Consider the following 575,674-nt stretch of genomic DNA (forward strand, 5'->3'; position numbering starts at 1 on the left):
GAGTGCGCGCTCACGTCGACGGTCTGCGGTTTCGCTGGTTGTGTGGAGGTGAGACAACCACCCCTTGTGGAGGTGTGAAGATCCATACAAGGCAAACATACCAGTGCCTTTTTAACCGCCATCAAAGGGACCCATGTTGACAGACCAAGTCGTAAAGGTTCAGTGAGGCACGCGCCGAGGCTCTTATCTCCCCTTAGCGTGGTCTGCGCATGCTCTGTACACGGCTGGAGAAACGTAATGTCGAATGCCCCGGTAGGTTGTGAAATGCAAGGACGCAGGGCTGGCGTCCACCATGAAAGGTTGATGGCGGGTTTGTCCGTCTCCCACATCACATCGTCAGTTCATGCTTACTTCCGGCCCACGGTCTGACGCCGCCAGCACCTCGACACTCTGACATAATCCCTCGCCGCGCACAGATACTTCAAGCAGCTATCTTCAGGTGATAATTTGTACGACTGACATTCACGAAAAGAAAGATGTGTCAAAATATGCTGACGAACATGAGATGTATTTGTCGGCATGTTATCAGCCGGCTTTCATCTCCAGGCGGTAATTGGTCGGAGCGTCTGAACCGCCTCGAGATGGACGGGTTTGTCAACCGCAGACGAAGGTCAGTGTAGCAGACGACGTTGTAGGGAGGCTACAGCCTTCTGAGTGGCCGAGAGTGGTGGCGCTCGGTCTTCTGGAACCAGCTGTTATCCCGGGATCAGTAGATGGTGTCTACCATGAGATTGTAACGCATACATGAAACAACATGGGTCCTTCAGGAGTTTAAATTAGGTATCAGGTTTATAAAAGTCAATGTCTTGATTTATTGGTCGCGACGTGTTATATCTTATCAAACAAGTACCACAATAAATAAACACGCCGACCACTATATGTGAGTTATCTACTGCAATACATAATGCATGTGTACAACGAAACAGTCATTTGGCGACAAATATCGGTGACATATATCGCTAAGCTCTTGTGAATAAAATGCATGAAAGAAAAAAAACGTCTTGTAAGTCGTCCTTCTGGTTTGTCCTATTAAATTTACAGTCTCCTCTTGAAACCCTCAATAGAGTGTCGGGTATAAATATCCATGCGTAAAAAAGGTATAGGGATTTAGGGTGTGGAGGGTGTATGGTGTGGAAGGTGTAGGGGTGTGGAGGGTGTACGGTGTGGAGGGTGTAGGAGGGTGTAGGGTGTGGAGGGTGTAGGGTACGGAGGGTGTAGGGTGTGGAGGGTGTAGGTGTGTGGAGGGTGTAGGGTGTAGGGGTGTGAAGGGTGAAGGTGTGGAGGGTGTAGGGTGTGGAGGGTGTAGGGTACGGAGGGTGTAGGGGTGTGGAGGGTGTACGGTGTGGAGGGTGTACGGTGTGGAGGGTGTGGAGGGTGTAGGGATGTGGAGGGTGTAGGGTACGGAGGGTGTAGGGTTTGGAGGGTGTACGGTGTGGAGGGTGTAGGGTGTGGAGGGTGTGGAGGTTGTAGGGTGTGGAGGGTGTACGGTGTGGAGGGTGTAGGAGGGTGTAGGGTACGGAGGGTGTAGGGGTGTGGAGGGTGTAGGGATGTGGAGGGTGTAGGGTACAGAGGGTGTAGGGTTTGGAGGGTGTACGGTGTGGAGGGTGTAGGGTGTGGAGGGTGTGGAGGGTGTGGAGGGTGTAGGGTGTAGGGTGTGGAGGGTGTGGAGGGTGTAGGGTGTGGAGGGTGTAGGGTGTGGAGGGTGTAGGAGGGTGTGGAGGGTGTAGGGTGTGGAGGGTGTAGGAGGGTGTAGGGTGTGGAGGGTGTGGAGGGTGTAGGGCGTGGAGGGTGTAGGGGGTGGAGGGTGTGGAGGGTGTGGAGGGTGTAGGGTGTGGAGGGTGTAGGGTGTGGAGGGTGTAGGGTGTGGAGGGTGTACGGTGTGGAGGGTGTGGAGGGTGTAGGAGGGTGTAGGGTGTGGAGGGTGTGGAGGGTGTAGGGTGTGGAGGGTGTAGGGTGAGGGTGTAGGAGGGTGTAGGGTGTGGAGGGTGTGGAGGGTGTGGAGGGTGTAGGGTGTGGAGGGTGTAGGGTACGGAGGGTGTAGGGTGTGGAGGGTGTAGGGTACGGAGGGTGTAGGGTTTGGAGGGTGTACGGTGTGGAGGGTGTAGGAGGGTGTAGGGTGTGGAGGGTGTAGGAGGGTATAGGGTGTGGAGGGTGTGGAGGGTGTAGGGTGTGGAGGGTGTGGAGGGTGTAGGAGGGTGTAGGGTGTGGAGGGTGTGGAGGGTGTGGAGGGTGTAGGAGGGTGTAGGGTGTGGAGGGTGTAGGAGGGTATAGGGTGTGGAGGGTGTGGAGGGTGTAGGGTGTGGAGGGTGTGGAGGGTGTAGGAGGGTGTAGGGTGTGGAGGGTGTAGGGTGTGGAGGGTGTAGGGTGTGGAGGGTGTAGGGTGTAGAGGGTGTAGGGTGTGTAGGGTGTGGAGGGTGTGGAGGGTGTAGGGTGTGGAGGGTGTAGGGTGTGTAGGGTGTAGGGTGTGGAGGGTGTAGGGTGTGGAGGGTGTAGGGTGTGGAGGGTGTGGAGGGTGGAGGGTACGGAGGGTGGAGGGTGTAGGGTGTGGAGGGTGTAGGGTGTGGAGGGTGTAGAGGGTGTAGGAGGGTGTAAGGGTGTGGAGGGTGTGGAGGGTGTGGAGGGTGTGGAGGGTGTAGGGTATGGAGGGTCTAAGGGTGTAGGGGATGCAGGGGTGTTGAGGATGTAGGAGGGTGTAGTGTATGGAGGGATTTGAGGGTGTGGAGGGTGTAGGGTGTGGAGGGTGTAGGGTGTGGAGGGTGTAGGGTACGAAGGGTATAGGGTATGGAGGGTCTAAGGGTGTAGAGGATGCAGGGGTGTTGAGGGTGTAGGAGGGTGTAGGGTATGGAGGGTGTAGGTGTTGAGGGCGTAGTGTATGGAGGGATTTGAGGGTGTGGAGGGTGTTGAGGGTGTAGGGGTGTGGAGGTTGTAGGTTTTGGAGGGTGTAGGAGTGTAGAAGGTTGTAGGGGTAGTGAGGGCGGCACGGTGTGGAGGGTGGAGGGCTAGGGGGGTGGGAAGTGATGAAGATGGGATAAAAGTGTGGGAGTGTATTGGTATGGAGGGTGTTGGGACATGGAGGGCGTAGGCTATTGAGGATGTAGGGGTGTGGAGGGTGTAGGGGTATAGAGGGTGTTTAGTATGGAGGGTGTTTTAGCGGAAAATAGTGTGACACCCTCTCTTTATAGCTAACATATGTATGAAGTGGTTAAATGTTTCTACACACGTAAGATAATATACTGCCATTGAAAAACCCTTGACTGTATTATGCTATCTGCTTTCGGAGAAAATAAATTGCTGTCGAGAAGCAAATTTAAGAGGAAAATGTAAAGAACAAACAATATGTTGTTTTGGAATAAATAAAAGAAATATATGACCAAAAGATAATCTTCATCGAAAAATCTCATGTCCTTAAACATTGCGATTCTGTTGTGAGCATGAACATGATAATGTTATGTTATTAATTGATGTACGGTCTTATGCTGTGTGAGTTATGAATATGTCTGGAACACAGAGACCATTTAACTCCACATTTGAACACGTCAATGACAACCATAAGCTTGGATTCGTTCTGTTTGGGATTAATATTCCATTACAACCTTCATACGGAGGTGCTGACGTAGGAACTAACGTCCGAGATCAGGCGGGTCTCGCCACGACAACAACATTCTACGAACAGCGCACTTGCATTTTACAACAGAAAAAAATGCTCTTTAGAACAGAATAGCGATTTGCTTTGCCTGCCTCCCTGCCCGTCTTCACATCCTGTTCTGAAATCCCCTGAAAGCACCCGCCACTTCTGGGGCTTGACATCCCGGGTTTCTGTCTTACTGTCACTGTGTAACAACTCCTTGAACATTGAAAATACTGTAGTTACATGCAGATCCCCATCCATTAACACAGAGCACTGGGATGAAGCCTTCAAACCGCGTTAGGTGTCATCACCACGAGGGTCGGGGGAAAGTCGTGTGAGCCTTCACGGTCGAGGAGATCCTTCAATGACCTCTTCTCATCTTCTGAATGCCTTCTGCTTCACTGTCAGGTCGTCTGCCTCGGACATCGATGAGATGCTTGAGGTTGAGACAGAGATCAAGGCGTGAGGTCCTCGCGCAGTGTTCTGCGAGTAGGGGGCTTGGAGGTGTAGAAGTGGCGCTGCTGAAGTGACTTCGCGTCCCCGACGTCGGCCTGAATACACGAAGAATGAACGCATGACGGTGACTGCAAGAAGGTGCAGAAAAAATTATCTTTTATACACTGGATATTTTTTAACAATCAAACTGAGTGTAATCAATATGATTGGCGTGCTTTTGGAGAAGAGAGCTGATTTGATCTCTGCTAAACTCATTTTGATACTGTTAGTTTTGGAATAGGTCTATTGACACGCAATTTGGAACTCATTGACAGCTTTCAGTGGAAGCGGGGCGAGGTACATTTTTCATTTGATGATATGTAACCGTGACATGGGTTATAGTGAGGAACGCGGGAGTATACTGTCGACACAACTATTTGTAATTAAATATTGTACAGACGGAGTATTCGTAATAGAAGTGAGTGAGTGAGTGAGTATGGTTTTACGCCGCTTTTAGCAATATTCCAGCAACATCACGGCGGGGGACACAAGGAATGGGCTTCACACATTGTGCCCATGTCGGGAATCGAACCCGGGTCGTCGGCGTGACGAGTGAACGTTTTAACCACTAGGCTACCCGACCGCTCCGATTAGTAATATAAGGCCGCACAGGCAGATAACTTCTTTGATAGGCATTTAGAAGTTGGAGTACCAAGTAAGGATAGGATTTATGGATGAACAACTTCTTTATTACACTGAAACGTCGCTCTTAATTGTAATAGAAAAGTTGTTCCTATCCTATCCTTACTTACATAGACAGATGATTAGTAATATAAAGCTTTGTAGATAGATGATTAGTAATATAAGGCTATATAGACAGAGGATTAGTAATGTAAGGCTTTATAGATAGATGATTCGTAATATAAGGCTGTAAAGATTGATGATTAGTAATATCAGGCTATTTAGACAGATGATTGGTAATATCAGGTTATATAGATATATGATTAGTAATGTAAGGATATTTAGACAGATGATAAGTAATATCAGGCTATATAGATAGTTGATTTGTAATATCAGGCTATATAGATAGATGATTAGTAATACCAGGCTATATAGACAGATGATTATTAATATAAGGTTATATAGACAGAGGATTAGTAATTTAAGGTTATATAGACAGATGATTAGTAATATAAGGCTTTTTAGATAGATGATTAGTAATATAAGGCTATATAGACAGATGATTAGTAACATCAGGCTATATCGATAGATGATTAGTAATACCAGGCTATATAGACAGATGATTATTAATATAAGGTTATATAGACAGATGATTAGCAATATCAGGCCGCAGTTTAATACGGATATCCCACATACACAGTATACTGATTCCGAGCCGACCGGTCCTTGTCCCCTTAACGTGGAGCGCCAGACAGGGTAACAAATATCATATTTTAATGTATTCCGGTATGTCTTTTCGCCCTCCAGGCAGACGCTCTATATATCCACCAGGAAGGCTAGATTAGTCCTTATATACAGATACAGTATTTGTTATATACAGCTATATAGATAAGGTAATTGTTATGTACAGCTATGCAGATAAAGTATTTGTTATATACAGCTATACAGTTAAAATATTTGTTATATACAGCTATGCAGATAAAGTATTTGTTATATACAGCTATACAGGTAAAGTATTTGTTATATACAGCTATACAGATAAAGTATTTGTTATATACAGCTATACAGGTAAAGTATTTGCTATATACAGCTATACAGGTAAAGTATTTGTTATATACAGCTATACAGGTAAAGTATTTGTTATATACAGCTATACAGATAAAGTATTTGTTATATACAGCTATATAGATAAAGTATTTGTTATATACAGCTATATCATTAAAGTATTTGTTATATACAGCTATACAGATAAAGTATTTGTTATATACAGCTATACAGATAAGTTATTGGTTATATACAGCTATACAGACAAAATATTTGTTATATACAGCTATACAGATAAAGTATTCGTTATATACAGCTATACAGATAAAGTATTTGTTATATACAGCTATATAGATAAGGTATTCGTCGTATCAGGCTATATAGATGGAATATTCGTTATTTGAGTTTGTATGGATCACGTATTCGTTAAATAAGGCTATATAGACAACGTATTCCTTATATAAAGATATATAGATCAAGTATGTGTTATATAAGGATATATAGATAAGATATTCATTATATAAGGCTGTTTAGATAAAGAATTCGTTATATAATGCTATATAGATATAGTATTCGTTATATATGGCTTAACAGATAGAAATTTCGTACTATCAAGCTGTGGACACGCCAGCCCCTTCCGTGACGTCCAACATCAGCCCCTTCCGTGACGTACACCATTAGCCCCTTCCGTGACGTCCACCATCAGCCCCCTCCGTGACGTCCACCATTAGCCCCTTCCGTGACGTCCACCATCAGCCCCCTCCGTGACGTCCACCATTAGCCCCTTCCGTGACGTCCTCCAATAGCCCCTTCCGCGACGTCTACCATCAGCCCCTTCCGTGACGTCCAACATCAGCCCCTTCCGTGACGTCCACCATTAGCCCCCTCCGTGACGTCCACCATCAGCCCCTTCCGTGACGTCCAACATCAGCACCCTCCGTGACGTCTAACATCAGCCCCTTCCGTGACGTCTAACATCAGCCCCTTCCATGACGTCCACCATCAGCCCCTTCCGTGACGTCCAACATCAGCCCCCTCCGTGACGTATACCATTAGCCCCTTCCGTGACGTCCAACATCAGCCCCCTTCCGCGACGTCCACCATTAGCCCCTTCCGCGACGTCCACCATCAGCCCCCTTCCGTGACGTCCACCATTAGCCCCTTCCGCGACGTCCACCATCAGCCCCCTCCGTGACGTCCACCATTAGCCCCTTCCGTGACGTCCTCCACTAGCCCCTTCCGCGACGTCTACCATCAGCCCCTTCCGTGACGTCCAACATCAGCCCCTTCCGTGACGTACACCATTAGCCCCTTCCGTGACGTCCAACATCAGCCCCTTCCGTGACGTCCACCATTAGCCCCCTCCGTGACGTCCACCATCAGCCCTTCCGTGACGTCCAACATCAGCACCCTCCGTGACGTCTAACATCAGCCCCTTCCGTGACGTCTAACATCAGCCCCTTCCATGACGTCCACCATCAGCCCCTTCCGTGACGTCCAACATCAGCCCCCTCCGTGACGTATACCATTAGCCCCTTCCGTGACGTCCAACATCAGCCCCCTTCTGCGACGTCCACCATTAGCCCCTTCCGCGACGTCCACCATCAGCCCCCTCCCTGACGTCCACCTTTAGCCCCTTCCGCGACGTCCACCATCAGCCCCCTCCCTGACGTCCACCATTAGCCCCTTCCGTGACGTCCTCCACTAGCCCCTTCCGCGACGTCTACCATCAGCCCCTTCCGTGACGTCCAACATCAGCCCCTTCCGTGACGTCCACCATTAGCCCCTTCCGTGACGTCTACCATCAGCCCCTTCCGTGACGTCCACCATTAGCCCCTTCCGTGACGTCAACCATCAGCCCCTTCCGTGACGTCCAACATCAGCCCCCTTCCGTGACGTCCACCATCAGCCCCTTCCGTGACGTCCAACATCAGCCCCTTCCGTGACGTACACCATTAGCCCCTTCCGTGACGTCTAACATCAGCCCCTTCCATGACGTCCACCATCAGCCCCTTCCGTGACGTCCAACATCAGCCCCCTCCGTGACGTCTAACATCAGCCCCTTCCATGACGTCTAGCATCAGCCCCTTCCATGACGTCCAGTATACAGCATATTATCCTTGTGTAATAGATGGCAGTTTCTCCCCACCCTACCAGCTATAGAAAGCCGGTATAACAAAGCGTTATCAGAGTCCGTATAACAAATGTACTATATATATTTCATTTTACTGAACATAAATATATTAAATATTGTTTATGTCGAACTTAGCTACATTCGTCGACTGTGTATTACATGTTCACATTAATAGTTGTATCTGGAAACTATGGTAACCGTAAAGTTATGTTTGGTGTTCGACATAAAGGGAGCTAGCAGCATACATCAGTGACGTCCTTATCTCCACCGTCAGGGGCTACATTCCTGTAACACGGCATATGCGTTGCTTACCTGGCGCAGTAGCGCACCACGCGCTCCTCAATCACAACGTGGACGAGTCAAGAGTTATTCTAACACCCTGTATTCTCACTGAGAAAAACTTGTTAAAGATTCCCGCCTTGAGTTACCTGGCGTCCTTGCGGCAGACAGAGGGTCGAGTTGGCTCCCAAATCCCCAACTGCCTACTAGAAAATGAAAACGTCGGAATTGTTTACGAGGCAAGTTTGCAATGGCTTTCATCCTAATCCGGGAGACTTAGAGGCAGAATGGGGAAGATAAAAGTATCCGACCTGTGTGAGGAGTGTGAGGGAATAATTATAACCGTGGCTTGCCTAATGGTATTGTACAATACAGTGTAGAGATGCCAGCCACGGTGTTGTCAGCTGTATGCTTGGACGGTGTCCCCGTGTACCGTTCCTGTTGAGGGTTTCCCAGCTGGGTGAACCTCCCCGTGTACCGTTCCTGTTGAGGGTTTCCCAGCTGGGTAAACCTCCCTGTGTAGCGTTCCTGTTGAGGGTTTCACAGCTGGGTAAACCTCCCTGTGTAGCGTTCCTGTTGAGGGTTTCCCAGCTGGGTTAACCTCCGTGTGTAGCGTTCCTGTTGAGGGTTTCCCAGCTGGGTAAACCTCCCCGTGTACCGTTCCTGTTGAGGGTTTCTCAGCTGGGTAAACCTCCCTGTGTAGCGTTCCTGTCGAGGGTGTCCTAGCTGGGTAAACCTCCCCGTGTAGCGTTCCTGTTGAGGGTTTCCCAGCTGGGTAAACCTCCCTGTGTAGCGTTCCTGTTGAGGGTTTCCCAGCTGGATAAACCTCCCTGTTTAGCGTTCCTGTCGAGAGTTTCCCAGCTGGGTAAACCTCCCCGTGTAGCGTTCCTGTTGAGGGTTTCCCAGCTGGGTAAACCTCCCCGTGTAGTGTTCCTGTCGAGGGTTTCCCAGCTGAAGTGCCTTAGTCTAAACACCGCGTCTGCAGTATCAAGTGCCCTTGTCTAAACACCGTGTCTGCAGTGTGATGAAGTGCCCTTGTCTAAACACCGTGTCTACAGTGTGATGAAGCGCTCTAGTCTAAACACCGTGTCTGCAGTGTAATGAAGTGCTCTAGTCTAAACACCGTGTCTGCAGTGTGATGAAGTGCTCTAGTCTAAACACCGTGTCTGCAGTGTAATGAAGTGCTCTATTCTAAACACCGTGTCTACAGTGTGATGAAGCGCTCTAGTCTAAACACCGTGTCTGCAGTGTGATGAAGCGCTCTAGTCTAAACACCGTGTCTGCAGTGTAATGAAGGGCTCTTGTCTAAACACCGTGTCTATAGTCTGATGAAGTGCTCTAGTCTAAACACCGTGTCTGCAGTGTAAAGAAGCGCTATAGTCTAAACACTGTGCCTGCAGTGTGATGAAGAAATGCAGGGTGTATAGAATAGTTCACAAAGTATAATTTTTGCATCATGTAAATTATTAAGTGGCGTGTTGTATCATATAAATCAATAAGAAGACGTGTAGCATAAAATTATTATACTTAATGCGTTTTGTAACACACAGTACACAAAGCACACGAGTGTTGAGACAAGTGGAAGTAACACCATATGGCTTATCAAAATACTCAAAGCATTTACATGAATGTGCTCGATCTCAGAAAAGACCGATTTCAATTTTGTCTAAACATGTGATTTTTCAACTTTGAAGACCACTATACCAGACGGCATACTTCATGGCTATTCGGCAACTGTCAGTAAACGTGGTGGCCATTGACAGTTACATCTCTATTTTCCGAGGTTTAGGAATATTTGTCAAAAGTGAAGGCAAATTTGATCTTATGTTTACTGAACATGCGTAAAGCTGGACTTCCCCATGGATAACGTAAATGCTGAAATTGGATATAGGGCAGTTTATTAAGAAGTATTCATCCCCATAGGCACCAATTGATTTTTCCTCCTTGCGAATCTGCTTCTTCGTGCATATGAATCGAAATGTCTGCTTGGATTGCAAAGTCATAACACGGAAAAATGTCCATGAAGTTTAACTTCAGTTTTAAATACATGTACAGTAAAGTACGGTTATAACGAACTCAAAGGGACTACTATTTTTAGTTCGTTATAACCGTAGTTCGTTATAAGCATATATACAGCATAACTACAGCAAATAGTCGGGACTAAAAAGTAAGTTCGTTATATCCGTCAGTTCGTTATAAGCGTGTTCGTTATAACCGTAGTTTACTGTATATCGATGTTCTAATGCCATTCAAGAATGGTCAAATAGACAATTCCCTTCCATTGATTTACCCACCTAAACTAGAAATAAAAGAAACCAGTAAAACCTCATCTGTTTCACATATAGATTTAAAAAAACATATAAGGAAGAGAATATATGGATGTCAACTTCTTTATTATGAGGAACACAACGTTTCGGAGTATATGATTACTCCTTGTGGTATTACAATAATCGTTTAACAAAATAGTTCACTGTCATATAACAATAGCCAATCCCCTTCCACTGACGTCCCCACCAGAACTAGAAATAAAGGAGATCAGTGAGACCGCCTCATCTGTTTCATATTTAGATCTTTGCTTGAAGATTCAGAGTAACAAAACACTCTCCACAAGACTGTATGACAAGAGGAATGACTTAAACTTTCTAATATCGCGCAATATTCCTGCAGTTCCAGCCTTTGGTGTCCACATTCCACAACTTTTGAGGTTTGCTCTTTCTACCAAGATTTCAAAGAGCGTCATACAACTCTTACTCTGAAGTTTGTTTGATCAAGGTTACAACATTCAAGGCCTCAGTAAAGCCTTTAAAACGTTTTATGGTAGACATATGGAGACATTTCCAAATCTGACGCATCAGTGACAAAAATGATGTCGGATGCCATTCCCCAGTTCTACTTGTGCTTCCCGGGCTTTTTCAGGTGAACAATTAGTCTTTGGATGTGTTGGACGGGTGCCACCGGTGGGACATGATACGCTCTCTGTTGATGAAACTGGTATCATCACTTTTTGATGGTGATTCATAAACAAATGCTCATAATATAGTCGGAATCGTACAAAAGACTCTGTTTTTAACAGATATTTCTTATGAATATAGAAAGGGTTTTGTCGTAAAGTATATGTGTTGTATGACATGTTTACAAAGTATACTTGTTATATGACATATTTATAAGGATAATATGTTGTATGATATGGTTTATTAATTATACCTGTTGTATGACCTGGTTTATGAAGTAAACGTGTTGTATGACCTAGTTTTTTAAGCATACGTGTTGTATGACCTAGTTTATTCAGTATACGTGTACGTGTTGTATGACCTAGTTTACTCAGTATACGTGTTGTATGACCTAGGTTATGAAGTATACGTGTTGTATGACAGTTTATTCAGTATACGTGTTGTATGACATAGTTTATAAAGCATACGTGTTGTATGACCTAGTTTATCTAGTATACGTGTTGTATGACATAGTTTAAAAAGTATACGTGTTGTATCACATAGTTTATAAAATATACGTGTTGTATCACATAGGTTTTTAAGCATACGTGTTGTATCACATAGTTTATAAAGTATACATGTTGTATGACATAGTTTTTTAAGCATACGTGTTGTATGACATAGTTTATAAAGTATACGTGTTGTATGGCATAGTTTATAAAGTATACGTGTTGTATGGCATACTTTATAAAGTATACGTGTTGTATCACATAGTTTATGAAGTATACGTGTTGTATGGCATAGTTTATAAAGTATATTTTGTGTATGACATGTGTATGGGGTGAGGTATAACTTGCGTAACGGTCGGCACATGAGGCAGCGCACTGTGTGACCTTGTGGAAGTGGAGAACCTGATGTATTTATAATGAATTCTGAAACAGGTTTGTGTTGCTCTTCACACGCGAAGCCTGCGGAGTGTCACACTACAAACGTCTTGGGAAAACCTAAATAACTGCCTTTGAAACATGCTTTTGTCGGCGTGACATACACAAAACAACAAACAATTTAACTACAGCAACAGCAAAATGTCTTAAACATATGCTGCAAATGTATCCGATTAGTAAACAAATAAAAAATTAGAGGAAAAACAGTGACACTTCAAAGTTGACTTGTACTGTGAAGTTTTGCTCCAGTATTTCTTGTATATCGTAAATAAGACATATATTAATTACATGTTTCCCAGCTGAGGGCACTGTTGGCGAGGGTATTGATTCATCGCAATCCGCGCTCTAACTCTCTAGAAGGTGGAACAAATCCCACCATGGCTAATTTATTTTATGTCCAATAGAATATCTCTCGGGAGTATATTTCTCACGCTCTGAACTGATATGTTTTCTTTCATGCTACTTTCCTAATTACACATCGACAGAACAATGTACACTTACTCGTCGTGGTTTGAATGCCTCATTTCTTTTGCGTCATTCCCGAGTCTCCAATATTGATTGCAACTTCTTTTCTTATCTTCGATCTCTAAAGAAAACCAAGGAGATTAGCACAAGTAAATAATTTATTTCTCTCATTCCAATCAAAGGAGCATGTTTCTACGTGTGAAGCGTTTTTAGGAATATCGTTTGTGCATGACCGAGAACGTGAACACACGAGATTCTGCACCTGTCCTCCTTCCCGTCAATATTTAATTATCATTTGTCTTGAGATGACATGTCTATATCGGGTAACACATTGTTATACATTATCTTTTATAGACGAGCAAGTATAGAATCAAAACATATATTACGTTATCAAAGACCCGCGAAGACCCGGTTGAAATTGATCTTTAGCAACTCACACTTGTCATAAGAAGCGACAAACGGGATCAGGTGGTCAGGCTAGCAAAACAAACAAACAAACAATGATATCAAAACGATAAAAGTAGCACGAGATAAAGATGTGATTCAAAACAATGTCTACACATTGTCTGCACAATATCTACATATTGTCTACATAATGTCTACACTGTTTCCGCAATATTTTCTACATTATGTCTTCATTTTCCCTAAACAATGTCTAAACTTTGTCTGCACAAGGTCTACGCTTTGTGCACACAATATCGACACTGTCTACACAATGTCTATACTGTGATTATAAAATGTCGACACTTTGTCTGCACAATATGTAAACTTTTTCTACACAATGTCTACAAACTGTTTACACATTGATTAAACAGTGTCTACACCATGTGAACACTTTGCCTACACAATATCTACACTGTCTACACAATATCTACACTGACTACACAATGTCTGCATTTTGTCTTAACAATATCTACACTATGTCTACACACAATGAATACACTGTCTACAAATATCTATACTGTCTACACAATATCTACACTGTCTACACAATATCTACATTGTCTTCACAATGTCTACATTTTGTCTAAACAATATCTACACTATGTCTACACAAAATGAATACACTTTGTCTACACAAAATATAAAGTTTTTCTACACAATATGTAAACTTTGTCTGCACAAAATCTGCCCTTTGTCTCCACAATATCTACACCATCTACACACTGACTACATTTTGTCCGCACACTGTCTTCACAATATCTGCTCTTTGTCTACACACTGTCTTCACAATATCTGCTCTTTGTCTACACACTGTCTTCACAATATCTGCTCTTTGTCTACACACTGTCTTCACAATATCTGCTCTTTGTCTTCACACTGTCCAAGTAAATATAAGATTTATGGATTAACAACTTCTTCATTACATATTGATCGGTGAATCCAGTAAATATGACCAAACGGGTGAAGACAGTAATATGAACAAAAGGTGAAGTCATTAACATGACCAAACGGGTGAAGCCAGTAATATGAACAAAAGGGGGAAGGCAGTAATATGAACAAAAGGTGAAGCCAGTAATATGAACAAAAGGGTGAAGCCAGTAATATAACCAAAAGGTGAAGCCAGTAATATGAACAAAAGGTGAAGCCAGTAATATGACCAAACGGGTGAAGCCAGTAATATAAACAAAAGGGGGAAGGCAGTAATATTACCAATAGGGTGAAGCCAGTAATATAACCAAAAGGTGAAGCCAGTAATATGAACAAAAGGTGAAGCCAGTAATATGACCAAACGGGTGAAGCCAGTAATATAAACAAAAGGGGGAAGGCAGTAATATTACCAATAGGGTGAAGCCAGTAATATGAACAAAAGGGTGAAGCCAGTAATATAACCAAAAGGGTGAAGCCAGTAATATGAACAAAAGGGTGAAGCCAGTAATATGAACAAAAGGTGAAGCCAGTAATATAAACAAACGGGTGAAGCCAGTAATATAAACAAAAGGGTGAAGCCAGTAATATAAACAAAAGGGTGAAGCCAGTAATATAAACAAAAGGGTGAAGCCAGTAATATGAACAAAAGGGTGAAGTCAGTAATATAAACAAAAGGGTGAAGCCAGTAATATGAACAAAAGGGTGAAGTCAGTAATATAAACAAAAGGGTGAAGCCAGTAATATGAACAAAAGGGTGAAGTCAGTAATATAAACAAAAGGGTGAAGCCAGTAATATAAACACAAGGTTGAAGCCAGTGATATAAACAAAAGTATTATGACTGATTGGGGGCCTTTGATGAGTTGATGGTAAGCCGGGGGTATGTCCACCCAATATTGAAACTTCGTCTACAAAATGCCTAGTTGAGCATCAAACACCAACTAATGCTATGACCCCGATAGGTTGAGCCTCGACAACCTACAGTTGTAATTGGTGACATTACTTTTGACAAGTGTAATGCTGGCTTGACATTTGTCTAAAATATGACAAAATACAGACCTCACAAAACATTATCATTTTTTGTTTGTTTTTCAAGATTTCTGTTGCAAACGATTTAACAGTGGTCCTATAAAAACGACTATTTCGCTGAGGTGTAATATTCCCAGGGGTTGGAGGCTGTTCAAGTGACATTCTTCAGCAGAATGAGTACCTGAAGCCGCCACTGCAACATGACTCAGATTGTCAGTACATTAATGTAATCTTTGTATTTGACTGTAACCGATATCTGGCTGCCCATTCAACCTTTTTTCGCCTCCTGCTGAAACAAAAACCATGATGCAACGAACAGAAAATTAGTTCATGATGTCTCAGATTTATTGTTCACTTGACTGCTACTTAACTACGACCAGGCATGAGCCTGTCTTCGTAAAGCGCGCCGCTTTCTTAGAAATGAACCAGAAGGTGTCACCCTGTCTCCCTAAACCAAGCTTCTTCTCCAGACTTAAGCCTCTGCTCTAAAAATGAACCAGAAGATCTTACAATGTCCTCGTAAACCACACATCTTCTTTAGAAATAAGACCTACTGGTTAATGAAGCAGCGTAGTTTACGAAGATAGGGTGAGACACACTGATACGTTGCTAAAGCAGAGGTGTAGTTTACGAATACAGGGTAAGACCCATTGGTTAATTCTAAAGCAGAGGTGTGGTTTACGAAGACAGGGTTAGACACATTGCTACATTGCTAAAGCATGGGGTGGTTTACGAAGATAAGGTGAGACACATTGATACGTTGCTAAAGCAGAGGGGTGGTTTACGAAGACAGGGTGAGACACATTGATACATTGCTAAAGCATGGGGTGGTTTACGAAGATAAGGTGAGACACATTGATACATTGCTAAAGCAGAGGGTGGTTTACGAAGATAGGGTTAGACACATTGATACATTGCTAAAGCATGGGGTGGTTTACGAAGATAGGGTGAGACACATTGATACATTGCTAAAGCAGAGGGTGGTTTACGAAGACAGGGTGAGACACATTGATACATTGCTAAAGCAGAGGGTGGTTTACGAAGACAGGGTGAGACACATTGCTACATTGCTAAAGCAGAGGGATGGCTTACGAAGACAGGGTGAGACACATTGATACGCTGCTAAAGTAGAGGGTGGTCTACGAAGACGGTGAGAACTACTGCTTTAGAAAAACCGGTAGGTCTAACACACACTTCGTAAATAACAACGACAAAACACTCTTCACATTCACAACAATAAACCTCCGCCAGAGTCGATTTTACGATTCCAAAAACATAATGAGCAAGTCTTTATGAATCATTATCAAATTGAGACGACACCAGGTGTTCGCGAAAAACCACGTTTCTTCTTACGGAATCACGCCTCTTCTTCCGAAATGAACCAGTAGGTTCCTCTCTGTCTACGTGAACTTCGCTTCTTTAGAAATAAACCAGTAGGTCGCACACTGTCTTCGTAAAACACGCCTCTTCTTGATAAATGAACCAGAAGGCCCCCCACTCTCTGCGCTTTCTGCGTGAACCAGGCCTCTTCTGTAGAAATGAACCAGAAGGCGCCATCCGGCTTCGTAAATTAAGGGGCGATCGGGTAGCCAAGTGGGCAAAGCATTCGCTCGTCACGCCGAAGACCCGGGTTCGATTCCTGATATGGGTACAATGTGTGAAGCCCATTTCTGGTGTCCCCCTCCGTGATATTGCTGGAATATTGCTAAAAGCGGCGTATAACCATCCTCACTCACTCACTTCGTAAATTACGCCTTTTTAGAAATGAAGCAGTAGGCTCGACTCTGTCTTCGTAAACCACGGTTCTTCTTTAGAAATGAACTAGTAGGACTGCTTTGTCTTCGTAAACAACGCCTACAACTGAAGGAATGAAATTAACAACATTTTCCTACAAAACCAGAAACCCGCTGACATACAGCGATTGATGGAGACACGTTTTTACATAGATAGATATTGAATGGGGATTAGACGTGATAAAATACATCTCTGGGCGCCATATGTAGATAAACGGTTATTACACGTTCGTGTAAACAGACGGATGTTATTACTTGCTGGCAATGTATCAACGATGAGTACATACTTCTGTCTCGTCATAACTGATTATTTCAATGGTCATATTCTGGTCGGGAAAATATTAGAAGATGTTGCACAGGAAATATGAGTGAGTGCGTGATTGTGTCAGTAAATGATTGTGTCGGTGAATGAGTGTGTCAGTGAATCTGTCTGTGAATGAGTGTTTCAGTGAATCTGTCTGTGAATAAGTGTGTCAATGAATGACTGAGTCAGTGAGTGAGTGAGTCAGTGAGTGAGTGAGTGAGTGTGTAAGTGAGTGAGTGTGTCAGTGAGTGAGTGTGTCAGTGAGTGAGTGTGTCAGTGAGTGAGTGAGTCGGTGAGTGAGTGTGTCAGTGAGTGAGTGTGTCAGTGAGTGAGTGTGTCAGTGAATGAGTGAGTCAGTGAGTGAGTGAGTGAATGAGTGAGTGTGTAAGTGAGTGAGTGTGTCAGTGAGTGAGTGTGTCAGTGAGTGAGTGTGTCAGTGAATGAGTGAGTCAGTGAGTGAGTGAGTGAGTGAGTGAGTGAGTGTGTCAGTGAATGGGTGAGTCAGTGATTGAGTGTGTGAGTGTGTCAGTGAGTGAGTCAGTGAGTCAGTGAGTGAGTAAGTCAGTGAGTGAGTGTGTCAGTGAGTGAGTGTGTAAGTGAGTGAGTGTGTCAGTGAGTGAGTGTGTCAGTGAGTGAGTGTGTCAGTGAGTGAGTGTGTCAGTGAGTGAGTGTGTAAGTGAGTGAGTGTGTATGTGAGTGAGTGTGTCAGTGAGTGAGTGTGTCAGTGAATGACTGAGTCAGTGAGTGAGTGTGTCAGTGAGTGAGTGTGTCAGTGAGTGAGTGTGTCAGTGAGTGAGTGTGTCAGTGAGTGAGTGTGTAAGTGAGTGAGTGTGTCGGTGAGTGAGTGTGTCAGTAAAGGACTGAGTCAGTGAGTGAGTGTGTCAGTGAGTGAGTGTGTCAGTGAGTGAGTGTGTCAGTGAGTGAGTGTGTCAGTGAGTGAATGTGTCAGTGAGTGAGTGTGTCAGTGAGTGAGTGTGTCAGTGGGTGAGTGTGTCAGTGAGTGAGTGTGTCAGTGAGTGAGTGTGTCAGTGAGTGAGTGTGTAAGTGAGTGAGTGAGTCAGTGAGTGAGTGTGTCAGTGAGTGAGTGTGTCAGTGAATGACTGAGTCAGTGAGTGAGTGTGTCAGTGAGTGAGTGAGTCAGTGAGTGAGTGTGTCAGTGAGTGAGTGTGTCAGTGAGTGAGTGTGTAAGTGAGTGAGTGTGTCAGTGAGTGAGTCAGTGAGTGAGTGTGTCAGTGAGTGAGTGTGTCAGTGAGTGAGTGTGTCAGTGAGTGAGTGTGTCAGTGGGTGAGTGTGTCAGTGAGTGAGTGTGTCAGTGAGTGAGTGTGTCAGTGAGTGAGTGTGTAAGTGAGTGAGTGAGTCAGTGAGTGAGTGTGTCAGTGAGTGAGTGTGTCAGTGAATGACTGAGTCAGTGAGTGAGTCTGTCAGTGAGTGAGTGAGTCAGTGAGTGAGTGTGTCAGTGAGTGAGTGTGTCAGTGAGTGAGTGAGTCAGTGAGTGAGTGTGTCAGTGAGTGAGTCAGTGAGTGAGTGTGTCAGTGAGTGAGTGTGTCAGTGAGTGTGTCAGTGAGTGAGTGTGTCAGTGAGTGAGTCAGTGAGTGAGTGTGTCAGTGAGTGAGTGTGTCAGTGAGTGAGTCAGTGAGTGAGTGTGTCAGTGAGTGAGTGTGTCAGTAAAGGACTGTGTCAATGAGTGATTGTGTCAGTGAGTGAGTGAGTCGCTGAGTGAGTGTGTCGGTGAGTGAGTGTGTCAGTGAGTGAGTGTGTCAGTGAGTGAGTGTGTCAGTGAGTGAGTGAGTCGGTGAGTGAGTGTCAGTGAGTGAGTGAGTCAGTGAGTCAGTGTGTCAGTGAGTGAGTGTGTCAGTGAGCGAGTGTGTCAGTGAGTGAGTGTGTCAGTGAGTGAGTGTGTCAGTGAGTGAGTGTGTCAGTGAGTGAGTGTGTCAGTAAAGGACTGTGTCAATGAGTGATTGTCCCAGTGAATAAATGTATCAATGAGTGATTGTCCCAGTGAATGAATGTATCAATGAGTGATTGTCCCAGTGAATGAATGTATCAATGAGTGATTGTCCCAGTGAATGAATGTATCAATGAGTGATTGTCCTGGTGAATAAATGTATCAATGAGTGATTGTCCCAGTGAATGAATGTATCAATGAGTGATGGTCCCAGTGAATGAATGTATCAATGAGTGAATGTCCCTGTGAATGAATGTATCAATGAGTGATTGTCCCAGTGAATGAATGTATCAATGAGTGATTGTCCCGGTGAATAAATGTATCAATGAGTGATTGTCCCAGTGAATGAATGTATCAATGAGTGATTGTCCCAGTGAATGAATGTATCAATGAGTGATTGTCCCGGTGAATGAATGTATCAATGAGTGAATGTCCCTGGGAATGAATGTATCAATGAGTGATTGTCCCAGTGAATAAATGTATCAATGAGTGATTGTCCCAGTGAATGAATGTATCAATGAGTGATTGTCCCAGTGAATGAATGTATCAATGAGTGATTGTCCCAGTGAATGAATGTATCAATGAGTGATTGTCCCGGTGAATGAATGTATCAATGAGTGATTGTCCCAGTGAATGAATGTATCAATGAGTGATTGTCCCAGTGAATGAATGTATCAATGAGTGATTGTCCCAGTGAATGAATGTATCAATGAGTGATTGTCCCGGTGAATGAATGTATCAATGAGTGATTGTCCCGGTGAATAAATGTATCAATGAGTGATTGTCCCAGTGAATAAATGTATCAATGAGTGATTGTCCCAGTGAATGAATGTATCAATGAGTGATTGTCCCAGTGAATGAATGTATCAATGAGTGATTGTCCCGGTGAATAAATGTATCAATGAGTGATTGTCCCAGTGAATGAATGTATCAATGAGTGATTGTCCCAGTGAATGAATGTATCAATGAGTGATTGTCCCGGTGAATAAATGTATCAATGAGTGATTGTCCCAGTGAATGAATGTATCAATGAGTTATTGTCCCAGTGAATGAATGTATCAATGAGTGATTGTCCCAGTGAATGAATGTATCAATGAGTGATTGTCCCAGTGAATGAATGTATCAATGAGTGATCCCAGTGAATGAATGTATCAATGAGTGATTGTCCCGGTGAATAAATGTATCAATGAGTGATTGTCCTAGTGAATGAATGTATCAATGAGTGATTGTCCCGGTGAATAAATGTATCAATGAGTGATTGTCCCAGTGAAATAATGTATCAATGAGTGATTGTCCCAGTGAATAAATGTATCAATGAGTGATTGTCCCAGTGAATGAATGTATCAATGAGTGATTGTCCCAGTGAATGAATGTATCAATGAGTGATTGTCCCGGTGAATAAATGTATCAATGAGTGATTGTCCCAGTGAATAAATGTATCAATGAGTGATTGTCCCAGTGAATGAATGTATCAATGAGTGATTGTCCCAGTGAATGAATGTATCAATGAGTGATTGTCCCGGTGAATAAATGTATCAATGAGTGATTGTCCCAGTGAATGAATGTATCAATGAGTGATTGTCCCAGTGAATGAATGTATCAATGAGTGATTGTCCCGGTGAATAAATGTATCAATGAGTGATTGTCCCAGTGAATGAATGTATCAATGAGTTATTGTCCCAGTGAATGAATGTATCAATGAGTGATTGTCCCAGTGAATGAATGTATCAATGAGTGATTGTCCCAGTGAATGAATGTATCAATGAGTGATCCCAGTGAATGAATGTATCAATGAGTGATTGTCCCGGTGAATAAATGTATCAATGAGTGATTGTCCTAGTGAATGAATGTATCAATGAGTGATTGTCCCGGTGAATAAATGTATCAATGAGTGATTGTCCCAGTGAAATAATGTATCAATGAGTGATTGTCCCAGTGAATAAATGTAACAATGAGTGATTGTCCCAGTGAATGAATGTATCAATGAGTGAATGTCCCTGAGAATAAATGTAACAATGAGTGATTGTCCCGGTGAATAAATGTATCAATGAGTGATTGTCCCAGTGAATGAATGTATCAATGAGTGATTGTCCCGGTGAAATAATGTAGCAATGAGTGATTGTCCCGGTGAAATAATGTATCAATGAGTGATTGTTCCGGTGAAATAATGTATTAATGCGTGATTGTCCCAGTGAATGAATGTATCAATGAGTGATTGTCCCAGTGAATAAATGTATGAATGAGTGATTGTCCCAGTGAATGAACATATCAATGAATACGAGAGAGTGTGCCAATGAATGAGTGTATCGGTGACTTATTGTGTTAATGAGTGATTGTGCCAGTGACTGAGTGAATGAAATAGTTGGCCAGGCTGTCAAATAATAGGAGTGTGACAAGATCAATCTATGTTCTATCGGGCACAGGGATGAAGCCAACTGTTGCCAAGCTGCTCGTCACACTTTGTTTCGGTATATAGATGAGCCACACAAATGATTGCTCAACAGCTGTGGTTACCACGGGGCAGAATACCCTTGCAAGTAATTATGTTTTGTCAGTTTTACTCGTCTCTCTCAACATCTCCTCACGTGCATATATTAATCACGTGTTTCATCTGCTCCAGTCATTTATAACTGGTTACACATGCAGAGTGTGCACGTCGCCATGTTTCCCGCCAGATGTCCGTGCTGACTTTCCCGCACAACCCTACCCGGTGTATTCAATGAGCGAATCAACCGGAAGTTGTTGACGCGTGAAAGATAATAATGACTTCTGCAGAAACAGAACACGAGGATTTCCCTTGCCGTGTTTTGCCCATGCGTACTGGCATGCTGCGCAGCTGGTTTTTCTGACACGTACATTTTTCTGATTTATAGCGGTGCACGTGTCGGAGCGATTCAGGATTTTTACCAAAAGTTTGTATTTCTTCATCATAGAATTATGAAAAAAGCACAACAGAAATAAAGTCACAGTTATGCGCTGGGAATGTCACGTGACGTCACGCCTCATCTGACGGAAACCAAATGTAGCAATCTCATTGGCACTGTCGGAGCAGAAGTACCAGGGATAGTGTGTGTGTGTGTTTGTTGTTTTACGCCGCACTCACAATATTCCAGCAATATGACGGCGGTTTGTAAATAATCGGGTCTGGAACACACAATCCAGTGATTGACAGCGTGAGCATCGATCCATGCAATTGGGATACGATGACATGCATCCACCAAGTCAGCGAGCCTGATGACTCCATCATGCAGTCGCCTCTTACGTCAACCTGTGTGTCTGTGGGGACTCCCTCTGTACAACCTGTGTGTGTGGGGACTCCCTCTGTACAACCTGTGTGTCTGTGGGGACTCCCTCTGTACAACCTGTGTGTCTGTGGGGACTTCCTCTGTACAACCTGTGTGTCTGTGGGGACTCCCTCTGTACAACCTGTGTGTCTGTGGGGACTTCCTCTGTACAACCTGTGTATCTGTGGGGACTCCCTCTGTACAACCTGTGTATCTGTGGGGACTCCCTCTGTACAACCTGTGTGTCTGTGGGGACTACCTCTGTACAACCTGTGTATCTGTGGGGACTCCCTCTGTACAACCTGTGTGTCTGTGGGGACTCCCTCTGTACAACCTGTGTATCTGTGGGGACGCCCTCTGCACAACCTGGTTGTCTGTGGGGCCTCCCTCTGTACAACCTGTGTGTCTGTGGGGACTCCCTCTGTACAACGTGTCTGTGTGGGGCTCCCTCTGTACAACCTGTGTATCTGTGGGGACTCCCTCTGCACAACCTGGTTGTCTGTGGGGCCTTCCTCTGTACAACCTGTGTGTCTGTGGGGACTCCCTCTGTACAACGTTTCTGTGGGGGCTCCCTCTGTACAACCTGGGTATCTGTGGGGACTACCTCTGTACAACCTGTGTGTCTGTGGGGACTCCCTCTGTACAACCTGTGTGTCTGTGGGGACTCCCTCTGTACAACCTGTGTGTCTGTGGGGGCTCCCTCTGTACACCTGTGTGTCTGTGGGGACTCCCTCTGTACAACCTGTGTGTCTGTGGGGACTCCCTCTGTACAACCTGTGTGTCTGTGGGGGCTCCCTCTGTACAACCTGTGTGTCTGTGGGGACTCCCTCTGTACAACCTGTGTGTCTGTGGGGACTACCTCTGTACAACCTGTGTGTCAGTGGGGGCTCCCTCTGTACAACCTGTGTGTCTGTGGGGACTCCCTCTGTACAACCTGTGTGTCTGTGGGGACTCCCTCTGTACAACGTGTCTGTGGGGGCTCCCTCTGTACAACCTGCGACTTGGCACTGCGTTTCTCTAATTTACGTCCGCTCGTCGATGTTCTTTTCCCAGAAGCCCCGGCGTTACCTGGACAGGTGTGTGGCGCCCCCTTGTGACTGTCCGCGTCATCACACACAGCCAGTGTGTAGCCATGTGTACACTCTTCATCTCGTTGCTAGGCAAATGATTTTATAAACAAATGCAGGAGACTCTAATTCAGATCGTTTACAATCATCGCTTTTTAGTTATTAGAATACTGAAGTATTTTATGCGGGTCGTTTCCAAGGAGTAGCTGATATATTTGTGGTATGTGCTTCTTGTCTATCCTCAGTGGGATGGGTGTACCTCATCAATAGATATTCCAGTAAGTACTCACTGGAGCGAGTTCCCTCCCTCGACCCGCAACGCCATCACCGCTGCGACATTACAATGAACAAGAGTACATCTTGTATAAAACTGCACAGTGAACGTTGTTTATCGTCACAGTATGGGAAATAGTAAATCTAATTATCAATAAATAATCGAGTCAAACTAAGCGAAAACACACGGACGACTGCGCTTAACTGCACTAAACTATGCCAAACAACACTTAACTTCATTAAACTGCTCTTAACTATGCCAAACAACACTAAACTTCACAAAACTACACTAAGCTTCACTAAACAACACTAAACTGTACTAAACAACTCTAAACTTCACCAAAAAACCACTAAAGTACACTAAACTACACGAAACTGCACTAAACAACTCTAAACTTCACCCAAAAAACACTAAAGTACACTAAACTGCTCTAAACTACACTACGTCTACACAGCAAATTACGTGAATATTGAAAGCCACGCTATTCAAGATATGCACGGTCTGGACTTGCCGGGCTGTTTGTGTCGATGTGTCACGTCACTAGACTCAACCACTCTGGTCAGATACACTCAACAATCTCATCGTGAAATGTTTGCTTGAAAAGAAAGCTATTATCATCGAGACGTTAACCATTTGACGATAACACGCAATGCCATTAATGTCAACGAAACTTGATTATAATGATAACTTGTGGATAGTTACGCAAAGCCGTTCTTTGTCGTGCTGATACCGGGTGAATTGTTCCACCAACACAACATTCGGGTGAATTGTTCCACCAACACAACATTCGGGTGGATTGTTTCATCTCCACAACATTCGGGTGGATTGTTTCATCTACACAACATCCGGGTGGATTCGTTCACCAACACAACATTCGGGTGAATTGTTTCATCAACACAACATCCGTGTGGATGATTATATCTACACAACATTCGGGTGGATTGTTTCATCTACACAACATCCGGGTGGATTGGTTCACCAACACAACATTCGGGTGGATTGTTTCATCTCCACAACATTCGGGTGGATTGTTTCATCTACACAACATCCGGGTGGATTCGTTCACCAACACAACATTCGGGTGAATTGTTTCATCAACACAACATCCGTGTGGATGATTATATCTACACAACATTCGGGTGGATTGTTTCATCTACACAACATCCGGGTGGATTGGTTCACCAACACAACATTCGGGGTGAATTGTTTCATCTACACAACATTCGGGGTGATTGTTTCATCCACACAACATCCGGGTGGATTGGTTCACCAACACAACATTCGGGTGGATGATTATATCTACACAACATTCGGGGTGATTGTTTCATCTACACAACATTCAGGTGGATTGGTTCACCAACACAACATTCGGGAGGATTGTTTCATCCACACAACATTCGGGAGGATTGTTTCATCTGCACAACATTCAGGTGGATTGGTTCACCAACACAACATTCGGGTGGATTGTTTCATCTACACAATATTCGGGTGATTGTTTCATCTACACAACATCCAGTGGATTGGTTCACCAACACAACATTCGGGTGGATTGGTTCACCAACACAACATTCGGTTGGATGATTATATCTACACAACATTCGGGTGGATTGTTTCACGTGCACAACGTCCGGGTGGATGATAATATCTACACAACATTCGGGGTGATTGTTTCATCTACACAACATCCGGGTGTATTGTTTCATCTACACAACATTCGGGGTGATTGTTTCATCTACACAACATCCGGGTGGATTGTTTCATCTACACAACATTCGGGTGGATTGTTTCATCTACACAACATTCGGGTGGATTGTTTCACACCACAACATTCGGGTGGATGATTATATCTACATAACATCCGGGTGGATTGTTTCACAACACAACATTCGGGTGGATGATTATATCTACACAACATCCGGATGGATTGTTTCATCAACACAACATTCGGGTGGATTGTTTCACGTGCACAACGTCCGGGTGGATGATTATATCTACACAACATTCGGGGTGATTGTTTCATCTACACAACATCCGGGTGTATTGTTTCATCTACACAACATTCGGGGTGATTGTTTCATCTACACAACATCCGGGTGGATTGTTTCATCTACAGAACTTTCGGGTGGATTATTATATCTACACAACATTCGGGTGGATTGTTTCATCTACACAACATTCGGGTGGATTGTTTCATCTACACAACATTCGGGTTGTTAATGTGGGAGGGACTCCCCAAGTGACGCAGGTTGTAACTCTATAAACACGGGTATGATACTGGTCGGGGTCGTGGTCTATCGCATTTGGGATTCGAACCGATCGTCATATATTGAAGATTCTATTCCATCACACAGACATCACAGTAAAGCTAAACAAGTGTTGGATCTGTTGCTATCATTATTTGTAGGCACTGCAACAAACTGAACGCCAGTCAAAGGGCGCCCGATAATTGAACCTCTAAACATGAACACCACTCAGAAGCATATTTCTTTTCTCCGTTTTGCCTTAGATTTTATCATTCAATCAGTTCAGTAAACCAGCCCGTCTCCTGAAAGAGGAGACAGCGAGAGACTATTCACAATGCAGACACCTGTCTACACGTACGTCTATCTATATATGATCACGAATTACTTGAAATAGGTACAACACAGTGTAAATTTATTAATCAAAATATAACGAGATAACACTTAAACGGTATGTATAAACAGCAACTCCCGGGCAACGTCTTTATCTCCGCCGTCTAGACAGCCTCCATTCACATTTCACAACAGGTATTTGATAAACGATATGCTGGCTGTAGTCGGTGTATAGCGACCGCTTCAGCAACAACCATTTTGTATACACGGGCTGTGTTCGCAATAACAGTCGAATGTTTGATGACAACCCTGATGACACGCCGTCTTTCTATACCACGGGCCAAACGTTAAACTCCGTCACTTTTAGTTTGGAAAATATCTCTTTGTTCCCATGTAGCTGCCAGATATATAGGTACCACGGCTGTAGTATAGATACACATACATTGTAGTACTGATACACATACAGTGTAGTACTTATACACGTGCCCTTGTAGGAATCATTCTAAAGTAAATACAATGTTCCACTTAAGCGGTATATGGTATAGGACACATCACAATTTGCGAGATGCATGCTGAGGCTAGTTACACTTTACCGCTATATAACAGTTATCATATAATCGGTAGGTTTCTCGGCAGGATAAAAACGCATAAAAACAGTATCCGTCGGGGTCATATACGGATAATTATGCAAATATTAAAGGTCAGGTAGGTCCTTTATTCAGTGCTCACAAACAAACATGGCGCCGCCATTGTCTATCTGCGATAGCGGGATCATCCTTCACACCTGTGCTTGTCAACCTGTACTTGTCAACCTGTGCGGCTTGTGGTATTTTACCCATTTATAACAGTAGGATTTGCCCTAAATATGTAATTACACATTTCTTTTTGTCGCTTTGAAGACATCTGACCGCATTTCATGATGGTATGACATGCAAGGGGCGGTCGGGTGGCCTAGAGGTTAAAGCGTTCGCTCGTCATGCGGAAGACCCAGGTTCGATTCAAGATATGGGTACAATGTGTGAAGCCCATTTCGGGTGTCCCCAGTCGTGATATTGCTGGAATATTGTTAAAAGCGGCGTAAAACCACACTCACTCACTGACATGGAAGACACACTCTAGGCTAACGTGACATCTCATAGACATGAGTTGCTTCCCTTTGATGAAGGGCAATTGCTCTAGCGGGCAAGTAGAAACAAAATATTTATTTATTTACATGTATGTAGTTTCGCCAGTGTCTGAAAAACAGTCGGAATTCTAGTGACTGTCCGACAGACTGATCACTGACCTTTTGACGTATGATATATTAATGTGCACACCAAATTTCCCACACCTGTGTGCGACATACGCTTGCAGTCGGAAAGCGCACGTTAAATCTCCAATATAAGTAAATAAGTAAGTAATTCCCCACACATCAAACAAGAAATAACCGATTCATATTACATCGACAGAAATATATCATATTCACAATGTGAATACACACAGTTCATTTTGGTCTCTCTGTCACCACCTATTCGTTTAAAACCACGAACAATCTAACAATATGACACTGGAATAGTTTTTGTTTGTTATCATGTATAGATATAATCTGTAACTCGTATGTATTTAAGATTGCATGTGAACTATATTCTGTAAACCACGGACGTATATTCGTCTTTGTGTAAACATATTGTGTGTGTACTTCGAAAAGAAATAAAATCATTAATTTTTTTTATAAAAATTAATGTGCACATTCCAGCATTGTTCAGTAACTTTTGTGAGAGATGACATCGACGACATAATTCAAGAATGACATTATGTGACAAAGAGGTTATCACGCTTGTGTTGTAATGTGTAGAGAGAGCATCACGCGTGCGTGTTGTAATGTGCAGAGAGGTCATCACGGTTGTGTGTTTTGGGATGTTCGGTATTTGGAATGAATAAACAACATATATTAAGCTCGCTAAGGTTCGCTAATCAGAGTGTTTATTCCTATTTCAGGACATTTACCATCCGAAAACACAAAAGCATGATGTCCTCTCTACACATTACAACACACAAGCATGATGATCTTCCTACGCATTACAACACACAAGCGTGATGGCCTCTCTACACATTACAACACACAAGCATGATGATCTTCCTCCGCATTACAACACACAAGCGTGATGGCCTCTCTACACATTACAACACACAAGCGTGATGGCCTCTTTACACATTACAACACACAAGCGTGATGGCCTCTCTACACATTACAACACACAAGCGTGATGGCCTCTCTACACATTACAACACACAAGCGTGATGGCCTCTCTACACATTACAACACACAAGCGTGATGGCCTCTCTACACATTACAACACACAAGCGTGATGGCCTCTCTACACATTACAACACACAAGCTTGATGGCCTCTCCACACATTACAACACACAAGCGTGATGGCCTCTCTACACATTACAACACACAAGCGTGATGGCCTCTCTACACATTACAACACACATGCTTGATGGCCTCTCTACACATTACAACACACAAGCGTGATGGCCTCTCTACACATTACAACAAACAAGCGTGATGGCCTCTCTACACATTACAACACACAAGCGTGATGAACTCTCTACACATAACAACACACAAGCGTGATGAACTCTCTATTTATTACAAGTTGTAGTCACATGGAATGCACGGAAAGGTAAATACACTATTCCCTACACCAATATATAATGTATACAGTACATGCTATAGCCTTTTTGTAGAATATTCAGAGGATTCAGTAGATTTTATTCAAACCTCGTGATTCTGCTGTAAAAGATGTACAATATGGATAAAACCTGTTCGGTATCGTTGTAAAACCAAGTGAGACTTGCAGCGCCATCTTTATCTGACACTGAAGCCTGGTTGACACATTCCCTGTAGGTAGCCTGGGGTATGGAGCTTTCTCCACTTTCTTTACTTACAGTTGTCACAGCAAGTAGCACTACACGAGTGTTGTCGGATGTTTACTTGCATCCTAGTCCGGCTGCTGCTGCTGAGATTGATTGGTCTGTGGACGTGGGGAGGTATAAGGGGCTAGATCACTGGTCTGATCAGCCATCGCAACCCTGCCACATACAGGGGACGTCCTTCATCCCTGGACAAATAGGCTGACAGTACCCCTTATCAGTGCTTTGGTTGTCCTGCCACAGAACATATCGGTGTTCTGCGGACTTCGACAGCTCCTGAGTTTGTCAACTGTCTTGACAAAGTGTGTTAAAGGTTTATTGGCCACAGACCTCCAGCGTCGATATCTACCGTCCGTCACCGGAAACGACCGTGCTGCATGCGTAGACAAGCTTTTATCCTAGAGATGACGGAAGGCGACTGTGACAGACAAGCTTTCTATGTCTTTAACGTTAGTGTCAACTGCAAATTGTGAAATTCTGTACGATCAATACACCCTTCTACTTCATTGGAAAGGGGATCTTTGTTTGGATCTCTGGTTGAATGGCGGGAGATCTTTCTCAGGATCCCAATGCGCTTGAAAAGAGTACATTGTCTATATATCTGGCTGATAGAGTCGAGAATGTTGTCTGGATCTATTTCTGATGGAGCCGAGATTGTTGTCTGGACCTTAGGCTGATGGAGCCAAGATTGTTGTTTCGATCTCTGGCTAATGGAGCCGAGATTGTTGTTTTGATCTCTGGCTGATGGAGCCGAGATTGTTGTCTGGATCTCTGGCCGATGGAGCCGAGATTGTTGTTTCGATCTCTGGCTGATGGAGCCGAGATCGTTGTTTTGATCTCTGGCTGACGGAGCCGAGATTGTTGTTTTGATCTCTGGCTGATGGTGCCGAGATTGTTGTCTGGATCTCTGGCCGATGGAACCGAGATTGTTGTTTCGATCTCTGGCTGATGGAGCCGAGATTGTTGTTTTGATCTCTGGGATGATGGAGCCGAGATTGTAATCTCGGCACCATCAGCCAGAGATCCAAACAACAATCTCGGCTCCGTCAGCCAGAGATCAGTAGGGCCTTCTTTTGTTCCTCCGTGTGGTTGTAGGACCTATCTCTTTTCCATCATGTGGATGTAGGCCGTGAACTAGCATAATCATGTTTCGTTCAGACAAAGCAGCGCGCTGTCATTCTAAAAATTCATATTTTGATTGGCACTGCCTCCCGCATTACCCCAGATTTTCTGCTTAATCTGTTCTGACTTAGCCGAATAATTACCGCTAAGATGGCTTGTGCTCGATACAGCAGGGATCTTGGAACGTTTAGAGGATCTGACTCTCCCCACTGCTCTGAAGAGCATACTTTGTAATTAGATGTAAAAAAAACACCGAATGAGTGTTTCCGCCGTGAAGGTCCTTGAGTACAAATCACTGTGTCATACCTGACGAATATGTGAACACTGAACAACATCAATGCATCAGAAGCAACTATTTTGTTTGCATAAAGATCATTGGGATTTCTATATTAACGGCAACAATGATTGTAATTTTCTTTGAAGAATTCATCATTTGGAAAAAGGCATCTCCACAAGACGTCATGTGTGAGGGAGGAAGGGGGGTTGTTGGCGGGCGGGTATTGCCATCGGGAAATATTATGAAGCTGTGGTAGTGTGGAAGAAGGAACGGCATCGAATACCTCGTCACGTGTTACTGTCCCTATTACCGTAAACTGTATTGTGATGTGTCTGACGTAAAGTTGTGTGTGCCCTGTATTATCTCGTGTTACTGTCCCTATTACCGTAAACTGTATTGTGATGTGTCTGACGTACAGTTGTGTGTGCCCTGTATTATCTCGTGTTACTGTCCCTAATACCGTAAACTGTATTGTGATGTGTCCGACGTACAGTTGTGTGTGCCCTGTATTATTATGGTAAATGTGACTACAGTGATTCGTTCAAGATAATCAGATTAGTGATTAAAATACAAAATACAGCAAAGAGGTTTTGGATGATCGTGGCACAGTCCGGTTGGTGAAGCTCATCATCAGCTCAGGACCCTTGCCCTCTCTACACGCAGCCCAGACAGCGAATGGGACTTCTACCAAGAAGCGCTGCCTAGTCGAACCCACCGAGAACTGTTCGGAGAATGTCAAGACTCCCCCAAACTGCAGTTTTCTACATTACCCAGATTGTCAGAAGGGCTGTATCCCTGGAAGCAAACCCGGGTACTCTCCCAATGCCAGTCAACAGATTGGGAGTAACCAAACCTAAGGCACCGAGAATAATGGGGAGTCGGACAATTTAGTGCTTGGGATGAAAGCGTGATATTTCGAACGCGAGGTCCGCATATTTGCAATGTTTTTCCTGAATCTTGTCAATCACATAAGTGTTATTATTATTTGTACGTTACAATACCAAGGTTCTAATCTCGAGCGCCTATATTCATAAGACGCCGTGAGGGAAGGTGGCGTGCACACTGCACAACCGGGCGCGGGACCCTGCAACGCGACAAATATACTGCGCTCCCAGCTGTTGGCCAAGTGGAATGTGTTGGCAAGGGGATAAGGAGGTGTAGCGACTGTTTGCGGTATTATCGCTGTAGGTGATGTTCTCTCCGTTCTCACGCGACCCTCATTCCCTCCACCGAGGACGCTCACGTGCAGTACACGACGTTATTACTGTGTCGACGTCACGCTGGCCAGTAGAGCTTCGAGACGCAAAATCAGAGCACTTTGCCGTGACAGACATTACAAAAATTATAAACATATTAGCATCATTCCCGAGAATGTGTAAAACCTGAGATCCAAGCATCATGATACCAGAGGAGTTATACAATATAATACACCGTGTCACCTAGTTAGACTGCTGATCCGTGATGATCCGGGTTAGAATAGGTCTTCAGCAACCCATGCTTGCCGTAAAAGACGACTATGCTTGTCGTAAGAAGCAACTAACGGGATCGGGTGGTCAGGCTTGCTGACTTGGTTGTTGCATGTCATCGATCCCAATTACGTGGATCGATGCTAATGACATTAATTGCTGTATTGTCTGGTCCTGACTCGATTATTTACTAACCGCCGTCATGTACCTTGAATATCGCTGAAGTGACTCCGTCTCAAGGTGGGGTTGATGTGACCCCGTCTCAAGGTGGGGTTTGATGTGTCTCCGTATCAAGGTGGGGTTAATCTAACTCCGCAACAAGGTGGGGTTGATGTGTTTCCGTATCAAGGTGGGATTGATGTGACCCCGTCTCAAGGTGGGGTTTGATGTGTCTCCGTATCAAGGTGGGGTTAATGTAACTCCGTATCAAGGTGGGGTTTGATGTGTCTCCGTATCAAGGTGGGGTTAATGTAACTCCGCAACAAGGTGGGGTTGATGTGTTTCCGTATCAAGGTGGGATTGATGTGACCCCGTCTCAAGGTGGGGTTTGATGTGTCTCCGTATCAAGGTGGGGTTAATGTAACTCCGTATCAAGGTGGGGTTGATGTGACTCCGTATCAAGGTGGGATTGATGTGACTCCGTATCAAGGTGGGGGTTAATGTAACTCCGCATCAAGGTGGGGTTGATGTGAATCAGTATCAAGGTGGGGTTGATATGACTCCGTATCAAGATGGGGCTGATGTGACTCCATATCAAGATGGGATTGATGTGACTCAGTATCAAGGTGGAGTTAATGTCACTCGGTATCAAGGTGGGGTTGATGTGACTCCGTATCAAGGTGGGGGTTGATGTGACTCCGTATCAAGGTGGGGTTAATGTGACTCCGTATCAGGGTGGGGTTGGTGTGACACCGTATCAAGGTGGGATTGATGTGACTCCGTATCAAGGTGGGGTTGATGTGACTCTGTCTCAAGGTGGTGGTTGATGTGACTCCGTATCAAGGTGGGGCTGATGTGACTCCATATCAAGATGGGGTTGATGTGACTCCGTATCAAGTTGGGGGTTGATGTGACTCCGTATCAAGGTGGGGTTGACTCCGCATCAGGAGGACACAAGGTCCCAGAAGAGCCGAGAAAATCCCCTCAATCCTGACGTGTCCCCCACCTACTCCCCCTGCCAGGCCGAGATCTACCTGACTGCACGTAATTCCCTGTCCCAGCACATTATTCCACGCCAGGGCACTATTCCAACATCCAAATGTAATCTAAAGCCTGTGAGATTTTCCCGTTCAGATGCAAGGCAAGAGTTACTAAGAGACTGACATAGGGACCTAACGGGAGATAGATTGACAAGACAAGCATTTCAGGGCTTGGGTTTCGAGGTAATTGTTGCGTGGTAGCGGCTTTCTCGTCATGTAATATCTGATGCTCCATGTGATTTGTAATCAAAGGAGAGATGATGAGAGAGAGAGTAAAAGAGAGAGATGAAGAGAAAGAGTGAAAGAGAGAGATGGAGAGAGATGAAGAGAGAGAGAGATGAAGAGAGAGAGAGAGAGAGGGGGAGAGAGATGAAGAGAGAGAGTGTGTGTGAAAGAGAGGGAGTGAAAGAGAGTGATGGAGAGAGAGATGAAGAGAGAGAGAGAGATGAAGAGAGAGAGAGAGTGTGTGTGTGAAAGAGAGGGAGTGAAAGAGAGTGATGGAGAGAGAGAGAGAGAGAGAGAGAGAGAGAGAGAGAGAGAGAGAGAGAGAGAGAGAGAGAGAGAGAGAGAGAGAGACAAACCAAACATAGACGTATTGTCTAAAGTTACTGAAACGGTTGTTTTACTTAGGAATGTTGAAACATCTTCAGAGCGTGGACGTCGCAGTTATGTTGTGAGATTGGTTGTCTACAAATAGTGATACACCGGCAGCATCTACGTCCTCTCACAACGACGAGTGCCGGACCAAATGTGTACGGTGTCGCGTGTGATGCTTACTTACACATCATCTACAGACAAATACACACAAACATCTACTTAACGTCAACATGACGGCGACGTGCACCTTGTATTAAGCCCAGGTGCATAAACTGTTTGTGTAACAACACTATGCACCAACACCTGAGCAAATTAGCCCAGCACATCAAGTGCGCCAGTGTGCACGTGCAAGCATTGAGGGGCATTTATGCAACTATACATCATCCCTGCAAACTAATAAGTTTATGAAAATAAGAGTGTTTGGTTAACAGCTGGGTCAGACAAGTCCACAATGGACGGGGAGTCTGATGCAAGGTCTTTCTTTCCATAGAATCAGCTTGTGAATAACTCTTCTCATCACTGTTCTCTCCTTTTACAAGGGCCTCTTCATCACAAGGACCGTCTTGTGTTGCCAGCCAGCACCACCAGGTCTATCAAGGGTCGTCTTGTGTTGCCACCCAGCACCACCAGGTCTATCAAGGGCCGTCTTGTGTTGCCACCCAGCACCACCAGGTCTATCGAGGACCTTCTTGTGTTGCCATCCAGCACCACCAGGTCTATCGAGGACCTTCTTGTGTTGCCATCCAGCACCACCAGGTCTATCAAGGACCGTCTTGTGTTGCCACCCAGCACCACCAGGTCTATCAAGGTACTTCTTGTGTTGCCACCCAGCACCACCAGGTCTATCAAGGACCGTCTTGTGTTGCCACCCAGCACCACCAGGTCTATCAAGGACCTTCTTGTGTTGCCACCCAGCACCTCCAGGTCTATCAAGGACCTTCTTGTGTTGCCACCCAGCACCACCAGGTCTATCAAGGTCCTTCTTGTATTGCCACCCAGCACCTCCAGGTCTATCAAGGACCTTCTTGTGTTGCCACCCAGCACCACCAGGTCTATCAAGGTCCTTCTTGTGTTGCCACCCAGCACCTCCAGGTCTATCAAGGACCTTCTTGTGTTGCCACCCAGCACCTCCAGGTCTATCAAGGACCTTCTTGTGTTGCCACCCAGCACCACCAGGTCTATCAAGGTCCTTCTTGTATTGCCACCCAGCACCTCCAGGTCTATCAAGGACCTTCTTGTGTTGCCACCCAGCACCACCAGGTCTATCAAGGTCCTTCTTGTGTTGCCACCCAGTACCTCCAGGTCTATCAAGGACCGTCTTGTGTTGTCACCCAGCACCACCAGGTCTATCAAGGTCCTTCTTGTGTTGCCACCCAGCACCTCCAGGTCTATCAAGGACCTTCTTGTATTGACACCCAGCACCACCAGGTCTATCGAGGACCGTCTTGTATAGACACCCAGCACCACCAGGTCTATCAAGGACCCTCTTGTATTGCCACCCAGCACCACCAGGTCTATCAAGGACCGTCTTGTGTTGCCACCCAGCACCACCAGGTCTATCGAGGACCGTCTTGTATTGCCACCCAGCACCACCAGGTCTATCAAGGACCGTATTGTATTGCCACCCAGCACCACCAGGCCTATCAAGGACCTTCTTGTGTTGCCACCAAGAACCACCAGATCTATCAAGGACCGTCTTGTGTTGCCACCCAGCACCACCAGGTCTATCAAGGACCGTATTGTATTGCCACCCAGAACCACCAGGTCTATCAAGGACCGTATTGTATTGCCACCCAGAACCACCTAGTTATACAGGCACAACTTTTTATAATTCTCCAGTACTATACTGGACAACAAGTTTTACATCTGCAGCACTATACTGGACACAACTAGTTATACTTATACAGTACTGTACTTGGCACAACTTTTAATACTTCTCCAGCAGTATACTGGATACAACTAGTTATACATCTCCAGTACTATACTGGACACAACTAGTGATACATCTCCAGGACTATAATGTACACAACTAGTTATTCTTCTCCAGTACTATACTGGACACAACTTGTTATACATAACCAGTACTGTCCTGGGCACAACCTTTTATACTTCTCCAGTACTGTACTTGGCACAACTTTTTATACTTCTCCAGTACTATACTGGACACAACTAGTTATACATCACTAGTACTATACCTGACACGACTAGTTGTGCACATGTAATACTTCTTATAACAGCAACTACTTATGATTAAAGTAGGCACATCACGAAGTTTTCTATTTTAACGTGAGTGGCTTGCTATTAACTGAATGATCCTGACTGCCAAGTGCTGCCATGCTGTTGTATAATTCATCCCCTCAAATTGATTACCATGGCTGTGCCCTGTATTGACATTTTGTCGGACTGCGTTTTAATGATGAAGGCAAAATCAAAGGTTGTCCCAAGCAAACAACTCACATGTCAAATGGCCAACTATCATCTTCTCTGTCAGTTGTCTCACTGTGGTGTCCAATCAGCAAGCGGCAGCACCACGCAACTTTCGTGAACGCGCGTGCATGTGGCGAGGCTGTGGTGAGATTACCCGCGCAATCTTCTTTAATTGCATAGTTCCTGAACATAGTGTCTGTGCTCATAGCGCATGTACAGATATACTGATTAAATCCTATATAAATATTGTATCGATATATTATATAGCCACGTGAACAGCAGGCACATATTGCTCGGACTCGAACCACTGGAATGGGGGAATGGGGGGACGACCCACGCAGGGAGTGGAGGACATATTGACAAAAACTGCAGGAAAAAGGAAGTTGGATTTGGCCAACAAATTACACACGTTTTCGAAACGTTGAAACACTGCAAACTTAAGGTCCAAAATACAACTGTGATACCCGTATCAAATACATTACTATCAAATAACTATTTCTTGTTTGTTTAAATTTAGCAACTATCAAACCTGGGTGCATACTTTCTTTTGCCCGGCAGTTTAGAAATACACCCACATGTGGCTTCAGACCACAACTACTTGCCTTCTTTGCTATGACGGTGACATGACAGTCCACAGTCATTAATATGGGTCAGAGGCTGTTGTCCTGCTGCATGCTGACTGACTTGCCACTTGTCACTTAAACACCAAGCCATTAGCCTGGGTCCACCATGTACATTTCACAGTCGCCACTGTTAACAATGGTCACCGGAAGTTTCGAACCGAAATTCAAAACAACGCGGGGTCCAATACAACGAAATACACTGTCTAATCTTTCACAAGTCACAAGTCACACGTCACGTACTGAACAGCCCATTTAACCCCATTGTTTTCCTGTTTCCCTTCCGGATCAACACTTAGAGAGGCGAACTGTGGTCTGAAGCCATGTGTCTGTCTCCCAGACCCCAGAAAATATATAAAAAAAGGAGTCCAACTCAAGTCTGGATGATTTTGCAAGTCTAGGTTGCCTCAGCTCGGGGATCTATTTGGATGTTATGTTATATTTAGAGGATATCGATGTTTAAACAAGAGACCTTTATTTCTGGGACTAAAACTATAGATGCTGGTGGTTATCAATATTGGCGTCCGGGGACTGGTCGGCATCAATATTAGCGTCAGGCGACTGGTGGTTATCAATATTGGCGTCCGGGGACTGGTCGGTATCAATATTAGCGTCAGGCGACTGGTGGGTATTAATATTGACGTCAGGCGACTGGTCGGTATCAATATTGGCGTCAGGCGACTGGTTGGTATCAATATTGGCGTCAGGCGACTGGTCGGCATCAATATTAGCGTCAGGGGACTGGTGGGTATCAATATTAGCGTCAGGGGACTGGTGGGTATCAATATTGGCGTCAGGCGACTGGTCGGTTTCAATATTGGCGTCCGGGGACTGGTCGATCTCTATATTGGCGTCAGCGGACTAGTCGGTTTCAATATTGGCGTCAGGCGACTGGTCGGCATCAATATTAGCGTCAGGGGACTGGTGGGTATCAATATTGGCGTCAGGGGACTGGTTGGTATCAATATTGGCGTCAGACGACTGGTCGGTTTCAATATTGGCGTCAGGCGACTGGTCGGTATCAATATTGGCGTCAGGGGACTGGTTGGTATCAATATTGGCGTCAGGCGACTGGTCGGTTTCAATATTGGCGTCAGGCGACTGGTCGGTATCAATATTGGCGTCCGGGGACTGGTCGATCTCAATATTAGCGTCAGCGGACTAGTCGGTTTCAATATTGGCGTTCGGGGACTGGTCGGTTTCAATATTTGCGTCAGCGGACTAGTAGGTTTAAATATTGGCGTCAGGCGACTGGTGGGTATCAATATTGGCGTCCGGGGACTGGTCGATCTCAATATTGGCGACAGGAGACTGGTCGGTTTCAATATTGGCGACAGGGGACTAGTCGGTTTCAATATTGGTTACAGGGGACTGGTCAAACTCAATATTGGCGTGCGGGGACTGGTCAGTTTCAATATTGGCATTGGGCAACTGGTCAGTGTTGGCGTCTGGCGAATTGCCTGTATCAATGTTGGCGTAAAAATATATTCGCAGTTCTTTCGGGACAGTTGTTACCATGACAAGACCATGTTCCAACCGTATGCTGCTCAAAAGCTGTTTGCACAAGGTTACAACATTCATGACCTAAGTGAAGCTGTCAAGCTATCAGTGACAGAAATTATGTCTCATGCAATCCCCTTGTTCTCTTTTCACGAACGCCTGGTATCATCACGGTTTGTTAGGGATTCATAAACTCATGTTTATTATGTCGGAATGGTAACTGTCGTTCAGACAATATTAACATGTACTTGTGTAATTTGTATAATATCACACACACACACACACACACACACACACACACACACACACACACACACACACACACACACACACACCCTGGTCGTTCTAGAAGTTTCTGGATGGGCAGTGTCTAGAAGACTGGTTGTAAATATATACGAGCGACAGGAGGGCGATTCGAGGCCTTTTTAAACCTGACCTATTACTTATGTACTTGCCAAATGTGGTTTAGGTATTTGCTGGAAACCCCGAGTTCCTGTCAGCGTCAAACACTCTTCTGGCGTCAAGTACGGAGGCAACCCTGCTTCAAGACATTCAACATTCTGAACATTCGTAAATGCACTGACATCAATTCTAGAACATGATACTAATTGCTGCTGTCACGTTTTTTACTCATCAACTTTTTATGGTGAACCTGAAACTGTTGATATATAACTTATTGATTATTCATTGATCTTGTGTGGCCATTAATTGATTTCATAATTTACGTCTATGTGAACCGATGGTTTAAGCTCCGGGTTTAAAATTGGTACCTCGTAATAACAAAAGGATAAGTTTCGAGGTAACTAGGTTCCACGTATATGTGCGTATAGGTAGCCCTTGTGTCGCGTGTGTATGTACACATATATGTTCCTGTTACACCGCTTCCTATGGACAAAGAGCGATAGGTTCAGCTCAGTTAGCACATACGATAACCATCTCAACACGTTGATCATGTTTGAATGTCATACTCAATCACTGACACACCCAGTTCCGTGGATAATGATGGCGGATGATATGAACAGGTGTTACTTTATGTACATGTGTGAAATGGCTCGTGTAACTTGGAGACAAAGGGAGGTAAATCTTTGAGACATCAATATTTCTTGAGTTACCGTCATTTACAATAAACATTAAAGATAAATATATATTGATTTTCTGATCAGCAATGATAAATTCCGGATGTTTATCTTCGGAATTGACTCACGCAACCCACCTGTCGTCTGCTCTGCTGGCACGTCGTATTTGCAGCACGCGCTGACCCGGAAATAGATACGTCGTTTGATCTTGTGACGCCACCGGTACCCGAGACCTGTAAGTGTTAGGAACGTCATAGTGTTCAGCAGATGAATGCATGTTACATACAAGCAGTCTGGGTGCAATGGGTATGTTTGTTTCTGAGCAGTTGAGACAACACTAGTGACACAACTATGTTCACCGGAACTTGTCTTGCGGCAATATGTCATTCCAAGACCATCCGAAACAAATCCGCCTTTGCGGTGTCGTCAATCAATTTTCTGGAAGGGTGATCAGGTCATCATATCGCCCGCACGAGATGATATCTTTGCACGTGCCTGTGATGTTGTTTTGTCATTATATCAGTCAGTAAGTAAGAACAATGCAGTCGGCGAAATAATTCTCAACAATAACGTGCTAACCCCACACAATACAGTGTCACTCAGTGGAGCTTGTATGTGATACAGCATTAATCAGCCAGCTGAGATTACAAGGCCGGCATCAGGTGTTGCATACATCGCCAACACATGGAACACATAACGTCTGATCACCGAAGATTAACAACACATTTTGCACGCATGTTACATTGTAGTACATTTGTTAAATATGATGAGATAAGCCTCGCTGATCTGTTCCAGGAGAACATACCCCTGACATGTGCCATCCAGCTGACGGACGCTCCACATCTCCACGTTCACCTTCTCAGCGCTTGTCCTAGTGGAGTTGTGGTATCACTGCCTCTATAAACACCTTGTGTGTAATTACTATCAGGGTTACGAAAATTACATCGCCAATTATAACAGATTGCGTTCTGGCAGTTTAATGCTATGGGTAATACCCACAGGTTCATGGGTTCAGCACTGACTGGCTGTTCCGGGAGGAGGGGGATGAGTCGAGAATTTATCATCCGGATGCTTGATGTATCAGACTGTTGGCGTACATTTTTGAACACACCAGCAATCCAATGATATACGCGGAAGGGCATGATACATACTACACGCTCGTAAAGGAATTATACACACAAGCAATGCAATTATGAAACTGTATACTAGTACCCTGGAATAGAATTATTTACAGGAAATACATGTAGATGCTATACTAGATTATCATACTGGCTGCTGAGCTGTAATATTTCCAGGAGGGGTGGCACCAATGGTAGACTCTGAAGGTTGGCACCAATAGAAGACTCAGTGGGTTGGCGACAATGGAAGACTCTGTAGGTTGGCACCAATGGTAGACTCTAAGGGTTGGCACCAATGGTAGACTCTAAGGGTTGGCACCAATGGTAGACTCTGAAGGTTGGCACCAATGGTAGACTCTGAGGGTTGGCACCAATGGAAGACTCTGAAGGTTGGAACCAATGGAAGACTCTGTGGGTTGGCACCAATGGCAGTCTCTGTGGGTTGGTACCAATGGTAGACTCTGAAGGTTGGCACCAATGGTAGACTCTGAAGGTTGGCACCAATGGCAGTCTCTGTGGGTTGGCACCAATGGTAGACTCTGAAGGTTGGCACCAATGGAAGACTCTGAGGGTTGGCACCAATGGCAGACTCTGAAGTTTTGGCACCAATGGTAGACTCTGAAGGTTGGCACCAATGGTAGACTCTGAGGGTTGGGACCAGTGTTATGTTCTTAGGGTTTGGACACTAACTCACTCGAGGCCCTGGAACATGTGTTCCTTTCCTCCAAGCAAACACGTCGCTACAACAAGGTGCTCAGTGCTGGGTGTCCAGCTTAGTATAGGACACACGACATCGGTGTTGATGAAGCTACAGATTAACACACATCAGAGGATAGGTTTGCATAAGTGACATCCACCTATCGGCCATGCCTTTTATGACGTATGTACTTCCTGTCAGAACAACCGCAAGGAACAGAGTCATCCGTATGCACACGCTCTCAGTTTCGAATGGCTTCATAATTCGTAACAAATTTCCACGACATGATGACCTGAATATATCACAGCTGGACGTAGGCTAGGTGCTGAATTTCCCGTGTTTGTATGACGTCATGGTGTCCCGTTGCTTCATATCGAGGCCACAATCCGCGTGTGAAACAAATATCCGGGTTATCATCAACCCCGTAACGGGCTAACATAACATCTAAATAAATTTCACAGAACGGAATGATCTTTCCATTAATCTATAGCTAAATAAATAATGATATTTGGACGGTGCGTGGAGTTGTGAGGCACCATTGCCCTTTTTCAACAGCCTGAAACAAAATTAATTTTCGATAACATTCAAGGTCCCTTTCCAGAATATCAAATGATCGTTACCTAAAAAAGGACGAATTGGAAAAATAGGTGTGCTTGGGAAAAATTAAGGCGCAGGTTTCTGAAAATAATGTACATCGATGATGCTATAGAATAAGGGACCGCCTCCGTGGTCTAGTGGTAGAGCGTCCGCCCGGAAAGCGGAAGGTCCGGGGTTCGATCCCCGGCCGTGTCATACCAAAAGGCGTTAAAAGATGGTACTTGTTGTTACCCTGTCTGGCGCTCTGCACTAAGGGGCTTAAACAAAGACTGGTCGGCTCGGAGTCAGTATACTGTGTCTGAGTGGGGTATTCATGTTAAACTGCGGCATGGTATGTCAATGGGCTAGCACTATGATCGGCATCAGTGCGGACTAGTACAAGCAGCCACACAAACACACACACGTACATGCACGTCGCTATATAAGTGCAATAATCTTGGACGCGACGTAAAACCCAATTTCACCTCACCTCATCTATAGAATAATGGCGTAATGATCTAAACTTTCCACAAAAGGTGTATCGCATGTGATCTGTGATCCAGGATCTGGTCTGTGACAATATCCTTTGGAAGTGAGTGAGTCGGACGTGATCGAGGAGTAAAACCCACTGTTACATTCGGCTGGGTTTCTTACAAGCGCACTGCTCAATCAGTTAACACAACCCTTGCCCAATAACAGCGAGCACCCATTCAGTTTTCTTCTGAATGGTTTCCACAAATATGGCCTTTCAAATTGCAACTTTTCCACATGGTCAAATCCACAAATTACGTTTTTGTGTTGGAGCCTTCTGTGAGAATGGGGTAGAGGGAACAACTGTGGCGGATGTAACAGCTTCTTTCAGCGACTCTCCACTACTGAACAGTCCTCCATTTACTGGATCGTATGAGCTGTCCGACATTTACTACTGTTTGGCCGTCACGTGACCGTTGCTTCCCGTGTTCCTTCTTAATGAACAGTCCGCCATTTATTTCTGTTTTGGCGTCACGTGACCGTTGTTTCCTATGTTCTCCTTTAATGAACAATCTGCTATTTGTTGCTGGATTGTCTAGAGATTATTTCATAGATAGTTATATTTCTTTGACTCGTGAAGATCCGGGCTAGAACAGGTCCTCAGCAACCCATGCATGCCGTGAAAGGCGACCAATGGGATCAGATTGTCAGGCTCGCTGATTTTGTAGATGCATGTCATCGTATCCCAAATGCATGGATCGATGCTCATGATGTCAATCGCTGGGTTGTCTGATCCAGGCTCGATTATTTACAGATCGCCGCCATATAGCTGGATATTGGTGAGTGCAGCGTGAAACAACAAAAAACAAGAACAACATATTTTTCTTCATGCCGCTTGCTATACGCGGTGACTCCAATACAAAATAGGTCCTCAGTACACCTTGCATTTCTGACCGCCTCCGTGGTCTAGTGGTAGAGTGTCTGCCAGGAGAGCGGAAGGTCCGGTGTTCGATCCCCGAACAAAAGACATTAAAAGATGGTACTTGTTTTTACCCTGTCTGGCGCTCGGCATTAAGGAGCTAAAACAAGGACTGTTCGGCGCGGAGTAAGTATACTGTGTCTGAGTGGATATTCATGTTAAACTGTGGCATGGTATCTCAGTCGGCTAGCACTATAAAATCGGCTCTAGTCCTGACCAGTACAAGCAGCCACACACACACACACGTCCATGCACGCCGCTATATAAATGTAATAATCTTTGGCGCGACGTTAAACCCCATTTCACCTCCTCTCACCTCCAGCTGACGTCTTGAATACAGATGCGGTTATCAGTCTGTAACTCGGTGTTATGTCTTCCAAGAGATGATACTCTCTATACACTAGCTGCAGCCTCATATTTCCCTTGTATACCCCCGAAAGAGTTCTTATTACAGAGACTTCTCTGACTACACATTTCCTATAGGTTTTGTGTTTTTGTCAGGTAAGCTAAAACTTTCGTTTGTAAAATATGCATGTGTAGTGGGGTCTTCAGTAGCTGTATATGAAGCAATGTATTGCCTCTGATAAAAAGAAATGCACCGTGATCTGTCGGCCGAATTCTTCATGGAAAACAGTTGATGAATGGGGTACTTTCATTTCCTTGGATTAACACATTTCCTATAGGTTTTGTGTTTTTGTCAGGTGAGCTAAATCTTTCGTTTGTAAAATATGCATGTGTAGTGGGGTCTTCAGTAGCTGTATATGAAGCAATGTATTGCCTCTGATAAAAAGAAATGCACCGTGATCTGTCGGCCGAATTCTTCATGGAAAACAGTTGATGAATGGGGTACTTTCATTTCCTTGGATTAACACATTCCTTATGAACAACAAACTTGAAGTATAGTACGTACATGAACATTTTGCCCCAAGCTAGGCTTTATATAAATATAAAGATATTAGATTTTCAAATACTCGACTACTTTAATTAAGCGTTCGCTGTGTGAAGCCCGTGGAATGTGCTCGAGGGGTTTCATTTGATTTGGAGAATTTATAAACAAACTAAATGTTTACCTTGCTATTAACTACTCAGCATCAGTATAAGAACGTATTGTGAGCAGACACCGCTACGGGGCATGAATCCGTGCTTATTAATCACAACATAAGCTCACGTCTAACTCATAAAGAAAAAACTGTACCGTAATTTTATCATTCCATGTGGTCAATAGGTAAGTTTCATCTTGCAAATAGTAATTGCGAGCGACATGAATAGCACTCCATGTTGATGCGCCGGGGGGAAGTCCGATGCGGTAATGCGGTAATGGGTATACATGCTCGCAACCCATTTACACCACTTTCATTGCAATTTCAAGGTAGGGTGGTTAGGATTGATGAAAAACATAACTCTAACAAGCAATTAGAACCTTTAGAAATATATCCAATTTACGACATCTATATTGCAGCTTCACCCTAGGGAAGCGATGGCGTTATGTCCACCATGGACCGCTTCACCCGTGTGTATCACTACGCCGATCGAGGACGAGGCTATTTGAATCAAAGATCAGCTCCCAGTCGGGGATATTATCTTAAAGTGACACGTGTTGTTAGATTGAAAATGTAAGGTTGTTAATGACAATTTAAATTGGAATATAATTTGAATACAACTTGTACGCCGCTCCTAAAAGCCATTTTCTAACTGATTACTGGTTGTTTAGATAGGAGATGAGCGTGGGCTATTTACTCAACGGCAGTGTAAGTTGTAAATTGTAAGTTTATGTTAGCCAGATTCTGTAAATGTAATCCTCTTCAATCAGATGTCAAGGATAAATGATTCAATATTACCACAGAGGTTCATACCACGATAGGCAGGGGACATTAACTAACACATAAAATACGCCCAAACCCTTCCCTGTATCCCTCCGCGCCCGTACTTATCTTGGGTTCAATATCGGCGAGAAATCTCGCCCCACGCTCTGCAATTCTCTCACTTTAGGGACGGAGTAAAGAGACACAAGTTCACGACAGCGATAACATTGTTTATTGCCAGTATTTGGTGTGATTTGTTCACTTAGTGTCATGAACAGATTTGTATGACACCTTATTTAGATAACATATAAAAAATGGATCGTAATATGAATACGAAACCGGATTGTCGCTGCAACCTAAAACCCGACGAGGGATTAAATATGGAACTGATGATAACAGCTGCTGATGGACGGGGGATGCAGATGTGCAATATCAAATTTATCTTACACTGGGAGATACGCTCGGTTATTTCATAGTGACATAACTGACAAGTGATTATCAGGAAATGGCATATAGCTGCATATATTATAATTAAAAACGAGATTGAGGATAAAAATATTCATTTTGTATTTCCTGTGTAGGTTCACGCTACGCGGTGGGAGTTAGGCCGTGATTCCACTATGCATAGCGCAGGTCACCCAGTCGCCCAGTCGCCCGCTCGCCCACTCGCCCAGTACGCATCCCTTTCAGCGTTGTCAATGACTCTGGCATATCTACATCGGAAAGATATCGAAATGTGTCATTAAAATTTATCACGTTACTGTTAGGGTAGGCCACAAGTGATTTCTTGTTTATAACCTTTCGAATATGACATTGCCACGTGGAATATATTTCTGTTCTAGATGTCCTAGACTGTGTTACGAAGCCACGTGGAATATATTTCTGTTATAGATGTCCTAGACTGTGTTACGAAGCCACGTGGATACACATCCAGCTAAATGAATCTCAGTGGGATGTAGTCTGGCGTAGTGTTACTGACTTTTTCTACACGGTGTATTTATAGAAAATCATTCTACCCACATATAAATACAAATAATTAGTTCTAGAACGCTGTGTGACGTAACACTATATATTCAGATAAAACAAAAAATGTTCAAGAAATCTTTGCATTACAAACTGAGGTACTGAAACGACGTATCTCATTGAGATCAACTGCGCACGCGCCAGAAGTCGGAGATGACTGGTATTTGCTTTCTACTCGATTTCATTTCCAAAACACTTCATGCTAATTCTACCGATATTGAAAACAAGCTTGTCTGTTTTTTAAGTGGATTGTTCGTGCACTTATCTCCGGCTAGTGCTTATTTAGTGGACGGAACCATCCTGCAGATTGGCACGGCATCATCAACCCCTCACACACACAGCCACATCCACACCCTTGGCTTGTCGAGCCGTCTGCTCACCTTGCGCTCAGTGCGAAACATCTGGCCTTCGTTTTGATACGCGAGCTGGTTCCAGAGACAACCAGATCTTCGAGCGCCAAAACCAAAACACCACTTTTTAAGATGGTTTCAATTTTCGCTGTGTGTGTGTGTCGCCACATGTAGATATTCTTACGCCAACTGGTGAGTACTATCCAATCAGCGCTCTTAAAGAGGTAGCCACGTTGTATCACACACCCTAATGTGATCGAGTTGGATTAACGCCGCTTTATGCAGTGTTCCAGTAATATCACGACCAGACTGCTTAACGCGGGAAAACACGTATGTCTCGCACCGACACCTCGTAATGGTAGATGATGACGTCTCACACACGCGGCACCAAACAACGTGGCTAATGGTAGTTGATTACATCACGAACACATGGCACACAGAATCAGACACGCAGTTCCACTAAATTTATGCAATTAGAAAATTATCACATGAAGGAATGTAATCTTCGTCTACAATTATAATGTTGCCTATGTATAAACTGATATAACACTTCCTGTAGGTCGTGTATGTAAAACCTGATATAACACTTCCTGTAGGTTGTGTATGTATAAGCTGATATAACACTTCCTGTAGGTTGTGTATGTATAAACTGATATAACACTTCCTGTAGGTTGTGTATGTATAAGCTGATATAACACTTCCTGTAGGTTGTGTATGTATAAGCTGATATGACACTTCCTGTAGGTTGTGTTTGTAAAACCTGATCTAACACTTCCTGTAGGTTGTGTATGTATAAGCTGATATAACACTTCCCGTAGGTTGTGTATGTATAAGCTGATATAAGACTTCCTGTAGGTTGTGTTTGTATAAGCTGATATAACACTTCCTGTAGGTTGTGTTTGTATAAACTGATATAACACTTCCTGTAGGTTGTGTTTGTATAAACTGATATAACACTTCCTGTAGGTTGTGTATGTATAAGCTGATATAAGACTTCCTGTAGGTTGTGTATGTATAAGCTGATATAACACTTCCTGTAGGTTGTGTATGTATAAGCTGATATAACACTTCCTGTAGGTTGTGTATGTATAAGCTGATATAACACTTCCTGTAGGTTGTGTATGTATAAACTGATATAACACTTCCTGTAGGTTGTGTATGTATAAGCTGATATAACACTTCCCGTAGGTTGTGTATGTATAAGCTGATATAAGACTTCCTGTAGGTTGTGTATGTAAAAGCTGATATAACACTTGATAGGGGTTGTGTATGTATAACCTGATATAACACTTCCTGTAGGTGGTGTATGTATAAGCTGATGTAACACTTCCTATAGGTTGTGTATGTATAAGCTGATATAACACTTCCTGTAGCTTGTGTATGTATAAGCTGATATAACACTTCCTGTAGCTTGAGTATGTATAACCTGATATAACACTTCCTGTAGGTTGTGTATGTATAAGCTGATATAACGCTTCCTGTAGGTTGTGTATGTATAAGCTGATATAACACTTCCTGTAGGTCGTGTATGTAAAACCTGATATAACACTTCCTGTAGGTTGTGTATGTATAAGCTGATATTACACTTCCTGTAGGTGGTGTATGTATAAGCTGATATAACACTTCCTGTAGGTCGTGTATGTATAAGCTGATATAACACTTCCTGTAGGTAGTGTATGTATAAGCTGATATAACACTTCAAAGGGGTTGTGTATGTATAAGCTGATATAACACTTCCTGTAGCTTGAGTATGTATAACATGATAAATCACTTCCTGTAGGTTACGTTTGTATAAGCTGATATAACACTTCCTGTAGCTTGAGTATGTATAACCTGATATAACACTTCCTGTAGGATGTGTATGTATAAGCTGATATAACACTTCCTGTAGCTTGGGTATGTATAAGCTGATATAACACTTCCTGTAGGTTGTGTATGTATAAGCTGATATAACACTTCCTGTAGCTTGGGTATGTATAAGCTGATATAACACTTCCTGTAGGTTGAGTATGTATAAGCTGATATAACACTTCCTGTAGGTTGAGTATGTATAAGCTGATATAACACTTCATAGGGGTTGTGTATGTATAAGCTGATATAACACTTCCTGTAGGTTGTGTATGTATAAGCTGATATAACACTTCCTGTAGGTTGTGTATGTATAAGCTGATATAACACTTGATAGGGGTTGTGTATGTATAAGCTGATATAACACCCCCTGTAGGCTATGTATGTATAAGCTGATATAACACTTCATAGGTGTTGTGTATGTATAACCTGATGTATTACCTCCGGTCGGTTGTGTACGTTTAACCAGATATAACACTCATTTAGTGTATCATGTCGCTAGAGTCATGTAGCTGTCAAGAATGATTTCAGATTAGAACCTCATCCAACCATGCAGAACCTGCAAACACTGTCGTCACACTTACATGTTTATGCAGATATGATCATTTCGAGTATTATGAATAGTAATCAATCTTGGGAATTTTCCTGTGTCTTGAATCCGCTCGGGGACTTACGTGTACCCTCCTCGGGAACTCGGGCGTGATTTGAACCATCTCGGGAACTCGCGCATCTTGAAACATCTCTTGAACCTACAACTTATTTGAACCATCTCAGGAAGTCACGCGTGATCTGAACCATCTCAGGAGCTCATGCGTGATTTGAACAATCTTGGGATTTCACGCGTCTTAAAACATCTCGGAAATTCACGCGTTACTTGAACCATCTCGGAAAGCCACGTGTGCCCTCAGGATGGTCGTGATCTTGAGATGTTTTGCTGTTATTTGACTTTTTCAGCGTTGACTCATTGAGATGATTTGCCCAAATCAATAACTCTATCGAACCCCTTCCATCAGGGATATCCTGTTTTTACGTAAAATTTGACATGGCGACGCCAAGAAACGTATAAAGCTGTCGTGCATCTATTTGAGTGGATAATGTTTTAATGCCTTACTCTCACTCTCGTTCCATCCTCTATCCTCTCGTGTTCTCCTCGCCGTCGGCAATACGACTTTACACCCTTTTTTCTAAATTTATTCGATCAAGTTGCCTCGAGGTGGACAATGAACGCCGATATCCTGCCTTTCACAGTCATCATTATTGCCCCCATTGCAGTAGATTATGCTTCTTTACGTCAAGAATTGATCTCGAACAACTAGATTAAGGATTTTAGACAAGATAAACACCGTGTTTCCTGACTCTTCTTCAGTCGGCGTTGCGTCCTTGCAACATGTCGGTCGCTGCATGGGGCTTGTTTTTCCGCTTCCTTCTTCCCCCGAGGTGTGGAAGCCATCACTCACGTTACCCAGACTTTCTTTTATGTTAGACGACCGCTGGCAGTCGGAGGCAGAACAAATATTCCCTTCCCTTGCTTGTGGTACCTTGTAGCCAGGATGCGGACCGGGTGGACACAATGGCTGCTCGGAATGGACAGCGGTTGCGGTGACACCTGCATTGGCGTGACTTACTCACTCACATTAGAGATCTTCGTGAAGTCAGCAATGTGTTATATGTTGTGTCATACTATTTGTTCTTAAGGTTCTAAATTCTCCACCTTGATACACGCCAACCTACACTTAACAAATTGATCCACAACCACCTTCACCTAACAACCTGATCCACGACCATCTTCATTTAACAAACAGATCCACGCCCACCTATACCTAACAAACTGATCCATGCCCTCCTTTACCAACAAAGTGATCTACGCCCACCTACACTTCACAAACCGATCCACGCCCACCTACACTTAACAAACAGATCCACGCCCACATACATTTAAACTGATCCACGCCCACCTTCTCCAAACAACCTGATCCACGCCCACCTTCTCCAAACAACCTGATCCACGCCCACCTTCTCCTAACAACCTGATCCACGCCCACCTTCTCCTAACAACCTGATCCACGCACACCTTCTCCTAACAACCCTCCTACATTCAACAAACTGATCGATGCCCGCCTTCAACTAACAAACTAATCCACTCCCTCCTCCATTCAACAAACTGATCGATGCCCGCCTTCAACTAACAAACTAATCCACTCCCTCCTACATTCAACAAACTGATCGATGCCCGCCTTCAACTAACAAACTAATCCACTCCCTCCTACATTCAACAAGCTGATCGATGCCCGCCTTCAACTAACAAACTAATCCGCTCCCTCCTACATTCAACAAACTGATCGATGCCCACCTTCAACTAACAAACTAATCCACTCCCTCCTACATTCAACAAGCTGATCGATGCCCGCCTTCAACTAACAAACTAATCCACCCCCTCCTACATTCAACAAGCTGATCGATGCCCACCTTCAACTAACAAACTAATCCACTCCCTCCTACATTCAACAAGCTGATCGATGCCCGCCTTCAACTAACAAACTAATCCACTCCCTCCTACATTCAACAAGTTGATCGATGCCCACCTTCAACTAACAAACTAATCCACTCCCTCCTACATTCAACAAACTGATCGATGCCCGCCTTCAACTAACAAACTAATCCACTCCCTCCTACATTCAACAAGCTGATCGAAGCCCGCCTTCAACTAACAAACTAATCCGCTCCCTCCTACATTCAACAAACTGATCGATGCCCTACTATACCTAACAAACTGATCCATGCCCTCCTTTACTAACAAAGTGATCTACGCCCACCTACACTTCACAAACCGATCCACGCCCACCTACACTTATCAAACTGATCCACGCCCACATACATTTAAACTGATCCACGCCCACCTTCTCCAAACAACCTGATCCACGCCCATCTTCTCCTAACAACCTGATCCACGCACACCTTCTCCTAACAACCCTCCTACATTCAACAAACTGATCGATGCCCGCCTTCAACTAACAAACTAATCCACTCCCTCCTCCATTCAACAAACTGATCGATGCCCTACTATACCTAACAAACTGATCCATGCCCTCCTTTACTAACAAAGTGATCTACGCCCACCTGCACTTCACAAACCGATCCACGCCCACCTACACTTAACAAACTGATCCACGCCCACATACACTTAAACTGATCCACGCCCACCTTCTCCTAACAACCTGATCCTCCCCTCCTACATTCAACAAACTGATCGATGCCCGCCTTCAACTAACAAACTAATCCGCTCCCTCCTATATTCAAGAAGCTGATCGATGCCCGCCTTCAACTAACAAACTAATCCGCTCCCTCCTACATTCAACAAGCTGATCGATGCCCACCTTCAACTAACAAACTAATCCACCCCCTCCTACATTCAACAAACTGATCGATGCCCGCCTTCAACTAACAAACTAATCCACTTCCTCCTACATTCAACAAACTGATCGATGCCCGCCTTCAACTAACAAACTAATCCACTCCCTCCTACATTCAACAAACTGATTGATGCCCGCCTTCAACTAACAAACTAATCCACTCCCTCCTACATTCAACAAACTGATTGATGCCCACCTTCAACTAACAAACTAATCCACTCCCTCCTACATTCAACAAGCTGATCGATGCCCGCCTTCAACTAACAAACTAATCCACTCCCTCCTACATTCAACAAGCTGATCGATGCCCGCCTTCAACTAACAAACAAATCCACTCCCTCCTACATTCAACAAGCTGATCGATGCCCACCTTCAACTAACAAACTAATCCACTCCCTCCTACATTCAACAAACTGATCGATGCCCGCCTTCAACTAACAAACAAATCCACTCCCTCCTACATTCAACAAGCTGATCGATGCCCGCCTTCAACTAACAAACTAATCCACTCCCTCCTACATTCAACAAGCTGATCGATGCCCGCCTTCAACTAACAAACTAATTCACTCCCTCCTACATTCAACAAGCTGATCGATGCCCGCCTTCAACTAACAAACTAATCCACTCCCTCCTACATTCAACAAACTGATCGATGCCCGCCTTCAACTAACAAACTAATCCACTCCCTCCTACATTCAACAAGTTGATCGATGCCCGCCTTCACTTAACAAACTAATCCGCTCCCTCCTACATTCAACAAACTGATCGATGCCCGCCTTCAACTAACAAACTGATCCACTCCCTCCTCCATTCAACAAGTTGATCGATGCCCGCCTTCAACTAACAAACTAATCCACTCCCTCCTCCATTCAAGAAACTGATCCACTCCCTCCTACATTCAACAAGTTGATCGATGCCCACCTTCAACTAACAAACTAATCCACTCCCTCCTACATTCAACAAGCTGATCGATGCCCGCCTTCACCTAACAAACTAATCCACTCCCTCCTAAATTCAACAAGTTGATCGATGCCCACCTTCAACTAACAAACTGATCCACTCCGTCCTACATTCAACAAACTAATCCAAACCCACCTTCACCTAACAAACTGATCCATGCCCACTTAGCGTAAGGCAATGTTCACGTCGACAGATTCCTAACATAGTGATAAATAAACCGTCACCAGTGAACGGTTTATAAATAGATTTGTTACATGGATGTTCGTAATGATGTGTTGTGAGTAAGGTGGAGGTCTGGCTGTGGGAGGGGGTGGTGGAGAGGAGGAATATCTGGCACACCTCTGCAGCAGCATGCAGCGGCTGATCCTCCTAAATATACGGCTTGCCTGACGACGGATCTCCTCTTCGAGTCACAACAATCTACTCCTGATATGAAAGCGGTCCATTATTTGCCAATCATCCACCGATATGAAAGATGGCGGGGAATCAACAAGGCATAATTGGATTTCGGCAACGTTAGGGCAAGATAAGAAGATAGTTCTACAGACAGCGTAGTTCCGGTTATCACGTGACGCCCTCAAGCTGAGCGATAACGCTAGTGAAGAACTTGTCCAAATTGAATCCAAACTTTGAGCTGAGGCCCAGCCCGGGGTTGTGCCGGATTTAAAGGCCAGACAATGGTAAGGCTCAAGATCCGGGTCCGAATAGAAGCCACTTACCGTATTAACCGGACAACGCCATTGACAAACACGCACGACTGTAAAGGTTAGCAGACTGGCGAAAGTTTACAACCCTCATTTACAGACAGAAATAAATGAAAAAATTACGGAAGGTTCAAATAGTCGCAACCAACGTTAACAACGGAACAAATTTAATGCTGCCAATCCGGTGACCGTTGATGTCAATATGTGTAGATCTCAGTGTTTACATTCGGATCTAATCGGGCCTTTCCGTCACAGGTTGATGCAATGCTTTCCCGTCAGTGCAGCCACGGCTACTGGTGTAGTGCTATTGACGTCTCCTCTATGCCGAGTCTTGCAGCGGCTCATGTGTATATTTCAAGTAAGCACTGCCTCAACCCCACGGACCTTGTAAATTATACAATCAACATTTTTTAGTTAAACGTGCAAGAATATATGCCTGGGAAATTTCCAGAATCCTAATTAAGAATAACTTCATTCCAGTGAATTTGAACATACAAAGATAACTCGGGTAAATATTTGTTCAGTAATCTACACTGTGTAAAATACACAACGTGTGTCGCCTGTACCTAAAGCACATGGCTGAATGGGGTGCTTTCTGTAAGAGAAACGATCGAAGATAGCGCTGTTTCAAATACCTCACATGCGTGACTCCTGCTAAATATGCCGATAAGTTAAATTAAATAACTATTTCAAGTGGCACGTGTAGATATTAGACCTTAGTGTTTGTGCTTGTTATATGATAGTGTTAATGTATGCTAAAATACTACTCAGTATGCAATAGTTGACTGTAGGCGTGAACATACGACAATCTGACCATGCCATGTACACGTACACTGTTGACTTGAACAAATGCAACTCTCTGGCTATGCAATAGTACACTGTGGGCGTGAAAATGCAACTCTCTGTTCATGCAATAGTACACTGTGGGCGTGAAAATGCGACTCTCTGTTCATGCAATAGTACACTGTGGGCGTGAACATGCAACTCTCTGTTCATGTAATAGTACACCGTGAGCGTGAACATGCGACTCTCTGTTCATGCAATAGTACACTGTGGGCGTGAACATGCGACTCTCTGTTCATGCAATAGTACACTGTGGGCGTGAACATGCGACTCTCTGTTCATGCAATAGTGCACTGTGGGCGTGAACATGCGACTCCCTGTTCATGCAATAGTACACTGTGGGCGTAAACATGCGATTCTCTGTTCATGCAATAGTACACTGTGGGCGTGAACATGCAACTCTCTGTTCATGCAATAGTACACTGTGGGCGTGAACATGCGACTCTCTGTTCATGCAATAGTACACTGTGGGCGTGAACATGCGACTCTCTGTTCATGCAATAGTACACTGTGGGCGTGAACATGCGACTCTCTGTTGACGTTGTGAACACGAGACAGTGCTTGAGTATTGTTTCTGTGCTGACGTTGGACCTCTTGAGAACATCGACAGCGACATCCATCCAACACGCCGACTGCAACATCATTTTGAAAACCATTTTAAGTATTTCAACGAAAATCATCTACTTCACAAAACATCCTCACGAACCGAATCCAAAGCATCCTCACAAGGAACTAACTTATTTCCGAGGGACAGAGCGCCGCTTGTCGTGTTCGAAACTTGGAATTATTCTATCAAATGAATTATCTTGTCATGCACCATTTGTTGTTGCTGTGGGTGGCATAACAACAGCGCAAGCGCACGATGCAGGTGCCCCTTACAGCACTCACCAGGCCAGGTTTAAAGGAGGTGGATTAAATCAAAGTTTCAATGCCTCATTTTCTATTCACCTGCAGGTCGACCATGTGCATGTTATCGCCTGCTTGAAAGACATGGACGCATCAACACCGCCACCAGGAGCGATAGAGTGATAGCAAACGGTAGATAGGATTGGTCTCAAGCAGCCTTGGCGAGCAGGCAGTCTGGCAGGTCATGCCCAACACAGGCTGATCATCTTGTTTTTGTGTTAAATAGATTATATTTAAAGTCAGAGACCGGGTTCCTGACATCCGGGACCCTCATTTATAGATAGGTTACGATAGGGCAACACACACAGTCTCGAGATTCGGTAAGGTGTTCTCGAACATCGTGTAGAGACGGGGAAATGTGGTGAAGGTGTTCGCGAACACTATGTAGAGACTGGGAAATTTGATGAAGGTGTTCGTGAACACTGTGTAGAAACGGGGGGAATGTGATGAAGATGTTCGTGACACACTGTGTAGAAACGGGGGGAATGTGGTGAAGGTGTTTGTGAACACTGCGTAGAAACGGGGGGAATGTGATGAAGGTGTTGGTGAACGCTGTGTAGAGACAGATGAATGGGGTGAAGATGTTTGTGAACACTGTGTAGAAACGGGGGTAATGTGATGAAGGTGTTCGTGAACACTGTAGAAACGGGGGTAATGTGATGAAGGTGTTCGTGAACAATGCGTAGAAACGGGGGGAATGTGATGAAGGTGTTCGTGAACAATGCGTAGAAACGGGGGGAATGTGATGAAGGTGTTCGTGAACAATGCGTAGAAACGGGGGGAATGTGATGAAGGTGTTCGTAAACACTGTGTAGAAACGGGGGGAATGTGATGAAGGTGTTGGTGAACAATACGTAGAAACGGCGGGAATGTGATGAAGGTGTTCTTGAACAATGCGTAGAAACGGGGGTAATGCGATGAAGGTGTTCGTGAACACTGTAGAAACGGGGGGAATGTGATGAAGGTGTTCGTGAACAATGCGTAGAAACGGCGGGAATGTGATGAAGGTGTTCGTGAACACTGTGTAGAGACGATGCAATGTGGTGAAGGTGTTCGTGAACACCATGTAGAGACGGGGAAATGTATTGAAGGTGTTCGTGAACACCATGTAGAGACGGGGAAATGTGGTGAAGGTGTTCGTGTAACGACAGGCGGGTATCTTACGACTTCTTCATTGTTGAGCACAACGTTACGTTGCTCTGTTGTAGTATAGGCCGTTACAAAACAACTTCTTGCGTGTTGTCTGTGATGGTTAAGACATGATGAGCCCCGAAACACTGTATTGTACCTTCATTAACTTACTAGTTAAATGTGGTTAAAGTGCAGAAAGAGATTGGCGGTGATTTAACTTATCAAATTACCTTCGTACTCTAGTGATTGTGGATCTGTGATAGTGTTGTCGCGCTTATGTGATTGGTGTAACTTCCCTCACACGCTCCACTGTCAGGGGAATGTGTGATAGATCATACAAAACATGCCCCTCGTGAGAAACCGCTGATCTAGCTAATCCGAGGGATTGTTCCGAGAGCTACTTTAGATAACGAAGCAGAGATTAGTTTAATGAAAGACAAGCCGTATGGGTTTGTAGAGGGCGAACCATGAGACACATAAACAAAGGTAGGTTCTGCACAATCTCGAAATGGAGTGTCGTAACATGAAAACACTCTGGCAAGGCAGAACTGCGCAGAAATGCAAGGTCAAGGTCCTACTCAACTCAACGTCAAAAACATTACATAGGGGAATCAGTGTGTTGTCACATGGGTAATGTCACGTGGCTCCCATATAGTGTCAGTCACAGACTCGGGAATGTCACATGACTGTTTAGTGTCACAGACTCGGGAATGTCACGTGGCTACCATATAGTGTCACAGACTCGGGAATGTCACATGTCTGTTTAGTGTCACAGACTCGGGAATGTCACATGACTGTTTAGTGTCACAGACTCGGGAATGTCACGTGGCTGTTTAGTGTCACAGACTCGGGAATGTCATATGACTGTTAAGTGTCACAGACTCTGGAATGTCACATGACTGTTTAGTGTCACAGACTCTGGAATGTCACATGACTGTTTAGTGTCACAGACTCAGGAATGTCACATGACCGCCTTGTGTCACAGACTCGGGAATGCCACATGACTGCCTTGTGTCACAAACTCGGGAATGTCACATGACTGCCTTGTGGTACAGACTCGGGAATGTCACATGACTGTTTAGTGTCACAGACTCTGGAATGTCACATGACTGCCTTGTGCCACAGACTCTGGAATGTCACATGACCCTTGTGTCACAGACTCGGGAATGTCACATGACTGCCTTGTGTCACAGACTCGGGAATGTCACATGACTGCCATGTGTCACAGACTCGGGAATGTCACATGACTGCCTTGTGTCACAGACTCGGGAATGTCACATGACTGCCTTGTGTCGCAGACTCGGGAATGTCACATGACTGCCATGTGTCACAGACTCGGGAATGTCACATGACTGCCTTGTGTCACAGACTCGGGAATGTCACATGACTGCCATGTGTCACAGACTCGGGAATGTCACATGACAGCCTTGTGTCACAGACTCGGGAATGTCACATGACTGCCTTGTGTCGCAGACTCGGGAATGTCACATGACTGCCATGTGTCACAGACTCTGGAATGTCACATGACTGCCTTGTGTCACAGACTCTGGAATGTCACATGACTGCCTTGTGTCACAGACTCTGGAATGTCACATGACTGCCTTGTGGTACAGACTCTGGAATGTCACATGACTGTTTAGTGTCACAGACTCGGGAATGTCACATGACTGCCTTGTGTCACAGACTCTGGAATGTCACATGACTGCCTTGTGCCACAGACTCTGGAATGTCACATGACCCTTGTGTCACAGACTCGGGAATGTCACATGACTGCCTTGTGTCACAGACTCGGGAATGTCATATGACTGCCATGTGTCACAGACTCTGCAATGTCACATGACAGCCTTGTGTCACAGACTCGGGAATGTCACATGACTGCCTTGTGTCACAGACTCGGGAATGTCACATGACTGCCTTGTGGTACAGACTCGGGAATGTCACATGACTGTTTAGTGTCACAGACTCGGGAATGTCACATGACTGCCTTGTGTCACAGACTCTGGAATGTCACATGACTGCCTTGTGTCACAGACTCGGGAATGTCACATGACTGCCTTGTGTCACAGACTCTGGAATGTCACATGACTGCCTTGTGCCTCAGACTCTGGAATGTCACATGACCCTTGTGTCACAGACTCGGGAATGTCACATGACTGCCTTGTGTCACAGACTCGGGAATGTCACATGACTGCCTTGTGCCACAGACTCTGGAATGTCACATGACCCTTGTGTCACAAACTCGGGAATGTCACATGACTGCCTTGTGTCACAGACTCGGGAATGTCACATGACTGCCATGTGTCACAGACTCGGGAATGTCACATGACAGCCTTGGGGAATGTCACATGACAGCCTTGTGTCACAGACTCGAGAATGTCACATGACTGTTTAGTGTCACAGACTCGGGAATGTCACATGACTGCCTTGTGTCACAGACTCGGGAATGCCACATGACTGCCTTGTGTCACAGACTCGGGAATGTCACATGACTGCCTTGTGTCACAGACTCGGGAATGCCACATGACTGCCTTGTGTCACAGACTCGGGAATCACACGTGGTTGTTTAGTGTCACAGACTCTGGAATGTCACATGACTGTTTAGTGTCACAGACTCGGGAATGCCACATGACTGCCTTGTGTCACAGACTCGGGAATGCCACATGACTGCCTTGTGTCACAGACTCGGGAATGTCAGAGATTCTGTAATGGCACGTGGCTGTCATCTAGTGTCACAGACTTGAGTGTCATGTCGTCAATACTCCACACAGAGCAATGCCAGCCATGTCCACCCTTCTTCCATTGTGTTGATCATAAACTGAGGCAATAACACATAATAATAATTTCTCTCCTGAGCAACTCTGGCGGTCAAGGTCCGAGAGGCGTGATTCCTTCACGTCGGTCCGGAGTTGCGGTTTCACCATCATCAGATCTCGCCTAATCCTCCTCCTTTCAGCCTCCCGGCTGCAGACGTAGAGGACATCCAAGACGACAATTCATTTGTCGAGTGACAGGCCCCTCCACACTTCCCAGGATAAGACAAGCGTTCGCGATCCCAGATTAGGCTAATTACCCGGCTCATTACTACCCCCTTATCACAGCCACCCTACCCCCAGCTCCCCCCTATGTCACCCCATCGATCTGGACGCCCTCTGGTGGTGATCAATCACAACACATTAACCCCTTCAAGGTCACGTCTTACTCACTTTATAGGTACACCCAGACTAAGTTGCATCCGCATCATTGCTTCATGTCACATATGTGACGAGTTTGTCATCGACTCGACGCACTCTGGGTCACGTCGGATGGTACATACTTCAGTACCATGGTCGTTGCTTGGTATTGGTTTTGTTCTGCCACATCTTGACACACGAAGGGTTAAAGACATTAGCAGGACAGCATATTGCCTACGGGATAAATAAGTGTGCCTTTTTGGGCCTCCATTCCTTCTCTGTAGGATCGTCCAAAATACGTCTGGATGCTGGAAATAACTTGTATTGATTTATAAGATGGTAATTACATCATTTTAACAACAACAAATAGACTAGTGCAGGGTTGCTGATTGGTTGGATATGATTTTCATCTGGACGAACATGGTTTGATTGAAAGTGGCAGGTTTCTGTGGTAAAAAGCTGTTATAATCTGTGCTGGATATTTTGAGAGGAAATGTGACATCGTGAACGGCCACTTACTGCGGACATGTAGTGATGTCGTATTGAGCAGTTGTGACACGGGGGTTAGGTGTGTGTGTGAGAGGGGGGCTATCATTACAAGCTGATTAGCGAACGCACGTTTGTGGGGCGGAGGTATTGGTCACCAGACCAGAATGGGGCTGGGGCAGAGGTACCCGGGTTCTGGGTGGGATGGGGTTTGAGGTCACCAGACACAGGGTGGGGCGGGGGTAGAGGTCACCAGACACAGGATGGGGCGGGGGTAGAGGTCACCAGACACAGGATGGGACGGGGGTAGAGGTCACCAGACACAGGATGGGGCGGGGGTAGAGGTCACCAGACACAGGATGGGGCGGGGGTAGAGGTCACCAGACACGGGATGGGGCGGGGGTAGAGGTCACCAGACACAGGATGGGGCGGGGTTAGGGGTCACCAGACACAGGATGGGGCGGGGTTTGAGGTCACCAGACACAGGATGGGGCGGGGGTAGAGGTCACCAGACACAGGATAGGGCGGGGTTAGGGGTCACCAGACACAGGGTGAGGCAGAGGTAGAAGAGGTGTGCCCTGAGGCAGTGCATGGTTACTCTGAGATTTTCCTGATCATGAATAACAATGAAATAGACATAAGATCAATAAAAAGAAGACACAACGTGTTTCTTGTCTGGTATGCTCAGTACTAAGCTTTATTCGCGGTACTGAAAGAGGCCTATACTACATTGTCTTGGGTTTGTTACAAATTCATTAATAGTTTCTTTGTCTCATGGCATGAACATAATTTATTTGTAGACAATTACATTTCTGAAGGCACATACTTCTCAGGATTTGTGCAAAACGTCTTACAGAGAGATTTGGCATGTCTCCGTGTAGTTGTTTACTAATGTAACCATATTCATATATTTACACACTAAATAATTAACTTTTGAACAAAACAGCTGTCATATAGAAACAACATAATATAACTTTTTCTTGGATATCTTGTTGATGGCATGTTTAATATTTTGACCCAGTATTTAGTTATTTTTTTATATCTTGATATATGGATCGGAAACCTTCCACATTCATCACATGCCATTGAATTGTGTGCCCCTCCATAACACAATTTTCTTTTTCTTGATAACTTACAAAAGTTACCACTGTCTTTTCCTGTCGTGACACAACGTTTCGTTTCTTTACAATACCTCTCCAATATATATATTTGTTTTTGCAAACCGGAGGCACGGGTGGCCCAGTCGTCTAAGGCGCCGCGATTCATTGTGCAGAGTTGCGTCCCTTGGGCATGCCAGAAACCTATGATTGTGGGTTCGCCCTGATTATGTCTCTAGGTTTGTCAGCACCATACCCGTGCTCGTGGGTTTCACCGAAGTGGTAAACGTCTGAGACTGCATCACTTCAGGCTTTCTTCCCACATTAAGCTGACACGCCGCGATATAACTGGAATACTGCTAAAAGCGGCGTTAAACCCAGCTCACTCACTCACTCACTCAAGTTGCAAACCAGGTCTTGTCCCCGAGACCATAAATGTTTCAATCATCAAATAGCAGGAAGAATGAGACAATAGTTGGGATGTAAGTGTATACCATCTTGACAATGATTATGAATTTTATATACTAATTCAGTAATGAACAATGCAAACAGAACATGACTTATCACGCATGCGCGGTGGACACCAATAGTTAATGAAGGTTTCTCATATTTTACATTATTATATGCAAAACAAATACGTTCACATTATTGTGCAAAGAACACAAACCTTCAGATTAATATGTAAAGAATAAGTACTTTCATATTATGATATAAAGACACATACTTTATTATTGAGGAAATACTAGATAGTAAGACATACTTTCACATTATCATGTGAAGAACACATACTTTCACATTATTATATAATGAATAGATAGTTTCACATTATTATCTAGAGGCCACATACTTTGACATTATTATTTAATGAATAGATAGTTTCACATTATTATCTAGAGGCCACATACTTTGACATTATTATTTAATGAATAGATAGTTTCACATTATTATCTAGAGGCCACATACTTTGACATTATTATTTAATGAATAGATAGTTTCACATTATTATCTGGAGGCCACATACTTTGACATTATTATTTAATGAATAGATAGTTTCACATTATTATCTAGAGGCCACATACTTTGACATTATTATACAATGAATAGATAGTTTCAAATTATGATATAAGGACTACATACTTTCACAATTTCATATAAAGAACACATAATTTCACATTCTTAAGTAAAGAACACATGCTATAAGATTATTATATATAGAACAAATAGTTTCACATTATTATAACAAGACTATATAGTATCACATGATTATATACAGAATCCATACCTATAAATTAATTAGTAAAGAACACATGTCTTCTCATTATGATATAAAGGACAAAACAATTTTCCTATTTTTCTACAAGCTTTTGAAAGAGTGACCAAAAGGTGCTTCTATTTCCAGGGTCAAACGTCTTTGCAAAATCTAAAAATATATCATACACTCACTTTAATCATACATATCTCTGTATTGCATGAAGGATCATAGCGTTGTCAGTTGTAGAACACGTTTTTTTTATAATTCAGCTTGCGACTCACGTATCTTATCGTAAGAATCCGCCCAGAAAACTATCTTATTGATGATTAAAGTAAATATTAAACTAAAGACGCTAAGGAGTACTGCTCAGGCGTTGTTTTTTCAGAAACATGTTTTATGTCGTTATTACTTTGATGTTTAGTTTGAATTGTCAAGAAATAATCCTCCCAGCAGGTGAATGTATTATTCTCATATTGAAAAGTGTCGCTGTTTCCTGCTCGCGTGTGTCGGAGAGTCGGCCGTCCATGACACATACCTGGCTAGGTGATGACGTCACACCGACCACACCTGGATAGACTGGGGCGTGGCGCCAAAACAGAAGCAGAATAAGAGCTATGACACTTATATTTCGTTGGAGGAAATTTTAGTCTGGTATAATTTTCGTAAGTTTGCCCAACGCTAATCCGTTTTTCAGTAATAACTTAAAATATTAGGACAGGCAGGCTTAAAAAGGAGTTACCGAGCATAGGAAAGGGTTGTGTATCGCGTGCAGCTGCAGCAGAGAAGATTCACGTGATGTTGGTTTTGCTTTCAAAAGAGTTAATAATGGGATAGATGATAGTTTTTGTGATCTGACTGAGGAAAATAGTGCATCGTTGATGTGGCTGTAGAAAATAGTGCATCGTTGATGTAACTGTAGAAAATAGTGTTTCCTTGATATGGCTAGAAAATAGTGCATCGTTGATCTGACTGAGAAAAATAGTGCATCGTTCATCTGACTGGGGAAAATAGTGCATCGTCGATGTAACTGTAGAAAATAGTGCATCGTTGATGTGACTGTATAAAATAGTGCATCGTTGATGTGGTTGTACCAGGCACTGAGCAGCTTGTCACACGGCTCCGAAGTTACCGTAATGTATCAGATATAATACACATGCTTCTGTCAAGGAGACCCCAAATATTAACATGACGAAGCGTGCTTCAATTCTTAATGTGAGAGCAGCAAGAGATGAGAAAGGAAAGGGTATTTTTTATTAAACTGTGTTCCCTATAGTCTGCAAGGGAGATCAACCAATGTCATAACTGTCTTCGGAAAAACATCTTCATTTTGATTGTTTGAGGATCACAGCTTGGGTGTCGCTAAGGATGTCCGCTCCAAACCTTAATGTGTTCTGCCATGCACGGCCTTAGGATCGAGATCGACTTGCTGGGAATTGCCCAACTAGTATCTTAAACCGGAGGACGGAGCAATACCTACATGTCGCCGCTGTCCAGCAGGCAGGCTGTTTGTTTGTGCAGAGACCCTCATAAGTGAGGTGTTAACAAAATATAAGTGCGTGTGTACGTGCATGCGTATGTGCGAGTGTAAGTGTGTGTATGTTTGTTGACAGAACGGCCTTCTGATGTCATACATGTCCACTTGATCCGTAAAGATCTGCAACAACCCATGCTTGCCATAATAGGCGACTATGCTTGTTGTAAGAGGCGACCCATGCTTGCCATAATAGGTGACTATGCTTGTCGTAAGAGGCGACCCATGCTTGTCATAATAGGTGACTATGCTTCTCGTAAGAGGCGACCCATGCTTACCATAATAGGCGACTATGCTTGTTGTAAGAGGCGACCCATGCTTGTCATAATAGGTGACTATGCTTGTTGTAAGAGGCGACCCATGCTTGTCATAATAGGTGACTATGCTTGTCGTAAGAGGCGACCCATGCTTACCATAATAGGCGACTATGCTTGTTGTAAGAGGCGACCCATGCTTGTCATAATAGGTGACTATGCTTGTTGTAAGAGGCGACCCATGCTTGTCATAATAGGTGACTATGCTTGTCGTAAGAGGCGACCCATGCTTACCATAATAGGCGACTATGCTTGTTGTAAGAGGCGACCCATGCTTGTCATAATAGGTGACTATGCTTGTTGTAAGAGGCGACCCATGCTTGCCATAATAGGCGACTATGTTTGTGGTAAGAGGCGATTAACGGGATCGGGTGGTCTTGCTTGATGCATATCATCGTATCCCAGTTGCGTTGATCGATGAACATGATGTCCACCACTGGATTATCTGGTCCAAAACAAGTTATTTACAGACCGCCGTCATATAGCAGGAATATTGCTGAGTGCGGCGTTAAAAACAAACAAACAAACAAACATGTCAACTACTGCCCCAGTCTCTGCGGTGTTGGTAAAGCATGCAGGACACCCCCGGGGCTGGTTGACCCAGCTAGGTTACATGTAGTCTGCTTTCAATAACTCATCCAACCATCCAACCATAGAGTATTCTATTTCTATCCATAATTACTCCTCCTGTAATTCTGACAATTAATTGGATGTATTTGATTCCGACCATGTGTGTATCCTTCCAATAGTGCACACGTGTTTGAGATCTAGCCCTGCTGTTGTGTCGGCTTCAATGTATCGACTCGCTCAGGTCAGAACCGGGGCCAACAGTCCCCCAAACAAGGAGTGGTTGTATTTATAGTGGGGCTAATTACACAACTATCAACTTTCTAATTGGTGAGGGGAATTCCATCCAATGTTTATCATAGCATAACGCTTCTAAAAGTGACTCATTTCAAAAGAATTGCACGTCAGAGTTTCGGCGATGGGGTAGGGGTGAAATAACAGGTGTCCTGTGAATTCTGGCCGCACTAATGTGCCTATAGTCACATTGTGGAAATGTGACGGGGCGTGGCTATCGTGGAAGGTATCGTATTCGTGGCTGTGGCCTTGTTTGGAGGGGCGGGATCGTCTTGAGAAGGGGAGTGGTCGTGGTGGGCGGGGCCGTGACTGAGGCCTAATGAGGCGGGGTAGCGGGATCAAACACATAAATGATACGACGATATCGTCCGTGACAAAGAGAAAATGTATGTGAAGATTGATATGAAATATGCACCCTACTTGGGGTAAATGGAAATCTAATGATGCCAGCGATGTTGGGGAGCCCGGCCGCTGACTTTCTTTCACCAGCAGGCTTGGGCTTGAGAAAAGTCATCGGAATATTGTATGCGGACCATTAGGTTTTAGTGGTGTACAAAATATCATCATGTTTCATTGTGAGCTTTGATTGATGTACTATAGTGTAATGTTGTCAGCTCACACAAGACATCACCGTACAAAAAAATACATGTCATCAGAGTGTACAACGTTCACCTCGGATCAGGATAATGTTTCACACAACATGGGTCATGGCCGTCACAGACAGATCACTGATCACACAACAGGGGTCATGGACGTCACAGACAGATCACTGTGTTCACACAACAGGGTTCACTGACACCACAGACAGATCAATATGTTCACACAACAGGGGCCATGGACGTCACAGAAAGATCACTGTGTTCACACAACAGGGGTCACTGACGTCACAGACAGATCAATATGTTCACACAACAGGGACAATGACCGTTACAGACAGACCAATAGGTTCATACAACATGGGTCATTGACGTCACAGACAGATCAATATGTCCAGGTAGCATATCTGTCACGGAGGTATCGTTTCGTTACGTTGTTTCCACATATTACAATTAACGGAGTCATTTTTTTAAAGCACTGAAATTCCCCCACCCGAAACCTAGCCGTCCCAAGTCTTTCTAACACCTCGATGTCCCTGCCCAGGACGGTAGTGATGTCCTAAGACAGCAGTGATGTCCTAAGACTGTAGTGATGTCCGAGAACTGTAGTGATGTCCTAAGACTGTAGTGATGTGCTAAGACTGTAGTGATGTCCTAAGACTGTAGTGATGTCCGAGAACGGTAGTGGTGTCCTTAGACTGAAGTGATGTCCGAGAACTGTAGTGATGTCCTAAGACTGTAGTGATTTCCTAAGACTGTAGTGATGTCCGAGAACTGTAGTGATGTCCTAAGACTGAAGTGATGTCCTAAGACTGTAGTGATGTCCTAAGACTGTAGTGATGTCCTAAGACTGCAGTGATGTCAGAGAACTGTAGTGATGTCCTTAGACTGTAGTGATGTCTCAGTCCAAGACTGTAGTGATATCCCAGCCCAGGACTGTAGTGATATCCTAAGACTGTAGTGATGTCCCAGCCACTGATTGTAGTGATATCCTAAGACTGTAGTGATGTCCCAGCCACTGATTGTAGTGATAACTTAAGACTGTAGTGATGTCCCACGACTGTAGTGATGTCTCAGGACTGTAGTGATGTCTCAGTCCAAGACTGTAGTGATGTCTCAGTCCAAGACTGTAGTGATGTCTCAATCCAAGACTGTAGTGATGTCCTTAGACTGTAGTGATGTCTCAGTCCAAGACTGTAGTGATATCCCACGACTGTAGTGATGTCCTTAGACTGTAGTGATGTCTCAGTCCAAGACTGTAGTGATGTCCCAGCCCAGGACTGTAGTGATATCCTAAGACTGTAGTGATGTCCCAGCCACTGATTGTAGTGATATCCTAAGACTGTAGTGATGTCCCAGCCCAGGACTGTAGTGATATCCCAAGACTGTAGTGATGCCCCACGACTGTAGTGATGTCTCAGGACTGTAGTGATGTCTCAGGACTGTAGTGATGTCTCAGTCCAAGACTGTAGTGATGTCCCACGACTGTAGTGATGTCCGAGGACTGTAGTGATGTCTCAATCCAAGACTGTAGTGATGTCTCAGGACTGTAGTGATGTTTCAAGACTGTGGTGATGTCTCAGTCCAAGACTGTAGTGATGTCCCAGCCCAAGACTGTTGTGATTCCCTAGGACTGTAGTGATGCCCCACGACTGAAGTGATGTCTCGGGACTGTAGTGATGTCTCAGGACTGTAGTGATGTCTCAGTCCAAGACTGTAGTGATGTCTCAGGACTGTAGTGATGTCTCAGGACTGTAGTGATGTCTCAGTCCAAGACTGTAGTGATGTCTCAGGAATGTAGTGATGTCCCAGGACTGTAGTGATATCTCCCAGGTCCTCGGAAGGCTACAAGGGAGATAATACACAATACACAATTAATCATACACTACACAAACTCTGAAGTTCACGTGTTTACCGAATCGATTTTGACTCCGCTTGGGGAGCGCAGGTGCGAGTTGAGGTCCACGTGAAACTCTGTTACAATCTCCCACCCCAGTCAGTGGCATGGAAAACAGCACGTATTGAGATACTGTTGACAAATTGCCTAGCACTTAATGGATCTTAGAGAACATTCGACTCAGTTTTCCCTTATTACCTGAGTCTGGTTTATTAGTTACGATAGAAGGTATCATCTACAGGTTCATCGAGGCCTCCGTAATCAACTTGTTTATCTGCATTTCACCCATCATAGAACAAACGAACATGGCAGTGCCAATAAACAGCGGCGTGGAAGTATTAATATGATAACATTAGTGACCCCGGCCCTAAGACACTGGCGGATGGATATAGCGGGGCAGGTTGGTTCAACCAACTATCATCTGTATGTTTTTGCAAGACATTTAAAGCGGCGCTTGGCGCTGTGTCCACCTGACTGGCACGGTTCTGTTCTCGTGTGTCGGCCTCCCTCAACAACTGCTGCACAAACACACGGGGAGAGGGGCGGCCATATGTTGTGGGGCTAGGGCTACCTGATACTCGCCAGACTTCCCAATGATAACTTTACAAAACATCAAACGAAATACGACCGCAACTATTTCCAAAGATTCGCTAAATATCTAAAGAAGTTTTTTTCTAAAAAGCAAATATAGTTTTTATCAAATGGAAATGTTTTATTCTGTTACGGGGGCCTTTGTAGTGACTTAATTAGCTCATGTTCGGAATCAGCGGACTGTGTTTCACGACGCACCGCGTGAAGACAAGACATGCAGACGTCTTCAACACTCCACCACTGAACGGAGAAAACCGTATAACGACTGATGCAGCCTGCCTATAGTCCTGGAGGAGATGGGATCACAGCCTTGGTTGAGCGCTGATAATAGGACCACCGTCGTCTTGTCTCAGAGTGGAATGTCACACCAACAAGGGGAGACAACTCATGGTAGTGATCAACCTACGTTAACACAAGATGGGAAGGTGCGTCCAGCGAGGTTATGTCTGGCGCATGTTATGAAACATCACTAACAACACAGTGACGGCTCTCAACAACGCTGGACAAAACATCACCAACAACATAGTGACGTCTCTCAACAACGCTGGACAAAACATCACTAACAACACAGTGATGGCTCTCAACAACGCTGGACAAAACATCACCAACAACATAGTGACTACTCTTAACAACGCTGGACAAAACATCACTAACGACACAGTGACGGCTCTCAACAAACGCTGGACAAAACATCACCAACAACATCGTGACTACTCTCTATTAGGGCTGGAGCTGTGAGGAGCTGGAGCTATGAGGGGCTGGAGCTATGAGGGGCTGGAGCTATCAGGGTTGGAGCTATGAGGGGCTGGAGCTATGAGGGGCTGGAGCTATGAGGGGCTGGAGCTATGAAGGGCTGGAGCTATGGCAGGCAGGAGCTGTGAGGGGCTGGAGCTATGAGGGGCTGGAGCTATGAGAGGTTGGAGCTATGAGGGGCTGGAGCTATGAGGGGCTGGAGCTATAAGGGGCTGGAGCTATGAGGGTCTGGAGCTATGAGGGGCTGGAGCTATGAGGGGCTGGAGCTATAAGGGGCTGGAGCTATGAGGGTCTGGAGCTGTGAGGGTCTGGAGCTATGAGGGTCTGGAGCTATAAGGGGCTGGAGCTATAAGGGGCTGGAGCTATGAGGGGCTGGAGCTGTGAGGGGCTGGAGCTATGAGGGGCTGGAGCTATGAAGGGCTGGAGCTATGGCAGGCAGGAGCTGTGAGGGGCTGGAGCTATGAGGGGCTGGAGCTATGAGAGGTTGGAGCTATGAGGGGCTGGAGCTATGAGGGGCTGGAGCTATAAGGGGCTGGAGCTATGAGGGTCTGGAGCTATGAGGGGCTGGAGCTATGAGGGGCTGGAGCTATAAGGGTCTGGAGCTATGAGGGTCTGGAGCTGTGAGGGTCTGGAGCTATGAGGGTCTGGAGCTATAAGGGGCTGGAGCTATAAGGGGCTGGAGCTATGAGGGGCTGGAGCTGTGAGGGGCTGGAGCTATGAGGGGCTGGAGCTATGAGTGGCTGGAGCTGTGAGAGGCTGGAGCTGTAAGGGGCTGGAGCTATGAGAGTTGGAGTTATGAGGGGCTGGAGCTATGAGGGGCTGGAGCTATGAGAGGCTGGAGCTATGGCAGGCAGGAGCCATGAGAGGCTGGAGCTATAAAGGGTTGGAGCTATAAGGGGTTGGAGCTATGAGTGGCTGGAGCTATGAGGGTTTGGAGTAGTAAGGGGCTGTAGTTGTTTAGTACTGGATTCGGGAGAGACTAGAGGAGAGAGGGGCTGGATAGGCGAGGGGAGGGACATTTTGAGAATAGTGACACTATGAAGACCTGTGAATGAGCGAGACGTTAATCAGGTGACCAATCAGAACTGGTCCTTGGTTTTCGACTGCCACAGACACCAGAGCAGAAGGTTGTATATAATATTTACATATCCACAGGAGTCAAGCAGGACATCAGAAGGTTAATCGTCTGAAGTTCATGTCTGTACACACAGTATTGTCTCCAGTTGTGGAGATATGAGTGCTAGATCAGGTATTGTTGATAAGAACCGACAGCAATGGCAGGATATATATACTACCACTATACAACGCCCTGTACTGCACGGAGAACACGAGCAGAGATGGTTGAGGCGAGGGGCGGAGGGAGATGGTATCTGACTGAATGAAGAGCTTTCCATGGTATCTGACCGAGCGAAAGGGATTTCTATGGTATCCGACCGAACGAAAGGGCTTCTCATGGTATCTGGTCGAGCGAAAGGGTTTTCTATGATATCTGGTCGAGTGAAGGACTTTCTTTGGTATCTGGTCGAGTGAAGGACTTTCTTTGGTATCTGGTCGAGTGAAGGACTTTCTTTGGTATCTGGTCGAGTGAAGGGCTTTCTTTGGTATCTGGTCGAGTGAAGGGCTTTCTTTGGTATCTGGTCGAGGCAAGGGCTTTCTTTGGTATCTGGTCGAGTGAAGGGCTTTCTTTGGTATCTGGTCGACGGAAGGGCTTTCTTTGGTATCTGGTCGAGTGAAAGGCTTTCTTTGGTATCTGGTCGAGTGAAGGGCTTTCTTTGGTATCTGGTCGAGTGAAAGGCTTTCTTTGGTATCTGGTCGAGGCAAGGGCATTCTTTGGTATCTGGTCGAGTGAAGGGCTTTCTTTGGTATCTGGTCGAGTGAAAGGCTTTCTTTGGTATCTGGTCTAGTCTGTCTTACAGACCCTGATACATTTATATCAACTACAGCCCATGCAAGTCTATAATGTTTGGCAAGTCTAGATTACTGCAGTATCAGAAAATGAAGAGAATCACTGGGCTCCCTTTTTATTAGAATTTTATTAAGATAACTGAACAACTGGTTTTTTCTGTACGATATGTTCATTTCAGAGACTATATGTTAGTCTAGTATCTGGTCGAGTGATGGGCTTTCTTTGGTATCTGGTCGAGTGATAGGCTTTCTTTGGTATCTGATGCAGCAAGGAAGATTGCATAACCAAACTATCTCTTCATTTCTAACATTACAAAAGAAGGAAACCTTCGTCACTCACCAGTGTATAACCAGACTATATCTTTATCACTCACAATGGCAAAACCAGTGTACACGTCATCATTCATCATCAGTTATCCAGACTATATATACTTCATCACTCACATCTCATAACCAGCCTATCCTTATCACTCATCATGATATAACCAAACTATATATACTTCATCACTCACATCTCATAACCAGCCTATCCTTATCACTCATCATGATATAACCAAACTATATATACTTCATTACTCGCATCTTATAAACTGACTATCTTCATCACTCATCATGGTATAACCAGACTATACTTCATAACTCACCATGGTGTAACCAGACCATACTTCATCACTCACCATGGTATTACCAGACCATACTTCATCACTCACCATGGTATTACCAGACCATACTTCATCACTCACCATGGTATTACCAGACCATACTTCATCACTCACCATGGTGTAACCAAACCATACTTCATCACTCACCATAGTGTAACCAAACCATACTTCATCACTCACCATGGTATTACCAGACCATACTTCATCACTCACCATGGTGTAACCAGACCATACTTCATCACTCACCATGGTGTAACCAGACCATACTTCATCACTCACCATGGTGTAACCAGACCATACTTCATCACTCACCATGGTGTAACCAAACCATACTTCATCACTCACCATGGTATTACCAGACCATACTTCATCACTCACCATGGTGTAACCAGACCATACTTCATCACTCACCATGGTATTACCAGACCATACTTCATCACTCACCATGGTGTAACAAAACCATACTTCATCACTCACCATGGTATTAGCAGGCCATACTTCATCACTCACCATGGTGTAACCAGACCATACTTCATCACTCACCATAGTGTAACCAAACCATACTTCATCACTCACCATGGTATTACCAGACCATACTTCATCACTCACCATGGTGTAACCAGACCATACTTCATCACTCACCATGGTGTAACCAGACCATACTTCATCACTCACCATGGTGTAACCAGACCATACTTCATCACTCACCATGGTATTAGCAGGCCATACCTTCATCACTCACCATGGTGTAACCAGACCATACTTCATCACTCACCATAGTGTAACCAAACCATACTTCATCACTCACCATGGTATTACCAGACCATACTTCATCACTCACCATGGTGTAACCAGACCATACTTCATCACTCACCATGGTGTAACCAGACCATACTTCATCACTCACCATGGTGTAACCAGACCATACTTCATCACTCACCATGGTATTAGCAGGCCATACCTTCATCACTCACCATCATATAACCAGACATAACCATTGCATTACAAAATATATCTGACCCTATCGGTTTATTTTATACAATAACACAGCGACATGTGAGACTTACACGACTGAAATAACACCTCCGATGTCTGCAACATCACGGTGTCAGTGACGGCATCGCCACGTTGTCAGTGTCGACAACATCGCGGTGCCAATGGAGCAGGCCTACGTGAGTTCCAGCTGTGTGTAGTGAGACCCGTGTCTCCTGCTCCTCTTCTGTATTGTAAATAAACTCCTGTGTTCAGCGTCTGCCTCTTCACATAAACTTTCGGGCTTTCTTCAACAAATGTATCGTCGTGTTACGAAACAAGACACAAATTAAGAATAGGAGTCGTCGAGAGGAAATGTTGTTGCAAGATCAGTATCAAGGTAAACAGTGTTGCTGAGGATAGCACCGGAGGCGGCGCGATGGAACCCTGGGCATTGTGGGAATGCGATGGGACTCAGCTGGTGGTAGCTCCAGACGACAGATGGCGCACATCGCCGGGGTCAAGGTGCTGGGATGGGAATCTTACCTGTAGACGCGGACCAGACGATAACCGGCGCCATTTGCGAAAAGATGAGGACTATCCGATGTGACGCAGATGTGTTATTTTCAAAAAGGATTCCAGCAAGAAATGGCACCTAGTAGGAAGCTAGCTGCAGTGTTTTGACATTTGGGAGTTCCACAAACTCTTCTGTATTCCACGGTAGATTGGCCCAGAGTGGTGCCATCATCAAAACGTCATGCGGCGCTTCTAGGGTCGACACAGTACCCAGTGGATCAAACGATCTTTGCACTGAGGATCCGTCAGTTTGCTGCAACTGATAGCTGGCTACAGTGAAGGGTTCAGATCAAGCCTCATCAGTGATGGTGTTTGGATCTCCCTGTAACACAGGGGCGAGTTACAGAATTATGATGATGCCCATGAACAGATGTTGATTTAAACCCGCTGGAACCACAATTTGTTATATAGACACACAGGGCCTCGGATAGCCATACTATACTGACTGTACTGATTACATTAAAAAAGAGCTCTTTTTTAATGTAATCGGTACAGTCAGTATAGTATGGCTATCCGTGGCCCTGTGTATAGACAAAATACAGAGAGACAAACATGCAGACACACGTGTAGTTTAATACACGAGACAAACTTGCAGACACACATGTAGTTTAATATACAGCAAGACAAACTTGCAGACACACATGTAGTTTAATATACAGCAAGACAAACTTGCAGACACACATGTAGTTTAATATATAGCAAGACAAACTTGAAGACACACATGTAGTTTAATATACAGCAAGACAAACTTGCAGACACACGTGTATTTTACTATACAGCGAGACAAGCTTGCAGACACACACGTAGTTTAATATACAGCAAGACAAACTTGCAGACACACGTGTATTTTACTATACAGCGAGACAAGCTTGCAGACACTCACGTAGTTTAATATACAGCAAGACAAACTTGCAGACACACGTGTATTTTACTGTACTATACTACCCTTCACATAATGATGTACATTTCTACCTGTTTCCTCCTAGACATAAAGATGTACATCTCACCCTGTTTCCCTCTTCACATAATGATGTACATCTCACCCTGTTTCCTCCTCCACATAATGATGTACATTTCTACCTGTTTCCTCCTAGACATAATGATGTACATCTCTACCTGTTTCCCTCTTCACATAATGATGTACATTTGTACCTGTTTCCTCCTAGACATAAGGGGCGGTCGGGTAGCCTAGTGGTTAAGGCGTTCGCTCGTCACGCCGAAGACACGGGTTCGATTCCCAACATGGGTACAATGTGTGAAGCCCATTTCTTTTGTCCCCCGCCGTGATATTGCTGGAATATTGCTAAAAGCGGCGTAAAACCATACTCACTCACTCCTAGACATAATGATGTACATTTCCACCTGTTTTCTCCTTCACATAATGATGTATATCCCACCCTGTTTCCTCCCAGAAATAATGATGTATATCTCTACATGTTTCCTCCTTCGCTTAATGTTGTGCATTTCTACCTGTTTCCTCCTTGACTTAATGATGTATATCTCTCCCTGTTTCCTCCTAGACATAATGATGTATATCTCTACATGTTTCCTCCTTCGCATAATGTTGTGCATTTCTACCTGTTTCCTCCTTGACTTAATGATGTATATCTCACCCTGTTTCCTCCTTGACTTAATGATGTATATCTCACCCTGTTTCCTCCTAGACATAATGATGTACATCTCTACATGTTTCCTCCTTCACATAATGTTGTGCATTTCTACCTGTTTCCTCCTTGACTTAATGATGTATATTTCACCCTGTTTCCTCCTAGACATAATGATGTACATTTCTACCTGTTTCCCTCTTCACATAATGATGTACATTTCTACCTGTTTCCTCCTTCACATGCTCATGTATATCTCTACCTGTTTCCTCCTTCACATAATCATGTACATCTCTACCTGTTTTAAATGGTACACTTTTCTATGGGACCTTCCGTCTTCAAGACGATGCACTATTGTGCACCACATACAAAACTTTTACCGTTTAGTTGTATCGTAGTTCATCGAATGTTCTTTCAACACTATTTTTGTTTTGTAGTTGTTTAACGCCGCACTCAGCAATATTCCAGCTATATGACGGCGGTCTGTAAATAATCGAGTCTGGACCAGGCAATCCAGTGATTGACATCAAGAGCATTGGCCCATGCAATTGGGATGCGATAACACGCATAACCTAGTCAGCCAGCCTGACCAACCGATCCCGTGAGTCGCCTCTTACGACAAGCAGTGTCGCCTTTTACGGCAAGTATGGGTTGCTGAAGACCTATTCTAACCCGGATCTTCTCGGGTGTAATTAAGTACCAACTATTATTTTAGTGTGTATTGTTGTCTTCCTTCATTCGATGTTTGAAAACAAAGACCATGTACACAAAAATGTGGTTGATAAAAGAAAATAAAGCATGTCCACCTTCCCATTGTCAAAATCTAGAGGGTCAGTAGGGTAGCCTTGTGGTTTAAGCGTTCGCTCGTCACGCCGATAACCAGGGTTCGATTTCCTACATGGGAACAATGTGTGAAGCCCATTTCTGCTGTCCCCCGCCGTGATATTGCTGGAATATTGCTAAAAGCGGCGTAAAACGCCTTACTCACACACTCACTCACTCAAAATCTAGGATCGATGCGAAACAATCTTTTTTGGTGGCCTGGGGGATTTTAAATCATTTGCATATTTCTATTTTTAAAATCAATGTGTTCATATCGTATTACGAACATTCGAGAAACAGTTCTGTTTCATGGTATCCTCACCCTGTCGGCAGCAAGACTGTTTGTGGCTCTACCAGACCCTAGAGAATACTTTTTAAAAAAGAGTCCAACTCAAGTCCAGAATGAAATGGCAACCTGAGATCGCTTCAGCTCTGGGATTAAGGATTGTTCAGACTTCCATTTGGATTCTGTTATTTGTAGTTTTACATTTTTTAATAAGATAACTTTATTTCTGGGACTAATGTCAGTCTACACGACTGTTAGCTATATGCGTATAAATTAAGTGTCGATCTCAACACCAGTCAATATGATAAGAACAGGTAAGTTTAGCTAAAAAACAGCAACAACAAAATATATACGCGAAAAACGTATTGCCTAATGAAACATTTCCTAGACTAAGTGTTGGGCCAGTGGAATCCTAACAATGGGAATTCTTGATAAAATGTTCGCTAAGTGGGTAAACCTCCCTGGATGACGTAATCTGAAGAGACACATTACCACAGGACCAAACAAATCAATGTACCTGCGGAGGACAGCTCTATCTCCCCGTTCACGTTATCACCATGCGCATCTGTTTAAATACATAATTGTAGATACATGCAAGATAATCCCTCAACTAAATACCCAATTATCCTTATCTTGTCCGTTCTAATCTCAGTAAATATCCAATTGCTATCAACTGACATCCTGCCAAGAATTCTCGGGCATCTTGAAGCAGTTGACGACTTAGCCCGCGGGATAGCATCTCGTCTTCCCTGCTGGGGATCAACTTGCCAACATCGGGCACCGGGTTGTGAGCTCGCGGCACGCGCTCAGATGACCACAAGTGGTGTCAGTACGGAGACCGTCGAGGCATCACAAACTGACCAGCACCAGCTGACAATCATTTCGAGATGGGGAGTTACACACGCAGTGGGCCGTCGCGGGTACTGCCAAGCATCTAGTGGGCCGTCGCGGGTACTGCCAAGCATCTAGTGGGCCGTCGCGGGTACTGCCAAGCATCTAGATGCATGCAGGTGATGATGATGTTGGTGAGACAACTCGTTTTCCACTTCGTGAAAGCCACAAGAGTGTGAATTCAGATCGTAATCCGGGCAAATCTGAGATTCGATCACAAGAGCACAGGATCATGACAGGCCCATTGGACGCAACTGTACTCAGCCGACTGGGCCACCCGTGTCCCTGTTGACGCAACTCTGTACAGTGAAGTGAGGCGTCTCGGCCACCTGCGTCCCTGTTGACGCAACTCTGTACAGTGAAGTGAGGGGCCTGGGCCACCCGTGACACTGTTGACGCAACTCTGTACAGTGAAGTGAGACGCCTGGGCCACCTGCGTCCCTGTTGACACAACTCTGTACAGTGAAGTGAGGCGTCTCGGCCACCTGCGTCCCTGTTGACGCAACTCTGTACAGTGAAGTGAGGCGTCTCGGCCACCCGTGACCCTGTTGACACAACTCTGTACAGTGAAGTAAGGCGCCTGGGCCACCCGTGACACTGTTGACGCAACTCTGTACAGTGAAGTGAGGCGTCTCGGCCACCCGTGACACTGTTGACACAACTCTGTACAGTGAAGTGAGGCGTCTCGGTCACCCGTGACACTGTTGACACAACTCTGTACAGTGAAGTAAGGCGCCTGGGCCACCCGTGACACTGTTGACGCAACTCTGTACAGTGAAGTGAGGCGTCTCGGTCACCCGTGACACTGTTGACACAACTCTGTACAGTGAAGTAAGGCGCCTGGGCCACCCGTGACACTGTTGACGCAACTCTGTACAGTGAAGTAAGGCGCCTGGGCCACCCGTGACACTGTTGACGCAACTCTGTACAGTGAAGTGAGGCGTCTCGGTCACCCGTGACCCTGTTGACCCAACTCTGTACAGTGAAGTGAGGGGCCTGGGCCACCCGTGACACTGTTGACACAACTCTGTACAGTGAAGTGAGGGGCCCCGGCCACCCGTGACACTGTTGACGCAACTCTGTACAGTGAAGTGAGGCGTCTCGGCCACCTGCGTCCCTGTTGACGCAACTCTGTACAGTGAAGTGAGGCGCCTGGGCCACCCGTGACACTGTTGACACAACTCTGTACAGTGAAGTGAGGTGCCTGGGCCACCCGTGACACTGTTGACACAACTCTGTACAGTGAAGTGAGGCGCCTCGGTCACCCGTGACCCTGTTGACCCAACTCTGTACAGTGAAGTGAGGGGCCTCGGCCACCCGTGACCCTGTTGACACAACTCTGTACAGTGAAGTGAGGCGCCTCGGTCACCCGTGACCCTGTTAACACAACTCTGTACAGTGAAGTGAGGCGCCTCGGCCACCCGTGACACTGTTAACACAACTCTGTACAGTGAAGTGAGGGGCCTGGGCCACCCGTGACACTGTTGTCACAACTCTGTACAGTGAAGTGAGGTGCCTGGGCCACCCGTGACACTGTTGACGCAACTCTGTACAGTGAAGTGAGGCGCCTCGGCCACCCGTGACACTGTTGACGCAACTCTGTACAGTGAAGTGAGGCGCCTGGGCCACCCGTGACACTGTTGACACAACTCTGTACAGTGAAGTGAGACGCCTCGGTCACCCGTGACACTGTTGACGCAACTCTGTACAGTGAAGTGAGGCGCCTCGGTCACCCGTGACACTGTTGACGCAACTCTGTACAGTGAAGTGAGGCGCCTCGGCCACCCGTGACACTGTTGACGCAACTCTGTACAGTGAAGTGAGGCGCCTCGGTCACCCGTGACACTGTTGACGCAACTCTGTACAGTGAAGTGAGACGCCTCGGTCACCCGTGACACTGTTGACGCAACTCTGTACAGTGAAGTGAGGCGCCTCGGTCACCCGTGACACTGTTGACGCAACTCTGTACAGTGAAGTGAGGCGCCTGGGCCACCCGTGACACTGTTGACACAACTCTATACAGTGAAGTGAGGCGCCTGGGCCACCCGTGACCCTGTTGACACAACTCTGTACAGTGAAGTGAGGCGCCTGGGTCACCCGTGACACTGTTAACACAACTCTGTACAGTGAAGTGAGGGGCCTCGGTCACCCGTGACCCTGTTAACACAACTCTGTACAGTGAAGTGAGGCGCCTGGGCCACCCGTGACACTGTTGACACAACTCTGTACAGTGAAGTGAGGTGCCTGGGCCACCCGTGACACTGTTGACGCAACTCTATACAGTGAAGTGAGGCGCCTGGGTCACCCGTGACACTGTTGACGCAACTCTGTACAGTGAAGTGAGGGGCCTGGGTCACCCGTGACACTGTTGACACAACTCTGTACAGTGAAGTGAGGCGCCTGGGCCACCCGTGACCCTGTTGACACAACTCTGTACAGTGAAGTGAGGCGCCTGGGTCACCCGTGACACTGTTGACACAACTCTGTACAGTGAAGTGAGGCGCCTCGGTCACCCGTGACACTGTTGACACAACTCTGTACAGTGAAGTGAGGCGTCTCGGTCACCCGTGACCCTGTTGACGCAACTCTATACAGTGAAGTGAGGCGCCTGGGCCACCTGTGACACTGTTGACACAACTCTGTACAGTGAAGTGAGGGGCCTCGGCCACCCGTGACACTGTTGACACAACTCTGTACAGTGAAGTGAGGCGTCTCGGTCACCCGTGACACTGTTGACGCAACTCTGTACAGTGAAGTGAGGCGTCTCGGCCACCCGTGACACTGTTGACGCAACTCTGTACAGTGAAGTGAGGCGTCTCGGCCACCCGTGACACTGTTGACGCAACTCTGTACAGTGAAGTGAGGCGTCTCGGCCACCTGTGACACTGTTGACACAACTCTGTACAGTGAAGTGAGGCGCCTCGGTCACCCGTGACACTGTTGACGCAACTCTGTACAGTGAAGTGAGGCGCCTCGGTCACCCGTGACCCTGTTAACACAACTCTGTACAGTGAAGTGAGGCGCCTGGGCCACCCGTGACACTGTTGACGCAACTCTGTACAGTGAAGTGAGGCGCCTGGGCCACCCGTGACACTGTTAACACAACTCTGTACAGTGAAGTGAGGCGCCTCGGTCACCCGTGACACTGTTGACGCAACTCTGTACAGTGAAGTGAGGCGCCTCGGTCACCCGTGACACTGTTGACACAACTCTGTACAGTGAAGTGAGGCGCCTGGGTCACCCGTGACACTGTTGACACAACTCTGTACAGTGAAGTGGGGCGCCTCGGTCACCCGTGACACTGTTGACGCAACTCTGTACAGTGAAGTGAGGCGCCTCGGTCACCCGTGACACTGTTGACACAACTCTGTACAGTGAAGTGAGGCGCCTCGGTCACCCGTGACACTGTTGACACAACTCTGTACAGTGAAGTGGGGCGCCTCGGTCACCCGTGACACTGTTGACACAACTCTGTACAGTGAAGTGGGGCGCCTCGGTCACCCGTGACACTGTTGACACAACTCTGTACAGTGAAGTGAGGCGCCTCGGTCACCCGTGACACTGTTGACGCAACTCTGTACAGTGAAGTGAGGCGCCTCGGCCACCCGTGACACTGTTGACGCAACTCTGTACAGTGAAGTGAGGCGCCTCGGTCACCCGTGACACTGTTGACACAACTCTGTACAGTGAAGTGAGGCGCCTCGGTCACCCGTGACACTGTTGACACAACTCTGTACAGTGAAGTGGGGCGCCTCGGTCACCCGTGACACTGTTGACACAACTCTGTACAGTGAAGTGAGGCGCCTCGGTCACCCGTGACACTGTTGACGCAACTCTGTACAGTGAAGTGAGGCGCCTCGGCCACCCGTGACACTGTTGACGCAACTCTGTACAGTGAAGTGAGGCGCCTCGGTCACCCGTGACACTGTTGACGCAACTCTGTACAGTGAAGTGAGGCGCCTGGGCCACCCGTGACACTGTTAACACAACTCTGTACAGTGAAGTGAGGCGCCTCGGTCACCCGTGACACTGTTGACGCAACTCTGTACAGTGAAGTGAGGCGCCTCGGCCACCCGTGACACTGTTGACGCAACTCTGTACAGTGAAGTGAGGCGCCTCGGTCACCCGTGACACTGTTGACGCAACTCTGTACAGTGAAGTGAGGCGCCTGGGCCACCCGTGACACTGTTAACACAACTCTGTACAGTGAAGTGAGGCGCCTCGGTCACCCGTGACACTGTTGACGCAACTCTGTACAGTGAAGTGAGGCGCCTCGGTCACCCGTGACACTGTTGACACAACTCTGTACAGTGAAGTGAGGCGCCTCGGTCACCCGTGACACTGTTGACGCAACTCTGTACAGTGAAGTGAGGCGCCTGGGTCACCCGTGACACTGTTGACGCAACTCTGTACAGTGAAGTGAGGGGCCTCGGCCACCCGTGACACTGTTGACGCAACTCTGTACAGTGAAGTGAGGCACCTGGGTCACCCGTGACCCTGTTGACGCAACTCTGTACAGTGAAGTGAGACGCCTCGGCCACCCGTGACACTGTTGACGCAACTCTGTACAGTGAAGTGAGGCGCCTCGGCCACCCGTGACCCTGTTGACGCAACTCTGTACAGTGAAGTGAGGCGCCTCGGCCACCCGTGACACTGTTAACACAACTCTGTACAGTGAAGTGAGGCGTCTCGGCCACCCGTGACCCTGTTGACGCAACTCTATACAGTGAAGTGAGACGCCTGGGCCACCCGTGACCCTGTTGACGCAACTCTATACAGTGAAGTGAGACGCCTGGGCCACCCGTGACCCTGTTGACGCAACTCTGTACAGTGACGTGAGGCGCCTGGGCCACCCGTGACCCTGTTGACGCAACTCTATACAGTGAAGTGAGACGCCTGGGCCACCCGTGACCCTGTTGACGCAACTCTGTACAGTGACGTGAGGCGCCTGGGCCACCCGTGACCCTGTTGACGCAACTCTATACAGTGACGTGAGACGCCTGGGCCACCCGTGACCCTGTTGACGCAACTCTGTACAGTGACGTGAGGCGCCTGGGCCACCTGTGACCCTGTTGACGCAACTCTGTACAGTGACGTGAGGCGCCTGGGCCACCCGTGACCCTGTTGACGCAACTCTATACAGTGAAGTGAGACGCCTGGGCCACCCGTGACCCTGTTGACGCAACTCTGTACAGTGAAGCGAGGCGTCTCGGCCACCTGCGTCCCAGTTGACGCAACTCTGTACAGTGAAGTGAGGGGCCTGGGCCACCCGTGACACTGTTGACACAACTCTGTACAGTGAAGTGAGGTGTCTCGGCCACCTGCGTCCCAGTTGACGCAACTCTGTACAGTGAAGTGAGGGGCCTGGGCCACCTGCGTCCCTGTTGACACAACTCTGTACAGTGAAGTGAGGCGTCTCGGCCACCTGCGTCCCAGTTGACGCAACTCTGTACAGTGAAGTAAGGCGCCTCGGCCACCCGTGACCCTGTTAACACAACTCTGTACAGTGAAGTGAGGCGCCTCGGCCATCTGCGTCCCAGTTAACACAACTCTGTACAGTGAAGTAAGGCGCCTCGGCCACCCGTGACCCTGTTAACACAACTCTGTACAGTGAAGTGAGGCGCCTCGGCCATCTGCGTCCCTGTTAACACAACTCTGTACAGTGAAGTAAGGCGCCTCGGCCACCCGTGACCCTGTTAACACAACTCTGTACAGTGAAGTGAGGGGCCTGGGTCACCCGTGACACTGTTGACGCAACTCTGTACAGTGAAGTGAGGCGCCTGGGCCACCCGTGACACTGTTGACACAACTCTGTACAGTGAAGTGAGGGGCCTGGGTCACCCGTGACCCTGTTGACACAACTCTGTACAGTGAAGTGAGGCGCCTCGGTCACCCGTGACACTGTTGACACAACTCTGTACAGTGAAGTGAGGCGCCTCGGTCACCCGTGACACTGTTGACGCAACTCTGTACAGTGAAGTGAGGCGTCTCGGCCACCCGTGACACTGTTGACACAACTCTGTACAGTGAAGTGAGGCGCCTCGGTCACCCGTGACCCTGTTGACCCAACTCTGTACAGTGAAGTGAGGCGCCTGGGCCACCCGTGACACTGTTGACGCAACTCTGTACAGTGAAGTGAGGCGTCTCGGTCACCCGTGACACTGTTGACGCAACTCTGTACAGTGAAGTGAGGCGCCTGGGCCACCCGTGACCCTGTTGACACAACTCTGTACAGTGAAGTGAGGCGCCTGGGCCACCCGTGACACTGTTGACGCAACTCTGTACAGTGAAGTGAGGCGCCTGGGCCACCCGTGACACTGTTGACGCAACTCTGTACAGTGAAGTGAGGGGCCTGGGTCACCCGTGACACTGTTGACGCAACTCTGTACAGTGAAGTGAGGGGCCTGGGCCACCCGTGACACTGTTGACGCAACTCTGTACAGTGAAGTGAGGGGCCTGGGTCACCCGTGACACTGTTGACGCAACTCTGTACAGTGAAGTGAGGCGCCTCGGTCACCCGTGACACTGTTGACACAACTCTGTACAGTGAAGTGAGGCGCCTCGGCCACCCGTGACACTGTTGACGCAACTCTGTACAGTGAAGTGGGGCGCCTCGGTCACCCGTGACACTGTTGACACAACTCTGTACAGTGAAGTGAGGCGCCTGGGCCACCCGTGACACTGTTGACGCAACTCTGTACAGTGAAGTGAGGCGCCTGGGCCACCCGTGACACTGTTGACGCAACTCTGTACAGTGAAGTGAGACGCCTCGGTCACCCGTGACACTGTTGACGCAACTCTGTACAGTGAAGTGAGGCGCCTGGGCCACCCGTGACACTGTTGACGCAACTCTGTACAGTGAAGTGAGGCGCCTGGGCCACCCGTGACACTGTTGACACAACTCTGTACAGTGAAGTGAGGCGTCTCGGCCACCCGTGACACTGTTGACGAACACAGAAGCGGCACTTCTCGAGTTATTTACTGTTGTGTTTCTGATATTGTCGAGTGTCAAATTTCTCTGATATGTATGGAATGATGTTGGGGTCATGATGTATGCAATGCTTTTGGTGTCTTGCAATATGTCTGACATAAAAAAGTACATTTCGACCATTATTTTCATGCTATATGTGTGTGAGTGAGTGAGTAAACGTAGTTTTTCACACAGTCAGCAATATTCCAGCTATATCCCGCCATACAGAGTGAGTTAGTGAGTAATGGGTAATGAAGTTGTACGCACAATCAGCAATATTTCATTAATATATCACACTTTGCATTTACAGTGTATAAAAATCATTATAGTATCATTGGTAAAACTAGCACAAATCCAGCCTCATAAGGCTCATATGAGACACGAATGTACTAAGGTTTAAAATACTATTAAAGTTATGTATATACATTTCTACACACAAAATGATTAAACTGAGAAATAAGTAATAATCGAGATTAAACTGTATCGTAAAAGGAAGGAGAGTAGTACAAGGAAGAATGAATTCTACGTTTGTACATGGTGTAGAGAGCTGCGGCTCGGGATTGTGAAAAAAAGATCATTAATCATTACATAACATATTTTATCAAAGGTTCAATAGATAGAGACAGTGTTTCGAATTGAGAAATGTTACAGAAAAGACCGTGCCTTACGTCGGAGTGAAAAAGACAGACAAGAAGTGGGACCCTGGAGGAAGTTGTAGTTGGGTGCTGCCCATCTTCCCGAGTCAAGGGCGTTAACTGACTATAAAAGTCCAGTTTCCACCCTTGTCGAACTAGGCTGGAATTTCCAGGCTCTGACCAATCAGATTCCACCTCTCATATCACTTGCAGTTGTTTCAAACAAAATGGCGGCGTCCAGTCAAGACGAAATGATCGATAATCAAGATCTATATTGTAATACAACGGACCTTACCTCGCGAAGTGCATCAAATCACTTGGGTACCTTGATTAAAAACATGAAAGAAGTTGCAAAGTATCTATCAAGGTCCAGTTGGCGGTACAAAATGCTTTGCAAATCCTTCAGTCGACCGAAATCGTTGAAATCCATGTTGTTCATCAACCAAATGTCCACTTCTATGCGCGATTTTGCTCGGACTATGCATAGACTCGTTAGTCCAGCCAAAATGTAACTCCGGATTTCCAGCCTAGTTCGGCAAGGGTGGAAACTGAGCATTTATAGTCTGTTAACTCCCTTGCCTCGGTAAGATGGGCGCTGCCTTCTCCGCTATATGTAGTCTCTCTGTGGAAAGTGTAAGTTTTAAAGGTGTCCTTATTCTAAGAAAGACTAATTATTAGTGTTGTCATAAAATAATTATCGACATCTCAAATTCATTTTTAAAGATATAACAAATTTATTTAAAAAGACCATAGAGTTAGTGATGATTGAAGTTTTGATAGTGAAAACATCAAAGGCATTTATTGATAACATGAAACAGAATTTGGGATATCATTAAATCCTGATTCAGCAAAAAGCGCCAGCTCGTCAGAAAAATCCGAGTAGTTGTGTTCAAATGGGTTTGTGATCTGCACAATATGTACCCTTGTTGATAAATAAACTGTGAGGCAAAAGAAAGAATAAACCCATGTTTGATGGTGGCAAAAGATAACAAAACAAGAAATGGTTGTTATTCGTTGGCGATACAGGTAACTTAGTTGTCTAATCCAGTTTTCAAGTGTATACTTTCTTGTACCTTCCATTTCGTATATATTTTGAATAAATATACTTGGAAAGTTTGCACTTTCTCTAAGTGTTGAGTCAGGAGTAATTATTGTTATTCCACGACTGATTGATATAAAACATTCGCTTTATTTATATCTACAAACGTCTTATATAAAACTAATGCAATTAAAACTGGAAGAAGGAAAGACATGTTTCTCATTTTAAACTCGGAGATGAGATTAAGCAGCAGTCACAAAAATGCTTGTTTCCTGCATAAAAAGTATCGCCCCGTCATAAAGAAGTGACGTCATAATCAGCTTGGCGACGAAAAACAGTGGCCCTACCGCTTCGTTCATTCACGAAAGGGTGGTCTTCAGACATGAATCAAGGGCTGATCTACAAATACATCAACAGTCTCGTGCAAGTAACAAGCCATGGTGATAACAAAATCATGTTTTCCTTTCTGAGACTCAAGAAGCCTATTAACTCGAGTTTCAGGAAGGTCGTTGTTTTGTAGATGATTAATCTTTGCTATTAAGACCACTATTAATCAAATATGTTATTGTTTCATTTGTATTTGCATTCGAATGTTTGTTGTACGTCAACGTCATCAGACGTTTCTAGCGACAGTGTTTCTTCCCTTTTTACAGTGTATTGAACATCGCATTGTTTCAGTGTATTGAACATCGCATTGTTTCAGCGTATTGATCATCGCATTGTTTCAGTGTATTGAACATCGCATTGTTTCAGCGTATTGAACATAGCATTGTTCTAGTCAAAGACGTATATAGAATATACGTCCGTGTTCTAGTGTATTGAACATCGCATTGTTTCAGTGTATTGAACATCGCATTGTTTCAGTGTTTTGAACATCGCATTGTTTCAGTGTATTGAACATAGCATTGTCACAGTGTATTGGACATCGCATTGTTACAGTGTATAGAACATCGCATTGTTACATTGTATAGAACATCGCATTGTTACAGTGTATAGAACATCGCATTGTTACATTGTATAGAACATCGCATTGTTACAGTGTATAGAACATCGCATTGTTACAATATGCCGGGTATAGATTCGTGCCGTCAGTCATGGCGTATCGGTTTTTCCTATAACCAATTACTTTTTGCGGGGTGCAGGCTAAAACGGCACCTCAGCAAAACGTCACCGATTTCTCTGGCGAAAACGGCACCGGATTTGGCGAAAACGGCTTCTTTGTGTCGGGCGAAAACGGACACTCGGACAAGTGACCACCTCCGTTGAAAGCGATTCCGGAATGACCCTCACCCACGTCAGGCTTCCCAAACCAGAAATCAAGGAGTAAATATTATTTAACAGTCACTAAACCAAGCAATTACTTCAATTGAACCAGGAAACATGTTTCATTGTCATGTATGGTTATTAATAGTTCTGAAGATAGATCACATAGATCACAACAGCACCATCGCTCACTCACACAGATCACAACAGCAACATCGCTCACTCACACAGATCACAACACCATGGCACCTTCACATAGATCACAACAGGATCATTCCCTCACATAGATCACAACAGGAGCATCGCTCCCTCACATAGATCACAACAGCAGCATCGCTCCCTCACACAGATCACAACACAATGGCACCTTCACATAGATCACATCTTAATCACATAAATCAACAGGATCATTCCCTCACATAGATCACAACAGGAGCATCGCTCCCTCACATAGATCACAACAGCAACATCGCTCCCTCACATAGATCACAACAGCAACATCGCTCCCTCACACAGATCACAACAGCATCGGTCCCTCACACTCTGTGTGTGTGAGAGAGAGAGTGTCTAATGAGCGTGTGCATCTTCGTGTGTGTGAGGGGGCTCTAGTGAGTGTGTCTGTCGATGTGTGTCAGGGGGGCTGTAATGAGTGTGTCTGTCGATGTGTGTAAGGGGGCTCTAATGATTGTGTCTGTCGATGTGTGTAAGGGGGCTCTAATGATTGTGTCTGTCGATGTGTGTAAGGGGGCTCTAATGAGTGTGTCTGTCGATGTGTGTAAGGGGGCTCTAATGATTGTGTCTGTCGATGTGTGTAAGGGGGCTGTAATGACTGTGTCTGTCGATGTGTGTAAGGGGGCTCTAATGAGTGTGTCTGTCGATGTGTGTGAGGGGGCTCTAATGAGTGTGTCTGTCGATGTGTGTGAGGGGGCTCTAATGAGTGTGTCTGTCGATGTGTGTAAGGGGGCTCTAATGACTGTGTCTGTCGATGTGTGTAAGGGGGCTCTAATGATTGTGTCTGTCGATGCGTGTAAGGGGGCTCTAATGATTGTGTCTGTCGATGTGTGTAAGGGGGCTCTAATGATTGTGTCTGTCGATGTGTGTAAGGGGGCTCTAATGATTGTGTCTGTCGATGTGTGTAAGGGGGCTCTAATGATTGTGTCTGTCGATGTGTGTAAGGGGGCTCTAATGATTGTGTCTGTCGATGTGTGTAAGGGGGCTCTAATGACTGTGTCAGGCGGTGTGTGTAAGGGGGCTCTAATGATTGTGTCTGTCGATGTGTGTAAGGGGGCTCTAATGATTGTGTCTGTCGATGTGTGTAAGGGGGCTCTAATGATTGTGTCTGTCGATGTGTGTAAGGGGGCTCTAATGATTGTGTCTGTCGATGTGTGTAAGGGGGCTCTAATGATTGTGTCTGTCGATGTGTGTAAGGGGGCTCTAATGATTGTGTCTGTCGATGTGTGTCAGGGGGGCTGTAATGATTGTGTCTGTCGATGTGTGTCAGGGGGGCTGTAATGAGTGTGTCTGTCGATGTGTGTAAGGGGGCTCTAATGATTGTGTCTGTCGATGTGTGTAAGGGGGCTCTAATGATTGTGTCTGTCGATGTGTGTAAGGGGGCTGTAATGACTGTGTCTGTCGATGTGTGTAAGGGGGCTCTAATGATTGTGTCTGTCGATGTGTGTAAGGGGGCTCTAATGACTGTGTCTGTCGATGTGTGTAAGGGGGCTCTAATGACTGTGTCTGTCGATGTGTGTGAGGGGGCTCTAATGATTGTGTCTGTCGATGTGTGTAAGGGGGCTCTAATGATTGTGTCTGTCGATGTGTGTAAGGGGGCTCTAATGATTGTGTCTGTCGATGTGTGTAAGGGGGCTCTAATGATTGTGTCTGTCGATGTGTGTAAGGGGGCTCTAATGAGTGTGTCTGTCGATGTGTGTAAGGGGGCTCTGATGATTGTGTCTGTTGATGTGTGTAAGGGGGCTCTAATGATTGTGTCTGTTGATGTGTGTAAGGGGGCTCTAATGATTGTGTCTGTCGATGTGTGTAAGGGGGCTCTAATGACTGTGTCTGTTGATGTGTGTAAGGGGGCTCTAATGAGTGTGTCTGTCGATGTGTGTAAGGGGGCTCTAATGATTGTGTCTGTTGATGTGTGTAAGGGGGCTCTAATGATTGTGTCTGTCGATGTGTGTAAGGGGGCTCTAATGACTGTGTCTGTCGATGTGTGTAAGGGGGCTCTAATGATTGTGTCTGTCGATGTGTGTAAGGGGGCTCTAATGATTGTGTCTGTCGATGTGTGTAAGGGGGCTCTAATGATTGTGTCTGTTGATGTGTGTAAGGGGGCTCTAATGATTGTGTCTGTCGATGTGTGTAAGGGGGCTCTAATGAGTGTGTCAGGCGGTGTGTGTGTGAGGGGGCTCTAATGATTGTGTCTGTCGATGTGTGTAAGGGGGCTCTAATGATTGTGTCTGTCGATGTGTGTAAGGGGGCTCTAATGACTGTGTCAGGCGGTGTGTGTAAGGGGGCTCTAATGAGTGTGTCTGTCGATGTGTGTAAGGGGGCTCTAATGATTGTGTCTGTCGATGTGTGTAAGGGGGCTCTAATGACTGTGTCAGGCGGTGTGTGTAAGGGGGCTCTAATGAGTGTGTCTGTCGATGTGTGTAAGGGGGCTCTAATGAGTGTGTCAGGCGGTGTGTGTGTGAGGGGGCTCTAATGATTGTGTCTGTCGATGTGTGTAAGGGGGCTCTAATGATTGTGTCTGTCGATGTGTGTAAGGGGGCTCTAATGAGTGTGTCTGTCGATGTGTGTGAGGGGGCTCTAATGATTGTGTCTGTCGATGTGTGTAAGGGGGCTCTAATGAGTGTGTCAGGCGGTGTGTGTGTGAGGGGGCTCTAATGATTGTGTCTGTCGATGTGTGTAAGGGGGCTCTAATGATTGTGTCTGTCGATGTGTGTAAGGGGGCTCTAATGATTGTGTCTGTCGATGTGTGTAAGGGGGCTCTAATGATTGTGTCTGTCGATGTGTGTAAGGGGGCTCTAATGAGTGTGTCTGTCGATGTGTGTGTAAGGGGGCTCTAATGAGTGTGTCTGTCGATGTGTGTAAGGGGGCTCTAATGACTGTGTCAGGCGGTGTGTGTAAGGGGGCTCTAATGACTGTGTCTGTCGATGTGTGTAAGGGGGCTCTAATGATTGTGTCTGTCGATGTGTGGGGCAGGTATTAGCTGACATACATCATGTCTCGATCTGTCCCGTCTCCTGCTCGTTGCCAGCTTGTTAGTGCCACAATAACCACCCTCAAAGAGATGTCTTGTTTTAATCAAAAGTCTTGTCGATTATCGAACTTTCGTGAGGTCGGCCGACTTAACGTACGTTACTTGAGGCGAGATTTCCCATCTCGTATCTATCGATTCTGTTTAACTTCATTTTCTGCCTTATAACCCCAGAACTCGCTGATTGAAGCCACTCTCTCACTCCCCAATCAACTACAGAATCGGTATATAATTCCTTTATATCGGTTGATTGAAATTAGCTGTGAAGCGGCAAATATTGAACGTTAAGCAAGTACATTCCTCCACTTCCTGTACATGGCATTGTGGGAAATGGAAGCACACAAGGCGATATTGACCCTACTAGATGCGTTATGTGTCTCAAAAACCTTGCAAGGAATTCGATAAAAAATCTTAAATGAATAATGTGACAGAGTGGCAGGGATCAATTAAGAAAGTAGTCCCGTGTTGGGTATAACAAAAAGTGTTGATGGACGTCACGGCGGATTACGGATCGATTAGAGGGTGGTTGGTGCGGTCTCCGCCCCAGCCCGGAGTTCTTCACTAAATGTTGAAATATCGAGCGTGTGCTCAGAGGGTCTTGTTTCCGCGCGAAGATGGACTTCAACACCTCGGAGATCTCATTAACGTGTAAAATACATCCCTGCCGTGGTCTGGAGTTCCATAGTTGTTTAAAGCACAACACGAATTTCAATTGAATGACTTGTATAATGGAGTCCTCTTTTTCACTTTCCGGTCTAAAACTGACGTTCTGTGGTTCTTGCTTGCATGGGGCGACTAATTTGGGTTATAAACATTCTGTGAAGTGTGAGATATTCAGTCTCCATAGAACACTGCATGGCGTTTCCCGGACACCGGTATCAATTACAACATACAGGACGGGGAACATCTTCTAAAGGAAGAATGCAGTCAAAGACCTAACAAGAAAGTAATAAAGATGATGAAATGTTTGAGTGAAGGTCTTGGTGCTAAATCGAATAATTTCTTTTTCAGTGAGATGATATATAGACGACATATGTGAAAGATTTAGGGGAAAACGACGGAGATAGGGACAGTTAGCAGTGATAGGAGACACAACAGAGACAGGGGAACACAAGAGACAGAGAGACACAGCAGAGATGGGGAGACACACCAGAGGTAAGGAGACACGACGGACATAGGGAGACAACAGATAGGGATACACAACAGACAGGGCGACACAACAGTGAGTGAGTGAGTATGGTTTTACGCCGCTTTTAGCAATATTCCAGCAATATCACGGCGGGGACACCAGAAATGGGCTTCACACTTTGTACCCATGTCGGGAATCGAAACCGTGTCTTCGGCGTGACGAGCGAACGCTTTAACCACTAGGTTACCCGACCGCCCCGCGACACAACAGAGATAGGAAGAGACAAGAGAGATAGAGAGATACAACAGATAGGAATACTAAACAGAGATAGAGAGACACAACAGAGAGAGGGAGACACAACAGAGATAGAGAGACACAACAGAGAGGGGGACACAACAGATAGAGAGACACAACAGAGAGAGGGAGACACAACAGAGAGAGAGGGAGACACAACAGAGATATAGAAGCACAACAGAGAGAGGGAGACACAACAGAGAGAGGGAGACACAACAGAGAGAGGGAGACACAACAGAGATAGGGAGACACAACAGAGAGGGGGACACAACAGATAGAGAGATACAACAGAGAGAGGGAGATACAACAGAGATAGGGAGACACAACAAGGAGACACAACAGAGAGAGGGAGACACAACAGATAGAGAGACACAACAGAGATAGGGAGACAACAGAGATAGAGAGATACAACAGATAGGAATACTAAACAGAGATAGATAGACACAACAGAGATAGGGAGATACAACAGAGATAGGGAGACACAACAGAGATAGGGAGATACAACAGAGATAGGGAGACACAACAGAGATAGGGAGACAACAGAGATAGAGAGATACAACAGATAGGAATACTAAACAGAGATAGAGAGACACAACAGAGATAGGGAGACACAACAGAGATAGGGAGACACAACAGAGAGGGGGACACAACAGATAGAGAGACACAACAGAGAGAGGGAGACACAACAGAGAGAGGGTGACAACAGAGATAGAGAGATACAACAGATAGGAATACTAAACAGAGATAGATAGACACAACAGAGATAGGGAGATACAACAGAGATAGGGAGACACAACAGAGATAGGGAGATACAACAGAGATAGGGAGACCCAACAGAGATAGGGAGACAACAGAGATAGAGAGATACAACAGATAGGAATACTAAACAGAGATAGAGAGACACAACAGAGATAGATAGACACAACAGAGATAGGGAGATACAACAGAGATAGGGAGACACAACAGAGATAGATAGACACAACAGAGATAGGGAGATACAACAGAGAGAGGGAGACACAACAGAGATAGGGAGACAACAGAGATAGAGAGATACAACAGATAGGAATACTAAACAGAGATAGAGAGACACAACAGAGATAGGGAGACACAATAGAGATAGGGAGACACAACAGAGATAGGGAGACACAACAGAGAGGGGGACACAACAGATAGAGAGACACAACAGAGAGAGGGAGACACAACAGAGATAGGGAGACACAACAGAGATAGGGAGACACAACAGAGATAGAGAGACACAACAGAGAGAGGGAGACACAACAGAGAGAGGGAAACACAACAGAGAGAGGGAGACACAACAGAGATAGGGAGACACAACAGAGATAGGGAGACACAACAGAGATAGGGAGACACAACAGAGAGAGGGAGACTCAACAGAGAGAGGGAGACACAACAGAGAGAGGGAGACACAACAGAGATAGGGAGACACAACAGAGATAGAGAGACACAGTATTGAGAGAAAATGTGCAGATTCACGACGTGAAAATTGTGAGAATATCAAACATAACCCCTCTGTACATAAAATGGATTTATCCGACATTGCCAAGGTCGGATTGTATGCAGAGAGACATCTTTATTTGATAACGTGTAAATGATTTAAAAGCGTGTACAATGTATTGATATCTTTATAAAAACTGTATAAAATGTTGATGCCTCATATAAGAAATATACGACTCGTGGTCGTTGTTTATCGTACATTAATACACACGCCTCATGGTTTATTCGACCCGTGAAGATCCGGGGTAGAACAGGTCTTCAGCAACCCATGCTTGTCATAAAAGGCGACTATGCTTGTCGTAAGAGGAGACTAACGGGAGCGGGTGGTCAGGCTCGCTGACTTGGTTGATGCATGTCATCGTATCCCAATTGCGTGGATTGATGCTCTTGATGTCAATTATTTGATTGTCTGGTCCAGACTCAATTATTTACAGACCGCCGTCATAGAGCTGAAATATTGCTGAGTGCGGCGTTAAACAACAAACAAACAAACATGGTTTATTCTCCATTCAGTGTTTTATTGTACGACAAACAACTCCTACTCGTCGATTATTTCTCAAGTAGGATATCTGCTTGTACCAAGAAATGCATCTGAACATAATATGGATATGTACCAACTGTACATATGTTACCCCTAGAGTGAAGTCATGTTCAGTTATTGATTCGATATGACGTCGTTCCAACAATAAAGTAATTGAGATGAGGTTTCCAAGGTCAAGAACCAACATTGTTCTACATTGGGTAAATACCATCTACAAGGAATCTCGGAGTATCTGTCCCTCGTGAATTAATGTTAAAAAATGTCCACAAAACTAATTCACTTGGGACAGATAATCCGCGATTCCTCAAAGGATATTTTCTGACAAAGCTTTCAAAAACCTCCCGAAACCGCGTAAGTAAGAGATATTTTACATCCGCTTTGGCCACTTCAGCATCTATGTCAAGCATTTCGCGCCTCCATGTGGCACGGAGTACGAGAGTACTAAGGGACCAGGTTTATATGTTCAATGCGTGAAGATCATTCTGTACCCAAGATGTTCATTTTTATTTTCCTGACTACTATTTAAGACAGAGTGTGATAAACCTGTGGCAACAATACAGGCAGGCTGTAGAATATCCGGGCGGCGTTATCATCAGAGGGAGTCGGGGACGAGCTGATCCAGTCAAAGCCCTGTCGTAACTCAGACGGCAGAGATAGGACTCGTTTGGCTTAATTCAAAGGAAATGCCGTGCTTTGCTCTGTAAGGTGCCTCCATAGACGTCACTATTGTTATCACTGAGAAAATGAGCGCGGGGGATATTATTAAATAGCCTAATGGTCAACTTGACAGGTTTACAAGTTTGCTAAAGAGATAATATCTCCTCTGTTGGTGTAGATCACTGCTATCACCAACACTGATATCGCTAACCTACTGATCAGTAGATACGGCGGGGTGGGATGTGAGGGGGGTGGGAGGTGGGTGGTTGGGGGTGATGAGAGGGGAAGAGTACGCGCCGCATCATATTCCGTCTGTGTACACGAGAGATCACATTCAGTCTGTGTACACAAGAGATCACATTCCGTTTCTGTACACGAGAGATCACATTCCGTTTCTGTACACGAGAGATCACATTCCGTTTCTGTACACAAGAGATCACATTCAGTTTCTGTACACGAGAGATCACATTCAGTTTCTGTACACGAGAGATCACATTCCGTCTGTGTACACGAGAGATCACATTCCGTTTCTGTACACGAGAGATCACATTCAGTTTCTGTACACGAGAGATCACATTCCGTTTCTGTACACGAGAGATCACATTCAGTCTATGTACACGAGAGATCACATTCAGTCTATGTACACGAGAGATCACATTCAGTCTATGTACACGAGAGATCACATTCAGTCTGTGTACACGAGAGTACATTCAGGCTATGTACACGAGAGATCACATTCATTTGGCTATACAAGAGAGATCACATTCAGTCTGTGTGCACGAGAGATCACAGTCACAAATGGTATAGATATGAAGACACGACAGTCTCGACATTATCGTCGGACAATCTACAGTTCTCGCTGTTTGTAAAAATGATCCATTGCACCATCCCTAGTCTGAGTCCCTTGTCGGTATAGGCTCCTGACGCGTCTGTCTGGATCTGGTGCGGACTACACTAGGCCCTTGTCAGTATAGACTCCTGGTGCGTCTGTCTGCATCTGGTGCGGACTACACTAGGCCCTTGTCGGTATAAGCTCCTGGTGCGTCTGTCTGGATCTGGTGCGGACTACACCAGGCCCTTGTCGGTATAGGCTCCTGAAGCGTCTGTCTGCATCTGGTGCCAACTACACAAGCCCTTGTCGGTATAGACTCCTGGTGCGTCTGTCTGGATCTGGTGCGGACTACACTAGGCCCTTGTCGGTATAGGCTCCTGAAGCGTCTGTCTGGATCTGGTGCCAACTACACCAGGCCCTTGTCGGTATAGATTCCTGAAGCGTCTGTCTGCATCTGGTGCGGACTACACTGTGTCCCTTGTCGGTATAGGCTCCTGGTGCGTCTGTCTGCATCTGGTGCGGACTACACCAGGCCCTTGTCGGTATAGGCTCCTGGTGCGTCTGTCTGCATCTGGTGCGGACTACATTGTGTCCCTTGTCGGTATAGGCTCCTGGTGCGTCTGTCTGCATCTGGTGCGGACTACACCAGGCCCTTGTCGGTATAGGCTCCTGAAGCGTCTGTCTGCATCTGGTGCGGACTACATTGTTTCCCTTGTCGGTATAGGCTCCTGAAGCGTCTGTCTGAATCTGGTGCGGACTAAACTAGGCCCTTGTCGGTATAGGCTCCTGGTGCGTCTGTCTGGATCTGGTGCGGACTACACTAGGCCCTTGTCAGTATAGACTCCTGGTGCGTCTGTCTGGATCTGGTGCGGACTACACTAGGCCCTTGTCAGTATAGGCTCCTGACGCGTCTGTCTGCATCTGTTGCGGACTACACTAGGCCCCTGTCGGTATAGGCTCCTGGTGCGTCTGTCTGCATCTGTTGCGGACTACACTAGGCCCTTGTCGATATATACTCCTGGTACGTCTGTCTGCATCTGGTGCGGACTACACTGTGTCCCTTGTCGGTATATACTCCTGAAGCGTCTGTCTTGATCCCGGTGTGTGGCTTTATTAAGCCGCCTCAGTAAGGCGAGACGAGTTATCCCCCTTTACCTATTCTTCGTGTCTTCTTGCTGTCGGCCACACATTGTGGTAATCTCAATGCTAAATAATACAAAATCTCGTCTGCCAATGAAGATCTAATCAAGCAATAGACTATTCTGATTATGATCCAATCAGCTTGTCACAAATTTTAATCCTTCTTTACCCGGGTGCTTCACTCCCTGTGTGCTATTTGTTATTCTTATTGTACATCTGGCTTCATTACCCGTGTGCTTCACTACCTGTGTGCTATTTGTCATTCTTATTGTACATCTGGCTTCATTACCCGGGTGCTTCACTACCTGTGTGCTATTTGTCATTCTTATTGTACATCTGGCTTCATTACCCGTGTGCTTCACTACCTGTGTGCTATTTGTCATTCTTACTGTACATCTGGCTTCATTACCCGTGTGCTTCACTACCTGTGTGCTATTTGTCATTCTTACTGTACATCTGGCTTCATTACCCGTGTGCTTCACTACCTGTGTGCTATTTGTTATTCTTACTGTACATCTGGCTTCATTACCCGTGTGCTTCACTACCTGTGTGCTATTTGTCATTCTTACTGTACATCTGGCTTCATTACCCGTGTGCTTCACTACCTGTGTGCTATTTGTTATTCTTACTGTACATCTGGCTTCATTACCCGTGTGCTTCACTACCTGTGTGCTATTTGTCATTCTTACTGTACATCTGGCTTCATTACCCGTGTGCTTCACTACCTGTGTGCTATTTGTTATTCTTACTGTACATCGGGTTTCATTACCCGTGTGCTTCACTACCTGTGTGCTATTTGTTATTCTTACTGTACATCTGGCTTCATAACCCGTGTGCTTCACTACCCGTGTGCTATTTGTTATTCCTACTGTACATCTGGCTTCATTACCCGTGTGCTTCACTACATGTGACCTATTTGTCATTCTCAGTGTACATCTGGCTTCATTACCCGTGTGCTTCACTACCTGTGTGCTATTTGTTATTCTTACTGTACATCTGGCTTCACTACCCGTGTGCTTCACTCCTTGTGTGCTATTTGTTATTCTTACTGTACATCTGGCTTCATTACCCGTGTGCTTCACTACCTGTGTGCTATTTGTTATTCCTACTGTACATCTGGATTCATTACCCGTGTGCTTCACTACATGTGACCTATTTGTCATTCTCAGTGTACATCTGGCTTCATTACCCGTGTGCTTCACTACCTGTGTGCTATTTGTTATTCTTACTGTACATATGGCTTCATTACCCGTGTGCTTCACTACCTGTGTGCTATTTGTTATTCTTACTGTACATCTGGCTTCATTCAAGTGTGTGTATGCTTCTTGTTATCTATTACCTGTTGTTAACCTGCTGATTATCATAACATGTCATACATATCTACCTCTTATCACTTGGTTGTCATCACTCCAGCTTGATAACGGTGTAACAATCTACATCTAAACGTCGCTGTATGCAATAAACCAGAAGTTGTTATCCATAAAGATGTAAGTTTTTTAAAACATATCTATAATACTGCCACCTGGTCTAGGCGTCATTAGTGTGCTGGTCGCCGAGATGTTCAGTTGTAATAATGCTTCCTGATCTAGCCTGCGCTGCGATTCGCTGTGCAGAGTTGCGTCTCTTGGGCACTTCGGAAACCTATGAGTGTAGGTTCGAATCCCGGTTCGCCCCGATTGTTTCTAGGTTTGTCAGAGCCATACCCGTGCTCGTGGGTTTCACCGAAGTGGTAAACGTCTGAGACCTGCATCCTTTCGGGATTTTCTCCCACATTAAGCTGACACGTCGCGATATAACTGGAATACAGTTAAAAGCTCTTGATACGTGTGCACAGTTTATAAACATCGTGCCGAAGAAAATCATCTAGTCAAAGGTGCATGTAAATACTGATATGCAATTATTTCCGTGTGTTCTCCAAAACTAATAGAGGAAATATAGATTATTCATTCATTCATTCGTTCATTCATTCATTCATGACATCACACATGGCTATCTTCACGGATAGTCTTTAATGACGTCATAGGACAATTGCACCCATAAGATACCTTGGATGCGTTGCAAAGCGCCAATCACTTGCAAGCGATGTACAGCGATTCGCTAACTTTCAGACGCTTGCAAGCGAACCAATCGCTGGCTGAGGTCGCTTCGTTCTCAAACCAAAATGGCGGCTTACTTTGACAGCGGAACAAGAAATTCTTGACTGGATCAACGAGGAAATGAGCAAAGGCAGCTAACACCCCATCATCCTCAGCCTGCTCTACATCTTCAAAGTAGTCATAAATTCCATCAGTTCGTCATCGAGTCTCTTCTATTACGTTCTTCATTACGTCGAGGCAACCAAGCGCTAGTTGCGCCGCCATTTTGGAAGAGTGCGCAAACGCTTCGAACTGTTGCAGACACCGGGATGAGCGATTAATTTGCTTTCTCTTAGCGGTTCGTGGCTTGCAACGCGCCCCTTTTCTCCTGAACCCACGCTCATGAACGCATCACATGTGACGTCATAGATCGATGACACGAGATGCACTATTAGTCTCGTGCAGGATGAGTGTGTAAAGTTTGGAAATCAATGAAAGTTAACCATTCTATGACATGTTTATCTAGATGTGTAGACCTATCAAAAATTAAACAGATCAAAAACATATGCAATATCTTGAATGGACTGTGTAAGGTGTAACGTCACATGACGTTGGCCTGTGACAGAGGTACTGTGTTGGCCGAAGTGGACTCTTTGTAGGAGAGTGGCAACGGGACAGATATGTTAAGTCACGTTTCGCTATTATCGGGTGGTGAGAGAGTATATATGAAGACTGATACATATTGTATTAAGTGATAAATAGTTTTAATAATGCTACCTAGTCTGGTTGCACATTGACTTTCTGCACGTCGACCCACAAGCGATGTCACACAGCACTCGTCTTTGTTTAAGTAATATTAAATACGTATATACAGAAAACTGTTGCACCTGGCACATCCGTCACGAGCTCGAGTTCCCATCTTCCGCCTCCTTTCGTGATTTCAGGGGAGACTTCAAGGTCAGAAAGAAGTTCAATGTGTTTTGGACCGACGTGTCGGTCAGATCGTCTGCTTCAAGTGTCGAGTCGTCTGCCTTACGTCTGTTGGTGGAAGATCGTTGTCTGAGGCTCTGAGTGAACGGTCTTGAGTTCGCGACAGGGTTGCTGTCGGAGGACCGGACATGTGCAGCAGTGCTGGGGAGTTTAGAGGACCCAGCTGACCCTAAAAAAGAGCCACCATGTTGTGTCTGTTCACTTGAAAAAAAGTTTAATTGTCGCCTGCGTGAGTGTCTTTGAACTTGTTTTGGAATAACGTCATGCGATTCCACGTCAGCTTCGTATCCTGACCCGCGTCTGAAATGCCCATTCGATACAAACTGTGAATGATTGAAGAGGCTGTCCCCGAGGCCACTAGGACACTCCTCCAGAAGTTCTTGAGCCGGTTGAAATGTGAAGACATCATCCACCTCAAACAGACGCCCAACATCCCAGTCTCGCGTCATAGTCCGCGGTAAGCTGACACTCGGGGGCATCACACTGAGGAAGGACATTGACGGCTCTTCACCACTGAAATGTCCATCGAGCTCTTCTTCACCATCTACCATCAAGTCAGAAAGCAAAGATGTTTCCCCGATTGACTTGTTCAGAGGTTCTTGCCGTTTGGTGTGAGATGAACCGCTCAAATTATCATCCCAACCGATGCTTCCCTCGGCGGAGTCGGGGCTGTAGAGATTGGAGAGACTGAGACTGGAGTCTGTGTCAGAGCTTTCGCCGCTGCACGTCTCGCCACCACGGGATCTGCACGGTTCGACATTCCCACAGCTCCATAGCTCGTCAGAACGACAGAAGTCAGCTGAAGAACTTCCCGAGCCCGCCACACCAAGGTTGTTATGTTGGAGGACACGTCTATCGTCAGGTTTAGTGGGTGTCTGGAATACCGGGTTCAGGGGAAGCTCGACAGGCAGGACATAGCTTGGATCAGCAGCGCCTAAAACCTGGAAGTTATCCGGTTGCCAGTCACACGTTCTGTTGCCAAGCAACATATTGTCTACATCTGAACTGCACCACTCCTCCCCCGAAGTATGGAAGTGCATATAGTCTGGGGAGCAGCAGTGCAAATTGTCCTCTACATCAGACCAAATGTCAAAACTAGTATATCCTGAGTCGACCCATGGTGGCAAAATGTCTGCTGTCTTTGTCAGGATAGCTTGTTCCTGATGTGTAACAATTCTGCAAGCAGGAGACATTTCCAAAACGTCGTAATGATTAACGTTATGCGATTCACCAACAGCGGGAATGTGGGTACGTCCTACCTGATCTGCAGTCCTGCCTGGTCGAGCACCTGTGTGGACATGAGGCAGAGCAGGAACCGTAAGTTGGCCGATCTCAGAAAGATTTTTCCTAATCACCATCTCACAGTAGTCAGTAAAAACATCAATATCGTCACCACTACCACCGTCGACTTCGTCTTTGTCATCCAAGTCGTCGAGGCCAAAGGAGCGTTCAAAAATCATGTCATCATCAAAATGGAGATCATCATCATCACCATCATCACAAACATCTTTAACATCAAGAACGTTATTGGCGTCCTCATCTTTGTCATCAAGGTCGTCGAGGCCAAAGGAGCATTCAAGGTCATCAAGAACGTGACCTTTAACATCAACAACGTTATTGGCGTCCTCGTCATCTCCGGGCGATTCTATCCAGGGGTGTCCACTTGTGTTAAGCATGGGAAGGTTATCTGCCGTGTCGTCGGATATGTACTGGACAAGGAGCCCAACAACAGACGTCGCTGTTTGATCGCCGCCGTGAAGACATGTGGTCGGGTGATGTGTCGCGCGTGGTGTGGTGTTCCCGGGGTCTTCAGTCGTTCCTTGTAATGAAGGTATATCTGTGGTTGATGACATCGTTGCCGCCACCTTTGACAACGCCCCTTGCGTTAGGTCTGCGAGGTACGCACACGGGGGTGTAATGCCCACCTCATATGAACCTCCCACTTGTCCCGAGGTTCTGAAAGATATATTCGGCCCCTCCTCCATAATTGTCGACGAATCAACTTTTTCTACCATTATTATCGACAAATCAGGCTCCGTTTTCCTTACTGTCGACGAATTAGACTCCTTTACCCTCACTGTCGACGTATCAGATTCCTTTACCCTTACTGTCGACGTATCAGACCCCTTAAACCTTACTGTCGACGAATCAGGCTCCTTTACCCTCACTGTCGACGTATCAGACCCCTTAAACCTTACTCTCGTCGAATCAGGCTCCTTTACCCTTACTGTCGACGAATCAGGCTCCTTAACCCTTTCTGTCGACAAATCAGGCTCCTTTACCCTTACTGTCGACGAATCAGGCTCCGTTTTCCTTACTGTCGACGTATCAGGCTCCTCTACCCGTACTGTCGACGAATCAAGCTCCTGAACACATTTTGGTTCTTGGTTCGAATCTAGTTCCTGTAAACTAATGACACAGGAAGTCGGTTCCTCCCATTCAGTTCCTGATACGTCTACAACAGTGTTCGAGACTGGTTCCACTTCTACGGCCAAAGGATCACTTTGGATCTCAGCTTCTGCTGGATCCGCACGGACAGCTGGTCCGGGTGTTTCGGCAACTAAGCTGGTAGTGGGCACGTTCCCCATGTTCGTTGTGCGTTGGTTGCCGCCAGGCTGACATTGTGTTCCTGTCCACTGATTGCCGCCATATGACGTGACGTGACGTGATAGGTGACGTGAGGGACAGTCCTCCCTCAGTGCGCCTACGCTGGTACCGTGTGTCGACACAGTCCTGCATGTCTCATATTTCTGATCAATGATAGTCTCCCTCTTCTGACGATATGTCCTCCACAATACCCTTGGTTTGTCCATCACTGACCTACAATCAAGTCCCCTACTGCTCTCGTCATTGGGCCTAGTAGGTATTGTTGGACAAATGTTACTGTGTATGTATGGTACCACCACTGAAGCTGCTGCTGTAGCTGCTGCTGTAGCTGTTGTTGCTGCTGCTGTTGTTGTTGATGCTGATGTTACTGCTGTGGCTGCTGCTGCTGCTGCTGATGTTGTTGGTGCTGCTGTGGCTGCTGCTGTAGCTGTTGTTGCTGCTGTTGTTGTTGATGCTGCCGTGGCTGCTGTTGTAGCTCCTTTTGTTGTTGCTGCTGCTGCTGATGTGTTTTCAACTGTTAAGCAGTCTCTTATCATCCGAGTATTGGGTTTAACGTGTCTACACTGATGGCCATTGCCTTGTTTGTTGGAGTCGCGTTTTGCTGCTTTTCGTGGATGTTGTGTTTGTGCAGTTGCCCGTTGTCGCACTGACTTCCTAGTGTCCTTCTCATCTAGGTTCAGAGCATCACATGATGTGTTACTACTGGTCGCTGGGGCCATGAGGGATTCTGTGAGTTGTCCAACTGAACATGTTTTCCATTTAACATCCTCAACCAAAGTGCCTTGAGACATTCGCATTTGTAATGACGATCGTGTGATCGGGGATCTTTGTGTCGATGGTAATGATTTGAGAGTGTCGCTTCGCTTGTGAATCTCGGGCCTTCTGTGGGAACTTTCTGTCATTGCTTGATTGCATTTTGCTGTGGCTGTGGGTGTTACTGTGGTTGTGGCTGTGGCTGTGGCTGTGGCTGTGGCTGTGGTACTCCTGTGTCCAAACGACCGGGTCATTATTACCCTATTCTCTTCAGTACTTTCTTTCTTTTCCGTTGAGTCTTCATGTAACGAATCTGCACAATGGTCTGTGCTACCACCCTCGTAACATGGCCGTCTGTGTTTAAATGCTGCTTTCTGTGTCTCTTTAGTACTGGTCACTTTGTCAGTGGTTGGCAGCTTCTTCTTGCCTTTGTTACGAGTTTCCATATTTACTCTTTTTTCAGGACCATTCTCTGGGACAAAGGATTATCCCAACGAATATTTCCTCTTACTTATAGGCATCGGCAGCCATGTTCGTGAAACGATGATATGACGTCATGGCAAATTTACAATTGTGCGATGACGTCATGGTCCCATTTTTAGAACGTGATGACGTCATAATGCAATGCGTAGCAGTTTCACTACTATCACTGATCGTGTACGGCAGACGATCTTTCCACAATAAGGGAAGTGTATTCCTTCCTCTGAGGGCTAAGTTTGCAAATATCGTTTCAGTGTAGCATTTTCCTATATATGTCAAGTTCTAAGCATTTATGCCGAAACCCTTTCAAAGGTACAGAAGCAAAGACATCGAAGATGTTTTGTCTCCAAATATTTCAGGCCCACCAAAAAAACAACATATGAATGCAACCAAACTATGGAATATGTGTACACTTCATAAAGGAATAATCGGGGTACATAGGCTCGCACACAGGGTTCATCACACAATATACCCCTCGAGACCGGTTCACAACTAACAGTGTTTACTCGGCCTCATAAAAGTCGTGAGCTTTGTTAATATTTAGAAGTCATGCTGCTTATCCTGTTCTTGAAAACCAAAATGGCCCCTCACTATCATCCCCTATGGCCGCCACCAACACGGCTCTTCACTATCATCCCCTATGGCCGCCACCAACACGGCTCTTCACTATCATCCGCTGTGGCCGCCGCCAACACGGCCCTTCACTATCATCCCCTATGGCCGCCACCAACACGGCTCTTCACTATCATCCGCTGTGGCCGCCACCAACACGTACGGCTCTTCACTATCATCCTCTATGGCCGCCACCAACACGGCTCTTCACTATCATCCCCTATGGCCGCCGCCAACACGGCTCTTCACTATCATCCCCTATGGCCGCCACCAACACGACTCTTCACTATCATCCGCTGTGGCCGCCACCAACACGGCCCCTCACTATCATCCTCTATGGCCGCCGCCAACACGGCTCTTCACTATCATCCCCTATGGCCGCCACCAACACGGCTCTTCACTATCGTCCCCTATGGTCGCCACCAACACGACTCTTCACTATCGTCCCCTATGGCCGCCACCAACACGACTCTTCACTATCGTCCCCTATGGCCGCCACCAACACGACTCTTCACTATCGTCCCCTATGGCCGCCACCAACACGACTCTTCACTATCGTCCCCTATGGCCGCCACCAACACGGCTCTTCACTATCGTCCCCTATGGCCGCCACCAACACGACTCTTCACTATCATCCCCTATGGTCGCCACCAACACGACTCTTCACTATCGTCCCCTATGGCCGCCACCAACACGACTCTTCACTATCATCCCCTATGGCCGCCACCAACACGGCTCTTCACTATCATCCCCTATGGCCGCCACCAACACGGCTCTTCACTATCATCCCCTATGGTCGCCACCAACACGGCTCTTCACTATCATCCCCTATGGCCGCCACCAACACGGCTCTTCATTGTCATCCCCTATGGCCGCCACTAACAGAGGGAGAGAGAGAGAGAGAGAGAGAGAGAGAGAGAGAGAGAGAGAGAGAGAGAGTATGTGTGTGTGTGTGTGTGTGTACCGGACGTACATTATCAAAGAAATAAAGGACGAGTGGGAGTTCTTTATCGTACAATGAAACACTGCAGTAGGAATAAACCGGAGCGCAGCCCAGTGTCAACGTTATGTACAGCCTCTTTAAGGATGGTGATAAAGTGTACAAGCTTTAAAGATATTTATCGAAATATTAATGATGATGACTCCCTGAATAGAATCCGGCCTCGGAAATGTCGGACAAGTCCATTTTTACGAACAGTTGGGTTAAGTTTCCGATTATCTCTACCTTTTCTCCAAATACCGAATGTCATACCTTTCCCACTTTTGGATGCGATCGTTAAGCCACTGCGTTTATCTGTGTAGCCCAGCTATATCTACGGGGAACAACTCACTAAATAACTCACTAAAACACTTCCCTCTCAAAATAAACGTCGTTGAATTTACGACGTCATCAAATTGCTAGTGCATATTCGAATCTCCAGAAATTACTTCATGATAGAACAATGTTTTATCGTGAAATATATCACGCTTCGTTCTTCATTGTTCTTTGTGATTTATCGCGTAGCTATCTTATACCTCTCATTTCTGAAGATCGAACGTACGCTCGCAACTTGATGACGTCGCAAATTGGACGACGTTGTTTTTTAGAGGGGAGTGTCTAGTTAATTGTTCCCCATAGATGTATCTGGGCAACGCAGATAAATGCGATAGCCGAACGATCGCATCCCAAACCGGGAGAGATATAACAATCGGTTTTGGGAGAAAAGATACTGGTAATCGAAGTGAGGATGGTGAGAATATTTTGAATAAAATAGACTTGTCCGACATTGCCGAGGCTTCTACACAGCATCTTCGGTTATCCAGGGTATTATATATCAAATCTGTTATTATAAATACCCTGGTCACAGACATTAACATAGCTTCTTTGCGAGCTATATTCCTGGAGAATACCACAGGAGACGGTGTATATCACAATAACATGGAGATATACGATGGACAATCAAGCAGCTAGACTGCAGCCTTATCATTGGCGTTGTAATAATTATCAATATAAGGCTGTAAATCTATCTACCCAGCTAGCACACCTACATCGGGCCGACGTTGGCTTTGCATCGGCAACCGCCGGCAATATCGGCATCGGCAAACTGCAGCGGTCCGCTGTCAGGCCAATGCTGGTGACTGGCACCGACATTGAACCTGATATATGATTTGATCTTGTTATGATAACATAAAAGAAAAAAAACACATTTGTCGATTACAATGTGACAAATAATAGATCAAGTATATTTACGAATAATACAATAATTCTATTCGAACTCAAAATATTAACTTTATTTTTAATTTTTAAATTAAATAGATCAAGCACATTCACTGACCATTTTGGCTGCACATATACAACAGACAGTGAAGATACAGACGGGATTCGTCACATCTTACAATTCATTCAGCAAATTACATGATATTGGCAAAAGTTTGGAATATCGCGAGCGGTTATGTTACGTTGGTCCAACGTTTTCACAACATGTTTCCAAGGGAAGCTACTCTTGTTATAGAGGGCGCTGTTACACACGCGCGTCTTTTCAAGCAGACGACGAAAGGATGATGTGTGGAGGGCTGAGGGAAAATCTTTTTTGCGGTAAGTGTTTACTTCATTACTGTATTTACGAGGTGTTTATTTCATTTTCAAACCTTACAATTGAAACGAGAAACAGTGTACATTCATAAGTGTCAACGTGAGTAGAGAAATCTAGGCCTATGTGTTTTGGAGGTTTTAAGAAACACACTCCTGTCAATTCTACGTCAGTGTCAAAATCCGTGGAATATGTCGTGACACTGCATCCTCACTAGATTCTCTATTTATATTTTTTTTAAATACCATATACATATTTCTAGCAAAACGCGGGGACAAGGGCAAATACAAAACATGACAAGATATGTTTTATTTCCATGTAGATTCAGCGATGTTCAACCAACGAGTCGCAATCTCGGGGTGAGAGTATTACAGCGGTAAGCAAATGAATAGCCAAACATTTACTTACATTAGTATTTTTGAATGAACATTGCTTTATTTGTCATTGTCACATGCGTATTTGTTAAGTGTGGGGATGGATGAGTTTAGGAAATTGATTACAAACTCGAATTTACAAGTCAATTTTGTGATTGCTGTCAGCGCAAAAAGCAGTGAACATGAAATTCATAACGAGGCTTTCGGAAACTTTCAGCATTGCGTGTGCATGTCATGCGATCCATCTAATGTTTCCTACTGATCGATGAACGGAGCTTCACTGCCGAGTTTGGTTTTCGATCACCAAAAAGTTGAAATAAAAAAAATAAAATTTATGTTTTTTAATGTCATAGTTACTTGCGAATTTTGAACTTTTTCTGGATAATGGGAGAAATAAAAGGACAGCTCTTTTAGTAAACGGATCACTGCGCATTACAGGTGTGGGCAATTTTATCAAGATCTGCTGGATACCTTAGGCCTATAATCGATCAGAAATCTTATACCTATGTATGGTATCTGTATCGGTCGATTGAGGTTTTGAGATATGGCTATTTCAGAATGGATTTTTAGGGTATGTGTGTATGGGGATGGGGGGGGGGGGGGGGGGGGTATGGTAGTCTTATCTAGTTAAGTAATTTATGATGTACATTTTTGATGAAATACTGAATTAATTTTTTTTAAATGTACTATTTCAAAGGTATGATGCTAAATATATAATCCAAAACAATTGAGAATGTCATTTATTTAATCAAATTTCAAATTAATGGTAAAACTTTGAGAAAGATACTTCAGTACAGATTTTTCAGGACATTATCCATTGTAGAAAAACACCCACAGCCTTGTTTCAAATTTGATTTATTCTAACTAAAGGTATATTATTTCAGTTTATCATTATCCCTTTGCCTATGTTTACAAGCAATGAAACTGCATAAAATTACTTGTCCCCAATACTTTCCTGCTATTTTTTGCATACAAGTGTTTGTAATATGTACATACCTTTGTATCTGATCTTTTAATGATAAACGTTTATTTGCAGTTTTGGTTTACCATGATGTAATCTACATATATTTTGGCATCATATAATAAATGAAATCTGTTTTGTGGTAACCAGACTTCACAGGATCTGTTCAATATTATGTCAATATGGGGATTTTCTCACTGCTTTTCAATGGATGTGGCTATGGCTATTAACGTGAAACTACTTTCCCTGGGAAATTATTTCTGCTACATGGCTCCAGATATAAGGACTGTATGTACAAGTGCAAATATATGAGATAAGATGTATGACTTAAGGAAAGGACCTGATATCTGTGTATGGCCAAAGCTTTATTTAAATGTTACTTTTATGTTTTGAGCAATATTCCCCTCAACCTCTTGACATCATCACCATAATAGCTAAGTGCTCACTGCTGCTACACAAACTTGACATATAATATCCTTATATTTCTATTTAAGAAAATCAGATTGGCAAACATGGATGAGCTGAATGAACTCTTAGCAGCTTTTCCAAAATCGAGCAACTGAGAGAGAACTGGTGAGTGAATTAAATTTCTTTATTTCTTAAGTATGGGAAATTTACTCCAATTTTGATTCATATAGAGGATTTTTATTGGGCTAAATTAATAGGGTGATATGTCAGTTATAAAATCTTTTTTAATTGACATAAGAAACAGATTAGGGACCTACCATACAATATTGGGAGTTGATATGTTATTTGCGTATATAATTACACATAATTCAATTTACTTATTTACACATATTATTAACTCATCAATTTACTTACTGGGATTCCGATAATTCTAGGGTGGGGCCGTCTGCTTTTAGCCCCTAAATTTGGAAAAAGGCCCACATTTTCAAATACAATGGGGCATTTTAACATTGTGCTGTATGGGCAAGTGCGGGTGTACCTAGGGAATATATGAAATTGTCACATAAAGGGCCCATGGCAGAAAATTCCTTGAGTGAACCCTGTATTTATTAACAGGTGTCAAGACTTAAAATAAAATATACACACATATGTAAGGTGGTGCATGTGAACAGGGTATTACTTATTCTATTATTCCATTATGTTAACACACTTGTGAAGTCCATTACTTGTAATTGTGAGAGTGCATGCAATGACTTATAATATGCACACTGACATTTTTTGCTATCATTTGTAAACAGAAGCTGAGGAGGAAGGCTGCAGCTGGGCTCTTACAAGCCACTGACAAGTACATGGTGACCTGTGTAAAAGAATGGCTTCGAGTTCCAGGAGCAAGGCTTAGAAATGGCATAAGGAAAACGCGTACTGAAAAACAGAGGTGTAGATAGAGAATCTGCAAACAAAAGTGCTGAATTGCAACGGAACAAAGAAATCCAAAAAATTGGTGTTGACAACATATTTTCCACAGGGTTATGACCCTTGTTTTTGAACTTGGTACATATACTGCCAGGTTCTCTTGGACACTACCGAAGTTAATAAATGAAACTTTCCGTGCTTATCTAAGGTACAAACTCCAGAAGATGGTTATAAGAACTTATTTTGTATGGAGTTATGGCCTTTGCTTCATGCTATTTTAACTTGATGAAATATGGGGGGGGGGGGGGGGGGGAGTTTGTCTCTGAATTTGAAGCCACATAAATGAAATTTTGCAGGCCAATATGAGGGGTATATGTTTAGACTGTATTTTAAAACAGGTTTTGAGAATATATGTTTCACATCCGCCTTGTTGCAGGTAGTAACACTGTTTTCTTGTAAATAATAATTAATTAATAATAAAGTTTATTATTCTATTTTGCTCTTTGTGTTTATTTATAAGTATTAACTACACATGTATTAGGGTACATAAAAAATAGTACTGTAACTATAGTGTAAGCATTTCGATTGTTTTGTACAGCTAGAAGTATTTATATTACTAACATTTGGTTTTCAAAGTATTAACTATGATAAAAAAATATTATCTTTTTAAAAATTCAGTATTTTTTAGTTTTACCTTTTATCTTTGTAACATTAACATCACGGCTAGCTGCAGCTTTTAGAAATGTTTAGTTTTATGTACCCTAACACTACACTTGGAAAAGTTCTATTGTGGCATCATTTCCATGAAATATTAAGATGAGATGTTGTCAGTTATGACTTCTGATGACATCAGCCTATTTAAGACAATGGCAGATGCTGCGCTGATAATTATTGTCGACGTTCGGCCGATGTCCATCCAATGCTGATTCCAAAACAGTTGCCGGAGGCTGGCCAGATAACTATTTACGACGTTGGGCCGATGTCGATCCGATGAGCAAAACTTCATCGGCCCGACATTGTTTGCCGACGCTGGGCCAATGCTGGGCCGGTGCATTGCCGATGCAGGGCCGATGATGTTTGCCGACGTTGGGCCAATGTCGATCCGATGAGCAAAACTTCATTGGCCCGACGCTGGGCCGATGCTGGGCCGGTGCAGTGCCGATGCAGGGCCGATGACGTTTGCCGGCGTTGGGCCGATGTCGATCCGATGAGCAAAACTTCATCGGCCCGATGCAGTTTGCCGACGTTGGGCCGATGGTGTAGCCGACGTTGGGCCGATGCAGGGCCGATAATGGCATGCTACCTGGGTACTTTGCAGCTGAAAGCACAGGCGATACTTTTTTTTAGATAATCAATTTTACATTTTGAGATAAATATGGTATGTAATAATTAAATACTTAAATACAGCTTGTAAATTTAAATGTGTAGACGAAAGTGTCGGGAAAAATGCATTATTCATTGGAGACGGCACCTTTAATAGTAATAACGTGATGAACAATATAGTTGTGTATGAACAGGAAGACATAAACATCTACAATGAACAGAACGACTGTATCATCCGGGTACTCACAGGAAAAAACAATAACAAAGGCAACAACCAGTCCCGGGGAATTGCTATAGATCAGTGCCCCTTTAAATGATCAGCCAAGATTTATGACGTGGACTGTGACGTCATAAATTTGACATTATGAGGGTAACGTGTTCAAATATATCCTGAGTAAGGACCTTCAATGCTAACATATATGAAAATGTATTATTATCAATAACCTATTTCATAAATTTGCTTATACTTGAAATAGTCTCTTGTGATATCTCTTCCTGACAATGTTAACTTGGGAATTCCCTATCCCATAATGCAGTATTGGCCCACTTGCAAATGACACCAAAGATGTTTGTTAATCTGTTCTGTAAATCTATGCCTATGACACAATAGACAGGGGAAAGCTACGTGATTAACAAGTCCAAATGTTATTAAACATCTTCATAACTTTAGTACTTATTTGATAATAATTCAAAAGGTTTAACAATTTCAGTATGACCTATTTCCCACAGGATGCACACAAGCTGCCCTTGAACAGGTAATAGACTACAGTTGGCAAACATAATGTATTCTCTGAAAGTAATGTAAGGAAGGTATGTGGAAAAGTGACTATATTAATCCAATGGTAGGACTTAAGAGTCAAACAATTGTTCTCTACACTTATTGTTTACACTCTTAGCAGACAGTCCTGATATTATTCGGAACAGACTATAGAAATAGCTGAGCATAATGATATGCGATTTGTGTGTTTTTTTCTTCGGGAGATTACTGCGCAGTTTGCAGTGATTAAAGGACATTTTGTCCTTTATTCTATACAATGCAAGGATAAGATGTCCGTTTTCTACATGACAATAACTTTCAAATCAACCTCTCAAAGGACTTTGCCCCCTCTATGAATTAAGGGACTATTTCTCGATGCGCAGGGATTTCTGAGATTGCGACATTGCGGTCAAAACATGCAAACTGCACGTAGACAACAAAGTGTTGCAGAAAATCTAGTGTTTTGAAAATTTTAAGGTAGGTGTGAGTAATTCGAGGATTATACACATTTTCTCTATGTCTGTACTTGGTGGTGGCATACATAGAGTCGCTCATTAGGACTTGTAGTTTATGCCTGCAGAGGTAATGTCTCCGTCGCCATCCCCTGACAGTCACTTCTTCTCATGTGAACCGCTAAGTAACCGAACAAATTTTGTGATTCGGGAAATATCTGGTGTTATCTGTAGGGTTTATCGTGTTTTTCGGGTTCTCTACAACTTAGTGTCTATGTTGCAAAATCTGACATTGCTTGATTTTTTGCAGAAATGTGCGATATCTAAGTTTGTACATTTGGGAAAGTCAACATCATCTTGTCGGCACCTGACGCCATATTGTTGTCCGTGAGACGGAAGTTGAAATATAGTGGACGAATTGAGCTGTCCCTGCGAGTTTGTGTTCATTTGTAATATTTAAGCCGTTATAATGGTGAATAGCTTTCATTGGAGACATGTTGTTTTCCTAATATTACTTCATTTATACGGATTGGACCTGGTTTGGCGAATTTCCCAATAGTATGAAACACAACATAATGATCGGCAATCGTGAGAGGAACTACTTTCCTACTACCATTACGTTGGGCTGTTAGGCCTAGTACGCGTAGTAGAAATAAAAGATATGATAGTAAGGGATGTATTAACTGTTAGTAGACTTATTGACATCGGAATGTCTAAACTTATGTTACTATATTACTAATAAATATATCGGACAAACTGTCATTTTGATAAGTCAGGTGCGACATGTCAAATTTCGCCTACCAGGAAAAGAATTTTAGTAAAGAGCTGTGGGAAACAGTTATTGTCCTGCAATGTGGTTTATTGACAACAAAAATGACAAAATGTCAGTTAATTTTTTTTCGTTTATCAGCTAGTACTTCTCTTGGTATTTTAAGTTTCTGATATTCCTGTCATAATTTTGTTCAAGTTCAGTTACCATCACTGCTTGTTTCATTGGCCAAGCAGCACTTTGAAATACAGTGCCACAACTTCTTGTGACAAGCAACCAGTTTTTGTGAGAATCTGTTGGACGTGAACCACACTCTTAAACTTACAAAGTTAACTCATAATAGTTGCCACTTATGACAAGCATGGGTTGCTGAAGACCTATTCTAACCCAGATCTTCATGGGTTGGAAGTAGGAAGACGTAGTTATTGATGCCACTAGGTTGATTAGCTTTTGAATCATTACTGACAGAATTTAGTGAGTGAAAGTGGCTTGGAAATTCCATGACAGTTTCCTGTAGCCTAACTTTTGATGTGTATCAGCTTCATCCTAGCAGCTCACTTGACATTTTTTGTGAGAAGAATAAATGCAACAGAAAATGTGAAAGCAGTATGATAAACCAGAAAGCCCAAGTGCATTTATTTGCATGCTTCTTGTCTTAAGCTTTCATGCTTGAAAATGCATTTGAAGGGGTACTACCCCTTAGACATGTTAGACCTCCTACACAGCTCATCAAGCCCCATATCCATCCTTGTGATTACATATCTAATTGATTTATTGCACGAGAAATCCCACAGTAGACGTTAAGATGCGTGCAACATCAATAAATAAATACCTAATAAATTGCATTCCTGTGCATAATGATGAAAACTACCAAATTGAAAAAAATAAAATACCATATGCATATTACTTCCCACTTATGATCAATTTATCCTTATGAAATAAGTTGAAATGGGGAAAAAGTACATTGAAAATATAAATGCTTTCATAGACTGGTGCCTGCTATTAAATGTATTGTCGTAGGCTACATTTAGTAAACAAATATTGAAAACTCACAACATCCCTGGGCCTATTCAGTGACATTGCATGTAGACATGATAGATCACTGAGAGGAGCTTATGCATTTCAGTGACCCCTGATGTGTGAGGTCATTGTTTCACTTGTGTATCAGGCAACAATATATCAGTATCACATATTACGTCAACGGGTATTGTGATGTGTTTGAAAAGTTGTGTTCATTGAATTGTTTATTGTGTGCAAACAACTGATGCAATGCATGGTCACATGGCTTTCATTTCAATGGCTGCCTCCATGGTCTAGTGGTCGAGCATCCACCTGGAGAGCGGGGTATTCATTTTAAACTGCGGCATGGTATCTAAGTTGGCTAGCACTATAAAATCGACACTAGTGCGGACTAGTGCAAGGAACCACACACACTTACACACGTGCATGCTCATCACTATACAAGTTCAATACTCTTTGACACAACGTTAAACCCAATTTCTCCACTACATTCCACATATGGAAAGATACACACCATCAACATGGAGGTAATGAATTTGCACATGTTTAAGTGCATTATATTAATCATGTTGATTTGTTCTGTTATAGGACGTGTTTGGTTTGTGTTTGATGGCAACATGGAGTCATCAAGTGGAGGATCGAGTGGAACAACGAGTGGACCCTCGAGTGGAACAACAAGTGGACCCTCGAGTGGAACATCAAGTGGCGGATCGAGTGGGGGATCTAGCAGTATCCCGAAGATCATGGTGTTCAGACCCACCATGGAGGAGTTCAGCAACTTCCCCAAATACATGGAGTACATTGAGTCCCAGGGGGCACACAAGGCAGGCCTGGCCAAGGTAACATGCTACACTTGTAAACTATATCATGCAGGGCTCACCTCCTCATTCACAATAATGTTATAACATTTGAGAGATACATTGATTTGATGGTCAATACAGGTGAGGGGTATGTTCTTTTTTGTGTGATGTTTAAACTACTCACTGTGTAACAGGTGATTCCTCCCCCGGAGTGGAAGCCACGGCGGAACGGCTATGATGATGTTAACATCACCATCCCTGCCCCCATCACCCAGATGGTGACCGGCTGTCAAGGGCTGTATACACAGTTCAACATTCAGAAGAAATCTTTGACTGTCAGAGAGTTTGAGAAACTTGCAAATAGTGACAGGTAGGTGCTTTCATCTTCTGTTCACATATTCAACACGGAATTAACTTTTTCAACATGTCAAAATAGTATGTAGTATTTTTGATGGTACATGGTAGTTTTTATTCAGTGGTTACTTGATGGTACAGGGTAACATTGTTTATTCAGTGTTTGCTTGGTGATGCATAGCAACAGTGGTTAATCAGTGTTTTTTAGTGGCACATCATGACATGTAACAGTTAAGGCTCACAGGTGCAGTGTTTGTTGCTAGGTACAAGACTCCTAATCACTTTGACTATGAGGAACTAGAGAGGAAGTACTGGAAGAATGTCACGTTTGGATCTCCAATATATGGCGCCGACATTTCGGGTTCTCTCTATGATGAAGATCAAACGCTGTGGAACATTAATAAGCTAGGCACCATCCTGGATTACGTTGCCGGCGACTACGGAATCCACATTGAGGGAGTCAACACCGCATATCTCTACTTTGGAATGTGGAAGACCACATTTGCCTGGCACACAGAGGATATGGATCTGTACAGTATAAACTATGTACACTTTGGGGCCCCCAAGTCATGGTATTGCATCCCACCTGAGCATGGTCGCAGACTGGAGCGATTGGCTCAAGGTAAGAAACATATTTACATGGTAACCAATGCCCAGGGTATTCATGAAATTCATCTTTGTAGTTTAACTATTTTTTGTAAAGAACTATTTAAGGCCAGTGAAATTCATATATTTCTGTAGGTCTAAATGGAAATTGTGCCACATTTTGGTCATCAGTCATTCAAATGTCAGATTGTGGACTCACTCAATATTCCAGCACAGTAGCAGCCTTGATGAGAGTCGTGAGATATGGCTTCCCCTCTTGTAAATACCAAGTGTCAGTGTCCAAACTGTGACATTTATTGACTTCCAAGTTTTCTATTCTAGGATTCTTCCCGAGCAGCTTCCAGGCCTGTCCAGCCTTTCTTCGCCACAAGATGACCCTCATTTCCCCACACATTCTCAAACAGTACTCCATACCATATAACAAGGTCAGTCTCGCCACAAGTTCTCAAAACACTAAACCATACCATGTAACAAGGTCAGTCTTGCCACAAGTTCTCAAAACAGTAAACCATACCATGTAACAAGGTCAGCCTCGCCACAAGTTCTCAAAACAGTAAACCATACCATGGAACAAGGTCAGTCTTGCCACAAGTTCTCAAAACAGTAAACCATACCATGTAACAAGGTCAGCCTCACCGCAAATTCTCACACAGTACTCTCCATACCATGTAACAGGTCAGTCTTGCCATAAATTCTCAACCAGTACTCCATGCCATATAACAAGGTCAGTCTTGCCACACATTTCTATACAGTACTCCATACCATGTAGCCAGTGTTGTCAGTGTATAAATATGACATCTCCCTTAGCCTTCCTTGTTTTATAACTCTGTGTACTGTGAATAGATGACTACAGTGATGATGATCTTCCTTCTGTTAGATTACACAAGAAGCAGGGGAGTTCATGATCACTTTCCCCTACGGCTACCACTCAGGCTACAACCATGGCTTTAACTGTGCAGAGTCCACGAACTTCGCCACAGAGAGATGGGTGGAATATGGAAAGAGATGCTTGCAGGTGAGAGTGTTAGAAGGCCAGTATGGCAGCAATGTTGTACATCTAGTTTGATAAAAGCTTCATATCAGGAGCATATCCACAGTCTTGTGGGGTTGGTGTATGCTTATATGGTGATTAAAAATGTTTTAGAGATAGATTATAGATGTACCCTACTGTTTGTCGATGGACTTGTACTCTACTGCATTGTGCCAGATGATCTTACTGTGTACCATACTGCAGTGTGTCAGATGGTCTAACTGTGTGTACCATACTTCTGTGTGTCAGATGGACTATCTGTGTGTACCCTACTGCAGTGTGTCAGATGGTCTAACTGTGTGTACCATACTTCTGTGTGTCAGATGGACTATCTGTGTGTACCATACTGCAGTGTGTGAGATGGACTAACTGTGTGTATCATACTGCAGTGTGTCAGATGGACTATCTGTGTGTACCATACTGCAGTGTGTCAGATGGTCTTACTGTGTGTACCATACTGCAGTGTGTCAGATGGACTAACTGTGTGTATCATACTGCAGTGTGTCAGATGGACTATCTGTGTGTACCATACTGCAGTGTGTCAGATGGTCTTACTGTGTGTACCATACTGCAGTGTGTCAGATGATCTTACTGTGTGTACCATACTGCAGTGTGCCAGATGGTCTTACTGTGTGTACCATACTGCAGTGTGTCAGATGGTCTTACTGTGTGTACCATACTGCAGTGTGCCAGATGGTCTTACTGTGTGTACCATACTGCAGTGTGTCAGATGGACTAACTGTGTGTACCATACTGCAGTGTGTCAGATGGACTATCTGTGTGTACCATACTGCAGTGTGTCAGATGGACTAACTGTGTGTATCACACTGCTGTGTGCCAGATTGACTTACTGTGTGTACCATACTGCAGTGTGTCAGATGGACATGCTGTGTGTACCATACTGCAGTGTGTCAGATGGACTATGTGTGTGTACCATACTGCAGTGTGTCAGATGGACTTGCTTTGTGTACCATACTGCAGTGTGTCAGATGGACTTGATGTGTGTACCATTCTGCAGTGTGTCAGATGGACTTGCTTTGTGTACCGTATTGCAGTGTGTCAGATGGACTTGCTGTGTGTACCATACTGCAGTGTGTCAGATGGACATGCTGTGTGTACCATACTGCAGTGTGTCAGATGGACTTACTGTGTGTACCATACTGCAGTGTCAGATAGACTACCTGTGTGTACCATACTGCAGTGTGTCAGATGGACATGCTGTGTGTACTTACTGTGTGTTCTCTACTGCAGTGTGTGTGTCGGAAGGATGGGGTCAAGATCAGCATGGACACATTTGTGAAGCGGTTTCAGCCTGACAGATATGACCTGTGGAAGGCTGGCAAGGATATTGCCCCACATCCAGAGGAGGACAAGAGCAGGCTCTCCAAATAGTGAGTCGCTGTTGAAGTATGCCTGGTATTCTATCTAATCACAGTTGATTGTTTAATACAATGGTACCTGTAATTGGACTTATCTTTTTAAGTTAACAGTCTTGAACGATTCTGATATGTTTTGCTTTATCATTGTTGTGTCTTGCCCAGGGCAATGAGCAGGTAGAAAGATATGTGTTGACAAGTCACTTACAAAGAAATATGGTTGTTGGACAGGGCACTGGGTAGGTAGAAAGATTGGTGTTGCAAAGGGCACTGAGCTGGTAGAAGGATGGGTGTGACCTCTACCTGGTTAAATTCCTGTATGGGATAGAAGCTGCTGAAGACTAGCTTAATCGTTACAATTCAACTGAACATGAAAGATTTGTAATAAGAAGACTGTTGCCCTGTTTTGTAGAGAAGCTTGATATACAGCTTCTAATCATCACATGTTGCTTTCAGTGATTCAAGGAAAATTCAAGCCAACAGAGCAGGAACTGTTTGCACCAAACGTCACCCCGTATCTAAACTGGATGATGTGAACAAACGTGGGCGGAAGAAAAAGACTAACCTGGAGAAAGAGGAACAAGCTGACGAGAAGTCAGACACTGTTGATGTCAAGGTAGAAGAGGGGGCAACCCCAGTGAATGGAGAAGAGAAGAAGAAGAAAAAGAAGAGGAAGAAGAAGGACCCACAGGACCAGAAGAATGAGACACTGGGTCTATGGGGAGATGAGGACATGACAGAAAAAATGAAGGAGGAGTTGAACAAGCAGGAAAGAATAATGAAGGCCGAAGCTGCTGCTCGGAGGAAGATAGAGTTTTATCTTAAAGATGTTAAGAAGCAAGAGGGTGAAGCAGAGGCAAAGACTGTCAAGAAAGGCCCTACTTCATTCCAGGCTGCATTTGAACAGTTGTTAAATGAACCACCAAGTAGTATGCCAGAAAGTCCAGAGCCGATCACAAAGAAGATTAAGAAACCAAGCCAGTCTCCACGTTCGGATGGAGAACCGCCAGCTAAGAAGAAGAAATCTGGGCAAGCTGTTCACTCTGTGATTCCACTGGATCAGATCAAGGCTCTGACTGCTGCCGGTGACAAGATGGGATTCCTTCAACAACTCAATGACATGGAGAGGAAGAAACTGCCCAAAAGTCAACTCCAGTCATATCTTCAACAAGGGAATAACTCCAATATTACAGAGCTCAGGCACAAAATAGAACAAATAGCAGCATTGAATGAACAATTCAACCCGACAAGTTCTGCTGGTTCATCATCATCATCATCACTACATCAGGGATCCCTCACTCAGAACGGTCATGATGCATACTCGCGACCACTCCACACAAGTTCGTCAACTCAAGAAGGTGCTTCCAACTGGTCAAGTCCTCCATCATCATCTACACCTGGCAGTCTAGGGTCTGGTGGACTCATCAACCAGCAAACTCTTGTTGGTGTCCCATCTGGAATAAGACCAATAGAGGCTGTCTATAAGAAATCACAACAGAAACGAACACTTTCCAATATGCACAGAAAGCCAGCAAAAGTTATTCCACTCGCTAATATCTCACACATACTTGGCTGTAGAAGTATTTCAGAAGCTGTCGGTAGTGGAGTTTCTGTACAAGCTGATGTCCCTACTCTGAAGTCTGTGTCTGTTAGTCCGCAGACAGCCCTCACCAGTGACACAGTGTTGTCAACCCCACCCCATAACAACATGCATTCATCTCACCTTCAGCAACAGCTGCAACAACATCAGCAGTCATCTCCACAACCACCTAAGCTGCAGCCAGTACAGAACCAACAGTGTCTACAAGACACCATCCATGAGCATCCTCCTCAACTGTCACCCTCACAGCCGCCGTCTCTGTCTCAGCAATCTGGGTTGTCCCACCTGTCTCAGCAGCTCCTGCTGCAGAAGATGAACCCTGAGGAACTGCTCCAGCAGTACCAGCTCAAGCAGCAGAAGAGCAAGTCACAGCTGGAAAGACAGCAGCAGCTGCTGCAGAGGATCCAGGAACAGCAGCAGTCTCCCTTGCTCAAGTCCCCAGCTTACAAAGATTCCAATAAAACATATCACCACCAGTCAGCTGTGCAGATGACTGCAAGTCAATTGTTGGCTTCTAATGGACAGATTACGAAGTCTAGTGCGACATCACCCAATCAGCAATATCCGGTCCTTCACAAGGCAGTGTCACCCCAGACGCAGAGAAGTATGTACACCGTCCAGAATGTCAGTCCCACATTGGGCTCACAGCACCATCCTCAGACCACTCTGTCTGCTGGTAGTATGTACCCCACTCAGTCTGCCGGAGTCGTTGTGTCTGCTGCAAGTGGCATGAATCACTCACCTCCCAGAACTGCCATGCAGACAACACAGGTTACACCCGTGTCCCTGTCTCCACAGCAGCTATTGAAAGCATTGACTGCCCAGAACACTTCACAGCAGCAACAGGCAAATGCTGTAAATGTCCTTAATATGGGTGGCCAACAAAGTCAGAAATCTGTGCAAAGAAGTAATGTCAGCCAGTCTCAACAAATATCAGGTGTTCAACCTGTGACTAATGTTCTCCGTGTTTTGTCTGGTGTCCCTCAGACTCAAATAGTGGCCAAATCAGGCAAACAGCAGATGTCCCTGCTGTCTCAATCCCAAGCAGCTGCCATCAAGCAGCAGCAGCAACAACAGCAACAGGCTCAGTTCATACTGCAGGGAGTTTCTCAGATCCACCCTACAGGGACAGCCATGACCACTAAACACAGGACTGTTGTGCAAGTGGGAGCTTCAAACACAGCGCCACAGGCAACTATGTTAAGGACACCTAATCCACCAATACTTGCTACCTCTCATACTTCCAGTGTGAAATCTGTACCAGGTGTACACACTCAAGTGTCCTTGAACAATAAAGTTGGTACCACGTTGAATATTCCCAGTGTGATCCCTAGTGTCAATGCTCAGCAGAGCGCCCATCGGTTGTCAGCGCAGCAACATCATCATGGAGCAAAGCAGAGCTCAGCATTTGCCACCAGCTACATATCTGCTAGCACGACTCCTTCTGGAACGACTGTACTGTCTCCTGTCCAGATCCAGATACCTCAAGCCGAGGCAGTTCTACCGGGATCGTACGAGTCCCCTGCTGCATTCCTTGCTAGTGCTAATCCTGTGCTCCCCAATGACGGAGGAAGTCTCTCCCTGCTTGCTGGAGCATCCATGTTGTCTACCTCAAATACCATGTATAACATGCAACATGATGGGTCAACACTTGGCTTGCATTCTGCTTCTCAAAGAGACATGTCAAATGTGAACTCTATGTTGAATGGCGGTAGTATCCATCAAACCAACTCCTCAGTGAGCTCAAGATTCCCTTCTCAACAGACTGGCGGTGTCAGTAGTGCCATGTCCTCTTTCCTCACATCATCTAACAATGACTTCCAGTCACCTCCGAAACTGACTTGTGTAAATAACCAATTATCTAATATATCTCATGGTGTATCAGTGTCTGAGCTGTCAAGTAGAAGCTCAATGCATCAGCTAGTTCCCCAGCCTATAGTCCCTGCAACACAGGTCTCCCCAACCTCGCACTCCTCCGAGCCTGTCATGCCCACCCTGTCACCTCAGCTCCACAGTTACGCCTTACCACCCACCTCCGCCAACACTGTAGCGAAGAGGAGCCTCCACTCAAGCTTATCTCAGATGCAGCATCAGCAGCAGCAGTCATCACTTGCTGGTTACAATGGTGTGGGAGACCACATGTACATGTCCCAGTTGCCAGGGGCGCGGTCAAGTGATGAGTACACTTCTGGTGATGACAGCCTGCTTGGGCGTGGCTTCCTGGATGGACGAGGCGATGGTATCATGCAGTCCCCATTCTCAGGTAACAAGGTATATGTTGCAACTTTCTTCAGCATTTTTGCAGAATTTGTCAACTGGGAGGGAAGAGAGCTTTATCAGGTTACTGAAATTTTGATACCTTGCGGCATTTCATATCTTATCATGCTTTCTAAATGTTTTCCAGATTTGTCACCATGGTCACTCACATCTGATTGAGAAATACAAAGATTTGATAGTTATTCCTATGAGTAATCATGGAAAGAATGGAATTATATGTATTCGATCTCCACTTCTAGGCCTGATACAGCGTCTTCCCAGTTGTACTGTGTTTTAATATCTTATGCTCACAATGCACTGATCATGTTGATAAAGAAGGAACAGTTTACTTGCAGTGAGATAGGTGAGGAGTTTAATGCAAACCTCTGCAGAAATGCTTTCTCCATTAATGTTGGTGTGTCAAGTGTGGCCATTAATCCTCAGTTGTGTTGGAGTACAGCAGCATGTCAGTTGTCTATAGTGATGTTTCAGTGCATGATGAGAAAGCAGATTTAATCGTTGTACTTGCATGCAAATATTTAATACCAGTATTCGTCAGTGACATGAAGTTAATTTTCAGTATCATGATAACGATGTTCAGTGTTGGGGAATATTGTGCCAGGTCAGCATGTTGTGTGGTGTTGCATGAATTGCGGGTTGTGTAAGACCGTGACCCCTGTGGCTATGTCGGTCCAGCTGCTTCAGGTTGCTGCTGCTGTTTCAGGATTCTTCCAGTGGTACTAAAGGTACTGATTCCATAGCATCATCTGACAGCTCGGATACAACCATCTGTACAAAGAAAACTAACAAACACAAAGCTAGTAAACATAATAAGTTAGAATCACAGAACAACACTCCAGTATCACTTACATTGTTACCTTCATCCAAGAAAGAGTCTGATACCAGTAAAGCAGCAAGAAAGAAGAACTCCTCTACACCTAAAACAGTCAACCCTGAAGAATGTTCAGGTAAATAGCTTGCTCTTTACTTGTAATTGTATACTTAATAAAAGTGGGGGTAGCGTTCTGGGGATGTGTCGTACACTTGGTGTAGCCAATCAGTTGATTACACTACTATGCTACTGAGCATTCTTTTAGAATTAGTCATGTACAGCTATGATTTCTGGTGATAGTATTTGGATATTGGTAGCAGGTTCACATGCTAACATTGATAATTGATATCAACAGACAGTTCAAGTGAGTCCAAGCCCCCAGCTACTGTTGAACTCACAGAGCCGTGGGCCGCACCCATTCGAGCACTTTGGCATGAACAACCCCTCAATTTTGAAGCTGAGAAGAACTTCAACAAGTTTCTGTCCCACAGAAGCCCACACTGTGCAATATGTGCAGTCTTCAACCCTGTAGAGGTGAGTCTGGCTTCTTAGCAGTCTTCACCCCAGTGCTTACAGGAACAGTGCAGGAACAGGCAGACTCGACAGACAGATCACTTTTTTGCCTTTATGATCCAATCATGCAAACTGCTTTTGTTGCAATTGTACTTGTGTCAGATGTTCGTATCTTTGTTAATGGGAGTCACTTGCTTGTCAGATATGTGAAATAGGCTGAAATATTAGCGAAGTCCAATCCCCCTCGTATACATATCCATGAAGTGGAAGGGGGATATAGGAATGGGTGCCGTCCGTCTGTCTGTCACATTTCGTTTCCGGAGCAGATCTTGAAAACCGTACCAATTTCTTCACCAAAATTGGCACATAGATAGGTCTGGTGGTGAACTGGTGCCTTTTGGTAGGTTTGGGATTTTAAAATTATTAATTAAAATTATTATTTAAAATTATGTTTTAGTCTGTTTTCAGTCGTACAAATGGGTATCTCATACCTCTAGTCGCACGTTAAAAGGAAGGCAGAAGCTGGAATGTAAACAATAAACTTGTTTCCGTCCGGTTGCGCACGCACCTCCCTATGACATGTCACAAATCTCTCAGCGCGCCTCTGAGCTGGTCGCTCGAGAAGGACTTTCGCGAAAGACTGCTAGTTTGTATTCTACTAGTACTTATTGTGTGTCTACAGTTGTTCTAATAAAGTAATGATAATATGTCTTCCTTGTAGACTCCTGGAATGTAATCCTTGGTAATCCATTGTTTGTGTTCAACACGTGTTTCACTGTTTGACTTGATTAACACATGACAACATGGCGGGCATTTGTGCCTCGTGTCAACGAAAACTGTCTAAAGTAGATCCTCACAAGTATTGTCCTTCCTGCATAATTAAGGACGGGTTTTCAACGTGTTCGTGGGATAAACGTAAAGAATGTGAGCACTTGTCTTCTATCAACTTTAACTTGTATCTTTGTGCGTTGGCGAAGCGGGCTACTGACCAGCGCTACAAGCAGAGAAGGTCATCGGAGGGATCCTTGGACTCTGCACCTCTACATCTGGCCCTGGGGGTGGCGCGTCGGCCACACCCAAGAAATCAGTTGATAAAGACCCGCCTCAGTCAACTTATGTTTCCGACAAGACACGTGACGGTTCGCCTGCTGATGATACTACCCGCACGACTGATCTTTGTCAATCAGTTAATCGAGAGCATCACTCAGCCACCCCCGTTACGACGGGACCACGAGGGGACTACGGTCCCCAGTCGGTCCGTCTCTCGTCCTACCAATGATGATAGGAACGTCGTGCGGGTCGACAGTGAACACAGATCCCTCTCTAGAAGTCGTTCCCGTTCACGGGACGACAGGTCGAGGGCCTCGTCGAGAGACAGTAAACGACACGAGGACGTTCGTCGCCTTCGTGGACGTCGTGAGTTCGTTTCGGACGACAACTACGATGGGGATCGTAGTACTTCTACAGTTAGAGATCGTAGCCCTCGCTCCCACGGGGAGGTGCGACGCTTTCGAAGGGAGTTTTGGGGAGATCAGCGTCGTAGAGCTGATGACCAATCGACACCCTCGTCTCACTTTCCTATCGACCCGACTTTGATAGCCCAGATCACGGCGGCGGTACTCGCCTCGACAGTGTCGACCAAGAAGGATTCGACTACGTCGGAGGTCCATGGACCATCGACCAGTACACCAGTTCCTTCATCTACGCGTTCGCCGCGAATAGCTGCAAAATTGCTGATGCGGCGTTAAGCAATATTCACTCACTCCCTTCATCTACGCCTACACAATTGACGTCAACGATGGATTGTGACGACAGCCCTCCTAGGCCTCCCTAAGACATTGAGTTGTTTGCTTAGCTATCTAACTTTCTGCCTGAGTTATCAAATGATGCCGACAAACCGACGCGTGCTGGCTTTAAGGTCGGAGAAACGCCACAGTCTCTTCAGTTTTCACCTCCCGATGTCTTCAGAGCCATGGCTCACAATATGGACCAGAACTTTGCCGTTTTCGTCACCCATGAGTAGGGACTTGGATTGGGGGCTACTCTTCAAGACACCAGCGCCCTCCAAGATTCTAGTAGAAGACAGGCATTTGGAATCCATGGACACTGCTGTTCGTCACCAGCTACAACCGCTTGCTATGCTGTCGACATCGATCGAGGCCCTCTCAGTGTACTTTGAGGAGAAAGACCCCCTGGACGAGGACGAAAGGACGGTGCCATCAATCCTCACCTTTATGCAACGGTGGATCTTGGATGTCCTCGCCCAGTCCCGATATGTATTGAGCCAGATTACTACGGCACGTCGTCATGGTTACATCGCCTGCACTGACCTACCTGATCGTCATGGTCGGACACTCTTACGGGCCCCGTGGTCATCGCAACAGTTGTTTTCCTTTTCCAAGTATCCCAGGGGGGGACAGAGCCAGCGGGGGCAGAAGTGAGGACCCTTAGACATGGGCGTACACGCCCGTCTCATCCCGGGGGCCAAGAATGTGATAGTTGACGCCCATGTCGAGACCATCAAGGCCGTCTCCCACGGAGTGGATGATCCACCCGACAGTTTTTCATCTGCTGACAGATCGACTCTGGTTGCCCCAAGTAGATCTCTTCGCTGGTTACAATAAAAACTTGGTGAATGTACGCATTCTTCTGTTTTTTTGTTGCATGCAGTACTGTTTTATTCTGGTTATTCGGTGTATGCATCGTCTTCCCATACTGATAGTACTGCTCGTATTTTTTAGTTACCTTGTATACTGCGAGTTGCTCTGTAACTAAATTATGCGCCGACCACACTTTGATCGCAATTCAACTGACGTGTGCAGTTTTCTTGTCGCATCGATAATTAGTTGTGTGTCTAAGAACATTAACCATGCTATTTTTCGTTACCTTGGATACGATGAGTCGTTCTGTAACTACATTATAAGCCGACCACACTTATGATCACAATTCAACTGATGTGTGCAGTTGTCCTGTCGCATCGATAATTACTTGTGGGTCAAAGAGCATTTAACATGCTGTTTTAGTTACCTTGTCTGCTGCGAGTTGCTCTGTAACTAAACTATACGTCGACCACTTCGATCGCAGTTCAACTGACGCGTGCAGTTGTCCTGTCGCATCGATAATTAGTTGTGTGTCGATGAGCATTAACCATGCTGTGCGTTCGTGATAAACAATTTGTCTTGTCCGTGCATCTGGTCGAATGTTCTATTGTCACTACAGGGATGAGGAACTTTGTACATTAGACGTGAAAGAGGTCACTTCCTGATTACTTTCCCGACCCTCCTTCCAGTGTTCCGTCGAATTCTACCCATTTGTACGACTGAAAACAGACTAAAACATGGGTTTTTCAGATTAAAAACGATGTTTTATTGGTCTGTTTTATTCAGTCGTACGTTCCCACCCAGCAATCCCCGCTGGGAAGTAATCCAGTCCAGTCCTGCTTGATGGCTTATTCTTCGAGATTTGTGACAAGTTTATTGTTTACATTCCAGCTTCTGGCTTCCTTTTAACGTGTGACTAGAGGTATGAGATACCCATTTGTACGACTGAAAACAGACCAATAAAACATTGTTTTTAATCTGAAAAACCCATTTTTCGAGTTTCCATGGCAATGACTTTGATTTAGACTGAAAATGGCGTTAGTCCTCATTTCAGGAGCAGTTCTTCAAAATTGTACCATATTTCTTCACCAAACTTGGCACATAATGTAATCTCGCCGTATTGAATATATTTCCTTTCTGGTTGGTAAGTTCTGCATTGCTTGTGTGTATGTTCCTCCAAAAGTGTCATGGACACGGTTGTTGCATTCACTGACTAACTTCATGCAGAAACACAACTCATTACAAATACAACAGTGTAACTGATCTTAAACCTACTCAACTGTATAAACACTGCCTCCTATCCTGTATATATTCTTGTCAACCATACTCTGTACTTCACTTGCTTGATAACGGTGTTAGAACCTACACCGAAACCATCGCTCCTAAATGTAAGAAAGAAGTTGTTCATCCATATGTCTCAACCTTACTCATTACAAATACAGTTACATATTCTATCATAAACTGCAGATAGCAAAACAACACCAGTAATAACTTTTTTTAGTGCTGCAATTAGGCCATTTAAAAAAAATCCCCAGTGAACATAGTTCACAGGAGCTAATGCATTGCTCACAACCGAACATGTCATATTGGTGGGGGATATGACTATTTCATGCTTGTTCTTTAATGAATGAAGGGAAAATATACTGATTGTCCTACAGATAGATAGATGTATGTATTAACTTAGTCCCTAAGACCAATATTTTTTTAATCATGTTATTCAGAGCTTCTTGTTGTCTTGAATTGGTATTTATTAACTCTTCTCTCATGACAGAACGAGTTCCAAGGACTAGACTTTGCTGATGTGTCCACCTTGAACATCAAAGTGATGATCACAATCCCAAACAGGTCCAAGCCCCTCGTACCCGAGATCTGTTTCTCTGCCAGTAGTAACGACCCCAGTCCATTTGCCAGCAACCCAATACTGGAGACGGATGGTCAAAGTCCTCTCCTTGTGTGCAACAAGTGCAACGTCTGTGTCCATGCCAGTAAGTATAGTGTGCCATCAGTGCAACGTCTGTGTCCATGCCAGTAAGTGTAGTGTGCCATCAGTGTAACGCCTGTGTCCATGCCAGTAAGTATAGTGTGCCATCAGTGCAACGTCTGTGTCCATGCCAGTAAGTGTAGTGTGCCATCAGTGCAACGCCTGTGTCCATGCCAGTAAGTATAGTGTGCCATTAGTGCAACGCCTGTGTCCATGCCAGTAAGTGTAGTGTGCCATCAGTGCAACGCCTGTGTCCAGGCCAGGAAGTATAGTGTGCCATCAGTGTAACGTCTGTGTCCATGCCAGGAAGTATAGTGTGCCATCAGTGCAACGCCTGTGTCCATGCCAGGAAGTATAGTGTGCCATCAGTGCAACGCCTGTGTCCATGCCAGGAAGTATTGTATAGTGTATTGTGCACTCACTGATTAGACAGAAGTTAAAATTCCTTATTTGGCTGCAAAGTGAAGAAAGTTCTCATCATGTCTGCTTTGTATATTGCTTCAAATTGTTACAAGTAGACTGCGACACCACTGTGTGACCAAATGAAACATCTTTGATAAGTTATAACTGAATTTATGTCATACCTGTGTTTCTCTTCAGGCTGTTATGGTGTTGTTGAAGTGAATGCAGAGGAAGTTTGGCGTTGTTCACGCTGTGTCAACCACATAACGCAAGCGGTAAGTAGATGCACATAAGTAGACCACATAACTGACAGTAGACACACAGAAGTCAACCACATAACTGACAGTAGACACACAGAAGTCAACCACATAACTGACAGTAGACACACAGACGTCAACCACATAACTGACAGTAGACACACAGAAGTCAACCACATAACTGACAGTAGACACACAGACGTCAACCACATAACACAGGCAGTAGACACAGACGTCAACCACATAACTGACAGTAGACACACAGACGTCAACCACATAACACAGGCAGTAGACACACAGAAGTCAACCACATAACTGACAGTAGACACACAGAAGTCAACCACATAACACAGACAGTAGACACACAGAAGTAGATACAAAACAGCTTAAAGTTCTTGTTTTTCATACATGGATTGTAAGTTATATACATGTGTCACTGGATATTTCTACTTGTGATGTCAGCTTAGTGTCATGTCATGCTTGGCTTTCTGTTGTCCAGGACTGTGGCTTGTGTTTCCTGCGTGGAGGTGCACTCAAGCCTACCACCGATGGCCGCTGGGTACACATTGCTTGTGCTCTCACCACCACCGAGGTCAAGTTCCTTGAGATCGAGAAAAGAGAACCTGTTGACATTTCAAAGATCCCCCCTGCAAGATTCAAACTGGTAAGAAGATAAACCTCAAGTATTCAGATGAAACCATGTGAATCCCCTGTACCCCTGTGTTAATGTCTGATATAATTGTGCCCCTGTTTATCCTTGTCTGATATGAACACCCGTACCCCTGTTTATCCTTGTCTGATATGAACACCCGTACCCCTGTTTATCCTTGTCTGATATGAACACCTGTACCCCTGTTTATCCTTGTCTGATATGAACACCTGTACCCCTGTTTATCCTTGTCTGATATGAACACTTGTACCCCTGTGTATCCTTGACTGATATCAACACTTGTACCCCTATGTATCAATGTCTGATATCAACACTTGTACCCCTGTTTATCCTTGACTGATATCAACACCTGTACCCCTGTGTATCAATGTCTGATATGAACACCTGTACCCAGGTTTTTCCTTGTCTGATATGAACACCTGTACCCCTGTTTATCCTTGACTGATATAATTGAGACCCTGTTTATCCTTGTCTGATATGAACACTTGTACCCCTGTTAATTCTTGACTGATATGATCACCTGTACCCCTGTGTATCAATGTCTGATATGACACCTGTACCCCTGTTTATCCTTGTCTGATATGAACACCTGTACCCCTGTGTGTCAATGTCTGATATAATTGAGACCCTGTTTATCCTTGTCTGATATAAACACTTGTTCCCCTGTTTATGCTTGACTGATATCAACACCTGTACCCCTGTTCATTCTTGTCTGATATGAACACCTGTACCCGTTTATCCTTGTCTGATATGAACACCTGTACGCCTGTTTATCCTTGTCTGATATGAACACTTGTACCCCTGTTTATCCTTGTCTGATATGATCACTTGTACCCCTGTTTATCCTTGTCTGATATGAACACCTGTACCCCTGTTTATCCTTGTCTGATATGAACACTTGTACCCCTGTTTATCCTTGTCTGATATGAACACTTGTACCCCTGTTTATCCTTGACTGATATGAACACTTGTACCCCTGTTTATCCTTGTCTGATATGAACACATGTAATCAATGTCTGATATCAACACTTGTACCTGTGTTTATCCTTGGCTGTTCACTGATCACCTGTACACCTGCACCTCTGTTTCAGAAATGTGTGTACTGTTCACCAATGACCAAGAGCTGGAGCCGGGAAAACACCTGTGTCCAGTGTTCCAATGGTCGCTGCACCACAGCTTTCCATACAACCTGTGCCTTCGTTGCTGGGGTAGTGTTCGAGACAAGTGACTGGCCGTACCCTGTCTACATCACTTGTCACAAGCATGCCACTGCCCCCAAGGACAAGGTAGGTTGACACACTGTACCCGTCTGCAATTGTGTCCACTAGAAGCCTGAATCTTGTAACATATATTTGGGTTGACAAAGGATAATCAGAGACAAAATTTATATATTTAGACTACATTCTACTGAAAATATCTCCTGTCGACAATTCTGGGCTTGTAGACAAAAAAGTATTTGACACAGTGTGCTGTACAGACAGACTTGTGATCTCTATATCTATCTGTCCTCTGTACAGAGTAAGGCCCTAGAATCTGTTGGAACAGAATATCAACAGTTTTCACAGTACTTTTTTGCTCGCAAAACTTTCAGAGGTACAGTATTATCCTGCTAAGACAATATACAATTTCCATCTGTGTTCCAAAATCCTGAACACATCTGACACAGTTGCCTGACCGCTCCTGGAAGTTACACTGTGCAGCACTGTCTGCTTCCTACGAACAATTCGTCATGGTTTGGTTCCATCAATCATTTGCAATTTCAGCTTATTATTTCATTGTTTTATCTCATTATTATCCCCTGCCACTAAGAGGGGAGGGGATATAGGAACAGAGTTTGTCTGTCCGTCCACATTTCAAAAACTGTTTGTCAAAAAAACCTTCTCAAACACTTTAAGTTAGAGAATGAAGTTTTACACATTAATATTACTGGTCATGATCATAAATGGTTCAAAAATTGGTGTCTTCGTTTGTACAGAATTATGTCCCTTGTTCCATGCTTTTCAACTTAGTGTTCTAAGAAACTACTGAAGTTACATGAATGAAAGTTTGCATGCTTATCTAAGTGATAATTGTCAAGTCTGAGTTGAAAATTGGTGCTGTAAGTTATTTTTTTCCAGATTTACTTCTTTTGCTACATGTTTTTAGATTTTGAGCATACACAGATATGATCCATGTTATTTTACAAAGTGCATAGTGTCAGAAACTACTGAAGTAAGCTTATCTAACAGACACTTACCAAGTTATTTTTTCCAGAACAGAGCCTTTTGTGTGTATTAGTTTCACACTTATTCATATTTTAGTGATGACGTAGAGCAACCCTAGTACTATCTCTACTTAAGGCTTTATAGGACTCTTTTTTATTGTTTATGTTCACAGAACTATATGAACAAACAAAAGTCTTATGTGCCCCATACATGATCGTGTGTTTGAATCCCTTTTTGTCCCAAGTATGTTTCTAGGTTTGTCAGCACCATACATGTAAGCACTATACGCACCACATGAAGATCCGGGCTAGAATAGGTCTTCAGCAACCCATGCTTGCCGTAAAAGGCGATTGCCGTTTGTAAGAGGTGACTGATGGGATCAGGTGGTCAGGCTTCCTGACTTGGTTGATTATGTCATTCTACCCCAATTGTGTGGAATGATGCTCATGATGTCAATCACTGGATTGTCTGGTCCAGATTCGATTGTTTTCAGACCGCCGTCATATAGCTGGAATATTGCTGCATGCAGTGTTAAGCAACAAACAAACAGACACTAGCATGTGACACTTTGAAGGGGAAGTGGACATGGGAGGCTGCACAGTGGTGACTTCTAGTAGAGGGATGTATTCCAGTGATGTGTTTAGGATTCGGAACAAAGTAGGAAATTGCAAGATTTAACAAAATAAATATTGAATATCTCTCATAATAGATTATTGCATTGCATGTCTGTTGTGAACCCAACAACGTCTTGTATCAACAGTAGATCACCGGCTAAGGTTCAAAGAGATCATTGTGATACAGGATGATGATTACCGTATTTTCTTGAGTATAGTGCACACTTTTTTTCGAAAAAACACAGCTGTGTAGAAGGGGGTGCACATTATACACGAATTATGAGTTTGGATGTTTTTTTCCCCCCCATGGAAAGACATTACCGTGAGTACGAAACGCCGGAAATACCATGTCAACAAATCCATACTGAAATACGCAAAATAATCATGTAATTACACTGTCTGGCTATAAAAAGTGTTCTTTGTATATCTGGACTTATGTTTGTAACTTATTTCATTAATTTTATTCAAAATTCCTTTTAATATTGTTTTTATTAATTTCGGAGAAATCGTGTGTGAAGCAATCAGAAGATCGCACAACTCACCCTTATTAACAGCAACCACGGTCAGAATACTGCTATTGATGCCTTGAAACAAACTTTAGTTGACAGAGAATGGATACATATATCATAAATGACATACTTTGACTCGTTAAAAGTCATATTTGTTTTTGTTTGACGATTCTATGTCAACATGAAATTCTTGCGATTACGCGATCACGTGCGCGTGAGCCTTGACGGTGACTGGTCAGACTGGTTCCATGTAAAAAATAATACCTGGGAATAGCGATCAGCTGCTTCGCTTAGGGTTATTATTATTTTAAGCATGTTTAGTAAAGGCTACATATAAATTAAGAAAATAATGGAATATATTATTCCTGATAAAAAACAGTTTCAGATATGATTGTTGCCGATCCTTGCATTAAAAATCCTATAAAGTTATATCATTGACCGGTCGATTCCAAGAAAACGTGTGTACAGCTGATTGCTGTTGCCGGCTTTGTTTAAGAGAAAATACACAAGGTAATCTTAATCCCTAGATACAAAACAATGCCTAGCAGAACAATAAATACTATTTAAACGGTAAATAAACATGTCTGGTGATTTTTTATCTCAAATTTCGAATTTGTACTGACAAAGTTTCTCATCACCTGTTCGTTTGGCAGACTTCGCTGAAGGGGTACGGTGTAATTTTTTCCTGCGCATAATATTCAAATTTCTTTTTTTCCAAAATATTGAACCCGCTACAGTGGGGTGCGCATTATACATGAGTGCGCACTATGCTCAAGAAAATTCGGTACTGGCTGATATTACTGTATTTTCCATGCTTTCAGAGCCGGACACGTCCTGTGACTGAAGTCAATGAGGGTGACCGGGTGTTGGCAAAGCACAAGAATGGTCGCTACTATTGGTCTGAGGTGACGGACATAAAGAGACAGACATACTATGAAGTGGACTTTGAGGATGGATCTTTCAGTGACAATCTTTTTCCGGAGGACATTGAGGTATTAAGACATCACGCTTCCAACAGTTTGTTCTAATGTATGTCACGAGTTATTATCCCGTAACCTTGTTAGTGGCCATCTATAATGTACTCAGCTTCAGTCAGAAAGGTGGAGAGCAGGCTGTGTCTTGTGTGTGTCATGGATTAGGTAACTGTGTATTGTGTGTCATGGATTAGGTTAACTGTGTATTGTGTGTCATGGAGTAGGTAAACTGTGTATTGTGTGTCATGGATTAGGTTAACTGTGTATTGTGTGTCATGGATTAGGTTAACTGTGTATTGTGTGTCATGGAGTAGGTTAACTGTGTATTGTGTGTCATGGATTAGGTTAACTGTGTATTGTGTGTCATGGAGTAGGTTAACTGTGTATTGTGTGTCATGGATTAGGTTAACTGTGTATTGTGTGTCATGGATTAGGTTAACTGTGTATTGTGTGTCATGGATTATGTTAACTGTATTGTGTGTCATGGATTAGGTTAACTGTGTATTGTGTGTCATGGAGTAGGTTAACTGTGTATTGTGTGTCATGGAGTAGGTTAACTGTGTATTGTGTGTCATGGATTAGGTTAACTGTGTATTGTGTGTCATGGAGTAGGTTAACTGTGTATTGTGTGTCATGGAGTAGGTTAACTGTGTATTGTGTGTCATGGAGTAGGTTAACTGTGTATTGTGTGTCATGGATTAGGTTAACTGTGTATTGTGTGTCATGGAGTAGGTTAACTGTGTATTGTGTGTCATGGAGTTGGTTAACTGTGTATTGTGTGTCATGGAGTAGGTTAACTGTGTATTGTGTGTCATGGAGTAGGTAAACTGTGTATTGTTTGTCATGGATTAGGTTAACTGTGTATTGTGTGTCATGGATTAGGTTCACTGTATATTGTGTGTCATGGAGTAGGTTAACTGTGTATTGTGTGTCATGGAGTAGGTTAACTGTGTATTGTGTGTCATGGAGTAGGTTAACTGTGTATTGTGTGTCATGGAGTAGGTTAACTGTATATTGTGTGTCATGGAGTAGGTTAACTGTGTATTGTGTGTCATGGAGTAGGTTAACTGTGTATTGTGTGTCATGGAGTAGGTTAACTGTGTATTGTGTGTCATGGATTAGGTTAACTGTGTATTGTGTGTCATGGAGTAGGTTAACTGTGTATTGTGTGTCATGGAGTAGGTTAACTGTGTATTGTGTGTCATGGATTAGGTTAACTGTGTATTGTGTGTCATGGAGTAGGTTAACTGTGTATTGTGTGTCATGGATTAGGTTAACTGTATTGTGTGTCATGGAGTAGGTTAACTGTGTATTGTGTGTCATGGAGTAGGTTAACTGTGTATTGTGTGTCATGGATTAGGTTAACTGTGTATTGTGTGTCATGGAGTAGGTTAACTGTGTATTGTGTGTCATGGAGTAGGTTAACTGTGTATTGTGTGTCATGGATTAGGTTAACTGTGTATTGTGTGTCATGGAGTAGGTTAACTGTGTATTGTGTGTCATGGAGTAGGTTAACTGTGTATTGTGTGTCATGGAGTAGGTTAACTGTGTATTGTGTGTCATGGATTATGTTAACTGTGTATTGTGTGTCATGGAGTAGGTTAACTGTGTATTGTGTGTCATGGAGTTGGTTAACTGTGTATTGTGTGTCATGGAGTAGGTTAACTGTGTATTGTGTGTCATGGAGTAGGTAAACTGTGTATTGTGTGTCATGGATTAGGTTAACTGTGTATTGTGTGTCATGGATTAGGTTAACTGTATATTGTGTGTCATGGAGTAGGTTAACTGTGTATTGTGTGTCATGGAGTAGGTTAACTGTGTATTGTGTGTCATGGAGTAGGTTAACTGTGTATTGTGTGTCATGGATTAGGTTAACTGTGTATTGTGTGTCATGGATTAGGTTAACTGTATATTGTGTGTCATGGAGTAGGTTAACTGTGTATTGTGTGTCATGGAGTAGGTTAACTGTGTATTGTGTGTCATGGATTAGGTTAACTGTGTATTGTGTGTCATGGATTAGGTTAACTGTGTATTGTGTGTCATGGAGTAGGTTAACTGTATATTGTGTGTCATGGAGTAGGTTAACTGTATTGTGTGTCATGGAGTAGGTTAACTGTGTATTGTGTGTCATGGAGTAGGTTAACTGTGTATTGTGTGTCATGGATTAGGTTAACTGTGTATTGTGTGTCATGGAGTAGGTTAACTGTGTATTGTGTGTCATGGAGTAAGCAAACTGTATTGTATTTCACACAGTAGGCCAACTGTATTGTGTGTACCGGAGTAGGCTATCTGGATATTGTGTGTCACAGAGTAGGCTAACTGTTGTTTTGTTTGACAGAGTCGAGACTGCCGGCGGGAGGGTCCCCCGGTGGAGGGGCAGCAGGTGCAGGTGCGGTGGACGGATGGGGAGCTGTATGGGGCGGTCTTCAGGCAGGTCAACTGTCAGGACATGTACACAGTGAGTGTCACTAGCCAACCTTAGGCCACACTAATTAATAATTAGATTTGCATCCAAACGAAAATTTAAAAATGGCAGTTGAAGGCAATATATGTTGGCAGCCCTGCTACACCAGTTGTGTAACCTCCATAAGCAGGAACTTCTGTACCTTGGCTACTCTGCTGAATGATTTCACTGCTGAGGTGAAGCTATAGAGTCAGGCTATAGCCACGACAACAGAAGGGTATTCAGCAAGCGTCATGAATGTGGTCAAACACATCGTGATGCATGTGCATCTCACCACAGTCAACATGGAGATAGGCAAGTCTTAAGATTGTACCTATGATGTACCGGTAAGGCCATACAGACCCAGTGTACCTTCCGTTTCTCCCCCCCCCCCCCCCCCCCCAGTGTATATATATAAAATGTATTCCTACTTAACTGCTGCCAATTGTCATGGGATACAAGACAATCTCACCAGTCCTTCTAGTGTATACTGGCTATGATGTTGTAGAGGTAGAGTATTAGAAGGAAATAGCAAACAAGAAAACTACCTCTATTACATCAGGAATTAGTCCCTCACACCTCCGCAATATGTATGCATCTAGTTGATGAGGGTTATGGGTTGAAAGAAGTGATGTTTTTTCCTTCTTTGTGCATGTGTAGTTGTATTTCCTGCAAAGGATAGGGATATCCTCACAGCTAGTAGATATTATGGCAGTAAAGGGGACATCTGTTAAAAATTTAGAAGATATTATTGGGTGATTGACAGCTGAAATGGGAATTTAGTTATGTTTCTTAGTTTGCTTCTGGGTTTCACTGGAGACCTGCATAACTTCAGGCTTCATCCAATGCTAAGCAGACATGTCGTGATATAACTGTTTGTTCAAATCGGCATTAAACCCAGCTTTCATTCTCTCACTGCTGGATTATGCTGGGAAATGGAAGTTGACAAAGCTTTTGACTTAACTTATTACCTCCTGAAAACAGTTTTTCCTCCTTAAAATTTCCTGCTTTGTATATTCAGATCGAGTTTGAAGATGGGTCTGTGATGACGTACAAGCGACAGGACCTTTGGGCCGATGGGGAGGAGCTGCCCAAGTATGTCAAGTCCAGAATGGTACGTACAGCCACAGGCCGCCCTCTCAAACACCACTGCAGTAGTGATAGCCACCTCTGTAACCACTGCAGTAGTGATAGCCACCTCTGTAACCACTGCAGTGGTGATAGCCACCTCTGTAACCACTGCAGTAGTGATAGCCCACTCTGTAACCACTGCAGTAGTGATAGCCACCTCTGTAACCACTGCAGTAGTGATAGCCACCTCTGTAACCACTGCAGTAGTGATAGCCACCTCTGTAACCAATGCAGTAGTGATAGCCCACTCTGTAACCACTGCAGTAGTGATAGCCACCTCTGTAACCACTGCAGTAGTGATAGCCACCTCTGTAACCAATGCAGTAGTGATAGCCACCTCTGTAACCAATGCAGTAGTGATAGCCACCTCTGTAACCACTGCAGCAGTGATAGCCACCTCGATAGCCACCTCTGTAACCACTGCAGTAGTGATAGCCCACTCTGTAACCACTGCAGTAGTGATAGCCACCTCGATAGCCACCTCTGTAACCAATGCAGTAGTGATAGCCCACTCTGTAACCACTGCAGTAGTGATAGCCCACTCTGTAACCACTGCAGCAGTGATAGCCACCTCGATAGCCACCTCTGTAACCAATGCAGTAGTGATAGCCACCTAAATAGCCACCTCTGTAACCACTGCAGTAGTGATAGCCACCTCTGTAACCACTGCAGTAGTGATAGCCACCTCGATAGCCACTGCAGTAGTGATAGCCACCTCGATAGCCACCTCTGTAACCACTGCAGTAGTGATAGCCACCTCTGTAACCACTGCAGTAGTGATAGCCACCTCTCTAACCAATGCAGTAGTGATAGCCACCTCTGTAACCACTGCAGCAGTGATAGCCACCTCGATAGCCACCTCTGTAACCACTGCAGTAGTGATAGCCACCTCGATAACCACTGCAGTAGTGATAGCCACCTCGATAGCCACCTCTGTAACCACTGCAGTAGTGATAGCCACCTCTGTAACCACTGCAGTAGTGATAGCCACCTCTGTAACCACTGCAGTACAGATAGCCACCTCGATAGCCACCTCTGTAAGCACTGCAGTACAGTAGAATTGTAACGATAAGTTGTATCCCGATACTAAGGCTGTGATATGATTTGTTTCTTGATACAGCAGTTGTACAGTACTCTTATTTTCACAAGTTGATATTCTTTCTTTTTGCAGGTGAATCACAATCCTGAATCGTAATTAAATTTCAAAAATCAAAGATGGGATATTGTAGGACAGAAACATATTGGTAAAGGGCACTGTGATTGTTATGCTAATTATGTCAACCATAAAATACTAGAGAATCTGCATAAGCTGGTGGTTGAACAGTTGCTGTTATTATTCACACGTTTCTACACCAATATGATGGGTTTTGTAATGTATCGTATATATTGTAAAGCAGGGGTCGTACAACAATGTATTGTATCATGGTCCTTGTATTGTGTTATAGTTACACAACTGCGGTAGAGATAGATCCATATTCCCTGCATGATATTGCTTGTTATTCTGCCCTGATTAGCCATTGGCTTGTCCGGTCCAGACCTATGGTCGTATACTATATATCGCTGTGTATAAGGCAAGTTTTTCGTACCTAGCTTGTACAGGGGGGTTGACTTAGGTGGGGTCGCTTTATAGACAGCGATCTACTGTAGTTGGGGTGTCACGATGTAGCTGGAATATTGTTGATTGCGGTGTCAGCAACAAATATTTCTTGTTTGGACAGTGATTTGTACACATTGTACATTACTGGGTATCTTTTCCTCTTTTCAGTCGGCAGCCACAGAGAGGAAATATGACTGCTTTTATTCTGAGGTTGTGAAAGATAAGAGACGACCAAAACACAAGATATCTTATCTGAAGATGTTGGGATAACAAGTGACACTCACAAATTCAAGTTGAGATCTGACGATACTGGTAGAGAGTATAGCATGTCTCATACAAACTGCAGCATAGTACACTCTGTGGACATCCTTGCATTCCTTCATCTGATAACGTGTCTGTCTTACTACTGGGGATGGTAACCCCTCTCACAAGTAGCAAAGTGATAACTGCTATGTGATTGTTTGTATCATGTCATACACGTAGATAGGAGGAAGCAAAGTGTTGGGACTTGTATCGTCACACCTCCATATTCAAGTGCAGCTTGTTAGTTTTCAGGTAATGGTGGGAAGTCCCCCCACTGAACTCAACAGGACTTCCACCCACAGCCAATTATCTTGGATTATTTAAAGGCAGCATTAAGTATTGATGTGTTTGATATCTTCTGACCAGAACCTGCATCAGCCTGGCCCTCCCACTGCCGAGGGAGGGTGGGTTGTCAGTCTGGCCCTCCTTCCTACTTTTGAGCCAGATATTGGCAGACATTTCTGTTTGTATTAAAGAAAATTGTTGTATCTAATAAGACTTTTTTTTTAAGGTATATTGTATCTTCTGCCCTGTACTTCAGGGAACAGTTGAGGTGGAAATCTTGCTGATGTCATGTCTCTGATACTGTGGTGAGAAGCTGTTATTCACTGATAGACATTCATTGTCCTCAACCCCTTCTGCCATCAGGTGCAATATTCTCTGCCCAACAAGATGAAAGAGAGGGGAGTTTCTGATGTCTGTACAACCACCAGATATTTGTCAAGCATTCTGGGCACTGATAAAAACTTTTCATGTTTAGGATAATATTCGCTGTAAAGGATTATCTGGTTTTGCAATTTGTTGAATTGTTTTGAAATTTGTAATCCAAACTAACCCAGATTGAACACAATAGTTTGTTTTATAGTTTCTTACTTGACACATTCATGTTGAAAAACCTGTCATGGTTCAGGAACAAACAACATACTGCCCTACTGTATATATGTTTATAAGTTAGATTTCCAAAACTATTTGATTGTTAAACAGGTAATTCAGGCAATGTATGGCGAAACAATGAAGTCAAATACAACACAGATGGAATGTGACTGTATGTCAGGTGGAACATCATGTAACGCTGTGTGTTCGATGGAAATCATGTTATGCTCTGTGTAAGGTGGAACATCATGTGACGCTCTGTGTAAGGTGGAACATCATGTGACGCTCTGTGTGAGGTGGAAATCATGTGACGCTCTGTGTAAGGTGGAACATCATGTGACGCTGTGTTCGATGGAACATCATGTGACGCTCTGCGTTCCATGGAACATCATGTGACGCTCTGCGTTCCATGGAACATCATGTGACGCTCTGTGTTCCATGGAACATCATGTGACGCTCTGTGTAAGGTGGAACATCATGTGACGCTCTGCGTTAGATGGAACATCATGTGACGCTGTGTTCGATGGAACATTATGTGACGCTCTGCGTTCCATGGAACATCATGTGACGCTCTGTGTAAGGTGGAACATCATGTGACTTCTTACAAATTTGTGAGATATTCAGATGCGTTGACCTCTCACCTTTCTTATTTTTTTATTTCAATTTTGATTTCTTTGGTTAAAGTTGTCCTGATGAAGTTAATAATAGTTTGAGGTGTGTAAGTTAGGTTAAAAAAGCTTGTTAATTATCAATGTTAAGGATGGTATAGTCATGATGAAATTTTGTCCTGTACAAGATAACTTTGTACAGGTATCCGAGACATGCTTGATATGGAACCTGCGACAGCAGTAGCGGATTGTGTCATTGTACATATCATTACTATAACATCATTTGTAAATAATGCAGCCAGGCCCTTTAGGGTGTTGGCACTTTGGTCTAGCCAACATATGTCTGTAGAAGTCCCAGCTTGGAGAGGCTGTTAACTACTCCATTCCCTGTATGTAGATAGGCCAGTTTGTCTTTAAGACATCACTCAACACACTGCCAAACTTGAAAGGAAATCGCATGTCCTAGCTGGCACCATCTAAATCTTTTTGCCAAACTTGATAGTGGAGTTTTTCTCATTCTGGAACAAAATCTTGACTGTTTAGCACCATTTTTTAAATATTTTATATCAGAAAGTTTGAGTTTGTTGATAATTGTTATTGATGATAAAGATGGGGACTGCCAAGATGTACCAAATTTCCTGACAAATGCGGCAGTATTCTGTTAATCGACTTGAATTACCATGGTTACTAGCACTTCATTAGTAGCTCTAGGAATGTTCATCCAAAACATTTAGTCACACAGGGAGGTGATGTTTTCCGACCGTGTTATTGTCCTGTACTTACAAAGCATAATATATAACATGATATATCTACTTGCATTTGGAAAGTACTTATGATCATTCACATTTGCAGATTACTCTAACACTACTTTTTAAATGGCATATAAAGAAGAGCTGTATTTCAAGATAAAGGAGCAGAATATAATTATCGGACAAATTTGCCTCGATTTACAAATATAGTTGTGGGAAAAGTGCAAAGTATAACAGCATATGATTCAGTAAGGGATTTTATTTATGTGATATTTATGCAAATATACCATTATTCTTTGTAGAAATTCCTAATTTATTACACATGATTATGTTTGAAACTTGTTGATCAGTATTGGTGATAAACGCAGGTTGTATAAATGTGAGAATTTAGCCCAGGTGAGATGGGGCACACTGTGTACATACACCAGAGTAAAAACACTTTGTATGTTTCTACTACTTCCATGTTGCACAAGTTGAAATGATGTACAATGTTTGCATTTGCAATTCACATAATAATTTATGACCCTTTACCATATTAAATGTTGATTGATTGAATTGCTGGTGTTGGGCCTTTCTTTTTGAAAGCTGTCAAATGTGACGTGTTGACTGGCGGAACCAGGGTGATGTGGACTTCTGGACCTCACTTGGATTTATTGTCTTAGTTCCTGTTTGGGATCAATTACATGACTTGGTTCAGTCACCTACATTCATCCTCAGATAATAATTATAGCAATAGAAGATTATTTTCTGAGGATGAATATAGGCGACTGAATCAAGTCATGTAATTGATCCCAAACAGGAGCGAGGACAGAATAAATCTAAGTGAGGTCCACAAGTTTGAAAACTTTAGATGACTGTATCAAACATATGACCAGTGTCTGGGTCAGATGGCCACTTAGAAGGTACTTGGTTTTATGCTCCAATCAACCTAGGCCTGTAGCATGGCTGCTTGTAAATATGGGCCAGGATGTGACATCGGTACCCAGTGTCTGATCATTGACAAGATAGAAAATCAACACCATTATTGTTGTAGCTGCATTTTATTCCACCTTTTCGAGGCACAGCACTTGGCAATCCCGACTCCTATGTACAATGCTCACACACAGTACAGTGGCTTTCCCCTATAGCCAGTTGGCAATGCATTATGGGTAAGAGGTTTCCACAGAAATGTTAGAAATGGTTACAACCATACACATCAGGTAGAAAAGCTTTCACCATAGTTATAGCATTATAATTACATAGTTTACAATGGTGGCGGTATCCTCTACATACAAAAATATATACATATAGTGTGATCCACCGTGTTATTCATATCATGTACATATGTCCCCATGAGCACGTGATATACAACGAACATCTTGAGACTCGGGAGAAGCACTGCAGCAACAATTCACTTCCTTAACTCACGTGTAATGCCTTCCTCATTTCAAACTTGTACTAGACATGTCAACACTTAAAATTTCAACATAGACTTGGCACTGAAATTAAAAATGTGGTAAAAAATGTATGACTATATTGAGTCCTGCATGAGGACTTGCATTGGTTTGATGGTAACGAGGCAGAGCTATCTGAAACTGGTCAAGATAATGACTTCAGATTGTTGACCCCTCAAAATCTGAAGTTATCATCTTATGCAGATTCTGCACTTACAGCTTTGTAGGGACCCTGTTGTCAGGGACAGAACAAAGGCCTGCAGGGACTGAGTCAGCAGGGTCCAAACAAAGGCCTGTAGGGACCCTGTTGGCAGGGACAGAACAAAGGCCTGCAGGGACTGAGTCAGCAGGGTCCAAACAAAGGCCTGTAGGGACCCTGTTGTCAGGGACAGAACAAAGGCCTGCAGGGACTGAGTCAGCAGGGTCCAAACAAAGGCCTGTAGGGACCCTGTTGTCAGGGACAGAACAAAGGCCTGGGTGCCATTGTACAAAACCTTAGCGCCACAAGTGTCTTAAGTCTGTTAAGGTATTGGTGTTATGTTCACCTTAGCGCTAAGATCACTTTGTACTACGGTACCCTGAACTGTGTTTAAGGGATGGACAGATGGGCAAGCAGTGATCAAGTCATGTTATGTACAGTGTATAAAATTACAAAGTCACACACGACACACATCTTAACATGTACACAGGTCACACACGACAAACATTGTGAAAGAATTAAGATAGGAACAAGTTTCTCTATACAGCCTCCTAAGACAATCTGAGGTCACTGTTGAGAGCTCCTCTGTTACTTGGAGTGCTTACTCATATTGCAGATTGGTTGTACCACGGGCTATCAGTAGGGCTGCGCATACTCCTGATAGGGATATAGTGAATAGTAGTGATTTGTTTACACAGGGACACACACACTGAGCTGCAGCAGTCTGTGACTTCAGCCACAAGTCCGTAGCCCGAATCTAGTAAACTGGTTTCCAGTCTAGTACTTTGCTAATAGAAGTCTATACATTAACACCAAGAGCTACTGAAACTGATGTCAGGTCTGGGCTGGTAGACTAAAGCTTTTGTCACAGACTGCTGTAATGTACAGTAGGGTGATGTATTTACACAGGACATGCAGACAAGGAGTGGTACAGCAACACTGGATGCGACCATGTGACATCGTGTTAGTACACCAAGACAATGTTTATCTGACAGTGTGCCACCACTTACGACTTCCACTCGATGGCAACAGTGACATAACACTAAAGAAAAACAGCTACTGAAAATGAAGTCCTTTTCTTGCAACCTGCAGTGCACCTTTTACAAACCTACGCTGCAGTAGACACATTTCATCCTCAATTCTTGTTACAAACAGTTCTTTAATCTATGAAAGAAAACTCTTGATTGTCATGGCGGACAGATGTACACAGACTGGCGTGAGCAGCTGTTAGGCAAATGCAAGCGTTCACCATCAGGTGGCTATCAGAAAGTAAAATTCCTGACGAAGTTAAACAAAATAGGTACCATCTAAAAAACATTTAATTCACAGATGTGCCATTTTATGACATATATTAAACAGTTAAAATAAGTACAGCTATATATATACACATATAATAGATAGTTTCCTGGGAACAAGTAGAAGTATGGCGGCAATGACATGAACATGCCAAGTGATATGTTTTTCTAATTGTTGACTTTTGTTAAGGGTTTCCTGGGACAGTGGTCAACTTTTTGTTTTTTAGAGTTTTGTTTTATCGCTAAACAAGTACATTTTTAGAAACAAAAGTGATCAAAAGATTGAAACTTATGAAACAGTACACCACGTTCATAAAAAAACAACAGTTTTGCACATGATCAGGGAAAGCACTTGGAGCAACGGAACATGAGAAATGCGATGCTATTCTCGGTTGAGAAGTGCGATGCTATTCTCGGTTGAGAAGAGCAATGCTATTCTCGGTTGAGAAGTGCGATGCTATTCTCGGTTGAGAAGAGCGATGCTATTCTCGGTTGAGAAGTGCAATGCTATTCTCGTGGAGAAGAGCGATGCTATTCTCGGTTGAGAAGTGAGATGCTATTCTCGTTTGAGAAGAGCAATGCTATTCTCAATTGAGAAGTATGATCCTATTCTTGATTAACACTGGTAGCTCTCCAGATAGCAGACTGAAAGAAGCACATCATAAGGTGGTGACAACATTCTCTAAAAAAATGTAAATTAATGAAAAATGTTTTTGATAGATGTTAAGAGAACCATCTGGTTTGGTAAGAGACATTAATGCAACTATCCTGTCTGTCCCGTAGAACACTGTTCAATGAATCCCACAGACAGGATCATTGTGTAAGTTGTGCTCCAACATGATAATGTCCGTACAACTGTGTTGGTTATAATATTTTATTATACAGCAAGATAAGCGACAAGTCAGACAAAATATTGTACTGTCACAAAAGAGACAGAACTACTTTCTTCTTCACGTAGTTCTATGAGCAAAGCAGGAAGTCTTGTCAATCACAGTAAAATACATCGGACTTGGCAAAAATGAAAAAAAACTTCTGTAAATATGAACAGTCTGTAGATTAGTGTATTCAAAATTACAGTTGCAAGTTGCTTCTATCTTGAATGTGCACAGACTTTTCACTACCAACTCCAATGTGATGTGAAAAATGATGATTTTGCCCTGAGACTTCTCAGTTTAGTACAGCAATGTATTGCTTAGTACTGCCTTACAGCAAGCAGCGCAGTGATGTATCGCTTAGTACAGCCTTACAACAAGCAGTGATGTATCGCTTAGTACTGCTATACAGCAAGCAGCACAGTGATGTATCGCTTAGTACTGTCTTACAGCAAGCAGTGCAGCGATGTATCGCTTAGTACTGCTATACAGCAAGCAGCACAGTGATGTATCGCTTAGTACTGCTATACAGCAAGCAGCACAGTGATGTATCGCTTAGTACTGCTATACAGCAAGCAGCACAGTGATGTATCGCTTAGTACTGCCTTACAGCAAGCAGCGCAGTGATGTATCGCTTAGTACTGCTATACAGCAAGCAGCACAGTGATGTATCGCTTAGTACTCCTTACAGCAAGCAGTGATGTATCGCTTAGTACTGCCTTACAGCAAGCAGTGATGTATCGCTTAGTACTGCCTTACAGCAAGCAGCGCAGTGATGTATCGCTTAGTACTGCCTTACAGCAAGCAGTGATGTATCGCTTGGTACTGCCATACAGCAAGCAGCACTGTGATTTATCACTTAGTATTGCCTAACTGCAAGTGGCACAGTGATTTATCGCTTAGTACTGTCTTACAGCAAGCCGCACAGTGATTTATCACTTACTACTGTCTTACAGCAAGCCGCACAGCGCTAGATCAGTACTCACACAGCTGTACTGAAGCAATGGATGAAATCTGCAAACAAACTATTAAACTTAAACTTAACTGTTACAAGTTCCATCTGTAGAATTTAGCCAGGACATGTGACAGCACCACTGACGTGAGCAGGAAATCAAACAGTTAATGAATGTTATCAGGGGAGGTAACTCATATCAACTTCATTACACACTGACATATCACTCCACTGCTGCCCAATATGGGAATGTGTTGTCATATTCTCAGTCAAATCAAATTATTGGACTTCAATACAGGCAGTTGCACATACTGTTTGCTACAGCAAATAGCTTAGTTGTTGCCAGACAGGTTTCAAAACTTTACACAAAATATTATCTGCTGCAATATGAGGTACTGAAAAAAATAATAATTTTCAAAAAGGTTGAAAAATAAGTCCCAATACAATACTGGTGACTGTCTGATGTGATCCCTGCCTTCAGCACGGTTACGATGGTTACTGGTTAGCAACGTCAATGTTGGACGTGATAGCACCGGCGATGCTGGTCAACATCCAACTCCGTGTGAGTGGTCGCGGTGTAACCAGACGTGATCATCCACAGCAATGGCCGACATCTTGTCTACGAGATCGTACACAGCAAGAAGCTCTTTTTCAAGTTCCTGTCCGTCAACTGAAGTAAAGATATCTTCCGAGCACCCACCCTCACATATGTGAATAATTGCACACACACACTTCCATCAATGCACCATGTATGAAGCCTGCGCGTCCAGGAAGTGAGGTGTCCAGCACAGGAGGGTCAACCAGTAACACTTCCCAACACTGAACATTCCTGGGCTTCTAGCACTAGATGATACATTCCAACATTCAAGACCCTAATAGAAACTCACTCATGTAAAAACGTCATTTGTTATGAAAATCTGTAGATATCCAGTCTCCATGAATACATAGACTTGTATCACATAGGCTCATGGCCTGCACAGGGAGGTAACTCTGAACAGTCATGTGTTTGCAGGCGGCTTGCTGATTGGATAGATATATTGCAAGCTCCTTACATTGGTTCAAGTGTAGTCCTGCATAGAGTTTATGGCATCAAGGTCTGTGAAATCTGAAAATTGAATAAACTGTCATCAATAATGAGTCATGACCTGAGGACTGCTCATACAAAAGTCTCAGAGCAGACTGGGACACTGAGTAAATGCTGAGATGTACAGACTTAATACTGAGAGATTAATGTTATAGCTTGGTCTATAAACTGCTCAAACTTCCTCATCCTGTCAGGAAGCAAACCCCGACACACAAACACACTAACCGCTGGCCTTGCACACCATGAATGAAGGAATCAATATTCTAATTTCTTAAAAATGTGGGGCGGCATAAAACCATACTCACTCACTCAAATATGTGCTCAACAATTACGACATGGTTGGTAATCTGTGGCTTGTGAGTTCAACTGACTGACTGATGACTAAACCAGGTGAACCCCTCTATTCTTTTATGCTTATTCCTCCAGTAATGTGAATTATAATGGTACTTTTAAGTTGACAGAACTTTTTATTTGATAGCAATGTTTCATAATGTCCCACTCTGTACAATGTCAACCAAGCCACCACACTGGACCACCTGAATCACTGGCCTCTAAATATATATGCACCTCCAAAAGAAACGTGAACTACAGAAACATAGAGAGGTATGTCCATTAAGAAGAGATGTTTCCAATGTGTACCACTTAATTTCAAAACTAACAATCAGTCAGTGTTACCACAGAGTTTTTATCATGCTATTCCATATATTACTTCCAAACTTTACACGCTAATACTGCATGAGACAAATTGTGCATCTCGAGTCATGGATCTATGATGTCACATGTGATGCGTTCATGAGCCACAGTTCACACAACATACCAGTATGTTCGTTTGTGCATCAAACCAATCTAATATCTCTTAAATATGAGTAATTCTTCATTTGTTAACCCCCAACGTGCTATTCACGTTTCTTTTTTCAGTATGTAGTATGTACCCAGGACAATAACAGCAACATGAGCTATTCAGTAAGTTATGTATGTGGCATTATTCGCTGTGTGCTGTGAAAAAACAAGTCATTCTCCCTGCAATTGCCTCCCGTGAGCATGAGTACAGATGCACTGGGCCATGATGTGGGGGTAGTTCTCACCTTGTGAGGTGCTTGCTCTCCTCGTGGACCTCCATTTCTTTACTCTTGAACTCATTGAGTTCCTTCCGTATTGCCGCCTGAAACAGACAGGGACATCAGTGGTTTACATCCCACACACACTTCCACTGAAACACATGATCAAGACCAGAATGCAGGGAGGTCCTAACGGGGCAACAAGTCATGTCTGAGTAGACGGCCACAGACAGAAGTCAGTCAGGTCCTTGGGGAGCAACATCTGTGTCAGCATACAGATCAAAGGCAGTAAGCTTTCATTCATCTGCCAGCGGCATACTCAACCATGACAGGAATCAAACCCAGTCCTTGGTGTCACTGCAGGACTAGAGAGGGGCGAATTAGGGAGGTGATGATCTGTTTACTGATCTTGAGACTGATCATGGTTAAGTAGGATCTAGAGAGTGTCCTGTATTGATAAGTTTAGCAGAAACATCATCACACTGTCACACCAACCTTAACATCATCACACTGTCCCACCAATCTCAACATCATCACACTGTCACACCAACCCTAACATCATCACACTGTCACACAAACCTTAACATCATCACACTGTCACACCAACCTCAACATCATCACACTGTCACACCAACCTCAACATCATCACACTGTCACACCGACCTTAATGTCATCACACTGTCACACCGACCTTAACATCATCACACTGTCCCACCGACCTTAACATCATAACATTGTCAAACCAACCTTAACAACTTCACACTGTCACACCAACCTCAACATCATCACATTGTCACACCGACCTTATCTTTAGGTGTTAGTCTGGTCCAGGGTTTGTCTGCTCGACGGTCGTACATTTCTGCATCTGTCACTTCAACATAGTCATTGAACTTGATAATCTTTCTTTCCTTCAGCTCCTCGATGCTTGGTCGGAAGCTCAGCTGCAAAGGGAGACAAGTCAGTATGTTGAGTATCAAAGATTGTAATGGTGAATGTAATTCAGGGTAGACAATAATGTCTTTGTTTCAAACAAGGATGTTTCAGATTAAAAAGATTGAAATGTGACAGTAAGCAGTAGTGAATTCCCTATGGCCACTCTAGCCACATGTGAGTTGGGAATACAAATATGAGCCAGTGTTACCTTCCATATAGACAGAGTGATCTTCATGCTTGAATAGTATTCCTGGAGTGTCAGGCTTGTATAGTAATACTGGACTGTCAGGATTGTATAGTAATACCAGTGCGTCAAGCTTATATAGTAATACTGGAGTGTCTGGCTTGTATACAGCAATATATACTATGCTAAGCCCTGTCAGTATACAGCGGACTTCTTGTTTGAAAGGTGTAGCAGTGGTTCTTGTACCAAGTGGACGAGGACCAGAAGAGCTGGGGTCACTTATAGCCGCAGCTGCCCTTGTGCAGCGAAATCATTTACAGGGGGCCAGGGATTAATAGTCCATTGCCCTAATGACCTATTGTCCTAGTCGAAGTGACCTATTGTCCTAGCCGTGACCTATTGTCCTGGTAGTCCTATTGTCTGGTCAGCCTGGCTCACTGGCTGCGTGGTCCTTCAGTCAAAGAATGCTCACTTTGTTTAGTACAATTGGCACTTAGTATGTGGCATTGTGCGGAGATCACTGGTGAACATATTGCACTGAAGGGAGCTGTTTAAGTATTAGTATAAATAATGCCATGATTGTGTGTGCTATGTTTTATTTTCACAGTACTTCTGCCATCCTGGAGAGGTGGGGCATTGTTTGTGCTACACAAGTGTTGATGTTTGTCATTTGTTTATATTACTGACATTTGTTGACATGCTACAGTATTGTTTGTTTCTAGCTTTTTAAATTTTGACTTCAAGATAAATAAATATTCCTAACAAATGTAAAAAAGAAGTGAATGTTTCCCAAATAAGCTTGGCACAGAAATAATATGGGGTAAATATGAGTAGAGTATGTTAAATGCTATATCATAAGCAGCTTCACTGGTCTCAATATTTACAAGTAATCAAACAACAGGTATCCTTCTAATCAGTATCATTCAAGGTTAACGAGGCAGATCAAAGTGTTGAACCCTGCCCACTCTCATTAAGGAGGTCATTGTGTGTGGGGACCTGCTGTGTGGAGGTCGGAGACCTGGCCAGGGCACACCCACCTTTCTGATGAGATACCTCTTCTTTTCTTCCTTGTCCAACTCTCGCTCCTCGTTCGTCTGATCTGAAACACAAACATCATTGTTTCACTTCATGACTTTACTGACTGTAACACGAATATCTATGTGTCACTTCACACTAACATCTGTCACAAGGTTGTTAATATCACTGTCATTTCAAAGGACATTCTAGAAGCTGAATGTTATATTTGGGATAACACTTTCTTAGTAAAGTACAGATTCTCATACTTTTTGGGTTGTGTCCCATTGGGATTCAAACCCACACTGCCAGATTGAGGCACCTAATCACAAGCACACACAGTCAGCGATCAAACCCACTCAGTCATCGAGGCTTCCACAAAAGTCCGACAACTGGTACTGGTAGTCTAGATCATGTACTTTGTGTACCCCTCTGACAAGTGTAAATTGGCACGTCTCCCGTGGCTGAAAGCTATGAATACACAATGCCATTTAAAAAGTGGTCAAATGTAACAAATGTTATATTTTGGATAACGCTTTCTTAGTAAAGTACAGATTTTCGTACATTTAGTACTTAGTGCTGCTTACAACATTCCACACCCTGAGTTACAGCGCTAGTTATCTCCCCTTCATCATGACAGCCTACTGTCATTACTGTGCAACAAGGGGTCGCTATCACCCGTCGAGAGGAAACAGGCACGTACTACAAGACTACAGCTTACTCAGAGATTCAAATTGAAACCGGGCCACCACATCAAACACTACTGATAAAAATTGAGTGAGTGGGTATGGTTTTACGCCTCTCTTAGCAATATTCCAGCAATATCACGGCAGGGGACACCAGAAATGGGCTTCACACATGGTACCCATGTCAGGAATCGAACCCAGGTGTTCGGCGTCACCAGCGAACACTTCAACCACTAGGCTACCCGACCGCCCCTCATGCAAAAGATTTCAAAGCGACCAGGAAAACACTTACTGTATAAAATATTTCTCTGTTCTAACTCCTCTGGCGTGGGTCGTAAACTCAACCGCCTGTGAAACAAAAAACATCAACATGAAGGCAAGAGGCAAACAATCGTATGAACAGCTCAGATACTGACTATATGAGGTGAGGTGAAATGGGGTTTAATGTTGTGGCACTTAAGGAGCGATGTGCATGCAAGTGTGCGTGTGTGCTGCATGTACTAGTCCTGACTAATGCTGATTTTATACTGCTAGCCCACTGAGATACCATGCTCCAGTTTAACATGAATACCCCACTCAGACACAGTACACTGTCCCTACTAATCCCCATATTGTTTTACTATCAAGCCATGTTAATATAAGCTATAGCTGGATCACAAGACAGATGGGGTTTCATGTGTCCCACGTTAAGTTTTTCACAAGTCGGATGCGAGTGGTATAAAACCTAACGAGGGACGAATAAAACCCCATGTACCCCTCGTGACCCTCCTACAATGAATTTATCTTACCGGCATGTTTTAATATAACATTGTAAAAGAAATCAAACAAATTCAAAATTGATAGAAAACAGCTGTTTGATTGAGCTGAGGTTAGCTTCAACTTCAACCATATCTGTTGTGTAAACAGCAATGTTCTATCGTTCAACCTTGCATCAACATCCATTATCCACATGCATATAACCTCCCTGCTTCAAGAGTCTGTACATCACTTGCTTCATAACGGTGTTAGTATGTACACCAAAATCTTATATTCATTGTAATAACGAAGTTATTCTAAATTTTACACCTTTAACAAAATTCATAATTCAGTGTAGTTCATACAATTGATGGTTCCATTTAATGTCAGGTAAACTGTTGCATGACACCACATTTAACTCTCTGATAGAGTTGTTAACTTTCTGATAGGTCTGGAGACGTTCCCATAGATCTGGTAGCTAGTTGCAGCCCGTTCACAAATCTTGATTCCTTAATCTCACCTTGTCAATTTTGATCCGATGGCTTCTCTGTCTGTTTGTTTTTCATTCGCAGACTTGTTCGGTATGATATTTTTCTCAATGAGCTCTCTCCTTGATGGTCTGTTGTTGAGGAAACGTGCAAGGCTGTCTTGCCTCGCTACCTTGGCAGCCAACCCACCTGAAACACACATAAACATTAATTGTCTAAAAGACGCTCGGACCAGCTGAACCAGTGGTACGCCATTACTGCAACTCTCAGTGGAGGTCTTGGTCCTTCTCTGCATTTTGGCATCAAGGAATAAAACAGTATTACAGTGTATGAGGAATACAAAAGATTCACGGTGTATGAGGAATATAATAGTATCACTGTGTATGAGGAATACAATAATATCACGGTGTATGAGGAATACAATAGAAAACGGTGTATGAGGATTACAATAGTATCACGGTGTATGAGGAATACAATAGAAAACGGTGTATGAGGATTACAATAGTATCACGGTGTATGAGGAATACAATAGAAAACGGTGTATGAGGATTACAATAGTATCACTGTGTATGAGGAATACAATAGTATCACTGTGTATGAGGAATACAATAGTATCAGTGTATGAGGATTACAATAGTATCACTGTGTATGAGGAATACAATAATATCACGGTGTATGAGGATTACAATAGTATCACTGTGTATGAGGAATACAATAGTATCACGGTGTATGAGGATTACAATAGTATCACTGTGTATGAGGAATACAATAGTATCACTGTGTATGAGGAATACAATAATATCACTGTGTATGAGGAATACAATAATATCACGGTGTATGAGGATTACAATAGTATCACTGTGTATGAGGATTACAATAGTATCACTGTGTATGAGGAATACAATAATATCACGGTGTATGAGGATTACAATAGTATCACTGTGTATGAGGAATACAATAATATCACAGTGTATGAGGAATACAATAGTATCACGGTGTATGAGGAATACAATAATATCACAGTGTATGAGGAATACAATAGTATCACGGTGTATGAGGAATACAACAGTGTCACGGTGTATGAGGAATACAACAGTATCACGGTGTATGAGGAATACAATAGTATCACAGTGTATCAGGAATACAACAGTATCACAGTGTATGAGGAATACAATAGTATCACGGTGTATGAGGAATACAATAGTATCAGTGTATGAGGAATACAATAGTATCACAGTGTATCAGGAATACAACAGTATCACAGTGTATGAGGAATACAATAGTATCACGGTGTATGAGGAATATAATAATATCAGTGTATGAGGAATACAATAGTATCATGGTGTATGAGGAATATAATAGTATCACGGTGTATGAGGAATATAATAATATCAGTGTATCAGGAATACAACAGTATCACGGTGTATGAGGAATACAACAGTATCACGGTGTATGAGGAATATTATAGTATCAGTGTATGAGGATTACAATAGTATCACAGTGTATCAGGAATACAATAGTATCATGGTGTATGAGGAATACAAAAGTATCAGTGTATGTTGTATTTTAACTGTCTACAAGCACATGTTCTCACTTACTGGGACAGTCATCATCCTTATAGTGGATCTCCTCATCAGACGAGTCCGAGTCACCAGGGATGTTGTCGTAGTCCCCCTGTTGATGCACTGCTGCTGCCGCCGCCAATGCTGCTGCTGCTGCCGCTGCTGACGCCGCCTGATGCGACTGTGACATGACAGGGATGTTTTCCTTGTCACTTTCACTACAACAAGCCAAGGTCAGACTTCAGATGGGAACTTCTTTCAAGGCTTGGTGGAAATTAACATACTAAAGAAGCATGAAATATGAAATATTCATATCCCCTGCCAATACTGCCATTTTCAGTCCACGTCAAAGTCGTTGCCATGTAAACTCGAAAGATTATTTCCTTCAAAATCCCAATCTATCAAAAGGCACCAGTTCACCACTAGACCTATCAATGTGATAAGATTGGTTAAGATATCTCTTATGGTTTTTGAGTTCTGCTCCGGAAAAGGAAACATGATGGAAGGACAGAAGGACTTTGTGGCAGGGGATAATAGTAGTTCCCCAGTCACTGTAGCTTACCACGTACAGAGTGAGCCGACCGTCATACATCTTGACATCTGCAGCCAATAAGTAAGGAAAGAGTGGCTATGAAGTCAATGTGTGACGACAGAATAGCCACAGCGAAACTTCTTATTCTTTTTAGATTTTAACAAACATACATGTAAAGTATTAAAACATGTAGAAAAAGCCGTTTCCAAGACGTAAGCTACGATAGTTTGCCCCAGTTTGTCCCCACAATGGCCACATGGACTGCAGATTGTGCTGGATAAAGGCAACTAACAATCCTCATGTTCTACACAAAGTAGCACCTTGATCACTGTCCTAGTGTAAAACATCTATTGTCACTGTAATGTTAATCTAGATGCCAAGATCTAGTCCTCTGTAGATATCCTACGCAACTATCAGTCATGGGACAACGTCATGGTGTGCCCCTTCTCTGGGCTTTGTGGCTTTAAGAAGATTCTTTGAGCTTTTCAATTTGCTTTTCAATTTTGTTTGAACAAATCTGAAATGCATTGCGTTCCTAAACATGTCAAGATTCCTAGACCGTTAGGTTTCTTAGATGAGGAAGTTTTAATGATTTATCCCAATTTGATCTTTATTAATTTTTAAACAGACAGACTATAAAGGCCATACCACAATCTCTCTTTGAACTAGTATCAATCTTTTAACAGAAACAGAAAACGAAAACATCAAAATGTTCGCATTAAGAGATATTAAGCAATTTTAAGACTTATAATAATACTTTTGTCCACTTACTCAGCTGCTATGGTGACATGGGCTCTCAGAGCCCCGGGTTTTCCCATCGGAGTAGGGAGTGGTGATATTTTTGGCTCTCCTGAAATGCCTGCAGTAGAAGTGTTCATTGGCCGTGCTAAGCTTGACGTCTTTTGATGTGAGATCGGTTTGGGTGCTGGGATTGGGGGAGCCTGGCCGTTTTTGAGTTTGAGAGCACTTTTGCTGGGTCGTAGAGAGAGATCAGGTTCAGAGGCTGGGATGGTTTCATATGCTGGTGGGCCGGTGTTGGGCTCCTCCGGTTCCTCCTCCTCATCGTCATCATCTGAAAACAGCAAATGGATGCTGGACCACCTGAAGACAGTTACAGTTAGAAGGAATGATCTGTGTGCAGTGCTTACCTGTAGGGGGAGGAATTATTTGGGTGCAGTGCTTACCTATAGGAGAAGGAATTATTTGTGTGACCGGTGAGCCAGGCTTACCTATAGGAGAAGGAATTATTTGTGTGACCGACGTGCCAGGTTTACCTGTAGGAGAAGGAATTATTTGTGTGACCGACGTGCCAGGTTTACTTATAGGAGAAGGAATTATTTGTGTGACCGACGTGCCAGGTTTACTTATAGGAGAAGGAATTATTTGTGTGACCGACGTGCCAGGTTTACCTATAGGAGAAGGAATTATTTGTGTGACCGACGTGCCAGGTTTACTTATAGGAGAAGGAATTATTTGTGTGACCGACGTGCCAGGTTTACCTATAGGAGAAGGAATTATTTGTGTGACCGACGTGCCAGGTTTACTTATAGGAGAAGGAATTATTTGTGTGACCGACGTGCCAGGTTTACTTATAGGAGAAGGAATTATTTGTGTGACCGACGTGCCAGGTTTACTTATAGGAGAAGGAATTATTTGTGTGACCGACGTGCCAGGTTTACCTATAGGAGAAGGAATTATTTGTGTGACCGACGTGCCAGGTTTACTTATAGGAGAAGGAATTATTTGTGTGACTGGTGTGCCGGGCTTACCTATAGAAGGAATTATTTGTGTGACCGGTGTGCCGGGCTTGCCTATAGGAGAAGGAATTATTTGTGTGACCTGTGTGCAGTGCTTACCTTTAGGAGAAGGAATTAATTGAGTGACCGGTGTGCAGTGCTTACCTATAGGAGAAGGAATTATTTGTGTGACCGGTGTGCCGGGCTTACCTATAGGAGAAGGAATTATTTGTGTGACCTGTGTGCAGTGCTTACCTATAGGAGAAGGAATTATCTGTGTGACTGCTGTGCAGTGCTTACCTATAGGAGAAGGAATTATTTGTGTGATCGGTGTGCCGGGCTTACCTGTAGGGGCAGGAATTATTTGTATGACGGTGTGCAGGGCTTACCTGTAGGGGCAGGAATTATTTGTGTGACCGGTGTGCAGGGCTTACCTGTAGGGGCAGGAATTATCTGTGTGACCCTGTCATTGAAGTGGACCAGGGAGTTCTGTGCATCCGCAGAGGGGGGATAGGTGGGAGGAGGTGGCTGCATCAACTCCATGGGCGGCACCACTGGAGGGGGCACCACGACTGGCCGCACGCTAGCAGAGGACGATACTGCAACAGACCACAGCATCAGTTACAGGATGCCAAAAACTGTACACACAAGAAACCATACAAGACACCATACAAGACACCATACAAGACACCATACAAGACACCATACAAGACACCATACAAGACACCATACAAGACACCATATTAGAGACATTGTGTGAATGACAGCAGTGTTAAACTAATGATACGATAACCATACAGTACTGCCAGCCTCTTGCCACGGGTAGGAGTGAGTGAGTGAGTGAGTGAGTGAGTGAGTGAGTGTGGTTTTACGCTACTTTTAGCAATATTCCAGCAAGGCCAGGGACACTGGAAAATGGGCTTCACACATTGTATATATGTGGGAATCGAACCCAGCTCTTCAGGGTGACAAGCCAACGCTTTAACCACTAGGCTACCCCACTGCCCCGCGAGGTGGAGGAAGCATGAAGTCAGATGGAAAGGTCAGCGTAAAACAAGAATAATAAACGCCTGCTTGCCCCACATTCCCAAACACATCAACCCCTCTAACCCCCCATCAACCCCACTAACCCCCCCCATCAATGCCACATCAACCCCATCCCCTACTAATGCCCCCCATCAACACCACACCAACCCCAATCAACTACCACAACCCCGTACCAATCCAACATCAACCATTGATATCCTCCTCCTATTCTTATATGTGCATAATATCTCAAATCAGAATGGCTGAAAACAACTGAACTTCATTCCTGGAGACAAGGTAAGGATCTGCAGTAAACAATCTGGTCCTGTAAAACAGATTATCCTAAACAAACAGGAGCTAAATGTTGGCTGTGACAGCCATCTTACTCTAACTATGTCATTATGGTGTAAACAGATCCACGTTCATCTGGCTGCCTGCCACTGCAGGTTGCACCCTGTCTACATCAAACCCTTTCCACCAGCCTCTTAACCCCCTCACTATAACAACACTCACAACACTCAATCCTGTAACAAACATTCCATACAATCTCATTAAGTAGATCCACAAAAGATTCTTTAAAACAAAACCTTTTGTCATTTAGTATACAATAACAAGGATATAAGCTATATATCATGATTCCTGTTATCAGTGTTATATAGAGGGAGCAGCACTATATAGAGGGAGCAGGTGGCGGAGTGGATACCTGGGAGATCAGACACAACTGTGCTGGGGAAACCTGATGAATACTCCTGGACTACTTAGGGCACACGGTGGCCTTCACTGGTTCCTCCACCAAACATGGCTATGTTACCCTATTTGTTGCCCTACACTCTGTCACCCCTATGTACCCTTAAAACCCTTGTTACCCTACTGTACCCCTTTACACCCTTGTTACCCTACTGTACCCCTTTACACCCTCATTACCCTATTGTACCCCTTTACACCCTTGTTACCCAACTGTACCCCTTTACACCCTTGTTACCCTACTGTACCCCTTTACACCCTTGTTACCCTACTGTACTCCTTTACACCCTTGTTACCCCACTGAACCCCTTTACACCCTTGTTACCCTACTGTACCCCTTTACACCCTTGTTACCCCACTGAACCCCTTTACACCCTTGTTACCCCACTGTACCCCTTTACACCCTTGTTACCCTACTGTACCCCTTTACACCCTCATTACCCTATTGTACCCCTTTACACCCTTGTTACCCAACTGTACCCCTTTACACCCTCGTTACCCTACTGTACCCCTTTACACCCTTGTTACCCCACTGAACCCCTTTACACCCTTGTTACCCTACTGTACCCCTTTACACTCTTGTTACCCCACTGAACCCCTTTACACCCTTGTTACCCTACTGTACCCCTTTACACTCTTGTTACCCCACTGAACCCCTTTACACCCTTGTTACCCTACTGTACCCCTTTACACCCTTGTTACCCCACTGAACCCCTTAACACCCTTGTTACCCTACTGTACCCTTTTACACCCTTGTTACCCCACTGAACCCCTTTACACCCTCGTTACCCTACTGTACCCCTTTACACCCTTGTTACCCTACTGTACTCCTTTACACCCTTGTTACCCCACTGAACCCCTTTACACCCTTGTTACCCTACTGTACCCCTTTACACTCTTGTTACCCCACTGAACCCCTTTACACCCTTGTTACCCTACTGTACCCCTTTACACTCTTGTTACCCCACTGAACCCCTTTACACCCTTGTTACCCTACTGTACCCCTTTACACCCTTGTTACCCCACTGAACCCCTTAACACCCTTGTTACCCTACTGTACCCTTTTACACCCTTGTTACCCCACTGAACCCCTTTACACCCTTGTTACCCCACTGAACCCCTTTACACCCTTGTTACGCTACTGTACCCCTTTACACCCTCATTACCCTACTGTACCCCCTTACCCCCTCGGTACCCCACTGAACCCCTTTACACCCTTGTTACCCTACTGTACCCTTTTACACCCTTGTTACCCCACTGTACCCCTTTACACCCTTGTTACCCCACTGTACCCCTTTACACCCTTGTTACCCTACTGTACCCCTTTACACCCTTGGTACCCCACTGTACCCCTTTACACCCTCATTACCCTACTGTACCCCTTTACACCCTTGTTACCCCACTGAACCCCTTAACACCCTTGTTACCCTACTGTACCCTTTTACACCCTTGTTACCCCACTGAACCCCTTTACACCCTCGTTACCCCACTGTACACCTTTACACCCTCGTTACCCTACTGTACCCCTTTACACCCTCGGTACCCCACTGAACCCCTTTACACCCTTGTTACCCTACTGTACCCCTTTACACCCTTGTTACCCCACTGAACCCCTTTACACCCTTGTTACCCTACTGTGTCCCTTTACACCCTTGTTACGCTACTGTACCCCTTTACACCCTCATTACCCTACTGTACCCCCTTACCCCCTCGGTACCCCACTGAACCCCTTTACACCCTTGTTACCCCACTGTACCCCTTTACACCCTTGTTACGCTACTGTACCCCTTTACACCCTCATTACCCTACTGTACCCCCTTACCCCCTCGGTACCCCACTGAACCCCTTTACACCCTTGTTACCCTACTGTACCCTTTTACACCCTTGTTACCCCACTGTACCCCTTTACACCCTTGTTACCCCACTGTACCCCTTTACACCCTTGTTACCCTACTGTACCCCTTTACACCCTTGGTACCCCACTGTACCCCTTTACACCCTCATTACCCTACTGAACCCCTTTACACCCTTGTTACCCCACTGAACCCCTTTACACCCTTGTTACCCTACTGTACCCCTTTACACCCTTGTTACCCTACTGTACCCCTTTACACCCTTGTACCCCAGGGGATGTTATTTCTCACCTGTGATATTACTACAAGGGGATGTTATTTCTCACCTGTGATATTACTACAAGGGGTGTTTTTTCTCACCTGTGATATTACTACAAGGGGATGTTATTTCTCACCTGTGATATTACTACAAGGGGTGTTATTTCTCACCTGTGATATTACTACAAGGGGATGTTATTTCTCACCTGTGATATTACTACAAGGGGTGTTATTTCTCACCTGTGATATTACTACAAGGGGATGTTATTTCTCACCTGTGATATTACTACAAGGAGATGTTATTTCTCACATGTGATACTACTACAAGGGGATGTTATTTCTCACCCGTTATATTACTACAAGGTGCTGTTATTTCTCACCTGTGATATTACAAGGGGATGTTATTTCTCACCTGTGATATTACTACAAGGGGATGTTATTTCTCACTTGTGATATTACAAGGGGCTGTTACTTCTCACCTGTGGGATTAATACTTGTGGGCGTTATTTCTGCCTGGGTGGTGATGGTGGAGGATGTGGATGATGCTGTTGGCTGTGTTGATTCAACAACGTCTGCAGCTAGTCCACTGGATGTGGTTGTCGTGGTTACAGTAGACGATGCGTCCACACTGATGTCCTGTTTTGTCCTCCCCTCAGCTGTATCATCAACCGTCTCCTCTTCGGCAGATTCCTTCACAGACTCTGAAACCATAAACCATTCATGTAAAACTCATGCTCAATCACTGAGATGACCCAATGTTGATCATGGCCGGGTGTTTGGGATAGTGAGATGTTGGGATTAGTTGGCTGTTGGGGATGGTTGGCTGCTTGGGATAGTCGGATGGTGAGGAAAGTTGGATGTTTGGGATAGTCGGATGTTGAGGATAGCCGGATGTTGGGTATAGTTGGATGTTTGGGTATAGTCGGATGTTGGGGATAGTGGGATGTTGGGGATAGTTGGATGTTGGGGATAGTTGGATGTCTGGGATAGTCGGATAAGTAGAGTAGCCTGATATTTGGGGGTAGTTGGGTGTTAGGGGATACTTGGGGATAGTTAGGGATAGTGACAGTGTGAGTAAGTGAGAGTGAGTTTGAGGAAATGTGAATGAGTTTGTGTGATTGAGAGTGTGAATGTGAGTGAGTGAGTGTGAGGTGAAATGGGGTTTTAAGTTGCGTCCAAGATTATTGCACTTATATAGTGACGTGCATGTAAGTGTGTGTTTTTGTGTGGCTGCTTGTACTAGTCCGGACTGATGCCGATTCATAGTGCTAGCTCACTGAGATACCATGCCGCAGTTTAACATGAATACCCTACTCAGACACAGTATACTGACTCCGACAAGTCCTTGTTTTAGCCCTTTAATGCCGAGCGCCAGACAGGGTAACAACAAGTACCATCTTTAAACGTCTTTTGGTACGCCAGGGATCGAACCCCGGATCTTCTGTTATCTGGGCGGACGCTTTACCACTAGACCATGGAGGCGGTTGAGTGATTGTGAGTGAGTGTATGAATGAGTGAGAGTGAATTTGAGTCCGTTGGAGTGTGTTTTTATTTTTTGTTTAACGCCACAATCAGCAATATTCCAGCTATATGACAGCGCTCTGTAAATAAGCAAGTCTGGACTAGACAATCCAGTGATTGACAACATGAGCATCGATCCACGCAAGTGGGATCGATGGCATGCATCAACAAAGTCAGCGAGTGTGTGTGTATATAGTGAGTGTGAGTGTGTGAGTGTGTGAGTGTATGTGTGTACAAGCCAGAGCACTAATCCATGCCATCAGAGTACTGAAGAAGACACACCAAGCTTGACATCCAGGTCCCCACACGTATCCAGCCCCGGATCCCAACAGGGTGACAATTTCCAGTATGATATCCAATGGTATCAATCACCAGTAATAAATATCCATCAAAGACAAGAGTGGTATCCCTACAGAAGTGCCTCATACATTGGAGAGCTGTCTGTGGCTAAATGTCCCCTACCACCTCAAGGACTCGGTGTGTTTACAAATGCGACTCAACATACCTGTAAATGGTGTGATGCAAGCGCCACAAGAGTTGTGTACGCCGGCTGGAATCTGAGGCGGCTGTGAGGGAAGCCTCCAGTAACGTGTAGAGCTATATATATATAGCCCACATCCCAGGGCAGACATAACAGCAGGATTACTCTCCTCCACACCCTGGCTGTGTTACAAGCAGAATTCTCCAGTGCCAAACCCTCCCTTCATCAACTCACTCTTAGGCCATTATGAAGTAATTAGAACATATTTCAAGCCTGTCTCACTTCATAACTCCCTCTCTGCTTCACTTCATAACCCCCTCTCTGTCTCACCTCATAACCCCCTCTCTGCCCCACCTCATAACCCCCTCTCTGTCTCACTTCATAACCGCCTCTCTGCCCAACCTCATAACCCCCTCTCTGCCTCACCTCATAACCCCCTCTCTGCCCCACTTCATAACCCCCTCTCTGCCTCACCTCATAACCCCCTCTCTGCCTCACCTCATAACCCCCTCTCTGCCTCACCTCATAACCCCCTCTCTGCCCCACTTCATAACCCCCTCTCTGCCTCACCTCATAACCCCCTCTCTGCCTCACCTCATAACCCCCTCTCTGCCTCACCTCATAACCCCCTCTCTGCCTCACCTCATAACCCCCTCTCTGCCCCACTTCATAACCCCCTCTCTGCCTCACCTCATAACCCCCTCTCTGCCTCACCTCATAACCCCCTCTCTGCCTCACCTCATAACCCCCTCTCTGCCTCACCTCATAACCCCCTCTCTGCCTCACCTCATAACCCCCTCTCTGCCCCACTTCATAACCCCCTCTCTGCCTCACCTCATAACCCCCTCTCTGCCCCACTTCATAACCCCCTCTCTGCCTCACCTCATAACCCCCTCTCTGCTTACCTAATAACCCCATCTCTGCCTCACTTCATAACCCCCTCTCTGGCCGACTCCATAACCCCCTCTCTGCCCCACTTCATAACCCCCTCTCTGGCCGACTCCATAACCCCCTCTCTCCAGGTGAGATAAGGCAATGCACCAATCAAACAAATCCCCTCACTGTACATTCCCCCACACCTTCCCTTCATGAACTGGGTAACCACGGATACACCTCCTTCCTAGATTCAACACAGTGCACACATCAGACGGGAACTACTTAAAAGAATAGAGCTTTCAGAATAACAAAGTGGTATAGTTCTTATATGTGACATGGTACACGCCTAATACAAGAGTGGTACAGTCCTTATATGTGACATGGTACATGTCTGATACAAGAGTGGTACAGTCCTTATATGTGACATGGTACATGTCTGATACAAGAGTGGTACAGTCCTTATATGTGACATGGTACACGCCTCATACAAGAGTGGTACAGTCCTTATATGTAACTTGGTACATGTCTGATACAAGAGTGGTACAGTCCTTATATGTGACATGGTACATGTCTGATACAAGAGTGGTACAATCCTTATATGTGACAAGGTACATGTCTGATACAAGAGTGGTACAGTCCTTATATGTAACTTGGTACATGTCTGATACAAGAGTGGTACAATCCTTATATGTGACATGGTACATGTCTGATACAAGAGTGGTACAGTCCTTATATGTGATATGGTACATGTCTGATACAAGAGTGGTACAGTCCTTATATGTAACTTGGTACATGTCTGATACAAGAGTGGTACGATCCTTATATGTGACTTGGTACATGTCTGATACAAGAGTGGTACAGTCCTTATATGTGACATGGTACATGTCTGATACAAGAGTGGTACAGTCCTTATATGTGATCCTTACATTGTATTTAGCGAGCCTTATCATTCTTCAATTCTGTGCTCGAAAAGTCTCTTCCCATCTCTCACAAACATTACCTAAACATTGCCAGTTTTCCTGGTATGTGCCCATTAATATATATTACGTAAGAAGGTAAGCGACGTGTCCGTCGGACAGTGACAACAGTCAATATAGTTCCAAATGAAACCTGTTTCATATACAGCGGTGTAACTACATATAGGCAAAACAACAATTGCCTACACAAATTCTTCTTACCTTTTGCGGCAATCTATCGGTCTGTCCGCTAGAGTAACTGCTCTTTACCTAGTCTATGAGATGTCACGTTTGTATTGGAGTTTGCCTGTCCTGTCATAACATTACTAAGTGCAGTGAGATGTACACACAGCGACAAAACGACACAAGGTAACAATTGAGAATTATTTCGGCCAAATCCAACTGTTTTAATTTGGAGAAAAGGTTCCAAGCCGCAGACGTCTACAAGATATGGAAACCGATTCCGCAAGGCAAATGTCCTCTCTAAATTGTTTCATAATATATATCCAAAGCTGCCAAAACTTGTAAAATGCCTTAGCTAAGTCCCAGTTAGATTTGATTTTTCAGATATTGTTTTGATAATGTTAACAATTATCCCAGTTTCCCCAGATTCCCGATGGTTAATTCTGCCTCGACCACTGAATGACAAGGGCGACGCCATGTTTGTAAACACTGAAAGTAGTTCCAACTTGACCTTTCATATTTGCACCTCTATCCACATATGACCCCAACGGATATTGTTTTTATCCTGTGGAGAAACCCGTCCATTACATGATAAACTGTTTTACACAGCTGCACAGCTGACAGAAATTGGTCAATCAGTTCCCACTTGTTGTTTGAGAAAGGACAAACAAACATCTTTAATAAAAGGAAACTCTTCTTACAACAAGCAGGTAACAAAAACAAACTGGTAACTTTTTCAACCAGGTAACAATCACTATATGAATAAGCAGTTGAAGGCAAGCAAACACTGATTCATGGACCCTGGTCACTTGAGGACGCCTAACAGAGACATCTCCTTCTTTAAAAACTTACGTGACAGCATCAACACTGAAACTGTTTGAAGTTTTACCAACAGGTAACCAGTGGTGGCAGTGTCGTCAGTAGGAGGAGAAGATGCTGTAGCTTCCCACGGTGCAAGACACAGAGCAGGGCCAGACCAAGGTGGTATCCGCGGTAACAGTTGATCATATGCCGGCCAAACAAGTTCCTGGATAGCATGGCACAACGCCAGAGTCTCTGGCACAGCTTCCCTTGATTGAAAGTCACTGTGCGTTGTATCAAAACTAGCTCAGATGCTAGCAAAAAAAGTCAAGGATAGAGTCCTTAGGACTTAAAACAAATAAATAACTCTTCAAAAAGACACCCAAAACACCAAATTCTAATAGAATTGGTTTCCACTTTGTTGTGTGTGAAGTTTGAAACAGCTTATGTACTGACATAGAAATCATTCCTTTAAACTGTAGCTATTCTGTACATAGAGTGAGGTTGTGTAGTAATTTTGGGAATCAAACTTGGGTCTTGACAAGATGAGTGAACACACTGACCAAGATACCTTCCCCTTAGTTGTGCATCAGAACCAGAACGGACTTGGTGACAGCAAGACACCTGACTTGGTGACAGCATGATTCCTGACTTGGTGACAGCATGACACCTGACTTGGTGACAGCATGACACCTGACTTGGTGACAGCATGACACCTGACTTGGTGACAGCATGACACCTGACTTGGTGACAGAATGACTCCTGACTTGGTGACAGCAAGACACCTGACTTGGTGACAGCATGATTCCTGACTTGTTGACAGCATGATTCCTGACTTGGTGACAGCATGATTCCTGACTTGGTGACAGCATGACACCTGACTTGGTTACAGCATGACACCTAACATGGTGACAGCATGACACCTGACTTGGTGACAGCATGACACCAAACTTGGTGACAGCATGACACCTGACTTGTTGACAGCATGACACTAGACTTGTATTGTTGATACACTGCCAAGACAGAGGAGGATCCCTTGTTGGAGTAAGACAAGTATACAAGGGACATAACTCTATACCTTCAGATAGAGGCGTCTTCCATGTGTGCCACCTGTATTTGGCATCAAGCACCTGCTGCAACCCAATGTTATGATACAAATAGTTCCTCATGATCTGGACACATCATCACTAGGATCAACATCCTGTCTTTTATCATAGGAAGTGCATTATTCAGTCTGTATTTGTATTGGTGTTGTCTTACGAATACATGAACTACACCAAGAAGTGGTTTCACACAGTAAATCAGCCTATGTTTGTCTATTTTATGTCCAAATTAGAACATTTTCCGAGAGAGTGTGTGGCGAAATGGATATCATGGCTATCCCCAGACAGATAGTTGATAATCCAAACATGTAGTACAAGTATCCATCAACACACATCTCTACTGATGACTGGTGGGCATTCATGCTATAGCATCTAGCTATATATAGACTTCAGCTCATTCACTCACTCACAAACCAATTAGCTAATTCATTTTTCAGAAGAAATGACAACAGAAGCACCATCAATTAATGCACTATTGATAGTGGGAAATCTGACATTTGCTGTCCCACTCAGGAAGAGCAAACTGGCCCAGCTGAGTGGAGTGAGTAAGTGAGTTTGGTTTTACGCCGCTTTTAGCAATATTCCAGCAATATCATGGCAGGGAAATGGGCTTCACATATCGTACCCATGTCGGGATTCGAACCCGGCGTGACGAGCGAATGCTTTAACCACTAGACTACCCAACCCCAACCCCAACCCCCCCCCCCCCCCCCCAGCTGAGTGGAGGGTTCAATGGCTGACTAAACCTGGAGCTCCTTCATACAACATCTGTCCGACATCTACAGGGGATAACAGAAAACAGCAAATAGAAAATACAACATAAACATAAGTACCATACCTCCATGTCAGAATGATGAGATCTGATTGGTCCATGGGATCTTGATATTATATTGTGTAACCTGCGTCTGAGGGCAATAAATTTCTCAGTGGGGGAATATATCCCTTATACTAGCACTACAAGCTGCACATGCATTTCTGAGAGACAGAATAAATCCTTTATACCCCGCTTCAAAGCAAAAAGCCACCGTCTTTTTACAAATCAGTGAATGTCACGTGACATAGCGAAAGCTAACCCCCAGCTCAATCAAGCAGCTGTTTTCTATCAATTTTGAATTTATTTGAATTATTTAACAATGTCATATTAAACATGTCAGTAAGATAAATTTGTTGGGGTACATGTACTTAGATCAATAAACACTAAGCTGACATTGTTGGTAGTGCTTCTAGTGTTCCCCTTGTGTTGAATAGATTGATTAAAACAGAGCTGACTATGTCGGTACGCTGCTGTTATAAGCATCCCCCTCAGTATCAATGTGAAATTATCATTTCAGTTACACTGTTTAGCATCAAGAAATAAACAATCAAGATCATAACAAGGCAAAAAGTGAACAGGGCTAACTTATACTCCTGACTTCGACTTCATGATATTTTCAAGTTCAAAACATGAATAAAATTGTATTTTTCAGAAAATACCCACATCAAAATCAAAATTCGCACTGCTATAGTGCCACTGTCTTATAGTACAGAAAGTGTTCCTTAAATTTAAAAAGAATCCATGAAGAAGTTCCCAAGTAATGTAAAAGACACGTTCTAAGTTCAAAATTAATATTTTCTACCCCCCCCAAAAAAACATATCAAGATCAAACTTTGCACTGCACCTATTCTATTAGAATGGAAACTGTTTGCTAAATTTGAAAATATTTCAAGCAGTAGTTTTTAAATCATAGGTCTCACAAATGTTTAAGTGAAAGACTAGCTGTATTTTTTTCTGAAAATCCAAATATTGAAATCAAACTTTGCACTGCTCTTCTCCTATTGGTGTGAAAAGTGTTCACCAAGATGGAAAAGAATCTCTGCAGTAGTTTATGAGTTATAGGTTGCACACAAAAAATGTTCTCGGAAGGACCCACTTTAAGGTCTGGGTATAACAAATTATGTAATCTCTATTTTGAAACCTCCTTTTGCCTACTCTTCATTAAGTTCATCTTTGATGAAGTAAGAAAAACATAGATGCTTCTGCTTCCACCAACACCAGCAGATGTGAGGGAGAACTGCGACAGCAGTCTAAGGGGGATAACTCCTCCGGGCTAACAGTGCTGTGGTGCGTATTATGTTCATCAGTGTCTTGATAATGGCTTCCTTTCATAAAACAGACTTGATGGAGCTACTGTATGTTGATGATGTTGTTGTTGATGATGATGTTGTTGATGATGATGACGTTGATGATGATGATGGTGGTGATCGTGTTGATGGTGATGGTAGATATGTTGTTAATAACTGTGGTAGTGGCGATGATGTTGTTGATGATGGTGATGATGTTGTTGATGGTGGCGATGATGTTGTTGATGGTGATGGTACATATGTTGTTAATGACGGTGATAGAGGTGATGATTTTGCTGATGATGGTGATGATAATGATGATAGTGGTGATGATGTTGTTGATGATGGTGATGATGTTGCAGATGATGATGGTGGTAATGATGTTGTTGATGGTGATGGTAGATATGTTGTTCATGACGGTGATAGTGGTGATGATTTTGCTGATGATGGTGATGATGATGATGATGATGATGATGGTGGTGGTGGTGGTGGTGGTGGTGATGTTGTTAATGATGGTGATAGTAGTGGTGGTGGTGGTGATGTTGTTGTTAATGATGGTGATAGTAGTGGTGGTGGTGGTGATGTTGTTGTTAATGACGGTGATAGTGGTGGTGGTGGTGGTGGTGTTGTTAATGATGGTGATAGTGGTGGTGGTGGTGTTGTTGTTGTTGTTGATGGTGATAGTGGTGGTGTTGTTAATGATGGTGATAGTGGTGGTGGTGGTGGTGTTGTTAATGATGGTGATAGTGGTGGTGTTGTTAATGATGGTGATAGTGGTGGTGGTGGTGGTGGTGGTGGTGGTGGTGGTGGTGTTAATGATGGTGATAGTGGTGGTGGTGGTGGTGTTGTTAATGATGGTGGTGGTGGTGGTGTTGTTAATGATGGTGATAGTGGTGGTGGTGGTGGTGGTGGTGGTGGTGGTGTTAATGATGGTGATAGTGGTGGTGATTTACCGGCACAATTTAAGGATGTGTTTTCCCTAGTCCTCACAGTCACAGGTCCACAGATTACTTCTATTATGGCCTCTGAGTGCGACTATCGTTCACTTCCAAGCCACGCCATAAATAACGGTCTGCTGGGAGTGGGGATAGTGTGCATAGTTTTAGCACATAAATAGTTTACGTTAACAAACAGATGAGTGAACAAACTTCCATAAAAACACAATATTGTGGAGTATTGTTCAACTGTCTTAATATGTTATCATCCCAAAGACAAACAGTGTGGGATGGGTGCAGTGATAGAAATGACAATAGAACACATGACATCAAGTTATTCAGATGGGTCAGCATTTTCCTGGTCATGTCGCTGGTATTAATATCCCACATCTGTCAATACTGCAGCCATGGCAATCACGAAACTGTCAGGGGACGGCTCACAGAGGTTCTGTGCAGCATAATGCTTTAGACAGTACTAAGCATGTCCTAGGCCCAGTCATGTCAGTGCAACCACTATCTGTGTATCTAAGTGCAACCACTATCTGTGTACAACTCCCTCAGTGCAACCACTATCAGTGTATTTCAGTGCAACCACTATCAGTGTATTTCAGTGCAACCACTATCTCAGTACAACCACTATCTGTGTACAACATTCGCAGTGCAACCACTATTGGTGTATCTCAGTGCAACCACTATTGGTGTATCTCAGTGCAACCACTATCGGTGTATCTCAGTGCAACCACTATCGGTGTATCTCAGTGCAACCACTAGCTCAGTGAAACCACTATCTGTGAATGTCTCAGAGCAACCACTATCTGTGTACAACCCTCTCAGTGCTACCACTACCTCAGTGCAACCACTATCGGTGTATGTCTCACACCAACCACTATGTGTGTACAACAATGTCAGTGCAACCACTATCTGTGTATCTCAGTGCAACCACTATCTGTGTATTTCAATGCAACTGCTATCTGTGTACATCCCTCCCTGTGAAACCATCATATGCGTACAGCTACCTACTAATGATTGGATCACTATAATTCCACGTCATATTTCAAGATGAAATCCCATCAAACAGCAGTTCCAGCAACTGTGAGGAGATTGAAGTCCATCCACACGCTTCCTGAAATCTGAATTTCCTATTTACATAGCAAAGAATCATCCATTGCCACAAAGGAACACTATCCGGCCAGCCTGCAAACCTTGCAACATTATCCGTCCAACATCTGGTGTGTTGCTGTACCTTCCAGCACCAATACTGATTGGCTGACAGATTACATCCACAGGAACTGGAACTCTCCTCTCAGGTAGCAAGCAGCAATCACCACAGCAACTCATATTAAACACTCATATTGCTTACCCATCTGCCTGTTCCACGAGGCCAATGAACTTGCTCCATGAGGGTAGCAGAAATGTTCTTTGAGGTCAGCGTACTTGTTTTATGATGTCATTGTGCTTGTTCTACAATGCCAGTGAATGTGTTCTACTGAGTCTGTATATGTGTTCTATGAGGTCAGTGTATTTGTTCCACAAGGTCAGTGAACGTGTTCCACAAGGTCAGTGAATGTGTTCTACAAGGTCAGTGTAGTTGTTCCACAAGGTCAGTGTATGTGTTCCACAAGGTCAGTGTAGTTGTTCCACAAGGTCAGTGTATGTGTTCCACAAGGTCAGTGTATGTGTTCCACAAGGTCAGTGTATGTGTTCTACAAGGTCAGTGTATGTTTTCTACAAGGTCAGTGTATGTGTTCCACAAGGTCAGTGTATGTGTTCTACAAGGTCAGTGTATGTTTTCTACAAGGTCAGTGTATGTGTTCCACAAGGTAAGTGTATGTGTTCTACAAGGTCAGTGTATGTTTTCTACAAGGTCAGTGTATGTGTTCTACAAGGTCAGTGTATGTGTTCCACAAGGTCAGTGTATGTGTTCTACAAGGTCAGTGTATGTTTTCTACAAGGTCAGTGTATGTGTTCTACAAGGTCAGTGTATGTGTTCCACAAGGTCAGTGTATGTGTTCCACAAGGTCAGTGTATGTGTTCCACAAGGTCAGTGTATGTTTTCTACAAGGTCAGTGTATGTGTTCTACAAGGTCAGGGAGTTGTTCTATGTTATCAATGTTGATGTCAGATCAAGTTTCATGTAGCTGCATCTCCTGGTGTCCTAAATGAGCTCATATGGAGGCCTGGGGTTTGAACTGGTCCCCAGCAACCTATGATGGCAGTAAGAGGCGACCAAATGGATTGGGTGATCAGGCTTGGTGCAGAATCAAAGCTCACAATATCAATCACTCGACTGTCTGGTGCAGAACTGATTGTTTCCAGGCCACCGAGACCACAGGACTGGTGCCAATGTCTAACTCTGAACATACTGTTTGTGAGTGAGAGATGAAACTAACCAATGATTTTATCAAGAACACAAACAATATTTGTGGACAGTTACATATCTTTTCACAAACATGACGCTTGGGTAAACAAGAGCATGGACAACAGGTCTACTTCAAACCATTCCACTGCTTTCATCATCTGAATATCGACCAATCAAAGGGACACAACTCTGTAATCAGCGATCAATCTAATGCATCACCATGTGTTCCCAGACTGATGCTAACAAGATAATTCCTACTCAGGACTTTCAATAATTTAACAACTGACACCGAACTCACTCTTCCAAAGCATCAAATCTGTCATGCAGAAAATGGCATGTTTCCTCCTGGTGATGGCTGAGTGTGGGCTTGAATCCTAAACATCTCACACAGCAAATGGTGCTGCTGAACATATTAGCCAAATTAATGTGTATATAATATTAATGATAAAACTATAACAAGTAATGCAGTGAGTGAGTGATTCTGATCAGTTCATATAATTTCGACACTAGCTGACTGTCATTCAAACTACCCAAAAGATTTTCTTTCAATTAATACAGAGTGAGTGAGTAGAGTGTTACACTGCTTTTAGCAAAATTTCAGCAATATCATGGCAGGGGACACCAGAAATGGGCTTCACACATTCTACCCATGTGGGGAATCAAACCTGGGTCGTCAGCCTGATGAGTGAATGCTTTAACCACTAGGCTACCCCACCACCCCACTAAGTAAAGACCTTGAGAGGTCTTATTGAATTATCTTCAGTTAAACCAGGTCAGCCTTGTTTAATGCAGGTATGGGGAATGTTTGTAACTGCTACTCATTCATGGCCGTGATCGGAGTCCAGACAAATACACCTAATGATGGGAGATGGTTGTACAGAACATCTCATTTCCAAAGAAAGAAAGCTGAAGCAGGTCTTGAAGCTATGAGGCTAATATTTTGAAGAAGGTCCCTCCCATGGTTACTTCTATCAATTCATGAAGGATGCTGCAGGTAGCTGTTATTGTGGGATGTAGAATTGCTCTGAATGCTTCTTTTGTAGGATCCCTGTGGCTGACCTCCTTCTCAACACCATGCCGAATGACACATCACTAGGCAGTACAGTGTTGGTTGTATACCATAACTACCATATTCTACATAATTAGTGCCCAGGGCTCTCAAAATTACAGGGGGTGCTTATTAGAATATAATTTTGGTGAACAAAAAACAAATGGAAGATTGTAAATTTTGTGGTTTGGCGAACGCAGAAGCCGATCACTGTCAGTATTTTGCCCCCTTAGATATGTATGTCTCTTATTAATAAAACTGTGCATGCTTGCACATATTAACCTACATATGTACATATTTGTGACAACACAGCTCCACATTAGGCTGAGTAATACAGATCATGGACGCCATTGTTCCAAATGGGAAGTACCAGTAATTAGCAGGTGCCCATTGTGTGTGATTTTCAAATATTACCTTATATCACTTACCTTTAATTTTCTGTGATAATAATGATATATTTAATGGTTATTACCACTTCTTTGTTGAAATATTTTTTCTCAAAACCTGTTGTTGTTATTGTGTCAGCAATGGTGCTGGTCACGACAGTTCAACCAGTTCAACAATCAATATATCCACCTTTTGAATGAAAATACTACAACTATCTACCTGAACTTAATTTATAAACATTTTCTGAGGGAATGTCTTGATGTTTGCAACATATATCTTGACGTTTGCCACAATCATCTTGGTTTAGTATCATTTCAGGCAGTCAGTATATATATATATATATGATGGCCATGATCCGGAAATAGAATATGAACAAATCCGTATTGAATTATGCAACTTTTTACCCTTTTGTTACACTATTCAAACATCAAGATATATGTTGCAAACGTCAAGATGTATGTTACAAACATCAAGATGTATGTTGCAAACATCAAGATGTATGTGGCAAACATGAAGACATTTGTGGCAAGCGTCAACTTATTTGTGGCAGAAGCACTTGTTATCTTTCTTGACATTCTATTTCCGATGACGGATCAAGGCCATCATGTATATACTGACTGCCTGAAATGATACTAAATCAAGATATTTGTAGCAAACGTCAAGATATATGTTGCAAACGTCAAGATATATGTTGCAAACGTCAAGATGTATGTGGCAAACATGAAGACATTTGTGGCAAACGTCAAGGCATTTGTGGCAAACATCAAGATATATGTTGCAAACGTCAAGATGTATGTTGCAAACGTAAAGATGTATGTGGCAAACATGAAGACATTTGTGGCAAACATGAAGACATTTGTGGCTAACGTCAAGATATTTGTGGCAGAAGCACTTGTTATCTTTCTTGACATGTGTCAACACAAAATGCTTGAACTTAACATCCAGATGACAATCTCCGGCATGGTGACAATGTCCCTGATAAGTCTGTCTCACACAGGAAACATAACGTGTTCTCTTCTCCGAACCTGCCCACTGATGACACAGTGGTACTACCCCCACCTGTATCACTGAGGAGACATGGTGAGTGACAACATGACAGGTGCCAGCTGATGTCTCCCCACATCCCATGACTCACCCACCTAATCAAACAACTGTATACAATGTAGTTCACTACCCCAGTGTCCCTCCCCACAGCACGAATAGTTCAGTATTCCAGTGTCCTCACAGCACGTGTAGTTCAGTACCCCAGTGTCCCCACAGCATGAGTAGTTCAGTATTCCAGTGTCCCCACAGCACGATTAGTTCTCTATTCCAGTGTCCCCACAGCACGAGTAGTTCAGTACCCCAGTGTCCCCACAGCATGAGTAGTTCAGTATTCCAGTGTCCCCACAGCACGATTAGTTCACTATTCCAGTGTCCCCACAGCACGAGTAGTTCAGTACCCCAGTGTACCCACAGCATGAGTAGTGCAGTATTCCAGTGTACCCACAGCACGAGTAGTGCAGTACCCCAGTGTACCCACAGCACGAATAGTTCCGTATTCCAGTGTCCCCACAGCATGAGTAGTTCAGTATTCCAGTGTCCCAACAGCACGATTAGTTCACTATTCCAGTGTCCCCACAGCACGAGTAGTGCAGTATTCCAGTGTACCCACAGCATGAGTAGTTCAGTATTCCAGTGTACCCACAGCATGAGTAGTGCAGTATTCCAGTGTCCCAACAGCATGAGTAGTTCAGTACCCCAGTGTCCCCACAGCACGAGTAAAGCAGTATTCCAGTGTCCCCACAGCATGAGTAGTTCATTACCCCAGTGTCCCCACAGCACGAGTAGTTCTGTACCGCAGTGTCCCAACAGCACGAGTAGTGCAGTATTCCAGTGAGCAAGTGAGTGAGTGTGAGTGTTTTTTTTGTTTGTTTGTTGTTTAACACCGCACTCATCAATATTCCAGCTATATGACAGCGGTCTGTAAATAATTGAGTCTGGACCCTACAATCCAGTGATTGATATCATGAGCATCGATCCATGCATTTAGGATACGATGACATGCACCAACCTAGTCAGCAAGCCTTACCAACTGATCCTGTTACTCACCTCTTACAACAAGCATAGTTGCCTTCAACGCCTTTTACGGGCAAGCTGAAGACCTATTCTGACCCGGGCCTTCCAGTGAGTGAGACAGTGAGTGTGAGTGTGAGACAGCAAGTAAGTTGCATGGACAAATCAGCCGACCTCCATCTACAATCATGCCGCTGTCTGAATCTACAGCCTCCTCTATCGTAAGTGCATTGAGATAGCCACAAACATGTCCCTCAAACTGTCACTGGAGTTGAAGACATTCATTTGTCAGCATGTTCCTCCTTCAGTCTCACCCTATGACATGTCATAAACATGCAGCCACTTCAGTCTCACCCTATGACATGTCATCAACAAGCAGCCACTTCAGGCTTACCCTATGACATGTGAACCTTGTGAACACCTACTGTTTCCATGTGAACACCTACTGTTACCTTGTGAACACCTACTGTTACCTTGTGAACACCTACTGTTACCTTGTGAACACCAACTGTTACCTTGTGAACACCTACTGTTACCATGTGAACACCAACTGTTACCTGGTGAACACCAACTGTTATCTTGGGAACACCTACTGGTCCCTTGTGAACACCTGTTACCATGTGAACACCAACTGTTACCTTGTGAACACCTACTGTTAATGAGGGAATACCTACCGTTATCAAGTGAATACCTACTTTTATCGAGTGAATACCTATATTTACTTATGGAATACCTAGTGTTACCTGGTGAAGACGCAGAGTTATTGTGTGAATACCTACTGCTATGGCAGGAATGCCTACTGTTGCCATGGAAATACCTAAGTGCTGTGCTGCCTTGCAAATACCAAGTGGGGCCTAGAGAATACCTGGTGGTGCCTAGAGAACACTAAAATTTCTAGATTACATAAATAACAACAAGTTGTCCCTATAAGAGACTGGGGTACAGTCAGCTTATCTAGACTTGCCTATTATAAGGATAGTATTACTACACATCCATTGACTTATCATTCAGGACAGCCTTGGAGCAAGGCTACTATGAATGCCGAAACACTGGATACAAGCTGAGTGCTAGAACACACTTGTTAGTGATGGCCACCCTAGCCTCAGTTAACCTATGATAACCCACATATTACAGACTGCATCACGGGGGAAGTGAACATGATCTGGTGGATGCTGCCTACCTTGTGACCAGCATGCTGACCCCATCCTGTACCATGTCCACCTACAGACCACACCACGCAGACCACGTCAGGCCCACCACAGACCCGCCTGCCCACTGACCACTTCAGCGACTAGGCAACATGCTCTGTGAGGATGTGGGTTACAACTCCCCGGCTTGCTGCTCTCATGGAACACTGACACACACACGCTCATCTCCTTCATTAACTATTTTTAGCTGCTGGGCATCAGGCCTCTGGTCTGAGAAGCGGGAGTACAATATTCATCTTCATATCGTACCACTGTGCACAATCAGGACCAAAGGGAGGTAACTCTCACAACACACCTGTAGTTTACATGACGATTTATTTCAGAGAGGGCATTTTTTTCAAATTAAATCAGATGTCTGAAATAATACCTTGAGCTTGTTTTGTATTTGACCAAAAGTTGACATTGATCGATTTTTGTAATCAGCATATAAAGCATACAATTCTAATGATTGAGAGCCATGAGACCCAATGAGACCATGCCACACTTCTAATGATTGAGAGCTGGGAGATCCGATGACACCACGCCACACTTCCAATGATTGAGAGCCGGGAGATTCAATGAGACCATGCCACACTTCTAATAATTGAGAGCCAGGAGATCCGATGACACCACACCACACTCCCAATGATTGAGAGCCGGGAGATTCGATGAGACCATGCTACGCTTCTAATGATTGAGAGACATGGGACCATGCTACACTTCGAATGATTGAGGGCCATGAGACCCGATGAGGTCACACTACACTTTGAATGATTGAGGGCCATGAGATCCGATGAGGTCACGCTACACTTCTAATGATTGAGGGCCATGAGATCCGATGAGGTCACGCTACACTTCTAATGATTGAGGGTCATGAAACCCGATGAGGTCACGCTAAACTTCTAATGATTGAGGGCCATGAGATCCGATGAGGTCATGCTACACTTCTAATGATTGAGAGCCATGAGACCCGATGAGGTCACGCTACACTTCTAATGATTGAGGGCCATGAGATCCAATGAGGTCACGCTACACTTCTAATGATTGAGCGCCATGAGATCCGATGAGGTCACGCTACACTTCTAATGATTGAGGGTCATGAAACCCAATGAGGTCACGCTACACTTCTAATGATTGAGGGCCATGAGATCCGATGAGGTCACGCTACACTTCTAATGATTGAGGGTCATGAAACCCAATGAGGTCACGCTACACTTCTAATGACTGAGGGTCATGACACCCATTGAGATCACATTACACTTCTAATGATTGGGAGTCATGAGACCCCATGAGGTCATGCTACACTTCTAATGATTGAGGGTCATAAAACCCGATGAGATGATGCTACGATTCTGATGATTGAGAGCCGGGAGATCCGATAAGATCACGCTACACTTCTCATGATAGAGAGCCATGAGACCCGATGAGACCATGCTACACTTCTCATGATAGAGAGCCATGATACCCGATGAGACCATGCTACATTTCTAATGATGAGACCATGATAATCCTTGTTTATTTTGCTGAATATCACTTCTGCAGATAATCAGTAATAAATAAAACAAGATGTTAACAATCTTAGTCACTTCTGAAAAATCTGAGTGAGTGAGTGAGTATGGTTTTACACCGCTTTTAGCAATATTCCAGCAATATCACGGCGGGGGACACCAGAAATGGGCTTCACACATTGTACCCATGTCGGGAATCGAACCCGGGTCTTCGGCGTGACGCTGAAAAATCTGATCTGACGTAGGATGATCAAGGATATTTTGATGATCGAATGCCAAGACATTTCAGCAGTTGTATGATGGATCAATCAGATGTGTACCGAGATGCTTCTCCAGCCACCACACAGCTAACCCTAACCTACAGTATTCCATCTGCTGTTTACAGACATTCTAAATATAGCTGGCAGCATTGCACTCAGACAAGAGTTCCTTCCCTTCCCTTGTTGTCGTGGTGATTAGGCTGATTCGTAAACATAGGCCTCTCCTAATGTCTCCAGTAAGTAGATGAGGAGCCCACAACACCTGCCGCCTGACATACGCAATGTTCTTTCAGTATGCAATATATCTGGCCAACATATATATTTCATTGATTTAACACATGACATTTGGCCCAAATTAAAAAAATGTTTCCAAAGTTAAACAATTGTAGAAAAATGAATCAGTATGAATACGGGTGAATATGATTAATCCTCCTAGTAGACAACTGTTCATATTTACTGACATATTAAATATTACAACACTTTGAACTTGTTACAGCCCTAGTTACAACATTGTGTATTTGTTACAGCCCTGGTTACAACATTGTGTATTTGTTACAGCCCTAGTTACAACATTGTGTATTTGTTACAGCCCTGGTTACAACATTGTGTATTTGTTACAGCCCTAGTTACAACATTGTGTATTTGTTACCAACATAATAACAACATTGTGTATTTGTTACCAACATAGTTATAACATTGTGTACATGTTACAGCCCTAGTTACAACATTGTGTAATTGTTACAGCCCTAGTTACAACATTGTGTATATGTTACAGCCCTAATTACATTGTGTATATGTTACAGCCCTAGTTACAACATTGTGTATATGTTACAGCCCTAGTTACAACATTGTGTATATGTTACAGCCCTAGTTACAACATTGTGTATATTTCACAGCCACAGTTACAACATTGTGTATATGTACCAGCCCTAATTACAACATTGTGTATATGTTACAGCCCTAGTTACAACATTGTGTATATGTTACAGCCCTAGTTACAACATTGTATATATGTTACCAACATAATAACAACGTTGTGTATTTGTTACAGCCATAGTTACAACATTGTGTATATGTTACAGCCCTAATTATATTGTGTATATGTTACAGCCCTAGTTACAACATTGTGTATATGTTACAGCCCTAGTTACAACATTGTGTATATGTTACAGCCACAGTTACAACATTGTGTATATGTTACAGCCCTGGTTACAACATTGTGTATATGTTACAGCCATAGTTACAACATTGTGTATATGTTACAGCCCTAATTATAACATTGTGTAATTGCTACAGCCCAATTTTACCACATTGTGTATATGTTACAGCCACAGTTACAACATTGTGTATATGTTACAGCCCTAATTACAACATTGTGTATATGTTACAGCCCTAGTTACAACATTGTGTATATGTTACAGCCCTAGTTACAACATTGTGTATATGTTACAGCCCTAGTTACAACATTGTGTATATGTTACCAACATTATAACAACATTGTGTATGTGTTACAGCCCTAGTTACAACATTGTGTATATGTTACCAACATAATAACAACATTGTGTATATGTTACCAACATAAAAACAACATTGTGTATTTGTTACAGCCCTAGTTACAACATTGTGTATATGTTACAGCCCTAATTATATTGTGTATATGTTACAGCCCTAATTACAACATTGTGTATATGTTACAGCCCTAGTTACAACATTGTGTACATGTTACAGCCATAGTTACAACATTGTGTATATGTTACAGCCATAGTTACAACATTGTGTATATGTTACAGCCATAGTTACAACATTGTGTATATGTTACAGCCCTAGTTACAACATTGTGTATATATTACAGCCATAGTTACAACATTGTGTATATCCTGGCTTCCAACAAATTATTTGCCTGTGAATTCAGTCAAGACAGTAAAAAGATATTTGTCATATTTTTATATAGCAAAACAGGTTTCAGCATTAATTAAGAACCCTAATATATGTCAAGCCTCGCATGTCTGGGGTAACATCAGGCCTTTCCCAGCTAATCTTGGTAAAGACACAAGTTGTTTACGACTAATCCATGGTTAAAGTGTCATTACATTTGTGGCTTAAATCAGGCGGCCCTCCAGTGTTCTACAAATTGTGCTGACAAAGCTAAACTTTACTTCAGTTCAATCTTGCCCACACAAAATGTGCTAAAATAGCATCAGATGAAAGTTATTGAACATTACGTTTAATAATTTCCTCAAGACTCAACATTCTATAGTGGGACATAACACGTCCTTGATGTTGCTGAAGAGGAACAAAAAACTCTTCCATTTGATGATTATCGCCTAAAGACACACAAAGATATTTAAAATGCCATACAATCTGACCGAAAAAGTCACCAAGTAAACCAAACCAGTAACAGAGACTATTTTGTATCAACTGAGAAACATATTGAAAATCAATTCTCACATCTATTCTGAATAAATGGTATGATGTCAAGCAGTTCATCTCATACTCATTGTAGCATCCATGAAGAAGTTGGCCAGTCAGCTGGCTTCTTAGAGCAAGCATGGATGGCAAGCGGGTAGATGATAGTTCTCCATGTTCAGTGCCCACTGACAGTGACATCAGTAGACAGGCACTTGAGGTCTTCCCCAGTAAAGTGAAGCAAACTAGACAGTTGAGGTTCCCAGGACAGGTCCTCACCTTGATGTGCAGCTAAACAGACTTACAGATCTGACACCCTGGGGACCACAACAACCCTGTGATATCAGACCCCCCACCCCATGCCCACTTGTCCGCGGGGAACTAAACATGACTCTCTTGGTATTGATGAAGTAATTCAGATAAAAAATGTGGGGAACTAAACGTAAATCTCTTCTTAAAAGCATGACAAAAAAACTAAAAAGAATTTCAATTAAAAGTCTATTTGCTGCTGTCATACCTATCAGTCCATCAATAGTCTAAGCTCTATTGTAGCTATCTATGGTGCACCCTATTGCGACGACCTATCTAAAATGTTTGTTCTACCTATGTCCAACCTTCACGAGCTATAATACAAATTTGTTGAATGTACATCCTATAGAGCCGAGATATCAAACCAAAACTGACCTGAAGTGAGTCAGATTTACCTCATTTTGCACGTGCTCAGACAGCACGCGCTATGTCATTCTTTTGTTTTCTCCGTGAAGCAAGTTGCGTTCCAAATGTGTTCCTGCTATCTGTTCATGCTTAACATGCATTCAAGTATCTTCAAACATGACTGGATCACAATTCTGTTCTTGCTGATGGTGCAACATGTGTTTCCGCCTCATACTTTGTCATGTCATGGATAAAATGTTGCTCCCTACATTATACAATATAGTGTACATATACTCGGCGCAGGGGCATCACTGGCAAGGCCTGAACCCAGACCAGCCAGCCATCCAGTCTACTCACCTATCTTTGGTACATGGTTCTGCTGGCTCTCCTCCGGCTCCCGTAACACTCCTTTACGTATTAACTCCTCTCGACTTGTTCGCATAGATATTTTTCTCTCTAAATCTGAAAAAATACACACAGTGTTAACAATGGCGGCGGAACATTTGGCCATCTATGCTTTGTACAAGACGGTCTGTCCTACCTGTATGAACTGTTGATATACCTGTATGAGCTGTAGATAAACATGAATGAGATATACTGTAATCAAACATACTGTCGATATACCTGTTGAGCTATAGTTTCACCATACATACAGCTCATGTCAATATACCTGTTGAGGTATAGTTTCACCATACATACAGCCCATGTCAATATACCTATATGAGCTATAGTTTCACCATACATACTGCCCATATCAATATACCTATATGAGCTATAGTTTCACCATACATACAGCCCATGTCATTATACCTATATGAGCTACAGTTTCACCATACATACTGCCCATATCAATATACCTATATGAGCTATAGCTTCACCATACATACTGCCCATATCAATATACCTATATGAGCTATAGTTTCACCATACATACAGCCCATGTCATTATACCTATATGAGCTACAGTTTCACCATACATACTGCCCATATCAATATACCTATATGAGCTATAGCTTCACCATACATACTGCCCATATCAATATACCTATATGAGCTATAGCTTCACCATACATACAGCCCATGTCATTATACCTATATGAGCTACAGTTTCACCATACATACTGCCCATATCAATATACCTATATGAGCTTAACAGCGGTAGAAACTAACAGTTTCAGTTCACTAGTCCTTATAATGATAACATATAGCAAAACCCTTAAAAATGGCAAATTTCTACTAGTCCTTAGGATACCTTTACTATTGGGCAGTTTGGCAAGGACTACAGGACTAGTTCCAATTTCTAACCCTGAGCTATAGTTTCACCATACATACAGCCCATGTCAATATACCTATATATGAGCTATAGTTTCACCATACATACTGCCCATATCAATATACCTATATGAGCTATAGTTTCACCATACATACTGCCCATATCAATATACCTATATGAGCTATAGTTTCACCATACATACAGCCCATGTCATTATACCTATATGAGCTATAGTTTCACCATACATACAGCCCATATCAATATACCTGTATGAGTTATAGTTTCACCATACATACTGCCCATATCAATATACCTATATGAGCTATAGTTTCACCATACAAACAGCCCATATCAATATACCTATATGAGCTATAGTTTCACCATACATACTGCCCATATCAATATACCTATATGAGCTATAGTTTCACCATACATACAGCCCATGTCATTATACCTATATGAGCTATAGTTTCACCATACATACAGCCCATATCAATATACCTGTATGAGTTATAGTTTCACCATACATACTGCCCATATCAATATACCTATATGAGCTATAGTTTCACCATACAAACAGCCCATATCAATATACCTATATGAGCTATAGTTTCACCATACATACAGCCCATATCAATATACCTATATGAGCTATAGTTTCACCATACATACAGCCAATGTCATTATACCTATATGAGCTATAGTTTCACCATACATACTGCCCATGTCATTATACCTATATGAGCTATAGTTTCACCATACATACAGCCCATATCAATATACCTGTATGAGTTATAGTTTCACCATACATACTGCCCATATCAATATACCTATATGAGCTATCGTTTCACCATACAAACAGCCCATATCAATATACCTCTATGAGCTATAGTTTCACCATACAAACAGCCCATGTCAATATACCTATATGAGCTATAGTTTCACCATACATACTGCCCATGTCAATATACTTATATGAGCTATAGTTTCACCATACATAAAGCCCATGTCAATATACCTATATGAGCTATAGTTTCACCATACATAAAGCCCATGTCAATATACCTATATGAGCTATAGTTTCACCATACATACAGCCCATGTCAATATACCTGTATTTATTTAATCACATATTTCTTATCAACATGGCAGGTCAAATGTCAAAGGTCACTCACCTACTGCTGTCTTTTCTATCTTTTCGCTCTTTTTCTTTCGCCGCCATTTCCATGGCTTGAATATTTTACCTAGAGCTGCAAACTTGCTGCTTTTTCTTTCAGGTGGTGGAGTATTAGTTCCTAGTGATCCTGACTTTAGCTCGCCATTTCTCCGTGAATCTGTAAAAGACCACAAAGACACTTGAATGCTGCTTGCTGGGGAGCTGGTCATGTTCGAGCAAGATGGCCTCTGTTGCCAGCTGTGTGGCATAAGCTCAGCAACATCGCTGGTGACATCTGGACAGATTAAGTCAAGTTTACCTATACAGCATAATGAACTGTGAGGAAGACAACCAACAATCACTGAGATTGTTGATGCTGACTGTATTACAGGTTCCTTCTGTAAGCCAATGTGGCTGTAACCATCAACTGTAAGAGCTAGGACCAACACCTCACCACCCACCCCAGCTGGGACCAACACCTCACCACCCACCCCAGCTGGGACCAACACCTCACCACCCACCCCAGCTAGGACCAACACCTCACCACCCACCCCAGCTGGGACCAACACCTCACCACCCACCCCAGCTAGGACCAACACCTCACCACCTGATCCAGCTGGGACCAACACCTCACCACCCACCCCAGCTAGAACCAACACCTCACCACCACCACCAGCAGCAGGGACCAACACCTCACCACCCACCCCAGCTGGAACCAACACCTCACCACCACCACCAGCAGCAGGGACCAACACCTCACCACCTACCCCAGCAGGGACCAACACCTCACCACCACCACCAGCAGCAGGGACCAACACCTCACCACCACCACCAGCAGCAGGGACCAACACCTCACCACCCACCCCAGCTGGGACCAACACCTCACCACCACCACCAGCAGCAGGGACCAACACCTCACCACCTACCCCAGCAGGGACCAACACCTCACCACCACCACCAGCAGCAGGGACCAACACCTCACCACCTACCCCAGCAGGGACCAACACCTCACCACCTACCCCAGCAGGGACCAACACCTCACCACCCACCCCAGCTGGGACCAACACCTCACCACCTACCCCAGCCGGCACCAACACCTCACCACCCACCCCAGCTAGGACCAACACCTCACCACCTACCCCAGCTGGGACCAACACCTCACCACCTACCCCAGCTGGGACCAACACCTCACCACCTACCCCAGCAGGGACCAACACCACTACCTACCCCAGCTGGGACCAACACCTCACCACCTATCCCAGCAGGGACCAACACCTCACCACCTACCCCAGCAGGGACCAACACCTCACCACCTACCCCAGCTGGGACCAACACCTCACCATCCACCCCAGCAGGGACCAACACCTCACCACCTACCCCAGCAGGGACCAACACCACTACCTACCCAAGCAGGGACCAACACCACCACCCACCCCAGCAGGGACCAACATCTCACCACGCACAGATCGCACCCCAGCTAGTACCAACATCATACCCCAGCCAATCGCACCCCAACAAGTACCAACACCTCACCCCAGCCCATCGCACCCCAACAAGTACCAACACCTCACCCCCACCCATCACACCCCAACAAGTACCAACATCTCACCCACCCATCACACCCCCACCCATCACACCCCAACAAGTACAAACACCTCACCCCCACCCATCACACCCCAACAAGTACCAACATCTCACCACGCACACATCGCACCCCAGCAAGTACCAACACCTCACCCACATATCACCTCCCCACCCATTACACCCCCCTCCATCACACCCCAACAATTACCAAAACCTCACCACGCACCCATTACACCCCAGCAAGTACCAACATCTCATCACGCACCCATCACACCCCAGCACGTACCAACATCGCACGCCCACCCATCACACCCCAGAAGGACTGCTCATTCAGTGCCCATTGTTATACATTACTTAGGCACAGACTCATTCTGTGATGGTCTGTTCATACTGTTATACATTACTTCCTATTTCAAGGCAAAGAGTCTGAGTGAAACATATCCTGCACCGTCTGTTGTGGGATATCCCACATGATGTACAGCTTCTTGAGCCAGATACAATGGATGACATTCCACAGATTCAGCCAAGCATGAACTGTGTCTAGTTACTTTCTGACTAAGCTATTTCCCCAGGGGATGAAAACTGGAATCTGTTTTTTGTAAATTTGATGCTTATAGTTCTGTAGAATTCACTTGTTTATATATATTGATTGTAACTGTAACATGACATATATATATATAACATATATATAATATTACAGTTACAATCAATATGTAAAATGATAAAATAAAATTGTCACTTAGGCCATTTATAACGCCCAAATATTTCAGACATTTTACATTTATTTTTACGACATGTCTGCTTAAAGTAATTTTTTTTTAAATTGTAAAATGACTGAAATATTTTGACATTTTGTAAATTGCCTAAGTCATTTTACACTTTGACTGTCTCTATCCTTTCAACACAGGATTCATTCGTATAGTATACATAATTCTTGTACAAACATCCCAGTTATATTTACAGATGGATATACATCAATATCGTTCCTCTGGCAAATTTGAAATATGCCTCAGTTCATGGGTACCCGGTAGGAGGAGATGGTGATGTGACCGTTAACCTAGCGCTTCATAGGCAGCTATGGGTTGTATACTCCCTAGGGAGCTAAGAAATAAAGTCGAGTCCACATTGCTCCATTATTGGGGTAATAAGGGTGTTAGTGCCGTCACAATGCATCAACAGACTATCCTATTATTATAATTCTTACCAGATACCAAGAGTTACTTAAGGAACAACCAAATGAACTACAACAACTGCTTGAGATACAGGTCAGGGATAGGACAGTTTGGGCTTTGGGCCCCAAATAAGGATCTTAAAAATCTCCTAGCTCAATACAACCATCCCTGGTTCAATACTTTCACATGGAATCACACCACATAATGAGGCTTAATGCTACCCAATCACCTTCCATCGCCAGCCAGTGTGGGAGAGACTCAGTGTGACAACTGAAGCATGACTGTCACGACACTCAAACACCGCTCATCCTACTGTTTACAGCAATAACAATGACTGCTCACAATAGTGTGTACAGCAATAACAAGCCTCTGCTAGCTGTTCCTCATTTATCGATGGACGTCACACAATGTAATCATGTTATCATGGCAATACATCTATAGAGAGAGTCATCACATTCAATTAATTCCAGGACTTAGCTGGATGTTAGAATTTCAGCAGGATCTGCAATGGGTTTTCAATTAATTATGCACATACCGTGCACCTGCTTCGCCATAGACAGACAGACCTACAAGCAACTGCTTCACCATAGACCGACAGGCCTACAAGCAACTGCTTCGCTATAGACCAACAGGCCTACAAGCACCTGTTTTGACAAAGACCGACAGGCTTACAAGCACATGCTTCGCCATAGACCGACAGCCCTACAAGCAACTGCTTGCCATACTACGACAAGCCTACAAGCAACTGCTTCGCAATAGACCGACAGACCTTCATGATCATGCACCTGCTTTGCCATAGACCGACAGGCCTACAAGCACATGCTTTGCCTAGACCGACAGGCCTACAAGCCCCTGCGTTGACTTAGACCTACATGCCTTCACACACCTGCTTCCTGCTTCACCATAGACCGACAGGCCTGCAAGCACCTGCTTCACCATAGACCGACAGGCCTACAAGCACCTGCTTTGCAATACACCGACAGGCTTACAAGCACATGCTTCGCCATAGACTGACAGGCCTACAAGCAACTCCTTCGCAATAGACCGACAGACCTTCATGATCATGCACCTGCTTCATCATAGACCGACAGGCCTGCAAGCACCTGCTTCACCATAGACCAACAGGCCTACAAGCACCTGCTTTGCCAAGGGAATTCCCAGGTTTTTCCTCAGGAATGTGGAAGTATTTCAAGAATACAGTCTCGCGAAAAACGTATGAACCTCAAAGTGTGTCTTTCATACACTTATGAACGTCAGTTTTGCGTGACCGTTTCATGTGACCAGCCTCTCTTCCAATGGAAAAGCTGTATATTGTGTAAACTTCAGATTAAAAAATGTTTGCAGGTAAGGTGGATCAGTCAACATGGTCATGAAACTTTCAAACAGAGTTATCAGAGTTACCGGTGCAAACAGTGCCCTACATCCACTCATGCAGTGGGTCAGTGGCACACGTGTGACAATATTTGTGGTTTGCATCAGGTGCATGTGGAATTCTCCACCATGACCGGAGTTTGACACTTAGTGAGGACTTGTGACCAGGAAGCTGGCTGCTACAAGGGAGTGTGTGCTGTTGCCACCGTAGTGCTACATTCCTCACAACTACTTTACACAGTTATTTCCTGCACACTCACTACGTGCAACAATGCCACAAATACTCAAATTAATACAAGTTTATTGAAAGGTTAAACTGGAATAAACTCAGTATGCGTGTGTGAGTGTACAAGTGTTTGTGCGTGTGTGCATGTGTGTGTCTGTGTTTATGTGCGCATGTGTGTATGTGTATGTGTTTGTGTTTGTGTGTGTGTGCGTGTGCGTGTGGGCGCGCCTTGCGGTGTGGTGTGGCATGGCGTGGCGTGGCGTGGCATGGCGTGTGTGTGCATGTTTTCATGCCTGTGTGGCAGAGTGTATGTGGTACTGTTTATGTTTTTTATTTGTTTGACACTACACTGAGCAATATTCTGCATATAACGACGGAGGTTTTTAAACAATTAAGTCTGGACCAGACAATCCAGTGATTAACATCATAAGCATCTACACCGTTGGGACACACTGAGATGCATCAACCAAGTCAGCGAGCCTGCGAACCCAATCCGATGAGTCACCTCTTCTGACAAGTGTGGGTTGCTGAAGACCACTTGTAACCCGGATCTTTAGTGTGGCCAGTGTTTATGACAGCTAGCGGTGGTGAGAGTGTGTGAGTGTGTGAGTGTGTGAGTGTGTCCTGCTATGTTCACAACAACTCCAGCCATGTGTAATAAATATCAGCCCTCCTTCACTGGAGAATGTATTTCGATTTCCATGGCAACCACCACCCACCTGAGACCCTGATTCTATGACAGGGCTTGGAGAATTGTTTACGTACTGACTCCATTACCCAGGTTATAGTTCCCACACATTACACTTTATCTACAGTGAGGTAAGGCTTGTACCCTATCGCCAGCATACATGGAGCAAGTTCCTGGACAAAAACAACTACTACATATATGTGGGAGTGTTCTATGTCCATCACAGTCACCAACAACCACTACATATATGTGGGAGTGTTCTATGTCCATCACAGTCACCAACAACCACTATATATATGTGGGAGTGTTCTATGTCCATCACAGTCACCAACAACCACTATATATATGTGGGAGTGTTCTACGTCCCTCACAGTCACCAACAACCACTATATATATGTGGGAGTGTTCTATGTCCCTCACAGTCACCAACAACCACTATATATATGCGGGAGTGTTCTATGTCCCTCACAGTCACCAACAACCACTATATATATGTGGGAGTGTTCTACGTCCCTCACAGTCACCAACAACCACTATATATATGTGGGAGTGTTCTATGTCCCTCACAGTCACCAACAACCACTATATATATGTGAGAGTGTTCTACGTCCATCACAGTCACCAACAACCACTACATATATGTGACACTGTTCTACGTCCATCACAGTTACCAACAACCACTACATATATGTGGGAGTGTTCTACGTCCATCACAGTCACCAACAACCACTATATATATGTGGGAGTGTTCTATGTCCCTCACAGTCACCAACAACCACTATATATATGTGACACTGTTCTACGTCCATTACAGTCGTCAACAACCACTACATATATGTGAGAGTGTTCTACGTCCATCACAGTCGTCAACAACCACTATATATATGTGGGAGTGTTCTACGTCCATCACAGTCACCAACAACCACTACATATATGTGACACTGTTCTACGTCCATCACAGTCACCAACAACCACTACATATATGTGAGAGTGTTCTACGTCCATCACAGTCACCAACAACCACTACATATATGTGAGAGTGTTCTATGTCCTTCACAGCCACCAACAACCACTACATATATGTGAGAGTGTTCTACGTCCCTCACAGTCACCAACAACCACTACATATATGTGACACTGTTCTACGTCTATCACAGCCGCCAACAACCACTACATATATATGACACTGTTCTACGTCCATCACAGCCACCAACAACCACTACATATATGTGACACTGTTCTACGTCCATCACAGCCACCAACAACCCCTACATATATGTGAGAGTGTTCTATGCAACCAACCACTAAGTCAGGTTAAGATGTCAACAACATGCTACTACTATGGTAGGTGATACCAATGTTTAAACAACCTGATTAAGTAATGCTTAGAGAGTCTATGCATGTTTGAACTTAATCATAAAATCTATAAGTGATTGAACAAGTAACACTCTTAAACAAATCTGCTTACCTAAACTGTAAATTTTACTGTGCGACACTAACTTGAGCATGACTCGACCTTCAGAGCTTCCTAATGTTGAGGTGTCGCAAGGTGACTCTCCTCCATTGATTATTCCACTCAATAAATACCTGCTCAATCACAGCACGGGTCAGTGTGCTAATGACAGACCATATTGACTACTCCACCTACGTCAACACTGTACTGCTATGCAAGTCTTTAAATTGATGAGTGGAACCTGCAGGGGCCTGTGCCCAATCAGACTGGCATTAAGTAGCCAGGACTTGACTCTGCCTCCAAAATGTCCCCCACCCTCAATAAGTCCCCTCATACCCGACTAGTCATCCCACCCCGACTAGTCACCCATCCCAACTAGTCACCCACCCCGACTAGTCACCCACCCCAACTAGTCACCCACCCCAACTAGTCATCCACTCCGACTAGTCAAGCACCAGCACTAGTCAAGCACCCCCACTAGTCACCCACCCCGACTAGTCACCCACCCCAACTAGTCACCCACCCCAACTTGTCACCCACCCCGACTAGTCCCCCACCTCGACTAGTCATCCACCCTGACTAGTCAAGCACCCCCACTAGTCACCCATCCCGACTAGTCACCCACCCCGACTAGTCACCCACCCCGACTAGTCACCAACCTCAACAAGTCCCCCACTTCCTTAAAGTCATCCACCTCTGACACCTCTGACTAGTCCCCATATCCACCTAGACTGATCCCTCTGTCAGTAGGAAGTACCCCCTGTAGAAGTCTGGAGGGACTAGACTGATCCCCCTGCCAGTAGGAAGTACCCCCTGTAGAAGTCTGGAGGGACTAGACTGATCCCCCTGCCAGTAGGAAGTACCCCCTGCAGAAGTCTGGAGGGACTAGACTGATCCCCCTGCCAGTAGGAAGTACCCCCTGTAGAAGTCTGGAGGGACTAGACTGATCCCTCTGCCAGTATGAAGTACCCCCTGTAGAAGTCTGGAGGGACTAGACTGATCCCCCTGACAATAGGAAGTACCCCCTGTAGAAGTCTGGAAGTGTAAAGAGCCAGTATGTTGGGACTTCATTATACACCTTTGAGCAACTGATTACGGGTATTATTGGTGAAGCTGTGGTCAAGAATGGATTAGTAATCTAGACCAGGCGTGAAACGTACCGATGTAATCGTAAAGTGTTCCAAAATAATAATTTGATCAACCCCGGATTGAGATTACCTAATAGCTCCCTACTGGGTGTCAATGACCTTTGTCCAGGAAGTTCAGGCCAATATTTAGCGAGTTTTAATAACAATGCTAGTTTTGTTTTTTTCTTTCCTAATCTAAACGAACCTGAAAATTAAATCTTGTTCATTCCATATTCTTCTTTTAAGGATTTTCCAAGGAACATGAAATCACTTTCACTTTAGTACATAACCTACAGATGAACAATATCCATACAATCTTACCCGATGTATCCAGGCTGATGCCAAATACCCATACGATCTTAACTGATATAGCAAGACTGATGCCAAATACCCATACGATCTCAACTGATGTATCAAGGCTGATGCCAAATACCCTATTTGACGTAATAAGCGCCCAGGGCGCTCTCAAAATTAGAAATAGGGGGCTCTTATTAGAATATTATTTTGGTGGAAAAAACAGAGTTGAAACATATATTTCGTGGTTTATGCTGACGGCCTGACTGTTTATATACGACAGATATATTTTTCCAGAATTTAATTGCCCATAATTAAGGGTGCATATAACACATGAGTGCGTATTATACACGAATGACTAAGTCTTGCGTACATTGATCAATCAGAAGGGGTGCTAATTGGGATTGTTCATTTGACAATATATTAGCAAATATCGTCTTGGGCGCTTATTAGAGCGGGGCGCCTATTACGTTGAATACGGTACCCATGCGATCTTAACTGATGTATCAAGGCTGATGCCAAATACCCATACAAACTTACATGATGTATCAAGACTGATGCCAAATACCCATATGATCTCAACTGATGTATCAAGGCTGATGCCAAATACCCATACAAACTTACATGATGTATCAAGACTGATGCCAAATACCCATACAAACTTACATGATGTATCAAGACTGATGTCAAATACCCATATGATCTCAACTGATGTATCAAGGCTGATGCCAAATACCCATACAAACTTACATGATGTATCAAGACTGATGTCAAATACCCATATGATCTCAACTGATGTATCAAGACTGATGCCAAATACCCATATGATCTCAACTGATGTATCAAGACTGATGCCAAATACCCATATGATCTCAACTGATGTATCAAGACTGATGCCAAATACCCATATGATCTCAACTGATGTATCAAGACTGATGCCAAATACCCATACGATCTTAACTGATGTATCAAGGCTGATGTCAAACACCCACACAATCTTACAGTAATGTCGACGATGCATCTTTTGCATGCCACACGACAGCTTACAGAGTATATACACAGCAAAGCAGGATCTGCACTTGTGAGTCTACACCAAATCTGAGTATTACTATCCACATTACCCAACATCATGCACAGTAAACCAACAACTCAACTGATAATCCCACTGTGGCAGGCACGGGCATACAGAGACAGACAACTACTTTATACAACACGGAAATACCCTCTCCTGAAAAAAAACAAACAAACTTTTAAAAGAAGCAAACAAACAAATCTCACTGTCAGACAGTTACTTCTGTACTTGTCAAGGACAAAATAAGGACAAACATTGCTGAGCTGAAAGGCAAAATAATGAAGGACTTTCTGCGATGAGCAAGATACAACAGCAGACAATGGCAGACAATAGCTCCTCAAGAAGCTGTAACTGACCCTGGTGGCACAGCCCACATCAGCTGTAACTGACCCTGATGGCACAGCCCACATCAGCTGTAAGTGACCCTGGTGGCACAGCCCACATCAGCTGTAACTGACCCTGGTGGCACAGTCTACGTCAGCTGTAACTGACCCTGGTGGCACAGCCCACATCAGCTGTAACTGACCCTGATGGCACAGCCCACATCAGCTGTAACTGGCCCTGATGGCACAGCCCACATCACCTGTAACTGACCCTGGTGGCACAGCCTAAATCACCTGTAACTGACCCTGGCGGCACAGCCTACTTCAGCTACAATCACCACATACTGTGTCACATTTTGGCACCCTCTAGCTCCTACAAACACCACACACTGTGTCACATTGTGGCACCAACTAGCTCCTACAAACACCACATACTGTGTCACATTGTGGCACCCAATAGCTAGTACAATCAAAACCTACTGTGTCACATTCAAGAAGTCTGTATATGAAAGAAGCACACAATGATGTAAGAAGCTCGAGAGAGACATGCAGTGATATAGGAGAGGAGAGGTCTATAAACAAGTCCTCAATGTCATTACACTGCATTCTCGCAATATATTTCCCCATCTTTACTGTACATAATTCAATCCAAAATGTCTTGTTTCCATGACAACCATTAAATTTTGGCTGAATACACTAGATCCCCAGTGAAATCATGGTGTTTTGTTGTTAATGAGAAAGTAATGTACTCAATTGTGCACAGCTAAAACAATGGTGGATCTACAGGAAATGAAGGACAAATACATTGACCATGTGGGCTGGTCCCCCGACACAGAATTTGTGTTACTGTCAGTTTTGAAAGGATTTGCAAGCAAAGAAAAGATGTCTTTGATATCCTCTGTACATTTGCCTGTGCATTTCTGTTTCATTTCGGAGGATATGTAGCCATTTCAACAATAAAAAGTTACGGGAAGAGCCTCAGCTCAACATCACCACAACAAATCACAAAGTGATCACAAAGTGGGTAACAAACGAACTACGGTGAATGCCATCTCAGCACTTGGTGCAGGTGTCTCGGATCACTGATCCTTCAGTCACCAGCTTGTGTAACGGATGTGGGGGTTACTGATACACCAGGTGTTACACATGACTGATGTAACGGATGTGGGGCTACTGACAGGTGTTACACATGACTGATGTAACGGATGTGGGGCTACTGACAGGTGTTACATATGACTGATGTAATGGATGTGGGGCTACTGACAGGTGTTACATATGACTGATGTAACGGATGTGGGGCTACTGACAGGTGTTACACATGACTGATGTAACGAATGTGGAGCTACTGACAGGTGTTACACATGACTGATGTAACGGATGTGGGGCTACTGACAGGTGTTACACATGACTGATGTAACGGATGTGGGGCTACTGACAGGTGTTACACATGACTGATGTAACGGATGTGGAGCTACTGACAGGTGTTACACATGACTGATGTAACAGATGTGGGGCTACTGACAGGTGTTACACATGACTGATGTAACGGATGTGGGGCTACTGACAGGTGTTACACATGACTGATGTAACGGATGTGGGGCTACTGACAGGTGTTACATATGACTGATGTAACGGATGTGGGGCTACTGACAGGTGTTACATATGACATGTAACGGATGTGGGGCTACTGACAGGTGCTACACATGACTGATGTAACGAATGTGGAGCTACTGACAGGTGTTACACATGACTGATGTAACGGATGTGGGGCTACTGACAGGTGTTACACATGACTGATGTAACGGATGTGGGGCTACTGACAGGTGTTACACATGACTGATGTAACGGATGTGGAGCTACTGACAGGTGTTACACATGACTGATGTAACAGATGTGGGGCTACTGACAGGTGTTACACATGACTGATGTAACGGATGTGGGGCTACTGACAGGTGTTACACATGACTGATGTAACGGATGTGGAGCTACTGACAGGTGTTACACATGACTGATGTAACGGATGTGGAGCTACTGACAGGTGCTACACATGACTGATGTAACGGATGTGGAGCTACTGACAGGTGTTACACATGACTGATGTAACGGATGTGGAGCTAGTGACAGGTGTTACACATGACTGATGTAACGGATGTGGGGCTACTGACAGATGTTACATATCACTAATGTTTGTTTGTTGTTTAATGTCGCACTTAGCATTATTCCAGCTATATGATAGTGATCTGTAAATAATCGAGTCTTGACCAATCAAATCCATGGACTGACATCATGAGCATCGGTCCACGCAATTGGGATACAATAACAAGCATCAACAAAGTCAGCTAGCCTGACCACCCGATCACGTTAGTCGCCTCTTACGACAAGTATAGTCGCCTTTTTACGGCAAGCATGGGTTGCTGAAGACCTATTCTACCCTGGATCTTCCCGGACTGATGTAGTGGGCGTGGTTAACATACCTTGATTTTTCAAAAATGAATAACAGCAGAAGATGAAACAAGTCTAAACTGACAACAGGGATAACAGGAAATATATGGTTGTCACTTTAAGTCAAACATCTCATACTGTTTGCCCTAAGCTATATGTCCTGTGGCTAGACAAGAATAGATTTTACTTTGCAACCATATCTGTTGAATTTACACACAACCTGACTGTATTATGAGCCTTGACACTGTGCCAGGTAGTGAATCTCATACATGACTACATAACCCTAACAATCTACATAATACTCTGCATGAAAGTCTTTTTCTGTTTGTTGAAATACACCTTCACAAAGACAAGCATGAATAGGAAACAGTTATTGAATGATAAAAGTGAGATAAATCATGTGTGGTATTATCCTGCACAAAGACGGAACTTGTTGCGCTGGCCTGTTCTGATCACCTATATCCAACTGCTAGTGGCTGGAATCTGATGCCTTAGTTCGGAAAGTTTATAACTGTCAACCGAAAAAATTAAATGACCAAAAGTATCATCTGGCAACATATATATCTCTTTCACAGGCTAGTTTTGATACATTGGATATCTCACAGAGGCTAGCTTTGATACATAGGATATCTCCCTCACAGAGGCTGGCTTTGATACATTGGATATCTCCCACATAGATGCTAGCTTTGATATATAGGATATCTCCCTCACAGAGGTTAGCTTTGATATATAGGATATCTCCCACATAGATGCTAGCTTTGATATATAGGATATCTCGCTCACAGAGGCTAGCTTTGATACATAGGATATCTCCCTCACAGAGGTTAGCTTTGATATATAGGATATCTCCCACATAGATGCTAGCTTTGATATATAGGATATCTCGCTCACAGAGGCTAGCTTTGATATACAGGATATCTCCCACACAGAGGCTAGCTTTGATATATAGGATATCTCCCTCACAGAGGCTAGCTTTGATACATAGGATATCTCCCACACAGAGGCTAGCTTTGATACATAGGATATCTCCCTCACAGAGGCTAGCTTTGATACAGAGGATATCTCCCACACAGAGGCTAGCTTTGATACATAGGATATTGTCCTCACAAAGGGGGAAACTGCTATTGAAGGATGTCCACAACATTCACCTGGCGTATGTGCTCCTTACCCAGCTGGTTGCAATGGCAGCTCATAGAGAAAATCAATTTAAGCTGTGGAAAACTTTTCTTGAGAATCAATACCCAACAATTCTTCAAATCATAAAATCCTGTGGCAGACATGGTGTTAGTGATATGTGAAGGTTAATGTCAGCATCAATGAGCCTTTGTAGTGCACATCATAACACAATAATCAACTTCATCTGAATAAATACCGGTGTAAACACTCTGCAATATGAACAGATGTGACTGGGGAATGACATGCTCTACCTACATTCACCTGTACCAGACGACCGGGATGTGACACACTGCAGTCACCATGACACCAAATGTAGCTATACAACAAATTACCACTACAATCAAGTTCCACAACAACAATGTATCTCTACAGGCACCTCTACAACAATGTACCTCTACAATCAAGTTCCACAACAACAATGTATCTCTACAAGCACCTCTACAACAATGTACCTCTACAATCAAGTTCCACAACAACAATGTATCTCTACAAGCACCTCTACAACAATGTACCTCTACAACAATGTACCACTACAACAAATTACCACTACAACAATGTACCTCTACAACAATGTATCTCTACAACAATGTACCTCTACAACAATGTACCTCTACAACAATGTATCTCTACAACAATGTACCTCTACAACAATGTACCTCTACAACAATGTACCTCTACAAGCACCTCTACAACAATGTATCACAACCACTACAACAATGTACCTCTACAACAATGTACCACTACAACAAATTACCACTACAACAATGTACCTCTACAACAATGTATCTCTACAACAATGTACCTCTACAACAATGTACCACTACAACAAATTACCACTACAACAATGTACCTCTACAACAATGTACCTCTACAACAATGTACCTCTACAAGCACCTCTACAACAATGTATCACAACCACTACAACAATGTACCTCTACAACAATGTACCACTACAACAAATTACCACTACAACAATGTACCTCTACAACAATGTATCACAACCACTACAACAATGTACCTCTACAACAATGTACCACTACAACAAATTACCACTACAACAATGTACCTCTACAACAATGTATCACAACCACTACAACAATGTACCTCTACAACAATGTATCTCTACAACAATGTATCTCTACAACAATGTACCTCTACAACAATGTACCACTACAACAAATTACCACTACAACAATGTACCTCTACAGCAATGTATCTCTACAACAATGTACCACTACAGCAATGTACCACTACAGCAATGTACCACTACAACAATGTACCACTACAACAATGAACCAATACAGCAATGTACCACTACAACAAGGTACCACTACAACAAATTACCACTACAACAATGTACCTCTACAACAATGTATCTCTACAACAATGTACCTCTACAACAATGTATCTCTACAACAATGAACCTCTACAACAATGTACCACTACAACAAATTACCACTACAACAATGTACCTCTACAGCAATGTATCTCTACAACAATGTACCACTACAGCAATGTACCACTACAGCAATGTACCACTACAACAATGTACCACTACAACAATGAACCAATACAGCAATGTACCACTACAACAAGGTACCACTACAACAAATTACCACTACAACAATGTACCTCTACAACAATGTACCACTACAATGTATCACATGCTCATGATGTCAATCACTGGATTGCCTGGTCCAGACTCAGTTATTTACAGAATGCCACCATACAACAATGAACTGCTACAATGTACAACTACAACAATGCACATCTACAATGTATCACTACAACAATGTACCACTACAACACTATCACCTATCACTCCAACCCACCCCCATCTCAACCCAACTCCACATTGACCCATTTATATTGCTTCACAAAACCAAATGTCCTCACCCTACCCCATCCCACCCAAATCTCACCCATCCCCACAATATCCTCTTCCCAACACTGCTGACCCCTTCTCTCCACTTCTTCCCCCAGAAAACAGTTTGTCACGTAGCTCCAGGATGTTACAGCCTCACCGGCCGCACCGGCGTTCTGAACACAAGCTGTAACTATCCTGACATCAAATAGAAGATGGCCATCGTGAAACTGTGAAAAGCTAAAAGCTACAAGTTACACTCAAACACAGTACCCTGTTTCGCTGTGGGCCACCTGCCTGTAGACATGGTCGTCCCGATAGGTAGTCTGTCTACTCCCGGTCACCAGAGTGGCCCTACCCTTCAGATCACCACCAACAATAGCCCCATTACTCACTCACTAGCAAACATACAATGTCAAAGGTACTTTCATTCACATGGGCTGTTTTCCTCACAACTATTTATAGCAATACAAACATTTCAAACAGAATAATGTAAAATTTCAACAACATGTATCCACACCTTGAGTTGCTGGAGTGACAACTGTGACCCTGATTTAAGCAGGTGTATATTTCTCTGTCATGTTCAGCAATACACGCATTGAATCAGGACTCTACTGTTGTGTGCTGACCTACATAATCAGTTTGTGTGATCAAACCAACTACACACAGGCTCAGCTGTATAGATACAGGTAAATATGTTACACCTGGCCTTCAACCTTCGTTAGCTGACGATTACAGACCAGGTAAAACACTCTATCATACTTTGTACAGGCAGACCACATCACCTGTTTATCATACATTGTACAGGTAGACCACACCACCTGTTTATCATACATTGTACAGGTAGACCACACTACCTGTTTATCATACATTGTACAGGTAGACCACACTACCTGTCTATCATACATTGTACAGGTAGACCACACTACCTGTCTATCATACATTGTACAGGTAGACCACATCACCTGTTTATCATACATTGTACAGGTAGACCACACCACCTGTCTATCATACATTGTACAGGTAGACCACACTACCTGTCTATCATACATTGTACAGGTAGACCACACTACCTGTCTATCATACATTGTACAGGTAGACCACACTACCTGTTTTTCATACATTGTACAGGTAGACCACATCACCTGTTTATCATACATTGTACAGGTAGACCACACTACCTGTCTATCATACATTGTACAGGTAGACCACACTACCTGTTTATCATACATTGTACAGGTAAACCACACTACCTGTCTATCATACATTGTACAGGTAGACCACAGTACCTGTCTATCATACATTGTACAGGTAGACCACAGTAAGTATCTATCATACATTGTACAGGTAGAACAGTACTGCAGCTGTATAGGAAACTGTCCATGTACTGTGTACCATGGCTGTATAGGAAACTAACCATGTACTGTGTACCACAGCTGTATTATTAAAGAAACTGACCATGTACTGTGTACCACAGCTGTATAGGAAACTAACCATGTACTGTGTACCACAGCTGTATAAGAAACTGTCCATGTACTGTGTACCACAGCTGTATAGGAAACTAACCATGTACTGTGTACCACAGCTGTATAAGAAACTGACCATGTACTGTGTACAACAGCTGTATAGGAAACTGACCATGTACTGTGAACCACAGCTGTATAAGAAACTGACCATGTACTGTGAACCACAGCTGTATAGGAAATTGACAACAGGAAATGACACAATTAGATTCTTAAAAAGAAATTTGTGTCATTGGATAGGCTTGAGGAAAATTAACAAGGATCTTTATTTGCCAACCTAAAGCTTATTGTGCTTGTTCACTACACACATCTATTATAAAGCCATTAGCATGATCAGTGAGGGACTGACACAGGAGCTGAAGGGCATGCTCTCCTTACAACTGGAATTCTTGAACAGAAGTCAAAGTTCACACTGCAATAGCGTACAGTTATTGTACAGTGAAATCCTAGACTTGCACAAGTGTCTAAGGCAATAATTATTAGTTTAATTCATAATTTCTAGATTATGTAAAGAATAAGTTGTCCCTAAAAGAGACTGAAGTGTACTGTCCACATATCTAGACTTGCCTATTAGGAGGATTAGTACACATCCACAGACCTTTCTTTCAGTGCAGCCTTGGAGCAAGGCGAAGTGAAATCCATAAGGCAACAATAGGTAGCTCACCTTCTAGGGTCTCCTTCTATGGGAGTTAGGAACATTTCTTCTAGGGTATCTATCCTTCTACTGGATTTGAGCTACCTCCTTCTAAGGGTCTTCTCCTAGAGTTACAAAGCCTCCTTCAAGCATCTCCCCCTAGAGTTAAACCCCCCTTCTAGGGTCTCCACCTACAGTTACACGCAACCCCCTTCTAGGGTCTCCGCCTACAGTTACACCCACCTTCCTTCTAGGGTCTCTGCCTACAGTTACACTCATCCCCTTCTAGGGTCTCTGCTAACAGTTACACCCACCCTCCTTCTAGGGTCTCTGCCTACAGTTACACCCACCCTCCTTCTAGGGTCTCTGCCTACAGTTACACCCACCCTCCTTCTAGGGTCTCCGCCTACAGTTACACCCCCCCTCCTTCTAGGGTCTCTGCCTACAGTTACACCCACCCTCCTTCTAGGGTCTCCGCCTACAGTTACACCCACCCTCCTTCTAGGGTCTCCGCCTACAGTTACACCCACCCTCCTTCTAGGGTCTCTGCCTACAGTTACACCCACCCTCCTTCTAGGGTCTCCGCCTACAGTTACACCCACCCCCCTTCTAGGGTCTCCGCCTACAGTTACACCCACCCCCATTCTAGGGTCTCTGCCTACAGTTACACCCACCCTCCTTCTAGGGTCTCTGCCTACAGTTACACCCACCCTCCTTCTAGGGTCTCTGCCTACAGTTACACCCACCCCCCTTCTAGGGTCTCCGCCTACAGTTACACCCATCCCCTTTCTAGGGTCTCCACCTACAGTTACACCCACCCCCATTCTAGGGTCTCTGCCTACAGTTACATCCACCCCCCTTCTAGGGTCTCCGCCTACAGTTACACCCATCCCCCTTCTAGGGTCTCCACCTACAGTTACACCCACCCCCATTCTAGGGTCTCTGTCTACAGTTACACCCACCCTCCTTTTAGGGTCTCTGCCTACAGTTACACCCACCCCCCTTCTAGGGTCTCCGCCTACAGTTACACCCATCCCCCTTCTAGGGTCTCCACCTACAGTTACACCCACCCCCCTTCTAGGGTCTCTGCCTACAGTTACACCCACCCTCCTTCTAGGGTCTCTGCCAACAGTTACACCCACCCCCCCTTCTAGGGTCTCTGCCTACAGTTACACCCACCCCCCTTCTAGGGTCTCTGCCTACAGTTAATCCCCCCTTCTAGGGTCTTCCCTAACAGTCACACCCTCCCCACCCACCCGCTCATACATACGTTCACGGGCAATGCGTGCGTGCACGACCAGCACATGCATGACACCTGTAGTCGTCACTCAACAAAGCTCACGGATGCGTTTATAGTCTCGTTATATCGCATATATAGATCCTCGTTATTGCATATCTCAATTAGAATTAACTTTGTCGGTTTATAAGTCAGATAAAAAACTTATCCGAGGTTTTGGTTGAAAATGTAAACCCGCCTGGCCCTTAGGATCTTCCCTCCCAGGCGAGTTTACATTTTCAACCAAAACCTCGGAACGTGTTTTATCCTTCACTTACAAACCCTCCTTCTAAGGTCTCCCCCTACAGTTACAAACCCCTTCTAGGATCTCCATCTACAGTTACAAATATTCTCCTTCTAGGGTCTCCATCTACAGTTACAAATATTCTCCTTCTAGGGTCTCCATCTACAGTTAGAAACCCTCCTTCTAGGGTCTCCATCTACAGCTAGAAACCCTCCTTCTATGGTCTCCATCTACAGTTACAAATATCCTCCTTCTTGGGTCTCCATCTACAGTTAGAAACCCTCCTTCTAGGGTCTCCATCTACAGCTAGAAACCCTCCTTCTAGGGTCTCCATCTACAGTTACAAATATCCTCCTTCTAGGGTCTCCATCTACAGTTAGAAACCCTCCTTCTAGGGTCTCCATCTACAGTTAGAAACCCTCCTTCTAGGGTGTCCATCTACAGTTACAAATATTCTCCTTCTTGGGTCTCCATCTACAGTTAGAAACCCTCCTTCTAGGGTCTCCATCTACAGTTAGAAACCCTCCTTCTAGGGTCTCCATCTACAGCTAGAAACCCTCCTTCTAGGGTCTCCATCTACAGTTACAAATATCCTCCTTCTTGGGTCTCCATCTACAGTTAGAAACCCTCCTTCTAGGGTCTCCATCTACAGCTAGAAACCCTCCTTCTAGGGTCTCCATCTACAGTTACAAATATCCTCCTTCTAGGGTCTCCATCTACAGTTACAAATCCTACTTCTAGGGTCTTCTCCTTGAGTTACAAACCCTCCTTCTAGCTTCTCCCCCTACAGTTAACCCATCCCCCCCCCCCCCTATCCCCCCCCTTCTAGCATCTACCCCTAGAGTTACAAACCCCCTTCTTCTAACTGTAGGGGGGGGGGGGGGGGGGGGGGACCCTAGAAGGAGGGTTTGTAACTGTATGGGGGGGACCCCTAGAAGGGGGGTTACAAAACCCTCTTCTAGGATCTTTCCCTAGAGTTACAAACCCTCCTTCTAGGGTTGTCTTCCCCTTCAGCTACAAACCCCCCTTCAACCTGATACATATTCCCAGGAAAACAATTCACTATAATCAGGGAGCAGTTCACTCAGGATGGTGTGCTCAGAGTCTCTGATTAAAGATTAATTCTCTTGCAATAAAAAATGTAGGTATATCTAATGACATGGTCACATGACAGACAAAAAGCAGATTGCTAGGTGCACTGTCATAAATCAGCTATTACATCATTAATATGATCTATGCCTAGATAAACAAATACATGTCTATTGGAGATCACTCAATGACAGTGGAGAATCATTGTGAAAGCATCCACTCACTTCTGTCTATCCTACATGTCTATATACCATGTATATCATCTTCTATCTATCCTTATCATGTCTATATACCATGTATACCGTCTTCTATCTATCCTGCATGTCTATATACCATGAGTAGTCTTCTATCTACCCTGCATGGATATATACCATGTACATCCTTCTATCTATCCTGCATGTCTATATACCATGTATACAGTCTTCTATCTATCCCCCATGTCTATATACCATGTACACAGTCTTCTATCTATCCTGCATGTCTATATACCATGTATACAGCCTTCTATATATCCCCCATGTCTATATACCATGTAGTCTTCTATCTATCCTGCATGTCTATATACCATGTACATCCTTCTAACTATCCTGCATGTCTATATACCATGTATACAGCCTTCTATATATCCCCCATGTCTATATACCATGTAGTCTTCTATCTATCCTGCATGTCTATATACCATGTATACAGCCTTCTATATATCCCCCATGTCTATATACCATGTACACAGTCTTCTATCTATCCTGCATGTCTATATACCATGTATACAGCCTTCTATATATCCCCCATGTCTATATACCATGTAGTCTTCTATCTATCCTGCATCTCTATATACCATGTATACAGCCTTCTATATATCCCCCATGTCTATATACCATGTAGTCTTCTATCTATCCTGCATGTCTATATACCATGTACACAGTCTTCTATCTATCCTGCATGTCTATATACCACGTACATCCTTCTATCTATCCTGCATGTCTATATACCATGTATACAGCCTTCTATATATCCCCCATGTCTATATACCATGTAGTCTTCTATCTATCCTGCATGTCTATATACCACGTACACAGTCTTCTATCTATCCTGCATGTCTATATACCACGTACATCCTTCTATCTATCCTGCATGTCTATATACCATGTATACAGCCTTCTATATATCCCCCATGTCTATATACCATGTAGTCTTCTATCTATCCTGCATGTCTATATACCATGTACATCCTTCTATCTATCCTGCATGTCTATATACCATGTATACAGCCTTCTATATATCCCCCATGTCTATATACCATGTATAGTCTTCTATCTATCCTGCATGTCTATATACCATGTACATCCTTCTATCTATCCTGCATGTCTATATACCACGTACATCCTTCTATCTATCCTGCATGTCTATATACCAGGGGCGGTCGGGTAGCCTAATGGTTAAAGCGTTTGCTCGTCACGCCGAAGACCTGGGTTCGATTCCCGACATGGCTACAATGTGTGAAGCTCATTTCTGGGTCCCCCTCTGTGATATTGCTGGAGTATTGCTAAAAGCGGCGTAAAACCATACTCATTCACTCACTCTATATACCATGTATAGTCTTCTATCTACCCTGCATGTCTATATACCATGTACATCCTTCTATCTATCCTGCATGTCTATATACCATGTACATCCTTCTATCTATCCTGCATGTCTATATACCACAGGGCTAGAAATGCAATTTTTGCCAAGTGTGCCACAAGGCACAAGGTATAAAATTTAGGTGTGCCTTGGGAAATCATGGGGTGCCCAGCCAATTATTTGTTACATTTCAGCATTAAAATTTTTAACAACCATTAAAGTGTCTGTTGTTTATTTGTTTCTCTCTGTCAGCAGTTCAATCAAAATGTTAATAAATTCATGTAATTGTAAGTAAGTGAGACATCTGTGATCTTAATAGTAAGTGATTTATTCAAGTTAAAGTGAGTTACAAACTTACTTCACTGACTTCCATTTAATGACTGTGACAGACAAGCCCCATCTGAAGTAAAATCCACTTAGATCTACCTATTTCTGTTTTATTTTCATTGTTTACGTAGATCTAATTGGAAAATCATTTTAAAAAGAATTATAAATAGTTTCTGTCATCACCCATTTCCCGATAACAGCGGCTGACCGCTCAGTAACATGAAGAAATTCCCCCCGTTTTCGAGGCTTTGTATGAATAACACGTTCGTCAAGAATGGCATATGACACATCGCTGGTAAGCTTATTTCTTCATCTACATGCTCGTACGCACGCTACATCGACTGTTTTTTTTCGTAGTTATAACAAGAGATTTTATTGGATTAAAATTGGTTTCTAATGACACTTTCTTGCCGAAATCAGCTACAAGTTTCGTGATTGGCCAATTTTGAGCATGTGACATAAGGCAGCCAATCAAATTACAGCTGTGATACCAAGCTTGTGTTTGATAAATTTCAGAAGTTGGCGAAAGTTTTTGTTAAGCAGGAAATCACGATATATATTAAAAACATGGAACTTCGTGAATGTATCGTGCTAGGTTAAGAGCTGTGACAAAGATTTTTCATGCATATATTTTTACATTAAACATCCTGTCCGAGCCGAGAATTCAAGGCGACGAAAGCCGAGGTGTCATTTGACTTACATTACACGCGATTGCACGAAAGGATGGAAATAATAACTTAGATGTAATTTTGATGACTTTTGGATATATTTTTGTTGATTTTATTTATTACTTTGTATAATATACTTAAAGATTTGTTTAAAACGTCTATATTTTGCTCTTTGAAATGTTCGATGTGTACCTGTTGTCGAAATGTGTGTCCGAGAATTTTATTTTCAATAACATCCCGGCAAATAGTGAATAGTTTTTTAATTTATCGATTAAAAATGATAAATTGAAATGGAATACGTATTTCAGACATTGTGAAATGTGATAGATTTAATAAATAAATGATATTACAGGTAGGTCCATAAAAATATATACTATTTTGACGTGACTACGGCTTGGCCGGAAAACCTGCCTACAGTGTTTTAAGAGTTAATTTATTTCTGCCGAGATTTATATTTATCATTAAAATATGCCTTATATGGCAAAGGTAGGTTATTAATTCCTATTTTCCAAGCGTGCCATCGAGGCACGAAGATGATGATTTAGCCATGCCATTTTTATTTTAGGCGTGCGATGGCACGCAAAATACGGTTAATTTCGAGCCCTGTACCGTGTATAATCTTCTATCTACCCTGCATGTCTATATACCACGTACATCCTTCTATCTATCTTGCATGTCTATATACCATGTACACAGTCTTGTATCTAACCTGCATGTCTACATACCATGTATACAGTCTTCTATCCATCCTTGAATTCTATATACCATGTATACAGTCTTCTATCTATCCCCACAAGTCATGTCTATATACCATGTATGCCATTAATACTATAAGCTTCTTTTTCCATAGATACCAATCTTCAGAAATATACTTGTGAAAATGAGGTTACATACTTAGCTAAACATGTGTTTCCTTTATATGCAAACAGAAATCACTAATCGTGATATGTCAAACTATTTAAATGCAGGAGTAACTTTGTGATGACATGTGTAAATACGTGCCCTGTGTGAGACGGGGTAAACATGCAGAGGGAGGGTATAGGGAGAGCCTGAAGCTGCATACCTAGGAATGCAGCACAATACTACAGATCATCCCACAACCAGGTGGGCAAACTCTCAGCCTCACGATTGTTGCAGTAATTACACAAGTGGAGAGAACACGGCAGCTACCTGCATATCACCTGACAAATGTGGCACTGCTACAGTGGATCTGTACCCAGAGTGGCATGTAAACACTAGCACATTGGTATTCTCACCCCTTCAATCAACAGGTGCTTGTAGAGGGAGGAAAACAGAACAGCCTACCTTTTCTTTTCCTTCTTCGTCTAAGTCTGACCATGATTCTGCTGATCACTGTTGTGGAAGAGTTTGGGGTATCCACTGGGCCTGAGGCAATGGAGGTGGTAGGGGTACACCCAAGCCCCGAGTCCACTGAGGCATTGGGCGTGTCCCCTTGTCCCAAACCAACAGAGGTCTCGGGGGTATCCCCTTGTTCCAACTCAACAGAGGTCTCGGGGGTATTCCCTTGTCCCAAGTCCTCACAGGAGTTGTCCAAGCCAGGATATACCTGGCTGTCGGAATCTCCCTCCACCTCCGTAGTGCCGCCCGTAGTCAGCTGCCTGGTAGACAAGCAATCCAATAATAAACACAGCCCTCCCCCACTTGTAAAACTCTGTGCGGCCCAGTCAGTATACACTGTGTTATCTCATAGCAGACAGGGATCAGCACAGGACACTGGCCAAATGACTGACAAAACAAACTGTCGTACACCTTGTACTGTCCACTGTTAGTCACTACACCCTCGGGGTAAATGTCATCTTCGAAGGGTTGGTTGAATCAGGTCACATGACCAGTGTTGCTCGCTGTAGCGAGGTTGAATGGTAGAGGGAGAGTCAGACAGAGATAGGAGCATCCACTACAGCCGAGGTAGGTCACGCTCTGGGCTGGAATGTAGTGCTGGCCACGCTCAACTGCCTTTGTATGCTCCCATGTCTAGCTGCCATGGCTCACCCTCTGACCATGGCTAGCCCTGCAGGGACTGTGCATGCCACAAGTGTACCAATGTACAGGAAGTAAGAGAACACCTGAGCACTGACACAGGTAGGTTGCATGTAGTCTACAGCATGCAGGTGTCGGCCGGGACCATGACACACTGAACCACTACTTCTCTTCCAACTGACGGGTGTAGGGAATACGGGCAATGTTGGAATTAAATTACTCATTACTTGTCTACACAACGGGAACAGATCACTGTCTAGTTCACAGGGGGAATGCACTCCACAGTAGGGACATCCCTTACTTCATCACAATGGTGGCAAACTAAATCTCAATTAATATTGAATTCCCTAAAGTTTTAATATTTTCACAAAAAACATGATACATGTAAAATATTTAGATGTTGAAAAAGTTTTGTTTTCTTAGTTATCTTAATCATTCCACATGATGATCATCCATTCAGATGTTTTATAATAATAAATGATTCAGGTGGTTTATAATGACAATTGATTCAGGTGGCTTTCGATGATAATTGATTCAGGTGGTTTTTGATGATAATTGATTCAGGTGGTTTCTGATGACAATTGATTCAGGTGGTTCACAATGATAATAGATTCTGGTGATTTTTGTAATTGCTATAGGTGGTTTCTAATGATAATTGATTCAGGTGGCTTTGAAGATAAGTGATTCAGGTATGTTTTTCATCTCTTTGTGGCAGAGTTAGCATCCTGGTTGGCTAAAATATCTACTACAGGGATAAACCCTTGTTCATAATCAGTAGGCACTATACTTTGTGTCATCCACAGCATTCACAATCAGTAGGCAATAGATTCATGGCAAATCAGTGTTCACAATCAGTAGGCAATATACTTCATATCATTCTTTGTGTTAACAATCAGTAGGCAATACACTTCATGTTATCCTCTGTGTTTAGATTCAGTAGGCAATATACTTCATATCTTTCTTTGTGTTAACAATCAGTAGGCAATACACTTCATGTTATCCTCTGTATTTAGATTTAGTAGGCAATATACTTCATGTTATCCTCTGTGTTTAGATTCAGTAGGCAATATACTTCATGTTATCCTCTGTATTTAGATTCAGTAGGCAATATACTTCATATAATTCTTTGTGTTCACAATCAGTAGGCAATACACTTCATGTTATCCTCTGTATTTAGATTCAGTAGGCAATATACTTCATGTTATCCTCTGTGTTAAGATTCAGTAGGCAATATACTTCATGTTATCCTCTGTATTTAGATTCAGTAGGCAATATACTTCATGTTTTCCTCTGTATTTAGATTCAGTAGGCAATATACTTCATGTTATCCTCTGTATTTAGATTCAGTAGGCAATATAGTTCATATCATTCTTCGTGTTCACAATCAGTAGGCAATACACTTCATACTATCCTCAGTGTTCACAATCAATGGGCAATACACTTCATACTATCCTCAGTGTTCACAATCAATAGGCAATACACTTCATACTATCCTCAGTATTCACAATCAATAGGCAATACACTTCATACTATCCTCAGTGTTCACAATCAATGGGCAATACACTTCATACTATCCTCAGTATTCACAATCAATAGGCAATACACTTCATACTATCCTCAGTGTTCACAATCAATGGGCAATACACTTCATACTATCCTCAGTGTTCACAATCAATGGGCAATACACTTCATACTATCCTCAGTGTTCACAATCAATGGGCAATACACTTCATACTATCCTCAGTATTCACAATCAATGGGCAATACACTTCATACTATCCTCAGTGTTCACAATCAATAGGCAATACACTTCATACTATCCTCAGTGTTCACAATCAATAGGCAATACACTTCATACTATCCTCAGTGTTCACAATCAATAGGCAATACACTTCATACTATCCTCAGTGTTCACAATCAATAGGCAATACACTTCATACTATCCTCAGTGTTCACAATCAATAGGCAATACACTTCATACTATCCTCAGTGTTCACAATCAATAGGCAATACACTTCATACTATCCTCAGTATTCACAATCAATAGGCAATACACTTCATACTATCCTCAGTATTCACAATCAATGGGCAATACACTTCATACTATCCTCAGTGTTCACAATCAATAGGCAATACACTTCATACTATCCTCAGTATTCACAATCAATGGGCAATACACTTCATACTATCCTCAGTGTTCACAATCAATGGGCAATACACTTCATACTTATAATCCTCAGTATTCACAATCAATGGGCAATACACTTCATATCATCCTTGGTGTTCACAATCAATAGGCAATACACTTCATACTATCCTCAGTGTTCACAATCAATGGGCAATACACTTCATACTTATAATCCTGAGTATTCACAATCAATACGCAATACACTTCATATCATCCTTGGTGTTCAATGTCCACATGTAGTAGAACAGGCCTGTTGTGCTATGACGTGCCCCACCTAGGTGGTAGCAGTAACAATATACACTATCAATAACAATCACTGCAGTTGACTCATCATTGTCTTAGATAAACTCAATCCCTTTACGAAGTGGACCAAACTCTGTGACCATAAGTTTGTGAAATGTCCCACTTAACTCTCACCGGGGAATAAATAGGGCTTAGTCTTGATTGGTCAAACATGTCACTTTTAGGTATTGGAGCCTGGTAAAATAATAGTGGCAATAATAAAGGAACCCCTAGCAATGGAGCAAGTGAGTGTCAACTGGTGTGTTCCAATGAATGACATGTTTCTTATGGGCAAGGTTAGTCACAGAGTGTACGGTCTGCTTCATACACTGAGACACTTCACTTGAGGAATCCCTGGTGTATTTAGACTACACTGGAGGAATCCCTGGTGTATTCAGGATATACACTGGAAGAATCCCTGGTGTATTTAGGCTACATTGGAGGAATCCCTGGTGTATTTAGGCTGCACTGGAGGAATCCCTGGTATAATCAGGATATACACTGGCGGAATCCCTGGTGTATTTAGGCTACACTGGAGGAATCCCTGGTATATTCAGGATATACACTGGAGGAATCCCTGGTGTATTTAGGCTACATTGGAGGAATCCCTGGCGTATTTAGGCTACACTGGAGGAATCCCTGGTGTATTTAGGCTACACTGGAGGAATCCCTGGTGTATTAGGCTACACTGGAGGAATCCCTGGTGTATTCAAGATATACACTGGAGGATTCCCTGGTGTATTTAGGCAACACTGGAGGAATCCCTGGTGTATTTATGCGACACTGGAGGAATCCCTGGTGTATTTAGGCTACACTGGAGGAATCCCTGGTGTATTTATGCAACACTGGAGGAATCCCTGGTGTATTTAGGCTACACTGGAAGAATCCCTGGTGTATTTAGGCTGCACTGGAGGAATCCCTGGTATATTTAGGCTACACTGGAGGAATCCCTGGTGTATTTAGGCTACACTGGAGGAATCCCTGGTGTATTTAGGCTACACTGGAGGAATCCCTGGTGTATTTAGGCTACACTGGAAGAATCCCTGGTGTATTAGGCTACACTGGAGGAATCCCTGGTGTATTTAGGCTACACTGGATGAATCCCTGGTGTATTTAGGCTACACAGGATGAATCCCTGATGTATTCAGGATATACACTGGATGAATCCCTGGTGTATTCAGGATATACACTGGATGAATCCCTGGTATATTCAGGATATACACTGGAAGAATCCCTGGTGTATTCGGCTGCACTGGAGGAATCCCTGGTGTATTTAGGCTACACTGGAGAAATCCCTGGTATATTCAGGATATACACTGGAGGAATCCCTGGTGTATTTAGTCTACACTGGAGGAATCCCTCGTATATTCAGGATATACACTGGAAGAATCCCCGGTGTATTTAGGCTAAACTGGAGGAATCCCCGGTGTATAAAGGCTACACTGGAGGAATCCCCGGTGTATAAAGGCTACACTGGAGGAATCCCTGGTGTATTTAAGCTACACTGGAGGAGTCTCTGGTGTATTTAGGCTACACTGGAGGGAATCCCTGGTGTATTTAGGCTACACTGGAGGACTCCCCGGTATATTAAGGCTACACTGGAGGAATCCCTGGTGTATAAAGGCTACACTGGAGGAATCCCTGGTGTATTTAGGCTACACTGGAGGAATCCCTGGTGTATACAGGCTACACTGGAGGGAATCCCTGGTGTATTTAGGCTACACTGGATGAATCCCTGGTGTATTTAGGCTACACTGGAGGGAATCCCTGGTGTATTTAGGCTACACTGGAGGGAATCCCTGGTGTATTTAGGCTACACTGGAGGGAATCCCTGGTGTATTTAGGCTACACTAGAGGAATCCCTGGTGTATAAAGGCTACACTGGAGGAATCCCTGGTGTATAAAGGCTACACTTGAGGAATCCCTGGTGTATAAAGGCTACACTGGAGGAATCCCTGGTGTATAAAGGCTACACTGGAGGAATCCCTCCAACACTCTAACAAGAGGAGACAATGGGGTGACACTTCTAACACAGATTCCATCCTGCTTCCACTAATTACATGACTAACGTCAGATGACTCATTTCGCCTTGAGTCACAGTTGTAAATACATGTCATTGTGAACTCTTCTTTCTAATCTAATCTGATACAGCAAGCACACACGGCTGCTATCTTCCCCAGCTGAGGGACCCCCAAAAGTAATCACCCTAACTGTCACATTTCTATTAGTGAAGCCTGTGTCAGCAAACATGTCCCCAGCATCAGTAAACATGCCCCCTGCATCAGTTTTAGAAGCCAACAGATATCCTAAAAAGATATTGTCACCAATTATGTTGACATTTAGGTAGCCAAGTGGCAAGCAGTAGATAAATTTAGGTCACCAATCATAGATTTAAGTCACATTTGGCCACCAAAATGGTCGCTCCTTAGAGGCTGAGTAAGGCTGATCAGGCTGTTCACTAATTTCAAAAAGCCAAAACCTCAAAAGGCACCAGTTCAGCGCTAGACTGATCTGTCCCCAGGTATATTCAACAGAATACGGATGGAGGACAGATGTAGGACAGGCTGATTGCAGTATCCCCTGGTTTTTCAAAGTATATAAAAAAGTATTGTATTGGACAAAATGTATTGCAGCTAACTCAGCAGACTTGCACAAGTATCTAAGGCAATAATTATTAGTTTAAATCATAAGTTCTAGATTATGTAAATAATAAGAAGATAAGAGACTGGACTGTCCACATACAGTCAAGTCTCGTTAATCCGACACTTGTTAATCTGACAATCGGCTTTATCCAACAGTACTGACTGGAATCAATTAAATCAGTGCTATTTAGACCCATTAATCCGACAGTCTCACACTCCGACACGGACACACCTAATTCGCAACGAATTGCTGAGATCACTTATTAATCAGTCTCGTTAATCCGGCACGGTGATCAGGGTACTCCGTGGTCATCTGCCCGTGAGTACACAGCCCCGTGTTTTGATGCGAGACAGGTCGGTGAGAAGCTGCATATTTCTCAGCTATAGAGATAAACTTGCTTCACAATAAACAATTACTGCTTTTAATAAACAAAACAGGATTAGTCACATGCCTAGATTACCTCAATCTCATTAAAATCGGATACAAGTCCTTGCTACTGCTGAGGACATCCCATTACTGGACACGTCAGAACGACATTTCGCGAACTTTAACTGACCAATGAAATTACTAACAGGAAGTCGACATTAGCCACTAAGAAAGCAGCTTTCTTAAGCATTGCTGTACTAGTTTCAAATTGGCGAATTCCATTCCAGACAATGCTTAAATAAGTAGTTTGAATCAGTACATACAGTCCATAACAGTAGTTTTGTGTTAAACTTTAGAAGTTCCATGATCAGAAAACATATTCCACTAACAATGTAACATAACAATATAAATATTTCCTTTTTCCTTTTATTTAATACGTGTTTGAATCGTTATCTTTCATGTAGTTAACTGATTTTCAATCACGAACCGCTGATACTACCTAATTTCATACTCGTTCATCCAAAATAATCATATGCAACCAACAATGCTGGATTAATGGGACTTGACTGTATCTAGACTTGCCTATTAGGAGGATAGATTTACTACACATCCACAGACACTTTTTTCTAAGTACAGCCTTGGAGCAAGGCTACTAACTCACATGCATTGCTACATGCTTATATCCCTTATGTAGACAACTGTACGATGTGGAGGGAGAGGATCACTTCATGTAATCACAGCTATACAAATATACATGACATGGAGTAGGATAACACCTTGCTTATCATACATACCGTATTCGACGTAATAAGCGCCCAGGGCGCTCTCAAAATTAGAAATAGGGGGCTCTTATTAGAATATTATTTTGGTGGAAAAAAAACATAGTTGAAAGATAAATTTTGTTGTTTATGCTGACAGACTGAAATGTTTATGTACGACAGATGTATTTTTTCAGATTTTAATTGCCCATAAATAAGGGTGCATATAACACACGGGTGCGTATTATACCGAATAAATAAGTCTTGTGTACATTGATCAATCGAAAGGGATGCAAATTGGGCTTGTTCACTAGCCAATATATCAGCAAATATCGCCGTGGGCGCTTATTAGAGCGGGGCTCTTATTACGTCGACTACGGTATATGCACAATGTTTCAGGGCGACTTCTTGCTCCTTCATCAGGTGATGTTATTGCATGTATCTGCTTGAATAGTGGCACTGTTTATTTCAAGATCTTCTTACTCATTAGCAAGTTATTCCAAGCACCTGTTTACTGAGTGGGTGCAAGGCCTACCCAGACTAATCTCTGACGGAGCATCCACAGCATGAGGTCATATAGAACAATAGGGGAACACAGGCCCTGTACCTCGGGGCAATATGGGGTCAGAGACCAGGTCAGACAATGCAGGTTGTCGTCGTAAGAGTGATGTCCACAGTTTGACTGGAATGAATAATGTTGTAGATCAGCTAGATGCCAGAGTGGCAGTTAGGGGTTTACAGTGTCTCTGGAAGTGTAGTCACACAAGAATGTGGCAGTTAGGGGTTTACAGTGTCTCTGGAGGTGTAGTCTCACAAGAATGTGGCAGTAAGGGGGTTACACTGTCTCTGGAAGTGTAGTCACACAAGAATGTGGAAGTTAGGGGTTTACAGTGTCTCTGGAAGTGTAGTCACACAAGAATGTGGCAGTAAGGGGTTTACACTGTCTCTGGAAGTGTAGTCACACAAGAATGTGGCAGTTAGGGGTTTACAGTGTCTCTGGAAGTGTAGTCACACAAGAATGTGGCAGTAAGGGGGTTACACTGTCTCTGGAAGTGTAGTCACACAAGAATGTGGCAGTTAGGGGGTTACAGTGTCTCTGGAAGTGTAGTCACACAAGAATGTGGCAGTTAGGGGTTTACAGTGTCTCTGGAAGTATAGTCACACAAGAATGTGGCAGTTAAGGGGTTACAGTGTCTCTGGAAGTATAGTCACACAAGAATGTGGCAGTTAGGGGTTTACAGTGTCTCTGGAAGTATAGTCACACAAGAATGTGGCAGTTAGGGGGTTACAGTGTCTCTGGAAGTATAGTCACACAAGAATGTGGCAGTGAAGAGAGTTGTTTTGCTAGTATCTACTAACAGAATTTGCTAGGATCTACTGACTGGAATAGATTCACTTAAAGTGTCTACTGACTGGAATAGATTCGCTAGTTGATCTACTGACTGGAATATATTCGCTATATCTCCTGACCTGAATATATTCACTAGTATCTGCTGACCTGAATATATTCACTAGTATCTACTGACTGGAATATATTCGCTAGTATCTACTGACAAGAATAGATTCACTTGTATCTGCTGACTGAACTCACTAGTATCTACTATATGTAGGAGATTTGCACTTCGAAATAATCCCCAGGCAGTCTCAGCAAGTTTGACAAAGTGTGAAAACAACATGATATGTTTACAAAATCAATAGCGAAGATACAACAGCACTGACAAATATGCACAGGACCCAGAAGTCAACTCAACACCGACTCAGAGTGTCACAAAGTCTGCTGACAAACACAAGCCTGGTCTGTAAACTAGAACCTGGAGATGTCCACTCAGTAATTGCTCCTTCATCCCCATCTCAATGGTTGCAACAACAAACATCAACCATGACTGTGGAATAGTTATATTTTATGGAAACAAAATCAATCTAGATTGATATAAAAGCAAATCTTGCTCTATTTGACATATGAAATCAGCATCAGAAAAATTATTTGTCCTAATCGTAGAGGAGAGACATTTATCTTGTGATAAATTATTTCAAAGACTTTATGTCAGTCTTGCATATCCCTATCTCAACGGCCGCAACAACACACATTTAGTCTCTCAAACTGAAGCTCTGAAAACAAAGGAGATCAAACAACTCAAACATAAAACTGATGTCAGTTTCTGTCTCGATCTGAATGTTGGGACACGGCAATGAACATAAATGATGCTAAAAAAAAGTAATTATGAAAACTGGGAAATGTGTATTTCTATTCCCAGGTTAGAATGTAGATTTGTGATTGTCAACATATGCAGTGCAGCAATCTGAAAAAAGAAGACGCTTCCATGGAGGCAAACAACATGACACAACTCAGCACAGAATGTGTGGGTGGGGATGCTAGACCATCCAGAGTTATCTCCCATGAACTACAACACTGTAACAGGATATAATATTACATTGGGTTGCAGGATGTAAATTGTGACAGGAGGTTGACAGGATCGAGGTTGACAGAAGACACAATCAGACATTTAACTGATTACAAGTACCCAATTTCCATCTTTCCGATGCAATGAAGTTATCTTACGATAAAAGTCATGTTTCCACCCTTGCCAAACTAGGCAGGAATTTCTGAGTTTTATTTAGAGTCTAGGCTAAGTCTAGAATCAAACAAATAATGTGTAACAAAATCAACATCCAGTTCATAAACAGGGCAACGCTGTGCTGATTTCAGTCAATTGCAAAATTTGTAATTCATGAGTATCGCCAACTGGGCGTTGACAGAATTTAAAAAAAAAAGGTTTTTAATGATTGCACTTCGCAAGATAACACCCATTTTATGACACTATAGATCTTGATTATCGATCAGATCATCCTGACTGGGTACCAACATTTTGTTTGAAACAAATGCAAGTGATATGAGAGGTGGAATCTGACGGGTCAATAGGAGGGACATAGTGAATGAATGAGTTAAGATTTAATAGGAGGGACATTGAAGGCACGTAAATCATAATAGCCATTGGTGAGCCATGAAATTCCTGCCTAGTTCAGCAAGGGTGGAAACTGGACTTTTAATGTCACTCCTGACAGTGCTCTAAAACCTTACTTTCTTATCAACAACAACTTTCATAACGACCATGCTCAGAAAATGTAAAACAATATGTCCAGTGGTTTCTGAAAAGAAGAGACTGGCCTGTTTTCACGGAAATGAGCCGCTGTGGAAATCATTTTGAACTTTGAGAATGAAAAGTTTCTATTTTGTAGTTAGCATGGTTAGGGACATGGAGACGATGTCATGTAATTGAGATGATGTTATGTGATGAAGACGATGTCATGTGATGGAGATGATGTCATGTGATGGAGATGATGTCATGTGATGGAGACGATGTCATGTAAAGGAGATGATGTTATGTGATGAAGACGATGTCATGTGATGGAGACGATGTCATGTGATGGAGATGATGTCATGTGATGGAGATGATGTTATGTGATGGAGACGATGTCATGTGATGGAGATGATGTCATGTGATGGAGACGATGTCATGTGATGGAGATGATGTTATGTGATGGTGACGATGTTATGTGATGGTGACGATGTCATGTGATGGAGACGATGTCATGTGATTGAGACGATGTTATGGGATGGAGATGATGTCATGTGATGGAGATGATGTCATGTGATGGAGATGATGTTATGTTATGGAGACGATGTTATGTGGTATGGTCTATTGGTATGACGCGGCTGAGGATCGATTTCCAGACCTGCTCTCCGGGCGGACGCTCTACCACTAGACCACGGAGTGTGATGGAGATGATGTCATGTGATGGAGATGATGTTATATGATGGAGATGATGTTATATGATGGAGATGATGTCATGTGATGGAGATGATGTCATGTGATGGACATGATGTCATGTGATGGAGATGATATAACAGTTATGTGATGGAGACGATGTCATGTGATGGAGATGATGTCATGTGATTGAGACGATGTCATGTGATGGACCAGACTCGATTATTTACTGACCCCCATCATATAGTTGGAATATTGCCGAGTGCTATGTTAAACAACAAACGATCCAATCAGTGTGAGTCAAAATGCTGGCAATGTAAATTAATTCTATTTACATTGATTGCCTTCCTGCCTTTTGTCTATGTCAATCATCATCTGAGACATAAAGGACAATGTGGCAAACATCTCAGAAAACAACTCCATGTGAGCAATCTTCCATGCTGTAACCCTAGCAGTAAGCAGAAGATCTATGGAGCAAGGGAGGCTACTCATGCTCACTTCATTCTAAAGTTGTCGATCTATGAGGCAAGGGAGGCTACTCACTCTCAGTTCGGCCAATTGTGTTGGTGCTCCAGCTGGCGTCTGCTGTAAAAGACAAAACACAAAGTACAATGTACTCTAGATCAGGAGGGAATCGGGTGAAGTCGGGTGAAGTCAGGTGAAGTGGGAATTAATGTGATGTTCAAGATTATTGCACTTATATAGCAAAATGCATGCACATGCGTCTGTGTGGCTGCTTTTACTAATCCAGACTGTCTATTTCATCATGCCTGTCCACTGAGGTACCATGCCACAGGTTCAGGAATGGACTAAGGCTGTGATTCCGCGATATTCTCTATTCTCGCATAATTGTCATCGATATCACACCAAAAATCGCGTACATCTTCAGTGTTCCCCTTTACCGGTAATTGCCAGTTTTTTACCAGTAAAATTAGGCTTGGACCGGTAATTCATGTGACTTCCAATCCCTGCATGACCGAGGACCGGCAAATAACGTACCTTAGAAATAGTTTATTTTTATTGCAAGGAAATAACATTTCTCTTTGCTTTGGAGTCAAATATAGATTTACAGCGACTTAGTCTCAAAATATTATATAAAAGGAGAAAATTGGGACTGTACTTTTTGTGAATGACATGTAGATGTAACTACACTATGTCAGAGATTATGTCATTGCAATGTTAAAAGAATTAAAAACAGGTAATTTTCATACGTTTTGTATTTATTGAAATTTGGGACAGACAAAAATTATGGGGCCTGGTAATTTTTAGAGTTGCCAGTCCACCAGGACTGGCAGTTTCAAAGCAAGTTGGAACACTGCATCTTTCAATAGATTTATCTAGGTACCTAAAAATGTCAATAAAAAAATCAAAACAGCGATTTGCATACTCGCAACATAGCATGCTATCTCTTACAGTTACTGTACATAACCAATTCCTGGCTTTGCATCAGCTGACAATGGTGGAGTGCGAAACATTTTTTATCTGATTGGCAAAATGAGTGTTTGTTTTTGAAACCTAACCTCTTTGGCAGCGCACGAAAAACGTTTTCTATGATCTACAACACCAAGTCATTTAACATATTTTTTGCCACTTAAATCTCAGCAGAAATCAAAGACGTACATGTATGCACATTCGTGCATAAATCAAGAGGAGAAAAGGTAATCACAGGTTAAGTTTCAAAACAGAAGCAAAATTTCGATTTTGAAATGATGACAAAACAAAAACTAAATGAATATATCTACAACTCTTTCTCCATAATAAAATATAAATTTCAGATCACAAATGATCGTATCTTTTATGAGATTCACATAGCCTTTAGATAAGACGGGACTGGTGGAAGAGTTTTCATGAGCGTACCCACGTGCAAGAATGGCCACCATGTGTGAATTACGACTTTTGACTATTTCTTGTGGCATAACAGCAAGTTGGATTTAGCTTTTGAGAACATTCTACGATATGTTTGCTTCCAGATTTATCCATAAAAATTGAAAACTGTGACGCAATCATTCAAATGTAACGCATTGTGAATGTCAACAGTATTTTCAACTTCCGGTTACTCGTAAACATTTTCTGGATGCTGCACATGGCAAACATGCCGCCTTCTGTGTGAAATAAATGACTTCATTTTTGCTAATTAAACAAGAGGGTGAAGTCATTGTATAATGAACTGTCACTTCTAATTATTCAAAAAGTCCATATTGATTTCATTTGATTGGGTACTTGGTCTCTAATACGGTGTTCACTACAAACGGAAATAAGACAGAGAAATTGACGAAATCACAGGAATATAAATAATATACTTTTTGCCAAGAAACTGTAACATCGTTTACAACAGTCGCTATTTCATGTCATCACATTGAATATGTGATGTTAGTTAACATATCTCCTAAACAATCTATAATTATCCTCGTGAATTATTCCTCCTAAAGTCAACAATAAACAGAAATATATAAATATTATACTAATCATGCTAATATAATTTTTCTTAATACTAATGCTAATATTTTAAATAATCACAGTGGATTAATAAGTGGTCGAAAATAGGATATATATATCCTTTATATATATATCTATATCTACATAACCAAGTAACATTAACTTCAACATAATTCGAGTCATAAAAAACGAAAATCAAATACAGTTTCCACTGTGTGCAGACAAAATATCTCTAAAAATTAGCAACATCTATGGAAGCCTTTTAGGACCATTTGATTTTTTCTTAAAATTTCAAGATGTTATGTTGAAATTTCAAGACACATACAAAGTTGAAATTTTAAGAAAATTATCTTAGTATCTTGAAATTTCAAGATACTAAGTAGAAATTTCAAGATGCTAACTTGAAATTTCAAGATGCTAACTTGAAATTTCAAGATACATAAGGTGAAATTTCAAGACAATGATCTTGAAATTTTAAGATACTTAGTTGAAATTTCAAAATACTAAGTTGAAATTTCAAGATACATACTAAGTTGAAATTTCAAGTTATTATCTTGAAATTTCAAGTTGGTGTTCTTGAAATTTCAAGAAAGTATTTTAAAATTTTAACTTAGTGTTTAGAAATTTCAAGATAGTATCAATATAGGTCACAGAGATCTATAATCGTGAAAAAGATATCAATAAAATGTCGATAAATATCAAAGAAGTGACAATAGTCCAAAAGAAATCAACACATTTAAGGTATAACAAAAACAGTTGCTTTCTGTCTTTGGCAATCATGGCAACTGACATGATTAACAATATCAAGTCACCACAATAATTTATGTATGATATTATTGATAATACAATTTTCATATCAATAATCACTCTATCCAGGCGACCACCCAGGATGGATTCGGGGAGGGTCCTACATCACATGTTCTAACATAGACTTTGGATTATCCTAGGTATTAACATGATTAATGAGTGATTTGTGAATGGGTCTCAGGTCAGAATATGAACAGATTATTGTAAGTCTATTATAAATATATTTATGGTTCAACAAGACCAATTTCAGTGTGTATATTAACATGATTAATGACAAGTGCAGCAAGGCATTAATGTAAGCAATGAGCATGCAGGAGGGACATCGCAGAAAAGGGTATAATTGAAATTATTTGGAAAGTACTGTGAGAAACCATAGGGCACTGGAACCAGTCTATACTCTCAGCAGGCCAATAAGATCATTATATACTCTCAGCAGGGCACTGCGACCATTATATACTCCCAGCAGGGCACTGGAACCAGTCTATACTCTCAGCAGGGCAATAAGATCATTATATACTCTCAGCAGGGCACTGCGACCATTATATACTCCCAGCAGGGCACTGGAACCAGTCTATACTCTCAGCAGGGCAATAAGATCATTATATACTCTCAGCAGGGCACTGCAACCATTATATGCTCTCAGCAGGCCAATAAGATCATTATATACTCTCAGCAGGGCAATAAGATCATTATATACTCTCAGCAGGGCAATGGGACCATTACATACTCCCAGCAGGGCACTGGAACCAGTCTATACTCTCAGCAGGGCAATAAGATCATTATATACTCTCAGCAGGGCAAGGGGACCATTATCTACTCTCAGCAAGGCACCACAACCATAATATACTCTCAGCAGGGCAATAAGATCATTATATACTCTCAGCAGGGCAATGGGACCAATCTATACTCTCAGCAGGGCAATAAGATCATTATATACTCTCAGCAGGGCAATGGGACCATCAAATACTCTCAGCAGGGCACTGGAACCAGTCTATACTCTCAGCAGGCCAATACGATCATTATATACTCTCAGCAGGGCAATGGGACCATAATATACTCCCAGCAGGGCACTGGAACCAGTCTATACTCTCAGCAGGTCAATAAGATCATTATATACTCTCAGCAGGGCAATGGGACCATTATATACTCTCAGCAGGGCACTGGAACCAGTCTATACTCTCAGCAGGCCAATACGATCATTATATACTCTCAGCAGGGCAATGGGACCATAATATCCTCCCAGCAGGGCACTGGAACCAGTCTATACTCTCAGCAGGTCAATAAGATCATTATATACTCTCAGCAGGGCAATGGGACCATTATATACTCTCAGCAGGGCACCACAACCATAATATACTCTCAGCAGGGCAATACGACCATTATATACTCTCAGCAGGGCAATGGGACCATTATATACTCTCAGCAGGGCACTGGGACCAGTCTATACTCTCAGCAGGTCAATAAGATCATTATATACTCTCAGCAGAGCAATGGGACCATTATATACTCTCAGCAGGGCACTGCAACCATTATATAGTTTCAGCAGGGCACTGGGACCAGTCTATACTCTCAGCAGGGCAATGCAACCATTATATACTCTCAGCAGGGCAATGCAACCATCATATACTCTCAGCAGGGCAATGCAACCATTATATACTCTCAGCATGGCACTGCAACCATTATATACTCTCAGCAGGGCACTGCAACCATTATATAGTTTCAGCAGGACACTGGGACCAGTCTATACTCTCAGCAGGGCAATGCAACCATTATATACTCTCAGCAGGGCAATGCAACCATTATATACTCTCAGCAGGGCAATGCGACCATTATATACTCTCAGCAGGGCACTATGACCATTATATACTCTCAGCAGGGCACTGCAACCATTATATATTCTCAGCAGGGCAACAGGTGAAGTTTAAACTCTGAGTTTTCTCTTAGTGGGAACACAAAATGTCTGTAGACCCTGGGAACAGCAAGGAATGAATCATTGTGTCAGTCACAAGAACCAACCCCACTCAAGTAAAACCCTTCTGTCTAATGCAGTAGTCAATTAGAATGCCTGTGCTTTTTTCTCTGAATGATGTTGAACGTTCCGGCAAGTCGACGTACATGGCACCGACCAATATACAATGACAAGCACTGGGTACAGAGACAGTAAGGTGTGGCCAAGGTCATATCATTCAGGTCAATTTGCCGTCAACTGCCATGTAATAAAACTACATCAGTTTCCATGATTAACAGTGCTGTTCCATATTGATTAAGTCCTTTAGTAATCAATAGGATCAACAAGCCTAAAACACTGTCTGCAAGCATGACCACCACTGCCTGCAAGCATGACCACCACTGTCTGCAAGCATGACCACCACTGCCTGCAAGCATGACCACCACTGCCTGCAAGCATGACCACCACTGCCTGCAAGCATGACAACCACTGCCTGCAAGCATGACCACCACTGCCTGCAAGCATGACCACCACTGCCTGCAAGCATGACCACCACTGTCTGCAAGCATGACCACCACTGCCTGCAAGCATGACCACCACTGTCTGCAAGCATGACCACCACTGCCTGCAAGCATGACAACCACTGCCTGCAAGCATGACCACCACTGCCTGCAAGCATGACCACCACTGTCTGCAAGCATGACCACCACTGCCTGCAAGCATGACAACCACTGTCTGCAAGCATGACCACCACTGTCTGCAAGCATGACCACCACTGCCTGCAAGCATGACAACCACTGTCTGCAAGCATGACAACCACTGTCTGCAAGCATGACAACCACTGTCTGCAAGCATGACCACCACTGTCTGCAAGCATGACCACCACTGTCTGCAAGCATGACCACCACTGTCTGCAAGCATGACCACCACTGCCTGCAAGAATGACAACCACTGTCTGCAAGCATGACCACCACTGCCTGCAAGCATGACAACCACTGTCTGCAAGCATGACCACCACTGTCTGCAAGCATGACCACCACTGCCTGCAAGCATGACAACCACTGTTTGCAAGCATGACCACCACTGTCTGCAAGCATTACCACCACTGTCTGCAAGCATGACCACCACTGCCTGCAAGCATTACCACCACTGTCTGCAAGCCTAGACACTTGTTCATGTAGGTACTGCCTGCTGTGGGAAGCAACTTAGCAGATAATGACGATCCAGGTCAGAAGCTAACAGAAGCCCTACATGCAAGGTGGTAAACAAATCAATCAAGCTTAAATATTTTGTTGCCAGGCAACAGAGGAAAACACAAATGAAGCATGTCTGTAGGCATGTCCTAAGCCACATCCAGACAGCATCACATCACAAACCACTCACTTCTCTATAGAGTACCAGGGCATTTTGTACCAGGGCATTGTGTATCAGAACATAGTGTACCAGTCTATTATGCATTGGGTTTTAGTGTCCAGTTCCCAAAACAATTGTACATCTAAACCCTCATGACAACCATACCTGAACCACACCACCCTCGTGACAATCATACCTGAACCACACCACCCTCGTGACAATCATACCTGTACCGTTAAACCTCAATGACAACCATGTGTCTACCACTCTCATGACAATCATGCCTGAACCTCGCCACCCACATGACAATCATACCTGAACCTCGCCACCCACATGACAATCATACCTGAACCACTCCACCCACTTGACAATCATACTTGAACCACTCAATCCTCATGACAATCATACTTGAACCACTCCACCCTCATGACAATCATACTTGAACCACTCCACCCTCATGACAATCATACCTGAACCACTCAATCCTCATGACATTCATACCTGAACCACTCCACCCTCATGACAATCATACCTGAACCACTCCACTCTCATGACAATCATACCTGAACCACTCCACCCTCATGACAATCATGCCTGTGTTATATAGGTGACAGAGGGGGGCACTTGTCAGTGTTATATAAGTGACAGAGGGGGGCACTTGTCAGTGTTATATAGGTGACAGAGGGGGCACTTGTCAGTGTTATATAGGTGACAGAGGGGGGCACTTGTCAGAGTTATATAGGTGACAGAGGGGGGCACTTGTCAGTGTTATATAGGTGACAGAGGGGGGCACTTGTCAGTGTTATGTAGGTGACAGAGGGAGGCACCAGTCAGTGTTATATAGGTGACAGAGGGGGGCACTAGTCAGCCTTATATAGGTGACAGAGGGGGGCACTTGTCAGTGTTATATAGGTGACAGAGGGGGGCACTTGTTAGTGTTATATAGGTGACAGAGGGGGGCACTTGTCAGTGTTATATAGGTGACAGAGGGGGGCACTTGTTAGTGTTATATAGGTGACAGAGGGGGCACTTGTTAGTGTTACAGAGGACTCCAGATCTTGACATGGAAGGTCTTATTGTAACTTTCATTAGCATCTATGGCATACCGTATGCTGCGTAATAAACGCCCTGCTCTAATAAGTGCCCTAGGCGAAATTTGCTAATATATTGGCTAGGGAACAATCACAATTAGCACCCCATCCGATTGATCAATGTACACAAGACTTATTTTTTTGTGTATAATACGCACTTGTGTGTTATATGCACCCTTTATTATGGATAATTAAATTCTGGAAAAATATATCTGTCGTACATAAACATTTCAGGCTGTCAGGATAAACCAAAAAATGTATCTTTCAACTCTGTTTATTTCACCAAAATAATATTCTAATAAGAGACCCCTATTTCTAATTTTGAGAGTGCCCTGGGTGCTTATTACATCGAATACAGAATGTAGTGATAGCCTTACTGCAGACCTTGACATTGAAAGTCCTACCATCAGACAGAGATTAGACATTGAAAGAAGATGCAAATGAAACAATCACCACAATCTTAATAGACGTCTTTTCTCTGCCCAGCATACTTACATTATGAAGGTTGACAGGAAAAGACAAGATTACTTTGTGCATGTGTGACGAAAACTTCTTTTGTTGGGCTGTAATACATCAACTGTTATTTACTATACAAATACCCTTCTTTCATGTACCAGCTAATGACAACATTAATTAACAATTGACAAAACAGGTGGCCATGGATGCAGGCCAGTATGACCGCTGTCATTCTCTAAGTAAGCTGGCAGTAAGCCAATTAGTAGCTTCTCATACCAATCTACTGATCTCGGATATTTACAGCAATGGTGCTTAGACTGGGTGAAGGCGCAATTTATCGACATAAGAATGAATTTAATCGGGATAGATACAGTCTAAATTAGATACACTCAGAATTGTATAAGTGACATGAATATCACTTCCTGATTCTGTGTTATAGCTCATGAAATTTCTACTGCCTCAGTCCCCATTCCAATGACTCTAGCCCTGATGTGACTAGTTGTAATTCTTTACTGGTTGATGTATGAGTAATATCGACATTAGATTTACCTTACCTATTTGGATAATAAGCAGAATATTCATCCATTTATTTTTAGCTCATTGTAAAGCTTAGAAAATGAGAAATTTGTAATGGTTTGCAAATTACATGTCATAAAATAATTAATTTATGAGAAACAGGAATCCTACATTCCTAAAAAGTGGGGTTAATGGGTGGCAATTACTGAGTGAGATTTCTGAAGAGAATCATGCTGTCCCATACTGACACAAGAGCAACACACTTGTCTGGGACACGGTGCAGTGTCACACACAAAATACACAAAGAATGCCACTTGATGTGACTGAGATAAATATTCTTATCTCATTATGTATTTACCCCACGAGTCTAAACACTCCTAACAGTACAAAACACGGATATCCATGTTTTTACTCATTCTGCAAGTCAGGCACCTGCCCACGAACTAGCTGACCTGGTCATTATCTCTATGCATAAGCAAATTGCAAATAAAATCGTCCACAGCTTGAATAAAACACAACAAATGCAGTGTGTGCATGCTGATATAGATGCACGAAGTACGCGCCAACAACCAACCCAGTGAGTTAGGGCTACCTTTGAACTCCCGACAAATCCTTTCAAAACTGGACATTTTATGAGCGACTGCTTGTAAACAGTTCAACTTTAGGGCGTGGGCTTTTACAGCAGGGAGGGGAGGTTGTTCACAATTCAATGCGATTTTTAGGTAAATACCTTTGTCAGTGTTTAGAGCGTTTAGAACATCAACTGCCGGCTGTGGATCGCTGTTACTTCGCTGTCGGTTATAACTCGGTCTCTCAGTCGCTCCGTCTGTTTTGGTGGCCATGATCGAAGTTCCTCTACGATAAGCTACTTCCGGCATTGGGTCACAGATGTCAAAATGTGTTTTTATTTATTTATGTTCGCTTTTCATAATTAATTTGTTCATTTACAATGAATAAGTGTTGAAAGTTTACACAATTTCAAGATTTAACTGAAGATATTTTGTAATGATTACGATTGTTTTCTATTTTTACTCGATACTATTAGCCCAAAGACTATTTAAAGTAACGCGGTTGGGCAGTCACTCTCTAACAGAATTTCGTCCAGATCAACGTGTTTAAAACATGTGGATATTTGTGGCTTTTATTCAAGAGCAAAATATCATACAAACAGACAGTGAATAAAAATATTTTTCAGTGAAAATATAATCCGCAAAGGAGAGACAATGCTATACAGAAGGGGTGGGGGAGTAAGGGGCACGACGGTGTGGGTGGACGTTGGTGCATGTCAGTCATATATACAAGCATATATACACTTGGCAGGAGACTCCCCAGATGGACGTGGGTGCATGTCAGTCATATATACAGGTATACACACTTGGCGGGAGACTCCCCAGATGGACGTGGGTGCATGTCAGTCATATATACAGGCATACACACTTGGCGGGAAGCTCCCCAGATGGACGTAGGTGCATGTCAGTCATATATACAGGCATACACACTTGGCGGGAGACTCCCCAGATGGACGTGGGTGCATGTCAGTCATATATACAGGCATACACACTTGGCGGGAGACTCCCCAGATGGACGTGGGTGCAAGGCGGTCGAAGATAGAAGCAGATCGATACGCTTGGCGGGAGACTCCCCAGATGGACGTGGGTGCAAGACAGTAATAGATAGAAGCAGATACACTTGGCGGGAGACTCCCCAGATGGACGTGGGTGCAAGACAGTAATAGATAGAAGCAGATACACTAGGCGGGAGACTCCCCAGATGGACGTGGGTGCAAGACAGTAATAGATAGAAGCAGATACACTTGGCGGGAGACTCCCCAGATGGACGTGGGTGCAAGACAGTAATAGATAGAAGCAGATACACTTGGCGGGAGACTCCCCAGATGGACGTGGGTGCAAGACAGTAATAGATAGAAGCAGATACACTTGGCGGGAGACTCCCCAGATGGACGTGGGTGCAAGGCAGTCGAAGATAGAAGCAGATACACTTGGCGGGAGACTCCCCAGATGGACGTGGATACAAGGCAGTCGAAGATAGAAGCAGATACACTTGGCGGGAGACTCCCCAGATGGACGTAGGTGCAAGGCGGTCGAAGATAGAAGCAGATGCACTTGGCGGGAGACTCCCCAGATGGACGTGGGTGCAAGACAGTAATAGATAGAAGCAGATACACTTGGCGGGAGACTCCCCAGATGGACGTGGGTGCAAGACAGTAATAGATAGAAGCAGATACACTTGGCGGGAGACTCCCCAGATGGACGTGGGTGCAAGACAGTAATAGATAGAAGCAGATACACTTGGCGGGAGACTCCCCAGATGGACGTGGGTGCAAGACAGTAATAGATAGAAGCAGATACACTTGGCGGGAGACTCCCCAGATGGACGTGGGTGCAAGACAGTAATAGATAGAAGCAGATACACTTGGCGGGAGACTCCCCAGATGGACGTGGGTGCAAGACAGTAATAGATAGAAGCAGATGCACTTGGCGGGAGACTCCCCAGATGGACGTGGGTGCAAGACAGTAATAGATAGAAGCAGATACACTTGGCGGGAGACTCCCCAGATGGACGTGGATACAAGGCGGTCGAAGATAGAAGCAGATGCACTTGGCGGGAGACTCCCCAGATGGACGTGGGTGCAAGACAGTAATAGATAGAAGCAGATACACTTGGCGGGAGACTCCCCAGATGGACGTGGGTGCAAGACAGTAATAGATAGAAGCAGATACACTTGGCGGGAGACTCCCCAGATGGACGTGGGTGCAAGACAGTAATAGATAGAAGCAGATGCACTTGGCGGGAGACTCCCCAGATGGACGTGGGTGCAAGACAGTAATAGATAGAAGCAGATACACTTGGCGGGAGACTCCCCAGATGGACGTGGATACAAGGCGGTCGAAGATAGAAGCAGATGCACTTGGCGGGAGACTCCCCAGATGGACGTGGGTGCAAGACAGTAATAGATAGAAGCAGATACACTTGGCGGGAGACTCCCCAGATGGACGTGGGTGCAAGACAGTAATAGATAGAAGCAGATACACTTGGCGGGAGACTCCCCAGATGGACGTGGGTGCAAGACAGTAATAGATAGAAGCAGATACACTTGGCGGGAGACTCCCCAGATGGACGTGGGTGCAAGACAGTAATAGATAGAAGCAGATACACTTGGCGGGAGACTCCCCAGATGGACGTGGGTGCAAGGCAGTCGAAGATAGAAGCAGATACACTTGGCGGGAGACTCCCCAGATGGACGTGGATACAAGGCAGTCGAAGATAGAAGCAGATACACTTGGCGGGAGACTCCCCAGATGGACGTAGGTGCAAGGCGGTCGAAGATAGAAGCAGATGCACTTGGCGGGAGACTCCCCAGATGGACGTGGGTGCAAGACAGTAATAGATAGAAGCAGATACACTTGGCGGGAGACTCCCCAGATGGACGTGGGTGCAAGACAGTAATAGATAGAAGCAGATACACTTGGCGGGAGACTCCCCAGATGGACGTGGGTGCAAGACAGTAATAGATAGAAGCAGATACACTTGGCGGGAGACTCCCCAGATGGACGTGGGTGCAAGACAGTAATAGATAGAAGCAGATACACTTGGCGGGAGACTCCCCAGATGGACGTGGGTGCAAGACAGTAATAGATAGAAGCAGATACACTTGGCGGGAGACTCCCCAGATGGACGTGGGTGCAAGACAGTAATAGATAGAAGCAGATGCACTTGGCGGGAGACTCCCCAGATGGACGTGGGTGCAAGACAGTAATAGATAGAAGCAGATACACTTGGCGGGAGACTCCCCAGATGGACGTGGATACAAGGCGGTCGAAGATAGAAGCAGATGCACTTGGCGGGAGACTCCCCAGATGGACGTGGGTGCAAGACAGTAATAGATAGAAGCAGATACACTTGGCGGGAGACTCCCCAGATGGACGTGGGTGCAAGACAGTAATAGATAGAAGCAGATACACTTGGCGGGAGACTCCCCAGATGGACGTGGGTGCAAGACAGTAATAGATAGAAGCAGATGCACTTGGCGGGAGACTCCCCAGATGGACGTGGGTGCAAGACAGTAATAGATAGAAGCAGATGCACTTGGCGGGAGACTCCCCAGATGGACGTGGGTGTAAGACAGTAATAGATAGAAGCAGATACACTTGGCGGGAGACTCCCCAGATGGACGTGGGTGCAAGACAGTAATAGATAGAAGCAGATACACTTGGCGGGAGATTCGCCAGAGTAGGGGACACAGAGTGACAGAATTGATGAATGTTTATAAATCTTTTACACTGGTATAGATTATCAGCACGTTGCACAACCTGGAGCAGATATAGAGCACAGCATCATCAATTCGCGACACCACGTACAGGACGATAGCAGTTTGTATCACTACACGTGACCCTATCATCTGATGATGGCTATTCAGTTGGATAAGTCATAGCTCAATTAAAAACAGTCGTAATTGGGTTTATTTAAAACATAGAAACACCAGCTCGCGAGAAACTTCTGTAGTTATTTCAACATCTTAGTTATCTTAAATATTTAGAAAAGAAAAAAATACCAACAATCACGCATCCAGTCTGCTGTTGATATCTGAAATGTTATGTCCTTAAACTACACCATTCATAATCGCCATGGAAACTGTTGTACACATAAATAGGAACTGACGTTATTTCGCCTTAAATACTTATAAATACACCACGGTTTGTAATGGATGACACTGGAAATATTAATGGTACACGTACGCACGCACGCACATACAGATATGATTCAAGTATATACAGGTATGGATCAATATAAGTAAAATAATAATTAAAAACTTCTGAGCACAAAACATAACTTATTATCCAACTCTGGAATTTGAAAACAGATAATCATAGCGAATCTCCACGAGAAGTCCGTTGAAGGGTTCATGAATGAATATAGTCGTTAGGAAGCTATTCAGTCTCGTATCTTGTGATTGATGTCACAGGCATATGACTCGTGACGTCATTCAATAGTTTCCACATAAATATAAGGTGGAATTGTGAAACAACATCGTCAAATAGACAATCATTTCAACAGGGATAAATCTGGTAAGTGGAATAATACATCAGTAGATATAATTGGGACGAAAGGTAAGATACTGATGTCAAGGCGGTAACGGAGTTGGCTGATGTCTGCGACATGTTGTTATGTTCGAGGAACTAACCTACACTGGTAACAGACCCAACTTGGGCGTCGTTCATTTAACTCCATACCTTCACACGTTTAACAAGACCTTCATGATTAGTTTGTGTCGATTATATTTAAATGATATTGAAACAGTGAATTTGCGAGTCTTTTCAAATCCATCATCGTATCTGATGGAACTAATCTGACAAAACAGCCTCGGTTTACAGGTAGAAATTGTCTGGTTTTATGAAACTTCTGTTTGATATTCGAAGAAGAGGGAAGTAGGTGATTGTATGACCCATATTTCGTCCTTCGTGTCATTTTAAAATCTCTTTTTGTTTATGAAGAAAAGTTTCAATATCAACATCTTCCATATTTCACTCCATATTTTCAGACATGATATCACATATGCTATTGGAGATATCTGGTTAATGTTATTAGATTAGGTGTATTTTTTGTTGAAACATTGTATCACTATTGTTGAAACTAGGCATGTGATCTTCTACTAATGACAATCGTCTGTTGTCTCAGGATTGTGTTGAAAATATATTGAAAGTTTTGGGGCTGTGTCATTCACAATGATGGGATGAGAGTAAGCAGGATATGACAACACTCAACTCTTTCGGTGAACTCACTGTCAGGTGACCTGGATGTACCGTCAACGTTGTCATGCTATTGTGATATCAGTTGTTTCTTTCCGGAATGCTAGTATCCCCTCACAGATTGGACTCAACCTTAGTCTTCAAGCAGGATTATCATGAATACAACAGTCCTACTTTTAATCATAAAGACTTTTGTTAAAAATGGATAATCAAGTGAAATCTTGTACCAATCTAAGGGTTTTTATGAATGTTGCTGATTATTGTATATTTAATCAGAATAAGATCTGTTAAATATTTGGGCATTTTGTTGTTAAACCTCTTGTGAAACACTTGTTTAAATACATCAATTCTATAAATAAAAGACATTTTATTTTACAAGTCTGTGGTCCAAGTGACATCTTAATACCTCAAATATAAATGACATCCTACTTGAGCCCAGTCCGTCTCTGGTTCAGGATTATCGATATTAATTGTAGATGGTCTAATGTTAGAATAACTTACTGACAAGGTATAAGGATTGTTTCGATGGTCAAATTATGTTCTAATATTAGACCAGGCCTTACTTTTACATATTTACAATGACATCTACTCTCATTAATCCTATGATTAACCGGGGTGGACAAGCCAGTGCATCTTTCACCTGGGTGCTGTATCATATACATTATTCTACACCAAAGTAGATGTAGGTCGAACATGGATGGAAACAACAAAGCTATTTTCATGCAGGCTTATAATTCTTCACATTCTAATTATGATGATTTGTCCTTCATTGTTTGTTGTTAATTTGTTATGGCAAGAAATGGATATCTATGATGATGCAATATCAGCACTATCAGATGAGTACCATTACTTCATAATCACCTGTATTAAAGAACTTGCTATCTTTATGAAATTATCATGATCAAAGGTACAAGGATGATTTAGTAATCCTGGTAATAGTATTATTAGTATTTGAAGGATTGATGAAGTATGAATTAATCATTTTAATTTGTTGTTTTTTTCAGAAAGAAAAAAGCTAAGCACAATGTCTCACATTTACCCATCACTGGAGGACATGAAGGTCGGCCAGATGGCACAGGTACAAATAACTGTTATCATGCTTGGTCCATCATGGGGAAGAAAATAAGGTTTTGGTACCCTGACCTTCATAACGTTCATTACTTATTTGATTATACATGGTAGTGAATTTATATGTCTGTAGCTGTTGTTGCTTGAAATCAATCTAGCTGATAGATCTAGAAGTGCCCACTGCAAATGACTTGTTTCTTGTCAAAGAAAGTGGATTGATGTCGTTGCATCTGTTCTCCTGACCAGCCACTTCAGTCATACTGTATTGTTACTAACTTTCTCATTAAATCAATTGATTCATCATGTTGATATTGAACTTGTTTAACTACAGTTCAACGTGTGAAGTGAAGATTGATCAAATCTTTTAGAGTGATACATGTGAAGTGATGATTGATAATACATTTTAGAGTGATGCCAAGCACTAGTTACTGGTTGATTTGCATGTACCATCAACCCCCTTGAAGACACACAGTTTCACAAGAAAGCATGCCATAAGAAAAGTGCAGGATTCATTAGTTGATTGTCATGGTTGATAAACAAATTGATTGTTTGTCTTCAGGCCCAGGCCCAGTATGAGCAGCAGGTGTCAGCTCCTCCAGCTGTTGCCTACCCCCACCCCCAGGGGGCCTACCCACCCCAGCAACCACCTGCATACACCCCAGCTCCTGGGCCAAGCAACACCATGTACCCATCTCTACAGGAGTACATGGGACTACAAATCACACCCGAGATGACCGCTTCCATGGCTGTAGTACCAGCTAACCCAACACAGGTACGTTCAAATAATAGACATCAACACACAAAGAATAATCACTTTTCTCAAAGGTAGTGTATGTATTCCTGACTATAAAACCTTGATGGGGTTCAAGTTCTTCCAAGCATCAAAATTGTAAATTCAACAGGATTACCTTGTGTCCATCTTTGATTTTCTAAATTAAATGGGCTGAAACTTTGTGTGGTGGTAAAAATGTTTTGAATATGTTACCGTATCTTTATGCAAAACCTATTTCAGGTGGCAGTGCGACAGAGTGGGTCAGGCAGCATGCAGGTTGCCCCCGTCACAGGGAACAACCGGGGTTTAGCTCGGGCCGAGATCAAGCAGGGCATCCGAGAGGTGGTCATGTGCAAAGATGGCACTGGCAAAGTCGGACTCCGTGTCAGACACGTCAACAATGTGAGTGGTTGGATGTTAGCAGTAGCACCATCAGCAGTCTCGCTAATGGAAGCAAGTTTCTTAATAACTTACTTATATGAAGATTTGTTGATGTAAACAAATATCATTAAGGCTTTTCAGTGGTAATCATCGATGGAAGATCAAATCAGCCAATTTAATCAAAAGTACATAAACTAACGTTATGATATGAGTTGAGTGTGTTGGAGCGTAGGTTAAACCTTGGATGTTTTGTGTTGATGATGTTCGTTTGTGTGTCTAATACAAATTTGTTTGTGTGTCTGCTGGCTGTGTGTTTGTGTGTCTGCTGGCTGTGTGTTTGTTTAAGTGTCTGTGTCTGCTGGCTGTGTGTTTGTTTCAGTGTCTGTGTGTCTGATGGCTGTTTGTTTGTTTCAGGGTCTGTTTGTGTGTCTGATGGCTGTGTGTTTGTTTCAGGGTCTGTTTGTGTGTCTGATGGCTGTGTGTTTGTTTCAGTGTCTGCTGGCTGTGTGTTTGTTTCAGGGTCTGTTTGTGTGTCTGATGGCTGTGTGTTTGTTTCAGGGTCTGTTTGTGTGTCTGATGGCTGTTTGTTTGTTTCAGGGTCTGTTTGTGTGTCTGATGGCTGTGTGTTTGTTTCAGGGTCTGCTGGCTGTGTGTTTGTTTCAGGGTCTGTTTGTGTGTCTGATGGCTGTGTGTTTGTTTCAGGGTCTGTTTGTGTGTCTGATGGCTGTGAGTTTGTTTCAGGGTCTGTTTGTGTGTCTGATGGCTGTGTGTTTGTTTCAGGGTCTGTTTGTGTGTCTGGTGCAAGACAACTCCCCAGCAGCTTTGTCTGGCCTGAGGTTTGGGGATCAGATCCTGCAGATCAACGGGCAGACGGTAGCAGGCTGGGACACAGACAAGGCTCACAAGGAGTTGAAGAAGGCGGCAGCGGAGAGAATCACCATGGCTGTCCGAGACAGGTGCGACAAATACACAACCCAAACATGTACCCAGACTCTGGTGATGATATAGTTCGATACATATTACCATACCCTGTTCAGAGGTATCCAGCTTCCCAAGTAGAATACCACTTCAAAACACAATACTGCTGAGGAAAAACCAAATTTAGAAACGGATCAAAGCACGAATCAAGCACATTGGTAGAAGTTTGGGATAGCTCTTAAGCTTGACATGGCCATTGTTTTCCTGTGAGATTACAGGTGCAAAACACACAATAGAAATTTGGATCTGAAAAAAATATTTTTTGATACCAAAATTTGACACTCTCTAAGAAACGACCTAATTTCCATTGCAGTTCTGAACATGTGCTGTAGCAATTGTTTTGTAAGTGAACGTAGTGGTGAAAGTAGTAGTGTAAAGTGAAAGTAGTAGTGTAAAGTGAAAGTAGTAGCATAGAGGCGTTTCAAGCTGATCTCTTGTTGATATCCCATCTCTATTGCTGCAGACCCTTTGAGAGAACAATCACAATGCAGAAGGACAGCAATGGCTACATTGGCTTCGTGTTCAAGGATGGGCGCATCAAGTCCATTGTGAAAGATTCGTCCGCCGCTCGTAACGGAGTGTTGACTGACCATCAGCTTACAGAGGTCAATGGACAGAATGTAATTGGTCTAACGGATAATCGTATTGGTGACATCATCGACGCTGGCGGCAGGACCATCACTGTCACACTGGTACCCTGTGTTATCTATGACCACATCATCAAGTGGTGAGTATCTCCATTACACCACACACCATTGATCTGCTTTCCCTAGAGGGACGCAGTTTAGCAGCTTGGCTAGGTTTTACTACTTTCTTGTTGGCCATTTAGAAGACAACTGGTTCAGTTGAGGTTGCTCTTGAAATAAATCAAAGCATAATAATTGAACTAATGCTGAGTTTAAGCCAAGTTTAGACTGTGACAAAATGAATGCTTATATTGTGCCATCAGATGTTGCCAGTAGAATAATGTACATACATCACGGTTGGCGTTTTACGGTAAATAATTTGAAACGCCCATGTGTCCCAAAGAGATAAAGTACAGGATAATACTTTCTCCTTTGGATGATGAGTTCTTGCAACCAACACAATTATCTAGTTCTTGCAACTAACATATTGTGTAATCTTGTGTGAATATGATTAACAGCAAATTATAAAAGAATTGAAATGATAACTAATATATACTTCACCTAGATGCAGAAATACACTTGTCGATCTTACGATATGTAATTCCTATCATAATTAATGTGACTATCATCATCCAGTGTTAGATTTAAAGCCAACTCATCTTTGAGCATTTTTTAAATATTTGCTAGTATTGTGCATAACCACCAGTAGCTGAAGCTGGGGTATGATGCAGGAAGCTAAGGCTCCGAAAGTCCCCATGATCCCCAGATAGGTGGCCTAGCTTTGGTTGCTGGTGGCTTATTGCCATTGTCTTTAGCAGTTGTAAATAATATTCTTGTGCTAAAATATGTTTTACAAATTTGCTTTTAAATATAAATTTGTATTCATGACAATTGTGTACATATGCACTTGTTCCTGTCGCTTTATGGCTGAAATAATGGTGATACGATGTACAATTGTAACTCATCTTACGTTTGGCGGGGATTTTACGAGCGCTTCCTGCATCCCTACCGTTTTTGTCACACCTTCCTCTGTTGTTTCAGCATGGGAGGCTCCCTTTTCAAGAAGATGGACCACTCTATCCCAGAGGTATAACATGTGATGTTGCAAACAGACTGATTGGCAGGTGTCACACCCACCTTGTGAAAACCATCTACTATTTGTCAACATCTGTATATAGCTTGCATGACTTGATAGACGACAAGGAGGATGGTTGTTTCTGAGAAGACTGGTGGTCCCTGGGAAGATGTGGATAGCTCTGTATATAGGCCAGTCATTTCATAAGGGAAACTCATCTTGGACCAAATGCTTAAAACCACCCTGAGACAAAATATGTACATAGTGTTATGTATAAGCTATAAAAAAATTGAATATTCATGAGTATGGTAAAGATACATGTATTGATTTGGTTATGTGTCTTGAAATAAAAACATTGAAGTAGTTTATGATGCACATTTATTTCATACAGTTCTCTTAGTCTTTGTAATTCTAGAGTAAATGAAGTGTTTCTGTATTTCCCCCCTATTTTAATGTTTTGAAATATTTCCTGTATGTTTGAAAGTTATTTTTAGTGTTGAACTTTGGATAGCTGTTTTCTTTGTTTTCTTTCAGTTCTAGTCACATGTAATGTGAAATGATTTCAACATTTGTATATTAAGATCCCAGTGTGCTATATTCATCAGTCCCTTTTGAAGAATTTCATTCACAAAATATTTCATCCACAGATCTGATCGGAATTAGTCCTACTAATCATGACTTGTGGTCATGAAGTGTTTGATCTTGAACTTGCAGGGCAATGCCAAGCTTTTATTTTTAGTATTGTTTTAGAACTATTTGAGTCAAACAACCCCTGCAAAATTCCACTATATGACAGGATTGGATACTTGATATTTATCATTACAAGTAAGTCAAGCAATCAAGTTTTCTGAGAATATTTTGTGCCTTTGGTCCATTCATCTTGTACATTTTACAAGAGAATGGGGGTAAGTTCGTCAACAAGGAATTTCTTTACATACCCCGGTACTTAGAATTCTATGTGTCCATCACTTTCAACACAACAGATTGATGTCATTAATGTTTGGTAAGTGAAATGCATATTATCAGAAAAAAAGCTCAATGTGTTGAGTCAAGATTCCATATTATTATTTTGGGGTAAGACCTGAATGTCAAACACATGCAAATCATTTAGTTCTTTTGGGCAGATGGATCATTGGACCGGTCCATGATCGAGTCAGGTGTCTGAGAGTGTTTGTACCGTTTATTGTGTTGAGAATTCACCTTATGATGCACAGTTATTGCGGTCCTGTGACTGTGAAATAGGTCAATCTTGGCACCACCTGAAAGACAGCAGCACTAGTGGACTTTGTGATAATAGTTTGTGTTGTTTTTTTCTTGTCAGTAGCTGGACCTATGCAGGTTAATTAAGGCACAGCTTATCACAGTCGTGCTTTGGATTAACAAGTTATTGTTTGTACAAGATTTTTAATTTCTTCAAGTTTGATGTCTCTTTTTGTCACTCAGTGCTATATGTGATTTTTAAAAAGAATAATGTATAATCTATGATCATGTTGAAATTTACTTTGTTAAACCATTGCATAATTATTCATGCAACATTTTTATGTAGCTATGCTCCTGGAGAGTCAACTTGAATAAAACTAATAACAGCTAGATATGTTTTTGTTGTTCTGTGTGGGTGCCAGTGGTGTGTGGGTGAAATTGTGGATACATCATTCAAGGTATAAAATAGAGATTTACGAAATTATGAAAATTAACAACCACTTTACATGCTTTATAAAGATTTATACTCCAATGAACTCACACAGATTGATGGCCAAACATTGTATGAAAGGGTCACAAGCTCCAGTTTGGCCCTCACTTTATGAAGATGCATTCTCCAATGAACTCCCACAAAATGAAAGGGAAGTTCTTAATTGAGTATCATATTAAGTATATATGCAGATATAAATAGCTGTTGAAGCTCTGAGGATCAATGGCATCTTTGAAATTTGTTTGATCTTTTTGCCAAATAGCTTAAGACATTTACTGTTGGTCAGTGAAACTTTGTAGATCCGTTGGGACCAGTTTGTCATACAAACCCTGAAACAAATATAGCCAATACAGCCCATGCAGGATCAGGGTCCATACAGATCTGCTGAATTCACAAGCAGGGACAGAGCTTGGACAGAACTTATCAGTTCACCTCCAGCTGTCAGTGTTCAGTATTAGCACATGGGGATGGTAAATATCCTGTATTAGGAATAAACATTGTATTTAGCGAGCCTTGGTTACGCCACTGTGTAAGAAACAGGTTTCTGGTGGAACTATATTGGCTACTGTCACTGTCCGACTGACACATCACTTACCCTCTGACGTAATATACATTAATGCGCAACATTCCAGGGAAATTGCAATGTTTAGGTAATGTTTGAGAGATGGAAAGAGATTTTCGAGCACAGAATTGAAGAATGACATTATGACAAAGAGGTTATCACGCTTGTGTTTGGGGATGGTAAATATCCTGTATTAGGAATAAACACTATGTATTTAGCTCGCCAAGTAAATATCCTGTATTAGGAAAAAAACACTATGGGAAGAGGTAGTATGGTCAGTAAATAGTCCTGTCTTACCCACTTTCAGTATAATGTCAGGGATGGGTGATAGGAATAAGTACAAGTGTTGTGAAAGTCCAAGCAGTTATAGCAATGAAGATTTGTTTATTCTCTGAAAATGAAGAGAGTATGTGGGCTCCTTTTTATTATATTTCATAACAATTATTTAACAACTGTTTTTTATCCGTAAAATATATTCATGTCAGAGACAAGATGTAGTCTTTGTTGGGACCACAAACTGAAAATCGGTAGAGGGAACTCTGTATAAAGCTGCAGTGAAAGTTTTTATATGTGAACACTTTTGACAGCTCTTGAGAAGTACTTCAAGCATCCCCACTTACTTGTGGCCATTTATAACTGAGGTACAGCATCCCCACGTACTTGAGGCCACTTATAACTGAGACACAGCATCCCCACAAACTTGAGGCCATTTATAACTGAGACACAGCATCCCCACGTACTTGAGGCCACTTATAACTGAGACACAGCATCCCCACGTACTTGAGGCCACTTATAACTGAGACACAGCATCCCCACGTACTTGAGGCCACTTATAACTGAGACACAGCATCCCCACGTACTTGAGGCCACTTATAACTGAGACACAGCATCCCCACTTACTTGAGGCCACTTATAACTGAGACAGCATCCCCACGTACTTGAGGCCACTTAAAACTGAGGTACAACATCCCCACTTACTTGAGGCCACCTATAACTGAGACACAGCATCCCCACGTACTTGAGGCCACCTATAACTGAGACACAGCATCCCCACGTACTTGAGGCCACCTATAACTGAGACACAGCATCGCCACGTACTTGAGGCCACCTATAACTGAGACACAGCATCCCCACGTACTTGAGGCCACTTATAACTGAGGTACAACATCCCCACTTACTTGAGGCCACTTATAACTGAGACACAGCATCCCCACTTACTTGAGGCCACTTATAACTGAGACACAGCATCCCCACTTACTTGAGGCCACTTATGACTGAGACACAGCATCCCCACGAACTTGAGGCCACTTATAACTGAGACACAGCATCCCCACTTACTTGAGGCCACCTATAACTGAGACACAGCATCCCCACTTACTTGAGGCCACCTATAACTGAGACACAGCATCCCCACTTACTTGAGGCCACCTATAACTGAGACACAGCATCCCCACTTACTTGAGGCCACTTATGACTGAGACACAGCATCCCCACTTACTTGAGGCCACTTATGACTGAGACACAGCATCCCCACTTACTTGATGCCACTTATGACTGAAACGCATCATCTTCTGACCATTGAAATCCACTGGTAAAGGGAACGAGCCTTCAGTGATGAATGCATCTCTGTTACTCTAGAAATGACAAACACGACTCATCTGAAACCAATTTAGCATCAGCCATTTTTTCCAGGTGACCAGACCAACCATACCATGCTAAAAAAGACAAAACACATTTCAGATGCACAAATTTATTTTCATTTTATTTTGACCTATCCAAGCAAATTTGTTAGTCAAGGAAATCAAGGAGGTGAAATATCAATTGACCAGTTAGAGGTCAGCGATGTTTAGCAGACAAGTTAGACGTCAACAATGTTTAGAAGACAAGCTAGACTTCAGTAATGTTTAGCAGACAAGTTAGACGTCAACAATGTTTAGCAGACAAGTTAGACTTCAGTAATGTTTAGCAGACAAGTTAGACGTCAACAATGTTTAGAAGACAAGTTAGACGTCAGTAATGTTTAGCTTTAATAATGAAAGCAGTGAACATCAGACAACTGCCTAGCTGTGAGGTGAACGCAGTTAACTATTGATGAGGTCCCAGTGTTTTGGCAAGGCAAGTTTGTTAATCTCAAACAGATGAGACTGTCAGGTTGGACAGGGTCCCCCACCAGATAGATATTGTATAGATATTGTACAGATATTGAAAGTTCTGACATATTATGTATATTGTTGATATGCGAGTCTGTATCAACTGGCTAGCATCCCACTTCCTAACAACGGAACCTTCTTTCCTAGTTGTCTCCCCTTCATGCAGGAAAATCAAAGTAATAAATAATGGGAATATGAATCAAAATAAAGTCTTATAAAAACAGTAAAAACAAAGGTAAAGAACTTGACCTGAAGCTATACATGGAGGCAGTCACTTCACACATTCCACATTATTCTGTGAAACATTGGAAGGAACAGGTCCCTGTTTCTTCATCAGGGCCAATATTCCATACTGACCTGTAATGTTTCATAACAAACACACTAAACCAATCAGATGTCTTGACACATACCACCATATTAGGTGTCAACCAATCACATCGCTATGAGGTAGCAAGAACAGCCTGTCTGTTTCATGTGACAGCAGACAGTATGTTAGATGCATGTTATATTGAAGTTGATGCAGATTTTCACAAAACTTGCATTACAACATTAAAACTTCACAAGGATGGTTCTGCTGGTCCATTAGTCTCCTCATCTGCTGGCTACTCCTCACAGATACAGGTATGCATCTGAACTAAATGCTGAGACTCCAGTACAAAACAAAGATAAAACTACTTTAGTTCTCAAACATTACCATAAAACCAAAGCGACTAAATAAAACTAAGGACTCAAACTGTGAGAGCTGGACAAAGCCTATCAAATAATGATATGTCAAACGGAACTTTTTATACTTTCTGTTCAAGACACTCTTTACAAAGGTTGAACATGTCTTGTCCAGAGAGAAGACAAGCGATAAAAGATCAAAACATGAATTAATGATTGATACGGTCAAATGTACACAATATCTGCACTGTTAAGGTTATTGATGACTGACCCGCGGGGCTGCTGTAGGCTGCACACATCACCCGTCACACCTACTGACACGCGGGGCTGCTGTAGGGCTGCACATCCATCACACCTGGTGATCCGCGGGGCTGCTGTAGGCTGCACACTTCACCCGTCACACCTACTGACCCGTGGGGCTGCCGTAGGCTGCACACATCATCCGTCACACCTACTGACCCGCGGGGCTGCCGTAGGCTGCACACATCATCCGTCACACCTACTGACCCGCGGGGCTGCCATAGGCTGCACACATCATCCGTCACACCTGCTGACACACGGGGCTGCCGTAGGCTGCACACATCACCCATCACACCTACTGACCCGCAGGGTTGCTGTAGGCTGCACACATCATCCATCACACCTACTGACACGCGGGGCTGCCGTAGACTGCACACATCATCCATCACACCTACTGACATGAGGGGCTGCCGTAGCCTGCACACACGCGTGGCTGCTGTAGGCTGCACACATCACCCATCACACCTGCTGACACGCGGGGCTGCTGTAGGCTGCACACATCATCCGTCACACCTACTGACCCGCAGGGTTGCTGTAGGCTGCACACATCATCCATCACACCTACTGACACGCGTGGCTGCCGTAGGCTGCACACATCACCCGTCACACCTACTGACCCGCAGGGTTGCTGTAGGCTGCACACATCATCCATCACACCTACTGACACGCGGGGCTGCTGTAGGCTGCACATCTATCACACCTGGTGACTTGCGGGGCTGCCGTAGAACTGCACACACCATCTGTCACACCTACTGACCCGCGCGGCTGCCGTAGGGCTGCACACCCGACACACTTGCTGATTCAGCAACCTTTTTTAACAACCAAATGCTGGAGGAATCAATCATATGGTTGTCTTACTGAAGTAAAGGGACCAATAATCTGGGTAGCAACATGCACATGACAATCGGCTGGTTACAGTCAATCATCTGGTTACAGTCAATCATCTGGTTACAGTCAATCAATCATCTGGTTACAGTCAATCATCTGGTTACAGTCAATCTGCTGGTTACAGTCAATCAGCTGGTTACAGTCAATCAGCTGGTTACAGTTAATTAGCTGGCTACTGTCAATCAACTGGTTACAGTTAATTAGCTGGCTACTGTCAATCAACTGGTTACAGTTAATTAGCTGGCTACTGTCAATCAACTGGTTACAGTCAATTAGCTGGTTACAGTCAATCAGCAGGTTACAATGTTCTCAGTGCAAACAGTTGGTTACAATGTACTCTGCTGTGTTCACAGATGGTTAAGACGTTCTCAGTTTGTTCATTGGAAATTGTCAACACCTTCTAACTGGGAAAGGTGTCATCTGCTTAACAGAGCATATATTTCCTGAAGTTATTAGACTAGCTGATGTATAACTGATACACAGATTAACAAAATCCCCTTCCACGAATATTGCACACGTTACTAAGACACTACTAAGGCTATAGTTTACATGCGAGAGGAGGTTGGTTCCTCCAGAACAACAGAAAAGTCCTACAGAAATAATACACTGGTTATAGAAATAAATAAAACAGTTGAGAAGGCAATGCTTGCCACAAAACATGGACCTGCCTCATCCCTAACACTGTGTTGGGGGGAAGTCTGTCTGACTGAGTGAGTCCTGTGTAGGGGGTAGCCTACCTGACCAAGTCAGTCCTGTGTAGGGGGTAGTCTACCTGACTGTCAGTCCTGTGTTGGGGGTAGTCTACCTGACGAAGTCAGGCCTGTGTTGGGGGTAGTCTACCTGACCAAGTCAGGCCTGTGTTGGGGGTAGTCTACCTGACCGAGTCAGGCCTGTGTTGGGGGTAGTCTACCTGACTGTCAGTCCTGTGTTGGGGGTAGTCTACCTGACTGTCAGTCCTGTGTTGGGGGTAGTCTACCTGACGAAGTCAGGCCTGTGTTGGGGGTAGTCTACCTGACCAAGTCAGGCCTGTGTTGGGGGTAGTCTACCTGACCAAGTCAGGCCTGTGTTGGGGGTAGTCTACCTGACCAAGTCAGGCCTGTGTTGGGGGTAGTCTACCTGACCAAGTCAGGCCTGTGTTGGGGGTAGTCTACCTGACTGTCAGTCCTGTGTTGGGGGTAGTCTACCTGACCAAGTCAGGCCTGTGTTGGGGGTAGTCTACCTGACCAAGTCAGGCCTGTGTTGGGGGTAGTCTACCTGACTAAGTCAGGCCTGTGTTGGGGGTAGTCTACCTGACCAAGTCAGGCCTGTGTTGGGGGTAGTCTACCTGACCAAGTCAGGCCTGTGTTGGGGGTAGTCTACCTGACCAAGTCAGGCCTGTGTTGGGGGTAGTCTACCTGACCAAGTCAGGCCTGTGTTGGGGGTAGTCTACCTGACCAAGTCAGGCCTGTGTTGGGGGTAGTCTACCTGACCAAGTCAGGCCTGTGTTGGGGGTAGTCTACCTGACTGTCAGTCCTGTGTTGGGGGTAGTCTACCTGACCAAGTCAGGCCTGTGTTGGGGGTAGTCTACCTGACTAAGTCAGGCCTGTGTTGGGGGTGGTCTACCTGACCAGTGTTTCACTTGCACAACAACTGCTATTTTTTCACAAGGAAGAAAGAGACACCAATGAATTGATTACCATTGTTATGAAAAAAAGATAAAATTGATTAAACTAGTCACTTGTCAAAGCACCATTTATGATACAATCATCATTACAGCTGATTCATTGCTTCTGAGTTTTGTAGTTATTTACATTAAGTTTTTGAAAGACGCTGTTAAAGTGTATTTCCTCCACACTGTAGGAACAACTGCTAAAATAACAAAGATGGCTGGACCTGTTCTTACTGAAAAATGAGTATGTACAACAATTCTGATGATCAAGAAGTCTTTTGTTTGTCGTCACTGCATTCCCCATCTCTTTTCCACCTGCATCCCCTCCCATCACCTGCATCCCCTCTCTACACCTGCACCCCCTCTCTACACCTGCATCCCCTTTCTACACCTACATCCCCTCTCTACACCTGCATCCTCTCTCATCACTTACATCCCCTCTCTACACCTGCATCCTCTCTCATCACTTACATCCCCTCTCTACACCTGCATCCCCTCCCATCACCTGCATCCCCTCTCATCATTTCCCTCATCACCTGCATCCCCTCCCATCACCTGCATCCCCTCTCTACACCTGCATCCCCTCCCATCACCTGCATCCCCTGTCATCACCTGCATCCCCTCTAATCACCTACATCTCCTCTCTACACCTGCATTCCCTCTACACCTGCATCCCCTCCCATCACCTGCATCCCCTCTCATCACCTGCATCCCTTCTCTACACCTGCATTCCCTCTCTACACCTGCATCCCCTCCCATCACTTACATCCCCTCTCTACACCTGCATCCCATCTCATCACCTGCATCCCCTCTCTACACCTGCATTCCCTCTCATCACCTGCATCCCCTCCCATCACCTGCATCCCCTCTCTACACCTGCATCCCCTCCCATCACCTGCATCCCTGTCATCACCTGCATCCCCTCTAATCACCTACATCTCCTCTCTACACCTGCATTCCCTCATCACCTGCATCCCCTCCCATCACCTGCATCCCCTCTACACCTGCATCCCCTCTAATCACCTACATCTCCTCTCGTCACCTGCATCCCCTCCCATCACCTGCATCCCCTCCCATCACCTGCATCCCCTCTCTACACCTGCATCCCCTCTCATCACCTGCATCCCCTCCATCTCCTCCCATCACTTCCCTCATCACCTGCATCCCCTCTCATCACCTGCATCCCCTCCATCTCCTCCCATCACTTCCCTCATCACCTGCAACCCCTTCCTGATATGTGCATCCTCCTCTTCCTGCTTGTGGCACTGATTCCCCTCAAGTAACAATGGACTCAGATCATGGACAAAACTATTTGGAGAAAAAGCCACATATGAAATAAATAAGATATACTATTGGTATATATTGAGCATGTAAATGTTATAAGAATACATATGGTACTGTCCACGAAGAGATAGCCTCAGCACATGAAGAGATAGTCTCACATGGAAGTAGTTCTATTACGAACCATCAGGACAGACTGATAACACAACAATAATATTGGCAAGATTCCGAAATTGGCTGCAATGTATCATCACAATATATCAATATGACAAACAAATGTGTGTTATGATGATAAGAAACATATCCATTCAAAACCACTCACAGCATAAAAAGGGAGATAACTCTCACAAAGAAATGACACCAAATTAATGACACCATCATGCAATACAACCATAAACTGTTGTGGCAGATTCTGTCTGCATAAGAACAAATTATTTTTCTGGGTTGTTGTTGAAGAAAGACTTAATCCAGCGTGGAAAATGTTTGGTTACACTTCTGATTAATATGACATATTACTAGATGAAGTCATAGTGTTGTTGACACAGTGCTGCAGGCATGTTATATGACAGTGCCAGGCCCGGTCTCATGTAGCACCAGGAATTACTCTATAAATAGGTATCTACATTCCATAAGGAACATCTATTATGTATTTTCTACCAAAGAATCTAAATGAAATCAAAATGATACATGATGTAAAAAAATCTTCAAAACAATCCCTCACTCAACAACTGACAAGTCGAACAGGTATCAATATATGATAGCATGTTACCATGGTTACGGCATGGAACACAATACGTGATACCATGGTATCACTCATGTTGTCATGGTAACAACTGCGTTACCTAGGCTACTAAGACTACCTGGTACCTGTACACAGACTCATGAAAAAAAAAGAAAGAAAAGTAACCGAAAACCAAGGAAAATGCAGTAAATAGATAACTATCAGTACATAGAAATATATTTCAGAATTTGGATCTTGAACATTTGGCGGAACTTTATCAACATTAAGTAAACATGAAACTTAAGCTAAACATAGTAAAAAAAACTAATTTGATACTTAAAGTATATATAATATTTAAATTTACAGTCCTCCTCCCTCCTCCGACTCCAACAGTAGCACAAGCTGAGACCCAGTCTATGTGTGCATGCATGCCAGGCAGCGGGGCTGTCCTAGAATCTCTCCATGTTCAACAACAGATGGGCTTAACTGTAGCTGATGGTTGGGCAAAGAGCTGTCCATGGTGCTTCAGGTGTTCACACTCCGGCACATGGGACCAGACACAGAAACACGTACACACATTCTCTGTAGTTCATACGTCACAATAATTCTGACAAAAGTTTGTGCCTCACGAAAAAGTTGTCATTAGTTGTAAACAGGGATGGAGCAACAAAATGGCCACCAAGCTCATACGCTCACAGCCTGCTTCATCTGTGCGTAGGTTTCTGCTTAAGCTGTGTACGATTGTGTGTGCATGTCCAGGTGTATAAAGCACCAGATGGGTCTGGTCGGACACTACAACAAGGACAACTTCAAGTAAGCAACTTGAAACAAGTAGGCCTATATTTTGTTCACAACAGTCTGCAACAGTTTCAATTTTTCCTAATATGATGCTAGATCTTGAGTGTCACAGCAACATCGCTGTTCGAATGTAAGTCATCCATTATGTCAGCTGTGCCATTGCTGGTGGTGGCAGCATCGTTGTTTGTCATGCCATAGGCTGAAGAGGAAGTCATACTGTCTATCACCTTGGTGATGTACTCATAGCCTGCCTCCTTCGCAAGCTCAGATGCTGTCTGGCCCTCCTGTGAACAATGAGAAAGTACACTGAGTACATCGTGCTCCTGTGAACAATGAGAACAATACACTGGGTACATCGTGCTCCTGTGAACAACGAGAACAATACACTGAGTTCACAGTGCTCCTGTGAACAATTACAACAATACACTGGGTACATCGTGCTCCTGTGAACAATGAGAACAATACACTGAGTACATTGTGCTCCTGTGAACAATTACAACAATACACTGAGTACATCATGCTCCTGTGAACAATTAGAACAATACACTGAGTACATCATGCTCCTGTGAACAATTAGAACAATACACTGAGTTCACAGTGCTCATGTGAACAATGAGAACAATACACTGAGTACATCGTGCTCCTGTGAATAATGAGAACAATACACTGAGTAAATTGTGTTCCTGTGAACAATGAGAACAATACACTGAGTACATTGTGCTCCTGTGAACAATTACAACAATACACTGGGTACATCGTGCTCCTGTGAACAATGAGAACAATACAATGAGTACATTGTGCTCCTGTGAACAATTAGAACAATACACTGAGTACATCATGCTCCTGTGAACAATTAGAACAATACACTGAGTACATCGTGCTCCTGTGAACAATGAGCCAGTACACTGTGTACATTGTGCTCCTGTGAACAATGAGAACAATACACTGGGTACATCGTGCTCCTGTGAACAATTAGAACAATACACTGAGTACGTCATGCTCCTGTGAACAATGAGAAAGTACACTGAGTACATCGTGCTCCTGTGAACAATGAGAACAATACACTGAGTACATCGTGCTCCTGTGAACAATGAGAACAATACACTGAGTACATCGTGCTCCTGTGAACAATTAGAACAATACACTGAGAATATAGGCCTCCTGTGAATGATTAGAACAAAACACTGAGAATATAGGCCTCCTGTGAACAATTAGAACAATACACTGGGAGGATACAAGGAACCAACTCTATAGTAGAATCTCCACAGCAAAACTTCTCAAACTTTCTTGATTTCTATATGTTTCCCATTATTTTTCAAAGGCACATACATTTATGGTAAAGAACAAATTCTTTTGAATGAGCCTCACCTTGTTCTTGACATAGGGGTCAACCCCTCTTGACAGCAACAACTTGATGACCTTGGAATGACCAAACAGTGCGGCGGCATGGAGGGGTGTCTCCCCATTCTGAAACAATATGTTTAATACTTGCAACCAAAGCAAAGGTACAAAGATAGGCATGCATAGTCTTATTACCTGATGTACCTAAAGACCACAGCATGGCTTGTGCTTGGCAACATAACGGAAGACCACAGCATTGCTTGTGCTTGGCAACATTACCTGAAGATGACCACAGCATGGCAACATTACCTGAAGAAGACAACAGCATGGCTAGTGCTTGGCAACATTACCTGAAGAAGACCACAGCATGGCTTGTGCTTGGCAACATTACCTGAAGAAGACCACAGCATGGCTTGTGCTTGGCAACATTACCTGAAGAAGACCACAGCACGGCTTGTGCTTGAGCAGTTCATCAATGACCTCCAGGTGACCCTTGTGACATGCCTTGAACAAAGGTGTTGCTCCATCCTTCAACAAACATTAAAGGATTGGAATGACAATGTGCATTTGGAATGATAGAAAATAGAGCCACGTGGCCCTACAGCTCACCAAAGTTTGCAACATGGGAATATCATATGTATCAACTAGTGACCCCTGCTTAATGAGACCCTCCAACTGCCCGTGACCCCTGCAACTGAGTGAGATCCTCCAACTGCCGTGACCCCTGCAACTGAGTGAGACCCTCCAACTGACCGTGACCCCTGCAACTGAGTGAGATCCTCCAACCGGCAGTGACCCAGCTGCTGAATGAGTTTTCCAACGACCCGTGACCCCTTTTGCTGAGTGCATCCTTTCTACGACCTGTGACCCCTGCTACTCAGTGAGTCCCTCCAACCACATGTGACACCTGCTGCTGAGTGAGTCCCTCCAACCACATGTGACCCATGTTGCTGAGTGAGTCCCTCCAACCACCTGAGACACCTGCTGCTGAGTGAGTCCCTCCAACCACATGTGACAACTGTTGCACAGTGAGTCCCTCCAACCACCTGTGATCCCTGCTGCTGTGTGAGTCCCTCAAACCACCTGAGACACCTGCTGCTGAGTGAGTCCCTCCAACCACCTGTGACCCATGCTGCTGAGTGACTTCCACCAACCACCCACAACCTGCTTCTGAGTGAGATCCTTCTACTTCCCATGACCCCTGCTTCTGAGTGAGATCCTCCCACCTCCCATGACCCCTGCTGCTGAGTGAGACTCTCCCATCTCTAATGACCCCTGCTGCTGAGTGAGATACTCCCACCTCCCACGACATATGCTGCTGAATGAGACTGTTTCATGACCCCTGCTGTTGAGTGAGACCCTCCCACGACCCCTACTGCTGAGTGAGATCCTTCCATCTCCCATGACCCCTGCTGCTGAGTGAGACCTTCCTACGACCCCTGCTGCTGAGTGAGACCCTCCCACGACCCCTGCTGCCGAGTGAGACCCTCCCAAGACCCCTGCTGCTGAGTGAGACCCTCCCACGACCCTGCTGCTGAGTGAGACCCTCCCACGACCCCTGCTGCTGAGTGAGACCCTCCCACGACCCCTGCTGCTGAGTGAGACCCTTCCACGACCCCTACTGCTGAGTGAGATCCTTCCACCTCCCATGACCCCTGCTGCTGAGTGACTTCTACCAACCACCTGTGACCCCTCTGAGGTACTCTACCATCACCCAGGAGGAATAGGACACTACTATCGCTGGGCCCCTTGTTATCTTTCAGTGAATAAACATGAGGGGGAAATAGCAATATATCACATATCAAACACCAGGTCTCCATGAGGGAATAGCACTCATAAGTACCGGCTCCTTGAGCGAATATATCAGAGTCAGTGTTATGGCTCCCTCATGGCGAGAATCAGTTGCCCTAATCTCAGGCAAATGTTCAGATCTATGTACACTCTGTGGGTTCACAGATCTGATATTTGTGTAAGGTCACAACATGACACAATTCTACACTATGTAACTGGCAATGCTGTATATTGAGTGAGTCCTGGAGTTAAAGCACACATGGGGAATACATTTAACCTATACATGCGATATGTCTGAGAACACACTGGTTATCACACCCTCACTGTAAAAGTGTGTTGCCTTGTTACAAGCAGTGTTCAGTGCAACAGTGTGTACAGTCATCTTCAAGCAATACAAGACAGAGTTCTTTTTTACTCTGTGTGTGTATGTCACTGCATGTGTGTGTCATTGTGCCTGTGTATGTGTCACTGTATGTGTGTCATTGTGACTGTGTCACTCAGTATGTGTGTCATAGTGTCTGTGTGTATGTCACTGTGTCTGTGTGTATGTCACTGTGTCTGTGTGTATGTATGTCCCCATATGTGTGCATCTTTCATTGTGTGTGTCCATGTGTTTGTGCATGTGTAAGACAGAATGTGTACCCTGAAACAAATACATCAAATACAGCCCATGCAAGTCAATGTTTGGCAAGTCTAGATTACTGCAGTATCAGAAAGTCTGTGGGCTCCTTTTTATTATATTTTATAACAATAATTTAACAACTGTTTTTTCTGTAAAATATGTTCATTTCAGAGACTAGATGTTAGTCTATGTGTCCCTGTGAAAGACATTGTGTGTGCTTGTGACTGTATGTCAGTGTATGTGTGTGTGACTGTTTAAGTCATTGTGTCTCAGTGTGTATGCGTGTGTCTGTTTGACATTGTGTCTCAGTGTGTATGTGTGACTGTATGTCATTGTTTTATGTGTGTGTCTGCGTATGACATTGTGTTTCAGTGTGTATGTCTGTGTGTCTGTGTAACTGAGTATGTCATTATGTATGTGTATGTGTGACTATGTCATTGCGTATGTGACTGTGTTTCAGTGTGTGTCTTGCTGTCACACTACACGCAGCATTGTGTGCTGTTACACAATCAAGGGTTAACTGCCTGTTGGTTTAACATTGAGACAGCCAGGAATGGCAGCATTGTGTGGAGCTATGAACAGGGCTCGGGCAGACTGGAAGATGAGAAAGTTGGCACCTGTGCTGAAAGCACTGAAATAACACTGATACATATCTGTCTGTGTGAATTCTCTCTTGATTGCTAGTAATGAACGTGAAAGTTATATGTTTACAAAACAAGGTCAGTGTGAACCATCTTTCGGAGGCAAGGGAGTTGACTGACTATAAAAGTCCATTTTCCATTTTTATCACAATATACTTTTCCATTAACTATCAGATTGTGTTGTCTGGGTGCCACCATTTTGTTAGAAGCTAATGCAAGTGATATGAGAGGTTGAATCTGATTGGTCAATAGGAGGGGCATAGTAGGGACATAACTCAAAACAGTCACTGGTGGTGTGACGATCGATCATAGAAATTAAGCCTAGTTCGGCAAGGGTGGAAATCTTATTTTTTCAGTCAGTTAACTCCATTGGCTCGGGAAGATGGTGTGATCTGATTGAGACAGGTTAAGGGGTCAGTGTGAACCTCATTCAACTCTTTCACCCATCTCATCCAACTCTTTCACCCATCTCATCCAACTCTTTCACCCATCTCATCCAACTCTGGCACCCATCTCATCCAACTCTTTCACCCATCTCATCCAACTCTTTCACCCATCTCATCCAACTCTTTCACCCATCTCATCCAACTCTGGCACCCATCTCATCCAACTCTTTCACCCATCTCATCCAACTCTGGCACCCATCTCATCCAACTCTGGCACCCATCTGATCCAACTCTTTCACCCATCTCATCCAACTCTTTCACCCATCTCATCCAACTCTGGCACCCATCTCATCCAACTCTTTCACCCATCTCATCCAACTCTTTCACCCATCTCATCCAACTCTTTCACCCATCTCATTCAACTCTTTCACCCATCTCATCCAACTCTGGCACCCATCTCATCCAACTCTTTCACCCATCTCATCCAACTCTGGCACCCATCTCATCCAACTCTTTCACCCATCTCATCCAACTCTTTCACCCATCTCATCCAACTCTTTCACCCATCTCATCCAACTCTGGCACCCATCTCATCCAACTCTTTCACCCATCTCATCCAACTCTTTCACCCATCTCATCCAACTCTTTCACCCATCTCATCCAACTCTGGCACCCATCTCATCCAACTCTTTCACCCATCTCATCCAACTCTTTCACCCATCTCATCCAACTCTGGCACCCATCTCATCCAACTCTTTCACCCATCTCATCCAACTCTGGCACCCATCTCATCCAACTCTTTCACCCATCTCATCCAACTCTGGCACCCATCTCATCCAACTCTTTCACCCATCTCATCCAACTCTTTCAACCATCTCATCCAACTCTTTCACCCATCTCATCCAACTCCGGCACCCTTTGCATTCCCTTTCCCCACCCCACATACTTCTCTGGTGGCATCCACTGCTGCCCCAGACTCCAGCATCACTTTGGCAACTGGGGCATGACCCATCTGTGCAGCTATCCACAATGGAGTGGCATGATCCTGGAATGAAGTTTGGTAATAGACATGATACAGGCAGGAATTTATCAACAGTAAGCTGTTGCTGGATTGTCACACATACACATGACCTACAAAAAACTAAAACAAGAGTCATCAGATTATGACAAATGACAAGCGAATCTTTCCCAAAAGAAAATTTTCGCCATAGGGGGATTTCCCTTACTGGGGTTTAAACAGGTTCCCGGTGTTTCAATGATCTGGCTGGTGCTCAGTTTGCCTGCTTCCGAATCAGATTTTGTAATCGCCTTATGGGGCTTTTTCTGTGTGCCCATTCGTGTTACTACTGTATCCACAAGTTAAGGGAAAAAGTTATTGAGCAAAAAACAATATGTCTCCCATCCTTATCACACAGCCATCATACAGTCCCAGTGACTACAATGATAAAGACAAATACAGAACAACAAGAGCAACAATCGTCTACATCTTACCTTCCTCTTCATGTTGAGATCTGCTCCCTTCTCCAGAAGATACTTGAGCAACTTGACATGGCCATTTTGTGCAGTGATGAAGAGTGGAGTCGCCCCGTCTATCATCTGTGCATGGATATCAGCTCCATGTGCCAGGAGCTCTTGCACCACGTCCAGGTGGTTGCACTGGCAGGCCACGAACAGGGGAGTCCCTCCATCCTGCCCATAAAATGTTACATGTTACAAAACATCCAGGTGGTTGCACTGGCAGCCACGAACAGGGGAGTCCCTCCATCCTGCCCATAAAATGTTACATGTAACAAATACATCTAGGTGGTTGCACAGGCAGCCACGAACAGGGGAGTCCCTCCATCCTGCCCATGAATAATGTTACATGTTACAAATACAAATACCAATGGGGATACAGACAGGATATAGACGGGGATATAAACAGAGGATACAAATGTGATACTGACAGGGGTACAAATGTGACTGCTGACAGGGGACACAGATGATTCAGACAGGGGATACATGGGATACAGACAGGGGATATAGATGGTACAGACAGGGAATACATATGATACAGACAGGGAATACAGGTTAAACAGACACGGGATACAGATGATACAGACAGGGGATATAGATGATACAGACAGGGAATACAGATGATACAGACAGGTTATACAGATTATACAGACACGGGATACAGATGATACAGTTAGGGGACACATATGATACAGACAGGGGATACAGATGATTCAGACAGAAGATACAGATGGTACAGACATGGGATACAGATGATACAGACAGGGGATACAGACGATACAGACATGGGATACAGATGATTCAGACAGGGGATGCAGATGATACAGACAGGGCATATAGATGATACAGACACGGGATACTGACAAGTAGAAATACAGAGGATGAGGGGTGTGTGTGTGGGGATGTTCCACATCATGTTCCACTCACATAGCTAGGGAGGTCGACCTCTGCACCCTGGTCCAGCAGGAGCCTCACAATGTCCACAAAGCCTCCCTGGCTGGCAAAGAACAGGGCACAAGTCCCGGTCTGAAACAGAGACAGTGGTACAGGGACCAGAACTAGGGGCCAGCACCAGGGGCCAGCACCAGGGGCCAGCACTAGTACAAGTATGGGTACAGCTGCCAGCAGTGAGGACCAAGGACCCGTTCTACAAAAATATCTCAGCACTATGACTACCTTAAGCCAAAGCTAAAAGATGGGAGTTACAATCAACTTTGCACAGAGATTGGCTAGTGGAGCGGGGCTCTGTACAGGGACTGGCTCAGGGACAGGTTCTGTGTCCTGACAACTAAGTATTACAGCACAGGCTGAATTAGGGGGAACTGAGATTACGTGGCACTATTTTCGTTGACTTTAAACCTGCCTGGAGTAATTGCAAATACTGGTTATGCCAATTTTACAACAGACACTAACTGCTCAATAAAATACATCACACATAATGCTGGGACGGTAACTCGGGTACTGGGGTTGGTTGGGTACCTAGTAGGATCCCGGGTCGCCACAGGACTAGTTGGGCCTGTGGTTAGTAACGTGACATATTGTTTATGATTATAACAGTCAAACTCCATGGTTACACAACAAATAGAAGTCGCTAAACGTTAGCATTTCTTTCCGACACACATTCCTTCTGACTTTTATGTTTGAGTAAAGATAAAACTGCTGTCAAATTCAGCAGGTGCATAATCAGATCGTTTTAAGCATGTATCTTTTGATAGCCTTTTGACAGAGATTACCTGGGTAGGGTCGGGTAGCAGGGGGTCAGTTCCCCGGAATTTATCCCAGCCCTAATTAAACACACACCTTTAGGCCTTACTTTCATCATCACTTCTGAGTTTCTGCGCAATAGTGACATCAAACAAAAGTAATCACTGTCTATAATTCTAAAAAAACCTACTTCTGTTACATCACAGCCATAATTTCTGTTTGGGCTGTTCTCACACTATAAGATGCCAGTTTCCACCGTTCACTTTTGTGTATTCTGGCTATGGCTATTCTGGCTACCCAGTAACAGGGCAAGGTGCTACCCAGTAACAGGACAAGTGGCCAACCAATCACAGGGAAGGGGCTATTCAGTAACAGGGCAAGGTGCTACCCAGTAACAGGGCAAGGTGCTACCCAGTAACAGGACAAGTGGCCAACCAATAACAGGGCAATGTGCCAACCAGTAACAGGGCAAGGTGCTACCCAGTAACAGGACAAGTGGCCAACCAATCACAGGGAAGGGGCTATTCAGTAACAAGGCAAGGTGCTACCCAGTAACAGGGCAAGGTGCTACCCAGTAACAGGACAAGTGGCCAACCAATCACAGGGAAGGGGCTATTCATTAACGGGGCAAGGTGCTACCCAGTAACAGGACAAGTGGCCAACCGATAACAGGGCAGGGGCTATTCAGTAACAGGGCAAGGTGCTTCCCAGTAACAGGGAAGGGGCTACCCAGTAACAGGGCAAGGGGCTATTCAGCAACAATGCAAGGGGCTACTCAGTAACAGGGCAAGGGGCTACTCAGTAACAGGGCAAGGGGCTACTCAGTAACAGGGCAAGGGGCTACCCAGTAACAGGGCAAGGGTCTACTCCAGTAACAGGGCAAGGGGCTACCCAGTAACAGGGCAAGGGGCTACTCAGTAACAGGGCAAGAGGCTACTCAGTAACAGGGCAAGGGGCTACTCAGTAACAGGGCAAGGGGCTACCCAGTAACAGGGCAAGGGGCTACTTAGTAACAGGGCAAGGGGCTACTCAGTAACAGGGCAAGAGGTTACTCAGTAACAGGGCAAGGGGCTACCCAGTAACAGGGCAAGGGGCTACTCAGTAACAGGGCAAGGGGCTACTCAGTAACAGGGCAAGGGGCTACTCAGTAACAGGGCAAGGGGCTACTTAGTAACAGGGCAAGGGGCTACTCAGTAACAGGGCAAGAGGCTACTCAGTAACAGGGCAAGGGGCTACCCAGTAACAGGGCAAGGGGCTACTCAGTAACAGGGCAAGAGGCTACTCAGTAACAGGGCAAGGGGCTACCCAGTAACAGGGCAAGCGGCTACTCAGTAACAGGGCAAGGGGCTACTCAGTAACAGGGCAAGGGGCTACTCCAGTAACAGGGCAAGGGACTACTCAGTAACAGGGCAAGGGACTACTCAGTAACAGGGCAAGGGACTACTCAGTAACAGGGCAAGGGGCTACTCAGTAACAGGGCAAGGGGCTATCCAGTAACAGGGCAAGGGACTACTCAGTAACAGGGCAAGGGACTACTCAGTAACAGGGCAAGGGACTACTCAGTAACAGGGCAAGGGGCTACTCAGTAACAGGGCAAGGGACTACTCAGTAACAGGGCAAGGGACTACTCAGTAACAGGGCAAGGGACTACTCAGTAACAGGGCAAGGGACTACTCAGTAACAGGGCAAGGGACTACTCAGTAACAGGGCAAGGTGCCAACCAGTAACAGGACAAGGGGCTACCCAGTAACAGGGCAAGGGACTACTCAGTAACAGGGCAAGGGGCTACCCAGTAACAGGGCAAGGGACTACTCAGTAACAGGGCAAGGGGCTATCCAGTAACAGGGCAAGGGGCTACCCAGTAACAGGGCAAGGGGCTACCCAGTAACAGGGCAAGGGACTACTCAGTAACAGGGCAAGGGGCTACTCAGTAACAGGGCAAGGTGCTACTCAGTAACAGGGCAAGGTGCTACTCAGTAATAGGGCAAGGGACTACTCAGTAACAGGGCAAGGGGCTACCCAGTAACAGGGCAAGGGACTACTCAGTAACAGGGCAAGGGGCTACCCAGTAACAGGGCAAGGGACTACTCAGTAACAGGGCAAGGGGCTACCCAGTAACAGGGCAAGGGACTACTCAGTAACAGGGCAAGGGACTACTCAGTAACAGGGCAAGGGGCTACTCAGTAACAGGGCAAGGGACTACTCAGTAACAGGGCAAGGGACTACTCAGTAACAGGGCAAGGGACTACTCAGTAACAGGGCAAGGGGCTACCCAGTAACAGGGCAAGGGGCTATCCAGTAACAGGGCAAGGGACTACTCAGTAACAGGGCAAGGGGCTACTCAGTAACAGGGCAAGGGGCTACTCAGTAACAGGGCAAGGGGCTACTCAGTAACAGGGCAAGGGGCTACTCAGTAACAGGGCAAAGGGCTACTCAGTAACAGGGCAAGGGGCTACTCAGTAACAGGGCAAGGGGCTACTCAGTAACAGGGCAAGGGGCTACTCAGTAACAGGGCAAGGGGCTACTCAGTAACAGGGCAAGGGGCTACTCAGTAACAGGGCAAGGGGCTACCCAGTAACAGGGCAAGGGGCTACCCAGTAACAGGGCAAGAGGCTACTCAGTAACAGGGCAAGGGGCTAATACAGACTCTTTTTTGAGTCTGTGGTCTTTGATGATGACCTTGACACTTGACATGACATATTTCCAAGGAACATCATAGAGATAAGCAGGATATGATATGCCAAAGATATCCAAGCACTGCATGGATTGAAAAACAAAGGATCTTAAAGCTGCTTAAAAGTATCCCGAAACAACTACAAGGGAGGGAGCGGTTATTATCTTACTTAAAGAAACAAGAAAAGCAGTGCTATTAGTAACATGAATCCTGAAGCAAACAGCCACTAGGAAGCAACAACTTCAAAATAACTAAACATAAAAATTTACAAAGCCTCAAAAATAGTTTTTTTGAAGTTTTCATATTCCAAAGGTTGTTGAATCCTCCTCACCAGTCTCCTGGCTGCAGAGTCGGCCCCTTGTCGGAGCAGCTCCCTCACGCACTCCAGGTGGTTGTTGGCCGCCGCCAAGATCAGCGGAGTTGTCCCCTCCTGAAACATACCGTCACTTGTGCATTAATCATCATCATCATCATCATCATCATCATCATCATCATCATCAACATGAAGGCAACAGTGCATTGTTATTGTGTATAATACGAGACACCAAGATTGTTGCTGTTGTTGTTTGTTTGTTTGTTGTTTAACACCACATATATGACAACAGTCTGCAAATAATCAAGTGATTGAAATCATGAGTATCATCAACGCAACTTGGATATGATGACAATGCATTTACCAAGTCAGCAAGCCTGACCACCTGATCACGTTAGTTGCTCTTATGACAAGCATTGGTTGCTGAAGACCTATTCTTCCCACCCTGAAGGCGACCCAGGGAAACAAGCAGTGAGCTACACAAAACGTGAAAAACATCTTGAACAAGTGAACACACAAACGACTGTGCTACCTTATCACTTATGAACAGTATTACAAAAACCCAAAGAAAAGCAGAGTCCAACTGGTTACAATACAAAGGATTGTTATTAATCTCAACAAAGTCAATGAGCTCCGATATGTCAAGAAGGAGGCATCACTACCTACAACCTGAGAACACTACATCTTTCCTAAGGGGAAATATGTGTTGTCATAGCCTCCAGAGTGTGGAGTATCAACCCAGCATGGAAACTGTATACCCCTGTAAATGCTGGCAATATCGCCCAGTCAGTGTTTGTTAAATGGTGTGACCGAGTCAAACACAAAATACTGACCACTGGCTACCATGCTTCACCAGAAGAGTGGCAGTCGATATTTACATTAGCCAAATGTCAATCTGCCCATGATTTCAGTGTCTACTTGCTCTCCTGTCACAGTTCACGTCCATATATACTCAGTGAAGCTAACATCTATATCCCCTGAATCTAACATCCATATCCTCTGTGAAGCAAACATCTATATATTTTCATTAATAATGTTGTTTCATCATATGTTTGAAAAACATGTCTAGTCTTGGTAAATATTGGCCAGAGTTCATTATTCTGCTGATTTCAGGACCAGAAATGTTGCAGGTACTTAATCATTAAGGTAGGAATTATATCTTGAATCAACGTAGCCGGGAATAAATCAAACTCACTGCAATCAATAGGCTTACAATGACTAGGCCATATGGCCATAATAACACCAAGTATTGACCAAGTGCTACAATGTTACAACAATGTTCAAGCAGACCTTTCACAGCTGGCAAACCTCAGCCATGCCCCTCAAATCAATCAATCTAGAACATGTTTTTTTGTCCTGGCCTTCAAATGACACTGGATCATACGTGACACTATTAGGAAACAGTCTGGAGCAATAAATACCACTATTAGGAAACACTGTAGCAACAGATACCACTATTAGGAAACACTGGAGCAATACATACCACTTTTAGGAAACACTGGAGCAATACAATTACCACTATTAGGAAACACTGGAGCAATACATATCACTATTAGGAAACACTGGGTTCTGTTAGTGTTATTGTTATTTTTACTTGGCTGTTGAGGCAAGCAAGTCAGTTTACCACTAGGACTTTCCTTCTGCCAGGGTGGGTTGTCAGCTTTCATAAAGGCCAGCAACAAGGGATATACCATGGATGCTGCAGACCACGTGTCTAAGAAGTAGCTATACCACGTAAAAATATGTGCTAGTATGTGTCTGAAGTATGTGTATGTACCACGTCTGAAGCAGGTCTATGTACAAGTCTGAAATATGTATCAGTACCACATGTCTGTACCATGTCTCTGTACCTTGTATATGTACCACATGCCAGTTCATGTCTGTACCAAGTCTCTGTATCATGTCTGAACATGTTTATGTACCATGTCCCTGTACCATGTCTCTGTACCATGTCTCTGTACCATGTGTGTACCATGTGTGTATCATGTGTGTACCGTTTGTGTACCATGTCCCTCCTCACTCTGTTATTCCTAGTTGTAGCTATCCCAAATGTTTCTGGAATATCGTGTGGTTTCAGAGGAAATGTTGAATACTTATAGGTCATGATGATGGGCAGGTGATGGACGTGCATGTCAAGCTTCATGGAATGGGAATGTTCAGGTGAGCTAACAACTCCTCTGGGGGTATTTCAGGTGTTTGAGATAGCACTGCTCTCCATAGACGTCATATCAACAACTTCTCTTTGAAGCCACATACAAGATACAGTCGGAGCCCCTACTACAGACTGGATGTAATGTGCTTCACTAACCTTTCCCAAGGCAACCTGTTGCCACCAACATGTCAATAAACATTCAGTGGGGCCATGTTTTCACACAACTGATTCTCATTTGAGGAGCCAAAAGAGTTTTCTGACATCCCAGTCATGATCACAACTTGATTCCCCAAAGTTCAGAGGCACATTCATGAAGTCCGACTGTAGGTACAAGAGTGCTGAATCAGGCACAATACGTCATAACTGACACACGGTCAGTCACAATCTACATATTCACCTTGGTGTTGTTAGGTTTCTGAACATTGAAATACTTCTGCCTGGCAAGCAGGCTATTCTGGGGACGGTCTGGGGATTATAACATTGTGGCATTTCCTCCCAAATGATGATCAAAGAAGTTGCATGGAAATAAAGTCCCCAGCTATGTCTGGCAGGTTCTAAAGCAGCCTGATCTGTCTTGATTATTACATCCTGCGGGTCTACAAACACATGGCAGTTATTGGGAGTAAACTTTTGAAAGCTGAAGTTGTTCATACTAATGGTACAACAGAAATATATGCCCAGGAAACACATCAAATTTATGTCAACACAACCCCACCATCACATTGATGTCAACACAACCCCACCATCAGAGTAATGTCAACACAACCCCACCATCACATCGATGTCAACACAATCCCACCATCACATCGATGTCAACACAACCCCACCATCATATCTATGTCAACACAACCCCACCATCACATCGATGTCAACACAACCCCACCATCAGAGTAATGTCAACACAACCACACCATCACATTGATGTCAACACAACCCCACCATCACATCGATGTCAACACAATCCCACCATCACATCGATGTCAACACAATCCCACCATCACATCGATGTCAACACAACCCCACCATCACATTTATGTCAACACAACCCCACCATCACATTTATGTCAACACAACCCCACCATTACAGTGATGTCAACACAACCCCACCATCACATTGATGTCAACACAACCCTGCCATCACATTGATGTCAACACAATCCCACCATCACATTGATGTCAACACAACCCCACCATCACATCGATGTCAACACAACCACACCATCACATTTATGTCAACACAATCCCACCATCACATCCATTTCTACACAACCCCACCATCACATCGACGTCAACACAACCAGATCATCACATCGATGTCAACACAACCCCACCATCACATTGATGTCAACACAACCCCAAAACACACATCAATGTCAACACAACCCCACCATCACATCGATGTCAACACAACCACACCATCACATCGATGTCAACACAACCCCACCATCACATTGATGTCAACACAACCCCACCATCACACTGATGTCAACACAATCCCACCATTACATCGATGTCAACACAACCCCACCATCTCATTGATGTCAACACAACCCCACCATCACATCCATTTCTACACAACCCCACCATCACATCGACGTCAACAAAACCAGATCATCACATCGATGTCAACACAACCCAACCATCAGAGTAATGTCAACACAACCCCACCATCACATCGATGTCGACACAACCCCACCATCACATTGATGTCAACACAACCCCACCATCACATCGATGTCAACACAATCCCACTGTGCCAGTGGTGTCAACTTGACCCTTCTTCTCTTGTACATTATGGGTGACAGTGTGGAGGAAGAGGCAAGAATCAATATTTGAGGCAGCACCCCTGGAGATTCTGGCTGACAGGGATGATGACCCTATGTGTTTGTTAGTCTGCCTGAGGTGGTGATGCTAAACACGGAGGGACGCTCCATCAAGCCAAACACTGTCAGCACTCAATGATGATATAAATGGTTGCTTCTCACCTAAGGAAATATCTCTGGCAACAGGAATGTTATATGCTTTGACTTTGCTGCCTGTGCAGCCAACATCAACATGGAAACACACATGAGACGATGTTATCAAGAAAACATCACATCAAACCACATCGTTAATGGCTACATAACTATGTTGTAGAAAGAACCTACATACCCATGCTCTCACAGTTTATCAACAGCTGTTCAGACAATGTAGGAAACGTCGATAACTGACAATGTGCCAAAACATAATACCACTTGCAGACCAACATCTATCACTGCTAATAGTTGCTAAGTTGCTCATGAGGCATAATCTTACAGCCATTCACTTAGTGCCTGACTCATCCAACAAGAAACTGATGCAATAAACCTCAATACCTTATGCACTGGAAACATCTGTAGCATTGGACACACCACTACACCTGTAGCATTGGACAGACTACTGCACCTGTAGCATTGGACAGACCACTACACCTGGAGCACTGACAGACTACTGCACCTGTAGCATTGGACAGACTACTGCACCTGTAGCATTGGACAGACCACTACACCTGTAGCACGGACAGACCACTACACCTGTAGCATTGGACAGACCACTACACCTGGAGCATGGACAGACTACTGCACCTGTAGCATTGGACAGACTACTGCACCTGTAGCATTTGACAGACCACTACACCTGTAGTACGGACAGACCACTACACCTGTAGCACGGACAGACCACTACACCTGGAGCACGGACAGACCACTACACCTGTAGCACGGACAAACTGTCTCAACAGTGACTACAACTTCACCTGGCACATAGGCTGTCACAACAGTGACTATAACTTCACCTGGCACATAGGCTGTCACAACAGTGACTACAACTTCACCTGGTACATAGGCTGTCACAACAGTGACTACAACTTCACCTGGCACATAGGCTGTCACAACAGTGACTACAACTTCACCTGGTACATAGGCTGTCACAACAGTGACTATAACTTCACCTGGTACATAGACTGTCACAACAGTGACTATAACTTCACCTGGCACATAGACTGTCACAACAGTGACTATAACTTCACCTGGCACATAGACTGTCACAACAGTGACTATAACTTCACCTGGCACATAGGCTGTCACAACAGTGACTATAACTTCACCTGGTACATAGACTGTCACAACAGTGACTATAACTTCACCTGGCACATAGACTGTCTCAACAGTGACTATAACTTCACCTGGTACATAGACTGTCACAACAGTGACTATAACTTCACCTGGCACATAGACTGTCACAACAGTGACTATAACTTCACCTGGCACATAGGCTGTCACAACAGTGACTATAACTTCACCTGGCACATAGGCCGTCACAACAGTGACTATAACTTCACCTGGCACATAGGCTGTCACAACAGTGACTATAACTTCACCTGGCACATAGGCTGTCACAACAGTGACTATAACTTCACCTGGCACATAGGCTGTCACAACAGTGACTATAACTTCACCTGGCACATAGGCTGTCACAACAGTGACTATAACTTCACCTGGCACATAGGCTGTCACAACAGTGACTATAACTTCACCTGGCACATAGGCTGTCACAACAGTGACTATAACTTCACCTGGCACATAGGCTGTCACAACAGTGTGCAGCCTCCAGTAATTCCTGGACCTGTTTTGTTTACTGTCTCAACTCTATACTCTGGAGATGACCACCTTACAGTCACACTAAACATCCATTGAGAGTCCACAAAAACAGTTTCCTATTCACATGGTTTAATGGCCTGGTTCATATCAGTATACAAATACTCCCTATTGCCAGTGTTGCTGTAAAAGTGTCAGTGTTTTGTACAGCACCTATCAGGTGGCATGGTGCCAGTAGGAGGCAGATAGGGTCTAGCTCAACACATCCTGGCTGCAGGACGGTGGATGCTGGGAAAATCAGCATCCCCTCAACTGAAATCACATCTATCGATGAACCTGATTAGGGCTTTAGTGCCACACAGACTGTACTGTAAACATGGTCTTGTGTAAACATGGTCTGATGTAAACATGGTCTAATGTATACATGGTCTTATGAAAACATGGTCTAATGTATACATTGTCTTATGTAAACATGGTATAATGTATACATGGTCTTATGTAAACATGGTATAATGTAAACATGGTCTAATCATGATGTACACATGGTCTAATGTAAACATAGTCTAACATAAACATTGCCTAATAATTAAATATGGTCTAATGTTTACATGGTCTGATGTATTCATGGTCTAATGTAAACATGGTATAATATAAACATTGTCTAATAATTAAATATGGTCTAATGTAAACATGGTCTTATGTAAACACGTTCTTATGTAAAACATGTTCTAATGTAAACATCATCTAATGTATACATGGTCTAATGTAAACATGGTATAATATAAACATTGTCTAATAATTAAATACGGTCTCATGTAAACATGATCTTATGTAAACATGTTCTAATGTAAACATCATCTAATGAATACATGTGGCAGCGTCAAGCATGCTGCCATTGTCCTGACGACAGCAACCAGTGAGAGAGCCATGAGTGTTGAACAGATCTGTCATTACAAAGTAGTGATTAACTGACAATACATTAGTTAATGCCCAGTCAAACAGCTGTAACATGTGTCAACTCACACACAGCAAGCACAGACATCTGCATACACCATTGTACACATCAACCAAGTTTTCTTCAATGACATAATGAGTATATTCATGGGGTGTACACACATGTTGTGACCAGTGCCAATACCTATATACACTTTATCTATATATACTCAAACCCTTCTTAGTGTGGAGGATTTTTTTTCACTTATCCTTAATGGGACCAGTTTTGAGGTTTTGAACTTTCAAATCATGTCAAATACCGTATTCGACCCAATAAGCCCCCACCCCCTACTCCCAGTTCCGAAAATTTATATAGTAATTATTTCGTTTTAAATGAAAATCGTCCGGGAACTGAGGTTTCCGGATATTTGAAGTCCATATAAGTGGAATATTATGCGCAGAAAAAATTTACACCGTACCCCTTCAGCGAAGTCCGGCAAACGAACGAGTGATGAGAAACTTCATCAGTACAAATTCGAAATTTGAGAAAAAAAAATCACCAGACATGTTAATTTACCGTTTAAATTGTATTATTTGTTCAGGTAGCCATTGTTTTATATCCATGGATTAAGATTACCTTGTGCTTTTTCTCGTAAACTAAGCCGGACACAGAAATCAGCTGTACACATGTTTTCTTGGAATCTACCGGTGATTCGGTCAAGACACACCCAATGATATAACTTTACAGGATTTTAAATGCAAGGATCGGCAAAAGTTGTATCTGAAACTATTTTTTTATCAGGAATAATATATTCCAATATCTTTTTAATTTAGATGCAGCTTTTACTAAACATATTTAAATAATAATAACCCAGAGGGAAGCAGCTGATCGCTATTGCCAGGTTATATTTTTTACATGGAATCAGTCTGACCAGTCACCGCAAGGCTCCTGTGCACGTGATCGCGTGATGGCGAGAATTACGTGTTGACATAGAATCGTCCAACAAAACCAAATATGACTTTTAACAACTCAAAGTATGGCATTTATGATATATGTATCCATTCTCTGTCAACTAAAGTTTGTTTCAAGGTGTCAATAGCGGCAATCTGACCATGGTTGCTGATAATAACAGTGAGTTGTGCGATCTTCCGATCGCTTCACACACAATTTAGTCGAAATTAATTAAAACAATATTAAAAGGAATTTTGAATAAAATTAATGAAATAAGTTACAAACATAAGTCCAGATATACAAAGAACAATTTTTATAGCCAGACAGTGTAATTACATAAATAATTTGCAAACTCCAGTATGGATTTGTTGACATGGTATTTCCGGTGTTACGTGCTCACAGTAATGTCTTTCCATGGGGGAAAAAACATCAAAACTCATTAATTCGTGTATAATGCGCACCCCCTTCTACACAGCTGTGTTTTTTTTAAAAAAAGTGCGCACTATTCTCAAGAAAATACGGTAAGGCTTACTGATGAATTTACACCAATTTGACTCTGAATTGGTCCCAATAAGCGCCCACCCCTTCTGTCTTTTTTTAAGCGCCCTGGGCGCATATTGGGTCGAATACAGTAGCTGGAATAATAGATTAAAGTTGAGTTTTGGAGCCTTCAATCTCCTAAACTGTGAAGATTGATTAATTATCAGCCAATACAGAAGATAAGATAAGATAATATTTATTTCAGAAAGCATTCCATTATGGAATAGATGCAATCTCTTAAATGACAAAACTTGGAGCTTGTCTGATTTGTGCATGTGTGATGAATGTCAGCTGAAAGGCCGCCAGTGCTGTCAAGCATCAACCCTCCAAGGTTACTCAATACAATGCTTATTCAGATATATACCACAATGGAAGGGAACTCCAGTGTCTGTAAGAAAAAACAACAGTTATCAAACAGTTCCAGTGTCTGCAGTGTATTAGCTGACATTTCCACAAGGAACAAGGTAGAGGTGACTATCCTGGGAAACTCCAGCGAGTGTCGTCCTACTGCCCTCTGTGTGCACCCTGTTGTACAGCGTCTGTCTGAGTCTAAGCCTCTCAGACTCAGGGCAAGCCCTTGACATTAACGGGCTGCGGAGCTCCACAGAAGCATCACCCTATCGCAGTCTGGGTGATAAGTCCTCTACTCGCAGCAGGGGTGGCCAATAGCAGGTGTACATACACTGGATCTCTTCATCAGATGATGACAATGTGGAGTATAAATACTTGTATGCACTGGTGACACTTATCAGGCCCATACACACCAATCTCTCCCCTACTGACTGGAGACAACTATCAGGCCCTATAACACCACTGGTAGTTGTCCTCCTCTATCTATGGCAAATATTCCATTGTGGCCAAAACAGGCCATGATGTGTTAATGTCAACATTGTCAGTCTCTGAAATGTACATTTCTTCTGATCTTGCACTGCACTGAAATGTATTGTCAGCATCAGCTTAACTCTCACAGAGGCCTGATGTTCAGCATTGCTCCCACGGAGGCCTGATGTTCAGCATTGCTCCCACGGAGGCCTGATACTCAGCATTGCTCCCATGGGAGGCCTGATGTTCAGCATTGCTCTCACAGAGGCCTGATGCTCAGCATTGCTCTCATGGAGGCCTGATGCTCAGCATTGCTCCCACGGAGGCCTGATGTTCAGCATTGCTCTCACAGGGGCCTGATGTTCAGCGTTGCTATCACAGGGGCCTGATGTCCAGCACTGCTCTCACAGAGGCCTGATGCTCAGCGCTGCTCTCACAGGGGCCTGATGTCCAGCACTGCTCTCACAGAGGCCTGATGTCCAGCACTGCTCTCACAGAGGCCTGATGCTCAGCATTGCTCTCACAGAGGCCTGATGCTCAGCATTACTCCCACGGAGGCCTGATACTCAGCATTGCTCCCACGGAGGCCTGATGCTCAGCATTGCTCCCACGGAGGCCTGATGCTCAGCATTGCTCCCACGGAGGCCTGATGCTCAGCATTGCTCCCACAGAGGCCTGATGCTCAGCATTGCTCCCACAGAGGCCTGATGCTCAGCTTTACTCTCACAGAGGCCTGATGCTCAGCGTTACTCCGACAGAGGCCTGATGTCCAGCACTGCTCTCACAGGGACCTGATGCTCAGCGTTGCTCTCACAGAGACCTGATGCTCAGCATTGCTCTCACGGAGGCCTGATGCTCAGCATTGCTACTACAGAGACCTGATGCTCAGCATTGCTCCCATAGAGGCCTGATGCTCAGCATTGCTCTCCCAGTAGCCTGATGTTCAGCACTGCTCTCACAGATGCCTGATGTTCAGCACTGCTCTCACAGACACATGCTCAGCATTGCTCTCACAGAGGCCTGATGCTCAGCATGTTTGGGAGGGACAAGAGAAGGAAAAGGTCTTTTGGTATGATGCTGTTACGAGATCAACCCACAAACATTTTGCTCTCCTGGCAGATACTCCATCCACTAGATCATGGAAGTGGTGATATTTATGATAGAAAACAAGAAAACTACCTTCACATGACTAGATGAATCATTAAAAATGTTCATATCCCCTGCAGCCTTTCAATACAACACTGTATAACATGTTTTCCAAAACAACAGAGAGATCAAACAACCCATCAACCATTTCAAAGATTGAGGCATAATACCTACTCAGGAACAAATGCCATATCAATAGAAATCCATTAATTTATTTGTGAAATAGTTCAGAGCCACGTTTCTGGCAGGAAGAGTGTTTATCTATCACAACAGAAGTTATCAACAACAAAACTTAACATTCGCAATTCACCCATCCTGTCTCTCCCTTGGCTCCGTCTTACAGTAGGAATACAACGGTCAGATCAGCAGCTTCAAACTTCAGTCTACTGAACCTTATCAAGATCACAGTATCTATGTCTCTACATGGGTCCTGTTGCACAAAGCTATCTTTACTAAGTGCTAAGATGATCATAACTCCCATATTTCAGCATAGGCTCATGATAGTTCATAGTTGTAGCGCTAAGATCGCTCTGTGTAACGGGGCCCTTATTACTAAATGGAACATCCTGTGCAGAACAGGGCCTACTTGTACAGAACAATTTTAGTTACAATCAATCTTAGGTGCCTACACTCAACTTTACAATCACCATACAATTGTCCTATTCCACTTGCACAAACCAATCTTAGCACGATTGTAAGACCACTTGGATTAAAGATCGAGATCATAGCTAAGATCGAAATCTTCAAAGGTGAAGGCACAAATATCTTAAACTCGACTTAGTGCCACAATGTCATCTCAGCATCGCTACTTTGTGCCACAATGTCATCTCAGCATCGCTACTTAGTGCCACAATGTCATCTCAGCATGGCTACTTAGTGCCACAATGTCATCTCAGCATCACTACTTAGTGCCACAGTGTCATCTTAGCATGGCTAGTTATTGCCACAATGTCATCTCAGCATCGCTACTTAGTGCCACAATGTCATCTCAGCATCGCTACTTAGTGCCACAGTGTCATCTCAGCATGGATAGTTATTGCCACAATGTCATCTCAGCATCGCTACTTAGTGCCACAATGTCATCTCAGCATCGCTACTTAGTGCCACAATGTCATCTCAGCATGGATAGTTATTGCCACAATGTCATCTCAGCATGGATAGTTAGTGCCACAGTGTCATCTCAGCATGGCAAGTTAATGCCACAGTGTCATCTCCGCATGGCTTCTTAGTGCCACAGTGTCATCTCAGCATAGCTAGTAAGTGCCACAGTGTCCTCTCAGCATGGCTTCTTAGTGCCACAGTGTCATCTCAGCATAGCTACTTAGTGCCACAGTGTCATCTCAGCATAGCTAGTAAGTGCCACAGTGTCCTCTCAGCATGGCTTCTTAGTGCCACAGTGTCCTCTCAGCATGGCTACTTAGTGCCACAGTGTCCTCTCAGCATGGCTTCTTAGTGCCACAGTGTCCTCTCAGCATGGCTACTTAGTGCCACAGTGTCATCTCTGCATAGCTACTTAGTGCCACAGTGTCTTCTCAGCATGGCTTCTTAGTGCCACAGTGTCATCTCAGCATGGCTACTTAGTGCCACAGTGTCCTCTCAGCATGGCTACTTAGTGCCACAATGTCATCTCAGCATGGCTACTTAGTGCCACAGTGTCATCTCAGCATGGCTACTTAGTGCCACAGTGTCCTCTCAGCATGGCTACTTAGTGCCACAGTGTCATCTCAGCATGGCTACTTAGTGCCAGTGTCCTCTCAGCATGGCTACTTAGTGCCACAATGTCCTCTCAGCATGGCTACTTAGTGCCACAGTGTCCTCTCAGCATAGCTACTTAGTGCCACAATGTCATCTCAGCATAGCTACTTAGTGCCACAATGTCCTCTCAGCATGGCTTCTTAGTGCCACAGTGTCATCTCAGCATGGCTACTTAGTGCCAGTGTCCTCTCAGCATGGCTACTTAGTGCCACAGTGTCCTCTCAGCATGGCTACTTAGTGCCACAGTGTCATCTCTGCATAGCTACTTAGTGCCACAGTGTCTTCTCAGCATGGCTTCTTAGTGCCACAGTGTCATCTCAGCATGGCTACTTAGTGCCAGTGTCCTCTCAGCATGGCTACTTAGTGCCACAGTGTCATCTCAGCATGGCTACTTAGTGCCAGTGTCCTCTCAGCATGGCTACTTAGTGCCACAATGTCCTCTCAGCATGGCTACTTAGTGCCACTGTCCTCTCAGCATGGCTACTTAGTGCCACAGTGTCCTCTCAGCATGGCTACTTAGTGCCACAATGTCCTCTCAGCATGGCTACTTAGTGCCACAATGTCCTCTCAGCATGGCTACTTAGTGCCACAGTGTCCTCTCAGCATGGCTAGTTAGTCAGCCTGCGGTCTATGTCCGTTGATGGGTTGAAGTCAGCTCTCCTTCAACACATCCACACACCACTCAACACATGAAGTGAGGTGCTTCCCCTGTCATGTGTGTGTGGGTACTGGAGAGGAATGTCTGGCAGACTCACAGGCTACAGAGAACTCAGGCATGGAGGAGGCAGCTTCACAACACATATCCAGTTACACAACACACAAATAAGACAACACTTGTTCATGGAACACACCATGTCAACAAAGCTTGTGCCCCAGGTGTTTAGGCAGGTGAGAGGAGACTGTGTAGGAGAGCATCTGTGCCCACTAGCACAAAGTGATCTTCGCACTACGATGATCGTAACTCACAAACTCTAACATATCGCTAAGATTGCTTTGTGCAAGTGGGCCCTGGGATGGTCTTATTTGGGCAGGGTACTGATATACAATGTGCTGGTGTTGATTGTTTGTTTGTTGTTTAATGCTGCACTCAGCAATATTCCCGCTATGTGACGGTGGTATGTAAATAATCGAGTCTGGACCAGACAATCCAGTGTATCATTTTTCATTTATTGTTTATTCACAAAAAGTGTTAGACCGTAGGCCTATTACACAGAACTATTTACAGAGAGAGGGAGAAAAAAGAATTACCACTATTTTACATATATATCCATATCCATACACATTCATACTCATACACATGCATATATACAAATAAATATTTAGACTGTATGCAATGAACGAAGTCGAAAAGCTTTGTAAACGTTGACTGCTAGACTTCGTATGATTTTAAAGTTAGTGGATGACATAAGAACATTAAATTTATTTTTAGAAGGGGTTGTAAAATATTTAGGAGGAATGTAGTCAGCTCTTAAATCACTCTTGCATATAAGCATAAAATGATATTCATCCTCAATAAAATTCTGGTTACAAATCAAACACAGTCTCTGTTCTCTAATTTCCTAAATGTATATCGACCAGTCTCAATTTGCAGCCGATGGGAGGAGCATCTCAACTGAGCAAGTGCAGCTCTGAATTTTGAAACATTTACTACATTGATATAGCTTTCTAAGCCAAATGAAATTTTGTTAAGAGAGTAACTTTGGGATTTAGTGCTAGATGAAACAGCTGCATGCCAATCTTGCTCAGATGAGGCTTTTAAACGGTTTACAAATTCCGAAATAAAACTTCTACTATTATTACTAAATTGCATCTCCCATATGTAGCCAAAACCAAACGAATAGAGAATGTGTTTGATTTTTGAGACCCAGTTGATCTTACCATTATTAACATCAAGTACTAAGTAACGATAAGCTTATATGCACATATGTACATAGGATACCTTCCTCATTCCCCCCTAACCACATGATTTGATGAAGATTGTTTAACCCCAAGAAAGCGTTTACATGCTAGTACCTGAATTTGCTCTAATTCTTCGTAAGTATCTACACCCCAAATCTCGGCACCGTATAAAAGAATTGGAGATATTTTAGAATCAAAAATTTTGAAAAACAAGTCATAAGGAAACGGTTGAAGTAATTTTAGAGATTTGATGACACCAAATAGGACCTTTTTAGCTTGTAAAGCAGCACTGTTAACATGCAAAGACCAGGAGAGTTTTTGAAAGAATGGTACCGAGATATTTATAAGAACTTACACACTGAAGTTTTTGACCCTTGTAATACCACTTTTTATATTTTGATAAAATACCCCCATTTTTAAATACCACTACCTTAGTTTTATCCAAGTTGACTGTTAGATGATAGTTACTACAAAAACTTTCCAGAGCTTTTATGCGTTTTTGAAGGCCATACACAGTATCAGCAATAAATGCAACATCTTCAGCAAACAACAATAGAAACATCTGTACAGTGTCAGGGTGTAGCTGTACACCTGGAGTTCATGTTGATTCTATATACAAAGCTAAGTCGTTTATAAAAATAGAAAATAAAAACGGACTCATTATGCAGCCTTTGCCGAAGTCCTAGAGGGCAATCAAAACATTCTGTAAAACAATTTCTGATCTTAACACAGGAATAGATGGATTCTAATGCATTTAACATTTTTGGGGACACACCTCTGGATTTAAGAACTAGCCATAGTTTAGATCTATTTACAAAATCGAAAGCCTTTTTAAAGTCAACAAATAGAACATATAATTTACAACGCTTCTTAGACAGATAATGCCGGATTACAGACTGCAGCATAAATATATTATCAGTAGTACTATAACCTTTCCTAAAACCAGCTTGAGAGTCACAAATTTTATCATACGCATCAGATCAGAACGTAAGTCTTGAATTAAGTACAGATACATAAAGTTTACAAAAAGTGCTGAGCAAGGAGATACCACGGTAGTTATTGGGGTTTGAGTAATCGCCCTTCTTATGCAGAGGTTTGATAACACCAGTACACCAGAACCATTTTCAAATAAAATGTTAAACAAGGTTGTTAGGTATGGTACTATTAAATCACTTGATGCTTTGAAAAATACAGAAATAAGAGAATCATTTCCTGGCGACTTACAGTTTTTTAATTGATTGATAGCTTGCAACACTTCGTCTTTAGTTATACGGCTGTCAAGGATAGAACATGTGTCATCATCAAAAGAATAATCTACACCATCTTCTATAGTATCATGAGAGAAAACGGTATGCATATCTTGGAATAAGTTTTTAAAATGCGAAAACCAGTCACTAATGGGGATAGATGATTCCCTTTCTTCAACACCAGTGTATTTTCTTAATATTTCCCAAAATGTTTTGCAGTTATTGATACTGGATGAAAGTCTGTCACGAATCAAATCATTAAAAGCTCTTTTCTTACACCTTACGATATCCTTACATGTTTTACGCTGCAGTGAATAGGCTTGTAAAGAAACATTATCCTTTTTCCTATTAAAAACATCTAGTAATCGGAAGGCTTCTCTTCTGTGATAATCACATTCTTTAACAAACCATGGCCTGTCGCGTCCATGACGCTGAACATTCATACGCTTTGTAAAATCTGCTGCCTTCAACAAAGCGTCCGTAAATTTACTAATTGCTGCACTTATGTCTGTTAATGCAATACAATCATCAAACGAATGCTTAATTTCATCACATGGGACATTTTCTCTTAACCGATCACCAAAGTTATCACGCCAAGTATACTTAATACAAACTTCCGGCTTCACATTCTCACCTGACATAGCATTGTCAATTTCAGTATCACGTGACTGAAAGGTACAGTTGTACAGTGATTGACATCATGAGCATCAATCCACACAATTGGGATACCATCAACCAAGTCAGTGAGCCTGTCCACCTGATCCTGTTAGTTGACTCGAACGCCAAGCATAGTTTCCTTTTACGGCAAACATTATTTGCTGAAGTCCTATTCTTCCTTGTCATATCTGGAACATTTTTGTGTTTCTAACCAGGGTCCTCCACTAATCATGTGTTGTAACGTACCTGACATTCCACTTCGTTCAACACAAGTGTAATGCAGTGAGCATAACTGCGCTTTGATTGGTTGACAACCATAACGGACGCGGTGCTACTCCACAGCTTGTTATTTCCCTCATTCAAGAGTCAACAGACTCCTTGGTATCTGCTTAGACATCCAGCAGTAAGTATCGGCTGTAGCTATCAGGGTCTCAGGTATCACCTGCCTGATGACAGGTGTAGTCCTCTAATCAGGTTTGGGGAGAGCAGAGATCAACATTACTGCTTGCTTCTTGTTACAGCACAAGAATGAGGGACAGATTGGTCACACTGCCTGTTGAGTAGGAATAGCAGTAAGCCTCATTTATTATTTTATTGATTTATTAAGTCTTCTCTAAATTGTGGAAGAGTAAAAAGAAGAGTTTTCTTTGAAAATATGCCTTTTTAAAATCAGAATTTTTTATCTTTGTTAATAATTCTTAGAATACTACCTCTATTACATCATTGCCATAAATCCTGTATCATTTTGCTTTCATCACACTAAAAATATATTTAGTTTTTCAACAGAAGTCCTCTTCACAGTTCATCAGTCTTCCTTTGCCAAATGCTCATGGAAAGGCAGAAAACCTCACTTTTTTCCAACACCCAGACATCAGACAAGATGCAGATTTATTGGTTAGGTGGGTGGGATTACTCCTAGTGTATTAGAGTTAGTATTCTTAGAATTGTAATCAATGATAACTATTGTTTGTGTTTGATCATGTTGATAATTCTTGTAAATATGTTAACCTTTATTACATCATTGCCAGAATACCAAAACACCTGAGGATTTGTGTAGGTTCTGCCACTTGAATATAACTGGTTGAGTATTGAACACCAACATTTGCACATAGAACACCAACATTTGTGAAGGTCTTGCCAATTGAATAGAACTGGTTGAGTAATTGGAAACACCAACAGTTGTTTAGCAGCTGCTACTCCAAGAGACCTGTCTGTGCAACTAGCACACCGACACTGCTATTAAAATGTGAGTGAGTGAGTGAGTGATTGAGAATGTAAGCCACATCTGCTTACCTTGTCTTTACAATCAACATGGACCTTGCCGCTGTCCAGAACCTTGCGCAGTTGTTCCAGATGTCCCTGCAGCGCCGCCAGATGGAGCTGCTGGTCGGATGGTGTCTCTTTCTGAAACCACAGTATGATTGTTGAAAGCAGATGGTGACCAAAGTTTATAAAGAGATTTACCTGGGTTCTTCAGGATAAGGGCTTGGAGGAAGCTCAGAAGGTACTGCCGATGGGTAATATTCAACTTTACCCATGTACAATCATGATTTATGTCACCAACCTTTCACCTATCTCACCAACCTATCTCATAATAATCTAATGTTGGCTTAAACAGCCCACCTTTCTTGTGGTCTGCTAAGATCATCCTTGACCCTAGCACATACAGTCCCTGCTATTGCTGTAGAGGCAGGTCACATGACCGTCCTCTCAAAAAACTACATGTGCAAGGGACCCATCACACACCATGCCAGACCACTTAGTTGTTACATATAACATCTAATTTGTTGTATCCACAGGTCTTTACACCTGATAAATACTGGGGATACTGTTGGAGGTATTTTTAAGGGAGTGCTTAGCTCAATTGCATTAGAGATTGAGAGTTCCCTCCTAGGCGCGTACACTTTGGATTCTGTATGCATGCCCATCACATGCTGTTCATGCATGATGGGAAATTTCTTTGTGATTAGATGTTGTGTTCAGATGCAATGCCCCAGTATTCAAAATGTACTTAACGACAGATACATTCAAATCATTAGTTCCCTTATATCTGTTATATTTTGTTGGTAGTATACATTAGTGGTACTGCCAGTGGATATATCCATCTGGTTCGTTGTTTAATGCCGCACTCAGCAATATTCCAGCTATATGACGGCAGTCTATAGTAAATAATCGAATCTGGATCAGATAATCCAGTGATTGACATCATGAACATCAATCTGCGCCATTGGGATACGATGACATGCATGAACCAAGTCAGCGAATCTGACGACCCGATCCCGTTAGTTGCATCTTACAACAAGCATGGATTGCTGAAGACCAATTCTAACCCGGAATCTTCACGGGACTATCTGTCTGGTACTGCAAATGGGTTGTATCATGCATATAGCAGGTACTCCTAGTGTATATATACACCATGAATGTTTTATACTGTGTATTGCTGCAGCCCCCTCCAGGAGCACAGATACACTAACAGCCTGGAGAATATCTCTCGTATCACTACATGGCATACATCAGAGGGCTATTAACAGCCATACATTATTGGGGATTACCCACGTTGCCATAGCTGTATACATACATGGGATACTACATGGGAACTGGAGGTCTTACTAAGCACTCTTCTGACCCCCTGCAGAAGTTCCAACCACTGTATGGCAGGATAGCCAGCAGAGGTGTGTGGTTGTGTGGATATGTCACGGTGTGGATATGTCACGGTGTGTGTGTGTATCATGGTGTGAGGGTGTGTCATTTGTGTGGTTGTGTCATGGTGTGAGGGGGGGATGTGTTATGGTATGAGGGTGTGTCATGGTGTGTGGGTTTGTCATGGTGTGTGGGGGTCATGGTGTGTGGGTGTTGGTGGGTGGGGGTTGATGTGTTATGGTGTGTGTGTCATGGTGTAAGGGTGTCATGGTGTGAGGGTGTGTCATGGTGTGTCATGGTGTGTGGGGGTGGGTGGAGGGTGGATGTGTTATGGTGTGTGGGTGTGTCATGGTGTAAGGGTGTCATAGTGTGAGGGTGTGTGTGTGTGTCATTGTGTGTGTGTGTGTCATGGTGTGAGGGTGTGTCATGGTGTGAGGGTGTGTCATGGTGTGAGGGTGTGTCATGGTGTGAGGGTGTGTGTGGGTGGGGGTGTGTGTGAATGTGTTATGGTGTGTGGGTGTGTCATGGTGTACATTGCGTAAGGTTTTCAAAGTGTGAGGGTGTGTGGGTGTGTCATGGTGTGAGGGTGTGTCATGGTGTGTGGGTGGGTGGGGGTGTGTCATGGTGTGAGGGTGTGTCATGGTGTGTGGGTGTGTGTGGGTGGAAAGGGGGGGGGGGGGGGTGTGTGAATGTGTTATGGTGTGTGGGTGTGTCATGGTGTACATTGTGTAAGGGTTTCATAGTGTGAGGGTGTGTGGGTGTGTCATGGTGTGAGGGTGTGTCATGGTGTGTGGGTGTGTTATGGTGTGTGGATGTGTCATGGTGTACATGGTGTAAGGGTTTCATAGTGTGAGGGTGTGTGGGTGTGTCATGGTGTGTGTGGGTGTGTGGGGGGTGGATGTGTCATGTTGTGTGGGTGCGTGTGGGTGGGTGGGGGGTGGATGTGTTATGGTGTGTGGGTGTGTCATGGTGTACATGATGTAAGGGTTTCATAGTGTGAGGGTGTGAGGGTATGTCATGGTTTGAGGGTGTGTGGGTGTGTCATGGTGTGTGGGTGTGTGTGGGTGGGTGGGGGGTGGATGTGTTATGGTGTGTGGGTGTGTCATGGTGTGTGTGGGTGGGTGGGGGGTGGATGTGTCATGTTGTGTGGGTGTGTCATGGTGTGAGGGTGTGTCATGGTGTGAGGGTGTGTGGGTGTGTCATGGTGTACATTGTGTAAGGGTTTCATAGTGAGAGGGTGTGTGGGTGTGTCATGGTGTGTGGGTGTGTCATAGTGTGAGGGTGTGTGGGTGTGTCATGGTGTGTGGGTGTGTCATAGTGTGAGGGTGTGTCATGGTGTGAGGGTGTGTCATGTTGTGAGGGTGTGTGGGTGTGTCATGGTGTGAGGGTGTGTCATTGTGTGAGGGTGTGTCAAGGTGTGTCATGGTGTGTGGGTGTGTCATGGTGTGAGGGTGTGTCATTGTGTGTGGGTGTGTCATTGTGTGTGGGTGTGTCAAGGTGTGTGGGTGTGTCATGGTGAAGGTGTGTCATGGTGTGTGGGTGTGTCATGGTGTGAGGGTGTGTCATTGTGTGTGGGTGTGTCATTGTGTGGGTGTGTCAAGGTGAAGGTGTGTCATGGTGTGTGGGTGTGTCATGGTGTGAGGGTGTGTCATGGTGTGTGGGTGTGTCATTGTGTGTGGGTGTGTCATGGTGAAGGTGTGTCATTGTGTGTGGGTGTGTCATGGTGTGAGGGTGTGTCATTGTGTGTGGGTGTGTCATTGTGTGTGGGTGTGTCATGGTGAAGGTGTGTCATGGTGTGTGGGTGCATCATGGTGTGCAGGTAAAATGTGTGTGGATGTGTCATGGTGTGAGGGTGTGTGTGTGTCATGGTGTTAGGTGTGTCTTGGGGTGAAAGTGTGTCAGGAACTCCTCCCACTGGGCCAACCTGGCAGGCAATTGGTCTTTAATGAAGCCTGATGAGAGTAACATGGGGGATGTTTTCATGTGCCATCTCATCTCCCACCACAAACTATTTCACATATACAACTGGACAACATGCATCTTCTTAAAAAACAAACAGAAGTCCCATCCATGCCATCCCTCATTCACACCATTCATCACCAGCAGGGCTCTGTCTGTCCAGCTCACTGTACCGAGATCATTACAGGGGAAATCTTCAGGACAAATGTGTTAAAAACCATACACTTTACAAGTCGTGGTAAAGATCGCTCAAACCTCAAGTGCTGAAGACGTTCGAAACTAGCTGTTACCATGGTTACCATTCATTTCTTGGACTTGATGGCATTTTAGTAATAACGTTTTTCAGATCAATATTTATTCTGCAGGTGCTGATATTTTTACCATATGTGATGATTATAAATAGTGTTTCATGTTTCAGGTTATTTTCTCAAAGAAAAGTTTGACATTTCATGATGTATATTTATATAAGGCTGTAGACTCATCCTAAATGAAACATGAAAAATACCTGAATGGATGTAAGATGTGACAATGTGACAGATGTACTCAGCTGGCCGTAAAGAACTCTGGGTAGGTAAGTGATGGCTTCATACCCTCGAGGCAGATTTATATTGTAATCTAGACTTTGATAAACACCGGCTCATAATGTAATCAAGCTGGCAATGAGCATTTTTGTAACTTTACCATAAGCATGATAAGAAAAACACAAGCTTTCTCATTAATTGTTTTATTTGTTTGTTGTTTGACGCAGGACTCAGCAATATTCCAGCTATATGATGGTGGTCCGTAAATAATCAAGTCTAGACCAGACAATCCAGTGATTGACATCATGAGCATCAATCTTTTTAATTTGCCCCATCATAAAACAAGACTGAAGCCAGTTTACTCTGCACAGCGGTTGTATTGTCAGCTTTGCTGTGAGGAGCTCTAGTGTTTTGGTTTGAGAATTGAATTGGGCATGTGACGTCACACTCATAAATTATTTCATGCATGATTTAAAACCACACAGAACCGTGAATGTACTGTCCCTTTCATTGTCATTGCTTGATATCTGTCCGAACAGGTCCGAACACACAGATCCGTGCATGTACTGTTTGATATCTGTACGAACAGGTTTATAGACCCGACACATTTAACTTGATGACAAAACAGTGTCCACCCACCCACACCTACTCCCCCTAACCTCCCAGAGAGGTATAAGAAATCAGGCCATGTTTTCTGTGCATGACTGGCCTTGTCAAATCAGGTGATCGGGGAATGGAAGAACCCACTGCTGAATCCTCAAGGGGTCATTCGGGATTATCATATAACCTGAGGTAAACATTTATCTGGTGTGAGTATTTTCCAGCATTCTGAGATTGTCATGGATCCAGTTGTCTTCAAGTCTGTAGTCTACAGCTGCATACTTCCTCTTTCTTCTGAGTCTTGGACTGTTCTCTGCAGATTAACTTCACAAAGTCCTACACATTGGGATGACAGGATGGGAATGAGTTCAGTGTGTGAGTTCATCCTTCTAAGTGAGCATTAGTTCTGAGGAGTAGCAGCAGCCTTCCACCCAGGTATTCTTGATGTAGTCCATGATATGTGTTCGCATCCAGTGGCCATTCTGTAATGTGGTTGATCCACATGCTGTCAACTTGTCCCAGGGGCACCAGTTGAAGGGACTTTGCTCTGAGGGCCAAGTTGTTGAATCTAATGCCATAGAGAATGGGTGTAGTGAAAGGAGCATCTATCAAACACAGCAAGGACGACACTGACGACAGCTCTTTCATGGCAAATCTGAAGCTGGAGGTTCAGGCTTAAGTTTTCTGGTTTAGTCTTAGGGACTTGCAATGCTGTGATGTACGTATAAGGGAGGATACATAAAATCTTGTAATTGGGCAGAAAACTTCGAGTGGAAGAGTAGAATGTGCTGCTTCACACAAGTGTCTTTAGCTTTCTCTTGTGGCAAGGAGGAGAGTCCTGACATCTCTCACTAAGGGTCAGCTCATGGCTGGTCTGTGTCAGTGTTGAAGTAACCAGGGCCATCTAGTTGCACAGCAGATCTTCACTAGTAAACCTTTGTTTCATATCAATCTATTCCACATCAACCATATAATGGTTCCTCTTCAATTTATGAATGTACTCCATTATGTTGTAGTGAGTATGGTTTTACGCCGCTTTTAGCAATATTTTTTAGCAATATTATGATGGGAACACCAGAAATAGGCTTTCAACATTATACCCATGTTAGGAATCGAACCCGGGTTTTCAGTGTGACGAGTGAACGCTCTAACCACTGGGCTACCCGACCATCCCCCATTATGTTGTAAGTTGCGTTGTTTTAAGAAGCAATCATTAGAAGAGCAGTGATCACATATATTAGGCGAGAGAATTCATAAGGTGACCTTTGAGTCTGATTATATATCCATGATATTCCATAAATGAGGTACCAAGAGGTTTTTCCAGGCAGGTTCTGGAGATCACCATTCTCCAGGGACATAACATTTGAGGGCTATGATTGTGGTGAAGGACAAAACAGTCAAACAATGAAAATATAACTCATTGATTATAATACTTCATCAGAATAAACAATATCTGATCCACTGTAAATAAGGGAATATTTAAATCATGGAAAACACCTTTCAAAATCTCTGATGTCAGTGTCCAGTATTCACCTTAAACAAGTTAAACATACACGAGGATCCTTATGCTTCTCACCATGCTCACATCCATACCTGACGATGGTGTACACAACTGTTCTATACTCTCATGATCAAACAGAATACCTGACTAGGGAATACAAAACTGTTCTATACTCTCATGATCAAACAGAATACCTGACTAGGGAATACAAAACTGTTTTGTACTCTCATGATCAAACAGAATACCTGACTAGGGAATACAAAACTGTTTTGTACTCTCATGATCAAACTGAATACCTGACTAGGGAATACAAAACTGTTCTATACTCTCATGATCAAACAGAATACCTGACTAGGGAATACAAAACTGTTTTGTACTCTCATGATCAAACAGAATACCTGACTAGGGAATACAAAACTGTTTTGTACTCTCATGATCAAACTGAATACCTGACTAGGGAATACAAAACTGTTTTGTACTCTCATGATCAAACAGAATACCTGACTAGGGAATACACAACTGTTTTGTACTGTCATGATCAAACTGAATACCTGACTAGGGAATACAAAACTGTTTTGTACTCTCATGATCAAACTGAATACCTGACTAGGGAATACAAAACTGTTTTGTACTCTCATGATCAAACAGAATACCTGACTAGGGAATACACAACTGTTTTATACTGTCATGATCAAACTGAATACCTGACTAGGGAATACACAACTGTTCTATACTCTCATGATCAAACAGAATACCTGACGATGGTGTACACAACTGTTTTATACTTTCATGATCAAACAGAATACCTGACTAGGGAATACACAACTGTTCTATACTCTCATGATCAAACAGAATACCTGATTATGGTATACACAACTGTTCTATACTCTCATGATCAAACAGAATACCTGACGATGGTGTACACAACTGTTTTATACTTTCATGATCAAACAGAATACCTTATTATGGTATACACAACTGTTCTATACTCTCATGATTAAACAGAATACCTGATTATGGTATACACAACTGTGCTATACTCTCATGATCAAACAGAATACCTGATTATGGTATACAAAACTGTTCTATACTCTCATGATCAAACAGAATACCTGACTAGGGAATACACAACTGTTCTATACTATCCTGATCAAAGAGAATACCTGATTATGGTGTACACAACTGTTCTATACTCTACTGATCAAACAGAATACCTGATTATGGTGTACACAACTGTTCTGTAATCTTAAACTATCTAAAATACCATATTGGACGTAATAAGCGCCAAGGGCACTCTCAAAATTAGAGAAAGGGGGCTGTTATTAAAATACAATTTTGGTGAAAGAATTGAAAGATAATAAATTTCGTGGTTTATGCCTGGAATGATACCAAAAAAGTATGTGTGTATTAAACACGACAGATATATTTTTCCAGAATTTAATTACCCGTAATTAAGGGTGCATATAACACAAGAGTGCGTATTATACACGAATAAATAAGTCTTGTGTACATTGATCAGTCGGAAGGGTGCTAATTGGGATTGTTCACTAGCCAATATATTAGCAAATATCGCTGTGGGCGCTTATTAGAGCGGGACACATATTACGTCGAATACGGTAACAAAAATATCCCTGATTATTTTTCAAGATTGCTGCATATCAAGTGGCTAATCATTTCTTACAATCAAAATGTGAAACATATTCCCCAAACCTTGAAAACATGAGTTGTGTCGGCTTCCACCACAAACTTTAAACTAAAACAATTGTTGCATGCATTGATTAACGTCCATGTTTATTATGATTACACAACAAATGAGAAACACACGTCTAACAAAAGACATTTTACCAGTAAACATAACAGGACCTTCTTGAACTAACAGAAACATGTTATCACAGTTTAATTATATTTCATACATTCTTTAGTTAAGTTGTAATGAATTTCCACCGAAGCAATGACTGAAACTATAAACTAAGCGATCTCAATCAGATAAGCTTAAACCATGGTATTTTGTTAAACAATGGTATTTTGTTAAACAATGGTATTCTTAAACATGTTAAACAACTTAATGATCATCATGAAGCTGTTGATATCAGCTGGTCATCCCTATTACCTAGCCTCCTCTTACAGGTTACCGCATGAAACTTCCTACAAACACCACCATCTGAAAACACATGGCAGAGATGGATGTAGTCTGTCATACAGACCCTCATACAAATATATCCAATACAGCCCATGCAAGTCTATAATGTTTGGCAAGTCTAGATTACTGCAGTCTCTCAGGGCTACTTTTTATCATATGTTTATTAAGATAATTTAACAATTGTTTTTTTCTTTAAGATATGTTCATTTCAGAGACTAGATGTTAAAGGTGGATGCAGTATTTTGAAAAAGGGGGTGTATATAATACCCGCAGACGAGTGTGCATGTGCACTCCACTCTGGATCCACCAGCGCATAATACTAATCTCCTAAATATGCACTACATCTACGCAACAGGGAAACACAACAATCATTTCGGTGACTGTAACTCTCTCCAGGACACAGCGACATAAACAAGTCATTAAATATACATTATCATTACCTTGAGAATTGCAGGCGTCAAATGTCACCAGCAATGAAAACATGATATGCTGTTTATGTTTCCTTGCAGTCTTAAACACAATTCTATTATGAGAGATTGCTTGTGTTGACAGCTGAATAGATGCAGGCAACTCAGCAGTCAATACATAGTAACAATATACAAGCATGTCTATATCAGCCCTCAGTTGACAAACATTAAATAAAAGAGTAACTCATAAACATGATAAAGACAATTTCTATTACACAGTTTGTAGTTTACTATTGGGCAATACTCAAGTTATACACAGTTTGTAGTTTACTATTGAGCAATACTCAAGTTATACACAGTTTGTAGTTTACTATTGGGGAATATTCAAGTTATACACAGTTTGTAGTTTACTATTGGGCAATACTCGAGTTATACACAGTTTGTAGTTTACTATTGAGCAATACTCAAGTTATACACAGTTTGTAGTTTACTATTGGGGAATATTCAAGTTATACACAGTTTGTAGTTTACTATTGGGCAATACTCGAGTTATACACAGTTTGTAGTTACTAATGGGCAATACTCAAGTTATACACAGTTTGTAGTTACTAATGGGCAATACTCAAGTTATACACAGTTTGTAGTTACTACTGGGCAATACTCAAGTTATACACAGTTTGCAGTTACTACTGGGCAATATTCAAGTCATACACAGTTTGTAGTTACTACTGGGCAATACTCAAGTTATACACAGTTTGTAGTCTCTACTGGGCAATACTCAAGTTATACACAGTTTGTAGTTACTACTGGGCAATATTGAAGTTATACACAGTTTGTAGTTACTACTGGGCAATATTGAAGTTATACACAGTTTGTAGTTACTACTGGGCAATATTCAAGTTATACACAGTTTGTAGTTACTACTGGGCAATATTCAAGTTATACACAGTTTGTAGTTACTAATGGGCAATACTCAAGTTATACACAGTTTGTAGTTACTACTGGGCAATATTCAAGTTATACACAGTTTGTAGTTACTACTGGGCAACACTCAAGTTATACACAGTTTGTAGTTACTACTGGGCAACACTCAAGTTATACACAGTGTGTATATAATACTGAGCAATACTCAAGTAATAGATTAGTCCATACGTTTCTAGTAACACACAACGTAATACTCAAGGACATTCAAATTTTTGTCAGTGTTATAGAAGAAAGTAAACAAACACACTTCTATTGTTAAAATGCATGAAAAAGGAATACCAGAGGTCCATTTTCCCACACAAGAAAAAAATAAAGCTTTAAAACAACCAAAAACCAAAACATATGGGAAATAATAAATAATGCAAAACATGGGAAATAATAAACACCAAAAGATGATTCTGGTGTTAATGTTGGAAAATTGCAATATGTTAATCAGGGTCACATTTCCACTCAAGTAAACTATTTCTTGTTATATATTATGGTGCTTTCCCAGCAAACACACTGATATTGGCGCCTGTTGGATGAATGTTAGCATGTTCCATTTGGCATGCTGATTTTGGGCCAACATTGTAAATGAACTTCTAAACTTAGTTTGATTAATTACATTAAGACTCTTTACATGTCTTTTGTGCAACAAATGACATTTTAAACTGATTTCCCACTATGTTGTAGTTATGCATTTTTTTTGCAACCTCATAGGTAGAAACATTTGCCTGTTAAGTGTTTGGTAGACACTTGTAAGTGACTTGAAGTATTATTTCTGAGAAAATTAGCTGGAGATTTTCTGATCTCTTGCTTTAGAGAGTGAGTGAGTGAGTGAGTGTGTGAGTTTTATCTTACACCACTTTTAGCAATATTCCAGCAATATCACAGTGGGGGACACCAGAAATGGGCTTCACACATTGTACCCATGTCGGGAATCGAACACGGGTTTCTTGTGTGACGAGCAAACGCTTTAACCACTAGGCTACCCGACCGCCCCTCTTGCTTTAGAGAAAGGTACATGTATTGTTAAACTTATTATCAATTACAAATTAACTGATTCAATTTCATCTACCCGGTAGTTGGGCTTGTATTGCTGCCTACCAGCAACACAGGTGTTTAAAGTAGTGTGCTGTTGACCTAGATATCTGCTCTACATGAAAATCTTTAATTAGTGGATAGAAATATGTGATGGCAACAAGCTAGAAAAGCATTTGCTAGTAATGCCGCAGACCCAGGTTTGATTCCCCACGAGGGTACAATGTGTGAAGCCAATTTCTGGTGTCCCCTGCCGTGATATTACTAAAAGCAGTGTAAAAGCATACTCAGTCATTCACAAGCTAGATGATAATTCCATGATTTAGTCTCATTTTCTTATGTAATGTTACTGTAGACCTGGCATCATAAATACCAGCTGTTCTGTTGCACCCAGAAGCAGTTACCTCCCTTGTAGGAGCTATCACTGTATACTTATACAATACATGCAACAGAGTAGGTTATAAACATGTAAAACCCAAATTGGTTGAATATTGTAATCATGTTATTGTTAATAAAAAGTATTTGATTGATTTTTCATGATTATATGAATCTTTGAAATTAACATATCTGTATCCAACTAACAAATGTTACAGGCATCAATGCATGTGTAGGAAGTATTTATCTGATTTATGCAATCAACTTTTTACACAAAAGATATTCCTCAAATAATCTATTGGAAACGTTGTTTGATATGAGATATTTCAACAATATTTTATGATTATTCATGTCTCCGATATCAATTGACCCTGCTGTTAGGGTATTTAAAAAAAGATCAAATGTCAAAGAACATATTAATGTAGTAGAATTAGTTTCATCTAATTAAATCCAAAACATCAGACACAGAACGTATGATAGAGGTCCCTGGGAAAAAACTTAAAGACAATATTTGAAGAATTCTGTGCCTTTCAAGTGAAACCGATATGTGATCAGCTTGTAAATCATCATGGGCACATTTGCACACTACTTTACATAATATTATAACTTGTACGTGTGAAGAGTGAGTGAGTTGGATTTAACGTCGCTTTTAACATTATTCCAGTTATATCACGACGTGTCAGCTTAATGTGGGAGGAAAGCTCGAAGTAATGCAGGTCTCGGACGTTTACCACTTCGGTGAAACCCACGAGCACGGGTATGGTGCTGACAAACCTAGAAACATAATCGGGGCGAACCGGGATTCGAACCCACAATCATAGGTTTCTGGCGTGCCTAAGGGACGCAACTCTGCACAGCGAATCGCGGCGCCTTAGACGACTGGGCCACTCGTGCCCCCCGTAAGTGTGAAGAAGTGAGTGAGTATGGTTTTACGCCGCTTTTAGCAATATCCCAGCAATAATAAGGCGGGGGACACCAGAAACGGGCTTCACACATTGTACCCATGTCGGGAATCGAACACGGGTCTTTGGCATGACACTTTAACCACTTGGCTACCTCACCGCCCCTAAGTGTAAAGAATAATGAGAGTGAACATATACACATGATATAAATGAAAAAGACTTAACTTAGTCAGGAATGTTTGTCCATACAGTGCTTGATGACATTTCTCCAGTGTTATTGTACATCCAGTGAAGAACATACTTTGTTTAAAATACAACGCTCACTATATTGTTTTTTGTTTTGTTTGTTGGTTACCCACCCACCTATTACCTGACACTACCCGGGTACCCACTGTTGGTCTCAAGAAATAGGTACAAAATGTTTGATTATGAATATTTTTACCATAGCCCTGGCAAAACGTATTTAGATACATGTATTCAACAATGTGGTCATGCATACACTGAAGTTGACTTAAGTCATATCTTTATTCAACCATATGAAAAGTCAGAAAGAAATGTGAACATTAGTGACTTGTAGTGTAACCATAGAGTTCTGGATAATTTTTGATATCATTATTAAACAATATATCACATGACCAACCACGAGTCCGGGTAGTCGTGTTGCCAACATTGGACTAAAATGAAAACACTGTGCAAACTATATACTACACCAATATCCTGCCACACTGGACCAACATAGTCAGGAGTGAGAAACTGACCAACATTGATCCAATGTCATTGTGTTTGCTGGATTAGTAAACGGGGTACCCAGAACCAGAGTAGTGAATATATATATACATACATCTTCAAACGTGTCAGTCTGCCGAAACAAAAAAACATCAGACAAATAAATAAGCTGACAACATCTTACCAAATGATATAGTTATATATATGTGTGTTTTAATACCTCAACATGATTAGTGTCTGTTCCTTTCATCACAACAAATAGATATATAGATATATATACGTCTTTGATCAAAACTACTTCTAAATATTTATTTTTAAAATATGCCTTGAATATTACTGGCGTATATATTGTAAACGACAACTCCAGCGTTGGGTGTCACGAGAGCGTAAATTGGTCGTCAGTCCCCGTGCACAGGCACAGAGCAGGCGGCATATGTCAGTCATTGGTATACACTGCTGTCATCGCGGCAGACGATACAGGGAATGTTCACCATTGTCATTTGTGTTGTTGACATGCTGGATCAAATGCCACGCTTTCGTTTTCACTTTGATATGATATGTGATAGGGTTGCTAACGTGATTATGAACCCCCAAATATATAATAACAAATATATTCCACCCCCCATCGATTCCCATGCACGGCGGTGCATATAGTGTATGTTCAACACCCAACAACCGTCCCAACATCACTGGTACGCGATGCATAAACTCCGAGACAATGTTGCACAAGGTGCTTAGTAATGCATTGTGCAACAAGTCTTACCTTAAGAGACATGCTGAAGGTTGTTATAGTGAGCTGTTTTCACGATAGATGTAGCATATCCACACACAAAAGGGGCTCCATCCGAGCAGCGTATATAAATGAGTAGGTATTCACTTCTCCACTCGCGCTTGTCTACTAGCGGCGGAAATAGATAGAAACTATAAATAGCAACAGGCTTTACTAAGTGATAAAACCTTGGGCGCCCGTTCTGATGTCGGTTAAGGTTCTTGGGTTTCTTAAGTGCCGACGGGCTTGCATGCTGCTGTTTTCAGAACGTTGTAGAACCTATATCGGATATTTCATGATTGGTGTATGTTGATGAGGCAGTCTGCATTAGCGAGGTGATATCACCAATAATAATAAAAGATACGCATTATCACGTGGGAGAAGTCGACAAGCATCATAACAACCACAGTAAAACAACTAATATGTATATTGTCAACCTCGTTATTTTGTGCTACTATGGCTGCTATGTGGTTGTCATGTATACTGGTTCATACGGCTGTCCTTGCACAGCATCACGTTTATGATGTAAAAGAGAAGCAATAATGTTGCCACTGTTGTGATGCACGTGCAGATGACAGGCCTGTTGGACTGCGTCATATGCATGAATGTTTGTTGTTTAACGCCGCAATCAACAATATTCCAGCTACCTGTATATGACGGCGGTCTGTAAATAATCGAGTCTGGACCAGACAATCCAGTAATTGACATTATATCCACGCAAGTGGGATACAATGACATGCAGCAACCAAGTCAGCGAATCTGACCACCCGATCCCGTTAGTCGCCTCTTACGACAAGCATGGGTTACTGAAGACCTATTCTACCCCGGATCTTCACGGGTCTTTATGCATGAATGGACCAGACTGACAGTCTTCCAGTTATTTGCACAAGTGGGACTTGTTTATAAAAATAGACACTGGAGGCCTGATCTTTAATTGGTAGCATAATTGGTGACAGTTGTACCTTTATTGTTGGTTTGTCAACTAATACCACATTTGAGATATTTGATGGTTACGGAGATGATAATGTTTGGGATATTTTGTTGCTAGACGTGTTCCCCACACTCCAACGTCACGCCAACAGCAGGTTGAATATTTTGTTTAATCCCCTGTGCTATTTTTGCCCCAGGCCTCAGATCATGTCTAAACATAAGCTTTGCTGCAGGTTACGCTGGTGCGTTGGAGATGAAAGTAATTCTGGGATAATACTGTCATGCTTGGGAGATTTTGTAATGGAGCCTTACCACCTTGGCTGTGCTGTGATGTCATGCCATATGGCTGGTTTACCATAGATTGGGATGTTAAACAGCATTTCACATCTTTCCCACTTTCCCATTACCTCTAGCATTAATCCATCTCGGCAAATAATTATACAAATAACCTTTACGGTCTTAATTTTGAGCTAGAGTTTGTAAAAAAAGTGCAATGGTAGAAATTTCGTTATAACTAACCCGGTCAAAGCTTTTAAACCAAATAATAACTGGTAACTGTATTTAGGCATATAAGTTAACAAGAGGACCCTCAACGGAGTCCTTGCTGGTATCAAGTACTTAATAAGTACCTTTTATGATTAGATTTTAATTTCAAAATTTTATGTAGAAGTCAATGTTGCCAAGCTAACAATAGCAGATTTTACCACCGCTTCAACTAGTTATGCAAACTGCAGCCGCCCATGTCAGGTTCTTGATACTGAAGGATGGCTGTCAAAATGTATCGACACACTGATCAATGAAACTGATTATTAGATGATAGATATGTGTACCATTACTTTGTGAACTGTACATAACACGTAAGTTTATTTTTTAGGGAATCATGGGGCCTGTATCACGTATTCAGTGTCGTGAGGCGAGTAGTACATGTACATTATCTTGAGGCCAGCATCGTGTGTACATTATCTTGGGGTCAGCATCGTGTGTACATTATCTTGAGGTCAGCATCATGCATACATTATCTTGAGGTCAGCATCATGTTTACATTATCTTGAGGTCAGCATCATGTATACATTATCTTGGTGTCAGCATCATGTATACATTATCTTGAGGTCAGCATCATGTATACATTATCTTGGGGTCAGCATCGTGTGTACATTATCTTGAGGTCAGCATCGTGTGTACATTATCTTGGTGTCAGCATCGTGTGTACATTACCTTGAGGTCAGCATCATGTATACATTATCTTGAGGTCAGCATCATGTATACATTATCTTGAGGTCAGCATCATTGGTACATTATCTTGAGGTCAGCATTGGGTATACATTATCTTGGTGTCATCATGTATACATTATCTTGAGGTCAGCATCGTGTGTACATTATCTTGGTGTCGGCATCATGTATACATTATCTTGGTGTCAGCATCATGTATACATTATCTTGAGGTCAGCATCGTGTGTACATTATCTTGGTGTCAGCATCATGTATACATTATCTTGGTGTCAGCATCATGTATACATTATCTTGGTGTCAGCATCGTGTATACATTATCTTGAGGTCAGCATCGTGTGTACATTATCTTGGTGTCAGCATCATGTATACATTATCTTGGTGTCAGCATCATGTATACATTATCTTGTGGTCAGCATCGTGTGTACATGATCTTGTGGTCAGCATCGTGTATACATTATCTTGGTGTCAGCATCGTGTATACATTATCTTAAGGTCAGCATCATGTATACATTATCTTGGTGTCAGCATCATGTATACATTATCTTGGTGTCAGCATCATGTATACATTATCTTGGTGTCAGCATCATGTATACATTATCTTGAGGTCAGCATCATGTATACATTATCTTGAGGTCAGCATCATGTATACATTATCTTGAGGTCAGCATCGTGTATACATTATCTTGAGGTCAGCATCATGTTTACATTATCTTGAGGTCAGCATCATGTATACATTATCTTGAGGTCAGCATCATGTATACATTATCTTGGGGTCAGCATCATGTATCTATTATCTTGAGGTCAGTATCGTGTACATTATCTTGAGGTCAGCATCATGTTTACATTATCTTGAGGTCAGCATAATGTATACATTATCTTGAGGTCAGCATCATGTATACATTACCTTGAGGTCAGCATCATGTTTACATTACCTTGAGGTCAGCATCATGTATACATTATCTTGAGGTCAGCATCATGTATACATTATCTTGAGGTCAGCATCATGTATACATTATCTTGAGGTCAGCATCATGTATACATTATCTTGAGGTGAGTATCGTGTACATTATCATGAGGTCATTATGGTGTGTACATTATCTTAAGGTCAGTGTCTTGAGGTCAGTAGCACGTGTACATTAGCTTGGGGTCAGTATGGTGTGTCCATAATCTTGAGTCAGTAGCATTTGTATATTATCTTGATGACAGTATCGTTTATACATTGGCTTGAGGTCAATATCGTGTATACATTATTTTGAGGTCAGTATCGTGTATACATTATTCTAAGGTCGGCGTCTTGTGGTCAGCAACTTGATGTCAGTAGAATGTGGTCAGTATTATGTGTCCAGTGTCTTGATGTCAGTAGAATGTGGTCAGTATTATGTGTCCAGTGTCTTGAGGTCAGTAGAATGTGGTCGGTATTATGTGTCCAGTGTCTTGGGGTCAGTAGAATGTGGTCGGTTTTATGTGTCCAGTGTCTTGAGGTCAGTAGAATGTGGTCGGTATTATGTGTCCAGTGTCTTGAGGTCAGTAGAATGTGGTCGGTATTATGTGTCCAGTGTCTTGAGGTCAGTAGAATGTGGTCGGTATTATGTGTCCAGTGTCTTGAGGTCAGTAGAATGTGGTCGGTATTATGTGTCCAGTGTCTTGAGGTCAGTACTTTGTGGTCGGTATTATGTGTCCAGTGTCTTGGGGTCAGTAGAATGTGGTCGGTATTATGTGTCCAGTGTCTTGAGGTCAGTACTTTGTAGTCCGTATCTTAAGGTGAGTATCATGGTATCAGTATCTTGAGATCAGTTACGTTAGAGCAGTTTCCTGAATGCAGTACCCAGAGGTCAGTAGTGTGCCATCTTCCCGAGGCAAGGGAGTTAACTTACTGTAAACGTCCAGTTTCCACCGTTGCCGAACTAGACTGGAATTATGGAATTTTGGCTGGACTAATGAGTCTATGCATAGTCCAATTAAAATCGCGCAACGAAATCGACATCCGGTTCTTCAACGGTCGTGCAGATTTCGGTTGATTGCAGGATTTGCAAATCATGTGTACCGCCAACTTGGCGACAGCAGATATTTTACAAATAGTTTCACGTTTTTAATCAATGTGCTCCCGTGATGTGATGTGATGCGAAGTAAGACCCGATTCTTTTAACACCATAGACCTTGATTATCGATCAGATCGTCTTGACTAGGCGCCGCCATTTTGTTTGTGAAATGAGAAGCAGAATCTGTTTGCACAATAGGAGAGCCTTATAATAACTCGTAATACTCGTAATAGCCACTGGCGGTGCTTGAATCGAGCCCAGACATGCCAGCCTTGTTCGGCAAGGATGGGTACTGGACTTTTAAAAGTTAGTTAACTCCCTTGCCTCGGGAAAGATGGTATTATGCTAACACATGTGTGCAAACTCAGATGCTCAGCACGTTATCCGGCAATAATGGAAGAGGAGGCTTTCAGTCATCTTTATTTCTCTTATCTTGGTCAATACATAAGCACAAAACATAGACTATATATATATATACGATATACGATATACGATATATATACGATTATATAACGATTATATATTGCAATATCATACAAATCTGTTTAAATATTATAAGTAACTGGTAAAAACACATGTGACATTTGGATGGTTGTAATTATTGTAGCCGAATGAATGTAACCCTTTGATAAAATGTTTCAGAAGCACCATGGAGTGCCATTGTGGGAGTTACGACAGTCGTAGATAACATCATACCCAGGATGAAGTATGGAGTTACGACAGTCGTAGATAACATCATACCCAGGATGAAGTATGGAGTTACGACAGTCGTAGATAACATAATACCCAGGATGAAGTATGGAGTTACGACAGTCGTAGATAACATCATACCCAGGATGAAGTATGGAGTTACGACAGTCGTAGATAACATCATACCCAGGATGAAGTATGGAGTTACGAAGTCGTAGATAACATCATACCCAGGATGAAGTATGGAGTTACGACAGTCGTAGATGACATCATACCCAGGATGAAGTATGGAGTTACGACAGTCGTAGATAACATCATACCCCGGATGAAGTATGGCGTTACGACAGTCGTAGATAACATCATACCCAGGATGAAGTATGGCGTTACGACAGTCGTAGATAACATCATACCCAGGATGAAGTATGGAGTTACGACATTTGTGTGACGTTACGTCAGCACGAAAACCATGATCTCGACAGCTCTGATCGTCGTGCAAGGACCTACATGCGTCATGGAGAATGCTTTCGCGACGTTTGCGTAACTCAACGTTGTCAGATTTGGCGTGGAAGTGTAATGGTATGGGTTAGTATCACAACTCATGGGAGAACAGAGCTCACAATTGTACAATGCAATCAGGATGGCGTACGCTTCCGCGACGGCATCGTTCGAGATCATGCCCTACCGTTTGTGGAAGGGCACGTAACGTCACGCTGCATCAGAATAACGCCCGCCCACACAATGTAAAACATTTTGAAATGCCTTGTTTGGCTGTTTCTGTAGACTTCTCTCCCACTGAACACGTCTGGGAAAAGACAGAGCGACGCCCATGACAGGACCCGAACCAGCTGGTAATGCTAGCAGTTGGGTCAATCTTAGGTTGTCTTCAATGCACAGCCGCTGTCTCGCCTGCATCAACACAAGTGGTGGCCACACCCGGTATTGACATTGTCAGTTGAGTTCTTACACCACCCCTCTTTAAGGGCATGCCGCTCTATTTCCTGTTACAGCTATATGGGTTTTGTCAATGAATTTGTTATGATGAAACATTGATTAGACGAATGATCAATAGTATATAGTCAATAACATAACATTCACACTACTTAAGACATAAAGAAAACTCCATTATGCTTTCCTTTTTTCATAAAATTATTGAAAGGGGTATGTAAAACAGAAAAAAAATATCGCAATGAAAAATAATCATATTAATAGATTCGACAGAAAATGGAAGGAATTATCAGCCTACTTATATAATTTCTCAGTCAATCAATATATGTACATACCTATATCTGATCATGTTTTAAGATTCTATGAATTGCTACACGTTATGCAATCCTCCACACCCTTTGGGCACCGGCAGTTTGTGACAAATCATTGTAGCTGTGAAAAATGCACAGTTAAAAATTGTGTGATCTAAAAAAAGAGGTAAAAAAGGATTGAGATTTCAATGCTGGGACAATATAAAAATAATGTCGACATATGTTAACGATCATACATTTTACTTATGATTTTCTCTGACACTGCAGTATCACATGGGTGACATCATGAGTTCAGCTCATGTTCCATAAGGTGTGTGGCAGTGCTGTCCGTAATTGTGCAGAGCTCTCTACAGGGGTGTTGGTGAAAAACTCTAGCCCCGTGAGGAGCTCCACATCTCGCACTCTTACTTCATTCTCCAACAGGTATTGAGTTGCATTCTGGAATAGAAGAGAGTTTCGTATCACGCACCAACAGCATGGACAGATCAGATATGGAGTTGTTAATTGCTGTATGGAGTGGTTATTGGCTATAACGACACAGTGGTTAATGGCTATATGGACACAGTGGTTGATGGCCATATGGACACAGCGGTTAATGGCTATATGGAGTGCTTAATGGTGAGGTGAGGTGAAATGGGGTTAACGTCGCGTTCAAGATTATTGCACTTATATAGCGACGTGCAGGTACGTTTGTGTGTTTGTGTGGCTGCCTGTACTAGTCCGGACAAATGCCGATTTATAGTGCTAGCTCACTGAGATACCATGCCGCAGTTTAACATAAATACCCCACTCAGACACAGTATACTGATTCCGACCCGACCAGTCCTTGTTTTTAGCCCCTTAATGCCGAGCGCCAGACAGGGTAACAACAAGTACCATTATTTAACGTCTTTTGGTATGACGCGGCCGGGGATCGAACCCCGGACCTTCTGCTCTCCGGGCGGACGCTCTACCACTAGACCACGGAGGCGGTCGAGTGCTTAATGGCTATGTGGACACAGTGGTTGTATTTTAGGACGGTGTGTGAGGAAGTATACTGACCTGACAGTTGAATGTGTATGGCGGTCTTTCGGGAAGTATACTGACCTGACAGTTGAATATGTAGGACGGTGTGTGGGGAAGTATACTGACGTGACAGTTGAATGTGTAGGACAGTCGGTGGGGAAGTATACTGACCTGACAGTTGAAGGTGTAGGACGGTCTGTGGGGAAGTGTACTGACCTGACAGTTGAATGTGTAGGACGGTGTGTGGGGAAGTATACTGACCTGACAGTTGAAGGTGTAGGACGGTCTGTGGGGAAGTGTACTGACCTGACAGTTGAATGTGTAGGACGGTGTGTGGGGAAGTATACTGACCTGACAGTTGAATGTGTAGGACGGTGTGTGGGGAAGTGTACTGACCTGACAGTTGAAGGTGTAGGACGGTGTGTGGGGAAGTATACTGACCTGACAGTTGAAGGTGTAGGACGGTGTGTGGGGAAGTATACTGACCTGACAGTTGAATGTGTAGGACGGTGTGTGGGGAAGTGTACTGACCTGACAGTTGAAGGTGTAGGACGGTCGGTGGGGAAGTGTACTGACCTGACAGTTGAATGTGTAGGACGGTGTGTGGGGAAGTATACTGACCTGACAGTTGAATGTGTAGGACGGTCTTTGGGGAAGTATACTGACCTGACAGTTGAATGTGAAGGACTGTCTGTGGGGAAGTATACTGACCTGAAAGTTGAATGTGTAGGGCGGTGTGTGGGGAAGTATACTGACCTGACAGTTGAATGTGTAGGACGGAGTGTGGGGAAGTACACTGACCTGACAGTTGAATGTGTAGGACGGTGTGTGGGGAAGTATACTGACCTGACAGTTGAAGGTGTAGGACGGTCTGTGGAGAAGTGTACTGACCTGACAGTTGAAGGTGTAGGACGGTCGGTGGGGAAGTATACTGACCTGACAGTTGAAGGTGTAGGACGGTGTGTGGGGAAGTATACTGACCTGACAGTTGAATGTGTAGGACGGTGTGTGGGGAAGTGTACTGACCTGACAGTTGAAGGTGTAGGACGGTCGGTGGGGAAGTGTACTGACCTGACAGTTGAATGTGTAGGACGGTGTGTGGGGAAGTATACTGACCTGACAGTTGAAGGTGTAGGACGGTCGGTGGGGAAGTATACTGACCTGACAGTTGAATGTGTAGGACGGTGTGTGGGGAAGTATACTGACCTGACAGTTGAATGTGTAGGACGGTGTGTGGGGAAGTATACTGACCTGACAGTTGAAGGTGTAGGACGGTGTGTGGGGAAGTATACTGACCTGACAGTTGAAGGTGTAGGACGGTCAGTGGGGAAGTATACTGACCTGACAGTTGAAGGTGTAGGACGGTGTGTGGGGAAGTATACTGACCTGACAGTTGAAGGTGTAGGACGGTCGGTGGGGAAGTATAAAGGCAAGAACATGAGGATCTCTACAGGTGTCTAGACGGGTCACACCAGATCCACACTGGCTGATGATTGTGAAGTAGTCGGAGGGAATACCAGAGGATCTGCAAAATACACACCTGAGTAGGCTGTTGGGCTGGATAAACACAGTTCAGTAATGGCGACTGTATTGTCCCTGTCTACACGTCGGTCACCATTATCAGTCGGGACGAGGTGTCAGTGGTTATAGCTTTCAGCTGTGTAAATGAATGTCATTACGAAATATACGATATTCAAATACATATCAATACAAATCTAACCACGTTTAACAAACCAACCATTGTTCACTCACTCACTCACCCACTCAACTCCCCCCCCCCCCCCCCCCACACCAACCCACTCACTCACTCACTCAATTCTTACCCATTTACAATGTTCGTTACATCCGGATGTCCTCTGTGACTGTGGTCAAATATTGGCCCACTAATGATGTTAGCCGCGCCATATGTCTCCGTCCAGTTCCGAACACGTCCATACAGCTCACTCCAAATACCTGACGAGTAGAAATCAATCGTTGCATCTAACATGTTCGATTAGCGCTGAAAACTGAATGTGCATACAGAGGTTAGTTGTTATTGGAATGGTATGTTTGGCATATTCTAGCAAGCACGACAGTACTAACATCTAGTTTCTGAAATGAACATATTTTACAGCAAAAACATTTGTTAAATCATAGTTATAAAATATTATAAAAGGAGCCCAGAGACTTTCTACATTACTGCAGTAATCTAGACTTGCTAATCATTATAGACTTGCTAAACATTATAGGTTGTAGTGGATATATTTATTTCAGGGTCTGTATGACAGACTAGCACAACAGCTGAGAGATGATGTATACCAATATTGACTTCTTCCATGAGACAAGTGAGAAACAAGGTTAACCCTGTTTAGGTTATTGTTTTCAGGACCGTCTCCGTGGTCTAGTGGTAGAGCGTCCAGCCTGGAGAACAGAAGGTCCGGGTTCGCCGCGTCATACCAAAAGACGTTAAAAGAAGGGACTTGTTGCCACCCTGTCTTGCGCTCGGCATTAAGGGGCTAAAACAAGGACTGGTCGGCTCGGAGTCAGTAAACTGTGTCTGAGTGGGGTATTCATGTTAAACTGCGGCATGGTTTCTCAGTGCCATAACACTAAAATCGTCATCAGTCCGGACTAGTACAAGCAGCCACACACACACGTGCATGCACGTCGCGATATAAGTGCAATAATCTTGGACGCGACGTTAAACCTCATTTCACCTCACCTCACCTTACTGTTTTCAAAGCATCTGCAAATTCTCAATATTGCTTCCAGAAATACACATCCTCTAATGAAGTGTACACCTGTCCCTGGCTTGGTACCTGCACTAAAACCTTCCAGCATTGGCACCATGGATGTCGACAGCCGGTACGTCAGATCACCAGGTAAGTGGAAATCTGAACAGGTAATGTTACACGTGAGAAAAGAAGACGAAATGAGTTTTAAATACAGACGGTAAATTTTCACGTGCATCATAAAACATCACATAAAATATAATTGCCTTAGAAACGCTTAGAAATTGCACGTGCATCCCGGTCATTGCGTGCATAAAATCCCATGAGTACGACTTCGTCACACATTCACACACGGCGCCAAGTCAATTCAACCCCATAATAAATCGTTGAGGTGTCACAGATTTCACTGGACCCCCACACTCCCTTGGGCTGCTGTTTCGCCAGATCTGTCGCCCATCGAACCTGTTAGGATGAAATGCAGCCTTGTTTACACCGACTTCCAAACCAACTGGTGACGTTGGTCCAGCTGTGACAACGTGTGGTTTGTTTGTTTGTTTGTTTCTTTTTTTAACGTCGCACTCAGCAATATTCCAGCTATATGACGGCGAGTCTGGACCAGACAATCCAGTGATTGACATCATGCAAATCGATCCACGCCATTGGGATACGATGACATGCATCAATCAAGACAGCCTGTCTGACCATCCGATCCCGTTAGTCGCATCTTAAGACAAGCATACTCGCCTTTCACGACAAGCATGAGTTGCGAAAGATCAATTCTACCCCGGATCTTCACGGGTCGCGAAAAGCCTTGGTCCAGATCTGGAATGACATCCTACAAGCCTTGTTACATCCCGTAGTGTTCACCTAGTCCTTACTGTAACAAAGAACACTAACGGTTGCAACTGCAACGCTTAAAGTGAGAGGGGATGGCAGCGTTCAAGAAGGTGGGGTTGGAGGACGGTGTGGGTTTGGTGTGTACACAGATTATATGGAAGTGTTTGTGCTTGTACGTGTATTTAGATAAGCAGTTACATGAAAACGGACTCATTTCATTTTTTTCAATGAATTTGTTCGCTCCTGCCGCTTATGTTTATGCAACAGCTTCTTCATGCAAATGATCCTAGCATTAAAACTTTGTATACCATATGTGTAACCCAAGGGAGTCGGATTGATTAGTTTGGGGCATCTAAGGGCCAAAGTCACTAAAACTTTCAGTTTGGCATTTAAGGGACCTTTTTGTTACATGTAATATTTTAGTCCAAAAATGATGAAATTTGATGAAATTTATCATTTGAAACCTCACGTTGCGCGTTCGGTTCGGTTAGCGCGGTTAAATCTACAGGTAACCTAGCTCTACATTGAACACACAGTATGTTTTTCTCCTAATTCAATGCACAGATTGCACACACTCTAACTACCAAATGAGGAATACACTAAAAACGTTACATCAACGATCTAAGGCCAAGGTCACGAGTTACATAATGAATACGAAAAATCTTTAAATCTAACCTTTGGAAGATATAATTTATGTGTAAGGAATAAGTAAGGATATTTTATGAGTGCTTCCTTAAATATTTTATCCATCACAAAGGGACGTTAGAGAATACCATTGTGAAATGGGGCTAGCGATGGCCAAGGCTAATACTCTGTTAGAAGTTTTGTTATGTTGTAACCCTAAGCATGATAAGTAAGCTTAGGGCTTGACTAACACAAACCAAATTCTGTCTCGATCTCAGATTGCGTAGATTAAGCATTACATGAATACTAACAGCTGCACATGTAACCCCTAGGGCCACCACATGGATATTTATTTTCCCAAACAAATATCATTCTCAAACATGTTTTAAAAAAACAGATATTAGATCCTTTTTGGCAAATGGACACTAGCAGCTGTAAATATAACCCCAGTGTCACCATATGAAAACTAGGGGTTGCATCATCAACTCTCAGTGTTACCTTTTGATATGAATGTACAGTGTTTAGTTTATTTTCCAAAAACAAATTTCATTATAATTTGTTTTTCAAAACACAATTGCAATAACATTCCCAACAGAGAGATTATATCAATATGGGCCATTGAACGAAGCTGATGCTGTAACCTCTGGTGTTTATACGGTGACACAAATAGTTACATTTGCAACTGCTAGTGATGGTTTGCCCGAATTGATCTAATGTCTGTCTAGAAAGTTATGCAATTCTTGTATTTTTGAAAACCAGTTTTAAGATTGGATTTGGTTTGGAAAACAGAGGTAAAAATTACACATTCTTTCAAAAGTTAACACTAAGGGTTCCTACTGCAGCCCGTAGTGTTCCTATGGTGACTCGCACACTAACGGTGGATTGCACAATTAACACTAACCGTAACTAGGGCCCATATACTCTGATACAGCTGCATCCCAAAAGTCTGTTCATCTACTTCTGAAAACCCATTTAAATTCATGTTATTTGATGTTTCATCAATTGAGCATAACCTTGCTCCCGATAACCCTTTCCTTATCCGTTTTCTCGGTTTGATAGTAAAGTAATCTCCAGAAATGAGGCCGTGAACCACATTAACCAACATATTGCAGAACAAATTTGAAGTAAGGAATGGTTCAAAAACAGAAAATGATCATTTTAGATTTTTGTTGCATAATGATCCCAATGTTTTTCATTCCTGTATTATGCTCAGTTCTTGGCAGAAAGCAGGATAAGTGAAATATTTTACCCAAATAAGAAATAGTTGTCAAAGGATTCAAGGATTCGATTTAAAAAAAAGATCTTATCACGGCCTCTTTCAAGCTTTGCCAAAATAGTACTACCATAAAGATGAAGCCCTCACTTTTGTATGGTGAACGTAAATGATTTATGCATATTTCATCGAAAACATTTTGAAATAAGCTCAACAAGAAACGGTGTTTGTTCCAAAAACACTGAAGCAGTCCACCTTTCCGCGACTCGGTCAGTTTGCATGTTGCTTAATTATTGACAAGCGAAAAGAGAGAAAATTCGAACAAAGAGATTTTTGCCCAAAAGTTTCAATTACTGTATGACTTTGACCTTCAGACCAATTTTCGTCAAAATTCAGTAGGCCCGCAACTTTAGTATAGAGATAACATGTTTCATGAAAACATACCCATTAGTTTTATTTAGAGGTTGGTAAGATTTGAAACACTGGGATAACCTTAGAGTGATCTTTCAGTGGCCTTCTTCTCATGTAAAATACATAAACATGTCTGCAGAAACCAATCAGGCACGCATTAACATTCTGAGATACAATTTCAATAAATTTCCGAAAGTTTCGACCTCTTCGTGACCTTGACCTTCTGTTTAAAGTCCCTGGGCTCTCATCCTTAGGGGGGAGATGACGTTTGCCAAGTTTCGTGAAACATAAAATGACGGTTTACTCGAAAAGTTGGTGAAAAGATTTTGTAAATGTTTTCACCTTTGCTTGATCGTGACTGTTGGACGATTTCCGTCAAAAGCTGGCGAAATTTGAACGAAAGATTTTTCGGAAATTTGGTAACAAGACTTTTAGCACATGAGTTACAAAAACTCCTGACAAAAGCCAGAAGCAGACCCGTCTCCTTAATTATGGCTATATGAATAGGACTGTTATTATTTGAAATAATATAGTAATATCAAAAGCAGGTGAACAAACTTTTGGGTTGCAGCTATAATTACGAACAGATTGATGGGTATGGTTTAAGAATGATCTACACGCATTTAAAAATTAATTACACATTTTAAAAATGTTTCTTATATTTCAAAACAAAATCACAAAGTGTCATATTTTGAGTATTTTGAGCAGTGATACACGAAATAGTAATAACAGGGCATTTTTGTAAATGTTCTCAACACAGAAAGCGAATTATTGAACTGTAATCTACTTTATAAGGTACGTGTGTCATGAAAACTGGTTCCACGTCTTATCTGAAACATGTGAACACTAAGGGTTGCAACTGCACGATGTATGCATGGCATCAACCCTTAGTGCACACTAGTTAACACTAGTCGCGGATGCAACTCTAGGGTGGCAGTTGCAACCATTAGTGTTCATAGTTACACAGAGGGTTAGGTGAACACGAGGAGTTGTAACAAAGCCTTCCGCAACCATCTTTTGTCGTTAATGAGGCTGCCTTGTCAAGTGTGTGTCACAGCTTGTTGTGGTGGTCATACCCGACACGGACTTGTGAACTACAATTGACCCCACGCCACTTTCATCCTGAGATGACGTTTACGAGTGAGTGAGTGAGTGAGTGAGTTTGGTTTTACACCGCCTTTAGCAATATTCCAGCAATATCATGGCGGGGGACACCAGAAATGGGCTTCACACATTGTACCCATGTCGGGATTCGAACCCGGGTCTTCGGCGTGACGAGCGAACGCTTTAACCACTAGGCTACCCGACCGCCCCTGACGTTTGCGAAGGACTTGTCATGATGAAGTCATGTTTCATGGTTAGTAATATATTGTTCTATTGCAAAAAGCATTCTTTGTTTGCTTTTATATAATATTTACCACGATAAGTCAGGGACGCACAGGAGCATTTTCCGGATTTCAAAATCCTACAAATATCAGGCTTATGAAAAAGAAGTTATGCAAACATAATCAATGCAGTCACCATGGTTACCAACCTGGAGGTATCAGAGACACATAGGATGTATTTCCAGGTGCCTCTGTGTCGCATGACCAGGTGGTGGGCGTGGCAAGGCGTGGGTCGGGAAGACTGCAGTTGGTGTACGGGGAACCCGTCCCAGCCTGAGGGAGCTGGAATATACCCAGTTGTGGAATATACCCAGTTGTAGTACACAGTTGTGCAATATACACAGCTGTAGTATACTGTTGAGGAATATAGCCAGCTGTCATACCTCGATGTCACAATGATTAGATCTTATTGGTCCATGTGATCTTGATAAAATACTGTATAATCAATTTCTCAGCGGGGGAATAAATCTCATATACCCCGCTTCAAAGCAAAAAGCAACACGTCTTTTGCGAGTCAATGGAAGTCACGTGACATAGCAAAAATTAACCTCAGCTCAGTCGAACACCTGTTTTCTATCAATTTTGTTGGTTGGTTGGTTGGTTGGTTTGTTGTTTAACGCCGCACTCAGCAATATTCCAGCTATATGACGGCGGAGACCCACAGCCTACCATGCTCTGTGTGATTGTGTGGGAGACCCACAACCTACCATGCTCTGTGTGATTGTGTAGGAGACCCACAGCCTACCCACAGCCTACCATGCTCTGTGTGATTGTGTAGGAGACCCACAACCTACCATGCTCTGTGTGATTGTGTAGGAGACCCACAGCCTACCATGCTCTGTGTGATTGTGTAGTAGACCCACAACCTACCATGCTCTGTGTGATTGTGTAGTAGACCCACAACCTACCATGCTCTGTGTGATTGTGTAGTAGACCCACAACCTACCATGCTCTGTGTGATTGTGTAGGAGACCCACAACCTACCATGCTCTGTGTGATTGTGTGGGAGACCCACAGCCTACCATGCTCTGTGTGATTGTGTAGGAGACCCACAACCTACCATGCTCTGTGTGATTGTGTAGGAGACCCACAACCTACCATGCTCTGTGTGATTGTGTAGGAGACCCACAACCTACCATGCTCTGTGTGATTGTGTAGTAGACCCACAACCTACCATGCTCTGTGTGATTGTGTGGGAGACCCACAACCTACCATGCTCTGTGTGATTGTGTAGGAGACCCACAGCCTACCCACAGCCTACCATGCTCTGTGTGATTGTGTAGGAGACCCACAACCTACCATGCTCTGTGTGATTGTGTAGGAGACCCACAGCCTACCATGCTCTGTGTGATTGTGTAGTAGACCCACAACCTACCATGCTCTGTGTGATTGTGTAGTAGACCCACAACCTACCATGCTCTGTGTGATTGTGTAGGAGACCCACAACCTACCATGCTCTGTGTGATTGTGTAGGAGACCCACAACCTACCATGCTCTGTGTGACTGTGTAGGAGACCCACAGCGGTAGTCGGACCTGGGAGGAGAATCCGGCCACGAAGCTGGACTGTTCCAGGAGGTGGACTGCCATCATTGGATGCTGCAGGGAGGGACGCCCGAAGGGGAGGTGTATCGCGACAGGTGTCATCAGCTGACTGCTTAACATGTACGCCTGGAGTATTAGAAGTAGTTAATAGTTAATAGCTTCGTTACTGGTGTGTAGATTATGCAACTCAAAAAGAGATCTGAAATAATTAGTTAAAAAAGTGGACAGGAACGATTCAAATGATTATTCTTGAAACAAACAATAATGTATGTAAGCAGCATCAAATTCAGTGTGAAGGCTGTGCTTAATATCACATCAAGATTTTCTATTCATATCTCACCTCACCTAAAAAAAATACAACTTTTCTGATCAGGTGGGCCTGATGTTCAGTTGCACTCCCGCACACTCCACCCCACCACCACTCACGCTGCCCCCCCCCCCCCCCCCCCCTCTCCCCCCACCTACTCACTCACCCCATCATACACACACACTATCCCACACCCACTCACTCCACTACATTACATCACACTTCCCCACTCGTCCCCCACCGAACCCACTACCCCCCCTCTCCACTCCACTACACCACACTTCCCCACTCGCCCCGCCCCCCCCCCACCCCCACCCCTACCATACACACTATCCCACACCCACTCACTCCACTACATTACACCACACTTCCCCACTCCACCACTCTCACACTGTCTCCCCTCCCCACTCCTTCCTCCCCACCCACATTATTCCACACCCACTCACTCCACTCCATTAAACCACACTTCCCCACTCGTCCCCCACCGACCCCACTCCACTACACCAAACTTCCCCGCTTCACTACTCTCACACCGTGTCTCCCACTCCTCCTCCCACCCCCCACAGTATCCCCCCACTTCCCCCCACCCCACACACTATCCCACACCCACTCACTCAACTCCACTACACCACACTTCCCCACTTCACCAGTCACACACTGTGTCTCCCACTCCTCCCCCCACCCCACCACACACACTGTCCCACACCCACTCACTCCACTCCACTACACCACACTTCCCCACTTCACCAGTCACACACTGTGTCTCCCACTCCTCGCCCCCACCCCACCACACACACTGTCCCACACCCACTCACTCCACTCCACTACACCACACTTCCCCACTCCACCAGTCACACACTGTGTCTCCCACTCCTCGCCCCCACCCCCACCACACAGACCATCCCACACCCACTCACTCCACTCCACTACACCACACTTTCCCACTCCACCACTATCACACTGTGTCTCCCACTCCTCGCCCCCACCCCACCACACACACTGTCCCACAACCACTCACTCCACTCCAATACACCACACTTCCCCACTCCACCAGTCACACACTGTGTCTCCCACTCCTCCCCCCACCCCACCACACACACTGTCCCACACCCACTCACTCCACTCCACTACACCACACTTCCCCACTCCACCAGTCACACATTGTGTCTCCCACTCCTCGCCCCCACCCCCACCACACAGACTATCCCACACCCACTCACTCCACTCCACTACACCACACTTCCCCACTCCACCAGTCACACACTTTCCATCCCCTCACCTCTTGGGCTGACAGAGGGCAGCTACAGACGGAGCTGATATTGAGGAGATCCGCTTCATCCACTTCAGACACATTCAGATAGGGAGTTCCTGCGGTGCGTGTGATGTTTGGAGGTGACAGGAGGATGGGATTCAGCGACCCATGTGTCCCGTTGTTGGGGGCTGCAGTTATCCCCAGCACGTCTGCAATGTAGCCAAGCTTATACCTCTCCATATTGACGGTGCTAATAACAAACCACTCTACTGATGGGTCCATGCTAAGATATAATGCATCTGTCGTTCCCAATCTCCTTGTCAAGCCTGGTGCCTCAGCACCACAACCAACAAGACACAACCCCTCACTTCACACCTCTCACTCGGCCAGGAACGCACCTGCCATCATATTGTATACTTCAATATTGGCATAAACTGCCATCATATTGTATATTTCAATATTGCCATAAACTGCCATCATATTATATACTTCAATATTGTTGTTATCTGCCATCATATTGTATACTTCAATATTGTCATTACCTGCCATCATATTGTATACTTCAATATTGTCATAAACTGCCATCATATTGTATACTTCATTATTGTCATAAACTGCCATCATATTGCATACTTCAACATTGTTGTTATCCGCATCATATTGTATACTTCAATATTGTCATTACCTCCCATCATATTGTATACTTCAATATTGTCATAACCTTCCATCATATTGCATACTTCAATATTGTTGTTATCTGCCATCATATTGTATACTTCAATATTGTTGTTATCTGCCATCATATTGTATACTTCAATATTGTTGTTATCTGCCATCATATTGTATACTTCAATATTGTTGTTATCTGCCATCATATTGTATACTTCAATATTGTTATTATCTGCCATCATATTGCATACTTCAATATTGTTGTTACCTGCCATCATATTGTATACTTCAATATTGTCATAACCTTCCATCATATTGCATACTTCAATATTGTTGTTATCTGCCATCATATTGTATACTTCAATATTGTTGTTATCTGCCATCATATTGCATACTTCAATATTGTTGTTATCTGCCGTCATATTGTATACTTCAATATTGTCATTACCTGCCATCATATTGTATACTTCAATATTGTCATAAACTGCCATCATATTGCATACTTCAATATTGTTGTTATCTGCCATCATATTGTATACTTCAATATTGTCATTACCTGCCATCATATTGTATACTTCAATATTGTCATTACCTCCCATCATTGTGTATACTTCAATATTGTCATTACCTTCCATCATATTGTATGCTTCAATATTGTCATCACCTTCCATCATATTGTATACTTCCATATTGTCGTTATCTGTCATCATATTGTATACTTCCATATTGTCATACACCGCCATCATATTGTATACTTCAATATTGTCATTACCTCCCATCATTGTGTATACTTCAATATTGTCATTACCTCCCATCATATTGTATACTTCAATATTGTCGTTATCTGCCATCATATTGTATACTTCAATATTGTCATAAACCGCCATCATATTGTATACTTCAATATTGTCATTACCTCCCATCATATCGTATACTTCAATATTGTCATTACCTCCCATCATATTGTATACTTCAATATTGTCATTACCTCCCATCATTGTGTATACTTCAATATTGTCATTACCTGCCATCATATTGTATACTTCGATATTGTCAAAGCCAGGGATGGTTATGTTGATGTTGAAGGCTGGGCCATATGCCAAGAATAGTGCCTGCAAACAGAATTGAATAAAAGAACAACTATTTTACTGTCAATTTTGTTCTTCCATGGCCACACCCGAGATTTCAGATGAGCATGAACCAGAATAATGCCAGCTATGACTAGAGATTAACTAGATGTCACTGCAGTGCAGCTGTGAACAGAAACTGACTAGTGGACACTGCAGTGCAGCTGTGAACAGAGACTGACTAGTGGACACTGCAGTGCAGCTGTGAACAGAGACTGACTAGTGGACTATATAAAGTTCACTGCAGAGCAGCTGTGACTAGAGACTATATAGAGGTCACTGCAGAGCAGCTGTGACTAGAGACTAAATAGCGGGCACTGCAGTGCAGCTGTGACTAGAGACTATATAGAGGTCACTGCAGTGCAGCTGTGACTAGAGACTATATAGAGGTCACTGCAGTGCAGCTGTGACTAGAGACTAAATAGCGGGCACTGCAGTGCAGCTGTGACTAGAGACTATATAGAGGTCACTGCAGTGCAGCTGTGACTAGAGACTATATAGAGGTCACTGCAGTGCAGCTGTGACTAGAGACTAAATAGCGGGCACTGCAGAGCAGCTGTGACTAGAGACTATATAGAGGTCACTGCAGTGCAGCTGTGACTAGAGACTATATAGAGGTCACTGCAGTGCAGCTGTGACTAGAGACTAAATAGCGGGCACTGCAGTGCAGCTGTGACTAGAGGCCAAGTAGAGAGCAAGGCAGTGCAGCCGTGACTAGAGACTATATAGAGGTCACTGCAGAGCAGCTGTGACTAGAGACTATATAGCGGGCACTGCAGTGCAGCTGTGACTAGAGACTATATAGAGGTCACTGCAGAGCAGCTGTGACTAGAGACTATATAGAAAGCACTGCAGTGCAGCTGTGACTAGAGACTAAATAGCGGGCACTGCAGTGCAGCTGTGACTAGAGACCAAGTAGAGAGCACTGCAGTGCAGCTCTGACTAGAGACTATATAGAGGGCACTGCAGAGCAGCTGTGACTAGAGACTATATAGCGGGCACTGCAGTGCAGCTGTGACTAGAGACTATATAAAGGTCACTGCAGAGCAGCTGTGACTAGAGACTATGTAGAGGTCACTGCAGTGCAGCTGTGATTAGAGACTAAATAGCGGGCACTGCAGTGCAGCTGTGACTAGAGGCCAAGTAGAATGCAGCCGTGACTAGAGACTAACTAGAGGGCAGTGCAGTGCAGCCGTGACCAGAGACCAGGTAGAGGGAAGTGTAGTGCAGCTGTGACTAGAGACCACGTAGAGGGCACCGCAGTGCAGCCGTGACTAGGGACCACGTAGAGGGCACCGCAGTGCAGCTGTGACTAGAGACTAACTAGAGGGCAGTGCAGTGCAGTTGTGACTAGAGACTAACAAGAGGGCAGTGCAGGGCAGCTGTGACTAGAGACTAACCAGAGGTTACTTACATGCATGGTTCTGTCGATGTTGTCGTACCCGTGAGTTCCACCAGAACAATATCTGTTGTTGCGGTATCTGCAGCAGACAACACATTGGGTGGCTGGGTTAATCGAGACTTGAGACTGGAGATAAAACTACTAGAAACGGTAGTACTGGGGTGTAGGGTACAGGGGACGGTAGTACTGGGGTGTAGGGTACAAGGGACGGTAGTACTGGGGTGTAGGGTACAAGGGACGGTAGTACTGGGGTGTAGGTGACAGAAGACGGTAGTACTGGGGTGTAGGTGACAGAAGACGGTAGTACTGGGGTGTAGGTGACGGAAGACGGTAGTACTGGGGTGTAGGTGACAGAAGACGGTAGTACTGGGGTGTAGGTGACAGAAGACAATAGTACTGGGGTGTAGGTGACAGAAGACGGTAGTACTGGGGTGAAGGGTACAAGGGACGGTAGTACTGGGGTGTTGGTGACAGAAGACGGTAGTACTGGGGTGTAGGTGACAGAAGACGGTAGTACTGGGGTGTAGGGTACAAGGGACGGTAGTACTGGGGTGTAGGTGACAGAAGACGGTAGTACTGGGGTGTAGGTGACGGAAGACGGTAGTACTTGGGTATAGGTGACAGAAGACGGTAGTACTGGGGTGTAGGTGGCAGAAGACGGTAGTACTGGGGTGTAGGGTACAGGAGACGGTAGTACTGGGGTGTAGGGTAAAGAAGACGGTAGTACTGGGGTGAAGGGTACAGGAGACGGAAGTACTGGGGTGTAGGGTACATGAGACGGTAGTACTGGGGTGTAGGGTACATGAGACGGTAGTACTGGTGTGTAGGGTAAAGAAGACGGTAGTACTTGGGTATAGGTGAAAGAAGACGGTAGTACTGGGGTGTAGGTGGCAGAAGACGGTAGTACTGGGGTGTAGGGTACAGGAGACGGTAGTACTGGGGTGTAGGGTAAAGAAGACGGTAGTACTGGGGTGAAGGGTACAGGAGACGGAAGTACTGGGGTGTAGGGTACATGAGACGGTAGTACTGGGGTGTAGGGTACATGAGACGGTAGTACTGGGGTGTAGGGTACAGGAGTCGATAGTACTGGGGTGAAGGGTACAGGAGACGGTAGTACTGGGGTGTAGGGTACAGGAGTCGATAGTACTGGGGTGTAGGGTACAGGAGACGGTAGTACTGGGGTGTAGGATACATGAGACGGTAGTACTGGGGTGTAGGGTACAGGAGACACTGGTACTAATGTGTAGGGTACAGTAGAAACTGGGGTGTAGGGTACAGGAGACGGTAGTACTGGGGTGTAGGGTACAGGCGACGGTAGTACTGGGGTGTAGGGTACAGGAGACGGTAGTACTGGGGTGTAGGGTACATGAGACGGTAGTACTGGGGTGTAGGGTACAGGAGACGGTAGTACTGGGGTGAAGGGTACAGAAGACGGTAGTACTGGGGTGTAGGGTACAGGAGACAATGGTACTAATGTGTAGGGTACAGGAGACGGTAGTACTGGGGTGTAGGGTACAGGAGACGGTAGTACTGGGGTGTAGGGTACAGGCGACGGCAGTAAGGGGGTGTAGGGTACAGGAGACAATGGTACTAATGTGTAGGGTACAGGAGACGGTAGTACTGGGGTGTAGGGTACAGGAGACGGTAGTACTGGGGTGTTGGGTACAGGCGACGGTAGTAAGGGGGTGTAGGGTACTGCAGGCTGAGGTACTGGAGACTGGAGACTAGAGAACTGGTGTTTTGGTTTTTTTAAACTGGCGTGTACCTCGATGCTGTCCAATTGGCAGCGACGTCAAGGTAGATCCCCTCGATCCTGTCGTTGTTGGCGTAGTGGAGGCGTCGGGGCAGGTCCGTCTTGTACATCACCTGCACGTGGCTGTTATTACAGCGGAGCTTATCGGCAATCTCCGCCAAGCTAACTGCAACATCACGACACAGATAACGACTATTCCTTCCTGCTACTACGTTCTACTCGTCAGCTTCGTTGTGATTTAAAATAAATAATCGTCACATTTACGGAAAGCATATAATGAAAATGAACTTCATGATTGGGTCATATGCTCCCAAGAAAACTGAGGATGAAAATCACACTGGTTCACAGAAGAGGATATAATAATATAGCGCCATGAGCTTTCACTTGAATGGAATGCCGCATAATAAACGGACTTCTTCTACTTATTATTATTGTAGTAACTCTACCATCTTCAGGTTGGAAAATAGGGTAACCGTAGTTTAAATGACATGAGCGCGAACACAAAGGGTAGGAAAAGATTGAGCCCGTGACAATAGTTCTTTTGGACGCCTACCGTTAAACGTCCGCTTTTGGACATGAAAATATTACAATATTACCTTTTTGTCAACCTGAAAACATGGCTGTGTGAGTTCCCGTGACCCTTTTACTGTTTGACGACTATTGGACAAAAATGAACATTGTTTCTGTTTACTTATTAAAACCTAATCAAAAGCAACAAGTATCACCTTGAAGTCAGTTTTAAGCGCTCACTTTGAGTAACAGTTTGCCTCCATGCCGTCTAACTACTTAGCAAAATGATTCCAATAAACTCATTGTGGTATTTAAGTATGTGTCCAATCCGTACAAACACGCTCCCTGAATGTTCAGAAATGGTTTCATGTCTGGCTTTCAGACCCTAAATATCTGACAGGACAAATCATATTGCTTCATACATTTGTTGTAAAACGTATGTGGACCTTGGCTAGAACATAAGGGGATGGTTACCAGCAAAGGGAACACATGGTCGATCACCGTTTAGGAGATATCATTAATATATACCAACAGCCGTTGGTTCCTGTCCACCAAGGTCTGTCTGTGTAACTGTAATCAGTCCAGGGTAGTTCTGGATCCTTTAACAACCTAATTATTCACGGGGTACTGGGGACTGAGGTACTGGAGACTGGGACACTGGAGACTGGGGTACTGGAGACTTGGGTACTGGAGACTGAGGTACTGGAGACAGGGGTACTGGAGACTGGGGTACTGGAGACCGAGGTACTGGAGACTGAGGTACTTGAGACTGAGGTACTGGAAACTGGGCGACTGGAGACTGGGGTACTGGAGACTGGGGTACTGGAGACTAGGGTACTGGAGACTGGGGGACTGGAGACTGAGGTACTGGGGACTGAGGCACTGGAGACTGGGGTACTGGAGACTGGGGCACTGGAGACTGGGGTCCTGGAGACTGAGGTACTTGGAAACTGGGCTACTGGAGACTGAGGTACTGGAGACTAGGGTACTGGAGACTGGGGCACTCGAAACTGGGGTCCTGGAAACTGGGGCACTGGAGACTGGGGTATTGGGGACTGGGGTACTGGGGTACTGGGGTACTGGAGACTGGGGTACTGGAGACTGGGGCACTGAAGACTGAGGTACTAGAGACTGGGGGACTGGAGACTGGGCTACTGGAGACTGGTGCACTGGTCACAAGGGTAGTTCTGGCACCTTCAACTCTTCATTATTCCCGGAATTGGTTCAATATTGAACCTGACATATGGACTGCCCACAAGTTGGCTCAAAGTAATCTAAATTGGTTGAAGCCATCATCTGGATATTCATTCCACAGCTTACGTGATCAAAGTTAAGGCCAGAGGGAAACTTAATATGTTGAAGCTCAAACAAAAACAAAAACTGCGAGGAGCAAGTGGCCCACCACACGTACACTGGGGGTCGGTAACTAGAGTTACAGAGTCTCTGTTCCTGTAGCTGTACTTGTTGCTGATGTGAGAAAAGGCTCCTTCATAGACGTAGAAGGTGCGCATGTCGTCCCTGGAGAAGAAGTTGGACAAAAGGAAGAGTCGGTCACATTGGAGGGGAGCCATGCCTGAAACACACATTCTGAATGTCTGACACTGACAACAGTTACATGCAAATGCTGATGATCTTGACACAGTTGTGGAGGTTGTCATCGGTGGACTATATACTTACCGTGGTCGTGGTGAGGACGGTGTTGTGGAGGTTGTCATCGGTGTACTATATACTTACCGTGGTCGGCGGTGATGACGGTATTGTGGAGGTTGTCATCGGTGTACTATATACTTACCGTGGTCGGCGGTGATGACGATGTTGACACAGTTGTGGAGGTTGCTCTGGTACAGTAGGGCCATCAGTGTGTCCATCAACTCGTCCAGCATCCTTAGACTGTCATTCACCTGGAGTAGGTTGTCAGTTAGACTTGTCAAATGTAATACGTATCACGTGTCCCGCTTCTACCAAGACAGCGCATGTTATGTTGGACTATTCCTTTGTGTCATTGGTTTGCACAACTCTGCATGTAATACAACAATGTTGTATACTCAACAATATAGCATTGCAAGTGTTGTAATTCAGACTAGTTAACTTGAGATGATGGTCAAAGCGCAAACTGTCAATTCAAAATCAAACTATAAGTGTGCTATTTGCGAATCCCTAGTATATACTATCCATATGTTAAATGACAACAGTGCTAGTCACCTCGTCGGATCTGGGGCCATCGCTGTGTCCAGCAGAGTCGGGTTGGTTAAAGTAGAGCGTGATGAAGTCCGGTCTCTCGGCGACAGGTCTGGTCAACCAGCTGACTACAGTCTCCACGCGGTCACTGAACGGCACTGACCTGTGCAGGAGACATTGCAGCATGATACTGTGTTCACACGAGATGGTGACTGTAACGCTCAAACAACATGATCCACATGCCGCATATTTAGTGAAAGAAATTACATGTGTTTAATGTCTTTTGTGTAGGATCGATAATAGCTTCCTCAAACACCAACCCGTCAACATTGTCATTCTGGGAGCAGCCTTCTTTCGACTGCACTTTATTTCGTCTAGTCAGCTCGACTACAGTAATTGTGGTGAGATGGAGGTGATTCGACTACACTCAGAAAATCTCATCCCTCACTTGATAATGGGCAGATCTAAGCTCCATTAAACTGGAGAAAAACCTTATTACAATTCACACTTGAAATGAAAAATACCCTGCTTAGGAGTAGCTTTGAAGTAAATAAGGGTAAGCACTCTTTTAGAAAAGCAATTATTAAGAATGTAACAAATTTTATACTTGGGATAAAATTTTCTTAGTAAAGAACAGATTCTAGTACATTTTCTGGTTGAGTCCCATCTGGGATTCGAACCCACACTTCCAGGGTGAGGCACCTAGTCGCCAGCACACAAGTCAGCGATCTAACCCACTCAGTCACCGAGACTTCCACAAAAGTCCGACAACTGGTAGTCTAGATCACGTAGTTTGTGTACCCCTGTGACAAATGAAAATTGACACAACTCCCATGGCCTAAAGATCGCTGACTTGAAAGATGAAAGGAACGAAGTTCTTATAAGTACCAACGAATATTGTTTGTTGATACTATGATATGCATTATTTGGTCATATAATATATGTATATAATAAATCTATTCAACGATCTCTCTTATTCTTCTTTATCTTATTTAACACGGTCAGGTCTATTATGTTTCTGGGGGTGGTGGGTAGCTTAGTGGTTAAAGCGTTCACTCGTCACGCCGAAGACCCGGGTTTGATTCCCGACATGGGTACAATGTGTGAAGCCCATTTCTGGTGTCCCCTACCATGATATTGCTGGAATATTGCTAAAAGCGGCGCAAAACCATACTCACTCACTCACTACTATATTTCCAAAGGAGTCAGCGTATTATCCTTTCAAGCACTGGTGCATAACTTTGTTTTGATAACACTGTCGACGAAACGAACTGTGGACGAAAGTGGCGCCTCCTCATTCTGCAGTAAGGCCTGGACTGCTGGTCTGCTTAAGCTACAGTCACACAGACAATGCGACCGCGATACAACCTCTTGGCGACTGATTACCCTTGCGACCGACTAAGACCGGTGAGACCGGCGAAACTACTTCTGCCCATATTTGGAATTAGGGTAAGATCGCTGATCAATCGCCGATAGGTTTTGCAACTTGTCAGTGATTGATCGGCAACTGATCACCGCAGATACGGCGAAATGTTTGCAACTGGTTGAGACCGATCGGTGACCAGTCAGCGAATCTTCGGTGACTTGTTGCAACTGAACGGGGACTGGTTGGTGACTAGTTGTCGATCGATCACCGATCAAAACATAATGCTATATGCAAGGGATGCTTTTCTGAATTAAATCATTTGTTTGCAAGTTGTCAAGATGTTAACAGCAGAACAGTTCCACTTTTTCCGCCTGCAAAGAATAAATATAAATGCTGCAGTTGCTGCCATGATGGTGTACAGAAGAATGAGAAGGGCAAGGCGAAAGCTGTATTGGCTGAGACGCAAGACGCCACAACTAGGTGACTATGAGAATCTGATGGTAGGATTGAAGAGAGAAAGTCGTGGTGATTTTGTGGGCTACAGGTCAGACAGGCTACAGACAGGTCTTTTTATAGACGGTGACATGTTGCAAACCCAACGGCGAATGATAGACACACGCTTGGAAACCACTTTGCAACCGATCGACAACCAGATCACCGCCTCATCACTGATCAATCACCCATAGGTCGTTACTAGGTTGCAAAGAGTCCATACCCTTGTGTAGACGAAACCGATTGCCGCACAGTGGAAACCAATCTGCGATTAAAAAAACACCACTTGGGGACTTCTAGGAGACCAATGAAACCTCCGAGCTACCAAATCGGCCGCAGCCAGTATTTTGTGCATGTTTAAAACACTGGTTGCGACCGAATGGGTTTTTCGAACGCTCAGAAACCTTGTAGCGACCTCAGTGAAACCTTTCAGAGACCCCTGAAATTTAACCTCATTGCGATCGTCAAATATTTTGGTCACCAGGAGGTTGCATCGCGGTCACATTGTCTGTGTGACGGAGGCTTTAACACTACTGCCCGAGAAGGTGAGGTGAAATTGGGTTTAACGTCGCGTCTAAGATAATTGCACTTATATAGCGACGTGCATGCACGTGTGTGTGTGTGTGTGTGTGGCTGCTTGTACTAGTCCGGACTAATGCCGATTTATTGTGCTAGCTCACTGAGATACCATGCCGCAGTTTAACATGAAAACCCCACGCAGACACAGTATACTGACACCGAGCCGACCAGTCCTTGTTTTAGCCCCTTAATGCCGAGCGCCAGACAGGGTAACAACAAGTACCATCTTTTAACGTCCTTCCGACCTCCTGGCGGACGCTCTACCACTAGACCACGGAGGTGGTCTACTGCCCGAGAAGGCAACGCATGTATTTGATTAAATGATGAAGAATGATTAAAACTTTCTTACCCGTCGTATCTGCGATATGTGTCTGGATAGGACCCTGGGGAGGTGGAACATGTAACATGATCATGAATTGAACATGACATTGTGCCGAACAGAAGCTGTTCCTGATTGATAAAGAATGTTAAGGTTTTAATGGCAGACCCGGTAGATAAAACTATTTATCATTGATACAGTTCAACATTCCGTGGAGTACGTGCGATGAGTCTACACATCCGACCCATGTCATATAAGTGTCAAACATTCCGTATAGTACGTATGAAGAATCTATACATTCGGGCCATGTCATATAAGTGTCAACCATTCCATGGCGTACGTACCATCAATCTGTACATCCGACCCTGGCCAGAAGTAGGTTGCAGACCTCTTCCCTTGCCTCTGAGCTGTCAACCATAGCTGTAGAAACGCAAAGCAAAAAGGTAGTTCCATATGTAACATGTGGATGCTACATATCTATGAGTAGAAATAGTTACCACCCCACTCCTACATTCATGGACAGTAGACATGCCGGCACCCACCCCACTCCCACATTCATGGACAGTAGACTTGCCGGCTACCACCCGACTCCTAGATTCATAGACAGTAGACTCGCTGGCTCCCACCCCACTCCTACGTACATGGACAGTAGACTTGCCTGCTACCACACCACTCCTACATTCATGGACATTAGACTTGCTGGCTCCCGACCCACTCCTACATACATGGACAGTAGACTTGCCTGCTACCACCCGACTCCTACATTCATGGACATTAGACTTGATGGCTCCCGACCCACTCCTACATACATGGACAGTAGACTTGCCTGCTACCACCCAACTCCTACATTCATGGACAGTAGACTTGCCGGCTCCCGACCCACTCCTACATACATAGACAGTAGACTTTCCGGCTACCACCCGACTCCTACATACATGGACATTAGACTTGCCGGCTACCACCCCACTCCTACATTCATGGACAGTAGACTTGCCGGCTACCACCCGACTCCTACATACATGGACAGTAGACTTGCCGGCTACCACCCAACTCCTACATTCATGGACAGTAGACTTGCTGGCTCCCACCCCACTCCTACGTACACGGACAGTAGACTTGCCTGCTACCATCCCACTCCTACATTCATGGACATTAGACTTGCTGGCTCCCGACCCACTCCTACATACATGGACAGTAGACTTTGCGGCTACCACCCGACTCCTACATTCATGGACATTAGACTTGCCGGCTACCACCCCACTCCTACATTCATGGACAGTAGACTTGCCGGCTACCACCCGACTCCTACATACATGGACAGTAGACTTGCCGGCTACCACCCGACTCCTACATTCATGGACAGTAGACTTGCTGGCTCCCGACCCACTCCTACGTACACGGACAGTAGACTTGCCTGCTACCATCCCACTCCTACATTCATGGACATTAGACTTGCTGGCTCCCGACCCACTTCTACATACAAGGACAGTAGACTTGCCTGCTACCACCCAACTCCTACATTCATGGACAGTAGACTTGCCGGCTACCACCCCACTCCTACATTCATGGACAGTAGACTTGCCAGCTACCACCCGACTCCTACATACATGGACAGTAGACTTGCCGGCTACCACCCGACTCCTACATACATGGATAGTAGACTTGATGGCTACCACCCGACTCCTACATTCATGGACAGTAGACTTGCCGGCTACCACCCGACACCTACATACATGGACAGTAGATTTTCCTGCTACCACCCAACTCCTACATTCATGGACAGTAGACTTGCCGGCTACCACCCCACTCCTACATTCATGGACAGTAGACTTGCCAGCTACCACCCGACTCCTACATACATGGACAGTAGACTTGCCGGCTACCACCCGACTCCTACATACATGGATAGTAGACTTGATGGCTACCACCCGACTCCTACATTCATGGACAGTAGACTTGCCGGCTACCACCCGACACCTACATACATGGACAGTAGATTTTCCGGCTACCACCAGACTCCTACATACATGGACAGTAGACTTGCCGGCTACCACCCGACTCCTACATTCATGGACAGTAGACTTGCCGGCCCCCATCCCACTCCTACATTCATGGACGGCAGACTTGCCGGCTCCCATCCCACACCTACATTCATGGACGGCAGACTTACCGGCTCCCCACCCCACCATCCTGGATCAAAAGAGTGTTCTCCTCCCATGGCAAATTTCTTCCCCATGTCAAAGTCGTACATGGTGTTGTCCACGATGCCATGCGACTCCGGGTACAGACCCTGTGTGGAGAAGAGGACAATGATGATAACGCGTATTGTCTGTCTTATAGTGTTCTGGTCGGTGTTATAGTGTACTGTCTGTGTTACAATGTACTGGTAGGGGTATAGTGTACTGGTAGGGTTATAGTGTACTGGTAGGGTTATAGTGTACTGTCTGTGTTACAATGAACTGGTAGGGGTATAGTGTACTGATAGGGGTATAGTGTACTGGTAGGGTTATAGTGTACTGGTAGGGTTATAGTGTACTGGTAGGGGTATAGTGTACTGATAGGGGTATAGTGTACTGGTAGGGTTATAGTGTACTGGTAGGGGTATAGTGTACTGGTAGGGGTATAGTGTACTGGTAGGGGTATAGTGTACTGGTAGGGTTATAGTGTACTGGTAGGGTTATAGTGTACTGTTAGGGTTATAGTGTACTGGTAGGGTTATAGTGTACTGGTAGGGGTATAGTGTACTGGTAGGGGTATAGTGTACTGGTAGGGTTATAGTGTACTGGTAGGGTTATAGTGTACTGGTAGGGGTATAGTGTACTGGTAGGGTTATGGTGTACTGGTAGGGGTATAGTGTACTGGTAGGGTTATAGTGTACTGGTAGGGGTATAGTGTACTGGTAGGGTTATAGTTTACTGGTAGGGTTATAGTGTACTGTCTGTTTTACAATGTACTGGTAGGGGTATAGTGTACTGGTAGGGTTATAGTGTACTGGTAGGGTTATAGTGTACTGGTAGGGTTATAGTGTACTGGTAGGGGTATAGTGTACTGGTAGGGGTATAGTGTACTGGTAGGGGTATAGTGTACTGGTAGGGGTATAGTGTACTGGTAGGGGTATAGTGTACTGGTAGGGGTATAGTGTACTGGTAAGGTTATAGTGTACTGGTAGGGGTATAGTGTACTGGTAGGGTTATAGTGTACTGGTAGGGTTATAGTGTACTGGTAGGGTTATAGTGTACTGGTAGGGTTATAGTGTACTGGTAGGGTTATAGTGTACTGGTAGGGGTATAGTGTACTGGTAGGGGTATAGTGTACTGGTAGGGGTATAGTGTACTGGTAGGGTTATAGTGTACTGGTAGGGTTATAGTGTACTGTCTGTGTTGTAGTGTACTGGTAGGGTTATAGTGTACTGGTAGGGTTATAGTGTTCTGGTAGGGTTATAGTGTACTGGTAGGGTTATAGTGTACTGGTAGGGGTAAAGTGTACTGGTAGGGTTATAGTGTACTGGTAAGGTTATAGTGTACTGGTAGGGGTAAAGTGTACTGGTAGGGGTATAGTGTACTGGTAGGGGTATAGTGTACTGGTAGGGGTATAGTGTACTGGTAGGGTTATAGTGTACTGGTAGGGTTATAGTGTACTGGTAGGGGTAAAGTGTACTGGTAGGGATATAGTGTACTGGTAGGGGTATAGTGTACTGGTAGGGGTATAGTGTACTGGTAGGGGTATAGTGTACTGGTAGGGGTATAGTGTACTGGTAGGGTTATAGTGTACTGGTAGGGTTATAGTGTACTGGTAGGGTTATAGTGTACTGGTAGGGTTATAGTGTACTGGTAGGGGTAAAGTGTACTGGTAGGGATATAGTGTACTGGTAGGGGTATAGTGTACTGGTAGGGGTATAGTGTACTGGTAGGGTTATAGTGTACTGGTAGGGTTATAGTGTACTGGTAGGGGTAAAGTGTACTGGTAGGGATATAGTGTACTGGTAGGGTTATAGTGTACTGGTAGGGGTAAAGTGTATTTATAGGGATAAAGTGTACTGGGAGGAGACAGACTGTGAGTATAGTGTACTGTTGGCTGTGATCACATACTGTGACTAGAGTGTACTGGTTCGGGAAGGTCTTGCTGGGATAGGATGGCCTCATGTAGGGTGAGTGGCTTCCACATCCCACCAGACGCTGCAGTACTGGAGTGAGGCCACGAGACAGGTAGTCGGCACGGAAGCCATCAAAGGAGATCAGCAGCAAGGGTTTATAGCTGATAAAAAAGAACACATATTGGTTTGGTGAGTCCATTGTCTTCTACCACATTACAGGAGTGTCAAAAAAGAGGTGAGGGAAGCTTACTCTGAACTGCACGTATTGTTCCCTTCCCCCGGGCAGGGCAGGTTCTTCCACTCAACAGTCGGTTCCGGTTCAGATATCCCAGGAGCATCCCATAATGCATCTGGCAGGAAGGTGACGAGTCGGGCCGCCTTGTTTCTGTCAACATCTGTGAAGAACTGGAAACCAGTTATCAGCTCAATGTCCTTGACCCTGGCCGTGTTCTCCAGAAGTTGCATATGGTTCTCCTGTAAATGGAGGTGGTCAGTAACTAGCGTGTCGCACATGGGATCCTCAGTAACTAGCTTGTCTCATAGGGAGGTCGTCAGTAACTAGCTTGTCGCACATGGGATCCTCAGTAACTAGCTTGTCTTACAGGGAGGTCGTCAGTAACTAGCTTGTCTCACAGGGAGGTCGTCAGTAACTAGCGTGTCTCACATGGAGGTCGTCAGTAACTAGCTTGTCTCACAGGGAGGTCGTCAGTAACTAACGTGTCTCACAGGGAGGTCGTCAGTAACTAGCGTGTCTCACATGGAGGTCGTCAATAACTTGTGTGTCTCACATGGAGGTCGTCAGTAACTAGCTTGTTTTACAGGGAGGTCGTCAGTAACTAGCATGTGAGAGCTTACTATTGGGTTTATCTGGTCCAACATCCCAGATGAGTTCTAGGTGTTGTGGTAGAAGCAGAAATATATGATTATTCCATTTAAGATACAAGTTGTCCTCACTAAACAATTGGGCGATTCCTTCACATGTGGGAGAATGAATGAAAGCAGCTGCAGCTGGTCTGTGCAAGGGAGAGAACTGTCATTCCCACATCGCACAATCACCACAAAGAAGTGAGTTGGGAAGGGAACTGTTTCATTGTCATCGACATATCTGGAAATACAAATACAATGTTTTTATGTATGTCAGCATGTAACTTTCAACGTTAAAACACCGCTAGGGGAAAGGGTGCAGGAAGCTTTATTCTAGTTTCCCAGTTTAACACTTAAATACATGTCCATAGCCAAGTAAAATGGATAAGTTTAGGATGAAATTGATCTTTTTCAGGTTTTGTTTGCAGCGAGTGGGTCTCGCGTTACTGTCTTGAAAATAAAAAGCAACACAGGTACTGATCTCTCAGTAGAAACATAAAACATGCTCTCTTCAGGTACCTCGAGAAACCATCAAGACCGTCATATCTGCCGTCACTCTTGCCGTCAAACACCGGTCCCACCGTCACCCCGAGGTCACCATACTGGCCAGCGTAAGTAGTCACCAACTGCCACATGTACCGCCAGATTCCTGTACATAGATGTCAGACTGTCACATACGTACCGCCAGATTCCGGCACACAGATATCACTCTGTCACACATATACCGCCACATTCCAGCACACAGATGTCACTCTGTCACACATATACCGCCACATTCCTGCACACAGATGTCACTCTGTCACACATATACTGCCACATTCCTGCACACAGATGTCACCCCATCTCCTATGTACCGCCAGATTCCTGCACATAGATGTCACACTGTCACGCATGTACCGCCAGATTCCTGCACACAGGATCCATGCACACTTACAGAACACTGGATCAAGCTAAGAAATCTTAATACAGAAAAAAGTTCGTACAAACCCGAAAAATCAATAAACAATGGGAAACGCCTATTATCCTGCCTACAACACAACACCTGTGCTGATTACAACACAATATTTGTGCTTATACAACATATTACATGTGCTTTTACAACACAACATCTGTGCTTGCTACACCACAACACCAAGGCTGGTTATGGTTACAACACTGCAATACCTGTGCTGACTACAACACAATACATGTGCTGATTACAACGCAATACCTGTGCTGAATACAACGCAATACCTGTGCTGACTACAACACAATACCTGTGCTGATTACAACAAAATACCTGTGCTGATTACAACACAATACCTGTGCGGAAGGTGTTGTACATGGGCACCACCACGGAGGAGAACTGGGCTGAGCTGCAGCTGGCATCATTTCCTGGAAATTCAACAGATCAGCTCACTATCACCATTACAACGTTTCCACTCTCTATGCAGATACAACGTGTGTCCAAAACGCCAATTACAAAGTCTCCAGTCGCGAAGTCTGCCGAAATAGACTATACAGGGAATAACAGACACGGTAGTGATGTAAATTGTGTGAATGGATCACTGAAACCAGGTGTTATTACACCCTGTCTGTCCCAGCCTGTGGCCTGCATGTCTCCTTTCTGTCTACTGTCTGTCCTCGATCTGCCCTGCATCTGTATTTGGTCTGTCTTCTGGTTGTCCAGTATTTTTAGCTTATCCTCACTTAGCCACCAGGTTGGTGGGGATTAACAGTGGTGGTGTTATCACAAGGAAAGGGAATGTGCTGTGTAGTGTATGTATTAATGCATATATTAATTATAGATTATGACATGTAGACACATCAGATTAATTGCTGTGTAATGTATGAATATATGAATTCTGAAAATAATCTGTATACCATACAGAATAACATGTGTAGTTATCTAGCAATGTGAAATAAAATGTTGAGATGAACCCCGGTGAATCTTGTTTTTTCAATCAACACACATGACTGCGTCACCTATTCCAAACAATAGGTGGGGGCAAAGTGAGGAGACCCCTAAGGATCTATACCAAAACATCGCTATAATAGTACAATAAGAGCTTGTTTCACATAAATCGTGTCTTCTTTCACCTGGTATAAGACTCCCTGCAGTGACTGCGCCATGTTGGTATCTGGTGTACAGGCGTTGCTCACTGACGTCCAGCATAGGGTCGGCCACTACACAGACGGGCTCCTGGGAGTAATGTGTGGAGTTTGCCTGGAGCAGAAGAGATCCATCGAGCACTGTAGCTCACCTATAGTATGTGATCAGGGTACGATCAAAGCTTCACCATGTTTCATTGAAAATGTATTTTCTTTTATCGGGAAGGAAACAAACTAAAAATATTGTAACGATCAGCGTGCGAGGGACCACATTGATGACGTGTGCATCACCTCTTGACCCAAGATAACCGAGGGAGACACTCGTTGACATGGAATAGGATGATTTGACACGTACAAACGTCTTTGTTTCTCTGAGCTAAAGATCAAGATATGGTATGGTTGTGTATTCTATTTAGAAAAACTTGTGGGAAAAAATTTGCGAGAAAATAGAATGAAAGATTATATCTTTTAAAGCAAAACGTACATTTTCTTGCTTGACAGTGACTGCGACCCACAGAGGCAAATGCAGGTCGTGACTGTAGGCGGCCATGTTGACTCCATGGTGCAGCAGACAGGCGGCGGGGGTGATGGCGGGGGAGACGGCGGGGATGTTCAGTGTGGAGATGTCGGCAGCCTGAATACCCAAGCAGTTCAGTGTTATGAAGCAGTAGAGATTGTATAGTTGTAGTGATTTTCAGTGGCAGCAAATGATTGAAGCGCAGGTAAAATGTCGAGAGCTGTCGTGGCCCGATGGTAGCGGCAGACGTTGACAGCGAGAAGTTTAGAGTTGTCAGCCTTTGTAAAAAAATGAACATGACAAACTTGGTTGTTTGAGAAATTTCGGAATAGGACAGTTTTTAGGAGAACGAGAAGAGGGCGGTTCCGGGCCAGTCGCGACCTTACTTGTTTCTTATCTCCTGCTGATCGGAGACCTAATGGTGGACACGGCATTGCTGCCAGCTCCCTGCTTCAAGAACGGAGACTGGCCTGTTTAAAGACATCCGACAGAGAAAACATTATGGATAGTCGTACGCGCACTAACCTCAATTTAAACATGTACCTGTTGTTCAGTGAGGCTACAGTTACAGGTGTCTTGCAACAGTTCTGTGTATGATTGTCTTGTGTCAGAACAGTTCCGGTATGCCGGTGGTAGTGGGTCAGCTTCCAGAGATGCAGGGGGGTCCTTAAGCATGTGGTTCAGCGCCCCAGGGGTGCCGTTATTTGGCGCAGGGGTGACACCAAGTACACCTGACAAAACAAAACAACAACTTTACAAAACAAAACAAAGGAGTAAACAGTCTTCATATAATAGCCAACTGCAGATGTAGTAGCTAATGCAGATATATTAGCCAACTGCAGATGTAGTAGCTAATGCAGATATAATAGCCTACTGCAGATGTAGTAGCTAATGCAGATATAATAGCCAACTGCAGATGTAGTAGCTAATGCAGATATAATAGCCTACTGCAGATGTAGTAGCCAACTGCAGATATAATAGCCAACTGCAGATGTAGTAGCCAACTGCAGATATAATAGCCAACTGCAGATGTAGTAGCCAACTGCAGATATAATAGCCAACTGCAGATGTAGTAGCCAACTGCAGATATAATAGCCAACTGCAGATGTAGTAGCTAATGCAGATATAATAGCCAACTGCAGATGAAGTAGCTAATGCAGATATAATAGCCTACTGCAGATGTAGTAGCTAATGCAGATATAATAGCCTACTGCAGATGTAGTAGCTAATGCAGATATAATAGCCAACTGCAGATGTAGTAGCTAATGCAGATATAATAGCCAACTGCAGATGTAGTAGCTAATGCAGATATAATAGCCTACTGCAGATGTAGTAGCTAATGCAGATGTAATAGCCAACTGCAGATGTAGTAGCTAATGCAGATATAATAGCCTACTGCAGATGTAGTAGCTAATGCAGATGTAATAGCCAACTGCAGATGTAGTAGCTAATACAGATATAATAGCCAACTGCAGATGTAGTAGCTAATGCAGATATAATAGCCTACTGCAGATGTAGTAGCTAATGCAGATGTAATAGCCAACTGCAGATGTAGTAGCTAATGCAGATATAATAGCCTACTGCAGATGTAGTAGCTGATGCAGATATAATAGCCAACTGCAGATGTAGTAGCTAATGCAGATATAATAGCCTACTGCAGATGTAGTAGCTAATACAGATATAATAGCCTACTGCAGATGTAGTTGCTAATGCAGATATAATAGCCAACTGCAGATGTAGTAGCTAATGCAGATATAATAGCCTACTGTAGATGTAGTAGCTAATGCAGATACAATAGCCCACTGCAGATGTAGTAGCTAATGCAGATATAATAGCCTACTGCAGATGAAGTAGCCCACTGCAGATGTAGTAGCTAATGCAGATATACTAGCCCACTGCAGATGTAGTAGCTAATGCAGATATAATAGCCTACTGCAGATGTAGTAGCCTATTGAAGATGTAGTATTCGTACCAACTGATTGAGTATACCTACCCAGATATAGTAGACTACTGCAGGAATAGCTGCCTAGCGCAGGCACATTATACCTACACCGTCAGATAGAGTATTCTCTACTCCAGATTTTAAAGCCTACTCATAATATGGTATACGTATTTCGACTATATCACGAGCATGTGTTTATGAATTTCTATCAAATAGAGATGACACCAAGTGTTCACAAAGAAGTGTATCCTGGCCTGTAGCACCCTCCACAAACAAATGCACAGGCAAGTCAGTTGTTCACCTGAAGCAACGCGGGACCATATGGTACAAGTCAAAGTCATTCACTCAGATTTTGATGAGGACGTTTGGTAGCCAAGTAGACAGAGTTCTTTTTGCTATAGGACGCCTTGGTTTGATTCCATATTGTGCTATTCCTGAAATGTTACTTTAACATTTCGGCGGACTAAAAAATAGCTTTTTGCAGTGCGAATATGTATGTGACGTCATCACCGCGTCGATTCTTCAGCAAGCGAGAACGTGTGAGTATCGCGTAAAAAACATCGCGAAATAAAGACATACAGGGGGTAGGGGTGGACTTAAAGTAGCAGTTGCAAAGTCCAACTCATACTCAATAGTATGAGTATCGATTACATTGATTGCTTTCTTTGCAATATGACACAGTAGCAATGTTTGAACAAGAAACGTGTCAAAAACACAGACGTGTATCACTTTGATGAAATCCACTGGCATGTGCTGACATACCAAGGAATTAATATCTGGGCGTCAACAGGATTTGAGCCCACGATCATCGAACGCTAACATGGACAAAACTGGCCACTGGTGCTTGACAACACATTGCATACATGATATGTAAATATCACATTTTACCTGTCCTCAAGCTGCACACTCTTGAACCTTCCTCAACCAAAGACGTAAATATCACATCTTACCTGTCCTCAAGCTGCACACTCTTCACCCTTCCTCAACCAAACACGTAAATATCACATCTTACCTGTCCTCAAGCTGCACACTCTTGAACCTTCCTCAACCAAAGACGTAAATATCACATCTTACCTGTCCTCAAGCTGCACACTCTTCACCCTTCCTCAACCAAAGATGTAAATATCACATCTTACCTGTCCTCAAGTTGCACACTCTTGAACCTTCCTCAACCAAACATGTAAATATCACATCTTACTTGTCATCAAGTTGTAAACTTCTATATTTTCAAATGTGTCTGCTGAGAACTGTTGCTTGAAGGCAGGGCCATGGGCCAGGAACAGGGCCTGGGAATGAAGCACGAGTTCATTGTAACATTGTAAATCTGTCATATAGAGAAGGATGGCTTTCGTGACTTTGTAATATATGATTGTATGATTGTAACATCTTACGGTATATCGAGCACAGATCAACTTCCGTATTGTATTTGAACACAATGTTCTATGTTTAAAGGGGGCGATGAGGTAGTCTGGTGGTTAAAGCGTTCGTTCGTCACATCGAAGGCCCGGTTTCGATTTCCCACATGGGTACAATGTGTGAAGCCCATTTCTGGTGTCCCCCACCATGATATTGCTAGATTATTGCCGAAAGCGGCGTAAAACCATACTAACTCACTCACTCCCTCTATCTTAAAGCTTGATAAATACTTACCCCCATGCTCTTGTAGAGATTGTCGTAGCCGTGGTCACCGCCCATGCAGTAGCTGCTGAAGGACCCGGTTCTGTGACAAAAGAAGAAGCACTTTATGAATAAACTGAAGAGAGTATACTCAGATAGATGGCGGAAAGAGCATCTGGATGAGAATGACATAATGAGGTCATCGAGACACAACAGATGACGATGAGGTCATCAAGATAAACAGGTGACGACGAGGTCATCAAGATGACGATGAGGTCATTGAGATAAACAGAGGTGACGACGAGGTCATCGAGTTAAACAGATGTGGCGATGAGGTCGTCAAGATAAACAGAGGTGACAACGAGGTCATCAAGATCAACAGATGTGATGATGAGGTCATCGAAACACACCAGAGGTGAAGATGAGGTCAACGAGATACACCAGAGGTGACAATGAGGTCATCGAGAGATAACAGTGATGACGAAAAGACATCTAAAATCGTAACCTTGAAACAATCCATCGTTCATCCAAGTCGAGGATGACACTATCAATGCGACGGTTGTTGACGTAGTGATGGCGAACAGGAAATTGGTTCTTGTCGTACACACGGAGGTGGGGATTTCTACATTGCAGGTTCTCCAGAATGGTGTCCTTGCTCACTAGGACGCAAATGACAACAATTACGTTTTGCATCTGTTTAAATGTAGAATACACATCATTAGTATGACTAGTTTCATTGCGCAACTACATATAGGAAGTATGACACGTTATCTATTCTGTTATGTTTACATTGTATAAGTTATCGCCATTTATGTACATGACAGATGATACACTGAGCTGTTGTGCTGTTACGAATGTCGAGGATGTTCCTGCTACCTTGCGGCGTCTGGAGGGGGACGTTGTTGGAGCTGCCGTAGGTGTACATGTTGCTGATCCGGCCTGCGGTTCCATCATACACAAACAGCTTTCTCAGTTGGGATCGTGTGAAATACGACTTCAGGCTCACCATTCGCGAACAGCTCTTACTGGTCATACCTGCAAACAGGCACACGCAACAGTGACCCTCACACTTACTGGTCATACCTGCAAACAGGCACACGCAACGGTGACCCTCACACTTACTGGTCATACCTGCAAACAGGCACACGCAACAGTGACCCTCACACAATGTAAGCTGTATGTCAGAAGCGCACAACGCTGAACCATATGCACACGTTGTATGTATCTTACATTCTGTCAATATAGATGAAAGATGTCAACAAAGTGTGTGGCTGTCAATATGCAAATAAGAATCTTACATTCTGTCAGTATGCAAATATGTATCTTACATTCTGTCAATGTGCAAATAAGTATCTTACATTCTGTCAATGTGCAAACATGTATCTTACATTCTGTCAATATGCAAATATGTATCTTACATTCTGTCAATATGCAAATATGCATCTTACATTCTGTCAATATGCAAATATGTATCTTACATTCTTTCAATATGCAAATATGGAGCTACATTCTGTCAACATAGATGAAAGATGTCAATGTAGTGTGTGGCTGCTTGTACTAGTCAGGACTGAGCCGACCAGTCCTTATAAGAACAAGTTCCATCTTTCAGCGTCTTTTGGTATGACGCGGCCGGGCATTGAACCTCGGACCATCTGCTCTCCGGGCGGACGCTCTACAACAAGACCACGGAGGCAGTTCATAGATATGAGATGTCAATGTAAATACAGGATGTCAATATAGATGAAATATGTTAACGTTTCCGTCTTACCATGGTCCACCATTCCCTCCCAGTGACGGTATACAACAGTCGTCTCAGTATGATCCACCCTCCCTTTGACGGTATTCTACAGGCGTCTTACCATGTTCCACCTCTCCTTGTGACGGTATACTACAGTCGTCTTACTATGGTCCACCCCTCCCTGTGAAGGTATACAACAGTCGTCTTACCATGGTCCACCATTCCCTCCCAGTGACGGTATACTACATTCGTCTCAGTATGATCCACCGCTGTCACCCTGTGACGGTATACTACAGTCGTCTTACTATGGTCCATCCCTCCCTTTGACGGTATTCAACAGTCGTCTTACCATGTTCCACCTCTCCTTGTGACGTTTACTACAGTCGTCTCAGTATGATCCACCGCTGTCACCCTGTGACGGTATACTACAGTCGTCTTACTATGGTCCATCCCTCCCTTTGACGGTATTCAACAGTCGTCTTACCATGTTCCACCTCTCCTTGTGACGTTTACTACAGTCGTCTCAGTATGATCCACCGCTGTCACCCTGTGACGGTATACTACAGTCGTCTTACTATGGTCCATCCCTCCCTTTGACGGTATTCAACAGTCGTCTTACTATGGTCCACCATTCCCTCCCTGTGACGGTTTACTACAGTCGTCTTACCATGGTCCGCCAGAAGGACGATGTTGACACAGTTGTGGAGGTTCTGCTGGAACAGCTTTTCCATCAGCTGACCGATCAGGCCGTCTACCTCCTTCAGTTTATCCATCACCTGACACAGAATACGAACATGAGTGAACGTAACACTTGACCTCAGCGTTACACAGAACACGAACATGCCTGAACGTAACACTTGACCTCTACGTGACACAGAATATGAACATGGCTGAACGTAACACTTGACCTCAGCGTTACACAGAACAGGAACATGCCTGAACGTAACACTTGACCTCTACGTGACACAGAATATGAACTTGGCTGAACGTGACACTTGACCTCAGCGTTACACAGAACACGAACATGCCTGAACGTAACACTTGACCTCAGCGTTACACAGAACACGAACATGCCTGAACGTAACACTTGACCTCAGCGTTACACAGAACACGAACATGCCTGAACGTAACACTTGACCTCTACGTGACACAGAATACGAACATGGCTGAACGTAACACTTGACCTCTACGTGACACAGAATACGAACATGGCTGAACGTAACACTTGACCTCAACGTGACACAGAATACGAACATGACTAAACGTAAGCTTTAACCTCTACGTGACACAGAATATGAACATGGCTGAACGTAACACTTAGCCTCTACAGCATTCATATCATGTGACAGCAAAATGACTCCCTTGTGTTATCATGAAGAAGGTTTTTGAGATTTTGGCTGAAGGCTTGTTTTGTTTACATATCCACTTTGTCTCACAGAGACTCTGCAAGAATATGAATGATCTGGTATGAAGGCATTTTAAACATTTGGTCCTATGTAATCTGGGGTTTTGTTTTGGGTGATAGGACGTATGCCGATTGTGTTGCACTTTTAAAGAATGTGACTGACCCTCGGCGAGACTGGCCCGTCATCGTGCGCGGTGTGGTCGGGTTCATCCAAGTAGAGGGTGAGGAAGTCCGGGCGGCGGTCCGCGGGGCGCGTCAACCAGTACAGCAGCTGGTCTATCCGGTCACTGTAGGCCACATCGCTGTAGGGGAAAACACCTGATAGCATCACCCGAGACTCTTGTCTTCTGCCGACCTACTACTTGGTCAGACTCGTCCTATGCAATATGTTAACCGATATCCACATTCATTCATATTGAGCCATATTATGAAAATCAACACGAAGAAAAAACTGAATTAGAAGTGAGATGATACACTAAATTTGAGCTGATTGTGTACATTATGTAAAACGAGTAATAGAGCTGACGGTGTATATTATGTAGAATGAGTAATGTACAACAAAATCGAGCCTTGTGACGCTTGTTGCTGAAGCTTATGTAAGGCATGTTATGTGAAGAGGTTTTCTTTATTCTTGTTATGTGAAGCGTGTTGTGTAATGCTTGTTCTGTGAAGCGTGTTGTATGATGCTTGATTTGTGAAGCGTGTTGTGTGATGCATGTTATGTCGAGCGTATTGTGTTATGCATGTTATGTGAAGCGTATTGTGTTATGCATGTTATGTGAAGCATGTTGCATGATGCTTGATTTGTGAAGCGTGTTGTGTGATGCATGTTATGTGAAGCGTGTTGTGTTATGCTGATTAGGTGAAGCGTGTTGTGTGATGCATGTTATGTGAAACGTGTTGTGTTATGCATGTTATGTGAAAGGTATTGTGTGATGCATGTTATGTGAAGTGTGTTGTATGATGCATGTTAAGTGTGTTGTGTGAAGCTTGATATGTAAAGCGTGTTGTGTGATGCATGTTATGTGAAGCGTGTTGTGTGATGCATGTTATGTGAAGCGTGTTGTGTGATGCATGTTATGTGAAGCGTGTTGTGTGATGCATGTTATGTGAAACGTGTAGTGTGATGCATGTTATGTGAAGCGTGTTGTGTGATGCATGTTATGTGAAACGTGTAGTGTGATGCATGTTATGTGAAACGTGTAGTGTGATGCATGTTATGTGAAAGGTATTGTGTGATGCATGTTATGTGAAGCGTGTTGTGTGAAGCGTGTTGTGTGAAGCTTGATATGTGAAGTGTGTTGTATGATGCTTGTTATGTGAAGCGTGTTGTGTGATGCATGTTATGTGAAGCTTGTTGTGTGATGCATGTTATGTGAAGCGTCTTGTGTGATGCATGTTATGTGAAGCGTCTTGTGTGATGCATGTTATGTGAAGCTTGTTGTGTGATGCATGTTATGTGAAGCTTGTTGTGTGATGCATGTTATGTGAAGCGTCTTGTGTGATGCATGTTATTTTAAGCGTGTTGTGTGATGCATGTTATGTGAAGCTTGTTGTGTGATGCATGTTATGTGAAGCTTGTTGTGTGATGCATGTTATGTGAAGCGTCTTGTGTGATGCATGTTATTTTAAGCGTGTTGTGTGATGCATGTTATGTGAAGCTTGTTGTGTGATGCATGTGATGTGGAACGTGCTGTGCGATGTTTGTTAAGCGTGGTAAAGTTCTGTAATTAGTGGGAACAAGGGGAAAGCCATTGACTTCACTCCAGATAAAATACTAAAGTCCAAAGATGAGCTGTATAATTTATATTTTATCCTATACACGATATTATGTTTATATGTCTACACATATTACAATATAATGAAGAAACCAATGAGTTTACATATACATACATATGTGCTTACTCAGTATTCACCTGAAGAAGGGACAAGAAGAATCTCTTAAACGTCGTTACAAAGAATAGTGAGTGAGTTAGTATGGTTTTACGCCGCTTTTAGCAATATTCCAGCAATATCACGGCGGGGGACACCAGAAATGGGCTTCACACATTGTACCCATGGGGGGAATCGAACCCGGGTCTTCGGCGTGACAAGCGAGCGCTTCAACCCCTAGGCTACCCCATCGCCCCTACAAAGAATAGATAAATGTTGTTATCCATTTAAAATCACATGTATTCAACTACGTGTAGTATTGCTAACACTTCATCCATACCATGTTTATGTGATATGACGCATAGTGTATACAAGTAGGAGTTGAACAGTGTACCTACCCTTTCAGGTATCTCTTGAAGTAGTTGGGGGAATGTTCTGAAAGGTAATTGATATCAGAGATGAGTCACAAATTCCATCTCGGCACAAACACACAGAAAGAATTTCTTTAACATAATCTTTCACACTTCACTCTTGCGATTAATTACGTTTTGATTTCTTTCAGTGGCATTTAGGAGTTGGTGTGATGAAGTAAGACAAGTTCTATGGATGAGCAACTTCTTTATTACAATTCAGCGACGTTTCGGTGTCGATCCTAACACCTTTATCAAGCAAGTGATCATCACTTGCTTGATAAAAGTGTTAGGATCTGATTGATATAGATCGAGTGGTTATAATGCTTGATGTGTGTCATTGTTTGTCACCGTGATTCTATCCTGATAGCTAGGTTGATGTAATTGCTCGTGGAATTATTTACAGGCCGTCGTGAAACTTAGGTTAAAACAACATTCACTCACTCATTCATTCACAATATTTATCATTAGTAACATTTCGCAAAACTTCAGCAATAAAACATAGCTCCTTTACACGATATCTTAAGCATGTGAATCTGGTTGTGTCGACGCCTCGGTAGAATTAGAGGTAAACCGTCAATAAACGACACTGTGAGACGTAGTGCTGTGAAAGATATTTGATAGAATTACATTAATGACATATTTTAGGATTGAATGTTTGTTGTTCTCACCTTTGACATCTGACCCGGGCCAGAAAATGGATGCTGCTTTCTTGCCTGACTTCATGACTGTCTCCCAGATCTACGGGAGAAATGCATTTATTTATAATATATATGTTGGTTAATGTTGATTTCATGTTAATCGGATGTTGGATTAATTCTGACTAGTGTCAGTCTGATTATGAAAGTAAGTATGGTGAGTTTCAGTAGCCAGTTCACATTATGTTCTCGTATGAATGAACAAATGCCCACCGATGTGTTGACATAGCTTGCTATGTAAAGGATTAATGCACCATTTCAATCCTGACTACACCGATGTGTTAACACAGCTTTGTATGTAAAGGTTTTATGCACCCTTGCAATCCTGACTACACCGATGTGTTAACTTAGCTTGCTGTGTTACAGCTTTATGAAGAACAAAGCCAGTCACTACTCACTGGTTCTCCCTGCCACCATCTTGGATCCTCCTTGGAATCCAGTTTAAGGCCGAACTTCTGCTTCAGTTCAGAGTCATACATATTGTTATCAATGATGCCGTGGGATTCGGGGTACAGACCCTGCAAGGAGAATCATATATGTCAGCACAAGCCCTCGGTACAATTTCAAGTCAAAACAAGCATTGCATCGAACATAATTTTGGTCACTAATGCATCAAATGTGGAAAGTCCTTCACGTGTCTACCATCAACCTTTTTACACGTCATGCTACAAAAAGAATGATGCAACCCTGATCAAACTTCTTTTTGAGCAAGAGTCGAACGAGGCTTTTTGAAATCTCTGTATAAAGAGTATGCGAAATGCTGGAATATTGCTCAACATAAACGGCATGTTGATCATTGAAAAGTTGAATTCATCCCTCTTGTCATACAATATGGAGGATCGTATTTTCCATTCTGAATCTTGATGAAACAGATGAAATGGTTTCACAGGTCTCGATATTTTCATGGGGATAATCGTGACAGTAGTGAACAAATAGTAATAAACATGATCTATCCTCAGGTTGGAGATGGAACTTGTCCTGCAGCAATGGAGACTCACTGTGACGATAGTGTAGTGGTTGGGAAAGGTCTTGGTGGGGTAGACAGATCTCATGAAGGGTGTGCGGACTCCACACTCTGACAGGCGTTTGATGACAGGGGTAACGTTGTAGTCCTGTAAGTAGTCGGCCCGGAACCCGTCCACAGAGATGAGCAGTAGGGGTTTGTAGCTGAAGCGGGTATAATACACATGTGACCTACCAAAGATTGGGCGCAGTGACACGAACACATCTACAAATAGCGACAAAAACCTTTCCATATCCAATAGAAATCTCTGCATAATAAAGCCGATTGTACTATATGACTATATCATAAGTATGTGTTTATGAATCACTATCATATAGGATTGATATCAGGTGTTCGCGAAAAGGTGAGCGTAACATGCCCCACCGGTGGCATCCGTCACAAACTCATGCAAAGGCAAGTCAAATGTTCACCTAAAAAAACCTGGACATATAGTACAAGTCAAAATAAGGAATTGCATCGGACATCATGTTTGTCACTGATACGTCAAATTTTGAAATGTCCTCCACATGTCTACTGCTAAAACGTTTTGAAAGCTTTACTGAATGTTGTAACCTTGATCAAACAACGTCTGAGTAAGAGTCGTATGACGTTCTTTGAAATGTTGGTAGAAAGGGCATGCTCGATTGCATCTGAAAACCTGTGAAATATAGACACCAAGGCTGGAGCTGCTGGATTTTTGCTCGACATAAAGGGAAAGTTGAAGTCCTCCCTCTTGTCATACAGTCTTGTTGTGAGTGTTTTGTCACCCTGATTCTTTATGCATAGTCATGTTTTACTGTACTGCGGAACAGTTCTCTGACAGTACTGTGCTTGTTTGATTCAGATACGCATGCAAGTAGCTATGACTAGATCTGGGTCACATATAGTTGCCTTTCAAAGGGCCATCTTAGACTAACATCTAGTCTCTGAAATGAACATATTTTACAGAAAACAGTTGTTGAATTATAGTTATAAAATATAATAAAAAGGAGCCTTGAGACTTTCTTCATATCCAGTAATCTAGACTTGTCAAACATTATAGACTTGCGTGGGCTGTATTGGATATACTTGGTCAGGGTCTGTATGACAGACTAAGGGTCATCAGTATGGACATCAATGGTTTCTGTTGTAAACAGTGAACTTACTCTGTGGTACAGTGTTGCTGTGGTTCATCTTTACATGTGTGGTGGATCCAGGATCCAGTCTGCGTGGGGGTCGTGAGTGGACTCTCCCACTCGCTTGGCAGGAAGGTGCGCAGTGAGGCGGCTTTGGCAAGATCAAGGTCAGGGAAGAACCTCAGAGCTGTAAGAAGCTCAATGTCTCGGAGACGGGCCATGTTCTCTCTCATGTAGTGAGCTGGTGACTGGAGATGATGAGACACATGATAAGACAAATGCACCTTAGTACAACAAATATTTTCGGATCTGAATCAGATGGGCTAGAAGACGCTGCAAGTGTGAATGTCTCACCTCACAGGTGACCAGTGTCGGGGTGTGGGGCAGGATGAAAGGTAGAATGTCCACTTTTTCACCACAGGGGAATCTGTCGCCGGGTCTGCCACACTTATAGATCACCAGGAAGAAGTGTGTCGGGATACTAATACCACTGCCATCTTCCCTAGTCCTGGAACACGCAGACACAGTGATGTTCATGTAGCACATAGATAGGGAAATATGCAGATATTTTGTATCCACTATGTTCATATGAACACCTGGCGCTGACAATACACATACGCATCAATTGTGGCACATCTCTCTTGATTTACATATTCATGACATGTTTAGTGATTAAATACTTTATTTGAATATCGGTATATCACTCGAGAACTTTTGTCTTTTCCTGTCGATTAGCATGTGTATCTCATCGACTGAAGTTGACAAGAAAAAACAAATATCTTTTATCAATGTAATAGTGAAAACCTAGTCATGCAATGAAAATGTAGTGGGAGGGAATGTATGCAAAAGCTGCAAGGATGAAATTCAGACATAAAAAACTTTTAGATATTAAAAGAGTTTTAAGTAAATAATAGAGGGGTTGTCATGAGATGGATATGAAGGTTTGACATGGGTTTGCCAGACAGATCAGGATGACAAAGCGTTTTTCATAAATATAATAATGAAACTTGTGGTCGATTAAAATATGCTTAGACTCAGTAACAGGGTTAGGGTTAGGGTCGGTGACTTGTTTGATTGAGTATCGATACAGCTGGAACAATGGTGCCAGTGCTGTAAAGCAACAACGCTTACTTATTGGTGGGAGTGTCGTACAGGCCGTCACTGTTGTTGTCCCAGATGGGCCCCGCCGTCACCTGCACCTCCCCATCCCCGGCCAGGTACGTGTCCACCACCCGCCAGGCATACGCCCACAAACCTTGAGAAGCAGAAGGCATTTTCTTTATGCAATACACAACTTTCCCCTCATTATGTATACTGATGTGCTGACGAAAGTTGATGAAACAGTTCTTTCTTTAGATGACCCATGGACAATTCCTCAAAGTTCATACCCTGCCCTATTCGTAGAACGTAGAATCTCGAGCCACTTAAAAAATTCAACCAAATTTACAACCAAATTTGTGTTTTATGCATATGGTTTTCCTACCGAATCACCCTTTACTGTAGAACCATTTGATTATCGCATGTTTCTTTGTATATTGAGGCATCTGAAGACATTTTCACAAACTCATTTGTTTAATGGTTCAACATTTACACTACCTGTGTAACATTATTTGTCCTTCAAAGCGACGGTCTAATGCTGTGTTAGTATAAAATTGAGTTCTCTTTCACAAGTGTTCGGATGACACGATTCACATAACTGACGCAATGATCAGACATCAACCCATGCTGGTTTGATACTTGCCTTGTTTGAAACCTGTGAACATGGGCACCACAGACGAGGACAGACTGACCCGACCGCAGCTACTAAACCGGGCTGGAGAAGGAAGAGTTCAACTTAGACACCTGTTTCTGCGGTACAGATCAACGTTCATGCAAACAGCTTTCATGCATAATATCAGTATGTCGTTATTTTCACATGTTTTGTTTGGATATCTGTTTGATATCTGTTCAGGAATCTATTGGTTAGACCCGTGAAAATCCGGGATATAGAATAGAACTAAAAGGCGACTATACTTGTCGTAAGAGGTGACTAACGGGATCGAGAGGTCAGGCTCTCTGACTTGGTTGATGCATAGCATTGTTTCCAAATTGCGTGGATCGATGCTCATGATGTCAATCACTAGATTGTCTGGTCATGATGTCAATCACTAGATTGTCTGGTCCCGACGTCACATAGCTGAAATATTGCTGAGTGCGGCGTTAAACAACAAACAAACATAAAGAGTATACGTCCTCATACAAAGAAGCGAATGAATACTCTTTGCAAGACTTCGACGAGGATCCTGCAATAAAGTATCTGATGATAGATCGACACAAATATGGAAACTTGCAGCTTAGGGCGAAACAAACTTTCGTATGTTACGAAACTTCACTCGTCATTTTGATCGTATCCCTAACTCGTGCTGCAATATCGACTTGTTAAAACGTCTGTCTGCATCTATGCTTTTTGTTGAATGTCTTGAAAACAGGAATATAACTTGTATAATGATGGGTCATATGTGTCAGATGTGTTAAGAGAATTAAACGTGAGATGCTAAACACTACCTGGGACCATGCCGGTCGCTGTGATGCCGCGCTGTGGACTGGTGTACTGCTTGTACCTGGCTCTGTCTTCTGGGTGGAGGCTTGGATCTGGAACAATACACTCGCTGCTCGCCTCCACACGCTGGAACAACCACACCCAGGTCACAGTTATAGTGAAAACTGCGGTAAAATGTTAACTTTAAGTTTAAAGTGAAAACAGAAAACAGTGCCTGTCTGTCTTTCTGCCAGCCCGCAGGACCGCTGCCTGTCAAACGTGTCTTAACAAGGAGATTCTGACCCCTTTACCTGCTGTTTGTTGAGGTAGACTGTCGTCCACCCTGGCATGCCCCGGTCTGAGTTGAAGACGGACGTCTGACTGCCATAATGTACCTGACACTGTGTCGACACCTCAGACGTGGTAGGGACGTCAATGAAGCTGGTGGTCATCATATCCGACTGAAATACAATTCCAATACTTCATCAATCAGTTTCCTTCGTGTCACTTCCGCCACGCGCAGTCGCCCAAAGTATGAAACATTGTTTGTAAACTCATGGATGAATCAGACGCATACTTCATCATCCAGGGCATGGTATTGGCAATGTTAAATTTGATAAATTCATTACCGTAACTTTCTTTGTGAAGTAGCATCACCACGCGGGTCTTTCCTATCAGTGGCATCAGTCATTCTTTGGCCACTCAAATCAGACCAAAGCGATCTTTCCGAAGGCTTTCGGGTATATATCACAACGGAACGAAGATATACTAAACTGGATAACCAATGATGGCCCACACACTTAAATAACTTATGATTGGAAGGCATAATGTACAGATTCTCCTACTCTCCTACCTGATTAAACCTGACAGTGCCGACCAATGTGAAAATACCTCATAAGAGCAACCGCAGCCACAGTGTTGACTGACGTGAGATTCACCTACCCGATTAGAGCAGTTACAGTGTCGACTGGTGTGAGAGTCACCTACCTGATTAGAGCAGTTACAGTGTCGACTGGTGTGAGATTCACCTACCTGATTAGAGCAGTCACAGTGTTGACTGGTGTGAGATTCACCTACCCGATTAGAGCAGCCACACTGTTGACTGATGTAAGATTCACCTACCCGATTAGAGCAGTTACAGTGTCGACTGGTGTGAGAGTCACCTACCTGATTAGAGCAGTTACAGTGTCGACTGGTGTGAGATTCACCTACCTGATTAGAGCAGTCACAGTGTTGACTGGTGTGAGAGTCACCTACCTGATTAGAGCAGCCACAGTGTCGACTGGTGTGAGATTCACCTACCCGATTAGAACAGCCACAGCATTGAATGATGTGAGATTCGCCTACCTGATTAGAGCAGCCACACTGTTGACTGATGTGACATTCACCTACCTGATTAGAGCAGCCAAAGTGTTGACTGATGTGAGAGTCGCCTACCTGATTAGAGCAGTCACACTGTTGACTGATGTAAGAGTCACCTACCCGATTAGAGCAGCCAGACTGTTGACTGATGTGAGATTCACCTACCTGATTAGAGCAGTCACAGCGTTGAATGATGTGAGAGTCACCTACCCGATTAGAGCAGCCACAATGTTGACTGATGTGAGATCCACCTACCCGATTAGAGCAGCCACAGTGTTGACTGATGTGAGAGTCACCCACCTGATTAGAGCAGCCACAGCGTTGACTGATGTGAGAGTCACCTACCCGACTAGAGCAGCCACAATGTTGACTGATGTGAGATTCACCTACCTGATTAGAGCAGCCACACTGTTGACTGATGTGAGATTCACCTACCTGATTAGAGCAGCCAAAGTGTTGACTGATGTAAGAGTCAACTACCTGATTAGAGCAGCCACACTGTTGACTGATGTAAGAGTCACATACACGATTAGAGCAGCCAGACTGTTCACTGATGTGAGATTCACCTACCTGATTAGAGCAGCCACACTGTTGACTGATGTAAGAGTCACCTACCCGATTAGAGCAGCCACACTGTTGACTGATGTGAGATTCACCCACCTGATTAGAGCAGTCACAGCGTTGACTGATGTGAGAGTCACCTACCTGATTAGAGCAGCCACAATGTTGACTGATGTGAGATTCACCTACCTGATTAGAGCAGCCACACTGTTGACTGATGTGAGATTCACCTACCCGATTAGAGAAGCCACAGTGTTGACTGATGTGAGATTCACCTACCCGATTAGAGCAGCCACAGTATTGACTGATGTAAGAGTCACCTACCTGATTAGAGCAGCCACACTGTTGACTGATGTAAGAGTCGCCTACCTGATTAGAGCAGTCACAGTGTTGACTGATGTGAGGGTCACCTACCTGATTAGAGCAGCCATAGTGTTGATTGATGTGAGGGTCACCTACCTGATTAGAGCAGCCACATTGTTGACTGACAGTTTGCTGGGTGACAGCCTTGGGGGTGGCGGTGCAGTCCGTGTAGCTTGTGCTGGGTTCAGCCTCCAGCCTGGGAGGGTTAGTCAATACATGGAACAGAGCTCCACGGGTGCCGTTGTTGGGAGCAGGTGTGATGTTGAGCACGTCTAAGAAGAATAGACACACGTTGATATCATTACCAATAAATATCATTTTCAACACAATCACACATTGGTCATAGCAAACATATGTCTGTTGAAACCAAACAATGACACGCATACCGGTATATACACCCTGTATATTCTACACAAACACGTCTTACCCCTGATTGCAAAGCATTTTTCTATATCACAATCACAGAATTGGGTTATTTTAGCAACTTTTCAAGTAAACTGAGGGCCAAAAGAAACGTTACCAACATTAACTGATTTGCCACTTTGAAACAAAGATGCCAACCTGTTCAGTAAAGAACACATCTCACGAATACAGCCTTCATGTTCTCTGTCGTTCTTTGCACGTACTTTGCGGATTTTGGGAGATATTGGTGTTTCAGCAACTTTTTAAAACATTCTTTCCCAAATTATCGTGCAATTTTCGGGTATAAATTACGCACGGATCTGTTCCCTATCATTGGTTGCGATGATTAACACCAACGAACATGCCAAGATTGACCGCTGTCCAGAGGGAGAGAGCCATAGGTATGCTGCAGATGGGAGCGACACAGAGAGCGGTTGCCATTAACATGAACTGCTCCAAGATGACCATTACCAGACTGGTCGCACGTCTCCGACAGACTGGCAGAACCGCAGACAGACCACGGAGGCAGACCAAAGGTCACGACCCCGCAGGATGACCGCTTTTTACAGGTACTTCATCTGAGGAACAGATTTCTGCCAACAGCTTAGGACATCCGGTCAGCAGACAAACAGTGACCAGACGACTACGTCATTATGGTCTACGGGCTTATCGCCCTTTGATGGGCAGGACCTTGACCCGTCAACATCGACGTGCCAGATTGACGTGGTGCAGGCAAACTCAGCGATGGCAACACAGGGAATGGCGGCGAGTGCTGTTTAGTGACGAGAGCAGGTTCCAACTCTTCAAACCTGATGGGCGGACGCGAGTTTATCGACGACGTGGTGAACGTACGGCTCCTTGTTGTGTCCAGGTGGTGGAACCTTACGGGGGCGGAAGTGTGATGGTCTGGGTGGCATTTGCGGGGACGAGAAGACTTGTCATCATCGAAGGCAATCTGACAGCACAACGCTACATTTACAATATCTTACGGCCAGTGGTTCTTCCTTTCATCCATCGTCAACAACGGACGGTGTTCCAAGAAGATAACGCCACACCCCATAAAGCCCGTATTACTAGAGACTTCCTCAACGCCAACAACGTGACTGTCCTGCCGTGGCCAGCTCGATCACCAGATCTGTCACCCATAGAGCATCTCTGGGACCAGCTAGGGCGTCGTCTTCGGAAACGTCAACATCCTCCCTTCACGAGACACGCGTTGATCTTTGCCCTCCGTGAGGAATGGAATCGGATACCTGCAGTCGATGTGAGGACGCTTGTCTACTCAGTTCGAAGATGCATTGCCGCTCATGGAGGTCGTATCCCGTATTGAACGGTCTGGTCCGTCGTCACCTTATCGAATACTGGACGAATGACCCCTTGTCAAGAAATGTCCCTGTTAGAGGTCAAGGACTTTGTTGTTGAATTAGTTAATTCGCATTTTACTGTTCTGAATGATGAATTTCTCCAATACAATTGTTATTGCTGCTTCAAATTGTGTTGATCATATTTTATCCTAGAAATATCGTTGGAAACGTTTTTTTGGCCGTCAGTTTATTTACTATTGTATGTTAGTTGTCATTTAACACAATGTTAAGTTGATAAAAACTTTTGTTGTAACTTCTCACTCGCTCTTCAAAGTCAAAATAAGAAACCACCAGTGAACCAACATATTTGTTTGTGTTAGACCCGAGCACAATTCAAATGCTCCAGTCATCCCCAACATTAGGTATAACTCCTTGTCCCATCCAGTTGTTAGGAAAACTAAAACATATGCTAAAAAACGCTTAAGAAACTAAAAACCTAATAAATCTAAAACTATTGACAGGGTAATAACAAAATTAAAAACATGCCACACAAGACTCCCACCTACAGAAAATACAGAAATACCCAACGGGTAAATGCACATACATGTCCTACTACACGGCATGCACTACAAACAACACAGAACGATGATTCAGAGCAAACTGGGCACCAACACACACCCAACATTACAAACTCTCCTAATCTCGCTATATAACACACAAACCTTTAAAGCATTAGGCGTCTTCTTAATCAAAACTGGCCTTCTAGGCCGTATATGATTACCCACACAAATAAATCACCACTAATCTAAAAAGCCAAAACTAACAAAACCAAAACAAACCATACCCCCCCCCCCCCCCCCCCCCCCACACACACACACACACGCACACACACACAAACGTATGATCATCATCAGTTGTTTGGCACATGCTTGATAAAGATACCTGCATATGTACCCAAACGCCAAAGTTGAGATCATGGAGTCAAACCTTTCTTCAAAATGAAAATAGTCATAACATTTGTGGCAACATTCATACAAAGTCATATTTGACATTATCCCACTAGCTATGGCTCGAAGTCATAATGATGCACCACACATTGAAGTTTTTATGCTTTTCATTTTGTCAGAACCAAACCCAGAACACGTCAACTTATATATAGGCAAAACATGGTTCTAAAGTGACCCACAAAGGTTACCCACAAATAAATACCTTTGTCTTTGAACACAAAAGACTTACCAGCTATGAGATTGTAAACTTCGATGTTCTCAAACGGCTCTATCTCGAGCCCCTTCTTGAAGGCAGGACCATGAGCAACAAAGAGAGCCTGAAGCGAAAAGACGCACAAGTCAAACTGTTGTCAATAAAAATGCATCTATGTTCACTGTATGTCCTGATTGTTGCATTTAACCAGTGGATACTACATTTGGAAGAACATAATATGAAAATCCCTATTGATGTGATAACATGTATATGTCATGGTACCCTCCCTCCCCTGGAAGTTGTGAGGTGTATAGGGGAAATGGAGTATTTTGTGATACCGACAAAGGACGACTAATTAAAACAAATCGAGTGAAATGTCACCTATACAGCAGTCGAATCGAACATCACATGCCAATTTTGCATGTGCAACACACGTTTCTTGTGACAAAAACCTCTGCAAAGCTATTTCTTTTGAAAAGTAAAAAAAGACAGTAAGTAGCTTTATGAAATATTGCAGATACGACGGCACTTTATAGTTTATTAGAATTTTACAAGATATAACTACAAACGTATGTTATGACTGATTCCAAATACATATTTCTAACATTTTCACAAGCATGACTTCGTATATTGGCCTCTGCTTTTAGCGTATATTGTTTTTTTAATGATTTTGGAAAGTGTTTTGTTGATTTGGCCTAATGATATGTGGTGCATGTCACACTGCAGATTGGGAAATATTTGAAGAGAAGAGAAATAATTTCAGGTATGACAGACTACAGCATCGGAGGCAGGTGGTGTAGGTAGATCAGAGAACAGATCGATTGTTATAATGTTTGTATTTACCTACTTCAGTGATGACCAGGTCATTATAAGGTTTGTAAATATGATCTTCAGTACAAATCAGGTCATTATAAGGTTTGTAAAGACCTATTTCTGTGGTGATCACGTTATTATAAGGTTTGTAAACATGAACTTCAGTAGAAGTAGAAGTAGGTTTGTAAAGACCTATTCCTTAGTGATTACGTTATTATAAGGTTTGCAAATATTAACTTCAGTAGAAATCAGGTAATTATACGGTTTGAAAAGACCTACTTCAGCAGAGATCAGGTCATTATAAGGTTTGCAAATATGAACTTCATTAGAAATCAGGTTACTATAAGGTTATAAGACCTACTTCAGTAGAGATCAGGTATTATAAGGTTTGTATAACGTTTGTAAATATCAACTTCAGCAGAGGACAGGTTATTATTAGGTTTGTAAAGACACTTTAATTGTACCTGTGATATTCTGATACGCTATAGGTTCACCCACGGTATTCTGATACACTATAGTTTCACTCGTGGTGTTCTGTGGTTGCACTCGCGGTGTAACTGTAGTTACACATGTGGTTTATGGCACACTGAAGTTACACTCGTGTTATTCTGATACACTACATAGCATTTTCCCGAGGCGAGGGCGTGGTTTTCTGGTACACTACATAGTTACACCCGTGGTATTCTTATACAATTTAGTGACACTCGTGGTATTCTTATACAATTTAGTTACTCTCGTGGTATTCTTATACAATTTAGTTACTCTCGTGGTATTCTTATACAATTTAGTTACACTCGTGGTATTCTTATACAATTTAGATACTCTCGTGGTATTCTTATACAATTTAGTTACACCCGTGGTATTCTTATACAATTTAGTTACACTCGTGGTATTCTTATACAATTTAGTTACACCCATGGTATTCTTATACAATTTAGTAATTTTTGGTATTCCGAAACGTTAGTTCTGGACTTGACATTGTAATGAACACATAGCCTCCATAGAAAGGATACACTGGAAATATGTTTTTTGCAGAATATTGTTATATGGCGGTGATTCTTATTGTTGAACAATATTGTAATTGTATTGCATTGTTTCTGCTGAGATTTAGTAGTACATGGTAATGTGTTTTGACAATATAATTTGTTGCCAGGAGTGTAGTACTGTTTAATGTAATGGGAGTTACGATATATATGTACATTGGAGTCAAGTGTTATGTAGAATGTATTAGAAAAGCGAGACTAATTCAGCACTGGATAGAAACTTCAAGGAGATATTTAGACTATTTAAGGTGGCAAATCCGTGCCTCTCTCATCTCATAGTACACCAAGACCAGCGGCTGCGTGAAGATAATTGTTGTCACCCTGAATATGCCAAGCCTGTTTTAGAAGCTTGACCACTGTTGCTACTAGGTGAATATTTGTATTTTGCTAATATATTTCATACTGCCATTTTATAATTGCACTTCCATTGAAATTTGGACTGCCACTCTAGTGTGCACTGTCATTGTAATTGCTGTGTAGTAATTTGTATTGGTTTATTAACCTAGTTCCTTTTATAATACTCCTGTTAACTGTATACCATTTCTTTGGTGTTTGTTGGTTTCACACTGTATTGTTTTACGTTTAGATTTCTGGGTTAACTTTTTGTTTTTGTAAAACTGTATGACTAGTTCATTGCAAAACTGACAATGAGCCTGGATTGAACGTTAAAATGGAAAGAACTAAGCAGAAATCCGCCAAGCGCAGGGAATGTATGACGTATTACCACTGTGTACACATTCACATGGAACATGAGGTTTCCTTTAACGTGTGCATCCACTGCCGGGATATAAACATGACAGGATCTCCAACCCGACACCCCAGATTTCCAAAACCGGACGAAGAAAAAATTGAAATGAAATGAAATTATATCAGGAAGAAATTGGAAGTAACGTTTCATATTTGGAGAATATATACAGCTTAATCTTGTATAGATTGGATATATACACACTTCTAGCATCGTGATGCAATTCGTGAAAGAATCCGGAAATTCCTAGGGAGACATCTGAAGGATCGCGAATGTCGATTATTTTGAGACAGTATACAAGGTTTCGCTCCCCTATTAAGGAAGTGGTTGAGGATATAACTCTCCAACAACATGGCCAGAGCAAGGTAGCCTTGCTGGACAATCCCTAGTCTGTCTATTTTCCTTTCCGCCCAGCCCTTACTGTAATGCAACAACCCTAGATGAAGCAGGTCCGATATTCCTCAGGTTCTGAAGTTTCCATCTTACGGTGGCTACCTTTCAATTCAAATAGAGTTGTTTGTTTGTATTGAACTTATATAAGCCTTAGTCCAGACAACCACTAAGAATTGAAGATAAAAGTATTAATCGGCCCCAGACTAGCATGAGCAGGTTGCTAAGCAACACGTGAGAGGTCACTCACCCCCTCACTGGCGTAGATGTTATCTTCCCCATGGCTACCTCCAGTGCAGCCTGATGTTGGGTTCCGTGTTCTGAAACAAACCACGAGCCAAGGTCAAATCACAAATTACAAATCTTTGTCTCAGGTGTTGACATCAATAGGTGTTTGGAATTAAGTCTCCAGTGATTAGTGAGTCGTAGGTGCATATGTACTCGCGCCCTTAGTAATGACAAGATCTGGAGTGGGTTGCACAAGTAGATCATAATAATACGGACAATAGAACCCAGTCTGCCAAGCAAACGTGTTGGCTACTAAGCTAAGGGTATGCTGAATGCATAGTGGTGTGCATTCTGAAATAACCATGTGTAAATGGAGGGTATACAATGCAGAGTGCCGTTACAACAATCCTCTCAGTGTGTATTACTTTATATACTGAACCAAATTAAAAACTTCACAATCCTAATATTTTACCATTTTGACCAGTTATCATTGTGGGCCCTTATTGTGTATTTAAACTGTAATGGCCACGTATTGTCTTCAGATAACATCCGTTTTTGTGCAGGGGAAACGATCAAAATCATGTGCACCGCACTATAGTGTCAAAAGTGTTTTTTCACGTGCAACTGGTCACGTGGCCGTAATACCGCACGTGTTTTCAGCCATACTTGTTAGCAGTCATTAACAAAAAAAGAAAAACACACGAAAACAAAAGTCTTTAGGGCCATTTGTCATGCCACGCCTTTCAAATGTGCAACGTGAACGTGCCATCGGCATGTTGCAGACGGGAACGTCCGTAGCTGAAGTCGCAAGGACGATGGGTTGTAGTCGACGGACCGTTTATGATTTACAGACGCGTCTACAGCAAACGGGTACCACCGCTGATCGCCCTCGGCCAGGTTGACCACGTGTGACGTCACATGCAGAGGATCGTCAGATTGTCTTACGTCACCCCTGTAACCGACTTTTGACGGCTACATCAACCAGAAATGAACTGTTTAGGGGTAGACTGTTCGAAACCGTCTGAGAACTGCTCACCTTCAAGCACGACGGCCATACTGCGGGCCGATTCTGACTCAATTACACAGACGTCAACGTCAATTATGGGCACAGCGACACTTACGATGGAATCAGAGGAATTGGAATCAAGTCGTCTTCAGTGATGAATCCCGATTTAATCTTCGATTTGCTGATGGTAGGCGCCGTCATGAACGTAACGCCCAGTGTTGTGTACAGGAAGTTGACAGATTTCGAGGCGGGAGTGTCATGGTGTGGGGTGCTTTCTGTGTAATTCTCAACGCTGCTGCTTACCGCGACCAGGTACTGGCACCAGAACGTCTGCCTTTTATGGCAGCACATGGACCCGGTTTGATCCTCCAACACAACAATGCCAAACCCCACACAGCAATTTTGACAAGGAATTTCCTTCAGAATGCGGGAGTCAACGTTATGGACTGGCCGTCAAGGTCTCCCGACCTCAATCCCATCGAACACGTCTGGGATGCTCATGGCAGAAGTCTGCGCACTCTCCAGAACCAACCACAGAATTTGCCAGATCTTGGCACCCTTTTACAGCAACAATGGCGTCGTCTTCCAAATCATGTGTTCACAAGCATCACAAGGACAATTCGGAGGCGTTGTGTGGCAGTTGTCAACGCACATGGTGGCCATACACGCTACTGAACTTGTGTGCCATCAGATTCTCGTGCTTGGGACTTATGATTTAAACTGTTGATGTTATTACCGAATACCGTAGGTGCTTGGAAGAAATTATGGTTACCACCGTTAATTAAAATCTTTCTTTGGATAATGATTAAAAATTACCTTCTCTGATACATTTGTCCGTTGTATATCATATATGGGATTACTTTTAAAAATGTGAAGTTTTTAATTTGACTCAGTATATTTGGGGAACAGAACACGTTTGAAATCGACAAAGAGAATGTATTTCAGGCTAGAGGAACAACAGAGAGCTTGACATGTGGCGCTTTTCTATTTCCAAATGTAACATCACATCGTTTACGTCCCAATGAGCTTTGTGAGATAATATTGACCAGCGGTGTGGAATAAAACCCTGCAAAGCTTGTTCAGTTTGCCTTAAGGGATGCACACTTAATGTTGACTTCGAGAGTAGCTGGGCAACACACTTTGATATGTGCGAGTGGAGTAAACTGTCGTTGAAAATGAAACAAAACAAGACATGGTTATTCGATGGAGATAAATTTGATATGATATCTCCCAACATTTGACGTGCACACGAAGTCTCAAGGAACATAAGGTCGCAATTTCACAGTACACAGTCACAAGCAGAGTGAAGTGTGAATTTTACAGTGTATTCTTTCTATTTCCCGGCAGTATATGTAGATGTTTTTAAGCATATACAACGCCAAATTTTGTTTAAGGCTATTACACAGTTCAGCTGGACAACTCACACAAAGCACTAAACACTAGCGGCTTCAGGCGACTGTGCTCATGATATCAATCACTGGATTGTCTGGTCCAGACTCAATTATTTACAGACCGACGTTATATAGCTAGAATATTGCTGAGTGCGGCGGTAAACAACAAACAAACAAACAAACTAGCGGCTTCACTAAATATCTTAGACTGAACAGTTTGCGTTGACTGTCATGGGAGATGCGGTTGGTTAATCTGTTGGTGCGGTTGTCCATCTCCAGTTATCCTTACGAGTTTCTCACTGCTGTTGAAGTAGCCAGGGTCAACAAGAGAAAACCCGGCCTGGTGACACAGTATATATTTTGACAGTTAGTTATTCATGACAAAGCTTACTTAGTGACAATCCATTCGTTGTCGAGATCCATTACTATGTTATCAATGCGGTCATTGTTGGCATAGTGATGTCTCTTGGGTAGGTCCGCCTTCCTGTATGTGCGCATGTGCGGGGAGAGACACTGCAGTCGCTCCAGTATGGAAGATTCAGACACTACAACACCAAACCATATATATTCCATATCTGTAACACTCTGGCCGCACGACAACAGGGAACAAACTGTCTACTTTATGTGCGTACACACCTGGCGCACTATAACGGGGAACAAACTATCTCCTTTATGTATGTACACACTAGGGGCTCTATAACGGGGAACAAACTATCTCCTTTATGTGTGTACACACTAGGGGCACTATAACGGGTAACAAACTATATCCTTTATGTATGTACACACTAGGGGCACTATAACGGGGAACAAACTATCTCCTTTATGTGTGTACACACTAGGGGCTCTATAACGGGGAACACACTATATACGTCATGTGTGTACAAATTAGGGCACTACAAAAGGCAACAAACTATCTCCTTTATGTGTGTACACACTAGGGGCACTATAACGGGGAACACACTATCTCCTTTATATCTGTACACACTAGGGGCACTATAACGGGGAACACACTATATACGTTATGTGTGTACAACATAGGGCACTACAAATGGCAACACTACCTACTTAATGTGTGTACACACTACCGTGACTAGTGAGTTCATCACCAGGACACGGACTCACCTAGAGGCGTGTCATACACTGTGTATTGGCTCCCCTTCTTGGAGTACTTGTTGCTGATACGACCAAACATGGCGGTGTAAGCAGTCACGTGGCTCAGTTCATCCTCGAACAGAACATCATTCAGCGCCACTGCCCGGTCACATGACCTGGGAGTCATTCCTTGGCCATGGAATAAACTTTCATGAATGCATTTTCAATGTCTCAATGCCGTTAATGCTGACAGCTACCCACTGTCCCTACCTCTGCTGACAGCTACCCACTGTCCCTACTAATGTTGACAGCTACCCACTGTCCCTACTAATGCTGACAGCTACCCACTGTCCCTACTAATTATGACAGCTACCCACTGCCTCTACTAATGTTGACAGCTACCCACTGTCCCCCATTAATGACGACAGCTACCCACTGTCCCTATTAATGATGACAGCTACCCACTGTCCCTACTAATGCTGACAGCTACCCACTGTCTCTACTAATGCTGACAGCTACCCACTGTCCCTATTAATGATGACAGCTACACCCTGTTCCTATTAATGATGACAGCTACCCACTGTCCCTATTAATGTTGACAGCTACCCACTGTCCCTACTAATGTTGACAGCTACCCACTGTCCCCCATTAATGATGACAGCTACCCACTGTCCCTACTAATGCTGACAGCTACCCACTGTCCCTACTAATGCTGACAGCTACCCACTGTCCCTACTAATGCTGACAGCTACCCACTGTCCCTACTAATGAAGACAGCTACCCACTGTCCCTACTAATGCTGACAGCTACCCACTGTCCCTACTAATGCTGACAGCTACCCACTGTCCCTACTAATGATGACAGCTACCCACTGTCCCTACTAATGCTGACAGCTACCCACTGTCTCTACTAATGCTGACAGCTACCCACTGTCCCTATTAATGCTGACAGCTACCCACTGTCCCCCATTAATGATGACAGCTACCCACTGTCCCTACTAATGTTGACAGCTACCCACTGTCCCTACTAATGATGACAGCTACCCACTGTCCCTACTAATGTTGACAGCTACCCACTGTCCCTACTAATGATGACAGCTACCCACTGTCCCTACTAATGATGACAGCTACCCACTGTCCCTACTAATGATGACAGCTACCCACTGTCCCTACTAATGTTGACAGCTACCCACTGTCCCTACTAATGCTGACAGCTACCCACTGTCCCTACTAATGCTGACAGCTACCCACTGTCCCTACTAATGATGACAGCTACCCACTGTCCCTACTAATGCTGACAGCTACCCACTGTCCCTACTAATGCTGACAGCTACCCACTGTCCCTATTAATGCTGACAGCTACCCACTGTCCCCCATTAATGATGACAGCTACCCACTGTCCCTACTAATGTTGACAGCTACCCACTGTCCCTACTAATGATGACAGCTACCCACTGTCCCTACTAATGTTGACAGCTACCCACTGTCCCTACTAATGATGACAGCTACCCACTGTCCCTACTAATGATGACAGCTACCCACTGTCCCTACTAATGATGACAGCTACCCACTGTCCCTACTAATGTTGACAGCTACCCACTGTCCCTACTAATGATGACAGCTACCCACTGTCCCTACTAATGCTGACAGCTACCCACTGTCCCTACTAATGCTGACAGCTACCCACTGTCCCTACTAATGATGACAGCTACCCACTGTCCCTACTAATGTTGACAGCTACCCACTGTCCCTATTAATGATGACAGCTACCCACTGTCCCTACTATTGATGACAGCTACCCACTGTCCCTATTAATGATGACAGCTACCCACTGTCCCTACTAATGATGACAGCTACCCACTGTCCCTACTAATGATGACAGCTACCCACTGTCCCTACTAATGCTGACAGCTACCCACTGTGCCTACTAATGATGACAGCTACCCACTGTCCCTACTAATGTTGACGTCTACCCACTGTCCCTATTAATGATGACAGCTACCCACTGTCCCTACTAATGATGACAGCTACACAAAGCAAAAATATAAGGAACAATCAATTCGTGTGAAGACATAACACATTGTTCTTTAAATAGATATCCGAGGCCCCACAAGGAATATCAACTTGTCGCTTTCTGGTTTCTGTATGCGTGTATTGCCCAAGCCTGACTTGCAATGTCAGATGATAGCATGGTCTTTGTTGACTTTGAATGTTGACAGAACACAAGCATCTGAACCTTGCAAACAACGCCGCCGTCAGTTCGGCCACAGTCGGTCCTAGCATGGCTTTATCTGCGTACTTAAAACTGCTTTATTTTGTCATTGTAGTTCTGTAGTTATATAGAGAATACTACACTCATTCTCGTTAGATACCATTTTTACGAAACGAGTGGACTTTCTATGGTATCTGACCGAGCGAAAGCGAGGTCAGATACCATAGAAAGTTCACGAGTTTCGTAAAAATGGTATCTAACGAGAATGAGTGTGGTATTTTATTTATTACCCACGTTAAATATATATTTAAGTGTAAATACATAACAACTTTCGTTCGTTGACACACCAAACTGAAACCGGTTGCAAAATGTGGTTGCGCATGAATATTGATATATGACCAAATATGGGCATTGTTGACATGTTTATGCATACGCATTAATTAACAACATGCGCCTGCTGTTCTGTTTGCAAACAAACCAGCACCGACGCTCAAGATCCTTTTGGAAGAAAGTCTTCAACTTATGGTAATTCAAGCGCCATGTTGTTAGTACGCAGGACACCGATAAGAAAATTTGAAATGTCACACTAGCGCCGCGCTTTGAATATCGGACCAACAGTCGGTCTCACTGCCGGGGTCCTGTCTGTGCAATCAAAATGGTTCGGTTTCCTTGATCTATCAGCTGAATTTATATCATGTCCGTACCATTTTGGAAGAGGGAAATCAGACTGCTCGCCAAAGACATTCATGTTAACTGTACCACCCTTTACTGAAGACGTGAAAATCAACAAACTCAAGTCTGCTTGCATGTCAGTGACAGCTTCGAACGATCGAAGGGCAAGGTCGCCACCGGAATAAGAAAAGACAACCGCGATCCACTCACAGCGTTTTACGCTAGAGATAGGGAATGTTACTGTTCACATTTGGGATGTTTGGGGCCACAAAATCAGAAGTCAGGCACACTTCCACGGAGTTTTCGAATGATTTTTATCGGAACTGTGAACTTTAAGTGATCTGGTCGTGCTGTCGTGTTCGTTCATTCATGAACAACAACACCTACCGAAACAGCGCCACAAAATACGCTTCAAAGGGGACACCGATGGCACAACCGGATCATCCCAAGTAAGTCTAGATATCTGTCCAGATAGTTTAAACAGGCTTCATTTCACCACGCTTATCCTTTTACGTTAAATCAAATTGAAAGTTGCGAAAATGGTCGGGTGCGTCACGCTCAAGGGACGCGCTCGATCGGCAGTCGTACATTGTAAATCGATTTATAGATCTAGCTCGATTATACGTCTGTAGGAGCTCTATGCATAACTTATATTGAATGCAAACCTAATTTGATGCGTGTTACTATCTTGTTTGGTTTAATAAAGTGTTTGTAAATATCTCTCGTTCTCATGAATTTCTTCAGTTCTGCCTTGTAATCGCAAAATGAATGACGTCTCGCGATTTTTTATGAATGAAAAAAGTAGTCCCGGTGTGACAGAGGTCACGGTTATCCAATCAAAACGAATAAAACAAGGTCAACCTTGTACGACACACGTGTGACGTACGGATTTAGTATCTTACCACCTGTATCTTCACCACGTGGGTAATAAAACTAGATACGTTATAAATCTGACGGATGAGAGACGTACCATGATCAGCCAACAGGATTATGTTGACACAGTTGTGTAAGTTCCTCTTGTAAAGTTTCTGCATCAGCAACCCGATCATGTCATCTACATCTCTCAACACAGGATCCAGCTGCAGATATACAACACATAGTCTTCTACATATTTCAACACAGGATCCAGCTGCAGATATATCATACATAGACATCTACATCTCTCAAAACAGGATCCAGCTGCAGATATACAATACAGAGTGACCTATATATCTCAACACAGATTCCAGATGTAGATATACTATACACACTGTCATCTACATCTCTCAACACAGGGTCCAGATTATATATGCCATACATGACGTCATCTATATAACACAACACAGGGTCCAGATGTAGATATACCATACATGACGTCATCTACATCTCTCAACACAGGGTCCAGCTGCAGATGTACCATACATGACGTCATCTATATCTCTCAACACAGGGGCCAGCTGCAGATATACCGTACATGACGTCATCTACATCTCTCAACACAGTGTCCAGCTACAGATATATGATACATGACGTCATCTACATCTCTCAACACAGGGTCCAGATGTAGATATATCATACATGACGTCATCTATATATCACAACACAGGGTCTATCTTCAGATATACCATACATAACGTCATCTACATCTCTCAACACAGGGTCCATCTGCAGATGTACCATACATGACGTCATCTATATCTCTCAACACAGGGGCCAGCTGCAGATATACCGTACATGACGTCACCTACATCACTCAACACAGGGTCCAGCTACATATAAATGATACATGACGTCATCTACATCTCTCAACACAGGGTCCAGCTGCAGATATACCATACACACTCTAATTTACATCTCTCAACACAGGGTCCAGCTGCAGATATACCATACACACTCTAATCTACATCTCTCAACACAGGGTCCAGCTGCAGATATACTATACATGACGTCATCAACATCTCTCAACACAGGGTCCATCTGCAGATGTACCATACATGACGTCATCTATATATCACAACACTGGGTCCATCTTCAGATATACCATACATGACGTCATCTACATCTCTCAACACAGGGTCCATCTTCAGATATACCATACATGACGTCATCAACATCTTTCAAGACAGGGTCCATCTGCAGATGTACCATACATGACGTCATCTATATATCACAACACTGGGTCCATCTTCAGATATACCATACATGACGTCATCTACATCTCTCAACACAGGGTCCATCTTCAGATATACCATACATGACGTCATCTACATCTCTCAACACAGGGTCCAGATGTAGATATACCATACATGACGTCACCTACATCACTCAACGTTTCTATTGGAGGAACAGTTTACTGCTGTACATATATCACTGAAATAAAGTTGGCCCTGAGTTGACTGTAGGTTTAATATCGGCTGATACAAAATTATTGTCAGGTTCAATATGTACACACACTCAACAGTATATTCCAATTCAGCCATCTGTTCCAGTCAGCCTATCAGCTCTACAGGAGGGCAGGCATTGATTTTGCGCCTATTTTTGTCAATCTGTGGCTTCAAATCCATCCTTTCTTCTGTCATATCTTAGAAACTCTTCAGCCCCGTAACCATGTGTAGCCATTGAAACCACGGCTGACCCAAAGCTGGTCACACACCTCATGGCCATTACTCATAACAAACCGCATGTACAGTATTTGCTAGCAGGCACAAAATCCTATTTCCCAGACCTAATCGAAACTTGGGACATGAATTGATGATTTATCATAACGTCAATTAAATGTCTTTGGAGCTGATTAATACAAATGTTTGCTTCTCTCTTAACCCAGTGGGGTCATAATGTATGATAAGGGTCCTGCGACAGAAGTGGGCTTCTATCCTGACTCCATCCTGCCACTGATAGAGATATCGTTTCTCGTGACAGTTTGAAATACTCAATATTGATCAACTTGAGGGGTGACGAATTCACACGGATTGCAGCCTGGTGCTTTAGATTAGTTCTGTCAAGAAATAAGGAATCCGCCATCACGATTATAGTCAAGACGTTGCATTCACGTTGATGTGGTGTTGTGATTCTGCTGAGATATACATTTCACTGCGTTCGGTGCTTGTCTGGTAGTGATGAAATAATAGCCCTGGGTGAACACTGGGATACTTGGCTGTGCAAATATTAACATATTGTTTCAAGTGTGACCATCCAGTTGAAAACAAATGGAGCAGACAAGTTAAGGTACCAAACAGTTATAACATGGACATTTTCCCAGCAACTGCTCGAATGCCAATCAAACAGTCAACGTGGACATTGTTTGCGTCAGATAGATAAAGACTAAACTTTGCCATGCAGAAAACGAACGAACATTAATCAGACAATGCAAAAAGTAGAGGACAACGTTTTGTTGACAAACCAAATGGATGACATGCCCGACGCATGGTACGGAGGATCAAACACAACAGGGCGAGGTTCCAACTCAACTGAGACTTTCTTCCTCAAGAATGAAACAACAATGGACCTTGCAAAGGCCTTCTTCCAGGCGAGACTGTTCCGTATTGGTTATGGATATGTGCTGTTCACAATCTGTTTTGCCGGAGTGTGCGGCAACCTGCTTGTGTTCTGTGTACTCACCCGTAAGGCCCTGCGGACCTCCACCACCGCAGTGTACCTACAGGTCCTGGCCCTGACAGACACTCTGGTGCTTCTCACTTCAATTTTCCGGTACAAAAGCTACAAGGTTCTACTGACCGAAAAGGACAACACAGAAGCTGTGTTCCACTTGGACGCATATATCGAGGTATATGTGGAACCATTTTTCTGGATCTTTCTGGGAGTGTCTAGTTTTGTTACGCTGCTTCTTTCCACAGAGCGCTACCTGGCGGTGAAATACCCGCTCACCGTGAAGCGTACATGCACCGTTCATCTGGTAAGTGTCTGCATCGTAGCTGTAGTCCTCATCGTCACCGTCATAACTATTCCCATCTTCTTCAGTTATGAAATTCGACACATTTTGTTCCATGAAATCCAGACAACTATCGCCTACCCAACAGACTTCGGCATCCACCAGCATTACGTGTGTACCTACACACACTACGTCCTGCCCCTGGTCTGGTACATGTTTCCCTGGCTGCTCCTCGCAATTGTCAACACTCTCCTCGCGCTCCATGTCCGACGATCTTCAAGAATCAGGGTTGGCGTTCCAAACGTCCTCAACCCCAACCGCAACCTCTCCCTACTCATCATCCTCGTCGTTGTGGTGTACATGATCTGCAACTTCCCGAGATGCATCATATCTATTATGAAGTTAGTGGATACCAACAACTCCAACTGCCTTAAGGACACACGTACGTCCAACCCTAGTTACTCCAAAACGTATCTTGTGTCCGTTGTTGTTGCTAACATCCTGAACGTACTGAACAGTTGTGTGAACATCTTCGTCTACTGCGTCGTAGGCACAAAGTTCCGAAAGGAGTTGAGGAAGCTGATCCTGTGCCAGCCGTGCCACAAACACACCACCGTCCTCATCAACAACACAATTCACGTGACCCTCACCCGTGATACAGCAGACTCTCAACCTCACTCCTCATCGCTGCCAGGATGAGGAACAACGCACGGGAAGCTTCAGCGCACGTTAGGAGGTGAGGAGGAGGAGGAGGTTTACGCGGTGGTTCAAATGACATTGTTTTAAGTTAGTGTTAACCAAACTGATTCTATATCAACACATTTGAGTTGTGTTGTTGCTGTACTTGTTCATATAGACATGAATAAAGTTGCCGAAATGGGACAGCAATTTCTATTAATGTCAGATAATCACATAGATATACATAAAATTACACAATATAGAATTGGTCTGCAGCAACCCATGCTTGCCGTAAGAGGCGACTAATGGGATCGGATGGTAGGCTCGCTGACTTGGGTGATGCTTGTCGTCGTATCCCAATTGTGTTGGTCGATGCTTATGATGTCAATCACTGGATTGTCTGGTTCAGACTCGATGTTTTACAGACCGCCGTCATACAGCTGGAATATTCCGGAGTGCGACGTAAAGCAACAAAAAAACAGCAACAAAGAAACACTATATGCCACTTTAAGATCACTACATTGGCGAGGAAATACATAATACTGTAAATAAGCTACTTGAAATGCACCATGTGATAGCAGGGATACTTGTTGTGGTCCATATATACAATATGGCATACGAGAACAACAAATGAGTGAGTGAGTAATTCCTATGTAAACTATGATGAAATATGACAAATCTAGCAACATATTAAGCTAGAATCAGAGATTCGAACCAAGTACGAGCATAGGTGTTTGGCAAAGACAAGGGACGCAACTATGCACAGCAAACTGTTGTCAGATGATACAGCCAGACACCCTTACCTCCCGGAACAATGGTGTGCTGGTGTGAGACTGTTGTCAGATAATACAGACAGACACCCTTACCCTTGTTATTCTTTGAAGTGTTTTACAGATATGCTTTCGCACCCGCAAACACTCATCCACCGTGTCACGTCATGATACAGTTCGTCCGTTTGATCTTGTATTAATATATGATTAAAAGGCAGTTGTTAAATAATATTTGCACCAATTGCACCGTCATGCTTCATTATCTGTATAAAACCTATGTGATACGTCATTACCGGAAAAATACCTGTGTGAAGAAAGCACAAGGCAGGCATAACGTGACTGACTCCGTTTTGTACAACATTCAAATAGTAAATAAGGACTTCAAATGAACCTGACAGGGCCGTCCACACTTGGCCATAGATAAAGATAGTAAAGATACCATTCGGTTGTTGAATAAGGGAAAATGTAAGATCTTTCTTTTTGCTAATCTTTTTTAAAAGGAGAGAGGACTGACTTACATTGTCTGAGTCGGGCCCGTATTGGTGGCCTGCGCTGTCTGGCTGGTTGAAGTACAGGGTGAGAAATTCCGGCCGAGAGTCAGGAGGAAGAGACAACCAATCCACAACGGTGTTCACTCGATCCTCAAACGGGACATTACTAAAAGTATGATATTGATAGCCAAAATCTTATGACGATAGTGTACAACACTATAACGATATATTCAACTTGTCTGAAGAGGGTCTGAAAGGGGGGCTCATATAGTCATCTCATATGGGCATCACCTGCTGACCATCTTCCCGAGGCAAGGTTGTTAATTAACTGACTGTAAAAGTCCAGTTTCCACCCTTGCCGAACAATGCTGGAATGGCTGGACTCGATCGTAGCGCCACCAGTGGCGATTATGAGTTATGTCCCTTCTTTTTCCCTTCTACCGACCAATCAGATTCATAGCATATCACTTGCATTTGCTTCAAACAAAATGGCGGCGCCCAGTCAAGACAATCTGATCGATAATCAAAATCTATATTATTTATTGTAATAAAACGGGTCTTACTTCGGGAAGTGCATCAAATCACGTGAGTATCTTGATTAAAGATATGAAAAGATTTGGAAAATATCTGTTCACGCCGAGTTGGCGGTACACATGCTTTGCAAATCCTGCAATCGACAGAAATCTGCACGACTGTTTACGAACCGGATGTCGATTTCGTTACGCGACTTTGATTGGACTATGCATAGACTCGTTAGTCCAGCCAAACAATAACATCATAATTTCAGCCTTGTTCGGCAAGGGTGGAAACTGGACTTTTACAGTCAGTTAACGCCCTTGCCTCGGGAAGATCCCTACTGACACAAACACCTGACACATTAGTTAACATAGGAGTAGAACTCCATTTTGTGTAAAGTCACCTCATTTAGGTTTTACTCTTTTCACAGACCTGACACGCAGGTCCAAGGATACTCTAAACCGTTAGATCTTCACAAACACTTCATAGTGTTTATTTGCACCAGAACATTATGGCCGTTACGGAAAAGGGTCTATACAGACACTCGAAAAGACATACAGACACAAAGGCACAAACGGGCATGGAGCATAAATTACGATTGTAAAACGTATTGATGAGAGTTTTAAATTTACACAAATGTCATGTGACATAATACTGGTTACCTCAATATATAAAACATCAACAGTGGACTTACTTTGCGTAGGGTTTGTAGTAGTTGGGTCTGTCGCCTGCAACACCAACAGAAGGAGCAATGCAATGTCAGCTTTTATTTTAACCCCTTAATCTTAATCCTTGCTCAACCATCCGATCTAACCTGCTTCACTATTACAATAGCACAGTCGCCATTGCGCTTGCCTTCTGTATTGTTTCTCGGCTCTCTATTGTCTAGCCCCTGCCCCGGCCCCGGCCCCAGCCCCTGCCCCAGCCCCAGCCCCAGCCCCAGCCCCAGCTCCTGCCCCATCAGTACGGACAACGTGCGTCGACGATTGACGAGTAGACACCTCCACTGTCACAGGCCACACCGAGGACCCATTCTGACACCACGTCATCGCCGGCACCGTCTTCAGTGGGCAACACAGAACCAGCATTGGCGCCACCAGCAGCGGAGAAGAGTCCTTTTCTCAGACTAGAGCCGTTACTGTATCTCAACAGCAGATGGCAGACAGTCTGGCGACGCCTTGGAGAACGTTATTCGGATGTTTGTGTTGTTGAGAGAGACTCGTTGGGTGATCCGAGCATCATGATGTGGGGTGGAATTGGTCTTGGACAGAGGGTCGGCCCTGTGGTCATCAAGAATATCGGTTCATGGAGAGGCAGTGGTGTTACAGCAGCTCGGTACATTGATCAAGTCTTGAGACCACACACCATACCTCATTTGGCAGGCCGCCGCAACCACGAGTTATGCATGATAATGTCCTTGCCCACACTGCGAGAGAAACAAAAGACTTCCTCCAGCAGAATGGCATCAGAACCATGAAGTGGCCTGATTTAAATCCCATTGAGCATCTATGGGACGACATTCAAAGACGGCTGAATGACGTTCGACCAAGGTCGACAACTGCAGCTGAACTGCGTCAGGGGCTTAAGTGCCTATGGCCTTCATCAACCGTCTCATCCATTCCATGTATCGACGTTGCACGGCATTCATCAATGCACATGGCGGACACACGAGATACTGACTTATGATGCCATTTTTTTAGAAACTAGTGTTGTGTTTCACTTTAAAAACATTTGACACTTTAATTTCGCCCTTGATGATCAGTTTTGCCAAGTTTTGTTTATTTTCAATGTGTCTCAAAGTATGTCTACAGTGTTTGGACAAATGAGGTTTCACATATATCTATCCATGGTGACGTTTCTTTTGCGGTTCATTATATATGATGTTGTGGCATCAAAGAGAACAGTGCGCATTATGTTTTATATGTATTAATGTTGGTATGCACTGAATTAGTGTTATGTGTTAATGTATTTATCATCACTCTCCCACTATTGTTTGTCAGTTTATTATTGACAAATGTTCTTTGATATTTAGAGCAAAATAAGATCAAACTAATTAAGATTGATCATAGTTATGGTTATAATCATAAAAGATTTAATTTATGTTAATAAGTTATAGTGTAATATTTTGTTTGTATGTATTTTGTATTTTTTAACCCTGTGTATTTATTTCCACAGGGCATCCGTTAATTTAATCCTATGTATTAAACAACTGGATTCCGAACATCAACCCGCGTTTGTGTGATTTATTCACAAAACCCACCCCGGTTGCAGTTACAAAAGAGCTTTATCACGTCAATGTTAAAACATGATGATGAAGACCGTAATACTGACCTGCTATTTCAAGATCGGATCCTACCCAAAAATAGGTTGCACTTTTCTTTCCTTGACGCTTAGACGTGAGCCACATCTGCAGACATAATAAAGGACGTAATGTAAGTGGGTTCCTGCTGGGCGGTTCTGCACCTATACCTCAACGCGCTAGGGAATAGACCGCCTCCGTGGTCCTATGGTAGAGCGTCCGCCCTGAGAGCGGAAGGTCCTGGGTTCAATCCCCGGTCGCGTCATACCAAAAGACGTTAAAAGATGGTACTTGTTGTTACCCTGTCTGGCGCTCGGCATTGAGGCTAAAACAAGCCTGGTCGGCTCGGAGTCAGTATAATGTGTCAGAGTGGGGTATTCACGTTAAACTGCGCCATTGTATCTCAGTGGGCTAGCACTGTCAATCGGCATCAGTTGGGATTAGCACAAGCAGCCACACACACGTGCATGCACGTCGCCATGTAAGTGCAATAGTCTTGGACGCGACGTTAAACCCCATTTCACCTCACCTCACCTCACTAGGAAATATGTTTACCGGCTCGCCACCCCACCACCTCGAGTCGGAACTGGAGCGACTCCCGATGGAGAAACTCTTGTTCATCGCTATGTCGAACATCTTGTTGTCGATGATGCCATGGGACTCGGGGTATAAACCCTGTCAAATGATAAGGAATTGAGTCACAATTGAGCCATAATCTCATTGCGTTAATACGGTTTCAGTTGAAGTTATTTCCTGCATCACATTCCCTTAGCAACCACCTGGTTTTCAAAAACTCACCGTAGCTATTGTGTAGTGGTTAGGGAAGGTGTAGGTCGGGTACACGGGCCTCATGTAAGGGGCATGAACTCCGTGCTGGATAAGCTTATGGATAACAGGAGTTACGTTCCTTGACAGATAATCTGCCCTGAAGCCATCGAGGGAGATGAGGAGGACAGGCTTGTAGCTGTGGAAAACAGTGGACAATAAGGATAATTAATGCAGGGGAGGTAACTGTGGAGAACAAGACAATTAATAAATGGGTGGTAACTGTGTAGAACAAGGATAAATAATAGAAGGGAGGTAACTGTGTAGAAAAGGGATAAATTATGCAGGAGAGGTAACTGTGGAGAATAAGGACAATTAATGCAATGGAGGTAACTGTGTAGAACAGGAATAATTAATGCAGGGGAGGTAACTGTGTAGAACAGGGATAATTAATGCAATGGAGGTAACTGTGTAGAACAGGGATAATTAATGCAATGGAGGTAACTGTGTAGAACAGGGATAATTAATGCAGGGGAGGTAACTGTAGAGAACAAGACAATTAAATGATGGGAGGTAACTGTAGAGAACAAGGATAAATAATACAGGGAAACGTACTATGGCGAACAAGATAATTAAAAGAATGGAGGTAACTGTGTAGAACAAGGATAAATAATTCATGGGAGGTAACTGTAGAACAAGGATAAATAATATATTGGAGGTAACTGTAGAACAAGGATAAATAATACATTGGAGGTAACTGTAGAACAAGGATAAATAATACATTGGAGGTAACTGTAGAACAAGGATATATAATACGGGGGAGGTAACTGGAGAATACGGATAATAAATACAGGGGAGGTAACTGTGGAGAACAAGAGAATATAAAGATGGGAAGTAACTGTGTAGAGCAAGGATGGAGAACAAGGATAAATCATACAGGGGAGGTAATTGTGGCGAACAAGACAATTAAAAGATGGGAGGTAACTGTAGAGAACAAGGATAAAAGGAGTTAACTTCGGAGAAAAAGTTTAATTTACAAAGGAGTGAGTGAGTGAGTTGGGTTTAACGCCGCTTATAACACTATTCCAGTTATATCATGGCGTGTCAGCTTAAAGTGGGAGGAAACCCCTAAGTATTGCAGGTCTCGGACGTTTACCACTTCGGTGAAACCCACGAGCACGGGTATGTTGCCGACAAACCTAGAAACATAATAGGGGGGGAACCGGGATTCGAACCCACGGTCATAGGTTTCTGGCGTACCCAAGGGACGCAACTCTGCACAGTGAATCGGGGCGCCTTAGACGACTGGGCCACCCGTACCCCCTCACAAAGGGGAGTTGTCTATGGTGCACAAGAAGATGAAATTATGGAGAAAACGGATACACTACAAAGGGGAGATAACTATTACAGGTTATAATGAATAAGGCATTACTGGTTATTATGATTTGGGCATTACTGTTTATAATTAATGGGACATTACTGGTTATAATGAGTAGGACATTACTGGTTAATATAATGAATGGAGCATTATAGGTGATTAAAAATGTGGGATTACAGGTAATAATGATTGTGACTTTACTGGTTATAACGAAAGGAACATTACATGCCATAAAGATTCGGACATTGCAGGTTATTATAAAAGGGACATTACTGTAATGAGTGAATATGGCAATTCTACTTACCCGTCATTTAATGCGTAATCCGAATCGGTATGACCCGGAATTAATTGTCGGTTTCTATTGCTTATTGAAGACAATAAGGCATGAACCCACTTTAACAATAAGGCATGGACTCACTCTCACAATAAGGCAGGAACTCACTCTGACTGGCAGGAGCCGCCCTCCGTGGGGCACGCCCAGTCAAGCCATTGCTGTGGGGCACGAGCGGCACGTGGTTCCTCACCCCGAGTCTTCAGTGTACTCGGCCACAGCGCCGTTGCCAGGTGGAGGCGGATACCGATGTGGGAAAGGTAGGGGTATTCGTCCAGAAACTGTAGCCCTGTCAGGAGCTCAATGTCTCGGATACGGACAAGGTTGTCAGCCAGGTAGCTGTTGTAGTCCTGGATTCAACCGGGGATACAAAATAATGTACCATGGAAGATTTCCAGTTGGGAAACAACAATCAATAGATCCATGTTTTTTTACCAAAATAAAGTAACAGCCTTACAAATAGGCGCAGCCATATGCTAGATGCTGAACCACATACCAGTTGGACATTAAACTGTGACACTAGAGTGTAGACAGATGGGTCAGACTTATCCGTTTGCTACATGGACGCAAGACTGCTCCACTACTTCAGTGTTTTTTTTATACTTCATTCATCTTCCCGAGGCAAGGGAGTTAATTGACTGTAAAAGTCCAGTTTCCACCATTGCCGAACTAGGCTGGAATTCCTGGGCTCGATCGTAGAGCCACCAGAGGCCAATTAGAGTTAAGTACCTACATGCCTCGCCTATGGACCAATCAGATTCCACCTCTCGTATCCCTTGCATTTGCTTCAAACAAAATGGCGGCGCCCTGTCAAGACGATCTGATCGATAATCAAGATCTATATTGTGATAAAACGGACCTTACATTGCTAAGTGCATCAAATCACGTGAGCACCTTGATTAAAAACATGAACAAAAATTGAAAAATATCTGATGACAACATGTCGTCGGCGCTCATGCTTTGCAAATCCCGCAATCGGCCGAAATCTGCATGACAGTTTACGAGCAGGATTTCGATTTCGTTGCGCGATTTTGATTGGAGCATGCATAAACTCGTTAGTCCAGCCAAAATGTAACTCCATAATACCAGCCTATTTCGGCAAGGGTGGAAACTGGACTTTTACAGTCACTTTTCTCTCTTGCCTCGGGAAGATGTACTTCATTGTGAATATTAACTTACAAGACAGTTGGGTACTCGCTGTGTGTGCGGCAGAACGAAGGAGAGAGTGTCAACATTTCCACCGCACGGCAGCGTCTGGGACGACTCCCTACACCTGGCCAGGATCAGGAAGAAGTGAAACGGCAGTGCAGCAGTCCTCGCGGTGTCGGCATATCTGTCAAGGTGACGAGCCAGGGATCTAGATCTAACGCCATTGTGTAACTGGCATGCGAATGAGTTTGAACTGGAATTTGTGATATAGTAAAGCTTGACAGCAGGCAGCGTCTGGACTTTCTTTTGTGATATTCTTACCATTTTACCGTCCTATATTATCATTTAATGTGAAAATGACGACGACCGCAAATGGATCGATATATATTGTCATTATAAATCTTTCAGGTTGGCCTGGTCAGGAAAGTGTAGCCGCCCGTGTGAAACGTATGTTACTAGTAGAACATTAGTTATTTGTAACTAGTCGAACATTAATTATATGTAACTAGTCGAACATTAATTATATGTAACTAGTCGAACATTAATTATATGTAACTAGTCGAACATTAATTATATGTAGCTAGTCGAACATTAATTATATGTAACTAGTCGAACATTAATTATATGTAGCTAGTCAAACATTGATTATATGTAACTAGTGGAATATTCGTTATATGCAACTAGTCGAACATTAATCATACATGATTACTCGAACATAAATTATATGTTACTGGTCGAAAATCAAATCTTTGTAACTAATCGAACATTGATTATATGTAATTTGTTGAAGATTAATTATATGAAACTAGTCGAACATTAATTATATGTAACTAGTTGAACATTAATTAAATGCTACTAGTCGAACATTGATCATATGTAAGTAGTCGAACATTTATTTTATGTAACAAGTCAAAAATTAATTAAATGTAACTAGTCAAACATTAGTTAAAGCCAACTAGTCGAACATCATTTATATGTAACTAGTCAAACATTAATTATATGTAACTAGTCAAACATTATTTGTATGTAACTGGTCGAACTTTAATTACATGTAACTAGTCAAACATAAATTATATGTAACTAGTCGAACATTAGTTACATGCAACCAGTCGAAAAGTAATTATATGTAACTAGTCGAACATGAGTTATATGTAACTGGTCGAACTTTAATTAAATGTAACTAAAGTACTCACGGAAATGGAAAAAAAATGTTTTTCTCAATTTAAAACTTACGTCGCTGTAAATACGATATAACAAAACAACTTTAGTACTTTAGTCACACATTTATTATATGCAACCAGTAGAACATTACTTATATGTAACTAGTCAAACATTAATAATATGCAACAAGTCGAAGATTAATTATATGAAACTAGTCGAACATTAATTATATGTAACTAGTCGAATATTAGTTATATGTACACCCGTTTGACGCCAAATGAGAAAGATGAATTGCCAAATAACTCGCATTACCCATGTAATTACCCATTACATTACCCATGTCTCATCTGAGAAGACGGGCTCATATCCTTCTTCACGTTTCTGCTAGATGGTACGAAGGTAATGATTTCGGAGACGAACAATGTCAGACCGTTCACACAACACAGCCCTATTTTCTCCAGTTATCTTTTTGTATCTTTAACCAAATGTATGCAACAGCTGCCATAGTTTGTACTTTGTAACACGTAAATCATGGTCAGTTTCAAGGTGTTTCTTCAAGATTCTTAGGGACAGGTACTTATTTTCTGAGTGCAGTTTAACAATTGCACGTCTGACTTGATCCCTCTGAAAAAGTCTAATTTATCAACCGTGCGTGGTTTTGACATGTTCCCTACCGCCTTGGCCTGACTATTTGTATCTCGTCGACTAACAACATTTTTAAGTTTCTGAGGGGACATACCAACAGCTTTTGAAGCTCGTTTCAAGAATTTATTAATTGCATAAAAAGGCTTTGCTCTTTCTGCTTCACTTCTAAAGAAATCATACACATTCAACATCAACTGTTTAACATCTGCTGAGTAGCGCATCTTGTCATTGAATGAACACGGTCACTGTGTAGCACGTGCAGACCGTGCTTGCGTTGTGCCTTCCACGGTTGTCCCCCTACGTGTCATGTACACATTTCTATACAAAATTACATGATAGTTTCTTAAAGAACTTCATCCGTCATGGGTCTTAAATTAACCAAAATTCAGATTTTGTTGGGTACCGGGTATTCCTTGTCAAGTACCGTATTGATGTTTCATACACTTATCTGGATTTCGAGTTATTTGGCAATTCATCGTTCTCATTAGGAGTCAAACGGACTTTAACTGGTCGAACTATAATTATATGTAAATAGTTGGTGTTCAGCAGCTGCCTGTGTCACTGACCTCATCTCGGTTTCCTCCGTATCAACCCGTCCGTCGTGGTCATCATCAAACACAGGGCCGGCAATGACAGCGACAGCTCCATCAGCGTAGTTGTAAATCAGCTCCCATACAAACTGCCAGATACCTAGATGAAGACAGCCCTGCAGTCTGTGCTAGGAAACTTATAGCGTTATAACTGTTCCCTCGGGACACTATCAGAACATGGCTGCATGTGATGGGTCACATTGCACATACTTGCACATACTTCTGTATTCACAAGGGGGCAGGGTTAGTAGAGTGACAGTTCTACGATTACCAAGTGTAGGAGGGCCTTGGGGAAGGTCAGTAGAGTGATAGTTCTACGATTACCAAGTGTAGGCGGGCATTGGGGAAGGTCAGTAGAGTGATAGTTCTACGATTACCAAGTGTAGGCGGGCATTGGGGAAGGTCAGTAGAGTGACAGTTCTACGATTACCAAGTGTAAGCGGGTCTTGGGGAAGGTCAGTAGAGTGATAGTTCTACGATTACCAAGTGTAGGCGGGCCTTGGGGAAGGTCAGTAGAGTGATAGTTCTACGATCACCAAGTGTAGGCGGACCTGGGTTAGTGTTAGTGGAGTGATAGTTCTACGATCACCAAGTGTAGGCGGGCCTTGTTTTTCAAATTTTATCTTCAGGGGAATTTTCTCATTTACTAAAAGATAGATGTCCGTGTAGCTGGTATTTAGGCTCATCCCTGTTCTAGTACAATACGGTGACAAGAAGGCTGAAGAGGGTGTACACAGAAAACCCGGAGCATGACCAATAAAAGCATTATGTTACCTGCTCTGAAGCCATCATACATGGGAACTAGTGTCGACGACAGGGCGAGATCACCACAGGCGTCTTGGTAGTAGTTCCCTGAAGATAAACACAAATCTCAAATAAGATGTTCAAGTCGATGACAGATGCTGGGCACAGAGGACAGTTACGAGACAAATGAACATTATATGGTGAGTTTTAGAGGAATTGTTGTAAATCTTCTTGAATAGTTGCAGAGGAAATGTGTTAAATGTTCGTGATTTGTTCAAGGAGTAATGTGGCAACTGTGAGTTGTTCCAAAGGAATTGTGGTAAATCTTCGTGAATTGTTTCAGAGGTAATGTGGTAAATGTTCGCTTATTGTTCAAGAGGAAATGTAGCAATGTTCGTATCTTGTTCAAAAGGAAATGAGGTAAATGCTTGTAAGTTGTTTCAAAGGAAATGTGGTAAATGTTCGCGAGTTGCTTCCGAGAAATGTGGCAAATGTCCGTTAGCTGTTCCAAAGGAAATGTGGAAAATGTTCGTGAGTTGTGTCAGAGGAAATGTAGGATATGTTTTTGAATTGCTCCAGAAGACATGCTGCAAATGTTCGTATATTGCTCCAGAGGAAATGCGGTATATGTTCGTATATTGCTCCAGAGGAAATGTTGTAAATGTTTGTGTGTTGTTTCAGACTAAATGTGGTAAATGTTCGTATATTGCTCCAGAGGAAATGCGGTATATGTTCGTATATTGCTCCAGAGGAAATGTTGTAAATGTTTGTGTGTTGTTTCAGACTAAATGTGGTAAATGTTCGTATATTGCTCCAGAGGACATGTGGTAAATGTTCGTATATTGCTCCAGAGGAAATGTGGTAAATATTTGTTTGTGGTTTCAGGCTAAATGAGGTAAATGCTCGTATATTGCTCCAGAGGACATGTGGTAAATGTTTGTGTGTTGTTTCAGACTAAATGTGGTAAATGTTTGTGTGTTGTTTCAGACTAAATGTGGTAAGTGTTCGTGCGTTGTTTCAGAAGACATGTGGTAAATGTTCGTATATATCGCTCCAGAGGAAATGTGGTAAATGTTCGTATATTGCCCCAGAGGAAATATGGTAAATGTTTGTGTGTTGCTTCAGAGGAGATGTGGTAAATGTTCGTATATTGCTCCAGAGGAGATGTGGTAAATGTTCGTGCGTTGCTTCAGAGGAGATGTGGTAAATGCTCGTATATTGCTCCAGAAGAAATGTGGTAAATGTTCGTGCGTTGCTTCAGAGGAGATGTTGTAAATGTTCGTATATTGCTCCAGAGGAAATGTGGTATATGTTCGTATATAGCTCCAGAGGAAATGTGGTAAATGTTTGTGTGTTGTTCCAGAGGAAATGTGGTAAATGTTAACATTTAGGGTGGTTAGGACCTGGGAGAAGATTGCCGTGTGTGATGTTCCCGGTCTGCAGCCCTGCCCACGTTGTTCTGTCCCTGGCGGTGAGGCGACCGTCTGGTATCATACACACACTCCCAGTTGTGTCGGGGAATAGCTGCAAAGGAAGAGACACTACCAGTAGCACGGACATGTGACTCAAGCGTCATGTGTTGGCCTTTTTGATATTGTGCTGTTTTAACACTAAGATACCAGAGGTCAAATTTGAAATTCTCGCCTACTTAAGAATTTGTTCCAATTATTTAATGAGGGCAGCATATCACTAGTTTGGAAACATTGGCTCATTCTGTACGGTTATGTCGGAAACGGTATCTCCGAGGTACATGCTAAAGAATAGTCTTTCTCAAGATAATTATCTGCTTGCTGGATGCCTACCATCTGTTGGCTGCATGTTGTGGCCACCCATCTGGGCATGCGGAGGGTGTGGCTGAAGCCGACAATGTGGTGGGTCTGCTGTAGGATACACATGTCGTCACTGATGTAGAGGGTCGGGGGCGGCAGACCAGGTGTGGCTTGTTCTCCTACTGTGTCCATAACGAACTGCTGCTGCTCCTGAAGGAAGTAGGCCAGGGAGTCAAGGAGGTCAGGGAGGTCCGGCAGCCCGGGAGGTCAGGGAGGTCAAGGAGGTCAGGGAGTCAGGGAGGTCAAAAAGGTCAGGGAGTCAGGGAGTCAGAGAGGGCTGGGAGTCAGGGAGGTCAAGGACGTCAGGGAGTCAGGGAGGTCAGAGAAGTCAGGGAGTTCAGGGAGGTCAGAGAGGTCAGGGAGGTCAGGGAGTCAGGGTGGTCAGGGAGCCAGGGAGTCAAGGAGGTCAGGGAGTCAGGGGGGTCAGGGAGGTATGAGAGGTCAGGGAGGTGAAGGAGGTCAGGGAGTCAGGGTGGTCAGGGAGCCAGGGAGTCAAGGAGGTCAGGGAGTCAGGGAGTCAGAGAGGTCAGGGACAATCTTAGAGCATTAAAATTAAATAGACCACTTCGGTAAGTATAGCAAATAATCGGGCAAATAAACATAAAATGACTTTCATTTTCGACAGCAATTGGACATAATCTTAGGGATTTCTCAACAGACGAAAATCTTCCTTTGTTAGCTTTTAGATAATTAAGGCCAAGTCTAAAACGAAAAATGATGTTACGAAAATCCATGTACCGTTAGTTTGATAAATAAGATTCGGGTTCAAGCAATGACTTCAACTGACGATAAGTATCATATCTGGAACTTTCTTAAATATCTAAATGTCGTTTCTGATAAAACATATCAAAAGCACGCATGCGAAAGTGCTTTAATCGAATGAGGAAGGACGAATAACGAATAGCTTCTGTGTGCCGTCTATCAGGGTTATATATATGTTGCCTATTGTGCTTAAAACATTATCATATGTGTCATGTATCATGTGAACATTCTATTGATGGCCGACAGAAATCAACTTTTGGACGTTTCACGTTGCAGGCAAATAAATACATTTTAACAAAACATCGTCTTCAAAATATTTTTCTTGACAACTAGAAGCCTGATCCTGCGACGTTAATAAAGTTATATGCTCACGTAATAAAGTGACGTTATAGCAACGTAAAATGACATTATAGTGTTCATGACACACGGGTTTTCTTACCGAGCTGGTACAGGTACAGTTTTGAAGCTCACTCCACAAGCCTTCTGGCTGGTGACAAGGGAGATAACTTGTTGCCGAGAATGTGTTCTTCTTCAGGGATGGGGGAGACTTGAGTAGGTGGTGGAGACCTCCCTCTGTCCCGTTGTTGGGGGCGGGTGTTATGCCCAGAACATCTAAGAAATACATCCATGTATCAGATTCGACAACGAAATAAAACAAACTTAACAAACTTCACACGATTTCGAACGCGCACAGATAGTGTTCGATAGTACGTACCACACATGAGGTTGTAGAGTTCTATGTTCTCAAATGGAGCCACCACTTCGTTCTGCTTGAATGATGGCCCGAAGCCGACAAACAATGCCTGAAGATAGCAAATTGAATGTGTATGACGTGGTCTCATTGGACAGTTGGGAATACTTTGTGAACCGACTCAGAAGGCGAAGTACCGAGAGGAGTATCTTTGCAGGTGGAGGAATGGTGGACTATCCGCTCATACGTCTGTTTTGGAGTATTTGGGATAAGGAGAATATCCCAATCCTCCCATACGTCTGTTTTGGAGTATTTGGGATAAGGAGAATATCAAAATCCAGACATACGACTGTTTTGGAGTATTTGGGATAAGGAGAATATCGCAATCCTCCCATACGACTGTTTTGGGGTATTTTAAAACTAGTAGAATAGTTCTATGTCTCACAGCGTGGTACGCAAATAGTAATACTTTCCAATGAGTTGTTTTCACATTTGGAAAAAGGAATGCTTGAAACGTGTAGTCTGAGGGAAATCACAGTCTGGTTAATAGCTCTCGTATAAATATACCACGTTAACTATTTCACAAAATATCATTTCACATTTCTTCATTTTATTGAATCTAATGATGGAGCATCGACTTCAAGATATTGTACATTTTACCTCCAGACAATACCCAAGATTACTCCCTTTAACTCTAGTTATTTCTTGCGATGAGACACACACTTTTCAATGATTACAAATAATTATGTACACATATGAGTAGTTGCAGAATGAACACAAGCATGCTTTAGCATTAAGAATTCCATTGTGCCATCCATGTATTCAGTGCGGGACAGACGGGGCACCTGTTGCACGTTACAGGCGGACACATACCTGCATGCTCTTCAACCTATTGTCGTACCCATGGCTTCCCTTAGGGCAATAGTTCCTCTGTTTTCTGTAAAGTTGAAATGCCTTGTTTGAATCATGCATGAAATACATTGGTGGTTCATGTTGTTTCTGCCTGTATTACTTTAGAACAAGTTAAGTACTTCTCGTTATGTAAAGTTAATGTCTTCAAACACGATCCCCGAAGGCTAATGTATAATCAACTACGTGACCCACCCGAAAGTACACGAACACAGCAAACGTAGATTCTATATCTAGACCCTGAGATACATAATTTACAACACTGCCACTGTGAACAGTCCGCAAAGGACCCATAAGGTTTATAATTGACACAGTGATTCCATAAATGAACCGTGAGGTTTATAATTTGCATCACTGTCAGGAGGAACATAGTTATTATAATTTACATCACTGCCGCGAGGAACATAGTGATTCTATAAAGGACCATTAAGGTTTATATATTATATCACTGCCACTGGGAACATAAGGATTATAATTTACATCACTGCCACGTGGAAGATTGTGTTTCCATAAAGGACCATTAAGGTTTATATATCACAGCACTGCCACTGGGAACAAGTGATTATAATTTACATCAGTGCCATGGGGACCAAAGTGATTCCATAAACATTCCTCCAGGTTGATAAATTATGTTACTACAACAGCTTGCATTGTTTATATAGCGTTTACGCTTGAGATGCTGAGGATCCTAAGAAACATGAATTGTAAAAATAATTAAATTGTTCGACTCCTCCTGTCACAGAAAGTCTATTTTGAAGCAGTGACCGAAATACTAACCCACAGCTAACTATCCCCACCAGACCTGGTTATTTAATGGTGGTTCACCATTCGCATAAGTCACCTCGATAGGGTGTGCAAAGTCGAGTCCCTCGGGTGAGCCAGCAAACTGTGATCATTTGTTCGAATCCCGATTTGCTCAATTTTTTGTCAGCACCATATCCGTGCTCGTGGGTTTGACCAATAAGGAGTCGTCTCCATCACTCCTAGATATCCTCCCACATCAAACTGACACGTCGTGATGTATCTGTTATACTGTCCCAAGATGAATGTAATCAAACTAAGTCTCTTTGTTATGTTATAGCTGTGCTTCTTACTGTTAGGCCAGGAGGTTGTGTCGTGCAGCGACACAATCTCACTTACTTGTAGACGAGCCATCCCTCCTCGACGTCAACCACCAAGTCTCCAATACGTTCGTTGTTGCTGTAGTGGAATCTGGCAGGCAGCGTGTCGCGGGTGAAAACCTTGAAGTGCTCTGTCCGGCACTCCAAGTCAGACACTACTGTTGACGGGGATGGAGCTAGGCAGGAAAATGTCAAACACCAAACATAATAAAGAGTTGACAATTGACCAGGCAGTGTATGCCAATATATACGAACAAAAAGACGTGTAAACTATACTATTTGTGTGCGACAGATCACAAGACAGTGTATGACTGAGCTCCAAGAAGAAGACGTGTAAACTATACTATTTGTGTGCGACAGCTCACAAGACAGTGTATGACTGAGCTCCAAGAAGAAGACGTGTAAACTATACTATTTGTGTGCGACAGCTCACAAGACAGTGTATGACTGAGCTCCAAGAAGAAGACGTGTAAACTATACTATTTGTGGGCGACAGATCACAAGACAGTGTATGACTGAGCTCCAAGAAGAAGACGTGTAAACTATACTATTTGTGGGCGACAGATCACAAGACAGTGTATGACTGAGCTCCAAGAAGAAGACGTGTAAAATATACTATTTGTGGGCGACAGATCACAAGACAGTGTATGACTGAGCTCCAAGAAGAAAACCTGTAAACTATACTATTTGTGTGCGGCAATGACGTGTGTACGTGGCGCACTTGTGTAAATTGCGATAGTATATTCTCCAATTATTGCGCATGAAGATGTCTCTCTTATCAGAATGCAAACCATATAGCCAAGATTGTCATACACCTTCCCTCTGAGGCTTCTCGCCACAGGTGTTTATTTGTTTGTTTGTTTGTTTGTTTGTCTATTGTTTAACGCCGCAACCAGCAATATTCCAGCTTTATGACGGCGGTCTGTAAATAATCGAGTCTAGACCAGACAATCCAGTGATTAACAGCATGCGCTCCGTTCCAGATGCCGTTAGTACCCTCTTACTACAAGCATAGTCGCCTTTCACGGCAAGCATGGGTTGCTGAAGACCTATTCCACCCAGGATCTTCACAGGTCTCGCCACAAGTGATTTTGAGTGAGTGAGTGAGTTTGGTTTTACGCCGCTTTTAGCAATATTCGAGCAATATCACGACGGGAGACACAAGAAATGGGCTTCACACATTGTACCCATGTCGGGAATCGAACCCGGGCCTTCGGCGTGACGAGCGAACGCTTTAACCACTAGGCTATCCGACCGCCTCCAAGTGACTTTGAATGACATAAAACAGATTCTTCCATACAAGTACACAACTAAATTTATAAAAAAGACGATCCGCTGTAGCTATTCCTGTATGTTGTCACATAACGTATTGCTGCTGTCAACATTACCTCTAATAAGCATGAAAGACCCTGGCCCCAGTGTCAAAATGTGTCAGCGTCATATCGCCCTTGGCCTGTTTTTTTACACTGTGTGTGTGTGTGAACTCCATAACAATATTCTGCATACTTCTTTATACACAATGAGGGACTTGAGAATGCGTGAGATTGACAGTATGGTTGTCCTCAATCTAATTAACAAGAACGGGCTTCACACATTGCACGCTTAGTTAACCTACGGGTGAGTCCATACCCGTCTTATTATGAAGGCGGAATGTTTGTCACGGGACAGGCTCTCATGGGAGACGCATGTCCATATTGTGCTGAACCTTCAGACAGTTATCAACCTGCTGTAGTTCCAGCCCTAACCTCGGGCATTGTGTCAGGAGTTAACGTCGCGTCAGCAAAGTCCAAGCTTGATAAATGTACCAAGCAAACCAGTGATCGTAAACCTGAGGAACGATGACATTTATTTGTAGTTGGTGCTGGAAGCCTATTCGCACTGGGACCTCTCGAGGGGATCTCGGCCTGAGGGTTAGGGATAGGGTTAGGGTTAGGGTTGCTGTGACCGTAAACTTGAGCAACGATGACATCCGTCACAACCATTTAGTGGTAGTGGGTGCTGGAAACCTGCTCACACTCGGACCTCTCGAGGGGATCTCGGTCTGATTACAACACCACTATTGTCTGTAAGAAATGTTGAGCATAAGAGACTATGTACCTTCTGTGTTCCTGACAATGTCCTTGCTGCCCATCTCACGCCGATATTCTGTGCTGATCCTGCCGATTACTCCGTCGAAGATGAGGACGTTGTCCACATCGGTGTAGCAGTCCAAGTACATTTTACGCCCACACGACGTGGACGTCATACCTACGACATAGGAGAAATGAAAACACAACAGAGGAGGCTGTGTAGATGACACACCGTGGTCAGCAATATGTTATGTCCATTACAGTTCCAGAACTTAACATTTGAAACGGATTTGAAATGTCACCATACAGTTTCAGATAGTTCCACTGAAGAACCTATCATGCTAACACATACATGCAGACCCCCCCCCCACCGTAGAGACCCTTCATCAAGGTATTCACCATGAACATCGAAAACAATTATGTTAAAACTTTTATGCAGACGCCACTCATACAGACCCTCCTTCGAGGCACTCACCATGATCAGCAATAATCATTATGTTGACACATTCATGCAGACCCCTCTCATACAGACCCTCCATCAGCCGTCTCAAAAGTTCGTCCATCTCCTGTAACAACCAAGCCTTGTGACTGACAAACTGAAGGAACACGTGCCATTGTAGTGAGAAGACAATAGTGAAACACAGCGATGCATCCTAGGAGTTCCACTAGATGTGTGAATGCACACTTAGGACCACACTATATGTGAGGATGCACATTTGACCAAAAACTAGATCTTAGGATGCATATTGTTGTTCTTACTATATGTTAGAATGCATACTAGAGGTCAAACAAGATTTATTTTGGATGGATACAAGTTTGTGATCCCACTAGATATGTGGATGCATACTTGTATATATGTTTATTCGTGTATGGGAGGCCATAGGCCCGTGTACATTTCAGTTATATAGTAAGACACAATTGAGGCAATTTACATTGAAAAAAATACTAAGGGTACAATATTAGGTCTTTGTACGTAATGATAGAGCTTCCTTCACATACTTAGCTACATTTCTAAGTATACAGTCATTTTGGCTATTTAAGAGATTGCTAAAAGTATTAATACATGGATTGTTATAGAATCTTACAGGAATATACTTTTGTCTTATGCGTAAAATGGGCAGACAAACAAAATGTGGACTTCGTCCTCAATACAACTAGTGTTACATAGCCGACAAAAGCGTTTTGAATAAACAATATCCTCTCTTCTGCCCAGATTACTCCGTATGAGCAATTCACTTAACCTCAACAGGCACAGCACACGTCTATGGTCTCTATTTCTGAAAGCTGTAACATAATATTCCATGTCCAATAATATCTTGAATAATACCTTAATTTACAAGACTCATAAATTTTCATCTGTATACTCTGTTTGTTACAATCCAACTAACACTGTCTAAACAACTGCAAGAAACAAATAACATCACCAATATTCTGTTCGTGCCACACATAACCAAATCTATAAATGTCGAGTAAATCTTTAACATTGTCCAGTTAATTCTACCACATTCATCCAGCTTCTTCATTAACAAATAACACTGTCGGGGATATCTTTCATCATTCATTCTAATCAGTTTACACCAGTATTTAACACACTTCATATGATAATCCACATGCAAACCATACTAGGTATCACTCTAGATGTATGGATACACATACCATTGACCAATAAGTGGATGCATACTAGGTATCACACTAGATGTGTGGATACACATACCATTGACCAATAAGTGGATGCATACTAGGTATCACACTAGATGTGTGGATACACATACCATTGACCAATAAGTGGATGCATACTAGGTATCACACTAGATGTGTGGATACACATACCATTGACCAATAAGTGGATGCATACTAGGTATCACACTAGATGTGTGGATACACATACCATTGACCAATAAGTGGATGCATACTAGGTATCACACTAGATGTGTGGATACATATACTATTGACCAATACGTGGATGCATACTAGCAATGTGCAGGACTGAACCTACCTTCAGCTTGGACGTCATCTGCAACATGAAAGAAACGTGGACCATTAAGAATCAGTCAACACTCAGTCAACAACTTCACAGGCAAAATAACTGTTCATTCCGTTACATCTTTAATACTGTCTATTTTTCACAGTAGGTATAATGGGCCTACAGTAATATACCATGAACCAGTAGGTACAATGGGCCTTCCAGTAATATATCATGATCCAGTAGGTAGAACTGGCCTCACAGTAATATACCATGGGCCGGAAGGTATAATGGGCCTTACAGTAATATAACATGATCCAATAGGTATAATGGGCCTTACAGTAGTATTCCATGATCCAGTAGGTATAATTGGCCTTACAGGAGTATACCATGGGCCAGTAGGTATAATGGGCCTTACAGTAGTATGCCATGATCCAGTAGGTATAATGGGCCTTACAGGAGTATACCATGATCCAGTAGGTATAATTTGCCTTACAGGATTATACTATGATCCAGTAGGTATAATGGGCCTTACAGTAGTATACCATGATCCAGTAGGTATAATGGGCCTTACAAGAGTATACCATGATCCAGTAGGCATAATGGGCCTTACAGTAATATATCATGGGCCAAGAGGTATAATGGGCCTCACAGTAGTATACCATGATCCTGTAGGTATATTGGGCCTTACAGTAATATATCATGGGCCAGTAGGTATAATGGGCCTCACAGTAGTATACCATGATCCAGTAGGTATATTGGACCTTACAGTAATATATCATGGGCCAGTAGGTATAATGGGCCTCACAGTAGAATACCATGATCCAGTAAGTATAGTGGGCCTCAGGGGAGTATATAGGCAGAGAGGGCCTTTGTCCAGGTAGATGTATCACAGTGTTTGTGAATCTTATACGTAACATATTTCTTCTTTAAATGTAACTATTTACTTTTGCTAGATTGCTGATAATATGTCAGTCATGCAAATCAAGAAGTGGGAGAGCCACACACTCACCTCGGTGCTGTTAGGCCCATGTTTATGCCCTGTCTTGTCCGGATCATCGATGTAGACAGTGAGGAAGTCTGGTCGCTCCCCCTCCGGCAGCGTGAGCCATCCTAGGGCTGTGTCAATACGCTTCGCGTTCGGGATAGTGCTGGAACACGAGCGATGGTTCACCAGGAGTCTTATTGGCATTCACGGAGACAGAGCCTCAGGGGAACAACATCCTTCCATCTTGCTTAATAAACGCATATTATAGAGAACCTACTTACAAAAAAACCGATCCGAGCTTCTGTTTCACAACTTAAACAATTTTAAATCAGTTATAGCAATCGAATTGAAGAGTAAAAAAATGTGATGTACATACGGATCAAATAGTTGCTGAATATCTGGAACAATTCCTGTAAAGAAAATACAGCATCGTCAAAAGAGATCAAAATTTAAGTCAGTGTTAAAGCTAAACAAGACTGTTTACCCCACTCTGTACATCAGCGTCCCGAGAATGGTTCTTCCCTCATCGACAGTAACGTCACAAGATATCAGAACTGACCTGAGATGTTTATGGCCGACGCCATGGGCCAGATGAAAGTGGCAGAACGCTTTCCTTGTTTCTTTGCCGTCACCCAGATCTAGAAGTAGAAAACTATTCTATTTCATTTGTACTCAATGAGCTCGAGTACTAATTAGGGACATAAACGACCAACGTCATTAAGTGTTCATGTGATCCCTGGTGGTTGGACATTTCCCTTCATCCCGGAGCAAAAAAGACCGACATGTGAAGCCGAGTACAGGTGTCCTTCAGTACACAAGATAAATTATCACATGACTGGAGTTCTTATATCAATAGGCTTGTGGCTAGGCGTTTATTGTCCCTAGGTCATTGTTAATTGATAATATTTTCAGTGAAAACCATCATGATGTTAATGTGTGTTGAGTGTTACCACTGGAGACTGATGAAGTGATGTTCGTGTTACCATTGGAGACTGATGAAGTGATGTTTCTGTTACCACTGGTAACTGATGAAATGATGTTTGTGTTACCACTGGAGACTGATGAAGGGATGTTTGTGTTACCACTGGAGACTGATGAAGAGATGTTAGTGTTACCACTGGAGACTGATGAAGAGATGTTCGTGTTACCACTGGTAACTGATGAAGTGATGTTTGTGTTACCACTGGTAAGTGATGAAGTGATGTCCGTGTTACCACTGGTAACTGATGAAGTGATGGTAGTGTTACCACTGGTAACTGATGAAGAGATGTTAGTGTTACCACTGGTAAGTGATGAAGTGATGTTCGTGTTACCACTGGAGACTGATGAAGTGATGGTAGTGTTACCACTGGTAACTGATGAAGTGATGTTAGTGTTACCACTGGTAACTGATGAAGTGATGTTTGTGTTACCACTGGTAAGTGATGAAGTGATGTTCGTGTTACCACTGGTAACTGATGAAGTGATGTTCGTGTTACCATTGGAGACTGATGAAGTGATGTTAGTGTTACCACTGGTAAGTGATGAAGTGATGGTAGTGTTACCACTGGTAACTGATGAAGAGATGTTAGTGTTACCACTGGTAAGTGATGAAGTGATGTTCGTGTTACCACTGGTAACTGATGAAGTGACGTGTGTGTTACCACTGGTAACTGATGAACTGATGTTCGTGTTATCACTGGTAACTGATGAAGTGATGTTAGTGTTACCACTGGTAACTGATGAAGTGATGTTAGTGTTACCACTGGAGACTGATGAAGTGATGGTAGTGTTACCACTGGTAACTGATGAACTGATGTTCGTGTTACCACTGGAGACTGATGAAGTGATGTTAGTGTTACCACAGGTAACTGATGAAATGATGTTTCCGTTACCACTGGAGACTGATGAAGTGATGTTCGTGTTACCACTGGTAACGGATGAAGTGATGTTCGTGTTACCACTGGTAACTGATAAAGTGATGTTTGTGTTACCACTGGAGACTGATGAAGAGATGTTTTTGTTACCACTGGTAAGTGATGAAGTGATGTTCGTGTTACCACTGGAGACTGAGGAAGTGATGTTTGTGTTACCATTGGAGACTGATGAAGTGATGTTTGTGTTACCACTGGTAACTGATGAAGAGATGTTTGTGTTACCATTGGAGACTGATGAAGTGATGTTCGTGTTACCACTGAAGAGTGATGAAGTGATGTTTGTGTTACCACTGGTAACTGATGAAGTGATGTTGTCTGATAACTCATGAAGTGATGTAGTGTGACCACTGGTAAGTGATGAAGTGATGTTTGTGTTACCTCTGGTAACTGATGAAGTGATGTTAGTTTTACCACTGAAGACTGATGAAGTGATGTTTGTGTTACCACTGGTAACTGATGAAGTGATGTTAGTGTTACCACTGGTAACTGATGAAATGATGTTAGTGTTACCACTGGTAACTGATGAAGTGATGTTAGTGTTACCACTGGTAACTGATGAAGTGATGGTAGTGTTACCTCTGGTAACTGATGAAGTGATGTTAGTGTTACCACTGGTAACTGATGACGTGTTGCGAGAGTTACCACAGGTAACTGATGACGTGTTGCGAGAGTTACCACAGGTAACTGATGACGTGTTGCGAGAGTTACCACAGGTAACTGATGATGTGTTGCGAGTTACCACAGGTAACTGATGACGTGTTGCGAGAGTTACCACAGGTAACTGATGACGTGTTGTGAGAGTAACCACAGGTAACTGATGACGTGTTGCGACAGTTACCACAGGTAACTGATGACGTGTTGCGAGAGTTACCACTAGTAACTGATGACGTGTTGCGAGTTACTACAGGTAATTGATGACGTGTTGCGAGTTACCACAGGTAACTGATGATGTGTTGTGAGAGTACCACTGGTAATTGATGACGTGTTGCGAGAGTTAACACAGGTAACTGATGACGTGTTGCGAGAGTTACCACAGGTAACTGATGACGTGTTGCGAGAGTTTCCACTGATGGTGTGGTGTGTCAGGATGACACTCACTGGCTCTCCGCCCCACCAAGCTGGCTTGTCTTTACTCTTTGTCTTTATCTTGAATTCGTCACCGATGTCACCGTCGTAGATGTTGTTGTCGACAATGCCGTGAGATTCAGGATACAAACCCTGCAACATGTGGAGTTATCAGGTACACATTCATCACACAAAAGAACAGCATTTCCCAACTTTATTCATTCCAGAAAATATAAGTGTTATCCGAGGCCCTTTTGACAAACGTTTCAAATATACGTGTCATTTTGCGGACCTGGTTTGAAAGAGTTTTCAAGTAACTATGAACCTGTATTAGAGAGGTGTTCGTTTTCATCCAGTATTTTTCAAATTCATGGTAGAATTAGGAGATAAACATAATGTGAACTAGTTTACCTGTAGATTTAACCGCGCAAAACGCTTTGGTGCAAGCAAATACATTGAGGGAAGCGGCATGGGTAAGGTCCAGTGTTTTGAGTGGGTTGTCGATGTGAATCACGGATTCACCGACAACAGCCTTTAAACAAAATATGGCGCTGTATATGCTCAGGCAGTTTCTTTACACCGTAATACCTCAGTCGAACATATGATAGGCATTGAAAGCATACAAGCACGGTACTTGGAAACTTGCATTTTGTAACCTATAATTGTAGAGTTTATTAATGACTGAAAAGAGTACTATTCAATATTAAGTACCGCAATGATGCGACCGTCAAACCAGCTTTTTCAATCAGTGGGGTTTATCGTGATCTTATAGACTCTGATCGACCAATCAGAATCGAGGAATTTCCAAATTCATGGTAGAATATGAATTCTACCATGAATTTGGAAATTACTCTACATTTAAAACACGGTATGTTTATCTCCTAATTTAATAAGTATTCAATTGAGTACTATAACAAGCCTATAGGTTGTATTCTACCACTTTTCTTGAGATATTTCAAAATACAATCAGCATTTTGTTCTATTTCGGACAGTTGTAACATAACGAAATCTAAATCTAACATACATGTTGTAGTTATCCCGGGAACGTGCATGCGTTGGTTCTAAGGAATGCGCGCCCTCAGCGTAATAACAACCTGCACCTCAGGAAAGGAATCTCACAAACGTTGTATCAAGCTATTCCTCCAGATCACAATTACCATCAAACACTTTCCTGATCATTCACTTACACACTGAGATCATGTACAGTAACTATTCAAATACACATCCTTGATATCTGAAATGATACATAACTCTGCTAGGGCACGTGAACATAGAAACTTTACAACGCCCCAAGTCATCTCTTATGGTGAATCAGAACAAGTGAGATCGTTGCATTTTCTATGTATCTGCGTTTGTTTCAGTGATGTAAAATTCGGCATTTGGTTGAGTCACTGGCGATGTTTAATAACATCCCTGAAACGTGTCATCGTATAAACGACCCGAGAGGCAAAGAAGTAGAAGTTCATACTCGACAAATGCTAAACTACATGCAGCTCTTTTGTCTAAAACCAAACCTTAAACCATGGACAGAGGGACTTTCGTTGGACATACATATGGTTCTCTGGAAGTGTGCAACTCTCTGTTGTTATTATCTATACTGAGTAAATCTAATTACAACCGAATTCATATGTATAACATATATTGACATGGAACACACAATGACGTAATCATTACCGTGACGATAGTCTGGTCATTGGGAAAGGTAAGACTCGGGTACACGGGCCTCATACCCGGGGTGTGCACTCCACACTCTATCAGGTGCTGGATGGTTGGTGTCACGTCACGGTCTATGTAGTCAGCACGGAAGCCGTCCAGCGCTAACACAAGCAGCGGAGAGCTGGACTTGTCGCTGGGGAAACAGAATCAGAACCACCTAACGATACCGGAAACACCGGGGAAACAGGGGTGGGTAGATACACTAGTCACTGGGGAAACAGGAGTGGGTAGATACACTAGTCACTGGGGAAACAGGAGTGGGTAGATACTCTTGTCACTGGGGAAACAGGAGTGGGTAGATACACTTGTCACTGGAGAAACATGAGTGGGTAGATACACTTGCCACTGGGGAAACATGAGTGGGTAGATACACTTGTCACTGGGGAAACAGGAGTGGGTAGATACACTAGTCACTGGGGGAACAGGCGTGGGTAGATACACTTGTCAACTCTGGAAGAAGAAGGATTGGGTAGATGTCACTGGGGAAACAGAATGCGAGGTGAGGTGAAATGGGGTTTCACGTCGCGTCCAAGATTATTACACTTATATTGCGACGTGCATGTACGTGTGGCCTCTTGCACTAGTCCGGACTAATACCGATTCTATAGTGCAAGCCCAGTGGGATAACATGCCCACGTTAAACATAAATACCCCAATCATACTGACAAACCGACCAATCCTTGACTTACACCCTTAATGCCTAGCGCCAGGCAGGGTTAAAAGTACCATCTTTTAACGTATGTTGGTATGACGCGGCCGGGAGTCGAACCCCGGGCCTTCCGCTCTCCGAGCGGACGCTCCTAGACCACGGAGTCAGTCGGACACAGAAGGAGTGAGTAGAGAGACATGTTACTGGGAACATAGAAGGAATGAGTAGAGAGACACGTGCCTGAGAACACAGAAGGAGTGAGTAGTGAGACATATTCCTGGGAACATAGAAGGAATGAGTAGAGAGACATGTTCCTGGGAACACAGAAGGAGTGAGTAGAGAGACATGTTCCTGGGAACACAGAAGGAATGAGTAGAGAGACATATTCCTGGGGACACAGAAGGAATGAGTAGAGAGACATGTTCCTGCGGACACAGAAGGAATGAGTAGAGAGACATGTTCCTGGGAACACAGAAGGAGTGAGTAGAGAGACATGTTCCTGGGAACACAGAAGGAATGAGTAGAGAGACATATTCCCTGGAAAACAGAAGGAATGAGTAGAGAGACATGTTCTTCGGGACACAGAAGGAATGAGTAGAGAGACACGTGCCTGAGAACACAAAAGGAGTGAGTAGTGAGACATATTCCTGGAAACACAGAAGGAATGAGTAGAGAGACATGTTCCTGGGGACACAGAAGGAATGAGTAGTGAGACATGTTGCTGGAAACACAGAAGGAATGAGTAGAGAGACATGTTCCTGGGGACACAGAAGGAATGAGTAGAGAGACATGTTCCTGGGGACACAGAAGGAATGAGTAGAGAGACATGTTCCTGGGGACACAGAAGGAATGAGTAGAGAGACATGTTCCTGGGGACACAGAAGGAATGAGTAGAGAGACATGTTCCTGGGGACACAGAAGGAATGAGTAGAGAGACATGTTCCTGGGGACACAGAAGGAATGAGTAGAGAGACATGTTCCTGGGGACACAGAAGGAATGAGTAGAGAGACATATTTCTGGGAACACAGAAGGAATGAGTAGAGAGACATGTTCCTGGGGACACAGAAGGAATGAGTAGAGAGCCATGTTCCTGGGGACACAGAAGGAGTGAGTAGAGAGACATGTTCCTGGGGACACAGAAGGAGTGAGTAGAGAGACATGTTCCTGGGGACACAGAAGGAATGAGTAGAGAGACATGTTCCTGGGGACACAGAATGAATGAATAGTGAGACATGTTACTAGGAACACAGAAGGAATGAGTAGAGAGACATGTTCCTGGGGACACAGAAGGAATGAGTAGAGAGCCATGTTCCTGGGGACACAGAAGGAATGAGTAGAGAGACATGTTCCTGGGGACACAGAAGGAATGAGTAGAGAGACATGTTCCTGGGGACACAGAAGGAATGAGTAGAGAGACATATTCCTGGGAACACAGAAGGAATGAGTAGAGAGACATGTTCCTGGGGACACAGAAGGAATGAGTAGAGAGACATGTTCCTGGGGACACAGAAGGAATGAGTAGAGAGACATGTTCCTGGGGACACAGAATGAATGAGTAGTGAGACATGTTACTAGGAACACAGAAGGAATGAGTAGAGAGACATGTTCCTGGGGACACAGAAGGAATGAGTAGAGAGCCATGTTCCTGGGGACACAGAAGGAGTGAGTAGAGAGACATGTTCCTGGGGACACAGAAGGAGTGAGTAGAGAGATATGTTCCTGGGGACACAGAAGGAATGAGTAGAGAGACATGTTCCTGGGGACACAGAAGGAATGAGTAGAGAGACATGTTACTGGGGACACAGAAGGAATGAGTAGAGAGACATGTTCCTGGGGACACAGAAGGAGTGAGTAGAGAGACATGTTCCTGGGGACACAGAAGGAATGAGTAGAGAGACATGTTCCTGGGGACACAGAAGGAATGAGTAGAGAGACATATTCCTGGAAACACAGAAGGAATGAGTAGAGAGACATGTTCCTGGGGACACAGAAGGAATGAGTAGAGAGACATGTTCATGGGGACACAAAAGGAGTGAGTAGTGAGACATGTTCCTGAGAACACAGAAGGAGTGAGTAGTGAGACATATTCCTGGAAACACAGAAGGAATGAGTAGAGAGACATGTTCCTGGGGACACAGAAGGAATGAGTAGAGAGACACGTGCCTGAGAACACAGAAGGAGTGAGTAGTGAGACATGTTCCTGAGAACACAGAAGGAATGAGTAGAGAGACATGTTCCTGGGGACACAGAAGGAATGAGTAGAGAGACATGTTCCTGGGGACACAGAAGGAATGAGTAGAGAGACATGTTCCTGGGGACACAGAAGGAGTGAGTAGAGAGACATGTTCCTGGGGACACAGAAGGAATGAGTAGAGAGACATGTTCCTGGGGACACAGAAGGAATGAGTAGAGAGACATGTTCCTGGGGACACAGAAGGAATGAGTAGAGAGACACGTGCCTGAAAACACAGAAGGAGTGAGTAGAGAGACATGTTACTAGGAACACAGAAGGAATGAATAGAGAGACATGTTCCTGGGGACACAGAAGGAATGAGTAGAGAGACATGTTCCTGGGAACACAGAAGGAATGAGTAGAGAGACATGTTGCTGGGGACACAGAAGGAATGAGTAGAGAGACATGTTGCTGGGGACACAGAAGGAATGAGTAGAGAGACATGTTGCTGGGGACACAGAAGGAATGAGTAGAGAGACATGTTGCTGGGGACACAGAAGGAATGAGTAGAGAGACATGTTACTGGGGACACAGAAGGAATGAGTAGAGAGACACGTGCCTGAGAACACAGAAGGAGTGAGTAGTGAGACATATTCCTGGGAACACAGAAGGAATGAGTAGAGAGACATGTTCCTGGGGACACAGAAGGAATGAGTAGAGAGACATGTTCCTGGGGACACAGAAGGAGTGAGCAGAGAGACATATTCCTGGGAACACAGAAGGAATGAGTAGAGAGACATGTTCCTGGGGACACAGAAGGAATGAGTAGAGAGACATGTTCCTGGGGACACAGAAGGAGTGAGCAGAGAGACATGTTCCTGGGGACACAGAAGCAGAACAGTACATCAGAACTAAAATGATGTCTTATTTGAGATACATTTAGAATTTGGAGCACAAAGGAAGGATAACATATATGGATAAACAATTGTAATATAGTAATTTCATATATCTTATATTAAAATGGTGCCATTTTTGAGCCCCGGATATTTACAATAAAATAATTCACTCACCGCCAAGGGCACTGTGACTGTTTGTTTCCGCCCAGACATGACTGAGACATCCAAGTCTGTTTCGCAGGCGGTTTGCTGGAAGCCATGTCTGGAGCACCGGGCTGAGGCCTCAGGCCGAACACCAGTCCAACGATACATCCCGTCACCACACACACACACAGCTGGGGGAAAACACGACATGCGTCATCATGGTGGCATGCAATGTGTGTATGTGTGTGTGAGTGGGAGGAAGGGGGGGGGGGGGGGGCATCACCAGGTGAATAGTCAAGAATAAATACAGATGTACAGAATGGGAAAAGGAAGCAAAATATAATTCATAATAACAATTAGAGGCCACCAGAGGGATGGACAGTTGTCCACGTGGTCGGTTACGTGGTGTGATCCTATTGACAATCGACCAGGGGGTGGAGTAGGTTATTTGGTCCTGACTACAATCGACCAGGGGGTGGGCAGGCGTTTTGGTCCTTACAACATCGACCATGGGGTGGGCAGGCGTTTTGGTCCTTACAACATCGACCATGGGATGGGCAGGCGTTTTGGTCCTTACAACATCGACCATGGGATGGGCAGGCGTTTTGGTCCTTACAACATCGACCATGGGGTGGGCAGGCGTTTTGGTCCTTACAACATCGACCATGGGATGGGCAGGCGTTTTGGTCCTTACAACATCGACCATGGGATGGGCAGGCGTTTTGGTCCTTACAACATCGACCATGGGATGGGCAGGCGTTTTGGTCCTTACAACATCGACCATGGGATGGGCAGGCGTTTTGGTCCTTACAACATCGACCATGGGGTGGGCAGGCGTTTTGGTCCTTACAACATCGACCATGGGATGGGCAGGCGTTTTGGTCCTTACAACATCGACCATGGGGTGGGCAGGCGTTTTGGTCCTGACTACAATCGACCATGGGATGGGCAGGCGTTTTGGTCCTTACAACATCGACCATGGGGTGGGCAGGCGTTTTGGTCCTGACTACAATCGACCATGGGGTGGGCAGGCGTTTTGGTCCTTACAACATCGACCATGGGGTGGGCAGGCGTTTTGGTCCTTACAACATCGACCATGGGATGGGTAGGCGTTTTGGTCCTGACAACATCGACCATGGGGTGGGCAGGCGTTTTGGTCCTTACAACATCGACCATGGGATGGGCAGGCGTTTTGGTCCTTACAACATCGACCATGGGGTGGGCAGGCGTTTTGGTCCTGACTACAATCGACCATGGGATGGGCAGGCGTTTTGGTCCTTACAACATCGACCATGGGGTGGGCAGGCGTTTTGGTCCTGACTACAATCGACCATGGGGTGGGCAGGCGTTTTGGTCCTTACAACATCGACCATGGGGTGGGCAGGCGTTTTGGTCCTTACAACATCGACCATGGGGTGGGCAGGCGTTTTGGTCCTGACTACAATCGACCATGGGGTGGGCAGGCGTTTTGGTCCTTACAAAATCGACCATGGGGTGGGCAGGCGTTTTGGTCCTTACAACATCGACCATGGGGTGGGCAGGCGTTTTGGTCCTTACAACATCGACCATGGGGTGGGCAGGCGTTTTGGTCCTTACAACATCGACCATGGGGTGGGCAGGCGTTTTGGTCCTGACTACAATCGATCATGGGGTGGGCAGGCGTTTTGGTCCTTACAACATCGACCATGGGGTGGGCAGGCGTTTTGGTCCTTACAACATCGACCATGGGGTGGGCAGGCGTTTTGGTCCTGACTACAATCGACCATGGGGTGGGCAGGCGTTTTGGTCCTTACAACATCGACCATGGGGTGGGCAGGCGTTTTGGTCCTGACTACAATCGACCATGGGGTGGGCAGGCGTTTTGGTCCTTACAACATCGACCATGGGATGGGCAGGCGTTTTGGTCCTTACAACATCGACCATGGGGTGGGCAGGCGTTTTGGTCCTGACTACAATCGACCATGGGGTGGGCAGGCGTTTTGGTCCTTACAACATCGACCATGGGGTGGGCAGGCGTTTTGGTCCTTACAACATCGACCATGGGGTGGGCAGGCGTTTTGGTCCTTACAACATCGACCATGGGATGGGCAGGTTGTTTGATCCTGTCAGGAAATAACCATGGGATGGGCAGTTTTATTCCAACAACGATCGATCACGGATCACGGAAGTCTTGCAACTCTCTAACATCCATGTGTTGCATAGAAACACAACAGTAAAAAAATATAAATTACCGTCACGAGTAAGATTTTCCTCTTTGCACTGCTCCTTGAATGCACCTCTCCCACCAGAAGCTGAAACAGTCCGGGGACTGTAGGTGATATCGGACATATACACACATGCTTTAAGCATTGGCCGGTGTCAGTAGTGACAAGGAAACTTTTAGAAACGCGCAACTGCACATGAATGTTCCAAGTGTATTGCGGGGGCTTGTGTTTGTGTGTTAGATTTAAAGACATGATGTGTAGTTCAGTGAGCTGATTGCATGTTCCACAGTTTCAAATGAAATGCAAGGAGGGACAAAAATCGTTGGTGTATTCAACGATTAAATCTGTATCGAGAGCCAAGGGTAAAAGCCTTATCTAAAATAAATATTATTTTAGGTTTAGTTTGTTTATTCTGTTTTTAAAGTGTGAACACGGTGTTTATATATTTGGTCTGCACCGGTGCAATTAAACAATATTTTCTAACACACGAAGGGCATTTCATGGACCGCCAACAGTTCAGTTAAAAAGTAATTTTGTAACATAAGAAGTGTATGTGATGGACCGACATCGGTGCAGTCGCTTGCATGGGTCACTTACCCCCGAGGAGCCCATCTGGGAGGAGTCCTGAAAAAACACCAGAATATTGATATAAAGGTTGGATCAGGCTCTCAACATATATTGCGTATACACTGTTACACGTTATGTCTACATAGATGTTATCACGCGAGTGTGTTTGGGGATGGTAAATATCCTGTATTAGGAATAAACATTGCATTTACCGAGCCTTGGCGAGCTAAATACATAATGTTTATTCCTAATACAGGATGTTCAGGTTCCCCAAATACATTCGCGTGATAACCTCTTTATCATATAATGTCATTCTTCAATTCTATGCTCGAAAATCTTTTTCCATCTCTCACAGTACGTAATCATTGCAGGTTTTCCCGGAATGTGCGCATTAGTATATATTACGAGATAGGGTAAGTGATGTGTCAGTCGGACAGTGGCAGTAGCCAATATAGTTCCAATTGAAACCTGTTTCTTATACAGTGGCGTAACTCTTATATGTAAAACAATACTTGCCTAAACAAATTGTTTACATGTCTTTCGTGGCAATCCACCGGGCTGTCCAATAGAGTACCTGCCCTTTATCAAAGGGAAGCTACTCTAACCCTAGTCTGTGAGACGTCACAGCCACAGTCAGGCATTGTTGACAGTCAGCCTGTCCTTTTATAACGTTACGAAGTCTATCAGATGTACACACAGCGACAAAACGAAACAAGGTAACAATTCAAACATATTTCGGCCAAATCCAACTTTTTTAATTTTTGGAAAAGGTTCCAAGCCACAGAGGTCTTCAAGAACAGAAATGGAAAGTGATCACGCTTGGCTAGTGCCCTCGCAAAATTGTTTCGCAATTCATATTGCCAAAACTTGAAAAAATGACTCAGCTACGTCACAGTTAGACACTGGTTTTCGGTATTTTAGACTATTCTTTTGATAATGATAGCAATTGCCCTAGTGGTTTCCCAAGATTCCTGATGGTTAATTCTGACTCGATCATCGAATGACAAGGGCAATACCAGGTTTCTCTATAAACACTGAAAGTAGTCTCTACTTGACCTTTGATATTTGCATCTCTATCGGCATATGACCACAACGGATATCATTTTTATCCGTTGGCTTTATCCTGTCGAGAAACTACCCATTATATGATAAAATGATATATACGATGTATACAGTGGTAAATACGGTGTATACAACGATCAATACGACATATAGTTGTACGACAATATATATATTGTGCATACAGTGATAAATACTATGTACACAGTGGTATATTAGATATATAGCGATATGTATTGTGTATAAAGTGATAAATAAGATGCATACAGTGATATTGATTGTGTATACATATACGGTGCTATGTATTGCGTAAACTGTGATATATATGATATATAGAAATATGTATTGTTCATACAGTCAAACATACAATATATACTGTGTTATGTATTGTGTATAAAGTGATATATATGTTAAATGCAGTGCTATGTAAAGCGTATTCAGTCATATATACGAGATATACATTGACAAGTAGTCTCTATACATTGATATTTACGATATGTAGAGGTATATATATATATATATATATATATATATATATATATATATATATATATATATATATATATTACGCATACAGTGATATATACGATATTCACAGTAATATATAATTTGTATACAGTTATATATACATTATATACAGTGTTTTGTATTGTGTATAAAGTCATATATACGGTTCTATGCATAGTGTATACAGTGATATATAAAATATACTGTGTTATGTATTGTGTATAAAGTGATATATATGTTAAATGCAGTGCTATGTAAAGCGTATTCAGTCATATATACGAGATATACATTGACAAGTAGTCTCTATACATTGATATTTACGATATGTAGAGGTATATATATATATATATATATATATATATATATATATATATATATATATATTACGCATACAGTGATATATACGATATTCACAGTAATATATAATTTGTATACAGTTATATATACATTATATACAGTGTTTTGTATTGTGTATAAAGTCATATATACGGTTCTATGCATAGTGTATACAGTGATATATAAAATATACTGTGTTATGTATTGTGTATAAAGTGATATATATGTTAAATGCAGTGCTATGTAAAGCGTATTCAGTCATATATACGAGATATACATTGACAAGTAGTCTCTATACATTGATATTTACGATATGTAGAGGTATATATATATATATATATATATATATATATATATATATATATATATATATATATATATATATATATATATATTACGCATACAGTGATATATACGATATTCACAGTAATATATAATTTGTATACAGTTATATATACATTATATACAGTGTTTTGTATTGTGTATAAAGTCATATATACGGTTCTATGCATAGTGTATACAGTGATATATAAAATATATAGCGGTATGTATTGTGTATAGATCTAGTCATATAATATACGCTATATAGTGATATGTATTGTGTATAAAGTGATAAAAATGATATATAAATTGCTGTGAAGTCTTTGATTGGCATTTAGAAGAACATGAATTCATGACACTTTTTTATGGACAGCAACTTTTGTAGCACTATAGCAAATATGCAGAAGAGTGGAGAGTGTGTGAGAAATCACAGGACGTACACACTGTAGCAGATATGTAGAACAGTTGAGAGTGTGTGAGACATCCCCGGACGTACACACTGTAGCAGATATATAGAACAGTAGAGAGTGTGTGAGACATCCCAGGACGTACTCACTGTAGCAGATATGTAGAATAGCAGAGGTTTTTTTTAGACATCCCAGGACGTACACGCTGTAGCAGAAATGAAGAACAGTAAAGAGTGTGTGAGACATCCCGGGACATACACACTGTAGCAGATATGTAGAAGAGTAGAGAGTGTGTGAGCACCCCGGGACATACACACTGTAGCAGATATGTAGAACAGTAGAGGGTGTGTGAGACATCCCAGGACGTACACACTGTAGCAGATATGTAGAACAGTAGAGAGTGTGTGAGCACCCCGGGACATACACACTGTAGCAGATATATGTAGAACAGTAGAGGGTGTGTGAGACATCCCAGGACGTACACACTGTAGCAGATATGTAGAACAGTAGAGAGTGTGTGAGCACCCCGGGACATACACACTGTAGCAGATATATGTAGAACAGTAGAGAGTGTGGGAGCACCCCAGGACATACACACTGTAGCAGATATATGTAGAACAGTAGAGAGTGTGGGAGCACCCCAGGACATACACACTGTAGCAGATATGTAGAACAGTAGAGAGATCTTACATCGCTAAGTGCATCAAATCACGCATGCACCTTGGTTTAAAATATGAAAAGATTTGGAAAATATCTGTTGACAACGGGTTGGCGGTGCACATGCTTTGCAAATCCTGCAGTCTACCGAAATCTGCACGACAGTTTACGAACAGGATTTCGATTTCGTTGCGCGATAACGATTGGACTATGCATAAACTCGTTAGTCCAGCCAAAATACAACTCCATGATACCAGCCTAGTTCGGCAAGGGTGGAAACTGGACTTTTATAGTCAGATAACTCTCTTGCCTCGGGAAGTTGAAGTTTTACGTATCATTAAGCTTTCTTATGGTCCATTTATATTGGTCACATAATGGCCGATAACTTAATTTGTCAATATTTCTGTCTCGGCTCTTAATTCTGCTGACCGTGGATGGACACATTTGATGGTTCCAGTGGATATATCATTAAGGCCCAGGTGCAGGAAAACGTCAAAAAAAAATTAGCACGTACCATATATATCAAATTACACTTTTATGTACACATGGCCGCATAGTCAGCCAAAACAGCATCATGAAGACGGAAGCGATGGATAAAACCGGATCTGGATATTATCCTAGCAAGTATAGATACAACCAACAACGCAATATTTAACTATGCGTTCTCCAGGTCAGCCAAAATGAGACCTAATGTCTCCGTGAATGTCTAAAAATAAGATCACGGATACGACACAGAAGGTGCACACGAACTGGTGACGGCAGGTGTTACGACAGGCAGTGCTGTGAATCACTTACCATAAAGTCAAATGTTTGTCGCGACATTTGGGTGCGTCTCAAACACCAGGCAGGGCCACACGTACTAGGTCACCTGCTTCAGCCGTTACTTGCGAGCGGATGAGACGCTGGACAGTGTAGGTGAACGCTCAGGTAAACACTCTTGAACGACAGAGGAGTTCACTGATGTAGTAACCGCCTCACCTCTCTAGTGTAACACGAGTTGGAGACATTAACCCCCTCACAGTCCCACCGTATGAGCGTGCAGCAACTAAAATAAAACGTCGTCATGAGTTGAATATATATGTAAATACAGTCTACCTTTCACCGATTCAAACAATGCGCATGCGTCAGATCTGAAAACATGGACTGATGTTAAGAATGTTGGTTTAATATATTTTAGATTTGTATGTTTAAGTATCAATAACATCATTTGTATACTTGCGGGCCTTGTTTGAACGAAACGCGACCGTAGATAGTTGTTTACATATCATACGTCAGACTACCTTTACATACAGGTAAATATATCATGTGGCAGGTGGACAGTCGGTCCCCGGCACTGAGGTGAAGAGGATTCAACTTAACACCCTCGGACACTGTGCGGTGTTCAGACATGTCACTTTCACAGAATGTGGAACAACAGTTGTCTCTTTTGTAGGTCTTAGTGTGGAGAGAATAGACGCACTTCCTTAGATACTAACACGTGACACGGTCCACGCGGAGAGCCTGGGCCCATCGATCTGGATACACTCATCCTTCTTCATCATGTACAAAGTGTTGGAAGTTGGAAATTATCTGATTCAATCTGTTCCTGTCTAGTTTAATACACATAAACATGTCATAAATGTGTTTCTGTCTATATTAATACACATAAAAATGTCATAAATATGTTTCTGTCTATATTAATACATCTCAAATGTCTTAAATGTGTTCCTTTCTATATTAATACATCTCAAATATCATAAATGTGTGTCTGTCTATAATAATACATCTCAAATGTCTTAAATGTATTTCTGCCTCTATTAATACATATCAAATGTCTTAAATACGTTTCTGTCTCTATTAATACATCTCAAATGTCATAAATGTGTTTCTGTCTATTTTAATACTTGAATATCAAATGTCATAAATATGTTTCTGTCTATAATAATACATTTCAAATGTCTTTAATGTATTTCTGTCTATAATAATACATTTCAAATGTCTTTTGTGTGTTTCTGTCTATAATAATACATCTCAAATGTCATAAATGTGTGTCTGTCTATAATAATATACCTGAAATGTCTTAAATGTGTTTCTGTGTATATTAATACTTCTCAAATGTCATAAATGTGTGTCTGACTATAATAAAACATCTGAAATGTCTTAAATGTGTGTCTGTGTATATTAATACATATCAAATGTCATAAATGTGTTTCTGTCTATAATAATACATCTCAAATGTCTTAAATGTGCTTCTGTCTATAATTATACATCTCAAATGTCATAAATGTGTGTCTGACTATAATAATACATCTGAAATGTCTTAAATGTGTTTCTGTGTATATTAATACATATCAAATGTCATAAATGTGTTTCTGTCTATAATAATACATTTCAAATGTCATATATGTAATCTGTCGATATTTATACATCTCAAATGTCATAAATGTGTTTCTGTCTATAATAATACATTTCAAATGTCTTAAATGTGTTTCTGTCTATAATAATACATTTCAAATGTCATAAATGTGTTTCTGTCTATAATAATACATCTCAAATGTCTTAAATGTGTTTCTGTCAATGATAATACATATATAATTCATAAGTGTGTTTCTGCCTATAATGATATATACTGAACAACAAACGTTCCTGCGACATTGAATAAGATTTAATGCAACGTTATGAGATTACTGGAGTGAGCCACCCAGGGGATGACATTCACGTTGTTTTGTTGAAAAGAATCCTGAACAAGTCGAGCAATATGTGGCCATGCCTTGTCATGTTGAAAGGTAATGCCTGGGCCATGACGAGGCAAAAACGGTAGAACAACAATGTCGATGATCTCGTCGCGGTAGCTCTGTCCATTGAGATTTCCCTCTACCACTATCAAACGGGTCCCCTGTCTTGCTGTAATCCCATCCTATACCATAACGCTGCCGCCCCCGAAACGATCTTCTTCCATGACACAATGATTGACGTAACGTTCACCTCGACGTCGGTACACTAGAATCCGTCCATCGCTGTGGCTGAGGTGAAAACGCCACTCGTCAGTGAATATAACTTGTCCCAACTGCATGGCCGTCCAGCGTAGACACTGTCTGCACCACTGTAGACGTGCTTGACGGTGGGTTTCTTGTCAAAAGGACGTCTGGCGGGTCTTCTGGCGACAATCCCTGCACATCTGGGGCCACGACGTACAGTTTGTGAAGATATTCGTCGCAGGCCAGGGATGCTTCTTGCAGTCACTGTTGCTGGTTGGAATCGATTTCGTAGGTGTGTTGCTCGAATCCAGTTGTCTTGTCGATTATTGGTTACGCGTGGCCTGCCACTCCGAGGATGGTGTTTGACTGCATTCGTCTGTTGCCAACGTTGCCATAAACACCAAATGGTGTTTCTGTGGACGTTAAATTGTCTTGCAACATCACATGGACTCGATCCTGCTTCAAGCATACCAATGGCTCGCAGACGCTCATTTCCGGACAGACGTGGCATTTCGTAATGTTGAATAATTGCGTAATTTTAGAGTTTTTCTGAGTGGTTGTTGTCACCATGAGGCTAAACAATGCATATTGAATCCCGTTAACGCACATGTTTTTATACCCATTCTTGGGTAGTGAAATGCATGGAGCTTGCATAAGCGTAAACCTTTGCATTGAATGCATGCTTTTCTGTAGCAGTTGCGTTTTTGCGACTTGATTCCAAACATGTACTACAATATTGAAAACCAAACTTCACTTGTTTGAAAAATACACCAAAATATTGGTGTCACATGAACTGCTGTTGTTGAGTATATTTGAATGGAGGAGGTTCTGAAAATGGCACTTGAGAGAATTGTGGTTACACGGCACCGAGTCTAGTAGAAACGAAGAACATTAATTTTCCAGTCTGAGGGCGAAGATCAATTGCTTATTTAAGATTGGTTTGAAATACTGATTGGGCAAAATGTCGTCCGAAGTTTGTGCGTGAAATGGCAGGAAATTTTGCCTCTTGTAAATTTACACTGAAAACATTTCTCTGCAACGAAAGGTTGCGTAAATTGTAAATGAACAATAGACGTCCGTTTATCTGAAAAAACCCATAATAATATATATGATATGAAGTATCATGTCGCACTTGCGATACAAAAATAACAATAATTGTCCTCTATGACTTGAAAGACAATAGAGAGAGGTATGGAAAAACGACAAAACCCTTTCCATTATCATTTAAAATATCTGCCAAAAGAAGAGCCCATTGTACGAGATCGAATGCATAAACTAAACAAAGTTGACAGATGACAAAGTAAACACAATATGTGGTTAACAACTTCTTTAATACTGTAAAGGCGACGTTTCGGTATATATCCTTATACCGTTGTCAAGCATGACTGAATGGGAGGGGGGTGCGAAAGGGCGCTGATTCGGGTTTATTGGGTTAGTTTTAAGGGGATGGTTGAAGTTGAAGTCGATGTACTGGTCGGTGTGGGTGGGCTTCCGGTAGACATGGTTTGGATTCTGTTTGTTTGGGTTCTGGAGACAAGAACATCTAGGAAGGGTAGTAAATGAGCCATCTCGGCAACTGCCCCAATCACAACATCAACTGAGAAAACGTCCAAATCCTCTCCAACAACCGCCATGATTTCACTCAAAGAAAACTAACAGAAGCAGTCCGCATTCGTAGGTTGGGTCACAGCAACCATTGCGAGACAACAGAGTGTTCCTTCACAGTCACAGAGAAGTGACTTACATCAGATGATTGCGACACAGAGCATGGTAGATTAGGTTCATGAGATTAGGTTCATGAGAACCACCAGATGTGTTTAGGGATCAGACTTATTTTTCATACCAGTGCATAATGCTTTTCAGGAAGCACCGTCATGTTCAACGGACTCATGTTAATAAATAAAATGTTCAACGGACTCTTGATATTGTAGGGGGGCACGGGGGGCCCAGTCGTCTAAGGCGCCGCGATTCGCTGTGCAGAGTTGCGTCCCTTGGGCACGCCAGAAACCTATGATTGTGGGTTCGAATCCCGGTTCACCCCGATTATGTTTCTAGGTTTGTCAGCACCTTACCCGTGCTCGTGGGTTTCACCGAAGTGGTAAACGTCTGAGACCTGCATCACTTCGGGCTTTCCTCCCACATTAAGCTGACACGCCGCGATATAACTGGAACACTGTTAAAAACGGCGTAAAACCCAACTCACTCACTCACTCACTTGATATTGTATAATTTGTTGATATAACGGTGATTGTGACTCAAGTGACTTTGAAGTCACATGGAAATCGGAAGCATAGTGAGGTCGCAGAATTATAAAATAAAACGTTTCATTTTGCAATTACATCGACCTGAATGGAACTGATGTTGGAAAGAATTGAGGTTTCCCGCCTTATGCATGCACAAGAGGCCTGAGTTACAGGATAAAATTACTTGCATAACTTATTATCGATAGTGGAAACTGAAGAGCACTTCTGTGACAAATCTGAGTTTTGTGGCAATGATGTAATAGAGGTAGTATTCTTAGAATTATTAACCATTATATTTTTTTTTTATTTTCAACTGAATTTGCATGATTAAACCTCAATATACGCCATGACTTTCCAATTCCTATTCTTATACGAGGAAACCAGCTCGGCAGAGCATTCGGGTTTCCTTGTATCGAACCTTTTGGGATAACTTCTCCCTTTGTGTGTACGAGTCTCGACGCGTATATGTTCATAATGTTAATACTAGTTAATACATCAAGAACATATCCAAATATCACATAAATACATGTGCTAGGTGTAAGTTTTGCTCACGTAGATTTGTTATTTGATATTATTGTAACAAGGAAAGTTGGTATGATTCTGTGCTTGTCTTTATTGTGCTGCGTCATTCAGACACAAATCAAATCCAGTAAGTCAATGTTAGGTAAACCATTTATGGTAAATAAAATGTTTAAAATGTTACTCCCTTGCTCCTAATGAAAATTGATGTAACCTGGGATATTCATCTTCCAGAGGCAAGGGAGTTGACTGACTATAAAGTCCAGTTTTCACCCTTGCGTAACTAAGCAGGAATTCCTGGGCTCGATCGTAGCGATGGGGATAATAGGTATAAACGAAGGCAGATAACAATGTGCAATACAACCTTGAACACCGACGAAAGATGCATGCCCCAAGCAACTCTTCCGGTACAGACGCAAATCAAAACAAGTAGACCAATGTTGAGTAAACTATTTATTGAACATGTTTACACAAGTGTTTTGTTTGTTTGTTTAACGCCGCACTCAGCAATATTCCAGCTATATGACGGCAGTCTGTAAATAATCGAGTCTGTACCAGACAATCCAGTGATTGACATCATGAGCATCTATCTACGCAATTGGGATACGATGACATGCATCAACCAAGTCAGCGAGCCTGACAACCCGATCCCGTTAGTCGCCTCTTACGACAAGCATAGTCGCCTTTTACTGCAAGCATGGTTTGCTGAAATAAGAGGATTAACCACTGTGTTCGGTTGTTACCGAAAAATCAACACACGAGTGATAAATCTGTCACAATTAGAACGAGGCAAAGCTACCGAAAAATCTACACACGAGTGATTAATCTGTCACGATTAGAACGAGGCCGAGTTCTGATTGTGGCAGATTAATCACGAGTGTGTAGATTTTTAATCTGTCACGATTAGAACGAGGCCGAGTTCTGATTGTGGCAGATTAATCACGAGTGTGTAGATTTTTCGGTAACAACCGAACACAGTGGTTAATCCTTTTTCTCCCATTACAATACGCCATACAAAGTCGAGCTCGTAGTTTTTCCCGTGTTTAGTAACCACTCGGGATTATTAACCTAATTAAGAGGATATTAAATATTGTCTTAAATATTGTGAAATTTTGTAAACGAAAAACAAGGGCCCAAGGAACTGTCAGCAGGACTGATAAGGCAAGATTCTATCAATACCAACTCAACTGATCAGCTGATTAAATCTTCTCAAATCCATCAATGGATTGTAATATTTTTGGACGAATTTTCCTCTTTAAAACTAATTTTACAGTGAATAAATTAATATGTAAAATGAGGATTATTTCATGTCTTTTTTTGTTTTGTTCCTGAACATGGTGAGCACATGTGGTTTTATTAAAAATAAAAAAACAAAACTTATTCAATGGACAATTTTTCTTTTGAACATGATATTTAACATCATGACACCAAAAATGTTACAAAATGAGTCAACTATTGTTCCTATATTTGCGAATGACAAGAAACAATGTATATATATTTTATATGCATAAATGTACATCATTGTTGAAAACAAAAATATTGTTTTTGAAAAGAATACATAATAAGGTTGATTGGTGCCCACCAACTTTATCTTCATCATTTTGTCTGCTCCCTATAAGAAATCAAAATAGTTAAGAAAAAAATATAAATACATCTGTTACTTTCTTGAGTTTATATAGATTTATGTATGACTTAATCGTTCAAGTTTAAACGGGGTAATGTTGTTTTTTCATAATGAGTTTCTTAATTGTCCTAATATAGTATGTTTAAATAATTGAAGTCTTCATGTTTAAAAAAACCCCAAATAATTATAGGCCAAAAATACATTAATTATATTATCTGGATAAACTCTACCCGTTGAAAGGGGAAACAACGGCTGTGGTTGCAAAACATCTTGGTCGTGAGATGTACGGTCCGTCCGGCAAAGATTGATCTTGTCCTGCATTAAAATTGAGTATTGCTTCAGATCAAAATTATCTGAGTGTTTATTTTCTAAAAATATTAGATTTATGTCTCGTTTATTTTAATATAACTTTGAAATATGATTTTGATCGATCGGCTCTAGATCAACACTTCGTTATAACGTGACATTTCTTATGTGGTTGATAGTTATTTTTTTGTAAAAATAATCTGGTTTGTTTCACTATTTCATCGGTATTTTACATGAATTAATTAACTGTTTCATTAGCTTTGTTATGTGCCTTGAAAACGCCCAGTAAAGAATGTACCGGAGTTGTTCACCTGGTCACGTAATATCGATGAGGTATCTCGCTTCGGTTACTGTCTTCTCATTCTGCAACGGAATCAGACAGACAGACAGACAGACAGACAGACAGACAGACAGACATGTTTATTCAGTAAAAGGCCAATGGCCCAAAATACAGACATGTGAACATGACATTTACAGGGCACAGAATTTATCATTAATTATTTTGTGAGCATAATATAAGAATTTACAAACTAGAAATAATGTTTGCTCATTATAATTACTAAGAGTATCTATTACATGAGAATTACTTTAATGAGTAGGCATAGGAAGATTAACAAGGTATTTTTGTCTTAGGGCAGAATATAAATTACAATTAAAGAGTACATGAAATTCATCCTCAATGACATTAACTCCCTTACTACTACAATAGTTACAGAATCTGAGTGAACGGTCTGTTTTACTATATCTGCCAGTTTCTAAAGATATTTTAAAATTTGAACATCTGAATTTAGTAAAAACAATTCTTAAATGGGTAGGGAGTGGACATGACAAGTTCCTTTCAACATTTAACATGGATTAAAATGCTTATAAAGATCACATTTTGGAGAAGAGTTCACAGAAGCACTCCAGAATTGTTGTAAATTATCTTTGAGCCTTTGCTTAAAATGGAGAATAAAAGCTTTAGAGTCACCCACCTCTTGATTGAGCCATACAAAACCAAACCCAAATTGGAATAGAATATTTCTAACTTTAGTCGCCCAAGTTTCCCGCCCAACATCATCTAAAGATTTAAGCATTAAATAGCATTGAGAAGGTAATCTGTGGGGTTGAAGATGTAAGAGCCTGCACCAATATTTAATTACTTTAGTCATGTAAATGAGTTGTAAAGGAAACCTCCCACATTCCCCTAAAACCATATTTGAGCTGGTTGATTTGTTTACTTTTAAATAATGCTTACAAGAGGCGATTTGGACAGTTTCGATTTTTTTTACAATAGCAAGTACCCCAAATTTCAGAGCCATAGGTTAAGATGGGGGTGACCATAGAGTCAAAAACCTTAAACAGATCCGTACAAGTGATATTACCAATTTTCCTTTGAAAAGAGTTAATGGCTAAAATTGTTTTGGTGGCTTGGGATGCTAGAGTAGTTTGTGCCTTACTCCATACAAGCTTAGGTGTAAACATTGAGCCAAGATATCTATAACTTGAAACAGTTTCAATAGGTTCACCATGATAAAATCACTTTTCATAACTGCGAAGATGGCCACCTTGCCTAAATACAATTACTTTTGTTTTTAAAAGTTAATTTGCATGCCTGTTTTATTACAAAATATTTCGAAAGCATTAATTTTCTTTTGAAGCTGGGCACAACTATCTGAGAGAGCAGAAACATCATCAGCAAAAAGAAGAGCAAATATATTATCTATATCAGGTGAAATATGAATACTTTTACCACCTAATTCCTCAAATACTGTGGACAAATTATTAATACAAATTAAGAACATTTGTGGGCTTAAGGCACAACCTTGGCGAGTACCTACATTACATGGAAACACTAGAGATAAACCTTTGGCTGATCTTACACAGGCTGATAAACCACTGTACATGGAAACTAGGACATTATAAATGGGACACGATATACCTACTTTCTTTATTGAATCTAACAGAACATCATGTTTTACAGTGTTTAAAGCTTTCGAAAAATCAATAAAGAGGCAGTATAATCTTCGCCTCTTTTTGCCAGAATATTTAGTTTTAATAATGTAAAACGTAAAAATGTAAAATGTAAATGTAAAATGTAATGTAAAAATATGGTCAATAGTAGAATAGTCAGTTCTAAAACCAGCCTGAGCTTCACTGAGGATGTTATTGATGTCACACCATTTCTGTAATCTGCTGTTTAGGATAGATGTAAAAACCTTGCATAAGGTATCTATAAGAGATATTCCTCTGTAGTTGTCTGTATTTGATTTTATCACCAGGTGTATGTAATGGACAGATTATACTCTTACGCCATTAGTCTGACAGAGAGGACAAAAACCAAGAATTGGGCTATAATTTTTTTTTTATTGCTGGATTTGTATAAGTACACATTCTAGGTTATGAAATTGACTAATGACACTGTCATCTTTGGGCATTTTAAAATATTCAAGATGGTCGCCAAGATGGCCGTCAAAACATGAAAATATCTCTTCCGTGCTAATTGTATGGAATATTGGACTACTTTTGGTGCATATCACTATTGTTTTGCCTTCAGCATATCAGAATATGTTATTCTTAATGAAATAGTTTCATTTGAAAATGTTATTAATCAAAATAATAGGCAATATTGTCTATGAAAACCCCCAAATCAGTATGTATCGCTATATATACATTTGTTATTATATTATTCAGTGTCAACTGGGATGCTTGTGGATTTTCTAACGATTGTTAATGTTCTATAGTTACAAAATAGGATAAATTCCCACTGCATTTTGAAATCAAATTATAAAAAAAGATAAAGATAAATAAAAATAATAGTAACCCCAAAAGAGGTGCAAATAAAGCAAAACCTATATGTCTGTTATACACATGGTTGTATTAAATTGTGTTAAATACCTTTAAGAAATTCATGCTAAAACAAACTGGGCCAAAATAGATTGGGTCAACTTTTTTGGAAAAAAAGAATGGAACAATTAATGACTGGTCCCTTTCAATGGCTGCCTCTAAGCTTGAACTTGACATCTCAGCCGTGGGACCAATTTTGTAAGTATTTTTCACATTTTTCTTCAATTCAAATTATTAAAAGTATATGAAACGCTGTATGACTTCACAAAGAATTATTTAAAGTGTGTTAAATGCAAGTAGAGCATCTGATTGTAGTACATATTGCTTTACACATAGTCATAATGAGGCGTCTGCTATTCAAGGGAGACAACTCTCATATTACTATATTTTGGTGAGCAGTCATTTTTTCAAAATGAAATGTAAGGTACATGTTTTCTGTTGTCAAATGGGTCAGAAATGCACAAAATTTAAATTTATACCAAATTTTTCCACTTTTACAGATGGACGTGTAAAATTATTAGCAATGAGTTGCTATTTTGAGTGGAAATATGGATGTAAGGGCAAGTCAGAGAAACTTTCTACTGCAGGACCTAAGAGAATACAGACTATTATCAGCTACAGTAAACACTATGCTGATGGAAAGCATTTAGAGCTACAAAGGAACTTGGACAATGGTGCCAGTTCAGTGACAATAGAGGTTGTGTGTCAACATATACATCAAAAATCCATTTGAAGAGAGTTACCAAACGGTCTGTTGGTACTGAATTGAATGAACAAAATGTAAAGTCAGATGAAACACGTATTTGGAACTCAGTAGTGTTGCATAAACTATATGCAGACAATGGAGGTAGCAAAATGTGTCGAAAAACTCTGATTCAGAAACTAGCCCCGCAATTCAGTCGAGAACTCCTTAAACTTAGCTGGAAAAACAACGGTCAAACCTTTCGGCTACACCAGATACCTGTAGACGAACGGCTTACCGGTGTAAGGGAGGTAATACACTATTGATTGTGAAGAAACAATGAAGGCTGGCTGGCATGAATACATACACCGAAAGACCTCGTGATCCAAGGGAGGTAACTCGTATCACACTAGTGGCTCATATCATATTGATAGACCAAGAGAGCGAATAACTGCGAATTGAAACATAAAACATACACACATTCTGATTAAAAATATGCTTATATTTTAGAAAACACAGTGAGATGCTCGCGTATGTGTCGATAATACCCGTGATGCAATCTACGCCGAAGCAGTAGTCTTTTCCTTTCTCGTCTCACTGAGCATTGTACCCCACGATGGCTGAAAAGGAAGGATAAATTAATAATAATAATAATAAAAAAAAAAAAAAAAAAAATAATAATAATAATAATAATAATAATAGCTAAAGCACTTAAAATAGTCCTCCAAAGCAGATAGAATTTGTTCGCGATCTTCAATCAGTTTTCTAAATACACTGCTTTTCAAAGAAATGGTTTTCCTTTCGTTTTGCTGTTGTAGTTTGAAAGATGCACCCAAAAAGTATCATCACTGAACAAGTTAATGGACAGCCAATGACCAGCAGCCCACTCAAACGTACTGTGGATGTGATTGTCAGACATTTTCGAGTAAAGTGTCTTCTCCCGAAATGAACCACTAACACGTTATATTTATACTCACTCAGCAAGTAAGGTGATTCAGCATGTTCTCACTTTCTCACGGGAAAAACTACTTTATTATGTTGCCTTGTTCTTTTCAAATGGTATCAACAGTTAGACCTCGCATACAAATGGTGTATACATATACTTCTGACTCACTATACTTTGCTTGTGAGTGATGGTATACGATTTTTAATTAGTACGTTTTCTAGATACTCCCCTGTTTGACCAGACAGCAGCCATATTGACTTAACAAGAACGAATCCACAAAGCCACCACTTGTTACTCTGTCATTTTTAATCAATATCGAGTTTTTAGTAACACTCTCTATACGGCAGCGTCCGCCCGGAGAGCGGAAGGTCCGGGGCTCGATCCCCGGCCGCGTCATACCAAAAGACGTTAAAAGATGGTACTTGTTGTTACCCTGTCTGGCGCTCGATATTAAGGGGCTAAAACAAGGACTGGTCGGCTCGGAGTCAGTATACTGTGTCTGAGTGGGGTATTCATGTTAAACTGCGGCATGGTATCTCAGTGAGCTAGCACTATAAATCGGCATCAGTCCGGACTAGTACAAGCAGCCACACACACACACACACACACACACAGACACACACACACACACACACACACACACACACACACACACACACACACACACACACGTGCATGCACGTCGCTATATGAGTGCAATAATCTTGGACGCGACGTTAAACCAAATTTCACCTCACCTCACCACCTCTCTATACGGCTCTTTCATTAAGTGTATCCCTTTTATGTAGTCTTTCATAATGGAACACCTGTGCTTTTAAAGTGCCACGTTTTCAGTACCATCCCATGGTAAACATTGATTCATCAGTTCTTAGTACTGCCCTATTATACACCCGCTTGATACATCTGTCTTGAAGCAATCTGAAACTGTTTTGAATAGCAGCCACACCACTCATGTTCATTGTGTGCAGCTGTTTGCACTTAAGTTTGAACTTATATTTCTATAGAGCTCCAAAATGTATAGTTTGTGACGAGTGTATTACTCAATACTTTTTTGTGCAGTGAATGAGCTGCCCCTTCATACCATCTTGGAAAAAGCCAAGCAACAGAGGGTAAGCCTTGGGCTAGAGTTTCAGGACCAGCACACTGTGCGTTACAATGACTCTGCGATGACAGAAAAGAAAGACTTGAGATGCAGCTCAGAGTCCTCATGAACATGGAAGATAGTAATAATTAAAGACGCATGTGTTAGCATTATTTTATTGCTCTACAATCAGAAAGTTACATAGAATACATGTCATGGATTCAATGTGCATGTACAGTTAGAAAGACTTTAGTTTTCTTAATTTTGCAGTAGTGTTAGCACCGGGCACACCATGTTGTGCTTGTCGTTTTAGATATAAAGATGATTTTGCCTTCTTCTTTTGTCGTTCTTTTTCTTTGCATCTGGCTTATACAAAAGCCGTTTTGGTACATGGGGCATTTTTAAAAGTTTGAGAAAGTCACGGTAGCCTGTACGAACAGCCCCAGGATGCATCACAGTAAAACGAATGAGGTCAATAACGTTAGTTCCGATCCACACATTCTCATTATCTAACACAATTTCTAACTGATCATTCAGTCTGAAGTGAGCGTTTTTGATCTGATCCCTGATAAAGTACCATAGTTTGGTGAGTTTGCCAATCGTTTTAGTTAATGACACATCCTTAAGAAGTAGATCCAGAATAAAGTTCGTATTCGCTTTAATCTGTGCTTCATCATGGGTGATTTCTTCAGGGGTCTCATTCAGTCTCAGAGGACTCGTCTCCCGATCCGGAGTCACTGTCATTATCTGTTGTTGTTGTTGTTTCTGAGTCGATGTCTTCTCCTTTTCCTGGTTGTCTATCAGGCGTTGGTATGTGTTCCTGTTCAGGAGAACCATAGGTCTGCTCATGATGTAGGTAATCTAACAGTGCAGCAATGCAAATAGGCAAGATCGAATGATGTCTTATAAACACCTCCTTTTTAATCCCATTGGGAAAACCTTCTTTGGCAGCCAATGTTCTAATGTGAAACCTATGATGGTGCAAGCGAGTTTTATCCATCAGTGAGAGCGGAATATTCCCTTTCAAAATGTTTAACATCATGCTATTATTAGCATGCATTTGTTCACATGACACACATTGAAGTAAAGCTTTTCTCTGCTTCACATTAGCCTGCAGTAGTGTCTGAAGAAAAGACAGATGTTTTTCCAGTAAATCACCCATATAGGTTATTGTGACTTTTATATATGTATGTTTAGACCCTAATATTCCTCATACACCATCGCCGATGTCTCTCATTCGGTATTAGAAGCTATCATGTTTATGTAACTACACTGAGGTGATAACCTGAAATGTTCAGTTAGTGGTTCATCTTCTGGCATCCATTTATGTACACGCAATCGACACATGAAACAGTAGACTTTATGTGATTGACCCGTGTAGATGAATCCTGCTTGTGCCATAGTCTTCAGAGACTGTTTCATTTGCACGGACCAACTAGCGAAGGACTTGAATCTCTCACAAAAGCTATCCCCATACACTTCAGCATTGGTTGAAATCACTGAACAATCGTTAGCAATATCTTCAAATCGTCCGCAAACATCCATGATGACCTCAGTAAGCAACTGATCTGTTCATTGGTAAGACTGGCAACTGGTGGGTATAACTTTCAGCAGTAGCTTTTATTTGGGTTGGTACACAATACATACTTCATCTGGAAAGACACCACTGCGCAGACGCCCATAATGAGGATCGGAATAGGGTGATACGTCAATCATTAAATATTGAAATTTCTTTCCCTCCACTGCGTCACAAAATGATTCAGTAAAATATTTGGCTTGTCCTGGAAATATTTGAGATGCCAATATTTTATATTCATGTGCAGAACGTGGGTTAGATAGCAAAATGAAGTAGTGTGTATTCAAGGAAATAGTTCGGTTCCAATCCCCCTTAGGATAAGAAGACTGTTGAATATTTATAACACTGATTCCCCAATGATGAGACAATGTAGTGTAGAGATTTAACATCAGTGGACTTTTACATATATCCATCATCATGTCATCCATGACCAACACCATGTTCTTTTCAGATTGCTCAGACCACATTTTCAAATCATTCTCAGTTGGAAGGGAATCCATAAAAGGAATGTTAGAAATGTTTTGCTGCATGTCACTGTAGATGTGTTGCCATACGGCATAGCAGTACACAATAAGGTTGGGAGGTTTGTCAAACATCAGATTAGCTTGCTCTAACAACCTTTTCACCGAAACTGTTTTCCCTGAGGAAGATCCACCAATCACAGATATGGTGGTAGGTGTTTGTATTGGTAAGAGACACTTACGTTCCATGATCTCACTCTGAGCACAATAATTCAACTGTGACAATACAGCTGAGTTACTTATATTTATAGAACAAACTCGAATGACTACACTGATTTTTTTATTTCATTTTTTAATGGGTTACACAAGTACAGTAGTATGTTACATGACACAGGTATGACAAGATAACAAACAATATCTAAAATAATTACAGATAAACTTTGACACATGCTCATCATTGTTAAAACGGACTTGCACATCAATTATCTGCACAAGGGTTTGAAGGGTAAGTTCTGTTTTGCTTTTATACAACAAATAATATAAACAATAATGACCACAAAGGTTGGATGATGAGGACTGTAACTGTCTTCTGTTGTGCTGGTATTGATTGACATTAGTTTTTAAGTACAAGTCAAAAACGGAATTCACTGGCTCACCCAGACTGTCTAACAGTTCCCCTGTATTTCCTTTAAAGTACATAGCCACCCAGTGACGACCCGGTCTTCCAGATGGTTCAGTATTGACAATGAGACCCACGCCACGTGCAAGCATGACTCTAGTTAGCACAGGTAAAGTATCTTTGGCAAACACACCTAAGACATGGTACTTTAAGATGGAGTCGCTTTGAATAGCACATGCAAGGTCAGAGGCTTTCATGTTTTTTACTTCACAAACATGTTCCTGGTCTTGTCAATTTCGATGAGGGAATTTCTTTCACTCAGAACAACACAACTGAGTGTTTCAGTGAGGGCGGATTTGAATTCGATTTCAGTCGGGTGCTACCGGATTTCAACAGATTCAGATAGTCGGATTCACTGCATGCTTTATCAATGTCGAAGACGAACAGGACACTCCCGAGCAAAAAGTCGCTCCGAGTGATTCCGTTTCCTGTATTTTCTTTCCACAGACACATCCCATCGGACATCTGCACATAGGACTCAACGTCATCTGCCTGCATGGAACGTCCGGGGACACTGGCACCATTGATGTACAGGCTGATGTTTTTCACCAAACTAGATTGGAAGTTGTAGGGGTTACCAGTTTAAGATCCATTCAAGCTGTTGCTGAGTACAAAGCCTACGATGTAACGATTAGCAATAGGATTCGACAGATTGTCAATCGTATGTGTCAGTTGAGTGGTGGGGATGCTTGTCACCTTGACCTCACTTTTGGTGTAAGGATACAAAGCATTGCTGTCTTGAAACAAGGTGTTGTGTGCCAAAATAAGAGCTGGATTGACTTTCAGTTTACACACCTTCAAGTAGGTATCCAGAATTTCCACCTTGTAATCTTGACCTGTTTTGCCACTCATCAAACAGAACTTGGGCGAGGAGCGGTACAGCTTCACTGTCAAATCCACTCCATTGACCAAATATCTGTTCATGTGAAAGATATCTTCATACAATGGCCCCGACATGGTCAAGACTTTACTAGTATTAATGAAACCGCCACGAGATTGCACTCCTGTATTGAGACCAGTATAGGGATCAGTCGATTCCACATCATTGTTGGATTCAGACACATCTTTGTAGAAGAGTTGAGATGAGAGCTGTGAAGTTTTAGCTTCTGTTCCATAGTTGAGTAGAGTTTTCATCATGCTCTTGTAAGCATAATGGTTGTTTGTAGAAGATACCAACTGATTCTGCAGATACACTGACACCTGGGAAAAGAGGCCCTGCAGAAACAAGTTGACAGGGACAATATGTTCCTTGTCAACAAGATCAGTGCCATCTGCATGTTTCACCTTGAGCTTCACATGTAGGCGGGTATGGTTCAGGTCAATGTAATCACTTCCAGCATTCGTTACTTGAAATTCCAACGGTGAAGAATCATTGATTTGGCTGAGTGGTCGCACTTCATCAAAATAATGTTGATGGATGCTGGTCTGGTATGGTGGTGAAATAAACAGACTGAGAGAGGGCGGTATCAGTTCCTCAAAGTCTTTATCATTCAATAGTGACATGATTAACTGAAAACATCGTTTTCTCGAACAGGGGTACACTGGAGAACCTTAGCGGTCTTGGATGGAATGTTATCTGTCTGACGGATCTTCTTTGAAGTGGTGATTCGATCACCTGCAGCTCGTTTTAAAGATTTCCGTCGCTTTTCTTTGGCATTGGCTCTCTCAACAATATTCTGCATCTTGATCTTGGGTTCTTCGGTCTTCACTTGAAGTCATGTCGGGATCACTTTCACCTGTGGTTTACCATTCACTGAGGCAGATGTTCCTTTCATGTGTTTCTTGAAATAGTGGGTCCATTTGACATAATCGGGAACATACAAAGGTGTGGACGCCATTGTTAATCAACGAAGGGATACCGTCTCAAGTGCAGTGTCACATATGTCACTTCCTTTAGAAATGAGGGTGACATGCCGTTACTGGCCTTTATACGCACCTCTATGTGTGGAGATTCTTTGACTTTAATCGGAATATTGTATTCATGGGCAAAGCTATAGTAAGGACCTTGTCTGAGATCAAGCCGTCTCAATCAAGGCAACTGCTGTTCACCTGCCAAAGAACTATCACACAGATTGCATAACACGTCCACATATGGATCATTCATGTGGGTGATGTCAAGTTTACCAAAATTAATCTCCGTTAAAGACACAACCCAGAATCCATCAAAATTCAACCTTTGATTTAGTTTGACACGAAAATGATAAGGCGTATTCTCGTTAAAATAAGATTGTTTGGAGTCTGAGTTTTTGAGAAATATGCACCTTTCCATCAGATATCTTTCAGTTCACTTTTCTCCACATAAGAATCGAAGGAACTCGGCCAGCCCAACCACCTCACTAACAGGTAGGTTTTCCCTTTAAAATCTTCTCTACCTGCCACAAGACATTTTCCTTTTTCGCCACATTTTGTAGCTCGTTGGCATAAAACGTACCTTCTATCAGTTTATCGTGAAAGTCTTTGATCTTATACTGTGCTATCTCTTGTCTCTTGTATCGCCTAGCCACCTTAAACAGCTCCTGAGTCCACTTCAGATCAAGTTCTTTACTGAAAGGTCTCCGGAGGTATGGAATGCGAACAATATCCCCTACTTTAAATACAAATGACTTTGACCTGTTGTGTTTGGAGCTTTTTTTTAAGTAACAACGGCTTCACAAACAAATGTTCCCATACTTTCAGTTCATTCTTCTTCTTGACTTGAACTGGAGAAAAGGTTTGGCAAAGAAGAATGTAAGGTGTTGTTATAATTGTCCATCAACTTGGGCAGTGCATCTAAATAATACTTGGTGTTATTATGGGTCAAGTAACGCGTAATAAGTGATTTCAGTGTTCTGTTGAATCGTTCCACATAATTACTTTTGATATTTTCGTTATGTGCAACAGTCAGAGTGATATTGTGTTTTTCTAAAAAATCTTTAAATACTCCTTTAAACTCTGAAACCACCATCCACACGCACTTTCATTGGATTTCGTTCCTGAATTATTTCTTCGAAAGTTTTCAGTACTGTCTCTGGTCTCTTATTTGTTAAAGGCAGGGCGAAAGCGAACCTACTCAGTATGTCAATAGCCACCAGTAAATAACGCACACCATTATTCTCCTTGCTGTAACGAGTCATGTCGGTCAAATCTACATCAAACATTTCATTTATAGAATTCACCCGAACTCTCAGCCTTTGGAATCTCTGTTTCGGTGGCTTGTGTAAACTGTAGGCGTCCTGTTTGTTCAGAAAACGTTTCACAGTGCTCAGTCTGAGATCTGGTTGACGAGCTAATTTCAGAACGCTATGAAGTTTCTCAGGACCATAAAAAGCCCCCGGTTCAAGCGGGTTAAAATAGTAACTTTCTAACATCTTCTCCTGTTTCTTTGTTACCACCTTTCTCTGTTGTGGCTTCATGTTGAAATGAGAGAAGCTCTGACAACAGACACCTATTAAAGAACAACCATTTGATAACTTTCAAAAGAAGACAAACAAAGATGTAAGCATAATTTATGTTTTATTCATAGTATGGACATTGCTAAAGTACACACACACATTTCATTTGGTACTGATAGAATAATATGACATGGAAACAGTCTACAAGCGTTTTTGCAACTTCAACATTTTTACAACGCATTGCTTCAAACCATTCACCCATTCGGGTGATTTGAATGTATTGTCACGATAGTCCTTACAATTGTAAGGTACTAAATGGAAAGCAGGCATTGTGCACAGATCTGGATCATCAGTCACAAGTTTCATCCATTTTCCTATTACCAGTTCATTGTCCGCATCCTCAAGTGCCGTGTTGAAGTATTTATCCACCTGCTCCTGCTCCGTCATGCGACAAGAATGTTCTCCCAAAAAGATTGGATCACCTTCTTCATTAAACAGACAAGGAATACACATTTCACACACGAGCTGGCTGATCGTTTTACTCACTTCTAAAGAGTAACTCAACGTGAGAAGATCCTCTGAATGTTTCAGTTTTGTAGCCATATCCACTTCATCAGCGTTGAGTGGTAAGGTTTTCATCTTCTTGATAATGACTCTCTTTGTTGTCTTGCATTCGTCTTTAAATTTTCTCTTTGCATCTTTCGCGCATTCTTGAAACCACTCAGGCGATCTTGTTATGACTGGCTCATTTAGAGTGTGTGGCATCTGCATGACCTGCTTCCATGAGTAGAATGTAGTTTTCTTGCCTCTGTTCAAAATAGCAAGTTACATCACTGTAACACATTTAAAGTCATAAGTTTTCACTTGGCTCTGTGTTCATTATTTCATTTCTAACCATCATTAAGATCTGACCAAGTCTATTACTGCCTTTCCATTTAGATGGATTAAGAATATTAGGGTCATGCAGTGATAGACCCACACCCCACACACGATCATACGGACTCGCTTCTACCAAGATCTTGGGAAAAGTGTCTAACAGTTGTTTCTTCAGAAAAACAGACTGTGTGAATTTAGCTGAAGATGCTGCATACAACACATTCAAACTCACAGCATCCCATTGGCGTTGATTAAAACATCTCACACTTCTACCTAAACGTTTTTGTTCGGTGGCAGAAACACACTTTAAAATCTTATGCGCAGTTTCCCAATCTCTGAACATACCAGCTTTTTTATACATGTAATACTGCTCAGCACAGTTAAATGCTAATCCTTCGATAACAATCTCAGTAGAAAAATGTTGACTAAACACTGAAGTTCTGGTGTAAAAAAAACATACTTGTCAGTTGTTCGGGTTCCCATGATTCAAGATGTATACTGGCGTGAAGATTTCGTCTTGTTGACAAGATTGCTGTTTAAGCTCGAATGAAAGCTTAAACAGTTAAACACTGCTTATCTTCTATAAAGTTGAATTTCATTAGTGTACTTTGACTTCCTTTAACGTTTCATTGGTTACTGAGTATTCGTCGCCCCATACATTCTATTAGTGGTTGAAACGCTGATCCTGGAATGTTATTGTTAACTTCTATTGTGTGAAAGGTATTGACTGGCCTCTGTTGTATGCTTCACAAGAATGCTTTTGTTTGTTTCTTTACTCTACGCTTCATAGGAATGCTGCTCCAGGCCACAGGAATGCTTTTGTTGGAAATTCCACGCTCCACAGGAATGCTTTTGTTGGAAATTCCACGCTCCACAGGAATGCTTTTGTTGGAAATTCCACGCTCCACAGGACTGCTTTTGTTGGAAATTCCACGCTCCACAGGACTGCTTTTGTCCGGAAGGTAACCGGAATGCTTTTGTTGGAAATTCTGTGCTCCCCAGGAATACTTTTGTTGGAAATTCTATGCTCCACAGGAATTTGTTGGAAATTCTATGCTCCACAGGAATGCTTTTGTTGGTACTCCACGCTCCACAGGAATGCTTTTGTCCGGAAGGTATTACTTTCTATCTACTAATCTTAACCAAAACTGGCATTCTACACTACACACTTCTCATAAATGTGCCAACTAAGTGTTATATAAGACATTTTTACATGTTTGAAAAATATCTGTGCAATGCTATTCCTTTACATTTGAGAATTTGTTGCACAAGATTAAGATGTGGTAATTTTAGACTTGCGACAGAAACAGGAATATACACTATTATACCATACCATTAAAGACTATGTCCTCAGACTGGGCTTAATGTACATAGAAGACGATCTCATGTTTTATTTGTGTGTGATGCATATGCCTCTATTAGAAAAAAAATGTATATTAGTAAATACATAAGAAACAACAGTGCAGTAAATATATTCATAAATATAATAAACACTCAAGATACACAAACGATAAATGATCTCTGTTTAGACCTATTTAATGTTCAATAAATAACACATATATGTTCAATAACACTTAATATACCTATTTCCCAAATCACAACTTCTATATGTCTGTACTTTGGGCCATTGGCCTTTTTATGGAATACATTTTCTTGTCTTGTCGAACCCGGATCAAAGTCTCCAGAGAGGGTGATGCATGGTTTCAGTGAAGTGCTAGGCGGTTTCAGTGAGGAGGATGCGTGGTTTCAGTGAAGTGAGGCGTGGTTTCAGTAAGGGTGAGGCATGTTTTCAGCAAAGTGCTGCATAGTTTCCGTGAAATTTCCGTACTCATCAAGGTGTCACGCCGTGAAATAACTGAAATTCTGTTCAAACCAGACTCAGCCACTAAAACGCTCACAGGACGCATCTTATATGATCTTTTGTAGTCTGTAATGGACCACCTCTGGATCACAGTAATAAGAACTGTGTTTGTATATGTAAAGATCACATGGTTTAATACTATGCTTATGTCTTGACTCAGTTAGTACAAACAATTAAAAAGATGGTGAATTAACATTTTCTAAAATAAATTAACAGTGAAAATCTTCAAGAGTATATAAATGAAAAAGAAAATAGGACTATCTAACCCATCCACCCCATCCCTCAACACACAACTATTGCTTAAATATGCATCACATGCCACATGCCGGCACACACTCACACTTTCTTATGCTGAGTCACCATATGCCATGTGCCCGCAGATGTGTAAGGTAGTTAAACACAATCTGAGATTTGATCATGTTAATTCCGAATCCGTAGTGTGCCCCATCGTAGCTCATGATGCCGTCTGTCATGTTGAAGGTGTCCAGTATTGGTATCCCAGCTGCTCTGACATGGCTGTTGATGAAGGCGTTATATCTGGCAACGCTGCTGTAACTCTGGCCTGGAACCCGTGGTGTTTTCAGTATTCCGGGAGCGTGGGGGGACACCCACACCAGTTTCGGCCATACTGTCTTATTTTTTGCGTATTCGTGTAGAAGGTTGATTGATGGAGAAAGAAAGTTCTTCCAGACCAGCTGTTCATTATAGGTCCCGTGGATACCAATGCCCACAAAGAAAATAGACTTCTGGTTCTTTTTACTTTTCAGTAAGCTGAGTAATCTTGTGCCTTGATTGTGTGTGATGAGTTGAACATGGATGATGCTGGTCTGGCCGCCACATACGGGAGCGGCGTAGTTTAAGTAGTAGTCGCACAGTAGCTGCATCCATCCTGAACAGTACTCCCGCCACCCTGGAAACATACAGCACACTATATTCACAAACAGCAGTGGGAAACACAGCACACTATAATCACAAACAGCAGTGGGAAACACAGCACACTATAATCACAAACAACAGTTGGGAAACACACAGCATACTATAGTCACAAACAGAAGCGGGGAAACACACAGCACACTGTAGTCACAAACAGTAGTGGGGAAACACACAGCACACTATAGTCACAAACAGCATTCGGGAAACACACATCACACTATAGTCACAAACAGCAGTGGGGAAACACAGCGCACGAAAATCACAAACAGCAGCAGGGAAACACACAGCACACTATAGTCACAAACAGAAGCGGGGAAACACACAGCACACTATAGTCACAAACAGCATTCGGGAAACACACATCACACTATAGTCACAAACAGCAGTGGGGAAACACAGCGCACGAAAATCACAAACAGTAGCAGGGAAACACACAGCACACTATAGTCACAAACAGAAGCGGGGAAACACACAGCACACTATAGTCACAAACAGCATTCGGGAAACACACATCACACTATAGTCACAAACAGCAGTGGGGAAACACACAGCACACTATAGTCACAAACAGCAGCTATAACAACAAACAGAAGTAGGGAAACAGCACACTATAGTATAGTCACAAACAGAAGCGGGGAAACACACAGCACACTATAACAACAAACAGTAGTAGGGAAACAGCACACTATAACAACAAACAGTAATGGGGAAACACACATGACACTAAAGTCACAAACAACATTCGGGAAACACACAGCACACTATAGTCTCAAACAGCAGTGGGGAAACACACATCACACTATAACCACAAACAGCAGTGGGGAAAAAGCGCACTAAAATTACAAACAGCGGTGGGGAAACACACAACACACTATAATCACAAACAGCAGTTGGGAAACACACAGTGGGGAAACTAAGCACACTAAAATCACAAACAGTAAGGGGGGAACACACAGCACACTATAACCACAAACAGCTGTGGGGAAACTAAGCACACTATAACCACAAACAGCAGTGGGAAACACACAGCACACTATAACCACAAACAGCTGTGGGGAAACACACAGCACACTATAATCACAAACAGCAGTGGGAAACACACAGCACACTATAACCACAAACAGCTGTGGGGAAACACACAGCACACTATAATCACAAACAGCAGTGGGAAACACACAGCACACTATAACCACAAACAGCTGTGGGGAAACACACAGCACACTATAATCACAAACAGCAGTGGGAAACACACAGCACACTATAACCACAAACAGCTGTGGGGAAACTAAGCACACTATAACCACAAACAGCTGTGGGGAAAATAAGCACACTATAACCACAAACAGCTGTGGGGAAACTAAGCACACTATGATCACAAACAGCAGTGGGGAAACACAGCACACTATGATCACAAACAGAAGTAGGGAAAGACAACATACTGTAACCACACACAGCAGTGGGGAACACAAAACATACTATCATCACTAACAGAAGTTGGGAAACAGCACACTATAATCACAAACAGTAGCTGGGGGAAACACACAGCATACTACAATCACAAACAGTAGTGGGGAAACACTATAATCACAACAGTAGTGGGGAAACACAGCACACCATTATTACAAACAACAGTATGGAAACACAGCACACTGTCATCACAAACAGCATTGGGGAAACTATTTTACATATGTCCTGGTTTGTATGTCCTCAGTGTATCTGTGTCCTCAGTGGACCTATGTTCTTAGTGTATCTGTGTCCTCAGTATGTAAATGTCCCTGTGTGACAGCATCCTCAGCCTACCAATGTCCTCAGTGTACCCATGTCCTCAGTCTACCAATGTCCTCAGTGTACCCATGTCCTCAGTCTACCAATGTCCTCAATCTGCCAATTTCCTCAGTCTACCAATGTCCTCAGTCTACCAATGTCCCGAGTGTACCCATGTCCTGAGTGTACCCATGTCCTGAGTGTGACAATGTCCTCAGTGTACCAATATCCTCAGTGTACCCATGTCCTCAGTGTACCCATGTCCTCAGTGTGCCAATGTCCTCAGTCTACCAATGTCCTCAGTCTACCGATGTCCTCAGTGTACCAATGTCCTCACTGTTCCAATATCCCTCGTCAACCAAAATTCCTCAATGTACCTATGTCCGCAATGTACATATGTCCTCAGGGTGTAAATGTCCCCGTGTACAAGCATCCCCAGTGCACTAATGTCCCAAGTGCACCAATATCCTGAAGACACCTCAGTGTCCTAATAGTACCTTTTTCTGTCTAAAGGACTTCTGAGCTACTTTACATCAGATGTACCCCCTGTACACTAGATGTGGCATTCATGATAAGAATAATAGAAAACAACGGGCTGTATTGCCCTTTACATCAAATATGGAAACGTGGACCTATTGTGCGTAAAAGCCAAATAGCAATGAAAATTATAAGAGTATATCGCTTAAAGTCTGTGATGACCCAAGGTGTTAGGAAAGTGTTAGCATGACCTACCCCACCTTGCACAAAAAGTGTGGGGTTGTAGCCTGACACCTTACAGCAGTGCCCCTATGATGTGGCGACGGCAAGGGACGGGCCAGAATAGCGACAGCGCATTTACTTATTTTGTTGAAACCAAAGACAAAATTCTATGATAAAAATCGGGGACTTTTGCCCATCAGCAGTAACATAGACCCAGCACAAGTAATTGTATTATAGGCCAAAAGTTATGGCAACCGAAACATGCATCAAAAGGGTGTCCCAATGAACAATGGAATTTGTTTTATTGACAAGGCGTGACAGCATCCGGACATTTATATCACTTATTGGTCAGAACGGAAACAAGACACATTCAATGTAGGTCAAGTTGTATATTCAATTGAAGTATGATGGCATGATGGTTATACACCTGCAGAATAGCTGTCACATTGCTGCTTTACACAACTTTTGTGGTAGCGCGACTAACGTGATCGGGTTGGCAGGCTCGCTTACTTGCTGACTTTGTTGATGTATGTCATCGTATCCCAGTTGCGTAAAATCGACGCTCATGATGTCAATATTGCTGGAATAGTGCGGAATACGGCGTTAACAAACAAACAAACAAACCTGTTGGTGTTGTAGACTTTAGCGTGGAGTCCTTATAGTTGCCAGTGAGGAGGTGGACAGTCACTGTGTACATCTGCCTTAAGAACGAGTCCCCGATGTAGTAGATAGTAGCCCCTTTAATTAGTTCACACGCTTCGTCTTTGTTCAACATTGAGATCTGACAATTAGGGCTGGATGGTTTCCAATCAGCAAGTTCAGCATTAATAGGCCTGCGCATGTCAAAACAGTTCTCACACATACATTCCTTCATTGTCTTATACACGCACTTGTTGTTATAGCAACATGGTGTTGGACCAAACGGATCACACAGGGGTCGGAACCACAGGGCCTGGTGTTGTAGGCCTTTCAGAAAGTCAAAAGTTGTATTTCCACAAACACCATCGGGGCGTGCCAAGGTTGTTGGTACAAAATACTTTCCTCTTGAAGCTATCAAGAATCTTTCAACTTTCTCTCTTTCTTCAAACGTCGCCCTCCTCGGTGTCCACGTTCCTCGCACCATTTCGTCCAAAACGTTTTTGCACTCGATCTGTGAACCATTTTGGAAGAGAAAACGAAAATAATTGGAGTTCTTAAAGTTTATATTCAGGATGGTAGTGAAGACAAGGAGTCCAGTCCCCACAGAAACAGCGATAAGGAATGGCACATGACCCCTTCTCAGCATGACTTCAACACCGGCGATGCCCACTGTGTATGTGTCTCGTGGAAGGTGGGTGGCTTAGAGGTGAAATCTTGATATCAGTTCAGTATGACAATGAAAGATTGTGTTAATATTTGGTAAACATAATCGGTGGCTCTGTCCACCGAAAAGGTCCACAGTTATTCCTTTTGTGCGTCACTGGAACAGAGAATTTATAATGATACATTTTAAAATAGTATCCCCTATAAGCGAGTTAAATAAAAAAAAGCATGCGGACTGTTGGCGTAATGGTAACATCATTGTTGACGTAATGCTAATATCAATTTTGACGTAATGCTAACACCATTGTTGACGTAATGCTAAGTCCATTATTGAGGCAATACCAACATCATTGTTGATGTAATGCTAACACAAATGTTGACGTAATGGTAAGACCTTTGCTGACGTAATGCTAACATCATTGTTGACGTAATGCTAACATCATTGCTGACGTAATGTTAACATCATTTTTGACGTACTGCTAACACCAATGTTGACGTAATGTTAAGACCATTGCTGACGCAATGCTAACATCATTATTGACGTAATGCTAACATCATTGTTGCCGTAATGCTATCACCATTGTTGACGTAATGTTAAGACCATTGTTGACGTAATACTAACACTGTTTTTGACGTTATGAAAAGACCATTGTTAAAGTAATGATAACATTGGTAACATAACCATTGTTGACGTGATGCTAAGGCCACTGCTGACGTCACAGTAGGTGACGACGCCACGCCCTAGCAGGGTAGATGACGTGTAGATGATGCCTCTAACAGGCGCTGCTTATTTCGTATTGTGCCCTGAGAAAAGTGGACATTTTCAATCGTAACTAAGTGACACATAAATCTACCATGAAATAAACATGTTAATTGCAGAAAAGGCGGTCGTCATTTAATAAACAACTATACAACACTTATTTTACTAAACTCATTCAAATTGTCATACATTTAACTCCATTTATCTGTATATATTAAAGACATAATTCATTATACATATTCCAATAACACTTACATTATTTAGTTTTCAACTTACACCAACGCCTTCGATAAGTCACTTATCTTTTGGACATATAGGAAAATAACATGCGATCTTGCGATAGAACTGAACCCGCTTTGAATTATTCATATGAACATGCGTTTTGTTTGGAGTATTTAACAACAGTAACGACATGTAGTGTTTGTTAAACACACACCGTCTCCGTTTAATTCAGCTAGGCCGTAATGTAATCACAACTTTGTTGGTTCGATGGTGTATAACCAGAAACTTGTTTTATTCCTAATTTCTTTGTGAGTGTACATAAAATGCTTAAATCATACTTACTTCATTTAATAGCAGATAAAAGTGAAGATTGTCAGTCAAGCCAAATCAATGCAGTGATAAGGGCTAAATCACATACTGAATGTTGGAATCAAAACGATGGACATAGGAGGTGGGAGCACGCAGAAAGAAATTGCTACAATGCCTTAAGTGTGGGAGATAGGGACAAATGCAATACATGTGTTTTGATAGACCACGATGTCAAATTTAAACTAGATGGTGCTGAGGTAAAGGGCCATACGGCAGCTGAAAAAATGAGAGAAAAGGGCACGAAAGGTTTTGTCGCTAATGACCGCCGTGAATCTCATTGTGAAGCTGGTCCTAGATAGTATGCTTCCATAAATGTGCTAGTGACAGAGATGGAGGGGCTAATAGATCCTGGATCAGTATTGACATTGTTGCTTTAGGATATTTGGAAAAAAATATCATCAGAATCAAAATGTGTTTTGGATACATTTCACAACATTTCTGTGTGTGCTAATGGTGAACCTCTGTGGTACTATTTCAAGTATGCATCACAATTTTGAGGTTGTACAGAGATTACCTATATGCAAGGTTTTAGCTCAAAATTGTTTGATCTTGTCACAATTAAAAGTCTAGATTGATTTAAAACAATTTGGAATGAGAAAACAAGAAGAGGAAAGGTTTAGCACTGAGACAGAATCTACAAAGAAGACTATGTGTATGGTGTCTACAAAGAAGACTGCGTTTGGGGTTTCTTTACCTGAGACAGTTGTACCACCTGGACATAAAATGATTATTGCAGGGAAAGTGAAATTTACTTAAGTGGAACACTAGCTCCCAATGGTGTTTTTAAACCGAATTTGGGATTTAGTGTAAATGTACAGTTCCACTGTAGGATAATGATAACTTTTAAGTGACATCTGAACTCAATACATTGATCACGTTGAATGGGGATCAGTATCAAATGTCAGGTGCTGTAAACACACAAGATTCTCACACATTAAATGACCGCTTGAAATAAATTTTGAAAAGATGCCACTTTGAGAAAGATGGCCAAGGTTAAGACCAGAGAAAATTAATTAATCTTCTTGCGAACTTCGAAGATGTGTTTGCTTTGGGACCTGATCAGTTGGGTAAAACAGATATTATTACTCATCCAATAAACATTGGAAATGCACCACCTATTCGTCAGGCTGCAAGATCTTTACCAGCATCAAAGAGGTCAGAAGTAAAGGGACATTTAGAGAAAAGATGTCATCAGTCCGCCCCGCAGTCCATGGGCATCGCCAACAGTTTTGTTTGCCGAGTAAAATAAATCCACGAAGTTTCTATAGATTTTCGAAACATTAATGAGATTTCGAAGACGGGTGCTTTTTCGATCAGGAACATTTGAAGACACATTTGACTGCTTAGCCGGCAGTCAGTTCTACTCAACCTTGGATTTAATATCAGGCAATTTGCAAGTCGCGATGGACGAACAAGGTTAAGTGAAAACATAATTTCGAACACTTTATAGCTTGTACCATTTCAATGTAATGTTCTTTAGGCTGACTGGATGTGATTATGTTCAGTAGGGGCACTGATGTACACACGACACGACTTACAACTGTATTGGATGGTCTTCGAGAAGCTGGTTTGGGATTTAACCCTGGAAAGTGTCATTTCATGAAGATGTGCGTTTCATGTCTGGGCACATTATATCTCAAAATGGTGTTGAAACAGATCCGGAGAAAACTAGAGTTGTTCGTGAATGGCCAACACCTTCAACAGTAAATGAAGTCCTTCGATTCTTGGGTTTTGCATCATACCAAGAAACATTTGGCAGAAATTACAGCTCCACTCCTGTATGTTCACTCAGACAAGACAGAGAATAGAAAGTTGATTGTTCATATGGAGGTCTTGTAGTAAAGATTTTGCAGAATGTACACAGCGCTGAAACTGGTGGTCACTTGGGATCTGCAAAGACACTGGAAAAAGATCAAGCAAATGTATTTCTGGCTATGGATGGACAGTGAGGAGGAAGAGAGTGTGAGTTTGGCTTCACACATTGTACCCATGCAGCAATCGAACCCAGGTCTATTTTGTGGCCAGATGACGATGACATTGAGACAATGTGTGTTTATCCGTAAGCCAGAGATGAGGAAACTGTCCAAGTACCTTCCTCATACAAGGAGGAGAAAACCCACATTATTATGGCCTGAACTATTCTTGTGTTAATAGAGATGGATACATGTGAAGTGTTCATCATAGTGAAGAAATGGAACTGTGTTATAATGGAATATGTGTAAATATGTTTATAGTTTGTGATCAGCTTAATTTTGAAGAAGGGCCACAAGAGTTATGCCCCTTTGTAAACAGACAGATTTAATGATCATGTTTCCTTAGTTACGGTATGTATATCTGTTCCTCTTGATTGTGATGTCATGTACATGTGTTTACTGTTGTCATGGTAATGCGAGTTGGGCTGAGGAGTCAGATATCACGTGATATAACTGGAATATTGTTAAAAGCGGGGTTAAACACAACTCATGCTCTCACTCAAAATCGTTAAGAAAAAGGGAAAATATAAGGGGATATAAATTTTCGCCTTGACGGACACCTGAATGGATTGGAAAGAAGCTGGAGATGGAGTGACCTTTTTGAATAAAAGACTTAATATTGCTGTACATATTTTGTACTAGCGTGAGAAATTTACCCGTGATTCCATATTTTAGTAATTTTGACCAAAGCTAAAAAAACAGACACTATAAAACGCCTTTCAAAAATCAGTGAAAGCACAGTAAAGCTTCTGTTTATTATATTTTAAGATATTCATAAGCATGTTCATTTAAAAAAATATTACGGTTGTTGAAAGCTATGGGATACTAGAAGGGACATTGTCGCGATGTTGCATTGTGGTTTGCTTTCCTCGAGTGAAAACAAATAGTTCATCGTTGCTTTGGAAAATATTTTATATATCGTTATTGTCTGTGCCGGTTTTCATAAACAAACACTTGGCATTTCTATTTAATTTAATTCCGACATCTTTTTCAAATGACACACGGTTGGCCCTGTCGTTTTAGATGGTGCAGTTCGCCGTGTGTCTCCTGGACGTACCAGAAAACTATGATCGCGTATTCGAATCCCAGCATGATACACATACATCACTTAGGGATTTCCTCCCACATCAAACTTACATGCTCTCCATAGCCACATGCTGAGGTTATTTGCATTTGTCTTAGCGCTATGCTCATTTAGACATTTCTTATAATCCTTTGTAGTCTATTGGTGTCTGTTTTAAATTTTCTGAGCTGTTTTCCAGCTTTAGTATAGTGTTTATGTTGGAGTTTGCACTCCCTACCAAACCAAGGCTTGTTTGTTTTCTCAGTTCTATCATGTTGCTTTGGGACCATGTCACAGCACATGCCATAGTTTCCCGAGCCGCGTTCACAAGCAGGTGAGCGAGTCCGCCAGCTGACCTATTTATTACTGGAGAGGGTAATCATAGCCAGTGAGTGCTGATTCAGTTAATGTGGTCATGGCGTTAGTTTGATCTAAATCAATATTTTTGCGAAATGCTGACGCTTTATCAAAGTCTTAATGCATAGACCTGTTTTCTAACTGTGGAATACTAATATCATCATTTGCTGGTATCTTACTGTGTTTGTTCAGTTCAACACGTACAGTTTTCAAATAGAGAAGAGAACATGTGTACATGAGACATATTGCTGCTCTAAGGCACACACATATAGGTAATAGCAGAGACCATATAATAGAGGGATGGCCAGCGACAATCCAATAAAAGGACATCTCTTAGCGGATCACAAAGATTTTTTTTATCATATCTCTCATTAGCACATGTCAGTTGGCTGCAAGTTAATCGCCGAACATGTGTGTCTTCCGGGTGTCTAGCCGGGAGAGCCACATTTCAGAAATGGCTATTGCCGGTAGAGCCACATTTTCAGCTGAGTGCATTTCACCTATTCTAGCGGGTAATTAATTAATCCGATTACCGATACCTGTATATGAGTGTCCCACATTTTAATTATACTCCTAATTTAATACTCCCACACTGAGGGAGGCGACCAGTTCCTACACCGTGTTAGTGACGACATCCTCATCTTCACTACAGAAAAGAACATTGAACATTTGTGTACTGCAGACATTGTATTTTGTGATGGTATATTTTATGCCTGTCCCAAGTTGTTTGATCAGATTTATTGTTTACATGCTGAGGTATTTGGCCATATGTTTCAATTAGTTTACTGTTTGTTGTCCAATCGAACAAAAGAGTGTTATGTAAACATGTTTCAGTACCTATGCGATTTTGCTAGTAGAGGAGGTCTAGAGTTTGCACCACTTACAATTCAGTTGGTCTTTGAACGTGCAGCTCACAATGCTGTGACTGATGTATTTCCTGGGACATTAGTTAGAGGGTGTTTCTTTCACTTCACCCAATGTATCTGGAGGAGGGTGCAGAAAGAAGGTCTGGTGATGGACTATAAGGAAGATGAAGAGGTGAAGAAGCTGGTGAGAAGAGCTGCTGCCCTCCCTCTAGTACCTCGTGACAAAGTGGATGGTGTGTGGCTTGATGCCATTGCTGACTCTCCTGCTGGCCCTAAAGTGACTGCCTTCATGGACTACGTGACAACCAGTTGGGTTCAAGGAGGGGCCTTCATGCCAGAGATTTGGAACCATTTCGAAAACCAAGGCCACCGTACCAACAATCCCTTGGAAGGGTGGCACAACAAGATAAAGAAACTTGCTAAGAAGTGCCACCCGAACATCTACGAGGAAGTGAAGCTATTTCAGCGAGAGCAGTCACTCAAAGAGGTTGCAGTCCTGAGACTCTCTCACCAGTGGTCAGAACCTTCACGAAGAAAGAAGTACAAGGCAATCGATGCACGTATTGCAGTAATGCAGTAATGAGTTTAAATCCATTATGATATTCATATGCTATTCATATTCATCAATGTAAAGTTTTGATGAATATGTTATCCTTGTTGAATAAAAAATGAGAAAACAAGACTTGTTTTGTTATATACGGTAACCTGTTAGAATCACAAAGCATGTTTTGACAGCATATCCGCGAGAGCCACATTATACAATCACGCAACCATAACCATTGCCGCGAGAGCCACATCAATTTGGGCTATCTATTTTCGAAATGTGGCTTTGCCGGCCTGTAACCGTCTTCCGCGACATTTATTTCAATTTACATTTGCCACAGCCATGGACAACTTCATTCACTGGGACGATTTCCTCTTGGACCAAGATATACCACTTGAAGGATTCCCACTCAACGACCAGGGGTTGGTTTCGGATAACTCTTGATCTGAATAGAATGACAGTGATGTTACTGCTACCAAGTCGTCGGTAATACCTCCCAAAAAGTTGCACTCAAAGAAAAAGACAGGAAATGAAAATATGACGGCTATCTACGAGCGTAGGTTTTCGGGGCGTGTGAAGAAAAAGCCGATCCGATATCAAAAGTATTTTATAACTTATTCTATTTGTTTTAAAAATCAGTTAATATATCTCATTTTATGCTGCAAGTGTATTACTATTATAAATAAACAAATATACCAAATCATTACGAACGCCACAGAAAACTTCGATCCGGTAATTTACACAGGAACTCAGGAAGTGTGAATATAACTCATCCAGACGCAAGCAAGACACTTGTAATAGATCACCTTATTCTTGATGTTCACAAAATATATCTCCACATTATCTCCATATCTTATTAAAAATAAATCCAGGCTAGATTTAATGCAAAAATGCATGGTCACCGGCTGGTGTAAATGCTTTACTATTAGCCAGAAAAAAATAACGCCATATTAATGTCTTTATTTCATGTAAATTCGCTACTATTTTATAATGCTAATAGTTCCAATGAATGAAAAATTCACATCAATCTACGAGCGTTGTTAAATGAATTTTCGATGTGTTCGACGATACGTTTCGCAAGTAATCAAATGTTATTGGTTAATGCCTGTTTGGGGCTAGCAGTGATAATGGGGTTTGCCGGGTTTGTTTTTTTTTCAAAGGGAGGCTACTGTTAAATTCCAAAGCAAAAAGGACGATTGTAGTTTTACAATCGTTATTCAATATTACCCGATCAGTTTGATATTTCAGCATACAAATAATTAGCTATTTCAGGTATAACAGTATAACTTCAACAAGCATGGTACCAGATATATACTAGTATACGTAACCTGTAGTTACGTTTGTAGTTTTCTAAATTGTTTCATCATGGTTTTCTATTCATACCTGATCAATCAAAAAACAAACTTTAAAATCTAACCTGGAACAAGGCATTCAACTATTACTATTAAAACAAAAGAAAAGATCACAAACTCTGACATATGTAGATGTATTTATCATAGAAAAGGACAATAGACCGTCTACTTATTTTACTGAATGACACCTTCGACCGTGTTGTCTCGAACTTCTCTCGTGACAACTGCCGATATAATCCTTTTTGTTTCTTGGCATTTACAAAGCAAATTATAATTTCATAATACAAATATTATATATAACAGATTTCTATTTTTATTTGATGTTTTGATTGTGTTGTAAATACACAAAGTAAGTAGTACCTTCATCATATTTACATCATTATGATTAACTGTAAACAAAGATAAAACGAAGATCGTTTTTTTTTAAAAAATGGTGGAATCTTGCTCAAAAGGAAAAATGGTTTTACAAAGGGGAACGCCTAGAAACTACCTCTTTCTACAAGTATTTAGAAATCATCTTAGTTGGTCTATGCATGCAAAGCAAGCATCGATGCAAGTCATATATGCCCATTTTATGCAACATTAAGGGCTAAGTATATACCTGAATATTACCATGTCAATCCCAATTTCTTTAAATTCACATCGCTGTTAAACAACTCTAAGTATCTACTTTTACAAAATGTATCTATATACATTTATCATGCAATGAGACACAGAAAAAATATTATGTTATAGACTCTACTACTCTGAATATACAACTCATAAATGTACTATAGGCCTGTGGCCTCCATCAGTACGGAAATAAAGAAATAGAAATTGATTGTGTTTAGGCCTAGATCATTTAGTTCATAATTAATATTTACATGGCATAAAATAAAAAAATAGATTAAATGTAGTCATGATTAATAAAGATAAAATCTACATATGATAACAAATATAAATCATCGTCAAAATATGAAGTTTTCTTCAGCGCGATACGTGATAGAAGCCTAACTGAAACAAAGTTAATATAGATATGTTAAACTTACGAAGAAATGGCGAAAACAATGATAAAAACAATACGGATCTTACAAAAGTATTCTAATATCAATAAAAATAAGACACTTTATAAGATGTTTTAAAAGATATATGCGGACGATAATCACAGACAAAATACATGTTATGTCATCTGCTATATAGCAATTCAACTTAAAATGTATGACTAAAATATGGGTTTGCGCCAAAACTCATACAAAAATAACTACCGATCGTACCTAAATAACTTTGGTACCACGCAAAAGGTGAAATCGTGATGTCAACAAGTATCAGTTGTAATGTTGACAACGTTAAGAAATACATGAGTGTAAATATGTGTTGTGAAATATATCTTTTGCATGGGAAAACTAGGCGACAACGATGACTGCAGTAAACGCGTTTCTGCTCGCTTCCGGACAGGCTGCGCAGAACAAGCCGTAACACTGATGGTTTCGCGCAGAGGCTAGAGGGCCGTCCCTCTATTATATGGTTCACTCTTAGTCTGCCTACATCTCAGTCTGCCTACACTGTAAATTAAAGTGTAGGCTCAATGAGAACACCCCTTTTTCAATAATAACAGTGTCCAGACTGTTTGACAAACAAAAAAGAATGTGTAATATTTAATGTTAGTTAATAGCAAACACTTTGTGTTGAGAAGTTGGGCCCAGGTCTATCAATAGTTGACATCGTCATCTTAGTTCACAGTTCACATCTTCTGTTTCAACAGGTGGCTGGCAGCATCTTTCGTCTGTGTCTGTAGAGACCTGCATCAAGAAGTACTTACAAGTTTGAAATGTAAATAATTAGTAATAAATTGCACCATAGTATTAAACTCAAGGAAGTCATATCATTTAAATAATTTATGTATTTCAAATATATTTCAAACTACTTACCTGCGTCAATAGTGGCAAAGGTTGGTGTTGTGGCAGCTTCTTCAACACTAAGAGGACGCATGACTTCATTGTAAATCTGCTGTATGGGCTTGATATCTTCTTTGACTCGGCACCGTAGATTACTCATGAGGCGTAAGGTTGTGTCGTCTTCAAAAACTTCGTGGTTGTGAGGGGATGAATTTTGAACAAATTCACCAACTGTGCTAATTTTGCCAAGACAGTTAGCCAAGACACACTTCCAGTGAGTTGCAGTCTGTCGGCGGTTGATCAGGCGATACCTGAAGCCTCAAAACAAGACTTGCTGACCTCCAGCCTGAGAAGTGATGAACTCAACTTTCTGTAGCGCAGCCATCATAACACTGTCACCAAAGTTTTACAAACACCTTTTATACTATTTCAGGGTTTTTAGAATAAAATACTCCTTGAAATAAAGTAATAGGTTAACAATGTTAGTGAAAGTGTGAATAGGATTAACTAATAAAAACAAACAAAGTAGATAAGTAAGTGTTTGATCTCTGAGTTAATTGGTTAATCCTTCTAACTGAGAAGGCATTGAAACTTAATAAAGTATTTTGATAACTAATCAAAACAAACAAAGAAACATTGGCATGTCTCACATTAACCTTTAAAATTATTTTGTGTCTGAAAGGCATTACGGTCGATGTTTTTTAATCTACCGTTGATACCACATGTATGTAAAGCAACATCTTCCTTTTCTCTCGCTGTTACATTGTAGACCATTCCATTTTTCACCTGGTAAGATAGCATTTCACTACTCTCTGTCTGTCTACACTAATTACTAATTTATACTCAGACTGCCTACCAAAAAAAGTGTAGGCAGATTGAGATGTAGGCAGACTGAGAAGTTACCCTATTATATGGTCTCTGGTAAAAGCTGTTAAATGCTTAATTATAACGCTACTGCAGAAGGCAATGGGAAAACATTCGGTTGTAACCTGTATGGTCAGCCTGCAGCATCCTGCACCTCATCCACAATGTTAAGTTCAGTGGCCAACTGGCCATTCTCTTGCGCTAAGAGCCTCTGACCCGCACAATACTCTGTTCTGCTTGACATGGTAATCGAAGATCGCCAGTCTTGAAGCGAGTCTCGAAGTAAAACTGAAGAAAACTATGGAAGAAGTGATCGACGAGAGGTTAAAACTTACGTTAGAAAATGAACTGGGTAAAGTGCAGACTGAATTTCATTCTGAAATTAAAAAACTTAATGATCAGATTAGGCACGTCGAAACAACATGCAGTAGCCCTGATGTAGTGATACATCTAATATCCCAAACGACTTTTTTAATGACGAACATGCTTACAGTAAAACACAAATATCGCTCGAGAAAATGGAACCGGCCCTGAACGAGGATGAAGTTAATCTCGCCTACGATGTGGGGAGTTAACAAGTATAAAGAAGTGTACACTATACAGAACAGAGCATGCCGTGTCTTCCTCGCAGTTTCAAGAAAAACATGTAACACCGCCGTTCGAGGAGATATGGGGTGGTAGGACTGTCAGTCTAAACTGTATATGGAGGCTGTCCGACTGTGGTGTAGGTTACAACGAATGCCCACGACAAGACTGACCTACAGGATCCACCAGTGGTCACTTACAAGAGGAAAGTCCTGGGAGAAAAAGCTACAACGTATCTACAGTGATCTGGAGTCAGATTTGCTAAATACCTCTGATAAGTCATCTCCATGGGTTTTGAATAGCATTTTATCCAAACTTGTCTCCATTGACAAACAGCGATGGAAAGACAGCGTCCAGTCAACACCAAAGTTAAGAACTTTCAAACTTTTTAAGACTGAGTTGTTCACTGAGAGTTAAGCCACCCTGACACTTGCACGATTTTTGTTCCCGCAATGGCTCGCACTTCGGCGTGCCAATGATTAAAGTCTTCGGGAACGAGCGTGAGGAGAGTGTGAAAGGTGCGGGGATGCGTGCCATGTCGTAGAGAGAATTTCAAAATGTTCAAAAGTTTTGCACGCATCAATTTTCGTGCCATGTGCGTGCCACTTGCGTGAACCATGCGTGAACACTGCACGAACTCGGCACGAACACTGCCGACGGTGCGTGTCAATGCGTGCCATTTGAATCCACTACACGCTCTGACACGCCATGCCACGCATGGGTCACGAACTGTCCACGTTGTGGGTGCGCCTGTTCGCGTCGCGTTCACGCATTCAAGCGTGCCGCGGAGTGATCGTGCGGTCGTTAGGGTGTTGTCACGAGTTGTTCACGTAATTCTGGAACGCCCAGCTCACGCATAGGTCGCGCACGTCACGAACCATTCGCGCAATGCACGAGCAGCTTACGAAGTGTTTACGCATTGTTCGCGCGTAGTTCCCGACCAATGAGCGACGATGGCGCTCGCGTCAGTGCGTATGTAAGCGGGTCCTGGTCATTCTGCAACTTGCCACCAAACGGACAACATGCCTTACAAGGAGAAAGTCTGTATAAGAAGGGGAAGACCAGTGCAAAAAAGACAGGAAGAGATCAGGCCAGAGACAGAGAGACCGAGATTGCAGACAGGGAGAGGGATCTTTCTCCTCCTTCTTCCTGCTCAAGTGTGGAAGTTGTTCCACCGACACAACTTGAAGTTTTTACAGAGACTTAAATAGAACTGTCAAGTGAAGAAGAGCCCACAGTAAAACAGAAGAAGAGAATCAGAGTGTCCAAGGAAGAAATTCCTGAGTATAAGTGGACAGATGAGGGTACCATGAAATTAGCAGAATATGTAAAAGACTACCCACAGTTGTATGACAAGAGACAGACGGACTGGCTCAATTGGGCACCGCCCTCTGCCCCATCATCAACATACAAGAACTTATACCAAGCATCTGCAACAGTTATGAGTACAATGCTGTGGAAGCCCTTGTAATTATAATAGAGGGACCCTGCTTTGGGTGGCTTCTTCATAGCAACTTGCTTGTCGTCCAGGGCCCCCAGACAGTTGTGGTAGTTCCATCTGGAGCTGAACATCTCAGCAACCTCCTTCCACTCTTCTTGAGTTTTTGTTGCAGCTGAGCACTTCGTCCTTGTAGACCTCAATGATGGCTTTGCACACCTCTGGTAAGAACTTGCAGATTGTACTTGCTTCAACTCTGAAGCTGTACTGTGGACTTGGATAGGAATTTCCAGTGACTAGGAAGCGGAGGGTGGCAGCCAGCTTGAGTCCAACTTCAAGCAGTTCTCTCATGAATGTGGTCTGTTTCTTAAGGTGAGGGGTTAACTTCTCCACCATCTCTTGGAACAGGTCAGGTGTCATTCTCAGGTAATTCCTGTAGCCTCTGGGATCTTCCTTATAGAGTCCTGTCAATAGCTGATCATAATGTCCGAACTCATGTCTTCTCGCCAACCATTCCCTCACCCACACTGTCCTTGCTTTGCTTGTTCTAGTTAGGGTTGTCTCTTCTTCTTTCTCATGCTCTTCCTCTTGCGATTGCTGCCCTTTGTCCTGCTCTTCAAGAAGTAATAGTTCTACAGTTTCCAGATATAGACACCTTCTCTGTTCTGCAATAGCAGTGTCTCTGGTATTCAGCATGTTGTATCGTCCACAGCGAGTCGAGGAATGAAGCGTCCATTTTATTTGGAGTTTATATACATACGCCAATAGCGAGATTTGAAGCGTGGCGCCAAGCGGGACAAAGCGTGACCAAAAATTGCCACGACGACTTCACGCATGACGAAGTCGTCGGGGCAATGCGTGGAGATGTGGGAAAACAGCATGAACTATGCGTGTCGTATGTGACCCTGCGGGACATTGCGGTACGGTAGACGTGAACAATGCGCGAACAATACTTAACCTATACGTAAAGAAGTCGTGCCATTGCGTGTCAATGCGTGCCAATGCGGCCCATTTTTGGCCGTGCATTGCGTAGACATTGCGTAACTTATGCGTGTACAGTGCGCAAAAAGGGCGCAAAACGCGGCTTCACGCTCCGCTGCGTACCACCGAAATGGCACGCCTTGCCACGACGCATTGCGCGGCATTGCAGGGACAAAAATCGTGCAAGTGTCAGGGTGGCTTTACACTCGACTCCCAAGATACCAGCGATGGATACTTGCTTCCCTGAGATGTGGTTCCCTAAAACTGGAGATTGAAACGGGCCGATACTGCTCCCCTCCTATTCCGGCTACACAACGCTTTTGTAAATATTGTACAGACCAAGTTGAAGACGAAACCCACTTTCTTTTACACTGTCCCTTTTATGACGATATTCGTACATCTTATCTTAAGAATATGTTCTATCCTACACCTGTAGATATCACCATTTTAAATAACCATTGTAACTTACCACTATTAGGAAGCAAAATGCTTCAAAATGTTTATGCATAGAAAATTATTTTATGTATAATTTAACAATATATTTAACTGTTTACCTTATCATTTACATTCTTAATATTTATATTCCTAAATTATGACTATGATTATGATATTATGTATAATTTTATCTCATTTTACATTATTTTATAAAGCACTTACATTTGTGTAAGATATAGTCTCTCGTAACCCCCTTGGGTGGCATTTGTACTTTTAAGTTTTTAGATATTTAAAATGCTTTATTTAAACCCCTGCTGTACAAATGGTGAGACTTTAATAAACTATATTGTATTGTATTGTATTGTATAAACTCCTTGTTAAAACCTATACCCTGCCATAACTGCCTACGATCCAAGCGTGGTACGTATATATGGTATATTCAGATCATAAAACTGACGTTACGTCATCTACATTCATCTCTAATGCATCTATCATGTGTCAATCAAATGCAGGGAAGCCACACAGTTTGCTGGTTCTGGCATTGAAGTTAAATGTTCTGATTCAGCAAACATAGAATTTAGAGAGAGAGAGAGAGAGAGAGAGAGAGAGAGAGAGAGAGAGAGAGAGAGAGAGAGAGAGAGAGAGAGAGAGAGAGAGAGAGAGAGAGAGAGAGAGAGAGAGAGAGAGAGAGAGAGAGAGAGAGAGTATTTAATTAAGATGTCACGTGCAAATAACATATACATACTGCATAAAAACCAAAAAGCAATTAGCAAATATCATCGGTATTGCACCCAGCCTTTACAGGCTTATGAGACATCATATGTACATTAAAACATGTATAAAAGTATCCAAGTAAAACATTGTAAGCTTTTTTCTTACATTGTACATCATCTTTTCTTATTCCAGCAGCCAAGGAACTGTCAATTTGGTTGGACACCATATTTTAACGTTATATGTGCATATTAAGATCGCAAGTCACCAAATGGCTGACTATTTTTAGCACAAAATAATAAGAAAAATAACCATAAAAACACCTATTTATGTGTATGTTAACACCAGTATGATTAAACCACTTGATAAGTACATACGTGCAAGTTTTAAATGTTAGGGAATATCTTCCAGTAAGAATACCAAATGATAATTTCAAAAGACATAGTTTTTAGACTGTTGTCGATGTGTAACCTCATTAGTCTTTAATTTCTCATCTGAGAAAATACTGTAAGCAAGAATAACAAGTGATAACTCCGCCAAATACCTCTTCAAACTATTAACTATGGAATCACAGTTGACTAGATTTTGTGATACAATATAACAAGTAGTGTAACCGACAAACACTTCTTTACTTGCAAATTAACGACGACATTGTTTAACCCTTTGTTTAGCACATACTTGCAAGCTGTTAAATTAGAGAGTATCTTCTATTAAGCATAACAAATTATAGTTTCAGCAGACATAGTTGAGACTGTTGCCATTATGTGACCTTATTAGTCTTTATATTCTCAATTTAGAAAATAATGTGAGCAAATAAAACAAGTGATAACTCCAACCTTTACATCTTTAAACTCTTTTCCAATGAAATTATTGATCTAATAATATGAAGACCGTTACTTTTCAGGGAAAGTGACTTTACATCCAGCCCAATACCTGAAGATCGCCTACACGCTCTATGTTGAATATACAGCTTATATCTCTCAATGTATAAATCGTCTGAAACATCAGTCTTAGTCTCTTGAAGGTCCCCCCCCCCCCCCCTCCCCATCAGTCAGACAGGCCATTTATCATACACCTTGTTATTGCCAATCGTCATACAGTTGAGTAGGGGGTAATCAGAGCACTCACCTTAAGCTGTAATGGTATGACCCCACACTCTGAGTTAAGGTCTTTGTTACAACAACAATGTTAAATTCATAAAGGGTGAGTTGTTGTGAGCTGGTTATCTTGGCCTAGTATGATTTATGACATGTGGGGTAATCGAGGCGTTTTCATAACCCCCATACATTAACAGTTCCGAAAGGAATAACACATGCGTTACTGTCAGAACTGATACTGTGTGCACTCATAGTACTTTCATCCACTGGATCAGTGTTGGTATATATAATATGAGACATCGGGATCATCACAGAAAATGTTCGAGGATTCCAGTATAATACTATCCAGGTCAGGGTTTTCAAGCATAGTCTGCGTACACAGATCACTTCAAACAGATCTAACACTATTAAAATATAGCGTCACTACCTCAGTGTCTATAATTGTCTGTTTAGTGATAGTATTCACAAGTTCTATAGTAGTAACTGACTCAATATTTAAGTTCATCACATTAGTAAGTTTTGGTGTGATGGGGAATCATCATTACTATACATCCGTCACTGCGTACAGTATTAACATGGATTATGACAGGTTTGTGTAGATTTTGTTTACATACTGTACAGTCTTGTATAGAACTTAAACAATGTATTTCTCCTTTATCTGTTGTAGAGATATAAAGTATAGACACGCCAACACGTATGTTATCATTACTATAAATATTTAGGTCTTATGTTATCCTCTAGATTGTCATGGTCTATGGCGTGTAAGCAATTAGCTGCTCAGGCGTCGAAAGCCATTATGCCTCTTTTTTTATTTAGGAAAAATAGTCGTGTATCTTTTTTCACAGCATGTACTATTTTTGAGGCAAAGTTATGCCTCTACGTTTGTATGGTTCTGAAATATGGGGTGCTAAGTATTACGCTGCAATTGAAAAAGTTCACACTTCATATTTCAAATGTGTTCTAGGTGTTGGTAAGTTTGCCTCAAATAAGGCAATCCTTGGTGACACAGGCCATAGATATATTTTTGTAGCCAGCCAATTAAGGGTAATTAAGTATTGGATTAAGCTACTTAGAATGATGCCTGATAGATACCTATATCAGTGTTACAAAATGTTAAAGGTACTTGATGATAATGGAAAAAATAATTGGGTTTCAGATGTGAGAAATCTATCAATTGTTAGTGGCTTTTCATGTGTATGGATTTCTCAAGATGTGGGTGATCCACAGTTATTTTTAAATTCATTTAAGCAAAGACTGAAGGATATATTTTGTCAACAGTGGCACTAAAGTATTTCTGAATCAGTTTGTCTTAGCAATTACAGCAAAGTAAAATCATTGTTACAAACTGAGAGATATTTAGCTTGTTTAAATGATAAAAGTTTAATCAGAGCGTATTGTAAACTTAGAATTTCATTGCATAATTTTAATGTAAATATATGTCGCAAGTCCAAAGACGGTGATATCATGAACTCTATTTGTACAAACTGTTCATTCGGGAAAGTAGAGGATGAATATCATGTCTTACTTACATGTGAAACGTATTCTAATTTAAGGGATAAATTTCTCCCAATGTTGCAAGGTACTTTTAAAGACCGTCAGTTAATGATAAATCTGCTAAACTCTGAAAATCCCGATATGATCCATGCTGTTTCTGTATTCTTAAAACATGTCTTTAAAATGAGGAATGTGTAACTTGATATAAAATCTGATCATGTACATCACATGACAATGTTAATATCCAATCTACATTGTACTATGGGCCTTGATGCCTAAAATACAGAATAAACTGTCTGTCTGTCTGACAGATACTACATGTATATGAAGGTCATGTCAGGTGTGGGGGACACACACTGATTTCACTGTCAGCATGGATTCGAGTGAACTCATTGACAGGAAAGTCATTATATCGGACTTTACTCAGAGTCTCTGGAGCCTTTATACAATTCTTGTCACGAGAAGCTTGAAGAAGCTACACCACTGGTGTACAGAATATCGGAAAATGCTGAGTTATTGACCCGTGTGTCACGAGCATGACTACGCCTCTCCAATCGCGTTATCTGAGTTAAGCCCCGTTCGCCTGCTGGAACACGGTGACCTGTTTGTAGAGCGTTGTTGATGTATAATTTGTCAACCGCGATCGCCGCTTTCGTCCTTCCGTTTCGCGCCTCTATAATACGTGTCATAAGGACTTCTTTTCTATGTTGACTAATTTCTTCAGGAAACTTCAGCACTCTGGAATGATTTACCGTTCAGCTCCGAGACCTGACTGACTGATATAGAAGATTTAACGTGCGCTTTCCGACTACAGCGTATTTCGCACACGGGCCTGGCCGGACCATTTAGTGTATTCCGAGAAGGGTGAAAGTGGTGTGTGCAACCCAAGAGGGGGCTTTTAGGGGTTGCTTATATTGATTTTTTTAAATTTTTAAATTTGGAATAAATGCCGAGGTGGATGGAGGAGGAAACTAAGGGAGCCGGGTAAGGTGGGTGTTTGTATGTTTATTGGATTTTGGATTGGTAGATTAATTAATTTTTAGATGCGCTTAATTAGGTCTGTTTTGATTAGGAATACGTCTAGGGCCTTGAAGTTTTCTAGTTTATTTTGAGGGTTTAGTATTTCATCTAGAGCAGGAACCTTATTTAGATTGAGGGTGGTTTGTAGTGCGGTTCTGTGTGTTTGATAGTGATCTTTGCTGCATCTAGTTTTTAGGTTTTGGACGTGAGCCTCCCAGGTGAGGTATTGATCGAAAATAAGTCCTAAGAATTTTGTTTGTTTTTGGAATTTGATTGTTTGGTTGTTTAGCTGGAGGATTGGGTAGGCAGGTTTCATGTTTTTATGTTTGAATACTACTCCTGTTGTTTTATCTGAGTTAAGGGAGAAGCCCCATTTGTCTGCCCATTGTTGTATTTTATTTAGAGATTTTTGGATTAAGTTTTCTGCCATTTTAATGCTTTTAGTGCGGATCCATAGGGCTCCGTCATCCGCGAATTTTGAAGTGTTTAGTTTAGGGGATAAGCTCTCGAATAGATCATTTATCATTATATTGAAGGGGATTGCGGATTTGGCTGCGTTGATTATGAAGTTAGTTAGGTTTTGACAGAATGTTTCGGGGTCTGTTGTTTCTAAATCGTTTAGATTAGCTTCGTTGCATAATTCTTGGAATTGGTCCCAGTTGGCGTTTTTGTACTGAAATTTAGGTTCCTGTTTAGGGGTTTGATTTGGTATTTTTATATTTCCTAGGGTTATATTTATGGGAAAGTGGTCGCTGCCTAGAGGTACTGGGTGGACGTCCCACATCAGACTTTGTGCTAAGTCTGGCGTACATATTGTTAAGTCGATAGCCGACATGGTGTGGTGGGTTTTGTCGTATCTAGTTGGTTGGTTATTGTTTAATAGTATTAGGTCATTTTTTTCGATCCACTCTGATATTAGTTGTCCATGGTTGTCTAGTTTATCTGCAGTGCCCCAGGTAGGATGATGGGCATTGAAGTCTCCTAGAAAGATGGTTGATTTATTTCCTAATTGGTAAAGGATATCTAGGTCTGTATCTTTAATTGGTTTTAGTGTTGAGTGATAGATGTTAATGATTTTTATTTTTTGGTTATTGATGGTGACTTGGATTCCATTAGCTTCTAGATTAGGAGTGTTTACTTTAACTTCCTCGTAGTTAATATCCTGTCTAACGTAGATGATTAGACCTCCTCCTGTTCTGCCTGGCATGGTTTTGGACCTGTCGGTTCTCACTGCGTTATAATTTGGTAGGTTGAATTTAGTTTTATGTGAGAATTTGGTTTCTTGAATACAAGCTACATGGGGACCTTTATCTATTTTGAATTTAGCTTTGAGTTCAGAACCATGGCCGGCGAGGCCATTGGCATTCCATTGAAAAATGTTTAGGCCTTCCATTGGGAAACTGGGTGGATTTATGTTTGGTTTAGGCTTGGTTTAGGTATTTACTTTAGTAGGTTATTAAGGTTGCTGCTGAAACGGTCGAAAGAGGTGGTGACGAGTTTTAGTTTATGTGCTACACCAAAGAAGGCTTTGGAGCTGGCTTCTGGATTAGACTGCTTTAACACGTAAGCTAGTAGGAGGACTAAGTTGTTTAGATTTTTGCTTGGTACGTTTTGGTTGAGTTTTTTTCTATAGCTTTTGGTTTTTGGGGCTGACAAGGTAAGATCGTTTATTTCCTCTGAGGATGTGTACTCGTCCTCTTCGGTTAAGTTGTCTTTAGTTTGGTCAATCTGTTCGGTGGTGGGTTGCATGCTGGGTTTGGGTGCGAGAGTGTGAGTGGTTTCTGTAGTTTCCCTGTTGACTGGGTGTTCGGGGGTTGCCTGTAGGTTTGGGAGTGTTGTTGCCCTTGTGGCTGTGATGGCTTGTGTTGGTACTGGTTGTGTGGTGGTCGTTGTGCGTTGGGTTTTGCTTGCGGGTGTAGTAATTGTAGGGTGAGAGGCGGGGAGGGTGAGAGTGTGAGTTTGTGGGATGTGTGATGACTGTTTTGCGTGCGTGAGTGTTGTTGTTTGGGGGTGGTGTTGGTAGTAGTGGTTTGTATGCTTGCGGTGTGGGTTTTTTGGTTTGGATTTTGGCCGTGTTTATGTCTATATGTCTGTTGGCCTGTTGGGTGAGTGATAGTCTGTGGGGGCATTGGTTCGAGAGTGATGAGTGTTTTATGGATTTGCAGTGGATGCACCAGGGTCTGCATATGCCTGGGCAGTCCGTTTGAGCACAGTTTTTGCATTTAGTTTTTTTGAAAGTACATTGGTTAGCGGTGTGATTATATTGTAGGCAATTAGAACATTGCTTTACTTGCTTGATGTATGGTTTGACCTCTATGTTATGGTTAGCGCCGAAAGTGATATGTTTGGGGGCTTCAGGGTGTTTAGCTGTTTTTTTTTAAGTTTATTATTACAATAGGTGTGGGGGTGGTTTTCCCGTTTCTGTTTGATTTAATCCTGCGGAGGCTAGTTATTTGTGGTTGGGTTTGGATAGTGTTAGCTTCTTTGGCGTATATGTCGAGGTCCTCGTCGGTTTCCCTTGGGTGCACTCGAATAACTCCCCTAGTGTATATTTGCCAGTTAGGTTTAGAGCTATTTACGGTGAATTGGAATATTTGTTTAATTTTAGTTGCTGCTATGTAGGATTCTTGATTTGGGAAGATTATCTGATATCCTTTGAAACTACGTTTGATGTTTAGGTAATTGATTTTTTGTTGCCTTAGCCACATGCCTATTTTATTTATGGTCAGTGTTGGAGCTAGTTGTACTGAGGGGGTGGCCGAAAAAAAGTAGAGGGCCCATGTGGTGATGAGGGCTGCGGGTGAGAGGGTGTGTGAGGTAGGTGATGCCGATGCGTCTAGTTTGCGTTTTTTTGAGTTGCATGCTTGGGGAGGTGGGGTGCTGGGTTGAGTTTCCATGTAGGAGGCTTGAAGGTCTTCATCGCGGTAGCCTGCGGGAATGAGTGAGGGTGTTGCCCTGTCGGAGGTGTTGTGCGCCTCCGCAGGTGTAGGGGATGTAATGCCAGAGATTTCGCATATCTCGATTTGTCTTTGGTCTGTTATGCTGGGATTGGGTGTATAGGATGTGTGTGTGAGTTTTGGTGTTTGAGGTGAGGGGTTGTGGATGGAGTGTTTTGGAAGGGGTGAGTAGTGTTTACGGTGTTTTGGTTGTTTTGGGTTTGTGAGTTGTTTAAAGCTTTAAGAGATTAATTGGAGGGCTTGTGTTTTAATTTGAAGTGTTTGAGTTTATTTAGGTGGGCTTTGTGAGTGTAGTTTTAGGTTTGGGCTTGGGTGTGAGCGTTGATTAGGAGGTGTAGGTTGTTGTGAATGGATTGGTGAGTGGTTATATAATTACCTTTGAAGTTCTCCCTGGGAACATCTAAGCCTTAATTTCTGGGCCGCGTCCCAAACAAACCCTCTCATCCAAAACCTAATTAACCAAAACATTAGCCCAAGAAACCAAGCTCTAGCTCGCAAACACCCCTTACTCACCCCAATATCCCAAAGAATAACTAACTACCTCAATGAACACCAAACTCAAAATCTTAAACAAAACTGCAAAAAATCAAATATCTTCACCCCTAAACTCAAAATACCCCAAATAGACACAACGCTAGCTAACCAAATAAATAAACAAACCGACCCAAACATAGCTAAAACCACCACACTTTCATACATACACGAAAATTGGCCAAATTGGTGTCACATATACACTGACGGATCTTCAGACCCGATCTCCAACCACACAGGCTTCGGAGTCCATACCACACAACCAGTTATATCCACACAATCTTACCGACTCCCTAACAACCAATCTATATTCACGGCCGAACTTATGGGCATGGCCTAAGCCCTGCATAACCAACAATCTAAAAACAACAAAAAAATCCTAATTCTCACTGACTCCCTTAGTGGACTACAAGCCCTCCAAAACAAAAATACCAAAAAACGACCTAAATTAATAAACCAAATACTTAAAAGCTCCAACGACCTAACAAAAGCAGGCAAACAAATAACCTTCTTGTGGATCCCCGCCCACGTAGGAATTTACGGCAACGAAAGCGCCGATAAAGCAGCTAAATTATCTCTCAAAATACCAGAAATAAGCCTAAACCTACCCATCTCAAAATCAGAAATTAAAAGTGTAAACAAACAAAAAATAACCAAAAAATGGCATAATCAATATCAAAACTCAAATAGCCAAATCAAAAAAGTGCTCAGAAAACCACTAGCCAAACCTAAAATCCTACACCCCTCTAAAAAAATTGACAGATTAATTACAAAACTCCAAACAGGACACACTAACCTAAATAACCACCTAAAACAACTTAAAAGACACACCACAGGCAACTGCCCCCACTGCAAACAACCCGAAACCACAGACACGCACTCATTCACTGCACCCACTATCAAACACACAGAACCGCACTACAAACCACCCTCAATCTAAATAAGGTTCCTGCTCTAGATGAAATACTAAACCCTCAAAATAAACTAGAAAACTTCAAGGCCCTAGACGTATTCCTAATCAAAACAGACCTAATTAAGCGCATCTAAAAATTAATTAATCTACCAATCCAAAATCCAATAAACATACAAACACCCACCTTACCCGGCTCCCTTAGTTTCCTCCTCCATCCACCTCGGCATTTATTCCAAATTTAAAAATTTAAAAAAATCAATATAAGCAACCCCTAAAAGCCCCCTCTTGGGTTGCACACACCACTTTCACCCTTCTCGGAATACACTAAATGGTCCGGCCAGGCCCGTGTGCGAAATACGCTGTAGTCGGAAAGCGCACGTTAAATCTTCTATATCAGTCAGTCACTCCCTGGGCTTGCTATCAGCGGTGCTGTGCGTGGGCTTGAGGAGGCTCTGGAGGCTTGGAGAGGTGTTGCTCGCTTGGAGTACAAACTGCAACTGGCTCCGAGACCAAGTCCCTCTCCTTTATGTAAATAAGCTTAGACAATAATTCATCTAGATTTCCTATTTCCCTTTGTCCTGTAAATCGTCGAGCACCTAGTATGTGGACTCTTTCAAAGCTTACTTTCTCACTACAGGCAAGTTTGAGATAAGTTTTTATAAAATCTCTGAGTATGCCTTCCGTCTGTTCCCATGTTTCAACACGATCATTGCTCACACCACATCTTCACTTGATCAGGGACATTAGAAAAGATTAGACTGTCTCTCATTGTTCGCTCAAATGTTCCCTCAAAGACACATTCTCTTTTTGTAAGGCATCAAGCTGGGGGCCTAATCCTGAAATGTTTTGATATCAGCTTGAGTTTGATTTGTTATCAATAGCCCATTCATCAAATGACTCACAAATGAATTTGACACTGTCCTCAACGTTATTTACTCGTTCAGTCCCCAAATAGTGATTGTGGATTTCACTTCAATGATAACCTTATCAACACAGTTTTGCGTTAAGAGTTTCTTATCTATTGCCTCAAGTGTATTCAAGATAGCTGTGGTCGCGTATTGATTTAGATTCTGAGTTAATAACATGTGGTTACTGGGGTACGTTAGTCCGTGCACCGTCTAGCCAGCTCAAGCTAGCTCTATTCTGAAATCAGCATAGGGAATTTTATTTTATTTTTAGTCAAGAAGGATATTGTGTAATATAAGATTTCAGAGACTAAATGTTAGTCTAGGGGTACGTTACCTGTGGCAATTATCTTTGTTGTGGAACAAACATCAGTTGAAGTTGTAAAGTTTGCTGAGATGGTTATGACGAGAAAATATGTCTGGTAGAAAACAGTACATTCGGCTCACGCTGTCATGCGTGGATATTTAACAACATACTGTTATAACAGACAATATAATATAATGTTGGTCGACTCAGTTTTCATTTCTACTAAGTTGCATGCAATCATTGTTATGAGTGAGTGTCACTGAATGTAGGAACGTACAAGTTATTGACATTGGTACACATACTCATATTGGGATGTTGCCGTGCAACTAGTATGCTAATATACAAACAGGTACGTTCGCGAGAGGAAGTATTGTCTGGATATTAAGTCAATGATAATTTTCCCAACGCTACGATATAGTCGAAATAGATCTAACCAACACCTAACGTATTAAGATCATAGCTGACAGAATAAGTTAACATTTAAGTCAACAGTGTCTTACCTTGAAGAACAGAGAAGTTTGTTGTTTTTAGAGGCCCCCCAGTTTGAGCCGGTTAGGCATCTTAACGTGTTTAGGTCTTTGCTGCATCTGGTTACTAGGTTTTTAATGTGAGCATCCCAGGTGAGATGTTCATCGAAGATAATACCTAAGAATTTGAAATTTGATTGGTTTGTTGTTTAGTTGGAGTTTTGAGGTGCGTATTGCATATTTTTGTGTTTAAATTCTATTTCTGTTTTTTTCTGAGTTTAGGGAGACACCCCATTTGTCAGCCCATTTTTGTATTTCATTTAGACATTTTTGTAGTAAGTTTTGGGCCATTTTAATGCGGATCCAGAGGGCTCCATCATCCGCGAATTTTGATGTGTTTACTTTGGGGGATAGTCCCTCGATTAGATCGTTAATCATAATATTGAAGAGTGTGGGGCTTAGGATGCTGCCCTCGGGAGTGTCATTTTCTAGGGGACATTGGTCCGATACCGTTTGGTCTATACCCACGTTGATTTTGCGGTTTGTTAGGAAACTTTGGATGTAGTTAATTATTTGACCTTTAAGACCTATTTTTTGTAGTTTTTTTATTAGCCCGTTATGCCAAACCATGTAGAATGCTTTGGAGAAGTCTAGAGAGATGCCTGTAGTATAATGTTTGTTAAGTTGGTCTGTTTTAATGTCCCGCTCCAGTCGGGCGAGGTTATCTAAGGTTGAGCGTCCAGAAGTGAAACCGCTTTTGTCTGGATCTATTATGTTGTTTTGTTCTAAGTAGTGTTGTAGTCTGTTTTTTGCCATTGATTCCATTACTTTGCATAAGTTAGAAGTTAGGGAGATTGGTCTGTATGAATTAGCCTCGTCAGCTGGTTTATTGGGTTTTGGGATTGGTATGACCAGGGCTTGTTTCCAAGGTGATGGGACCTGTCCGTTTAGATATATGAGGTTATAGAGTTTTAGAAGAGTTTGGAGTAGTTTGGGTGGTAGTTGTTAAATTATCTGGTATGAAGTAAGGTCTAAGCCTGGGGCTGTGCCCTTTTTCCTATTTTGTAGGACGTGGAGTAGTTCTTCCATTGTGAAAGGGAGATTTATTTCTAGGTTATTATCTTTTGGCTCTTTGGTAAATTTGGTTTCTGATTTTAGTTGTTCCTTGAATTTTTGGTTGAAGTTGCTGTTACTTCTGACGGCCGAGAAGTGATTTGCTAGGTTATTAGCTTTTTGAGTGGGGTTTGTTGAATTGTTCATGTTAGGATTTTTGTTTTTGAAGTTTAATGCCCCTAATGGCGCAGATTTTGCGCCAAACTGTTCTGGTGTATGTATGATGGTTATTTTCCCTATTTTTTTCCAGTCTCTAGTTTTAGCTGTTTTAACTAAGCTTTGTACTTTGTGATTTAGTTCGTGTGCTATTTTTAGGTGTTTGAAGTCACGTTTGGCTTTATTGAATGCGGATTTGCGTTTACGTCTAGTTTGTTCTATCTCCTCGTTCCACCAAGGAACCGAAGGTTTGCCTATGTTGGTTGTTTTGAAAGGAATGGATTTTTTAGCTGCGTTTATTCTTCCCCGCCCTTAAGGCGGGAAAGTTTACGGGAAACGTTAATTTTGTAGCATGTATGTCGACATGTTGGTTTATTTGAAATTTCAAGCCACGCAATTACGGAAAGAAAACATACAAATCATGTGGGTGGAATGTTGATGCTAATCTTTTCCAGCAATAAGAGATACTTCAAAATCGTCTTTATGTAGTTAATTGATGCATCTGACCGTTTCTGGTCATTAGCTGACATTATTAAACCATTCATGTGTAATCCGATGTCCTTTTTTCCTCAAGGACTAATTTTCTGATTTTCACTGTGCATACAAAAGAAGAACTGTACTCCGGAGACCGTAAATATCAGCATAATATAAAATATGTTCTGAATATGCAACGACGACATCTCAATTTAAATGTAATATGGCTGAATTCAACATTCTACATACTAAACTTTCGATTGTTTGGATGCTCACGTTCACTTGGAAAATTTGGAATAGTTATATTCCGTATTTTGAATTAACCCAGTCCCCGTGTTTTTTATCAGTGCACCGCACATGGCCACATGTGAAACGTTTGGTAGCAAAGTCAAAGCAAAATCGGAGTAGTGTGTCGGCGAATTTGCATCAAGGCTGTCGTATTTTTCAACAGTTTAATGGAATTCAATGTACAGCCGTAGCTCTGATCGTTATCATATATTTTGTGTCCCATGGCTCACAATTATTTGCGTCTGTACCGTGTTCCACTGACCTCGATGATCTGTTGGATGAAGGCACAGCTCTCTACAGTCACATAGTTAACACCGAAGGCTATGAGGAGTATTACGGTCATAATCAGCTCACAGCAGCCACTGCCTCAAGCGATATTGTCTACATAACAGATCAGTTTTATGGCCCCGTCACATGTGATCCAAATATTGATGCAGGGAAAACAAATTTCATTGGATCATTTCAACAAGCAATATTGATATCACAGTCACTTTTGGTAACTTCTAATGATGTCTCTATTGCAATTTTTACGGATTTTGATTCGTATGCATTATTTGACTCTCGTCAGCGGGATGATTTGGGTCAGACTGATCCGAATGGACAAGCAATTATGGATGAATTGTTATGTTACATCTTACATCTACAGTATATCAGGCGACGACTATGCTTGTCGTAAGAGGCTACTAACAGGATCGGGTGGTCAGGCTTTGGTTGATGCATGGCATCGATCCCAATTGCGTGGATCGATGCTCATGATATTAATCACTGGATTGTCTGGTCCAGACTCGATTATTTACAAAACGCCGTCATATAGCTGGAATATTGCCGAGTGCGGCGTTAAACGACAAACCAATCAATCATCATCATATGAACTCAAACCAGTAATTGTTACAAGTAAACCACATTCCACAACAGTTACTGACACTGGATAAAAAACAGTACATAGAAAAAGACCAAGCAACTCAAAACATCATGATCACAATTACTATTCTTTGAAAGAAAGAAATACAGAAAGGAAACTGACCAAAAAACGTAAAACAAGAGACGAGGAATCTCCGTTATTGATTAGTCCCGGTATTGAAATGTTCTCCAACTACGTGATAATATTTTGAGTATGTGCACCTGTGGTTGTGACAAAAAGACCTTATCTAGTATGACTTTTTTGCCATATGGAGCCCTTAGTATTTTCATTTACATTATTATAACCAAATGCCAAGTGTAAAAAGAATGTGATCTATTATTTGAGTATGTGCATCTGCCAATGTTGTTGGCAGTTTGATACTATTTCAACATGTTTACATTTGTGCCAGAAATTAATAAAGAAATTAATAAAGAAATTAATAAAGACCCAGGCTAGAATAGGTCCAGAACCCATGCTTGCCGTAAGAGGCGACGAACAGGATCGGGTAGTCAGGCTCGCCGATTTGGTCGATGCATAACATCATATTCCAATTGCGTAGTTCGATGCTCTTGGTGTCAATCATTGGATTATCTGGTCCAGACTCACGCCTTCATATGCTGGAAAACTGCTGAGTGCGTCAAACAAGAAACTATTTTTAAATAGACCTACCCTATGCAAATGTATCAACTGTATTGCCCAATATTCAAAATAAATTTTAAAAAAATTCCACAACCGCGTTGTGTTATTTGTGGTTAATATAGTTATGCTCCTTCATGCCTTTCAGTAACATCATAATTATGCGTTTGTGAGGCATCACATATGGCGGGGAACTTTGATGCTCTGCGTCAATGTTTTCTTGTTATATAGTCAGTTAGGTTTTTACAGTAGATTTCGGGGTCGTTACTTTCTAGGTCAGCTAGGTTAGCCTGGTTGCAAATGTCCTGAAATTTGTCCCACTCAGCTTGTTGAAGTGAAATGTAGGTTCCTGGTTTGGGGTTGGTGTTGGGATGTTTACGTCTCCTATAGTTATATTTATGGGGAAGTGGTCACTACCTAGTGGTACTCCGTGTACTTCCCATTGAATACTTTGGGCTAAATCTGGGGTGCATATGGTTAAGTCGATAGCCGACATTTTGTGGTGTATTTTGTCGTATCTGGTAGGTTGGTTGTTATTTAGTAGTATTAGGTCATTTTGTTCTATCCATGCTGAGATGAGTTTTCCGTGTTTATCTATTTTATCTTCTATACCCCAGGTAGGGTGGTGGGCATTAAAGTCTCCTAGGAAGATTGTAGATTTATTGCCTATTTGGAGGAGGGTGTTTAAATCCTCAGGTTTGACCTGTTTTTCTTCCAAGTGGTATATATTTATGATATTAATTTTTTGGTTGTTATTTGTTATTTGGATACCGTTTGCGTCAAGGTTTGGTGTGTTTATTTTTAATTCTTTGCAGTTTAAGTCTTTCCTGACGTATATGATTAGGCCGCCTCCGGCTCTACCTGGGTTTGTTTTGGCTCGGTCAGTTCTTATTGAGTTATAGTTTGGTTGGGTGAATTTAGATCTATAGTACTCACGGAAATGAAAAAAACCCTGTTTTTTCGACCTCAGATCTTAAATAAATGCAGTTAATATACAAAATATGTAAATATTCAAACAACTAAATTAGTACTAATTGGGCCGTGGCACAAATACAGCGTATCAAATGTTTTTATGCCTTTTTACACGTAAAAGTGTGTAAAAATGTGAATAAAACAGACTATTGTGAAACAGAGCATAACCAGATCAAGGTGACCTATGACACCTTGACGACGACAGGTGAGAACAAGTGCATAATGCCCATAGTCTGTTTCTGCTATGTCAGTTTGGACTTACTTTTATCTTTGAATGTTGAAAGTGACGACAAATTACCTCCTGTAAAGTACATTTTTTATTGTTCACTGAGATCAAACTAGCAAATCCAGACTAGTACTTTTCGAGTTGTTTTGTTATTTCGTATTTACAGCTACGTAACACTTTGTGTCGATTTTTAAATTGAGAAAAACAGGTTTTTTTTCATTTCCGTGAGTACTTTAGTAGAGAATTTAGTTTCCTGTATACAGACTATGTGTGGACCTTACTTACTTATATTGGAGATTTAACGTGCGCTTTCCGACTGCAAGCGTATGTCGCACACGGGCCCGGCCAGGCCATTTAATGTGTTTCCAAAAAGGGGAAAAGTGAGTTTGTGCAACCCAGGAGGGGGCTTTAGGGGTTACTTATATAGTAATTTTGAAATTTTGAGATTTGGAAAGAATGCCAAGAGTGGGTGGGGGACGAACTAAGGGAGCTGTGTGTGTTGGGTGGTTATCTAATAAGGTAGTTTTGGTTTTAATATTTTATTTGGGGTTTAAATGCGACTAATTAGTCCTGTTTTTATTAGGTATATGCCTAAGGCTTTGAATTTTTCTAATTCATTTTGTGGATTTAGGATTGATTCTAGTGTAAGTCCGGTTTTAAGATTTAGGGTGGTCTGTAGTGTTGTTCGATGTGTTTGGTAGTGTGTGCAGTGAATGAGTACGTGTTCTGGTGTTTCTTGTTGTTTGCAATGTGGGCAGTTTCCTGTTGTGTGTAGTTTAGCTATTTTACGGTGATTATTTAGTTTGGTGTGTCCTGTTTGTAGTTTGGTAATTATTCTGTCGATTTTTTTGGATGGGTGTAGTATTTTGGGTTTATTGAGGGTTTTTTTGAGTACTTTCCTGATTTGGCTATTTGAGTTTTGGTATATATTTTGCCATTTTTTGTTAATTTTTTGTTTAGTGACACTTTTGATTTCTGATTTTGAGCTGGGTAAGTTTAGGCTTATTTCTGGGAGTTTAAGGGATAATTTTGCTGCTTTATCTGCCTTTTCATTTCCAAAGATTCCTACGTGGGCGGGGATCCAAATGAACTCTATTTGTTTACCTACCTTAGTTAAGTTGTTTGAGCTATTGAGTATTTGATTTATTAGTTTGGGGCGGTTTTTAGTGTTTTTATTTTTGAGGGCTTGTAGTCCACTGAGGGAGTCGGTTAGGATGAGGATTTTTTGGTGTTTTTTAGATTGCTGATTGTGTAGTGCTGAGGCCATGCCCATTAGTTCGGCCGTGAATATGGATTGGTTGTTTGGGAGTCGGTAAGATTGTGTGTCTTTGGTTGGTTGTGCGATGTGGACTCCGAAACCTGTGTGTTTTGAGATCGGATCTGAGGATCCTTTGTCTCGTTTGAATTTAGCTTTTAATTCCTGGCCGTGGGAGGCTAATCCGTTGGCGTTCCACTGAAATATATTTAGTCCTTCCATTTTGGGGGATGAGAGGTTGTCAGTTTGTTTTGAGTTTTAGGATTTGTTTAATTGGTAGCTTCCCTTAGTTGGAAGAGAAATAACTCGAAGGAGAGAGTTGTGTGTTTTAGTTTTTGCGCTACTGAGTGAAAAGCTTTAGTGCTAGCATTTGGTGAGCTTTGCTTATACATGTAGGCTACGAGTAGTGTGAGGTTATTAAGAGTTTTAGTGCTAGTTAATTGAAGAGTTTTGCGCTTGAAGTTTTTGTTTGTTTTACTGGCTGAGAAGGTTATTTCATTTATTTCCTCGGTGGAAGAATACTCGTCTTCGTCGTTTAGGTTGGTTTTTATTGTATGAGTTTCCATGTGGGAGGCTTGTGGATGTGCTTGTGGTGTGGAGGGTTGAGTTTGTGCTTGCGTGTTGGGCGTAGCTGTGGTTTCCTCGGTGTTTGTGTTTTCTTGTTGTGCTTGCTTGTGGGGAGGTGTTGTTGCCTTGGGGGCTGTTGAGTGTTTGGAAGTTTACTACCACCGACCGCCGTATATATACAACTCAGGCCTTCATTACGTCATATAACTATATATCACAACATCCAAGGTGTCAGCGGTTGATCGGCTGTAACCATGGATGGTTGTGTCATTATTTAAGGATTTATTCAAGTAGGTTGTTATATTGCCTAACGGACCCTTAATTCCCAGTAGGACTGACCATGTGTGCTGGTGTCCCGGTATAAACTCTCCCCCGGAGATTTTATACCGGTACAGATTCTCCCCCGGAGAATCTGTTCTGAAATAAAATCTCCCCCGGGCGGATATATTTCGCGACGCCCTCAGTATAAAGTCTCCCCCCTGATTATTCGGTTTGTTGCAATGTCTTTAAGTACTATATTCTTTAATATATATCTTTAATGTAAGTAGGGTTACTTTAAAAAATAGATTATGAAATATGGTCATAATGAATTGATATTTCAGCATATTTTATTTGGTAACTGTACCTTCCATCCTAAAACAATTGTAAGACATATACCATACCAAACAAATTTGAATGAAATGACTTATGTAACAAATACATGTACAGTTACTGTTGTAACTGAATTCAGAAATCGTATTATTCCTCGCAAACATTCGGTTTTAACAGTAACTACGTAAAAACTGTCAACATATCCACGCGCGCCTCCAGCTCAGGCTGTCCGTTATACTCTGATTTAAGATCTAAAATATATTCCTTAATACAGGCTACGATTTGAAAATGGTGTTAGAAGAAAGCTATGACACTTTCATTATATAGGATTTCAGGCGTGTAGAGTGTGTCGAGTTGTCAGGAAAGTGAATTATTTGTGGCAGATAATGGCAGGTTATCAACCCACTTCGCTTCACTTCTGTTTTTAAAAAGGTAAACAGTAGCTAAACAGACAGCAGGTAAACAGAGAGCCCAGGAAAAGTCAGGGATGAGTGATTTTGCTTGCATTAGATTCAACAATTATTTCACATAGACATTTCACTGTTCACGACAGGCATAAGATTCAACTGTGCACGTGGTTTGAAGTATTTAAGTTACAAACTACGTTTTTTTCACTTACAGTACCTTCAATTAACCTTATTCCATCACTGAGAATTTGAATAACTACACTGCTTCATAATCTCCATCTCAAGTTGTCCCTACCCTAACACCCCTGTGCCCATTGATAGTCTCTCCAAGACAGATTATGAGGGTCTGTGACTACACGGATTACGCTGAGCCACGGAGAAACCACTCATGCATGGTTAGACAACCCAGGCACAGTAAAGCTTTAAAAATTAAACGAGTCGGGTCAATCTACACTCAGCTATCTTGATCACGTGAAACAAATCGACAGCTCAACACAAACCAAATTCAACACTTTGAAGTGATTATAATTAAATTTTCATTGTGTCCATTGTAATTCTGATTATCTGAATTGGTCACGTGTTATTACAAGAAGTAAACAACAAACGTTCAGGCTCGCTCGCCTGTTTTTTCCCCGCTCGACTTGTTCCACAAAATTTCATGTAATCGGGTTTCATTTCAAATCCGCCTGTTTTTCAAACTATGTCTTCCCATTCTCAGGGAACTAATGTTTGACTAATTTGATGGTAACTGACAATCACCTGATTCATGTCACTCAACAATGTGTATTTCTACACATGGAATGTTTATCATTCTCGTCATGTTTGTCTGCTTTGATATGTGCAACTGTTTTTGGTTAAACTATTGTAGATAACACATGTTTTCGTTGTCGAATTTAATTATAAGGATTGACTGTGTATTTATTGCGGTTCATTGAGGTATTACTCGAAAAAAATGATGTGCCCACTTTTGTAAAAATACGCTATGCAGATTCATACAGATGAACACGCTGTTTCATACAGTTTGCACATCGGATATCTCATCTATTCAAAGAATATACAAATTTGTATAGTTGGACTTTTGGGTAGTGACACTGCAGACACGAAAACGTCGTGGTCATTGGACGGGAAAACGACTAAAAACCAAAGTAAAACCAAACCATGTTTCCAAGTTTATTTAGATAACATATCCGTCCGCTATGCACAGTTACCTCTATCAGATAATGGGTTGTGTTTTATGGGGGTTATATATGAATTGCTTTTGACCAAACAAACAATCTTTGTACATGCTATGTCTCAATTGTTTTATATGACGGTTTTGCTGACTACCTTGGTTGTTTGTATTTCTTTTCCGTCATAAGAAAGTGAATAAAGTTTGAGGTTAAGTCCCACAAAAGATTCCAAAATGCAGTCTCCAACTTCATGTTTCATCTTTCCAAGTCCCTTGGCATTGGCCTTTGCAAATAGAGGAAAGAAGGGTAAAACTGTTAGATGTTTTAATCAGATAACACAGGAAATCTGTGTCTGTGAAACAGAATTTGACCCTTGTCACAATATTTTGCCTCAGTAAAGTTATAGTGAAAGTCATACATGACAATTTTAGACAATCAATTTTAGACAAGAATAGAGAAACCATCATACACTGGCTGATTCAGGTACAGTGAAAAAAATTCAAATGTACAGCAGCCAAATGAGCATTGAAAATATTTTAAAGGCTTCAAATACTAAACTGTTCGCCAATTTAAGGAATGCTATATCTGCTTCTTTTCTTTTCTCTTTTCTGTATTAATGTCAATATAAGGTTTTAGCCAGGCTAAACATCGTCCCGACCGAGTATGGCGAAAACACGACACACACCACCCCCACCAAACCAGCTAACTCGCCACCTCAAAACACCCAAAAACGCAAACTCGACACATCCACTCCACTTCCATCGCCCACACCCTCCCCGGCCGCCTTCCTCACCACCTTCGCCCTCTTCTTCTTCTCAGCAGGCTCAGGCACCACTCTCTCACTAGAACTTTCGGCAGATAAAATAGGACTTTGGTTTAAAAGAGAAAAAATAAATTACAACAATATTAAAAAAGCCAACAAAGGATACCAGATAATCTTCCCAAACCGACAATCTTACAACGCAGCAAATAAAATAACTCAAATATTCCACGTCACGGTAATCAAACAAACACCTAATTGGCAACAATATACACGAGGCGTAATTAGGGTTAACCCAAGGGGAACAACTGAGGACTTACAATTATACTCTCTAGAAGCTAACATAAACCAAGACCAAAATCCTCAACCCCTAATCACCAGCACGCGTAGAATAACCTCAACTAGAAACGGAAAAACGGTCCCAACCTCCATTGTCATAATCAACTTAAAAAACCCCGCTAAATTCCCTGAAGCCCCCAAACACATATCCTTCGGAGCCCACACCAACTTAGAAGTCAAACCCTATATAATGCAGGTTAAGCAATGTTCAAAGTGCCTCAAATACAACCACACTGCCTCCAAATGCACATACCGTAAAACTAAATGTAAAAAAATGCGCACAAACCGACTGCCCATGCACATGCACACCCTGGTGCATCCACTGCAAATCCACCCAACACACTTCACTTTCAAACCAATGCCCATACAGACACACACTCACCCAGCAGGCCAACAAACACATAAACATAGACACGGCCAAAATCCAAACACGAAAATTTGCTACACCTGCATCTAAAACACTCCTCCCTACACCACACCCAAACACCATCCCACAAACAAACACCACACCCATAACCGACAGCTCTGTCTGGGGCCCCTACCGAGAAACCGCACCCACCACAAGCTCACACAAAAATTCCAAGATAAACTTAAAACAGAAAACAAACCCACAAAAGAACCAAACAATAACAATCGAGAAATAAATCAACCCTACACAATGGAGGAGCTCCTCTACGTAATCCAAAACAGGAAAAAGGGCACAGCCCCAGGATTAGACCTAACTTCTTACCAAATAATTAAAAAAATCTAACTCATATAAAGTAATGGAATCAATGGCTAAAAATAGATTACAACATTACTTAACCCTAAATAACATCATAAACCCAGATCAAAGCAGTTTCACTCCTGGCCGCTCAACCCTAGATAACCTCGCCCGACTAGAACAAGATGTTAAGACAGGACAACTAAATAAACAATATCCCACAGGCATCTTCTTAGACTTCTCTAAAGCTTTCGACATGGTATGGCACGATGGGCTAATACAAAAACTTCAAAAAATAGGACTCAAAGGTCAGATAATAAACTACATCCAGGACTTCCTAAACAATCGTAAAATAACCGTGGGTATAGACCAAACTGTATCGGACCAATGTCCCCTAGAAAATGGCACTCTACAGGGCAGTATCCTCAGCCCCACCCTCTTCAATATAATGATTAACGATCTTTTCGAGGACCTATCCCCCAAAGTAAACACATCAAAATTCGCGGATGATGGATCCGTACTAAAAGCATGAAGATGGCCCAAAATTGACTCCAAAAAAAAAACAATGGGCTGAACAAATGGGGCTTCTCCCTTAACTCAGAAAAAACAACAGGAATAGTATTCAAACATAAAAACATGAAACCCGCCTCCCCAATCCTCCAGCTAAACAATCAAACAAACCAAATTCTTAGGACTTATTTTCGATGAACATCTCACCTGGGATGCTCACATCCAAAACCTAACAACTAAATGCAGTAAAGACCTAAACACCTCTCTCTCTACATATCACTAATTAGATCAAAACTAGACTACGGCTGCGCCATATACAACACCCTAAACAACTCTCTATCTAAAAAACTTGACTCCATACAATATCAGGCTCTCAAACTAATTACACGCACCCAACATGGCACCTCCTACACCTCACTTCAGGCCTTAACAGGAGAAATGCCACTAAGTCTACGCAGGGAACAGTTAAGCTTAAATTTCTGGGCCGCGTCCCAATCAAACCCTCTCATCCAAAACTTAATAAACCAAAACATCAGCCCCAAAAACCAAGCTCTAGCTCGTAAACACCCCTTACTTACCCCAATATCCCAAAGAACACCAAATTAAAAATCTTAAACAAAACTGCAAACAATCAAATATCTTCACCCCTAAACTTAAAATACCCCAAATAGACACAACACAAGCTAGCCAAATAAATAAACAAACCGACCCAAACATAGCTAAAACTACCACACTAGCATACATACACGAAAATTGGCCAAATTGGTGTCACATCTACACGGACGGATCCTCAGATCCGATCTCCAAACACACAGGTTTCGGAGTCCATACCACACGACCAACTACAACCACACAATCCTTCCGACTCCCAAACAACCAATCAATATTCACGGCCGAACTAATGGGCATGGCCTCAGCCCTCCATAATCAAGAATCCAAAAACCACAAAAAATCCTATTACTTACTGACTCCCTAAGTGGACTGCAAGCCCTTCAAAACAAAAATACCAAAAACCGACCTAAATTAATAAATCAAATACTTAAAAGCTCCAACGACCTAACTAAGGCAGGCAAACATATAACCTTCTTGTGGATACCCGCCCACGTAGGAATATACGGTAATGAAAACGCCGATAAAGCAGCTAAATTATCCCTCAAAATCCCAGAAATAAGCTTTAACTTACCCAGCTCAAAATCAGAAATTAAAAGCGTAAACAAGCAAAAAATCACAAGAAAAATGGCATAACCTATATCTAAACTCAAATAGCCAAATCAAAAAAGTGCTCAGCAAACCACTAACCAAACCAAAAATTCTCCATCCGTCAAAAAAAATCGACAGAGTAATCACTAAACTCCAAACAGGACACACCAACCTAAATAACCATCTAAAAAAAAATTAAAAAACACACTTCAGGTAACTGCCCACACTGCAAACAACTAGAAACCCCAGAACACGCACTCATCCACTGCACACACTACCTAACACATCGAACCGCATTACAAACCACCCTCAATCTAAACAAGTCTCTCACTCTAGAAGCAATACTAAACCCACAAAATAAACTAGAAAACTTAAAGGCCTTAGGCGTATTCTTAATCAAAACGGAACTAATAAAACGCATCTAAAAACACAATAATCTACCAAATCAAAATCACATAAACAAACAAACATCCACCATACCCAGCTCCCTTAGTTCTCCTCCCCAACCCCATCGGCATCTATTCCAAATCTCAAAATTCCCAAATTCTATATAAGCAGCCTCTAAAGCCCCCTCTTGGGTTGCACAGACCACTTTCGCCCCTTTCGTAAACACATTAAATGGCCTGGCCGGGCCCGTGTGCGAAATACGCATCAGTCGGAAAGCGCACGTTAAATCTCCAAAGTAAGTAAGTCAGTCAGTCAGTCAGTCAGTCAGTAAGTAAGTAAGGGATGATGCAAGTATTATACTATCCAGGTCAGGGTTATCAAACATAGTCTGCGTACACAGATCAGTACAAATTATACAGATCCAACAGTATAAAAATATAGCGTCACTACCTCAGTATCTATAATTGCCTGTTTAGTGATAGTATTCACAAGTTCTATAGTAGTAACTGACTCAAGATTTAAGTTCATCACATTAGTAAGTTTTGGCGTGATGGGCAATCATCGATATCATTACTACAAGTATATCCGTCACTGTGTACAGTATTAACATGGCTTATCACAGGTTTGTGTAGATTTTGTTTACATGCTGTACAGTCTTGTACAGAACTTAAACATTGCATTTCTCCTTTATCTGTTGTAGAGATATAAAGTATAGACACGTCAACACGTATGTTATCATTACTATAAATATTTAGGTCTTATGGTCTCCTCTAGATTGTCATGGTCTACAGCATGTACTATTTTTAAGGCAAAATTATGCCTATACTTTTGTATGGTTCTGAAATATGGGGTGCTAAGTATTACGCTGCAATTGAAAAAGTTCACACTTCATATTTCAAATGTGTTCTAGGTGTTGGTAAGTTTGCCTCAAATAAGGCAATCCTTGGTGACACAGGCCATAGATATATTTTTGTAGCCAGCCAATTAAGCATAATTAAGTATTGGATTAAGCTACTTAGAATGATGCCTGATAGATACCCATATCAGTGTTACAAAATGTTAAAGGTACTTGATGATAATGGAAAAAAATAATTGGGTTTCAGATGTGAGAAATCTATCAATTGTTAGTGGCTTTTCATGTGTATGGATTTCTCAAGATGTGGGAGATCCACAGTTATTTTTATATTCATTTAAGCAAAGACTGAAGGATATATTTTGTCAACAGTGGCACTAAAGTATTTCTGAATCACTTTATCTCAGCAATTACAGCAAAGTAAAATCATTGTTAAAAACTGAGAGATATTTAGCTTGTTTAAATGATAAAAGTTTAATCAGAGCGTATTGTAAACTTAGAATTTCATTGCATAATTTTAATGTAAATATATGTCGCAAGTCCAAAGACGGTGATATCATGAACTCTATTTGTACAAACTGTTCATTCGGGAAAGTAGAGGATGAATATCATGTCTTACTTACATGTGAAACGTATTCTAATTTAAGGGATAAATTTCTTCCCATGTTGCAAGGTACTTTTAAAGACTGTCAGTTAATGATAAATCTGCTAAATTCTGAAAATCCTGATATGATCCATGCTGTTTCTGTTTTCTTAAAACATGTCTTTATAATGAGGAATGTGTAACTTGATATAAAATCTGATCATGTACATCACGTAACAATGTTAATATCCAATCTACATTGTACTATAGGCCTTGATGCCTAAAATACAGAATAAACTGTCTGTCTGTCTGTCTGACTTAAAGGGACAGATACTACATGTATATGAAGGTCATGTCGGGTGTGGGGGACACACACTGATTTCACTCTCAGCATGGAAAGTCATTATATCGGACTTTACTCACAGTCTCTGGAGCCTCTATACAATTCTTGTCACGAGAAGCTTGAAGAAGCTACACCACTGGTGTACAGAATATCGGAAAATGCTGAGTTATTGATCCGTGTGTCACGAGCATGGCTACCCAGCCTCTCCAATCGCGTTATTTGAGTTAAGCCCCGTTCGACTGCTGGAACACGGTGACCTGTTTGTAGAGCGTTGTTGATGTATAATTTGTCAGCCGCGATCGCCGCTTTCGTCCTTCCGTTTCGCGCCTCTATAATACGTGACATAAGGACTTCTTTTCTATTTTGACTAATTTCTTCAGGAAACTGCAGCACTCTGGAATGATTTACCGTTCAGCTCCGAGACCAAGTCCCTCTCTTTTATGAAAATAAGCTTAGACAATGATTCATCTAGGTTTCCTATTTCCCTTTGTCCTGTAAATCGTCGAGCACCTAGTATGTGGACTCTTTCAAAGCTTACTGTCTCACTACAGGCAAGTTTTTAAGTTTTTATAAAATCTCTGAGTATGCCTTCCGTCTGTTCCCATGTTTCAACACGATTCAAGTGTATTCAAGATAGCTGTGGTCGCGTATTGATTTAGATTCTGAGTTAATAACATGTGGTTACTGGGGTACGTTAGTCCTGCACCGTAACGTAGAATATATTTATTTAATAAAATAAAAAAATCTAGAAACGCATACAAAAGCAAGTCTAGCCAGCTCAAGCTAGCTCTATTCTGAAATCAGCATAGGGAATTTTATTTTATTTTTAGTCAAGAAGGATATTGTGTAATATAAGATTTCAGAGACTAACTGTTAGTCTAGGGGTACGTTACCTGTGGCAATTATCTTTGTTGTGGAACAAACATCAGTTGAAGTTGTAAAGTTTGTTGAGTCACAGAATCAGGGGAATAGACTACGTTGAGAGCTTCACTTACAATGTTAGCTGTAGCCATATTCAGGGTGTCCGGAGCAGAGGTGTCACCTAAGTTCGAGGGGATGTGCCCTTTACGCCAAGAGGAATCTGTTTCTGCAGAAAACCTAGGTTGGTTATTCTCCTGCATTGACAATTTATATTCTCTTTTTCCTGTTCCTATGACGTTTCTTTGGATTAGGAGGCGTTTGTTGATCGGACATGAATAACCTTTCATCACATAGAATTTCAGGCCTGTAGAGTTGTCAGGAAAGTGAATTATTTGTGCCAGATAATGGCAGGGTATCAACCCCCTTCGCTTCACTTCTGTTTTTAAACAGGTAAACAGTAGCTATTAGACAACCAAGGAAATAGTCAGGGATGAGTGATTGTGCTTGCATTAGATTCAACAATTATTTCACATAGACATTTCACTGTTCACGACAAGCATAAGATTGATCTGTGCACGTGGTTTGAAGTATTTAAGTTATAAACTATGTTTTTCACTTACATTGCCTTCAATTAATCTTATTCCATTACTGAGAATTTGAATAACTACACTGCTTCATAATCTCCATCTCAAGTTGTCCCTACCCTAATATCCCTGTGCCTATTGATAGTCTCTCCAAGACAGATTATGAGGGTCTGTGATTACACTGAGCCACGGAGAAACCACTCATGCATGGTTAGACAACCCAGGCACAGTAAAGCTCTAAAAATTAGACGAGTCGGGTCAATCTACACTCCGCTATCTTGATCACCTGACACAAATCGACAGCTAAACACAAACCAAATTCAACACCTTGAAGTGATTATAATTAAATTTTCATTGTGTCCATTGTCATTCTGATTATCTGAATTGGTCACGTGTTATTACAAGGAAGTAAACAACAAACGTTCAGGCTCGCTCGCATGTTTTTTCCCGCTCGACTTGTTCCACAAATTTCATGTATTCAGGTTTCATTTCAAACCCGCCTATTTTTCAAACTATGTCTTCCCATTCTCAGGAAACTAATGTTTGACTAATTTGATGGTAACTGACAATCACCTGATTCATGTCACGCAACAATGTGTATTTCTACCCATAGAATGTTTATCATTCTCGTCATGTATGTCTGCTTTGATATGTGCAACTGTTTTTGGTTAAACTATTGTAGATAACACATGTTTTCGTTGTCGAATTTAATTATAATAATTGACTGTGTATTGTTTGCGGTTCATTGAGGTATGACTCGAAAAAAACGATATGCACACTTTTGTAAAAATACGCTATGCAGATTTTATACAGATGAACACGCGGATTCATACAGTTTGCACATCGGATAGCTCATCTATCCAAAACATATACAAATTTGTATAGTTGGACTTTTGGGTAGTGACACTGCAGACACGAAAACGTCGTGGTCATTGGACGGGAAAACGACTAAAAACCAAAGTAAAACCAAACCATGTTTCCAAGTTTATTTAGATAACATATCCGTCCGCTATGCACAGTTACCTCTATCGGATAATGGGTTGTGTTTTATGGGGGTTATATATGAATTGCTTTTGACCAAACAAACAATCTTTGTACATGCTATGTCTCAATTGTTTTATATGACGGTTTTGCTGACTACCTTGGCTGTTTGTATTTCTTTTCCGTCATAAGAAAGTGAATAAAGTTTGAGGTTAAGTCCCACAAAAGATTCCAAAATGCAGTCTCCAACTTCATGTTTCATCTTTCCAAGTCCCTTGGCATTGGCCTTTGAAAATAGAGGAAAGGAGAGTTAAAACTGTTAGACGTTTCAATCAGATAACACAGGGAATCTGTGTCTGTGAAACAGAATTTGACCCTTGTCACAATATTTTGCCTCAGTAAAGTTATAGTGAAAGTCATACATGACAATTTTAGACATGTCAAGAATAGAGAAACCATCATACACTGGCTGATTCAGATACAGTGAAAAAAATTCAAATGTACAGCAGCCAAATGAGCATTGAAAATATTTTAAAGGCTTCAAATACTAAACTGTTTGCCAATTTAAGGAATGCTATATCTGCTTCGTTTTTGGCCAGTTTTCTCTTTTCTGTATTAAAGTCAATATAAGGTTTTAGCAAGGCTGACTTGGTAAACTTAAAAGCTCTATGAATTTTGGTTAGTTTCAAGTCCTGGCTGAGTAAAAACTTCAAATTTCTATAATGCAGAACATAATGATGTTTGTCATATGGATTGGGAACAAGTTTCTTAGAGGGCTGGCCTTGAATACACAACGCTTCTTTTAACTGCTCATCCCTGCTGAGAATAAGGGGAGAGCATGTTGTCAGTAACTAACATTGCTTCAGGGGCTAGTGGATCATCACTGTGACTGTCATGCAATTCTTTGGGATATTGCAAATCTACTTCTAATATGTATCCAACATCTGCATCATCTGGGATATTTGTAACATTTGATTGGTTAACATCGCTCACCCACTGGAAATTTCGTTCAGGGAGACGCTGAGACATGCTATGACCATAGAAATTAGTTAGGGTCATTAGGGTCATAGTCCTTGACATGTGGATTGTTAGCTTCCACATACCTGGTCGTGATCATGGAAATACCTCCTCTCAATCCCCTTTCTATCATGAAATGCATGTCCAAATCTGTCAGGAGTTCCAACACTACATTTCCCATTTTCAACATGGCATCCCAAGCCATGCCAGGTAGTGATACATAGTGAGCGTGATCTATACCATTAAAGGTCAAAGCTGTACCCCAGAAGTTTTCAAAAACATCAGCTAACAACAAAACATCAGTTTTCATACAGAGATCATGATACTCTCCAATGGTTTTTAGATCAAAGGTAGACCATACATTCCGAGCATGCGCATAGTCTACATCTGAGATAGAACTCTCAGTTAAAGTAATGTAGAAGTGATCTTGGGTGGGAAGTTCACTCATGGCAAGTTTTGATTCATCGTCCATAAAATCAACATCAGGTTCATGTGCTGTTCATCTGGAAATTCTTCCCTAAAGATCTTCAATTTTGTAGACCCCTTAGCCCTGAGATTGTTCACCAAGGTGTCCATAGGTGAATTTAGAAACTGCAAGGAGTCAATGAACCTGAGTTTGCGAATTGAGAAGGAAATGATTTTTCCAGATTGTTAGCCAGACATTTGAGTTTTTGACTGACTGTTTTATCTATTTTTTCCATGATTAAGTGGCTGTCATAACCACGGAAATTGTGAAAGATCACAGGGATAAAGTATTTTTCCCATTTCTTTCCATCTCTACCTTTTGTCTTTTTAAATTGGTATTGGAGATTTTACTTTTGGTGTGCTGCTCCACGATAATTATAACCAGACATCACTGAATGGTTGACAATATGTGTGACATTGATCAGCCATTTGAAAAGCTCTTTAGTCACTTTCAGTCAGTGTCATAGGTTCAATGTCTTCAGATATTCATTAATAACCTTCTGTTGCTCCATCAGCTTATTGATAAATTGAGAAATGTAGACCTCCGCAGGCTTGCTATGATACCTAGAGTCAGTACTTACAACCTTATAGCAGCAACCAGAAGGTTCATGTTTCTGATAGGTGGATGAATGAGATACCTGACTTGGTTGACAACCACTCACATTTTTTGTAATGGCCTCAAAATCCACAACCACTCCATAAGGGACCCCAAAATGTCTTTGTATGCTTTTAAATTTAACCCACATTTTGTCCTCAGTTTCAGGTAACATTTTATTTTTGCAGAGCAGTAAATACTATATTCTTCTGATAGATCGAACCAAGTAAACCCGTGAAGACATCGTCTACAATGAAATGTGGTGGCATGATGTTTGGTCCTGTCCCCCATCAACCTACAGAAACTGAGAATTAGACAAAAGTGTCTGTTGTCTCCTTTGCTCAATAACAACAGAATGACTGCTGGCCTGAAACCATTTGAACTGATGTGTAGAGGGAACACACCATCTTCTCAAAACCAACTACATTGACAGATATACCATTTTGTTTTTCAAATTTTGAAATTTGGGATAGGGGTACAGACATATCAATACCCTCTGAATTGAGCTCTAACTGAAAGGGGAAATATTTGTTTACTCTATTTGCATGTTGCGTAAATGGGATTGAATGCAAGGCAGCGAGTATGGACCACATGAAACATTTTTATCATCATTTTTTTATATTTAGAATAGCTTTCTTGTTGGACAGATACTCAGGCAGAGGGAATATAGGAACTTGGTGCCAGGGGTGTATATTCAGCTTTTTTCGCCTCTACGTGAATAATATGGTCCAGCACCCAGCCACTCCCTCCCGCCTGAAACTCTTGTGTTGATGTATACAATTTGGGGTAAGCCTCTGCTAACTGTTGCTCAATTTCAAAAAAGTTTGTGGTACTTTATAAATTTGAGTGTTAACGTTAGAAACAATTTCATACAAAGAAAACATGCGATATCGATTCAATGTTTGTCTGTTCATCTACGAGAAACTGGAGAATGTCCACACAGTTAGAATCATTTGAAGTTAGTGTTGCGGTTGATACACTGACCTGACCTCTGACCTCCACCGACCTGGTTACTCCTGACATCATTTCCTTCTTGCCTGCGTCTACAGCTATCACATAGATCTGAGGCCGATGGCAACAGAGACATTCACGACCTTTTGTCGAGCAGTGTTGACAGAACAGTTAGCCTGGTAGTAGACACTTGCAACGACCACACCAGTTACAAGTCTCAAGTTGTGTCGGTGGTCTATTGTTGTCATCTAGATCTCGCGGCTGAACATGTTTTGGTTAAGGAGCATTCTCTGTTGACTTCCGTTTTAGGTCACAGCGGTGACTGTCAAAGTTATCCCGTCTCGTAAATGTATGTTTACACTGTTCACATGTGACTTTATTATTGCCATAAACAGTACGGACGTGTCTGAGCAAACTTTGTCGTTGGACTTAGTACTTGAAGGACTTAGTACAGACGTTACCTAGAGGTTGTGCTGGCACAGTAGACACAGGGCGTGGAGTCACTCTTGATGTCAATAATTCTATGCGTTTGCGATTGACTTCTGGATCATCTGCACAGTTGCCATCAGCTAGTTGCCATGTCGCTAAGTCGGACAGTGCTTTCACATTGGTTAGAAATTCTTGTTTGTTTTCCATTCTAAATACATAAAATTTAATACCTGTAGACATTCGCAAAATTCACAGCAAAATGTTTCCACCGAAAATCTGAAATATATACTGAACAGCATTGAAAAACGCACCACTATGAAAATGGATGTATTTTTATCCAGGCTTCAATCATATGAAATATATAAGTTCATAAGTAATATCCGACGTTCTGGGCGAAGCATGAAGAAGAACAGCTCGTAAAAACACATTCCTATTTTTTTTGTGACCGAAATCGCCAAAACGCAACAAATTGCCTGCACATCATGGAAAACGTGTTTTGTTTCTCGGGAAGCATACAGAATAGGGCTATAAAAAACAGACTTTTAAAAGCCACATCACTTGTTGCTGCAGGCGTAAAGGGTACTGATACAAGAAATGAAGCAGAGGAACGTGAACGTGCCTTGGGCATGCTTCAAGTTGGTACGTCATGGTGTCATGGTGTGGGGCGGCATCAGTCATAATCATCAATCAGAGCTCCATGTTTGTCGTTGAAGAGTTAATACCCTTTACTACAGGAATAACATATTTAACACGTCCCATTTTAATTCTGGAAACCCAAAAGTCCAGAAACTGTACGCTCTTTGCCCAGTCTCGGTTAAAGGTATTTACAAAATTAAACATGCCGTTTTCATGGGAACATACCAAGGAAGAAAAAATGAAAAAAAAATTGTTTAAAAACTCAATATTTAGACTATGTCGCCCATGGGCCTGCCCATGAGCGAAGTCTGGCCCATGGGCAGGCCCATGGGCGAGAACATGTTCCTTTACTTAAAACTCATGATTTTGTTTCGCAAATACATTAAATATATTTATTGAAGTATCATGACACAAAATTTAACTCTTTTTAACTTAATTCAACGATTTTATAGCGATATTGAAATATTTCGCCCATGGGCGAGAAAAAGGTTTGGCCCATGGGCGAGAATATGTTCCTTTACTTAAAACTCATGATTTTGTTTCGCAAATACATTAAATGTATTTATTGAAGTATCATGACACAAAATTTAACTCATTTTAACTTAATTCAACGATTTTATAGCGATATTGAAATATTTCGCCCATGGGCGAGAAAAAGGTTTGGCCCATGGGCGAGAATATGTTCCTTTACTTAAAACTCATGTTTTTGTTTCGCAAATACATTAAATGTATTTATTGAAGTACCATGACACAAAATTTAACTCATTTTAACTTAATTCAACGATTTTATAGCGATATTGAAATATTTCGCCCATGGGCGAGAAAAAGGTTTGGCCCATGGGCGAGTATATGTTCCTTTACTTAAAACTCATGATTTTGTTTCGCAAATACATTAAATGTATTCATTGAAGTATCATGACACAAAATTAAACTCATTTTAACTTAATTCAACGATTTTATAGCGATATTGAAATATTTCGCCCATGGGCGAGAAAAAGGTTTGGCCCATGGGCGAGAATATGTTCCTTTACTTAAAACTCATGATTTTGTTTCGCAAATACATTAAATGTATTCATTGAAGTATCATGACACAAAATTAAACTCATTTTAACTTAATTCAACGATTTTAAAGCGATATTGAAATATTTCGCCCATGGGCGAGAAAAGGGTTTGGCCCATGGGCGAGAATATGTTCCTTTACTTAAAACTCATGTTTTTGTTTCGCAAATACATTAAATGTATTTATTGAAGTACCATGACACAAAATTTAACTCATTTTAACTTAATTCAACGATTTTATAGCGATATTGAAATATTTCGCCCATGGGCGAGAAAAAGGTTTGGCCCATGGGCGAGTATATGTTCCTTTACTTAAAACTCATGATTTTGTTTCGCAAATACATTAAATGTATTCATTGAAGTATCATGACACAAAATTAAACTCATTTTAACTTAATTCAACGATTTTATAGCGATATTGAAATATTTCGCCCATGGGCGAGAAAAAGGTTTGGCCCATGGGGGAGAATATGTTCCTTTACTTAAAACTCATGTTTTTGTTTCGCAAATACATTAAATGTATTTATTGAAGTACCATGACACAAAATTTAACTCATTTTAACTTAATTCAACGATTTTATAGCGATATTGAAATATTTCGCCCATGGGCGAGAAAAAGGTTTGGCCCATGGGCGAGAATATGTTCCTTTACTTAAAACTCATGATTTTGTTTCGCAAATACATTAAATGTATTCATTGAAGTATCATGACACAAAATTAAACTCATTTTAACTTAATTCAACGATTTTATAGCGATATTGAAATATTTCGCCCATGGGCGAGAAAAAGGTTTGGCCCATGGGGGAGAATATATGTTCCTTTACTTAAAACTCATGATTTTGTTTCGCAAATACATTAAATGTATTCATTGAAGTATCATGACACAAAATTAAACTCATTTTAACTTAATTCAACGATTTTAAAGCGATATTGAAATATTTCGCCCATGGGCGAGAAAAAGGTTTGGCCCATGGGCAGGCCCATTGGCGAGAACATGTTCCTTTACTCAAAACTCATGTTTTTGTTTCGCAAATACATTAAATGTATTTATTCAAGTATCATGACACAAAATTTAACTAATTTTTACTTAATTCAACTATTTTACGGCGTTATTAAAATATTTCGCCCATGTTTTCATCAGTCCCTTTCAAGCATCAACTAACTGTTTGCAAAGTATATTGTATCATGTGAAATATACTTTATATTATATCATTACATTACTATTTAAAAAGGGCATTTGGTTGGATGTTTCCTTTAGTTCTACAAATTTCACCTGTTTTACATATTGTAGCGATCTTTAATGAACCCGGCCTTACCTCTCAAAACGTTCTGACAGTTTATCATACGAATTCATGTGCGTGTACTCCAATTCATTGGAGTTATTTTACACAACATTAAATTTTAGTTAGTTTCTATTTCATTTCCCATTTTATGTCCCGTTGATACATCACACTGGGAAATTACGTGACACTAGGTATGCAATATACAGGTACGCGTGCGCGTATTTTAATGGAAAGAAACTATTCGTCTTTTATTGCATAACGTTTGGCTGAATATCTTACATTCTAACGAAATCTCCAAATAATTATTTAATTACATGCGGTTTCGAACTGACCAGTGGGAATTATGTTTCAATGCGATTGAGGAAAACGTGAGTGAATATTGTGACACTAAAGCAACTTTTAACTGCATTGTCACTTTTGGTATGAAAATGGTAACAGTTCAGAAAAAAACAACAGCCTTCTTATGATAATTCTCATTAGTACGTTGTATCTAATTACAGTGTCGGCCTTATTTACAGGTGATTCTACAATACCTGCTCTCGGTCAATTACGATCTACCACACCACGCGTGAATAAACAGTTATGCAGGTGTTGCTGTGGGCAAATACCTAGCCTGAAAATGTTTATTTTTTTTAGGATACATGTTTTACAAATGTTCGTTGATATGTTGATATATTAAGCACAAAGACAAAAAAATGTTTATGAAAGATGAATTAGTGCCTTTATATATTCATCGAGATGTGCATCATCGTTTAATGGGGTCATTCAATAAACGTATGTTTGGAGGAGATATCAAAGGAGCCGCCCAATATACACAGTGTCGTCCGGTGAACTACCACCCCTACCTGTCCATTAGAGTTATGTAATCGGTACACAAATATATTTGATGCGGTGTCAGTGCGGAAGGAGTTTGAATTACGTCCGCCACTTGCCACAGAAATCCTCAAAGTATAGAAACAATAAACAAGGTCAATCCGTACTAATTACCTAGTGACGCACGTAACAACGACTGCCAATAGGGAAAATGGTGAAAACAAATTGAAATAGATTTTAATAAAACATTATTGTACTAAATAACTCGCAAAAGCGGTGCCTAAAATTGTTTGACCGTGTTATGTGTGTTGTAAACTGACGAATAGCAAGTAATTGTCATGCTGTACGCATGGTTCCATATACAAATTCAGTTATACAACCGGTATGCAACTGAGAACTGAGATACCAAGTACAACCTGCATTCACACACGGAAGCAATATACTTGTGTGTATGCCCTCTCCTCTAAAAATGTATCACTAAAGTATTTGCATTGTAATAAATATAGCAATGATAAAACTTGGTAATTTGGTAGGTCTCCGACGGATATGATTTTCAGTTTTTTTACACCTTTGATTGATACGGATTACGTACCTGTAGTCTAGTCACTGTCTCTAATGTATCTGCTTGTAAGAAATTTCAAATGTCTTGTTATAGCACTGTTCCTAAAATACGACGTTTCTGCCGGTCGTAAGTTCATTGTTTGACTGAGCACACTCGTGTCGGGGTTGCGATATTTTCTTCTCTTTGTTGGCAGCCTGCCACCGGTCTGAATTTTGAGAAAGGTCTCAGCATGGGACTGTTAATTACTTCTTAATGATGTCTACAAGCTTACAAACTTGTAGATGTTGGGTGCGGTTAGGACCAAACTTTTTCAGCTCAGAGTGTTAGTGGTCCTGGAACCCATAGTGTCAAACAGGTTCTGCACAAAACGTCCATCAGATTCTACTGTTCAGCAACATTGTCACTGAATTTCAGAACTCTGGCATGATATAATAATCAAGGATTTCGAAGGTGAACGAGGGGAAAGGCAGACGCACGTGGATTTACCCTCAGGTTATTATTGTCTGGAGTTCACATTTTGGGGCATTTCATATACTAATTGAAAAGAGTTCACCTGCACATATCCACTTTAGTGATACAGGCTGTAACCAAAAATGCAAAGAGCCGTAGCTCTTAATCCCTTAAAACAACGGTAACAACAACCAGGGTGAGGACACAGTAAGGTTAAACCGTGTCCAACAGACAATCTGAGGTGGCTATCTCCCATCAAGTCAGCTCTGTTTTTAAGCGCATAGTTATGTTTTTACATATTGAAATAAAAGGAATTTTAAAAATTATATTTAACAAACCTACACATTACCAAATACAAAACTTTATAACCCTTTCTAGACTTCGTTCCAATTAACCTGGATCATTCAACTCGCTCGCGAAGGTCGTATGCGACTTTAAAGTGAATACATCTACAGTGTACAAGTAACTTTTAACTGTATCATATATACTCATGATAAGCAATTATTTTCGTTCCTAATTCGAATGAGCACATTCTGAGGCTAAATCTACAAAAGGACAGATAAAATATTTCTTTGTACAATGCAAACGATACAAACGTAGCGGCTGATAATAGAGACAATGATTTAATAATCTGCAATATATCAAGTGTTCTCGTTCAATCTATTGTACATATTGAAGTGATTGTAAAGTTTCAAGGAGTACTAAAATGTTGTGGTATTATGAATGTATTTAGAATATGAATAGCGAAAAACAGTCACCATATCGGATGTACATGTATAACTTGTCTTCCAACACCACGCTTGTACCGAGGCCCATGGTCATAAAACTAATCGGTCCCATAAAAGGAGCAAATAGTTTCGCAGATACTTCTTGCTATGGTTCACTCCCAATTGTCAGACGACCTAATCATCAGTCAGACCAGTCAAGTGTGACCAGCGTACCTGCCTGGTTTTGGCTCCTAATTACTGAACTGCCCAATACTGTCATACTGTGGGCAGAGTAAGCGGCCTCGTTGAGTGATACAGACTAACCAGATTATGATTGTGTTTGTAAGTTGCGTTTAATCTGTGTCGGGTTGCAGTTGTTTTATTAGTCAAGACTAGGGGTAGTTTTTTCAATGAAACCTTTTAGCCGTTGAGTTTGTTTTGCATTCATTTCATTAAATACATTGTTAGGTAGAATAATAACACGTTATATGGATTAAACATCTCCCTAATCTGAGTATAATCTCACATGTACTCTAAGTTCCATACTATATTACTTTGCGGAGACACTGAGTATAATTTTTTAGTTGGCATTGTATGCTGTCTGATGACTTTACACAAATCCCTGCATTCAATAGACCCGTGAAGATCTTCAACAAACCATTCTTGGCGTAAAAGGGCGACAGCGCTTGTCGTAAGAAGCGACTACCGGGATCGGGTGGTCAGGCTCGCTGACTTGGTTGATGCATGTCATCGTATCCAAATTGCGTGGATCGATGCACATGATGTCAATCACTGGATTGTCTGGTCCAGACTCGATTATTTCCAGACCGCCGTCATACAGCTGAAATATTGCTAAGTGTGGCGTTATACAACTAACAAACAAACAAAACACAAAAAGAGAAAGTGTATGAGTACTAAAACTTGCAATAGATATGCGTACCCTACGTACACACATGAGTCCCATTCGACAGTCTACAACACACGAATAACTGTCAAACAAGTTTGGGTACCCCTTCTGTTCAGGCAAGTTATTTAGTTCGATAATTTTGTATTAAAATCCTTTTCAATTTGTTTTCATCCTTTTTCCCTATTCCATGCATGTTTATGTTGCTACATCTTATTGCTCATGTTTCCAAGTATTGTAAAACACTTTAATGTTTCTCCTTCTTAATCTAACGTTATAACATTTCCGGTCATTGCCATCATCTAATACACAAGAGATGATACCAAGACATATTTTATTCGGTTTTATGGTCTATGCGGTCTTACAGTTGATTTTATTAGTCTTTAAATCTGATGTCTAGTAAATATTTTCACAAACAGGGCTGTTAACTGATATAAGGAATGTGACATCCAGTTGAGGACTGAATACGACGTACGTTAGTCTGGTAACGACATTTCTACAATAATTTTTTGAATAAACCGTTAATACGCCAGTTGTGACAGGGATGATGGTATGGTAGATGTAGCAGACATATTGACAGCCGTTGTTACGCGAGTCACTAGGTTATTAGTACGGCATTGGCCTTGTTGATTGGTACTATACTTTCTGTGGCCACTGGCGGACGTAATTCAAACTCCTTCCACTGACATCGCACCAAATATATTTGTGTACCGATTACATAACTCTTACTGACAGGGTGGGGTGGTAGTTCACGCGAAACGGACGACACTGTGTATATTGAGCGGCTCCTTTGGTATCGCCTCACAACATACTTTTAATGAATGACCAATTAAACGATGATACACATCAGGATCGCGGAGAAAATACAAGCTTCGTTCGCGTTGAATATATATATCAAGGCACAAATTCATCTTTCATAAACTTTTTGTGTCTTGGTGCTTAATATATCCACATATCAACGAAAATATGTAATACATGTATCCACAAAAATATACATGTACAGGCTAGGTATTTGCCCACAGCAACACCTGCATGACTGTTTATTCACGCGTGGTGTGGCAGATTGTAATTGACCGACAACAAGTATTGTAGAATCACCTGTAAATAAGGCCGACGCTGTAATTAGACACAACGTACTAATGAGAATATGAAAATTATCATAAGAAGGCTGTTACGTTTTTCTTAACTATTACCATTTTCATACCAAAAGTGAAAATGCAGTTAAAAGTTGCTTTAGTGTCACAATATTCACTCACGTTTTCCTCAATCGCATTGAAACATAATTCCTACTGGTCAGTTCGACACTGCTTGTAATTAAATAATTATTTGGAGATTTCGTTAGAATGTAAGATATTCAGCCAAACGTTATGCAATAAAAGACGAATAGTTTCTTTCCATTAAAATACGCGCACGCGTACCTGTCACGTAATTGCACAGTGGGATGTATCAACGGGTCATAAAATGGGAAATGAAATAGAAACTAACTAAAATTTAATGTTGTACACGCACATGAATTCGTATGATAAACTGCCAAAACGTTTTGAGAGATAAGACCGGTTTCATTAAAGATGTTGGGTGCGGTTAGGACCAAACTTTTTCAGCTCAGAGTGTTAGTTGTCCTGGAACCCATAGTGTCAAACAGGTTCTGCACAATACGTCCATCAGATTCTACTGTTCAGCAACATTGTCACTCTATTTCAGAACTCTGGCATGATATAATAATCAAGGATTTCGAAGGCAAAACCTTTTCTCGCCCATGGGCGAAATATTTCAATAAATCTGTAAAATAGCTGAATTGAGTAAAATTGAGTTACATTATGTGCCATGAAAATAGTAAGAACACCTGCATGTATTTGCGAAACAAAAACATAAGTTTTAAGTAAAGGAAAATATGCTCGCCCATGGGCCAAACCCTTTTCTCGCCCATGGGCGAAATATTTCAATATCGCTATAAAATCGTTGAATTAAGTTAAAATGAGTTAAATTTTGTGTCATGATACTTCAATGAATACATTTAATGTATTTGCGAAACAAAATCATGAGTTTTAAGTAAAGGAACATATACTCGCCCATGGGCCAAACCTTTTTCTCGCCCATGGGCGAAATATTTCAATATCGCTATAAAATCGTTGAATTAAGTTAAAATGAGTTAAATTTTGTGTCATGATACTTCTTTCAATACATTTAATGTATTTGCGAAACAAAATCATGAGTTTTAAGTAAAGGAACATATTCTCGCCCATGGGCCAAACCTTTTTCTCGCCCATGGGCGAAATATTTCAATATCGCTATAAAATCGTTGAATTAAGTTAAAATAAGTTAAATTTTGTGTCATGATACTTGAATAAATACATTAAATGTATTTGCGAAACAAAAACATGAGTTTTAAGTAAAGGAACATATACTCGCCCATGGGCCAAACCTTTTTCTCGCCCATGGGCGAAATATTTCAATATCGCTATAAAATCGTTGAATTAAGTTAAAATGAGTTAAATTTTGTGTCATGGTACTTCAATAAATACATTTAATGTATTTGCGAAACAAAATCATGAGTTTTAAGTAAAGGAACATATTCTCGCCCATGGGCCAAACCTTTTTCTCGCCCATGGGCGAAATATTTCAATATCGCTATAAAATCGTTGAATTAAGTTAAAAAGAGTTAAATTTTGTGTCATGATACTTGAATAAATACATTAAATGTATTTGCGAAACAAAAACATGAGTTTTAAGTAAAGGAACATATTCTCGCCCATGGGCCTACCCATGGGCAGGCCCATGGGCGACATAGTCTAAATATTAAGTTTTTAAACAATTTTTTTTTCATTTTTTCTTCCTTGGTATGTTCCCATGAAAATGGCATGTTTAATTTTGTAAATACCTTTAACCGAGACTGGGCAAAGAGCGTAGAGTTTCTGGACTTTTGGGTTTCCAGAATTAAAATGGGACGTGTTATTTGCAAACCACGTCATCCCATTATTTCATCGGCACCAGGATATGCACACCTTCCAGCAAGATAATGCAAGAGAGCACACAGCACGTGTATCAACACAATACCTAGCGAACAATAATGTGCCTCTGCTTCCATGGCCAGCCCTGTCACCCGATCAATCGCTAATTGAACATCTATGGGATTACCTGGGTCAACGCCTCTCACGTCGTCCGCAAGTACAGAACCTGAGAGAACTTGAAGATACACTACGTCAAGAGTGGAATGCCCCAGAACACTATTCGCAGACTTATTCGATCAATGAGAAGACGTTGCATGGTCTGTGTTGCTGTCAATGGCGGACATACCAGCTATTGACTTTTCATTTTAACCCTATGTGTCTTCCTTACACTGATGACGTAATTGTAATTACTGTGAGGTATTCCTGTTTCCTTTGTCGTCTTTCTTAATAATCCGTCTGTGTCTGTTGTAATCAAAACCCTCATTGCTCAAGTTGTTTTTGTAATATTTCAAGATTTATTGCTGGTGCGTTTTCAATGCTGTTCAGTATATATATGATACACTGAACCTACAAACTTTATATCTATTGTGTGTGTGTGTGTCCGACTCATTGTCTGTGTAAAAAGGTAGTAGATAACTACACAACTCACACCAGAACGCACAATTGTTAACCATACAGTTTAAATGGATAGGGAATTGTTACATAAATATGTATATTCCTGCCTCAGCCTATACTTTAATTGGATATCTAGTCTCTCCTGGCGGGAAAGTTAAACTTTATTTTAAAAGCACTTTAGCATTAAATTTAATTCCCGAAGACAGTTTGATCGGAAGTCATTATAAGAAACGAGTTCAAAAATATTTACAACGCATTTCATTTCTATTGTCCAAGGAATGGGGTTACGGGTAAATGACGCTCTCGAAAGTCGTATATGTGACCTAAAGTAGAGACATATATTTAATTCATCTGTATTTTGTAAGGGAAACATAACTGTGTACGTGTACTAACTTTTGTCTGCATAATGTACATGCAACTTAATGAACATTGGGGTGGGGGCTTATTTATTACACTACAACAAAAATATAAAAGTTGAACAAAACAAAAATTACGTGTGTATTTTGTAACATATTTATCTGCTACAAGATGTTTAAGAAAATCTAATCATAAGAGGCAAAATAGCGGTTAGAATTACAAATATAGCTGCAAGCAGCGATGTCGGGCTTCGTGCGTTACTGCTTTGTAGTAGCGGATCCTGGTTTACATTCGAGGAAGTCCATTCACAATATCCCACTTGGGATACACAGAGAACTAGAACAATGAAACCGAGTTCTTAATGGCCGTAGGTAATGAAGCATTTCCAGTTGTCTTATAAGTCACTTCTGGTATCAGGGAGGATATGTGCACTACTGTATCTGATTATTATATGGTCTTTATTAGCAAAATCGTATTTAAGTGGTCCGTTTTCAGTGAGAAAAAAATTCTCCGTTTTGGCGCTGTTCCATGTTTGGCATTTTTAAATGTGGTAACTCTATTTGCCCCCTTGACAATTGAAGACCGCACTGACCGCCAATACGACCGCCAGTATCAACAGCTGTAGCCGAGAATAGTGTGTGGGCTGTTATGCACTACATGGGCAACAACGTAATGTACCCGGCGCAGTCTGTTTCTAACCATGAATCTTTGTATACACATCAGGAATACTCTAAATTAGTGCCTAATGCTACAGAGGGAGTTTCTATGTTTGTATTTGTTTGCGTTTCCACGGTCACATGTTGTATTTGTGATTCAATATTCCAAGATGGAAATGTATAAGCATATCACATACCATACAGCCCTTTTAGGATTCATGGTTAAAAGAAGTTCCCCTGAAACCTATGCTTTTTAGCAGGGTTGACTAAATCAAAACTGGGTGACAAAGTAACAATACAGTCATGATAAGCAAACAAAGCCACATATATAAGTTCAGGCATTCTTTATATATTCTATTTTGTCATGGAATAAGAATTGAGGGTTTTGCAAATAGTATATGTAACATTGCTATCAAATGCAAATTAATGTATTGAAAAGTACCATCATTTCCAACTCACGTCATTGGATTTGTGTTTGTTCGTTGTTTACATATATACTATGTTGTGATTTTATGGATATACAGTCGTGCCCCGCTTATACGGACTTCAGATATCCGGAAACCTCGGTTCCCGGACGATTTTCATTCAAAACGAAATGATTACTATATAAATTTACCCGTATATCCGGAAATGCAGTTTCCGGAACCGGACGGTCATTTTCATATACAAAACACTGAAATGCACTCAAAATTGTCTCACTTATCCGGACAGTACACTTCCGCTGGTGGTAATATCTTTGATTCGTGAGAAGTCAATTAACCAGTGACACAGAGTTACGTTTGAGACGAGCTTGTTTATTGTACATGTAATCCCCTTCGATAAATATGGCGTCTGTGGAGGTCAGAGGTCAAAGTTGAACTTCATTACGTGTTGTTGTTGTTGCATTAGGTGTTTAAGAGGTCGCCTTCTGCCTAGGCAATTTCGGCTGACCTGTCCCTCTTTGGGACTCCTGTGTGTGAGAAGGGTTCACATATCTATTGTGATTTCGGTGTTCACATAATTTCTGTTTTTGCATTGATATGATTTCTATTTTCTTATATTGATATGATTTCATTTTTATCCTTGGCTGCACTGTTTATATACGTTCGAGCAGCTGTCCATCTCTCAGAAATAGAGTTAGTTTGGCCTTCGCTATTGCATCTCTTGGCTTTAGGAGATCTATGACAGATAGCGGATCTAACTGCAATTCTTGTTTTAACCTAGCCTGGGCTGGGGCATGGTCTTGACATTCTAGTAACAGGTGGTCAGTGGTTTCAGCCTGATTGCAAGATGAACAAACCTTGTCATAGTGCTTTTAGTGACCAAGTCAGAAGCGTGAGATAGCAGTTTCAATTTTCCTTTCATTTGAGTATCAGTTTGGCTTTTGTTGGACCTTGGGTTGAATTTTGTATTACGTATTACGAGGCATTGTTTTATATCTAGGGATTGAGATTACCTTGTGTATTTTCTCGTAAACTAAGCCGGAAACAGCAATCAGCTGTACACACGTTTTCTTGGAATCGACCGGTGATTCGGTAAAGACACACCCAATGATATAACTTTATAGGATTTTTAATGCAAGGATCGACAACAATTGTATCTGAAACTATTTTTTTTATCAGGAATAATATATTCCATTATTTTCTTAATTATATGCAGCCTTTACTAAACATATTTAAAATAATGATAACCCTAAGCGAAGCAGCTGATCGCTATTCTCGGGTATTATTTTTTACATTGAACCAGTCTGACCAGTCACCGTCAAGGCTCACGCGCACGTGATCGCGTGATCGCGAGAATTTTATGTTGACATAGAATCGTCAAACAAATACAAATATGACTTTTAACGAGTCAAAGTATGTCATTTATGATATATGTATCCATTCTCTGTCAACTAAAGTTCGTTTCAAGGCGTCAATAGCGGTATTCTGACCGTAGTTGCTGTTAATAACGGTGAGTTGTGCGATCTTACGATCGCTTCACACACGATTTCGCCGAAATTAATAAAAACAATATGTATAAGGAATTTTGTCATGAGTTGCATAATTGAAGGGAAGTAACCCTTCCAGTAAGAAGCTGGTTTCAGTTATACTGAAATTCGTTTATACGGACGAATTGTGAAATGACGCAAGTGTCCGTATAAACGAGGCACGACACGACTGTATATACTTAACACAATTAGTTACAATACTAGTGCCGTTAAGATCATAGTGTATTATATTTAAATAAAGTAGGATTGGACGAGTAATAAATAGGTAATATTTATTTCTTAAATATCTGTAACATGGACAGAAAAGCATAAAATAAAACTCATCTTATATTTCCTGTAAATTAGAAAATCTGCACTGCCTATTACAGTACTCTATACCGCATCTTCTACTTAAGTTTACCATCAATGGTAACTCACCAACTCTTAACAATCAAAGCATAACAGATCAGACATTGCTGATCCGAGTTTGGTTGAAATGGCCCATGGGTAAACTGTTTACACTACTGCCTAAAAGTTCATGTGACACGGGTGCTCAACGGGTTGCACACGGGGTGAGCACCCGTTGGCCACGGGTGTGCAACGGGTGTGCAGCGCGTGTGCAACCCGTTGCACACGCGTGTGCCACGCGTGTAACACGGGACCGGGTTCCAGTTGAAGTTGACAAAATTATCAAATGAATAGTGAGATAAAACAAAACAGTGAGATGTGAAATTTGAGTTAATGAGCGGCCATTGAGCTGTGTTCACCAGACCGTAAATACAAGGTTGGCCCGTCTTAATTAGTGTTCGGTTGTTAGACTTTTATGGCATGAACCATTCCACTAGGGTCCCGTCTAGCCATTGTGGCTAGCCGACAGTAGAACAGTAGTGAATTTAGATGCGAGTTTATTGCTAGGGGAACCCCCCGAGTGTTGACACGATTGTCGCGGGTTGGTAAATGTTCGCCATTAAAAAAATGATTGTTTGTGGATTGCGAACATATTCATTTGCCCTCACGAGTCATTCCATTTGATTGCAAATGTAACGTTTTCGTTCGCCAAATTATTGCTTTAGACAGTACAATTATGATATAGCCGCCATCACTACTAATGTCTCATTATTTCACGTAGGAATATGTCCCATTTCCCCACACCCCACTTTCTGTTTTGTATTTTGAAAGAATAAATAAAAGAAGGTTTTGTGTGGGACACTTTTATACTAATTATAAGAGGATTTTGTAAATGAATATGAACAGCCATGCTGTCTGACTGTTGATAGAATTTGAGATCTTCACAATCACCGGGTGTGACCATGTAGACAGAATCTCGTTAGGGTTTGTGATTTTTACATTTGCCCAATGACCATAGTGAGTATTGCTGGGGATACCAAACATAACAGTTTATTATTAGAGGTTGTGAGTACCTATACCACGTAGATAGGATATCTTTAGGATTTTAATCCTTCTTTGAGAGGCATTTAGAAGTTGGAGTACTACGTTAGGATAAGATTTATGGGTGACATTAATCCTTTTCTTTCTCTGTGGGTAATCCTTTCACGTTGATTGGAGGAAGTCACTCAACCAGGTCATGACAGGCCGTGAGTTTACTCACTAACTACTGTGAGCGTTTTTGGCGTAACATCTTTTCTTGTATAAACAAAGTGGGGATAAACCTCAGTGTCAAAGACGATCAAACTTAGTTCGAATCCTTGTTTATATGTGACATCTCCCAAATGGGGACATTTTCATAAACTTGGCAAGTGATGATGAATTTTGATATTAATATTATTATAGTTTATGAAATTGTTAATAAAACTTTAGTAAAATTGTGCTTCACTCTCACGAAAAATATATTGTCTGTGAGTAAATTTATATGTCACGTTTCATCGGCATTTTTCAATGATATTGGGACTACATGAAACATGGCTGGTTTTACATTTCTGATACAGGTGCTTGACTGACTGAGTAGTTCATGATCAATTAGATATGTTTAAATCAGTCAAGTTTGCAACAATAGATGAATAAGTTGATACATTTGGACCGCAGTTACCGATTAACAACTTAAGACATAGAGACAGGGAGGAGATATATAACCAAACCAATGGTCCTGTTGAGACAGTTGACAGTTAGAACGTTGGATTAAATGACAGTAACTAATTTGAACATTCCCAAGTAATATCATAAAATACATCATAACTCATAACAGTCCGAGAAACAGCTTCCAGCCATATACTAGCATTGAAGGGACAATCGCTTTTGACAGTTTAAAAACAAACTCACCTTTAGGTGCTTGGCAAGTCAAAACTGACCTCCCTGAATATGTTTTTTAGGTTTAACAGCAACTATGCTTGTGGATTTCAGAGATAGACATGATTTGTTAGCTAGATGTTATTACAATAAGCGAAAATGTCTTAAAAGTCCACAGTTTGTTTAATAGTACAAAAAGTGTGTTATAGATATATCAACGTTGTCTTTTATTGAACATAGTATTTGCACTATATTGCTGTTAGCTGTAAATAATCTAGCCTCTCCATGTACGTAACTTACATATATTTATGTATGACCAGAACAGCAAATAAAGTTCTGGTAGATAGGTACCTCGGAGATTTAACGTGCGCTTTCCGACTTAAGCCTATCTCGCACACGGGGAAGCACTTATACTATTAGGGTAAAAAAGCGTAATGATTAAATAAAGAAGTGCACCCCCCCAAAAAATGTATAAGTTTACAGCCTCTGCTAATAAAGTTAAGGGGGTTGGGGTTTGGCTGGGTGGGAGTGGGTGATAAAAGAATATTCAATAATATGGAAAAGTTTGGGCCTGGGGGTGGGGGAGGGGGGGGGAAGGCACGGCGTCGGCTGGCGAGCATGTGTGGCTAGAAGTCTAGCGGCGGTATCCTGGGGGTCGGGATTCTGTTAGAGGCTCTTGGTAAGGAGGGCGGCGGTATTGGCGACGAAGTGGTTTGAGGTCGGTACGCCACTACTCTGGAAGAAGTGGTACAAGTATGTGTAGTTTGTGATGTCGTACTCGATGTCCTGTCCCCCCTTCTTGTGCACCATGACTCCTTGTTTGGCGTAGAGATGTTCCTTTGGGGTGTTGATCTGGTCAACCTTGAGATCCGGCCGGGGCTTGTAGTGGTTGATCGGAATGTCTGACTTTTCCACTAGTAAATAAAGTTCTTTGGTATGACCTCTTTTATCCCTGGTGACGTTATCCTAATGTTCAATTTCAGTCTGCCTCACCAAGCGTAAGAAAGCATTGTATATGTTCTGATAAACCACACTGATGCAATTAAGCAAATGAATATTTGCTGTGGGCAAATATCTATTTTCTATATATATATTTGTGGATATGAAGCATTCTAGTTAATTGTGGATACACTGGGCAGACAGAATTGTGTTTATTTCCAGGCCATCCTGATCGTCGTTTACTACTATAAGGTGTATGTTTTGAGGCAAGATCAAAGGCGCCGCACAGCATTTATTAGATAACAGACGGGGTCGTCCGTTTCGCTTTAAACAACCACCCCCACCCTGTCTGTAGGAGTTATATAATCGGTGCGCAAATAAATGTGTCAAGTCCACTGCCGGGCTGATACGGTGTCAGTGTCAGCGATGAACATGAATGCTCAAATTATAGACCTGTAGCACTCACAAGTTGCTTAGCCAAAATATTTGAAAAGTGTATATTCAATTCTCTGATAACAGCACATATAACCTTAGAAATAGATTCAACATACAAACAATCAAATGTAGAACACAGACCTATGCTTAATAATAATTTCTTCTGGATATTATCAACCTGCGGAACCCTCTATCCGATGAAGTAACTAATGCTCGCTCATTAGAAGAAATCAAATCATTAATTAATCGTTCTGATGGAATTACTAATAATTTTGACTTCAAATATTTTCATAGATTGCCAAATTGTCCACTGTCGCCTTAGGCTCAGCTGCAGTGACTTAAACGCTGATAAGTTTAGACGACATGTATCAGACATACCAGACTGCACTTGTGGATATCACCTTGAAGATGCAATTAATTTTACATAAGCAAGTTTTGCTTGTTTACCGATCCAGATTTCTTTTGAAATAAAAATACGTTTAAGCCAACACAGCTAACCCTAAAACACATGATTGTAAACTATTCAAAAAGGGGCACTAATCTCTGGCTTCTTCTCGGGTGTTGGACTCAAACTCAAACTCATTTATTCTTAGAATAACATGACATACAATTATCTACAATTTTATTATGTACAATTTAACAAAAATAATAAAAATAGGATACGTGGATACTTATACAATTTACCAATAGATGTATATGTTACAGTCAATGTGTAAAATATGATTCACTCAGGCAATTTATTAAATATCTAAATATTTCAGTCATTTTACAAATTGACTGAATAATCCATTCATTTATTTAACCGACTGACTAAAAATGATAAAGACGACCAAAAGAGCTTAAACACATCACAATATATTAATTATGCTAAGAAAAGAAGCCAAACAATACAGAACTGTACTTGGTGATGATATTAAGTATAAACAAATATTTGGAATTCGTTATCATATTAATAAAGATGGGCATATTTTTCAGTTAATTTGTAAAATAAACTGAATATTTAGGCGTTTAATAAATTTCCTTAGTGAAATCTGTTTACATTTTGAATGTAAACATATACACACGGTAAAATAAGCAATGTTCAGATGAAATATTTACTTTGTGTTGCAAGTCAAAATAGTGTACACAAAGATCGCACAATTATCAAGCAAGTGACTTACCAAAACTGTATCACCATTACCGATGCTCCCCACAAATATACCTACATTTCCAAAACTGTATTTCATTTTTGTTGATCAATGTGACCATACGTCCTTCTACTTTCAATAAAAATGCGCTTACGAGTCTAGATTTCTGCTATATCATCCGGGTACTCACTGGGAAAATACAGTAATGCACAGGTAACAACTACTCCCGCGGAATTGCTTTAGATCAGTGCTCTTTAGTACGTTGATATACTAATATATTGTGAATGCCAAAATGATGTATCAAGGATCAAGTAGAAGATACATTGACCGTAGCGCTGGGAGTTTATTCAACAGACCCGTGAAAATAACACTGCTGTATCTTATTATTTATTTTAGATGACGCAGTCAAAGCTCACTTCCCCTGGCGGCCATTATCGAATGGCCAGCTAAAACACCACCCCGCGCTTACGTCTACAGGTCTCTTCCTGTAGTACGGTAATTAGTATTCTCTCCCTCAAGTGTATCCTCAATGATATAACCCACCCTCATTAATTACATGCTGCTCTTTTCCAGCCTCACGGCTATGAAGCTGAGGTAAAGAGTCCAAGTCATCATAAAGTAATTAGGGTCCGATAAAAACAATGCGCCGCCAAACCTCATACATATTATCACTGAAAGTCGTACTACAGACGGTTAATGTCAAATCACAATAAAAGCATTTCAATTGCAATAACATGTTCCAGGACCATGTATTCTCTTAAAGGGGCACTGATCTAACGCAATTCCCCGGGACTGGTTGTTGCCTTTGTTATTGTTTTTTCCCAGTGAGTACCCGGATGTAGAGCAGAAATCTAGACTAGCTCGCGACCTCTGTTGCGCCATTCGTAAGCGTATTAGTCACTTTTATGGATACCGGTAGTAATAAGAGCGTATGGTCACATTGATCAGCAAAATGAAATACAGTTTTCGAGATAATAAGGAAATGTAGGCATCTTTGTGGCTAGCATCGGTAATGGTGACGAAGTTTTGATAAGTCACTTGCTTGGTAATTTTGCGATTTTCGTTTACACTATTTTGACTTGACAACACAAAGTAAATATTTCACCTGAGCATTGCTTTTTTTATAGTGTGTATATTTTTTTACTGTCAAAATGTGTAACATATTTATTAAACGTCTAAATATTCACTTATTTTACAAAGTGACTGAAAAACATTTCCATCTGAATTATTATGATAACGAATTCCAAACATTTTGATGTTTAATGTCATCACCAAGAGACTGAAAATGTTACGTTGAAAAGTACATTTCTATGTTGTTTGGCTTCTAATCCTACATAATAATCTGTTGTGATGTTTGTAGGCCCTTTTGATCGTCTTAATCAATCTGGACAGATTTTTTAGTCAAAAGGACTGAAATATTTACACATTTTATAAATTGCCTGAGAGAATCACATTTTACAAATTGACGGTAATCTATACACGCTTACAAAGGAAATGACCTGTGAAAACAACGTCTATCGCGCATTGAAGAATTTCCCAGCCAAGACGTAGAAAAACAAGAACGAATCGGTTCAAATGAAGGAAAACAAAATGCAAATAAAAAAATTACAACTTGCCAAATTTATGTGTATAAATAGGCAGCTTCCTTATTCGAGGAATGTATCCGTGAATATCCACACAAAGGAATAATATCCCACTCGTCTGCAGCCATACAAAATAACTTATTCGATGTCACGTGTCTCTGTAACTATCAAATATTCTAAATCGTTTCGGGTGTCAAGTCTCAAGGGTCGGCTGAGAAAGGCCACGTGACAACTATTTTCATTATGTCGACGGTTCCTAAAAAATCCATTGAGTTTGATAACAATGAGCAACCAATCAACGTATTATCAGTTAACCCTTTGAACAAATTGTATGTTGTTTTTACATCGGCACTTCACGCCATGATATGAGTGTATTCCCTTTGTTTTAGTAAACCTAGACATGTAAACACTCACTTTTGACATATCCACTGTGCAAGATAACAGTGATTAATCAATCAACGTATTTTCTGTTAATCCTTTGATGACTAGGAACGATCCGTTGATTTACAAAAAAAAAGTGCATATTACATAACCTCACTTCAAACCTGGAATTAGATTGAATAATTACCCCCGACACAATAAATGCCAAATGAGAACCTTTGTCAGGTAATCTAAGTGGTGCTACCACTAATTGTACCTGTAATAAATTCATTAACTGAGCATCATGTGAATGACGACAAATACACAAGTGTAGGGTTATACGAGAAAACGTGGATGACAACAAGGGAGTAGTAATCGTATTATCGACGCAATCCGAAATCCCAAAATGCTTTCACTGCATGGATACTTTTTTTAGTATTAAACTATAACCATCTGGGGTATTTCCAAATGACGACATCCGATGAGCTCCGCCGTTCTTTTTGTCTGTTTGTTTAGGCTGAAGAAATTATTTAATATGCGCCCTTTGTCGAATCTTTATAGATCACAGTTAACCAATCAGTGTTTATGCAAAAATGCGTAAAACAAATATTGCCTCCAGCCTCCAAGTTTATTTAGCTGTCCTTGCAGACGGTAGCCCAGTCTCTGGTCACGCTCAGTTGCGTTGCGTATCATCCGGGTACTCACGGGGGAAAAAACAATAACAAAGGCAACAACCAGTCCGGGGAATGGCGTTAGATCAGTGCCCCTTTAACACCATCGGATTTAGAAGCAATGGTCGTATAAAACAAGACAGATCTATTTAAACACAACAGTATTCATGTTATTCCCACAAAATCACATAAAGAAAGGAGACATTAGCAAATACATGTGTATCATCATTTTTCGTCAGGATAACAAAATTTTCTCTCCTTGTTACCACCCCCAGGTTCAGCTTAACACGGGTCCTCCTTTGGTCAAAAGTTTGTTCCCCCTCTAATGAGTGTGTCACGCGTTGCACACGAGTGGCGGACGGGGTGCACACCCGTGTGCATCGCGTTGCCTACGGGTATCACACGCGTGACCAACCCGATGCACACTGGTTGCGTAACGCATTGCCCATGCGTGTAAGGGGAATGAACTTCTAGACAGTAGTGTAGCTGCTGGAATATTGCTGAGTGCAGCATTAATTCACTGCAAAAAAAATCCATATATACAAGCTTGTATATCCTTTGGAAAGATGATATTTCCAAAGGATATACAAGATTGGAATGATGATATATACAAAAATATACAAGTTTGTATATACGACATATACAAAAATATACAAGTTTGTATATACGACATATACAAAAATATACAAATTTGTATATATGGTGTATCCAAATTTGTTTTCTTTGTATATATTGGTAAAGGGAGATAATTATTATGTATTTGTGTATAATTATTATATATGTGCAAATTGAAGTGTTTTAAGTTAAGCACTGTGTTTCTTTGTAGATGTTGGTAAAGGAGGATAATTGCTATGTATTGCTCTATAATTGTTTTGTATGTGCAAAATAGTATCAGCAAGTTACAAAAAACTGATATAGTGGCGGGTAACATTACTGGAATGTTTAATTAGTACTCCACACTGTTAGCGGAGTACATACTGTCCTTGCAATGATATTGACGGGTGGGCGGTTGAGGCGTCTGGTACTTTTCCTGGCGCGGTGCTTGGTATGTGAGTAGACTTTATGGTCAAATGCACAGAGAGGATTAGCTGTCGGGGGCGATTGCATTGGCGGTAACTTCTGTATTGAAAGTGTTTGAGCTTGGATTCGTTTTACGGGGAGGCCGCGATGTGTTTTGTAACATGCTCGTGCTCATATGCCAACAGAGTGGATTGCACAAAGGATGAAAACTATGATATCACTAGATAGACACAATTTTTATGGATAACAACTTCTTTAATACTGTAAAAAGGCGACGTTTCGGTTTGGATCCTTATACCGTTGTCAAGCAAGACTGAATGATGGACATAGTGAAGAATATATATAGCAAGTGGATGATTAACAATAGAGGATTAACAGTAACAACAAGGGCATACAAGAGTGGGATAACATAGGTAGGTGTGACAACAAAGGGATTATGCTGTCACAACACGATGGACAGAAAACACATAGCTAGAAGCCAATGGGGGCATGAAGCCAATAAACAGGTGATTATTGGTTGATGAGTTCATGGTAGGCGGATGGGATGAAATAGCCTTGATCTCTGTTGATTGATGGCTTGTGGCGGCGAATATGGACTGCTTCTGTTAGTTTTCTTTTGGTGAAGTCATGGAGGTTGTTGGCGAGGATTTGGACGTTGTCCCAGTTGATGATGTGATTGGGACAGTTGATGATATGGTCCGAGATGGCTGATTTGCTGTGGGATTTGATGGTGGAGGTTTTATGCTCTTTGATTCTGGTGTTGATTGGGCGGGATGTTTCACCTACGTAAGATTGCCCACAGTTGCAGTCAATTTTGTAGACTACACATCTAAACCCCAAGAGGCTAAAGGTGTAGTCTACAAAATTGACTGCAACTGTGGGCAATCTTACGAAGGTGAAACATCCCGCCCAATCAACACCAGAATCAAAGAGCATAAAACCTCCACCATCAAATCCCACAGCAAATCAGCCATCTCGGACCATATCATCAACTGTCCCAATCACATCATCAACTGGGACAACGTCCAAATCCTCGCCAACAACCTCCATGACTTCACCAAAAGAAAACTAACAGAAGCAGTCCATATTCGCCGCCACAAGCCATCAATCAACAGAGATCAAGGCTATTTCATCCCATCCGCCTACCATGAACTCATCAACCAATAATCACCTGTTTATTGGCTTCATGCCCCCATTGGCTTCTAGCTATGTGTTTTCTGTCCATCGTGTTGTGACAGCATAATCCCTTTGTTGTCACACCTACCTATGTTATCCCACTCTTGTATGCCCTAAGCGGTTTCACTCCTGGCCGCTCAACCCTAGATAACCTCGCCCGACTAGAACAAGATATTAAGACAGGACAACTAAATAAACAATATACCACAGGCATCTTCTTAGACTTCTCTAAAGCTTTCGACATGGTATGGCACGATGGGGTAATACAAAAACTTAAAAAAATAGGACTCAAAGGTCAGATAATAAACTACATCCAGGACTTCCTAAACAATCGTAAAATAACCGTGGGTATAGACCAAACTCTATCGGACCAATGTCCCCTAGAAAATGGCACTCCACAGGGCAGTATCCTCAGCCCCACCCTCTTCAATATAATGATAAACGATCTATTCGAGGGTCTATCCCCTAAAGTAAACATATCAAAATTCGCGGATGATGGAGCCATCTGGATCCGCACTAAAAGCATGAAAATGGCCAAAAATCTACTCCAAAAATCTCTTAATAAAATACAACAATGGGCTGACAAATGGGGCTTCTCCCTTAACTCAGAAAAAACAACAGGAATAGTATTCAAATATAAAAACATGAAACCCGCCTCCCCAATCCTCCAGCTAAACAATCAAACAATCAAATTTAAAAAACAAACCAAATTCTTAGGACTTATTTTCGATGAACATCTCACCTGGGATGCTCACATCCAAAGCCTAACAACTAAATGCAGTAAAGACCTAAACACCCTAAGATGCCTAACTGGCTCTAACTGGGGAGCCTCCAAAGATACTCTCCTCTCTCTCTACATATCCCTAATTAGATCAAAACTAGACTACGGCTGCGCCATATACAACACCCTAAACAACTCTCTATCTAAAAAACTTGACTCAATACAATATCAGGCTCTCAAACTCATTACACGCACCCAACATGGCACCTCCTACACCTCACTTCAGGCCTTAACAGGAGAAATGCCACTAAGTCTACGCAGGGAACAGCTAAGCTTAAATTTCTGGGCCGCGTCCCAATCAAACCCTCTCATCCAAAACTTAATAAACCAAAACATCAGCCCTAAAAACCAAGCTCTAGCTCGTAAACACCCCTTACTTACCCCAATATCCCAAAGAATAACAAACTACCTAAATGAACACCAAATTAAAAATCTTAAACAAAACTGCAAACAATCAAATATGTTCACCCCTAAACTTAAAATACCCAAAATAGACACAACACTAGCTAGCCAAATAAATAAACAAACCGACCCAAACATAGCTAAAACTACCACACTAGCATACATACACAAAAATTGGCCAAATTGGTGTCACATTTACACGGACGGATCCTCAGATCCGACCTCCAAACACACGGGTTTCGGAGTCCATACCACACAACCAACTAAAACCACACAATCCTTCCGACTCCCAAATAACCAATCAATATTCACGGCAGAACTAATGGGCATGGCCTCAGCCCTCCACAATCAAGAATCCAAAAACCACCTAAAAATCCTAATACTTACTGACTCCCTAAGTGGACTACAAGCCCTACAAAACAAAAATACCAAAAACCGACCTAAATTAATAAATCAAATACTTAAAAGCTCCAACGACCTAACTAAGGCAGGCAAACAAATAACCTTCTTGTGGATACCCGCCCACGTAGGAATATAGGGTAATGAAAACGCCGATAAAGCAGCTAAACTATCCCTCAAAATCCCAGAAATAAGCTTAAACTTACCCATCTCAAAATCAGAAATTAAAAGTGTAAACAAACAAAAAATCACAAAAAATGGCATAACCTATATCTAAACTCAAATAGCCAAATCAAAAGAGTGCTCAGCAAACCACTAACCAAACCAAAAATTCTCCATCCATCAAAAAAAATCGACAGAGTAATCACTAAACTCCAAACAGGACACACCAACCTCAATAACCACCTAAAAAAATTTAAAAAACACACTACAGGTAACTGCCCACACTGCAAACAACCAGAAACCCCAGAACACGCACTCATCCACTGCACACACTACCTAACACATCGAACCGCATTAAAAACCACCCTCAATCTAAACAAGGCTCTCACTCTAGAAGCAATACTAAACCCACAAAATAAACTAGAAAACTTCAAGGCCTGAGGCGTATTCTTAATCAAAACGGAACTAATAAAACGCATCTAAAACCATAATAACCTACCAAATCAAAATCACATAAACAAACAATCATCCACCATACCCAGCTCCCTTAGTTCTCCTCCCCAACCCCATCGGCATCTATTCCAAATCTCAAAATTCCCAAATTCTTTATAAGCAACCCCTAAAGCCCCCTCTTGGGTTGCACAGACCACCCTCGCCCCTTTCGGAAACACATTAAATGGCCTGGCCGGGCCCGTGTGCGAAATACGCATCAGTCGGAAAGCACACGTTAAATCTCCAAAGTAAGTAAGTAAGTAAGTATGCCCTTGTTGTTGCTGTTAATCCTCTATTGTTAATCATCCACTTGCTATATATATTCTGCACTATGTCCCTCATTCAGTCTTGCTTGACAACGGTATAAGGATCCAAACCGAAACGTCGCCTTTTTACAGTATTAAAGAAGTTGTTATCCATAAAAATTGTGTCTATCTTGTCATCCGTCAACTTCTAAGTAATGCCTATCAAACAAGTTATGATATCACTACTTAAAAATGTTGAATTTGGTTTGTTCTGAGCTGTCGGTTTCATTGTAGATATACATTGTTATAATGTGAAATATCGGCGGAAACGCGGAAAATCGCGTTTCGTAAAACGGTAGTCCTTGCAAAAATCATCTACAAAATATTATCAAAGATTATTTTTTAAAAATACTACGAAAACATTGTGTTGCCGGACTACATTGGCGGATTGTCCTGTTTTCGTTCAGAGCGTTCAGCATCAAACATGCCTTTATTATTATTCATAACACAATCGTCGGATCTTACGTTTCCAGACATCATACGTTTTCTATCATGGATACTTGCACTATAGCGGGGAATGTGGCGTCACACATAAAAACTGTTAATACTCCGATGATGACTATGTTTATGATGAAGTTGTCTTTTATAAGTGAATGAGATGTTGAGCTGGCTTGGTCTAATTGGTATTCACTCCCTGGAACAAAAATATTGTTTACTAGCATTGTATTATGAGCAACCGGATGCGTAAATAACGTGTGTAATATATTCCCGTATCATATTTTATAATACTTGTTCTTTTAATATTGTTATCAATGAGAGAACGAAGATTACCTTGAAAAAACACAACAGCATGCATATGTTCTTGCAAAAGGAAACTTGATATATATTCATATGGTGCGAACCATATGTACATCAATAATAATAATAATAATAATAATCATAATCATAATCATAATACATCATGATGGCAGTTTCAATGTAACGATTAAGTATTTCTAAAGATATGGAAAATAAATCTTGATAACTGCTTTAATCTTTGATCTTTGGGAAAATAATAATGACATATTATAATAAACATTCTTCATTTGCACTGGTAGTTACACTGATTAATGAATTGAATTGATTGTCTCTGAATAGTTTTTGTGTACTCCAACCCTGCATTGAAGCCTGCAGCAAAGTCATACATGATGTATTGACGTGGTCCCAGCTGGCATAACTTCATCTATTCATCTGAGGCAACAGCTTCTTTTTGCAAACAACTGGGTCATCACTGATCCATGAATATATTCTTACCGCTATTGTCAACGTTGTCAGGAATTTGTTTTGTTGGCAAATCGAAATTGGTTATTCACTAGCATTCTCAAGCATTGATGTTTCATATTTCTATACAGGAGTATTGGTTGATAACAACACCTGGTGTCACATGACACCAAAAGATAAGAGGTATATCTGAAGTCAATAATATTTTATTCAGGAAACAATAGTCAGAGTTAGTAACCCCACCAGATTTTGCATCATGTCCAAATGTCGCATTCTCGTGTTCTAGTGTTTTAGACGCTGTCCGTGCGCATGCGTGATATCAGAAGGTCAAGGCGCATGCGCACATTAGTAGTCCTGCACAGTGGTCATGCTTCTATCATTCTCTTCTTTCTCCAAGTAGCATTTAGAAAATGTATGACTTGAGCTTGAAAATGCTATCATGTAATTTACATACACAAAGACCCATGTAGAGTAGAGTAGACTCCTCTCCCTTTGGTGCTGTTTTCTATGTACTTTAAATCAAAACCCTCAACATGCTAAACATAATTTAACAAAAGAAATTGTGTACATGAATGTTCATGGATAGTGAAAACATTAAAGTGTGAGGAACCTGGAAACAATATATATCACTGTCAGTGATAGAGTAAATATTGCTTAAAGCCACATCAGCAGTATTGCTGTAACAGTTACAGAAATAATCACATTATTATTCATCTAAACAAAATTCTCCAAGACCAATTTGTAGCATTCGGCCTAAATGAGATTGTCCGATGTTTTTACACGACACCATAGTCGCTACTTTAGGCCATTCAAAATTAATTAATAGATTATCATCCTTTCCCACCTGACTACAAAACATCCCGCCTTACATTATTCTATTGCCTCAAACTTCCTAGAAATAGAAATATCGCTAATATGTGTGTTCCTACTCCGTGCACGTAGCCCCACTGAACACGCATGTTGCATGTGAATCGCATCCTTCGACAGCAATTGTACACAGATGCCTTAAAGGGGCACTGATCTAACGCCATTCCCCGGACTGGTTGTTGCCTTTGTTATTGTTTTTTCCCCCTTGAGTACCCGGATGATACGCAACGCAACTGAGCGTGACCAGAGACTGGGCTACCGTCTGCAAAGACAGCTAAATAAACTTGGAGGCTGGAGGCAATATTTGCTTTACGAATTTTTGCATAAACACTGATTGGTTAACTGTGATCTATAAAGATTTCGACAAAGGGCGCATGTTGATTAATTTCTTCAGCCTAAACAAACAGACAAAAAGAACGGCGGAGCTCATCGGATGTCGTCATTTGGAAATACCCCAGATGGTCATAGTTTAATACTAAAAAAAGTATCTATGCAGTGAAAGCAATTTCGGATTGCGTCGATAATACGATTACTACTCCCTTGTTGTCATCCACGTTTTCTCGTATAACCCTATACTTGTGTATTTGTCGTCATTCACTTGATGCTCAGTTAATGAATTTATTACAGGTACAATTAGTGGTAGCACCACTTAGATGGCAGTTTCAATGTAACGATTAAGTATTTCTAAAGATATGGAAAATAAATCTTGATAACTGCTTTAATCTTTGATCTTTGGGAGAATAATAATGACATATTATAATAAACATTCTTCATTTGCACTGGTAGTTACACTGATTAATGAATTGAATTGATTGTCTCTGAATAATTTTTGTGTACTCCAACCCTGCATTGAAGCCTGCAGCAAAGTCATACATGATGTATTGACGTGGTCCCAGCTGGCATAACTTCATCTATTCATCTGAGGCAACAGCTTCTTTTTGCAAACAACTGGGTCATCACTGATCCATGAATATATTCTTACCGCTATTGTCAACGTTGTCAGGAATTTGTTTTGTTGGCAAATCGAAATTGGTTATTCACTAGCATTCTCAAGCATTGATGTTTCATATTTCTATACAGGAGTATTGGTTGATAACAACACCTGGTGTCACATGACACCAAAAGATAAGAGGTATATCTGAAGTCAATAATATTTTATTCAGGAAACAATAGTCAGAGTTAGTAACCCCACCAGATTTTGCATTATGTCCAAATGTCGCATTCTCGTGTTCTAGTGTTTTAGACGCTGTCCGTGCGCATGCGTGATATCAGAAGGTCAAGGCGCATGCGCACATTAGTAGTCCTGCACAGTGGTCATGCTTCTATCATTCTCTTCTTTCTCCAAGTAGCATTTAGAAAATGTATGACTTGAGCTTGAAAATGCTATCATGTAATTTACATACACAAAGACCCATGTAGAGTAGAGTAGACTCCTCTCCCTTTGGTGCTGTTTTCTATGTACTTTAAATTAAAACCCTCAACATGCTAAACATAATTTAACAAAAGAAATTGTGTACATGAATGTTCATGGATAGTGAAAACATTAAAGTGTGAGGAACCTGGAAACAATATATATCACTGTCAGTGATAGAGTAAATATTGCTTAAAGCCACATCAGCAGTATTGCTGTAACAGTTACAGAAATAATCACATTATTATTCATCTAAACAAAATTCTCCAAGACCAATTTGTAGCATTCGGCCTAAATGAGATTGTCCGATGTTTTTACACGACACCATAGTCGCTACTTTAGGCCATTCAAAATTAATTAATAGATTATCATCCTTTCCCACCTGACTACAAAACATCCCGCCTTACATTATTCTATTGCCTCAAACTTCCTAGAAATAGAAATATCGCTAATATGTGTGTTCCTACTCCGTGCACGTAGCCCCACTGAACACGCATGTTGCATGTGAATCGCATCCTTCGACAGCAATTGTACACAGATCGGTCCTCCTTTGATCAAAAGTTTTTTCCCCCTCTAATGAGTGTGTCACGCGTTGCACACGAGTGGCGGACGGGGTGCACACCCGTGTGCAACGCGTTGCACACGGGTATCACACGCGTGACCAACCCGATGCACACTGGTTGCGTAACGCGTTGCCCATGCGTGTAAGGGGAATGAACTTCTAGGCAGTAGTGTATACATGGAAATACTGCATTAGATCCATGCATTCTGTCGTACAAGTTATCTGGTTCTGTTATGCGTTTTTCACACAACTGGAAAGTCCATACAGAAACAGACTATAGAAATTGCTTACGTCGAAACATGAAGTGAACGTAAAATCGGTCTGTTATTGCCTTAAGTTGTTGTAATGAAATTATGACAAGTACGTGAAAAGATAGAAAAACAAGTATTTGTCACAGAGTGACGAAATATCCCCCGCCTGTACACCATAGTACCAAATATGAAGACAATCCAGCGATTAGTTCTTGAGATATTGCGGCAACACCGTTTTCCAACTCCAAAAGCAGATATGCCTGCTGTGACCTTGAAAATGGGGTCAAGGTCACCAAATCTGACAGGTGTATGCGGTGTCTGTATATACACTATAGTTCCAAATATGAAGACAATCCAGAGATTAGTTCTTGAGATATCGCGGCAACACCGTTTTCCAACTCCAAAAGCAGATATGCCTGCTGTGACCTTGAAAATGGGGTCAAGGTCACCAAAACCGACTGGTGTCTGCGGAGTCTGTATATACACCATAGTTCCAAATATGAAGACATTCCAGAGATTAGTTCTTGAGATATTGCGGCAACACCGTTTTCCAACTCCAAAAGCAGATATGCCTGCTGTGACCTTGAAAATGGGGTCAAGGTCACCAAAACCGACTGGTGTCTGCGGAGTCTGTATATACACCATAGTTCCAAATATGAAGACAATCCAGTGTTTAGTTCTTGAGATATCGCGGCAACAAACAGGTGGGACGTACGGCTAACGTACGGACGGACGGACGGACGGACGGACGTACGGACGGTCGTGAATACTATATCCCCCGCTTCGCGCTTTCGCGCGGCGGGGGATAATTATCGGAGAGTACAGCGATATCAAACTTTTAGTCAAAAACTCACCTCAAATCCCAGAGTCAGAAAATCATTTATGAAGGAGGTGTTCTCGTGCGAGATGTAGGTCATGTTTTGCCTGTAGGACGGACCCCCACGCGTGTAGCGACCAGAACTGGGATACGACCAGAACTGGGATAAACAGTCCACAATTTCGCAAAACCCCATTTACTGCGGTAATGCTTTCGGTTAGCTCTAAAACACATGGCGATATATATGCGGAGTATGATTTAGTTTATATTTTTTGGGGGACCGTACTGAATATGATCTTTTGTATATTTCCATGTCCCATTCCAAATAAATAACGCACATTAAATTCTTCACTATAAATTGGAAACATCTGTAGTTATTATTATTATTTTGTTATTTTGTACTTGACAAATATTAACACGCCTTTCTGTGCGGCAATTCACATTTATGCCCAAATGTCACATTGTCTGTCCGATATTTCTTTTAACAAATTATGTTATAATTAGATCAATAATTGAAATCAAGGATGTGTTTCTACATCACATTGTGGTCACAATAGTGTATAGAATGTAATGGAATCGGCCATATTACAAAAGTAAAAGCGGTAACTCGAGGGGTTTATGAAATATTTCGGATTGTGGCCGTTAAATAAAAGAGCCCCGACACATTATGCATTCCATTTAGATTTTGTTTTGTTTGTAACTGTAAACAATTTTCCGTATTCTGTTGTTTGTGGGCCAATTTAACGTGCGGTCTCCTCCAATCCCACGATCTGAATAGAAATGCAAAACATGTATCCTCATTAATTTATTTAATGTAACTGTGCTGAATGGAATCCTTGTAATTCACACATGAGTAGATGTGAGAAATCATATTTATATAATTTCAAAACAATTATTTCACTTGCCTCTGTATTTAGACAAGCTCTTTCCACTTCTTTTAATTAGTTCGATGGGTTAATTGTATATGGTTTGCCAGAAGATTGAGGCGAAAATTACACAAGATGAAAGTGTTTTATAATTCTTCTTTACAAAGTTACGGGGAAGTACACAGGTACATCGGACATAAAATATACATTACTCAGAATGAAACGCGGGGTGTTGTATATCAGACATGTTCTATACATCATTATAAATGAAAGACGCGGGGGAGTATGTATATCGGATATAAACTATACATCACTCAGAACGATAGATAACGATAGAGGGTTTGTATCGGATGTATTATATTTTACATACTTCAGAATGCTGTAGATGCAGACCAATGTAAGCTTTGAAACATGCTAAGAAGTATCCAAGCTTGATATTGACGATTGTTTCAGAATGGCATTCTACCCACATATACAAGTTAGTGATAACCTCAAATACCTCCTTAACTTAACCCTATCACATATACATGATGCAGGTAATGCAAGTTCAGAAGTTTGGTGTGCAAATTTATAATAAATGTATAAATATAAATGTAGAACCAACAGATATAAGCGGTAAGACGGATATGACTCCTCATGCACGCATGCATGCACCGGTAAACCAGACCTAACAGAAAGGAGTATAGAGTTACTCCATAGTGTTTTAGGAACCAGGCAGCTTCAATTTGAAATAAAGGAAAGATATATTGAAGCAGGTCGAAATAATATATTTATATATCTATCCTAAAATCATGATGATCCATGGACAGTGCATTGTGTATGTCTATGTTGGGCATTGCTTAAAACATACCCATCGCTTCGCTTGTCATGTTAGGCGACAATCGATGGTTGGTTGGTTGGTTGTTTAACGCCGCACTGAGCAATATTCCAGATATATGACGGCGGTCTGTAAATAATCGAGTCTGGACCAGACAACACGGGCAAAACAAGTGATAGACATCATGAGCATCGATCCATGCATTTGGGATACGATGACATGCATCAACCAAGTCAGTGAGCCAGACCACCCGATCCCGTTAGTTGCCGTTTACGAGAAGCATAGTCGCCTTTTAGGGCAAGCATGGATTGCTGAAAAGACCTATTCTACCCCGGGTCTTCACGGGCACCACAATCGATGGACCGGGTGGGCATGCTTGTATAGTGACTTCGTTAATTGTGTGTCATGTACCCCGATATAAATACATGTAAATAAACGATTGGTTTAAGTATGAACAACGTCCCACGCCGACATGTACGATGTCTCGCAATCAACCAAATAACGAACCTGACTACCCGAGGCTCGTTAGTCACCTCTCATTATACGATTCTAAGCCGGACTCCCCATCCGATCATGGGAATATTACCTGCATGGTCAGCTTTGCTGTTACTGGTTCTTGCAGTAAAATGTTGGTCCACATGGGCAGAGAGCAAAATAGTGATTGATATTATAAGCAAACATCCAGCACGTCGGAGGACCTTGAACCTCCGATCCATGAAGTCACCTAGTAAGACAATTAAAATTAAGCATGTGTTGCTGGGGACCCCTTCTACACGAAATCAACTGCCTGAGTGGTCTAGTGGATAGACGTCTGCAGAAGGAGTGAGTAAGTGGGTGAATATGTATTTACACTGCTTTTAGCAGCATTCCTGGATTATCATGGCACGGGACACCAGAAATAGGGTTTACTCATTGAACACATGAAGGGAATCGAACCCGAGCCTTCCACGTGACGAGTAAACCCTTTGACCAATAGGCTAACCAATCGAACCCCAGACAGCGGAAGGTAAAATACACGGAATAAGATAGTACACGTGCTTGACGATTGGCATTACATGGATAAACGTGGATAAACACAGTACATATTCTGTTTTACAAAACTCATGTAAGAATCCATGTATTACCTTCACCCTCACTGGGTAAATACAAGAATTTCTGAATTCTGACACTCCTTGTGTAACACACTTATTGGTATAATATTCCCTAGAAAAGTAACAATCATGACCTCCCTCAATATTTGCTAAGTTTGTGGTCCTAATCACTTTCAAAAGCTAAAAATAATGATAAATATTCAACAGTTAATAAATTTTAAATGTGTTATGACGCTTTTGCATGGCTTAATTACAGTAATACAAGGGTAAATATCTAATCGATAATTAATAAAAATCAGCTACAAGTATTCCATTATTTGTACATGTGAAAGGGCTATCCCATTTCTGGTCAAAGGGACATGAGTGATAATATAGTAAAAGGTCTCTTATAAATAGCAGTATTGACCCATTACATTAAGATTCTGCTCATAAGTGCGAAATATTATTTACTATCATCAACCGACAAGAAATCTTAAGATTCCATTAAATGTAGATTTTAAAGGCATTATCCCACTTCTGGTCAAGGTGATATGAGTCATAAAATAGTCAAAAATCTCTTAAAATTAGAAATATTGTCCTATTACATTAAGATTCTGTCCACAAGTGTGAAATGTTATTTAATATCATCAACTGAGAAGAAATCTTAAGATTCCATTAATTGTAGATTTTAAAGGCATTATCCCACTTCTGGTCAAGGTGATATGAGTCATGGTATAGTCAAAAATCTCTTATAATTAGAAATATTGTCCTATTACATTAAGATTCAGTCTGCAAGTGTGAAATATTATTTACTATCATCAACCAACAAGAAATCTTAAGATTCCATTAATTGTAGATTTTAAAGGCATTATCCCACTTCTGGTCAAGGTGATATGAGTCATAAAATAGTCAAAAATCTCTTAAAATTAGAAATATTGTCCTATTACATTAAAATTCTGTCCACAAGTGTGAAATGTTATTTAATATCATCAACTGAGAAGAAATCTTAAGATTCCATTAATTGTAGATTTTAAAGGCATTATCCCACTTCTGGTCAAGGTGATACGAGTCATGATATAGTCAAAAATCTCTTAAAATTAGAAATATTGACCCATTACATTTAGACTTTTGTTCATAGGTCTGAAATATTATTTACTATCATCAACCGACAAGAAATCTTAAGATTCCATTAAATGTAGATTTTAAAGGCATTATCCCACTTCTGGTCAAGGTGATATGAGTCATAAAATAGTCAAAAATCTCTTAAAATTAGAAATATTGACCCATTACATTAAGATTCTGTCCACAAGTGTGAAATATTATTTACTATCATCAACCGACAAGAAATCTTAAGATTCCATTAATTGTAGATTTTAAAGGCATTATCCCACGTCTGTCACGTTGATACAAGTTATAATATAGTAAAAAATCTCTTAAAATTAGAAATATTGACCCATTACATTAAGATTCTGTCCACAAGTGTGAAATATTATTTACTATCATCAACCGACAAGAAATCTTAAGATTCCATTAATTGTAGATTTTAAAGGCATTATCCCACTTCTGGTCAAGGTGATATGAGTCAAAATATAGTCAAAAATCTCTTAAAATTAGAAATATTGACCCATTACATTAAGATTCTGCTCATAAGTGTGAAATATTATTTACTATCATCAACCGACAAGAAATCTTAAGATTCCATTAAATGTAGATTTTAAAGGCATTATCCCACTTCTGGTCAAGGTGATATGAGTCATAAAATAGTCAAAAATCTCTTAAAAATAGAAATATTGACCCATTACATTAAGATTCTGTCCACAAGTGTGAAATATTATTTACTATCATCAACCGACAAGAAATCTTAACATTCCATTAATTATAGATTTTAAAGGCATTATCCCACGTCTGTCAAGTTGATACAAGTTATAATATAGTAAAAAATCTCTTAAAATTAGAAATATTGACCCATTACATTAAGATTCTGTCCACAAGAGCAAAATATTATTTACTATCATCAACTGACAAGAAATCTTAAGATTCCATTAATTGTAGATTTTAAAGGCATTATCCCACTTCTGGTCAAGGTGATATGAGTCATGATATAGTCAAAAATCTCTTATAATTAGAAATATTGTCCTATTACATTAAGATTCAGTCCACAAGTGTGAAATATTATTTACTATCATCAACCGACAAGAAATCTTAAGATTCCATTAATTGTAGATTTTAAAGGCATTATCCCACATCTGTCACGTTGATACAAGTTATAATATAGTAAAAAATCTCTTAAAATTAGAAATATTGACCCATTACATTAAGATTTTGTCCACAAGAGCAAAATATTATTTACTATCATCAACCGAGAAGAAATCATAAGATTCCATTAATTGTAGATTTTAAAGGCATTATCCCACATCTGTCACGTTGATACAAGTTATAATATAGTAAAAAATCTCTTAAAATTAGAAATATTGACCCATTACATTTAGATTCTGTCCACAAGTGTGAAATACTATTTACTATCATCAACCGAGAAGAAATCTTAAGATTCCATTACCTGTAGATTTTTTAGGCATTATCCCACATCTGTCACGTTGATACAAGTTATAATATAGTAAAAAATCTCTTAAAATTAGAAATATTGACCCATTACATTAAGATTCTGTCCACAAGAGCAAAATATTATTTACTATCATCAACCGAGAAGAAATCTTAAGATTCCATTAAATGTAGATTTTAAAGGCATTATCCCACTTCTGGTCAAGGTGATATGAGTCATAAAATAGTCAAAAATCTCTTAAAATTAGAAATATTGACCCATTACATTAAGATTCTGTCCACAAGAGCAAAATATTATTTACTATCATCAACCGACAAGAAATCTTAAGATTCCATTAAATGTAGATTTTAAAGGCATTATCCCACTTCTGGTCAAGGTGATATGAGTCATAAAATAGTCAAAAATCTCTTAAAATTAGAAATATTGACCCATTACATTAAGACCTTTGTTCATAGGTTTGAAATGTTATTTACTATCATCAACCGACAAGAAATCTTAAGATTCCATTGATTGTAGATTTTAAAGGCATTATCCCACTTCTGGTCAAGGTGATATGAGTCATAAAATAGTCAAAAATCTCTTAAAATTAGAAATATTGACCCATTACATTAAGATTCTGTCCACAAGTGTGAAATATTATTTACTATCATCAACCGACAAGAAATCTTAAGATTCCATTAATTGTAGATTTTAAAGGCATTATCCCACGTCTGTCACGTTGATACAAGTTATAATATAGTAAAAAATCTCTTAAAATTAGAAATATTGACCCATTACATTAAGATTCTGTCCACAAGAGCAAAATATTATTTACTATCATCATCCGACAAGAAATCATAAGATTCCATTAATTGTAGATTTTAAAGGCATTATCCCACTTCTGGTCAAGGTGATACGAGTCATAATATAGTAAAAAATCTCTTAAAATTAGAAATATTGACCCATTACATTAAGACCTTTGTTCATAGGTTTGAAATGTTATTTACTATCATCAACCGACAAGAAATCTTAAGATTCCATTAATTGTAGATTTTAAAGGCATTATCCCATTTCTGGTCAAGGTGATATGAGTCATAAAATAGTCAAAAATCTCTTAAAATTGGAAATTTTGACCCATTACATTAAGATTCTGTCCACAAGTGTGAAATATTATTTACTATCATCAACCGACAAGAAATCTTAAGATTCCATTAATTGTAGATTTTAAAGGCATTATCCCACTTCTGGTCAAGGTGATATGAGTCAAAATATAGTCAAAAATCTCTTAAAATTAGAAATATTGACCCATTACATTAAGATTCTGCTCATAAGTGCGAAATATTATTTACTATCATCAGCCGACAAGAAATCTTAAGATTCCATTAAATGTAGATTTTAAAGGCATTATCCCATTTCTGGTCAAGGTGATATGAGTCATAAAATAGTCAAAAATCTCTTAAAATTGGAAATTTTGACCCATTACATAAAGATTCTGTCCACAAGTGTGAAATATTATTTACTATCATCAACCGACAAGAAATCTTAAGATTCCATTAATTGTAGATTTTAAAGGCATTATCCCACGTCTGTCAAGTTGATACAAGTTATAATATAGTAAAAAATCTCTTAAAATTAGAAATATTGACCCATTACATTAAGACCTTTGTTCATAGGTTTGAAATGTTATTTACTATCATCAATCGACAAGAAATCTTAAGATTCCATTAATTGTAGATTTTAAAGGCATTATCCCACTTCTGGTCAAGGTGATATGAGTCATAAAAAAGTCAAAAATCTCTTAAAATTAGAAATATTGACCCATTGCATTCACATTCTGCTCACAAGTGTGAAATGTTATTTACTTTCTGCAGCCAACCAGAAATCTTAAGATTCCATTAATTGTAGATTTCAATGGCATTATTCCATTTATGGTCGAGGCAATGTGAGTCTTAATATAGTCAAAAATCTTGTAAAATTAACAGTATTAACCCATTGCATTCACATTCTACTCACAAGTGCGAAATGTTATTTATTATCTTCAGCCGAGAACAAATCTTAAGATTCCATTAACTGTAGATTTTAAAGGTGTTATTCCATTTATGGTTGAGCGAGGAAGTGACTATGGTTTTATGCTGCTTACCAATATTCCAGCAATATCACTGGGGGACACCAGAAATGGGCTTCACTCATTGTACCCATATTGGGAATCAACCCAGGTCTTCGGAGTCACGAGCCAATGTTTTAACCACTAGGCTACCCGACCGCCCCCACTTATGGTTGAGGTGATATGAGTGATAAATAGAGGTTATCACGCGAGTGTGTTTGGGGATGGTAAATATCCTGTATTAGGAATAAATATTGTATTTAGCGAGCCTTGGCTTGTTAAATACATAGTAATTGATATTTCTCCAGATTCTGATCGCTGAATGACAAGGGCGATGCCATGTTTGTTTATAAACAGTGAAAGTAGTCCCAACTTGACCTTTGATATTTGCATCTCTATCCGCATATGACCCTAACGGATATCGTTTTTATCCATTGGCTTTATTCTGCTGAGAAACCTACCCATTTTATGATAATACAGTATAAAATCTCATAAAATTAGAAATATTGACCCATTACATTCAGATTCTGTCCACAAGTTTGAAATGTTATTTACTATCATCAGCTGAAAGAAAATCTAAAGATTCCATTAACTGTAGATTTTACAGGTGTTCTCCCTTTTTCTGGTCGAGGCCACATAAGTAATAATATATACTGAACAACAAAAGTTCCTGTGACATTAAATAAGATTTAATGCAAAGTTATGTTTTTTACCAAATCTGAAACAATTGCTAAGATTGAAATATATGCCTGATATCACTAAGAACCACTATTCCATGAACAAAATATTATCTTTTAATGGTATCCCTAGTCAAAAATTAACTAAGATATTACAATACATCTATCAAAGTCTACGAGTGCGTAGTAAATTACTTAGTAAATCCGATATGTCCAGAAATAATTAGTTGTTTTGAAACTTTCGCATCTAGATCAGGAGTATCTACATTTCATTTTTGTCGGTTTGTTTCTACTAGAAATGCATATACATTTAAATTGTCAAATTGTCATGACATGATGAGTATACTACTGATAGATCCTTTTGTATTGAACGTCATGCTATGGCTGAAAGCCTTTGCGACATAAAACTTCATATTTCCATTCCATTCCTTTTGTATTCCTTTTGTATTTCATACTACTACTGCTGTCACTGTGGTTATTACCACTGTTATTACAATACTTCTATTACATGTCAAGCATCATATTAGTTATCCAATAATTATATAATGCGCTGTACAGCTGTAAATGATATTGTTTATCTGAATGTGTATATGGGCCAATGGCCTTTCATACAATAAAGATTGATTGATTGACTTCAGAAAAAGCGTGATTTCATAAAAAACATGAACATGCCAAAATGTCAATTTACAAATCAATAGTGTGTGTGTCCACCTCTGGCTGCAATGCAAGCAACACGTCTTCGTCTCATGGAATATACCAGGCGTCGCACAAAGTCATGTGGGTTATCTGTCCATATCTGCTGGAGCATGTTTGAAGTTCCTGCTGGGTCTGTGGAACACGTGGTTGACGTCGAAGGCGCCGATCCATCTCATCCCATATGTGCTCGATTGGTGAGAGATCAGGGGAGTGAGCCGGCCAGGGGATGACAATTACGTTGGTTTGTTGAAGAGAATGCTGAACAAGTCGAACAATATGAGACCGGGCATTGTCATGTTGAAAGGTAATGCCTGGGCCATGACGACGACAAAACGGTAGAACAACAGGGCCAGTGATCTCGTTGCGGTAGCGCTGTCCAATGAGATTTCCCTTTACCACTATCAAACAGGTCCTCTGTCTTGCTGTAATCCCACCCCATACCATAATGCTGCCGCCCCCGAACCAATCTTCTTCCATAACACAACGATTGAAGTAACATTCACCTTGACGTAGGTACACGAATCCGTCCATCGCTTTGGCTGAGGTGAAAACGAGACTCGTCAGTGAATAGAACTTGTCCCCACTGCATGGCCGTCCAGCGTAGACGCTGTCTACACCAGTGTAGACATGCTTGACGGTGGTTTCCTGTCAAAATGGGAATTCTGGTGGGTCTTCTGGCGACAATCCCTGCACATCTGAGGTGGTGAGGTACGGTTTGTGAAGATATCTGTCAAAGGCCAGGGATGCTTCTTGCAGTCACTGTTGCTGGCTGAAATCGATTTCGTAGGTGTATTGTTCAAATCGAGTTGTCTTGTCGATTATTGGTTATGCATGGCCTGCCACTGCGAGGATGGTCTCTGACTGCATTCGTCTGTTGCCAATGTTGCCATAAACACCAAATTGCTCACAGGCGCTCATTTTCGGACAAGCGTTGCATTTCGTAATGTGGAATAATTGCGTAAATTTGTTGTTTTTCTGAGTGGTTGTTGTCAGCACGATGCTAAACAATGCACATGGAATCCAGTTAACACACATGTTTTTATACCCATTCTTGGGTAGTGAAATGCATGGGGCTTGCATAAAAGTCAACTTTTGCATCGAATGCATGCTTTTCTGTAGCAGTTGCGTTTTTGTGACTAGATTCCATACATGTACTACAATATTGAAAACCAAACGTCACTTGTTTGAAAAATACACTAAAATATTGGTGTCACAGGAACTTTTGTTGTTGAGTATAGTACCTGGCAAATGAAATGAGAACAAAGAAGTACTGCTTATTACCATAGTTAATGTAGAGATCTACTTGAATGAGGTAAAATGTACATATTGATAATCTATGTCAGGCAGAATAGTTTCTTTTTGTCTTTGCTTCAGGAGTTCACAAAGTATTAGTAAGAATTAGTCTTCAGGCGAATCATATGTCCTGTGATGAAAATATGAGGGCTATATTGAATTTTACTTATCGCGTACATGATGACACTTTCAAAGACATGTTAGGAGGGGTTACTTTGATCAGAAACATTATTCTTCAAGGTCAAATTGTTGGTTCTCAAACTCGCTCCAAGAGAGCATTGCTACCTTTTATTGGTGAATTCTCACACAATTTATTTGGTGCCGCCCTGACAGCGACGTGAACATAATACGACAACATATCAATATCTTATCAAACAGAATGAGAGCTGAAGAAGCAGCTTTTAATGTGTCACAGGATTACATGGGTTTGTACATATTTAAGGCTAATGACAGAATGGATGGTTTGAAGCAAGGTATAATTCAAATAATTCCAGTAAAGTAAAATTATTTTTTTCTGCTACAACATTAACAATATGAGCGAATGACCTTGCTTAAATTTACACTGAGGTTCTCACACCCTTCATAGAGATAGTTCCTCCTTGGAATTCAAGTATCAACAATCTCCTGAGCAGTAAGAGATCTGAACAGACAACTAGTCAGTAGTAATTAGGGAATCATCTTGTGACATGTTTATGGCTAGTGTGTCAGGTCAGTGCTAGCAGTAGCTCGCCTGTATTCAGTTGTTTGAACCCTCAACAGACCAATGAACCCTTCAGTATAAACTATCAATTTCCACTTTCCCCAGTTTGGCTTTAGCAAGTCAAATACACATATCCATGGAAGGTGGTAATACATCAATCTATACAGATGTTCACAGGTCATAATCAACCTAGGACATTTTATACACAATATCATCATACAATCTACACTAAATGGAATGTTAAGATTTCTTCTTGGCTGATGATAGTAAATCACATTTCAAACTTGTGAGCAGAACCTGAGTGTTATGGGTCAATGTCTAATTTTAAGAGATTTTTTGCTATTTTATTACTCATATCCCCTCGACCAGAAATGGGATAACACCTATAAAATCTACAGTTAACGGAATCTGAAGATTTTCTTTTGGCTGCGGATAGTAAATCACATTTCTAGCTTGTGAGCAGATTCTGAATGCTATGGGTTAATATTTCTAAGTTTAAGAGATTTTTTACAATATCATTACTCATCTCCCCTCAGCCAGAAATGGGATAAAGTCTATAAACTCGACAAATAATGGAATCTTAAGATTTCTTCTTGGCCGATGATAGTAAATAACATTTCTAGCCCGTGAGCAAAGCCTGAATACTTTGAGTCAAGATTTCTAATTTCTTGTCGGTTGATGATAGTAAATAACATTTCAAACCTATGAACAAAGGTCTAAATGTAATGGGTCAGTATTTCTAATTTTAAGAGATTTTTGACTATATTATGACTCATATCACCTTGACCAGAAGTGGGATAATGCCTTTAAAATCTACAATTAATAGAATCTAAAGCTTTCTTCTCGGTTGATGATAGTGAATAATATTTCACACTTGTGGACAGAATCTTAATGTAATAGGACAATATTTCTAATTTTAAGAGATTTTCTACTATATTAATACTCATATCACCTTGACCAGAAGTGGGATAATGCCTTTAAAATCTACAATTAATAGAATCTAAAGCTTTCTTCTCGGTTGATGATAGTAAATAATATTTCACACTTGTGGACAGAATCTTAATGTAATAGGACAATATTTCTAATTTTAAGAGATTTTCTACTATATTAATACTCATATCACCTTGACCAGAAATGGGATAATGCCTTTAAAATCTACAATTAATAGAATCTAAAGCTTTCTTCTCGGTTGATGATAGTAAATAATATTTCACACTTGTGGAGTGAATCTTAATGTAATAGGACAATATTTCTAATTTTAAGAGATTTTTGACTATATTATGACTCATATCACCTTGACCAGAAGTGGGATAATGCCTTTAAAATCTACAATTAATGGAATCTTAAGATTTCTTGTCGGTTGATGATAGTAAATATCATTTCAAACCTATGAACAAAGGTCTAAATGTAATGGGTCAGTATTTCTAATTTTAAGAGATGTTTGACTATATTATGACTCATATCACCTTGACCAGAAGTGGGATAATGCCTTTAAAATCTACAATTCATGGAATCTTAAGAATTCTCCTCGGTTGATGATAGTAAATAATATTTCAAACTTGTGGACAGAATCTTAATGTAATGGGTCAATATTTCTAATTTTAAGAGATTTTTGACTATATTTTGACTCATATCACCTTGACCAGAAGTGGGATAATGCCTTTAAAATCTACAATTAATGGAATCTTAAGATTTCTTGTCGGTTGATGATAGTAAATAATATTTCAGACCTATGAACAAAGGTCTAAATGTAATGGGTCAATATTTCTAATTTTAAGAGATTTTTTACTATATCATGACTTGTATCACCTTGACCAGAAATGGGATAAAGTCTATAAACTCGACAAATAATGGAATCTTAAGATTTCTTCTTGGCCGATGATAGTATATAACATTTCTAGCCCGTGAGCAAAGCCTGAATACTTTGAGTCAAGATTTCTAATTTCTTGTCGGTTGATGATAGTAAATAACATTTCAAACCTATGAACAAAGGTCTAAATGTAATGGGTCAGTATTTAATTTTAAGAGATTTTTGACTATATTATGACTCATATCACCTCGACAGAAATGGGATAATGCCTTTAAAATCTACAATCAATGGAATCTAAAGATTTCTTCTCGGTTGATGATAGTAAATAATATTTCACACTTGTGGACTGAATCTTAATGTAATAGGACAATATTTCTAATTTTAAGAGATTTTCTACTATATTAATACTCATATCACCTTGACCGGAAATGGGATAAAACCTACAAACTTGACAAATAATAGAATCTTAAGATTTTCTTTTGGCTGATGATAGTAAATCATATTTCAAACATGTGAGCAGAATTTGAGTGCTTTGGGTCAATATTTCTTATTTTAAGAGATTTTTGACTATATCCTTACTTATCTTGCCTTGACCAAAAATGGGATAACACCTTTAAACTCTACAATTAAGGTAATCTTAAGATTTTCTTTTAGCTACTGATGGTAAATCACATTTCTAACTTGTGAGCAGAATCTGAATGCTATTGACCAATATTTTTAATTTTAAAAGATTTTTTGCTATTTTATTACTCATATCCCCTAGACCAGAAATGAGATAACATCTATAAAATCTTCAGTTAACGGAATCTGAGGATTTCTTCATGACTACTGATAGTAAATAACATTTGAAACTTGTGAGCAGAATCTGAATGCAATGGGTCAATATTTCTAATTCTAAGAGATTTTCTACCATATTATTATTCATATAACCTTGACCAGAAATGGGATAACGCCTTTAAAATCTACAATTAATGAAATCTTAAGATTTTCTCTTGGCTGCTGATAGCAAAGCACATTTCTAGCTTGTGAGCAGAATCTGAATGCAATGGGTCAATATTTCTAATTTTTAAGTGAGTTGGGTTTAACACCGCTTTTAACATTATTCCAGTTATATCACGGTGTGTCAGCTTAATGTGGGAGGAAAGCCCGAACGAAGTGATGGTGCTGACAAACCTAGAAGCATTATTGGGGTGAACCAGGATTTGAACCAACCATCATAGGTTGCTGGCGGATCAAAGGGACGCAACTCTGCACAGTGAATCGCGGCGCCTTAGACGACACGGCCACCTGTGCCCCCTCTAATTTTAAGAGATTTTTTACTATATCATCACTCATCTGCCCTTGACCAGAAATGGGATAACACCTTTAAAATCTACAATTAATGAAATCTTAAGATTTCTTCTTGGCTGATGACAGTAAATAACATTTCAAACCTGTGAACAAAGCCTCAACACTTTGAGTCAAGATTTCTAATTTTAAAAGATTTTTTTTACTATATTATTATTCATATAACCTTGACCAGAAATGGGATAACACCTTTAAAATCTACTATTAATGAAATCTTAAGATTTCTTCTTGGCTGATGATAGTAAATAACATTTCAAACCTGTGAGGAGAATCTGAATGCTATGGGTCAATATTGCTAATGTTAAGAGATTGTTGACTATATTATTACTCACATCCCCTCAACCAGAAGTGGCATAAATGTTATGCTTTCAAGAATGAAAGGAATCTTGAGAGTTTTGTTTTCTGAACATTGTCATTCACATTTACAACCTTTGAGAAACATGTACTTTGACAATAAGCTGTGCATATGAAACTACATAGTTTAAAAAAAAGCTTCGTCCCCTTCACATCTGTAATAGGCTAACTGATCATCATGGAGGGACTGACTGCACAATGCATGACATTGTGCTAGGTCTGTACCTGCCTAGATAGAAACCACAGAAAAAAGGTAAAAAGTAAAGGTATAATGACTTACCTACACATTCTGGTCTTTCAAAGAAATATTATCTTAGAAACTTCAGCCACTTGGCCTTCAACAGCAAGGACCAGACGACCATTTTGATCAAGTTGTAAAGGGAGGATAACTCTTACTGTTGCTTTGTCTTGTAAATTTTAATGTCAATGGTGACAGAGCATGAGATAACAAGTTCAGTTCTCTATTAGTAATGGATTTATTAGATATATGTTATCTGTCTTAAGTTGGTAATTTTGAAACCTTTCTAAATATTTCAATCATATTAAATAATATCATTTAGATTCCATATCGTCTCCCCAGAAATATGAGGACATTTTGCTGGCAAAACGGTTATGAAAGCTTCAACATTTTTATGTCAATAACCTACCAGGAATGGTTCAATGAGTTTCCCAGTTATTTTAATACTGACCAGGAAGGAGATTTTGTCATACCGGGTATTACATATGTATTTTTTCCTTTAAAACAATGAGAAAAAGAATAGGGTGGTGGGTGAATCAAAGGAACATTAAAGAAATCTTTTTTTTAAAAAGAGAAATCTTTTTCAACAATTTCTACTCTAATATTTCTCTATGTAATTAGTTTCTTTTATTTTTTAAGTTAGACTTCTAAGATGAAGCACAAACTTTCTCACATCCTGCATCTGCTATGCCTGGAAGCAGTTACATGTACCTCCACCATTAATATAAGAAAATAGTTGCTTTTATCATCATGTACACAATAATCAAATGGAGTGATTTTTAATAATTGTTACCACTAAAATCTAACATGCTAATGATAGTAATATTTACAAAAAATGACTTTGGGACTTGAAAATACAAACAAAAATACACACATCAGTTGCCAGAGGGCTGTGAGGTGTTGTTGCTCAGAAATCCCTTGAACAGTACAAATTTAACTGTACCCCTTTCAACTCTGACATTTTGAGTATTCATTGTTTGATGATGTTTAATGACACACTTAGTTATATTCAAAATAATTAATATTATTATATTGATGTACATACCCTCCCACATATATTTTGTGAACATCATGGCCTATTGTACAATGTCATGAGTATTTATTCCTAGACATTTACCTGCTGTTTTACTGTGTATGAGAAGAAATATGTCCAACTCTCATAACTCTTGCAAAATTGCATAACACAAACATCCTAGGAACTTGAATTATTACGCTTGTATCCCCACCAATGAGTGGCATAACAACTTTAAAATACATAAATTAGAGAATAATTTTATTTTCATTTGGCTTTTGCTATTTTGTAGGAAACACTGTGTTCAGAAGTGGCCAAGATATCTATTTAACAGAAAATTTACTCTGTTTTTAAACATGTCACCACCTCACAAAGGTTATGATATGATAGACAATTAAATAATACATTTGGGACTGATATCATGGTTAGAAATTAAACATGGCAATGGGCAGTAATTACAGATAATAAGCAACACGACCATTTTTATAGGAATTGCATTTTGTCATGAGCAATATGCATAAAAAGAAGAAATTGTATTCCGCATTAGTTCCGCATTACCACTTTTATACGCTGCTATATTTAGCTGCAAATGTCGGGCATCGAGTCAGTAGCATTGCCATTGGCGCACTTTGCAGAACGGAGTAAAAATACAAAACACAAGAAGTGCAGATGATTTTGCTCTTTTTAAATGTTTGTCAATTAAACACATAGTTGCATGCCACAGATATAATTCTCTACGGTGTTTATCCCAGTTCTGGTCGTATCCCAGTTCTGGTCGCTACACACGCGCAACTTCATTAACCGGCTACAGCGCTTCCGCTCTCTCACTTTTCCCTTACCGTGGCTCAAGCTCCAATATGCACTCGACTGACCCATCCACATGGGTCAAAGGCAAACTGACACGCTGTGAAGTCAATTACATGCATGCGCAATTCTTGGTTTATTTCACGATGCTTCCCTATTGAGAGTGTGTATTGTGAATTCGCGCCAATTTCTACAATGCAGATATGATATGACATGATCAAGCCACTTCTGTCGCGCGCGAGACAATCACCTTGTCGCCTTGCCGAGAATACCACGTTTCAGCGATAGCCGAATCCGACAAAATGCGGGCACGTGATTTCTATAGTCCGTTTCTCCATGTTGGGCGCTTTGCACTATATATTCACAGTTTGTATCGGTCGAGAGGAGGATGGGGCCACACAGCCAATACACGACCTGGGAAACAATACAGTTTACTAAGGATATCGCCTAGTGTCAGTTTCCGCGCTATAGCGCTACCATTGTCTCGCCATATCGTTACCGTGACTCGCGCACCAGTGTACCCCCATTTACCCATCCCTATTCAATTAGGGAAGCAGAAAGACTATATCGTCAAGGTGTGTATTGCCAAATGGGGTCAGGCAGTCAGCGCACGACCTTGCATTAGTGCCGGGAATTCAACTTTTAGGGATAACCGAATCAGCATGTTGACACGTGATTTCTATAGTCCGTTTCTGCAAACGTTAAAAGTAAGTCTCTGCTGACATCCGTAAACCATAGCGATGGAACACAGTTGCAGTTCACCAGGAAACAGGGCACAACAATCACATCACAGACCGCACGGGGTCGGTATTAATTCAAGAAATAAGTATGCCTATTAGAAAAGGCCCTTCCTAGCACGTTCATTAATATTCTGAGTTGATTGAAATGCGGTGAACGGGGCTTATGCCGATATTTTACTGCAGCTTCTTTCACTTCTTTCTTAAAATATATTTCTATAGTCCGTTTCTGCTTTTGTTGTTTACCCTCAGTATGTACACTCTATTTCACTGAGACTGACAAGTGATCTCGGTAGTCGATAGCGGATAAACACATTCGCAGTTCACTGAAACTTATACCCAAAGACCACGTACTTGTTTATGAAATCGACAAACCTACACCACAGGTTTACAGACAATGCTATAGCGTATAGCGCGAAGAGCAAGGGCGGTTCTTTCATCGTCTTTCCTGAAAAAGTTTGAAGTGTCGTAAAATATCACTGTTTTCCCCACAAAATGACATTCGCAGAGTCAGATCACAGTTTGGTGTATTGTGATTTTGTGAATGCATTTCAATAATGAACTGCATCTTTAAATACTAAAGAGTGCCTGGTCTGACAGCTATTGGATGGTCTGGTGAGGTACATTAGGTTAAAGTATGTTGTTATACATGAATTCTGTTTCATTTTTCTTTCCGTAGCCTTCAATTCTATGTCGCTAGAATTAAACATGGCCATGGACAAGCCCAGTGTATACAAACACACGAAATTTGGTCGAAATCGGCCCAGTATTACCCGAGATATTAATGTTTGGGGTTCTGCTATATGGCAAGTTTATGGACGGGTGCCAAAGAGTTCCCTCTTTAAAATGTTGTAACATCCTTGTCAATTGAGCTACAGTCAAACGGTTTAGTGTTCTGGATTCGTCAGGAGATAGGCTACCAGAATAGCACAATCTAATGATTATGCATGTGGAAAAGCTTAAGCTTGAATCCAATATGGCTGCCAAACGGTGCGTTGTAGCTACCATGGTCCTGCAGTACAAAATGATGGGCATCTGATTGCGCTGCCGCATGGCAAATCTGGAAGTCATTGGACAATTGGTTTCGAAGATTATTGCTGCTGAAGTTGAAACTTTGATGAGTTATCTGCCCTTAGCCATTGGGCCTATGGCCTTGGGTTTTTGCTGGGCACTGCATCACATTGGTGTCCATGTTGCTGTTGATTTTGGAGCGATTTTGGCAACTGGTAGCTTTTGTAGCAATGGTACCAAAAACGGCGGAATAATAAATAATAATAATAATAATATCTGTAATTACAATAGGTCTTCTGCCTTTCAGGCACGAAGCCCTAATTAAAAATCGTTATTTGAGCGATTTTGGCAGTTTTGACACCGGAATCGGGTAGCAAGACAAAAAACATTTCGAAAAAACCAAGGTCACCAAGGTGACGGGGTCAAGGTCATTTGTGTACTTTTTTATGCCTTTTGGGAACGAGCTGAAACGTGACTGTAGTTGCATGTATGGTGGTAGCGATTTGTGTTTGTGCTTAACCCCTACTTGATGTATCTCTCGTATTATTCATCTTGTGAGAATATTATGTCCGCCGTCCGTCCGCGTGTCTGTCCGCCAAAAATGTTTTTTTAGCATTACTCATAAACCGTTCAATGTACAGTGCTGTAACTTTGTTGAAATCTTTATATGGTCTGTATCTACTCATGCTGTGAAAATCAAGCCATTTAGTCCTCAAGTTGTGTTTCCATGGCAACCTGAAAGAAAAAATCTTAAATCCAAGATGGCGGCCAAACGGTTGAATTTAATCCATTTTTAGTCTGGAGGGTAAAATGATCAGTATCTTATGACGGTGTCGCATGTAAAATTTGAAAGCTATTGGGTCCATAGTGTCTGAGATATATGCTGTTTTATGCCGTTGTTAATCAATTGATGCATTCAATCCAATATGGCCGCCAAATGGCTCAACTTTTGACAAGCCACTAAGAACAAAACTTGTTGGGCTTGCTATGCTGATGCGTCATGTCACTTTTCAACGTTGATTCACGAAGAACTTGGGCAGATGTGCTGTTTGCAGATAAATTTCCAGAATCCAATATGGCCGCTCAACTAATTACATTTTGACATGCATGTAAGAACAAAATATGTGCGACAAAAAAAGTTATTATATACTGCCAATTTACAACTATGTCTATGCGAAACCAATGACGATATATTCTTTTTTTAAAAATATTTAGGACAGTATTTTCATCAGAAGCAAACTCTTATATTTCCGTAACAAATTGAGATATGTCAAAACGGTTCTAGAGTGTTGACGTTTGAACTATGGACAAAATATGAGCAAATTTTGAAAGTACTGTGGCTGATACAGGAAGAGAAAATGATTGCGGAAGAGGCGAACCCAGCACAAAATGACAAATCCGCTATCAACATGTTCAATCCAATATGGCCACCAAACCACGTGACTTTTGCCATGTGTTCAAGAACAGAAAATGCTCAGCGGCCAATGGCAAGATAGGAAGCAGTTGCTGCAACTACTTTGCATGATAAGATTCCATGTAAACACGTAATTGCAAAGTCATGCATTATGTTGGTGACAAATTTCGGCCGGAAGTAGCATTCAATATGGCGGCTATTAAAGCAGATATCAAAATTTCGCTAAGATAGTTTGTAGTGTGGTGCATAGAGACCAAGCATGCAAAGTTTTGAAGCCTTTGCTCTGGTAGTTTCAGAGGAGATAGATTTGGCGGCCAAGTGGTGAGAAATTGCTAAAATGCATGTGGAAAAGCTTCAATCCAATATGGCTGCCAAACGGTGCGTTTTAGCGACATTGGCCGTCGAGGCAAAATTGATGGGCATGTGATTGGGCTGCCGCATGCCAAATTTGGTAGTCATTGGACTTTTAGTTTCGGAGATATTTGCTGCTGAAATTGAAATTTTTGAAATTGTTTTGAGTTATCTGCCCTTAGCCATTGGGCCTATGGCCTTGGATTTTTGCTGGGCACTGCATCACATTGGTGCCGATGTTGCTGTTGATTTTGGAGCGATTCTGGCTACTGGTTCTCTTTGTAGCAATGGTACAAAAAACGGCGGAATAATAAATAATAATAATAATAATATTTGTAATTACAATAGGTCTTCTGCCTTTTAGGCACGAAGCCCTAATAATAATATTTGCAATTACAATAGGGCTTCTGCTTTGCAGGCACGAAGCCCTAATTAAAAATCGTTATTTGAGCGATTTGGGCAGTTTTGACACCGGAATCGGGTAGCAAGACAAAAAACATTTCGAAAAAACCAAGGTCACCAAGGTGACGGGGTCAAGGTCATTTGTGTACTTTTTTATGCCTTTTGGGGGCGAGCTGAATCGTGACTGTAGTTGCATGTATGGTGGTGGCGATTGGTGTTTGTGCTTAACCCCGACTTGATGTATCATTCGTATTATTCAGATTTGGAGAATATTATGTCCACCGTCCGTCCGCGTGTTTGTCCGCCAAAAATGTTTTTTTAGCATTACTCATAAACCGTTCAATGTACAGTGCTGTAACTTTGTAGAAATCTTTATATGGTCTGTATCTACTCATGCTGTGAAAATCAAGCCATTTGGTTTTCAAGTTGTGTTTCCATGGCAACCTGAAAGAAAAAATCTTAAATCCAAGATGGCGGCCAAACGGTTGAATTTATCAATTTTTAGTCTGAGGGTAAAATGATCAGTGTCTTATGACGGTGTCGCATGTAAAATTTGAAAGGTATTGGGTCCATAGTGTCTGAGATATATGCTGTTTTATGCCGTTTTTAATCAATTGATGCATTCAATCCAATATGGCCGCCAAATGGCTCAACTTTTGACAAGCCACTAAGAACAATACTTGTTCGGCTTGCTATGCTGATGCGTCATGTCACTTTCCAACGTTGATTCACGAAGAACCTGGGCAGATGTGCTGTTTGCAGATAAATTTCCAGAATCCAATATGGCCGCTCAACTAATTACATTTTGACATGCATCTAAGAACAAAATATGTGCGACATACAAAGTTGTTATATACTGCCAATTTACAACTATGTCTATGCGAAACCAATGACGATATATTCTTTTCAAAAAAATATTTATGACAGTACTTACATCAAAAGCAAACTCTTATATTTCCGTAACTAATTGAGATATGTAAAAACGGTTAGAATGTGTTGATGTTTGAACTATTGAGAAAATATGTGCAAATTTTGAAAGTACTGTGGCTGATACAGGAAGAGAAAATGATTGCGGAAGAGGCGAACCGAGCACAAAATGACAAATCCGCTATCAACATGTTCAATCCAATATGGCCACCAAACCACGTGACTTTTGCCATGTGTTCAAGAACAGAAAATGTTCAGCGGCCAATGGCAAGATAGGAAGCAGTTGCTGCAACTACTTTGCATGATAAGATTCCATGTAAACACGTAATTGCAAAGTCATGCATTATGTTGGTGACAAATTTCGGCCGGAAGTAGCATTCAATATGGCGGCTATTAAAGCAGATATCAAAATTTCGCTAAGATAGTTTGTAGTGTGGTGCATAGAGACCAAGCATGCAAAGTTTTGAAGCCTTTGCTCTGGTAGTTTCAGAGGAGATAGATTTGGCGGCCAAGTGGTGAGAAAGTGCTAAAATGCATGTGGCAAAGCTTCAATCCAATATGGCTGCCAAACGGTGCGTTTTAGCGACATTGTCCGTCGAGGCAAAATTGATGGGCATCTGATTGGGCTGCCGCATGCCAAATTTGGTAGTCATTGGACTTTTAGTTTCGGAGATATTTGCTGCTGAAATTGAAATTTTTGAAATTGTTTTGAGTTGTCTGCCCTTTGCCATTGCGCCTACGGCCTTGGAATTTTGCTGGTATCTGCGTCACGTTGGTGCCGATGTTGCTGTCGATTTTGGAGTGATTCTGTCCACTGGTTCTCTTTGTAGCTCTGGTACAAAAAACGGCGGAATAATAAATAATAATAAATATAGCTGCAAGCAGCGATGTCGGGCTCCCGCTAGTTAGAATTGTAGAAGCGGATCCTGTTCTATTCATAGAAGTACTTTTTGAAAATTGCACTTTGGTTATACAGAGTACTAAAAACCATTGAAACTGAGTTCTTAATTAAACTAATTTGTTACCATTAATGCATTTTCTCCTGTTGATATATAAAAGCATTCAGATATGCGGAAGGATATGTGCTATAATGTTGTTATACATGAATTATGTATCATTTCTCTCTTATATGCTGCATGACTACAATACTCTACCAATACACACGAAATTTAGCCGAAATCGGACCAGTAGTTCCCGAGTAACAGGTGTCTAGAGTTGTGCTATTTGTGCTAATGGCCAAAGAGTTCCATTTTCAAAAGGATGTAGCTCCGTTGTCCGTGGAGCTACAGACAAACGGTTTTGTGTTCTGGAATGGTCAGGACAAGGGCTATCAGGAAAATATATCACATTTAACATAAACACATGTTTTCTTTGAAGTTGTTAGTATGGTACTTGGAGCCAAAGTCTGGAGAGTTTGGAAGCTTTTGAGCTGGTAGTTTGAGCTGAGGAGATTTTGGGAGTCAAGTACTGAGAAATCTGCTAAAAAACAGTGCAAAAACACTTAATCCGATCTGGAGGCCAAACGAAGCGATTTCGCTACATTGGATGTGTAGAGAATTTGTTGGCCATCTGATTCCGCACCAGCTCAAGAATTTTTGAAGTCTTTGGAGCTTTCCTGGCGGAGTTATGAGCTGTTGAAATTGCGATTTTTAAAGTTGTTTTGAGTTATCTGCCCTTAGTCTTTGAGTCTAGAGTCTTGAGATTTTTGTGGTATCTGCTTCAGGACCTAAGCTATCTTTGTGGAAATTTTCAAGAGATTCTGAGCAGTAGTTTTGGAGTTCGGATTGGAACAAAAATCGGCGGAATAATAATAAATAATAATAATAATAATAATAATAATAATAATAAATCGAACAATAACAAGAGGGCTCTTGCCAAGATGGCAGGGAGCCCTAATAATAATATTTGCAATTACAATAGGGCTTCTGCTTTGCAGGCACGAAGCCCTAATAATGGGTCTCTAAATATCAGCAAAAACCGTTTTAATGTACGGCATTATGGGAAATATAGCTTTCTCGCTTTATTGCTTTCTCGATCTATCGCTTTATCGTTTTATCGCTCTATCGCTTTATCGCTTGATCACTTTCTCGCTCTATCGCTTCCTCTAATGACTAACCATTGCCATATGAGTTAATTATAAATGCAAAAAACATAGCGTAGACATAATTACCGTATTCGACGTAATAAGCGCCCAGGGCGCTCTCAAAATTAGAATATTATTTTGGTGAAAAAAAAAGTTGAGTTAAAAAATATATTTCGTGGTTTATGCTGACAGCCTGAAATGTTTATGTACGACAGATATATATTTCCCGAATTTAATTGCCCATAATTAAGTGTGCATATAACGCACGACTGCGTATTATACGCGAATAAATAAGTCTAGTGATTGGGATTGTTTACTAGCCAATATATTAGCAAATATCGCCGTGGGCGTTGATAAGAGCGGGGCGCTTATTCCGTCGAATACGGTAATTATACTTTGCATTTATGTCTCAGAAATGACTGTTGATAAGACGGCTTCACTGAACACTTTGAATAGCGGAAATACCAACTTGAATATAAAACCAAATCAACTATCTATTTCCACATTACGGTTACTGAGAACAATATGTCATCCAAAAACTAGAAATTACATAATGGACATCCGGTAGTATTACCACTGCTTAGGTGAGGACTTCCACTTTGATGACATCTACTCCGCAAACAGAATAAACATTGACATAAGCGTTGTTTTTAGGAAAACACTATTGCTTTTCAGGAAGTACATACGATTCAGCGCTATTGAGCGGTGTTACAAGCTATTTGTTTTGATAACTTGGCCTGGGGGCGGGGGATCCAATAGCTAGATAAGGCCATAAATCAATCAAATTCTTTTTTACGCAGAAATACGTGGATTGTTAAAAAAGCACACATGTCTGTACTGTTAAATTATAGTTAAGTAGATAGTGGGCTAATTTCAACATTCCGTACATATGTATAATTTGAAATGCGACTGGAAACATCTCAGCTCTCTTATATAATTAAAACCAACATCAGCGGCCTGTCCTCATTTGGCCTACACCTCATTTCGACTACACCCTTATCAAAACAAATTTACAGCTGACTGCACATAAGTCAAGTGCCGTGTTACCTCTAAAATAATGAACTGACCCAAAAGAAGGTTAAACAGACAAGACAATCTTGAAGCTTCATACATTGTTTAATAGCTGATGTTTACATTATGCAGTAATAATAATAATAATGACTCATGATTACTGTAGCTTTAGTACATATCCAACGGCATCAAGAAATTGCATTACAGTTTTTCTTCCACTAAGAAGCTGTGTCTTTAGTCTTTCAATTCTTTCGTCCCTTTGTCTGTCAACACGAGCTCGGGGTCTGCATGATCCTCCAAGATCAATTTGTTTCCTGGAGCGTCTGTCTGCCTTTTCAATCTTCTTGATCTCCTTCAAGAACTGATAGATGTTGGGGTGAGATCGGGGCATTCTCTTTTTCAGTCCACAGTGGAACCCTTCCAGATGGTTGTTGGATCGGGGACCGGTGTTGTCGTGCTGGTTCCAAATATGGCAGGGGAATCTAGCGTCGTCATCTACCCACGTGCTGGTGACATAGTCGTTAAAACCACCAATCTGTTGATCATCAGGTCATTGCTCCATCACCTCAACCCATGAATTCTGTACCATGTACAAGACAATGAACAGTATACACTTGGAGCCACAAGCTAGGACAAACGTCTTCCCCGTCATTGATGCACAGAAAGTCTCTTCCATCTTCTGTCTGTGTCCACGTTGCTTCCAAGTTGACTGCTTCTCTGGTTTCTGGAACTTGTGGAATAGTCTTGGCTCTGTTTCTGTACAGGGAAGCTTGAACACATGCAAAAGAAGGGTCAGTCGCAGCTACTTCTTCATCATAGGTTGTAAAAACTTCACTTTGAACCTCTATGCCACTTGGATTAGATTAGATCTTGGATTAGTTAACAGCCTGAGATGGACAATGCCCATTCATATAATAGGGGTGAGGCAATTAAGCATTTGAATTATTGTAGGCGAAATGAGGTGTAGGCGAAATGAGGGCAAGCCACATCAGCGCCCCACCCCCAACCCCCATCACCTCACCCCACCCACCCCCCACCCCTACCCCACACTGAGGTCAGGTTTAACAATTCACTAATATTGTTTTACGTATATACTTTTTATCGTAAAGAAACACATAATGCATGCGACCCATATCGTGACCAAGAGGGAATATTGCTATACCGCGAGAAAGCGAGCAAGCGAAAGAGCGATAAAGCGAGAAAGCGATGTCCCCTCCCCCTCCCCCCCCTCCCCCCCCCCCCCGCCACCATAATGTGACCTTGTTTCATACAGCAATTATGTACACGTTCGAGGCTGTATCAGCTGAATGAATTAAGAAAAGGTATGTTTCTTTCTTGAATGAATGTATGAAAGTTTTACGAATCATTTCTAAAACACTAGTTCATGTTTGCATGGAGCTATATATTCACCTGGTATTTGAATGTAAAAAAGTTGAGCTATCTTAAGCGCGGTCGCTCATGGATTTCATAATGCTGAGTCATGTACAATACGAGCTATTTCTAGTGTGACGTCACTCCTTCATCAGCCAATCAGATTGACGTACCTTAATGTTTCTGGCCAGGAATAGAGACTTGGCTATCCGGAATGCCAGGATGTAACCACGTTTCTATAATACAGATAATTATCATAGTGTCCAAGGGCGTATGTTTCGGCCCTCGGATGGTAGCTCAGGGTGATGACGGATGACAAAACTCAGGGGTGAAGTTTAAGACGACAGCAGGCCATGTTTATTATTGATGGTTTGGAATAAGTCGAAAAGGTACATGTTCATAATAACGTGACAGAACGCACACCGGGGCCGAGTGGCCAATTTTCCCGGGTGGAGACTCGCTCTGTCACTTACCTTCTGTCTGTCTCCCTGACTGACCATGTCAGTCCGGTTTCGTAGAGCGTGTGGCAAGGTCATTGTCCCACGTGCATGTATAGACGTAAGATCCGGCGACGTTAGGAGGTGTTAATTGTCATCTATAGATAGCGCCGGAGATTAGGGGTGGGCTTATGATAAGAGAGGAGGGGCTTATGATAGGAGAGGATACGCCGAATGTTTGCTGAATATATTAAACAGACAAAGAGCATATAATTTCGGTGCACTTGGAAACATATTGAACCAGTTAGGTATTTAGATAAATGAAGTGTTAAATAAGTATTGAAATGGTTTGTGCTAGTTTTAAATGAAAGTATTAAATGGTTTGCACTATAACAATAGTATTGAAACTCAATAGCTATGAGGTCTATCTTATCCTTAAGACTGCGTACATTTAGTCGAACTTTGTTCAGATCTGATTGTCTATGAGGGCCTGGATTTGGGTGGATATATCCACAGCAGAGTAACATAATCATTTGTAGGATAGCATGATAGAGGAGATCTATATAGAATACCCGCAATACAAAAATGTAAACAATTGTGGAATGTATGCGTGTTCTTTGAGTACATCACTGTTGCAAATATGCCCATATGCTGCCTGTAATGTACAATATTCGTCGAAGTCGAAGTTCATTTCAAGCCAAGTATTATATACTGACAGATAATCGGTGGTTGGAAGTGAAAGTGTGAAGACGTCTTCAAAAATACATTTGGAAATATCAGTGATGACGTACAAGCTAATATTTGCACAATAGGGACAATAAAACACAAGGATTTGCTGAGGAAAATGTAAGTAAATTGAACAGTAAGAAGAAAGGATAAAATCAAAGTCACCATAGTTTGGTGTAGAGTAATGAGAAATTAACTGAGAGGGGGGAATAATATAAGATATGTTTTCATAACAGATTGTGTGAACAGAAGTACTAGATAAATTTAATATAAAACAAAAATAGATAGATAGATAAAATAATAATATGGAGATTATGTCCAGTCATCAATAAACTAAGCTCACGCCCGGGGCAAGTCTAGGTTCTGGCACGCCTGGATTAATTGCATGGACTCGGCACGTGCACATGGACTGACTATTGTGTGTCGCACACCTGGATAAATTGCACGGACTCGGCACGTGCACATGAAATGAACAAGCCACAACGGCGTAATCAAAATTAGACTTCTAACAGGTTGTGATATCCTTCGAATATCAAGGAATATGCATCAAATTAAAGACTAAGAACATGATGGGGCAAATGTTCATGCGGACCATATCCAGGTAATCATACATGTTTAAGTTACATAGGCAGCAGGCTAGATTATTTACGACAATACAGTTCAAATATTGTGTTCAATGAAAGAAAACGTCGATAGATTTTTAACACACTTATTTGGGTACTATAAAACAAACTGTGGACTTTAAAGACATTTTCACTTATTGTAATAACATCAAGGTAAAACATCATATCTATCTCTGGAATCCACGAGCATAGTTAATGTCAAACATAAAAACATAAGGACGGCCAATTTTGACTTGTCGTGTGCCTTAAAGTGAGTTTAAACATGTCAAAAGTGATTGACCCTACAATTTTGGGTTATTTACCCCAACGTTCTAACTGTCAATCGTCTTAAAAGCACCATGACTTTTGTTATATATCGACTCCCTGTCTCTATGTCCGGTAACTGTGGTCCTAATTTATCAACTTATTCATATATTGTTGCAAACTGATTTGTTTACACAATAAACATTCTAATTTGTCATGAACTACCGAGGCAGTCAAGCACCCGTGTAAGAAATGTAAAAGCAGCCATGTAACATGTAGTCCCAAACGCTGGCCATTATTTCGCAGCAATAAAACTGAAAAAATGATGATGTGACTTGACTTACCCACAAACAGTACATTTTTCGAGAGAGTGTAACACAATTTTATTAAAGTTTTATTTACAATTCATGCCCAGTTAACAAGTAATCAGTGAGGTAGTATATAAATACTGGGAACGCTAAACAACTTCACTGTAAAAAAAGACAAATGAACCTGTGAATGGCGTGGTGGCCGTGGCCTTGTATATCAAGGTTTTTAATACCGAGTGAAACAAAATCGAGGTGCCAGTCTACACTGGAAATGTTGTATATGCTGCATGTCCAGCCTCCATCAATACCCCCAGTGATCTTTTCGCCATCCCGAGCCTTGCGCATAACCATTGTCATGACCTGGTTGAGTGACCTCCTTCCATCAACGTGAAAGGATTAAAATCCTAAATATATCCTATCCACATGGTATAAGCACTCACAACCAATTTCCTCTGATAGTTAACTGTCACCTTTGGTATCCTCAACAATACTCACCATGGTCAAGTGTAAAAAGCACAAACCCTAACGAGATTCTGTCTACATGGTCACACCCGGTGATTGTGAAGATCTCATATTCTATCAACAGTAAGACAACATGTATTCATTTCCATTATCCTCTTGGCGTTAGTGATTAATGTTAGAGTCCCACACAAAACTTTCTCTTAATAATTCTTACAAAATACCAAAAGGAAAGTGGGTTGTTGGAAAATGGGACATATTCCTACGTGACAAAATAAGACATAAGTAGTGGTGGCTGTTCAGTCATAATTGTACTATCTAAAGCATAAATCTGGCGAACGAAAAACGTTATATTTTCAGTCACCTGGAATGACTCACGTGGGCAAAACAACAAACCCACAAACAATCACTTCATTAATGGCGAACATTTACCAACCCGCGACAATCGTGTAAACTCCAGGTTCCCCTAGCAATAAACTCGTTTCTAAATTCACTACTGTTCTACTGTCGGGTAGCCACAGTGGCTAGACTGGACCCTCGTGGAATGGTTCATGCCATAAAAATCCAGCACCGAACACTGATTAAGACCGACCGACCTTGTGTTTATGGTCTGGTGAACACTGGTCAATGTCCGCTCATTAACTCAACGCTTGCGCTTGCGTTGGTGCCATACCTTACAGACTTGGAATTTGAGAAACTGGAGACGAGTGTGTTTTAGCCATGAATGAATCACGATTTCTTCTTCACCGGCGAGATGGAAGACAACATGTTTACGTGAATTCGACAAATTCGGTGGCGGAAGTGTCATGGTGTGTGTGTGTGTGTGTGTGTGTGTGTGTGTGTGTGTGTGTGTGTGTGTGTGTGTGTGTGTGCATATCCTACACCACGAGATCTGACTTGGTTGTGGTTCAGGGAAATTTGACAGCAAATCGCTACATGAAATCGTGTCACGGTAGACTACCTGCATAAAGCCAGCCTCAACGACTTGCCCTGGCCGTCGGGATCTCCAGATCTCAACCCAATCGAACACCTCTAGGATGAACTCGATCAATGTGTACGTCAACATCAGAACACGCTGCAGACACTCCCACAACTGGCCAAAGCGTTAGAAGCAGAATGGCTCAGAATTTCGCAGGACAGAATTCGTACACTTATCCAGTCAGTCCCGAGGAGATGCAGAGCCGTGATTGCGGCCCTGGGCGGTCACACGAGATACTGAGTTCAGCGCAACCTTGTGGCCTTATGTGACATGACAATGAAGTCTTCAATGCCTTTGTACAACGACAACATGTGACCATCGAGCTCCAAAATTTCACATTTTTATCTATGATATTAAATTAAATATATCGACTTTATTATAGACAATAAATTTATTAAAAATCGACCTGTGCGTTCTTTTATTGAAGAGTGTAGACACAATCCCCTTTCCCTTTTTAAATACATTTTGTTTTAACGATACAAATATGGTATGTAAGGGCTTCAGTCTGTGTTAATATTGCTAAACCCATGCAGTCTGCCAGCATATTACAGGTATTTCAGGTGGGTATGTACAATGCCTGGCAAATACGTCTGGAGTTTAAAAATAAATAAAATCAAACATCTTTATAAAAAATGAAAAAATATATAACAACAACAACAACAACATACAAGCACGTCTAATCATGCAACTCCAAGTCCTCGTATCATCTCATGTTATCCATATACATAACCGCATACATGAATCGCCATCCATCTTGCATACTTACACAACCATCTTACTACATTTATGCATCGCGATATGGCTGCAATATTCCCGATGCGATGTAAAATTGTAACTCACTTACTAAATCTACGCCAACCCTCGTATCTCTTTGCACGCACGCATCATGATTGCTCACCATATTACATCCATCTCACTATATCAACATCAGCCACCATGTATTCGTCGTTCGTACACACCCCTCTCGTAATGCCCCTTTGTTGTTGTGGTTGTTGCATTAAGTGTTCACCTTCTGCCTAAGCAATTTCGGCTGACCTGTCGCTCTTTGAGACTCATGTGTGTGAGTAGGGTACACATATCTATTGTGAGTTTGGTATTCACATAATTTCTGTTTTTGTATTGATATGATTTCTATTTTCGTATATTGACATAATTTCATTTTTATCTTTGGCTGCTCTGTCGATTTTACTTGCGTCCCACTGGGCTTGCCATCTTTGGGTTATAGAGACTTTGATTTTGCTTTTTATCCCTAGTTTACTAAAGGGAATAGTCTGTATCTCCGCTTTGTCTAGAGCTAGCTTCGCCAGTGTGTCCGCGTTTTCATTTCCATGAATATCTATGTGAGAGGGGATCCAACACAGCTCCACCATTTTAGTAGTAGCTACTGATCGTAGAAGGGTTGGGTTTTCTTCTTTAAGTGTCATCTGATGTTAAAGCAGTGTCAACTTTGGGAGTTTTAAAGTCCAGGAAGGGTGTAACCCTTTGTAGTGACTTTCTGGAGGCTGAATGTCACCACAATTGTGACTTCGGATGAGTTCATGTACTAATATCCCAGATGGCTTTAGTGAGGGATTTTTTCGAGCTAGGGCTCCATATCGAGTGTTTTTGTCTTGCCATATCTTTTTAACCAAAGGGTTTGATGTTCGTCTCCAGAACGACAACATTGCCTGCTCTCTTCTTAGTTTCAATGGGAGTTCTCCCGTTTCTACTTGCAGTGCTGTCTTTACTGTGCATGGCTGTTACTATCCCCATTAATTCGGCTGTGAAAATTGATTGATTATTTAAGAGCCCATATGATAGTGTTTCTTTTGGGGGTTCGTTGATATGGATGCCGAATCCTGCGCGTTTTGAGCCCGGGTCAAAGGACCCGTTGGTGTGAATGTGACACCAATTTGGCCATTTTTCGTGAATGTATGCTAATGTGATGGATTTAGCGGTATTTGGATCAGTTTCTTTATTTAGTCTGGTGGAGAGAGATATGTCGATTTTGGAGGGTTGGAGTTTGGGTGTAAAGGTGTTATTTGGGGCTGTGTTTAACTGTAAATTATTTAGGTTGTGTATATTTAGGTAATTTATTATGCGTTGAGAGATTGGTGTTAATTTTTAACGGGTTTTTTGTTTAGTTGTAGTTTGGGGGTGTTTGCACGCATATTTCTGTGTTTGAATACTATCCCTGTGGTTTTTTCGGCATTTAGTGAGAAACCCCATTTATTTGCCCATATTTTGATTTTATTTAATGCATTCTGCATTAATTTTTGAGCCATATTTATGCTTCTGGTGCGGACCCAGAGGGTTCTATCATCCGCGTATTTGTAAGTTTGAATTGTATTGGGTATTCCCACGAATAGGTCATTAATCATAACGTTGAAAAGTGTTGGGCTTAGAATGCTACCTTGGTGTGTGCCATTTTCTAAGGGACACTGTTCCGATAGCGTTTTGCCGATACCCACGGTTATTTTGCGATTAGTTAAGTTGTCTCTGATATAGTTTATTATTTGGCCTTTCAGTCCTACTTTATTTCGGGTTTTTTGTCTTAGCCCGTTATGCCATACCTGACTGACCCTATCAGTTGTTTTTTTGTAGAGAGAGGTAGTTCATAACTTGGTGTAAGATCATTGACCCACGTGTATGTATTTACGTAAGATCCGGTGACGTGAGCAGGTGTTAATTGACATTTATAGATAGCGCTGGAGATGAAGGGCCCATGATAAGAGGGGATACGCCGAATGTTTGTTGAATATATGTGCCCCTCACTTCATGATCTTTCCAATTGAGTATAAGTATTAATCTAAAATGTCTTTTGTCTTCCATCTCATGTAAAGACATCTTAAATACCATTGGTTAACACAGTAATTCAATGGCTTGCACAGCTGAGTCTACACTTTCTCCAGTATACAAGCGTCTCTCTGATTGACATTATGATAACAACTTGTATTCAGATTTCACCCTTCACGTATCTGATGTTATATAACCCACGATTACAATGATAGAGACAACACTTCGCGTTGATAAGCTTGAAGCCTGTGTGAGAGAGACTACATCAGAAAACAAAAAGCTGAAACAACAGGTACGGAGGCAACACGCTCAGCACCTAAAAGAACCTAAAATAACTACAACGTAAACCCCAAACTCTCCCCAAAAACACGCTAAATAGTGTTACTCTCCTTCTAGCTTACATGCTAAAACAAATAAATCCAGATGCTAGCACTAAAGCCCTGCATAAAGTAGCATTCAAACTCAAACTCACCACCCAAAACTATAAAGACTTCAATACAGGTTACCAACTAATTATCTCAGATATATAAAATAATCCCATAAAACAACCAATCTCCAAACACTAAAAACCCAAATAATGGCAGGACTAAATATTTTTCAGTGGAATGCTGGCGGGCTTAACTCGCACAGCCACGAACTAAAAGCAAAATTTAAACTAAACAAAGGACCGCATGTAGCATGCATCCAAGAAACTAAATTCTCAAATAAATCAAAATTTAACTTAGCCAACTATAACATAGTCAGAACAGATCGTCCTAAAACCAAAACAACTAGAGCATCAGGAGGCTTAGCCATACTAATTAGAGAAGACTTAAACTATGAAGAGATCAAAATAAACACCCCGAACCTAGAAACCAACGGTATTCAAATCACCCTAAACAACAAAAAAATAAACATCATAAATATCTACCACTGGCATCAACAAAAAATCCAAGCAGAGGATCTAAACATACTTCAACAAATAGGCAAAAAGTCAACAATTTTCCTAGGAGACTTTAATGCCCACCACCCCTCCTGGGGCACGGGGGAAAAAATAGATAATCACGGTAAAATAATCTCTGAATGGATAGAGGCCAACGATTTCGTATTACTTAACAATAACCAACCAACCAGATATGATACAAGCAATAGAGACATGTCGGCTATCGACCTAAGTATATGCACCTCAGACTTAGCCCAAAGCACTCAATGGGAAGTTCACGACGCCCCACTAGGAAGTGACCACTTCCCAATGAACATAACCATAGGAAATACCAACGTCCCCGACAAACCCGAAAACTCAGAACCCAAATTTAACTATAACCAGGCTAACTGGGATAAATTCCAAAATATCTGCAAACAAGCCAATCTAAACGAGATAGAACATAATGACCCAGAAACCTTCTGCAAAAACCTAACAGAATACATAATCACCTCAGCTAAAAATTCAATACCCTTTAGAAAAGCAAACAAATCAGGCAAACCCTCAGTACCCTGGTGGAACGAGGAAATAGAACAAACCAGACAAAAACGTAAAAAAGCCTTCAATAAAGCCAAACGCGACCATAACTACATACCTATAGCCCACAAACTAAACCATGAGGTCCAAAACCTAGTCAAAATAGCCAAAACCAGGGACTGGAAAAATTTTTGCGAGGGATTAAATAACCGCACAGATGCCAGGACGGTCTGGCGCAAAATTCATGCCATTAGAGGCCTAAAAAGACACAAAAAAATCCTAATATAAATAACTCAACCAACCCCAGCAAAAAAGCAAATAACCTGGCTAAACACTTTTCGACCATCAGCAGTAACAAAAACTTCAGTGATAAATTCCAAACAAAACTCAAAACAGAATCCAAACCTACCAAAGAATTAAACGATAACCTAGAAATAAACCAACCCTTCACAATAGAAGAACTAAACTATGTACTCCAAAACAGGAAAAAGGGAACAGCCCCAGGACTAGACCTAACATCCTACCAAATAATCAAAAAACTCCCTCCCAAGCTACTACAGTCACTACTCAAACTCTATAATCTAATCTACCTAAACGGCCAGGTACCAACCTCTTGGAAACAGGCTCTAGTTATCCCTATCCCTAAACCCGACAAACCTACAAACCAAGCTAACTCTTACAGGCCAATATCTCTGACCTCAAACTTATGTAAAGTAATGGAATCTATGACCAAAAATAGATTACAACACTACCTAACTCTAAACAACACCATAAATACAGACCAAAGCGGGTTCACTCCTGGCCGCTCAACTCTAGACAATCTCGCCCGGTTAGAACAGGAGATCAAAACAGGACAACTCAACAAACAATATACTACAGGCATCTTCTTGGACTTCTCAAAAGCATTCGACATGGTTTGGCACAACGGGCTAATTCAAAAACTTAAAAAAGTAGGACTAAAAGGACAAATCGTTAACTACATCCAGGACTTCCTAAATAACCGAAAAATCACAGTGGGTATAGACCAGGTTCTATCGGACCAGTGTCCCCTAGAAAACGGCACTCCCCAGGGCAGCATTCTTAGCCCAACACTCTTTAACATAATGATCAATGACCTCTTCGAGGGCCTATCCCCTAAAATTAAAACATCCAAATTCGCAGATGACGGAGCCCTCTGGATCCGCACAAAAAGTATGTCAACTTCCCAAAATCTACTCCAAAAATCCCTAAATAAAATACAGCAATGGGCAGACAAGTGGGGCTTCTCCCTAAACTCCGAAAAAACTACAGGAATAGTCTTCAAACACCGAAAAATGAAACACACCACCCCAAATCTTAAATTAAACAATAAACCAATTAAGTTCCAAAAACAAACCAAATTCCTAGGGCTAATCTTCGATCAACACCTAACATGGGAGGCTCACGTTAAAAACTTAACAACTAAATGCAGCAAAGATCTAAACGCACTAAGATGCCTCACCGGCTCCAACTGGGGGGCCTCCAAAGATACTCTACTCTCTCTCTACACATCACTAATTAGGTCTAAATTAGATTACGGATGTGCGATCTATGATACGCTTAGCAATAACCTAACCAAAAAACTAGACTCAATCCAATACCAAGCTCTTAAAATAGTCACACGTTCCCAACATGGCACCTCTCTCACTTCACTTCAGGCCTTAACAGGAGAAATGCCACTAAACCTACGTAGGCAACACTTAACCCTTAATTTCTGGGCCTCGTCCCAATCAAACCCTCTCATCCAAAACCTCATAAACGAAAATATCCGCCCTCGTAACCAGGCTCTAACTAGGAAGCACCCTTTACTTACTCCAATATCTCAACGAATTTTCAACTACCTAAACGAAAACCAAATAGATAACCTCCAACAAAACTGCAAACCATCAAATATATTTACCCCAAAACTAAAAATCCCCGAAATAGACACATCTCTGGCAAAGTCAATAAACAAACAAACCGATCCAAACATAGCTAAATCCACCACACTAGCTTACATACACGAAAACTGGCCAAATTGGTGCCACATCTACACAGACGGATCTTCCGATCCGATCACAAATCGCACTGGTTTCGGAGTCCACATAGCACAACCAAATAGGAACACTCAATCTTATCGACTCCCAAACAACCAATCCATCTTCACTGCAGAGTTAATGGGCATAGCATCCGCCCTCCATAACCAACATGCTAAAAAACATAAAAAAATCCTAATACTCACAGACTCACTAAGTGGACTACAGGCCCTCCAAAATAAAAACACCAAAAACCGCCCTAAACTCATTAACCAAATACTCAAAAGCGCAAATAACTTAACAGAGGCAGGCAAACAAATAGCATTTATCTGGATCCCAGCCCACGTAGGAATATATGGAAACGAAAACGCCGATCAAGCCGCCAAAAAATCCCTCAAAATTCCTGAAATAAGCCTTAATCTACCAATATCTAAAGCAGAGATCAAAAGCATTAACAAACGTAAAATCACCCAAAAATGGCATAAGACATACCTAAAAACAAACACACAGATAATCAAAATCCTCAAAAAAACTCTAACCAAACCTAAAATCCTCCATCCATCCAAGAAAATTGATAGAATAATCACCAAACTCCAAACAGGTCACACTAAACTAAACAGTCAACTCCTAAAAATAAAAAAACACGCAACCGGAAAATGCCCACACTGCCCACACCTGGAAACAATAGAACATGCACTCTTACACTGCACGCACTACCAAACCCACCGAGCAACACTCCAAACAAATCTAAAACTAGATAAAGCCATAACCCTAGAATCAATCCTAAATCCACATAACAATATAGAAAAATTTAAAGCACTAGGCGTATACTTAACTAAAACCAATCTAATGATCCGCATCTAAAAACACTCAACCACACCACATAAACAAACAAACACACACCAACACACTCCCTTAGTACACTACCACACCCCTAGGCATGCATTCCAAATTTCAAAATCTCCAAAACTTATATAAGCAACCACTAAAACCCCCCTCTGGTTGCAACACCTTTATTTTCCCTTCAAAACCACGCTAAATGGCCCGACCGGGCCCGTGTGCGAAATACGCTCCAGTCGGAAAGCGCACGTTAAATCTCCAAACGTAAGTAAGTAAGTAAGGTACGGAGGCTTACAGAACAGAGTACCGAGGATCGGGACAGGTTGTCGAGAGATGTAGAAGACGTGTTTTATGACATAGACTCCATATACCAGGAACAGCGGGACCTGAAAGAATCTGTTATTGACCTGAAAACACGCTCTATGGTAGATAATCTACTCTTTCACGGGATCCCGGAAATGCCTGGAGAAGAACCTAAAGAGGTAATTAAAGGTTTCTTAAAGAAAGAAATGAAGTGTGACACAGACATTCACCTCTTACGTGTACATAGGATTGGCCCTCACTTATTTAACAGACCACGTATAGTGGCAAAATTTGCAAATCCAGACGAACGGTGGGAAATCCTGACTAACACAAGACAGCTGAGAGTTAGTGAACAATTTCCTCAAGAGATTGTGCAGAGTCGAAGAGATCTACTCCCCATTTTCAAGGAAGCAAGGAGGCGTGGTTTGAAGTCTAACCTCACAGTAGACAGACTGTATATAGACGGGAGACGTGTACCCAGGAGACGACCCGTTTATAGATCTCACCCCACGAGGCCTTCCCCCCAGCAGGAGTTCATACGCGAGTGCCGTCGGTCGGTCAGACAACAGACAACCCAACAAGATGGCCAGGACTGAGGACACGGGAGAAAACAGGCCGCGGTAGGAGAATAACGGAGGTCAGCAAACCCGTGAGTTGCCTAACAGTGAAAACGTAACTTCCCACGAGAAACTTAAGATACTGTCTCTTAATGTGTGTGGTATTAGGACAAAGCTGTTAAACCCCGATTTTGTGAACGATGTGTCCAGATACGATATACTGTGTCTGACTGAAACTAAAACGTGTGATTTAGATGCTGTGAAAATCCCAGGATTCTCAGTTCATATGAATAACAGAACTAACGCACTGAACACACGTGTATCTGGCGGGATCATTGTAGCCATCAAAGAGACACTATTTGACAGGTGAGCGTCATCGAAAAGATACATGATATTGTTTTATGGTGTAAGATACCAAGTGAATTCCTGCATGTTAACGATGACCTTATCCTAGGAACTGTGTATATACCACCAGAGCAAAGTAGATTTCATTCACCGGAAATATTTACAACACAAGACAATGATATCATTGTATTGTTGGTGATATGAATTGTTGTACTAAAAATCTTCCGGATTTTATCATTTTGGACGAATATTTATGTGACAATGATATTATTGACGAGGAATTATTGTTTTCAAATGTACAACTTCTAGTTGACACCGGTGTAAAGTTAGATAGAATATCAATGGATACTGAAACAAACTGTAACGGGTATAAACTCCTGGATTTATGTAAAAATAACGGGCTGTATATTGTGAATGGAAGATTAGGCAAAGACAAGGGTATTGGTAAACTGACATGCAGAAATGCCAGTGTTGTCGATTATTGTATTGCATCAGCAGAAACATTCCCATTATTAATAGATTTAGAGGTACAGGAGTTTGACCCGATCTCGTCCGATGTACACTGTGGCTTATCGTTAACGTTAGATTGTACAGCACAACAACTATCTCCAGTTATAGATGATGACAAGGATGTACATATACATAAAGTTGTAAAAAGATGGGTTCCTGATAAAAGTGAAACATTTTTTATGTAATATCGATAAGGTTGCCATTATCCATCAGTGTACAGAATTAGATGCATGTAAAGACCAAATAGAGCGAAATGACATTAACCAAATTGTAAATAAACTCTCTCAGACGCTGGTTACTGCGGCTGAAACTACTCTAGTTACTGTAAGAAATTCTAGACACTCTGTACATAAGCACAAGCATAAACCCTGGTTTGATGAAAAACGTAAATCATCACGTAGATTTTACCACAAGCGTAAACGTATATATGGAAGGACTAAAGACAGTAATAGCAAAGCTATGTACATTTCAGCCAGTAGAGCTTATAGTAAAACCCTAAAGCAGGCATTTAAGACATATCAAAACAAATGTGGCCAACAACTGAGGGAATGTAAGGATAGTACGACTAAGAATTTTTGGGAAATTTTAAAATCATTTGAACCAAAGAAAACTGCCGAAAAAATCAGTATTGACTATTTTTTTGAATTTTTTAAAGATCTTAATCAAAGTTCTGATGATAATGGCGATGTTTTTGCCAATAACACAAATTATGATAATCATGATGATATCTTAGATTGTAGGATACAGAAGAAGAAATTATGTCTGCTGTCCGTGCATTGAAGAACAATAAGGCTTGTGGGTTGGATGGTATTTACAATGAGTACATTAAAAGCTCTATTCATGTTATCATGCCGGTTTACGTAAGGCTTTTTAACCTCGTTTTTTGAAACTGGAGTTTTACCTGAAGCTTGGCTTGTTGGCAAAATAAAACCAATCTACAAAAACAAAGGAAACCAAGCTGACCCAGACAATTACAGAGGTATTTCTATCCTAAGCTGTTTAGGTAAATTGTTCACTACACTATTGAATAATCGTTTACAAGCTTACTCAGTTCAGACTAATCTGATAAGCGAAGCGCAAGCAGGTTTTAGAAAAAAAAAAACTCAACAATTGACAATATGTTTATTCTTAAAGCTCTCATTGATATCAAAAGAAATCTTAATTAGAAGTTGTATTGTGTTTTCGTCGATTTTAGCAAAGCTTTCGATACAGTATGGAGGTGTGGTCTGTGGACAAAAATGTTAAAGTCTAATATCAAAGGAAAATGTTTTAATGTCATATATAATATGTATCAAAATATCAAATCTTGTGTTTCACATAATAACAAGGTGTCAGGTTTCTTCCCATGTCAAATTGGTGTAAGACAAGGTGAAAATGTGTCACCTTTCCTGTTTGCTTTGTACCTTAATGACCTTGAACAATTTTTATCTGAAAATGACTTTGAAGGACTGCATAATGTAAATAACCCTATAATAGATTCACTTGAACTGTACATAAAACTTTTTCTCATTTTGTATGCCGATGATACTGTTTTAATGGCCGAAAGCCCAGAAGATTTAAGAAAGTGTCTCACTATATATGAAGAATATTGTACTATCTGGAAACCTAATGTCAATGTTGACAAAACGAAAGTTGTTATTTTTGCCAAGCACTCCACAAATAGAGTCTTCAATTTTATGTTAAATGGCTCGATTCTTCATGTTGTTAAAGAATATGTTTACCTTGGTATTTTATTTACAAACACTGGTAGATTCTGTAAGGCACCAAAGAGACTGACAGATCAGGCATCTAGAGCAATGTACGCTGTATTTCGTAAAATTAGAATATTAGAATTTCCTATTGACTGTCAACTGAAATTATTTGATCAACTTGTTCAGACAGTATTGTTATATGGATCTGAGGTGTGGGGTTTTGAAAATGCTGTTGTCATTGAACGTGTACATCTTAAATTTTGTAAGTATATTCTCAAGTTAAAACAGTCAACACCCGATTACATGGTATATGGTGAACTAGGGAGGTATCCTCTCAGCATTTTCATTAAGATAAGAATGATTTCATATTGGTGCAAGCTAACATCATCACAAACTAGCCTCTCTAGTATAGTATATAAACTTATGTTTCAAATGTCCATTGCAAATCCAGATTACCATTTCCCACTATTAAAAGAAGTAAAATACATTCTTCAAAATATAGGCTTCAATTACATTTGGCTGTCCCAAACCTTTATTAGTGCCGCATGGTTGAAACAAAATGTGAAACATGTTCTCATTGATAATTTTCTGCAAAGATGTCGAGAATCAAAGAAAATTTCATCTAAAGGTTACTATTATAACATGTTTAAAGAGTTACCATCTCTAGAACCCTATTTACTAGAACTACCAATCACCTTACGCATCTCTCTTGCTCGTTTTAGAACAGCAAATCATAGATTACCCATTGAAACAGGAAGATGGTATAATATTGTGAGAGAGGAAAGAAAATGTACATTGTGTAAAAAATTTATATGTGATGAAATGCACTTTTCATTAGAATGTCAAAAACTCTCAGAAATTAGAAACAAGTTTTTGCCTCAATACTACTGTATGTATCCTTCTGCCATAAAATTCTCTCATTTGATGTCCATTACTTATAAGCCAACTCTATTAAAACTGTCAAGTTATATAAGATCATGTATGGAAATGTTCCACTGACATGTTTTCTTCATTGTATCTAATTCCTGTGTCCAATTACATCTCTATCACTGCCGTGATTTACGAGAATAAACATCATTCATAACGACGGTTAGGTCTACTTTCGCCTACAGTGCACTTTGCCTAAAGTATTATCAAAACAATGTTATGCACCAGTGGCTGTCACAAATGAGCTTCCATTACCTTCAGTATGAAAGGACTCTCCCACTATGAGAGATTGAGAAAAATAAAAGTGATAACAATATTATTTATAATTTGCAACAAGAAAAACATTACGAATCATGACATCAAGACATCACTTGATATTCATTAAAATAGCACATCACTGCGTCAGAAAATAATAAATATTGATTAAATGTCCACTCTTTTCCCTACATCATATCTCACTCATTACAATAGCAAATTGATAACTTGTCACTCTCCATTGATCATATCTTTCACTCAGTCAAGCTTAATGATGTGACCAGCGGCATCAAGGAATTCAAGGGGGCTTTTCTGCCCATTTGATAGCTGATTTTTCAGTCTCTGGTCAAGTTCAACATAGATTCGTTTGCGGGGAGGGGAGCGCGCACCACGCTGGAACTGTACCAGTTTGTTTCTCTCGGTCTTCTCCAGTTGCTGCATCACTCGGATCCAAAGAACTTTTGATGGGCACGCTAGACGTCTTGTTGAAGTGACTGTGCCATCCTTCTAGATGATTGTTTGTCCTTGGACCTGTGTTGTCACTGTGGTTCCAAACTGATGGCTTGAACCGGGCGTCGTCATCCACCCATATGGTCACCATGTAATCGTTGAAGGGGATAGCTTGAGGGATACATTGTTACAAAATAACAAGATCAGAGAGTTACAAGTTTTATCTTATGTTGTTACACCATCTTTGTTTTGTTTTTATTTGTAACCTGTAACGAGATAGTGAGTGGACTAATCCATTTGTCAGTTAGGGATGTGTTATTCTTGTAGGCAAACTAACACACCATGCTACAATTTCTGTAGGCAAAGTGACTGTAGGCAAAGTGCACTGTAGGCGATAGTAGACTCCACCCCATGACTCATCCTGTTATTTCGTGCACTGCTCAGCATCATGAGTAGACAGTATAATTACTTATCCGAGTTTTTTGTATGTGTGACATGCTGGTGTGCTGCATGGATGCACCGGTTTGGTTATGTACCGATAGCAAGATGTGACTTGAATATTCACATCATACTATTTGCAATAGTACATGTAGGTACAATTAGTCTAAAATTATTATTTTATGTACAGTTTACTCTTATTAATTGTTAAATGTCATTTGTAGGGTGAGGTGTTTAAGTAGGCTTTGTCTGTTCACCAATCCCATTCCTTTTTGGGGACTACTGTTTAGTCATAACCTATGACTTTTCCTGTTATTTTGTGCACTGCTCAGCGTTGTGAGTAGACAGTATAATGACATATCCGAGTTGTCTCGCTATAAGTTATCAATCAATAAACGGTTGTTATTGGAGTAGATATTCGGAGTCTGTTATGCATTATGAATAATACTTCAGTTCGATTCGATGTCGAATGTCCAGATAATGGAGAATTCATTGAATCGAAATCAACCAGCAAAATCTAACTCTAAAACATGCAGACCCCGCCTATCTAAAACACTCGACATGAGTATATGTGCATCAGCTTGTCTGATTAACGAGCAGAAAATCATCTTTCAACTTAACACTATGTGGAACAGATAAACAACACACTATTTGACCTATCATTTGTATGTATCAAGTCTTTGAAAGGCATTTAGAGGTGAAACACAAAAGGACGACAATTTATGGATGTCAACTTCTTCATTATGAGTATTATGATGAAGGAGTATGTACAGACATACAAACAGACGTTAGTCCTTTGAAACAGAAAGTAAAAGTATACATCGGTCTAAACATACATCACTTCATAAACATGTATTTGGAACAATCACTTAATCATAAGGTAATGCGATTGCGAAGCGCCTTTTACATGCAGATAGTGTTGACATGGATTTTATCTTCTTCTACATCAGGAAACCGCACCAATACATTTTGACTTTTTTTCAGTCATCGCATTAATGTTGTAGTATTAGTACTGACAAAACAAAAAGACATCCAACTTGTGTGAATTTTATACATATTTGATACATTACCACAACGTACAGGGAAAAAAGTAAGCATGACTGACTTGCATTGTCTATCTAATCAAACAAAATCATGGCTTTCAACCATTATGTAAAAATGCTGAATTGCAACCTAACCCCATTCTTTCATTTGGTCTCTTTTGTTTATGTTACATATATATCGCAACATGTATTTCAGTTCCTTTTAGACACGGATATTGTTTTCCCTATCTTACATTTTGTTTTAATTACTTTCGCGTTTTTGTTTATTGTTTTCTAATTCAATTTTGTAATGTGATGTGCATGGTCTTGAAAGAAATGTAATTTTTGGAGAGTAATTTGGTTTGGCTGTTTGTAGATCTATTTCGGCAAAACAGGTTATATTTCTGTCAGTTTGGTGGTGTACATGTACAAGCGTATATGTGATATTGAGGAAATCCATGTTTTAACCAGAATGGCTAAATAAGCTGAGCGGAATGATCGCAGCGCTTGGTGATGCATGGTAAGGCATTACACAGGAAGGATCCGATCATATTCACACACATAGACCTGATTTCATATTTTTTAAAGATTGTATTTGCTTTAACTGAAACCCGACCGGAGTTACGCAAGTGTGGTTAAATGTGGCATGCAGCAACCATTCAACCAAGTTAGGTCAGGACAAAATTACAAACAAAATACTCATGAGGATCAGATGGTTTTAAACCCAAGAAGACAACCACGTGGACGATACTTGGATGATCAATACTAGGTATCTTCACAAGAGGAAAGAGTACGTTTCCATCCTCGAGGTGACAGATTCTATGGAAATGTGAACCACGATGGTCAAGAACGTAAATAGCAACAGAAAAGAAATAGAAAACATCCTCATGAAAATTATGGACACAACCTTAATTTAAACTACTACCGCTATCAAAGCAACCGATACAGGTAAAGACAGTATCACCAGATTCTGAGAAGCCCAAAGATACACGAATTGATCCTAAACTGATAAATCTCTCAAATAGAAAATTAACAGATACAGACAGCAAACTATTAAAATCGAAGTTCACACCAACACCAAACCAGAACAACGAAGAGTTGAAAGTGGATATACAACATTTTTGTAGACGACTGAGACTTATGGAATATTTTGAAGATTTTGAAGAGGATAATATTGTCAATTCATAGAAAGCTGCGACATCAAACGTAAGTCATGAATCTGAGCGTCCTATATTAAGAAACAAAAGTTGTTTTAATCCTAAACGAAATAGAGACAAATATTTGGATGAATTTTCGAGAAATTTCCTTTAGATAATTCCAACAGAGTAAAACACAATTTATCGTTTGAGGAGAGAGAAGCACTAGCTCTATTGTAATCAAAGAGGCTGATAAAGGTTGAGCGGTAGTCATTATGGATTCTGCATTCTATGAAACTAAAGTGAATGAATTGTTGCAAGACCGTGGATTCTATCGGGAAACTAACAACCAAGAACATGTTGTGGAACAGAAAATAAAAAAGCATATAAAACATTATTGTAGTCAGCTCCATGAAAAGGAACAAGATATATTTATGTAGTAACAATCCTCAGACTGCAAACTTTGGTGGACTGCCAAAAATACACAGATGTCAAGAGATAAACTCAGCAGTAAAGGAACAGAATTGTGAATATGTGGAAATCAAGAAAAGTCTTATCATTTAGGCCTATTGTTGGATGCCCAATAGTCCAACTCAACGTTTGAGTAACTTCATAGATATAATTCTGAAACCTCTTACGAAGAAAGTTCCAAGTTTTTTCCAGATGATATTGACGTTTTAAGTCACCTACCGTAAGTCATACCAACGGGTGCTGTTCTGGTGACCTTTGACGTGAAAAGTCTGTATACTAATATACCCCATGATATTGGTTGAATAAGTATCCAGATGCCATTGACTGCAATTTCACGCATACGTTCATGATGGAATCTTTGAAATGTATACTGGAGAACAATAGGTTCTATTTCAACAGCAAGTTTTATCAGCAAATAAACGGAACAGCCATGGGAACAAAAGTAGCACCCACATACGCAACTCTGGTATTGGGATACATAGAAGAAATGTTATATTCCAAAGTAGAATATTTGATGGATGTAAATCTAGCTAAACATATTCGTGAAACAAGGAGAAGTTATCTGGACGACTGTTTATTATTTTGTTCTCAACAGTGAAAGAGTTACACAATTTCTGGAAGATTCTGGATTCGACCCATCCTCTGATTTCATTCACTATGGAATGTGACCACAATGAGGTTTCATTTTTGGACCTGAAAATTATTAAGCAAGGAGACCAATTGAAACTACTAGTATTTACTGCAAGCCGACGGACACGCATCAGTACCTACAATTCAATTCATGTCATCGCGGCACACTAAAATTAACATTCCATATTCGATGGCAAGAAGAGTGTGTACTATTGTTTCGGATGGGGACACAAGTAACCAAAGATTAATAGAAAAAAAGACATACCTCGAACTACAAGGATATCCATGTGGAGTGGTTAAAGACCCTGTATATAAAGCACTGAAAATCACGAGAAACATGATTGAAAACAAACAAAACTGATACAAACACGGACATTCTTCCATTTTTGTGTACCTACAATCCTAGAAACAGTAAAAGTATGCCCCTTACGAAAGCAAATCTTCCAATTTTACAGGGAAGTAAAACTATGAAAACTTGTTTATCTAAGCGTAAACATGTACCAGCACCAGACAGCCTAAAAATCTCAAACAATTCTTTGTCCATCCAAATACTCACAAAATACAAATACCGTCACTGTAACAAAATGTTACACACCTCGATGTGGAACTTGCCCAATAATAATTGAAGACTGCAAATTTCAATTTTGCGAAGATAAACCATTTACTGTTAATAACAACATGAACCGTTGCAGAAAAGATGTTTAATATGTTTTAATATGTGCGGGATGTGGTGAGCATCATATTTGGGGAAACTGGAATGCAACTAAAAGACCGATTCACTGTACACAGACAACAAATTTGAGATCCAAATGTACGTTGTATAAATGTAAGCAAACACAATGATGAATGCGGGAGTGGTCATTTTACTGTCTTTCCGCTTTATAAATTGTCTAACAATGACAAACATTTAAGAATGGAAAAGGAACAGATGTTCATTAGGCTTTTGAAAAGTATACATTATACATATCTCTACTGAACCACAAAAGAAACGTCACCATGGATAGATATATAAGAAACCTTATTTGTCCAAACACTGTAAACATACGGCCGTCTTTGAATCTCGTCCCACAGGTCCTCAGTTGGATATAAATCGGGATTGAGTTGCAGGCCACTGCATGGTTCTGATGCCATTCTGCTGGAGGAAGTCTCTTGTTGCCCTCGCAGTGTGGGCACAGGCGTTATCATGCTGAAACTCGTGGTTGCGGCAACGTGCCAAATGAGGTATGGCGTTTGGTCTAAAGACTTGATCAATGTACCAAGGTGCTGCGACAACATTGCATCTCCCTGGACCGATGTTCTAGAACCACAGGGCCGACCCTCCGTGCAAGACCAATTCCACCCCACACACATGATGCTCGGACCATCCCACGAGTCTTTCGCAACAACACAAGCATCCGAATATCCTTCCCCACGGCGTCGGCGTCTCTCTCTGCCATTTGCGTTTGAGATACAGTAACGGCTCTCGTCTGAGAAGAGGACTCTTCTCCACTGCTGGTGGCGCCAATGCTGGTGCTGTGTTGCCCACTGAAGAGGGTCTCGGCGATGACGTGGTGTCAGAATGGGCCCTGTCTGCTCGCCAATCGTCGACGCACGGTGTCCGCACTAATGTGTCGCTGGTGTGTCCCCATGGTCTGTTGAGCAGTTTCCGCAGTAGTAACAAAGATCTTGAAGATGCTGTCGCACAATCTGACGATCCTGACGTGGGTTGGTGACCCTTGCAAGGTTACTTCGCCGCGAAAGGCAATTAAAAACAACTGTTTTTTTGCGTATATGTTGCTTTGCCACTGTATAAGAAACAGATTTTAGTTGGGGACTATATTGGCTACTGTCACTGTCCGACTGACACATAACTTACCCTGTGACATAATAAATATTAATGCGCCCATTCCAGGAAAACTCGCAACGTTTAGGTAATGTTTGTGAGAGAGGGGAAGCGATTTTAAAGCACAGAATTAAAGAATTACATTATATAATAAAGAGCTTATCACGCTTGTGTGTTTGAGGATGGTAAATATCCTGTATTAGGAATAAACACTATATATATATAAACACAATATATTTAGCTCGCCAAGGCTCGCTAAATACAATGTTTCTCTCTCTCTCTTGATGAATGGGTATAACAATCCACATCAACGGCTGTTCATACAGTCCTTATAACGGCAGTAGAGGCGATGACAGAATGTCAAGACTGAATGCAGCTCAACTGAACAACGCCATTGGGAGATTACAAGCTGGAGCAACTCAGCAAGAAGTGGCCAGGCACTTTGGCGTATCCAGACAGAGAATCTCCGCACTGTGGACCCGATACAACAACACCAACAGAGTTGACGACAGACCAAGGTCAGGAAGACCAAGGGTGACGTGTGTCTGTCTAGGTGACACGATTAATGTTTTAAATATTGTGTACAGTGATCTTCAAACAGTGTTTCAATTATGGTTTCTGTGTCCTGTTTTGAAACAATCGCATTATATTACATTTTGTAGGTCGATGTCAAGTTGTTGTTTTTTAAGAGAATATAAACATTCTTTATTGGCACTGGTAGTAGCACTGATTTATTAGTTGAACTGAATGTCTCTGAATAGAATTTGTGTACATACATTTCAAATATGGTATACTGACGTGGCCCCAGCTGGCAAACGAGTTCTAAGAGCTCACTGTTTCGGCAAAACTTCTGATACTTGACGTAGCCTGTATTGGGACCGTTTTGCCTTGTGTGGGCGTGGTCCCGTTTGCTACGTCACAATGTCCAAGATCGTGGGGGTATTAACTTGGTAGAGCTGATTACTCGGCTATCACCTTAAAACAGAAAGAAGGCTGCCGAATCCCTTTAAGTCTTTATTTGTTTATTTGTGAAGTATCTGCCACTGGACTCGTTATACACTGAAAGGCAAAAGAAACGTCATGTGGATGTATTATATAAATATCTTTATTTTCAAATGCTTATATATGTAAGTAAAGACATCGGAGAAAGTCAGTGTTCGACCCACATGAAATTAACAGTCTGTGGAATGTTTTTGCGAATTGTGAATTTGGGGAGGCACCAGAAGACATCACAGCTGGGGGGTTCAAAATCAGTACCTGGTGTGGCCACCACGGGCGTTGACTACAGCCACACATCTCCTGTACTAGCCTATTGATGAGGACCATTGGGATATGGGCCCATATCTTCAGGAACGCTAAAGGCAGTTCTGCTGCAGTTGTTGGCCCTGGGCGTACGTCGTTGAGTCGGCGTTGGATCTCATCCCACAAGTGTTCAATGGGATTCAAATCCGGACTGAGGGCTGGCCGCCAAGGCATGATTTGGATGTTGTGCTGCTGGAGGAAGTCCCTGGTGACTCTGGAAGTGTGGGGACGGGCGTTGTCTTGCTGAAAGGTGTGGTTTTGATGACGGGCAAAAAAAATGTTAAACAAACACAAGTGTGTGTTTACCGTTATACTTGCCCATATAGCCGTCGTATACAGATACATAATATAAATGTTGTGTACAGCCATGTGTGGAATTGAATACAATATTGAAATACGGAACATGTTCTTAAGGCGAGACATTTCAAAACAATATACGATATAAGGTGTTGAAGATCTTCTTTGGTTGACTACAAAATACACAAGTTTTACACGTACACACACCTTAGCTACATCATAAATTATATATATTTCATATCATTTTGTTATTTTTAAATACCCACATCGAAAATCAATCAACATCCGAGAAATACAATTTTCGTAGTTGAAATTATGAATCTACTCATGCACCTTAACAAGTCCGTGGTTTACTCAATAGAATCCAAATGGAGACCAGACCCTGAGGCAATCTAGACTTGTCAGATCATTCTTGTCTTGGAGTCCGTTTCAAATTTATTGTCAAATATAGCATTTGTTACAGTTGACAACTCTCTAAATGGCATTTTTTGTTCATAACTTTCGGCCATGGGAGCCGTGCCATTTTTCAATTGTCAGAGGGGTACACAAAATACGTGATCTGGACTAACAGTTGTCGGACTTTTATTTTTTGTAGAAGCCTGGTTGGCTGACTTTGTGTGCTGGTGATTAGGTGGCTCACTCTGATAGTGTGGATTCAAATCCCGGACGGGACTCAACCAAAAAAGGTACGAGGATGTGTACTTTACTAAAAAAGTCTTATCCCAATATAACATTTGTTGTTGGTGAATTGTTTATCTGATCCACGGAAGCACAATAAAATTATATTCGACTTTGGATGGGTAATGATATCGCAGACATTTACGGATATTGATGACGACTTAGAGGAGCTGCGTAAAACGTCTTCTCAATACAGGGATTGGTAACTAAAAAAATGTGTGTGTGTGTGTGTGTGTGCGTGTGCGTGTGTGTGTGTGTGTGTGTGTGTGTGTGTGTGTGTGTGTGTGTGTGTGTGTGTGTGTGTGTAAATGTGGGCCTGTTGGATATTACATAAAACATTCATCTTTAGCGGGATGGTAGTTGGAGTTGGATAGGCATGTTACCTATGATCTTCTTAAGGTAGAAAACACCGCGCATGAATGAATGAATGAGATTTCAACGTACATGGGGCCTTTTCGTCACCAGGAATATCCACAGAGGAGACTTAAACGGGGGTCGGGTGAACACAATGTGCTACCTGGTAGATTGTGTGTCATCAAACCGGACAACGTTGGTCTTTGACTGATTGTGGCGTTAAACGCACTTACTCATCGCACTGACTTGCATCGGGAATTGAATGTTCATCTTAACTGTTATTGATGAACACGTAATAAACTTTTAAAGAAATAACACAGTGACATAATAAGTACAGCTTTATGTGAGCACGAGTAGCTTTATCGGAAAGAAACGAATAATAAAAAGCTTCTTCACAACCGTGCAACTATTATATGACTTTATTGGGTAATTGAGATAGCTACCTTAAATAGCCAAATATCACACGATTTCACTTTCCGACATCTTGGATGCAGGGTGAAAACATTTCAGCGCGTTTGAAGCCACTGAGAATGCCCCCTGCAGAGTTGAATGAACATCCTGTTGTAGCGCGGCGGAGTTGACCAAAGGCTGTCTGTCAGCAGTATTTCCTGCCCAGATTATTAAGGGCCGTAGTGCATGCGTGCGTGCGGGTATGACTTAGCATATGAACTGTGATTCTCTTTAGGTAGCCAATGCCCCGCATGAATATATTGACAGGATTCCCAGGTACATGTGGGCCTTTTCGTCATCAGGAATATCCACAGAGCTGATTAAAAGAGGATCCACAATGTTCGACCTGGTAGAAGTGTGTAATCAAACCGCACAGCATTGGTCTTTGACTGACTGTGGCGTTAAAAGAAACTCATTCATTTACTTGAACTGAATGTTTATCTCATTTGTTTAGGATAGTCACACATTCAGCCGTGATCCAGAGAACAGGGTGTCATTAAATAAGAATAAAGTAACAATAGGATTACAAGAAAACGGGGTATAACACCCAAGCCAATAAGCTTCGCTCAGTGACACCAGAGTAGGTCAGTACAAGATTGAAAATTGTCCCATAATTATGTATGGCAGACTAGTCGGGTAGTGCTACATGTATATGTGAAAACAAAGTTATTAAAATACAGAGCAAAACTGTTGAAAGTTACCAATAAACGTGTATAAGTGTTATATCGTCACTGCCAAAATAATGACGAGTGTTTGTCTTTAGTATTAACACTCAAACACGCACTGATATCTGTATCAGCATATGGTCTACGTCCCACCAGCGAGTAAGCGTCAGGCTTAAGTATCTCGTAGTATATATATATTTGCAGTTTTTACGATGCATTACGTTTGCACTATCGCGTGATAACAACCTTGTATTTAATGTATTTCAGTAGTTTAAATTGCTGCTCTTGATATTGTTGATTACACGTTGATGCTATGAACAATATAAGGTTATATGAGAGGATGACTTTAGAACGGTAAAATGCGTTAATGTTTATCTGATATATATACAATTATGACATAAATAGAACAATGCGTAGTACTCCCAGAGTAGTGTAAAGGCAACATTTAACCATTAAATCCAACAACTCTCCTTTCAAGTCATTTTCCTGTGCAAGGACACAATCGTGCGGAATACAATGTATAATTCTGGTCCACTTCCACATGACCAGGGCGGTCGGGTAGCCTAGTGGTTAAAGCGTTCGCTCGTCACGCCGAAGACCCGGGTTCGATTCCCGACATGGGTACAATGTGTGAAGCCAATTTCTGGTGTCCCCCGCCGTGATATTGCTGGAATATTGCTAAAAGCGGCGTAAAACCACTATGTATAGACACACTGTCTCTAAGTCCCTGAACCACACCATTCTCACTATCGCTCAGTCCTTTCACTGCAAACACGAAAACGTCGTTTTTTCCGTATATGGTCATTGGACGAAAAAACGACGTTATTTGGACGCTTTCAAACTATTGTTTTTCCGTCCAAATAACGTCGTTATTTGACATCGGAATTTACTGGGAGAGAACGATATCATCAAGCTCCTCCCTTTCTTGAATGGTATTGTCAATCAAGCAACAGCGTCTACCGGTATTCCTACTTCTCAGATTTCATTGGTCAGTTCTCGCGTGTTAGATTACAGGCCCGAGTTTGACGCTGTACTCGAAGCGCTTAGCGGAAGTACTGAAATCAATCGTTCTGCGCATGCGGATTGCTTAATGCCTTGTCCAAATTTTCCGTTCTGTGAATGCGCGATTTCGCGTATTGTTTCCACTATATGTCACCACTATTTGACAGTGATTCATAAACACAGTCTCGTGATGAGTTCGGAATCGTACAATGTCGCTTTAATTTATGGCACGTACTTGATCGGCGCGTATTTCCCATTAACAAATACAATGATAACGGTAATAGTTTTAGTCAAAATAATTAGGAAAGCGCAATGCTCAGGAACGTCTGAGTATAGGAAAAGGATTTATACTTTCGAAAGTTATATAATCGTAAAATACGCAAAAGAATATCAACCGGCTTTTAAAATTTATTTTTGTAGAAGGTGATCTTAGTGTTGATTGCCAGATAGTATAGGCATATACATTTTCCCGATATTGCTTATTTTAATGTTTATTAATAGTTTTAAGGTTCGTCCGCCTAATTGACGGGATTCCACTTTTCATTTGTACATGACACTTAAACAGTGTTCTGTTACTGTAAACAGATTAGTTTCAAATTCCAAACTGGTGATATCTATTCAGACTAATGCTTAGTCTCTAAAACTGTTTTGAAAGAAACAAGTAACTCCATTTAAATTGAAGAGGATTGATCCTTGCATTTTACAGTGGTGATAAATATTATCTGTGATTGCAAACTTTAACATTTGAAAAATGAAAACACATTAGGTTGATCATATGATCAAAGCCGGTGGCGTTGCCTAGTGGTAAAAGCGTTCGCTCCTCATGCCGAAAGTCCAGGTTCGATTCTCTGCATATCATAGGCACAATGTGGGAATCCCCCGCCGTGATATTGACGGAATATTGCTAAGGCGGCGTAAAATCCGAATCACATAAACTCTCATAAATCACTGTGCCATTGCTAACCAAGGTTCTGCAGATGGCACCGGAATATGTCAAGATTCAACTCTCGGTTGGTCTTCTTCCATTATATCTCACTATGTGGCGCTACTGGCCTCGCTAGGTCGTTCATTCATCCACAGGGCTGTGTACATGAATGGCGGCACTTTCTTAAAGCGGTTGTCAAGTAGGAGTTTATGTCATGGGAAGTTCACCTCAACCGATTCCAGCAGTCCTGCTTTTATCTGATCCATTGACCTAAGTTTGTGGCTCTGTGACAACACGTACAAAAGAAAGTCTTCGTACTGGAGATGCAATGGGCTTATCATGGCATATCACAGGCTTTTACGGATTGAGAACCGGCCTCGCGATATATAATCCGCTGTCCTCGCATAGATACTAACATATCTTCGAGATCTGTCTGAATGAATGGCGTGACAACATTCAAGAAGTTCGTTAACGGTTATGTGAAATATTAGAATGATTCCACCACAGAAGCCAAATCTTAAAGTTGTTTGATTCTTCGGTAGCATTATAAATAAATGTTGTTCACGAAAGGTTCCTGAATACATTAATCGAGATTACGCTATCCGCATGGATGACCTATTCCTGCGTAGATATATCTAGATCGGTGACGCTAAGCCGGTGACCCGTACCCAGATCCGGACATACCAGTGAATCAGGCACTCACTCACTCACTCACAATGTATCAATCTATCAATCTATCAATCAAACAATCAATCAAAATGGAAATTGAGTGACGGATGCTTGACTCATGGTATCGTTGCTAGTGGTACCAGTTACCGGTTTGGGATAGACAAAGCATTGACGAAGCAAAGAGTTAACTTTAATCAGACGTCTCCTTAAGGGAGACTGGTATCACACCTGTGATCCCTGGCGATAAGATATATGACATTGCGTACCAGGCCAGCAGTTAGACGTATCAACGTATAATCGTAAATTCTCCTCGGCGTAATATATATCTTGCACGGGTACGTAAACAGGATGTGTTTAGTAACTTGAGCAGGAAGCACAAGTGCACGAGGGGATGGTATTTCAGATGACAAATGAAAAAAAGACTTATACACACTTATTATGGACATATACTGAATTTCATTGTGCCTTATTACTGAAAAAATACCTGTGAAGATCCCGGTTAGAATAGGCCTTCAACAACCAATGCTTGTACTAAGGCGACTAACGTAATCGGGTGGTCAGGCTCGCTGACCTGGTTGATGTATGTCATCGTATCTCAATTGCGTGGATCAGTGGTCGTGATATCAATCACTGGATTGTCTGGTCCAGACTCGATTATTTACAGACAACCGTCATATAACTGGAATATTGCTACGTGCGGCGTTACACAAAGAACAACAAAAACGGAAAAAACGGATCCTACTTATTTTGTGGATACCATAACAATAAATCAAACCAATAGATCGTTTGAGCTAGCTAAATATATAAAAAAATGGTCGATAGTCATATTTCCCTCTGTTGGTCCCACGTGAAATGTTCTTCATGAGTACTGTAAATCATGAAATTAACGCAATAATAAGTCAGCACATTAATGCGAGTATAGAAGAACCCTGGCCTCAAATGCGTCATGACATTTGTGAGAGTAGCCTTGCAAAAATCACTGTAGTCTCACAATTTAATAATGTAGTATTGGCTGATAGATGTTCGACCGAATAATATCATTTGTTCAATCAACTGTTCATCTAATTTCCATTAATGTATGTTACATTGATAATATGTTCATGGGTTTCTTCTCTGAACGTATAGTGTTGAGGACTACTTCAGTTGAGGATAAGTAACATAAAAAATGATGATATTATTTTGATATTATTGTCATTATTATTCCTTTAGATCATTAAAAAGAGTTATTATGTTTCACATTAAACATAGAGAAAGAGGTATGGATATTGTGGAGATTAGTTTTTAGCATCGACATTATTAACATAATTCTTAAAGATATTACGTTTTGTTTATGGTCTAATGCCGCACTCAGCAACTTAAGGATATTACAATATACATTTAGGTTCAGTTGTATTATTAATTTTGCAAATGTTACAGAGACCTGATAAAGTAATATAAAAATGTATAGTTGCTATTCTTAAAAGTAAGCATATGTTAGATTTATCAACCGGAAATATTGCACACCAAAGGATAATTATATATCATGACACTATTCTATGTCGAAGTCAACTATATTTGTGTTTGCTATTGCTTCATGATTTATCTGGCATTGCCGCGGTCGTACGTAATGTTGATATCTCATATAAGAAATAAACGAGTCGTGGTCGTTGTTTATCGTACAATAAACAACTCCCACTCGCGGTTTGTTTCTTAATTACATGACCATATACACTGACATTATATCACATGTTTATCAGTTGACAAAAACGACATAAGCCGTTCCATCATCACAAGAAACCCTTGCCAAAAGTAGCGCCAACTGCACGATTCCGACAACACCAGGAACATGCATGTTTCATTATTCACCTTATAAAATGATGACACTGGGTGCTCGCAAAAAGGCGAGCTCATCCCGATCCACTAGTGGCACCCGCTACAAACACATGCAAAGGCAAGCCAATTGTTCACCCGAAAAGGCACGGAAACACACGGTACAAGTCAAAATAGAGAATTGCATCAGACATCATTTTGGTCATTGATAGGTCAAACCTGGAAATGCCAGCTACACGTCCAACACAAAGACCAAGCCAGGAACCGAATCCTTTAAACCCGTCATACAGACCCCGAAACAAATATGTCCAATACAGCCCAAAATTTGGCAAAATGAAGAAAGTCTCTTGGCTCCTTTTTGTTATATTTTATAACTATTGTTTAACAACTGTAAAATATGTTCATTTCAGAGATTAGATGTTATTCTAGCATCAGATCTGTGGTACGTTCACTGTATCAGCGTTGACATAAAAACGATTTTTACATATATAAATACATACAGAGGAAATGCTTAGCATTTATCTTTTAAGGAAGAATGTGGGATTTGCTTAATACATATGTATGTGGACATATATGTATGTACATTTGGATAAATGTAGATATACCTCCTTATAGATAGTGATCGCAGATGATTGTAGAACGTGCACGAAGAAAATGGAATAATTATGTGAGTAATCGGGTAAATACCACGTTTAGCAATATTCAGCCATGTTGCGATATTGGTTTCCAACATACAAGACGGACCATGAAATTATGACTTGAATTTGGACCTGGCTTTCTGGTGTGATGTAACACCCCATAATCTAATGTAGAAAAAGAGCTAAAAGCACAAATAAAGATCACGAGATGAAACTTATGTATACATCTGGGCATATATTTGCGTAGTATACTATTCCCAAAAAGAAACGCATAGGTGTTTCTGAATTTTAAAAAAATCCTCTGATCAAAGAATATGTCAACTGAATCGATAAAATATGTTATAAATCTGTTTAAAGGAGACTTCTATGCAAATCTGTATTTATAAAAACCACCAAAACGCAAAATGCTGTGTTTGATAGGACGTTTTACAAATTTCTGAATACACATCAGCAAAACGAAACCAAACTCATTTTGCACGTGCAAATTGGGCCATGAGTTGCATGCTGTATCTGTCTATAAAATTCCATGTCGCATTCGAAATGTGAAATCAGTTTCGAAGAGTTTCACGACGGAATCATTTTTTATCTCACGTCTAGATGCTGCGACTCGCAATATCGCCAATGGAAGACTAGGGGCTGGTGAGTCGCAATCTTCAGTTGCAAGACGTCTAAATGTAAGCCAGAGTACGATTTCTCGACTCGCAACACGCTACAACCTTACGGGTACCACAAACGACCGTCCACACACCGGAAGACCTCGAGTCACCACAGCAGCTCAGGATCGCTACATCCGGGTCCTCCATTTACGTGATCGTACTGTTACAGCTGAGAGCACGGCGGCCAGGGTGCCTGGACTTCGAAGGATATCGGGGCAAACGATACGAAACAGACTGAGAGAGGTTGGACTTAGAGCCCGGAGACCCTACTTCGGGAACGTGTTACGACGTCAGCATCGCGTCCAACGTATCCGCTGGTGCAATAACATGTCGGCCTGGAACTTACGAAACTGGAGGCGCATATGGTTCAGCGATGAATCTAGGTTTCTTCTACAGAGACGGGATGGACGAAACAGAGTTTACAGACGGGTCCATGAACGTTATGCTCCTAACTGTGTACGTCAAGTGGACAGATTCGGTGGAGGAAGTGTCATGATGTTGGCGGTGATATCCTACACCAACCGTACTCATATTATCCATGTCCAAAGAAACCTGACGCCTGTGCGCTATAGGAACAATATTCTTCAGCAACACCTTTTCCCAGTCATTGACGTCCGACGGGAGTTATTCCAGCAAGACAACGCCAGGCCACATACAGCACGTGTCACCATGGGGTATGTGGCAATTAAAGGCCATTCCTGTGCTCCCCTGGCCATCTCGTTCCCCGGATCTCAACCCCATAGAACATCTTTGGGATGAACTTGATCGGCGTCTACGTCAGCGTATATGTCAACCTCAAACTCTTCAGGAGTTAGCTACATTTCTTCAGCAAGAGCGGAGAAGAATTCCTCAACCAGTTATACAGCGTCTGATCCAGTCCATGACGAGGCTGGTCCGAACTGTTATTCGTGCACGTGGTGGACATAACAGGTACTGACACTTCTGTGGACGCTGAACAAAATCATGACTGTTTAGCCTGTGGTGATTATTATTATCGTATACACATGTGGTTCTGTCATGTGCACGTCAAATGTCATGCTCCTGAGTATGTTTGTTGAATAGTTATACACATTTGAATTACACCTTTGTCTCTTCAGATTTCTGTCGTATGCGTTTCTTTTTTTTGGAATAGTATATTACTACGTTAATTCATCAGTATATATGTATTTTGCGCAAAGGATATTGTAGATAGACGCTTATATGCGCATATAACCTATTCACCAGTGCTGTAATATTTAATTCATTTGTCTTTTGATACATATAGATAGGAACATGGAGAGTCTGTCTGAAGAAATATAGACATGCATGGGATCTTTTGGATAGTGGTACTTCACGGTTAGACTGTTAGACAAACGCTTAGTCTCTGAAAAATATATTATTTTGGTTAAAACGAGAAACTATATTTAAATTTAAAAGGAACCCAAGTGAGATGGGAATTTCAGCCTGAACCCGCTGAACATCTAGGCTTGTTTCATTTGGGGCTATAGCATTGCAGTAAGACCTGGGCGGAAGGGGAAATAATATGGTTCAGGGACTGTGAGACAAACTACGTCACGGTCTGTATCGCCGTCGTGATCTTTAGAGCTACGAAACTTCAGCCATCTGACTAAGACAAAATTGTTATGGATGAGCAACTTCTTTATTACAATTGAGCGACGTTTCGGTGTAGATTCTAACACCGTTGTCAAGCAAATGATGTACAAACTAGGTATGAGCATGATATATATATACATAACAATAGATGGATGTTTATATAACAGATAACTCAAAGAAATTAGAGCCATTTGAGACAGCCACTCGACACCTGTTTGCATCCATCAAATACCAGTCACTACTCCTCTCTCCAAACGAAAAAAACGAAAAATGTCGGAAGTGCATATTTTTAATCCTTCTAATTTACTATTTAGATACATGATTTAACTTAAAAGTAATTATATAGATATCTGTGACGCTGGTACCGTTTTGTCGCCATTGTGTAGCTATTGTGGAGTTATTATGAATATCAATTACATGTCTTGAAATATAGACTTGTAAAAGAGTCCATCAAAGAAACATATGCAGCCATTTAAATTGGCGTGTATGGATATATTATCCATTTACTTATACACACTTATTATGGACATATACAGAATTTCATTGTGCCTTATTACTGAAAAAATACCAGTGAAGATCCCGGTTAGAATAGGCCTTCAACAACCAATGCTTGTACTAAGGCGACTAACGTAATCGGGTGGTCAGGCTCGCTGACCTGGTTGATGTATGTCATCGTATCCCAATTGCGTAGATCGGTGCTCTTGATGTCAATAACTGGATTGTCTGGCCCAGACTGGATTATTTACAAACCGCCGTCATATAGCTGGTATATTGTTAACAACAAACAATCAAACAAAAACAACTATTAAGGAAGAGTGCAGGTCGACTTGCTTTATACATATACTAGTATATGTGGACATATATGTATGGACATTTGGATGATATAGATATACCTCCTTATAGATAGAGTTCGTAGATGACTGTAGAAAATGGAATAATTATGTGAGTAATCGGGTTAATACCACGTTTAGCAATATTCAGCCATATTGCGACATTGGTTTCCAACATACAAGACGGACAATGAAATTATGACTTGAATTTGGACCTGGCTTTCTGGTGTGATGTAACACCCCATAATCTCTGGTAGCAAAAGAGCTAAAAGCACGAATAAAGATCACGAGATGTTACTGATGTATACATCTTGACATATATTAGCGTAGTATTACTAATTCATCAGCATATATGTATTTTGCATAAAAGGATATTGTAGGATCGACGCTGACATGCGCATAAACCTATTCACCAGTGCTGTAATATTTACTTCATTTCTTTTGAAACATATCGACACGAGAAACTATATCTAAATTTAAAAGGAGTCCAAGTGGGATGGAAATTTCAGTCTGAACCTGTTGAACATCTAGGCTTGTTTCATTTTGGGCTATAGCATTGCAGTAAGGCCTGGGCGGAAGGGAACACCCGTTTGCACCCATCAGATACCAATCACAACTTCTCTCTCCAAACGAAAACAAAATACGAAAAATGTCGGAAGTGAATCCTTCCAATTTTCTATTTAGATACATGTTTTAACTTTAAAGTAATTATATGGATCTCATGTATTATTGGTATCTGTGGTGCTGGTACCGTTTTGTCGCCATTGTGTAGCTTTTGTTGATTTATTATGAATATCAAATACATGTCTTGAAATATGGACTTGTGAAAGAACTCATCATTTAACCATATGCAGTCTTACCCATTTAATTGGCGTGTATGGACATATTATCCATCTACTTAAACACACCTATTATGGACATATACAGAATTTCATTGTACCTTATTATTAAAAACATTACCCGTGAAGATCCGGGTTAGAATAGGCCTTCAACAACCCATGCTTGTTCGAAGGCGACTAACATGATCGGGTGGTTAGGCTCGCTGACTTGGTTCATGCATGTCATCGTATCCCAATTGCGTAGATCGATGCTCTTGGTGATAATAACTGGATTGTCTGGTCAAGACTGGATTATTTACGAACCACCATCATATAGCTGGTATATTGCTGAGTGCGGCGTTAAACAACAAACAAACAAAATCTATTATTAAACACCTTCCAACAATGAGAAATGAAACTTATATTTCTATATATTCTGTTATATTTATAACATAATTTGATTCATAATTTAATTATTGCGTTGCTTTCTTCCCTGTCATTCAATGTACATGTTCAACCCCCTAAACTTTTAATATTTCATTTTTCACAAATGGCTACGTTAGTGTGTTGCCTAGATCTCTCGTTACCTACTCACACGAACAGATTAAAATAATTTGTTTTACTATCATATTTCTGTTTATTTAATTCATAATACGAAATTGATAATTCATTTATCACAGTATAGATCATATTCGTTTATATCACTATCTGATGCTAAGGTTTTATTGCAGTAATTATAATTAATTCAAAATGTAGAAAGATACACAATTTGCCATTATTTGACTTTTAAACTGTAAAACAAAGTATAATATAAAGATCAGAATGCCTGTAACGGGTAGTATTTAAGAAAGAAATATTTGTCGATAAGTCCCATTTTTCAGATATGCCCTTCACGTAGTATTATTGTATATCTCCAAAGAGAGGTTTACATTGTAGTTATCATTATTTGTGGATAATTCAAAAAGCAACATAGAAAAGATATATGCTACCATGACGAAAGAATACAGAGTATACATAACTCGCAATTCTCCAAAAGAGATTTCAAATCACAATAACATATCTCATATAAAGAGGGGTGGTAATGATTTAATCTCCACATTGTGCCCTTGTTCGTGAGCCCTTGTTCTATTCAGCAAACAGCCCCAAACCGAAACTCCACAACATATCCGATTACACTGATTCAGGCTGTCCCAGTTCTCAATGCGATACTGACCCCCGTTCGTCTCCCAGACCATAGAGAATAAATTTAAAAGGAATCCAGCTCAAGTCTAGAACAATTTGGCAAGCCTAGATTGCCTCAATTCTATCCATGAAAGTAAGCATTAATAAAAAAAATAGTGTTCTTGTCTGCTTCAGATTATATTTTGTAGAGATATATTTTTAACTAGGAAAATTGTACTGACATCGGCGCTGTCCCTATTGAAGCTATTTATACGAATTTCGAATTGCCGTCCATTGTTCGATGCCAATACATCGATGACAAGTGAGGATATCATAAAGTAATTGTTGATGCCGCGCTACACTATAACAAAAATTATAATCAAGTTGACTGGAGTGTACATTACTACAGTGAACATGTACATGATCATGCCCTAATAATCAAATGCCGTAATGTCAAATACTAATATATTATTGTGTGATGAATTTAACTGGATCAGTGGTAACATGTGACATTAATATTCCATCAATTTCTCTCCTGGTTGGTCCATCCATGTCTACAAAATGAACATAATACAATTAAAATGGAGCCTAGAACAATTCTTAATTTCAGGCTAGTGCTGTGAAAATCTAGACTTTCTCAATCATTATAGACTTGAGTTGGTCTCATTTTTTACATTATTCTCTTGGGTCAACGCCACAGCTCATACCATACACTAACAAGACCAGATTGCCCCCCGCCGGAGCTCCTGGATTTTGGTTATATCATCTAACATGGCCAACTCTGCTCTTAAGTAAACAAGAACTTAATCAGCGAGGGGTCCTTTATCATCCCTATGTGACTGCTTATAAAAATCTGATATCTCTTCCCAAAGACCTGGTTAATAATATATTTGTGCTGAATATTCGAAACAGACTTAGTGAGTTGGTACTACATATGTTTACAGTTCTGTTTTAAATGACTGCAGCGCCCCATTATGAAAACAAATTGTTTTAACGCCGCTCTCAGCAGTATTCCAGTGATATATGACGGCGGTCTGTTGTGTATGAAATAAATGCAAATTGAATCTTGAATCATGAAAGTTGTAACATTTCCGCTAATAAGTATCACATGCAGTATACAGTATATCAACTGCAATATACTGTATACAACATTCAGTATACAGTGTGTCGCGAGCTCTGCGCTGGGCTCGAGCACACATTTCCTACACCTCTCCCTTCGGCAAACACCTCATGAGGGTTGCAACGAGGTCACAGGTCAGGCGTGCACTCGTCAGTTGTCTAATGCGGTCAAGAGTCAGATCTTCCGGAAGACCACTGCACTAGAGGTATGTGGATTGTTTATGAGGTACTACGTGTTTGGAACTGGGAATCGAACACTAAGCACTTTTAGAGAAGAGCTCACAATAAAACGTTATGGACTCGCGGACAGACTTGTGTTTTCATTTCAAGACTTACATGTATCAGGTTGAACTTCTACGACAGATGTAACTTGGTTACCGCTTCCTAACTGTAACATTAACTAAACTTTAGCCTTTTATACACATTTGTGATGGGGCGACAATGCGACAACGAGACATATTTTGACCTTGAAAATGTCGCGTTACGGCATCGTCGCCCTTTTGTAAAATAAAGAAAAGGATTATTCAAAGAGCGACAATGCAAACACGCGTCAATGCGACAAATGGCCAATTGTCGCGCTTTTGATAATTTTGACACGTTTTGCTTGTTTTGAAAGGGCGTCAATGCGACAATGCGACAACGCGACAATGTCCCTTCCATAGTGATCAATGCAAATAAAACTGAGTTATGAAATAGAAGTCTGACATGCCAATTAAAAGATAAAGTGTTGCAGCTTCTGATTTCATAGATCTTCAAGAAGGATTATCAATAATGGGATGGGTGATGAGTTCAACTGCATGCCGAGTCTATACGTTGTGATTAACAATAATGCTCCGAGTCAATACATTTTGTCAAAATGTATGAGATGTATTACTTGAATGAACATATTGTTTATACTCGTCCATGTTTTTGACGGACGGTATAATTTACATGCTTGGTAAAAGTGAGGACGGGCATCATTGTGTGTTTCCGTGCTTTGTTCAGATGAACAATTGACTTGTCCTTGCATTTGTTTGTGACGGTGCCACTCGTGTGGCAGGATACGCTCACCTTTTCCTGAACACCCGTTGGACGGCCTGAACCAATTCGGATTTTAATCCCACATCAGTCTGTACACAGTGATATAACTGAACTATTGTACAGTTGAGAAAATGGTGTTTAATGCGATTACCGTAGTGTGTTACTGCAACTGTTCAAATGTTGTGCAGTGCTGTTATGTAATATGTAAAAGAAAGCATATTCAATTATCCCACTCCACAGACACACCGACATATACTCTCATGCAAGATCAACCTAGTCACCAGTTCACACACCTTAGCACACACACACACACCCTCATACCCTAAAAACAGATATTATTATATTATGGTAGTTTGGATAAGCACAAACTACTAATCTACTTAATCACATTCTCTCACCGATAATGTACAACATATGAACATAGAATTATACCTAAGGATATTGTTCACTAAAAACAGATATTTTTATATTATGGTAGTTTGGATAAGCACAAACGTCTTTTGCTGTACATAGTGTGTAAACATTTAGATAACTGGTACTGAATGTTGTCATTTTTAAGAAGCCACAGAAACTTTTCAAAATTTGAAAATTCTGTAAAATTTGTTTCTTGTATTTTAGCTATGTTAAATACAGATAGTCTGATATCTTTATAGAAGTTGCATTCTACAACAAAATGAAATTCATCCTCTATGGCTTGCTTGTCACAGAGAGTACATAGTCTTTCTGAAAGAGGAGTGATGAATACCACTTCTCTCTGTCTTTCCTTTTCAGCTCCTGCAATGCTTGATCAAGGAACACTGGCCGGCTTGTGTTATTACAGTAATCATATACAGTCTGGCCTCTATTGGTGATAGCAAGCTGTAGTCCCATGATGATTTCCGCCTTACTGACCACCTGTGAATAATACCTGTTATTGAATCTGGTTCGGCTGTGACAGCTCTATGAAAACATCTAAACACTTCAACTTGAATCTTAGTCTGTTGATTTCTCCATCCCATATCACCTCGTACAGCAATATTTGAGCTATTTTTCCGAACACCCAGGAAAAATCGACAGGTTTTGTTTTGAATAGAATATACTTGCGTCGGTGTATTTTATTAACGCCCCAAACCGTAATTTAAACACATATAATAACAGATCATATACACGCATGGTGCCTTGACTTACTGCTAACTTTAATAGGCCATCCCGGAATAAAATAGTCCCCCCCCCCACATGTTTTAGTATGTTTACAAGAAATATATTCCAAACAATATCCTCATTGGATGAGAAGATCTTTTTTCAGAATTACCCCAGTAAGTCAATTACATTGACAGAGCGTCGTAATACATTTACATCAAGTACAATACGTCAAAATGGCCGAAACGATAAACGTGACGGGATATATTTCCGAAGTTGTTAATTAACCTGTGGCTATTTCAAGTCTTTGTCGTCACTGATCAATTGGCCGATCGTTGAAAGGTGTTTGTAAAGATGTGTTAAATAGATACTAAGGTAAATTCATAGATTGCTGTAGATTGTCACTACGATAGTTTGAATGTTTTTTCGTTTGTTTTTTCACTGGGATTGGTTGTAGCGAGGGTTTCCTTAAACGGACATGCAACCACGCTTCTGTATGAATTCGTACCAGGGAATTCCAAGTGTTTTCCCCAGGAATGTGGAAGTAGTCAGTGTTTACGCCATTTCAAGAATACAGTCACGTGAAGAACGTCATGTGACAGACCTCTCGTCCTAGCCGTATATCTTGTAAACTTCACATTAAAAGATTAGTTATTATTATAACCAAATGAAACACAACGTTAACCCATTATCCGATAGGGATAACTGTTCAAAGCCGAGGGATATGTTACCACAATAACATTGTTTGGTTTGACTTCTTGGCGCGTGCCTGAATTCCATTAACATGTTACATATCCTAAAACTGGCTTATCAGCGAATCTCGCTGCACTGCGCGCGACAGATACTAGAGCAAGGCATGCCAGAAATACGAAACCTAAAGCTTCCGAAGGGAAGCCTTAGGAATCACGTGCGTCGGGGGACCAGAGCCATCTGATTGGCCGTTAACAGTTGTACAAGGCGGAACAAAAAGCATCGTTTTTCCGTCCATTTTACGCTTGAAAAACTCGACCCTTTTCTGCACACTTTCTAGACGCTCACCAATTAATCAATTTTAATGAATTTTTAGTCGTTTTTCCGTCCAATGACCATAAACGGAAAAAAAACGACGTTTTCGTGTTTGCAGTGTTTCTTTTATGCAAAACCCTTAAATGAAGCAAGGCTAGATTTTCCTCAGGTTCATCTCGGAATCCCTCATCTCACTGGGTTCCCTCTTCATTTTAAATGTTATTTGTTCCTATCAAAATTATATAATTTTGGGACTAAGCATTAGTCTGAATAGACATCGCCAGTTTGGAATTTGAAACCAATCTGTTTACAGTAACAGGACATTGCTTAAGTGTCATGTATAAATAAAAAGGTGTAACTCTGTCAATTAGAAGGCGGACGAATCTGAAAACTATTAATAAACATAGTTTCCTCAATTCCAAGCAATATCAGAAAAATATACATATGCATATAATATCTGGCAATATACACCAAAATCACATTCTACAAAAATAAGTTTTAAAAGCCGGAATTTTTTTCAGGTTGATATTCGTTTGCGTATTTGACGATTATATAACTTGCGAAAGTATTAATCCTTTTCCTCTACCCAGCCGTTCCTGAGCCTAGCGCTGTCCTAATTATTTTGACTAAAATTCTTACCGTTATCATTGTATTAGTTAATGCGAAATGCGTGCCGATCAAGTACGTGCCATAAATGTAAGCGATATTGTGCGCTTCCGAACTTTTCATGAGAATGTGTTTATGAATCATTGTCAAATAGTGGTGACACTAAATCTAGGAAATAATCCGCGACATCACGGAAAATCTGGAATTAAACAATCCGCATGCGCAAAACGATTGATTTCAGTACTTCCGCTAAGCGCTACGAGTTACAGCGTCAAACTCCGGCCTGTAATCTAGCATGGGCGCACTGACCAATGAAATCTGAGAAGTAGAAATACCGGTTGACGCTATTGCTTGATTGACAGTGTCAATCAAGAAAAGGGGGGAGCTTGATGATATCGTTCTCTAACAGTAATTTCCGATGTCAAATAACGACGTTATTTGGAGGGAAAAACGATGGTTTGAAAGCGTCCAATGACCAATGACGTTTTTGTGTTTGTAGTGTGATATGATTGAGTCCTGACCTTTAGCTGTTTGTCGTCATCTATCTGTAGAATGTTACTGTTCAGAGGTTTTTTATTACCCGAATAACTGAATGATTTCATGTACCTCACAAAAAAACAAACCCTGAAACTGACTTTCTTGGGGACAGAAATTGACTCTACAACCAGCAGTTTATCCGTACCTGCAGAAATGTTGCTTGACCTAGGGAAGTGGGTGACGAAAAGGAAAGCAACAAAGCGTCAACTTCCGGACATTGTAGGTAAATTGAATTGGACAGCATAGGAAGTTCGTTCATGGAAGCCGTACATTTATGCGCACAGTAAGTGACTTGAAGGGGTACTGATCTAAAGCAATTCCCCGGGACTGACTGTTGCCTTTGTTATTGTTTTTTTTCCCGTGAGTACCCGGATGAAAAAGCCGAAATCTAGACTAGTTCGCGACCTGTGCTGCGCAATTCGTAAGCGCATATATATATATGCATTTGTCACTTTTATTGATAGTATAAGGGCGTATGGTCACATTGAAATAATAAGTAAATGTAGGTATCATTGTGGGTAGCATCGGTAATGGTGACGAAGTTTTGTTAAGTCACATGCTTGGTAATTGTGCGATTTTCGTTTACACTATTTTGACTTGCAAAACAAAGTGAATATTTCACCTCAGCATTGCTTATTTTATCAAGTTTATATTTTTACAGTCAAAATCTGAAAAATCTTCACTTAAGAAATTTATTAAACGCCAAAATATTCAGTTATTTTACAAATTGACTAAAATATATGTCCATCTATATTATTAAGATAACGAATTCCAAACATTGTTTGCTTAATATTATCACCAAGTGACTGAAAAATGTTAGGATTAAAAGTACATTGTATATTGTTTGTCTTCTAATCCTAGCATAATTAATCTATTGTGATGTTGTTGACCGTCTTAATCATTATTAGTCAATCTGTTAAATGAATGTACAGATTTTTTCAGTCAATTTGTAAAATGACTGAGATATTTAGACATTTAATAAATTGCCTGAGTTAATCACATTTTACACATTGACTGTAACATATACACGCTTACAAAGGAAAAGACTTGTGAAAACAACGTCTGTCGCGCATCGAAGAACTTCTCAACCAAGACGTAGAGGAACAAGAATGATTATGTTCAATGCTACAGCAAATGAATGAAAACAAAATGCAAATATCATAATTACAACCTACCAAATTTATATTATCATTTTAGGTAGCTTCCTTGTTCGAAGAATGTATCTGTAAATATCCACATAAAGGAACAATATCCCAAACGTCTGCAGCTGTACAAAGAATCTTATTCGATGTCACATGTCTCTGTAACAATCAAATATTTTAAAATATCGTTTCCGGATATTATAACCCGTATTCGTTTCTCAACTGATCTCTTAGTTTGTTTCAGTTGTTTCACATAGATGTCGAGTATTACATAATTTACAGACGCGTTCAGAAGCAGGAGTTTTCGGGCGTGCGTAACGGCCTCTTTCTAATTCTAAGTCTAAAGTTCCACAGCAAAGATTGGCTAAAGTGCTTCGTCGTGATCTATCCGGAATATGACGTACATAAAATGAAACATTCATTTTAAACAATCTAAACGTTCCAAGCTTATTACCTGTAGTATGGCCAGTGTCATTCCAAAGTCCATGAAACCAGTTTTCTCTATCAAGTTCTATCAATTTTGATTTCAAAATTTGGAAATCTATATTACCAATATTATACAAATCCAAAAAATGATAGATCCAAAGAACAAAACATTCGTACAACTCTGCTGTCCCAGCATTTTCGAAATGAAAGAGTTCAATTTCTCATACGAGCTATAATTCTCTGTGGCGGAACTGAATTCAACTTCTTCCAGAAACGAACAACTTCAATTTTGTGTTCAGTAATAATCGATGACCAGCCCATCTCACCTCTTACGGCCAAATTAGGTGTAGGTTTTCCTACACCCAAGAAAAGCGGCACGCTCTATTTTGAATGGCATTTATGCAACTAAATTCTCTGGTTCCCCAAACTGCCGCTCCATACGTTAAGATAGGTTGTACAAGATTATCATACAAAGTACTGAAAACATCATAGGTCATTCTGCCAACTACTTTAAATTTACCTATAATGACGCTGAGGGCTCTTCTAGCCGATTTAGCAATTTGTTTAGCTGTGAAATCTTATTCTAGGTGTTCCATGAGCCAAAGTCCCAAATATTTATATGTATTACAAGTTTCAATATTCGCCGATGTCAACACCACAGTGCAGGTCATTCATTTCCTCAGCCTCGTCGTTAATGAATACGGAAAAAAGTGTCGGTAATAACACACAACCCTGCTTCGCTAGATAACAATGAGCAGTCAATCAACGTATTTTCGGGTAACCCGTTGAACAAAGTAGGTTGTTTTTACATCGGCACTTCACGCCATCATATGAGTGTATTCCTTTTGCTTTAGTAAACCCACACATATAAACACTTACTTTTAACATATCCACTGTGAAAGATAACAGTGATTAACCAGTCAACGTATTTTCTGTTGATCCTTTGATGGCTAGGAATGATGCGTTCTTATACAAAAAATGTGAATTAATTGATCATTCATCTCTTGCTGGGCTGCCATGTGCATATTACATTACACCCCATAACACCTCACTTAAAACCTGGGTTTAGATTGAATAATTACCCCAGACACAAGAAATGCCTAATGGAAACCTTTATCAGGTAATCTGAGTGGTGCTATCACTGCAGAAAAGTACGTTTATAACGAACACGCTTATAACGAACTGACGGATATAACGAACTGATTTTTTTGTCCCGACTATTTGCTATAGTTATGCTGTATACATGCTTATAACGAACTACGGTTATAACAAACTAAAGTAAGTGGTCCCTTCGAGTTCGTTATAACCGTAGTTTACTGTAATTACACCTGTAATAACCTCATTTACTGAGCATCAAATGAATGATGACAAATACACAAGTGTAGGGTTATACCAGAAACCATGGGAGTAGTAATCGTAATATCCACGCAATCCGAAACTGCTTTCACTGCAGGGATACTTTCTTTATTAAAACCATAACCATCAGGGGTATTTCGAATAAACGACATCCGATGAGCTCCCGCCGTTCTTTTTGTCTGTTTGGTTAGGCTGAAGAAATTTATTTAACGTGCGCCCTTTGTCGCAATCTTCATAGATCACGGGTAACCAATCAATGTTCAAAAATGCGTAAAACAAATATTGCCTCCAAGTTTATTTAGCTATCCTTGCAGACGGTAGCCGGATGCAATAGCGAAGGCCAAACTAACACTATTTCTGAGAGATGGACAGCTACTTCAACGTATATGAACAGAACAGCCAAGGATAAAAATGAAATCATATCAATTTGAGAAAATAGAAATCATATCAACACAAAAACAGAAATTATGTGAACACCAAACTCACAATAGATATGTGTACCCTACTTACACACAGGAGTCCCCAAGAGGGACAGGTCAGCCGAAATTGCTTAGGCAGAAGGCGACCTCTTAGCTTGCCCTCATTTTGCCTAAAATTATTCAAATGCTTAATACTTACTTACTTACTTACTTACTTTGAAGATTTAACGTGCGCTTTCCGACTGATGCGTATTTCGCACACGGGCCCGGCCAGGCCATTTAATGTGTTTACGAAAGGGGCGAAAGTGGTGTGTGCAACCCAAGAGGGGGCTTTAGGGGTTGCTTATATAGAATTTTAGAATTTTGAGATTTGGAATAGATGCCGATGGGGTTGGGGAGGAGAACTAAGGGAGCTGGGTATGGTGGATGTTTGTTTGTTTATGTAATTTTGATTTGGTAGATTATACTGTTTTTAGATGCGTTTTATTAGTTCCGTTTTGATTAAGAATACGCCTAAGGCCTTGAAGTTTTCTAGTTTATTTTGTGGGTTTAGTATTGCTTCTAGAGTGAGAGCCTTGATTAGATTGAGGGTGGTTTGTAATGCGGTTCGATGTGTTAGGTAGTGTGTGCAGTGGATGAGTGGGTGTTCTGGGGTTTCTGGTTGTTTGCAGTGTGGGCAGTTACCTGTAGTATGTTTTTTTATTTTTTTTAGATGGTTATTTAGGTTGGTATGTCCTGTTTGGAGTTAAGTGATTATTTTTTGATGGATGGAGAATTTTTGGTCTGGTTAGTGGTTTGCTGAGTACTTTTTTGATTTGGCTATTTGAGTTAAGATAAAGGTTATGCCATTTTTTTGTGATTTTTTGATTGTTTACGCTTTTAATTTCTGATTTTGAGATTGGTAAGTTTAAGCTTATTTCTGGGATTTTGAGAGATAGTTTAGCTGCTTTATCGGCGTTTTCATTACCGTATATTCCCACGTGGGCGGGTATCCACAAGAAGGTTATTTGTTTGCCTGCCTTAGTTAGGTCGTTGGAGCTTTTAAGTATTTGATTTATTAATTTAGGTCGGTTTTTGGTATTTTTGTTTTGGAGGGCTTGCCGTCCACTTAGGGTGTCGGTAAGTATTAGGATTTTTTTGTGTGTTTTTTTGGATTCTTGAATATGGAGGGCTGAGGCCATACCCATTAGTTCTGCCGTGAATATTGATTGGTTGTTTGGGAGTCGGAAGGATTGTGTGGTTTTAGTTGGTTGTGTGGTATGGACTCCGAAACCTGTGTGTTTGGAGGTCGGATCTGAAGATCCGTCCGTGTAAATGTGACACCAGTTTGGCCAATTTTCGTGTATATATGTTAGTGTGGTGGTTTTAGCTATGTTTGGGTCGGTTTGTTTATTTATTTGGCTAGCTAGTGTTGTGTCTATTTTGGGTATTTTAAGTTTAGGGGTAAAGATATTTGTTTCTTTGCAGCTTTGTTTAAGATTTTAAATTTGGTGTTCATTGAGGTAGTTTGTTATTCTTTGGGATATTGGGGTAAGTAAGGGGTGTTTAGGAGCTAGAGCTTGGTTTTTGGGGCTGATATTTTGGTTTGTTTAGTTTTGGATGAGAGGGTTTGATTGGGACGCGGCCCAGAAATTAAAGCTTAGATGTTCCCTGTGTAAATGCTTAATTGCCTCACCCCTATTATATGAATGGGCATTGTCCATCTCAGGCTGTTAACTAATCCAAGCGCCACAGAGGTTCAAAGGGAAGTTTTTAAACCTATGACAACTTCTCACAACTCTTGTTTGACTTGGTCATTCTGTTAATCCTTAGTTGTTTTGAATGTGCAAGTAAATCTTGTTTACTAAATAAATCTTATTTGATAATTAAGGTGTAAAGAAGCCTATCATCGCTTCTCACATTGTTTGTAATTGTTACAAATTGGTTAGTTCTTAGTATTGGTTTAATTAAAGGAAATTAGATGTCTGCTCAATTGTTGAACTGTTATTGTTGTTATTATTGCATTGGTATATATGTTCCTGACCTATCAGCACATTGAACCACAAATCATCATCCAACAACCCCCCAAACCAAACCAAGCCCAACAATCATCAACTGCAAACTCACCCCCTGAAATAGAACAAACAAACAAAAAAATATGCTCACAACAAACACCCCCGCAAACAGCCACAACACCCAAACACATCCTACTAGCATTTTCAACCACATCCACACCCTTAAATGACACCTTCTCTACAAACAAGTTTGCCCTCTGCCTACATAAAGCTAACATTACATACAAACACATAAACAAATGCGGCAGAGGTTTTAAACTCACCTTCCCCAACCAAGATACACTTACACATGCCAGCAGACATCCAAAAATTGACGGACTTAACTTTGCATGGCAGGTGCCCAAATGGTTCACACAAATACAAGGGGTAATATACATAGACCACAGGGACACACAAGAGGACATCCAAGATTACATTAACATGGCAAACAAACTCCACTCACAACCCAACATCATAAATTTCAAAAACATCAATAATCGCACACCCATCCCAGGCAGGACAAGCACCCAAACAGTATTCCTCACATACAAAAAAACAGATCTCCCAACACACATCATTTTCGGCACACTCACATATAGAGTAAACCCCGTCAGGAAAAAAACCCACCCAATGCACCATCTGCCACTTCTTCAATCACCCTACATCCACTTGCAGACAACCACCCATGTGTCAAAAATGCGGCTCATATAGGCACGAAGCCGCAGAATGCACATGGGCCCCCTACTGTACACAATGTAAGACAGAGGGTCACACAGCTACACAAAACACCTGCCCGATAAAACAAACACACATCCTCAAGCTAAATAAACACATCACAAAAGACCACCTACCTAAACCCGCCACCATCCCAACCTACAACTCCATACCTGAATACTTTGATCTAGACTCCACATCTGACTCCATGTCCAGCTCCCTCCCCGAACCCCCACCTCCCCCGTCACGCCCCCCAAGAAACAAACGCAAACAACTCTTTGCCACCCATAACCCCATCCCAGTTCCAGGCCCCCCCCCCCCCCCCCCCCATCCCGACCCCTTTCACCACCCTCCCCCTCCAACCACCCTCCAACGCCCCGCGCAGGCCAAGCAATTCAACCGCCCCCAAAATGGCTCTGCTACCCACACCCCAACCCCCACCGCCCTCAGCTCCATACCACATCCCCAACCCAAACCCTGACGGCTCGGCCCTCCCCCCAACCCTCACCACCGACCCGATCCCGGCCTTCCTCTCAATACAAACCGTCCCCCCCCCCAACCACCCTCCACCCATACCAACAAAAGCCACCCCACCCCAAACCCCAACCCCCTGCCAAATCAGCCATCCCAATCCCACCAAACCACCCCCAACATAGACATAAACAAATCAACTACAAAATAAACACAACAAGGAAACAACTACTCTCCTACAAACTCCAGACACTCAAAACAGCCCCCTCATTGATAGTCACGCCCAAAAAACTCAACTCAAATACACACAAACTTACTCAATTCATATCAGCAGCCATTCTCATAAAAAAACACCCCCAAGAAACTCCACTCCCTGGCCAATCTTGCAAACATCTACCATAAAACATTTAAAAACTTTCAAGCAGCCATCAGGGCACTTAAATGAAACCCCACCTTCCATCTTCCAAATTAGCCCCGGAACACCATAACATCCAGACTCAAATCCCCCTCCATTCTAAAACCAGATAATGGTGTTCATTCAGTGGAACTGTAATGGTATCGTCTCAAACGGGCATGAGCTTAAGGCCCTCATTGCCCTTGAAAAAATTTCTCCACTATTAATCGCAGTACAGGAAACCAAATTATCCCCCCAAAAAGCCTTCAAAATTCCAGGCTATCTTTTCATTCGGCAAGATAGACCCCGCCCCACTAACTACCCCGGACCGCCCCATGGTGGCCTGGGCATATTTATCAAAGACCATCTCAACTATGAAACAATAGATATCCCAACTCCAAACCTTGAATGCCTGGCTATCAAAACCACCATAAATCAAACTAAAATCAGTATTATAAATGTCTACCATACTAAAACAAAACCAGTCACAGGTGAAGACCTAGATGTATTAACTAAATATATTGATCAAAACAATATTTTTCTAGGCGATTTCAATGCTCACCATCCACTGTGGGGCACAAAAAACTCCACAGACAAATTCGGAAAACTAATCTACGAATGGACAGAAACAAACAACCTTATTTGCTTAAACGACAACCAACCCACCAGAATTCCCACAAACCACCTCCAATCCCCTTCAGCAGTAGATCTAACTATCAGTACCCCCCATCTCCAATCAAAACTATACTGGGAGGTACATTCGGACACCTGGGGCAGTGACCACATGCCCATCAAAATTTCTGTTTCCCTACCCACTCAAAATTTATCCCAATCTCAAACCCAATCTCCCCTTTAGACTATACCTCCCATGCCAGCAATCCAAATTTAACTTAAAAAAGGCTGACTGGAAAACTTTCCATACACTCTGCAACGAAATAAACATTCACCATATCCATAACATAGACAATGACATTTTTAACTCAAACTTCACAAACACTATACATAAAATAGCCACACAATGCATTCCAAGTCAAAATTTCACCCAATCAGACTCCTGTCCCTTGGTGGAGCCCAGAAATGGAAAAATCCAGAAAACTTAGAAAAAAAACATTAAATAAAGCCAAGCGGGACATAACCAAACTCCCCCTGGCTAGAAATATCAGAAATTCGACTAAACAACTCATAAGAGCAGCCAAAAGAAAACATTGGGAAACATTTACCAGCTCCTTGAAAATGGGGAAACAAAATACCAAAATTCTATGGAAAAAACTTAAGGCCATAAAGGGCACTTCAAAATCCTTCTCAGCCCCCTCTTTTCCTAATCTAAATACCGATAAAGAAAAGGCAAATGCCATGGCTGCTCACTTCTCGGCCACTAGCAGCTACGCCAATCACACTCCCCACATGCAGAACACAATAAACAAAACACCCCACATACACACAGACCACCCCTCTCACACATGCCACTCAACAAAATAATCAACATTCATGAACTACAAACAGCAATCAATAACAAGCCCCAGCCACAGGCCCAGACAACAGGCTACACTATCGTTAATCACCTTCCCCCCAAAATTCAAAAACTACTTCAACTTTTTAATCAAATTTGGACATCTGGCTCCCTCCCCCACTCATGGAAAACAGCCCAAGTGGTACCGGTTCTTAAACCAGGCAAGCCCCCACGAGAACCGGATTACTATCGGCCCATCTCACTAACATCCCATATCTGTAAAATAATGGAATCCATTATAAATAATACTAGACTAAAATTCCAAATTACCTCTCAAAATCTGCTTAATGAGGACCAGAGTGGCTTTATGTCAAACCGACAAACTTTAGACCACGTTTTACATTTAGAACATGACGTTAAAACAGCACTCGCCCAGAGACAATACACTTTGGCCATTTTCATAGATTTCAGTAAAGCATTTGACATGGTTTGGCATCATGGCCTAATTCAAAAACTTAAAGAAAGAAAAAGCTATAGATGGTAGAATACTAAATTTCATTCACTCTTTCTTAACAGACAGAAACATTACAGTAAAAACAAAAAACACTTTATCAGACCCACATCATTTAGAAAATGGCACCCCACAGGGAAGTATAATATCACCAACTCTCTTTAACTTCATGATTGACGACATTTTTCCGCCTATAACGAAAAACATAACCACTGCAAAATTTGCTGATGACATTTCCTTCTGGACGTCGTCAACATCTCTAAAACAAATCCAAAAAAGAATTCAACCCCTTCTTAATCACCTAGAACACTGGGCAGCCCAGTGGGGATTCCAAATTAACACTAAAAAAACCATCGGCCTACTATTCAAAAACAGACACATGCCAAATTGTCCACCCAAACTCACCTTAAACAATCAAAACATTATATTCAAAAAGGAAGCTAAATTTCTGGGAATCATCTTTGAACAACAACTAACATGGGCTACCCATATTCATAACTTGGTCACATCTTGCCAAAAAGATATAAATTTAATGAGAGACATCAGCGGCTCTGATTGGGGCGCTGACAAACAAACATTACTTAATATATATAAATCACTTATTCAACCCAAATTAGACTATGCTGCTCCAGTCCTCAACTCCATCTCAGAAAAGCTTAACAAAATACTTAAATCCATCCAGTACAAAGCCCTAAAAACAACCCTGGGCACTAGAACCGGTACCGCACTAAACTCACTTCAGCTTATACCAGGAACTACATCCATTCAACTAAGGCGAAATCAAACCATCCTTAACTACTGGGCTGGGGCCCAACACAACCCTATTCTCAAACAAATTATAACCAAGTACAACAACCTTAGACCTGCCACCCTGAAGAAATTCAAAAACAATCACACCTTAGCCCCATACCTTACACACCTATACAGACTCATCAAAACACACAAACTTGAAAACATTAAATATACAGCTCCATCAAACATATACATCAATGACAAACCACCCCCCGAAACAGACCTCACCCTCCACAAAACATTCACACTACACCCAGACATAAAAAAACCTAGACAAAAAAGCAATAACCAACAACTACATACACCAAAACTGGCCCAACCACACCCATATCTATACCGATGCATCCCAAACAAACAACAATATAACAGGACTAGGCTTACAGATTACACAACCCACATCAATCACCACAAACTTCCTTTATACAAACTATACACACATCAACACAGCTGAACTACTCGCCATCCAATGTGCTTATCACTACATAAAATTATCTAACGACACAAGCTTTTTAATAATTTCAGACTCATTAGGCTCACTAACTCAGATCCACAACAAAAAATCCAAATCAAGGCAAGACATTATAAACAACATTATTGACATACATACAAACATCACAGAAACAAACAAAACAATAACTCTCCTATGGGCACCTGCACACTCTGGCATAACAGGCAACCAACTAGCAGACACAGCAGCAAAACTAGCCACCACCCAGCCATCCCCAAGCATTAACTTCACCACCAGAAAAGCCGAGATCAAATCACTTAATAGAAAAAAACACTTTATCTCAAAATTTCAAAATTAATATTCAAAATTGTAAATCCACATGGACAAAATCTCTCTTTAGTAAACCAATCTCAAAGTGCCGCAACTTCACAAGGTCTATTCTAACAGAAAAAAAATTATAAACAGAATGCTAAGTGGCCAAATGAACCTAAACGAAACACTCCATAAACAAAACAGACACCCACACCCAAACTGCTCTCACTGTAACATACCAGAAAATCTAGATCACATATTCAACCACTGCACACAATATAAACAACAACAAGCACAACTATACAACTCCCTTCCCCCTCAGTTCAAAAACAATATTACATTACTACTAAATCCCTCTAATCACCCATCTAAATTCTCCCATATAGCTACATTCCTTAAAACAAAAAATCTCATAAGCAAACTTTAGAAAAATCCCAACAAATCACAGCATTAATACTATATACAAAATCCACACTTTTTCAATTTAGGATCGGGATCCAAATTCTCAGCGCGGACCGACTTCCTTGACGTCAGCGCGAAAAATTCGCCCATATCCAGACACAAACCATCATGCCCGTTTAACCAGCCACCTGCCCATGCTCAGTTCACATGCTCATGGCCGCGACTTACCCCTCACTCCTGCCTCCCCCACCCAGCCAATATAAAGCCCAAAGTTTATTATAGTAGGTTTTCCATCCACCCAACATTTTTTAAAATTTATTATTAGATATTATTATATTATATCAGCTTAACTGATTATATACTTTTTTAAGTCTATTTACTATTTGCTCCCCATAGAATAGGTTTCTTACAGCTCTACTACACTCCCACTAAGTTCTCTCTTCCCCTTCTACCCTCTTTACTGCATTTCTTTCTTCTTTATCCCCCTAATTTACAGTTTTTTTGGCCAGCCGATTACCTTCTTATTTCCCATTATTATTTATTATTGTTTAGCTCAAATAGTAGGCAAAAATGGGAAACATTTAATCGGAGACCATATAATAGATTTAATGCAACAACAACGGTAGCCCAGTCTCTTGTCACGCTCAGTTGCGTTAGTGAGCAAATTGACTCACGGCAGCTAGTGAGCCCTAGAGGCCAGTGTCAGACAGCCCAGAAGAAGCCAGAGATTTAAATGATACCGTTAAGAAACCAAATGATCGTACCAGGCTTAACAGATGCACAAAGACCGATATCACGTGGTGGCATGAGTTTACTGAATGTTTTAACGTTGCGGAAAAAATTATTGAAAATGAATCGGATGCCTGTAGTGATGATGGTGGCGCAGCATATTTTGGCCATGACTGGATCTATTGTAATTGGCATACATATTTCCCATTTGTTGAACATTTACACATCAATGTCAAAGAGTTGTTCACTGTGTATTTAGCAGTCAAAGGCTGGTGTGTAACCCGGACAGACAAACATATTGTTGACAATACATATACTATGCATATCCTAAACAAACGCACTGGTCGTGACCGTGTATCCATGTGTTGGCTGCATGAGATAACGAGATGCTCCGACATTCCGCTGCATATAACATTAAACTATAAACCCACAGAGCAAGTGGCTGGACAGTGGTGACACTTGTGTCGCGAGATGCAGCAGTTTCGACGGGCAGCATATGCTGAACTGCTATGCGCACGTATGAACCCGGGATGTTGTTCACCTAGTAATCAAAGATGGAGTCGCGTCGTACAAATATTTGACTTTGACCGGAATCGAACCGATATCTAAAGAGCAATCTATGGACTAAATCTATCACCCAAAAGCTTCATTGCCTAATCAATGTATTGAAAATTCGGGTAGAGAATAGGTCTTCAGGAAGTCACGTGAATATCATTCGCCTGGTTCATCTTGAAGCGGGGTCACCTAATCCCTTGGATATGTCCAGAGTCTCTGATATGTCGCGTGGTCAGTACTTGATTGGCTATTACGTCGTATATTAGATAGAATTGATACAAAAGCAGGTAGATAAAGACACTTAATGAATATATAAGGGGAGTGCTTACCTGGTTTTCCGGGCGCATCTTCGCCATGTACCAGCGCCTCAATTTACGTGCTATTGCGCAACCGCTGTCTCGCTATACCATTATCGTGGATCACGCTCGAATTCACACGCACTCTTCTCATAAGCCTATCATTTGTGCAGATGGCGAAGGTGCGCTTGGAAAACTGCATTGTCGCCCAGATGAGCACTGAACTTACATATGGTTTATATATCTATACTGAACAGCATTGAAAACGCACCAGCAATAAATCTTGAAATATTACAAAAACAACTTGAGCAATGATCGATTTCGATCAGAACAGACATAGACGGATTATTAAGAAAGACGACAAAGGAAACAGGAATACCACACAGTAATTACAATTACGTCATCAGTGTAAGGAAGACACATAGGGTTAAAATGAAAAGTCAAATCTGGTATGTCCGCCATTGACAGCAACACAGGCCATGCAACGTCTTCTCATTGATCGAATAAATCTGCGAATAGTGTTCTGGGTCATTCCACTCTTGACGTAGTGTATCTTCAAGTTCTCTCACGTTCTGTACTTGCGGACGACGTAAGAGGCGTTGACCCAGGTAATCCCGTAGATGTTCAATTGGCGATAGATCGGAACGACATATCCAAGGGATTTGGTGACCCCATTTCAAGATGAACCAGGGAACTGATCGACACGCCTTGACAATTCAACACCCCTTTAAGATCATAGGTGCCTGACATGCCTTGACAATTCAACACCCCTTTAAGATCCCAGGGACCTGACATGCCTTGACAATTCAACACCCCTTTAAGATCTTAGGGAACTGACATGCCTTGGCGAACCAACACCTCTTTAAGATCTTAGGGAACTGACACGCCTTGGCGAACCAACACCCCTTTAAGATCTTAGGGAACTGATATGCCTTGGCGAACCAACACCCCTTTAAGATCTCAGGGAACTGATATGCCTTGGCGAACCAACACCCCTTTAAGATCTTAGGGAACTGATATGCCTTGGCGAACCAACACCCCTTTAAGATCACAGGGAACCGACACCGTCTGGCGACCCAACACCCCTTTAAGATCTTAGGGAACTGACACGCCCTGGCAACCCAACACCCCTTTAAGATCATAGGGAGGTGACATGTTTTGGCGACCCAACGCCCCTTTAAGATCTTAGGGAACTGACACGCCCTGGCGACCCAACACCCCTTTAAGATCTTAGGGAACTGACACGCCCTGGCGACCCAACACCTCTATGTACAGTCAGTTTGTCATGACGTCACAGGTACAAGCCGGTACCGGTAGCCCATACAACTACTTAAATTTACACAGTAGAGACACACCCTTAAGGTGGATAAAAGTAGAAATAAGGCGACGGCGACAGATACACGGTAACAGAAAGCCCTACCCAAAGGCATGTTGACAGTAACATGAACACAGGAACTCGCTGTCTGTTAGTAAATAAGAATATATGCCACTACTATACTCTACTTACAGAGAGGGGGTATATATTTTTATTTACCGCCCAATAGCGAGCTCATGTGCAGGTACATCACTAAAACACAACCTTCCTATAACACTGGATGTACTAAGGCAGATACATGTTGTTGAACACAGATGACTGAACGATCGCACGCGTTTACTCGCGGTACAGCCCGTGTGGTAGTTTGGCTAGAATTCCAAGATGGCGTTGCACATTGTATGAATGTTTGCTTTGACCGGAATCGAATCGAATAATCTTTTAGACAAGATGTACCATTCAAAAGCTTCATTGCCTTTTCAATATATTGACACGTGAAAATTCTGATAGAGCATTGGTCTCCTGGAAGCCTGTTTGCCGTAAGAGGCGTCTATGGTAGTCAATTGAGGCGACTAACGGGATCGGGTGATCAGGCTCGCTGACATGGTTGATGCATGTCATCATGTATTAATTGTCATGACGTCAATCACTTGGTTGTCTGATCCAGACTCGATTATATACATACCGACGTCATATAATTGGAATATTGCTGAGGGCGCATTAAACAACAAACAAATGTAAAACAAAAACAAGATATATTTTACATTAGACAAGGGTCATGGTCGTGTCATGACTGCATGACTATTGTCTCTGTACATGAATAATTCACAGTGTGGACTTAATGTTTCTGGCTGTGGACTGTGTCTCCCTTGGGGAAGCGTCCAGGAATACTACCAGTAGATGACACAACATTGATCAACACAAATACAACAGATCTACAATAATATTGAACGTGACTGCAAAGTATGCAAATAAATGACATCTGGAATACAGTGTTGGTAAAAGCGCTGACCTGAGTTACGTATGGAATTAATTAATTAATTCTACATGTTAATCTATATCTTGCAATTCGAGAAATTAATGTCCCGGTGGAATGTTCTGTTGCTTATGGAGGCCGTCGGGTAGCCCAGTGGTTAAAGCGTTCTCTCGTCACGCCGAAGACCCGGGTTCGATTCCCGGCAGAGGTACAATGTATGAAGCCCATTTCTGGTGTCCCCCGCCGTGATATTGCTGGAATATTGCTAAAAGCGGCTAAAAACCATCACTCACGCATTGTTTATGCTGGAGGAGTCTTTATCAGTACCACTAAGTTTTTTGGTATGTTGTTTAACGCCACACTCAGCAATATTTCAGCTTTATGACGACAGTCTGTAAATAATCTAGTCTGGACAAGACAAGACAGTGATTGACATCATGAGCATAGATCCACGCAATTGGGATACGATGACATGCATCAACCAAGTCAGCGTGCCTGACAACCCGATCACCTTAGTCGCCTCTTACGACAAGCATAGTCGCCTTTTACTGCATGCGTTGCTGAAAACATATTCTACCCCGGATCTTCACGCATCGTTATTCTAAGTTTTCTTCGGAGAAGTATTTGAGTAGTTTGAATCCTCTGGTGGCTGTACGTATTGGGAATGGGAATCGAGTGTTGTGACCCCGTGGTCTATACGGACACACTGTTTGGGGCACATTGCCTTGAAAGAAAGAAAAGCTAGAAATTGTCCAGCGCCACTTCTGCAACTAAGTCCTGGGCTTTCATGTGTTACACCAAATGCCATTGTGAAAGCCACAATTGGGATAACATCACTACAAGACTATGCAGATCAACAAACCATCTTACTCCCAGGTAAACTATGTAATGCTTACGCAATATAAAGTTTGAAACAAATGTTCTGTATCGTTTTAAAGACTGATTGATATACAAATTGGATATGAAATCCCCATTGTTAGGGCGTGTTTCAATGTACACTATGCTCTATAGAAGGTATGATTAAATGCTTGGTCACAACTAGTTAAAGATACAATAACTGCATATATTCAAATGCAATTAGTAAATACGCTACAGACAAGACGATCTCTCTCTTTATATTTAACAATAAGACCCGTGTTTTGAAAACGCATGGATTTTTTCTGCACCTGTGATGTT

At 41.9% G+C, this 575,674-nt stretch overlaps 9 protein-coding genes and 3 pseudogenes across 16 annotated transcripts; 6 read left to right on the top strand and 6 right to left on the bottom strand.

Annotated features, from left to right (window-relative positions):
- The first annotated feature begins 110,958 nt into the window (after positions 1-110,958).
- On the top strand, positions 110,959-140,611 carry LOC139480423 (lysine-specific demethylase 4A-like). The gene is made up of 18 exons (XM_071263490.1): positions 110,959-111,039; positions 113,392-113,642; positions 113,798-113,973; positions 114,221-114,579; positions 114,885-114,988; positions 115,441-115,578; positions 116,845-116,984; positions 117,426-120,840; positions 121,550-121,793; positions 122,013-122,191; positions 126,542-126,755; positions 127,352-127,428; positions 127,910-128,074; positions 129,172-129,366; positions 132,229-132,399; positions 134,720-134,839; positions 135,846-135,938; positions 137,721-140,611. The coding sequence occupies exons 2-18, from the start codon at positions 113,421-113,423 to the stop codon at positions 137,820-137,822; spliced, it is 6,114 nt and encodes a 2,037-aa protein (XP_071119591.1). The 5' UTR covers positions 110,959-111,039; positions 113,392-113,420; the 3' UTR covers positions 137,823-140,611.
- Positions 140,612-142,313: 1,702 nt separating this feature from the next.
- Positions 142,314-225,663, bottom strand: LOC139478902 (phosphatase and actin regulator 1-like). Of its 5 annotated transcripts, XM_071261578.1 has the most exons (14): positions 225,491-225,663; positions 216,697-216,738; positions 181,998-182,156; positions 179,907-180,011; positions 159,209-159,430; positions 155,283-155,447; positions 153,884-154,184; positions 152,617-152,798; positions 151,051-151,207; positions 150,088-150,143; positions 149,133-149,194; positions 147,782-147,919; positions 147,006-147,082; positions 142,314-145,941 (listed from the first exon to the last, which is right to left on the bottom strand). In XM_071261578.1, the coding sequence occupies exons 1-14, from the start codon at positions 225,636-225,638 to the stop codon at positions 145,926-145,928; spliced, it is 1,830 nt and encodes a 609-aa protein (XP_071117679.1). In that variant the 5' UTR covers positions 225,639-225,663; the 3' UTR covers positions 142,314-145,925. The 5 variants fall into 5 exon arrangements, with proteins under 5 accessions (XP_071117679.1, XP_071117680.1, XP_071117681.1 ...); XM_071261579.1 differs by lacking the exons at positions 216,697-216,738; positions 225,491-225,663 and adding an exon at positions 205,457-206,075; XM_071261580.1 differs by lacking the exons at positions 216,697-216,738; positions 225,491-225,663 and adding an exon at positions 197,044-197,217.
- On the top strand, positions 197,183-199,720 carry LOC139478328 (uncharacterized; annotated as a pseudogene).
- LOC139478903 (syntenin-1-like) lies at positions 197,396-237,018 on the top strand. 3 transcript variants are annotated; one of them, XM_071261586.1, is made up of 7 exons: positions 197,396-197,459; positions 231,533-231,606; positions 232,156-232,368; positions 232,609-232,770; positions 233,530-233,705; positions 234,191-234,454; positions 235,395-237,018. In XM_071261586.1, the coding sequence occupies exons 2-7, from the start codon at positions 231,553-231,555 to the stop codon at positions 235,444-235,446; spliced, it is 921 nt and encodes a 306-aa protein (XP_071117687.1). In that variant the 5' UTR covers positions 197,396-197,459; positions 231,533-231,552; the 3' UTR covers positions 235,447-237,018. The 3 variants fall into 3 exon arrangements, with proteins under 3 accessions (XP_071117687.1, XP_071117686.1, XP_071117685.1); XM_071261585.1 differs by lacking the exon at positions 197,396-197,459 and adding an exon at positions 197,491-197,513; XM_071261584.1 differs by lacking the exon at positions 197,396-197,459 and adding an exon at positions 229,733-229,847.
- A 7,465-nt stretch (positions 237,019-244,483) lies between these two features.
- On the bottom strand, positions 244,484-287,501 carry LOC139478795 (ankyrin repeat domain-containing protein 29-like). 2 transcript variants are annotated; one of them, XM_071261421.1, is made up of 10 exons: positions 287,372-287,501; positions 286,724-286,741; positions 274,127-274,237; positions 257,135-257,233; positions 253,353-253,451; positions 252,402-252,599; positions 251,857-251,955; positions 247,903-247,998; positions 247,498-247,596; positions 244,484-246,413 (listed from the first exon to the last, which is right to left on the bottom strand). In XM_071261421.1, exons 1-10 carry the CDS (start codon positions 287,381-287,383, stop codon positions 246,222-246,224), a joined length of 1,023 nt encoding a protein of 340 aa, XP_071117522.1. In that variant the 5' UTR covers positions 287,384-287,501; the 3' UTR covers positions 244,484-246,221. The 2 variants fall into 2 exon arrangements, with proteins under 2 accessions (XP_071117522.1, XP_071117524.1); XM_071261423.1 differs by lacking the exon at positions 286,724-286,741.
- A 5,148-nt stretch (positions 287,502-292,649) lies between these two features.
- On the bottom strand, positions 292,650-393,221 carry LOC139479787 (uncharacterized). Its single transcript, XM_071262658.1, has 73 exons — positions 393,002-393,221; positions 388,950-388,976; positions 388,380-388,439; positions 386,179-386,339; positions 382,244-382,418; positions 380,603-380,722; positions 378,148-378,226; positions 377,965-377,998; positions 377,613-377,751; positions 376,634-376,651; positions 375,113-375,203; positions 374,666-374,815; positions 372,588-372,744; positions 371,412-371,475; positions 370,563-370,650; positions 370,287-370,459; positions 369,059-369,235; positions 368,660-368,780; positions 367,287-367,364; positions 366,489-366,612; positions 364,147-364,300; positions 363,079-363,317; positions 361,292-361,457; positions 361,049-361,168; positions 360,526-360,601; positions 358,889-358,922; positions 357,706-357,844; positions 352,842-352,950; positions 349,019-349,177; positions 348,288-348,441; positions 345,522-345,591; positions 342,317-342,404; positions 339,471-339,646; positions 337,400-337,549; positions 337,115-337,235; positions 336,312-336,383; positions 335,702-335,825; positions 334,925-335,078; positions 334,601-334,818; positions 333,451-333,619; positions 332,851-332,970; positions 332,426-332,495; positions 331,743-331,779; positions 329,636-329,774; positions 328,735-328,843; positions 327,206-327,364; positions 326,835-326,988; positions 326,363-326,432; positions 325,911-325,998; positions 323,314-323,501; positions 322,738-322,887; positions 322,242-322,368; positions 321,465-321,536; positions 320,682-320,811; positions 320,253-320,403; positions 319,549-319,772; positions 319,294-319,459; positions 317,376-317,495; positions 315,550-315,625; positions 315,236-315,269; positions 312,474-312,612; positions 312,064-312,172; positions 311,683-311,844; positions 309,774-309,927; positions 308,021-308,087; positions 306,504-306,591; positions 304,838-305,019; positions 303,198-303,377; positions 301,858-301,990; positions 297,326-297,400; positions 296,351-296,480; positions 295,914-296,052; positions 292,650-293,960 (listed from the first exon to the last, which is right to left on the bottom strand). The coding sequence occupies exons 1-73, from the start codon at positions 393,026-393,028 to the stop codon at positions 293,814-293,816; spliced, it is 8,844 nt and encodes a 2,947-aa protein (XP_071118759.1). The 5' UTR covers positions 393,029-393,221; the 3' UTR covers positions 292,650-293,813.
- On the top strand, positions 355,215-356,438 carry LOC139479786 (FMRFamide receptor-like). Its single transcript, XM_071262657.1, has one exon. The coding sequence runs from the start codon at positions 355,215-355,217 to the stop codon at positions 356,436-356,438; it is 1,224 nt and encodes a 407-aa protein (XP_071118758.1).
- An 18,457-nt stretch (positions 393,222-411,678) lies between the features above and the next one.
- LOC139478653 (uncharacterized) lies at positions 411,679-412,836 on the bottom strand. Its single transcript, XM_071261216.1, has 2 exons — positions 412,814-412,836; positions 411,679-412,285 (listed from the first exon to the last, which is right to left on the bottom strand). The coding sequence occupies exons 1-2, from the start codon at positions 412,834-412,836 to the stop codon at positions 411,679-411,681; spliced, it is 630 nt and encodes a 209-aa protein (XP_071117317.1).
- Positions 412,837-414,570: 1,734 nt separating this feature from the next.
- Positions 414,571-418,895, bottom strand: LOC139480562 (uncharacterized). The gene is made up of 2 exons (XM_071263702.1): positions 418,235-418,895; positions 414,571-415,124 (listed from the first exon to the last, which is right to left on the bottom strand). The coding sequence occupies exons 1-2, from the start codon at positions 418,893-418,895 to the stop codon at positions 414,571-414,573; spliced, it is 1,215 nt and encodes a 404-aa protein (XP_071119803.1).
- A 42,006-nt stretch (positions 418,896-460,901) lies between these two features.
- Positions 460,902-463,520, bottom strand: LOC139479636 (uncharacterized; annotated as a pseudogene).
- Positions 463,521-525,847: 62,327 nt separating this feature from the next.
- LOC139478637 (uncharacterized) lies at positions 525,848-530,877 on the top strand (annotated as a pseudogene).
- A 2,413-nt stretch (positions 530,878-533,290) lies between these two features.
- On the top strand, positions 533,291-534,355 carry LOC139478237 (uncharacterized). The gene has a single exon (XM_071260642.1). It carries the CDS (start codon positions 533,342-533,344, stop codon positions 534,353-534,355), a length of 1,014 nt encoding a protein of 337 aa, XP_071116743.1. The 5' UTR covers positions 533,291-533,341.
- Positions 534,356-575,674: the final 41,319 nt, after the last annotated feature.

Source organism: Haliotis cracherodii, unplaced genomic scaffold (genome assembly GCF_022045235.1).
Source record: "Haliotis cracherodii isolate W230 unplaced genomic scaffold, xgHalCrac1.p SCAF_4, whole genome shotgun sequence".
Lineage (NCBI taxonomy): Eukaryota > Metazoa > Mollusca > Gastropoda > Lepetellida > Haliotidae > Haliotis > Haliotis cracherodii.

Bases quoted from the DNA above. Each gene is read 5' to 3' on its own strand.
- LOC139480423 (XM_071263490.1), top strand. From the start codon at position 113,421: ATGGAGTCATCAAGTGGAGGATCGAGTGGAACAACGAGTGGACCCTCG. The intron at 116,985-117,425 runs GTGAGTCGCTGT...TGTTGCTTTCAG, and splicing joins AAGAGCAGGCTCTCCAAATA to TGATTCAAGGAAAATTCAAG. The intron at 120,841-121,549 runs GTATATGTTGCA...CTGCTGTTTCAG, and splicing joins CCCCATTCTCAGGTAACAAG to GATTCTTCCAGTGGTACTAA.
- LOC139478902 (XM_071261578.1), bottom strand. From the start codon at position 225,638: ATGCCGGAAGTAGCTTATCGTAGAGGAACTTCGATCATGGCCACCAAA. The intron at 152,799-153,883 runs GTAAGTGGACAA...GGCTTGTTGTAG, and splicing joins CATGTCACCATAGCAGCTGA to TGAAAGTGACAAGGAAAACA. The intron at 147,920-149,132 runs GTGGGTGTGCCC...CTCCCTTTGCAG, and splicing joins AGAGGTATCTCATCAGAAAG to CTGAGCTTCCGACCAAGCAT.
- LOC139478903 (XM_071261586.1), top strand. From the start codon at position 231,553: ATGTCTCACATTTACCCATCACTGGAGGACATGAAGGTCGGCCAGATG. The intron at 232,771-233,529 runs GTGAGTGGTTGG...TGTTTGTTTCAG, and splicing joins GTGTCAGACACGTCAACAAT to GGTCTGTTTGTGTGTCTGGT. The intron at 234,455-235,394 runs GTGAGTATCTCC...CTGTTGTTTCAG, and splicing joins TATGACCACATCATCAAGTG to CATGGGAGGCTCCCTTTTCA.
- LOC139478795 (XM_071261421.1), bottom strand. The intron at 253,452-257,134 runs GTGAGGAGGATT...TCTCTGTTTCAG, and splicing joins ACTCTGCAGCCAGGAGACTG to ACCGGGACTTGTGCCCTGTT. The intron at 251,956-252,401 runs GTAAGATGTAGA...ACTTCATTCCAG, and splicing joins ATCTCAACATGAAGAGGAAG to GATCATGCCACTCCATTGTG.
- LOC139479786 (XM_071262657.1), top strand. From the start codon at position 355,215: ATGCAAAAAGTAGAGGACAACGTTTTGTTGACAAACCAAATGGATGAC.
- LOC139479787 (XM_071262658.1), bottom strand. From the start codon at position 393,028: ATGTCGCGACAAACATTTGACTTTATG. The intron at 322,888-323,313 runs GTACATGTTTAA...TTGGGTATTCAG, and splicing joins GTAGCCTCACTGAACAACAG to GCTGCCGACATCTCCACACT. The intron at 317,496-319,293 runs GTATGTGATCAC...TTCTCCACACAG, and splicing joins ACCAGTACACTCTAGTCACA to GGTCTGTACCCGGAGTCGCA.
- LOC139478653 (XM_071261216.1), bottom strand. From the start codon at position 412,836: ATGGGAACCCGAACAACTGACAA. The intron at 412,286-412,813 runs GTATGTTTTTTT...TATTTTGAACAG, and splicing joins GGAACCCGAACAACTGACAA to AGGCAAGAAAACTACATTCT.
- LOC139480562 (XM_071263702.1), bottom strand. From the start codon at position 418,895: ATGCTGAGAAGGGGTCATGTGCCATTCCTTATCGCTGTTTCTGTGGGG. The intron at 415,125-418,234 runs GTTTGTTTGTTT...GTATGTTTCCAG, and splicing joins AAAGTCTACAACACCAACAG to GGTGGCGGGAGTACTGTTCA.
- LOC139478237 (XM_071260642.1), top strand. From the start codon at position 533,342: ATGTTAAATGGCTCGATTCTTCATGTTGTTAAAGAATATGTTTACCTT.